The following is a 574,162-nucleotide window of genomic DNA, read 5'->3' as shown; positions in this document are numbered from 1 at the left end:
TCTCTGACCTGTGTTGTACAGAAAGTCAGACTATCAAATCATAATGATTCCTTCCAGTCTTAAAAATCTGTGCTTTCGATCACTGCTAATAAAGACTGGCATGTTTTCAATTCCTTTCTAAGTGGCTCTTGATCAATACAGCTGTGCCATTTACCTGCAGGGTTTCCCCCACAATTGTTTGCTGCTGCTGCTGTGTTGGTGTCAAAGGATGTAATGCTACAAACCAGCTGATGAATCTCAGGCATTCTGACGTTTTGCTATCAACACCAAGGGGCAGATTTAGCACTGGCTCAGAGAGTGGTAGACTTCCCCCTAAGCTCCCTGCTGTGCAGCCAGAAATGAGCTGCAGTGAACACAGCCTTGTCCAATATCGTGGCAACATCCAGTCCCATGTAGCCAAGTTTATTCTTGTATCATTTAGTATGCAGTGAAAATGGCTGAATTTAAAGCTGGCAGTTTAAGGAGGGTCTTTCTCTACTCAGTGTTTTGTGTCACTGACAGGTTTATCTGCAGTGCAGGATACCTTTATATCCATCAATGTCAGACAGAAGGAAAAGATAATGGTGTGAGCATGGCTATGGCATGAGTGTGTTCTATGCTGCCCTTGTTTTCATTAAGTAGGATGCCAAGCAAACACATTAATTAATCTTAGTCTTCACAAATACGGTTTTATTTCGTATTGCTGACATTTATGATGACTAACTAGGACTTGCTCACAGTAGCTGTGTTCTTGGGGTAGCTGGTGTGAAATCATGTTGTGAATCAATACGACATCAAAACCACTTTTGACTGATCTGAATACTTTACCAACTAAGAATTTCTCTGCTAATTTTGTAAAATCTATGACATGCATTATAGTTCCTCATACTGTCTCTTCATTATCATTGCTGTTATAAGAAATTCTGCATGTTTAATGTTTAATAACATGAGCATCATTAACATCAAGGATGGCATGGGGGAAGGAAATGTTGAAGAGTATTATGACACCAAAACAATCTGTTTTTCATGGACGGAACAGTGATCAGTATCACTAGGAATAATCACTGTTGTCTCATCTGATTTGTTTTCATCTCACAAATGAGCATAGCTGGAAAAGCTGTACCTGAAAAGCTTCAATTTGTGGTTCCTGAAACTGGATCTTCAGTTGCAGGTGCTCAGACATCTCTAAGGTACTATCAGCAAGCCCAGTCATAAATCACAGAGACTTGCTGTTTACCACTATGACTGATCTCCAAAACCAGGATCAATGCAGCTCATTCCTGGAACCTGAAAACAAGTGTATATATAAGAGAAAGTGTCGAGAAAGACAATTTTATAAAGAAGGTCAAACTTTAATTCACCTTGGTCCCCAGAAACATTCCTTTAAGCCTCCTGATGAGAATAACTTCACAGCCTGTGTGGATTGCATCACGCCTACTCTTAAACTGAGTCCTTTAAAGATAGTTACTGACTCATTTTTATTCTAAAAATCTTTACTGTGGTGACATCCCTTCTTATTCAATAAGGTAAATGCAGACGAATTAAATGTAGTTTTCAATGGTATTTCTGCTGCAGAGAGGCTCATGCCAGCTTTTGCCCCAATATGGGGCAATGGAGGAGAATTTTTTGCACTTTTCCAGGAGAGGCTTGGAGAAAAGGGAGGACTGGGAGGCAGTGATGCATGGAGCAGTTTATATCTGCTAGCACAGGGAGCTGCCTTGTTGTGGGAGAAGGCAAATCAAAGCTTCTGCCAATGAAATTCCTTTCTCCTTGCACAAAGTAAAATCATTACTCTGCAGAGAAAGATCGTTCTCCCTCTCACAATCTGGTCTTTAGCTCCAGCATCCAGTACTGAGGCACAGGAGGAGTTTTCACAGCCTTTGGCTTCTCTTTGCTGTGTGCCAGCTGAACCACAATTTTTTCCTTCCTGAATACATCCTGCAACTGAAGAAGCAGACTGTGCAATTATCTTACTCATATAAGGTGAGTTTAAAGACCCTTCTAGCCCACTGTCCTGTTTCTGAGAGTGGACAGCAGCAGATGTTCTGGGAGCAGGTAAGGTAAAGGCAAGCTACAGTGACACTTTCATGGTGACTTTGCCTTGATTCCAGGGTTTTGTTCTTCACACATTTTCTCACCTAGAGCCAAATTCTGCCCAACATTTTCTTCAGAAAACTTGCAGACAATACTGTTTTTCTCCCTGCAGTTGATCCTCAAGACAGTGATTCCACCATAAATCCAAACAAATTCATCTGTTGCATTACATTCTCCACCAGTTGCAACAGAATAAGGCTTGCTCCTGGCAGGTTGCCTCCTTTTTCCTGGCACAGCTTGAAGCAGGAATCTCAATAAATGGGTAGGCAAACCCTTTTCTCTGACAGAACTCACCAACAGCATATTTATATAACTCTGCTGACTTTCCTGGAGCTAGACTGCATTTTCAGTGGACTCTGTGTTATGTTTAAAAGCTGAGGTGGAACGAAACCTTTTGCACCCGTGATGGTTTCAGAGTAGAGCTGTGCAGGCGTGGCTGGGTAGATGGGCAAAGAAAACATTCACACCATATCCTGGTGCCAATTTGAGCATTCAGCAGTCTTCTGTAGCCAAGAGAAGGCATATACCTCAATTATACCAGAGAGATCAGCAGCCTTGTCTAGATGCTAAATTTGGAATGCATGAAGAACCTTCCCATTACTCCAACATTTTCCAGTTACAAATTTAGTCTTAAAAATAAGACTAAGTGACTAGATCTCTGACAATCTGTAGTGTCCCAGCATCTTGCCCTGTAGCAGTTTCAAGTCTGACAACAACAGAACTTTAGGAATGAAAGCCGTGACTGATTTTCTAGTTAACTTAATTTATTGTAATTAGCTTTATTTAATTATACATACAGCTGTTCTGCACCCTCAACATAGCCCAGGGGACTATTTAAACTGCTTAAGACTAAATGTCATGTTTTAGCACAGTATAGAGCACAGTATTGTTCTCCTCAGGATCTGCTGGGAAGGAAGGGCATCCAGCAGCCCATCTTTCTTTCCTTTCACTTTCTCCATACACTCTCAGCACATTTTCCTCCCTTGCTCCTTTTCTTTTCTTGCAAGGAAGAGATGTCTGCTCCTCTGCTGTACCTGACCTGCCCTCTGTGCACTGAAGGGTTGTGGATATCATCATTTTTGTCCCTGTGTAGGGCACACACTTGTTGTCCTCAGTAAGTCTCACCTGGTCTTGCCAGGGGAGGAATTTGTCTCAATTACAATCTTTACCTTGAATTTTCTGCTGCCATTGCACCACTGGGCTACAGAGGTGTTCTTTTTTCCTTATCACAGATAAACTGTGGAAATATTTATGATATTGAATCACATGCTAAAAGTCTTGTGAGAAGACCTTTAACATAAAGTCCTTCATAAGGACTTTTTTAACCCTATTCACAAAGCATTCCTGTGCCTCTAAAAGTGTTCAATAAATTCTTTTTAAAAATCACCTTAGCAAAAGAGGCAGCCCAATTTCAGCAAACCAAGCATTTACTCACATAAACAATCAGCTAGATTCTTCCATAGGTTTGTACTGTTTATAGAAAGTAGTAATGACAATAGTTGAGATAAATAGGAATTTTAATCTGCCTTTCTGTGAGATGTGACTGTGCAAGGTCACCTTCACTGTGATTCAGATACTTGCATGTGCACACTCACAACACAGATAACTAGAGCTGTCCAATTCTGTTTGTATTGTCATTCCACATAAAACAATTCATTTTCATTCTTTCCCCCTTATTAATCCAACAGGGTTTTATATCCTTATCTTTATCAACTCCTTCATGTTTTGTCAAACTTTTGAAAGCAAAATGTAGAAGGTGCTGGAGCATCTTGGGGATAATTACTCTTCAACTAATTTGAAGCAGTAATGATGATATTCTAGATTTTTATGGAGCAAATGTTTTATGTTTTATTAATTGCACTTGTTCTTTCCTTTGGCATTTTTCCTGATGTCTAATAGCCTTCCAGGTTTACTGTCTAAACCACTCCTGTGCTGTACATCTTGTACCCCAAAAGATAGGCTTTATGATGGCACTCTAAAGTCCAGATGCTGCCTTTTGGAGAAGGAAAGTATTTATGAAGAAAACTTCAGTCAGAAGCACATTCAGTTCTTGTGATGGGGAATTCTGGCAGATTGTGCCCTTTCACAGACTCAATGTATAGAATCTGTTTGTCTAACACAAACACAGCTTTCACAACAATTCTATCCAGGTACCTCAGAAAGTCTAACAGTAATAATCAACAAAAATCCCTGTACCTTTTCTCCACACCCATCTGCTTCTTGCTCCCCCGTCATTAATCTCCTCCTCACTACCAAGATCATGGGAGTTTTGACCAAACAGTTGGGTAATATTCTTTTGTGTTGGAAACATCACATCAAAGGTTTGAAGCAGAGAGGGTGAGCTGATGGTGAGCTGAGTGGTGTCCTGGCAGCTGTCTTGGGGTAGTGGAGGGTGGGACTGGGGCAGAGCTGGTATCTCCCTGGGAAGGAAGCTGTCCCAAAATTCTGCAAATCCTTACAGCATTTTGCAGATGAATACCTAAATTTGATTGTAAATTACTACAGACTTTCAATGACTAAAAGTTATTGAAAATCTGAACTTATTCTGAACATAAAAGCACTTGAATCTGCCTTTCCAAGCCTTCAAACCAGTATTCAAAGGGCAACTTGATGCTGTGTCCTAATTTTTATATAAATCATCCCTATTTTTCATACATTGCAAAACTTAGACTATGTCATCAGCTTTGGCTGTGACACCACTCCTATAGCTTAGGGAAACACCATGGAAGTGATGGGAATAAAACTCAGAGCCTGTAGGTTCCATGTGATCTTTAAGACATTTCTGGTGGTGCACAAACTAGGGAGGATTTTGTGACTATTTTGTTTTTCTTTTTCTGTTCTACTGGTTGGTTAGGTTGGGAACCTCAAGCTGTATCTTCTTAGGCAAACTAAGGCATATTTAAAGTGAAAATAAAATTGTGCTCTTCTAATGAAGTGTTGGTTATTTCTTGTATACCTTGCAGAAAAAACCCATAGCTGTGCACAACAGATGGAGGGCCAGTTGCCCTGCTGTGCCCTCGTGAGTCCTTGTTTTGCAAACAAACAAAACAGAGGCAGATACATTCCTGACCTCTAATCACAACTCTTTTCTACTATTTAGAGAGGTTGAGGATGCAGGTGATGCTATTCTCCATGAGTTTGGTTAGTGTTTTGTCAAAGACAAGAGTCCTGGAGTCAAACAGGACAACCCTTGACTTCCAGAGAGTTTCTGGCACAGAAATTTTTGGTGGGACTCTGTGACTGTTGTGATGATGTATGAATATTTATGGGCTTCTTACTTTAGGGATATCTTTGTGCAATTCTTTAAAAAGCTGTTGAAGACTGCTTTTATTTCTGACAATTAAATGTGGGTAATTTCTGTCTTTCTTTGCTACCCATAAAAAACCAGAGGTTTGTGAAACTTAAGGCATGGCATGTGTCTCACAAGGTGGTGTTAAACACTCTGCTCTCTTTGTGGCTCTCAAAGCTCCCACTAAATCTCTCAGTATTCTTGTCATCATTTTTGTATGTGAAACACAGGGGAGTCTTTAATTGCAGGTATTGCTGAGAGATTAACTGGCAATCTGAAGATGGCTCCCAGAAAGGCCTTGACCACCTCCTGTAAAAGGCAAAATGAAAAAATTGAAAGAAGAACAGTTAGCATTTCACAGAAGTTGGAATCCTCTTTCTCCAAGTAAAATAATTCAAACTCTGTGCAAAAAGTCCTGTCCCTGTTGCTTTAGCCAAAGTTGTTCTGGACCCTCACAAATATTGTTTCCTTGGTGTCTGCACCACTCTCAGGGGAGGATCTCCTCCTTTTCAATATTCTTAAATACTCAACTGTCCAGGACTGTGGCAAGAGAAGCCCAGAGTCACAAAAAAAAAAAAAAAAAAAACAACAACAACAACAAAATAAAAAAAAACAGAAGTAGGAGAGAATTTTTTCCCAAAAGTAAGAGCAGCTAGTTAGCAATGTATTAACTCACACTTGTAAATTTACAGGTGACATTTGACTGTCACCTCATTCTCCTGGACACCACTTTTGTATTTATTCACCATATGACATCTTCTTACTCTTACTTCAAGAGTAAGGCTCAAATTCACAGAGGGGCTGAGGTATGGGTGCTGATACAAGAGATGCCTGCTATTGCCCAAGATATCAGGATCCAACAGTGCAATTCCCAGAGCAAGCTGGAATTTAGGATTAAAGCCATGATGCCTCACATATCCAGCTGGTTGGTAGGGAGTTATGAAGAAATGCTGAGAGAACTGCTTTGGAATGTACAGCCCAGGAGCCCTCCCTGAAATAAGTTGCCCATTGGTCATATGCAGCTTTCTCAGTATTTTCTTGGGAAAGGTGATGGTGGGGTGTGAGAGATGGCCCAGACTTGTTACCCACAATGACCCCATGCACCTAAGCAGGTTGTGCAACGCCGGAGCTAATTTTGGCTTTTTAATTTAATTTTTGGAATTATGTGTTCCATGTATTTACTGAGGATTCCCGATGCTTCCAGAATTGGGGGGAAAACTGTAAACAACACAATCCTCAAGCCCCCATAACCTCAACCCAAACAGCAAGGTAACAGCAATGTTCCTTGGTATATTTTCAAATTGGCTGTTACTCCAGACAAAAATATGTTACCCTGAAGTTGGAAAAAAATTAGTCATATGATTTTGCTACATTCTTTCAAGTTTAAATGCCTAAATCTATGTTGGCTTCCTATAACACTAAAAAATGCAAATATGTTTTTAAATCACAAAATGGGTAGATACTGAAGGAAAACTCTAGATCCAATGCACAAGTATCTATCTACTGTTTTATTTTAGTGGACTTTACAAAACCTGTTGGGCAAACACAATCCTAACTAAATAATGCTGATTCTACTTCTTCCCAAGAAGAAATAATTGAAAAGAATCAAATGATAAATGAAATGAATGGTGCCCCATCAAAGCAAATGGTGATAAATAGAAACACCTTAGTGTTGCCAGCACTCACACTAATGTGAACTGGTCAGTAGAATTTATAATTATTTTTTTTACCTTTTGCAGGCTGGTTCTTTGTGCTGAATCTGATGTTAAAGTGATAAATTAAAGAGGGAGGTTGTCTAATGAGCAAGTAGGCAGCAATATATCAAAAAACCCCAAACAAATCTAAGCTTCTTCTGCCAATATCTGGGGGGTTTTGGTGTTCCTTTTAGGAGAGAAAAGCCTGCTCATTCTTAAGCTGCACCCAAAAACATATAAATATTTTATATTATTTTCCATATAAATGCATGGAAGGCTCACATTTATGCATGTCATTTTCCAATATGTGTAAAAGTCTGCAAGACTGGGAGAGGAAAATCTCTACTCATGGTCAGTGGAAGAGTTTGCAGTTACTTGCCTATGAGTGTTTAAACATGCAACAATACATCTGCATTTCTGAAAGTGAAGCACTTCATGCTGTAGAAATATAAGTCACTTAAATCAATGGGGAAATACTAATTTAATTCTGTGAATATTCAATCAAATGCATAATTATCTTACTTTTAAGGTTGGATGTAGTTCCACTAAGGAATATGTTTAATCACAGCAAAGCACCCATTTAAGTGTCTTCATTATTCCATTCAAAAAGAGTTAATGAATAAAGGGGATAAATTATATTTTTGTACTAAAAAGGTTCAGAAATATAAATCATAAAAATATAGGAAATCAAAATGTTGAGAACTTTCATGAAGCAATAACATGGGTGAAATTGTCATTTCTATAGTTTCAAATATTTAATTTTGCTTCCAACTTCTATGTTTTAAGTAACTTAAATGTCAGTATAGAAGAAATTTTGAACTAAAAATCCAATGTGTTCTTTTCCTAGAATAGTAACATTGGGAGTTTTGTGCTGTTATGAAAATATTCTTTTCTTTTAGTAGGTTAAAATACAGACCTTTTCCCATATTTTGCTTTAAATATTTTTCAGCAAGAAAGACTTGTATCAATAAATTAACTACTTATTCTGTAGCAAATTCCCCACAGCCAGGAAAAATAGCAGTATTTCCCCCTTTTTCTTCCTATTCACAGATGAATTTACTCAAAGTGTCCCTAATGTTGAATGATGCATCACATACAAGTTGGAGTGTAATTTATTCTGCTGTTTATCTGCTGAAAACAACCTTATGAAGATGATGGTTTACCTCTGTGCTTTCAGCTCAGCATTTTGCTCACTATCAGAAAGAGATAAACCAGAGATTTGATATCTAGGGAGGTTTTTCCGAGGTCTGTGAATACCTACATAAAAATCATTAACAGCAGAAAAAAAAATATATTTATTAAAATCTAACTCTCTGTGTTAGTAATTCTGTTCTTAGGTAAAGCCTGTCTTTTCTCTCTCAATTTTGCATTTGGTTTTGTTGCTTTTCTTGATGCTGTTTCCAATATTTTCCTGGTTTTTTGCTCTGTTTGACTATTGTGGTGAAACCCAGCTCTTTCTCCATTTTCACCCTCATCCTAGAGGACATGTATGCCAAACAACCTTCCTCAAGCTGACTGCAGGGTTTGTCTTTGCCATCCCCTCAGCCCTGTGCAAGGGCACCTGGTATCTGAGAGCATTTCTGGCAGAGAGTGTGCAGCAGGCAGCTGTGGAGAGAAACTTGTGATGAAAACTTCAGAGAAATGGAAGATAACCTCCTGTGGCTGCAATGTACTTTCTTCCCATATCTCAAAGACTAAAAATAGGCTTTTGTGTTTGTCTACAATTTGTATTTTTATTTTCTCTGGGTTTTCTATTAATAATGGACAATAAACTAATTAAAAAAAAACCCTCTCTGTGTGCTTTGGCTCCCTTATAGCTGAGTTAGCAACTCTGGCTACATGCTGAGATGACTGGTAGAGCTGCAGGCCCTTACTGCCAAGGTCTGCATTATATTTTTTCCATCTCTAGCAGTGAGCAGGCTTTTCCTTCTTCTTTTAAATCTTCTTGGTGATAGCCTTGTAATTCCAAACTCATGGAAAAGAAAGACATTCAAATAGACACCCGGTGATAGCCTCAGTAAATCCTGCATTTAAAGAAATCCTGTTTTTTCCCTTTTCAATTAAAAAAAAAAAAATTTAAGATTTTTTTAAACTTTTGTTACTGCATCCTAATTTCACTGCTACCTTCCTCCTCACATTTTATGCTTCTCTTCAGTTACCACAGGTTCTGAGAGCCTTGCAGGAACCCTGGGAGTTTGAGAAATACTGCCATTTTATCCACAAAAGTCTGAGTCTTATACATTAAAAGCTCCTCCCTTCAAAATTGCTTTACACTCCTCTGATTTATTCGTGGTCATACAGGGAATCTTTGGAGAAACAGAGACATAAACCTGGAGCATTTGGTGTAATATTGTGAATGGCTGAGTGCAGCTTATTGCCTGGCCAGTTGACTTTAGATCTTAAAGATCAGCAACTCTTGTAAGGCTTTTTCTGATTTTGGGAGAATAGGGACCAATAAGGTCTAGAAGGGGAATATTCGTGTCTGGAAGGGGAATATCCTACAGTTTGGATAGCATGAGGGAGCAGCCTACCCCAAAGCAAGGGCTGGGGAGCACCCATGGATTGCAATCAACAAGAAAGTAATGAGCACTTTGATTTCTTAGGTACCATAAATTTGTTGTTGCCACTTGGATGCTGCAGTGTTAGATACAGAGGGTCTGAAAATTAAATACTAAATGTTTTTCAGTTTCTGAGGCAAATAAAGCAACCTATAAGTGGTGCAGGATTGTATATTAATCACTATCCCCTATTTCAAATGTGTTCCTCATATTTGCAGTTTGCCCTATGTAAATCTAGTTATTCACATGGTTCTCATTAGCATTTCATGTCTTCAAGAATCCGCACATGAAATTTCCTTTTCTCCAGCTGTACCAGAGCAAAAGCTTGCATTCAATTAGTGCTGGTGTATTTGCCACTTAAAACTAAAGTGCTCTGTTTTGCTGAGTTGAGTCATCACTAAAGGGTATGCAACATCCATCTTGTAACCAACTGTAGTCAGACCCTTTAATTAATGACTTGGGATTCTGCTTTGTCTTTTAAAAGGATAAAATCTAATTGCAGTTCAGATTAGGCTGTCTAATGAACATGACCACAAAGCAATTGATCAAAACTAATAGGGGGAATAGTTATGCCATCGTTAAGTAAACCTCTTGTTTGTTTTGCATATGTAACCTAAGGAAGCATTGCAAACATTATCGATGCATTATTTGCTTCACTGGAATTTCAGCCAAATACTTTGCTGTGGTTCAAAGACATAAACTCTAAGCCCTACTTTTCTACTACTAGGAATATTGCTTTTTCATCTTCCATTTAGTAGAATATAACAAAGATGCTGTTGTGAGAGTCTTTTGACATAGCTAATATAATTTTAAATTACCACACAATAAGGCAGCCCAATCTGCTCCCTGTATAACAACCAGAGCAATGCAAAAGAGATGCAGAGTAGTAGGGTTGTGGAACACCTTATTTGCTCCAGAGAGGTGTGGTGCTTACCAGGTGTTTGTATCAGAGGTGCCATCAAGAGACTACCAAGGCTCTTCCAGTCCACTGACTGAATCTGCTGCTGTCACCTGTTGTTTCATGTGGGCACCAGGGATGCAGCCAGGAGCAGCCTGGAGTGCAGAGCATGGGAGGGGTGGTTAGGGACTCTGGAGTGCAGATAACTTTTCATCAATCCTCCTGTTTAAAGGGAAAGGGTCTGAAAGAGCCAGTTGAATGTGAGAAATCAACAAGTGGTTACAGGACTGGTGCCACAGCCAAGGGTTTGACTATATCAGACCATGGGACTGTCTCTGAGGAACCTGGTCAGCTGGGGGCTGGTGGGGTCTGTCTGTCAGAGAAGGAAAAGAGCATCTTCAGCCATGGGCTTTAAACTAGGGAACCTCAATCCATCCCACTGCCATGAGTGTGGTGCCAGTGCTCACAAGAGATGCCCAGAGCCTGCAGAGGGATCACACCTCTCATGAGAGCACCTGAAAAGCAGCACAAGGAATTCCAGCCACTTCAGCCTCATTGGGATGGAGGTGGGGGGCATGGGCAGGGACAAAAATGTCTCTATGCAAATGCAGACAGCATGGGGAATAGGCAAGAGGAGTTAGAGCCATGCACATGTCTGAAGGGCCATAGTCTTACTGGCATTGTGCAGATGTGGTGTGATGGCTCCTATGACCCATGCTGGAATAGATGGATGCAGGTTCTTCAGGAAGGACAGGGAGACAAAGAGGAGGTGTCACCCTCTGTGTCAGTGACCAGCTGGGCTGTGTGGAGCTCTGCCTGGGATGGGGGAAAGTGAGCCAGGATTAAGGGGAGGGCAGGCACTGGGGGCATGAAGAGCAAGCAGATGAGACTGAGCAGATGGGACAGATGGGAGCAGCCTTGCCTTCAGGAGTCTTGATCCTCATGGGGATCTTCAATCACCCCATTATTGGGAAGAAATTCTTTACTATGAAGGTGGTTAGACACTGGAACAGCTTGTCTAGAAGGTGGCTATCCCATCTCTGGAAGTGTTATAGGTCAGCTTGGATGGGGATTAGAGCAGTGTGGTCTAGTGAAAGTTGTCCCTGCCCATAACAGGATTCTGGAACTAGTTGGTCCCTCACAACCAAAATCATTCTATCCTTCTATGATTTTAACTTTTGTGCAGGAGGATTCTAGAGGTTTAATTTCGCAGATGAAAGTAAAACAAACCTCAATTTTCTCCTGTGGAATGTTTTGTTTTTATTATTGAAAACAAGTTTCTTGACCTAATTAGACAGAGTTGGAGATCAAAAGATTATCTTTACATTTTTTCAGTATTTTCATGGTATACTTATAAGCAAGAATTAGGCCACAAGATGAAATTCAATGCTCCAAATGCACAGTAAATTTTTCAAATTTACATAATGCAGCAATGTATTTTCAAAGTAGTTTCTTCTTGATCTTCAGTTAGAGATGACTTCTGGTACCTGAGCAAGGGTTTCAAAATAAAGCCCTGTACAAAGATAATAAAAGATTAACTTGTACATTTAGATATGAGACACTCAGATACATTCAGGTTTCCAAACAAAAGTCCAAGCTTTTTTTTTTGGGGGGGGGGGGGTGTTGGGTGTTGGGATTTTTTTTTTTATTATTATTTTTTGTGTGTGTGTGTGACACGAGGCAAATTTCTTAAATATTAGGAAATTTTCTCAGGTTCATTATTTATGAGTATTTTTATGGCAAGGTCAGTTTAAGAATATCACAAAATCTTTGAAATCAGAACATTTTAATGTAATGTTATGCTAGAGATGTGGCACATTTCTTAAGATTAAGGAAAAAAAGCTACAAAAAGAAGCAAAATATGATATAAGAAAGTTTATGAGACTAAACATAGAAAGGATGGATTGTAATAATTTCCACAGAATCACAGAATTATGGGAAGGCACTTCTGAAGATGGGATAGACCAACCTCCTGCTCAGAGTAGGGTCAATTACAGCAGGTGGCTCAGGGCCATGTTCAGGCAGATTTTGAGTATCTGTAATGATGAAGATCATATCAATCTGAGCAGCCTGTGCCAGCATTTGACCACCTGCAGAATTTAAAAAATAACTTTATCTGATGATTAAGCAGAATTTCTTGTATTTCTGTTTGTGCCTATTGCCTCGTCACTGAGGGCTGCTGGGAGGGCTGCAGATCAGTCTTAACTTCTTTACTCCTTCTCTTTAGCTTTTATACACTTGGATAATATCCCCCCATGTCACTGCAAAGCTAGAGAATGATGAAAAAATACAGCAACTTAGGCTTCATTCAGAAAGCAGAAGACACGATTTATTGCAGGAGTAGGTACATTTTTATAGACTGGTTTGTGGAACCAAGGATAAAATAAACTCATTGGTTCAAGGAAGGTGACACTTCTTGTAAACATGCTTTTATTGAAACATTATGTTCCCCACACGCTTTTCCTGTCTACAACACCAGATGTTAAACTTTGTTATTAATTTTTTTCTTTTTTGTTTTCTTTTGAGTAGCTTGGGAAAACTCAAACTGCTTTTTTCCCTTCCCTTCCCTTCCCTTCCCTTCCCTTTCCCTTCCCTTCCTTCCTTCCTTCCTTCCTTCCTTCACCTGTCCCTTCCCTTTCCTTCCCTTTCCCGTCCCTTCCTTCCTTCCCTTCCTTCCGGCCCTTCCCTTCCCTTCCCTTCTCCTTGGATCCCTTCCTGCCTTCCCTTCCCTTCCTTCCCTTCTTCCCTTGCCCTTATCCCTTCCCTTCCTCCTTCCCTTCCCTTCCCTTCCTTGCCCTTCCCTTCCTTCCCGTCCCTTCCCTTCCCTTCCCTTCCCTTCCTTCCCTTCCCGTCCCTTCCCTTCCTCCTTCCCTTCCTTCCTTCCTTCCTTTCCTGTTCCTTTCCATTGTCCTTTCCTTTTTCCTTGCCTTTCCTTTCCTTTCCTTTCCTTTCCTTTCCTTTTCCTGTCCTGCCTTTCCGTTTCCTTTGCCTTTCCTTTCCTTTTTCCACTTTCCTTTTCCTTTCCTTGCCTTGCCTTTCCTTTCCTTTCCTTTCCTTTCCTTTCCTTTCCTTTCCTTCCCTCTCTTGTCCTCTCCAGGCTGCACTGCCCCTGCTCTCTCAGACTCATCTTGTGTGTCAGATGCTTCAACTTCTCCAAAATCTCTGTGGCCCCTCTCTGGACCCTCGGTAGTGTGTCCATGTCTTTGCCCTGGGGAGCCAGGACTGGACACAGCCCTGCAGATCTCACCAGGGCTGAATAGAAAGGGAGTAGCATCTTCCTTCTCCTGCTTGCATTGCTTTACCTGAACCAGCCTTGGACCCTGTGAGAAAATCCTGCCTGACTTTCAACATCTGCAAAGCAAATACTAGCATACAACCTAGCTACCCAAAAATGTCTTTGTAATCAATGGAGAGAAATAGGATCACTTATTGGAAGTAATATCCTTGAATTGTGCTTTTTTATTTATAGTAAAAGGAATTTAAATTACTCAGATTAGAAGTATAACACCAAATAAAAGACATTCAACCAATAAATCACAACTTAGAATTTATGATGCTTAATCCAACGAGGTTTTGCTCTGGCTAAGCACTTGGCACCTATTTCCATCTAATCATATTTGGGAGTTAAAATTAATTTTCTGAGGTCACAACTTAAAAAGGATTACTTTTGCTTGGAAACATGATCAGAGAAAAAGAAAGTACTCAGCTTACAGAAGAACCTATCCACCAGAGCATTCACCCAGAGGGTGGAAGAAAGACATGTTCAAAGCTCTAGTCCCTGCTCACTATAAAAGTATTTTAATGACTACCATATAACCTAGTGGAGCAGAGTATTTTGCAGTGTGTTAAAGTCAAATGACAGAAAAGAAAAAAGAAGGAAAATTCACAAGGTCAGTTAGGGATCCTGACTTTCTAGCTTTTGCATAGGCATGAACAGGACATTTGTTGGAATGGTTACATAGGGAATCAGATCCCTCAAACATGACTGCCAGTGGCTGTCTGGTGGTGGCAGGAATCTCTGCTGGAGGAGCCTTTGCAGCAGGGTCTCTGGCTGGGTTGAGATTCCCAGAGCTGCTGCTCTGCTCAGTTCTAACCTGGTTGGCTCATGGTCCTACATAACCATCTCCAGCATGCAGTTAACAATATATAAAACAACTCTTAAATATCTTAACAACATAATAAAAATGGGTTATGTGAACATGTAGCTGCAGTAACAATTTCAACTATTAACAAACATCTTTTCTATGCACATATGAGTTCTACAGTAGAAACAGCCTAGGCATCTCTAGGACATTCCAATCAGGACACTAATCAACACATTTGAGCATACAAATCGTTGCCTGGGGAGAATCTCCATCACTGCCTGAAATTCCCATCTGGAGAGCTCCTGTCAGAATCAGCCAAACACTTTGCTGTGGAGGGATAATGTTGAACACCATTTCAAACCAGTCTCAGAACAGCCCATTGTCTCACTGAGAGGTCCAGAATTTCCAGGTTCCTGCCTGGAGCATGCATTTCTGGAGCACAGTGACTCACCCCAGCAGGAGCAACTGGGCAGTTCCCATTGTGCCTGATTCCAGCTTGCTTTCAGGGAAGTCTTCTGTCAAGCAGTGTGCCTAGATTTGTGCATCACTGGACATTACAGAATTCAAATGTAAATGCAAATGCAAATCCATGGGAAGCAGCCTTTATTAGTAATTTTCTTTTGGAGAATTGTCCTTTAATTCTACAGCATTTTACAACTGGCTTTCTATCTTAATATCTCCTCCACCCATATATGCAGAAATGTGTTTCTCTGAAATGCAGAAATTTCCACAGAAATGCCAGAAATAGATACACACCATGAAAAGGTCCACATAGCTTACATCTATAGTTCCAACAATGACAGAAATCAATGTATTTCTCAAAAATATTCCTATGGGAGAAAAAGGGAGGATTTCCTCTTATTTTGTGTATAAACCAATGTAGAAGTACTATTTTAAAGAATTATGTAAAAGCTGCAATGAAATTGAAACGAAGGTCAGCAAACAAAATGTAGAAATAAATGTTTTAGCAGGAATTTCAAGGGTATTTGCTTTCATAAATAACTATATCAAAATATGAAGCCAAACTGATTCATTGATGAGAGGCAAAAAATAATGTTAAAAACATAAGACTCTCTGCTGTATTGAGGAGGAGATGAGGGATGACGAGGTGTGATACAGGGTTTTTTTTTATACATATATATGAAATACATACTTCATTAAAATCACTGCAGAAAGCAAATCTATGCAAAGGGAGTCAAAAAATAACATATCTTCCTTTTATGCACAAAAATTCTAGTCTCCAAAATATAAGATCCCAAAATACAAGCAATGAATCAGCATAATAGGAATAGAATTATGGAATTATTTAGGTTGGAAGAGACCTTTAAAATCATTGACTCCACCTGCTAACCCAGCACTGCCAAGCCCCCCCATCAAACCTTGTCCCTCAGTGCCACATCTACATGTCTTTTAAATACCTCCAGGGATGGTAACTCAAATGCACCTCTGGGCAGCCTGTTCCAGTGCCTGACAACCCCTTCTGTGAAAACATTTCTCATAATATCTGATCTGAACCTCCCCTGGTACAACTCTAGGTCATTTCCTCTGGTCCTGTCACTTGTTACCTGTGAGAAGAGACCAACCCACACCTGGCTACAAGATCCTGTCAGGACTGTAGTGGTTGTAGTTGTAGAGAGCCATAAGATCCTCCTGAGGCTCATTTTTCCCAGACTAAGCACCCCCAACTCCCTCAGCTGCCCCTCACAAGACTTGTGCTCCAGACCCTTCCCCAGCTCCATCTCCTCCTTCTCTGGACTCTCTCCAGCCCCTCAGTGTCCTTCTTGCAGTGAGGGGCCAGAACTGGGCACAGAACTCGAGCTGTGGCCTCCCCAGTGCCCAGTACAGGGGGACAATCACTGATCCTGCTGGCCACAGTGTTTCCCATACAGGGCAGGATTGGCCTCTTGGCCATTGGGCAGAGCTGGCTCATGTTCAGCTGCTGTGGACCAGCAGCACCTCCAGGTCCTTTTCTGCTGGGCATCTCTCCAGACACTTATCCCAGCCTGTGGAGCTGCCTGGGTTGGTTGTGACACAAGGGCAGGACCCAACACTTGGTCTTGTTGAATTTCATACCACTAGCATTGGCCCATCCATCCAGCCTGTCCAGATGCCTCTGCAGAGCCTTCCTGATTTCCAGCACATCATCCCCCCTGCCCAGTCAATTAAATGCAGGGCTGATTAGGGTGTCTTTCCATCAGATACAATAATTTCACTCTTTTGTGAACACCTTCAAAAACATCAGCTGGATCCATTCTGGCACAAATATACTGTGCATTGAGTTTAAAACTTTTCCACTATAAAAACATGCCTTAGTGATTTCAGATGAAAATCAGGAGTATTACCTTTATTATTACCACATTTGAAAGTGAACTTGCTTTCAGACTCCTTTGAAAGAATGAGATCTTCTAGCATGCACAAATGACCCAAGAGACAGGTAACATATCAAATGAGTAATTTAGAACTCAGTAGGTGGTTTTATTTCTAATGTGTCATAAGCCTAAAATACTAAGGTTCCAACAATTTAAAAAATATTCTCATATTCCAATTAACATTCTAAACTTTACTTTCAGGAAATTCTAATTTTAAAGCACTATTATAAAGTAGTCTGTAAATACATACAAGGAATTTACAAGGAATTTCACTTTTCAGTAGAATGCATGGCATGATAGGGTTGCAGGAGTTTTAGGACTGGGGGACTGGGGAAGTTAAAGGAGAGGATGCATCATTTAGGGGCTAGAATTTCCCCAGTCAGAGGACTGTTCAAGCTGAGGTGGAGACTGTCAGATAATATATAGCTTTTCCTTCCCAGTCCTACCATCATAAGAGTCATAATAAAAGAACTTTTATAACTTGGTAACAGAGATGGGTCTGGCACTCTGCTAGCTAGTGAGATGTCCCCAGGACACTAGAAGAACATCAGTCTCTGACTAATAATTTTCTGCTGTGACTTCTGTGCATCTGGGAATGCTCTGCTAAGTTCCTGTAATTGTGAAATACCTTCTTGTTTTGTATATGGATCAGTGTGCTCAACACAGCAACAATTCAGACTTTCAATGCTCCGTGATTCACTATTCCTGCTATTTATTCCATCTCCATCTCATACTAATAATTGTTGTAGGTATTAAAAAATACATTGTTGTAACTTTCAGCAAATGATCAGAGTCAAACAAATCATTTTGCTGACAAAAAGTGATATTGCTTATATGAGGCTCTCAGATACTTGGAGGTGGAGTAAGAAGAATAAGATTAGGATCTAACAGAGATTTGATCGCTGTCATCTCAACAACAAGATGTTGACAGCTAGAATAAATAACTTCTCAGGAGCAACTTGTTAAACTGGGTTAAAAGAGGATCTGTAATGGTGTGGCCTGCTTTAATACCTCCTGCCAATCAGATTATATTTTATTACTCAGCTGAACTGCACAGTATGATTCAGTTTGTGGGAAACTGGAGGGTGTCACAAGGTACAGACACTCATATTTCCTGAAAGCAATTTGGCAGAAAATGTGGATAAAAACAACAGCATGCTGGTGTCAGAAGAAAAGACAAAAGGCTTCATGAGAGTTATTTAGGGCTAGCAGAGTGCTGGTCTAAGGCAAAGTGGCCACACTTTGGCATCTAAAAAATGTTCTCTGTACTTCTGTGGCACACATCAGGAAAACCTCTGAAAGCAGTACATATACATCAGCTCATATTACCATTAGATGTCCTTGGGAATGAGATATAGGGCACCATCAGCCCCTCCAAGCAAGTACAAGTCCTTCCTGAGTGGAAAAACCTCAACCACCAAATTCAAACCCACCCAAATGGTAAACAAGGAATTAATAGTGTTGCTCAGAAAAGGGCTGTAGAGCAGAACAGGTACGAAAATTTCACAGCAGTGCTGGTGCTGCTGGTGGTCCTCTGAAGCTGTGTGCCTGGCTTGCAAACACCAGAGACTGGAAGATGCAGAAGGATGCTTGGATGAGACAGCCTGGGCAGCACAAATTACAGCCTTACTGGGAAGTCTTGTGTTCCCATGTCTCCCTCAACAGCTGGCTTTGTTTCCACACAAGGCTCTGTATGTTTTTTTCCTTAATTAAAATATCTCTCTGTTCTGCTTCATTCTATTTTACCATTCCACAGGCATTTATGTCAATGCCAGTGTTTTTAGCAATGCTTTTGTGTGTAATCATGGATAAAATCATTAAGTAGTAACTAAGCAATGATCCATGAGGAAGTTCTTGTAAAAGTACAACCCAGTCACTATGACTAATAATTCATGCCCCAAAATTTTAGATCAATCCTAAAAACTATTTAAAATGTGTTCTTTTACTATTAGAGTGCTGTTTTAACCTTTTAAAAATGAATATTTTAGGGTTTTATTGCATTTTTGTCTTTGTGGGCCCATTTGAAATTGCCTCCTGAAACACCACAAGAAAACTTAAAACCTCAGAATGAGTCAGTACAGCTTGATAAGGACTGTATGGAGCTGATGGTGACTGAGATGCTGAGGCAGATTAAAGAACTTGACCTGATTTTTGTGACTCCTAGAAAGACAAATCTTTACCAAATCTGGTGGTTAACAAGTAACATGCCTTTGTCAGGTAGTTCCTCTCAGTTATACTTCATGTCTGTCTTTCCCTCATGCTAATTTCTTTCTTTCCCTCATCTTAACCCATTCATGTCAGAGATACCTTGTGATCTTGGGAAAGTGCATCATGTGTTTAAAGCAAAATTACAAAATGAATGAAAAATGCTATTTTGAACTATCCTTGTTGTTTTGCTATGGGTTGAAGAAAAGGGAGGTGAAATGAGAGATAAGGAAACAGCTGCTCTGATGCCTTTTGTTTCAGATAACGAAATAAGAAGATGGGTTAGGGAAGGGTTGAAGGATTTAAACACTGAGAGGCAGGTACAGAAAGAATTTTCTTCTATAAACCTGCGTGAAATGCCTTTGAAATATTTTGGTTTGTTTTAGCTTGGAGAAAACATTTGATGTGTAGTTGAGCTTATCCTATATTAACAGGCATGCTGATTAACTTGGGGAAGAAAGACTGAGAATCCTTCTCTGTCTCAGGCAAGTTATTAAGATTCACAGTAAACCTTTGCAGGAAAAGTAAACAACTGTGAGCAGCAGAGCTGAGTTTGCCAAAGGACTCTGGGCTGTGCCAGTGCCCTGGGGGCAGCACGTTCAGGGTGGACGTGCCTGTCTGTCACCAGTGAGCATCCTGAGGGACTCCTGGGGAGCAAATTTAGGACCAGGAGATGGAAAGAAAAAAATCTGCTTATTTAGAGAGGCTATGCCAGTAAAGCAATCAGCCCTCAGTCTCCAGCTCCAGGGTTCTCTACAGAGCTGCCTAAACCTATTTTCAGTGATGCCCTGCAGCTTTCCCATGCTCCCAGTCCACCAGGGCTCACACTGCAGCAGCTGCTCATAAACATGTGAAACCAACAGTAAAGGACAAGTCACTTCCAAGGACTTTCAACCAAATTTCTAAAGTTTTGGAACCTGCTTTGATTTTCTCCAAGAAGAGTTCAAGAGATACTCCTTTTCTGAGAAAATTTTGGTCGAATGTTCCTGGCAGAACTGAAGAACAACACAGAGTTGTGATCAGACTGGGCAGTCAGAGCAATTTAGAAATTAGTGGCCTTACATAGGTAATCTAGTCTTCATGACAGTGTGGGTTTTGTGAAAAGTTTTCTTTAAATTTAGAGTTAAATTCTTTATTAATTTTCCTGTAAATAGCCAATTTCCTTCTACCTTCTCTAGAGCTAAGATTTTATCCTTCACTGTATTCTCATTAAATTTCAATAGAGAATTAAATTAACAAACACTTTTTCACAAAGCAAACATTTCTGCCTACTACTGAGACATATATGTATGTGAAATTCAATAAGTCATACTTATCCTCTTGCTGTAAAAAAAAAATAAATATCCCTTCCTGTGATCACAGATGAGCACTTCTTTGAGCATTTATCCTGCAAGCTGGCACAATTTCCACACTCATTTTACAGAGATTCAGCTGAGGAAACTTGGTCAAAGAGAAGGTATGCCATGCAGGAGATGCATAAAACCTCTCCAGAGCCAGGTTGCCATTTAGATTGTCCTTTCTTTACATCATCATATAAATTTAAACTGGGACACAGCTACTGCTCAACCTGCTATCTGCATGCACCCTCTACCCATGCTTGGGTAGTAGGAAACACTGAGTAGGAAACTAATATGAACAGGAAGGGAGGGAGTCACATTGCACTCCACAAACCTCCCCATTCTAAATCCAGAGGGCTGGATATAACTTCTGTGGTCACCCAGTAGCCTAAAGGAGGGGAAGGGTGATCAGATTCATTATCTTCATAGTTTTATGTGGAAAAGCCTTGGACTATTTATAAAAACTCTCAAAATTATTTGGACATTATATTGCACTCATCTTGTTTGCAATTAGAAATTAGAATGTTTGATTAATACACAAAGTGAATGTTGATCCACATAGAAACAGCAGAAAAGGGATGGAAGTGTCCCCTTAATTGTAAAGTTCTTCTTGCTGATGTCTCAGTCAGTCATATAATGAAATTCTTTTCATGAAATTATCTAATTTCATCTTAGAATGACACAGAGGTTTTTTCCATTCCTAGTCTTTCTGCAGGAAGGCAATTCAAGAGCATAATTTTTCTTATGGCAGGAGAGCACACCAGTACCCAGTCTAAGTTAGTCCTGAGCTCAGCATTCTTCACAGACTGATAATACATTGTTGAATTAAGCTGCTCTCTTTCCTGAATCCTTCCCTCCACATTGCATCCATAGTGATTGTCCCAGTCTGCATGTTGAGAGATTTTTCAAACCACATGTTTCAAGCCTCAGGGTTTAACTCCCCAGCTGTCTCCCCAGTAGCCTTTCCATACCTGCCACAGAAATCACTGCCCCCTGCCACAGATTTCCAGATAATGTCTTGTCAGGGTCTATATGGACATTGATGACTCTCTGATTCTTCTGAATACATTTTAAGCCATTCACCCCCTTTTTCCACACAGCCCTCACCGAGACACTTCTGTGGAAGCTGTGATCATCTGCAATGCTCACATTTTCCCAAACAATCCCACAATTTTAAAAATTTAACTTTTAGAAAAAACTGTCTGCTTCTAAGTCCATGATTTTGCCTTTTCTATCATTAATTTTGTGACAGTTCTTGAGCTCTGCTGTTCATCATGACCCACCCTGCCCTGATAATTCTTTTAAATTCCACATAATTGGAAAATGTCATCAAAATACCCTTGTTTTTCATATCAGGGTCATTAAGAAAATATTAAGCAAGATCTGTGCTGCAGATGATCATTAAGATACCTCAAGTATAATACTTCTTTCTTCCAGATTAACTTCTGCAATTTGGTATCCCCTAAATACTGTGAAAAGCAACTGTTTCTGTGATGTTTTAGTGAATATTTGACTGTCTATGTTTCTTTGGTGTGGAAAAACAAACTGTCAGGGGAAGCCACAGTTATTCTGACAGTAACTCCTTCTAGGATATCAGAAAAAAAACATTGGAATCTTATGCTGAATTTTATCCTTTCTTCTTCCTATAGGACTGGAAACAGCAGTGCTCTGAATGGTTCCTTTGCACAGCTGGATGAGAGCCCTTCACCCCTGCTCACCACCCTTCCAGCAACTGCACCAGCTGTGTAACCACCCAGAGCTGCACGAAGGGAAGAAACAGAACCCCCAATTTCTCCTTCCTGGTCTGATGAATCCTCATCTGTTTACCTCTGAGTATTTAACACCACCATTCTCACACTTGTTCTCCAAATCCCCAGACATCACGCTCTAGGATGACCATGAACTGTTGAAGTTGCTGGGATTATGTTTCTTCTGTCCTCTTTTTAAAGATAGATACCATATTTGCTGGTCTGCAGTCCTCTAATATAACCCTTGATTTTATGAGTTTCCAAAAAACCTTTCTCTACAATTTTTTTTTTTTTTTTTTAATATTAGAAGTGTACCGTTATAGAAAATTGAGAACTTGTATTCATCAATCTTTAGGCCATACCCAGTCTGTCTTTAATAATTATATCCACCCTGAATGCATAGCGGCTAATTCTTTCTAACTTTTTGTTTATGAATCCTTATTTTTTCTGTTTTCCCCATATTTTCTCTGAGAGATGTGACTCAATGTGGGAGATGGATAGAACTGTACAGTGTTGTTTTGAGTAATTGAAGAATTGATGGTACTGGGATTCTGGGGAAAGAATGAGCTGTGCTCCTGACTCCCTTGCTTGAGCAAGACATAACAACAGAAGGATGGCTGGAGTGGGGTGGAGGTCTCACAGCTGAGAAGAGACACAGGAGAGCACCCACAGATCTGTACTCCCCCTTCACCCTGAAAAATGAGCCTTGATGTAAAATCTATCCATTAAGGAATAAGTCTCTGTGCAAAGACTCTCTGGCCAAGGTCAGCCAGCCTTCACTGCCTCCTATAGTATATCATTGTTCCCTCCCTTTATGAAGGGACAAAAATGTATTGTATAAAAGGGTGGCTTCAGAGCAGAAAGGGCCAGAGAGGAAAACATCTCTGCCTGTTCAGGATTAGTTGGTGGACTCTGTCTCTCCTCCTCCTCTTGTGCAAGGATGCCTTTAGGTGAGCTTTGCACCTCCAACTTTGTTGGACCAGACCTGGGAATATTAATTTTATACAAATGTGTGTGTGTTTATACACACCTATACAGCACTGATAGATGTCTATTGCCATAAATTCTATAGTGACATGTATTAACACTCTGTAACTGGTTTATTTATCACCAGCAGTCCTGAATCTTCTTTCCTGTTGCTTCAATGAACTGTACTATTCATGAACCCAGCTTGTTCAAGTCCTTATTGAACACAACCAGACCTGAACTGCATTTTTTGTGAACCTGTACCTGTGAAAGTTCTTATTGAACAGCTAGACATGCCATGCTGACTTACTATGATCAGAAGTTAAACCCAGTCACATCCATCTTTGAGGACCAGCTGCAACCAAAGGTGGTTTATTTTCTGCTAAATTTCTATACCTTTAATGCAACATTAATGTTTTTTGGAGAGACTTTTTCTATTTCCATACTTTGCAATACCTCAATTTTCTGTATTAATCACTTCTTTTTTCCTTTGCCTATAGCCTTATTTCCCTTCAGGTCTAAAGCTGATCTTTCCAAGGTTTTTATCTCCAGGCTGGTATATATGTTTTGAACATTTCTGCTATGAGATACAGAGAAATCTAAACCACATCTTACATGCCAGTTCTGATGCTTTCAGTTATTCTGCCATCTTTAGCTAGTTCCCTAAGTAAAATATTTTTTGAAATTGCAAATCTTTAACACAGAAGGGTTTTGTTATCCATACTTCTAAACTGGGGTGCTGAACTTGGGATATTGCACTGAATGATGTTGGTTTGGGATGTGATACCAATTAGCTGCAAACCCCATGGAAGAGAAGAAAAACAAGGCTAATGCAGTGCCCTGACTCAGGTCTGCCACTGTCCACAACTGAATTCCCCTTTTTCCTCACACAAGATGAAGCACAGAAGTAGTATAAAAAAAAAAAAAAAAAAAAAAAAAAAACCCAGACATTTTGTGTTTATTAATGGTTTTCCTCTTAGCTTACCATGTAGGAACAAAGGCAAATAATGTTCTGAATTTTTAAGGAAATTAGGCATTTAGAGGACAAACAATTTCCTTCAGGGAAGGGATTTGGTTTACCATGGTGTTAGACATACCTCAGATTTTCAGGGACAAATGCCCTGACTGAACCAGCCTCACCTCCATGCCTTGCACTTCAGATAAATGCATCCCTGAGAACAACAGGTTCAAGCTAATGTTAGACATGGATCACAAGCTGAGTGTCAAGCATGATCAAGATCCAGTAAAAGTGATGAGGCAAAACAAATGAATAAAGATTGTCTAAACCAGACAATGAGAGAATTAATTATAACATTCCTTAGCATGAACTGTAGTGAGGATGGGAGAAATCTATGCAGGAATAAACAGGAAAAGAAATAATGGACTTGAATTGCTCCAAGAAAGTTTTAAAACATGTTAAAAATATATATTTCATATGTGTATACTAAAAAATAGATAAGAATTGATTGGCAAGGAAATCTGCAACACCTCCACTATTGGAGTTCTCTAAAAACAGATTAAATAGATTAAAATAGCTTTTCTCAGGAGAGGTGTGGTTATCATTGATTTTGCCTTAAGAATGATAAACAGACTATATGAGCCCCAGGGAACCTTCCAGACCTATGACCCATGGCAAAACTGGGAAATCTAGGAAGGTCTGGTCTTTCTTGTATTTGCTCATTCATCCTTTCTCTGGATACAGACTCTTCATCATGGAAGTATATAAGTGAAATAAATTCAGCTTGAGCAAATGTGACAGTTGAGGTCTTGATATCTTCTGTTTTGATGAGGAAACACAGCTTAGTGAGGGCCAAAATAAAGTTCCAGGAGCAACTCCTTGTTATACATAGTGGCATAAATAGTTCTTTTTCACTGTGTGTCACACCAGCTGGAGATCATTTTGTTTCCTAAAAACTACAGGGCTTATTATCTTTATCTTGGCAGGTTACCATTTTGATATTACTCCTTGCTTCCCCTCCCTCAGTATTATTCAGACAAAAGACAAGACCTTTTTTTTCCAGATAAATTCCCCATCAATGCTTCTATTCTTCCTCTGTCAATTCATTTTCTCAGGAATTTTAGCTGCTCCTTCTAAAATGGCCTTCATTACTATTAATCTAAGTCTTCTGCAATATCTAATTACATATGGCTATCATACACAGGAGTTTGTATGAAAGCCTTTTATATTTAAACTCTATAACCCAGCTCTATAATTAGAGCCTTCAGATGGTTTTTAATCTCTGTCTGCCATTAATTTTACCATTACCAGTTCACCAACCTGCAGCAGCCACTGTGGCTCTTCCCTTTCTGGGCTGCAGCCTATGGTGGGAAGAGGCTGGAGAGGTCCTGCCTGTTCATCCTGCTCATTCCACCCAAAGGACAAGGACATTGCAACTTGGCCCCCCCATAGCAAAAGAAGTGGACCAGAACAGGTACATTTTCTTCACAGGTCTCCCCATGCTGAGGTGCATTTGTGCCCTGCTCCTATTCAGAGACTTCACACTTTAATATTTTACAAAAACATTGCCATTTCTGCATTTATGCTTAGGGAGTTGATGAGGTAGATAGTGGTTTTTGGAGAGTACAATGTCTTAATTTAAGGCCTTTCTACAGAAAAAAAGTGGAAAATTACTTTTTTTTCTTTGAAGACAAACATGTCAGTATACTTTAAATTAGTTTTGCTTTTCAGCTGGGAACAAGATGAAAAAATCAGTCATGGATACCTTGGTAATCTGGGGAGAGCATAAACCATCACTGAGGACAGACAGAGGAACAAGAATGGAACAAAACTTAGAAAATTGAAGCTTGGTATAAGACACCAATTTAATAAACAGAAAATGAGATTTAAGGTAGGGAAACATTAAAAATCTTACAGAATATGGATGGTAAAAGAGTAAGTAATCAATTGTTCAGCATGGGGAAGGATAAGATGACATTGGCTTAATTTGCAGCAAAGGACACTTAGGTTTGACTTTAGGAAAACCTTGCTAATTCTAACAATAGAAAAGTACTGTTAGAGGCTACTCAGAGAGATGGCAGAATTCCCAATGGAAAGTTTCAAGAACATATTTCCAGAATGGCTTCAGTATGTTTGGTTCTGCCTCATTATGGAAAGATAACCTGACCCAACCTTGTATTGCTCTGAGCTCCCTTCCCTGTATTGTTTCAAGGAGACAGAAGGGAACCTGAGAAAACTTTCTCAAACTTGAGTTTCGGGTCAAATTGGAATTTCTCTTGAATTTCTGATTAAAAGTAAAAGTCTTGGAGAGTTTTTATGAAAAACAGATTGGACTTTTTCCTCCAAAGTGTTAATGGTGAGTATCTTTCAAAATCTCTAATTCTTTAATATATTTTCAAGAGGAAAAAAAATAGCCACCTCTTTACAATTCAGCATGAGAGGCTTTTTACCTGGGCTGTAAGTGAGGGTGAACTTCTCCTTCTGGGTTTGGCTGCCGTGTGAGCCTGGGAATGCACCACACATCTTGGCTGATCAGTAAGACAAAGTGCTTTTCTCATAGTCCTAAGTCTTGTATGGCAGGAAGGAAGTCTTTAGCAAATTGGATGTAGATAGCAGCATCCCTTCCAACTTAGCATCACATCAGCCAGTTCAGAAGAGACCATAAAGCCCATCATCATAAGGAAAAAGGCAATTAGCTGCTACCTAAAATGAGCAGAGAGCTACCTCTCACAGCTGGAGGCACACTCCACCACTGTGCTGGAGATGGTGTTGAGTACCATAGAGGGAGAGGTGAGAAAAATAATACCAGATTAGATCAATTCATGGCTTCTTCTGCTCCCTGCAGAATAACCCCCAGGAACTGTGAGCAGCTGCCCCTGGGTGCAGGTTTCCAGATGCTGTGTGTGTTGCATCTTGCCACTCTGCAAGTGTACTCTTCCTCCCAGTGCCTGCTGACAGGTCTGGCCCTGCAACCATCTGGCTTGCAAAATAATGAGACCAAATGAAATGGAGCTTGAAGAATTAACACTCTTTCCTTAATCTATTAATAACTGAACAGTGTTGATTTTGGTGACAGCTAGATACTTTATTGTGAAGCAGACTGGTTAATTAGAAGCATAGCAGTGAAGGTTATATTGGATATGTGTATCCCTTCAGAAACACGCATTTTTAATAAGGAGAGGTTGGTTTTGCTGACAGTCTGAAACAGTCACAGAAAATTATATGTGTGAAAAAGACAATTTTTAAAAAAAGACCATTTTCTCCAGCTCTCTGTTACTGCATTTTTACTATTCAAAAGATCTCTCTATTTTTAATGTGCCTACCAGCTAAAAGCTATCAGTATAAAAAAGGAGGTATCAGACACATGCAGATCTCTGCACCAGTACCAAGCCACCTCATTTTCAGGGTCCAGAGGGCCATCTTTCTTCCCTGAATAAACACACAGACAGCATTTTTCTTAATAAGGAAAAGCATTCCCTTTTACCTAACTTAACTCTGGTCATGAGCATCTCACAGGTTCTTTTATGTGCTCCTGCCGCTGGCGGACACAAAACTGTGCCAACCTGCAGGCATTTCTTAATTGTATTTAAAGAAGGTTCATATGGTTTCAAAACAGTTCAGATTAAGTCTATGGGACCTCTAGATAAATTGGAAAAAATCGAGGTTTTGCTTGATTTAATTAAATTTATTTTTAGCTGATCTAAAGCCACAGTGGTACAATTTTGAATTTAGCCATCACCTTCTGGTAACTTGTTATTCTGGGAGTATCTTGTTCACATATCAAGGCTTTCCAATTGAAAAGCTGGCTGTTAAAAATACCTCTATTTTTCTAGTACAGTTATTAACTGGTGTAAGTCAATGCTTGTAGAATTGTTGGTTTTTATTTTAAATATCAGCCTTTAAGTAAGTGTCTTCTCATTAACAATTCCTGAGTGAATAAGGTACTGAGAGTGAGAGCTCAACTGAATATTTCCAGGATTCCCTGTAAACCCCTGTCACTGCCACATCTGATATTTTCATACCCTCTCCAGCCTTGAAGACTGCACAGCAATGTCAGCTGCCCAGGTTAACTCTCAGCTGCCAGTGTAAAATGACAGATTTTTTCTCTTGATCCTTACTCTTGAGCTACTGTGCTAACTAAAAGGCTTTGTTAATAATTGCTATTGCTCACCATAACAGACACAGGAACTCAGCCTTCTCCTTTCCTTTTCTCCTCCATCTCTCTTCTGTAACACTTCATCCCCTCCAGCTGTTCAGGCTTTGCTCTGATTTCTGCACCCATTGATGCTCCTCAACATCTGCAGAAATGGCTTTTTTTCCACCTCTTGCTCCTTCCCTCTTTTCACAGCAGCTATTCTTTCACCTTCCAGCTCTGGCACTGAATGGGCCCAGCAGTACTGATCAGAGGAATATATCTGCACAGTCCCCACTGCTCAGATCAGGTCCAAGCATCTCTGGTGGCTCTGCACCAGGTGGGACAGTGGATCCCAAGGGGCAGCTGGGGCCCAGCCTACCAAAGGCTGCTCCTTTCCTGGGGTCCCTTCACTCCTGTGCTGGCATGGGCTGCATCAGCCTGGGAGGGCTGGGCACTGCTGCTGGCCCTGCAGGCTGCAATAGTGTCCTCTTGCTCAGCAAGAGCTCAGCACTGGCCCTCTTAAATGGCAGCCTGCATTTAAGTAGGGGAAGTGTAGATTTTGATTACTTAACTCCATCAGAGAACAACTGTAGGATTTTTGTGGCATTTACCAAATGAGCATCTGTTCTTCTCTCAAATGGCTGTTTGCATTGGCAAACTCACGTTCAGTATTCCCAAATACGGCTTGGTCGAGGAAGGTACCAATGTGCTCTTCAGATTTGCAGCTGTAGATCTGCTGACTTAGACAAAAAGGCTGTAGATTTCCTCAGGCTTCTTCTGCTCCCACAGGGCCAGTGTCAGCTGAGTTTATGGCTTCGTGGCCCCAGGACTCCCTGCTGATATAAGTTCCTTTTGCTGGGGAGAAGAAAACAAAATCTATTTGTGATATAATCATGATATCAACAGGTAGGAAAGACAATGACAGCACCACCAGAATGACAGAAAAATGTGCATTTTTCTTTCCCATCCTCTGAGCATACCCATTTCATCCTCCACATCTCCTTAACTTCAGGAGAAAAATGTGGGGCCAGCACTACTAACTGGATGCATCTGAAGTTTTAAAAGTTTTTAGATATCTAAATAAAGTGCTGTCCTGGTATCCAGGAAGGATCAAAAATGCCTTATTTTACCTCTTCTGTTCTGGAAATTATATATCCAATATAGGTGTCCAAAAATGAGTTTAGTGGTTTAATTTGTGTTTAAATACATTGTCCCCAGAATATCTCACTTTAATTGAAAAAAAAAATTCAGTGTCTTAATAGCAGCAACAGAATGAAAACCCTGAGTATTTTATTCCAAGTGGAGGAGGTGTTTAAGAATGTACCAGGGGAGTACACTGGCTGGACAAGATAAGCAGATTTCAAGAGAGCACATGTGGATGTGGACATCAGAGTTGTTTGGCAGAACAAAACTGTAGAGAAAAGACTTGAAATTTTGCAAATATTTTATTAAAGTTCAGGAGACTTTATAGCTCCATCAGTGACCTCTGAAAAAGGATATTTCTTGTTCATGGGAATTTTATTTCTGAGTTTGAAGACCATACTTTCATTTTGAACCTGAGGAAATGGAACGTATCAAATTTTGGTGAAAAGTGTGGAAAAGCAACCAGTTGACAACTCTACCCAGGGTTTTTTGTGCACTATGGGTCTCCAGGAGACATGGAGTTGCCAGAAAAGGTCTGTGGGAGGAATCATCCACTTCCAACTTTTTTTTTTTTTAGAACTGTAATTAAAATGCTATAAAATTGTCATTTGTTTAGGAAGGTTTTGCCTGATCCTGTTTCTGGCTGTGATTTGCCACTGGTATCTTGGTAGATGATGCTCCTTGTGATGCAGAGTAGTGTTAAAACTAAGCAAAGCCAACCACAGGATCTCAGTGTAGCTCCAGTGTAGTTCTCACTCACTCACAGCTTTTCCACAGCTGCACCATTTGTGTAACTTTGTGCAAGAAATACCTAATCCTTGATAATCAAGGAAGTAATACCACTGACAGCAAGCATCTAAGTTTAGCACCAGATTTGCAGGCTGGCACACAGTCAATAATACAGTCCAAAACTGCTGCCCAGCACTTCTACAACAGCCACAGCTGAAGACTACTGCACACCCACCAGACATTCTACAATAACATGCCTGGGAGGTGTTTCCACAATAGTCTTGATAGTCAGTGAAAAAGCAGAGTGGAAAATAAAAAACCAGCATCCAGATACAAAATATTTTGGGGCTCTGTTCAAGCTATAATAACTGTGCTGGTTTTAGCAAAAATTTTTGAAAATTTTAGACATGCTTCTCATGGGCATGAGAAAACATTTTTGTCACCTACTAAATTGAGTGTTGCTGATGCATTCGCAAATGGCCATGCAAAATTTGATAATTTAATGACAAAAGGAAAAGAAATTTAGTGAACACTGCTGAAGAATTACATACAGTACCATCTGCTGGTTTTTTTCTTCTTCCCTTGAATCTTTGCACGTCCATTGAAGGTTACTGTTACCATCTGAGTTGCATAAACTCAGCATGAGTAAACAGAAGTGATTTATTTTGTGAATTTCCAAGTTCAGAACTTGTGAACTGCAGCATTTAGCCTTGTCAGGGATTAAACTGTTTCATAAAGAATTTCATTAATCTTGTTTCATTGTATAAGTTATTAATTTTAGAGGATTTTTGCTATGTGTTTTCATAGTTCAATAAAAAATGATCAAGTTAAAGTGGAGAAGGATATGGAGCAGAAGGTCTGGGCCTTTAGGGACTGACACCAGTTATTAGACACATATCTTAAAGAATCTGAAATTCCTCCTGGCAGGTGTATCATAAACAAGAAGCTGTAACTTATGGTCTGATGGTGCTGAGCTACTTGGCCATTATAATTAAACTTACATTAAAAGAACCCTCCTGCTGTTTCCCTCTCCTTCTGGAAAGGCTAGCAGTTTTCTTCAAACAATTATGACAGTATTTTTAACACCTCTGCATTAGTTTTCAGGATATAAAAAGCCACATGCTCCTTTACATGGCCAGACTGCAAATCTAGCAGAGGGGGAAGGAAGCACAGGAAGAGAGAGCAGCATCCCCCATCAGATATAGGGATTGCTGGGAAGAGCAAGGCAGCAGCAAGACTGATTTCTTCTTCCAGTTCTATTTTTAAGATAAAGTGAAACAGCTACACAGCTCTCTAGTTAAAAGAAAAAACAAAAACCAAACAAGAAAACTATGTCTGTAAGAAGCCTTTGCACTCCTGGGCTGGCCAAAGAGCCACATGCTGTGTATTTAACTCATGACATGGGTGATGGCAAAGACACAGGTAGTGTCACCACTTGGGTCTCTTCCTGCAGAAAATCCCAGTCTTCAGTTCTAGACTCTCTCCCAGGCTGGTTTCCACCCCTTGTTCAGTCTTCCTCACACCTGCTGACTCTGGATCTGTTTTGGATCTGGTTCATACCTCATCAGCTCCCTTTCCCATTCAGTTCCATTCTTGTTCCTTTACCTCTTCTCTTCATCTCAGTTTTCTGCTACCTGCAGGCTCCCAGTGTAGTCACACATGGCAGAGTTTGCATATTATGAAATTGTAAGGCCATTTAAAAACTAAATTTGAATCAACCTCAACTGATCCTTCGCCAAGTGAATTTTCAAATTTTAATTTGGGTAGAAGTTTGACACACTTGAACAGAGTTTTCTGGCTCCCTCATGCTCCTGCTTGGAGCACTAGAAGTTTTCATGCCCTCAAATGCATTTACTTGTGTGAGAGCACTGGCTTTTCCACCAACAGTGTTTGCCTGAGTTCTCCAAAAACAAATTTATTTTCCAAATAGAAATTCATAGACACAGCACTTGCAGCTTTGTTAAGTTATAAGCAAGCAAAAGACAAGTTAAAATGGGAATCAATACCAAATCTTATCTACAGGCAATGCTGGGATCTTGTTTGCAATATGAACACATGCCTGAATAGTATTTATATAGCATCCTGTCCACCTGCTGCTTCAAGAGGTATTCAGACTATGTCTGAATAAAATGCCAGCAACTCCAATTCTTCTCCAGCCAAGCCTTCCAACTGTAGATTTCCAAAGTGCACAGAAATATTTATAACTAGCATTCATATTGCTAATTGAAATATTAGTAGGAGATACCAGCTGCTTCATGTATCAAAATACTGACATTCATTATTATTGGTTGGCAAAGACTTCAGGGGCTTTTAAAATTTTTGTACAAATTTGAGTGTTAATGAAAGCATACTAGTGGAGTTGAGCGAGTTGAGCAAACATGAATTCTAACCTTTTGCTCCATCCCTGCCTTTGTAAGTGCTTTAACTGCAGAACCAAACCTGGGCTGGGTTCCCTGGAAAGCAAAGGACTAGCATCACAATTTGACTTTTTTCAATTCCTTTTTCTCAGCTCTGCAGGAAGAGTACATCAGATATTTGAAAAGGTTCGTGCTATCCGTATGGCCTGGTGTGCAGTTATATTAGCAAGAAGAGTGAGAAGTGGGAAAAGAAAGTCTTGGGCAGCCTTGAAAGATGTTGCTTTAAGGAAACTTAACTCAGTCCCTTCAGGGTGAAAACATGTTTTATCCCACGCATTGCCAGTTTGTAATTGCATGCCATTTTCTTAATTGCATATTCAAATGATTAAGAAGCACTGCTGCTAGCACTATGATCACAAGTGAATTTAATATAGTCTCTCACTGATTTTGAAATGATTTGGAAAATTATTACATGTGTAGCATTACATGTATATTGAATAAAGAAATAATGACCATTTAGACATTCTACACAATCTAGGAGCAGCAGGTGGAATTTCATTACTTTCTTCATGCGGCTTGTTAATTCTTATAAACCTCCTTCTTGGAGAGACTGACTACATAATTGTTATCAATCTTGTGGTAGCAATCTTGCCTATCTAGGAGGGCCCATTACAGTTTAGACATCCCTGTTCCAGGCATTGTACAAGCAGAAAGAAAAAGTGAATCCATGACAAACAGAAATTACAGTCTAAGACTAAAGTCCGTAGGTGACAAGGTAAAGAAAAAGTATTGGTTTTGTTATAGTGTATATTGGAAGCTGAATTGCCCATTGCCATGACTTACCATTCTATGATTTCAGGATTGATTTTTACCTGAGCAGTTTGTTAACTTTTCACTGTACCAATCCAGACATTTATGCTGTGCACTCATCATAGAGGTGCCCAAGAGAGTTGAAGGCTCATGACAGCTTTAGTAGCCAGCCTTTGGATAAGTACATGGAGTAGCACTACACAATGAAAAAGCAGAGATTTCATTCTCAACATCCTATTAGTGTAACTCTTAAATGGTGATAGACTCTCACTCAAGTGTGATATTAGAGGGACTATAAGAAACTCTTGGCTCAGAATCCCTTAGAAAGAGGTGGAGGATTACTGGCTAATCCTCCTTTACTGGTTACCTAACAAAAAGCCAGTAGATTATATAAAATAACCTAGTTATTTTGTGTCATTGACTGAACTGTCTATTTTGCTGTATTAGTACAAGGCACACACTAGACACTGGGTCTCTGATCCTGTCTTTCCTCCTGTTTTGCTGTGTTAGATCTTTGTGCTTTGTTTTTGGCATTATTCCATTAAAATAACACAAGTGGGAAAGCAGAGAGGTCCCAAAGCTCCAGAGGCACTGGAGTGGATTCTGCTTGTGGTGGGACTCCCCTCCTGGGCTCATTTCCAGCGATCCATGTAGGTGGGCTCTGTTGCACACCAACTGAGTATTAGAGCTGACCAGAATGTTTAGGCCACAAAATTTTGTCTGAAAACTTGCATTTGTCAAAAAAAGCACTCAGAGGGAAAGCATAGTTTCACTGAAAAAGATCTTCTTTTTAACAGGAAAGGAATATTTCCTCTCCAGAACTTGCCATCCAAGGCAGAGAAACCATGGTTCCCTTCCCTGCTCTACTCGAAGTACATGGAGTATTTCAGCCTTCATTTCCCACTGCCTTGTTTAGCACCCTCAATGCTAGTAACTGATTATTTCAGGCTGGGTCATTTTACTGTTCTTCAGTGTTTGGAGTGTTTCTTGTTTTGTCCTGCAATGGAAGGGTGTCTTTATTGCAGCCAGAATATCAATCTGCTGTCGAGCTTTACTGACAAAAACTGTACCATCAGATTTTATCTCCTTAGCATATAGGAACACCTTAGGAAAAAATACTGGGTTTCTAAGGTACAGAGGGCACAGAATCTTGCTAGTTATGTCTGTCCAAAGCCACTGAGGATGTCTAAAATTGAAGTAGTATTTCCTATTTTCTGTAGCTGTGAGGCCATTGCAAGCCACAAAATTTATACAGAGTTGTACAAAGGTCTGCAGCAACTCTAGATCCTTTTATTTCAAATGAACTTAAGAACTCAATAGCCCTGGCCCAAGCACTTGAGCTGGACAACCCATTGCTGAGTGTAAATGACTTGAAATCAAGAGCTATTTTCTCCACTTGCAGACTTCTGCAAGTAGTTTATAAAATCATAAAGGCAATATGATTGTTCTTTCTGAGAATACAGAAGTTTTGATTGTCTTTTTACTTTATTCCCTCATTTTTTCTAGATGCCCTTAAGTTAATTTATTAAATACCTGATTTGAAGATCAGAGGCGAAATTCTGTAATCTTTTAATTCCTGTTGAAACATCTACATAGGCATTTCCACTTTCACGTAAGTTGGTTTAATTTTTAATAAAATCATGTCTGGAGAGTGAGGTTAGACACTTTGTTAACAAAACAGCAGCTTAACAGCTGGGGAAGGTGGATCATCAGCTGCCTGTTGCTATAGAGTCTGTCTCTGGGTGTTTTGCTATTCAAGTATCATGCCTTCATACTATGCCTTTTAGGAATATTTCTAAGGCAAGTTTACATCATATTGGATTAAAGTCCTGACAGTTTTTTCTGACTGTATGTAACCCCATATTGTTAATTAACTAGAAGGTGTGAGAGTTCTGACAGTTTCAGAAATGGAAGACAGCAAGTTCCTTAAGGCCAAAGGCTAAGAATTTCAATCTGCAAATACATTCATGTCAGTGTAGTTCTGTGCTTTTGTACTTTTTGTTTCATTTTGCAAGATCAAATACTGCAGTCCTGTTGTATAATCCAATTCATGTTACTGGACCAAATAACTACATAGACATAGGGCACTGTTTAAATTTCAGTGCAGCATATAGATGAGATGAACATACAAAATGGCAATGAAACACAGAGCACAGATCAAGAAAATAACAGATATGGAAAAATAAGACCAGGAACAGTTTCAACTGTTATAATCTGCTTGCCTCCTCCATTAGTGCAGAATTGGCTGTGCCTTTGCTGTTTGCAGCAACTGGGCTCAGAGCTCTGCATCTCTGGCTGCATCCCCTGCATCCTGCTCTTATTGGGTCATTGCCATTATGGAATTTAACCTCCTGTCTCACCTGGGATTCTTTTGCCACGACTTAAACTCATTGCTCTTTTTTTCTTCAGACAATAGTTTACTACTGTGTGATACTTCACTTGCTACAGGAAGAAACTGTCAGACAGCAAAGATTTTAGGGTCATAATTTACCAGTCTAGACACACAGTGCCCTCCCTATAGCTCCAAAGTGAGATTATATATTCTGCCATGGGTTAGCCAAGGATGCTGCTTTTATTAGGCTTGCAGTGGCTCTTGTAGCAGCGTCACCATTGGTAGACAGTGCCAGTGCTGTGTTTTGCAGTCATGGGTAGCTATTTTCAAACACATCACTCCAACATTGATAATGCACCACCAATTAGTCTGAACAGAAGCTCACACTCCCAGCTGCACTGATTCAGTACTGTAACACTGTGCACTTCAGAGCAGTGGTTTTTGCTTTTGCTTTTGCTTTGCTGTGCTCTTTTTCATCCAGGCATTCTCCACAGACCATTGTTGCAGTTAAATTTTTGCTCAGATTGTGGGAATTCCAACAAAACAAAAAATCTTTTTTAAGAAATCCACAGGGCTTATATGTCTTGTGATAATATGTGGCTCTTGAAAGACCAAAGGAAATCTTTACCTTAGGAAAAGATAAGATTAATTTCAAGAGTATTAACATTACAATAAATTTTAAATGTTTTAAAATATTGCACTCGCTGAACTCTTAAGCATATTTGAACATAATGATGATGCCAATGTTTTGTAAGCTATTATAAAAATAAATTTCTTCAGAAATCTGGTTACAGAGTAACCATTGACAACCAAAGTTTCATCCTGTTGAGTTCATTGCATCAGTTTGGGAAGAAAATTTTTCCAGGCAATCATGTCTCAAATGCACTCGCTAATTAATCTATTAATATTAAAGGCAAACAGTTGCAAATCCTGCAGGATAATTTTACCCCTTGTGCATTCTCTCTAGAGTAGATCCATTATTCTGATGCAATTAAGATCTCTGAATTTTTGCAATGATTTATTAATAGTAATTTATAATGCAGCAATCAGTTGGTGCCCAGTGAAATGTACATATAGAAAATATATTGCTAGGTTTCACACATTTTATTCCAAGATTAATGGAAGAGAGAGGTTGTGGCTGACAGAACCAAGATATCTAATCATGTGTTATTAGTTGCATCTTTAAAAATACAGCATGTTTAAGGAACAAGTGGTTTGTGGGAAGAGCAGCATTGAAGCTGGTATGTGTGACACTTCATGTGCCACAATTTGGCCAGCAGTCTTTTAAACATGCTGCTGTCAAAGACAGGAACTCCCACATGTTCCTATTACAGCCCAGGTTTGAAAGTAATTTATAAATGTTTAGACAATGTAGAACAGGCAGGAAGTTCATTAAGTCATCCTTCAATAGATACACAGAGATAGGAGTTTCCATCTGGTACAGCCCAGTGGTTCTCACTGCAGTGAACTGAGAGTGCATATTGTTTCTTTTGGCAAACAGTTCACTTTTTAGAACTTTTCCTAAAAAAGGTAGGGGGTAATAAAAGGGACAAAAATAGGAAAATCTCCCTGGCTCACCTATGTATTTATTATACCATTGACTCCATGAGAGTCCTGTATATTGATTCCACATGAGAAGCTATTGTTAACCTATCTTTTCTGCTGGTCTTTACTAAGTTGAATGACTGATGCATCTGCATCAGGTACACTCTTCCTGTAACCACATATCACAGGCAGAATTAGAATTATGTGTTTGATGACTGAATTGGGAAGAAGTAAATTCCATGTAACTACTTGAGAATAGTGATAATTTCTCATTTCCATGCTGATGGTACATGAAACAGACAATATCTCTTTTATTGTTACAGTTCCCCTCTCAGAGTGTGATTTTACTTGTTTTTATCACTGGCCTTCTTTGCCATCCCAGTACTCTGCAGGATATATCAGTGCTTTATAAAGTACCAGGGCTTGAACACGATTTAAAAGAATGTTGAAAACTTACTTCATTTAAAACAAAGGTAAATAATATTATTTAAAATAACTTAAAAGCCTAGAAGCTGATTTACTTAGAGTTAAAATGACAGAATAAGGAGCCATACCCAGCTACATTACTCACAAAAATTTCATTAATCTTTACTTCTTTCTTATACACTTTGCTTCATTGACATTGGCTATGATTACCTATAAATACCATTTATTTTAACCCTGTATCAAAGTACACAAACCAAATGAACACCAACACACACCGAGCTTTCTAGATGTTTTAAATTTTGCTTGAAATCTACATTCCCCCCATAATTCCAAGCAGTTAAATGCAATAGAATGAAAGGTAAGATAGATTTTTCTTGTGATGATATTCTGAACCAGAGCTTTAGAGAGCACTATGTGTTACAGGAGATGAAAAAGATGTGATAGTTGGCAACACTGGTTTTGTTTCATCACCATCACATCCGAATGCAGGGAAGCTGCTCCCTGCACTCCTAACATTTACTGCTCTGGAAATCTCCCAGACCACCATCCTTCTCCAGGCTGCAAGGAAGGGAGAAGGTATCTGGAAGCAGTGTTGAAAGCTGGCTGTTAAAAAGCATGCTCTGAGCAGAGATTTGTTTTGAGTCAGGTGGCAAAATATCAGTCTGTGAGCGAGACGGGCGTGAGAGGCGCCCGTGGGCAGAGCTCACTCAGGTGCTGGCAGGTTGCAGATTCTCCACCAGCTGGTCTGAAGGCTCTCCCCAGCCCGTGGAGGAGAAAAGCTCCTCCTCTCCAACCAGCAGCTTTCAGTTTTACAGGAAAGGAGTAACAAGAGTGTACCTACTGCTTTCAGCACAGAGCTGCAGAAACCTCTTCTTCTCCTGGCTTAGGCAGAGCAAGTCTCTCAAGACTCTTGCACTTCTCCACGGCGTATGGCTCACATCTCCCTCCTAATCTGGTCTTACAACACTGTGCTGTAATGCCACTGCTGTCTGGCAGTTTGTCTGGCCCTCTAAGCCACTCAGGATGCTGCTGTACAAGACAACCATAACACATTTCCACTTCAGACCAGAGGTCTGGCTTGAAAATATGAACATCACATTTACCTCTCCCTTCAATGCACAGGAGAGATATTCCCTAGCAACAAAGTTCAAGGAAAAATCTTCTTATTTGGAGTTTAGAATAGGAAAACACAGAGAACAAAAAACCATCAACAGGCTGTGAAATAAGTGTTCATTACAAAATTAAATGTAATGGAACTTTTAAACTTCTCTATGTCTATAGCCATCTCACCAGAGGAAGGCAATTTTGGAGAGGCAGCTGGAGGCTGCACCACTGGGGATTTACTCCTGTAGTAGTGATGACTGGACCATGTATGGGTCTATTTCAGGGACTGCACACTGATTTAGCAGAGCTTTAGGTTCCCTAGGGAGTAATCAGTGGTCAGGGTGCATATGAATGTGATTATGGGGACCTCAACATACCATATGTTCTACAGGCTCAAAATACAGGAAAATTATTTCCTAATTGGTAACACATAACTGAAACAGCTGCTGTTTTAGAAGGAGCAAATCCATCACCTAGGATTCCCAAGAGGAGTTAAGTCATCACTTGATACATCAAAGTGTTGGATTAACTTTTCCCTGTGAGGCAGAGTTTAACTGCTGCTGTATTTGATCCAGATACTTGATGGTCTCTCTGTAAATTGAACAAAGTCCCTGCATGCCAAAATTAAATGGTGATTCAATCTAAAGAAAATAGGGACTTTCCAGCTATCTTGAAGGAGGCTTTGTTAAAGGTAAAAAAACTTCAAGAGGAAATGCATTTGAAATATCTTGAAAAACAATTGTTTGGATATGTGGGATATGCAAACTATTAGTCCAGGTTAAAAGAAAGCATTCTTGAAATAAGAGTACAAAACTACTGTCAACAGAGGAAACCACTACTATTTCTAAATTATCAAAATACCCATAGAAGATTGCCTCTGGCTTAGTTTTGCTTAAGGTATGCAAGACATGTTCTAGTCAAAACCTCAGCAATCTCTTCTAAGTATTCCTCAGATACTATTTCTTATTTCTGTCTTCTACAGCATTCAGCCTTCTGCACTGGTCAGTGAAAATCTTCAGACTATGGTCATACCCTGTGAAACCCAGACAAGCAAGGGACAGGGAACCAGTTCTCAGAACACCTTTTTTCCCATTCACTTTCTAGGAAACCTTGATCATTTTTCTAATTGAAGACCAGTCCAAAATAAACCATACGTATTTGTAAGAAATCTAAATAGCTAAAGCTGGAATTAAGAGCAGCTTGTAATGTATCTCAACAGCTTAATTGCTTAAGACAGCAATTAAGTCAAAATTTTTTTTGCACATTCAGTCAAGAGGACCTAATTTTGGAGCTCTGGATTCTTTAATATTCCTGAAAAAAATTCTTCTTTGCCAAAGAAGATTTCCATTCAAGTGACCTTTTCACTTCCAGGCCCCATTCCAAGAAAAAAAAAAAAAAGCAATCCACAAATTAACAAAACCTAGGCTAAATTCTGATTGAAGATGGAACTTCATTTCATTGGGAACTTTGCTATAGATTTATATGAAATCTCTCTCTATGATAGTGATTAAAAATTATTTAAAACCAACAGAATACAAGGTCAGTTGGTAACTTTCAGGAAGTTTAAGTTCTCTCTATGCCTCAAGAAATTAAAGATATTCTTCTCTTAGGACAATTATCTTGTTTTCCCAGTTTTGAATGGCTAGATGCCAAGCAAGCCTGCAACTGTTACATGAAGGAGAGAATTAGATGGTGATTAACAACTCTCTCAGCTGCCACCACTCTGGATTTAAGAGAGCTTTAGAGAATCTAGGGGGCATTAGACAGACCATAAAGGAGAGAAACTGGAAGAAGGCAAATCAGAGTTGAGAGATTCTGAGATTTACTGTAATAGACACAAATATGTATTATAAGATACCTATAGGTAACAAAAGCAAATTTCATGGCCCAGAATTGACGCACTGGAAGGAAAGGAAAAGGATTGGAGATTTTGTCTTACAGTGACTGAGAGGGGAACAGGGAACAGGGAGCCCATACAGTCCAGAGTATTGATTGATCAAGTGCTAGGAAGATTAATTGGAAGAACAGAAAGCCACAGAGGCAAAATCTTTCTGGAATTAAAGAAGAAAGCTAATTTTTGGTCCAGAAAAAAAGAAAGAGGTTCAAGGGGATGCAAATAGCAGTTCTGAGACTGGTTGAGACATAGGTTTCTGGAAGCAAGAGAGGAAAAACCTACGCATGAGAATGAAGAGAGCAAAACAGAGATGAAAAGAAGATCTCAGAGCAAATTAATTTTAAGGATTTCAAGAAGCTCAGAGACAAAGTGGAAAAGGGATATGAAATTATGATTGGAAAAAGCTTGCTTTGTATTTACTTGAAGCAGTGGTGCCAAAAGCTGAACTGACAGGCAGGGGATGAGGAACTGAACAGAAGGAAGTGGTTTTATGGCTTACAGGAGCAAGTAGCCAGAGGGGAAAATAAGTCTTAATTGATGCAAGGTCCTCTAGTTTATTCAGAAAAAAAATAAAATACAATATTTTTCCTGTTAATTACTAGGGACAATTCTTGAAATGCAACAGCTTGTTTTAAAGAGCATATGGTAGGGGGTGCTAGGCAAATGCAGCAGACAATGTGTTACCGAAAGAAGAAAATCTCTTTTACATAAGGAGACATATGTAATCCAAATTTATCCACACTGTACCATCAAAAAGGGTATTTTAAATCATGCTGTCTTTAACACTAATATTCAGACTGCAATTACTCACCAAGGTAAGTGCAGTCAGTAGTTTTAGACCTTACTCTAAGGGGCAGCTTGAATCTTAGATGTGTAGAAAAAAACATAATGGAATGTTAGCTAGGAGTTTGTATGATAAGTGATGGGCTAACCTGGCTGTGATAAGTGATGTGCTATCCCAGCCTGATCACATGCTGAGGCCAATAAATGGTCCTGTTGTTTGGAAGCTTCTTGAAACTCTGCAACCACAGGATTTGCCTCTTTTACATTAATATAATTTTTCTGCCTGCCTCAAGAGGTCTTTGAATATGTGCTCATAACTTCAAATTATTTTTCAGCAATGTTCTCTTTATAGCATTAGGTTTTTATACCTCTACAACAACATGGTTCTCTTACTGTCTCATTGCCACCTTTTGTCAGCTGCCTTTCCATTTTATACTCTCTGGCACAGTGTGAAGAAGTTTCTGATCTACCTTCTCTTATATCCACCCAGATACTTTTGTAGAAGAGCCACGGAGGAGAAAACTGGCAGTACTCTGCACTTCATCATAAAATTACCTCTGTTTAAAATAATTTTGTATTCCTGTGATAAAATCACAAACATACCATGTCACAGAATTGATCTTATTAAAAACAGAAACTAATTATGAAAGCTGATCTTTGCAGCATCAGTGTGCAGGATAGAGCCCTGAAGAATGAAATGAGGGACAGTGTCAGGCAGTAGGAATGATGTGGGAGGATGGAGTCCCACGGTGGGACTGCTCTGTGAGCAGAGATTTGAACTGCCAGTGTGTGTTGGGTAAGGTAGGGTGTCCATATAAGCCCTGGGTTAGCCAGGACAGTCGAAGGGTGCTGGGGATCTGGGGGAGAGGGTGAGTGGGCTGGCACAGCCTGCAGCTCAGGGGGCTCTGTGCTGGCAGCAGGGGTGGCTCGGCCACCTCTGGGGAAAAGGGGCTTCCATGGAATTCTCTGTGCCCAAGTGACCATCTGGATTCATGCTGTGTGCAACCTCCTCAACTCTGTGCAGGTTTCCAAGGTGCAGTTGGGATGAAGAGCCAGTCCCAACTTCATACTTTGGTTCTGCTGGGGAGCCAAAAGCCTATGAGCAGCACTCTGCAGCCAGCTGGAAAACCAGCCCACAGCCATTCACTTAAACTTGAAGTGGATTTTGATCAGCATTTTAGGTTTTGTAGAATGAGAATGGATGACTGGCATTTCCTTATTTAAGAAAAGATCAAAACAGAACCCAAAGTAACTTCAAAATTACAGTAAATCTTTTGTAGCCTAAAGAAAACATGCCCTTCCAGTTTTGAAAGTCTTCTCCTGTTGTAGCAGAAACTGAGAAGCCTCACCAAGTGAGTGAGCATTGATGTTGCCAATTTGACCATCATGTCTTCCTGATTGCACTGTTTCTGCCAAAGGAGCTAGAAATATGTACAGCTGCCTGTAAAGAAGAACAGCTTAAAAAAAATCAAAGCTTTAATGAAAGGGAAACACATGTACTAAGCTAGCAGTTCAATATCTATCCATTCTTCACTTAGTTGAGTGGTTCCAACAGCTCTTTATTTTTACAAAGGCTAATTTGTATAGCAATATGTACTGACAGAGTAAGACCAACTCTGGAGATGCCATAACCACAAGCAAAAAAATCATTCACTTCCTGGCACATCTTCTTCCTGCAGGATCTTGTGGTACAGAGTGCTTTTCCTCCATGAGTGGCAGTTTCCATACCAACCTTGCTCTCTTAAGCACACTTACAGAGAGCTGAGATGAAAAGACTGGAGTTGAACCTGACAGCTACTGCACCCTGTGCTCACTCTGATTGTAGGTTTGCAGCCTTGTGGAGGTGCTCACCAGAGAGCACTACATCAGGAGCATCCTGCCTCCACTAAACCCAGTGCCAGGTTAGATATCTGCATTAGTCACAGAGAGAGCTAGATATGGAGGAATGGAAATCACTGCTGAATGAGGGGACACCTTATAATAGTCAATAGGAAGTGCTAAAAAGGGAAGAGTGTTTCTTCCAGACTTAGACATCTGTTCATTCTCTGGCCCCAGACTCGAAAAACATATGTGAGATTCACAGACCAACACACTGTCACTTAAACCATTCCTTTGGGCACAGAGACCAGATCCCTTTGTTTCTTTAAAAAACACAGTCAGTGGCAACATAATTTTATCAGCTAGTCTGGTGTTCAGATCTGAGTCTCTTCCAGCATGAGGCGGATCAAGCTCATTTCCCAGCAGACAGATCTGTGTGGCACACTGGGATGAGCCTCCTGCCTGGCACACGTTCCCTACTGTGCAAAAACAGTGGGAACAGTTTTAGGGTCAGAAAGAGTGACAGTAGGAGAAAGCATGATGCTGTAAATCTGAAAAGACAGTATTCAGCTAAGACAGAGGACCCCAATTCATGCCTTCCCAAAACACAGGAGTAAAAACGAGCATTAAATAATATTAAACAGTTGCCATTCCATCACACAGAATAAAAGAAATTATATGGTGATCAAGAACTAAATCCCAGCTATCTTCATGAAAAGCAAATGCTGTAAGCACCTAGTACCTCTACATCATTTTCTGAGCAGAAGGCTTCTGACTGAGGCTTCTTTTATTTTGGTTGCTAATCCCTTTCTTATCATGCCTCACATCAAAGCCATCTTTGCAGTTTTCCCTTTGCAGACTGTTTCTAGCCCCTCTCCAGGTAGAGCTCTAGGCTTTCTCTGTCTTTCAACCTTGCCTTTTGTTCATTTGTGGGTGATTAAAATCTTTTCCATAGCTACACCTTGTTCTCGGTGATAGTTGCATCAAATTTTAGCTTTGGCGTCATGACTCTGGGAAGATGCTTTTTCACTGTCTTGCTGTTAATTAAAGCTAGCTTGCTGAAGGTTGTGATCCACAGTCCCAGGAGTTTCCTGACTCTTTCATTTGGTGCAGTTATTTTCCAGGTGATTAGTTTGAGTATTTTTAAGTGGTTTTCAAAAATGATGTTTGCCAGGTACAGTGCGTTAAATTTTCCCATCAAAGTCATTCTCTTCATATATTTAAGAGGAAGCAATTATTAATCATGCTAGTTAAAATATTCATTGTAATTTTGAATTAGTCTGCCACTTTGAAAATAAACAGCTTGTTTTGCTATTACATATGTTTTAGAACTGCATTACTTAACACCCAGCTGTAAGCCTGAGTAAAAATCACAGAAACAGAAATCTGTAGGCAGATGTTGCACTTCAACATCCATTCTCACATTCAGTATATCTTGTGTGCAGATTTCACTTTCCTCGAGGTGATCCAGCTCCTAACCATTGACTTGGCATCAGCAATCACATCAGGGCAGCAAAGGAGTGTACATGCATCCTTTGAACTGACTCCATGGATCATTGATCCCAAGTCACTGAAGGCAACAGGTGGTTAGACAGTATCACAGGAATAGGTTTATTGATTCAATTCCTTAAATAAAACATTATGAAGAAAAGACTATCACAAAAGATCTGCAGATTATTCAGCAGGTTTGTGGTGTGCATCTCTGTCCTGATATAAAATATGCATGGTACAAATGCCCTAGGAGTCTGCTGCTTGTCATCAGGATTGTGCCACAGGAGCACAGCCAAGCAAAAAGAAGGATGTGTGTGAATAGCATGTTTACACAGACAGGTGACTGACCATAAGTGCTGAGTTCATTCACTTTATGCCTGTTAAAAATCAAACCTTTCATTTATATTTGACATTTAGTACAAGCTAAATCTTTCCATATATTTTGTTTTTCTAGCCATTTTTGCTCTCGCTGGCTATCCAAGCTATCCCATGTTATTTCAGGGCAAAATTACACAGGTCAGTCATGATTTAAAGCTGTTTGTGCTTTGGAAAGAGAGCTCATACAGTTAGGGACAGCCACAAGATGACTTTAGAACTGTCATCTCCACACAGGGCTCTCAGGCTGTGTGATGCTGGAGCCCTGTTGATTGGATTGGGAGGGTCTGGAGGCACATGGATGATGTGCTTGCCTGTCCAGCTCTTTGGATGCAACACAGAGGGTCTGCAGAAATTGCTTCATGGATACAACACCTGGCCTGTTGTCTCTTTTAGCATTCCAAAGGCAGGGTAAGTGCTGAGGCTTAGTGCTGGTGTGCTTTTCACCACAGCCTGGCTACCCCAGCCAGGGAGCAATGCCTCTGTGGGGCTGCACTGCTCCCCAAGGCAGCCAGGAGCTCCCCAAGCCACCAGAGCAGCTCACAGCCCAGTTGTGTCAGGAATCACACATTGACACAGGTTGTGGAAATGATTCCCTCAGCTTGGTAGCCCCACTTGCAAAAATATTTTTGGGACTGGTACTGACTGATAAAAATATGCACTATAGTCTATGCCAAGGCAGTGGTAAATTTGCTATAGCAACATAGTATGTCTGATGGGAGTGTTATTCTGAAGCCTCAGCTGTGGGCCAGGACTCCTTCACACTAGATACTGTACAAGCCCAGACTGAAAACTGTCACTGTGAATTTGCTTTTTAAAGTAAGTGATTTGATGAATGATGATAGCCTCAGTTGTCAAAAGTACTGGTTTCAGAGTACAAATCCTGCTATTTTTATCTTCTGTTGTTTGCTAAACTTCCAAGTAAACTTTCAGGTTTCAGAGCAACATGCTTTCTTACAAAGTATTTTGAGTAATTTCTGACTTTCCCTTTAACTCTGCCCTAGAGGTACCCCAATGAAGTCCTGACAAAAAAGAACTTTGGGATGTTGTAGAAACCCTTAGTCAGTGCAGAGTATTGATATTTGCAAAGATGGAATAAAACACATTCACATTTACAAAATGGTTGCTATTTCCAGCCTATCCATGCATTGCACTATGCTTTCTCTCCTATAGTGGAGGAGCCAAAACATGACTTTATGTGAGATCATGTAGGGTAAGCATGACAGAAAAAGTGCAGTGAGAAACAAGGGGATGCAAGGCAACCCCATGGGGGCTGCAGCTGCCTCCTGCTGTGACAAAATATCTCCAGAGACACCAAAGGAAACTATTTCATAAATGGGCCCTCCTGGAGCACTGAAATCTTAAAGCATCACATTGGAACAAAAAGCAAGTCATTCTAAAGGAAAGGGAGGTTTTCATATGACATGGTTATCATATGAAATGGCTATATCATATGGTTATATCATGATGTGCACTCTGTTTGTTTATGCTCTAGTTTTCTTATTCAGGTTACTTGTTTCAGAATGAATCCTGTTTCCTGTTGGCAGTGTAAGTAAACAGCTGTAAACTGAGGTTTACTTCCTGATGCTGGGACACTCACAGTGTGTAGCTTCTAGCTATTGCAGAGTAGATGCAGTTCCATTTTGCATAATTTTATAATATTAAATTAATCCTGGTTATGTAACTTTAACTTTTATGCTTACCTCATGAACCTGAACATGATACATGCACCTTAGACACGTGGACTGAATTTAGTATTTAAAAGGGCTAGTAATGTGGAAAAGATTGGTACAACAAATTTTTATCCAATTTGAAAAATACACCTCTCGTGTCAATCCTATAATGATTTTAGATAGAACACAAATGGTTATATGAATAAATGTACCTGATTCCAATGGAATTTGTTTCATTAGATTCACATGTTTCATTTAGCTTTTTATGAAAACCTATGAAAAATGAATGAATGCTTAAACTAGTTTACATCACTCCTTTGTGATTAATTACAGCATAAACACCATGATTCTTCTATGCTGAAATAGAAAAAAAAATACCTCAGAGACATGTTTAATCATTTGGCTCTAATAGTGCTGTGTTTATTCGTTCCTTTTTGGTCCATTAGAGAGTAAATTAGATTTGATTCACTTACTTTGATTGGCTTAATTGTACCAGATACAGATGAAGTACAAATAAAACTGTAATAAATCCAGCAGATGTTTAACCTGCTCAACCAAGATCTTTAACAGTCAATTCCAATAGCAATTTACACTCAGCAGTTTAACCAGACCCTTAGGAAATTCATTTGATTTTTCTGAAAACCAGATACTTTATTTCTGTGTGCTGAAACAAGGCTGGTGTACCATATTTTCAAGTCTGGTTTATTTTACAAATATTTTTTGTGATCTTGTTCTCTGTGCTGGGCATTCCCCCCTGGCAAGAGGATTTTAGGAGCTGGTGTTAAAGTAAATCCTATGCTTCTGCTGAAGGTAAAAACACTAAAGGTCACTAGCAGAGAGGACAACAATTTCAGAATAAAATTATCAAAAATTGTTTTTTAATGTCTTTGATTTTAAAATTTGAAAATACTTACATCTAATGCATAATGCACTAAACTACAAGGTTAATCAGATCACAATTTAAATTACTATGACCTTTAAATATGCTATTTAATATGTGCATGAGAAATTCTAATACTAAATACCATATCTTAGTCAAACTGATCTTTCACGTGGCATTGCAAAACCATCTGTATCTATAGAACTGAAAAGGACAATATACATTAGCAAACCAGTCCATGATGGAGTTCGTTATGCCCCAACAAACCCCACCAAGAAATAAAGCAGCTTATTAACATAGAAAAATGTCAGTTGTTTTAATTGTAACAGGAGGTGAAAGGAATCGTCTCTGAGTGTGAAATTACTGTGAAGCCATCCATTGATCCCTCTGTTTAATCAGTCTCTTGAGAACTCCAGGAAGATGGAAGAGCAGCTGATTAGTGTGGAAGTGTCAGCCTGGGATTAGCTTCAGGCTTTCATATCGAGGGCTTTTCCCTCTCCATTCACAAACCTGGACCTGGCTGGATTTGCCCCGTTGAAAGTGGGTTCCCCTCTCCATACATTGCCAATGGAAAAAAAGCAGAGGGTGCCCAAACCTTTTGGTTAGGTTTCCTACTCAAAGACTCAGCAAATGACACCCCAGGTCACAGTGAAAAGAACAGAACCAAAGCACCCAAACCAGTTACTCCAAAGCCATCCAAGGATGCCAGGCAGACCCCTGTCCCTGGGATGAATCCACTGAGGTGGGTCAAGGAAACATCCTTCCCTCTCCAGCCAGCTGCAGCAAACCATGGGCTGACTGCATGCCCAGGGATGTGGGACTCATTCTGGGTTGTTCTTGGGGAAAGAACTGTACAAATCTTATGGGATATTTTAAAGAGATTTAGTGCGAAATGTCTTATGGGACATTTAGGGAAAGAACTAAAGTTGGGAAAGGTGTCCACGTGGCTCAAGCTGTGGGTGAAATAGGGATGAGGCCCACAGATAACCAGGTTGTTCCATCAATTCTCTGCAAGAAAATCACAGTTTTACCATTCAGGCAGAGCCTGCTGCTCATGCAGGTGCCTGTTAGACTGAAGAAGTTAAATTTCTCCTTCCTCTGTTGTAAAACCTTTTACTTCTCCAACCAGCAGCAAAGGATGATGCTCAGCAAACCACTGAATACACATCCAAACTGAAAACAAACCCATTTGCAAACAAGATATAACCTGGGACAGGTTCTGAGTACTTTGAATGTTGAGCGAATCTGTCAAAATCAAATTCTGTTCATAGATAATTTGTGAATAGCAGAAAAAGCTAAAACAGCAAAATAAATGTTTGATCTGCATAGTTTATGCTGTTCTGTCAACATCTGAATTATCAACCAGAACACCTACTCAGATTTTTCAATGTCAGATCCAAATTTGCTGTCCCCAAGAAAAGTCTGATCAGTTCAGAGGAGGCTGAGGTGAGCTGATCAGTGCTAGGCATGTGTATGCCTTCTATTACCACTGCACTAGGTATCTCTAGGAAAATCTCTTCCCTAAAATTTAGTTTTCTGTTTTAAACCAAACTATGTAATGTCAGATTTTTCTTCTTTGTGTGTGTGTGTGTGCATGTGTGCATTACATTACACTTGATTATTGTGAAGTGAGGATTTTCAAAGCATTTGAATTATTCACCACCCACATTATTTTGTATTTTATTCAGTTTACCATGAAAATTGCCTGTAAATTAAACTATAATCACTAATAATGTTTACTTTGTATTACTGATTTTTAAAAAGTGTTTGCAAATAAAATCTGTAGTTGGAACATAAAACTTCTCAATGGAGTCCTGAATCTGTTAATATTGAACTAGACATCTTACTCTAAGATTTCATCCTTGCTGCAAAACCTATCACTTTAAAAAGAAGGAGCCTTTTATTAAAATGGCTTTCCTGCACCAGCAGAGCAATACAGGAAGCTGTGATCAGATTTGACAGTTGGTTTACTCTTAACATTTGATCACAAAATTTCCGTGCCATCTGCGGGAAGCCACACAGGCAAATGTGTCATCACATCTAATAATGAAAAGAAAAAACAGACAGAACGTGCTGTAGAAACAGACTGCTTTAACAAACCCCCAAACAATGCTCTGCAGAATTGGCAGAGGAAAAGTCCTGTGTGGACAGGATGCAAAGGAGAATGTCACAACAGCAGCAGAAGAGGGTTTCACCTTGGATACACCATAGATTTATTAAGAAAACATTCTTAGTGAAGAATTAAGGGATTGCATGCCTTGCAGACCTCTGAATTTAGTGAGGGCATGCAATGCTGGTAGCAAGTGGCTGCTTTGCCCTGTGACAAGGTCAGTGCCAGTTGTGCTCACAGACTGTCTGCCCAGGGCCACTGGCTGCACTGACCACATGAGATGAGGGTGCAGGAGACTTGACAAGTTTAATAGTTATGCTTAGGAGATAAAAAAAGCTGTGTCTGATTTTTACTCTGAAAGGAGATCTCCAGACACAAAGAAATTAGTGGAAATAGGTGCACAACAGCATCCCCCAATTCCAGTCAGAGTCAGGTATGGTGTGGGGAAGGTACAGGGGGATGAAATCTCTGGGTGATTCAAGCAAGTGAAGCTTCCCTGCAGGACTGCCCTGTGCTGGTAGATAGAATATATGTGCACTCTAGAGAACAGGTTGCTCCTGCACACATCATGGCACTCTGATGTGGTTTATGTCTTAGCAAAAAATGGTGCTATGCTGCTTTATCCTGACTGCATGCCTTGCTTCCTGGCTATTCTGGGCTGAGGACCAAGGCCATGGCTTGCCAGGCTGCTTCAAAGAGATGTAAGTCTATCATTACTGAGGGCAGCCTGAGCACCAGGACATGGTTGCAGTGTGTGTTGTGCTAAATGCCACCCAACAACCAGGCAGGAGGGAAATCCCATAGTGGCAGGGTGGGAGCTCATGCAGGTACAGTGGGACTCAATTGAATGTGGATATCTGGAGAAAACAAGCCATACAGGATCTTTCTTATCTGCAAGCCAGCAGCCTATTCCAGTATGTACTTGAGGCCCCAGACTGTCCCTGAGCATCCCCAGGCCCCTCCTCATTCACATCTAGTCTCAGGTTCTGCAGCAGCCGAGCTTGGAGGAAAGTACCTTGTGATACTATTATTAATTTCTTTATAGTTTTGAAGCACTTTATTTTTTGTCAGGCTGGTCATCCTCCCCAGCTATGATCTAAAGAGGAGACACCCAGTGGTCCCTCACAGAGTCTCCAGGCAGTGGGTTCCAAAATTGTACCATACTCAGGACTGAGGATTTGATCTCTGACAGGAAATAAAGTTTGTTTGGGATTTTATTTGTAGTGTAATTCCATCTGCAGCAGCAGAGCCAGGGTTGGCTTTGGGCACTTCGTGGCAGCAGCCATGAGTTTTCTGCTCAATGCCAGCTCAGCACAACCCTGCCAGTGATATTCAGGCTTGGCAGCTGGAGCTCACAGTGTGCTGGGACCTTCCCCTACCAGCAGCAGGATGGACATGGCACAGGCTGCCCCTGGCCAGGAGCAGGCAGACTTGGCTGGAGCTCAGCTCATGCCACAGCCCATTGCTACCCAGCCCATTTAGCAATTCAGCACCTAAAGTAAAAGAGGAGGGTGTGTAGTGTGGCACAGAACTATGTGGAGAAAGCCAGCTGACTGCTCTCAGACCTGTGGCAGGGCAAGCACATTTCCCAGCCTGGACCACTGAGATTGACTTCAACACTCACAGCTTATGAAAAAATTACCACACTGTGTCCAAGTGTGGCAGCACTCTACCTGTGTGCAAAATTGGAATAATTTGCTATCCTTGAATGCCACCTATAGGTTAATGTCTTTTGAAATAATCCTGATAAAAACCATGGAAGACAGAGGTCAAGGTGTACTTTTGGATCAAAGTGCCAAATTTTTGTGTGCTTACTTTGATTTTTGTAAGGTCACTACTTGTCCTCAGGCCAGTTGCATCCATTGTCTGGTCACAGTTCCTCTCCATATGATTTTACAGATCTACTCACTCATGGTCTTAATGGCTCTTTCATGAAATTATCATTCAAAGGCTAGTATTTTGCAGGAGCACAACCCTATGGATTTATTCCTTACTGCACAAGACCCTTTAGTTACTGCACAATACTGACACACAGCATCCTATGGAAAGATGTCACAGGGTACAAGTGAGTTTCAGATCATTAACAGGGAAGTCAGGAATCTACAGCAGCTGGGAGTCTGGTCCTGCTTTTTGGAAAGAGATTTTTGAGCAGCATGCATGTGACCCCTCACCTTACAATGTGTCCTTTCTATTAATTTATAGTTTCCTCATTAGAGCAGAAACTTACCGTTTCTCAACTCTGTAAAAACAGGAGGTTCCTTTGGGAATCAGTTTATTTGGGAAGGTTTTGCTAACATAAATGAAATCATCTAGAGATGATCAATTCATTCCAAAGAGGATTTATCCTGCAAGCTGCTGGACATGGCCTGCCCTGTGCTCATGGCCTTCCTCTGTGCAGCACCTTTTGAGGAGGCACCCAGTGCACTGCAGGACCTCCTTGCCTTACCCCAGGCTTAGTAATTCAGCTACAACAACTTAAGAACCTATTTTATCCCACTCCTAATACATGCCAGCACATATTTGGCAGCATATTTGGACAATGTTGCTATTTTAGCATTATGAGGCAGCCTAAGGTAACTTCTATTACAATAACCTCTCTGAAATGCTTGGGAAAAGAGGAATACAGATATGGCTGGGTCTTTTACTTTTTTTAAGCTTCTAAAATATATTAATGGATAAGGTATTAATAGCAATATTTTCTTGCTCTTCATGCCTGTGTATATGGAACATATGGGAGAAAATTTAATAAATGATATTTATTTTATTCACCTATAATATCTTCAAGACACAGTGAGATCAGTGAAAAAAGTGTAAAGACACAATGAGATCAATGAGGAAGGTTTTTGACATGAGTCATTGCAACTTTAGCTTCATATCAACTTAAATCAGCAATAAATAATGAAGCATAATGCAGATTAAGAAATTCTGTTGATGAAGGAGGTCCTGGGATGTAAGATTACTTCCAAAACTGTTTCCAGAAGTACATGTTAATTCATTACAACACTAAAATTCACTGATATGTGTAACAGCTTCTGCATATAAATGTCAGTTTCTTATTTTCAAAAATTTAAAGTGCAGTGAATCACTTCAGCCCTTCCTCAAATCCTTAGATTATTTTTTAGAGATCACCTGGAAATTAAAATGCAAACAGCCTGAGATCTCTTTGTTGTGCAGTGTAATGACCTGTTAAATACATGAGCAAAGATGCATAATTCTGTCTCCTCAACCTTTGTTGCTAAAGCAAATACTCAATGGATCACTGTGAACACATCCTTACCACATAGGCTGATGGGTTCCTAAAGTTCTTGTTGTCTTCTAATTTTCCTCGAAACACTTTAAAAAGTCTTTAATATTTGCACTTCTTAGACATCAGTTATGTAATAAAGTAACAAAGGCAGATGTAATCAGCTGAAATTAGAAAAAGTTCTCTTTATACAGACTGACATTTCTTGTACTATTAACATTGAATAGAATAGACTTTTGGGCTATTAAACTGCTGCAGTATCTCGTTTTTTATCACATGCGCTAAAGGTACTGTACAAGCATCTGTCCACATTATCAGGCTCAGCTGCACATTTGCTCTCATGAAGTCAAGAGAAAGCAATATTTTCCTGATGACATTCTTAGAGCCATCTAATTGCTTTTCCTCTGTTAAGAGTTTCTCCCAGGAGGTGTAAACAACTTGCAGAAAGGAAAAAAAAAGCACTCAAGGCACCTTACAAGATGACAAAGCACAAAAAGTCAGGAGAGACATGACTTTTCCTTTTCTTACTTATTTCAGTATTTGCAGTGTTCCTTAGTAAGGCCTCAGAAGCAATGAGTCAGGAAGTAAAATTCTTAAAATAATCTAGGAATGTTCAGAAGAAATGTATGTTTTGCAAAATCCTAGGCTGTGCCATTTCCAGCAATTTCTCTAATGACTGTTCTACTGGAGAAGAGAGCAATACTTTCCATCAGCCTTCTCCCTGAAAGTATTGTTCCCCAAAATTTCCATCCTCAGCAAGTTTGGGCAGTCCTTACCTGTCCTGTGCATGATGGTGCATTTCTCACCTGATGGGCTTCTTGAGGTGGCAATCCATGTATTTAGGGATTACTTCACTGAGGGGAGCAGCACAAGGCTGGTGAGCAGTCACAGTATCAGTGGTGCCTGCTGTCTCCAGATGTGATCCCCTTCACATCAGAGCCTTCCCAGGAGGGGACAAAGAGGAGAACAAAGTGGTATCACAGAGGGGGTCCCTGCAAGGGCTGCCTGTTGCCTGGCCACACAACCCATTTTCAAGAACATACACATAGAGGAGCTCCTCCAGGGCCAGGAACAAGCTTGGCTTTGTCACCTCTGTGAGATCATGGGTGCAATTAGGACTCTGCCAGTGTGTGACCTGATAAACTGGATGTTGAGATAAAGTAATGCTCTCTCATCCATTTCTGTCAACGAAGGCAGGTTTTGGCATGGCTAATGACAAAATTCGTCTCTTTTAACAAAACAGTGAATTTTTATGATTCTGGTGCTGGCTGTGATTCAGCTTTTCTGTATGTCAGTTGCCAGCAGCTTCCTCAGATGAATCAGTTTCTGTTCCCTAAACTGAGGCAGACAGATGTTAGCAAAATATCTGTGCAGTACTTAATTCCAAATACTATAAAGAGAACTTTCTTGGATTTACGCTCTGTCTAGAGGACTGGTTGAGGCTGTGCAAAAAAAAATTGCCTTGGAAACAAAAGGATCAGAAGGCATCCCCTTGTTCCAGCTTGGACAGAAGTCTTTAGCACACTCGCATAAAATATATTTCACATGCTCTTCAGTGTCTGTGGGATTTCAATTTTTTTCCCTACATGATTCTGAAAATGTAAAGACTCCAAATGCTCTTTGCACAGAAAACCCCAGCATTGCCTTTTGGCCAGAAGGTGATCATAGAGTTTCTTGACTCACTTCTAGCACAAATAGTAAACAAAGCTTGTTCAGCATTGAGCATCCATCTATGTTGACCAATTTTGCAAAATCCCAGCATGAGTGGAATCCTACCAAAATAAGACTGTGCCAAGCTAACAGAGTATGTTGCAGAGGCCAGCACCTGCAAGTCCTCTTCCTATTGCTGTAGAATACAGAAAGCCTTGGTGCAAGGTATTATATTTGGAAAAGTATATTGGGTTATCCATATAAACATACAGCTCTAGAACCGATAGCTGGACCAAAGAAGGAAATTTGCAGTGATACTATTTTGATTAACCTTCCAGGGAATCATTCATGAGTAAGCATAAATAATTCTACAGGAGAAACCTGAAAAAACTGACAGTGGCATAACTTGCTCTCTATCTCAGGGGTTGTTCTTCACTAGCATTAGCTTGAAATGGAAATATTCTGGAAATGATTACCTGGTCTCCTAGATTTACTTTTAATGACAAACATAGCTTAAGCCAAGAAAAGCAATGGCTTTTTTAGGAAAAGGAAAAACTTTTTTTTTTTAGGAAAAGGAAAAAAAAAATGTTATAAATTAGCATGCATTTGATATACAGCAAATGTATACAGAAACATTTGCTGTATATCAAATGCATGCCCATTTATAACAATAAGCTAGAATACATGGGTTGCACTTTATCTGTCCTTAAAAAGAGTTCAGTGACTAATAGAGAAGCAATTATTCTTAAAATATCTTAAAGGACCAAAGGGCAAACAGATTCCAGGCAGAGTAGACAAGAAGCTCCTGTGGTACATCTGGTGTTTGCTGTGCAACCACCTCCAGCTGAACTGCTCACTCCAGCTCCCTGCAGGGTCAGTGGAGAGGAAGGCGTGATGCCCAAAACTCGCTTGTGGCATGACTCACCCAACCTCTTTCACAGTCCAAATTGGAACATCAACATTCAAGCATTGAAACAAATGCTGTGGGGAAGCAACTGAGACACCATCCCTGGAGGTATTTAAAGGACATGGCACTTAAGGACATGTTTTAGTGGTGAACTTGCTAGTGTTCTTCTCTGATTCTGATTTTCTCTTGCTGCAACAAGGTTTCCTTTCACTGCTCATCTCTATGAGGAGCCTAACTGCCCTCTCTCTAACCCCTGGCAGCAATCACATCCCACTTTCATGTCTCTCCTCCAGCTGATTCAGACCAGGTTCTAAACACCTATGGGAGGCTGGGGTGCAGCTCCCACCCCACTCCTCTGCCTGCATCTCCCTGGAGCAAGGTGAGCTCAGACTCTGGTAGTGATGGGTAGCAGGTTTAACAGCCTCACTTGTCAACTCTCCATCCATAACTAAAGTTAAGCACATGCCTTACCCTGTCTGATGAGCAGGGCAGTCTCTCCTTCCACACAGACTGCTCTGAGGACATGCCAGGGCAGTGAGCACTGTGCTTAGATACAGTCGACTTAGCATCAAACATTAGCCAGCTATCACTGATAGTCTCAAAATTACCTTCCCAATGAACTGATATTTTGAAAATATCCACAAGTTCATCTAGCAGGAGAAGTTTCAAAGAGAAAGAGGCAGATGAAGTGTAATGGGAAAACACTGTTTCTAGTGGGACTTGAGTCAAAGCTCAGCTATCATTGCCAGCAGTATGACTACGTGCACAAGGTAGGTAGTTTCAAAAATAAAATGATTTCACCAGAACAGATAAGTGTTGTTTTAAAAATGGCAGATACCATTTTAGCATTCATATGAGAAATGTTATAAATAGGTAGTTTTGAATATAAAACATCCAAGCTGTAAGAGAAGACAGACCCTGCTTTATGCCTCTGCTGCCGGGTTTATCAGTGCTGTGGCTTTGCCCAGGAGGAATCAGCCTTATCCAGGTTCTCTGACCTCAAAAAAGAGCAGGAATGATGTTGAAGATGATACAAGAATTGTGCATGGCACCTGCCTTCTCAGGGTCTATTTAAATCATGATGGATGATTCTCCTTTTTTTGTGTGTCTATTACAACTCGTTTTCCATGAAGAGCTGTAAGTGCTCTTTGGAAAAGAAGTGGAAGAGGAGAGACCCTCAAATAGGAACAGACTGGGACGTCGTTCTGCACCTGGGCTGATGGGACAGACAGATCCAGGCTTTTCTCAGCAGCTCAGAAGAGTATAGGTAGTGCTCTTTCTTTATCTTTGTGCTTTCACTCTGTCTAAAAAGTTTTCTATTTGATGTGTGCTGTTTTTAGCATTACAGATTCCTCCCTTCCCTGTAAGGAATTTTATCTCAAAGCTTTGGTCCATTTGGGGCATGTCACAGGAGTAGTCTCTGCTCGTTACCATGCTAAAGAATCCATTGATTGACCTGTATATGAAACTATCCTATATATTTAGCAAAAATATATGAAAATTTATACAGTATAAACACAATCACAGGAAACTTGGCATATGCTGGGCATTTCATGAGGGATTTCATTTTACCAAGCAGCTTCAATTTTTTTTCATTTGAGTACTGCAAGAAAGTTGAATGCTAGGGATAAAATTAAATTAAAGAAGGCAGTAGCTTAGCACCCTGGGACATGGAGGACAAAAGTGTTGCACATGGGAAAACACATGATGAGAGATTCATGGTGTGCTGGAGCTTTGCAAAGCTTACCTGGCACAGCCAAGAAAATTCAAATGAGAGGGAATGGGCAACAAGGAGTCAGTGGCACAAATCACAAGGGTGTAATGACTCAGGAGCCAAGTTCATATTAACCAACAAGAAAGACTGAATGGGAACAAAGCAAATCTCAGGGAGGCCAGATTCAATGACAGCACAATGTGAATTCATGATTTGTAATTTTAATAATGCAAAATTCAGTAAATAAAATGTTAAAATAAGCAACTTTAATAATTCATTGCAGCATCTACTATTTTAGGACTGTTATTTTATAGCATATTTGATTCAATTGTTCAGTGTCATTGTATGTCCTTTCCTTGTAACCATGTCACAACTTAGACATTACAGTGTTTCATAATGATCACCTAATTGTAAGATATTTCAGGGTTTTTCAATAGAGCAGAATCCCATCTGTCACACTAGAACATCAGCTTTGAGCTGCACTCTTGGTCACCGAGGTTTTTTTTTTCACCTCAGCTGGCATATATTTCTAATCCTTGTTCTAAAGCAGTAAGTTTATGTAGGTTTGAATGCCATTTAGGACTTCAATAGTTTGTGTCTTCAAAGCACTGTGTAAATATTAACCAATGTACACACATGGCAAATTCACCCAACAATACTTGTGTTAACTGCAGGGGTTAGAACCAGAGGCTGTATCAAAATTTAGAGGCTGTGCTGTGATTATCTTTGCTATATCTATAAAAGCACTGGTAGGTGCTTTTGGTAGACCTGACATTTTTTGCATACAGAATATATATAACCTACATCAAAAACTTTATTTGTAAAGATAGTTGTCTGTGTTTGATGCTGCACAATGGCTGATTCAGACAAAAGAACAGGTGAAGTGTTAATAGTGGGCAAACTGCAGGGCTGGCTGCAGGCTTGTTAGCTCAGCACTCATCACAAGCAAGATCATGGGAAAACCTGCACATGACATATATATTATTATTAAAGACTGGGTCAAGTACAGTGTAAGATGCAAATATAAGATACACTGACAACACACTTTAATGAAAACAATAGCATCCCATTTAAATGTAAATTTAAATGTTAGCATTTAAGACTGAAATATTGCTAGCATTTTTGACAAGTTTAGTTAATAAAAAGTGATAGCTGACATAACACACTTAGATTTGTGAAGGTTCTTTCCCTTGATACAGTATGACATCCTGATTAAAAACATTTAACTGCACCACTGAAGCACAAACTAAAAGCGATTTTAAACTGTCTGTTTGGTGGATATCAGAAAGAAATCATAGGTGGAGTCTCTTTTCAGGCTCAAATGGGCTCACTCTCTTTACTGAGAAGCAGAAGCCACCAGCTTACACCTACAAACCAGCAAGACCAAGGCTTAGGAGAGGACTAGATAACTCTCATTAGCACAGAATGCATCTCATGATGACCCCGTCATTTTTAGTAACATATTCACATCTGCTCTCTTGCTCTTCTTACTATGGCATTTTCCCATCTGACCTATTCTAGTTTCACAGTGTTTGGAGCAAAGTCTTCACTCCTGAGCTGGAACAAAATTTTCTAGTAGCCAGTACAAGGCTTTCTGTCAAGTTGATTGTGATTAGATTTTCAGTGAGATACTCAAACAAAGAAAATTCCACCAATTACTTCTACCTAAACAGCAGTGAATGCCAACCTCTCTGATGCCCCTGAGGACCTCTACAAAGGAAAACACTGGTCACAGAGATTTGGGTGAAAACAAACCTTCATGCCTTACTCCTGCCTGGGGTAGCTTCCAGCCATAAAAGACAACAGTAGAACAGCACATCTTGCACTGCACAGCAAAGCAGTCTGCAAACTCTGGGTGAAAACAGATTTTGATATTGCTGTCTGCATGAAATTGTACAACCAGGTCTTGTGCACATCTGAGTAAACTGACCTCCAGAGTCCTGACAATGGCTTAATAGCCTCACAGCAAGTGCACAGACTGAGGTGACAGATGCAATGGACGCAGAAAATTAAAATGCAATTAACATTACATCCATGATACATGTTTACATTAACTGCCAACCTGATTGCTCCACCATATAACCAGTGAAAAAAGTTGAGGGAGCCTGAGCATAAACAGAGACACTTTTATATGGACGCCAGTAGGCATGAAAAGTAAATCAGAAAAGCAATGGTGATCATGCAATGCTCTCTGAGCCCGTGGCACAGAAGCAAGAGGTTTGCAATTTATCATGCAGTTAAGAAGGCAGTAGGAACCCTGCAATTCCTATTGTGAAGCTGCAGAACTGTCCTGTAGTCAGCAATTTAGTCTGGACCATTTTATTAAAATATCTTTTAGTGCTTTGCAACATAACTTCTGTTTGAGACAATAAGCTTGAATTTAAAGTGAGAAGAGTCTCCAGGCTACCGTGGAGAGCTCTGCAAGCTCAAGAGGACAGATTGCTATTAGCACTCCAGCAGCTCCTCGCTGTGGGTAATCACATTATAATATGCTTTCTTCTCCTGTAGAGGCTGATGAATATATATATACATATATATAACAGGTCCAAGATGCTTGTTTCTACCATTTCTAAAGTCTGACTTCTTACTGTGGCAATAACTTGTTTTCTATTTAACACTGGCAAGTAAAAAAATTGCTAGAACATGGGCATCTTTCCCAGTCTCTTTAAACATACTGCCTTTATAGGAGGCATGAGGCTTTAGCTGCTCCCACTACAAACAGCATAAGGAGCTCACTCTGTCCTTTGTTGTATCAAGCTTGTTATGGCTTTCATTTGACAAAATAGCATATATGCAAACCTCAGAAAATGCAAATTGGTTTAGCTTGATCTGACATTTGCAACGTGCCTCTGTCTTGTTGGTTTGGGGTGTAGGAATGAAGAATCATACAAATGGGTACTCCAGTTCAAAATTCATGTAAATGTCCTGGGATATTTATTTGAAACAGTCCTAGGGAAACTACGAGGTCCCTAATCATCTATCAACTATTTGAAAATATCTCAGGGTGTCAATTAAGATAAACAGAATGAATACATTGTAGTCTAGATCTGTAACTTCTTATGGCATAAAATACCACTTCAGTGATATTTTTTACCAAATTAACATCAAGAGAAGGGTCTCAGCAAAGGTCCTCCAGGCCTTTTGTCACTCTTAGTTATAATGGGTCTTTACTATGAGTGCCATAACTTAGGAGTTTCTCTCCAAGCTATCTGCAATGCCTTCAACCACCAATCTCTGTTTCTTCCCAAACCACAGCAACATCAGAGTTGGATTTTCTGTTCAGCTCCCAATAGCCAGGAGATGGAGTCGTGAGGCTTCAGCATGGCCCAGCCTAGCTCACAGCCCACAGGCCTCTCCAGATGGTCAGTCTATTAGAGATCTCTCTTCTGAAAATAAAAAATGTAAAAACATAAAGATTTTAAGGGGTCATAGAGATGACAAAGCTCCTGAGCCATCACATGCTTCTGAATTTGCTGCACAGACGTATTTTGGCAGAAGCCAGTACTTCTTGGGGAAAACATTGTTGGGTAAATGGTTCAGAGAAAGGAAAACAATTTGAAATTGTCTGCAGCTAGCCTTGCTCAGACAATATGGATCTGAATTTCAATTCTCTGTAAACAAGCAGCTCATCTCCGAGTGTGTCAGCAGTTTTAATGTCATGTCATCCAATCAACACAGGTTGTGTTCTGGGAATCAGAAGAAAATACTTTTGCATTCATGTGAGGGAAGATATTTTGCCCCATTTTACTAATTCCTTTTACTATATTGTACCTCTTAGTGTCTTGCTGATGATGAAGACCAGCATTTACTTTCTGGCACTCTCAAATTCCTCTTTCAACAGCATAATGAGTTCACACGTGCTTCCAGACTGCTGTACAGAAAGAAGGAGCAAATCACTCCACAGAGAGTGACATTTCTTCTTCTGTGATGCTGTCTGAGTGTACCACTGCTGAACACACTTTTTAAGGTGAGCTGTCTATTGAAATCACAATTTGCATGAAAATACTGAGTTAGTTCTTTAGCTGCTCAAGTCTGTCAGAGACCCATTTAATTCAATGGAGACATGCTAATTTGAACTAAAGAGCTGACCCCCTGTGTCTACCCATATTAAATTATTATTCTGTTAGACAGATCACAGATAATTATAATCCTGCATGCTTCTGTTTATTGACACTGTCTCTGGGAACACTCTCTTAAAGGAATTTAGCTAGTCATCTGCCATTCATTTCAATTACAGAAACATAAACACAGACTACCAAACAAAAAACAAAAAAAAGCCAATCCAGAAATAAAAGACATAAAACCACAGCAACTTTCTGAGAAATTATAGGCTGTTCTAATGTCTGGTCTGTTTTCAACTCATTGCAAAAATGTTGCCTACCAAGCTGGAGAGATTTGAATGACCCCTTAACAGTCAATTCATGATCTTTTTGATGCATCATTGATATGCACACATGAGCCCCATTTCATTCAGTTCTGGACCAGGACTGATCCCAGCACTCTTCAGACCATAAAATTCACTCTTATTTTAATTTTTCAAGAACAGATGTCTCTTGCCTGACTGTATATTACTGCCTTGGAGCAGTGTCACCCACTGACCTTGGCACAGAGCCTTGCCAGTGTGGCACAGAGATGCTGCCCCACTGCTGTGATGGTGATGCTGCCTCACTGCTGCCTGGTGCCATATTCTGCTCTGTGATGCTGAATAACAGAGGTAAAGTTACCTTGTGTCTTCACGTTCTTGTGAAAAGCAGAGAGGAAACTCCATAGTCCATGTGATCCCTTCTTTCTGTTTGTCTTTCCCCCCGACATATGTTCATTTCACTGGTGAAAGACTGTGAAACTGGTTTAACAGATGAACCTAAACCCTCTCCAAGCTGTAGCTAATTATGGTCTGTGTTAGTAAAGCAGGCTTTCATTTCATCCTAAATCACTGAATAGAAAGTTTTTAAGTACACTGCACACCTCATCAGGTTTGGTGGGAGAAGTACTGCCAACACCTTGTATGCCATTTATGTAAACAAATTTAACCACACCAAATTTTACTCAAAAATCAGATTATTCCCTCTCTGATGCTTCAGCTAGTTCACAAATCACTGTATTGCCATACATCTGGGATGAAATAACCCTCTGCAACAGCACAGGCCAGGGCCAGATGTGAGTACTGGTGGAGGGGCAGCTGAGCTCAAGTCTGCAGTGGGCTCTTGGGGCTGGGAAGAGATTTTGCTGGGCTGCCTGTGAGCAGCACACCCAGTAGACTGAGGGATGTGTTTATTCCCCCCTTTCTGGAACTTGTGAGGCCAAATCTGGTGTGCTGTGTCTAGATTTGGGCTCCCCAGTACAGTAAAGCATTACAAAAAGGAGATTTCACAGGAGGGACATCAAGAAGATGACAGGGTGGGAGCACAAATCAGGGGTGTAAATATGTAAAGAGAATGAAGAATTGGATTTTTTCAGTTTGAAGTTTATCAGGCTGAGGGAAGATCTTACTGTCTTCTTCAACCAACTCATTGGAGAATATGGAGAACATGGAGAACATGGAGAACATGGAAAACATAGAGCCTGACTCTTTCCAGTGATGAGCTGTGAAATGGATACAACTTGCAGCATGAGAAATTTGACATGTGGAAAAGTATCTTAACAGAGAAACTAAACAAATTCTGGAAGAAGCAACCCAGCAAGCTTCTGGAACTTCTGTTCCTGAAGATGCTCAAAATGCAACTGGGCAGTGAAGCAACCTGGTTGAGATTTGAAGTTAATCTTGCTCTGAGCCAGGAACTGGAGCATGTGATCTCCAGGGTCCTCTCCAACCTAAACCATTCTGTGATGTAGTGGAAGAGACTGAGGTTTTGGGGGTATGTAAGGGGATGCAAGTTCTTTGGAGGCCAGTGGATTCATAAAGTCTAGATGCTACTTCTGAATCTGCCCCACACATCCTGTGTGACCAACCATCCTGGGGCACCACATCTCCTGGTGAACCTGGAGACAGCAGAACACCAATATTGTCTGAGCAGCTACCCACTGCCAACAGCAAGGCATTTAGCCTTGGGTAGGATCATCTTTCCCAGCTGAAATCCAGGCACACACAGAGTGAGACAGATTAACTGTACTAGAAGGCTGCAGGTTCCACAGCCATGGAGGCCACCAGACAACAAGGGAAAACATCTCCAAATAACACAAACTAACATCCAATACTGGGGAAACCCATCATTCTGTCTGCCAGCTTATCTGAGATGGAAATCAGCTGTCAGGGATTGCAGTTAAGTAGGGAATGTGAAAATAGGATTTTAAGTGTTTGGTAAGCCCTTTTCAAGGCAATATAACATTAATAATTCCTGCTGGTATTTGGGCCTCCGTTGTCACCCACTCACTTTGGCATCATATCATACATAAAAATTTTTGCCATTTGAGCTAGTTAGTAACACTCTCTGATATTGCCACTAGCACTTAACTTTCAATTTGTCATCATTTACCATTCCCAGGTCATTTGTTTGTACATTTTTAAAACTTTTTCTTCCACATATTCAGAATAATTTACAGGCTGTGAAGGCCCAAATTTTGATAGACAGCCCTCTGCATAAATCTGAGCTGTAGTCCCATCTCTGGTTACTGGGATCTGAGAGCTCTTGCTCATTTAAAAGTAGGAGCCACCCACCACCACCCTTTGGATGTGTGGAAACTGCTGCTGAAACCAGCAGGCCTGTGTGCATGGGAGGCATCATAAGTGTGGATTGTTACCCCAGATTGTACTCTTGGTACAAAATCATGGCTTAGTGGATGCATACAGGGCACCACAGTGCCACATAAAGATGTCCAGATGAGCTGGTCCTTTAGCTCAGTGATCCATCAGGGTAGTTCATCTTTTTCTCACCTTAACAATAGTCTATACAGCACCTTCTTGCAATCATGAGGGAGGTACCTCCAGATGCTGATTACCTAGATCTTGGCAAGAAAAACTGCTGGCAGGCAGTTCAACAAGGTCAGACTGACCTCAAATGCATTTGAGGTGCCTTGGCATGAGAGATGTCTTTAGGGGATCACTGGCCAATATAAGGAACATGATGAAGCAGCTATATGAAACCTAAAAGTAATAATATCCCAAATAAGCGCCTGGCTTTTTATTGCTATGAGATTTTGAGTTTATTTTCTTGTAAGAACTTCACTTTAAGTCAGGAGTGACTGTCTCCCTACATAACCAACATTAAGAATTAAAATTAACACCAGTCAATAGCCATAAGCTTTTAAAGATCACCAGATTTCATATTTTACTGATATTTTACCACTATCTTTATTACAAGAAAATTGCAGAAAATGACAAATATGACTGGTCTGTCCTTATCACATGTTTAATCTTGATACATAAATAAATGCATTTTCAAGTATATAGCAACCTTGAGGACAAGATACTTGACTGTGGTGCTTGTGTCTTTTTCAGCATCAGGAGACGCTGCCTTGCACAGAGACATGACCCCAGGCTTGTGTCTCCTTGTGGTGCTTTTCCCAAGGCTGGGATGTGCAAAGGAGCAGATGGTCACCAAGGCCACTTTGTGTCCTCCAGAGATGTCTCAGGGGCGGGGGCAGCAGCCTCAGGGCTCAGAGACCACCTGTCCTCCTGGACCCTGCCCTTTTAACCAGGAAGAGGGGACCTGAAGCAGAGGAAAGGAAGGGCAGAGAGCTGCAGTAGTCCAATCCTGGGCAGTTTATTTTCCAAATAGTTTTTTTTGCTGTCTGCATTTTTAATGTAGATATGGGAGGTTATTGGAAAGGGAATTCATGTGTCATAATAGATGCTCTACAAATTTATACTGGGTCTCTTACTTCCTTATGAATGGCTCAAAATTATATAAAATGTACAAGCTAAATGCTTTTTTTTTCTTAAGGGTATACATTCAGTGAGAAGCTACAATTTAAGGTCTATTATTGAGTGGCAACCAGCACAGTCTGTGAAAAATTGAAGGGCTTTATCATCTGAGTGATCCCATGGTCCAGTTTATAGCAAATATAGAAGGGCCAAGTCTGATTGATAGCAACAAGACAGCCATGGGCAGAAAACAGTCATAGAAAATGCCAGCCACTAGAACAAAAGAAAATTCTTTTTTGGTCTCACCCCCACAAACACTATATTCAATGCAAAGCAGGAAAAGATTAAAAAAATAAAATGTTATTATTTCAAACAAAAAAAAATCTCAGCTCTAGTCTAAAAAAAGACAGTACTGATGTGGGCACACAGAAGATGCTACTTTTCAGGGAAGCACTTGCCTTGCTAACACCCTGTCTATCTGTGAGACAAAAATGACACAAACATATGAAGATGATAAAATGGGGTTATCCACAGGGGTAAGCACATTCACGAGAGGGGGAGGCTGAAAGCCTGCATTTGCCAGTTACCCAGCACAGTACTGCTTGGTGTCTCCAAATGGACAGCCTCTGCTCCTCTTCTTGAGACTGTAGCTGCAGGGCTTGTTCCTCTCTGCTGAGACCCTGCCTGGCTGCACCCAGACCAGGCGTGCAGGGAACTGGGGTGCTGCTGCTGCTCACAGGACACCAGCTCCCCAGTTCCTAAGTGGTTTCCTGTGTGTGCAATGGAATAACACCTCCTTCAGGGGTGGCTTCTGTGAGAAGCTGCCAGAAGCTTTCCCCATGTCTGGCAGAGCCCACTCCAGCTGGCTCCAGGATGGACCTGTTGCTGGCCAGGGCTGAATCCACCAGTGATAGTGGTAGCACCTCTGGGCAAGAAAGGGGGGAAATATCCTGAATTGAATCTGCAGAGAGAGAAGAGAGAATATATGAGAAAAAACTCTAAAACCATAAGCATGCTGAAGGAGGGGAGGAAGTGCTGCAGGTACAGGGGCAGAGTTTCACCTGCAGCCTCTGGAGGTCCACATAGCAGCCCATGGACGACCCCACACCAGACAGAATATGTGGATGCCAAAAGGCAAAGGGATATGTGACCCCATGGAAAGCCAATGTTGGAGCAAACTCCTGCTCCTAGCAGGATCTGTGACCCCATGGACAGAGGACTCCACACTGAAGCAGGTTTGGTGGCAGGACTTGTGATTCCATGAGGGCCCCATGCTGGAATAGCCTGTTCCTGAAGGGCTGCACCCCATGGAAGAGCCCAAGGAGTCCCTCACTGGAACAGTTCTTGAAGATTGTGAGGAGGACTCATGCTGGAGATGCACATGGAGAGCTGTCTATGATGGAAGGGACCCCACGCTGGAAATATTCCAGGGAGCAGGAGGAGAGTGCGAGGAATCCAGCCACAGTCAACCCACCACTGCAGGAAAAGCACACCAAATCTTTCATCTAAATAAGGCAAAAAACACTAAAGAAAATCTCATAACAAAATCTTTAACAGGACACAAAGGAAAAGAAAAATTATATAAGTTTTTTTCATGAACAAAGAAGAAATCTACAGAAATATTCAAAAGCCATCCACTCATGAATCTTCACCACAGATCCCTCACCTAGTGCAACCTAAACCTGACTAGCCCTCCACCAAAGCTCAAAGTGTCTGCCTGGAAAATCCTTGTGGTCCATTATTTGTGGCAATGCCAGCAGTAGGACGGTAAGTACCATGCCATGGAAATAGTTGCAGTTTCAGCAGCACCAATGAGGAAAAGTGAAAAGGTTCTGCCAAACACTTCACAGTCTAGAAGAAAAATAAAACACTTCAGTCTATATGGAAATGAGTATCTTCCTCTTCTCAGGTATGAACTAGTTCTTTTACTGGTAATTCCAGATATGGAGGATTTTTCAGAAACAGACATCAAAAAGCTTACCTCCAGCTGGAGTAGGTCTCTCTGGTTGTTAACCACTTCTGTTCCTTAAATCTGCACATTGAATTGTTTGTCTCTTAACAGAACTCTGTTCAGAACTGTCAAAATTAATTCCTAGGATATATGCTTGGGAAATTTTGTAGCAGTAGACTCTGTTCTCATATAGCCTCTACTAGATTATTTCAGTCAACTGAACAAAGTTTTCCATCCCTTTCAATTATTCATTTTTTCCCCAGAGATGTTATTTATACAGCAGTGTACACAGTGCTTTGCAGTAAGTAGGTATGTCAGGCAAAGAACAATGTCCTCTTGACAGCCTTTGCAGTACAAAGAAATTAATAAGGTACAGACCAAAACAGTAAGAGAAAGGAGGCAAGGTGACTGCAGTTCAAATATTTCATGGAGGAAAAGCAATGGTATGAATGTTTGAAAAAGCAAAAATACTTGTCACATTGAGAAAGGTTTGTTCCCTTAACTTCACACATCAATAATGCAAGGATCCGTGTCTGAGCAAGTCACTGGAGGTTCCTTTCTGGTGAGAAACAAGTGTTTTAAGTGCGGAGATTCATCTAATTTGGACCCCTTTAGGAAGAAAGGAATCATGCTTTATGCTCTACTTATCATATCAAGCATTCCTCCATTGACTGTAACTTAGTCAAGCTGATCAACTCAGATGTGGATAGCTATATTTAGTTAGGTGATTCCAACCTACTATTCCAGCCACATGACAATATCTCTTTTAAGTCCTTTGTAAATGAAATTTCTGCTTGACAAAACTTCAGGCAGTGGCTCCCCATTCTTTTCCACCATGGGGATCTTTTTTAAAGTTCTGTGTGCACAAATTCTTTTTCCTGGAGGGAATTGCTAGATTAGCTCAATTAAATCAGCTGTCTCGTAGGCTGCACTCTAAATCAGATTTGGTTGTAGAAGCCTGTTTTTAAATGCTGTCTGCAGATATTTTTTTTCTTTTTGTTGTAAATAGATGCCATGTAAGTGTGGTTTAAAGCCCTGCCATGAAACAGGCTGAGTCAGAACAAACTGGAGTTGACCTGAGTTTGCCTTTTATATGACTGGGATGGAGTAACTAGGGGAGGCATAAACCTTTTAGTTCTGTCTGTAACCTACAGATTACTCCATGTCACCATGTCTTCAGCCTCCCTGCTCCCACTCCTCTACAACATGGTCACCCACTGGGCAGGGACAGAGCAGGCAGACTTCCAGGGGGGTTTTGCCTGACACTCTGTGACTGCTGGAACTCCAGCTGGAAACTCACACCTTTGAGGAAGGAAATGGAGTGCAGCACAGAGGGAACAAGTGCAGCCCACGCTGAGCACCTTCAGGTCCCTGCACCAGCAAGGGAAGCTGAGTTGCTCAGTGCTTGGTCTTACATTTGAGACTATAAACATTGTCACTGGAAAAAATACTGACAAAAAATTTTTTTTTGTTCTGCAGGTAGAAGTGTATTAAGCCACCTGTGCTGTGGCACTGAGGAGCAGTGAAATTGCAATGATTTAGTGGCAGCTGTTACTGAAGCCCATTGATTCGGAATGGAAAGTCCTGCTTCCCTTTAGCCCTGCTAAACCTCAATCAGTCTCCTCCATGAGACATCCTTTGTTTTCTTATTTAATAATTTCAGTAACTCTGCAATATGAAACTTTCTCAATCCAGTGCCTGTGTGTGGGAGGGTGTGAATATTTCCAGCTCACAGTAATGAAGGCTCTGGCACAGGCACTGCAGCAGGCAGAGCCCGGCGAGCTCCGCTTTCCAAGCCCAGCTCCAATATGCTTCTTGCTGCACCCCAGTGCTAATGCAATTAGCTTTGCTTTCCATGTGCACCATGGTGAGACAACACAGGCAGAGCAACAGAAGAGTTCTCAAAAGAGCCTGACATTTATCTGTGCTTTTTTACATTCTGAAAAGTAAATCACGTTTCTTACATTAGGCTCCTTAGTCTGGGAAATGTGTCTAAAAATCTGAGACACCCTTGAAAACAGAATGTCCCTCTGCAGTGGTTTGGTAGAACAGAAGAATGCACCCAGATCAACTCAAAACTGGTCCCACTCTGGCAGAACAGGGGACAGAAGGAGGCAGATATGGATGTTTCCTGTTGTCTTCCCCAGAAAACAAATTTTCTCTCAGCTGCATTCAGGGTGAGTTTGAATTTAATGTCTGTTTCCAACATGCACATTGCCTTCCTTGTCAGTCCTGAAGCCAGGCTCCAGTGAAGACCTAGAGCAGCACAGACAGTACAAAAACCTTCTAATTTGCCTTTTCTGTCACTATCCCATGAATGCATTAACATTTTAGCATTTCTGCTGCATTATGGCAACACAGAACTGTTGATGCCATTTAAAATTGGTCCCAAGTAACTAATGAAGTGATTAGATGCTGCCATGGTATTTTAATTAGATGTGTAGCACAAAACCTATCTACTTAGCCAATCATGCTATCTCTTCTGAAATGAAGCCATACATTTCAAACTTTAAATAAATAGAATGAAAATATAAATTAGAGGAGAAAAAAACAAAATATCAGCTAATAAAAGGAGTTGATAATAGATTGTTATGCATAGTTTAGTAATGAAAAACACATTGTTTTAAGCAACACAGTACATTCTAAAACTGAGTAGATGTAGATGCTAATTGTCTTCTCCATTACAGAGAGGGAGCTAGTGCCAGGAATTTGAGACAAATGGCACTTAACCTCCTGAACCTTAGATGAAGAGGGAGATAGATGTTTGCTTTTGATCATTCTGGTCTTTTCATGATCTGAATCAATAAGTACCCCTTATAGCTTTGAGTCATGTTTCTAATTAGTCAGCCTCTTGGGCCTGGTTTACAAAATAAAATATAAATCAACGCACATTTGTAAATTCCAACAAGCATGCTGGGCCAATGCCATCTCAATAAAATAATTAAAATGCCATCAGCCTGTTAACTTGCTCTCATCTCTGCCAAAATATATATACTGTCAAATGCCAACACATATTTGGAATGCTAAGGAAAAAGGTATTTTGCAGATACAATAAATACAATAAATATAAGAGATAAAATACTTATGTCTTAATATAACTAATAAAAGCTTTATTTTTCTTCTTTAGTACAGAGAATTGCAGAAAGCAAACTAGCAATTACTGTTCTTGACTATGAAGATCCCAGAACAATAGAATGGTTTGGGTTGGAAGGGACCTTTAAATGTTGTTGATCCAACAGTTCCTGCAATGAGCAGGGATATCTTCAACTAGATCAGGTTGCTCAGAACCCTGTTTAGTGTAATATTTGAATGATTGAATGTTTCTAGGGCTGGGGTATCCACCACCTCTCTGGGCAATCTGTTCCAGGATCCCTTCACCTTCATTGTAAAAATGTCTACCTTAGATCCAATTGAAATCTACCTTCTTTTACTTTAAAACCATTATACCTTGTCCTATCACGAGAGGATCTGCTAAAAAGTTGTCATCATCTGCCTTATAAGCTGTCTTTAGGTACATGGATGTAGCTGCAATGTTGGGGAGTAGTGAAAAAATACAGCAACACAGGCTTCATCCAGAAAGCAGAAGTAGTAATTAATTGCAGGAATAAACACACTTTCATAGACTGGTTCTCAGAACCAGTGGATAGAATCAGCTCATTGGTCCAAGGAAGGCAACACCTCTTGTAAATATGCTTTTACCTAAACATCAATTTCCTCACACACTCCTCCTGTCCACAACAGCAGGTGCTAAATTTTGTTATTAATTCTTTCCTTTCTGCTTTTCTTTGAGTAGCTTGGGAAAACTCAAGCTGCTTTTTTTCCTGTCTCTCACCAGCATCCACACATGGAGACAGTCAGAATGTCTTCTCAAAGTGTTCTCTTCCCCAGGCTAAACAGCCCAAATTCTCTGTCTTTCCTCATGAGTGATCTCTTCTATCTCTCTGAGAATTTTTGTGGCCTCATCTGAGCCTGCTCCAACCCATCCATGTCCTTCTGTGCTGGTAGCCCAGAGCTGGTGCTGTGTTCCAGGTGGGGTCTCTCTCAGCAGAGCAGAGCAGAGGGACAAACCCTCCCTGCCCTGCTGCCCACGCTGCTCTTGGTGCAGCCCAGGGCACGTTTGGCTCTCTGGGCTGGGAGTGCCCATGGCTGGGTCATGTCCAGCCTCCCATCCACCAGCACCCCCAGGCCCTTCTGGGCAGGGCTGCTCCACATCCATCCATCCCCCAGCCTGTGTTGATACCAGACAGCTGCCCTGACTCAGGTAGGTCAGATGTCTCTGATCCAGAAAATACTCAATGAAACTCACAGTTAGCTTCTCTAAAAGGAAATGCAGCAGGAAAATTCAGCATTTCAGACTGAAATACAAATGGTGACACATGGGACTTAGGTTCTACAAAGGCAACAGCCTGTAAGGGACCCCCCTCATTAGGGAGCACGCAGGAGACAAATTGTCCATTAGCAAGATGATTAATTTTCCCTTCTTTTGCTTACTGTTATGCCTCGTGTGTGCTAGGACAAATGTGTAAGGACAAATTATCAAAAACAGCCTCTGAAATCCCATCTGCCCCTCTCTGAATTCCCAGCTTTGTGTACACGCTGTCGCTTGCTGCTTCCAACAAAAGGCCAGATTCAATTCTCACTGGCACCAGTGAAGGAAGGGAGAAAGAAAATAGCACATTTAAAGTGGAAGCCAAATCCCTACAGCTCCAAATATGCAAAAGAAGGGACTGGAATTTCCCCATGAAGTGTCTCCAGTGAGCTAGTGAAGCAAGTGATGTGCCACACAACAAATATCAATTAATTGAATATCTGTAATTATGAGCCTCATCAACAGTATGCAAAACTTGAGAAAGAATTCTTAAGGAAAGAAAATGGAAGGTATGGAAACATATAGGAAATAATATAGAAATACTTATTTTTTTCCCAGAATAGATAAAGCCAAAATGTCTTGATATTTTGAGGGTTTGTATGGTAATTGCCTATGAAATGTCCTAAATTTAATTTTCCTAAATTTAAGATAATCCACATATGGTGCCATATGAGGAGCAGTTAAGCTGGAAGAGACGGTCCTAGTGTAAGGGTCATGGATTTGCTCAGAAACTGACTGTGATAGCAGTGAGAAAAGGAACAGGAAAGTTACTGGTGGAAATCCCAAAACACAAGTCTTAGGATGTAACTTAAATGTGCTTAAAATATTTGCTGATGCCACAGACTCAAACAAGGATGCACAAAATGATCTGGGTGCTTCTGACACCCAACTGGGAAGTACCAACATCATAATGAGGATTCAAAACAGCAGAGAGGAAAAAAAACAAATGACTTAGAGACCAGAGGAGAGGAAGAGAATAGTAACACAAATGGCACAAAAACTTTATCAGGATTTAGTACGAAGGGGCAAACAATTTTTTTTTTTGGCCTCTCCAAGATAGCAATCTAAATTCTATAGTAAATTTTTAGCAATCGTCACCCACAGCTTATCTAAGCATTATTAATTTTTGAATCAAAGTGATTGAAAATGTCCAGCAGAGATGTCTGTTGTTGTGTTCTGAGTGTCACCAGGACCAGGAGCTGGCAGCTGATCCCTTTCCTGGGCTGGGGCAGCTTCCCTTTTCTAAGGCCAGGCTGCAGGAGCTGCAGAAGCACCAGGAGGGGAGAAGGGGCTGGTGCTCCCTTGGCAAGCAGGAATCCACTTGGGCTACTGAGCTGCTTCCAGTGAGAACTAGAGGCTGATACTTCTTAAACACACCCTAAATGTTCAGTGAGCTTTCCTTTTGGCAGACTTTCCTTTCTTTTCTGGCAGACTGTTCAGCTCTCTGCTGTGGTGCTTCAGCTTTGATCTGGAAGCCCCAGGGCCTGAGAGCTGGGAGGAAGGATTTGGGCAGTGCTAACTTCAAAGGGCCCTTCCCTCTCTGAGCACTTTGAGCACCAGTCCCCAGTGGGATCTGCTGGGCCACCTCCCCAACATGCAATGGGGAATGAGGGGGATGAAGGGGAAGGGGTCCTGCTGGATGTCACGACAGTGCTCTGTAATTCTGAATGGGTGGTTCTGGGCACAGAGGCTCACAAAGGGTTTTAGCCAGGTGTTGGTTTTCAATCAACTTTAAAAAATAATTGAAGTAGGGCCTAACAATGAAATGATCAAGGAGTCAGTGATTGCATGGCTACATTTTGTCACCCCTGCATAATATAAAAATTGCTGTTTGGAAGACACATAGGTGAGGATGTGCTTGGAAAGTAACATCTGTTATTTGGATATCCCCAACCTGAGCAGCACCCCAACCTGGAAGTCCCTCTGTTAATATGTTATTTATATAAACTTAGTTTGCACACATCAATTCAAATGTGATTCCACTTTAAGAAGGTTAAAAGTTTCTAATGTTTTATTTCTTTGCAGAAAACATTGCTTTGTAAGCACACTAAGAGAAGAGTACAGTAATGGGTTTCTGAGCCCTTGGACTTTCACAGACTATAATGAACACCTCCATACTTCAGGAAGTGATGATACAATCATCGTCATAAATAATAGAAAGAACTCTGCTTTGCTTTGCTGTTCTGCTCTGAACTTAAGGTAAGATTCAGAGAAGCAGAGGAATGCAAATTACATCTGTTTCCAACTCTGTGGCCTTTTAACACGTCATGAACAAAGCAGGAAAGGGGAGGCAGTGTATTGCTTAATGCCTAATAGAGTGATCAGTGTGTTTCGTTGCCTTCAAAGACCATTCAGGAGAACTAGTGAAATTTAGAGCAAGAGGTAACTTTGAAGTCCCTGGAGCTTAAGGAAACTCAGCCTTCTGTAGGATTAGGCACAAGAAGGTAGAGGGCATAGAATGATTTTACCTCTCTTGTTTTTACCTATCTACCAGATTGCTGCTTTGATCTTGGTTTCTTTACTTTTAAAGTACTAGGATACTAGGATTTTAAAGGCTTGTGATTTACTCTGTTGGAATTTTCCACAAGTAAGAATGATTCCATTTATTTGCTAGTTGCCATTATTTACAACAATGATTTCAAAGACTTAATTGCTCACAGTATCACAGACTAAACTAGGCTGCAAAAGACCTTTGAGATTATCGAGTCCAGCCTATGACCCAACATCACCATGTGAACTAGACAATGGCTCTGAGTGCCACATCCAGTCTGTTCTCTTGTCCTGCCACTGATTTTCTGGAGAAGAGACTGACTCCATCTGGCCACAGCCTCCTTTCAGGGAGTGGAAGAGAGTGATAAGGTCTCCTCTGAACCTTCTCCTCTCCAGGCTACTCATAACAATTAAAATGATTTTCAGAAGCTGGATGCTGTTAACATTATAAAAGCAGACTAGAAACAAGAGAGCCTATTTTTTTTACTATTTTTTTCTGCTCCTGGGTAACATCATCCAGCACCAGTGAACACCCTGATGACCCTCAAGGCCAAGAAGAAGCCTAAAGTGTCATGTGAGCCATACCTTTCCTGTGTAAGATTGGTAGATTGTCTTTGATCATCTGTTGCAGGGCTGTGATGACTAGATTGAAAATAAACATGGGACAAGGTAAAACTGACATGAGAATGAACTCTTTACAGAAGAAAGATGGGTTACAAAATAGTCTATGTCAATGTGGAACTGAACATATTCAGCCAGAAGAAATTGAGAAATTAGGCAGTGAAGCTAAATTTATATTGATTTTTACACTGGTCATAAACACAGATTTAAATAGGCATCAAATACAAGCAACATACAAACAAATTTGGATTTCTTCTTAAGAAGAGGATCTGTTCTGGTCTTTACCTAATAGAAGATGCTGGGCAGAGACTGTAGGCCACTCCTGCTTGGAGGTATATCATGAAATGCCAAATTTTAAAATTCACAGGCCACCTGATGAGTACAAAATCCTTATCCCATGGCTGTAGCTACATATGCAGTTTTCTTTAACTGTAGGCACAATGTTAGCAGTGCTGTTGTGCAAGTCTTTTGTATTTTATTCCGAAAGATAGCTCAGTCTAGCCTGAAGCTAAGTTTTTTTTAAAATAGTAAAATCCATTTTCATTAAAGGACTCTATGTTTAAGTGTGATGAAACTTTATAGCAACAAGCACACAAGAATCTGACGTAAATACAAATATACTAAGTGTAAAATTGGAAAAAAAAAGAGCAGATTTATACATCTTAGGACCTTAAGAATTTATTTGGAGTTTGGTTTTGTTGTTGTTGTGTTGTTTTGGGTTTGGTTTTTTTGTTGTGTTTTGTTTGTTTATTTGGTCTGGGTTTGTGGTTTGTTTCTTAAGTACCTCAGGTGCTCAGGGCTCTGGGAAACTACCCTAGCTACTGAATTTTTTGTAATATTTGAAAGCAAAGCACAGAAAAGTGAGATGAAAGGAAGAAGTTCACGTAGGAAGGTGGTGAGAGCACTGTAAAAACTTGGAAAGATCTCTTACACATTAGTAAAACTTTTGTTACATGGCTCCCAAAGCTCTCCTGTCACACACCAGGGGGATCAGCAGCTCTGCAGGGCACAGGGAGCCCACAGGGATTGCACATTAAGAACATGCACCAGACAGGGCTGTAGCTGCTGGAGGGAACAGAGAGCTGCTGGCCAGGATATTCAAGCATAACAGCACATGTAGACCTTGAAGCTCAGCCTCTCCTCTGCTCCCCTCTGTCACAGATGCCAAAAGCCTGGAGCCCCTTCTGCTCATCACACAGGAAGACCCCAGGACATCAAGGCCAATGTCAGTTGTTACTACAGGGCCTGGTCCTAAAACACTTTCCCTTGAGAACAGCTTTGTATATTTTCTTGTAAATACTTTATTCCTAAAGGCTAAATTTCCACCATTTGTCTCCAACTCATAAGCAAACTCATAGCATATCATAAAATGCATGTTTCATTCCTCAGCAGATGCAGATAATGGCACAGATTTCTCAGATTAGGCTGGAGAAATTCTTTGATGCTTCAAAATAATTAAAATGGTCTGGCATGGAAATGTCAAAATGGAAGAAATTTAGCAGAAAATGGAGGAGAAATGGCCAGAACTTCCTATTATCACTTGCTGTACATCTCACAAGACAGCTGATTCCCAGCTCTGTATGGGTTCCAGCATTCAGTGATTTATTGGGTAATTCAGCATTTGCCAGTATGTCTTGTGCTAATTAAATGCATCGCACTCTATTCAGAAATGTCACAATTGATTTGTCTTTTGCAAGCACTGACTTTATTTCAATCTTCTAAAAAAGATTTTATGAGCCCTAGATAACTTATCCTGGCACATTCATCTCCCAGGGCAGCCTCTGCATCTGGGGGCAGTATGGGAAGAAACCAACAGTGAACATCCAATACAAATGTCTTCTTTGGACAGCTTATTTATCTCATATATGCTGTATATCCAGGAATGGGCAGCCTATATGGTGAAATTACAAGCGGGTCCATTAATGTATAAAAACACTTAAACATGACAGACGTTAAAATCCTGTATTGGCAGGTTTTATTGGCTGATAGACTGAGCCCAAGAGCCATGAGACTGAAAACACTGTAATCTGTAACAAGGTGTTTATTTACAAGTGGTTTTGTGACTGAATTTGGCCATCAACTAAATTGCGTCAAGAGGAAACGAGCATAAAATAACTCACTCTAAATATAAGATGCCAAGGCATGCTTAGTATAATATTCAGAACCTGAGGACAATCCTGTCATTTTAATGCAGTGCTTTTCCCCACATGCTCTGCATAACTGAGTGCTGAGGGTGAATTGCAGCTTTTGCGACTCAGCCATGGAGAACGCATTTACAGTACAGCAGAAAACTGCTTTGTTCTGAGAAAGCACAATTCCTCACACGAAATTGAGGTTGCAACTTAATAGGAATTGAAAATCTCTGATGCAAGACAAGAAAGGGCACTTTTCATGTGACACAGAAGAAAATGATAACCTGTTTTAAGGCAGGGAATGATTATTCAGATAGCCAGCAGCAGAATCAGTACAAATATTTTGAGTATTTTATTATAAACCAATAAATTTTTGTTACCCCTGTCCCAGACCCTCTTCTGGTTAGATCCTTCTGCTGTTTCTGACAGAAATTGTTGCAGGGAGGCAACCTGCTGCCTTGACAAGAAACTTTATGGAATAGGCTCGAATCAGTTAAACACAGTTTGAATTTGTCATTTGTCACATTAGTAACTGAGTGTTGCATTTGTAGCAGTTTGGTGTAAAGCAGAGGGAGGACGCTGTGTCTATTTTTTGCAGCACAGGCTTCTGCTGCTGGGCCCAAACCAAGGATGCCTCCTATAAGTGGCTGTCTGAGATATTGCAGCAGTGGTGACATTTAACTGGAAGACAGTGATTCACACAATTTACTCCCTGGTGACAGACAGTGACTCTTTACATGTTGTCTGAAGAAAAGCCATGGCCACGAGCATGGTTATTTGGCTATGGCCATTCATCTTGCCAGATCATGGATGGATGTGGAGAAGAACTGGACTGTTGGTTTGAGGTACCTGTTCACGTGTTTGCACAACTTTGTTATCTCCTCTTCACTGATTTATATGTGAAAGTGAGAAAACACAATATGTGAACTGGAATAAGAAGGTCTTGGGTCCTTTATTCTGCCACCTTGGCAGCCATGCTGCAAACTTCTTCTCATAAACTCACCATGTTCAGGCTGCTGAAATTTCCTCTTATGTGAGGCTGTTCCACAATCTCACCAACAATTAGAAACACTTTTCCTCTGATTTCCATCTTAAAATATGTATTTATTTGTTCTGGGCTTATATGATTCTTCTGCTTAAATAACTCTTCTCATTCTGACTACATATGTCCTTTATGCATTTATAGAGCACTATCATATGTTCTCCAAGTTTCCACCCAGCCAGTCTGCTCAGCTGTACCAACCAACTGTTTTAACATCTATTCCTCTGGTCATCCCCATTCCCTGCACGAATTCTAATTTTATTAAATTTTTCTAGCACACAGAGAGCCAGAACTATTTTAAATAATCTATATTATACAATGACTTTTATACTTTCCTCTTTTTGTTCTGATTATGCTTCATATGCCACATTAGTACCAAGGCTGAGTCTCACACAATTGCATGATAATTATTGCTTACAGAGACACTGCCACTGAGTAACAGACTTTGGTTTTCTTCTCCTTTTTTATTTCAAACCTATGAATTCTCAGTTTACACGAAAAGATCATATCACTCTTCCTTAAGAGCAATTACATTTTAACACAATTTTCTATTACCTAATCTATTTTAATCCTCTGGCTACCCAGTTCTTCATAATACTCTGATTTGTCGCTCTTTTCTGGTACAACAATTCCATTTCCTATATTAAGAATGTATTTCATATGAAAATCCATAAATACACTGTTTACATGACAGAGAGGAAGATTACACATCAGATATCTTTTCTGCAACCATATTTGAGTATTGCTTTATTTTTTCATGTGTTTGACAAAGAGGGTACCATGGAGTAGCTGTCCCTTCACTAGTAAAAGGAGCATCTGCTTCTGTAATAAAGGGCAGACATTTGTCTACAGAAGTATTTTAGGATATCATTACTGCAAAAGTCTGAGACAGCTCACAGAAAAGCAATATTTTCGAACCACAGTTTTTCATAACTGGCTATTGGAAAGTAAGAATTAGTAGTTCAGCAAAACTGGTATTTAAGAGAACTGAGATAAAGGAACAAATCTGGTTAATGAAGAGAATATCACATTTGGAAAATTAGCTGGCTAGTAGAGTCATGGAATATGCTTCTAATTCATCAGGAAAACTTCCTGGCAATCCAGAAAGCTCAAACCTAACACAGTATCTGGTATTTTGACAAGTTTTGTTTCCCCTGCAATTGCCAAGCCACTCTTTCAAATCACCATGTAGGTCATGAAGGGTAATCTCCACAGCACCCACTGCTCATTTGCCAACACAACAAGTCAGGGACCACTTACACTGTTGCATTTTCCAACACAGTTTTACCATCAGGAATCAGGTTTTCAAAGGGGCCTCCAATTTTGCAAATTGAATTTAACATCCTACCTGCTGTGTTTGGCAAACCTTTATAAAACTTTTCAAACTGAGTGGTGGCAAAGACATGGTTGAGAGAGATGGCTGAGGATTGACAGCCCTCTCCTGATGTATATGCAGCAGTGAGGGTCATGTTTAATTGGCATCTCTCTTCGTGTGTAGTGGAGACACTGACAGCAGCATCACTTCTTGGTCTGCCCATGGCACAGCCCAGCACTTGCAGGGGAGGGACTGCTGGGTCTTAGCCAGTCCCTGAAAAAAGAAAACCCTGCTGTGTGAAAGAATACACTCTGCTCTGTGAGACTTCTCTCTTTTCTTCTGAACTTAACTTCTATCTTGAGCTTATTGCATTGCATCGAGGGTGGGGAAGAAAGGGGCGTGGACCAATTAAATGTTCTAATTGGAAGTTAAGAGTAAAAATGTACAATTAATGCCTGGAAGATAGAAGCAATGAATCTTGCTTTCCTTGAGCACTTTCTAATGGGGCAGTTGCTAATGCAGCTGCTTTTTCTTCTATACATGCAAAGTTGATGCACTTCTTTGCAAATATTTCCCGTTCTCTTTCCTGCCAATTCACTTCCGTTTGTGTCATTGGCAAAACCCCCATTGATCATGCAGGCAGCATGATCAATGCCTTCTGTACCTGGATGTTTGTCTTCCTTTTTTAGGAGATATTTGACTGATTTTCTTCTTACTAGCTCACTTGTTCTGCCTATGTGGGCTTCCCTTCATGGCACTGTCAGAAATGAAGATGATGATTTAACAGAGGGAGCAAAATCTTGCCTAAGTCTTTCTAGGTGGCAAAACCAGAAAATGAGACAGGTCATAGTGGGCATTTCTACTGGTATTTAGATTAAAAACTATGTAGAAAGATCTTGGTAGGTAGGAAAGTCTGGTTGCTGATTTGCAGGGCCCATGAGTCTTAGACCCCTAAGATACAAATGCACCACAGACAATTTCTATGTTAGAGCTCTCCAGAGGTTCACAAATCCATCACTGCTAGCTCAAGTCCTGAGGGAAACGTGTCCTTCTCCCCTGGCAATGGCATTGCTCTCCTCTGCCTTGAAGAGCTCATAGTATGTATGCTATTGTGGGCAGTATGGGTGTGTCCTCTCCTCTCCTCTCCTCTCCTCTCCTCTCCTCTCCTCTCCTCTCCTCTCCTCTCCTCTCCTCTCCTCTCCTCTCCTCTCCTCTCCTCTCCTCTCCTCTCCTCTCCTCTCCTCTCCTCTCTCTCTCGCCTCTCCTCTCCTCTCCTCTCCTCTCCTCTCCTCTCCTCTCCTCTCCTCTCCTCTCCTCTCCTCTCCTCTCCTCTCCTCTCCTCTCCTCCACTCTCCTCTCCTCTCCTCTCCTCTCCTCTCCTCTCCTCTCCTCTCCTCTCCTCTCCTCTCCTCTCTCTCCTTCCTCTCCTCTCCTCTCCTCTCTCCTCTCCTCTCTCTCTCTCCTCCTCCTCTCCTCTCCTCTCCTCTCCTCTCCTCCCGTCTCCTCTCATCCTCATCCTCTCCTCTCCTCTCATCTCCTCTCTACTCTCCTCTCCTCTCCTCTCCTCTCCTCTCCTCTCCTCTCCTCTCCTCTCCTTCCTACACCATTTACTCTTCTCAGCCAGGAAATGAACTACATTTTCTCTGTTTCTGCATCTTCTTTTTGTATTCCCTCTCTCTGTGTCATGTCCCGAAATCTCCAGTCCCTCCAGTACAGTTCCCCAGGGTGGGTTACAGCGTGCGATCCTGGGAGTAAGGATGGAGTGCCATCCTGCAAGTACCAGTTTTCCCTGGATGAGATGCAAACACCGAAGACAGAGAATGATCCTCTCTATGATTATGCAGAACTGCTCTACCCTTAATTTTATTTAGACTTCCGTCAGACACAAGCAAGTCTGAGCTGTGTCCTCTCACTATGGCAACAAACACAGGTCTTAGAGAGGAGAAGAGGTAACAGGTTGTGGAGCAATCTGGTAGGGCAAGGTCCCTGAGCCTCTCCGGCCCCGTGAGCATCCCCATCTCCTCGGAGCTGCTGCGGGCTGGCGGCGGCGCGGCGCGCTCGGTCCCGCCCGCTGCGCTCCGGTGCCGGTGCCGGTGCCGGTGCCGGTGCTGGTGTTTGTATTGGTGTTGATGCCGGTGCCGGTGCCGGTGCCGGTGCCGGTGCCGGTGCCGGTGCCGGTGCTGGTGTTTGTATTGGTGTCGGTGCCGGTGCCGGTGCTGGTGTTTGTATTGGTGTTGATGCCGGTGCCGGTGCCGGTGCCGGTGCCGGTGCCGGTGCCGGTGCCGGTGCCGGAGCCTCCCGCGCCCGCTGAGTCACCCGCTCCGCACGCCCCGCCGAGCATCCCCCGCCTGCCCCGCACCACCGAGCCCCCGCGGAGAAAGCCAAAACAGCCTTCTCCTCCCAGTCATCCTTGGAAGACGGGCATTCGTCCCACGGAAGAAAGCAAACTATGTTTCTTTCATTTGCAATTAAAATACAGTTCTTAAGCACCACATTTTGACGCAGAAGCAAAATAAACAAGAAATCAACAAAAGCATAGTTTGTTAGTTGAGAGAAAACTGCTACATTCTGCCTTTGCTGCTCGCTTTCTGGAATATGAAAGACTCCAGTCAGTCCCTGTGTGCCAAGGATTCAAATAAAAAATACATACATAAAAACAGAGAGTTACTTCTAGCACAAAGCCAGGATTCGTGCATGATAGGCACTAGAATAGATATTACTCACTAGTTGCATCTGCTGAAAGTCTGGATCATTCTCTGGAATCTGTCATCTTAGCTTCAAGCACAAACTGAACCAAGGGGCTTCTCAGGGACTGTGAGCTCGTATCTGCTGTGAGGTGAAGATGGCCACAGGTGCTCAGCTGAGACAGCTGTGTGCAGCTAGAACACTGAAAAATATTAGTCCTACTGTCAGAAAAGTGCCAGCAATTGAATGACTTGTCCTTCTGGTGTACAGACAACCACCGGGTTTATTTAAATTAGCTGCACTTGGCCACATCTGACTTTCTGATCAGCTTGCAGCATAAGAAATTACATGCAGAAAACTGCAAGTGGGTGGCTTATCCTGGGCAAGGGCCAGAGTTGTTGGAAGTGGCCTCAAAAAGCGTTGAATAAACTTGCCATTTCCCTGAATCCTTCACATGTTTCCCCATTCAATTCTTCCTCTGTCTGTCATTCCTTTGATGGTAGAAGTGCACCTGTTAGTCTCCTAAAACACCAGAAATACCCTCCCTTGGTATGAGTGTGACTATTCACAGTGACAGGAGTCTGCAGAGTCTCAACCCTGGTTGAGAAGACACCCACTGTAATTGATAGATGAGGTGATTACAACCAGAAACACCACCCCAAGGAAGGGAAGAGAGCAGCTAAGTGCTGACGAAATCCTGCTGTCAAGTGGTAACCAAATTGCAGAATATGAGTCTCACCTCTTAATTGTTGTGATTTGCTTCAGAGGCAGCTGAAGGTTAACAAAAAGAAATTTGTTTTGTTCGGTGGAAAAATAAAAGCACTTCTGGAGTGTAACACAGTTTTTTGATTACTCACCTGGGTAAGGTCAGACTTACACCACATAATTTTATTTGGAAAGGAGTTCTAATGAAGGAAAGATGTTTAGGCAAGTGGAAAAAAAAAATTCCCTCCTTAGAATTCCTGTGATTTGAACTTGAGTGAGAATTAACCCTTGAAGTCTGGACAGCAGGAAGCAGAAAAGGCACTGACAAGCAAGACATTTGTTTCTCCCTGATTTATTGTGCTGATTCTGGCAGGGAACATGGTGACAAGCAGGAAGGATAGAAAAGGTGGTCAGTGTTGCTCTGGAATAAAAACAAAATGATTCTTTTGCAGAAAGCACAGAGAAATTAATCAAACAGGGAATTAAAAGGAAGGTTAAGAAAACAGATCGCAAACAAAAAGAAAAAAAAGAAGAACACCAAAACCACTAATTATTAGAAGGAAGAGGGGAAATACCAATAAAATGGGGAAAGGACATACCTACAAATTTACTGTGGTCCAAGAGAAGAAAACAACTGCACTTTTAATAGAAGCTGCTCATTCTAACCACCAGTAGGTAAAAGAAGTAACAAGACAGGTCTGTGTAACTTGCCACATCCTCAGCTGCCTTCAGGAAATCAGTACACATCAACTGAAATGATACTATGGAGTTCCTGGCCCAAAGATTTCAAATGTTTGTGATTAGCTGGCTGTCGATAGCCGACATGTCACTGAAGCAAAATCCATCCTTAAGTGAAGCTGCAAGTGCATCATCAAACCCAAATCACAATTAAGCCCTGAAAGTGGAGGCCTCCTCCACACCAATCAGTGATGTTTGATAGTTCCAACTTGGCGTGGAGTCCTGTTTTTCAAATTGGACAGAACAATATTTATGCTCTGAACTTGGGAAGCCTCCCAAGGTTTGGGTGTAAGCAATACTTACATGAATCTGGCCCAGCTGATCATCTCCACTTGAATGATGGGATTATGGTGACAAATAGTCACATCCACAGAGTTCCTGGTTTCTGTTATTGCTATTCATCCTCAAATGTCTCTCAGCAATTAAATTGCAGCTATACATTTGAAAAGACTTGTTAGAAGGAAATTAGGATGGCATGTGGGAGGTCAGCCAAGATAGCCAGCAAAGGAATCCTCCTGTTCTTATTGGAGGGCAAATGGTGAAATGTGACAGTAAGCAAGAAAGTTAAAGTGAGAAAAGTGAGGGCTGATTAAGCACACTGACTTTGGGGACCCTTAGAAACACATCTGGCCTGATGCAAAACTCCTGTAAAGATTCTACCAAAGAAGAGTCATCAAATGTGACTTCAGCACCAGTCAATGTTCCTGTTCAATATTCCTCACAGTGTTAACAATATTTACTTTTCCTCAATATAGAAAGTCAATAAAAGTCTGCTGATGACAATGAGGAGAGTGAAATAATTCCTTCTCTCACTGGTAGTCCACTCATGTTGCAGATGAAAGATATGTTGGTGAGAACATGGGTTGGCAGGCAGCCTGCAACACACAAAAACTCATGTAATCAGCTCTGCATGGAGGGCTGGTCTCTTACAGGACTCTGAAAAGTCTAACAAGAATTTCACTGAACCTCAGTGCCAAGCAAGTTTTAAAAATAATCTGGAAATAGTTCTTATTTTCTATTTTTCCATTCTTTTACATTCCATTTTATGAAGTCCTTCCTACTCTTAAACAATCTTTCTTTAGAGTATTTGCGATAGTTTCAGACCAGATGGAGTCACTCACCAATAGGCAATACTGTATAACAAGTGTCCAATAATTAATAATTACTTGGCATTTCAAAATTTGTTATAAAAATCATCATACACCAATTTACTGCAAGTATGAATCCAACAGGCAATTTCAGATGACTGCTATAGCTTGGCATCAGCTCATGTTCTTCATGTATGTATGGTACAGCGTTTTCATTTTAAAAAATAGCTCTAGCAAAACTTTACAACCAAAATACACTGGAATAAAAATCACCAGCTCTCTTCCCCACAGTGGGTTTTTCTGTGTCAGTAGAGAGTATAGATCTTCTGATAGAAACAGTGCACCTTTTGGGATGGAAACCTTTCCACCACATCCAGAGCAATGAACATTTTTCTACGCAATACTTTTATTTAGCAGTAGGCTAAAGTTTTACTGTATCTAAAGTAAATGAGGATTTCTGCCCCACAACCTTGTAAGAAAAACCTCCTAAGTAGGGACCATGATGACTTGGGTACAAATCTTTTCAGCTATATTGTGTGGAATGTACAAATGTGGGGGTTTTTTTCAACATATTGGTGAGACCTTGATAGTATAGGAGAAACTGTTTTGAAGTAGCAATAAGAAATCTGTTCATCAAACTATGATGTGGCTCTCATGATATTCATATGATACAATATTTTGTAATCAATACATGATATCTCAGGAGCCTAGAAGTAGGAGCAGAGCATAATTATAATGGTTGTCAGCATATTCATTTAAATAAAGTGGCCAAAACCTCCTTCCCTTAGTTCTAGTTTATCTCAGGAGCATAGCTAAAGGAGGCCCTTATACATGGGGGAGCTGCTGAGAAAATCCTGTGAACATAATCCAAGTGCTTCCAGAACTGAGAGGCTAAATGAGAGCTCAAGCTGCGTGAGTTTGTCTCCCAAAATCATCCCTTCCCCTACTGCTGGAGGAGCCCTCCCCATGACACTGGGGAGTGGGGCAAAGCTCCCTGGGCTGTGCAGCAAAGCTCCTGCTGCAGAGCAAATCCTTCATTTATCCTGTAACCCTGTCAGCAGGAGCACCCATTCCAGCAGCTCCCTGGCTGCTCCCACCTCAGCTCCCTGGGACATGAAGGTTTCAGATGTTTTTTCATGTCTTGTTTAAAGCCCTGAAAGGGCCTTTTTGAATAAGCCCAGTTTCAGTGTATTGTGCAAGCTCAGTCTGCTCTGCAGATTGCAGATTCCAACTTTCTCCTAGCCTACAGGCAAATTAGAAGTACATGCACATTTTAGGAGACTAGCAATCTCAGAGGGACATCTAAAGGGAACTGGAATGGTTTCACAGTTAAGTCACACCGAGGGATCTTACCTTTATTCAAATAACCTTTACATAAGTGATCATTTGTACTGCTTGTGAGATGTCAAAGCAGTCGAGACAATCAGCAAAATGTCATTTCTCCTGCTTTCAACAGACTTTGCTACAGAGCCCAGCAGAATCCTCTGGCCCTCTGGGAATAAAGTTGTCGTGCTGCAGGAGCCAGAAGTGAAGGTGGGGTAGTTAATATCCCCTGCAAGGCACCTCCATTGATCTCCAGTCTAGTGCTGTTCATATTTCTCTCGTTGGGATTAGATGCAGAGCAGGCTCCCCAAAGACCACTTAGCAAGCAGTCTGTGATTTGAACCACTTCAGGGCTCCTCAATCGGGTTGTTACCAAGCACTAACAGCCAACATTTCTCAAGCTGCTCTGCCCTTTTGCTTAAGGTTGCTTTGTGCCTGCTAACCAAACTGATATCTCAATCACAGCAGATTAATGCCATTCTGCTAGACCCTGAGAAAAAAAGGAGGAAAAAAAACCCATGTGTTTTTTTTTCATAAAGACTGCCATGCAAGGAGGGACCACGATGAAGTTGCACTATACACTTGCCCATCTGCTCTGCATCCTCCTCATCAGGTGCTGTGTTTAATTCCTCTTCAGCAAGAGGGAATATCCTGAGCAGTGAAAGACTCTGGATAATGCAGTTGTAAAAACCATCAAGCCTGTAAATGGAGAAGTAAGTGGTAAATAATCTACTTTTATCAGAATTACTGAATCTTTTTACAGGTTCAGCAATTGTATATCCTTCTAGTCCTCAATCATGCCAGAAAAGGAAAATAATTTCAGTAGTCTTGTGTTTAGGTATATTGAACTGCTGTACAGTAAGTATTGAACTTAGCATTGTTTTACCTTTTGCCCTTTGGAAGTTCCCAAGGCCACTATTATGGTAGAGCCTGCAAAATGCAAAGCAGTTCAATTTGATTTTTGGAGAAAATTTTGTCATAAATAAATGACAAACGTTCCCTGGGGGACTGGTATATCCTCATTTTTTTTTCAATCCCACTGTAAGACTTATTGTACTTTCTATGATCAGAGATATATGAAATTACTCTGATTGTCTCCTGTTTTCCTGCCCACTATTAGTGTCTGTGTATAGAAAAATATGTATGGTCACTAAAGAAATCAGGCAAGGGAAAGTAGGGGGGCCTTCACTAGTCCTGCAGTCTGGTTCAGAAGTGACAGCTGAAACACCCACTATGACATGCTAAACAGAACAAAATTATTTTGCCACCTCAGAACTGCCAAAAGATCAGGGAGTGATTGCACTCAAGCTCCCATTCTTGGTTTTCATAATCAAATGTGGCAACAGCAACAAAGAAACCTTTATCTCCTCTTCTTCAAAAAGCTGGAAAATAATTTTTTTACATATGTATTTTCATCTTGACTCCAGGAAAGAAACAGCTTGAGAAAGCACATGCCTGCTATGAAATAACCAAAATTCCAAACTGCTTCTCGCTGTCTGTTCTGTTTCTGGCCTTCTGAACTATGCTAATTGCTAAACTTTGAGTATGCACTTGAAATTTTCTGTGGGCAATGTGACTCTCTTCAAATAAAAATAGATGCCAGATTTTTTTTTTCTAGCTGAAATACATGTGAGAGAATGACATTTAATGTAAGTGTTTAATCATTATTAATTGCTTTGGTATTCATTGAAATCATGATGGGTTCATTCGAATGTATAGCACCATTTTAGAATAATCTGAACAAGTAAATATGCCAGACCAGTGTAAAAAAGCATAGTGAAGCCTTCTAGGAATGCTATTTAATCCACAGATGTGTATGTTGGAGATAGTCAGAAATTCTAATTAATTGCATGAGACACCTTTAAGAAATAACCCCACCTATTTTACCAAATAAACAATTTTGTTGAAAAACTGAAGTTGAAAACATTTTAAAGGCGAAATCATTAGAATAATTGTTTAAAGTTTGAAATAACTTTTTTTCCTGGCAAGTTTTGTTATAAAATTATGTTTTGTATTTTCTTTAAAATGTCAGCCAAAGAAAGAAAATGCCCAGCTCTAGCCCAGGTCGGCAGTGAAAAGTCATCAACCAAAGTATAGATGACCTGTCAGGGAATATGGCATCCCAAAGCCTTGCCAAAAAAGGCCTCTACAGAGCTGTTTCTTGTGAGTCCAGAGAAAACTGTTTGCAATCCTGCCACCTTAGGGACACAGAGACTCCAGACAACAATTTTCAGTTGATATCCTTTCTCCATTCAAATATCTCTTAATCTCTTAACACAGAGATATGGTGTAAATTTATCCACGTTTTTTCTCTTCAAAGAAACCCCAAACCCTGTTAAGACTTTCAGGTTCTTTACACCATCAGAAACATAGTCAAAATAGCTGGCAGGTGTAGCAAGCCAAGCAGTTATAGCCACACAGGGCAATATTCAGGCATCTATTAATGTGTGCATGCACACAGATGCCATACAATTGAGTTTCAGAAGAAAACAAGCTTAAAATTTTATTATTTCTTCCTTTTATCTAGTAATTACACTCTTTCTTGCAATTTCCTACTCATTGCACACACAGTTTCCCAAATCTCAGTCATGAATCCCTTAGCTGAACAGGGTCAAACTTTTCAACATTAGACAGCAACGTTTCTCATTGAGCCAGTTGATGGCATTGCAATTTTACTCACTTTTACTGCTAACAATGGGCACCAAAGAGAAAAGAGAAGCATAGCCTAGAAAAAGGGAAGGCAGACTGTTTTTCTACTGGAAAAGCCCTGATGATTGGGAAGAACGATTGCTTTTATTTTTAAAGTTATGTTTCTGATCAGAGTAGTGTTTTACAAACTGCATAACTGTATCTGTAGGAATTTAGTGCAATGGATGCTACAAAATCATGAGTTTAAAGTAAATTATTTTGAAAGACGATATATTTATTTACATGACAATTTCTATTCCCATTTCAGAAGGTGAGGGCACAGCTGAAAATACACAGTGGTGAACATTTTGTTATTTACCCTCACATTGTGCAAGTGCTGCCAGCCCTACTGCACTTCAAATGCAATAGCACAGTAATGCACTTCTCTCTTGTGTTAGTAATTTTATCTTAGTTCTCATGGTCTACAGTTACAGTTGGGAAATCTTAAATGGAAAGATTCATCTGACCTTTTACACATAGAAGATGTCATTTCATCTTAATGCAACAAAAGAATAGTTAAGGTACTTAATCATATATAAAGACTATTTTGAACCAGGCAGCAAGATTCAAATAACAAAGTTTACATATTCTTTTACAAAATATGGAGATGTTTCACTCTGCTGCCTTAGAGCAGCTGAAGGAAGAAAAATAATGACATTTCAAAGCAAGAAGAAGAAATCTGGCTTATTTGTAGAAGCAAGACTAAAGGCAATGGGCGATATGAATTATCTTTCTCAGATTAGAGAAAATATTTGAAAATACATGCTTTCAACTCTCTACTTTTATATTTGTTGGTGGAATTCCTGATAGAATTGGAGTCTGTTGCTACCCTCCAAAAGATCAACATGGGAGTTGGTGGGAATTTTTCTGCTAAAATGGCTTTCTGTTACAAATATACCAACTGCTCAAAGCCAAAAGTTTGTGCAAAATATAGATGTGCTTCCATAAGGATGAACTCCCCTCTGCTGGGGGGGAAGCTGGAAGGAAACAAAAAATATATATTCAGAGATAATATTTGCATCTCAACCTTTTTCTCTAGGTCACTAGCCAAAATACTTGGCTAGTATTTTTAGTCACTCTGAGATGAGCATGACCTGAAATAGAATAACAAGGGTAGGATAGGTTGGGCCCCCCCTTATTTTGTATGATGTGACTTTCATTTTTAAACCTGAGACAGAGAATAAGCTTCCCTGCTCATGACCCCATTCATATAATATTTATGTCTATCCTGAATGAGAATCAGTCTATCTGATTTTCTAATTTTTCCAGATTGAAAAGCAGATGAATATGCTCAGGTTAATCCCCATATAGAAAAGGCAATCAAGAAAAAATTTCCAAGGAGGTCAAGAACATTTCCTATTTAGACTTTATTAATATTACTAGTGGCTGAAGATCACTTTCAGAGTCTTAAAAACATGTTAAAAGATTATGTTCTTTCATGGCTAAGTGAAATAAAAAGCTTGACAGCAAGATAGCTCTCTTAGCAATTAAAAACATCAACAAAGCTGCAGCTAAATATATTTCAAATTCAGTTCTAACAAATGTTAATCTGCAAACTGTATGAAGCCACCTCTAACAGCCAATGGCTTGCTAGTGAGCTGCATACAAGTTCTGGCACATTGATGCACGCACATAATGAAAACAAGGCATTGGAAAGTTCTTCATGCAATGTTTTCAAATCACCACTAAAATTTAATTCTCTTTTACAACTGGAATTTTCCACTGTGGTAATGCCAGCAGTCATATGGTGCTCATAGACATTAACAATATGAACAATTATTACTGTGGGCACCATTAAAGTGCCATTGTAAACCAACAAACATATCTGAAGCCTTTTCGGGGAAGATGACTGAGGGCAAAAAGATAACAATATGAAAATTACAGGGGAAAATATGATTGCTGCTCCCTGGATGGCACATGGTCAGCATACCCAAATTCCCACACACAACACAACCTAAGAGGGACTAAACAGAGGGTGGAGAGGAGCAGAGACACTCAGAATGACCAGGCTCTGTCAAAACCTTGCAGAGGAGAGAACTCAGTGGTGTTTTCTAGCTGCACAGCAGCTGAAAACTAAGGGATATTAAGGAAGATGTTCTGCTGTTGGATCAGCAACCATGGCAAAACCACTCTCCTTGGACTGATCCATGCCCCATCCCAAGGTTATCTCAGGCACAGAAAGATGAAACAACTAGCTCACTGTCACCGTGGCCCCTGGATTCCCAGAATCCTGGTGTAGTATCTAGACACATTGCTGCCTTGTAGAGATATTAAGAGCTCTCAGTAGAGAGTACTAGAGAAGTGTAGAGCGCTGTCACTGAAGCAGAGCAACCAAAAACAATAAATGGACTCCAAGAGTGCGAGCTTTATAGAGCAGTGAATTTTGTCTCAACGTTGTAACATCACAATCAAAAGTTTGGAATGAATGACTATAGATCAAGTATAAATGCATCCTTTGATTTACAATCAAGATGTGGATATTTTGTCTTTCCCTTAGTAAAATATTTGAGGGATGAATTACTCTCATTTATTAAGCAACACAGTATTATTTTTATTCTGAGTCTGTCTAGTTCAAGTTCACTATTTTTACCTTTTCAGATGAAGAGCTATGTACAAGCAATTACCACAACTTAATTAAAGATTAAGGAAGAAAAAGATCGTATATTTTAATCTTATCCTTAATAAACAGTATTTGAAAAACTAATGGATTAAGCATGGCTCTGCTTCTATTTTCCTTCAATCTTCCTTGTAACTCTTCTTAAGCTGTTTTTTTACCTTTGTGAAGAGACAAGGTGGGAAGGAATGATCAAAAATACTTGAGCCAATGTCACTGTAGATTTGAGATAATTCCATCTGCCTACTTCTGTTTGATAATGGCAAATGTAAGCATGCAGGAGTTACATTACTGTATTGCATGCATCACATTGGGGTCTTGGCTTCTTTTGATTGTTTGCTGGGATTCCTATGTCATTTTCAGAATTACTGAATCACACCCTCACCTTATCACCTCAATATTCTTTCTGTGATGAGTCAAAAATAGTTAGCAAGACAATTGAATAGCACAGATATCTTCTTTCTCCCAGACAATTATTTTCACATTCTGTGAGACCAAGTGTTCAAGTTCTAGGTGATACAGGCAACATCAATCTTGCCTTCTCAGTTTCTTTTTCAAGTTTAAAATTAAGAAATCACTATGAATAGTGGCCAATCGTAAATGCTGGTATTTTTATTTGTGAAAAGTAAAGAATTTTTATCTTTAAAAAAATAAAAATTGTATTAAGAAAAGTATTCCTCTGGAAAACCCATGGATCTCTAAAACCCATGTTCTGTGATGAATCTATTAAAAGCAGGGCATTCTTTTTTTTTTTTTTTTTTTTTAATGTAACTATAGAACATTCATCTGTTTTTGGAAATGTTCATCCTATTCAGGGACTACTGCTATTGAACAATGTCTTAATATCAGCAAACAAGTATAATTCATAACTTTGACTATAACTTCATAAATACAGCAATTATAAAGTCTGTGTGTCTGGCCTAAAGAGATTGATGCTAATCATACATAGGACTATTTCAGCATGCATTTACTACTACTTATTTAATATGTTGTTATTAAAGGCTGCACTTAGAAGCATGATGAATAAGGCCTCAAAAAATATAAACTAATTTTGTATTATGCATATTGCAAGTAAGATTATTTTCTGAAGCTTTCTTGCTTTAAACAAGATTTTCCCCTTCCCTTCCCTTCCCTTCCCTTCCCTTCCCTTCCCTTCCCTTCCCTTCCCTTCCCTTCCCTTCCCTTCCCTTCCCTTCCCTTCCCTTCCCTTCCCTTCCCTTCCCTTCCCTTCCCTTCCCTTCCCTTCCCTTCCCTTCCCTTCCCTTCCCTTCCCTTCCCTTCCCTTCCCTTCCCTCCCTTCCCTTCCCTTCCCTTCCCTTCCCTTCCCTTCCCTTCCCTTCCCTTCCCTTCCCTTCCCTTCCCTTCCCTTCCCTTCCCTTCCCTTCCCTTCCCTTCCCTTCCCTTCCCTTCCCTTCCCTTCCCTTCCCTTCCCTTCCCTTCCCTTCCCTTCCCTTCCCTTCCCTTCCCTTCCCTTCCCTTTGTAAATTCATTTAAAAACAAAAGATTTAGAAAAGGTAAATATTGTAGTCAGTCTATATGGGGGCAAACCCTAAACTTTTGGTTTCAGATATCCAGGAAATCCTCTTTGTCGGCATCCACTGATTCTCAGACATCTGAAATGCAGACATTTTGTACAAAGAAATAGAAAATGAGAATACTCTGACAGGATGAAGAAACAGCCTTGTCTGGAAAATCCACATTAGAATGAGCTGGATTGCACCCAAAATGCCAATTTGTTTTCAGGGGAGGAAGTTTCTTGATATATTTAATATTTTAGCTACTATTAGTAAATTCTGTCTACATTTTTACATCACAAATGAGACCATTTGCTCTTATTTGCTTCCCCAGTCACACAAACCATCTCTGTTTCATTAGTCTGCCGTTAAAGGATGCTAGGGGCACAGGTTTAATTTAAATGAAGCACCTTTCTTACAGTGAGATGCCAGATTGATTTACACGCTCTTGCAACACATGCCTCATGGCAAAATACAGACAGCTCTCATCTGAAACCTGAGAGCTATTTAACTGTGCACACTGATGCTACACTACACTCCAAGTCTTGAAAATAAGAATGTTTTATCCAAATCCATTACCAGGGTTATGGACAGCATAACACATACCTGCCACATTTTCTAGCCCATGCCTACACACTCAGAGCTGTAGGACTACCAGCAGCTAGACCAAAGAACTCATCTTTCAGACAGCTTTGCTACACAAAAGCAAAGTCCCCTGAACATATTGAACAAATCACTTTTTGCTGCTTTAATGCAGATCTGGTATATTCTGTAGGTTTACACCATTCTGTTTTCCTAGCAAAGGAAGGCACATTCCTGGGTGCTTCAGTGCACCAAGATTCAATGCTAACATACTGATGGCCTGAGAAAAATGAATATTCTCCTGATCCTACAGCTTACAAACTGAAGGACTAAATAGCTGAGCTCTGATCTCTGCCTTGCCTTGCCCCCTACCCCTGGTCTTGACCCATGGTTTCCTTGGCTCACAAGCCAGCTGGTAGAGGAATTACTGCTGCTTTTACTAACACTTTTGTGACAAAAAAAAATGCACTGTAAACCTCATCTGGCTCTTACTGGATCAACTAAGTATAGGACCAAATTGTATCACTGGATTTGGAATCTAAATCTCAAGTCATAAGAAAAACCTATTGTGAATCTAATAAAAATGTTATGTCATAATTCCTGCCTGGATGTTTCACCAAAAGTGAAATTTTAAAAATCTTCTGTTCCCCTCATTCCAGTCCTATGAATATGTAAAAAAACACCCATAACTTGAAACAACAAAACCTCTGAAGTTTTAATTAAGGAACAAAATTTGGGTGCTTTCATCTGCAGTGAAAGCCAGCTTTTCTTCTGTATCTGCAAAATCAATTGCAGGTGCATTTGAAAGTATTTGTACTGCTGACTGTTTGACTGACATCTTCAAATAAATTGTTCATGGTCCAAGTACTCAGGTGTAAAGTTTACACAATTGAATTCTATGTGGAGGAGGGAAGCAAAGCTTGACACCTGCTATATCATGGTTGCAAAAATGAAGGAAGGAAAAATACAGCTCTTTGAACCTGAAGTCCTGCCTGCACTAGAACAACATGTTCCTGTCAGTTGAGATGCTACATCCTAAATCATTGAAACACAGATGGAAATACCCTCAGATATCTGCGTGTTTTGATACATAAAACAGAAGCCATGCCCAGGATTTACCTGGTTTTATAAAGTGTTACAGGAGGACTTGATCACCACCTAACTTTCAATACTAAGCAAAAGAGAATATTAGCAGAGAGTTTTTAGTAAAATAAATATAACCAACATTAAGAATGTGAGTTTTACAGACTGCTTAAGTAAACACTTAAATTAAGGCAGGTAGCCCATTGTCTTCTTCATGATCATGTTCAACTGCTTTTTTAAACTCACTCTGACATAGCTGTCAACAGCACTTTTAATCAAACTTTGCACACACTTTCCTGTAGCAAGTGACAGACCTGGCAAACTTGTGTGAGGAAAAGCCAAAGAGTTGTCATGAATGCCACAGAGCACTGCAGTGCTCCTCCTGAGGCAGTGTGAGCAGGACAGGCAAACCCCCAGCCTGCACCAGTATGAGCTACTTTCTCCTTCCATTGGCTGGTTGACTAAATGTCACATTACTGGAGCAGCAAACACTGAATTCTCATTGCTGCTGCTTGGAAAAAAAAAAAAAAAACCCAACATCCCCCCCCCCCAAAAAAAAAAAAACCCACAAAAAACCCAAACAAACCAAAAAACAACTATCCAGGGCTTTTAATTTAGTATCTTTCATGAGCATGAAATTCACACAAAAATAATTAAGAAAGGAAAGGTAACTGAGTCAGTTTCAGCAAAATGACTGAAAAGTTGTACTGAGTTGTAATAAACCACTAAAAGTGTGAAGAGATTATTTTCAAAGCAATTGAAAAGGTACTGTTCAAATGCAGCACTAAGCATCACTAATTTGTTCTGCTAGTGTCTTCAGGCTGCCAAATGCATTTTGAAAAGAACCCCATTAAAATGCATCCTTACAGTGAAATGTTCCAATGTTATCTAATTGGACAGTGAAAGGAAGGGCCAGCTGCCTTTCTTTCAAGCAAGAATGGTTCAAGAAAAGAACGTTTCTGTTGCACCACAACAACAAAGCTGTAGGTGACAACTACATTTTCCTATCAGTTTCAGCCTTAATGGGTCAGTACTATCACTATCACACTAAACTTCAACTTGCTGTATCAAAAAAATTAGAACAGACAGGCACCACTTTAAGGCAATTGGTGCAATTTACCTTGACTTAATAGAGTCTTTCTGTGGGAGGATGGGTAGGGGTATAACAGTCCTAAAGATATATTCATACCTTTCTTTGATGCTACATAAGATCAGCTCAGCTGCTTTCCAGATATCAGACATAGGGATATTTACCTGGCTCAGAACATTTGCTTAGTCCTTGTTTAAACATCTCAGTCTTCCTTCTAATAAATATTAGCAGATTTTAAAAATTTTTTCCATCAAGTTCAGATGCAAGCAATGATAGAGCTTTTTTTTAGGTTTTTTTAAATGGCTCTTTGCTCTCCACTCTATTTTCTGTGCAGACATATTTTGGAGCTGGCCTACCATGTACTGCTTTTGTTTCACACCCAACAGCAAGACTGATGGAGCAGCAGACAGCCCCTAAGTTCCTTTTTCTCTAGACAAAGCAACTATTTAAAGCATTTTAGACAAATGAGCAACAAGTACCCTGCTCTTTTACAGAACATCATATTTTTTAGCAATTAAAGGCATCCTTGTAAAAGGAGGCATTCACTTCTCCCAGTCCCTGGGGTAAGGGAAACGACTGAAAGGAAGCTATGACCAGGATCTGCATCATCTGGATCATGTTTTGAGGACTACTGGCTGGAAAATCACATTGAGTCTGGCTGAGTCAAAAACTCTGGCATGTAATTATTTCTGAGTTGCAAATATTCACCTAAATTTAATAGAGGGAGCCACAAATTGTTAGAACACAAATAGCTGGAACTGGGTCTGCATATTTCTAGCAAACTGGCACTCATGTTACAGAGGATTTTATTAAATATACGAAGCTAATATTTATTAATTGATAGATTTTTCAATCAGGAAACAAAAATGAACCCCAAATTTATAATATGTGTCTATTATCTCTTAGTTTGTCCCATCTGTTATCCCCAGAAAATTATCTCTCTATAAACATTGGCTTCCATGTATTATTGCTGTCACTGGTACAAATAAGAGGTGGGATTTCACTAAATAGAATTTTCACATTCCTTTGTACAGGTGATTATACAATCTGCATGAAAATGTAAGAACTTAGTCTTAAAGCTTGTGCAAGGCAATTAAATAGGCAGGTACAGTGTCTCAAGTGCATTGTCTGAGATAATTAATATAATATTCAGAAACTGTAACTTATCCTCTGAAAATGCAAGCTCTTGTGATTTATCTCTCACTGAGAGAGGAGAAAAAACCACTCCTGTTCATAATAGGCATATTGTGGCATGAGACTTGGTATCTTGTCCAACAAGGCAATAAATCAAAGAACACAGCAGCCAGATTTTAAAAGAAAGAATGCTTTCAACTGAAAGAGAACTGTCCTTGACTTTCTTCATGTGGATGTAAAACTGTGATTCATCAGTAAATATGAATAAAAAATTAAAATGTACATATAAAATGACTGTAGCTCTAACCTCAGAAATCAAAACATGGGAAAATGAAAAATCTCTCCCTGTGAGATGTTGCAATTGATAATGCTGTTTCAGGATAGAAGGGGATACTGTCAGCTCATAATTTAGAGAATACAAAAATTAACCAGAAAAGCTCCTTTTAATATCTGTTTTGTTTTTGTGCATGTGCATTTCCTCGTGCAGGTGGATGAGGATGCACGTGTGGCTTTTCTTTTTTTTTTTGCCTGCAAGAGCAACACAAACAAGGGAAGACTGACTAATGCACCTCAAGCTGGAAGTTTCTCTCCAGGGAGAACTGCCTTTGCCCACACAGCACACCATCAAAATGGTGAGACTCCACATGGGAGCACAGGTTTTCCTACATCCAGAAACCTGCAGGATCAGGGGAATTATTGATGCAAAGTGCTGTCTAAAGTGGGCACATGACTAAAGAGTAAAAAACTGTATAGATGTAAAAACTCAAGGAGCTCCTTGTAAATGCAAAATAAAAACAAGAAGGCTTGTTGTTTTGGTTTTTTGTCCTGTTCTCCTACAAACATTCAATAGGAGAAAATCCCTTTTACTTGTTTGTCTGATCTCCAGTTAGTTATTCTTGAAGAGCTGTCAGTTTTCCCCTTTTCCCATGGCTACATCAATTCCTGCAGGGTGTGCACAACACAGAAGAGAACCACTTTCAAGCCAGATTCTTGTCCCTGTTAGAAATTTTCAACTGAAGAATTATGTAAGAAAATGGTGAATCCGGGTCATCCTCACTCTGGCAATCCCCAGCAGCTGCTATAACCCCTGGAAGTGAAACAAGTCAGCCTTGAAATTTCTGCAGCTATGTAACGTGACTGGAAGCAATACCATTGAGTATACAGTTGGTATCATACAAATTAATACAGTGTAAATTCTGCCACTTTGCTGCTCATCCCACTGAGCTCTTTCTTTCCTTTTCAAGGAGTAGCTGTGCTGATCAATAACTAGAAAATCTGTTAGAACCAGAGAAAATTGTTTGCCTTGTGAAAACTGTTTCTCTCCTGTAAACATTTGCTTTTAAATAGCATGGACTGCAGCTGCATCCTAGATTGAGCAAGCCAGCAGAAATTGCTCACCCTAGTTTGACTTGAAAGGGGCAGTCATTTCTACTTCTATCACTTGGCCTCAAACTTGACCCCTCTCCCACCCAGCTTATGGTCAACACCAAGGGATTGCAGGACCAGGATCATTAAGTATTGCTGAATGGACAAGTCCTAAAGCAGAGCAGCGGGACAGTCAATTGTAGGCAGAATGCAGCAGATTTATATCCACTAGGTGAAAGAAAAATGACTCCTAAATGGGCTGGAGCAGCTGTGAAACTAGTCTGCCACAAGCAAGGATGAAACATGGGAGTCTCAGAGAAGAGCCTCTTTGCTATCCAGCTCTAAAAGCAATTACCATGGATAAAAGCAAGTTCTTGGCAGGGCAGGCAAACTGACAGGACTCAATTCTTAAACAGCAAACTGATCCCAGGGGACCTTCCAGATCACTTACAGACCCACCATCACAGCACCATTACTGACTGAAAATATGACAACATGGCAGGAGTGGGAGAGACTGTCCCTTCAAATAAACTGATGTCCAGAAAGGGAGGCAGTAAAGAGAGGATTCCAGTGTAAATTACTGTTCTCAATGCACATGTTAGGGAAGGCAATAGAAAGCAATACAATCAGTGTTGGTAAGAGTAAGCTTCAGTTCTGCAAATCAGAAAGTAAAACTCTCAGACATTTAAATTTTTTATTGAATTTCCTTTTAGTGTGTTAAATCTCATTGTGATTATTGTTCAGTAGTTAATTTCACGGATCAGAACAATTGTTCCATAATCTCCCAAACATGATTCTATAAGGCCTAAAGCTGTATTACATTTTTGCTGTAAGCACAAACTAATATAATTTTTTAATAAAATATGAAATAATAATATATTACATTGTATGGAGAGACAATTATTTGGTCTAGTGGTAGGCATTGATTTATTAAAAAAAAAATCAGAGAAAAGCTCAAGGTTAAAGTGAGGAGTTAGAGGAAGACTGAAGAAAATACAATATCTTTCATTCTCTAAAAGAAAGTTTGGGACTATATGTCTCATGAGCCATGACAGAGAGCAAAAACTGAGAAGATAGAGCAGAGCAAGAAGCTGGACACTGAAGCATGGAAAGATGTATGCTTATTATTACTTAGAGAGACAGGTGAAAACAACAAGTAAGTGAACAAGCAAGAATAAAAGATCAAGAAGATGCAGTTAAAGCTGAAGTGGTAGCAGGTGGCCATGCTGCAAAAAGGGAAAATAAAGAAACCCTACTTCTGAAAAAAAAATGGACGAATGACAAAAGTCTACAAGAAGAACTCCTTACAAATAGAACTTTCAGCTTGTGGATGACTGGAGTCAGAACTATATAAGTTTTACTCAACAGAGAAGTGGTTAAAGACATTGTGTGCCAACTCCTCTGCTGACAGTGCAGTCCCTTGGATCAGGCTACCTTAGCACAAAGTCCAGGCAAGCTAAGGCATGCATGGGTGCACCCTGATCACCAGGGGTAACCCAGATAGCATTAATAAGTACAAATACTTGAGCTTTCCTTGATCTAGCATTAACCAATTTCAGATCCATCTGTTCCACTTTGGATTGCAGCCTGAATGTCTCATGTTAACTTCATATGTTTCTAAATTGCCATCAGTTGTATCTTCTATTAAATAATGTTCATAATTCAAAAACCATCTGGACAGAGCAAGGACAGTGTTCTAGCTAATTTCAAAAGCCTACTTAGAGAGTGGGGCATAGAAGATCTGATCCCATGCCCCTAAATTCACTTCTAGGTTTAAAGAACACTACTTATAGCATCTCCCTGTGCCCAAATTAACAGTGAAACAACTTATTTTGTTTTATTTCAACAACATTAAAATGTGCTTTAAGCAAATAAACCAAAGGCTGGTAAAACAAATTTTATCTTTTGTTAAACACAAGCAGTCTCATGACCTTCAGAGCCCTTCTCCTAAGCAATGGAAATTTGAGCCGAATAAAGAACAAATTGTGTTTCCAACAAACAAATGGGAGGTGGGAACTGATTTAAGGAGATAGGATTTGATCCAGTGAGTTAGCAGGAAAACAAAACAGTCTAGCCTCCTTTTATGGTTTACTTTGAGCCTTTAGAGCCATCTCCATTTCAATTCCCCTCATTAAGGAATTTTCTCATTTTCAGTTTCTCTCATTAAAGACATAAAGTTTAAAAGGTGTCAAATAACTAGAAGAAATTGTGTTTGTACAGTGAATTGAAATCTAGCAGCCTCAAGTTTTGCCCTCAATTACAGCCACATGAACATATTTGTAACTTTGGTACTAATTGCAAGTACAGATGGTATCAAAGTCATTTATCTGCAGCTCTTGGGATTTATCAAAAAAATGAAGGTAAAGTGGCAGGCTGATGTGACAACTCTTGGTTTACTCATGTGTGTTATCACTGATCACCAGCAGAAACAAGCTTGAATTTTGTGATACTGAATGAAGTCATCCTAGCACTGCTGCAAACAAAGCAGCAGTTGTTTCAAAATTTCCTCCACATAGTACTATAAAATGATGTTCAAATTAATAACAGTTAGTGAAACAGTAAAATTTACTCTATTTTTCTGCTGCATTGTAAAAAATAAATGTTTATTGAGAAGAGCTGGAAATGTTTATTTGGGAATCTTTTGCTGTTGACCAGCAGCCCTTATAAATTAAGCAAATAGCCCCATCAGCCCATCTTCCATTCTGCCAATGAACCTTTCCACTCCTCGGTTCCTTTTCATTCTTCTCCTCCTTCTGTTCCTCTACTGTGTCATCATCAACACTAAGACACCTGCAGTTTAAGATTATATGTGAATCTAATCTGTCATTTTCTTTTAAAAGTCTGTGCAGTCACTTGTCATCTAGATCCAGCAAATTTATGTACATGTCTTTGAAAAGAATTTCTCTTAACATAGAAGGTGAACATGCACTTTCTGCTGAAAACACCTCAGAAGCTTACAGACACCCAGGAATACTTGTCTGCATACTCCTTTCTGGGGAAAAAAATGTTTTCGATTCAAACAAAAGCTTGAAAATGCATACCTCCTAAAATATTAATCAACAAGATAACAGGAGAGGTACCATCATACAAGCTGCTTAGAGTTTCTAGCCTAGTCAAAAGAAAAACAGATGAAGGTGCTGAGAGAATTGAATTCAGTGGTATTCTGAAATAACATTAGGCTGAACTCTACAAACTTTCCTAATGATTAGCCTAGCTTAGCTTTTTCTAAATACCCTCCACTAACTCAAGAATAACTAAGAATGTAGGATTAAGTAAGTCTTTAGTCAAAGTCAACACTGCTCTGCCTTTTGCCTCTAGAGACATATTTACTTTCGTTGTTAATGAATAGCTTTGTGTTATTTCTATTTAAACATTATGTATTGCCTACTTCTTCCAATTTTTATTTCCTCCTTGGAGCATCTGCAATTTAACACTCAGACTGGTACCTACATCTTCAGTACATCAGAATTAAAAAAAAAAAAAGTCACTGTCATCTTTGAATAACACTTAATCAATAAAACCCCATTTCCTAAACAAAAAAGTAATACCTGAAGCCCCTTCCAAACAGTCATGGTTTATTTAAAAACCCTAATTACCATACAACTCATGTCCTGCATGCACGGAAGGAGTCCTGTCTGTCATTCTGTCATTCAAGAGCATCAGGCATATGCCAGATTGACAAGCAAATTATTCTTTCCAACCCTCTAAGTTCATGGAATCCCTTTGGAAAGAGCATGATCAATAAAGGGTTTCCCTGGAGGATTAATTTTTTCTTCTTTTACCCTTTTTGAATTAATTATCTCTGCAGTGTTTTTCATGCTCTGGAGTTCCTATTTATTCATCCTACCAACTTGTGGGTTATATTGTGCACATGCACAAATGATACTCTCACTTCCCATTCCCCAACAGTATGTGCAAATGCTTCTTTTTGCAATGGCCCTTGTACAAATAGTGCCTAAATTACATCCTGCCTCTTTTTCCTTTCTGTGCATACTATCTTTCTGAAGAAAGAGCAAATGTAATCTGGGGCCTTCAGTCACTAAGTTTTATTGCAGTAAACTGGAATTTTCTGTCTTCAAGTCATACCAGAAGAAGAATGGTTATTGAAGACATGCTTGTTTGTACCTGAAATTTTGTCTGGTTTTTCAGTTGCATTAGAATCATAGAACCACAGAATTTTTGGATTGGAGAAGACCTCTAAGGTCACTGAGTTCTTAACCTTAACCTAACCTTAACCTCAACCTTAACATAACACTGCCCAGCCCATCACTAAATCATATCACTAAGCAGCACATCTACATGTCTTTTACATACCCACAGGGATGGTGACTGCACAACTTCCCTGGGCAGCCCAGGTGGCCTGATGAATGCTGTAGTGTTTTACATTTACCACAGGCCCCCCAAAAGGGGCTTTTTACAAAGAAGAAAAATATTGCATTTAAGCTAGTGTAAACCTAATCAATTGTTCTCTGAGTAAAACTAAAACATGGCATGGTTTTTCCATCTTTTATATCACCAGAGAAATTGAGCCCTGAGCTGAAGATTTCAGTCTGGAAGAGATTGCTCAGTCTCAGGGTCCCACTCCCTGGGGTCCCAGTGTAGTGGCTCAGCTGTTTCCACAGCTACCCAGGTGACAGTGGCTCTCACAGCCTCTCTGCTCTGGGAAAACCCACCTGCTTCTGGGACCTATGCACCCTCTGGGTATGGACCCTTTTGAGAGCATTTTCCCCTAGGTCACCCAGACTGCAGCTATTGGTCTGCTTTCTTCTTCATATACCTTTGGAAAGAGAAGAAAGGCTACTGAAGCTCAAGCACTGAAGTATTTGGTCCTTATTTTGTGTCTACTGTTATGCAGTAGAGAGAGTTTCCAACAGTGTCCCAAATGGAAAAGGAACATTGGCTTCAGTGCTCCTTCTGGTCATGCCATAATTGAGGTGGACAAAAGCACAGGTGTGGTTTAACCCAAACTGTGATTTCTACAAAACCTACTGACATCAAGCTTTGCTTTAGTGCAGACCTGGCAAAATAAAGAACACCTGGTTTTTTTAATAACAAACTACTTTTCACTGATTCTGAACATGCAATATGGGTATTTTAGCTTGTGATATTACTGACAGCTGCCACTGCTGTTTGTATAGCTGAGAGGTTTTGGAGGGCAAAGGTGGTGGGTTGATTCCCCAATTTCATGAAGTATTTAATCTGGCAACCATTAAATATTTCTAGAAAGACCAAAGTCTGGTTTTCAGATGTGGAAAAGTGGATACAAATGCCAAATACATTACACAAGGTTGTATGTCACCTAAATTGTGAACCAAGTGTCATATGTATAGACTCTGCCAGCTGCTGACTTGTTTTCATTGTTCACTGTGCATTTGGTCTGAACGAGGCAGTCCCATTACTTTATGTTTACAAGCCTCTGCTTTGTAGCAGGTTGAAGTCAAGGACGTAAGAATCAAAAATATAGTATCATGATTTGCTTTGGACATAGTGAAGATTGCTTTAAAGAGAAGCTCATTCTGCATGTGTAAAAATGCAGATTGAATATGATCTTACTTTGTACCTACCCGAGTTTTAATACTGCTTGTATATTTTAAAACACAAAGGATGTAGAAGTGTAGGCCTTATGTAAAATTCATCACAAATCTTCAAAACAGGTTGGATAAGGCCAGTGACAAATGATGTTCCATAAAGCATTGCATGACTATTTTTAACATAGCTCTCATACATAATTTCTCCTGCACTGACTTCCCAGCAATATGAACATGTTGAAATACAAGCCATTAGAAATGACAGGCCTTCATATCTCCACTTAATCTTTGCACGACCCCTACTCACTTGACTTCATATGAGAAGTAAATAAAAAACAAGCGATGTGGACAACTGGAACCATCCCAGCAGCCTAGCTCCAGCCATCTATTTGTATTAATCATTTCTTCATATTCCTGGTGAGTGGATGCTAATTCAAAAGATCCCAAGCATTTCACTTGCATCACTGTCTTTACTTTCCCTTATTGAGCAGTAATTTAGTTGTAATCCTAAAGGTTGTGTCCTCCTCATGCCAGTATCAGCAGTCATTATGGACTCTAACTCTCAGGTCTAGTATTCTCAAAATGCCTTTTTTTTTTTTTTTTTTTTTTAAGCAAAAACTTCATACCTCCATCACTTTTATAAAAGAACAACTTTCTTTTACCTCCTACCTCTCTAAAGCTGTTTACTTTGGCACCCTCCTCATTTTTCATCCACTACCTCCCCTTTTGTCCTTCACTGTAAGATAGATGATAAACGGCCCATGCATCAGTGTGCATTGGCTTTCATTCCCAGTCTTGCCCACTCACTTTCTGCATCACAGGAATATCTGAGATCTGAAAAAAAGCTAGGATCCATCTCCTCCAGGCCAAATTAAAGGCAGACACACAAGAATCCATTTGCAGGCATCACACTGCAGTGCTGGCCCCAGTCTGGTACAAATAGGAACAAGGAGGAGTCAAAGTAGAACAGATAGCAATGAAAAGACCAAGTCCTTCTCCCAGAAAAGCTTGAGGTCCTCCTCCTGACTTCAGGTTACATGTCTCCACAATTCACTGGGTGACAAAGCAGCAGCTTGGGCTGTATGTGAGGGCTAGAGGAGTTCTGTTCCATGTGCCTTTGCCAGTTATGTTGCCAGCACGTTTATCCTTCTATAAAATGGAATAGTTTTCCATCACTGGATGCTGTGAGCTTAGGTAAACAAGACACTTTTTAGATCCTCGGTGAAGGATTCTGAAGCTGAAGTCAGAAAAAAATCTTTACTGCAAGGGTTACAAAGCATTGGAACGAGTTGCTCAGAAATGTGGTATAGCACTTAGTGCCAAGATTTGCTTGACACGGTGGTGTTCAGTCAAAGGCTGGACTCGATGATCTTGGTAGTCTTTTGCAACCTTAATGATTCTGGGATTGTAACTTGGTTTTAGCTGTGTTTTCATTTCATACTCTGCACTTTCTTCCAGAACCAGTCATTGCCATCCTGTGTGTAGATACTTGGAAGTGCCTCTTCAAACCTCCCTATTTGCATTGAAGGGCAGATTAGAAATTATTGCCTCTTGCAAGCCCGAGCACTCAGTGTGAACTCCCACTCCCGTTCCCTGCGCCTCCCCAGAGTGACTCAGTGGCATCCAGCTCCTCCGTGTGTAAACAGGGGGTACGCGCAAGGACCGGCAGGATGCTCCAGCCACCGACTCTCATTCGGACTGGGAGCCCAGGATGGCACAAAGCACGGCTGCCCCTCGCTCCGCGGGGGCTCTCCTGGGCCGGGGAGCGCGGCGGATCCCGCAGGGAGGCACAGGGGCAGCGCTCCACTCCCCGGCCGCTCTCCCGTCCGGTTCCCCGGGCTCCGCCACCCCCAGCCTGCTCTGCCTCTCGCTCCCGTCCCCGGGAAGTCCCGCCCCGCTCGGGGCGGTCGCGGCCGTGTGCCAGCCGGGGCCCTGCGGGGTGCGGTGCTGCCGCCGGAGGGTCCGGCCCGCGGTGAGCGAGCGGGGTCTGGGCAGCGCCTGCGGAGCCGCTCCGCCGCCTCCCGCGGCCCGCAGCCGCGCCGGGCACGCCAGTGCTGCCCTCGGCCCCGCAGCGCGCCCGGGCCCAGAAACTTCCCCAGAGTTGTGGGCGAGAGCGGCTTTCGCTCGCTCCGCTGCTGGCCCGGGAAGGCCCGAGCGGGAGAGCGGGAGGCTGGCGGTGGGACGGGCGGGCTGTAGGGTCAGGGCTGTGCCAGCTCGGGCCGCGGGTCAGGACTGCGGCGTGCCAGGCTCGGCCCGTGCAGCCCCGGCTGCGGGGCGAGGGGCTGAGGTGCCGGGGGCTGAGGTGCCGGGGGCTGGGGTGGCGAGGGGCTGGGGTGGACGGGGCTGGGGTGGCCAGGATGGTGGCGCTGGCTCGGGCACGGCTCCTACCAGGAGCCCCCGACACGTCTGGATTGTGAGGGGACGAGCAGCTCCTTTTTGCAGAAGCGTTTTACAGCACCAGATGATAGTTACCCACAGAATAAGCCCCGAGCTCAGGCGGCTTCACTGTGTGAGTGCGGCTACGCTGCTATTATTAGTGCTGGTATTTAATATTTGTACAGCCGTAACAAGTTAAATATTGGAACTGCGTCCTCTCTAGTACTCCTCTCCCGACAGTTCCCGAGGGTGTCTCTGTGAAGGAACAAATGCCTCAATCCAAAACTGGGACCTTCAGAGCCTGCCTTCAGCTGCCTCTCCATCTGGAAGCATCAGCAGCCCTCTGCAAGATGCTTCCAGAGTTGCCTAAGCTTGTCATGGCGCAGCAGCTCCAGGCTTGCCTGTGTGCCCTGTTGGGATTCTGCACCGTGCAGGTTCTCGGTGGCCTGAACGAAATAAATTTTTTAGCTGGAGGTCACTTACTTTTGGGAAATTTTGTTTTACTTGTCAGGAATTCCCTTCTGCTTTACACTGGATACATTATTCAATGTCCTCTGTCATAATATGTTCTGTAGTGTTTAAAGGTTGTTGCCTTCTTTCTGCTGGGGGCTGTTTCAGTGATGGGTGAAGCAATGCTTCTAGTAAGTAGTTTTGTATCATTTTGTCAGGTACTTTGAGATTGTTTTATGAAAGACTACATAAGTGTCATTTATTATTACGAACGCCTCTCGTGTTTTGGAAGTTAACATACATAATATTTGCCATCCTGTCACCATCATCACATTCATTTTTGTAGTTATAATCAAAGGTGGCAACAATGGCATTCAGATGCTTAATTATATTTCATGTAGGTGACCAGTGCTAACTTATTAAATTAGTGCATGGTGCAGCAGGAACAAGTGTCACATCTTCCCTCTGCAGTTAGGGAGCCATCAGTTTGCTTCTCACACATAAAAATCAGTATATAGTGAAGCATATGGCACCAGTGAGTTCTGTGTTTATTAAAGGACTATGCCTCTGAACATTCTGTGAATTTTTTTCCTTATTTCACTTGATGTAGACCTAAAATGTTTTTCCTGTCTTTCAGGACTTGAAATACTGAACAAATTCATTTTTTTAGTCAGATGATACCATGACTTTTTAAGGTTCATGAAAACAGTGAGGCTTCTGCTTGTATCAGATTGGCCACCTCTCTGGTATTGGGAATTAGAGATCCATCTAACTGTGGAAAACTAAGGTTAAAATCTCTGGTTTGATTCAGAACAGTTTTGATTTCTTTTACATTTTCTACATTTGTGGAAAATTGGATTGCCAGCTATGTTGGAAGGGAAGGGGAGTATCCCATCCCTCTAGTTTTAAGAAGAAATTACATTTCAAAAATGGTAGGGTAGGTTTTCTTCTTCAGTGTCATTGTTCTGGTCACAAACTAAGATGCTTCCTCACAATTTTCTAAGCAGTGTCCATGTCTTTGGTCTGATAGTAACATGTCTGTTGGTAATAATCCAAGAAAAGCATTTTATCCTAACAATAGCTGGGATATGTTTCACAAGTACTTGACTACTCAGATAAAAAGGAAGTAAGAAGAAAGACCACCACCATCATCTCTTTGATGACAACTTTAAGTAAATCACAGTTTTTTACTTGGTTCTCAGAAGTATAGAATCACTCTTCTCAAAGATATTCTGAAACCCTATGTTTGTGTAGCCAAAGCCACAGGATTTTTCTTGAAGTAACTTCTGTAGAGGAGGTTACATCAAAGAATGGTATGTTACCTGCTGAACTACTCCCTTTTCCTGCTCTTTTGGTATCTCACATCTTTCCTCAAAATGTAAAAGGAGAATTGTTTTATCCCACAGTTGTCTTTGCCCTGTCCAGAGTCACTGCAGTGAGGATTAGTGATCAATGAAAGGAATGTACCTCTTTTTTTGCTGTGATTTGTGTACCTTTTGGCAGATGGGTAGTTTTCAGATAGGTCTGGAAATCGTCTACTGGTTTTTATGCTTGAATTCTGGTGTTCTATAAGCTTTATTGCAGGATTTTGTTATTCGCTTCAGACTGGGTAGCCAGGATTTTTTGAAAATCGGTAATAGTTTCCAGGACAAAAATACTGACTTTGTATCTTCTTTCAGAAATTTTGTGATACAAAGAGGCAAAAAAGATACAAAGAGTAGCAGGGTTCTGTGTTCAGGTCTGATTAAGACTGAAGATTCGGCAACACCTGGAAAATAAATAGGATATGAGGGAGACCTGACAATTATGTCAGCTTGTGTGTTGGTTGTTTCTAGCACTCCATTGTTATACCCAGGTAGGGGTAAGAGCTTAGAGACAGCAGGAGTTGTATAAGCAAGAGGTCGTTGATGCTGACCACTGACAAAGCATGAGACTGTAAAGGCAGTCTCTGAGGTAAAAGATACTCCTTGAGCCACACCCTGATATCAGCTTTGAGCTTTCCCTTGACTCCCATTAAGTTTTCTTGTGTAGGCTCCTTTCTTTAGAGCAGAAGTGAACCTTGAGAAGGACATACAGCTCCTGACACAGTCACAGAGACCAGTTACAGTCCAAAGGCTTTTCTCAAGGTCTTTTTTCCCATTAGGTCTTCAGATTGGTTGCAGATTTTGTGATACAGTTGTTTGTGGTAGTGGGACATTGAATTTAGTTCTGTGCATCTAAGCTCATCACTCCCTAGTAAAGAAGGTGGTTTTTTGGAAGTCCCTGTTTATTTCAGTTGCTGCAGTCTGTGATATTGAATGAGACACTGAACCAAGTCCCCATGCTCTTTTCCACCATGCATGGCTTTAGAGGTCTCAGTGGATCAGTGACTGGTATGTCCTGAGGCAAAGGCTGATGATGGGGTTCATCCATCTGAGTTTTTCTACATAATAATGTTCAGTCTTGATCAAGAGGTAATAACACATATCACTTATCCATTGCTTAGATCTGTGTGGTGCATTTCTGCATGTAAAGATTGCTGAGTGATTTGGTGTGGCTCTCTAGGACTGTACAAGTGAGTGATAATACTCCATCCACCATGCTTACTAAAATGTTTAAGCTCATGTGAAAATATGTGTATGTGCCCTTAAGTAGAGAGAAGACCAATGAAAGTCAATGAGAATAACAGCAAAGAATGGAGTTAGATGTATGCTTGTTTCAAATTTGAAATTTAGAGGCAATGAAGGCTGGATATGCATTCCTGAAAAGGAAACTTTTTTTTTTCTACATCTTGTTGTCCTAGCAAGAAAGAGAATATGTGGTTGTGCCCCAGAACCCTCAAGAAGCAAATGTGAGTCCATTAAGTCTTAAGAATATGAATGTATGTATCAACATGCAGGACTTAGTCTGTATTTGCATATAGCATAATGTGACTTCAGTTCTGATTTTTGGCCTAAAAACACTATGTGTGCATGTAAAATATAATTAATGTAATGTTTGACCCTGGAGGAGAATTTTTATCTGACCTTTTATCAGGAGTAATTTTGGAAGCTGCCCAAAATGTAAAATCCCCTGAAGTTCTTCTAAAGAGATGTTAATGAAAAAACACTTAAGGGTATGCTGGTCTCAGATCTCTCTGAGGAAGAGAAACTTCAATGTGACTTTGCTCAGAGAAGCCTAGATGTTGAGACTTATCTGCACAGAAATAAGGTAAAATAGAAGTCTGACTATTCTGGTCACAACAGCTAAACTTTAACCAAATTGGAAAAAAAATTGTGCAAAGTTCTGTATACGAAATCACTTGGACTCTGCTTCTTGGGGCAAATCACACGTGCTTACTTTGGTCCCCAAGGTTTGTCCACCCTGTGAGACTGGTATGAGACGCTGTGCTTGTCCTGGTGTGACAGTTCAACTGTAAGGAAGCAAGCTGATTTGGATATGCCTGGCTTAAAGCCTGGCTAGAGCCAGAACATGACCCTCAAACCATGCAAAGCTGGAAGGTCTGTCTGCCACGGGCTGAGCCACAGAGGGAAGATGCTGTAAGAATTTTCTCCATCCTTTCAGGTGAACATTTAAAAGCTTTTATTCTTGCTTACCCAGCTCCTTATCTGAGTGTGCTTTTTGGAGGTTCTGAGGGCAGGGGGTTAATATATTGGCCTTTCCCATATGTCTACTAGTGTTTATATTTCTCTTAAAATTTAAGTGACTTTGCTTTTAGATTGTAGAACATTGACAGTGCCACTCAGGCAATGTAGCTGCTGTGGAGTGTGTGTACCTGCATATTTTGGTGGGACTTCTCTTTGTCATAGTTGGATTATATAAGGCTTGGCTAAAGCTCTCCTAATTCTTTTTCATAGCACATACTGTAACCTTATATAAAGTCTTACTTTTAGTATTCCTTCTCACTTCTGTAGTGTAAAAGTTTTTTGTAGTGTAAAACCATTTCTAGAAATTTTAGTGAAAAGCAATATTTAGCATTCTCTTGAAGCATACTTCAAGAAAGTATATTTTTAAATTATTTGGAGACCAGAGGTAGGTTACTGAAGGCCACAACATTAACCCACTCTTCTGAGTATTTCCAGAACAGCATGTTTCATGAAAAAATGTGGCAAGGTAGAGTAGATGATGCTTTTTAAATAATTCCCCCAAGAGTTCTATAGGCTTTGAATCTGTTGGCCAATTTCTACTCAGTCAAGAGTTACACATCTGAAATGGTGAGGTTTGTATGCATGCTGCATGAAGATAGAGCCACCCAAAGGTGGGAAAGTGCAGGTGCCCCACAAAGGGGAGAGCTGCAGCATATGCTGTGGTGAGTTTAGGCAGGATTTTGTGTGGGAGAGGCACCATAAGTGTTCCTTCCTCTCTCATAAGAGCTTTATTCAATGTGACACTGTTCCTTAGGACACAAAGCCTTGGGTTAGCTTGAAGTTCAGCAAATCATGGTACTCTCATAGCTCCATTTTGGGAGAGGAAAAAGACCAATACTACTTCTGACCAGTGTCAATTCTGAAGACAGAGAAGAACATTTATGACTTTAAATGAAAATAATATGTCACTTTCAGAGCAACATACCTGCAATTTCTACAGAAAAGACAGGAGTTTGCCCAGAAATCTCAATTTTTGCAATACTTACACTCATTTTCAAATTCTGCTTCTTGGGCAGAATAACCCAAAGGCAGTATAAGATGTGCTGTTATCTCGTGTAACACAAACTAGTGATGGTGTGAGAGTGCTTGTGTATGACAAGCACTTGGACACCTTTGTAGTGACTGGTGCACAGGAATTGCTAAATATCAGGTGAGTCTGCATCTGTCCTGAAGCAAATGCAAGTTCTGTCCTCCTGCTGCATTCAGCCACCTGCTGGGGCAAGCTCAGCTCCACCACCCCTGTAGCTGTGCTTCCCTGACAACATGCATGAGCAAAAAGAGCCATGCTTACTGAAATCCATGTTCGAGGGAGTGCTGGGTTTCAGGCATGTTTGCACTGCAATTAGCTCTCGAGAATATATTTTTGAAGAAGTTAAAGTAGATCTGGCATCCATCCACTGGAAAGGTTAGAAAACTTGCTTGTCTGGTGGGAAACAGGAAGAACTGTGCAGGCAGTATTGAGTTCCTTCCTTTCTATCAACCTCTACAGGGTTGGCAGAAACATGAGGGAAGAGGAAAATAAATTAATTTTTAAAATTCTGCCTGACATAGACTACACATGTTCTCTTACCCTCAGCCTCTCCTCTTTCTTTGTCTTGCTAACTTTTTCCCTTGTCACAAAATGTTTACATGTGGGGAACGATGAGATAACACAGCATAGACTAACTCATAGTAATTTCCTACAGATGTGTCACATATTTCTAATTAGTGGCTTTTCCATGCTCTGTAGGGATTGCTCAAACTAGAGCTGAATACTCAAAACATTTCCTCCAGCTGTAAAGGTATAGTGAGCCTGTGCTACATCGTATTTTCCAGGGCTGTGTGGTTATAAAGGAAAGACACACTTAAAACGCTCTTCATGCAGCCAGGGTAACCCTTGTTTCTAAACAGCAGCTGTGTTTAACTTTTTCTGGATATAGTTAATACCCATTGAGCCATTCTTTTTGCCTTTTTTGTAAATTTTATGTCAGAGCTGTCTGGATTTAATGTTGCTCTAATCTCACATTGCAATGTAACCACAATGAAATGATTCTCACACTGGTCTACAGAGAATCTGTGCTAATGCCATTAAAATGTGCTTACCGAATCAAAACAAATGCAGAATTAGCATATGGAAACTGTGTTTATGTGATTATAATGTTTCAGCAATATGAGATTACTGTAGGAAACAACTAATCCAAACCTAGGGGGACTTCCCATTACAAGGCCATTAAAATGACACCATGACTGAAGTGCACATTTCAGATGGGAAAAGTGGAGAAACATAAATCTTGTCATCAGTATTCAGGCAAAACATCTATTGAACTCAGTGGAGTTTTTACCAGAGCCATGAATGCAGCACCATGACCTTCTTAGTAGCAAGTTTCTTTTCTTTTAATAATACCTCTAGGAAAAATGTTTGCTTCACCAGGAGTTGGCTAATGGTGAGAATTGTATTTTATGCACCATACAGTTGATGGTTATAAAGATTTGTCCAGACTTTATGACAAAAATAATAAGGTTTCATGGCTTTTGTGAAATAATACAAGTTTTGGTTATATCTTGAAGCAATTTTCTCTTTTTTTAGTCTAAATTTGTAATTTTGAGGAAATATAATTTATTTCTCTCTTTATACAGCACCCAGAGCTGAGAAGTCTTGGTCTGTGCGGGAGCTCCTTGGCAATATCATCACATAAATTAATGATTTTCAAAGCCAAAGTAGCTGTTATTTCCAGATATGAATCTACCTATTTATCTTCTGTTATAGGAATCAGCACATTTTCCCATCCCCTCAGATTGGGTTAAGATTAAGAAAATATAATTCACATAACCTATACAGGGCCATCTGAAATATATTTGTCTTGTCCTGGATTGTTTCTTAGCTTGCTCTTTACTCCATGGAAGGAGGATAACATTACAGGAAGTGACTGGTCCTGACCTATTACAGGCATTCAAAATAAGCTGAATTGCCTATAGATATGTCCTTCCATCTCCACTGTGAAAATGGTCTAGATGATTGTTCTGTAGTAGACATCCATCATTTAAATGGTTAAATGAGGTGATATAAATGCAGTCCTTGGTGTATGAAAGAATAAACTTTTTCAAAAGAAAGTTGTGTGTAAAACATGATGTGCAAATCATAAGTAAACCACACAAACTGTGATTCCTGTAGTAATGTATGTAATACATGCTTAAATTAAGTATAAATAAAATTAAGTATATACATGCTTAAATTAAGTAGGAATTCTTATTCCATTTGAAAGGTATTTCCACCTAAAATCTGTTTACGAAAAACACATAATTCTGGTTCCATCAAGTGAACCTTATTAGGAGTCATGTATCATAGCATAATCAGGGCAGCCTCTTTATGTGAATGACAGTAGGAAAGATATCAGGACACTGGTTTCAAAAATAATTCCAGTCATAAGTTGTTGACTGTCTTTATTTTTTATAGTTCTTTTATTAACAGTGGTGGGTTTCTAAAACTGTGTTTGTAAGCAAGAGCAGGCATTAATATTCAATATTTTTAATCAAGATAAAATTAGGCCTACTTTAAATGCTGTTTGTGTAGGTTTTGATTTTTGTGATGCTTCTTATATTTATAAAAATCCTTGGCCTCAGTCAAAAGGTTCTGTAAATTCTGTATATGAGCTGTAATCTGAAATCTAGAGTTTAAAAATCAACAAATTAGTGTCTGCCACAAGAGAAACCTGGCACAGGAATTGGTAATTGATTTGTGTTAAGCATTATCAAAAGAAATTAAATACTTGTATATTTAATTGTATATAGGTTCAGTTTGCTAACTAAATACATGGATTGGAGAATTATCAGTGAACATGAGGAAAGAGGAGTGTGAATGCAATGCAGTTATCACTCTGTGCCATCAGGGTTTTACCAAATGCCTGAGTGCAGATATTTAAGATAAAAAAATGGGGTGGGGAGGGGCAAAAAAGTAAAGTAAAGGTAATGGTTAGAATTATGTCAGTTGCTTTGCTGTGCATATTAGAATGGCTCAGATCATTGAACTTTCTCCAAAATAGTATGTTGTTCTAGATAGAGCACTAGCCTTCTTCAAGGATGGAATTAATGACTGCTTAATTGAATTGCAGCTAGGAGCCGTTTCTGACTAAGACAGGTATTTTGCTTTTAATTATTTGCTCAAGAATAATATTTTCTGAAATCATGCACTTGTTAATTTGTTTGGAAGAAAAATAAATCATCCTATTAATCAGCCAGCAGTCTGTTCTGTGAGAGTAATTATTCTTCTACCTTCTCAAACAAGTTAACATGCTAGTTCAAGAACAACATTCCTAAAAGAATAGTTCTTCCTAGGTCTGCTTTTACACGAGGCAAATAAACATAGTAAGTCAGTAATTTCTTTTTGTTTTACAGATTGCCAACTCTTCTTATTACAATGAGCACCAGCACAATAGACTTCACTGGGCAGGCAATAGCTGGCTTTTCCAGGGGTTGGGTCACTTGTGCATTGGTGCTCTGACAGTGACTGCTTCTCATGAGATCAAAGTATCCCCAAAGAGATCTTGATGTTCCTGTGCCCTTTGATATGCAGAGTTCAGTGCCCTTCAGATTTCAGTTTTTCTGTCATCCTGGTAGATTAACTTTAGCAGTTAAAAGGAAAATGTCCTCTGAGGGCTTCACCAGTTACAAACCCATGTTTATGACATTATTCACTAAAAGGGATGCAGAAATGGGAAAGACCTCTCTTTAATCAATAATGCATGCTCTAGTTAGTCCTTTCCTCTGGACATGATTAAACATGTATTTTGTTTCATAACTGATGATTTTGGTTGACTAGGGATTTTAACTATATATCCTCAAGCCTTTGTGACTAGCATCTGGAAGATCTAACGTGAACTGGTTAGTCAGGACTACCCCCACTCCCAAAAGGAAAAATCCCAAAATCCCAATGGGGAGAGCTGCAGTTAATTCTAACCTGCAGTGAGTTAGGCTGAACTGGCACAGCGGAGACCTTGGATATGAACCAACTGCAGACTGTAGCCTCAGTGTTTGTCTTTGTCATTGCTTATTTGAAGTTTTGAGAAGTAGCATTGTTTTGTTGATGTTAAAGATGAATTAAAAAGTGTCCAAGATACTGAGCCACATATAAATTGTTAGATTAAGATTAAGGTCTATTCTACTGTTTTTAACTGTTCTTAAATATTTTCCCACTGAAGCACTTTGGCTTCTACATCGCTGTTTGTGGGCCATGCTGTATTTTGGCAGCTGTTGTCAGCCTTAGAGGAGTGGTCCTGGGCTGTTCCAGACCTCCAGAATGCAGCTGGTAGGAGAATCTGATCCTGCTGAAGCCAGAGGTGCAGATTATCACCCCCACCCCTGCATTGCACATAGAGAGGGACAGACAAGGTGCCCAAACACAGCCAGCTTCCTCAGCTTGTGAGTGGGACATTGAGGCCACAGATACATACACTGAACATATCAGTAAGGAATATTCAGCCTTGGTGCCAAGTGTGTTCATCTGGTGGCTGAAGCTGACAAAATTTGACAGCTGCTGAAGAGCAAAGAATCCTAAATGAACATACAGTGGTTTTATTAAACAGGAAACATTTATCTTAATGTGATACTGACTGCAGCACAATAAATGATGACAATTTCCATGTACTGAAATGTGATGTATTTATAGTGCTGGAGTACTGATACAAGCACAGTTGAGTAAAACAAATGCCCTGTTTTTCATATTGGCCACCCTGCTTCAAGCTGCATTTGGAAACATCCCAGTGAGTACACACAGAGTGTAGGTACATGTGCAAGAGGGAGGAGGGATTTCAGAAATTGCCTGAGAAAAAACTGCTCTTTCTGAAATGTTTTTGTTTCCTTTCTTCTTCTTTCCCAGACTTCTTTAGGATCTAGGAGTTTTTTTTTCTCCTTTGTTAAAGAAAAATGCCTTCCTTGAGCGGAAAAGTGCAGACTGTCTTGGGCCCTGTGGAGCCAGACTGTCTTGGCTACACGTTGACTCATGAACACTTGACTATGAACTACAGCAGCTGCTTTTGTCCACCTTCTCCAGGCCAAGAGCCTTTGTCTAATGGGCCCATTGAGATGAAGAACTTGTTTTGGATTAAGCAAAATCCGTACAGCCATAAAGAAAACCTTCTTTTGTATCAGGAAACAGACGCTGTGAGGGAGGAGCTGCTGCATTTTAAAGCAGCGGGTGGTGGGACGATTGTGGAAAACACAACTACAGGAATTGCCCGGGATGTGAAAACTTTGAAGAAACTAGCTGAAGAAACTGGAGTTCATATTATTGCTGGTGCTGGGTTTTATGTGGATTCCACTCACTCTTCTCAAACTCAGGCCATGACAGTGGAGCAGGTAAGTCTTAACCATTGCTTCAGTGCCACTGTCCTGTGAATTATCCCTGGCTAAGCCAAAGTTGAAGAGAAGTTCCAGTGAAATAGATGAAATACAGAGGTGCTCAGCGTAGAAAATGGGAACAGCATTACTGCTTGTGTGTAATAGCTGGAGCAGCACTACTTTTGTGTGCTTGGGTTATCTGTCAGAATTTCAAGTTCTTAAACTCCATTTTCTCTGAGGGATTTGTTATAATGCAACAGTAAAAGGAAAATATTTCATGTGTGGACATCTGGTATACACCACCAACTATCTTGAGTTTTTTACTATATTTTAAGAAAGGAGTTTATCCTTGCTACCTCTTTTGTCACTTTTTCTGGCTAATTGCTTCCCAGTGAGTTTACCCAGCATTCTTGTAAAGGACATAAATAATTGCAATATTTATAGGACAGTTGTAAATCACTGCTCTGCTTAGGCTGTGTGTTATAGTCTCTTCTCTATCATTTGTCCAGGCTTTTCAGGGCATAGTCTACATCAGCCTCTTTTTACAGTGACTGAGACAATGTATTAATAATAACTGAGGTCCCCAGGTATTCCTGTAATAATAAATATTCATCTTTTATTAAGAAAATGTGGTGATGAGGAGAAGAGGGAATGGAACTCTCCAAGGTAGGAGGATGTGAATGTGTATGGAGCTGACAATTTTTTTTTAAATCTGTCACATTTTACAAATGAGTCAAATCAATTTTAAAAATCAAAGGCCAAACCTTGAGCAGTGCTGCCAACAAAACTGGACCCAAGCTGGTCCAAACTGTACACAAGAGTACTGCTTTTCCTAAATGTTCTTCCTGTGCTTGAAATAAAAATAGATACAAATAGCATAGAAACAAATAAAGTTCTCAAGGCAAAGATTTCTGTTCTGTGTTTGGTGGACTGATGGAGACCCACAGATTTTCTGTACTCAGCACTCAGAAGGCAGGCCATCATCAGTGCCATTTTGTGCTGTCAATTATGAATGTATGCTTAAGATACATGGCCTGTTCTGGGAAAGAAGAACTAAAGTTTTTATAACAAACTAGTTTTATTAAGCGATTCTGATGGGGTTTGTCTATGCATGCTCTAAAGCAGGCTAATTTTGATCCTGTAAATTTGTCAAATGATCTTTGTTTTTGTAGTTCTGAAGGCAACAGAGCTCCTGTTGTTTTACATTGGCATTCCCATAAGCAGGTTTTGCCTTAAACTTGTCTCTTCAGGATGCTTGCCAGACTTTCTCCCTTCCCTGTCTGAATGACAAGGTTTCCTTATTCTCTGATCTCTTGTTTTGCAAAAATTATATTGAATTGTGTCTGGAGCCAATTTAGAAGTGCAAGACAAAGGTTTTGGAATAAACTAATTTTTTTTTTTTTTTTTTAACCTAATGTCTGCCTGAATCAGAGTTCAAATTACATATAGACCAGCTTTCTTGGCAAACCTGGACAAGTGTGTGACTGGATACTATTAAATTGATTTGCTTCTGTGTTTATTTTGGTCTTACTGAATGGCTAGCATAACATTAGTTGACAGAAACCAGATTTTGACTACACTATTTTCACACCCAGCTGTTAATGAAATAAGTTCAGAAAGACCTTGGGAGTATAACTAGCCCAGCGTCCATAGGCCAAATTTGATGCTACTTAACACAAATAATAATAATAACCAAAAATCTAATTTTCCTGTTCTCTAGCTGACAGAGATTATTGTTGATGAGGTACTGAAAGGAGCAGATGGGACTAATATCAAGTGTGGTGTGGTGGGAGAAATAGGTTGCTCCTGGCCTTTGACTCCGAGCGAGCACAGAGTGCTTCGGGCAACAGCACAGGCGCAGGCACAGCTTGGGTGCCCTGTGATCATCCATCCTGGCAGGAACAGCGACTCCCCTTTCCAGATTCTGCGCATTCTGCAGGAAGCTGGGGCTGATGCTTCAAAGACAGTCATGTCTCACCTTGACAGGTAAGGACACTATTCTGCTGTGCCTTCTGCAGGGTTGCCACAACTCACTGGGATTTTGCAGAACTACCCTGGGAAAAATTGATGTAGAATGTTATCCTTAAGTTTACAGACTTAAAAGTAAGTGCTTTTATAAAGCTTGATCTGCCTCCAGCAATTCAGTCAGGATCAGCTTTTTTGTTTTTATCACATTGATAAGAGATTTTGGTATTTTAAATGCTGTTTTTGAAAGCCTGGCAGAGGGGTTAGGAATAACCGTAGCCACATTTAAAAAATGGGAATTCTATTAATTTGTATCCCTGCCCAAATCGCTGTATTTACAAAGCATTGGACACTGAGCAGTTCTCACTAAATCAGGTTAGAAGTTGCTGGGCTTCCAGTGTTTTTGAAAACTGGGTCCCTCTTTGGCCTTGCCAAAATCTCAGAGAAGCTAATGGAGATTTCCTTGATTTGGCTGGAGTTTGGATCAAAGCAAAAGACAGATTTTTAATGTTCTACTACCAGACAGAGGAAATACTGCTTAAAAAAAATAGTTGGGTTTTGGATAATTCATAGCATAGACCACATAGTTAACTTTTAATTTCCTCGAGAGAAAAAAAAAACAGAAGCTCCACATGAGGCACGGAGAAAAATTGGGATGCTTTTCTGTTTCCAGCTTAGAAATACAGCCTCTATTACCAAATCAGTTTTGTGTGACCTTGTGTTGCTCATGGTGAGCTGGAGTATGTCCAAGCATTGATTAGTTTGGCCAGTTGCTGAATAATGGAGACTATTTGTGGTCATATGATTCTCAGCAATTGGATTTTTTGCCCTCAGTGTTGATGTAATTCAGGCAACAGCACTGTGCTCCAAGTTTCTCATGGTTACAGGCTCTAAGAGCTTGTGCATCGGGCTACAGGTGTTTGTCACTCACAGAGCTCCTTGTTTTACTTGAGGATTTTAGGAGCATAAAATTCATGCCATTAAATTATATTTGAATATTTATAAATTACTTAATTTTTGTATTAACCTGCATTCCATTGTATCTATAGCTGTATTTTCCACTCCTTTTTGGGGAAAAACTGATTCCTTTAATCTTTTTATGAAAGAGAACTGAGCAAGCTGCAGGTATCAGTACTTACGTAGCCATTTTGATACAATATAATCATACAATTATGGCTTTTTGCCTCTTATACTTTTACACTGTTGTAAATTGTTGAATTAAATAATTAACTGATAGAAATTAAGCAATATAAGTAGGAAAACAGAGGTGCAGTTTCAGTAACATCCGCTGATGCACAATATGACATTTCCTTTTATCTCTTTCTATCATTACTTTCACACATTCAGGTTGGCACTTGCTGTAACATAAACTACTGTGAAGTTTGGCTTTGCAATGTGCATTTAACATTTTAAGTCTCCTCCAGTAAGAAAAATCCACGTGGGAGCATCCCAGTCCCTTAAATGTGAGATAAATTTGTACATAGCTCCATATTTCATGTCTGCATTTCACATAGACAGAATGGTAGTTTTCCAGTGGATTTACAATTAAATGATAAAACTAAAATGCTAGCTACCATGTCTTGCAATTTAGCACCTTAGATCAAATGGTAGCAGGTATCCAGAGTGGAACTACAGTGTACTGAAAGGCTGGAAGCAAAAGCTCTTGAGCTTTGTCTTTAGCCATTTGTTAGGGGTTAAGGTTATAAAGGAGATCAACATGTGGACTCAACTCATTTGAGTAGCATTTGTTAGAAGACACACAGCAATTGTTATGAATTTGGGGCATCATAATGGTGTGGTGTCTGTCCCTGTGGTATTTATGGCTGAGGTCAAATTACAGGGTGCTTTACCATGTCCCACCTCCTTTTCCAAGAGCTCCATGGGGGTTGCTCAGGGACAGTGTTGCCCAAACACCCAATTCCAGCTCCAAGATTAGCAATTTGACCTGGGAACTGCCGATGTTGTTACATCCTTGTGGCTCACAGTGGGACCCAGTGGCTGAGGAAACTAAGTTCTCTGGCTCTTTGTTGGAGTAGAACACCCAAAATCATGACACTAACAATAGAGACTATTCTGTCTGTGATTTTGAAAAAGATTGTTGGGTGTTTTTGCCACCTGCACTGGATTGGACACTCTTGGCGATTGTCTCCCTGTGAACCAAGCAGTATCTAAAATAATCTGTTCTTTTGCTCTGCACTTTGAAAACTCATTTGGTGATAAATGTTCAGTCTCTGGAAACTGTAACATTTATTTTAAAATACCATTTTTTATTAATTACACTTGGCAAGTCTTACACTCCTGCTGATGGCAGGCTTATTTGAACATGGATTTTCTCTCTCTCAACCCATCTGTTCCTCCTACTTGATCTGTTGTTAAGTCATAATATTGAAATTGTGACATCAGTCATTTCCATAGTAACAGACTGTGATGTAATTGTATAAGGTAAAACTGCTTTGTGACATCAATATCTGCAATAATAAAAAATTCCCCAACAAACTACTGCCCTTTTGGTTGACTGTGACGCTTTTGTGGAAATTCAGTTTCTTCTTAAAAAAAAACAAAAAGTGTGGCAGCTATAAAGATAAAATTGTATCATTTGTGTGTTTTTGTTTTTCTTTGGACAGCTTATACAGTTGGTAAAAATGGTTCAAAGAAAACCCAAAATATTCCAGAGAGCTCTTATTTCTGTTGCTGTTCTTTTCCAAATGAGTGAGTGGTGTTAGAAGCTTTGTTCCTTCACTTTTCAAATCTGCTGCAAAGCCCATGTCCCAGATACTCACAGTGCCATTATGTATTTTGGTGAGAGCATTTCCTTAAGGCGTTCTGGCCAGATCCCAGTGCAAACAATGATATATTGCTGTTTTAATGACAATCTAGAAACATCACTGTACAGAATAGAAACTAAAGACAAAGTTGTATATTACTGGTGTGTGATGGATGAAACAAGCTCCAGATGAAGCTGTCTCCTGTAACTCCTTTGGGAAAGTAAATCTATCTTGTATAAGTAATCCATTGTCTTATTTGTTTTTTTTCTTTTTGTTAGTATCACTATGAATTAACCTCCTCCTTAAATGTCCTTCCTTGTTAGGTTGTCAGTTGAGAGGGTTAATGATATCAAAAGTAAGTAACTTTCCTGTTTCTGTTTAAAGATTATAGTAGCGTTTTTCATTATTTCATGGGGAAAGAGTTGCTTTTGTTTTGGTTTTTTAATGCATGAAATCCCAAATGAGTGTAAGAAGGACAATGCTGTGTATCATCTTAAGTTGCATGTGTCAAACAGGAGTCCTGTTTTTCAGATGGGTGAATTAAATCTTAGATTATTTGGTTTTTTTCCTTGCAAGTAGGAGGTCACAAAATACCTGTCCTCATACCATAAGATGTTTTATTCCTGCTACAGTGCTGACTCTGTGTTATATATGTTCTACAGGACCATATTTGATAAAAAGAAACTCCTTGAATTTGCTAAACTTGGATGTTACTTAGAGTATGACCTATTTGGTACAGAATTCCTTCATTACCAGTTCCATCCAGATATTGATATGCCGAACGACAACGAAAGAATTGCAAGGTATCTGCTCCCATGCAGTTCTAGCTGTAGCATGGCCATTGATAAAGAAATATTATTGGTATTTGTTTTGTCACAGAATGATTCTGCTTGTTGTTCAAAATTGTCTTCTATCATACTGAAATAATGCCATTTTCCCCTGCTGCTGTCACAGCATTAGAGCAGCATGTATCGTTTCTTCTGTCTGAGAGGAGGATGCAGAATCATAGTGTTGTAGGAAGTTACTGGAGAAGAAGATCAAGAGCTTTTTTAGTTTCATTCTCTGTCCTAATTCCGTGCTGATCTGGTCAAATTTATGCAGTCTGTATAAAGGAGAAGGCTGGAAATACTGCATTTTTGTTAGGATTAAGTAATTCTGCTTGAAACATAGTACTGGAAACTTAGTGCTGCTACTAAACATCACCTGAGCCTGTTATATCTCCTCACTGGTTTGCTAACCCAGCAAAACTCACTAGTTGTTTTGGATGAATTTGTGCTTCCATCCTGAAAAACTGCCTTTTTTCTTCCAAGCACTTCATCACCTTTCCTGCCTGTGTCCTTTTGCCCTTTCTCTGTTTTGAAGAATGTGATTCCTGTCTCCTCAGAACTCCCATTTTCCTTGCACTCACTCACAATATGAAAATATTGGCCCCACTGGCAGGATACCTCTTCTCTGCTTCTCATCAGCACCTGCAGTCTCAGCTCAGCTGCGCAGCAAATCTGTTGTGCTGTGCTAACACAAAGTTTTGCCAAGGAGATACATTCTGTACAGAAACTGTCTGAGAGAAGGTAGGATCAGCTGGGAATGGACACCTCACTCTCCCACTCCATCTGGAGGTGTGATGCTGCCATGCTGTTTGTCCACAGTGTTTGTGAGCAGTGAAGTGGCAGGTGTCTGAGGGGTGGATTGCCATCCTGTGCCTTTTTACCTTCCAGAGTCACAGACAGTTCTTTCACTCTCCTTGATGAGAAAGATTTTATGATTGCTGATCATTAATGAAGTAAATTCTAGCTTTCCCTTACATCTCAGGCATAGCTTCCCTCCCCCTCATTGTCAGATTAATCTTGAAACTAATCTATTTTCAAACTGTTCTCTCCTAAGAAGGTGCTGTGGTTATTCTTCCACCCTCCCAAGCATTTGCTGCTGCTTTTCACACTAGAAATTGTTTTTCTCTTAAAAGTGCTCTCAGTCTTGCACTCAGTATTTTAAACTGTTGCAAGAAATCCACAGTTTTCACATTTAGAATGAGTAAAGTTGCTTTCTCTGCTGTGCCTCCTGCCCTCTCCTGGGCCATGGAAAGTCAGCATCTACAGAAGCACTGGGGAGGATATAGAGAGGCTATTGGACCAGGCCTTGGTTAACAAGTGCATGTTCAACCGTGGCAGAGTTTTCATTCCATCCATGATACTTGCTCAGCCACCCTTGTCTCTTCTGAAACTCTCTAGTGTCTGAGTATTTCTTGCAGCAGGCTGTTCATAGGAAGAAAAGATGAAAGGTTTGTCTTCTCATTGCATAGTGTGAGTATGTGTATTTGAGTTATATTGATGTACCCACTGTGGAACAAGGATGGCTAGGGCAATCTCCTCAGAGTTTGGTTTTGTCAAACAGCACCACAGAGGTAGAAACCAGATGGACCTCTAAATGAAAATACTGAATGGAAAATACTTGTTCACATCTTTTCTGTTCAAAACACAAATTTCTGTAGTCATAATGTACCTGCTTGACACAGTTTAACTGTCTGTGTACTTCAGCAGTTTGGCTGCAGTCTACTGCCAATGCAAGCAAAACACTGACTTTTGCTCTGGGGCAGTTTGGAGTCAGAAGCAGGTACTGGCTAAATACAGAATGAGCAGAAAGGATCAATGGTTACACAGTGGAAAGGATCATATGCCCCCCAACCCATGAAATCAGTCCCATATGAAAGGGGGTGATTCTAATAGTATTTTGGCCAGCAAAAACTTAGTCCCCTCAGAGCCATTACTCTTACTTTCTGGTTGGCTAGTGGTCTCTCTGTATTTCAGCCTGGAGGAGATTCTTCTGATGTCATAAGACTGTGGTTTATGTCGTGTTATGCACTGTATGGCACAATGTATGGTGGGTTTTTGAAAAACAGTAACATTTTATCAAATTCTATTCTCTTGCCTTCTTTCTACTGACCATGCTTCTTTGATCCTGCTACATGTATCTCCTTGTTACTACTTCTAATAAAAACTGTTAGTAAGGGCTTTCAAATATAGTGTGGGTATACTTGTAAGGCTAGTTTTTGTTTTCTTACTGATCAAAGCATTGTCAGGAAGGTAAGGATTTGAATTTCACAGTGCTGGCAAGTGATGGAATTGGAGGCCTTTATGAGGAATGGGCACTTTCCAGGGCTGGTCTGTGAGTCCCTGCCATTTCAGTGCTGCAATCTTCTGCCAAACTAAATGGAAGCTTACTGAGAAACTTAAGAATCATGCAATACAGGAGTGTAGACATCCACATAATATAAATGCTAAAGAATGAGCTGATCAAGGGACTAAGGCTACCTCAATGGAACAGAAGAACTTGTAGCAGTCCTGCTACAGGAGTGTGACTGGAAGGATTACTTCTTTTTCCAATCTGATTGTCATTTTGCCAAGGTTATTTAGCTGCACTGCCATATTAATTAATGCCTCATATTTCCTGGCATGTGCTAATGCTGTTCCATGCCAGTCTTATTTATCTTCTTTAATGAACATCTTTGAAATGTGTTTTGGTGATAGCTGTCTATATGGAGTATGATACTGGCAACTTCAAGTTTTTATTAACCTGCTTTGCTAAATGGGATTCAACCAAAGATATGAAAGTACTTATGTAATTGATCCAGACTCCTTTAAAGACCTGTCACACACAGTCTGATCATTAGCAAATGTAATGGGACCAACTTTGTCCCAGCACCAAGAAGTAACCTGCTGAGAAGGAATTTATGTAGGAAATTATTATTTACTCATTTGTATAAAATCCGTGTCCCATGCGTGGTGATGCCCAAGTTCTTGAATTCCTCTGTGGACTTAATGGGTCTGGAAAAGCAAAGTCATGTGCCAAAAGGAAAGAGTTTTACTTCTCCATTTTGATATGTGTGGTGTTTTCAGAGGTGGGATATTTTTCATGCAATAAAAAATGTGTCTTATTTTCAAGTAAATGTAAGGAGTATATCCTCTGAGCATCTAAGTATTTTCTGTTATAATAAAGTCCAGCAGTACAGTAATGTAAGAAATGTAAATTTTGGGGGGTTCTGTGCTGTTGCAGTGAGAACTTTCACTGACAGGGATGCTTCTAACTTTTGCAGGATTCGTATGCTGATTGATGAAGGCTATGAAGACAGAATTCTGATGGCTCATGATGTGCACACCAAGAACAGGTTGATGAAATATGGAGGTCATGGATATTCACATATCTTAAAAAATATAGTTCCTAAAATGCTAATTAGAGGCATATCCCAAGATAAAATTGATAAAATACTCCTAGCAAACCCAAAGCGGTGGTTGACTTTTAAATAGGAATAATGAATAAATATACTTGCAACCTAAGACAATGATTTATAAGGAAGCTTGATAAAATTCAGATTTTGATAGAGCAGTCATTAAAAAAAATTTCCGAAACACTGAAAATTAATAAGGAGATGCAAATAAACTGATTACTTAGAACATCAAAATTGTGTCCTATCTCTATATTTTCTCCCTTCTGAAAATTTGCTAATGATTTACTGAATATGAGCCTACCTACAGAATCTTTTCAACTGAAATTTTAATATAATTGTTTCAAAATCATAATCTAATACTGTTACTGAATGTTACCTCCAAACTACTTTTGAAGATGTGTCACCTGGACTTGGAAGGAAATTATGGTTTCCAGTTAAATTTCCTGTCTCCAGCAGCTGATTTTAATCCTTGTAATATGTACATCTTCTCATTATCCTCATATTCTTTAAGTAATACTTGATAAAAGGCCTGGAAGTTTTAATTAGCTTCCATAGACAAAAGAAGGCAAGAGGAATCTCAAATAAATCTAAAAAGATAATGTTTCTTTCTAGTTTAACAATTTACTTAATTGTAACTGAAAATGTAAAAAGTACATGGAAAAATATATTTTTGAATAAAGCATTTTGATCACCTCTTAAACTACGTGCAGTATTATTACAGATGTCTTTTTCTAATTGCATTAGTTTTTTATCATGAACTTGGAGTCTCACAGCAATCATGTAAAACTTGACACATACCAGCTTCTTTTTGTAAAGATGCAACACCGGCACTCAAAATATATTACATAATACAGTTTTAATGAGTTGTAATAGTTATAACAAAGGTTGTGATATAAGTCTTTACAAATCAGTATATCAAGATATGATGAAAAAGGAAGAAAATTTTGCCGTATACGTGGTTTTCACATAAAGTGTGTTCTTTGCTCTTGTCTAACTTTAACCAGGGCAGGTGATTTATCCAAAAAATGGTCTTATCCAATAGCAGTGATAGCCTGATTTCAGAAACGTCTTCAGATTTGGCCATGTATGTCTCGTAGTATTGAGCTTTACCAACAAACACCGTAGTAAATGCACACTGCTGGTTGTGGATGATCTCTAGCTCTAGGTGCAGGACTGTTGGACACTACACAGGGAATCTCTAGCTACACTGCCTGGGAGTGCACTGGCCAGCAACAGCAACAGTGGAGCAGACAGACAAGTCAGGTACACATCTGTTATTAAAATAATTGCCTCGGAGAAATTAAACAGGAGTAACCACTGCAATGTACAGATAGAGGCTGGCACTTTGTCATAAGGTAGAAGCATGAACCGTCTGGTGAGATAATACACAAGCAGCTGGCAGCACAATGTCCCCTTGTAAACCCTGGAGGAGTTTGCCTGACGATCCTCTCAGTCAGCCTGGGCTCACTCAGCATTTGTTTGGAAAAACAGAAGGAGTAGCATGTTCTGTTTAAGAAAAGGTTCATTCATTCAAACGAGATTTTTTAGGGAGATGTGAAAAATCTCCATCAGACTTTTGCTGAGTAGCCAGCACTGGAGAGCTTTTTTGTCAAAAAGGCAGACACTTGAGAAATTTTAGTGCAGATAAATCTTAAGTTTGTACCCTTATTACATTAGACAAGGTTACTTGTGATAGAGTATATTAAATAGCAATGCTAGGGATAGCCTCTGTTACTCTCTAATGATTTATAGAAATGTTACCTTGATTTTGCCGAAAGGTTAAAAATAAATAACGCAACAAACTGTGCTAAAGAAATATAATAATCTTGCTGAAATTTAGGTTTAGAATGAAATCTGGAAGTTTTATTCTGAGAGAAATAGCCTCCCAAAACTAAAACAAATAATTAATCCATTTCTGAATAAAATAAATCCATGGACATTACTTCTATGACCGACTTTAAAGAATTTTTATAACTATGTATCTGTGTTTATTTTTATTCTCCAAGCCATTAATCCTCTATATGGATTAAGCTTCTTTGAGACTTTATATATCTATATCTCTATCTATATGAATGAGAAAAATAGGTTTTAATACACACTCTTTTTTTGCATGTAAATATCTGCTTCTTTCTTTGCATATGTGTCATCATTTTTGGTAATATGCTTCTCTGTGTCCATCTCATAGGCACGCCTTACCACAAACTGGTACTAGCTTCCATGGAAAAGGTCTGTGTGACAGCATTTTCTCATGTGTCAGATCTCCCACTCTTCCTTTGTTGGAGAAGTCCCACAGACTTCAGTGAGACAAGACACCTAAAGACAATTAAGGTTTTGACCCATTATATTCCTATGAAATTCTAGTGGAACATCTGCAGTATATTAATCTGTAACTACTTTATTAAAAAATAGAACCCTGGTACAGACTAAGTGCTAAAAGACTAATGAAGACTAATTGCTGCAAAGAAAACACTCTGCCTTAGTATGATGGTCTGGATGCCAGGCTTTCTAAATATTTACACAAATAACCATCAAGAATGGGCCTGTAATTGTCTAAATATATATTTACAGTGATACAAATTAAAAGCCATATCCCTTTTCCACTAATAGCAATGAGAGTTTTGCCATTTGCTTTGGTGGAATCAGGGATATAGTCCAATAGAATAGTTTATAAACTATTTTATTTTTCAGGGGAAAATAGTGTTTCTTCTATATTTCTTTTTCTTTTAGAGGACAGCTAAGGGAAGGACAAAATTTAAATAACTCCCCTGGATCGATTTTATGTTAGAAGTCGAATGTAAACCTACAAAGCAGGAACATTGAGTTAAGGCTTGAAGCTGATTAGTTTCTAATTTTAAGTGGAAGGGTAAGAAAAGTACAAGGCAAACAATTTCTTTGCAGAGAGAAAGTATATTTTGATTACCTCTTCCTTTTATTGTAAAATCATTCCTCACCACACTATGAGTGGACTCCAAGCATCATTGTTAGCAGGTAAGTCACAAGAACCAAAGCTGAAGTATGGATAAAGCAGCAAGATCATAACACATCAAAGTATCATATACACTGAAGAAATAACTCAGCGTCCTTGGGTGGGCTTTTCTTCCCTATAAAAATTTGCTCTATGTAGAACTTCATTCACATGGACACTAACAATGAGGAAGTATTTGCTTTGGCGGAAGTGGATCGCACATCTGTTTGACTTGGTTTGTGGTTTTTAACATAAGGTTTCTCTGTGTTGTACAGATGTGAATCAGGTAGCATTCGACTTTCCCCCGCTGCTGAGGTGTGCGGTGTCACTCTCTCTGGGGTGCTTGTTTCATTGACTTTTGCCACGCAAATCCATCGCTTAGAAGAGCAGGCTTCATTTCTCGACTGGTTTGGTGGGTCTTTTTACTCATTATCAGTCAGCATAAATAATAAATCCAGAAAATGTGCTGTATTTGTTGTTGTTTCCTCCATGTGCTTTTCCTCCATCTAATTTAATGTAAACTTCATCTCCTGGCTCCAAGTGAAGAACCACACTGTTACTGGCATAGTCGTAGTTCTGATCTGCATCCTGGGCAATCGCACTAGCTCGAACCTACACAAAATACAGAATGACTGGTTAAGAAAACTCAGGCAATTTTTTTTCCTGCCTGGTGAAATTAAAGCACAACCTCAAAGTTTTATTCCACATGAATGAGTTACCACTTTAAACATCTGGCAAAGTATGTTGTAGTTTATTCCTATGGCTTTTGCTTATTTTCTCCAACTGTAGTTCTGAAGCAATAATATTCTCCTTTCTCAGTCATCTGCCTGATCTTCTGTAAATGTCTGGAGCCTTTTAAAAAATATATGTAAGAGTACTAGAGTTGAGAGAACTGGATCTGATCGTGTGCCAATTTTACATTGGTGTGACTTTTGTATCAGTGAGACAAGTGATTGGCAATGGTGAGGATCCACAGGATCCACAGGAAGCTCCCAAGATGGACTTTTTCCAGAAGCACTTTATTGTCATACTAAGTAATAGGATCTTTATTGTCATACTAAGTAATAGGATCATGCTGCAAAAAAGAATACAAGAAATACAACCCCCCACACACAAGCAGTCTGGGTTTGGAAAACCTGCTATTATCACATTTCAAGCAAACATTTAATTTCACTGTGTTTTAAGAGATGCACATCTGAAAAATCACTGGCAAGTCACTATTTGCTGTAAGAGTTTTTTGGAATTAACAAGTAATTGAGGGCTTTTCATTCGCAACTTTCCCTTAAATATACTTTTTTCCCATTTCTCCCTTGGTATTCCACTACTCATTAAATGTGACATTTCTTGCAAACTGTAAGTAATCTGTAATTTCAAGATATATGTTGGTTTCCAGCAATAAACAGCCTGTGCCATTGTAAGTCTCCAAATCATTTATATATAATTTGACTCTGTTTGGTAAAATATTTAAACATGGTTGCATGTGATTTATTTCAGTGTAACACGTCATCTGCTTGTTGCTTGTCTTTGTTCTAGCATAGTTACAGAGCAGTAAATGATTTAGTGGCATTGCAAATCTGAACTAAGTAATAATGCATGACTTGGCGTACTATATGTGGGATTTTTTCTGCTCTGAACTGAAAAAATAGGCTATAAGTCACAATTTTCCATGGATTCCTTTCAGAGTTTACATGATAAATTTCCAAATTAAATTTTCATGTGATATGATTTCACATTAATATTGAAATGTTAAAAAGGAGGGGGTTCTTTTACCATGCAGGATGTTATGGCATTATGCAGCTTAAAAATCACAGTAGGTGGAAATTCTTTATGCATCCTGTAAGAACAGTGAGAAAGGCTGCAAAGGCTTGCAGAGCTGTGACAGGCTGCAAATTTAAACTGATATACGTGGCATGATGATAAACCCCTGACTATTTCAGGACTTCTTGATCCTGACTTGCCTGGTATTGTTTGCAGAGGTGATCTATTTTGCTAGTATTTTAAGCAATAATTATTCTAAGTGTTGGAATAGTGACTGGCAGGGCAGAGTTGAAGGCTCTGGGCCATTAACCCTGGAAAGACCTTCCAGAGAAAATAAGGAACTGAGATGGTTGCTGGCAGTGGTAGTGGAAAGGGCAAATGGGCAGGAGTGGAAAGGATACAGACAAGGTAGAAGAACTTCCACAGAGAACTACTATCTTGCATAATGGCGAGAAAAATGGTTTAAAGGACTTTTCAAATTCCCATTTGCTTCCCAATGAAATGCTACTTTGTGGATTTTATACAAATCTCGTGAATGGCAGGGAAAATTCAAATTACATCAGTGACTATCCTAAGAGAGTCAGCATGTGGACACTGGCTACAACAGCAATGGATATTTCATTTTTAAGATTCTACATAATACATACTGGCTGGAAAAAAAGAGATTCTGGGTATTGAAAGTCTAGAAATCAAATTGCAGATCTTACTGCCCTGTGTGTAGCACCAAAGGTCCTGTATGCTATTCTTAGTGGGTTTACCTTCTTGCTTGGTTAGCCAGAAAAATTTCTTTTTAAAGCCTAGAACACTCTCAAATGAATTCTCAGTGACTGTACTGCTGCAAGAGGGCAAATGTATCTCAAAATTAAAGCATTGTCAGACAATACATTTCACAAGTTCCATGTAAGTTCTTTCATGAAGCTGTGCTCTCACCCTCACACACATACCTGAGCTATGTGTCCTCAGCACTTCCCTGTTCAAGCTTGTGGTAACACTGGGGACCTTGAGGTTCCACATATGTATTGCTCAGGATTCTTTTTTTCTGTGAGTCATACAGTTTTCAATGTTTGGGGGTTTTTCATTGTTAGAGAACACTGGATTTATTATGTTGTCTTTGTCGCTCTATTTAAGTGCTTCCAAAATTTTTGAGCTTCTTTACAAATATAAATAAAGCCTGTCACATCAGCATTTAGTGTTTCAAGTCTAAATAATAATCAATCATTGAGGCATTAAAACTGTGGGTCGATTTAAAACCATCTATATGCAGGTATTTACCTAAATATCTGGTTTAGTATATACAAATTGACACGTGGAACCCCTCTTTGGGTGGGTTTTTTTTTTTCCTTGAATAACTATGAGTTTAATTTGTCTCATGTCTGGCACTGGAAGTACCTATATTTGGAAATGGTTAAACAGGTTCAATTGGATATTTGTAATTGGATGCTTCTTTAAAACTACTGCTATGTATTTATTTTTCAGGGTTTGGGAAAATAAACCCTCGACAACATTATAAATAGGGATGAAAGTAGATCACTTCTTTAATTGTAAGAAAAATTGTTTTCCTGCAGCGAACAATATTGCTTTTGTAGAAGATATCAAAGTGAATATATAGGATATACTTTGTTTTGCTAGTCCTGGTTTATCTGCTGAGACAGTATTTATAGCAGACATTTTCTAATTTAATTAATTGCCGCTGATGTCCTCATTATTCTGTTTTCACAGTCCTTCTGAGGAGCCATAAACAAAAGGTTAAGTGGTATATCAGATTAATTTAGTGGCCGCCGCTGCTCCTGTGTGCACTGAGCACAAAGGGCCGCCAGCCGGGGGAGGAGACGCGCAAACGAAGGAGCTTTTCCACGGCGGGGACACGGGGGCCGGTGTGCAGTGCTGGGGACACGGCGGGGACACGGGGGCCGGTGTGCAGTGCTGGGGACACGGCGGGGAGCCGAGCCATCCCCAGCCCGCCCCGCCGGAGGGCGAACAGCCCAGGGAGAGCGGCAGCGGCGGCCCCGCGCCCCCCGGGCGGCCAGCCGGGACAGCTCGGGCTCTAAGGGACCTGTTGAGCCGCCGGTCCCGCCGCACGGGAGCACCGCGGAGCTCCGGGGACACGGAAACCGTTGGGCACATCGCACTGTCCTTGGGCGCCCCAAGCCCTGAGGGATGGCGGTGCCTCTAAGGAACCAGTGCCAGCCCAACCGTGTCTGTTAACTACGCACGGGAGGGGCGCAAAATCGCGAAGGACGGTTCCCCCGGGGCAATGTAACAGGCACAGCCCCTGCGAGCACAGTGGCTACGTTTATCCTAATTAAAAGGGATAATTCCTCTGTATTTCAGACGGCAGCATCGCAAGGCCTTTAATTATTTCCGAAGTCTTCACCCTGCCCAGGGGATGGCGACAGACGGGTCCTGCCCAGTCTCTGCGGACGCCCCGCTGCTTCCCGGCACGGTCCGTCAGCCGGCACCGGCCCGCCAAGGCTCAGGCGTTGATCTCGCTCTATTGCCAGCTCTCCTAACAGGGAGAAGGAGCCTCGCTCCCCTCCGGGGGCTGAGCCTGTCAAACCCGCGCTCCGCTGCGTGGGAACCGCGTCCCGTGCCGTGGCTGCGTTCCTCCCACGCACCTCACCCTTTCCCCACACAGCACCACCCTCTCCTGAGCTCACCCACCGCCCCTGGCTGCCCTTTCTCCGGGGGCTTTCCCGTCCCCGATGGAGAGCCGGGCTCTCCTTGTCCCTGCGGGCAGCGTCCCCCCGCCAGTCCCGGCAGAGCCGGGGCAGCGCTCCGCGGCGGCTCCGGGGCTGCGGCCAGGGCGGGCCGGGAGCTGCTGTGCTCGGACCGGGAGCTGGGAGCGGCACCTGCGGCGCGGCTCTCGGAGAGGAGAGCGCGTCGAGTCCGCACTCGCCCAGCAGCCCGGGCTCGGCTCGAAACTCCCGGCCCCTCGGGAGCCTTTGGGCCCCCGAGGCGGAGCCGAGCGGCGCTCCCCGCAGGTTCCCTTCGCCCGCTTCGGGCCGCCCGGGCTGGGGCTCCGCTCCCCTGGGACGCACCCGCGCCGCCTCCCGCCCGCTGCCCGCCCTCCCGCGCCGCTCCCACCGGGAATCCCGCCCGCCCGGGGCCTCGCTGCCCTCCTGTCCCCGGCCGCCCCGGCGCGGCGCCCACCTGGTTGTTCTTGCAGAGGTCGGCCCACATGCTGGTGCCGTCGCCGCCCCGCATGAGCACATGGTAGGTGAAGAAGTAGATGCCGGGGATGGAGCAGGTGAACTTGCCGGTGGTGGGGTCGTAGTGGTTGCCGAGGTTGGTGACCACGTCGTCGAACTTGAGCACCTCGTAGCCCTCGTGCTGCCGCTTGAGGCCGGCGTAGAAGGCGATTTTGGGGACGGTGCTGTAGGTGGCGGCGCTGATGGCCCCCGCGGCGTTCAGCCCCGGCGCCCCGGGGGGGCCGGGCAGGCCCTGCCGCCCCGGCTCGCCCTTCTCACCCGGCGGCCCCACCGGGCCGGGCGGCCCCGGCTCCCCCGGCGGGCCCCGCGGTCCCGCTTTGCCCGGCCGGCCGGCCTCCCCCTTGGGCCCCTGGATGAAGGTGGGCAGGGACTGCATGAGCCCGCGGTCGGGCGTGGCCGCCGTGCTGGGCGCCTTGGTGCCGCCGTAGGGGTCGCAGACCATGCGGCAGGTGCCCAGCATCTCGTAGTGCGCCGAGGTGCCGGCCGAGCTGACCAGCACCGGGATGAGGATGACCAGCAGCAGCACCATCACCACCCCCAGCGCGCCGGCCGCGATCAGCCGCCGCCTGCTGCCCACCAGCCGGCTCAGCGCAGGGCGATCCTCTTGTCTGCTTTTGGACAAAATCTTGATGGTTGGCGGGGTTCCTCCTCAGAGCCGAAAAAAAGCCGAGCCCTCGTGAGCTCGGCTCCCCTGGGGCTCGGCCGCCCTCCCGAGGGCCGCCGGTGTGGCGGGGGCTCCCGCGGGTCGCTGCGGCCGCTGCAGCGGCCGGGCGGGCGAGGGAGCGGAGCGGGAGAGGAGAGCGAGAGCTGCCGCCGCGCCCCGGCCGCCCGCACTTTTATGCTCCCGCTGGCGATCGACTTTTTTTTTTTTGCAGGCTGTGCCAGTCCGAGTCAACTTTCCCTGGAACTTGCCTTTCCTCTCGCGATCGCCCCGCTCGCCTCCTCGCGCTCTCTCTCTCTCTCCCTCCCTCTCTCTCTCTTCTCGCAGAGACGACAGTCCTCAGCGGGGACGCCCTCCCGGCCGCCCGGTGCTCGGTGCCCGGTGCCCGCGCCGGAGCCGCAGCCGCAGCCGGAGCCGAAGGGAGAGCGGGATCCTGCCCGGGTGCCACCTGCCAGGAGAGGAGGAGGCTGACGAGCGCGCTGGAGCAATTTATAGGCACCCAAAAGCGCAGGGGAAAGGGGAGCTGCTTTGGCATCTCATTCCAGCATCTGCTCTGCTCTTCCCACTCACAGAGAGTTTGGCATTACTCTGGCAATGTGGGAAATATATATATTTTTTTTTCATTTCTCCCTCCCCCACCCCTCCTGCAAACGGATGAACAGCGAAATCGTGAGCCTCACTCACTAGCTGCATCTTGCGATGACAGCTCTTTCTGAAGCAGACCGAATGGAAGAGATGCTCTTAGCAGCCTCTGGGTACCCTTCAGGTCACCGATCGAGAATTAAAAGGTCAATCCACCTCCTGCTTAACGCTTCCCTGAGGCCACTTTGCCATGTTAGCGCTTTCTGGGAAATACCGCTTTAAATGCGGGGATGTTTTACCCATTGTCCAAGTAAAAGTTATTTGAAAATATACCTCGCACAATAATAAAGAGTTTAACGTATCTGGCAATTTCGGATCTTCCTCTTCCTCCTCGTCCCATTTGCTGCCATAAAGGCAGAGAAGGAAATAGCTTTTCCTGTGAATTAAAATTGACATACTCATCACCGGCTACAGTGTTTCCCGGTGTTAAAGGCAGCCGCTGCTCTGCTTGCAAACTGACACCGAGGGAGTGTGTTCCCTTTTGTTTAGAAGCCAAAGAAAAGTCCCGGGTATATGCAAATCGACAAATGCCAAAGACCTGAGAAAACGATCTCTTTGGCTTCACTCAGGGGCAACAAAGCATTTTCCTAAATCTTGGAGGCTGCTTATTTCTTTTCTTTTTTTTTTTTTTTTTAATTTTTTTTTATTTGTTTGTTTTTGTTTTGGGTTGGTTTTTTTTTTTTTTTTTTTTTTTTTTTTTTTTTGTGAGGTTTTTTTTCCTGTTTGTTTTTTGTTTGTTTGTTTTGTTTTTGTTCATGAAAGGCTTCTCCTCCCCCAAGGTCTGGTGGGCACCTCTGTGACTGAGTGGGAAGGTGAATGTGCAATATCAGTGGCATTGTTGCAGAGAAAATATTAAAGAACTTGTCCTGCTTGCAGATATACAAGGTACACAAAGAGCTGTTTAAATAAACAAACAGAATTGATTCCTAAATCATACTTCTGTATTCAGAAGCAATGGACGTCAATCAAACCTGGGTGACATTTGCCTGTCAATACAGGGATGATGGCTGGAAAGAGTGTGACTTATTACAGCAAGGCAAGAATCAGAAATGAGCAACAGCAGCAAATAGGACAACAACCAAAGAATGGCATCTCCAGTGATGATCAGAGGGCTGTGATCTTGTCTTGGATTTTATTAGCACGAATCTGCTCTCCCCTCACCGTTCTCTTTTATTTTCTTTCTATTCCGCAACACAATAAGGTCAAACAAGCAGGCAGTGGGAAACAAAGATTCATTGATTCTTCCTTTTAAGCAGAAATGTCAGCAGCTCCTTTTGCTCTTTCCTGAGAGACTCAAAGGCATCGAGTGTGTCCATGCCGTGCAGGGATGGGCCAGTCCAGCTCCTTATCTCCCCAGAAAGCTGTCGACAAAGCTTCCATTCATGCACTTGTAAATATTCCTCCCACCCCTTTTTTAAAAAAGTTTTTTTCTTTTCTTTTCTCTAATGCTCTGTCTTAAAAAAATTCTTTATCTGGCACTGACACAAGCTAGCCAGTTCCCTTAGCTAAGGGCTTCCCCTAAAGACCGAGGAAGGCAGTCGAGCACACTTGGAGGATTATGTTCATATCTCATTGCTCTCTTCACCCCACGGGAAAGGGCTTTCTGCACTGCTTTTTCTTCTGGGCAAGAAAAACTGAAAAGATGTGCCAGAAGTGACTGCTCTGTGTCAGCCTGTAGCTGGGCCCTTGAGGTGTTGTATTTAGTCATCCCTAAGCCAGCTGTTTTTTGTGTCATCAAGGGTGTGCATAAACCTACACTGCAAAGGCCGTGCTACAGGTTAGGCAAAGAACTGCTCTCATCCTCAAATAAACACAAACCTGTCATGATCTGTGAAGCCATTTGTGATGCTGGGTGAGCTCTTGGCATCAAGCACACCCTCAGTCCCTTACTCCAGCTATGATAAGCCTGAGTCTTAAAGTGTGGTCCAACCATACCAACCACATTTTCCCTAATAACTGTATCTCACACATACTGCCTGGGATGCTCATTCACTCTGAATTGTTGCAGACCTTCTCCCAAAGAAGACAGCCACAAAAATCATAGCCAGAGTAACCAGAATAGAGAGATCAGGGCAAGTACTGGGTTGTCAGCAGAATGTTAGCTTGGAATACAGCCTGGGACCTTGGATTCAGTTACCAGCTAACCTTAGTTCCCAAGAAAAAATCATATTTTCTTGGGAAACTAAGTATGAGAAACCGAAGTGCTCAGAAGTTATGCACCAGAGATCTCAGCAAATTAAAAACAAGAGCAGAAAACTCTTTTTGCTATGGGACCTTTTTTGTTCTGAAAAGATGTGTCAAAACATTGATTTGCTGTAATTAAGGCTTGGGTAGCACTTAGGTTATAATCTCTCCATGCTAAAGGCTGACAGTCCAGATTGACAGTCCATTCTTAGTATAACCATTAAATTTACATGAGCTGCTGCCAGTCCTAATGTGCTAAATTTATTTGTATTTTTGAACCCTCTTGCTGGCTTGCTCCAGCCTTTCACTTCATTTGTTCCTTTCCCATTCTCTGGGCCCTTGTGCATTCAGACTCCCAGTTGTGTCCCCTGCAGCTTCTGCCATTTGAAACAACCTTGCCACAGCCCTAACTGACTAATTAGTTAATAATCATGCAGAGACTTAACGACATACAGCATAACATGCATGTCCATTTTACACGTGTGCTGCTGCCTCAGCACTAACCCAGGGGAAAACTGCAGAAAATAATTCAAAATTCATCCACTGGCACAAGGGCAATATGTTCTGCAGGCACTAAGCACAAAGTGACTCCTCACACCTGCTAAATTCAAAGTTAGCCCAGGAAAAACACTGTGAAAAAGGGCAACCCTTTATCAACTCCTGTAAGCAGGAGACACATGGAAAAAGGAATATGCCAGGTAAATGAGTGTGCCAATGCTGTGCCAAGCTCAACACTGCTTCTGCTCACTCCTATCTGCATCTGGTTTGCTCTGACTTATATTTTCAATCTCTTGTGTTGTTATTTTAGAGAAGTGTTTTGAATTTCACTCTGCTCAAAAATTAAGGCTTTGCTACACTGTACTGTAATAAACACTGATTTAATTACATACGTAAAGGTTAGCCTGGATCTCATTTATATGGTCAAGGGAAAAACATGCACTCATTCCAACACATAATGAGGTTCAATGCTGTAAAATATAAAGAGGGAAAAATATTTATATCAGTATAAGTTGCTCAAAGATGCCATGGTGACATTTTGCTATCCCAAACCATCCCTAGTATCCTATTCCATGTCTGTTTCCTTATTTTGGTAAAATCAGCCCTGGCATTCGTGCCAGGTCCTGGAGAGGACCATGTCCTGCACCAGTTTTGGTAGGAGCTTGTACAGGCAGCTTTAACTAAACTCTCCCAAAACCTGTTTTGGTTAGGATGACTGAACACCAAATATGTTTATAGAGCTGCAAGATGCCCATTGTATTCCTTAATGAAAATCAGGCTTTTCATGCCCATGGAAAAAAAAATCAGCTTTGGTATGTAAAAGAAAAAAAAATTATTTTGCTGATTTTTGGAAGCTTCTCTCTGTCCTTTGGAACATAGGAAGTCCTTTCCCAGGCAATCCTATGCTGCTAAGGGATTTAAACCATCTTTATGTTGATTTGAAATACTGTAGATTAAGTTTTATTTCAATTAATAAAGCCCTATGAAGATCAGTCTCTGAATGCAAAGGTAGAAAATGACCCAAAGAAAATGTGTCCAGTCTTGAAAGGGTTACATCCACTTTTCAAATCCAAATGAGGAGGGAATTTGAGGAGGGCTGTCACTAAAGTGACAAGGCTCAACAAGGAGAATTTGCAAATAAATTTGACATAGTTCTTCCTTTTTAGTTTTTAATCTGAAAAGATCAGTCAAATATGACTGGTTACTAGGGGGAGGGAAGGGGTGAGAGTAGAATTAAAGTGGAAAGATTGGAACCAAAATCATACATGTCATGTTTTGACTGGTGAATTACTGCAGGTATAAAAACATAACCGTGTATGTAAAAATAAATCTTAAACACGTAGGGAGCTAAAGATTGCACATTCAGCTGAAAAAGTTTAAGGATATAAAATAATCATATATGACACTTGATAATTGCCAGCAGAAATAGCAGTAATTAACCATGAAAGATGCTCATAATTGCCAGTGCCCCTCTTTATTCAAAATAAAACACTAGTTGCAAGGAAAAATAAAATTGTTCTTTCAGGTTTCTTCTTTCCCATTCACTTTCAAGCCTGCTGGTCTGTGTCTTCTCCCTATGTCACCCCTCTGGAGCCATGATCTAAGGTGGTGAATACAAGGCTGCTCAGGAAAGCATATGTACAGTCAGTGTTGGGACTGTTTTTGGTTGTGATGCAAAGTGTGGCCTGAGCAGTTCATTGCTCCTGCCCTGGTGATGGTGCAGAGCTGCCAGAGCTGTGCTACATTCATGGCCTCTGGGTAGAGCTGCACACACTGACCTTTCTCTTACCTGTCCCCCTTCCCAAGTGGCAGGTCCATGCTCTGCTTTGCACTGGAGCTGATTTGGAGTTTCTGGAGAGTGTCTGAGAGCTATGGTGCTGTGGAGGGGTAATTGAGCAGTGCTTGCACCAACCACTAAATGCATAAATAGACTCAGTTTGCCCATAAGTGCACTGTATTTCAGGATTTCCAACCATGAGGATTTTTGCACAGCACTTCCACCAGCTTTTCTCTCAGGAGCCAGGGCATCCAGTGACCCTACAGACCATGAAAGGATCTGCTTGCAGCAAGGTCCAGTTCACAGCCTGAGACAGCTGTACTTGCTGAAAACACCTTTTTTCTCTCCACACCCCACTTTTCCCTTCCTTTGGCATGGGCATTTTAACTCATCACCCTCTTTTAATGAAGAAGTGTTGTCTTCTGCCACAACAGTAACCACAACAGGGGTGGCAACATTTTCCATGTGGACTTTCAGCTTGATCCACTCTCCTCCTTTTAACTCCCTTCTGGTCAAAATCCATAGAAGATAACCTGTCACAAGGAGGCAGTCAGAAGAACTCACAGTGTTCATTAATAAAGCCCAAAATACAGAGATAGTCATGAATGCTATTAAATCAAGGAGTATTGCTAATAATGAAGGCTACAGTGTCAGCATTCTTATGAGGATGTAAATAGTAAATACAAAGGGGTGGAAGATAAATGTCTCTAACATGGGAGTAAGATTAAACAACCACTTTGTTCCTGCTTAAAACTACAGCAATAAGAAAAGGCATATATCATGTTGCACTTCTATTAAAAATTATGTCAGTAGTTAGAGTCAATCAGGAGGAGATTTCCAGATGATTTGCCCATGAGAACGATTTTGGTTACCTTTGAAATGGTTATTAGACTGCCAATGCTATTAGAGAGAGATGTTAGGGGAAAAAAGCAAGAGCAGAGACAAGCTTTTCTAAACTGTCATCTGTGATTTACCCTTCCTCCTCCAAACCTGAAAGACTCCCTTTCCATTGTTCTACCAACCCAGTAATCTTCTGGCATCTCATACTGGAGTCCTTTATATTCATCAAGAGGTTGATGGATGGGCAATAAGAATAGATAGATGGGAGTGGAAAACTCAAAATTAAAATCCCCAGAGTGGCAAGATGCCCAAGAGATTCATTTTTTCTTCTGTCATCCCCTCAACTAAATTTCTTTTTGTGCCTGATTATTGATTTCTGGAGCAGCTAATGATGTAATTTACTTTGCAAGTTGCAATTACTTGTGATCATTCATTTTTCTTCCTATCTGTTCATTAGCTAAAGCAGGAGACTATTGGATCCCAAACAATCTTCCCCACATCAAAATGGCATACAGTGGACTTTGGTGTGATCCTGCAGGACACTGAGCTTTTATTATGGTAGGCAACAGTGTTTGGACTTTTGTGAAAGCTGGCCTTGCATTGTTGAAAAAGGTATGTTGCAATATTATTCTGTTGGCCCAATCCATCATAAATCAGGAATAACTTCACTGATGTAAATTGTAAACTGAGATGTTAACCAACACATGTGAGATCAGAATTTGCTCTATTATTTGCATCACATTCCTGTAATCCTATTTCAATGCTGCTTGCCCAGTTTGCTAAAATCAGTTCTCTGCAAGAGAATTGCAAATCACAGGGAGATACAAGAAGTGCTCTCCTTCCCAAAAGGGACAGATTGTGCCTGCACAACAAGCAAGGGACCAGGACATTCCCTGTGGCATTGTGGAGATACAAGCCTTGCAGAGGAACCATTGAATATCTCTTCCAGCATAATTTATTGCCAATGCCATCATTAATAAGCTCCTCTGAATGTAACTTTGGGTTTGGTATTTGCTATTTTATTTTCTGTTATGTTATTTGGGCACTTAACTATAATAGCAAGGACAAGATGCAGATTGGAGACAAAAATAGAAATATTTACCCCCCCACCCCCAAGATCTGCATGTGTTCTTATGCAATTCATACATTTTCAGCTAAACTTTTTGTGTTCTATGTAGCATTAAAACTCTAGTGTGCACAATTGCTGCAAAAATCCAAAATGCCTCAAGTGAGAAATGGAACATGACTGGCTAGAGAGCATGTTTGCCATCTAGGACAGAGATTTTCTGATCTCCAAGAAGAAAAAATTTCAGCAAGAATGTTCCTTTCATGCACTGGGATATTACAAATAGGTTTTCAATATGCAGAGACACACCTATGCCCATGCACATTTATACATACAAATGCAAAATAGAAATGTTCATGTTTTTGTGAAATCAGAACAGCAAAACCTAAGACTATCACAATTCAGGAAGCTGCTATTTTGTGTTTTATTGTTTAAATTTAACCCAAAAGAGCAGAACACTATACACAATATTCCATGAAAATATTCCCAATCACTGGCATGCATCACTCTACTGAGCTAATTGATGGAGTGCCAAATGCTGTTTGCACTTAACTCATGAGTGACTCCATGGGCCTGGAGGGATCCCTCACTCCTGGGCTGCCACACAGTGAAGCTCACTGAACTCACACTGGAGTTTCACTATTTGTGAGAATGGGATTTACCCTGGAATCTCCTGTTTCACTAACTTTAAATCACTAATCTTAAAGAGGCAAGAATCCTTCATGGATTTTAATGTCTGGAAGAGAGAATGAGATGAAGAATTTTCACTGAGTGTCAGGGAAAAGTGCCACTTCTCCCTGCAGTGCTGGGAGGGATCAGAAAAGGGTATCTGGGCAGAGAGCAGTGCCTGTGAGCAGAGCAAGGCTGCTGTGAACCTGGCTTACAAAGGGAATGCCATTTCTGGAGAGCAGCACTTCCTGCCATGATGCTGCAGTGATAATACGTTAGAAAAAAATGTTTAGGTATTATTTTGAGGATTAATTTTGAACCAGGCTAACTGCAGCACAGGCAGTGTGTCTGCAGGAGGAATCTTTGCATTTCAGCACGGGAGCAATGCTGCAGCAAAGGTGAATGACAGCAGCTGCAAGGCAGCTTTGAGCAAATTCTTCAGACAACATGTCTGGTGAGTGCTGCTCCAACATTAGTCTCCCACCAGGCTGGGATATTAACAACTTTATGCACAAACCAGATTTGTGCTGCCAGCTTTGTGACTCGGGTTCCTTTTTTCAGAAGTATGGCAGGCAGAAAGCAATATGCTGCTGTGCTGCCAAGCATGGACACTGTGGGATTCAGCCACCAGAGACTGAGTCTAAAGACTTTGAGTCAGTTTCCTTTTTATCTGTTTAATCATCCCCCTGGGTTTTATATCCCAGATACTTTTTTTCTTCACACCGGGTAGGCATTTATTTGGCATTTAGCATATATATTTCATTAGGTTTCTATTCTTAATTATATCCCTATCACACCTCCCCACTCAATCTATTACAGCTTTTTCATCTTAAAGTGCTAATAAATAGCAAGTCTGGAGCCAGCAAGTGGGTATCTCAGTGACAGCATCACATCTGGGCTTCCCTTCCTCTTGGCGTATTCACTGGACAAGTGAAAATATGGTTTGGTTTTCTATTTTCCAGTCAAAATAAACAGCCTCACCTCTGTGATTTCAGCATGTCATGTTAGAATGATCTCCTTCATCTGTGCAACTTCAGATAAGTGGCACAAAGGATAAACTAGCTGCCCTTGCTGTTTCCTTTGCAGGGTTTTCTTTCACTTGTACAGAGTGAGATCTCAGTGCAGAGGATGCTGCTGCCAGAGGACTGTGAGGGGATGGCAAATGCAACCCCATCCCCAGAACTCAAATCTCTGGGAAGGTTCATGTGCCTCCACTCTGGACAGTCACACCTGCTGTGTTCCTGTTCACACAGGTGCTTGTGCCAGGTTTCCAGAGTGAGAACACTTTGAACATCAGTGGGCTCATGGAAACTATCCTGGAGTCAGGTCTTTATTCCCTACAAATGCATTCTCCTTGTGCTGTGTTGTCTTCTAAATGTAAATGAAATGATTTCTAATTGCTTCAAGGCAGGCTGTAGAACTGTGAAAAATACAGATAAAAGCTGTTTTTTGAAAACCTGCAGACAAATTTGTCACTTGGCCCTGCAGCCTTTCCCACTGGCCACCTGCTCAGGGCAGAGGGTGCAGCATTTCCTCACCAAGGGGCATCCACAATGCCAGCAGAGAGCAACAGAGGAAGAAGTATAAGTATTTGTCCTGATGAGGACACAGTTGCCAGGTGATGGCAACTCACAAGTAAACCAAATTCTGCAATGGAGGTGCTCCACTCTGCAAAAGGCTTGTGTTTGTCAAGCTCCACATGAGAACTCTGAGAAGTGGAACAGAGAGTAAAAGCCTGTGGCTGATCTTGCTGAATGGGACAGATGGAAACCCTTGCCAAAAATAGCTTTGCTAGAAGTAGAACACATGGTAAATTGCATTAATTTTAATAATTGCTTTTTTATGCTTTGATAAAAACTGGCAAAGACCTAAAGGATCCTCTACCCAAGATAATTAGCATAGTTCTCCTTGACTGCTCCCCTTTAAAAGGAATACTGTTTTGAGGCTCTCATGGCTCACAAAATTGAGAAGGATGAGGCTGCCCACTTGTGCCAGGAAAGCAGAGTGCTTAATAGTATATGGGACCCACCAAAAAACCTGTTTAGCTGCTGATACATCAAACAGCTTGAGGCCATTAAAGCAGCCTTGAGTCTGCAGCCTGGAAACATCCAACATCTCTCTGGCCACAGGGTCTTGTAGAACCACACTCTGAAGGTGAACAGATCCACAGTCTTAAAAATAAAAAAACAGCAACCACCTTTTTCCAAAAGGAAGGGCAAATTATAATTTCTTAATATTTTCTTCTTTTCAAGAGACACAAAATTTCCTAAGTGCTGTGGGAGAAAGGGAGCAACACCTCCTTTACCCTCTGCAAACAGGATTTTTGGCTACCATAGTGCCAGGTAGAACTGCCCATTTGTCACATGAAAAGGGAAAATGGGAAGAGCATGCCTGCACTACTGCTTCTTACCCCAATCACTGGTCAAGCAACAGTGCTGGATGCAGTGTCAGACAGCACCAGCACCCCATTTACTCCAGCCCAGATTTACAGTTACTCCAAAACACAGAGCTCCAGCTGCTGGCAGTGTCCAGGCCAGTGACACAGAATTGGCTTCTAATTGATGTTGTTAATACAGGGCATCTGCTGTTCAAACAGCTCTGAAATAACCTTTCATTGCCTGGGGGATTTTGGAGCCACTGATGTCTGCATTCCTGTCCAGCTCTCAGGAATATACAATATGTTTCTTACTCAGGTGCTATACATTTCTGTATGAACAAAATGTGTTCTTTTTTACAGCTGAAAAGCATGCTTGTCAGTCCAGATCAGAGTCAGTCCAAGATACAGGCACAAAGCTGTCAGAGTCAGGTAGGCAAGAGTACAATTTCAAGGTATTGTATTTATTTCTATTAAACTAAGGAAGCTCACTGGAACTGCAGTTTTGCCCCCAAAAGAGCAGCTGAATGGGGTTGATTTTCTTCTTCCTTCCAGAGCCAAGCTCAGGCAGAGACAGGATTTGTGCCACATGAGAGCAGCCTGGGCAGCTCTGAGTATGTGAGAGAAATGCATAAATACAGAAATCTAAACGTGTCTGCATGCAGCTGATGCCCCAACAGGACACTTGAGCTAAACATTGGTTGCTGGGGAGTGTGATTTGGACACACTAAGTACTGATTGTTAAAAGTACTTGGGCAGAAAAATCCTTTTAATTCAGGTCTTCTCCAGCCACAGGGATTATAGAAGTGAGCAAAGTCGTTCCTGTGCAAGGAGCTGCTCCTCACATGCTGCATGGTTTGGCTTTTCCTCCCCAGGCCAGAAGCAGAGCACACAGGCAGGAGCTCAGCAGGGCCAGGGGGATGCTGCTGCCCAGGTGGGAGGCAGCTTCTGGCTGGCAGGTTTGTGCTGCAGTGCTCAGAGCAGGGATGGCACCAGAAGCAGGAGCTTTCTGCATGCTGCTGCACCCCAAAATGCCCCCCTGCCTTCCCACGCCTGCCCTGCACCCCAAGGATATGGTCCTCCAGCATGCGTGTGCAGATGGTGCTACTGATGCTATTTGGATCCAGTAATTTTTTAAAGCTCAGTGATTTAGATTGACAAATGTATTCTGATTTCCTAATATGTTTTCTTCACATCTTTGCTGTGTTTTTCCATAAGAATTATTCTGTTCAGCAGCTTGGTAAAAAACAATCAACAGCTAGAAGGTATATTCAACTTCAGAATTTTGCAGAGAATTGTAATGTCTCTTTTTTTTTTTTTTCCCCTCTGAAAAATGTATTTGTCTCCATGTTTCCTCCACTGGCACCAACCTGTAGCTCTGTGCTTAACCTGATATTCTGTCACCACTCCTCTTTCTGCTGATGTGTTTTTGTGAGGTTGATCTGCTGTGCTGATATTTTGCTCCTGTTTTTTTTTTCCTGCACTGTTGTTCAGCAGCCTCTTCACAGAGCACCTCGAAGACTGATGCTTGTGATGCTGCAAGTGCTCAGTGAAGCCCTTCTCAAACACAGCCCTCAGCTGAGAAACATGAGAGGGGCACAGAACTGGGGAGAAGTGGGCATACCTGAGCAAGCTCTGCAAAGGGGATGAGATATTCTGGAGCTGCTGGGGTGAAACATTTGACTGTATCACAGGCAGCAGAAGAGGACAAATTTTTGACTTTTCTGCAAACCTGTGGGTTTTGACTGTAACTGAAGATGAATGTCTCAGTGTGTCAGGAGATGAGAAATCTTAGAAACACCAACAGAATACCAAAAGTGCTGCAAGGAAACAGAGCTGATTCAGTTTCTTGCCTTACTTAGTAATCAAAGAAGTTGCTTTTGATAGCTTGCTCATGAAAAAGGCTTTGCCATTTTACTTCCAGAAATTAGCAGCTTTATTTGAACAACTGTCAGGATGCCAAAACTATGCAGGGAGTGGGACAACTGTAAAAATTGTATTTTAGGACTGATTAGGGGAGACCAAGCCCCCAGCTTTGTCATGGTTTAATCAGAGCCACCTATCAGAGCCTGTGCTCATAGGTCCCAAAAATACAGAAATTTAGCTGGGAACTGGTGGGATTTTTGAAGACTGCCCAAAGTGTTACTACACCCATACTAGTTTTGTTGAACAGGTTTGAGTGATTGCAGACAAGTCAATCTGCAGGGGATAATTAAAAGGATTACATACTGGTATAGAAGGAGTTTGCATGACGAGCGAGCTTTGCTGTTTGGGAGTTATTTCCAGAATGATGGATACAAAGTTATCTTAGCATGCTAGACAGAAAATTCTCTTTTTTATCCATTATATGAATAGGCTAGATTGTTTTTAGAGATGGTGCCTAAATTTCTGCTTAGAGCCAAGTTTCTGTACTCTACAGAGCGGCAGATTTTACCTGTAAGATCAGGATGGATGTAGGAGGAAAGATCCAGAGCACTGCTTTGTGCTTCATCCCATTCAAAGATTCTTCACAGTCATCCAGGCCTTGTGGCTAATTCAAAAAAGGAAGAGAGGGAAGAAGAGAGACCAAGACCTGCCTGGTAGAAGGCTCTCTGCTGGTAGGGCTTGGCTGCAGAAGGAAAGCCTGTTTGTTACCAGTATAAAAAAGTTATTAGGAATTTCTTCTGGACCTGAGTGCTGACACTTCAGTGCCCAACAGCCATTAGAGAACAAAGATTCTCCATATGCTAAAAATCACAATACATAATGTCTTTATCCATTTTTCTCCCAAAATGTTTTAGAATGACCAAGCTGTAGGGAACTGAACAAATGCAGATCCAAACCTTCCTTGCCTCAGATGTTCTAATTGTGCTGCTCTGGCCTCTGCTCCCTGGTTACATGCTAACCCCTGCTCTGAAAAATGACTCACATTATTTCTGAACTGCATCCACCCACCACAGCCCAGCTTGTTTATCGTGTGCACCCCACTGGTAACCCCAGGAATGCAGTGCAGGTCACAGCTGAGCTTGCTTACAACTTGTTTACATCTCCTGTAGCCCATCTGCATGCACAGAAGGGGAAGTCACTTCCCAGGCTGCCTGAAAGGGGCATTGTGACTGATGGAAAGAAGAACACAAGACCCATACCAGAATACCAAATCTCAGATTAAAGCATTTTGTATTACAGAAGCAGTTTAACATATTTTACCCAGAAGGAAAGTTCAAAAGAAGTCTGCCAGGCTTTTGGAATCATGAGGGACATGCTCTGTGAAATAAGGGCAGAGGATTGCCACTGTCATGCTATTAGACCTTCCCAGACTCCCACACAAGAGCCCTGGCCTTCAGAAAGGTGGAAATTCTGCTTTTTGCCACAGACCTTGGGAACAGAGGAGTTCATTTCAGGGAGCCCCCAATGCCCAGCCCTTGCAGAGGCAGCAGCAGACAGGGGCAGGCTGTCCCTCTGCCCCTGCACAGGGCACCACACTCCCTGTCCTGCCCCTCAAAGTTTATTTCTCTTCATATGTTGCAAGTCCCATCAGATGCATCCACCTTCATCCACTCCCTTCAGAAGTCTGAGCCTTTGCTTTGGGTTTACTAGACCCTTTTTTGGGGGGGTGGTACTACCTGACACCTAAGCCAGGCTGAGGAGCAGCCACTTCTTAGGTCTCTCACAGCATGGTGAGTTCAGCCTTGAAGGCAGATGAGTCTTCTTGCTGGCTGAAACTCTGAAATGGAAAATATTGACTGAATGAGACTTACTCTGAACAGAACATGAGCATTTTCTATTCAACCACACTTGAATTTTTTGATCATTGGTGCTATGGGTTACAAACATATCTTCCATCCTGCTGGAACAACCACTAGACAACTTGTGAGGTGAGAAGGAGGAAGGTAGGAAGCCCTATCAGCTAAAAAAGTTAAGGTATGAGGCAGAGCAAATGTGCTTTAGTTTTCATCAGAGTTCTGCACCCAAATTAGGCCTGATGGCTGTTACCTGGCCAATGGTGTTACATGATGCCATCAGTTATTCTTCAACCCAAATTCTGGGTAACCCTTATCAGCAGACAGATCTCCTGCAGTGGCTGCTGACATCTGCTTCTGTCTCCTGTAGTGTCATGTTGTGTTCAGCAAACTGAGGCACTGCAAAGCCTTGAAGACTGCAGTTGTGATCTCTGTGAAAATGTTTACAATTTGGGCATAATTTTATTTTTCTTCCCAGTAGGAAATGCCTGCCATGGAACTTGTAACCAGGAGAGCAGGTCTGAGTGAAAAAGGACATGCCTTTTCCTCTTTTACAGGGTCAATAAAGAAAAACATTAAACAAAGAGAAGGTAGGAAAACAGCTGATTTGAAATGTGTAATAGATATGTGATCTTTCTAAAAATCCCACAGGAACTGATTATCTCAGTTTACAACTAGTTTAAGGCAAAATGCAAAAAAAATGATGGGACTGGTTCTAACCATCACTTTAGAGGGTGATTATTTGTATTGTTCCATAGGAAGTGGTGAATTACTAAAAAGCTGTCTCCATGTCAGTGTTGCTGCAATTACTCCCAATTACTGTCACTCACTCTTCTAAGGGATCTCTCATTGTTGTGTTTACAGGGGCAGTCTCCTCTTGCTGCTGTCTGGGAATGCTGGGTCTTGGAGCAGGACTGGGCCACTGGACAGGCTTGGGGATGTTTGAAGAGGGGTTGGCCCCATCTCCTCTCACTGCCATCACCCACAGCATCTAGCCCCTCCTTTGTTTGCCCTGAGCCCAATTACAGCTCATTCCCCACACCAGGGGCCAGCTGACTGTAGGGAAGGAGCCTCAGGAGAGTGGTGGGTGCTACTGAATCCTCCAATATGTGTGCTCACACTTAATCCTGGCCATGACTGAATTGTCCATTCCAGGAAAGTCTCTGCACTTGTGAGAGGGAGCAGGCTCTGTAACAGCTCTTCTGGCTTGGGCTGGGCTCCCCTGGTGCCATCTGCTAATCTCCTGTCACAGCTTTATCCTGCCTTCTCCTGTAGCTGGCTTGAGAAACTCCTGTTAACCTGGCTGATTTCTATACCATCAAAAAATTGGCTTGAGACTCATCTAATTATTCACCCTGTTACATTTTTTCCAGTGTCCAAACCCATGGGAAGAGGGAAAGAGAAGTTTAAGACTGAGACCAGCTTTCCTGTGTGATTGTTACCATGCACCACCCTGAAGAATTGTGCTCACAGGGGTGTGAAAACTTTTATGTCTTGTGATACACCACAAGTGGCTCCTTCCACCAATTCCTCTCTCCCTGTGAGCCAAGCCCAGGTGCCTGCACCCTGGGGATGGCAGCAGCCTCACTTGCTGGCTCTGAAGCTGACCTGCCAAGGCAGGGGCTTGCCTGCTTGCAGACACAGCCCTGTGCCTGGCTCAGGGCCCCTGCACTCCCTCCTTATCTGCTGGTGATGGGTGGCAGCCTCTCCTGTGTGCCAGGGACATCCCAGTGCTGGCAGTGCCTTGGCTAGGCAGGGCATCTCAGGAAGCAGGAGCACCATGGAACTGCAAATAACTGCTGAGGAAATGCTCCTTGATTTTCTGTTTTCATCTGCATCTAACTGCATTCTAACTGAAAATGAGAGTCATGCTTTGGAAAGGAAACAAAACTCAGTCTTCTCTTTACTTTCCATCTTTTTCTTCAAAAGCCCAGATTCTCATTCTCTGGATACTCTTCTTAGTTTTGGGAATATCTGGGCATTGATGGGACAGAAGAAGCAAATCCCAAGTGCTTGCTGTTATTGGGGGACTGTTTTGCACTTACCAATGTGGCTTCTCTGTTAAGGACTATTTCTACGAAAAGTGGCAGGGTCCTGAGGACCTTGGAGCAGCACCTCCCTGCACTGAGAAGAGTTGGGTTCACTGCTGCCCACTGCCTGGTGTGCATTTATTTTTGCAGTATTTCCCTCTTACCTTTAATTTTCCAGAGGGCACCCATTTCCACGAGCACCCAACAAATCCCAGGGTTCTTCTTGCTGCCCTTACAATCCCTACTCCAAAACAAACCTTTCTCCCTCTACTTCTCACCCTGAAAAGTCCTTACCAGCTGCTAAGCTTTCCCTTCCTCTAATGCCCTACATGTTAAATCAACCTGGACCTCCACTCTTGCTTTCCCCAGGGCTTCTGGTCCCACTTCTGCCTTGAAAGCTCCCAGACTGCTGTAAAAAAAGGTGACAGAGCCAGGCTGGGATGTCCAGCAGTGTTTGTTTGCAGTGACACCTCATAGGTATTCAGGCTGCTCTCTTCCTTGCTGATGAGCCTCATCTACAGAGTTTTCCTGCATAAAAAACTGCACATGTCAGAGGGGAAAGACAAATGACGATAGCAATAATGTAGAAGAACATCCTCTGAACATCTGAGAGGGCTGAATCATGAACCACTTTTATCAAGGCATACAAGAGGCACTTAAATATTAGCTGCTGCTTATAAATAATATTGGTATGTTAAATAAACAGATTTTTTCACAGTTTTATAAAGCGAGTGATCTCTTATTGCTTTCAATGGAAAACATAAAGTAAAAATCAATGAGCTTATATCAACCTTGTATTATGGTCCTTGAAGAGCCAACTGACTCTATAAAAATGACTGTTTTCTAACGAAGATATAATTAATTGGATTGAGTTGGCAAAGTTTAAGTGCCTTGTCATATTTTGACTGCTATGCAGAGCTTATTGATTTTATAGAACACCCTGTAGATAAATGTAATGATTAATTTCATTTGGTTTACAAGAACAAAAAACTTCTATGCAAAACTGGATGTGCTGTTCTGTTTTTTTATAACTGCCTGTGCCTGGTGGGAGCATGGATCTACCTGTGGAGCTACACCAGGTGGCTTGGCCTTCCCTGGTTTCTTATTTACTCCAAAGAAATTCCATTTTTCTCCCAAACCCATGGGGTTTGTAACGTCATGGACTTCAGAGGGAATATTTTTCAATATTTACTACTTGGGTGGCTCTGCTTTCTTCCTAAAATAAGGAATGGTAGATTTTAGTCCTTGTTTCCTGGTTTGCAAAGGCTTCAAGAACAGGTCCAAAACGCAGGTGCAGACGATGGACCCGCTTGTAAGTCCGTGCCTGGAGAAGGTGTCTGCGGGCTCCTGGTGCGGAGCTCTTGGGTCCCTCCCGCTGTGCCCCAGCAGTGCCAGCCCCACGGCGGCTGGGCAGAGCAGGGACAGGGGCAGGGGCAGAGCAGCACCACTGCCCTCAAACACAGCCAGGCCAGGCTGTCCCCAAACGGGGCACGGCAGGGCTTGATCCCTCCGCACACCGCAGCGGGGCTCGGCTTGGGGCGCAGCCTCGGAGCTGCTTTTCCCGAGGCTCTGGGGTTATTTTTAGCCGTAGCTGCAGCACTCGGTGCCACATGGCTGCCTCCGAATTATTTGGTTGTTTAATTGGCGGAGTTGATGTAAAAGCAAAGTGAGGGGAAAAGAAATACCAGCAGCCTCCCTGGGGACACCCTGCCAAGCCCGGGGTGACAGTCGAGCTCACTGCGAACCGTCTCGGCTTGTTTTTGTACCAGCAACACGGGGAATGAAAGCATTTCAGTCTGAGTTTCAGAGCCGCCCTGGGCTCCCTCCCTCGCCTCTCCGGCTGTGTTCTTGCCCCCGCTGCCGGCACAGGCGGAAAGTGCATCCCGAGCCAGCCGGGCATCCCCTGGCTGCGCACCCCGGGCGCACGGCGTCTGCCAGGTACCGCCACTGAAATCAAAGCTTTGATTTCTGTGTTTGCCCTCAGAGCGGATTAGTATTGAATATCTGATCCACAAGGTGTTTAATGAGTCTCTGGGTATAAACTGGCAGAGCAGAAATCTTTTGAGCAGCCTAAGCTGACCAGAAATGAAATAGGAAAGTACTGTTGAACAGTTTGGATGGAGACTGCTAAAATCACATCCCAGGAACTGCCCATGCACTGCATTCCTCCAAAGCAGTGCTCCCTTCCATTCCAAACACAGATCCTCATTTCTCTTTGATGCTGGGAAATCACGTGTGCCAGGCATGTTTGAGTAGCTCTCTAAGATAAAATACCTGGATCGATATGAGGCTGAGGATGCTCAAACCAGCCACCAACAATATGGTTTCTAAACCCCACTGCTGTGAGGGGACAGTCGACAAGATCACCAGTTCTCCATGACACTGCTCTTACATCCTGAACTTCACAGCTGGAGGACAAACAACACCCAGCATTAAGTTCAAATCCACTCTCCTACATAGAGTCTGAGCCACCCACACTGCAGCAGGACCCACAGCCTCTGCAGTGCTTCTCCTCTCTGGCTGCTCCTTGCCCAGCTCCTGACCACACAAGTGGTTCCTTCCTGGCCCCACCAGGACTTCTGCAGCACGTAGCTCCTGGAGAGGTGCTGACCGAGCTCAGTGTGACTCCCACAACAGTCCCCAGGGCAGGAGGTGTCCCAGTTCCTTGGGCTCTGCCTGGCAGTACCTTCCTGTCACTGGGAACCACAGTGCCAGCAGCCCACAATTCCCATGCTGGCAAAGCAAAGATTAGCAAAACCACGAGGAGCACAGCATTGCACACAGGCCAAGACTGCCTGGGGACCTGCAGGATGCTGCCCTGGGAGAGGGCATCAATCCCGTTTAGATGATGGCTGAAACAGTGGGGGTATTCAGTCTGATGCTTCCCAGGCACCATCTGCAGGCATGGATCACCCCAGCTGCAGGTGCTGCTTGTCCCCCTGCCAGCACCCAGCTGGGCACAGCCATGCTCCCCACTCCTGCTGGTGTTGGGGTTGCCCCAGCACCAGGCCACTTGAAACATTACCTTGAATAACTGGGGTATAAGGAAAATCATGAGTGTACATTCAGCCTGGGGCTCATCACTGCTCGGCTGAGCACTGTCTGTGTGTCCAGGGCTGCCAGAGGCACAGCAGCAGGGCAGAGCAGCAGAGAGGCTCTCACCAGCAGCAAGGGAGCCAAGGCAGGAATGAGTGCCCTGGAAAAACCACCTTCCCCAGTGCTCTGCCCCCAGGTGCCTCTCGCCACTAAAGCTGCCTCTGAACACGTCCATCAAGCTGCAGGGGTGACTCCTGTGACTGGGACTCGCGCAATTGCCGTGCTTCTTGATCTAAAAATACGGGAAAAATTTTGCTCTTGAGACACATTGTAAAAATGTCACTTTTCAGGGCTTTCTTACAGCAGGGATATGGCTCCTTGTGAGCTGTAACTCAGCTCCTGCTCCGGGGGGGAGCGCCTGCCTGAGGCACTCACAGGTGAGCTGGAAGGGGAAGCAGGAGCTCAGCTGTGCCAATGACAGCAGCTTTGGCAGCAGTGCTGGATGGAAACCAACCACAGAGATTTATAAAGCACTGCTTTCTACAGGCAAATTACTTTCCCTTAGGTAAGAGGAAACAAAGTACCCAGGAGGGGAAGAAAGCCCAACTTTTGTTAGGTTATCATGGTTTCATCGCAGAGCACATGCCAGCCCTGGTGTCACTGCAAGGTAAGCAACACATGGCATGAATCTGAGAGTATAAAAGATGTGTCATTACAAGAAGCAGTAGGAGGAAAATAAACCAAGTTGACAGCTCACATCCTGTGCCATAATCCTAGAAATTGTTAATATTTACAAAATTAACAACTAATATAACCGATGACAATCTCACTCCTCCTGGTTGTCATGAGGATATTAACAGTTACCACCCGCTACAAACTGGAAATATTCCCCGTCTCTGGAGCTCCTGCTGCTCAGCAAGCGTGGGGATGGCACAGACTTGGCCTCCCAGCTTTCCTACCAGCCCCAGGCCATGAGCCACTGTGGAACACCCAAGCACTGCTGGAGCTGGAAGTGCCCCTGACCTCACTCTACTCCCTGGGACCAGAAGGTTGGGCAGAACAGGAGGAAGATTTTTCTCTCCAGCTCCTCCAGAAGCCCAGGATCCAGCCCCATACAGTGATGGTGGGGAGAGCCCAAAGGAGGAGGATGGGGAGTGCAGACAGTGCTGGAGGGAAGAGAGGTGAGGCACACAGGCTGGGATCATACCTTAGAACAAGCTGCCAGCTCAGGAGAAACTCCCACACTGCTGCTGTGAATTGCCAGCTGTAAGGATGGAAGCTAATTGATAAGCAGATGCTACTGTCATTTCCTTAACAAGAAAGACCTGACTAAAACCAAAATAAAGGTGCTTAAACACCAGTGACTCCATAGGAAACTATTCCTAGACTAGCAATCTCAAAAAGGTGAAACTTGAAAATCACAGTTGCTGTTCCTCACATATTTTTAGGTAAGAAAGAGAGTAAGAGCAGTGCTCATTTTCTCAGAACTGATTTTTTTTATAACTGTTACCTGTCCATCAAAAGGACTGCAGGAGGCAATACAGGGTTGACACTGTTAAGTACAAGAAAATTGTGGATGGTGCCTGCACAAGCACGTTTTCTGGTTTCATTTTGCTCCACCCTTAGCAAGGAACATTAGTTCCCCAGGCCACTCTTTGAACAGGCACAGCATGTCAGGTTTATGGTAATTTTAAAAGGTTTCCTCTGTCAGGGTGTATAGTACACAAAAAATCTGCCATACTCTTTCCAGTACACCATATGCAAAATCAAAACAGATAATTACCAGCATAACTGATTTCAAAGAGCTCCAGGAAAGCTGTAAAAAAGCAAATTTTCTCTTCATAGGAATAATTTTGTCCTCTTGAAGGGGCATGCTGTTGGCTGTATGGGTGGCCCAAAGAGACAACCTGAACAAGAGACATGAATGGATGGATGGATGGATGGATGGATGGATGGATGGATGGATGGATGGATGGATGGATGGATGGATGGATGGATGGATGGATGGAGAAGGCACCTTCTTCAAGGCAACCTGAGATCAGAGATCTCATTTGCAATTAGGCCAGTGAAACAATACTGATCAGTGGAGCAAAGAGCAGCTTTTCCAGAGCTGGCACAGCACAAGTGCTCACCTAGGTGCAGCTGCCAAGGCCTCACTGGAAGGGGCCTCAGTCTGATGGATCCTCTGCAGAAGTGACCATGGGGACCATCATGAGCTGCACTGCTCCTTAAGTGGTTCACTACAATAAGATACAGCAACTCCTTTCCTTGAGTACAACAGAGAAATAAGTGTGACCCAGTAAAATACAACATTGTTTTTAAATATTAAAGAGGGAATGACCTTAGAGAACAGATACATAAAATCATCATACTCACATTGAAACTGTTATGTAGTTTGCTCTAAGAAGCTGGCACATTTTTAGAAACACTAAAGCCTTAGCACATTACATCCCAGATAGTTTGCTTTTCTTTCCCTTGTCTTTTATTCTGCCCTGCACCTCTGAAGAGCATTCCTTTACAACCCATTTTGTTTTCTGTTTGTAAAGCTTTATGCATTTCAGGTTTTCATCATCTTCTGAGATTATTATCTTTTTTTTCATCTTTTCAAGAAACTTCTTTTTCCCCCACATCTGCCACCATCTTCAGTATACTACTTCTCCCTTTAGGATTTCTTTTATCCTTCTCATCTTTATGCCTTTCACTTACTCTTCCCCAGGCCCTTCATTCCTGCTTTTGCTTGTCAAAACTGTATTTCTTCCTCCTTCATGAGGGAAGAAGTGGGAAGGTTGGGTGGATTTTTTTGCCATGAGCACACAAGAATGCTCCAATCAATACTTTGCAATCCTGCAGAGGAGAGCTTGTATGACTCTTTCAACACTTTCAAAATTTGCAACTGCAGTTAATGAAAGTCTGACTAATGCTTGAAAACCATAAGATTATTTTAAAGCAGTGCTGTAGCTTCCCACCAACAACATCACCAGGCCTTCCCCAACAAGCTTTGCATTTTACATTAGAGACACTACTCCATGCTTTGAAACTCTTGTAGCCCTGTAGCAACTTCTTTTTGCCTAAACCCCATGATACAGAGTGAGTGATGGACACAGACACCACCTGAACCTTCAGCTCTGGCTGGATTTCTGTTCAAACCAAAGGAAAGCTGTACTGCCACCCCACTCACAGAAAGCCATGTCTGTGTGTACCTAGGGTGATTTTGGAAGACTGGAGAATCCACTTCAGCTGGAAGTGAGTACAGGTAGAGTGTCTCTGAGTCTCAAAGCAGGTATCTGTCAGGAGAGCAGTGGTGCAGCCCTGAGGAAGTGCCCTCCTCTGGGGCTGGGGAAGCATTCAGTGCCTGGGAAGGATCCAGAGTCCCTTCACCCCTTCCTGATACATGTGCTCTTGATATTTATTTTTGTTCCAAACCCCATTTGCACTAGTAGTTTGGGGATCTTCTGACATTTCATTGACATTTCCTCAGGACTTTTTGCAGTATGATTATTATTGTCAGTTGGCCCTCTCACGTGTTATTACCTACACCACATTAAATTGAGTGCATTCCAGATGGGGCACAGTTTTTGTTGTGAATTCTTAACATGCATCCCACCTAGCACCTTCATGGGCCTGTTTCAGTTGGACCTGTTCCCTAGGCAGATCACTTAAGAGGTCTGGAAAATCCTCTGCAGAGCTTGCAACAGATAGCATTGACTGTTCCTGACAAGTCTACCATTTTTACTGTTCTCCATCTGCCTACCAAGACTGCCTCATTCTTCTGAAGTACTGAAGACCACTTAAAGTGTGTCTGAAGCTTGATGCCAACTTCCTAGCTTTGCTTGCCAATTCAAAAAAATCTGTTGTAAAATATATGTCAATACATTTATTCCCAGACTAAGGCAACCATGTTACCTGAAGGCTGGGGCAATCCTAAATGTGCTTGAGAGGCTGGTGCTGGTAACAGAAACTTCAGATTGCAGAAAGCATCATTCTAGCATGAGCCCCTTTCTTTTCCCACTGAACACAACAGGCCTGTGTCAGCAGTCCTGGGCATGCTTCCCAGCTTGCTGTCCGGACACTCGGCAAAGGGCTGCTCGGGTATGGAATTCATTAAATTGGAAATCAAGGGCAGGAAGGTCTTGACACAAGCAATCCAAGTATGAATGTCTCTTCTTGTTCCTTGAGTTCCCTTATTGGCTTTTGCTCTCCTAAGAATAAAATTGTTTGGGAAACACTGTCTGTAGATTTTAGGTTTTCCTTCTCCATTGGTAGAACCTGAAACTCTTTGAGCTATTAAACCATTTGCGACTTCTGAGCTTGGTTTTGGTGCCAGTTTTGTATAGATAAATATAGAACCTGTGGCATTTTCAAAAGCCATTTGGAACAGCTCTTCAATATAAGCACTTTAAACAGAGATTAAACACATTATTTGGGTTTTCTGCCTAAAGAAAAAAAATCACTTGAAAAATTGGCAGAAGTACCAGTTTCTTCAAATGACAAAGTTCTCTTCCCCAAACTGAGTCTGGCAATTGGCAGCTCTCTACAATTTTTTTCCTCTCTCCTCTTCCCTATTCCTTGATTTCAAAATAACCTTCAAGGCAAAAAGAGCAGTCCACAGCAACATAAAAAAAGAAAAAGAAACTGATTAAAATGTTTCACTCCTTGAACAGAATGCTTGCATTTTAAATAAGTTGGATTAGATAAAATGCTACCCCACTGCTACAGAAGAAATCACTACATTACAGGAAACTGGACACATACATTCCTCAAGTAATTTTCTATTCAGAAGTCCCACTGAAGAAACTAAACAACAATACAAATGAAGGGTTTTATTAAAATTACTTGGAATATCATATGAAATTTAGTATTGTATAATATAAGTGCAAACTCCCTTATTTTAACAGGATGTGACACATGTGAAGAGAGGACATTAATATACACATAAATAGAAAAGCTAAAATATGTTTGACAGTGATATATTAAATGGCTACATAAATGTGACCATTGTAAGGAGCATATGTAATTCTGTTTCCCTCTAGCAGTATCTTCTAAAGCATTACACATAGTGAATTGCATTTGATTCTAATCCCTGCTTTGTTATATGTAATAAGAGATGTGTAGAAATATTGTGGGCACAAGCAAAAGCAATGCAACAGATGTAAAACAGAGGCAGAAGCCAGGCACTTATTGTTCTTGGCTGCCAGGGGTTTACGGCTGATCTTCTTTGACTTGTCATTGTTCTTCTTTGGAGGTTCAGGGTTTGCCTGCATGTGTCCTGCCATAAAGACTGCAAGAAAAGGAGAAAAAAAAAATTGTGATACAACCATTAAAACACAGACTTTTACTCTGCAGCACATTAAACAATTCATCTAGTTACTAGAAATTAAAAAAAAGTCTTTATTTTGTCTCAACACCTGAATTTTCTATTAGCTCTCAAACTGCAGTCATTAACATTTGGTGTTTTGGTGACTTTTTCAGGGGAGTAACATCAGGAAAGAGCAGGTTTTGGAGAAGCGAAGGAGCAATCAGTTTTGCCTTCAGAAACCAGCAACCTTTATTCTGCAGTTATAGGATTAAGGCTCAGAAGGCTGCAAGGATGTGTATTCAAGTAGACAATGACAAAATTAGGTTGAACTGGAGAGATAGAGTGCCTGCTTAGAGCTAAGTGAGCATCATCCCTAACCAGAAAACCCAGGGGCTTGATAATGTGACAGAGAGCAATGGTGTCACAGCTGCCTTTGCTGCTCACACATGATTGATAGCACTGGGACAGATACCAACACATCAATGCCACATTAGTAAGTACCACTGATTAAATGTTGACAAAGTATCTTACAATTAAGGTGGCTAGCATTCACTGTGAAGTTAAATGGACTACATGCCTGAGAGGATCTTGCTAAATATCACACAGTAATTAATAGATAATTTATGAGTAATCCTGATTAGAATAAATTAAAAGCCTACCCAAAATAAACACAGCTCAAACTTAACTTCCCTTATTGATCTAAAGTGCTTTTTGAAGATGCACTTTGTGGGGTTTGGTTGGAGTAATTTTCTTCATAGTAGCTGGTATGGGGCTGTGGTTTGGATTTACACTGAAAGCAGTGTTGATAATGTAGGGATATTTTAGCTATTGCTGAGCAGGGCTTGCACAGAGCCTTTTCTGCTCCTCACCCTACCAGTGGGAGGGCTAGGAGTGCACAAGTTTTTGGGAAGAGATGCAGCCAGGACAGATGACCCCAAGTGATCCAAGGCCACACCACATCCTGCTCATTACAGAAAGCTGGGAGAAGAAGGAAGGGGGGGATCTTTGGAGTGATGATGTTTGTCTTCCCAAGTCATGGATACATACGATCTTGGAGGTCTTTTCCAACCTTTGTGATTCTGTGACTCTATTCTATTTACTGTTCTAATTCTATGCCAGAAGACTAAAGCTACCACCTGATCTGAGCTTTATGTTGCTGTATTGGAAGATACTTCAACCCAAGGCATTCCTGGACTGTGGAATGGGATTAGAGCTTCTTGTAGGGTGGGATGGAGAGGCAGTGCTTGCTTTCACCTTCTCAGCAGCTGAAGTTTTACATCATGCTGCTAAGCAGGCTGCTGTCAAGGTGTACTGTAGTCAAACAGCCTTGCTCAAGGAAAATACAACTGTAAACTATGACATTACTTCACCTTACTGAAATTTTATGTGTGCCATCACCTGGTGTCAACAAGGGATCAGGTGGCATTTCCTGATGAAAGCAGAGAGCCCTGACCCTCTGCAATAACTACATGCTTCATATTAGCTACAATACACATATTTTTCTTTTATTTCTTAAGAGATAGAGCTCCAGCAGCACAAGGCTGTATTTTATCCATGTACACAGTATGTGTATTAATCAAATACACATCCTAAATAACTCCTGTTTTGGAAGGTGTTAAGCGAGTTGAGTGAGGGAGTCTATGGAAGGAGATGGTTCAGTATTATGAAAGTCCATCACTGTAGAGAAACACAGAAGAGACATTCAAAGAGACTATCCCATCAGAAACTAACCCAGGATAGAAGAAGCCAGGGAACAAGCAGCACCTCGTTCTGAATGATATGCAGTGCAGCATTTGAACCACTGTCAGCAGTAATTTCATAACTCTTAGAAGATAGCACTAATTAGGCAAACACAAAATTAACCTTCAAGCTGGTTTTTGGCTTTTTAAAAGTCCCTAATTGGGACTTCAGGTACTGATTAACAGAGAATCCAGTGATCCACTGTATCTGAGCACAAAAATCATTTGTGGATAGGAACAGAAATTCCCTCTCACTGTCCCACGTTCCACATCCTGCTGCCCCACAGCTCCTTTGCCCTGTTAGTGCCAAACCAAAGAGGACTGAGACAGCTGGAGTGGTTGTCAAGTATTACATACACTCCTTTTGCTCAAGTTGGTTTAGGTGCCCCCCTTTTTGCTTTGGAAACTTAGTACCGAAGTTTCCCTCTCAGGTGATCCATTCATTCTGCCTCTCATTTCCTCCTTTCTCAGAGTAAATGTTCAAGCATGTGGACTGTCAGACCTCAGATTAGTGAACTTTCCTGAAGAAAAAGGATGTGGTGGGAATTCTACTGACTACCCAGGTGCTTTCAAAATGCAGAAAACCTAATACTGACAATTTTGAATGAACTTCAGAGTTCTGGTAAAGCCTACTTGGGCAATGCCTTTTGACTATGAAAAGAGGTTCAGAAGCAACTGCATGCATTAACCAGTAAAAATACCAACTGACCTGTAGATATTTTTGGTATTTTTCTGATATTTGCTCCTTACAATATTCGGTGCTATTGGTGCCCCAGCAACTCCCTTTGCCCCATGCAAATGCTACATTAGTAGTAATAGATGTACATGAGTTAAGGCATCTACAGCACTTACACATTCTTTTCACCTATTTTCATATCCAACCACTTCTATCATCATGAGCACCAAAGTTTCATCCAGCAAAGCAATTACTGAGTTTGAAATAAGAAAATCAAATATATCTACTTAGGTTTCCCTGGCAAAATGAGAGGTAGTTTCAATGCACATTGCTATCCCAATTGAAGATGAGTGCTTTACCATCTTTTATGCAGTCTGCTAGTCAAAGAGCAAGGATCAGACATATCTAGATTATACAAGCCTTCACACACAGGGACTCTCTCTTCTGTCTGCACACTTACGGTGTTACAACAATATTTAAATACAACAATGGCTATGACAATGCCTCTGGGACAGAATGTGCCTTCTGTTACACTAGCAAAAAGAGAATTCAAAATTCTCAACGAACTTCTGGTACTGCAGGGAAAAAACTAACCAGAATTAAAACACTAATGGTGTTTACCTGCACAGTGAGCAATTATCTAACTTCCATAAGAACCTATAACCCTTTCATTTTAATAGCTGTGAAGGTTGTGTGAAGTTTTTAGTAATTTCAGTTCTTACTGGAAAGACACAGAAACAGCTGTAGCTGTACAAACCAGGTACATGCTCTTGTTCTGCATGAACACAGAGTCAGATGTGTTAGGCAGAGACACTTGCACACCCTCCTCAGCAGCAGAGGTCAGCTGAAGACATGCACACAGACAGTTCTGCTGCTCAGCTGACAGATGTGATGTGCTAGAGGACAGCACCTTGACACAGCTGTTTGCACAACTAGACCCTCAGCCAAGGCACATTGTCTCCATAAACACACAAAAGAATTTTGATGCAGATTGTGGCTATGGTTTCAAGGCAGATTTGTGAGATAAGTGCTGATAACACATTCATGGCAGTGCCTTCCCAGTAGGTATTTTGAAATGTCACCTGTTCATAGCACTGGTACAGCCTTGAGCAGGAAACTACACATAGCTTGAAGGCTAAAACCTCTGCTGAAGGACACAATCTGGAGTGCAAACAAATATTTGAGATGTTTGCAAATTGCAGTAACAGTCAGAAGCTGGTTACTGTAAGCACAGCTCACAAACTGCAGAACCTCTGTAGACTTAGCAGCTACAGTACTGTAGACAGACTTCTCATTGCATTAAAATTAAAGGGGAGATGCAAGACTGAAAGAACAGAAAGCCCTCAGACAGACACTCTGAGAAGCCTTCTTTCCTTGCATATATTTTAAAAAGTATTTTTCATGAAAAAATTGTTTCTTTGTGTGCAGATGTAAACATAAACAAAATCTTCCTGCATTCTCCACCTGCCCCACTGGAAGTAACAAACGACAGCAGCATGGCTGCTGCAGCAGCAAAACTAACAACATCAAGTCAGAAAGATGCTCATTAAACTTCATCATTCTGTCTACTTTAATGATGCTTTTACTTAATAAAAATTCCCTAAGTACTTGCAAGGATATTAGGCAAGGTCTCTGGTTATGTATCAGGGGTCTAAGCTGTCACTAGCAAGCATGCAGTTCAGCAGAGGCATTCCCAAGAGGAGAGAGTGAATACAGCTTTCTTGTAATAAATTCAGAGAGAATCAATAACCACAGCTTGCCACATTACTTAAGCATTTAGGAAAGTAGGTGATCCTTCTAAATTAAACCACAAATTGCTAAATGTTGCAATTTACAGCATAAGATCAGGCATGGAACCTTGTAGCATGAAAACATAGTCTTGCTACCAAAATCTCTGAACTTATAAACAGAACCATAATTAAAATTCCTAAATTCATAAAGGTCAAAAGAGTCACTTTGAAAAACAAATTCAGCACATCTACCTCCAATTTTTCTCTCTTGTATAACAAAATGCTCACTAGCCAAGGGCTACATGCTCCCAGAGATAAGAGAGAACTCGTGTAAACCAGGAAACTAATGCAAAGTGTTTGATGGATACATTGATTTTTTGAGCTTAAGCATTTTGAAAGAGGATTTCAAGACTGAGCCATGAAAAACACACTGGTCTCACTTTATGTCTGTAACAGACCTACAGGGTGAGTATGCAGTACAAAAAGGACCACACAGTTAAATCTGGTCCTCTAGAGATGCTATCTCCAGCTATGTACTGCAATCAGGGAAACAAAGGTGAAACATTCCAGCTCTGCTTGATTTTTCAAAAGCTGAAGTTCAGGGTCAGGCAGATATTTAGTGCTCAGACAGTCTCAAAGTGGGTATTCACAGTGACCTCAACAGGACCATCCTAAGCCCCAGCTGATGAAGCAGGAGAAGGGAAAGACTTAATAATAATCACGGTGGTATCACTAGAAACCCAAAGCTGAAAGAAGTGCTTCCATTCTGATACATGCTGGCTATTAGTTACAGTTCACATGCACTTAGAGCAAGGTGCTTTTGCCACACCAGTTTTTGCATAGCTATTGTTGCTCTGGTGTCCCCTCTGAGTGACTGGGACTGACCCTTTCTATGTAGGAGCTGCTAACATGGCATCCCCTCAAACCACATATTCTCTCTCCCAGGAAAGGGACAGATACTGGGATTTAACTCGTCAGTAATGTACCAGTGAGAGAAAACAGGATGGGTTAAAATTACTATGCAAGTATCATATTATAATGGTAGCTCACCAATAATGTTTTTAGTCTTTGTGATGTAACTCATATGCAGGAACACTGCATGGGTAAGTGAAACCAGTATCTGTTTTCCTTACACCTGAATGGCAAACTGCAGCTTTAGGAGTCTTAATAAGGAAAACCAAACACGAGTGATTCCTTTTATTCAGCTCATTTTTTGCCCTTTTTTTTCCAGTGCTCTGAAAGCAGATGGCAGCAATGTCAGGGATGTTTATCATCTGAAGCTCCCTCAAGTTTCTCCAGAACTGCTCAGTTTTGGCCTGTCCCTGTCCTGCTCCACCACGGAGGCAGCACTGGCTGGATGAAGGGCCAGGTGCTGGCAGTGCCACGTGCTGCAAGGCTCTGGCCACTGAACCTGCAGCTCTCACTGTGCTAGGAAACTGCTCCACTATTTTTAGGTCTGTTAACAGTGTGCCTTCCTCTACAGACCACTGCCACTCTGGATGCTTAATGCTTCAGACTGCTCCAAATCTACACATGCCAGAGCCCAGCCCCAAGACACTCCCAAGTGTCACAACCTGTGTTATTTTTCTGTTCCTTCCACCTGCTTCAATTATGTTCATAACCCTGCAGACTTTGCCTGTCACTATTCTTCCTAATTCTCTCTAAATCCTGCATTTCACCTTTTAAAGGGACTTTCTGCATCACCAGAAATCTCTAATACCCTCAAATGCTTTTTTTGATCTTCACCCCACAGGCACTTATTAGGGAAACTGATTATCTCTTCCCATCTTGGATTAGCTTTTTTTTTTTTTTTTAATCTAGTTTAAATCTTTGGACCCCAAATTAGATAAGAAGAAAAGGATTCAGCACAGGTGAAGAGCTAAGTATTTAAGCTCATGTCTCCCAGTCAGTGGAGATCTGGCCAATGAAGCCAGTGGAGTAAAAAGCTTTTTGGGCAATCAAGTACAAGTGTCTGCTGTGATATGCTTAGCTGCACTGTTCTGTTAAAGATTTTCACCAGCTACGGAGGACAGTGGGTAGCTAGCTGACACACAGACACTCATGTTTAGCTATTTTAAAATGCTAGATGGAGTCCACCCAACCACTCCCTCTATGTTCCCACTCTGCACTCTCACAAGCTGTTAGCTATCTTACATCAGAGACTCTGCTGAGTCACGCAGTCCAAAGTTGACTTACTCAGAATTCCTGCCTAAAAACACTCCAAATCTCAACAAGCAAAAAAAAGTATTCTGCCAAAACTTTCTGCAGCACACTATTTCAGCATCTGTGTAGAATGTGCACCCTCCAAAATAAATCCCATGTATCTCCTAGTGGCTACTTCATGATCCAGTTTTCTATGGGGCTCCCCCCTGCAGGACCCCTCTACCCAGACTATTTGCTGCTCTGTATACCTGAAGAAAAGAAAGACTCAACCTCTACATGACACATTTCTCACCCTCTATCCCTAGAGGTTACTGTCAGAGACAGACCCTGACCAGAGGAACCTCCAGCCTCAGCTCAGAGGTCCCAGACCTGCTGTGTCAGTGAGGGGATATTTGAGCTGAGGTAACCATGATTTACAAACACTTGCTCCACTGTTGGGTAGGTAATAGATAATTTTAATTCTGCTAGACACATTTGCTCTTAAAATGGTTAATTTAGTCCTTGCTTCTTTGAACTCACCATCTTGCATGTTATTGGGAATTAATGATTTTTTTTCATAAAGGAATTCCAAATAGGTGTTAGGCATTTCTTTAATTAATACACAGTAATAAAAGAAAGCCTTCTCCTTATATTCTCTGAGGCTAGCAGCCTTTTGAAGCAAGTACTTGAAATGTGAGGCTTGTTAAGGAAGCACAGCTGGAAGCTCATAGAAGCCTAGCAAGAAAAAAAAAGATATTTTAAAAGGAAAATGTAGAGGCTGAGATTTGCAAAGCTGGCTAATGACTTTGCATACCCAACCTGAAAGACCTTATAAGAAGTATGGCTTTTGGCAGACACAATTTTGAAAGCACAAGGAACACTAACATCTAGTTTCTGAAAGACCTATCTTGATACCCAGGGACCCCAGCACTGAAAATCTTCAGCCATGCTATAAATCCAGAGAGACAGACAAGGGGAGCCTCCACAGAATTGTGACAAAGATGGAAAGGACAGAGCATGCTTATTCTTATTTCTTTCAAAACAGAGACGAACAGGAATTAAGATTTCATCTAGAGAATCTATTATGCTGATAAAACAACCCCCAGCTAGGCTAGTATAATGAAACAGCACCCTGAGAGGACGAGGGAGAGAACAGTTAAGTTTCTGCATGTGCATAGTCCTATCAGACTACTTCAATTATGAAGAATTTCTCACCTGGGACTCTGATCTTCAAGCACCTTCAGGAGGCCTGATCTCCTTTCCTATGTTCCATTTTGAATGGAGCAATGAGTTGTTCAGCTTACATGTGCAGACCAGTCCCTGAATCCACCCCAGGCAGGAAAAAACTGCACAGGCCAGAAACTGAAGTCCTTAAGGGTAAGAACTCCCACAGATTACAGTGGAATATTCTCCTACTTGTTTTCACAGATGAAATAGTGCTTTCCTACTGAGGACCAGAAAAAACAATTTAGTGCCAGATACAGGCATCAGTTTAAACTCTGAGGGCTGAGGTATCTACTAGAACAAATGATATCCTACATCTAATTCATCAAAAGCAATCAGGAGCCACAGAAATTGCATGGGCATGCTCAGCCTCTTTGGCAGATGGCAGCATAGGCAGCTGCAGATAAAAATGCACTGCTAAGAAAAAGACAACTCAAATGAGAAAGAAGTGTGTTCTGTTTACTGAAGTGATCTATATTATCACAACCTTTATCTTCATGTATTTGTAATTTGTGAGCATGAATCAACAGTTGTTCTATTTCTCCAAACCATGTTGTTGGGACAACATTCAAGGCCACCTGCCTGATCTCAAACTAACCCTGGACAGGCAGCAAACACAGCACAGAAAACACTGGCATGCAGCACAGACATCCTCCTGGAGACAGCTGAGCACAGTATTCTTCATACTTATGTTACTTTAATGTTGTTATCTGCATGGAGTCCTTTGGGCTTCAGTAAAACAATGCTCACTTTCTGAATGCTACATTGCTGCTCAGATAAATGCCCTTACATAATCTTTATTACTGATTTATTACATGCATTTTGCTGTGTACCTAATTAACATTTGAAAAAAGAAAAACAGGACAAAAAAAGCTAACTGCAAGCTCAGGAACTTTCTCCAAGTTATTATATGTCTGGCAGGTATGTATTTTTTTTCCAGTAACTAGACAAAGTGTACCAATAAAATGTATAAAAGGGACTCTGGGGAGATACTGATACAGAGAGTCTCTTTTTCTTTTTTTTTTATTTTTTAAGCAAAATTGAAGTGTCTGGATTACTTTGAGCCTGCTCTGCTGCACACTGAGGATGACCAGTTTCACTGGCAGCAGCATGGAGAACATTCAGGAGACTGCAATTCCCCACACACAGGGTTTAATCAGCTGCCCTGCTCTGCTGCTGGCTCACACCTCTCCCAGGGTGTCTGCCTCTGCCATCCCAACTGGCTGCAGGTCCAGCTCTCCAACAGCTCCTTAAAATAAACATAAGGACTGAACAGTGACAAGGGACACAGTGACAAAGGGGAGAACTCAACCAAACTAACCCCTCTGAATCACCACCTCTGAGACCCTCAAAGGGAAAAGAAGAAGTCCCAGTCCTGTCACACAATCCATCTGTGTGACCCAACACAAGAAGCTCTGGAAGGCTGTGTGAGCTCTGTGGACCACTGTGTAAAGAGGGCACAGGATTTACAGTGGGATGCTTAGACAGAATTTTGGTATTGAACAAGAGTATTTAAGGATTATACAGGACTTTCAAGTTCTTATGAGGACAGACCAAGGATGACAGCAGAGTGCAGAGAGAGCATGAGGCAGGGAATAAATGAGGTCAACAGTATGCAAGCAGGAGGAGGTTAGAACACTTGACTGGCAGAACTCTGTGCCAAATCACCTTGACTTTGTCCTGCCTGAACCCTGTTTCTAACTGTTTTCTGTGTGAATGTGCCCTCTGTTCTGGCAGCATGCATACAGGTCCCATCAGCAAAGTTCAAGACAGATCAGCTGGTCAACAACATGGACTGGACTCCCAGACAATGGAGTGACCAAGGGACTCTTGGATCAGCTCCCAGAAAGATGGAGGGGATGTAGGCTGGTGAGACTGGGTCTGGGGGCCTGATATTTGAAACATCAAGACTGAGAAGGCAGGTATCAGAGGGATCCCTGACACAGAGGTTTCCCTGAGCATTGCAAGGAAAGATACTGAGGAATACAGTCTGGCTGTTTGTCTTCTCGGTGTTTATGTGTCCATCTGTCCTCCCATCATGCTAATCTGCCCATGGCTGGCCATGTGTATATATGTGTTCTGAGACTGTGGTTAGCCTTGCTACTTGGCAGGACAAGAGAACAGGGATGTGGAGATATGATATGGGATATGATTCATTGCCATCAGTGAAGGAATTTACTTGGTCCCTCCGGGACACTGGATTTAGCTGCTCAAAAGGACTACCAGGAAGGTGAAGAATAGAGGAAAGTTGCCATTTTATGACAGCTCTGCAATGAAAATGTCACTACTTGACACCAAGGACCACATCCGAAGCGCTACACATCTCAGACATTCCAATTTCACTTGGCCATATGAGTTGGCTTTGTTTAACTCATGATGGGTACACTTTGCAGAAAAGCTGCTTTTGGACAGAGTTTTCAAACATGCTTTAATAGGTCAATGCAGGTCTTCCCAGCTCCCATAAGCAGCCCCTTCATCTACTCCCTGGCCAACATGGGCACAAACATGCCAATTATGTCACTCTTACAGACACCTGATAAGTTGTGCTCTGACAAATCAACGTACATGCAAAGGAAAAAGGTGATTCGAAGTCAATTTCAAAATAATTGCTATCATATATGTTAAAATGCTGAAATATTGAAAGGCAAAGACTGAACAATTCCATATGGAAACAAACATATGAATACAATGGTTTTCCAGTTGCATAACTTTAATCTGGAAGACCAAAGATGGTCACTCAGAAATCACGCAGTAAAATGATACAGAGTATTCACCATATTTTTCAACCAGTTTTGAACAAAGCATCACAACCTTAATAGTTGGCAAACAATCACCGAGTTTAAGCAAATCTTTGGTGATTTTCCATGGCTTTTACTGCGCTAACAAAGCTGTTCCAGAATCTTTTCAGGAGGGACCTATGCTATGTGGCAGCCTATAATCTTTATGGCAACACTGCAATGAAAATGTCGCTTACTGTAATGAGCAGAGATCATAAGTTAAGCCCCCAGCTACCTTTCCATTATTTTTCATTAGAGTTTTTCTGGCTTTGCTATGCTTCAAAGTACTCAGGGAATTACCCCAAATTAGGCTCACTAGTCAGCTCTTCATTACTCAGACCACACTGAAACTGAGCAATCAGCAAACTGAACCAGCTCCTGAGTAACACAAGACAGTAACATTTGCTTGAATGTTTACCATTTCTTTTTTAGTTTGTCCTCTTTCTTAAAGCTCTGTTCTGTAAAACAAACTTGCCCACAGTTGGAGGCGGTTCTAAAACAACAGGAAAATCACATAGTATTTTTTCATGCCATTAACACCTTGAGCAAAGGGTTGGGCTTCCCTTCATCTACCAGAAACAAACTGTGATATACTCATGTTTTCTTGACAGCAGCTCTTTTCCTAGATTTGTGTTCCCTAGTGCTAGATGAAGTGGGTGAGATAAGAAGTCTCACTTACCATGTGAATCCTCACCCTTTCAAGAATCCCTAAACTATGGCAGATTTTTACACTGGCTTCCTTCCCTCTTGCAAAGCAAGAAGCTGACCAACCTGCTGGAAAAGAGCAGTAACACTGACATCAGTTATGTTCTGATGTCATCCAATCTGCACGACTTCCCAAGTTACTTTCACTGTATTTCAGGGCCCACAGTGTGAAAAACATAAAGCCTTTTGAAAGGTTTTCTTCTCCCCCAGTGTCTGTCAAGATAAAATGGCAATACAGTGTCAGCCTGATTTTGATTTCAACAAAATCAATAAAAGTTTTGCTTCTGGTTTCATTGGGTTCAAGGTTTGGCCTTTTAGGTCAATTATCCATGCAAGCTAAAAGGCAAACTGCAGCTGCAGTGTGGCTCACAAACCCCAAACTATGTACAACAACCTATGGAAACATCTAGCCAGGCTATGAACAGTGGAGTGAAAATTATGCTTTCTCATCAAGTGCTTGTAATAGCTAAGGCCAGTGAGTCACTCCATGACTTCTTAATGCACACATTGACCAAAATAGTTTCTCTTGCAAGGAAGGTGGGATTATGCATACTGATCTGGTTTTGCTCAACATCCTTTTGATGTAGGTAGGCAGCACTCATCCTAAATTGTTGGTACTTGTGAATGCTCATGAGTTAAAGGAACATATATGGAACTTTACTGAACAGTAAAGGACAAGAACTGGTTTACTCATCAGATATTTGCAAAAGGCACCCACGGGAACTTTCAAGCGTGATGTAAAATAAACCAGTGATTCCACCTTCTTCTGGGCAAGTGGAAAAGGAACATGCAGTTGAAAACACTTGCACTGAATCAGTCTAAGTGCAACAGCAACAACAAAGGCAGAAAGAGTGCAACAACAGAGAGCCAAACACAATGCTGCAGTCTTGGTGGACAAATTGCAGATCACCTACTTTGCATCTTTTTTGAAACATGCTGGAGAACACATTGTAGGGAGGGCAAACACAGTCCTTGGTTCTTTCTGGTTTCTTAACCAACAAACCAGTATGTTTTCCAAAGCTCAGCCTATGCACACAAGGTAGCAAACAGGTACTCCCTTACTTGTTAAAGATATTGGATCGGATGTTAGGACAAATATTTCCACTAGAACGGTGGTCAAGCATTGGAACAGACTGGCCAGGGAAGTGGTGGAATCACCACCTCTGGAAGTATTCAAAATATGTGTAGATGTGGTGCTCAGAGGCATGGTTCAGTAGTAGACTAGAACTGCTGTGCTCATACTTGGCTCAGTTATCCCAAAGGTCTTTTCCAACCTTTGTGATTCTGTGATTCTAATCCCAGCATCCCCCAAGCTTGTGATATGGAGCAGATTTATGAGAAATGCAGGAGTGGGAAAAGCAAAGTGACAAAAGATTTGTCAACAGCTCTCTGTCACTGAGGATGCACTTCATTAACTTGTCAATTGCAGTGTCTAGGAGACACATTTATTGACAACTTACTGCCAATTGATCCAATGTCTATATAAAGTTCTTCTTATGCAACGAGTTAGCTGACTCAGAAGATGATGAGATCTATAGAGAATTATAGCTATACTAAGCCCCAAACTGCTCTAATTTCCAAACAAAATTCAACCAGCAGTGATAAAATCCCACCAACATCTCAGCAGCTAGACCATATTCACTGCTTACAGCACATCTTGGAATGAGATTCACTTTGACACACTTCATAGCTGAGGTAAAAGTATGGTATGGGTACGAAATAAAAGTCCTTATGCAAACACTGTTTTTTACTTCTATGGCCATATGCACTTGTGGGATTACTTTTTAAATACAGGGACTCTGCATTTTTCACTCTCTCAATTTAGCATGGAAGCTCCCAGAGATGTTCAGGGCTGTATGGCAACCAAGTGCTCTGTGCAGCTGCACGCCTCAGCCTCTCGCCAGGACGGGGTAATGCTGTGAATGGCTAATTGATCCTGCTGTGGCTTTAACAACTGGCAGTCACTTCACACCACTGGCAGCATTCCTGCAGGGCACACAATCCATCCTTTGCCTGCTTTGCTTTGTACTACCTGTTTTATCACTTCATGATAAGCAGAGTCAAAGACAGCAGGCATAACCTATTCTGGCATCTCCATCTGGCTTTATATATCAGACTTGTGCTCCTCTGGTGGATTAGTTTCAGATTCCTGTTGGCAGATCAAAGACAGCAATAATAACCACAAATCAATCCCTCTTTAAGGCCTAAAACATCTTCTCCTTCATAGCATGCCTCATTTATTCACCACTCCAGAGCTGTTATAAATACCAACTTTGCCTAGACACAACAGTTGTATGCAGATACTCAGGCTCTGATGAGCAGCATCAATAGAGAGGTGTCATGTAGATTAAACATTTGAGTCCCTAAAAGTCAGAAAGCTGCTTGGTGCTAAAGTGAGAGCATATGCAGAAGATAGCTTGCTTCCCTTAGTCTTATCAGATAATGTATTGTCCAGCACCCATCAGAGCTGTGCTTCCACTGAACACACAGCTACCTTCAGCTCACTGCTCAGTGATCTAAGGTGACCAACAGATGTTTTTGGATACAGAAAAGATGCAACCTCAGTTGAAAAACTGCACAGTGAACTGGTTGCTTTCTAATAGTGTTTCCAGACAGGTTCCCCCTTGATTGGCACATGCTCTAGAAAACAAGACTCAGAAAAGGGATTAATGAGGTTCAAGATCCACACTCTTACTCCCATAGAGAGGAAACATTTGGATCCTTTCACCAAGACTGTGTTTGCATTCTTGAGATTGCTCTTAATTTCCTGATGTTCAACTCCTAGGATTTATCTAAAGGCAGTGGAATTTTTGTTTGCTTCCTCTCTGTAACATTTTCACAGGGACAAAGCTGCACTTACCATGATGTAGCTAGGCAGCTCCCTGGATCTCAAATCACCCAGAGATGCTGTGCCCAAAAAAATAATAAATCTGTGCCTTGGATTTTACATGAAAACTGCACTTGTGCTGTAAAACATACACCTGCATAAGCAGTGAAGACACAAACTCTCCCCCTCTTCTTTAAATCTTTCCATATTGTAACTTATAGTTTGAACTACATCTCTGAAGAAACTCCAGCATCAGCTAGTTCAATATTCCTACATTCTACTTAAAATGAAACCTGGATATAAATAGCAAAAATGAGAGCTGCTTAAAGATCTCCTGAAATTCTTCAGAAAAAATTAATCAAAGATAAATATACACAAATCATCTAGTGCCAACACTGCATTTGTACAGCTTGCAATGGCCAGAAAGAACCAGTATTTCAGGATTACCACATAAGGGCTTGAAAAATATTTTCTCCTAAAATTCTTTTGAATACTAATGCAAGGTACTTTGATCCTGAATTTTTTTAGTATTTGATTAAATTCCACTCAATTGACTGTTTACTCCTTATAATTTTTTACTCTACCCATATAACTAGAACACTGTCTTGACATATGGAAAATGTGGATGGTACATATTGCTCATAGCTGCACATAATTTCAAGAACTGTAACTACTATTTCTAGATAATTTTTAAACTATGACAAAGATGCATGCTATTGAAGAAAAATGGTGAGCCTATAAAAAGCTGTACGTGTTTGAGTCAATCAAGTAAAGAGAATATAATTTTCTATGATTCTTCTATGTGTTAGTGGAAGCAGAAAGTCAGAAAGATTAACTGAAGACCAAGAAAAAGAGACCATCCTCTTCTTCTCTCTCCCATTATTGAGCTTAGAAAAATGTCTACAAAAGTAAAAAAATGACACTGGCAGCTTCTAGGACAGTTTAATAAACCTTGGGGAAGGCCTTAGTGTTGAATTTGCCTTCCCAGTAGAACCTAAAGCACTGCTACTAAAGCAATACAATAAAGTTTATGAACTTGTCTTTACTGCTGCATAATTTATCTTTGAGAAATGATACCATGGTGAACAACTGCTCTCTATGAATCTCTTTGGGCTTCAGTGAACCACAGGCTTTATCACAACAAGTAAACTGGATCAAGAGTGAACTCCAAACTGAAATATATAACATATTTTTGGATTAATGAAAAATGCTTAATTCAAAAGTTAAATACTAGTACACTCAGGTAGTTTATGTTTCACGTCAATTTCCGAACTAAAATAATTTTGACATATTTTACACTGAAACTTAAAAGAAACAAATTCCAGAACTATTCATATTTCTTTCTGTTGAAGAAAATTTCCATCTTCTGTTTTATTAGTTTTCTAACAAAAACCAAATATATCATTTCATAAAAAAAAAACCCCAAAAAAACAAACAAGAAACCCCAACCAAAGCAGAACAAAATCACCAATACAAAACCACACTGCAAATTCAAAATAAGCATAACTAAATCTCAGTAACCAAAGGTATACAACCTTCACTTCTTTTCCTAGTCTAATGCTCACAGCACAGTTTACTCAGACCACTTTCAGCACTGTAGTCACCCTGTTCCAGAAAATATTTCTGTTGTGGGGTATGTGCTTCCTGTCAGGTCAGCAAGCTAATGTATATGTAGCTCTTTTATTACCAGATTTAACATGATGAAGGCATGGGAAACCCTAGGCAGAGATAAAAATGAAAAGGCAAGAAAACAGATCAATCCATTTTTTAACTCAAAACTCCCCTCTCAAGTGAGATGGTGGGAATCAGAAGGTGCAACTGCACAGTGGGATGTGCACATATCCTGTAACATATGTATGCATATAGACTGTGGAGAAAACTTCACTGTCACTCAAAGCCCACAAGCCTGTGCAATGCTGACATAAAGACTGGTGAGGAATGAGAACAATGGGACAGAGACATACAGAATAATGGGCAGCCTGATTTCTTGCCAAAGACTTACAAGACAAGTCTGTAGAACAGCTTTTTAAGGAAACTGATTTAGCCCAGTAAAAAACCTGTGCTTAAGGACTGCTGGCCTATTTGTACAGTAGGGTGATTTTCATTCCTGAATATTATAATGATTGGACAAGTGGCATTTCTCCATACTTGTGTCTATTACGAGATAATTTCAGGATGCTAGGTTATTTGATAAATTCCAGCATTTCACTGAATGTTCTAAGCAATAGAAAATGTAATATTCATTTTATGAAAGCAAGACAATGAGAGGGAGAAGATATATTTACACATGGGATTTGTGACCTCTTGCAGTGGTTAGCATATGCAGCTGTTTCAACCATCCAGGTCTGTGGGTAATGGCCTGTAGACCAAAGAACCACAGAATGGCTGCCACCTTCTTTGCCAGAGTTAATGAGTCTGGCAAAGAAGAACCCCCATTTCCTTCTTTTCCTTAAAGGATTTGCAGTACAGTTTGGGAATGCTGACACCTAGAAAAAAATTGCCTCAGGGAGAGGAAGAAAGACCAAGCTAGGGGAAAGATGGAAGAGAGGAAGAAAGAGCTATGAGTTCAAAAGAGGGATAAGACACACAAAGCTTCATGTATGGAACAGCAACTGGCCCCAGCAAAAGAAGATAAAGTTGGTATATTGCAGGAAACACGCAGGCAACTCTCATTTCAGTGAAGAAAGGGAGCATGGAAGGAATGAAGGTATAGATGAGCAAGCAGACCATGTGTATTCATGAAGCCCTTATGGTACAGGGGGCTCTGGACTGATGGAAGTACCATACCTCCCAAATGCTGTTCTCCTTGTTCTATGATTTTCAGTACCATTACTTCAAGAACAAGCACAGTCAGCACAAGCACTGCAGCAGATCATTCCCTGTTTAAACATACATGGTGCTTGGCACTTCCTCACATCCATCTCTGAGTCACATTAGCTCCATTAATGAAAAAATAAATGTTGCAAAAGGGAAGTATTAACACAGCCAATGCCAAGGACATTAATTTTAAAAATGCTATTTACTTTGTATCAGAGCAGTCATATATCTTGATCTTGAGCAGTTCTTAGTCTTGTCCAGATTCTGATTCCATGCTGTAGAGACAAACTCAGTCCTGACTCTCCTTCCTGCACATGATTAATTTACTTGACACCTTTAGTACTGTATCTGCTTGATGGGCTTCATACATTTAGTACTTCATATTAAAGCAAGAATGAGATTTTTAGTGGAAATCCTGGATAGTGACTTACTGTAAAGTAGTATAGTCACAATACAGCTAAAATTATCTCCTTGAAGAGAGAAGACACTCGGCTCCATACACAACAGTTGGCCCAAACAGCTCTGGGAGAAATGTGCAGCTCTGTGAAGAGTGGGTGGGTTCCCAGTCTTGAGGGATAAGTGCTAGGTCCAGCCAGCTGCCTACGAGTACACTCAACATCTGTCTTTGAAGATCCAAGAGTTCAGATGCAGGACCCTAGTGAAGACAGCTGTGTAGGCAGCACACCTTCCTAAATCTGTTCCACTAACACAAACCAACCACAATCTACACATATTCTCCAAATCAACAGAGAAAACTACAGAGAGCACAAAACGACTGCCAAAGCACAAGGAAAAATCTATGTAGCCTCTGGGATGTGTGGGTGGTGATCTCAAGACACTAAGGACTTGGCAATTCTCTCCACAGCAGTCACTGTTAGAAGTAATCCAAATATCTTCAGGAATGAGAGAGGAACCAGAAGCAATTACCCTGTCAGGAAACGTGCCTTAGATAACCTGGAAATAACCTGGATATGTGAACACGAGTTGAGTTTATTTCCACCACGTCTTCACATGTCCAAGACGTGACTTCAGTCGCTCTGAGCAGACGCCAGGTGACCTCGATGCTCTCCTGCTCTGATACCACACTAGTGTCCATCTCCCCAGCAGGGTTCTTTGGCAGACATCACATGCTAAGTTAGCACTACTAAAGCCCCAGCTGATATTCTCTTCAAAACTCCTCTGTTCCCCCTCTCTTGGTCTCTATGGCAACGCCCAGCATCCTGCAAACAGCACCAGCCAGCTCGGGGCTCACTCTGCACTCATTCATCTCAGATGTTTGAAGAATCTCCTCTTTTCCTGTACAATGTTTCTAAAAACAGAGTTTTGCTCCCTGCTGATGCTCCCACATCTCTGACACAGTTCCAGTGCTCTGTGTTACAAACCATCACAGCTGCCCCGAATGAGGTCCCACTCCAGACTAGGTAAAAGAGCCAAAATCAAACCCAAACATGCTGTCTATCACTGGAGGCAGAGTGTGGACCTTCTCTTGAAAACCCTGGCTCTTGGGAGAGGTTTGCCTTTTAAAAGTTATCCCTGCTAAGTAAAGGCATTGAAGATCACCTGTAGATAGCCAAAATAAAAACAAGGATGCAAGGACAAAAGAGCATGACTTGACTTTGACCTACATTTTTTCAAGGTTACATTTTTCTTATCTGCTGTTTTGTTTAAATGGGCTGTGATTATATGTTGTTATTCCTCACTTTACACTCATTCTGCCCCTATGTTAATCCTGGCCTGGGAGAATCAAGATTTAATTTCACTTGATTCTGTTCTTATTCTTTTACTATACTCTTAAGACATTATTTCAGTACTGGCAATTTTCAATCTGATATTCTCAGAGGCTTTTTGAACATTTTTTTTTGCAATTTGGAAATTATTTTTAGGAAGAGGGGGATGTATCTGTGATGTACTTTTTATTCCTGCAAGAACAATGAAGAACAGGCCAGGAGTTCACAGTTTTAGACAGAATAATTGACACAGAAAATAAAAACATTTTGAAGAAAGAATGAATCAAAGAAATTTTCTTGAAGGAATTATATTATTTTTCCAAAAATTAATTTAATGGTACTTCTGTTTATGTGTATGGGGGAAAAAAACTACACATGCTACAATGGGAGAACTGTAACTTCTCCCAGTATATGGAAGAAAACATTTTCTTTCACAAAGAAAAAGTAATTTTTGTTGAGATAGTATATAATTTTCCACACACAAATATGTTCATCCAAATCCAGCCTACATGTCTCCGTACCTTATGCTCAAATTTTCCCTCACTGCATTCAATACATTAAGTGCTACCTAACTCCCACCTCCCAAATTCAGCAAAAAAACCTTTTTCTTTTTTTCTTTTTAAAAAAAGTTCCTTTGAAATAGAATGTGTTCTTGTTATGGCCTACAACTTAGAGGCTAAAAACAGCCATTAGTTAACAACCTACCTATTATCCTGCAAAGCGTTAACAAGTGTGCAACCCTGCTGTAAAGAAATTGCCCAAAGAAAAGGGCAGGGCACACTCCCTGGTCCACTCTGAACTGGAGAGAAAAAAACATACCAGGGTTTCATCACTCAAAAAGCTTTGCTCTTTTATCCTCCTGCTCTACCTAACCTTTGTTAGGCAGCACATAAAAGGGTGGGCCCCAGCATAGCCATGGGGTTCACATCCCTGTACGCAGGCATGAATCCTGGTCAGTGCCTAAATCCTGGGAGCTCTTCTGGAGCCACCTCACCACCCTAGGGACAGGGAGATGCTTGAGATTCTGCACCACCACTGTATTTACACTGAAGGCTGCACACTCTCATACACTTGAACTATCAAGTCAGAGTATTTGCTAGTCATTGGATTAAAACAGGGGAGGGGATGTACTGAAACCTACACTTTTCTAGATGCAAGAGGAAGAGATTATTTAAAATGGCTTGGAATAATTTTAAAGCCTCTTAGTCCAAGCTATGGTCCTAAAATCATATGATTTAAGTAATTCAAAGCAGTCATTGAGTTTAGCAATTTAGTGGTATTAAAGGAAATGCAGTTGACCCAAAGTAAACATGGTGAACCAAACGCACAAAAAGGAAAACAAGAATCCTAAGAAGCAGACAAGCAAGAAAATACAAGATGGCTGTGCTTTTGACATTTGTCCATCATACCTCTCACCCAACTGCTGACTAGTGATGGGAGGAGAAAGCAGAAAATATTGTCTTATCCTTTGTTTGCTTGTATTCTTGATTTCTGCTTTTACTGACTGCTCAATGTTTCTGCTATTTCACTTCCTCCTATCCCCTCTCTTTGCCTACTCAGCCAATCCTTCTCATACATTTTCCCAGTTCAGGATTTGGCTCTTCCCATTTCTTTTCTGTTTCCAGCTTATCAGCCTGCATCTTTTTACTGGTCTTCTTCTACCACTTTTATGCTTTCTTCTTTCCTTTCCTTGTTCCTCATCCTTTTATCACTTATTTTTTTATACAGGATACTCATCTTTCCATCTGTGCTCCCTTGTTGCCTCTCTGGTGGTTGGATCTGAAGAGGAGTAACTTTGTTTTGAGACACTTAAGTAGGAAATGGAGTTCCCTTCTTAATATTTTTCACAACAGTTGGGAACACACTGCACAGAGCTAAAATGTGTTTTAAGGTATTTTGCTGGATCCCATATAAACATTCAAAAAAATATTTTAAAAAGGATTTCCTATGAAACACTTCTTATAAATCTTTATGGCAATTGCAGTAAGTTCCATTTTTTCCCTTAAAATCAGGCATGAAATAAAAGTTATTACTGACATCTGTCATATTTTAAATTCCTTTATAAAATTTAGTAGTGGCAGCATAAAACAGATGTAGCATAAAACACCGTGAAGCAATCTCCCTAACAGAGCATGCTTTTAGGAAAGCAACTTCATCATTGACAGTCATTTAGTAACACAGAAGGCAGCTTCCCAGGAGATATTTGCTGCTGTTATATTAGAGGCAATTAAACTATAAGGTGATTTATTTCTTTGCAGCCACGTAATTGAACTTTCTAAAGCCATTAATGATACCTTATGAAAGTATCAGCAGATGTGGAACATGATTATCCCCAGTAAAACTGTGTTTACAACACACAGGGTCACAAAAATTCTACAAAATGCCATTTATTGTCAAAACATTAATATATTAACCCACAAAGGACAGTGCACTGAGGGTAGAAATGCTGTCAGTAAATGTACATCTCTTCACCCTTCCCCCAGCTCTCTCTTTCCTGTGATTGACAATGATTTTCAGAGAGTAGGCATTATCTCCAGGCAAGAAAATCTAGGTACATGAAAGATAGTTTTGTATTAGTTCTACTGCAGCACTACTGATTACTAAAGGAAGCTCCAGACAACAAAATATATATATTAAAAACAATGTGTATTTAAGAGTAAAAATATCCCATGTGTAAAAATAGGAATATCAATGCCTCACATACTTTCCCCACCATATTAACTAATCCAGCAAAAAAATCCTTGATATGTCATTTGCTGATTGATGAGCATAGAGAACTGAGACCTGAGCACAGAATTTTATTGCAGAAGACATTTTCATCTGCAGCCAAATCACCAGGGAAACACTTTGTCAAACAACTTCACTCTGCAGGGAGACTTTGTGACAATACTGGCAACTTTAGAATTTGTTCTGGTTTTTCCAAGAGCATCTACCTTTCCATGTTGAGAAATATTTACAGCAGCACTGCAATTCACACAGATGACCAGCTTAAAACTTGGGAAGAAGTGTTTCACATTTCATTGCAACAATATGTAAAAAATAGATGCTCACAAGCTCTAGTTTTAAAACAATATTTATCTCTTCATCTCTATATATAAATGACCCAATATATTTTTGGAAGACATTCATACCAAATCCATGTACTTTCATAATAACTGACATTATATCAAGCATATGCAGGACTACATATTGATACTTGTTTTGAAGTGCTCAAGTACCTCCTTTACCTCTCAAGTACCTCCTCCTCCCTTTTTAAAAAAAAAAAACTAACACAAGGCTGCTTTTCATCAGGTTAGGTAATATGCTAGGATTCCAGCTGAACACCATGGGTTAATATATTCACACTCCTGCTGCTCCTGAGAAAGGAATCTGAGTCCTGTTGATTGGCTTGAAGCTTCTAATTATTGTCTGTGTTGAACTAAATTCCCAGGTTTCACAATTTTTTACTGAGATGGAACAAAGGGTGACCTACAGTGAAATTTTCTCAGCTGAGAGCAGTCATACAGTGCTCTCAATGGCTCAGCTCTGCTGTCCACAGTGGGCTAAATTTGACAAATCCAAAAGTAGTCTCAGTCAGGACTTATGTACAAAATTGTATGCACAATTCCTTTGTTCGTAGATAAGCATAAAACCCCAAATAAGTGGCTAAGCAAGAGGGCTATAAGACTGCTTGGCATGTGATGGAGTAGGGAAAGTGAGGAGTGCCACTGCAGTCAAGGCATACTTTCATCCCAGCACATGGGCAGCAAGAACTTCCAGCTTCAATTCAACCTATTGGTAAAACTCCAGTCCCTTGCATTCAACAGGCTTCATTTCCCCTTTGGCTTCTATGCTTAAGCTCTCTAAATCTAACTGATAATTCTCTATCTAAAAATGAGGAGTTAAGCTGAATAATTAAAATTTTTATCAGAGAAGTTTCCTTAGGTACATCAATGCCATGTCACCCAAGCAATTTGCCAATAGTGTTGTTCCACCAACTAATTTAAAGTATGTGGGATCAAGTGTTTGGTTCTAGCTTCCAGTCAGCTGGAAAATAAAAAAAAAAAAATTATCCAGCACTGGTTTTTATGCATCACTGAGCTTCCATTTCCAGAACTCCTATTGCCACAGGATTCACCCAAACCTCTGCTGCTTCCCATGCTCCTTACACTGGCCTTTGGAAACATATGCTTTAAAAAAACACCATTCCACATGCAGAGTAAGAAAAACTAACAGGCTGCAATATGGTCTGAGCAGGTTACCACCAACTTCATTACCTTTTTTTAAACACACTTTAACAGTTACCTCTTATTAAACATTTCTCTATGTCATCCCCTCTTATCAAAAATCTCAGATCAAGTACCACCTCAGACAAATTATCCCCTTTATTTATAGATAAATTTTGGCAGGGATGATTTGAAGTGAGACTTTAAAATTGCAACTCTTCATACCTGCGGTTTTACTTGTTTCTTTTTTTTCATAAAAACCTCCTGAAACAAACAAACGAAATTTTAAAAAATCCCACCCCACCATATTCCTACACCATGAGCAGCTTAGCAAAAACAACTGTGTGTATCTCTTTGACAGGTTAAATTGCCACGAGAAGAGCAAGGCACCTAATACTCTCTGAGAGCATCTACACATCTGTCCCAGTGACAGATGTTCTGATATCACAAGGGAACAAGCCCCCAGCACAGAGCTGCTTCTGCAGTGACTGTAAGGGGGGTGCCCAGTTCCCTGTTCACTTATCCCTGGTGTGAGATGTAGAAAAGACTCCCTTGAGCTGGGCATCCTCAATCTGATGCTGCTAATCTTTTCCTGGCAGATCACTTTTATGAATTTTTTTCCCCGCTACTATACATTATTATCTTTGGCTCTCTTGACTATACAGACTGCATTTCAAATGGCACACAAATAAATATAAACCAGACAACAATGCCAAAGCTCTTATAATCCATAAAGCAGAGAGCACAAGGACAGGTTGACTGAACACCTCACATCTGGAAGAGGAAAGTGCTTTTCCCTTTCTACCAGAGCATATGAACACAGCTTGTTACAGGCACTGCTGCCTTAACGTGACAGGTTTACAAGGCCCTGGCTTGCTCAGCAGTAATGATCTTTCAACATGCCTGTCAGATCAATGCACAGCTTTCCTCTGGACCCACTTACTGGAACGCTGCTCAAGAGGAAATGTAACTTAGCAAAACCACGATCAAATCAGACGGCTCTAGCAGGAGCTGCTGCACTGAGAGCCATGGGGATGCCTGCAAAGTCCTTTGATTTGGGATGCTGGAATGACACATCCCTGATCCTTCATTGCACATAGCTTTACCTGTGCTACCTACTATTATTAAAGATTTTAACCTCATGATCTAGTTGTGTTTCAAGTCCTTTCCCACCACTGGGCTGCAATTTTTGGCAAATGTCTCACTCCATCTGGTCTTTGTCCCTGGCAAACAGCAGATAGTGTGAGGCAGTTAAGGTATTGTCCTGAACATAGTTAGACAAACTGCAAATGTAAAGAAAACATGGGACATCTCATTACCATAAAATTATGCTGGTTTTTACTCTCTCCTAAATGTAACTTTACATACACACAGCCTGATCAAGAAGACCTGTTAAAAAACAGACACAAAATGAAACACCTAAGAAACAACAGCTCAGCTATTATCATTGGGCAATGAACAATTTCTTACAGAGCCCCTACAGCAACTTCCTCTTAGAGATAGAAAGTGTTTGAATGGAGGGTGCAGCTGAGAAAGGTTTGATATTTATTTTTCAGATTTTTTAAAAAATGCTTCACTATTACAATCTAATCTGGTAAAACTAAATTTCAATCTTTTTTTCCAGTTAAGCCATTAGGTTCTAATCCTCTTGCTAGGAACAGCATTGCTATTAGTCCAAAGGGAGTTCAGACAGTAATTATTACTAGTGCCATAATAACAGACTCAGGATGTATAACTAACAAATAATTTCTCATTTTTAATTTAACTTAACTTTTGGACAGTAGAAAGTCTCCCCCACAATTTGGAAGCTGTTTCTCAAGGATCTTATTTTACCCTACTCAGAGTTACTAACATGAAAACACCTTCCAAAGTGTCAAATACCAGCTACTAACACTGCATGTCTGAGTTTTGAACATGACATCACTGAAATGACACTGCCTAAATCAAATCTGCCTTCTCTGAGAGGGAAGACATTAATACCTGACCAAACCATGCTAACATTTACTCCAGCTCAGCTCCAGCATCTCAAACTGATGTCAGAAGACTTTTACTAGGAACTTAATACCTAACAAGAAGCTTTAGGACACAAGTGCACCTAAAATGCAACTGTTGAGTTGTAAAACAGGGCAGCATTACAGTAACTCAACAGAAATGTATGTCACCATTCAGTGCACATAATCTCTAAGTAACAACTTATCCTACTGATCTGTTTTAGAAGAAAGTAAAAAACCAGAATGCTGGATGCAGAAGCAACCAACATCATGAAAAACTGAACAAAGTCAGCATGGTCTCCTTGCTGGGGTCCCATCTCTGGGGGCAGTTACACAGTTAATGGAGCAACTGCAGATGCTGCATTTTCAATCCTGCTTCAAAACTATTATTTAATTCCTAATATATTTCTGGCTCCACCAGAAGACCAGAAATAGTATGAAATTAGGCTTCAGTACTTATTCATGAGATTGAATTTTAGCAATTCTTCTTTTTGGGATTGAGGCTTGATTCTCCTCTCATTTGCTCTCACACAGAAAAGGAGTAACTGCCAAGGTCAATGTCAGTGCAAGAAAGGGATGAGTCATTCCTTAACTGCAGGTCTGTACCAAAAGGGAAGAAGTGATTTCCCATCCAAGGCAGCACAGACAACTGAAGCAGTGAAGAAGCAGAGCTAAGAGTTTCAGCTGCACAGGACTGTGAGCTGTATGTTGTTGTATCTCTACTGTTTTTTGTACTCTTTAAAGCCAACTCCAATGCTTTCTGGCACACTGGCTATCAGACTTTCCTCTCAGGAACACACAAAGGCAAGGCAGTAAGTGTGCTGTTTTACATGCCATGGGGCTTGCCAGGTGTAAGCTGGAACAGTATGATGGACCTCTTATGTCAGTGGACAATCTCTTTGTTTTACTTTTAGCAGTTAGGAGATTACAAGATACACCTTTTACCCTTTTCTAACATGCCAGTATAAAAGACCTAGCTTTTGACACCACTATCAATACTATGCTCAAAAATTCAGTGGGTGGACCAGCTAGTGAGGTAAGCAAACAAATGTTACCCCCTTGCAGTCACACTGGGAACACAAACAGTACACACAGACACCAGCAGAGTAGATTAAAACTCACTGAAATGACTGCAAGGAGGTTCACATTTAATTAACAGGCTACAAGATTCAGATGGACAGAGCAAAAATAGACAAATGAAACACAACCCTGAAGGTCCTTCCTTTATACAGCAGAAAAGAACTGAAGAAAGAAGTCATGGATATTTTACAGGTGTATGTACTAATAAGGACTTCTATATTCCTTTTACTTAGAGAACACTTCCTGCTCTATCATCACAATTTCTTTGACAGAAGAATACTCTAACTCCACAAGCTACCAACTTCAACTATCTCTCAGGAAGGCTCAAACACCAGTGAGTACCACATAGTTGGGGTACTCCAAACTATGAAAATCCCTTTTAAAATCTTGACAACAAGCACCACAGCCTCACACCTACTGGAAATCAACCAGACAGAGGAGAAGGAGCCACTACATGTGAACAAAATTTTATCCAGGAATACAAAGCCAGTACAAAGAAACCTGCCAAGCCAGCCAGTGTGTTTCAGAATTAGAAGAGTGACACAGACAAGTTTCACCAAGCAGCACAGCAAACAGCAGCAGCTGAATGGCCAGGACCACCACACGGATGTGCAAGTGAAATGGCACATAGGTAACAACTCTTCCCCACACCTGGACTCCCTCTTTCCTGGGAATGACTAATTTGTACCTTGATGGGACCTGAAGAAATCCCACCAGAATGGAAGAAGCTAGTTTTGTGAAGTTTAAAACCAATTCCAGCTTTAAGGAAAGGATAGTGGTGTTGGTGGCTTGGATAATACAACAAAAAATGGAGAATTCGGATTTACCAGTCTCTATTCAGGAAGAATCAACAACTTTGCAAGACACAGATCAAATGAACTCTGACCTCACTGGACATGTGTGATCTTGAGTATTAGATCCATAACTAACACACGGTGATGCCATTAGGCAACTTTTTAAAATTAGCCATACATGCTCACAATATAGGAACTCACAAACCATAAGTCAGAAAAAAGTGGGACAGAGAAGGCAACACTGGACCTGAGGATTTGGCACTGGAAAGATTCCTCTGAGACAGGATTTGCAAAGTAAACAAAAGTATGCTGGAGTGCAAATACATCTACCATTTAAGTGGCCTGTAAGTGCCTAAGAGTTTGGGAAGATGTTCTCTTCTGCATTGCATCTGCCTATGAACTGCTGAACTTTAAACCAACACCTCCCTCTGCCTGCTGAGCCAGCTCCCCCTGCAAAACACCCCAGTAACTTCACTAAGCATGCCCCTCTCCTCTGGGTGTCCGTAACATTCCTTTGGAATTGACTTGGGGAATTTCTGTGCAATGCTTTTCATCACTTAAGTTCTCACCCCCTTTAATTTGGCAAATCTAACACATTATGTGAAGGGACTCCAAAAAGTTGAAAAATAAATTAATAAATTATCTGGATCATGCCTCTGCTGCTTGAAAATAAGCATTTTTTCTTTCATGAGAATTATTTTACTTCTTTGCTTGGATGCTACCTGCATGCATGCAGTAACCACCAAGAAAATTTGTTGGGAAAACTATCAACTATGTGTCCAAAAATGCACTGAAATTACTGACTCCTGCAAAGAGGATTTTCTAAAAGCTGGTTATTTAGGCCATGTGCAGCCTGCATGAACAATCTTCTGTGGCAGGAAATGCATGAATTTTTCTATATCAGATTCTCATCTGTTTCTCAGAAATTCCCCAATCAGTACTTAAGAACAAGGTAATTTTTTAATCAAAAGCCTATTGGGTGAGCTGTCTGCCCCCAGGTCCATCTCATTCATCTCTCTGGACATGGGTTTCAGTTTTCTTCTCCAAGGAGGTTAACAGATTGCTGTAATTGGATGGCCCCAAGAAAAGTGCTTTAAGCACCAGAGCAGCTAGAAAGAGAACCCAGCCCATGCTCTGAGCAATGAAAGAATTCCCCTTTATTAAATACTGCTAGCAAGGTATTTTAAGTACTTCAGGAAAAAGCATGATCTAAGAGTTAATTTACTTGTATACTGTTATGAAAAGGTCTTCCTTGGCATGCAGTCAAACCTGTCCATATCCCACTAGTAGTAAGAAATAGAAAAATCTTACTCTGACTAGTGATTGCATCTTTTAAACACCTGTAAACGCTTAAAATTCTGTAATTAACTTCCTTCCCCCACTTCCTTACTACAGTTGGCCTACTGTGACAACTACTACTGCCACAGAAGCACAGTTCCTCGTCATCTGCTTTATTTGTAAACATATCAAATATTTTCTAAAATTATTTTCTGAAAATGCACAAATAAGAAAAGAAGTCTTGCCTGACCTCTAACCTTGTGAAATCTGTACTGTATTTGTCATAATTAAAAAAGCACACCTGGTTCTGCATTCTTCCTGTGTTTTCATTTGCAGTGTTTTTTCAGGATTTTAACAAGGTTAGAAGGTAATTTACCATAATTACAAAATGCAGAAAACCAAAACAATTTACAACCAATTACGCAGAGTTAAAACAGATGTCTGAACAACATACAAAGCTATGTGAAGCATTACCTAAAAAAAAAGGCCTAAAACTTATAGTCACAAAATCCACCACAATTAAGACTCCTTGAAGTTTCAATCTGAATATACCTCACGCCTTTTTAATTCTCAAGAGCTGATATATCCACATAAAATCAGTGAATATTTATTGAGAGTGAGCATAACACTGAATAACCAAACAACAATAAATATGTGCGCAGTCCTCTGTGAAAAAGAAACTCCCTGAAAACCCCTAACTACCAAATCAGATTAGACTTTTCAGCATGACAAGATAAGCAGAAGTTTTCCTTAACATTTCACTTTAACAAAACTGAATATATAAACTCTGCATCAACAAAAACTCAATTGTTATCTGTGGATACCACTCACAGATAAAAGCAGTCCCTGGGATGGCTCAGCACCATGTAACAGCAACCTCCAGTATGTGGTGTATGGGGAGCATGTCCCACAGTACCCAAAACACTGAATCAAAGATGATACATCTGGACAATACCAGTTAAATCCATAAATATGGTGACTCACTGGAAAGATAATAAGATATAATCTCTTATTGAATCAGAATGTGCAATGATGGATTCTCTGAAGAATGATGGATACACTTCAGTCAAAGGGAGAATTTCTGCTAGACACAGAGTTATCAGAAGCAGATCTGAAAAAAAATATTTACAGCCTTCAGATGAAACACAAATATCATATCAAAAGCATTTGCTGTTTCACTTAACCCAGGCAAAGATATAAAACCACTTTTAAAAGCAGGTCTTCCAGAAAAATTCAGTTATCGAAAATAAGTTTCTTCTATTTCCAGATGCCAGAATTTTGAAGTAATGCATTAGTCAAAATTGCTTCTAAGAAGAAGGTTGTTTCTTTCTCCTTTTTGTTTTTTAGGGCTGGGAGAAAGTAGTGAGGTGAAAAGGACAACAGACTCATTCATTAAATTACACACACATACATATTCTTTTGCACACAGACTGTCAAGAAAGTAGAAAAAAAAGACCACCATTGCCCAAGTGTGAATAATAAAATGCCGTTATATTGAGAGCTCCTGTTTCAAAGGCACTGGGATTACCTGTCACATCAGAGCACTGTTCTGCAGGTCTGAGGGACAACTTTGAAAGGCATTTGTCACTGAACCAATTCACCAAAGCTACTGAACCAATGAGCACAGGAAAACCATTTCAACTGGCAATGCCTAGAAAACAGCTGGACTGAAAGGAAGAAATAACTGCTCAAAATTTGAAGTGTGTAAAGATATGGGGACAGAAGACAGCAAGAAAAGCTTTTTTAAAAATCTGAGCAATCAGCTTGGACTGGTGTATGAAACACAAAGGGAGAGTTCTCTGGGAACAGAAGCACCAGAGAAGCATTTGTTCCACATTAGGCCTTGCTCCCAGGGACATTGCTGGTATTATTTACATGCCCAGGAGCTCTAGCAATGCTCCAAAGGAAGGGTGCTTACCTGTGAAGAATGACTTGATGACAAATGTTATTTCTGCAAAACACATTCTCCTTAAAAGTACTGTCCTTAAATCATACTACAGATCTAATATATTTACCAAGAACTTTGCTTCCTGTGATTTCCCAAAGCCTTGCTTTATGATTACTTCTCAGTGTTTTTCATCAGGTTCTAAAATAGCATGCTGGCTTCCAACATAAAAACTAAACAGATCTTCCAAAGCATCAAAAAATATAACCAACAGATGAGACCACTTTATCTGACTTTTAAAACTACTGCTGTTGGAGTTACAAATCTAGAAAACATAAATAAGAACTGGTACTACTAGATGTTACTAAAAGAAAACTATTTCATATCATTATATGGTTGCTTTGAAGCTTCTATAACTCTGTCAAAAGGCAGGTGACATATTTCATGGGTACAAGAAAAATATTTTTTAAGTTCTATGTATTTCAAAACTTGCCTAAACCATATGCATGCTGACCATATGTGAAAATGAGATGGACAAAGATCCCCTATGTTACCTAAGGTGTGGACAACAGTTTCCCAAATGGCACGACTTGACAAACATCATCCACATGCTGGGCTGCAGCGTTACAGCTGGGGAGCTGCTCCTGCAGCAGCTGTCTGCTCATGCCCTCCAGCCTCCAGTAAAAGGCATCTGACTCCACTGGAGGGGTGCAGCACCCCTGGCTCAGGACATGAAGGTGAGCTCTGGTAGGTCTCAGGGTCTCAGCTGCTCTGCTGGAAGGTGACGTGACCCTGTCACCGTGCATCTCACCCTTGCTCTGAGCCCCAGCACTGAAGAATGGGCAGGGAACCTTGTAGCAGCTGTCTTAAAACAGCTTCCAGCCCCAAAAGTGAATTGATCCTGAATTAATTCTCAGCCAGTGCAGCAGTGACTCTATGTAGACCATGGGTCAGCAACCTTGCCCAAATGGCATGTCAGACTGTGTGTATCCAAATCACAGAAACCCAACAGAAGATACTCCTTCTCAGAGGAAAACAGGGCTCCTTTTTACCTGTCCTCTGCAGAGGAAACTATTCCTCCAGCTCTTCCAAGATGGCAACTTGGTGGGGAGCAGGTGTCAGAGATGCTACTTTTCTGGGACACCTCTCAGCACAGTACAACACCTCAGCTGCTCTTCTGCTAAATGCACTTGAAGTACGTGACCCTCTGCAATTCACTGCTGCACTGCCCACACCAAACAAATGCTGACATAACAGGAGGTGCCCACCCAAGGCTCAATGCATCTCTCTTCAGTGCCACTCTGCTCTCCTCTCAAGCACAGGTGACTTCTGCATAACCTTCTCTTAACTCCCATGCCTGTGTCACTAAGCTTTTCTGCTCACAGAGCTTTAGGTGGATCTGCCTCCAATAACTTGACTATTATGCATTTACCCTGAATATGAGTACTCTGGCTGCATCCAAGGAATGTCCAGGAGATGGAAATACAGCTCCTTCCAAAGGCAAAAGTTGCCAGCTGGAGGGTAATGGTGTAGTGGCTGGGTAAGGTGACAGACCATCAGTGCTACCACAGAGGGGATTTCTGTCTGGTCCATGCAGCCCAATTTCCCTGCTGTGGGAACAGTGGTGAAGGGAATATGAAAAGGAGTGATCTTGCCTTCAGACAGCAGCAGAATGAGGCTGGAAATGAATGATGTGCTAAAACCCAAATCACCTCCCTTCTTTCTTCTGTCCCAGGTTATCTCTCTAAACTCCTGGATTATGAGGAACATTTAGTAAAGTTCCTTCTTCCACTGTATCACATCACCAACTGTTTAACAGCACTCACATCATGGTTGATCATTTTCTTCCCAAGATGGAGAGTTCAGGTCTATTTCTGCAGATTTGTGATTTCTATTGTATGAAGTTTACCAACAGTAATTATTTTAAGTAATGTAAGTGTCTTCCCTTCCGTGTCACCTTCCCTTCGGTGTCACTGAAAATCTCTAAACTCTGAATCTGCAACTCCTCAGCTATTTCTGCTGTACAGCTAATCTAAAATAAAAATTTTTGTTTTGTCACTGAATAGACAGATTTTTCACATTTTTTTCAATATGATTCCAGGCTGAAGAGATTTTGTTACAGTTTTTTAGATGTGGAGTACACAAGTTACTTTTAGATACTTTTACAGGTATACATAATCTTAAATTAAGAAATATTTTGAAAGTTACAGAATAAGAAAAACTGTTTTATAGGCTTCAATTGCACAATGAACTCCTAGACAAAACCATTATACTTATCATGATTGTGTACCTATTTACAATTTCTTGTCAACAAAATCGAAAAGAAAAAAGACAATTTAAAAATGTTTTGCCTTTATTTAAATTACTCAAGTCCTATGTATCACATTCTCCCTGCTGAGTCCATCTAGGTTGTGTTATCCTTTCATTTAAGAACAGACTCAATCTTTGCTGTGAAATAAACAAATAAAAAGTATTTCCCAGATGAATAATTTTATCCCTCTCTAGGTAAGTCTTTCCCCTCCATCTTTACATTCCTGTATTACTCTTGAAAGACACTGACAGCAGACTGAAGGCACTGTCAGACAAAAATTACTTCTGCAGCGGACAGGAATTCAATCTTGTAACACTTCTTTTTGATCAGATAAAATTTTTGTAGACCCTCTCCTAAAATGGGAAGTATTTTTTAAAAGACATTCATCTTCTGGCAAAACGAACCTCACAATTTCAAAGGAGGATTGCAAACAAGATGGTTTACTGGAGAGGAAAATAATAGCTACTGACTTTTGGACTGTCAGAAAAGAAGAACACAATTAAAACATTAGCCATCCACTATAGAACAGAAAGACTAGAGGAGACAGGTATTTGCCAGAATATTTCCTAAGACTAAAACCATAACTACTGGTTTGACATTTCACAAATAAAATGACAGAAAAGCGAATCCGAAGGAGAAATTGTTTTAGGTGGAAAACAGTGTTTCAGGCTAGATATAACACACCTATGAGTAGAACTGAACTAGTTCCATTGCAAGCAAAACACTTCAGTTAAGGACAAGTAAAAATCCAGCCAAGGCTGTGCCAAAATATTCCTGTTCTGCAACAAGTAATCCACCACAATACAATACATTTGAACCTCACAGTTATGTACTGTTGCTCTAAGCATTCATTATTCACTCATGAATAAAATCACTAAAGTTGATGTATTAGCTGAGTTTATTTTTTTTCTCTCAAGGAGAGAAAAATACTACTGAACTAGAAAGAAAACCTTAAATAAAAGAAAAACGCAGAAAAATTATCAAAAGCATTTTCCTTAGCAACACTGAAAAATATAAGCTGCAAAACATGATAGTGTATACAAACTTCTAATTTCATTTTTTATACATACCTGTTTTACCAAGCACACTTCCAGATTTATTAAAAAAATATTATTGGAAAAAGTTTACGTTTGAAATATCTTTTCACTTTAAAACACTCTGACATGACAGTCAAGTTTTACAAGCTGATAAAACACCTCTGTTACTGAGTAGAACTACTCTTCAGAGTATTTCTACAACTTCATCTTCGTGTCCAACAATGCACCCAGTGTGGAGTCTGACAAACAATATCTATTTGGCTCTTACTGTTTAAAGGGTTTAATAGTATTTTGTGTAGCTAAGTACACTGTATACAAATTCTTTGTCATTTATTTTGGTGGTGATGTATGCAGAGTTTAGTGTTAGCCAAAGCAAGTGCAAATTTTTTTTTAAGGAAAACTACAATTGCTTAATCTTGAAACCTGCATTTTACACCTTTTAGGCATAAGCAGATAAATTTTCAGTGTCACTACTGCTGAGATTTCCTGCTATTTTTATTTTCTACTGACAGAATACTCAAAGCTGACAAATGTTGTAGAACAGACATAGATATTAAAAGCTTCAATTTATAGCAAATAGTGACAGTTTGCTTTTGATGCTCATAAACCAAAAATCTAAGAGGTGTAAATAGAGAAAAAGTGGCAACAAAACAGATAGATTTTTAAATAATTGTACAAGCAATAATGATACAGAGTAACATATCTGCTTTCATTGTGCACATACAACATCATCAAGTTTATGGATCTTGAAATAGCCCTTTTAAATATGGCTTATATATAAAAAAATCAGGTACCATATGCGTAAGTGAACGAGAAGACCAAAAAGATAAAATGTAGAGCATATCTAAGCACATCTTTTTGAACTGCTGGGCTTTGCTGTGAATATTACTGCTCTTCTTTACTAAAGTTGTGTTTACATTTGATGAAGTGGTGTCTATCACCTCTCCAGCTTCAGTCCCTAAAATGGTTATTTTCTCACTCTCCTCTCTTCTGCCACCATAAAATGTGGGTTAACAATTACCACTGCAACTTTTCAACACCCAGAAAGTTTATATCTATCTCTCAATAACCATATCAAATACTTTATTTCAGCACACAGATCTCCCAGTTTGATTAGTTTTAAGACCTTTTGCACAGTGAGGTAATTGTCTAAGATGCTGAGGATCCATACATTCCTGGTATTAAACACTGAATTGCTGGCTGCATGTCCTGTATTAAATAATAATATTAAAAGGGAGAGTATGAAGGATAAGGAAAGAAATTATAGCTGCCACTTCATGATAAAGACTGTGTTGCAGACAGCTGAAATACTTGGTATTTATGGTATGTGGCATCACTGTACTTCCCAGTGGAATATGCCAGACCTCACCTCACAAAGGACCTAAACAAGCCTGTGGATGAGCAGCTTCCCCTGCCTGATGCAGCTTAAGGTGTTTGACCTTCTCTCACGAGCCAAGAATACTGGCACAAGAAAATGTGATTTACTGATTAATTAAATACAAAATCATCTTTCCCTGAGATTATAAATGAACATGTAGAGTAACTATTCTGTGACTGCAGTGTCCTATGCTCCTGACCTGGCTACTCTGCACAGTCAAACAAGTCTGACAGTACATTTAACTCCTTAAGAGATTTCTCCTTACTTTTTATTCCTGTTTCATTGAGCATTTTTCCCCCACATATTCTACTCTAACTAACAGAAGACCTGCCTATGCTTCAAAACCTGCATTAGTAAGTTTGCATTCTGCACAGTTGACATTGAGCATTTTTGCACATTTTTTCCTGTTATTGCACTGTGAAAACTTTCATCATCACCAAAGCACAGCACACACTGCTTTACTCTACAGTAACTTAAGAATTTCTAGTAAGACTAATTGTCTTTAATTGTCTGTAACTTATGTTATAATATGTACAGTATATATTATAACTTCTGTTATAATATACACAGTAAATGCCTCAACAAGAGCAACAATCATAAAATTAAATGCTTGATGCATCGATTTTGGTTTTTTTCCTTTCCTTCACTTAGTGATCATCTCAGGAAAAAGTAATGCTGAATAACAAAACACTGAAACTCTATTTATTTTGTCTTTTCACACTGAAACTTCCAAAGATGATTACAGAAGGAAAATTTTCAGGCTTCACTGCTGCTTCCAAAAAGTCTCCAAAGGAAAAATCATTTGAAAGCCAAAGTTCACAAGAATAGAAAGCAACCTCATAAGGTAGGCAAAGTATGCTGTGGCACATTTCTCTATTGCAAATTGCTATTTTTGCTTACTAAGAAAACTGGGAGTTTTATGCTCACATTCTTTCCTGACAAAGTTGTGCTTTCAGCTACATGAGGATATTTTAAAATCTCTTAACTTTATCATTTTTAACACTACTATTTTTAACTTAGCTATTAATTTACTTTTAAAGTGAAAAAACTTCTTTCTCTTCTCCACTCATCTGTGTTAAAGAGTCATCAGGGTTGGGACAGAAGATTACTAAAAAAATTAGAAAACCTACTTGTAGTGTCTTATGTGTAGTTCATACCTCCCACTAGCAGAACATATGCTATGAAGTGCCATGATGGGTGAAATAAAAGGACTACAAATCCATGGCAAAGGTTAAGACAGTGGAGGTTATTGCCTTCCAATGAACTCCGCTGAGAAAGCTGAAAGCAAACTGAACCTGCATTCCAGGTTTTATGTTTCCTATAGGAACAATTACTGTTAAAGGTCTCCAGTAATAAAATAAGTCAATTTGAGAATCTGAACATTTTTTGTATTATTCTCACTCAAGATCACTTTTCCCCCTTCTTCTTCAACAATTTGCTTAAAAATATTTCAACATACTTTTTCAGGGAAGACCCCTCAATTTCATCCATCTTTCCTTGTAAGTTAACTTTTTAAACCTTTGACTTTGCTTGATCCTCTGCTCTGGATTTTCTCATCTTTTTTGCAGGTGGATACATACCCTAAAATAGGGCTGACAAACCTGAGTACAGCAGGTACATTACTTCTTCCTTGTCACATAAGGCACCTCTGTAGCAGTGTGGTGACATATGCTGACCCTCTGTGATTCCAGAGCTTATTCTGCAGATCCAGTGCTTAGCAGTAATTCCCTACCATGTATTCCTTCAGTCAGTATTTTTCACTCAGCTCTGCTGAACTGCAGGCTATTCTTTTCAGGACACAGTACTATTTATATTTGAAACACTTGTTTATTTTCCAAAATCATAAAGGATGATTTTTTTTTTGCAACTCTGTCTTCTGTTCTGTTATCTTCTCTTAAACTAATCACTTTATCATGCTGTCATACCTACTGAAAAAATATTATCAAATATATAAGTTCCTAATTTTCCAGAGGAAAACTTTCTATAAAAATTAAATGTATAACTAAACAGTCATTAGGCAAGCAATAGAGCAAGTAGAAGAAAAACAATGTCTGATATAAATACTAGTACACTTTGTTATTCATGGTCTCACATACTTTTTTCCCCTTTATTCTTAGCTAGCAACTGCTTATATTGCATTGTCAGTTGAAGGGAATGTGCTTTAACCTTCTGTGCAGTAGAGCAGAAACTTCTCCCAAACAAGTGAGAGTGCAGAAAAGACAATCAGACCTGGACTATAAGATGGGGTTAAAAACAGCATCCAGGAAATTTCTGCTTCAGAGATCTACTGAAACATCTGATTCTTCCTACTGCACTACTGGCTATTCTAGGAAAACAGCCACTGCCTTTGGCTCAAGAAAAAGGCTGGAAACTTGAAGATGTCCTTAAACACTGACAGTCATCCTGAGGAGTTATTTTCCAATGAAGATACCTGAACTCTGATTCAGTAAAGTGTAAAAATTAACACCCAGCAGGAGTAGGTCTGGCAAGTGTAGGAATCTATAGCTATTAAATGAATTATACAACACCTCTATTCATGGACCCTGTACAACAGTACAGCAATAACAAAGAGAGAGTCAAAGAGGGGTTATAAAGTTGCAAATAGAGCATAGATTGGGTATTGTAAGGTCTTGGGTGAATTACATTTACTTGAAAAGTTTTGAAAATTCTTCCACCAGAAACTGAATAAATTATTGAGCAATCAGGATTTGAATCCTAATGCTGTTCCCTTCACAATACTCTGAAGATCTGGCCATCCTCCACTCTCCATATAGCAGAGCATGATTTCCCTCTGCCTATGTCACTCCTGTCCAGAAGTTACCAAAATAATTCACCCTTCCTCATTGCCTTGTCCTCAAATTCTAATTTTTGATTTCGCTTTAGTTGGTTCTGCCCAACTTCAACCTGATATGAAAGGATCATTTATTTCCCTTCCCCCCATCAATCTCATTTCCTCTGCCCTATCAAGGATGTTACCCCATCTACCTATTTCCCACTTTGTCCTGATTTCAGCTGGGACACAGCTTTCTTCTTAGTAGGTAGTACTGCATTTAACACAAGATTTATGTTGATAACACATTGATATTTTGGTTGTTATTCAGTAGTGCTTGCCCAAGTAAAGGACTTTGCAGTGTCTCATGCTCTGACAACGAGCAGCTGAACAAAAAGTAGGAAGACAGCACAGCTGGGACAGATGACCAAAGTGGCCAAAGGGATATTGCACAGCACACATCATCCCCTAGACTGGGGGAGTCATCTCTGAGAGACTGATGGCTGCTTAGAGATGGGCTGAGCACTGGTCAGTGAGTGGTGAGCAACTGTATTGTGCACCACTTGTTTCTCTTGGTGTTTTATTCCTCTTTCTCATTGTAGTTAATATTGCTATAATAATTACTATAACAATAATTTGCTTTGTTTCAATTATTAAACTCATCTCAACCCATGAGTGTTTATATTTCTCCTGATCCTCCCCACCTGGAAGTGGGGAATGAGTGAGTGGCTGCAAGGTTGCCAGCTGGAGATAAACCATGACACAAATAGAAAACTCCTGGTGTGTTTTCGTCTACCCATGTATGAATGAATCTCTTCTGACACACAATGGCAAGAATTACCTTGTTATAACTCAACATTTTCAATAAGGCCCCATTTGTATAGTGAAGCATCTAAACAATTATCAATAATAATAATAATGAAATTATAAAGCACTTTGGAAATGTTTATTTCCTTTGACATTTTGTCTTTCAGATTCCTCAGTTCTCAAGATCAAGAAGTGTCTTGAATTTTGAATACAGTCCAGGACATTTTGGTAGCATCCAAAATCTAATAATCATAACAGCAGTAAAAGCAGTAACACATTTCAGATGCTGTCCTTAGAGACTTCATGTTTCAGAGGGTTCAGCCAATTAATGGAAAAATCAATGTTGCCAGTAATTGCTTTTAGAGTCAGTTGGTTCAACTCGTTTGAATATGATGGTTATATTTCCACCCACTGGGTAAACAACCAGGATGGAAAGCTCATTTGCATGGTTTTTAGAACACACCAGCACAAACTGAAGTGATCTGCATGATTTGCAAGACCTACAACATGATGTTTCAGTCAGTGCATGTGCCAACAATAAAAAAAACCTTCTCAGTATGGGAGCAGAGTATTAGGAAAAACCTAATAGAACCATGTCTTTTTAGTTTTAACACATTTTGAGCTTCTTCCACCACTTAGTCAACAAAATTAGCAATCAGTAGAAATCCTAAAGTGAGACGGATGGTTTAGTTACTGTCAGTAACATCTTTCAGAGGTCTGTAACAAATAGCATCAAATGAATAAATAATGTTCAAAGCCTAACAGCCGGCTTCCGTAACAGTGTGAAAATATGTAAATGTTACATTGCTTTACTCTTCAAACTGGCTCTCTTTTCATTCCTCAGAGACTCTTCTGTCAGAATAACAAGCTAAAAACAAAATATGAATGACAAGTGCACATACTGAGCTGATTGAGAACACAGAGTTGAACAGTAACCATATTAATCTCGTCTCTCAAAGAGGCTATGTGAATTCCAGGCAGAAATATTGATTTTGATCTAGTCTATTGCAGTATAGATTGCTAATTGGCAAAATCTATGCAGAGTGCTCTCTTAAAAAAAGGCAACTTTCAGCACTTTTCTTAATTCAGTTAGGACACCTAGAATTTTATACTTAAAACCCTTTAACATTGTCAAAAGTCTCTGCTATCTCTACACATTCCTGACAAACACCTGATTTGTGACCTTCCAGTATATAAATAATCATAGCCTAAAGACACAAGAAAACTGTAAATTTATCAGTGACTTTACTCTTGATCTGGATTTTTCCAGTGAAGTGAGAATGTGTGGGCAGGTTGATGGGGGTGACTGGTGCTTCTGCTCCTCTGCTCTTGAGAGGCACCACCTGGAGCCTGCATCCAGCTCTGGGGTCCTCAGCACAGGGAAGGACATGGACCTGTTGGAGCAACTCCAAAGGAGGGCCAACAAAGTGATTAGCAGGCAGGAGCACCAATCCCAGGAGCTTTCAGCTCTTGAAGGTGGCCTATAAGAAAGATAAGGCCAGACCTTTCAGGAGGATCTCTAGCCATGGGACAAAGAGTAATGGTTTTAAAATAATAAAGGGTAGACTCAGACTAGATATGAGGAAGGAGGAATCTACAATTGGGATGAAGCACTGGAACAGGTTACCTTGAGAGGTGGTAGATGCCCCATGCCTGGAAACATTAAAGTCAGGTTGGGCAAGGCTCTCCCTGAACAGCATCTGCTACCACCTCCTGAAGGAGGCTCTGGGCTCAGTGAGTCAGAGGTTTACCACAGGCAGTCTTTTCCATGGTCTTAGGATGCCTACTCTTGAATGGGAGCTGAAGCAGCCAAACCACAGGTAAGATTAGCCACAAATGAATTATATTGTAAAGGGTTTATCAGAAAAAACCCTGAATATTATTTGTCCAAAAAGGTCAAGAATCATTATTTTATATCTAGCTATGAAAAACTCTCAAGCTACTAAATTAAACTGAAACATTTCATTTAGAAGTTTCACTGTGAAAGGTTAGGGGAACAGTTGCCTAAACTCCAATTAGTGCTGTATCCCGTGATTTTCACACACTAATTCACAAAGGCCCATTTTAATTAAAGGAAAAACACCAGGTCACTTTTGTTGGCATCATTAGGTGGAAAAAACCTCCATGACACCCAACAAAACAACAGAAAAAAAACCCCCAAAAAACTCCAAAAAAAGCAGCAGGCACAAGCAGCTGTTTACCACTCTCTAATGCTGTAAATAACAATTACATTAAATTGAAGTTCAGGAACAAGGTCCAAAGTTTGAGCCAATGTTACTCTTTACTGACTCTAAAAGTTTCTGAGATTGTAATAGCAAGAGCATTAAGCATTTTCCAATATATACTCAATAGAGCAGGTTCACAGGAAACCAAAGGATATAATAAAATTGATGACAGTATCTCCTTGGCTGCTATTACAGAAGGACTGACCAAGGGTAGTTATTGGTCCAAATTGTCCATTATGTTGGTTAAAAAGCAGGACTGAAAAACTTCCAGCCTTCCCTGGTAAAATTGATGTTGTGTTATTCTGAGAGGGAAAAGGGCTGTCTTCCCTCTGAAGGAGAAAGGAAAGGTTAAGCTTTCCAAGTGGTCCATCTTTCATCCCCAAAACAATTGTGCTGACAGTAAACCATGAGCCTGTCACCACCTGGAGACCCACAGGTAGCAAGAAGTGCTTGCAGAGACTTAACAAAGATATTAATACCACTGGCTTGCTATTAGCCTGTAAATGCAAACCCATCCTGGTCTCTCAGTAGCTTCCAGCCAATCTGCCTCTTTTTGTGCAGGATATCCATCGAGAGACACCTTCTAATTACAAAATTGCCAGAAAGTCCATCAAATATCTTTTATCTACACTGCTTGTGCTGGCAGAACAGATGGGAGAGGCTGTCTGGAGAACCATGTGCTTCTCTCAAACTGCCACCCAACTAATGGTGTAAATGTTGGGCTGCACACAGAGAAAAACCTTTTGCTAACCACAGACAAACACATACACAGATGGTTTGAGGCAGGTCAACCCTCTCAAATCAGTGCATGGTTCAACACTTGCTGCTACTGAGCTCTAAGGTTTCAGCATCCAGTCATTTCAGGTGTTTTTCTTGTTTACTTTTTGCTAAAGCAAAAACTTCCAGTAACCATCATCAGAACACTGATTTCTGTTATGACATCACTTCAGAGAAGCACACCAGGTATACAACCTGTTACAAGCTGGGAAGAGGCACAGGGTCAATTTATGAGAGGAGCTTTGGTTCTGCCCAAGAGAAAATGAAGTTGAACTATGAACTTTCACTATGATCCTACTGTTCTGAACCACTGTATCACATGTTGTGTAAAGGAAATAATATCCTGCTGAAAAGTTAAGAGAAGGCAGCCTCCACAATCTGGTACATCACTCCTAAACATTTGAGCACAGGATTTAAATGAATAAACATCAGTACAGAAAAATATTTTACTTAGTTCATGTAAGGAGGAGCTCATATAGGAGGTGGATTAATAGGCTGGCCAAAAAAGAAATTTTTTTTTACTTCTCTTTATGGATACTTACACTTGGCTAGCAAATCCAGCCAGAACCTCCCCAGAGAGATAAGGTAAACCAGATGTATTGCACCATCTTTCTTCTGGCTTTCCTTATTTCTCATTTTTCCCCATTTTATTTGCAGAATTACACCTATGTGGAAGACTTCACTCTTGCAACAGCACTTCCTGCATCACTTTGAGTCTAAACAATTTTGATGCATTGCAAAATCTTTTGATAAACACAAAGATGCTGCACTTCTTTGGGAACAGGGAGTGCACAGCCAGGACTGTGTCTTTTGTTTGAATGTAAAGCAATTGCTGTACCTCAGGCCTTCTATAGGCAAACCATGGTTATGGCAGCAGTGGTCACAAAGCTGTTTGTCATATAGATTTGTCATGGTTAATTTTTACACTGATCTATTTGTTTTTTTCTTAAATTGCCTTCTATTTAATTATGAACAGGAATCTTGAGTGTATTTCAGCAAGACATGAAACAATAACACCTAAAAAGGGACTGTTCATTTATTCAACATCAAGACATTTATCAAATGCAAAGTGTTCATCACATGGTTTGCACCCAATTTCATTAGATTCTAATTGCTTTTGACAACAAGCAAAAAAAAAAAAAAATCTGTATCACCAAGCAGCAGCACAGTAACCCATTTCTAAAGCATTTACAGCAAAGCAAAAGATTTCAGCTACAATATCACACTCCTCCAGCTTCATACAAGACCCAACCAACTAACAACTATTCTACACTGCTAATGTGGAAATTCTCCTTTCTGAAAGCCAAACTTTTTCTTCTTGCAAATTACATTAAAAGAAAGACTGAAAAAACAATGTGGTTGGCAAAGTAAGATACACAGTGTGTATCACCATAGGTTCCCTTTTGCATACTGCTACAGGCAGACTTCTTCATTTGAATTCTGTTGGAAATGAAGATGTCTGGCCTGTGTACACAAATTAGCCAATGTTTATAGACCAGCCACCAGATAAGGTAACTGTGATTATCTTACAGTCACTCTAACTGCACATCATGTTGGTAGGAAGCCTCCCCATCCTGCTTCTTTTATTTCAGCAAAAGTCTTGTTGCCCTGACAAGCTTGGGGGAGGTGTAAGGCATCACACACTCCATAGGTATATAATTAATTTTTGTAACTTTCCTAGAACATCTGTGGGTAAGCCATAAAAATGCATTATAAACATTTCACCATTTTTTAAAAGAACCAATTTATAGTTGTAAGCTGGAGAATGGATAAGCCCATAGAATTTAATTAAATGCATAGCCCTAATTTTTCAATGTATATATCCTTTTTTCATCTAAATAGAACTTTTTTTTTTTAAAAAAAAAAGAACAGCAAACAATTATATCTAGAAAATATGTACTGCTACTAAACCATCTGAAAGTATTCTTAAATGTATACTGCAAATGCATGTTTTTAAGAAATGCTGATAGTGGTTTTGGAAAATGCCCCATGGATCATTCTAAAATTTAGAAAAATTTCCAATATAATGTCATGATAAAATGGGCAACAAAATGTATTGAAGCAAGACATAAGAATACAGCAATTCATCTAGACTGCAACTCAGTTATGAATAATTTTAATACATATGCAAAGACTACATTCTGCCACATCAAACAGCTAGTCAGTTGTAAAACTACAATACATTTTTAGGCTATAATATGTGTGTATCTAGAATTACATAATTAATGATGATCCTCATGAATATAGTAATTTGGATTCTGCAATATCTACATTTTGCATCAGTTCATCCCATGATTCATTTTGATAATCTCAGTATTTCACCTATGAATATTATTTTTACAAATTTATTTTTAACACAATTTTAAAAAATTCATGTCAACAGACTTCTGCACTTCAATGCCCATTGTTTTCTAAATCTATCCTTCTCCTGGTAAAGAATGAATTGAAACTCAGTTAATGGATGCATTTACTGAACAATAAGTAATTTCAGCACTAAACCACATACATACAGGAAAGTATACAGGGAGAATATTTATGATCAGCTGAGTGTGTAGAGACACATATACCACAAACATATAAACCTTTCAGAAGTCCACCTCTATCCTCCTACAAGAAACACAGGAGGTGTTTCACCTCATCTCATTCCAGGCCCCTTACTTTTCCAATACATATATTCTTCACTGCTCATATATATATTCCCATGCTGAGGTAAAAATGCTTAAATGAAAGCTGCCTTTCTAATTCCCAGCTCCACTGTCTGTGAAACATATGGAGAAGAAGATTTGGTGTGAAAAACATCCTAGTGTTAGACAATATCACAAATCAATCCCTTGCAGGGAAATAGGAATTACTAACTTTCACCTTTGCTACAAGGGTCTCATTCTCTTACACATAAATGCTAATATCTTCTTCAGTGAGGAATTGACTCACATTACTTTGTGAACACAGGTAAACCTGATTCTAGCATACCAAGCTTCAGAGTATTAAAACTAAACATTAAACTTAATGAAGCAATGAAAGTAAGTTGATGAACAATGGTATAGATTAGTGGATACAAGAGCTGCCAAGCAAAGGGAATATGATGTTTCAATTACCATTCTTAACACCATAAACCACAGAATACCTGACATTTATATGCTGATAAGCAAATACTACTGAAAAAAATAACAATCAAGTAGTGCAATTCTTAAAAAGAAGCCACCATCAGAACAGTCATAACTCAATGGGAATTCCAACACAATATCAATGTGTAAAAGGCCATGGTTTATCTTTGTGAACTGAAGTGTCAAAATATTTGTGATTGCTCAAGTCACTGTCACTAGTGTAATAAGATGCATCTTTGGGTTTCAGGTTGGTTGAGAAGAAACTCTACCTGCAAACTCTCCTCCATAAAACAATGTAGGATGTACAGATTATTGCAATACTTAAACACATATTTGCCCCACCCAAAGCTATGAATCTACACAGTGAATCACTTGGAATTGATACACCATTAGCAGCCAGATTTTGACCACAGGCACATTTGAATCTCTAGAGAAATCTAGTTGGTAGTATCTCATCACGGGAACAGACTGTACTTAAGAGGAAAAGCAGAAAAATCAACTTATCTGGAAGAGATTAAAATCTCATTATAGCATGCATCTACAGAATAGTCTCAAAACTGAAGCAAAAAGTAAACAAATTAATCAAAACCTAAACTGTGAAATGCCAGACTGAATTTGCAAGAATTTCACCTGCAGAAAGAAACTATTTTGTTTCAATTCCCAGAGTGAAACTGCAAATTAAAGTCAACCAACAAACAATGAAAAGGGAGTCAATATTACTAATTAAAAAACAAAGAAAAAAAATGCAAAACAGCCCAGTGAGGAAACTTGTAGGTAATACAGTATAATTTGATGTACCAGTGTGTGAAACTGTTTCTGAACCACCTCTCTTAGTTATAGCAAATGCATCACACCAGAGGCCACCTCAGATGCATCAGGTCAGGTAGAGTAAGTATCCAAATACACCAAACAGAATTCACCTGTAATAGTTTTCAATAAAAATGTAAGGTACAAGAAACAACCTCATGAAAATGAAAACATCATCTGTCCCTCAAGTTCTCCATATTAGTGACTAGAGCAGCTCTTGACTCTTTCCATCAGTGCTAAGTCCCATGGAAGGGGCCGTGGGATCTTGGACCCAAATTCTGTTTGACCTCTGTGTGCTGAAGAATAAACCTTTATGCCTTTGTGGTGTCTATGGCACTCAAGAAAATCCTGGTGAAGTTATGGAAAACAAAGCCCTGGCTAGGTAGATTTGGCACTGGGAATGAAGTGCACTGAGCTCCCAGTGAAGGGAACAAACAGAACTGTGTATTACAACACTGGTGTGCCCTGATGGACTGATTTCTTACCAGCCATCTGTGCTGCCAGTTCTCCACTGCAAAATCTACATACACCTTTGTCTACTGGTATGGCTCTTGGGAGCTTATGGCCCTAAGAAGACAGCTTGTTCTGAAATCTTTGAAAAGTTACTAAAGCTACACATGAGATCTGTGACAGACATGGAACTGGGATTCTATCTTACACACTGTCACCTTCCAGATACCTCTCCAATTTATAGAAAGATGTGAAACTCAAGTGCCCACTTCACTAATCATCCAGTACTTTCAAATTTACTCTAGGAGCACTCTGAACTATGTACATATTTCAAGCAAGTCTCATTAGCCACTGTCCAAATCACACCCTTTAATCCACTGAATTTAACAGTTCTTTTAACTGTAGTTTTATATATTCTGCCAAAAAGCTGTCCACATCCCAGTCTGCCTGAAGACCAGAGAAGATTAGTCCTCTTTCTATTATGAATGCAAATACTACTGAGTAGCAGTCAAGTAAAAAGTACACAGAGATGTTTATTTATTTTGACATGTTATTGACAAATACAACAGCTTAGAAATTCTACGTCTCATAGATTTGTCCCAAGAATAAAAAAAAAGATAAAAATCTACTCTTCAAGAAATATTCACATAGATTAAACTGTAAGTAAGCAAAGAAAAGTAAAGAAAATGTGCAGCTGCAGTCAGATGTTAGCAGCGACTACTGGATGTTATCAGTATGCTTTAAAACCACACCTTTCAAGCTCTATTGAGAAGAGAAATAAGTTAACTGCATGTAGCTCCCTTACACCTTACATATACACCAAAGTGAATAACCCACAGCAACCATTTTCAGACATAACTCACTTAACTGGAGTATCAGGGAGGTAAACATTAAAGGCTACGAGACAGCAGCATTTCTGTAAGCTGCTCATCCCACAGGCAGCCTTATTTTCAGTCGCACTTAGGCCCACAAACACAGAAAAACAATGCTGAAGTTAAATATGTTTCTCCTGGAAAAGAATGCATTGAGTGGAATAGAGAACAGTAGGGTTTCTTTTGTATCGTTCACAGTTCTGCATCACTTGGTAGCCATCCAGAAACATCCTTTCTGGTTATTAACACAGAATAAATTCAATCTGTCTTCTGTTATTTTTTATTACACAAAACATATGAAAGCTACCTACAAGAATTCCATTAATGAGACCTGAGTATTTTCAGCATCACCAGATTCATGTGGGACACAGGCTGTCAGAACTTTCTCTGCCCTCTATCTTCTGAAAAGACAAATCCAGACTTCTGATTAGCTTACTGTTGCTGGGTGGGGTTAGCTTTTAGTTCTTAAAAGCGCTTGTGTTCTCTTCATAGGAGGTGTGTGAAGCAGAGTCAGGTTCTCCTCCTCCTGCCTTTGGACATGTGGCTGATGTAACCAGCCCCTGGAGCAGGGCCACCTCTGCTGTGGCTGCACACTGCTCTCTGGGCTAGTGCTGGTTGTCAGGCACCGAGTTCCAGGAGGTAATTCACACTACAACTGCCAAGACAAGTTTCCCATTGTATCAGTGGAACACCCTGATCACCTCTGCTTCATGTTCACCTAAGAGCCAGCACCAGCTGGGGCACACAGGAGCCTGGCATCAGCAACAGTGGTGCCCAAGGGTCCAGCCCTTCCCCTCTGGGCCTCAAGAGCATGGCTTAGTTATTTGGTGAATTGTCTTGGTCCCTCAAGTGCTCAGTTGACTATAGGGACAACCTTAAGTGACTCTTTGTTCTCGTGACTGCTTGACTCATACATATATACACAAACACATATATATACACACATGTATATGTATGCATGTACATGTGTATTTTAAAAGAAGAAGAAGAAGAAAAATCCTGCACTAAAGGTAGCAATTGTGTCATGGTCATGAGCATTCTAATGAAAATGGAAGCAGAACCTCTGACTCTAGCAGTAAATGCAATACACAAGTGTCAAAAGTATGTAGTCTTGAATGATCTTTTACATGCCACTTTGTTCACCCTATTAAGATGCTAGTTGTTTCTTTGATTTATCTGATAATAAATCTTTTATGACTAGTGAGTCTCATAAAAATTGCTCTGGTGCTGACTACTTTGATTAATAAGACCAAAGAATCGAAACTGTCAGAAATTCATGGGCAAGAGTAAATTACTGCCAAACATAGATTAGATATACCGTAAAATATAGACTAAAAAAGGTTGATTTGGTAATTTTATCTTGAATCAATTTGCTTGATATCATTTATATTCAGGATCATCACTGTCATTCCTTGCATACCTTTTCTTCTTTTAAAGTCAACAATAGTGTAAATCTCAATTTTGGAGAAATGAACAGGAGACAGAACATCTCAATACCCAAAACTCACATTTGGAATTTAGCTTGGAAATTTATATCCAGTTGAAAATTGACTAAAACCCATGTTCTAAGAGCTACAACTTTTTAAAGCAAAATCCCTTTTGCATCAAGAATCTAAACTGACACACATATATTTATGCCCAAATTCTATTCTTCTAAAACTGTGATCTTTCTTCATTGGACTCTTTGTAGGTAGCAGGTTCTTGCAACGCCTCTCTGATCCTGCTCTCTTACCTTGGATGGGTCCCAAAACACTTAATGTGCAGAAAGTACCACAAAATTAGGTGCTGGGTACACATGTGAATACAGATCAAGCACATCATCTTCCTACCAAGAGGAACCACACTTACTGGGTATTGGATTTGCTCCATTTACCTCTGCATGCATTTACCACCCTGTGACAGCAATTTGGTGCAAGATGTATCTTTCTAGGACTGTAAACCTAACTGACCAAAAATTTCTATAAATAATCAAAAGGATTAGAGAATTACTGTTCCACATTCAGTGAAGCAAATGCTACTGTTTACATTTAGCAGTGGAGACAGCTTCTTAAAACATGTGGCAAAACTGTGAAGAGTGTTAATATTCCTACATTTATTATTATTGCTTTCATGAAGCTGGAGCAAGTGAAATGCTTTAATTCTATTTACTGTTTATCTCCTGCACACTTCACTTTAGACTACAATTTCTTTTTCCAATCAAGTGTGATAAAGAAGAAAAATTATAGGGTATTTTTTTCCTGGCATATTTGATACTGATTTTCAGTGTATCAGACTTTTAGGATTCAATAATTAAAGCGGTTGGGTACAGAATAGAAACAAAAAAAGACATTGCAGAGCTGCAGTCAAAAGGAGCTGCCTACACAGGACCTAAATTCGACTATCCCCAGCTTTAACAGTAGGGCATTTCTTGTTTGGTCAGAGGAAAGTGTTGAAATGCAAGACTGAGAAATCCTGTGCCATATATAGCAGAAGTTCTTGCTTTTCAGCTTATCCTTTTCAAGAAAAAGTTAATTTTAATGACAAGAATTGAAAGTGAAATCGGATCATAACCATTTTCAACATTTTGTTTTGGGTGTAAGGGGCTGTAAAAATCCATATAAACAGGATGACAGTGATACCTGCTAAAATAAAATCATGGCTTTTAAGAAGTTTATCAGAGATTGTATTACAAGTGGCTACAGCAAACTCCACCAGAATAATTCCAACCTCAGCCTTCTACTGGTAAATGGTTGATAAAGGCAATCATAAAATTAGGGATGCCTCTTCACCTAGCTGACAGATCTCACCAGAAGGGCAAAAAATTGCTAAAAATCACACAAAAGCCTGAAGTAATGTGGAACTGAAGGAAAAAACTGGAGTTCAATAAAAATCAGCATGCAATAAAACAGATATGACTGCACAGAGAATAGAAATTGCAGACAGACCTGCTTGATTATAAAAGCGCCACTTTTTAATTTATTTCCCAAATAAAACCAGCAAATGTGTGCAGTAATTCTTCTTGTTTGGTTATAAAGAACCAATCTGAAGAAGAAAACAAGAAAGCAAATCAACTGAATTTTGAAGATGATAAAGGGTTAAGAGACCACTGTTTACTGTTAGCTGCACTTTACCAGAAACCCCTTATTATGTGGAAAACTGATGTTTTCCACATTAGTCCTCAACTAGTACTGTTCAGTCTGCCATTTCCAATCTATTCTTTGTCCTCTTGCCATCTCAAAGATTTTCTTTAAAATGCTCTATTCTTTTTTTACCTCCTGTGAAGTCCAAATTCTGTTTCCTGCAATATCCTTTCCAACGGACAAAAAAGCCCAACAAACCAAAACAAAACCCAAAACCCCAAAACAAAATAAAAAACAAAACCCACAAACAAAAACACTAAACAAACAAACAAACAAAAACACCAAACAAACAAAAACAAAACCCAGATAAGATTAGGTGAGTTACCCTCAGAAAACATCAGCTGAATTTCTAAATTGCATGAATTTTGAACACACTGCCTTTGGTTAGCAACACCCCCCAGAAATGTTGAGAAAACCCTTTGAATCCATTGGAGATGATGGACTCACCATGCCCACAGCAGACAGAGCAGCAGAACACACTACTGGATACAAGGCTGTAAAACTGTGGCAATTCTTGTGAAGTCTAAAGTCAGGCAACAGATACTACACACAGGGTCTTAAAATTCATCATGCAACAACCTTCACACGGAGATGCTGCTCTAAAACACATTTTCCCAGAAAGTATCTCAAGGCCACTGGAGGACAATAAAAGAAAAATGCATATGTTACTTTCCCTGGAATTTGCCCTACTACATTGTACCTCGCTTTCCTTTCCTTATCTGCTTGACTTGTGCTCTCAAATAATGAAGGTGTCTGTATTTAAACACATTTTTAACATCCCTTTAAAACACTGACACCAGAATAAAATTAGCATCTGACCCAGCTGATGAGTGTGGGAATAAGAACTTACTACTAACTTACCACATCAGCTGAGGCTGATGCTGAATTCAGTCAAACCTTTCAGATCTAACACTGAACTGCGAGCTGACAGTGCACTTTGGTTATATTATGTCTCTTGAAATGTTTTTCAGTGATGACTGCATTCTGGAAAGATGTATTCATCTGTTTTTATCTCCTCCTGTAATCCTAACCACACTGTATGGTATATCTTGCACATATTATTCACAGATATGGAATTCTTTGAGCTACTTTAAAATACACCTGTGTATAGGCACAGCTCATTAAGTGACCCAGGACAGTCCACACCTTCACTGTTATCTTTCACCAACTTCCAGGTCATCAAAAACAACTGTGTATTTGCTTCCAAATACCTGAGGACAACATTTAATGACTCCAGATCAGATCTCTGTGGAACTCCTCAGGAACATTCTCTTTGGTAATTGCCTCCCAAAACCTATCAGGGAGTTGATAATTCTTCCTAGTGTTTTACTGAAATTATGCAGTGCTCATTTTCTAATGACAATGTTGTGTAGCTGTACAAGCTAAATGCCTCACAAAATTCTATGGTTAGAGAATTGCCTTGACCAATCAAATTTATAATATTATACCATTTAGTATTTCTTTAGGAAAATGTTCTCAAAGTCATAGACATACTTTAAAGAGTATTAATGACATTCATATTACAGTCATTTTCTTTATATCATCACTAGTAGAATCCCATGTCTCTTTCTCACTATTTAACCCAAAATTAATTTCAAAGTAAACCAGTTCATCATAATCCAATTTAGTCTATTCATCTCCCTTGATGCTGGATAGATACTAATACTTCTGTCACTTTTTGGGTCTTTCACTGATACAGCAATTTGATTAACTTTGGTGATCCAGACTCTGTCAGTCAAGTCTGCTAAACCTTCTGAGTGCATGCCCAGAGCCATGGATGTTTAAAACTATTTCTCACAACAAAATGTTAGTCAGGCTTCTATTTGAGTGACTGAGAAATAACTCATCTTCCCCAAATGATCACCCAGCTTGCACTGAACAGAAGCACAACAGAACATGACTTTCCTTCCCTTGTCATTATTAATAATCTATCATAGCTCAGAAAAGGGCCCATTTAGTTTCCAAGATTTATCATAATCAGAGAGTTATGAGCAGTCTCTCCAATGGCTAAGAGCCTAACAAGATAGATCCCACTCTGGATTGGCTCTCTTTCCCACTCCAGAAACTTGTTTCAATCCCCTCTATCATTTTTCCTGTTCCCCAGCCCATGCCCTTTATCCTGTTGCTTACCAGTTTCTTTTGTACACCTCTACTTGTTACTTTTTTTGGATTTATCATAATTACCACTTATTTTAACTCAGCTATTGAGTTATAGGCACTATAGTGCCTTGCCTATAGTTTGATGCAACTTTGTATAGTTTCCCTACTTAAATCATGAACCCCAGCTTCGGTTCCATCAAGTCCTCAGCTTCTGCATTTACCTCACTTCATTCCAATTTCACTTCTTACATAGCTCCAGACATCTGCACCAGTGACATAAACCCTGGGTTGACATCCTTGGCATGGCAATTGGAACACTGCATAATATTCTAAACTTTATATAAAGTTCATATCAAAGGGAATGGCAGTATCAGTAGTTACACCAATATTTATATGTGCAGTATCTATATCTGTCAGATACATCAGTGATAGCTTTGGTTTTATTACATATCCATCTTAGCAATATATAAACAAAAATATATAGATATAGTGTTTTTATTGTTTATCTTTTGACATGGGTTCCAGTTAGCTCTTCTTTAGGGAAGAGTTACAGATTTGCATGTAAATGTTGTCTAAAGATGTCAGGACTCTGAGTCATCTATTTTCGCTGTTGGAAATAATGTACTAATATATTTATCAATTTTTAAAATACAGCCAATAAATACAACATGTGGTTGGAATACAAATCAGCATTTTCATATAAAATATACAGTACCATGTCTTCAATACAACAGAACCAAACGTAAATGACATTTTTATATTTCCCCACATGATGTTAGTAATAGATTTTATTGGAAAATTTAAATTTTTTTACTGGTACGTGATCAAAATGTGTGAATCAGGACTATTTACACTTGCTTACTTCTCAGCTTGCTTCTTGCCATCCTTTGAGAGAAGCTTAATTTGTCAGGAGTTCAACTTCACAGGAGATGTGGCATATCAGAGATTGCTACCTAAAGTAGATCACTGAGGTCATCTTTTTTCCACTACCTTTACCAAGTCTTTGAAACCATGCTAAAATAAATGAGGGCACAGCTACCACTGGCACAGATGTTACATCCATGTCAGAGGTCAAATGGCTAAGATGCTAGCCTAAAAAAATCACTGAAATATTTGAGTGAGCTCCAGCAACAGAATGTTGGGGACACACCACCACCTTATTTCTCCTTTTCTGATTCTCCTCCCCATCCCATGGGATGTAGGGGAAGGAGTGAACAGCTCTATGCTTCTAAACTGCTGTCTGGGATTAAACCACTACATCCACAAACCACCAGAGAGTACTAGAGACAAAAGCAAAGAAAAATAAAGAAGGTGAATGGCATTTATTATGACCTGTTTTTCTTAGCAAGGCAGGGTGGACTCACACTATCAAAGTTCCTTGGATCTTTACTGACTTCTATAAAGTTTGATCATACAAACACCTAAGGTGCCTGAGCTCTGCTGAATCAGATCTACAGATGTTTCAAGCAACTGGTCTGTGCTATTCTATAAGATCTTTATTCCCCCAAGAAGTACAGAATACCATCCATTTGAAACTGGATCTGAAATCAGCTGTGCCCAGTTCTTCTTGGTACCATCAATGACTGGATAATTTAATTTTACTTAGAGATAGCCAAAGAAAAGCATTCTCTCCAGATATCTCTACAGTCTAAGTGCAAAAAAAAAAAAAAAAAAAAAGAGAAAAAATTTTTTCATAACTCTAAATTATTTTTTCCTAATGAATACATAACTTAGATAATAAATATTCTTAGGTTATGAAAAATTTTCAGTAATTATAAACTACTGCACAAAACTATAATACTATTTAAATAAGTTATTAAATGGAGGAATATGCATAATTATTCTTTTTCACATTAACATGAAACCAAGCCTTGCCTGCTTTAGTTTAATGTCAGTGGCACTGTGCAGTTATCTAATGGGGGGTGTCATCTGAATTTTTCACTCAAATATCAGGATGGGAGTGCAAGGCCTGCCTACATCACAGACACACTGTCCTTTCCCACAAATAAACACATCATGTACTCCTGCCCAAGTGATTGATGCACACTGAAACAAGACTTTGGCCTTCATTTCTTCTGTTGGAGGACTATTTCTATCAGAAGGTTATTACGGTGCTCTCTTAATAATTAGAGACCTTCCTTCAAATACACACCTGAACAGTTTATTTATATTTGTTCCTCTGTCCACCATTCTTCTATGACTTAAATGAAGCTTCCTCCTCCCCCTCTCCCTTCCAATGACAGCCATGATCTCTGTTATCAGGCTTGATTTTGCTAAATAAATCAAATATCTTTTAAATTTCCTCTTTCTTCATTCATTTCACTATCCAATTATATTTCCACACTTTGCCTGTTACTGCCTCAATTCATCTTTCATGAACATAATGACCACAACTGTGACATACTTCTTTTTCTATGCTGGAAAATTTCTACTCTTTTAGCCAAGATCTGGGGATTATTCTTATCATTCTCTCCCCCTCACTGCAGAATATCACACTGGTAGCTCACCTGTAAGTAATACACCCAAAGGAGTAATACTCCTCTCTGTTTGCTAATTCTTACTGTGTGGTATGTGATTCTTTTCTACACTGCTAGCTTTGCACCATCAGCAAACATAATTTAAATAGTCTTGCCTTTTGTGCTAGCATAAAATAATTGGATTCTTGGAGGTTCTAGACCGTGCTGCACAAACAACACCATTTCAGGACTATCTCCCTTCATACCAGCTCAACCTGATGATGCCTCCATATAATTGCCTGCATAACTGCTGGCAATTCCCATTTTCCCAATGTGCTTTCCAAGAACCAACACATGGATTTTTCATTTGTTTGACCTCTTCTCCACTCCTTAATAGGTGGTTTTACTGATTATCATCTTTACATCATTGGACAGCACCAACCATGCAGCTGGCTTAACTTAAACAGGCCTAACAACTGTAGAATAAGATCACCAGTTATTTCAATATACTATTTGCATTCTAGTGCACTGAGTATCTTGCCAGTCTCCTTGAGTTGTTAAAACAATCCTGAAATACTCTTCATTAAGGTAACCCAGAAGAGGAATCTGTTCCTTCACAACCTGTGTCTGCTGTCCTAGAAGCAGCTACTGCATAATAGTGAGGTACAGCACAACATCTCATTCCCAGGAAGGTGAGGGGATTGTCTCTACACAAAGGGCTGAATCAAGAGTGGATTTTTCCATGCTGTCACTGCTGATGAAATGGGGATTTCAATTACAATGCTTAGCACAGATCAACCTGCCCAGGGAAACATATGTTCCAATGCTGCCAAGAGATAGATGCTTAGCACTGCATCTGTCAAACCATCTCCTCTGCTAAGAGTTTATGTGTCAGTCTTGAAAAAGGCTTGCTCTTCTACTACCTTTCCTAATGGAAAGGTGGAAAGTGCAACTTACTTCCTTTCACAAAACATCTTGTTGAACCTCTTGACTCCAAACTGACTGCCTGGTGGGGAAAATCTGCTTTCTAGAGACTTAAAACTGGTGTGACTGTTCTATTGTAATACTACTTCACTGGAATACTGAGGTTAAACAGGGAAACAACAATCATTAGACAAAGTGTTACAAGAGGATTGCTGGGTTTAACTTCTGGGTTTATGGGCAGTTTAAAAATGCACTCAAGACCCAGCAATTTCTTTTGTTTTAGCTGGGATTGCACTATCAGATGTTGATGTCTGCAATAGACTCTGCTGTGATAAAATCACTGTTCTTTCTGTCACAAACATACAAAGAACAAGTTCCACATGAAGATGGATCAAGAGCACATGAATAATTCCAGAAATGTACCCAAAGAGCAGCTTTTTGGACTAACTTTGCTGTAAATGCCAGCAATCAAACCCACCCACTGGTACCAATTGCACATCTCAGTTTTATCTCATCTTAATCAAACCACTAATTATTTTACATAAATCCTAAGGAACATCATAGAATTTTGTTCTTCATATCCCTTTTTTTCCCCAAACATTTAAGTCTGTCTGCACTTATCTAAGTACATTGTGACCACTAAATCACACAATACATCATCTCTTTGTCAGTATCCTAGACAGAGAAGATCCTCTGAGAATATGCTTACAACATAAAGGTCACTCGGAAAGTTGACTAAAGGCATGAATAAAAAATAAAACATTTAGTTAAGCCCTTTGAGGAGACAAGGTTGCCATTATCCTTCACTGTTTAAGCAAATTCTTCAACTGCTTTTCAACACTATTGTTACATCAAACAGTGAGTTTAATGGCAACTCTTGAGTATATATAAAATAAAAGCCAAAATTCAGCTTACTAAAGTTTTAGAAAGTTACACAGTAGTGAGAGACTAAGAATCATTATACACTTGGCAAACTGACCTATTTCCAAACGATGCTGTCACAAGATGATGTGTGCAGTGGGTGTATTTTAGCCAACAAAAGCTAGCAAAATACCAAGAGCTGCTGGATTTCCTGTTAAGAATTAAGAGCCCCTCCACACACATTTTCCAGCACAATATATGGCCCATCTCCTTGTCAGCACAAGTCTTCCTTGAAAAATTAGGGTTGAAAAAAATCACCGGGCACCATTTTTCATGAAAGGTAAGGAAATTAAAGGAAATGAAAGAAGCTACAAAGTAAGATGAGCTGATCTGAGGGTCTCACATGCTTCTGCAGCAAACTACAATTCCAGTTTTATACTTGGTGCATGAGTACCATGTAAAATAGGAGAGTAGAAATGTAAAAGTATGCAAGACAAATGACATTTTATCTTTAGACATAATCATCCCTCATGAGTGTCATCCCTACTTATCAATTAATCACTAGAACATGAATATCCCAAGACAAGGCTAAAAATGGGATGTAATTTTTCACTAAGTACGCTTGAAACAGCCAGTACATTTCACAAAGGAAGAAGTTTGTGATCCATTTGGTAGCTGCTTCCCAAGTGCAACCTCACTGAATGGAGAATGCAACTGAATGGAGATCCCTGACACTGACTGCAGTGATTGCTTGTGCCAGTCATCAGCAGAAACCTCAAGGTTTATTTCCATGACTGCAAGTGAGTGCATTGCCAGGACTTACTGAATTGCTGCTTTCTGGCTAAGTTAACAGCAACCAAGCAAAGAAAGTTCTAGCCATTGCCAACACAAAACGTATTACCATAACCCACTAGTGAAAATGTAGCTTGGTGAGCCTCTGAAACTTGGCACTTGTGACTGTATGAACCTACCCTCACTGTCCTAGCCAGTCTAGACAATGTCCAACTTTCAAAAAAGAAATATCAGTATTTCTAATCAGCTAGCAAAACAACAGGCATAGGGAAACAAATCAATCAATATCTCTGGAGTTCAAAATTCATCTGCCACACAGCTACATAGCTATGGTTTTTGAGAGTCTTCCCCTTCCAGGACCTGAAAGCAAACTTACTGGTCTGATGGTCAGCTGCTGATATATGTTCTATCTTCTCAGTGTTGTGAGATTAACTAAGCAGCATCCTATCCAACCATTCAACTGCACTGCTTTGGCTCATAGTAAAAGTTAAGCTGTCTTGATCTTCGCAGAAGATGTTTTTTTTTAATTTTGGCAGAATGAGTAATAAAATACCCAAATACTCAAAAAACCTGACTTTCCTTTTTTAGATACCCACAGGGAAAAACACTAAGTTCACACATCAACCTTATGTTTTGCTTAATAGGAAAAAGACACACTATCTATTCAAAGGCTCTGAAAGAAAAAGGCAGTTGAAGAAGCTGTATAGCCATTATCCAGAAAAGATAAAAATTCCACCATGAAAAATAAGTTTAATTTCTTCTGAGTGTACAGCTTATCTGCTTTTGTGTACAAGAATGCTACCAGACCTGTTACCTAGACCATGCCACTGCTTTTGAGTTTTAACTCCTAAAACCAAATGCAAGTAGAGGAATGTCTTTAGGACATGGCATCCCAGAAATTCTCAATCATATATTTAGAGGAAACTGGAAATAAAAAAGACAACCTTTTTCCATAGGAAAATCCATGAAGTCTCTTTTCAGCAGGGCAAAGAAAAATCAAGACTCAAAAAAAGATATTACTGGTTTTCTAACAAATTATACTGATACTTTAAATTTATTATTTAAATATAAAATGGTTATATGCTGAAAATCGAAAATTGACACCTAATTATTAACATCTCCATGCGTTTGGTTTTTGTTACTAAACTCTGAAAATTATGGCACATTAATGTAATAGCCCTCTAAGATCAAAGCAGAAACATGAATGAACCACAGAAAGATTACTTGGTTTTGCTTTTTCTGCCTATTAATTACCAGAGTCTGACTCAGGTTTCAATTATTTACTGAGGACAAAATCAAAACTGGCCCATTAGCCACAGCTACACCTAGCAAAGAGTAAGATGACAAATCAATTATGGCTAACTTAGAACAAAGAACAGCTGAGGCAATTGATGAATTACAGAACCTTCTCCTCAATTTTGATTACCCCAGGAAAGTTGCCAGAGCAATTTATCATACACAGAGTTACACATTTAATTTTTTTTAAATATTATAAGTACATAATAACAGCTTCCCCCCCGCCAACCACCTTCCCCAGAAACTGAATATGGGTCAAGCTCTCAAAACTGCACTTCAGTCCTTAAAATTCTGCTGTATCCATGATGCCCAGAGTGGTCCCTGAGAAAAGTGCATGAGGGTCCCTAACCTACACTGCTCAGCAAACAGGAATATAAAAATGACAATTTACAAATGTTACACAACATTATCAAGAAACAGAGATGTGGGCACCCAAAGAACAGTGGGTAGGGATGGTCCAAGGAGACAGGCAGCTGCTTCCCTACAGCATGTCTGTAGTACAGAGTACTACTGCAAGAAGGGTGTTGCAGCCTACTTAAATCTATGAATAAATCTGTCTTGAGAACACGAATTACAGCATAAATATCAGCACCCTTCTGAGACACGCAATTCTTGCAACCACTCTCCCATCTGTGATTCTTTTCACTTAACATTCTGTAAATGAAGAACAATAGCCTACAAAAGCCATTGCTGGGTCATTTAGTTTCATGTAAAAATTTGCATCTCAGTTGCTTAATTGGAATCCCACAACTGTCACTTGTGAATAACCTCCTCTGGTAATTTTATTCAGACAGCAACCATATAAAAGATTGTCAGAAATGCTTCTGAATTATTAAAATACAGTTTTAAAATAAAGGCAAAATGCAAAAACTAACTTTCCAATCCAGGTTGTACTGCTGTTGTGCTACCCACTGCTCTTGATGTGGAGACAGCATCAATATTGTTGCTAGACACTGAAAAATAACTTCCCATCTAAACAATAACACTGAGATCTTTACTTAAAACAAATATTACAATTTAATGGATGATTAAAGACATTATTTCCTAAACCAATGGTCAGCATTTGTACATGGCATCTTGCACTAAAATGGAGGAGCCCAGCACACACATTTACACTGCTGAAGAAAGCACTAGTACTTGTATTTGAATTACTAAGGTTGTAGACTTTAGCAAATTAGTCCAGATCAAACCAATTTTGAAGTCTGGATAGCTCTCAAAATATAACAACCTACATCCAAAAACATTAACAAATATCTACTTCAATCTGCAAAGCCATACTGAACATACTTTGGAAATGAGTACTTCTCAAAAGGCTTGTAATGCTTGTTCTTTCACATCTCTCATGTTACATAACAGCTCTTAGAAATAAACAAAAAATGCAGGACAGTATCAAACAGTCTTTGTGCTTTCCCAACTTGCCTACATGACAGTTACCTTCTTCTTGGCAAAATTCCTTAATATAAATATACAAGCTTGCATATTTGTCCTGAATACCAAGTTACTGCATGTATTATGAAAGATGTGTGCAGCTGGTAACACCCTGCCCAACACTACAGGGAAAAGAACCAAATAACACAGCTACAATATATAATGTAACACTTACTATTTATAGGTCTCTGAACGAATGTATTCAAAAACATGTGATACTCCCAATTGGAACTGATCAGCAATGGGGGTAACCCAGGGATTGTTCTCAGCTTTGAAGACTTGTTTTTGACCAGTGAGATCCAAATTACCTGAAAGAGATTAAACAAAACATCATATGAAAAATATCTGAAACATGAAAAATCTGAAAGCAATACCTTGCTGTGAATATAAAAACCTTTTAATTAATTTCAGAGAGTACAACCATAATAAAAGCAAATATTTCAGTCTTAGCAAAGAGGAATAGAAGGACATAGTTTCCACCATGATGGATGCAGTTCCACTCTGTTTCAGTGCTGTTACACACAGCAAAGCAGGGTGTAGTACTTATTAAATTCGTTTTAAGTGTGACTTGATAATGCACCTGTTCACTATCTCCACTATGATCTGCAGCAATGAAAGGAGAATGATTCTCTGGTAGAAGTCTGCTCTGCTGAAGCTTGGCATTGCAAAGTATTCCTCAATCCCTGCTCCAAGGGCTTTTTGTGTTCCCAGCTCCCAGAGCAGTTGTCTGCCCCAAGATCCCACTCTGATCTGTGGTTAGAGTGACACACACTCACAAAAGCAGACAGACAATGCCACTCTTGTAACGTGGCACTTTTACCTATTCTGTTGACAGAAGATGTGAGACATCTGTCATGGGCTTGGCTCAGGGGTTTTTTTTGTTCATTTTGTAAAAGTTTATCACCCAAGCCCAACAACAGCACATGCTTCACTGAAATTCCTCATGACTATGGATACAAATGGGTAAATTCTGAGAGTGTCTGGCCATTGAAATATTTTATTGTGTTCTTTAAATTAAGAAATCAGTGGCATATTTTCAATTTATTTCTGTGAATTTTACAAGGAAGAGAGGCATACTCTTCCTCCATAAATCAACAATGACTAAACCACAATAGGATAAAATAATCTTTATCTATGGGGAGCAAAACAAAAATATTTACAGGGTTTTGAAGATTGACTGAGCCACACTGCTGGTGAAATCTGAAATCAACCTGACACCACAGCTTTCCAAAATGAAAGGGGCTGTGCAAGTGCAGGCAAGGGGAGCTGATGCAAGCCCTATGCTCACTGCTCACATTGGCTACACATTGTGCATGACAGCTAATCCTTGGCGTATTCCTCTCTGGAAAAGGGGTTAACACAATTAAAGACAGGCCATTATATGGTGTGAAAAGATGCCAAGCATCTCATACCAGCCTATCAGGGAGTCCCCATTACCTTAACAAGCTCATCTGCCAGCTGTCTGGGCTGGTCTGAGCCCGCAGCAGCAGGAGCATCCCCCCAGCACCCGCCACACGCTTCAGCGCCTCGCCTGCTTTATTAAGGGACTCGGCAGCCCTGCTCTAACAAGAATCAGGAAAAGGGATTAAGTACTGTGACAAAGAGGACCTAATAAGCTAGAAAGCAGTGTGCCTAAATGTGTGCTGGCTGAAGGCGTGGGCTGGCGCTCTCTCCATCCAGATCCCAGGCGGAGGCTGCTGGGGAAGCCGGCCGGCGCGGCGATCAGCCGAACCCGCTGACCGGGGTGCTGGGTGCATCACTCAGGGGCTTGCTTTGCAATTGCAGACTGGATTTCCCACTTTATTACTTGCAAAAAATCCTGTGCACTGCTCTCCAAAACTACCAACACTGCAAGCACTCTGTAGGTGGGGCATCAAGCCAGTTAAACTTGGGGAGGCAAGCTTGGCCCCATCACAGGTCAAGTTCAATGCTCCTCATAGGAATAAGACACATGTGCCCAAAATCTCAATATTTGGAGTCTCGGCTGAATCCCCTTGTCCCAAGCTGTGTCAGAAATTTACCATCCAGGGAAGCCTGCTGCATGTTTCCATTCCCACAGTACAGTGTGCCCACTTTCATTACGAATACCACATGGCCCATTTAAATGTAATTAATTGTAATAATTACTACTCTACCAGAATCTTACAGCAAAACCAAGACCGCTCAAGCAGAATAACCCATAGGCCCCCATGAAAATATAATAGCTTTATTTTTTTCTGTCTTCTCTTCTTTCCTAAAACACACTGAAGGCAAGCATTTCTTTTCACCTTCAGAGGTAAGCAGAGACCCTAATTAATCTAATTACAGAGGAAACTGGGGCGCACAAAAATTCAGCATCCACACCACAGCCTACCCATCCCTGCCCAGGAACGTCCTTCTAGGAGCCTTGCCAGCAGCAGCTGGCCTGGCAGCCCATCCCACCGGCCACCTAGAGCTGCAGTGAGAGCCTAGGGATTAAAAGTGAAGAATTTAATCAAGTGTGGTAGTGAGAAAAGGAACAACTTGTATTTCCTTGTGGCAAGCACCAGGCTCTCTGCAAGCAAGTGAAGGAGGGCTGCCCTATAGAAGACAGGAAGGACAGGGCAACCAGTGCTTTAAAAACTTCCCTGTTGGATACCAAAATTTCCATCTGGAAATGAAGGACAGAAATGGGCAAAAAAATAAGAAGGATAAGAAATTACAGGGAGATTGTCCCACCTCATCAGAACTAAGTAAGAAATGAAGTCTAACCCTCCTGACATGAGGCAAGCCATTTGAGCACAAAGGAGCCATATAACTAAAAATGAGAAGTTTCTCCTGCATCACTGTACAGAGCTTAGAGCCATATCCTGGCATCCTTTACATGCTAACAGCTAAAAAATCCATGAATCCAAGGGTGTACATCCAGGAGTCCCAAGCAGCAGGCCAAAGTCTCAGTAACATCTCAGCAGTAGTATGTGCTGGGGCAGCCAAACACACAGGAGCACTGCATGGACCCTTCTGCTGCAGTGCACAGGACAAATCCAGCAGTGTGGAAGAGATGATCACACTTGCCTGAAGCAACGGCTCTGGCACCAGCTCAACCCAGGAGTGCTGAGCAACTGGACACTACACACACATGTCCCTATTCCCCAACCCCAAAAGCCTCCTTGCCCAGGTGATTTTTTTATGGCAGCACCATGTTAGAAAAGTCTGTTATTCCACACCTGCAGCACTAGAGCCAGGGAAAAAGCCACGGCAGATGCACCTAGATGCATCTAACAGCAGCATCAGCAGAACTCTGTCTCCAGGGCTTTCAGAAATTTATATATTGTTCTGCTACATAGATCACATCAAATCCCTCAGACACTTTTAGCAAGCAAAATACAGAATGACCTCTAGTAACACACCAGCACTGAAGATTCAATCACAAAATATATTAGGATAGGAGACTGCATTGGTCATTGATGTTTTGTTCTTTCCATGCACATCTATCTATCAAAAAATACTTGCAATTTCTGTAATTTGGCATAATCATTTCACTAAAATTTCACTAAAACTGTATTTCTTCATTATGGACTTAAAAGTTCTTGTTATTTTGTGATACTGAAAAAGATCAGCTCTACCAAAAGGCATCACAGCCATACACATCTGGTAAGCAAGGAGGAACACATCTTCAAGGGTAGTTAGCACAGTCCCTTTCCTAGGGCTCAGAAATGTTATTCCAATTATTTTTGAGTGCTTCTAAAATTATTCTAATAAATCATTGAAACTATACATCCCAGAACCCAGGTTTAACATGCTAAAAGAACCTTCTTTAATCCAACTGGTACTTTTTTCACTCTATCTTGAGTAAATACAGATTTCTAAGTAGGAAGACTGCAGAGCAGTCACTGCTGCTACTAGCAAGTGGACACTGAAAGGAGAACAGAATCTGGAAAAGGGAAGAGCAGAGATCTAACAGCTGACTGCTGTGGACAACCTGAACAGAATGATCAAATGCCTTCTAGGAGAAGCCATCTGTGTGGTCTTAGAAATGCCTGATCTTGGCATTTTTATTTCTGTCTCAGCACTCATTGTATCTAAAGATGATCTTGAACCCTTAAGTTTGATTGGATCCCTGTGATTTAACTTCTTTACCTCACCTCAAAAGCAAATTGCTCCTAATGCTCAACTACTAAGCTGTGCAGACCTGAAAACTGCCCAAACTTGTTAGCTTCAGTAAACAGATCTACACCAAAACCCTTGAAAATTCAAGTGCAAAATCAAAGTCTGCATATTTTTACTTGTAATGTGTTCTAACTTAGGTCATCCATTAAAAAAAATAGCACTTGCCACTTCCTAAACTCAGAGCAGAAGGGCCACCTCATGTGACAATGGACATAGCTCATCCTGAGAGAGATTTCAAGGATAAGAAGGCAGCTATGCTTTCCTGTCTCAATAGATCTATCTTGCACTTGAACTAAAATTTGATCATTAATGTTTCTTGTTATTTTCCTGCAGTGTTGTTGAAATAGAAGTGGTTTGTGTGAACATTTATGTTTTGCTCAAATGCCTCCAAAGGTCAGAAAAGAGCTCATAACAGAAAATCAAATGCTGCCTCCCACAGCTATGTTTGCAGAGAGTGTCAGAGGCAGTAATACTACAACCCAACACTTTGGCCAAGCTTGCCTTCAGACCTCCCAGGCTACTCCTGTCCATTAGACCTAGCCTGCAAGCACATATACAGCTACAAGCCCCTCATCCTCTTGTGGTGTATGATATACAAAGTGTGCAATATTTATCCAACAGATGTATATTGGAGGTACAATAAGGTATGACTAGTGTACATAGGAATTACTTCAATACATACAAAAAGAAACAGAATGAACACAAACCTGGCTTGTCCTTTTCACTTGCATGCCCCCTGGCAGCCCTTTAAGTACTTTCAAAAATTAAAAGGTGAAATTAAGTAATTAAATAACTCTGACATTTGAGAATTGAACATTGGCATTCAGCATAAGAAACATGATTCTAGCTGTAAAATGCCAGATCAACGCTCCGTTGTAATAGTTTAAATTCATCCCCAGTGCACCTTCATTAAAATCAATGGATATAATTTTTAGTCTGTACACTGTTGAGTACCACACCTGTGTCCCATTGATAGTCTGACTCACCTCCCAGCCTACAGTCTGCTTCCCTGACCTCAAGGACTGTCCTCAAGCTGCAACACATCCCTTTTAGTGATTCCTCTTAAGGCTGCAATTCAAACATTTTTTCCCTTTACAACACAAAGGTCTTACTCTCTGTCGTATATGTAACAGGAGGAACAAAATTAGTTTTAGTAATTTATTTAGATATAAATACCTTTGGATCCTGTTTTATTAAATGCTAAGTAAGGGATCAATCTCCTGCACTAAATTTAAACTTAGACTGTATGTAAAAATATGTCTGTTCTGGCCTGTTTTAGATTTGCTTTACACTACAGGGCTTATAATTTTTATTACTTTTGTGGCATTTGCTTTGTCTCAATAGAGAGAGAGATTGCCTTAAGTGTGGGGGTGGAAGAAATATAACGACTATTATGTCATAAAAAGGATATCAAAGCAATTAATTGTGAATGTCTTAATACCTGTGTAAAAAACTGAAAATATATACTCATTTCTATGCCACAAAGAATTATCAAAAGCCTATTATTTTTACCCTAATCTTAAGCACATGTAAGGCTGTACACCAGTAACTCATACCAATCTTATAAACAAGTAAGATCATCTCTGCTTTGAAGACACAGCATTTTTGAAGGATTAGTAACAGAAGACAGTAGATTTAAACAGTATTTATAAAGGAGCAGTAAGACAACCAAAAGCAAAGTCTTCCTGTATACCTAAGTGCAGTGTGACTCAATCTCTTTGGATCCAGCAGAAATAGTCACAGAAATATTCAGTTTGATAAACAAATCTACATCTCCATAACACGTCAAAAATACAAATTTGCTTACTGATGAGTTCATATGCACTAACAGAGAACAACTAAGTTCAGTAAATCTAAACCTAGACTGAAATTCTCCAAAAGATCAAACCCAGCAACACTTCTGCCCTCTCACCCCTGCATCCTTATACTGAAAAAGACCTAACAGTATCACTTCAAGTCACCAGCACCTCAGAAAACCCTGAAATAGCATTTGTGGGGGTTCTACATGATACAGGAAAAGGTTCAAGTCTCAGATAACAAGAAATTAGATTCAGCAAATAAACGAGGTAATCCAGAGCATCCATCACACAGAAGCAAGCTGCAATCTTTCCCTGGCCCCTTTCCTAACCACAGATGGGAAAGCCTGCAATCTCCCCTAGAGTGTTAGACAGGAAGCACCAGGGTAAGAGAAGGCTGAGGGAGCAATCTGAAAGTCAAACACTGAGGCCTAAGTCCATCCTCAGTTTTACAATTACTTTCAGGGAGTTAAAACACGTTTTGCAACATCACATTATTCTTATAACTTCTCAGATGTATGTGATGATTTCCAATAATGAGATGAGACCCCAACTCCAGCACTGACCTGAATACATACAACAGTAGATCTGTGTCAGTTCAATAAATGCAGAGCTTACAAACACATTTCAAACAGAAAAACATCTGGTTTGAAAAACACCAGTAGACAGAGACTCTGCCAGTTGGGTCTTGTCCTACTGGTTCATCACTGTCAAAATACATTCTTTACTTCCATGCTCTTATGGAGTGAGTGAGGATCAGCAGTCAAGTGTTCTCTCACTTTACTTTGATAGGTTCAATAGTCTGATGATGCTGTGATCCCATAGTAGCTACTCCATTTGCTTCAACTCTTAGCAAGAGCAACTTAGGTGAAATAAATCAAGTAAAAGCAGACCAACTAAATCTTGAATTCTTTACACTTGATGTAAATGTGAAGTGTTACAGGACAAAATGGTATTGCCTCAGCAACAGCTATTACAATTGTATGGAAGGAGAATTTTACCTTCCAGCACGTTTCATAACAGAGAGTTTAAAACAGAGTGAATGCAGCCCTGAGATGTTTATACAAAATTCCAGCATCAAAGCAAAGGTCAGCCAAAATCTTTATACCAAAGTATAATGAAAAGTCTGAGAGTTCAGAATGTGTCAGGACTGAAGATGAAGCCTGGGAAAGAGGAGAGGATGGATGAAATGCTGAACTACTACCTTAAACCACACTTCATGTATTAAATACAGACAGATTAACCTGCCTGGGCAAATCAACAGCCTGACCTTGCTGGGCAAACTCATATTTCCATATTTAGTGACAGGAGGAGAGGTTAGCTCTCCAGGAACAAAGGGGAGAGCCCTGGAAACTTCTACCATCACAATACACAACAAACCAGACCTTACTAGGACAACTAGTAGAAAGAGTAAATAATAACATTCACATATGAAAGCCATAAAACAGGAATTTATTTAATGCAGCACACCAGGTACTCCTCACCTAACAACACTCTGCTAATGGCTTGTACTACCCCATGACAAATCAGGCTGTTTCAACACCTGAAGTCCAGCACACACAGCTCTCAGATACCAGGGCAACCAGCCCAGCTGGTGCATGGTCCTGGAGCTAAGAGGAAAGGCAGAAGAAAGAACACTTGAATAAAAATCCAAGAAATTACTTCAAAATGTACTTTCAAAACGTATTTGCAAAAATAAATTCTAAAATTATTTATTTATTACTTAAAGCTTGATTAAATTAATTTCTCCCACATTCCTCATGAAAGAGCAAGACCATTTACTAGAAGACCTACAAGTACTGCTAAGTTTCACTGATTTCTTTTTCTTTGAAAGGTGACATGTTGTGCTGGAAATACCATTTCCTCAACTGCTCTGTGTAACAAATGTCCAGTGCTGACTGGGATCCCAAGGGGCAGACCAAGAATCACTGTGTTCCCAGTGAAGAAACCCAAGAAACACACTAGCAGCAGATGGCTTTTGGAACAAAGGAAATTAACGTGATGTCAAAGCAGTTTAACATCAAAGACACTTTAATGGCACAGGAAGTATTACAGGCTTAGAGGATCAGCATCCCAATTTATTTTGAAATATATTGCACATTTTTTCCAGCATCAGAAACTCCCCTGAGATTCTCAATTACATGGGAATTCAACAGAGCATTCACTCTTTGAAGGGTCCCTATCAGACCAAAATCTAGTTAATTTTTAAAAAATGACTTCAAAAAGCACTCACTGTATTGCTTTTGCCCTGCACCTTTGAAACTTCCATTCAAACACAGGTTGCCAAGTACTCAGAAGAGCGAAACCACTTTTAAGTACTATGAAATGCATAAAATGAATCAAATATAACAACAAATTTGATCATATTGGCTCTAATTACAGCACTCTTACCTACTACAGCTCTGACACAACAGATGAAGTATCAGCTAACGGAAACATCATTATTATGTTGATGGTACTTATAATCAGAGTACAGTCAACATGAGGAGAACCCCCCCACACAATGTAGTCATCTGAGAAGTGACTGGAAAACTTGCATATTTTAAAAACTAATGCAAGATCAAATCTGAATCTTGGAGAGCTTGGCAAGAATTACAGCAGTGTCCATCAAGTACTTTGAATTCAGACTGGTTTCTAACTATATAACATGTGGTGGGGTGTAGGGTAGATTGGTTTTGGCTCTTTTTTTCCTTTTTTTTTTTAGCTTAAACCTTAAATGAGAAACACAATTAGAATATGAACAGATTTTCAGAGAAGCTTTTTTTTATATAAATAATCTCTCCATAACTTATCTTGTTACATACATGTTTGTTATTGCTGTCCAAAGAGCCCCAGAGTTCAGCCTTCCAACAAGCACCAATGAATGACCTGTACTGCAGGTGTGAGCAGCACTGTGTTGTGACACAGGCAGGGTGCAGTGACAGTTTATATAAAAATAAAAAAAAGGTTTGGCATTTACATCAACTAGTGGAAAGTTTCCAACATTTGGAAAAGAAATATCTTTTGTAAAGTAAGTGATTCTTATGTTTGCCCATGCCTGTTATAATTACCTAAGTAAACGGCTATTGTTGATGAATATTTACTTGAACAAACAACTGCACCTACTACTTTGCATAATATAATATTAATTCACAAATTCTAGAGTCATTTCAAAAGCCAAAATTTTAAAAGGTCTTCCTGTGATGGAAATATTGAGGCTTTTGGCACAATTCCTTGAACTTTGTATTTAAAGCCAATCCTTTAGGACAGAAGGTAATTTAGCTGTTCAAAACTAAAAATTTATGAAATAATTACTTGGCTATTCTGCTACACAAATTAAAACTAGAAAATGCTTCATGCTCCTTAAAAAAGAACATGGCTACTTACCCCATCAAGATTTTTTTTTTCTTACAAGGCTTGAATTATCATCTTTTCCAGTATGGACTAACTTTATGTTTTTGATAATCTCTCTTTACCTGAGGAAATTATTTGATAAACCAGAACAGTATTGAACAGCAACTTACAAGCCATTGATGTCAAATTCAATTTTGAAAAAGAAGGATGATAATTTGGAACGTATTCTTAGAAATCACTGCTCTTCCACATGCATAAACATGACCAAACTACATGTGGGCACACATGTTAGCAGCAGGGTGCTGCACACAGGCAACATTAGAATCTGGGCTTTAAAAATCATACCGTTTGTTTTCAGACCAAAAATGCAAACACAGACATGCTAGTTACATTTGCTGGGTGGTTATTTGGCTACATCCTTGTGAGTACTCTGCACCATACTCTTAAATTCCTGATTCTCCTGAGAAAATCTTTCATGGGCCACATGGGTCCACCCAGATGAATAAACAATGAACTCAAAACACCATCACTGATGTGACTAATTGTGTCTTCCATTTTATACGGTTCTTGTTTCTAGTCTACTTTCTTTCCAAACCATTCTCATTGTTAAATGGTCAGAACACACAAAGTGACAGATTTAGTGCCTCCTTGGCAATTTATATAACTCACTGCAACTCTGTTGTTGCAGTGAATCATGATTTATTTGTCTCGCAATGCAGCACATAACCTTTTAAATGCTAGGGAAAAAAATGCCAGCACCTCTTTAAAGTTTATATATGACTGCCCACCACCATTTCTCATGAATGGGGTTTTGAGAGACAAATGATAAAAACAAGCTGCAAATTCCACCCACCTATTCCCAGCCATTTCCTCTGTTCATCACTCACATGTACTGTATTTACAGAAAAGCACCTCACCCAGGGATCACGCTTTCAGTCCTTTCACTTCCTTCTGGGCAGGAATATTTTTCTTAAACTAGCAGCAGGTATTCTGTGCTAAACACAACGGAGGATAACAGTGATCTCCTGCAGTCCAGTACTGGTGCCATGCTCAATCACAGCAGGTGACATTACAGGCTGACTGTTGGGGGTTTTTTATTGGTATCTCCATTCCAAAGCTGTGACCCTGAGGCCTGTCTGTGGCCTTTTTCATACCTTATTCTTCATTCCTGCTTCTGCACTTATTTACATTACCTTTAAAAAACAGTTTAATGTAACACATACATCCTTCTCATCACTCAATTGTGCCCATCTCCATGGTAAATGAACATCCAATGACTCACTGCTGTCCACCAGTGTCTGAACTAAGCCAGTCAAAAGCCTTCAGCACCTTTAATTATGAAAGTGATAATGAGAGAGAAAAGATTGTTTACTTTTAATGGAACAGCAGCAGCTCCAATTAATGCAAATAGGACCAGCTCACTGAAAAGCTATTTATCTGACACGTACACCAAAAAGTATTTGGATAGTTCTGAGTACATTATAATTCAATTTTAAAAATTTAGGAGGGAGAACTCGGACAGCAGACAAAGTTCATTCTCCCTCAGATGGTGACTATGGAATTAGCAGTCTATGCAGTAGGTTGTAACCCTCTCATGCCACCTTTCACTGCCAAGCTTTAAAATTGTCTGCAAAGGGGTGCTTCTCTAAAGTGCCCAGGTTAACAAAACAGGGCTGCAGAGATACATTCTTGCCTATGGCCTGCTCTTTGATCTCAAACAAACCTTCCAAACCCTGGCCTGGTGCTCCATTCCCTATGCATTCACCTAAATGCTTAATAAACAAGCACAACATTGTTTTTCACAATAAATATGCCTGAAAATTGCACAAATTACAAATCTAGACTTCAGTGTAATGTTCTCTGTAAATACATGCCAAAATCTGTTTTAAAAATTTGAGATGATTCTAGAATTATCCATAGCATAGATCACAACAGAAATTATGGCAACTGATCACAAATGAGGATCTTGAGTAACACCATAAAATGAAACATCAAGCAATTAATAGATGAAAAGAAGAGTAGAATTTACAAAACATCTTTTGAGTAATAAATAACAGAGGTAACAAGGACTTAGCTGTGTCAGTTGGACCTTACCTTTACCAACTGGGGCAAAATTACAAGTCCTTTTTTTACCAGATTATGATACTGTTCTAAAATGCAAGGAAATGCTTAAAGGAAAAAATTTCTCTTGGTCATTCTGAATTTTTCAGGTGAATACAAGACAACTATTGAGAGTTTTGTTTCAAACATCTCCATTTGGGATGGATTTTGATAGTAAAACCATTTAATGGGGATTTGTTGCTATGCTTGTAAAGCAGCAGCATGTTTAGAATATTTAATCAGCCAAAGAAGGTGGTTAGATTCAGTGCACCACTCATCTTCCACTTTCTGAAAAAACCACAAAAGCTATAATTTAGGAAGCTACAGAAAAGTACATTTGCAGACACTATATGCTTCTGAAATATTGTTGCCTGTGAGAGAACTGATAAATAAATATGACTTTGACCAAAACCTAAAGAAAGAATACCCATATCAAGACACAAACATCTGAAATTGAAGGAAACAGAGCAACTTTCGTTCGCTAATGGTGTGGGGAAAAGTCAAAAAACCCCGTAGTGGGCAAACAAACAGGAGTCAAAGCAAATACCTTCCCCAATTCACAGAAGAAAAGCATGTTACTCTATAAAACAAAAAGCATTCATTGCAGACTGCCACATTAAAGTACACAGGGTCAATGGGTCAAAGCGAGTTCTTATGGAAACAAGTAATTTTACTTTATCATGCTAATTTCTGTTCCTATCCTTCTGAGTTTTGGGAACTATTATGTGAAAGGTACCAATAGAAACAAAGGAGCTTCCCCATGTGAAAGACCACAATAACAAGAAGCAAGGAATAGACCATGTGTAATAGGTGTTTCAAAAACAGGTAATTGACACAACGACATTATTCTCAATGAAAATATTTTTAAAAATTTTAAGATCAGAAACCAGTTTCTGGCTTGGGGCAAACAGGAACCATGCCCCTCACATAAAATGGAGTACTGCAATGCAAATTCAGCAAAATCAATACTTAAGTTTCAAAGAAGAACTCTTACTTCATAGGTTAAAAGAAGTCACCTGCAACTGTATTCAAATGTACAGTATCACAAAGTCAAATTACACCACCCAGCTCCACTGCTTTAAGTTAAAGAGCTGTCAGCTCCCTAAGAAAGGTATGTTATCAAACTGAAAAACAAAAAAATCCTCTCATTTAGCTACATTTCACTCTAGTTGATCAAACTTCCACTTTGTACAGGCACATAAGAAGCCACTTATGCTATTGTAATTTTTGTTTAATATAATTCTGGCTAATCTAAATAGTGTTCTCAAAACTGAGTGAGAGATAAGAATGGGTTTTCTGACCCAGTATTTATGATACATTATATAAAGTAATGTATTTGCTTTGTATGCAAATGTATTGCAAAAAAATTGGCAATCTAGTATACTAATACACAAGAAAAATGCAACATGTAATAAAACAATAAAACAAAACACACATCATCTTCTGGCTTTTCCTGCTTATCAAAGAGGAGGGAAAAAGTGAGGTATTCTCAGGGAAAAGTAGCTATGAGCATATATAATGACTAAAGCATAATCATTTCAGAGAAAATACAGTTCATCATCATCATTATTAATCAAATAAATAAATGATCATCCATAATCTTACCTAGTTCTGGGGGCAGCACAGTAAGACGATTTCCCTGGATATGCAGTTCCTTAAGCTGGGTGAGCTCACCAATTTCTTTAGGCAGTGATATCAGGTCATTGTCTCTCAGACTCAGCTAAGAGCAAATATAAATTCAGTTAGAACGATTTTCAGTTACCATAAAGCAGCCCAAAAGAGAATGCTACTCCCTCTACCCCCAGCTTTCTCCTGAATGCTCAATTCTTCCAATTTATTTACAAGTGTCTTCTGGTAAACAAGAAACAGTTCCAGGTGTAGTGGTCTATTCCTGCAAACCTACCCTACTACTCCTCAAATTGACTGGATTCTATTCCTACAAGTGTTGCAAAAGTGAATTGATTTTCCAAGAATTTAGATAAATTACTTACTATCTGCAACTTTGTGAGCTTCCCAATATCTGGCGGCAGGATTTCAAAATCGTTGTCACTTAGATAGAGTGCACGAAGGGTGGCTGCAAATTAAATAGCAATATATAAACAGGGTGGCATATAACCCAACCATTTGAGGTCTAATCAATAAAAAGGAGTCAGGTTTGATTAATAACCCTGACTTGGTGAAAAGCCTTTGACATACCCAGGGCTCAGAATAATAACAAGCAGGTCAAACTTAGATTTACTGGCTTATTATATTGTTGGTGAGTTCAGGAAAATATCTATATTCAAAAGGACTAGCACAATTAACAATTTCTGCAACAGTAGACTCTGGCAGATTCTGGCAAATAGCCTGAATGCTCAGATATGAGAATGCAGTCATTATTCTTTATTACCCCCGATTCTTATTTATTACATCAATTTGCATCCTAAACAAACATTTTAAAACAGTTCTGAGTATTTCCGACAAATATACAACTATGTTAAACTCTATAGAAACCACACTGGGAAAGAGATCTGAAATGAAATACAGAAGATTCAAACACTCTAATTTGTAGTTTCCATGTGAAGTCTCAATGAAATTCAAGAAAAGATGACCCAGCACAACTCTGCAGCTTGCTGTTGTTGAACAAGCATACATGACAGTTGGGAAAAGGAATTAAAATGGAGACTCACAAAGAACTGTCAGGTGCAGCAGGAGAGAAGGTGGTCAGATCAGCAAAACCTCTCCTTCCCACTAGAGGAGATCCCATTTGTCTTACGTAGTTCACTCCTCCTCTTCTCATTTCACTAAACGTGACCATTTTTAATAATGCTGACTTAAAGATTTGCCTGTGTCAGGTTACAATCACAGCATCCCTCAGAGAGCAGCACTCCTCTCCCCTCACCTGTCACTTTGCTGAATGCACTGATCCTGAAGCCACTTCAACATAGTACACAGAAAAGCACTATCACTGAAATCCAGAAAGTACCAGAATTCAAGTTGCTTAGGCAACCATAATGCAGCCCTTTTGCACATATGCATTACAATACCTTTCTGTCAACTCTCTGGGTATATATTTTTAACATATGCAAAGGTCAGCTTAGCACTACCATTCCTCTGCCAAGCTTTGTAACCTTAGCATATGTTTTAACATACTGGACACCTCAACACCCACATGCTGTTAAAACTATTTTAGTAATGAACCATCAAGAATACATTTGTTTTCAGATTCAACACACAACAGTTGTGTTGCAGAACAGTTTATTTTCCCCTGAGACTTGCAACCCTCCATGACGTTTTAACTGAGTATGGGACTCAAGGAAGTATTACTCACAAGAAAACTAATATACCATTACAAAGCAAGTCTTCTGGTGTCCAAAGGTGTCAGGTGACAGTACATCAGTGATAAATATTGCTGTGCTATGTAGAAATATTCAAGACATGTTAAAAGAAAAACATAAATATTGGGAAAAAAATCTGTTGTATTTTGGTCTGCATTAAATACATTTCAACCACAGCAAGCAAAGCACCATATCCAGAAGAGTAGAGTTTTTAGGAAAGTGTCTTACTCAGATAGAAGAAGTTTCCTGGTAGGGAATTTTCATTTAAGTTGTTGTAAGTCAAGTCAAGAACTTCTAGGGCTGGTAAAGAGCCAAATCCCCTTGGCAAGGTGTTTAACCTGTTCATGCTGTAAATAAAGAGAAAAAAGAATATGGCATCAGTATTCACTCCACCTAACAGGAATAGTACAGGTCACAAGGGTTTTATTTGGTTTTTTCCTTTTTTTTCCATAAAAAAAATGTAATCTATGCCAAGATTTCCTCTTGTTTTGAAAAGGGTCTGATGCTCCAAGATAACTAAGCAAGTCTTTTTCAATGCAGACCCCTCATTCCAATAAATATACTCAAAACTTATGCACTATCAAGGAATTCTTTCTGTTATGTCAATCAGCAACCACAGCTGAAACATAAAGCACAAAGGAGAGAGGTGTCACGACACCACGCTCAGCTTTAACAGTATTTGTGCAGAAAGCTGGTCCTTGGAAGGTTACTTCCAGCTAAACTACAAATTACCCTTTTGCACATCATCTTGACCATTTTTCATTCTGCCATGTAGTTCTTCACCATGATACCAAATACAAAGGGGAATGCCTCAAGTGCACAATATTTATGTTCATTGATAACTGCTGCTCAAACCTCTTAAGTACAGCAAATCTGTATCACTACAGAACTATTGATGCACATGGAGCATGAAGTAAATACAATGACAGCCCTGAGACTGATAAAGCCTAATCTAAATATAGCTCAATCAGCCAGTCTTAAGAGGGGTTAGGACAGCAGTTCCCACTGGCAACAGCCAGAACAACATGAGGACATATAATGAAAGAAGGAGACTTCTCTGATAACCTGGAGCAGACAAGGTAGAGAAAATGGTAACTTCTCTCTGACCTCAGAGATTCAATGGGTGAATCCAGATAATCACTAGAGCTGCAGCAACAATGAAGGCAGGCACATGGCTGGAGAACCAGGCACAGAACCTTACTGTCTGTGCATGGCAGTTTATCATATGAATACCAGCTTCTTATTCATACAGTCCCTACTGCATGTACAGTAAATATATACCTGGTGTGTATGGATCTTGCTTCAGGTGTCAGCCAGGTTTGAAAGCAGAACAGAGAAGAGAGGCATCTTCACAAGAAGCCTGTACAGGTAGCTACTGTCAAGAATAGGATTTTATTCTTATAAGAAGACTGGAAACAAACGTGACCTTTCAGATGTTGTCTCTAAGCATACTCTGAATTTGATTCTGTTTTGATGCCAAAGTGATAAACAACAGTCACAACTGAAAAGAAGATGTTACGTGACTGTATGAATATTTGACACTTAAAACTATAAAAACTCTAGTCAAAGTACTGACAAATTATGCAACCAAAAATAAGAAAGACCGTATAACTGTGGGATACTGGTGAAAGCAGGAAAAAAGCAGCCTTGTATTTTCTCAGGCTGCTCAAGGAAAGCAGGAGAGAAAGAATTGTAACAATAGTTAAGCACCTGCTGGATGCGTGAGAGACGTGATGTTTTGGTGAAAGCATGTTTACCAGGAGTGACACCTTCCTTGCACCAATGAAATTACTTGTCCTTGCTACCATGATCTACTCTTTGAAAGTATAGTTTTTTTCTTTAATAAAGGACTTTTTGTTTCTCTTCTGCATGAAGGAAGTATTGTTGCTACATCCTTTGTGACGCTCTCCTATCCTGATAGCAACATATACCCAACCATGTGATTAAAGACAGGAGAAGCACATATACTATTCCTTTCACAAACTCAGAAAATAACCTCACCTTCCTTGCCTGTTTTGCATAAGCCAGCCCCAACAAAACAAGAACTTGTAGAGATCAGATCTCTGTAGCTAAATCTCCATGAAATCCTTCTTCCTCCTCATCCACAGCACGAACTCCCATCATGGGGACAGAACTCATATTGCTGCTGTAGTATCAGCAATTAAAACACAGAAAGGCATCCTCTGCTATTGCTACTGCAGAATTGTCACTGTTTTAAAAACTGGTCTTTATATAAAACAGGACTAAAGAAAGCAGCTCGTTTTCTGCTAGTGAAAAGGGTTTTTTACCAAGCTGCCCTAATGGCCTTCCCTTTTGCAAGCAAGGAAGAGGGAGAGAAAGAACGTTCTCCCTACTGACAAGAGGCAGAATGGTATCTATTCTTTGGCAGGGACAGAGAACCAGCTCAAAGTTGCTGCCCAGCACTATTCATCCCTGCAGAAGTTCAAACACTGAGCTTGTGCCTCATCTACTTTCCAAATGTTACATTTTAAGCTTTCTCTGCAGCAGTACACCTTCCATCTTTCCACACCACTTGACCCTTCCATGCCAAAACCCTCCCAAAAATAACCTCTGCTCTTATTCAAGGTTCCTCTCTCCCCTAGGGGGCTCTTCTGAAGCCCTGCAACACATGCTCTGAAGATGACGAGGGTTTCTGGGCTATCTCCTGAAAAACCTACTAGAGCAAAAAGTTTCCTCATCATTGACTCCAAGGGTGTCCAAAGCAGAATGCATTTTGCAAAGCTAACACTGGGTGGTAAATCCTGTGCCTAGAAGACCATGTGTATCAAGGGGATTAAGAAGGAAGAATATTTAATCTCTAAGATTTTAGGCCACTTGATACATGAGGGCAGCAAATGTGGTTCCAGACCTAAATGTCTGTTGTTCCAAATACCAAGTGGTCTTCTGTAGGACTTTTTTTTTCATTAATGCAGACTAGTATTTGAAATATATTAGCAACAGTCACTACTTTAATCCATGGGAAGTGCCCAACTTCTTCCTTCATATATTACAACACTTCAATATACAATTCCAACAATATGGCTCTAATTCCCAAAATATAAAGAATCCTGATCATTATTTTCTCTGAAAAATGATTCAGAGGTTGAAACAGATATTAAGGAAAGCTAGAGATCTACTGTGAACAAAAAAAACACCAGGGAAGACAGATCAGCATTACATTTATTGGAATTCCAACAGTTCAAGATGCAATTCAACTATCAGCACTTTACAGAAGTATCTAAAGCAGAATACACAGAGCCTAGCCAAAATCATCTGGTATTTTTAAGAGTAAAAAATGCTTAGTTTAAGGTGTTCACAAAGTTGGAATTCATAAAATACAAACATTCTATGAGCAGCCTATAATGCTACAGCTTACACCTACCAGTGCTTTCCTAAATAGTTACACTTTAACATGCCCATTTAATTTTAAGAAGGTCTTATGCTTCACATTTGTTCTCTTAATAATTCAAGAAAGCCCTCTGCAAGTGTAGTTATTATAAAGTATCACCAGCTCTATTGGAATATAGAATCTGAACACTTAACAGAAACACCCCTGGCACAAATTCAGTCAATACTAGCTCTTTGAACTAAATGCACACTATATCTAATACAAGTTGCTTCTTTGACAGGTTTAATATAACCTGAAATGTCTATAAACCTGAATTTGAAAATTTGGAATTAAAGTCTTAAATTATAACATGGATGTTTTTTAAATCAGAACAGGAAACAGGGCTTGATTCTTATGCAGTAACCACAGAATTAAGAGGCAGTTGCTAGGGAAGTAAAAGTCAGTAATTGTTCAGTTTGACTACAGTATTCAATGAATACGAGTTGCTGTTAGTCTTCAAATGGTTATCAGTACACCAGAGAAAGTGCTTGATCATATAAGTTTCTGTTTATCCAGCACATTAACTGAACACTCTGAAGCAGTAATTCCCAGGTTACCCTCAAAACCACTTTCAATAAAAAACTTTACTATCCAGAAATAAGAAGTTACAGTCCCAGTTGCAATGCCATTTGGGTAACACCCCTATTACAGCGAAGTTGTGACCAAGATACGCACCCAAGGTTCAGGTGTTTGAGCTTCTGAAGGCTGCTTATCTGTGTAGGCAGCTCCTCAATCTGGTTGTTGAAAAAGTTGAGCACTTCTATGTTTCTCAGGTCTGCGATGTTTGCTGGCACAGCTGTGGGAAAGTTTTCACAGTTGAGAGACTGCAAGTAGAGCAAGATATCCAGACTACAGATTCTTTACCAGCACCTGGTGTTTGCACTGTTTGTACAGTGGCTGCAGCACAGAAAGTATCTCATTATTCCAATTTTAAAAAAGTTCATATCCAGAAAGCAACCTATCTGGAACTTCTCATTGCTGAGAGCACTCCTTTTGTACTCTTCAAAAATTACTACCCAGAACTGTAAGATATTTTGACTAACAAAGACCACTGCAGAAAGAGAGAGACAAGGACAAGTGCTCTTACAGACCAAGAGAAGTAGGCTGTCCTCTCAATTCATGTAGCACACACAGGTCTCAAAAGAGTGGAGCCTGAGAGACTTGGATCATGTCATTATTTGAGTGGACAAAACAATGGTACAAGTAGTTACACCAAGACAACAGCTGTACTAAAGGTCTTCAACAACAAACATAAAATAATCCTTCATTTTTAGCAATGGCCCATTCCACTTACTGCTTAAACAATTTAGTATTCAAATTCTTGGTCATTTAAATTATGACAACATTTACAAAAAAATTAAATTCCGCCATAAAAGAACTGATTAGTCAAGCCCATTTTCAGATGCCTCCCATGAGTGAAAAATTAACTGATCAATACACATACATGGCTACAGTGGATTACCAACAGATCAATAGGTGGTTGTTACTATCTAGAAACATGAACTATAAGGCAGAAACACAACATGAACAACTGTGCTAATGAGGTTAAAAAGCTATTCAGATTTGCATCTCTTCCCCCCTTAAACTTAGTGAGATTTAAGCAGCCAGCTGAGGTGTAAAGGAGATTGGCAAGTCATCTGCACTGAAGCTTGCACCTGTGAACAATATTCACCTTGGTTCAGTCTCAACTTTGCATTAGGAACCCACAGAGTGCTCATCTAAATAATCAGAAGGTTTTATGAGCCCATGTTTTTTTTTTATTTGTTGGTATGAGGCAATCTCAGTCTTAAAATGGAGTCAATAATGTTTACAAAGCAGAACATTGCAGTATGTCACATTTAGTAGATTAGAAGTCTAATTACACTGAGAACAATAATGGGATCCCTAACAAAGACTCTAATTACACCACATAAACATTACTGTTGAGGGCCATATTCATTGCAGGAGGTTTCTAGCAGACTTTTATAGAAAAGTCATTAAGGCAAATCTGAACATTTAGAAGATCTCCTTTAGAGGTATTTTCCAACTGGTCCATACTTATCTGTCATTCAATGATAGCAAGAATTATGTGCATTCACAAACTAAAGGGTATTTCACTACTACTGTTGTCTTAAATTATTCCATATCAGAAGTTAACTGAGGATTTTAATTGGCATAATTCAGCTGTTTCCAGCCTCAGTATTTCACCAGAAAAGTAATTACCAGTATTAAAATATTTTCCTTTCAGAAATTAGACTTCATAATTTGACTTTCATGACATGCAGTGTAAGGTATATTTCTCATCAGATACTGCATTTATGAAATTAGGAATCAAAAATACTACAAAATACAGGCTTTAGTTTAGTCAAAGCTTTAACAATGGAAAGACCAATACAGATATATCACTGTCTCCTGATATATCTCTTCAATCCTCTCATACTGTGTTTCACGTTGTGAATGACACCTAGGACACTTTATATCATTATATTCTTCAAGATATACTAAAAGCTGCATTGGTAAGCAGGCTGAGATGAGGAAAAGGCTAAATATTTAGCCAAGTATTTAAATGAAGTGCTTTTGTGTCTTACCCTGTTAAATCAAAATGAAAAGTCTCAATCCACAACTGTACTCTTTGGTTTGGACTGAACACACAGAGGTATTTTGTGAGAAGGAAAAACAGAAGAATAAGTCAACACCAGGCTTGTGGTGGGGAAGAGAGGACTTTTTCCTGTAACAGTTTATTTTCTGGTTCAACAATTCAGATTGATTTGTAATATAAGTTAATGCTCTATTGTATTCAATGAAAATTGGAAGACTGAATTTAACTCCTGTACTCATCTTGTACTGCACAGGATCAGGGGCTTCAGGTCTAAAGATGTGTGGTGGTCAACCAGAGCTGGCTAGACATATCCTGCTCCCTGTTTCAAACTTCACATGACCCGACTACCATCACACCACTGTGTTAAAACTCTTCCCAGATACATAACAGACTGCCAGATCCCAAGACATTCATGTTCTGGCAACACTGAATTCCACTGGAGTCTCCTTCTCGTGATGAGCTGTGAGAGTGAACTGTCAGCATCCTGGTTCCATTCACCCACGTATTTACAGTACGATCCGCAGTGTCTTAACAACTCTTCTAAGACCATCTGCTGCCCAGTGTCATTAAGAACTCCCCCTCAGTAAATGCTAGTAAAATTTGGCAGCCCAGTGCCTTTGCATTCTCCTGTGCAGCTTCAGTCACATCATGAAGCCCCATTCATATTAAGTTTCACTTCACAACACCAGGAACAGCTTCCCCTTGTTCAATACTGGAAATTGCATACAGTGATTCACTATGACAGCTGTAGACTTCACCTCAATTTCAAAGGTTGGTTGACAGTGAAAGACAGGGTCTATAGTCTGCCCACAAGGAATAAGAGGACTTTGTTCATGTTTCTGGAAATAAGGATTGGCAACTGGTTATACTTCAAAGCATTTTTGCTCTTTTTGCCCTGAAATTAGTGGCAATTCTTTAGGCACTAAAAAAGTTCTCATCAAGTTCAAGAGGCAAGTTATTACATTTTATCCCTATACAAGCAGCAGCTGTTTAAAAATTTACAAAATTATTTCCAAAATACAGATAAGAAGGAATAAATGCTACTATTCAATGCCTATGTAATGCCACACAGAGTACCCTGGACCTGGGCCTCAGCTCTCTTTCAGCATTGAGAGCCAGAAGACAACACCAGACATGATCTTTACTAGAGGTCTGATGCTGCCCTCAGTTGGAGAACAGGCACTGGGTTAGGAGGACCTTTCATCCAGGACAGCTACTTACCCTGCAGAGTAACTCACTAAAAACATCCAGATCAGTGGCAGCAGCCTGGAATCACACGCCTGATGTAACCCTTTCCCATAAAGCAGGGAGTCAAAAAGTTCTCATACCCCTACCTAGAACTGACATGCAAATCCAGCTCCTTTTCTATATTTAACCTCTGACAAAGGACAAAGAGCACAGGAAATGGAAAGGAAGAAAAAGAAGTCCATTATTTTCCCTCTAGTTTCACTCAGTAACTCTTTTGCCATTCAGACAGGTCTCAATACAATTCCTCCTGTGCTGGCAGGGCCTTCACACTGCTGAAAATGCACAGGCTTCCAAAAGTCATTAATTCTGAAAATAGCCACCAAGATTATTTCTCTTAAACTTCTGTGAAGGCCTGGGAAACAACAGCAATCCTCACAATTTCAAAAGTAAACAAACTCAGGTGTTTGCAAAATGAAGTCTCCATTTTCTTTTGTCTAAAAGATGAAATCTAGTCTGCTTTTCTTTTGTTTGTTTAGTAAAGACACTAAATTAAATATTTCTGAAGACACTCTTGGTAAAAAAGACTGGTATCACAAATTTCCATTACAGCTCAAAACTAAAATAAAAAATGTTTTAGATAAGGAATTTCAAATGAAAAACTAGTTCAATGGATAAACTACCCAATTGAATAAGTGAAATTATTTAGCAAAAATAAAAATCTCCATGAGAAGAACACATGGTACATAAACTGCATGAAATATTTCAGTCTGTTTAAACCTTAACACTAAATATTCAAAGTAAACATTGTCCCACTGCTGCTTGGAAAATGCTGTCTGTAACACTGATATAGCATAATATGTAACTGATAACTGATTATGTATAAAATTGTGCATGAATAGGCTTGCAGTCTCCTCAACAGATATGACCCAAAGGCTACAGAAAACCTCCAACAGAACTCAATGTTTTTTGTATTAGACATCAAGAGAAATAAGAATTTTAATTTTTTAAAGTACGATTAATTCCTTTGGCAACCACATCCTTAGAAACTTTGAATAGCTGCAGAACCCTTTTTTTCAGAACGTTTCTTTACTTAATGAAGTAATTTTGCAGTACCCTAGGAACGTGATGTTCAGTAGTATTCCAAACCTTCACAGGTTCTAAGGGAACATTCAACCAAAAGAGCTATGAAAATAGAAGTACCTGACAGAGGTACTATGCCCATTTCTCATTAAACTGTGCCACTGGAAAGCTGGTCAAGAGTCATACAGAGTAAAGAGAACACAATACAGACCTTTCAGAGTCCAATCAGTCCACTGTGCATCCCAAGCAGAGATTTCTTGCAAGAGCAAGAACCTACTTTTTAAGGCTAAAATAAAACCTTAAGGCTATACATTAGAATAAACCCAGTTCTGCGGACTTGCTAATCCAGTTAGCGTCAACAGGAAGCTTTCATGAGTAAGGATCCCTTAGTGTAAAGGTCATAAAGACATGAAATGTTACTCACATTTCATGGGGGAGGAAGAATTTAGAATACTAAATATATAATGCATTCTGTGCATCCAATATAACTGCAGTCATAGAGCTAGAGTCATGTTTAGATTAATTTGACAAGGGTTCTGTTATACAGAATGAGAAGCAATCCGCTTCACCAAAATGAAAGAGGAATTAGCAGAGGGAGAACACAACGGGTTTCATTTTAAATATTCATAGGCATGCTGATATCATACTTGGCAGCTAACTGGAGAGAATCCTGATCCCAACTGAAGCATACAGCACTTAATTTACACACTGTGTAGTTCAAGTTTCCCCTTTTGCTCTCCCTTCACTCTTCCAAAGATGGATATTAATCTTCCCCACACTGAAAACATTAAAAACAAACTTGTCTCCTTAATCTTCAGCTCTTTCCAGAAACCAGCAGGGTTTTTTAATTTCAATTATCCACAGAAGCACCTCAAATATGAAACTGTTCTTATGAACATGTTTAAATTATACTATAGCTCATTGATGTGCCACTGTGCTAACAAAGCAATTTGTCAATAAATAGTTTTCATTTAGATGCCACAGTCTAAGAAGAAGAGCAGTGAGCACAAGAAAGACTGAGAAGACACTGGGAATCAAGTGACATCTAGTGAAGAGAAACTACAAATCTCTTCTTCTCTGAGAAGAGAGCTTAAGATGTCAGAGTTTGGAGAAAAACACTAGAATCCAGGGGCTGAGGTTAGGAAGGGATTACTAAGTTGAAAATACATCACCTAACTGCAAAGAACTAAAACCACATCAAAATAGCTCACAAAAATCTGATGCTTTTTAGCAGCATTAAGGAATGGTGTGAATAAAGATACATATATATATATATATATATATATATGTAAATGTATATATAAACACGGCCTTCACTTCTGCAAATATTTTTGAAGAGAACAAGTATTAGCTTTTTGAATTACTGTAGTCAACCACAGCATCTTCATGTTCAGTAACTGCTTTATGAGAAGTGCACAGCTCAGCCAAGACACTTGCTGTCTTATATTTAAGACAGGAGAAAAAAACAACCCAAAACCATGAGGTACACCTTGCAAGAAGTTGAAGAACACTGGCTGCATACCCTTGTTACAGATCAGATTATCTCTGTGTGTTTATACTTCAACAGCAGATGCTTAAAAGAAACAATAACTTCTGCAGGACAAAAGAACTTTAATTAATAGTATTTAGATTTAATATTAGGCTTCCACCAAATGCAAACAGTAACACCAAATGCCAGTGACTCTTTTTCAGATGTTTGACCTGTATCTTTTCACAGTTTCACACTACTGCACAGCTGCTGGCTTTAGATAAATTAACCCATCTGAAGTTCATTACATTCACCTTTCCCTTCCTTAATATTTTAGTTACTTCAGTCTATTTAACATGTTTTCTGCAGTTTACAAAAGGGACTAACCAAAGATGTCCTGCACAATAGCCCTTGAACAATTACTACAGATTACCCTCAAAGGGGAAGATCACTTCAGCCTCTTACTCAGAAGTGTCCTAGATCTACTGTGCGTCTAGCAGTGCTTTTTTACAAAATTCTGCTTTCAGTGTGTCTAAAAAATTTTTCATTATTTCAGTCTGCCTTATTAGCCAGTATTTGAAGTTTAAACTTTTTACATGACCAAAATGTTTTTAGAAATGCACCCAGGACTGTTTCCCACTGCAACTTAACTGAGTCTTTCCCCTATACAGCATTGCAGACTGCTGTGCTGACACTGCTTAGTGGGGACACCAGCCTGTCCTCCAAACACACTCTCAGAAAAGGCTGCTCTAAAAAAGCTCACTGTTCAAAAGCAAAGTCAGCACATGCTTTTCCTGTTCCAGTTCTCAGAACTGGGAATGAATTAAGCTGCCTCCTAGTTTAGACTCCCCATACCCAGTACTTAAAGCCACCTCCTTAAGTCTGTATGGTACAGATCCTCCCTGTGCTTCAACGTTAGCTTACCCCAGGCTTCAGCTGACTGTACATCTCATTTCCAGCTGCAGGAGATATTACTTTGAGATGAGCAACCAGTTACCACATTGCCCATCATCACATCAAGATCAGGGAATTATTTCCCCTCAAAGGTTATGCCATATGACATGAATGGAAGAAGTTAAGAGGCCAGACAGTGAGCGGACCGAGGGGAAATGGTGTGTCATTATCCACTTCAACACACCTGACTACTAAAGGAACAAAAAGAATTCATAGAAAATAGAGTACAAAACCAAGTACACGAAACTAAATCCAGTTTCCCCTCAATCTACACTGAATCTACCTTCTTTTCTCAGTCCTTCCATAAGGGAAGCCAAAAAAATCTACTTGTCTTGTTAGACAGTAAATTCTGTAATACAAAATCAATGTCTTTAATGAGGTGAGTTCATTTTTGCAATGTTCACTTCCTTTGAAAATGCCAACTGCAAAATAGTCGGTATGTGGCAAGAGGATTTGCAATAAGTTTCCATCGCAACCTGAATAAAAACATGGAAAATGATCATTTATATGGAGCTTCCATAAAAAAATGTAAGCCACTAGGAAATAAGTGAAGACACAAGAATTTTGTAGTAATATGTCAGAAAATATGGGGATTTTAAAAAAGGAGTTTATATGTTTTCAGGTGTCTTTTAGTAAAAGAACAAAAGTTTCTGAAGAATTACATTCAAGACAAGTGATTTGTGTCCAGTGTTGTTTGCAGTAAGGTGACTTTACTTATGGTGGAAAACTGACTTTGGTGCCACACAGCACAAACTCTAACAACTTTATTTATGCAAGTGGGTACTTTCTGCATATATCCTTATACCATTACAGCACAAAACTCTTTCACACATTATTCTGTTTCATTCCTCCAAAGCTTCTTAGAAGGAAAGTTGATATTATCTCTATTTAAAATTAAAATGCTCTACCATCTGTATTTTCTCAGAACCAAAGGTTTGGGGTTTTTTTCAGGAAGAAAAAGTTAGCAAGGTATTTAATCTAAACATTTGACTAAAATCCAGATGCCACAAATTTAGTAAGGCATATGTACAAGGATCTCCTTTTTCCTTCTTTTCATATCCTCCTGTGTACTGCATCCATAAAGGTATTTCCCATTAGAGTTCCTTGCATCACAAATAGGAAGTACAACCAAATCAAAACATACCAAAGAATGAAATCAAAACATATCAAAAAATCCAAACATACAAAAAAAAAAAAAAAAAAAAAAAAAAAAAAAAAAAAAAAAAAAAAAAGCAGGCTTACAGTTGGCTTAAAGCATCTCTCCCACACACAGCTGACAGACACTGCTGGGCACAAGTCCCATGCTTTGGACACAGCCCTAGTCTCACCTTGCAGACATTACCTGCCCCATTTTGGGGTACATCATGTCAGGACAACAGCATGGAATGACTTACCAGAAGGAAGTAGAGGCAGAAGCATAGTAGAGGAGAATACAAGAAGCAACAAAGAGTAAAGGGTACACGGTCATCTAGTTCCTTCAAGAAGTCAGCAAATTTGTTATATAAATAACCTGATACCAGGCAAGATGCAAAGTGTCAGACAATATCAGTGGGAGACACCATCACACATTTCAGCAGACTGGAGAAGACAAAGCAGCTAGACTGGGAAGGAAAATTCAGGACAGGCAGATGCAGTGTTGCTGTCCCTGGACTACCTCCAATACATCCAGGTATAGACTACAGCCAGAAAGGTGACCCAGAAAGGAGAGATCTTAATATAAAAAATTAAACCAAGAGATTTTAGTAGCATGCTAAAAAAGATCAAGGACACAGACAAGAGGGTTAACAGCAACAAAGGGACAAGCTTCTGTGTGGTCACACACAGAGAGAAAAACAATTTAGGAGATGGCAGAGCAAAGAAGCAGTAAGTCATAGGAGCAGGAAAAAAAAGTTTTGAACTGCTCTGCTGAAAGAAGGCAAAATGTACAGTGATGATAAAGGGTGACCACATGGCTGTCAAAAGAACAATGATCAATGAGACACAGCTATTCTAACACAAGCACAAAGTGAACTCAAACAAAATTCAGGTCTGGAAATGGGAACCAGCAGCAAAAAACTAATGGATCACCCCACAAAAACGAAGGGACCACAGATGAGTAAAGGATTACATGAGAATCAAGGGAGAAGCAGTGGAAAGATCACAGAACAGTACAGGACAGCAGATCAGAAGAATGATAGAGGAGGACAGAGAACACGACATCAGGTAACACAGAAGAGGTTTGAGGAAAAAATAGTTGTTCCTGATCTCTCATCATTTAATCATTTGATAGTACTGGATAAGGAATCAGAGCACGAGAACAAAAGGATACAAAAATCATCAGGAGTGAGCTAGGAATAGCAGGAGATTTCTGAGATCATTTACAGGCAGCACAAGAATACGTGAAACCAGTGAGCACAGGATCACCTGAGGTTAAGGAGACTGAGAACAGCAAAAACAAAGTTGCTGTCCACCATCACCTACCAGGCGGGATGAATAGCTACCAGGAACACAAGCGTCTTCCCAGGGGAAAATAAAAGCTAAATGTACTCGAACAGTGACCTCTACTGGACAAAGCACAGAGTACTGGTAATTCCACCAGCGTCAGGAGCACTCCCGGTACGAGCAGACACCGATACAAATTGATTTGAATTGATTTCTTCAAATGACCGCAACGTTCATTAACTACCACTGGCAGGTAACGCAAATAATTGTCATAGTAGTTACAAGTCAAAGGCTTACTGCACATCCCAAAATAAGGGAAAATAAAACAGGTTGGCTGCATAATAGTTCCACACATATTGATGACAACCAGCACTCACACCTGCTGTCAATGCTGAAGTAACCTTTAATATTCCAGCCTGCTTTCCAGTCACGTCTTCCCCTCTGTGCCCTTCTGGGAGGGATAACAGACAAACTGAGCAGCCGAAACCTCTTCAAACATACTTCCTGTTCACAATATAGTACATGGATTTTAATTGTCAAAACTTCATCAGCATACCAAGTAAGGATTTCTCATCCTATACCAGGATGTGAAATTCTGTGTATGTGTAAGTGGCTGGAGAATACCTTGAGTTAGCTGACCTATCTGAAGTCCAAAAGGTTCAGCAACCCTTCACAATTTATGGCAAAATAGTAGACAAAAGCTGCTCTGCCAGGAAAAAGCAGACAAGGCATAAGCCACATTTTTATGCCCTATCAGTATTCTTTATGAAAATGAGTTTTTACTGTTGCTAGTTCTACTCCAGTTCTTGCTCACTTACAAATCTAGAGGCACAAGGGGCACAAAAGGTGAAATCTAACCTACCTGCTGACTTCAGCCTGCAAAGGTACTTTTTTCCAGTCAAAGGTAGCCATTTGTTGGTCAATTTACAAATAAAGTAAATAAATAAATCCCCAAACTCCACGAGCCCTCAAGACGTGGTAGACAAACCCTACAATCAGCTCAGAAAAAATCCTCACCCTGACTCAGATGATCTATTTTACACTGTCTCCCAGAGCTCCACCTTGTTTTGCTTGAAATGATGGGGCAAGACCCAGATTAAAACCAGACAAGCCTGGTGATATTTCTTTCCTCCTCCTGACCCAGGCTCCCCAGAATCTCAGTATTCTGCAATTCCCTATTCCCCAGAACCATTACTGAAGCATGAACTCTAGCTAAAGGGCTCTGAACAAAGAAGCTCTAAGTTTGATTTCAAGAACTTTAATGACAAATTCCTTAACACATGACTGGCACTGCTACCCCAGCATGAACCACAGAGCAGCAATGTCAGAGGAATCATAGCAGCTGGCCCTGCAGAACAAAAGGATCTACAGCAGCACCTGAAGGTCACTTTCATCCTGCACAGAGGCACCAGATGAGCAAGTGGCCAAGACTGCTGCAGACTTTCAGTTAGGTTCACCCAAACTTGAGTGGAGCAGCCCTAAAAATACACAAAACTGAAGCACAAACACCCATAAAAATTACTACTGTTTCACAGATGATGCAGAAACAGTATTTCTGGCTGACCAAACTATCAAATGTGGTTTCTGCAATAGTATGTCCTGTGGCTCAAACTCCCTCTCTGTCCCCTAACACAGCTACCCTAATTCCCTACCACTATTCATCTCCCATAAATGATCCTATTGAGCAGGAGGTGAATGTTTTCTGTACGTCCCTCAGAGAGAATCAAGTGACATAGAAAAAAAACAACTTGGTCACATCTACCCAAATTAATCCACCACAGTGAAGGGCAGATATCTATGGTTCAGCCACTCATTTGCACCAATTCAAAAAACATTTTTTAGGACTTCTATTGCATTTATTTTGATGGTAGCCAATGGGTTCAAAAGACATCTGGGTCACGATCAGACAACCTATACAGGCTAAGACTGTCTTGAATTTTGCTTCTCAGCTGTATATTGGATAGAAGGCTTTAAAATCACTAAGTGATGGAGTAAAAAACTCCCAGTACAACATATAGACACACTGGCCCCTATGTCTACATTATGCTAAGAAAAAACACAAATATTCAGTTTCTCCTTCTGCTTTCTATTGGATTGTCAGAGACCCTACAAAGGAATTCTCCTAGCTTTGTCACTTATGCAGCACCTGCATCAACAAGACTGCAGAATCACAGCTATTTAGCTTTCCTGAGAGTTACAGTTTTGAAGCACAAGAAGCTCTCACCAAGCAGCAAAGAACAGACTCAACTGTTTCAGAAGTCACCTAGAGCAGAAAAAGCCAGCTGAAGCCTCCTCCATTAGTAAACCACCAAATAGCTGAAAAAAATTCAGCTTAATATCCTCCAAAAAATCAATGTGGACTTGAGTACTTCTGATAATGAATGATTTAGACACATAAATGAAGTGCAAATTGCACACTAGAAATACTAATAAAAAATCCATGATACAGAAGTATTCTGAGCAGTATGATGGATTTAATAGAGCAGTCCTTATAGCTGCTGCTGAAACTTTAGTCTCAGTAGTTTTCTGGCAAAAGTACAAAGTATGTCTACATAAAAATATGCATATCCACTTTTTACATTTATTTATTCTTTCAGATAGACATATTTACTCTAAACACCAAAAAAAAAGCTCGCAGAACACTCATTTAAATGGGCAGAAAACTAGTAGAAGATGCTAATATGACCTTAGTGCAGCATGTCAAGTGTCACTGCCATCAGCTTCCTAGTCATTTTAAGAACAATCTGCTAAGACAATTAATTACACAGCTTAAAAGATTAGGTCAACAGTGTCAAATATGAGAATATGAACTTGAAATTTAGCCTTTTAAAAATGTGTGCTGTCTATTTAAGTGTCCACATTCATTTGTGAAAGAAGAGTTAACAGCGCTCTTACCTTCCCATGAAAGAAACCCAAACAGAGCAATTAGAAAGGCTGACAGGATCCCTTGGCTGAGACAAGACATGTACTTGCAGCCTGCTGATCTGATGGCTACTTTATGAGAAAGCAGTTAACTGAAGGCTGAGATTTAATGTAAAGTAACACAAACTTGTAGTCACAGCAATCTTTAAACTGGTATTCTGTAAACTAAAACTGCTTTAAGCACTTTTAACAGTACACTCTGTATTTTTCCTGAATAGTTAAAATCAACCTGAACACATCCTTCTTGGACACTTGTGATTACTGTATCTTTCCTCCCCCAGTCAAATCTGCAGCTAAGACTCAGCTAGGACATAGGTTAGTTACTCAGCTCTTCAGTGTGGAGCTCACGCTGAAGCACATGCAGCCAAGTTTACCATGATTCAAGTGTCCATGCAGGAGCTCCAGCCTCTCTCTTCCTCAGAGCAAGGCAGATACCTGCTACCTGCCAGCCAGATGAGTGTTCAGCTGAGATCATCCTTTAGCTATGTTAACATTTGACCAGGTGGAAGAGCTGATTCAGTGGCAGTCTGAAAGTGTCAGATTTCAAAAATTTAGGAATTTTACAAATCTCAGACAAGGAACAGTGAAATTTTTAAAAAATAGCATTTCCAACACATTTCATCCTTGTGCCAGGTAAGCAGCCATTCAAACAGAGATACCAGAGTAAATAATCATCACCAGAGAGAAGCCTTGCTTAGTCAACACTAAGGTACCCAACCTTGGGTGAGGTGTCTGGTCACAAGAACTAGAGGTGTGCAGAATGAACTGCTATCTCAAGGTGCCTGCAGCCCTCCAAAGGCTGCAGAGAAAGCTGCAGTGGCTGAGTACAATTAACTGCCTAACTTTCAGGAGCTCAAGTTGAGACAGTACCTTGCAGTACCTGAGGAAACACACAAAAGTCACTAGCTGGGTGGCCCCACCAATGACTGATAACAGATGCTCAATGGCAATATGCCCAAAGATAATTTACCATAATCTTTCTCAAAACATTCTCTCAGCTTCAAGCTATTTGTAACTTCATGCCCTTCATGGATGGAGCTGCATGTTTAACAGTGATGTACTTTGGATTTTCCCTCCCTTAACTGGCCCATTACTTTATCCATTAGTCATCACTTACATGCCAGATGATGAAAACAGTTGGTCACATTTGCAATTAAATTGAGATTTCCTTGAAAAGTACAATGGAATAAAAGCAAATAGCAAGATGGCAGTCTAGAGGGCACTACACTATCAAAAGAGGGATCCTGAATAACTAATTCACAGTTCTCACAGCCAGTCACAAAGTGCCCATAATTGTATCTATCTACTACTAAAAACCTTTTAAGCTACACATTAGTACTGAATAAACTGCATTCAGAGAAGTGCTTATGCACTAAAATCTAGGGATATTTTTATTTTACTCATGCTTAATCCTCTGCAAATGCTCAGAGACTCTAGTAACACTTGTGCATGAATTCACATTTTAAATAACACATACTACCTTACAGCTCATTCAGCAAGTAGTATAGAGTTCAATAGGTTGAGTTTTATTCATTTGTGCTTCTTAAGGCCCATCTCAATTTGTAAAGATTTCCTTGGATACACCCTAAAGACCCTACATCCTAATACACCTCTTGTCAATACACACCACTTTATTGGTGCCATTCCCCTCCCCCTTTCATCTTGCCAAAAGAGGACTGGTTTAGAGAGAAATCCACTGCCACATGTGGCAAGCAGACAAAAAACAAGAACATCAACAAGACCAACACTTCTCTTCAGAAGATGCACAGAAACAGGTGAGACAAAATTCACTGCTTGAATTTCAACAACCAAGAAGCAGGAATGTTTCCACAAGACACTGTAGATAAAACACAAAAACAAACAAACTAACTAAAAACCCCAAACCCACAAAAACTTTTGCCTTGCAGAAGTCAATCTGATACCTCACTCCACCAAGTTAAGTCTCATATTTATGTTGTTCTTGACATGATATTTACCAGCACCTCACTTAGCAGCTACTTTACTGTGGAAAGCAGGATCCACAACCTGAAGGTGATGTATGACCAAGAGGCAACCTTTGGGCAGAAATAGGCTACTTGACTTCCATGCCTGATGCTTACATTCAGCTGGCCTTGCTCATATATGTTTGGTTATTGGTGTCATGCAGTGGAGTTGCAATTTGCTTTGCTTCAATCAAATTCATTAGCCACACACTAAAATGCAAACTGTGTTGTTTCTGATACAGTTCAAAAGTCTTCACCTTAACATAAGGACTTCAGAGCCATGGTAGGAAATGGATTTCTGGCTGAACTGGTCACAAGACTGAGAATTACAGATCTTCCAGTACATTGCAAGTCTGTATTGAAGCTGGAAAGGTGTGTTGAAAATGTGGTCATACCCTCAATCTCTTTACTTCTAGTGAAGCACTAACCAAGAAGCACTACTCTAATAGTGTCACTGCACTCTGTATCAAACTAGCAGTGCCAGCTTTTCAATCCAGGAACATACTTACTTGTAAGCTTGTTGTGACTCAGAACCAGCTGTGTGATGTGAGACAGCGTAACTGCAAATGAAGAGAGAAAGAAGTTAATGAACATGGCAACTGAGAGTTGTATCTATTTCAGCTGAAAAAAAACATAGGAAAGTTATTCTTTCCATTCCAGTAACTTGATTCATGTGTCCTGTCACAAATAAATGTGAGAAGCTCAAGACTAAAGGACACATCCACCTACTCCTCTGCCCTTTTACTTCACATTTCTGCTACTGCATCAAATACAACATGGAGAGTTTTACTCACTGATACAGCAACCTGCTTCTGCTAATCCTTGAAAAAGCTCACGACACAAGCAAATATAATCTGTTAGCAGAATGAAAGAAGTCACTCAAAGGCACCATCAGATCAGAAAGTTCAGTGTTAAAAAAAAAAACCAAAACATCACCACAGTTCCCTGTTCAATTGCAGGTTGTGAAGGAAGGAAAGGCAGGGAGGAGAAAAGAATCAGTGCATCCACCCTGAATTTCTGCCAAAATTTGAGCACTCAAAATACTGCCTGCACCCCCTCTCTATGCAGAACAAGAGGACAGGGAAAGAAGCCTATAGAAAGTCTGTAAGAGAACTGTAGGAAAATCATCTCTGAAGGGCAGACGAGAGCAGCAACCTCCACAAAGAGCTCAATCTTTGAAACACAAAAGGCACATTGGTATCCAAACCATAAACAACCATTTAACACGACTGAGTGCTTATCCATAAAGGTAAATACAGAATGCAGTTTACACAGCAAAATGAGAGAAGATTCTGCAGACAGTCACAAGCTTCTGAACAAATGCCTAAGTATGCTTTATACATTTGTTTCTCTTGGTTTAGCTATTTTAGTAACTGTGACAATCAGTAAAAGTCAACATTTCATGGGCTCTTGATATTCAAGCCTGACTAGTAAGAACACAAACCACCAAGAGGGCAGCCCTACCACTGAGATTAAAAGTCCTCTAGTCTGATGTCTTCAGGTCCAAGGCAACTGAACCTAGACCATAGCCAGATCAAACTTACATCATCAATCCCAAGTAAAAAACCTTTTTTCTCCCTGCATTTTACTCCAGAAACAAGTCATTCTGGAGATCTGAGGCTTTACCTAGAGTCAACAGCATCAACAAAAAATTTGGCTTTTTTCAAAAAAAGGAAAAAAAAATCATTATTGTTTTTGACATTGTAAAAAGTCATATAAAATGACTTTGCTTTTAAAGCAGAGAAGTTAAACAATGTCATTGCATCTATACAAAGGAAGCACAGATGCTTACTCAAAGGCAATGAAGCTTTGGGGCTGCTGACTTTGGTCTTCTGAACTCCTGATGAATTAAAATGCCCTAAGTTTTGTGCATATTTCAAGGTACACCTTTTGACTACAGCATCAAGTCATATGCACCACTGGCCTTTAGCAACACAAGGTTGGAAGCATTATTCTCACGACACCCTCTCCTTTTTTGTCATTTCAACTGAGACTATGTTCAGAAAGGCTTCTTCTCTTACATCTGTACAGAACAGAACAAAATCCAGGTTAAAAATTTCAAGGCCAAAATCCCTAGACCAAAGACATTTAAATCTGTATTTTACTGTCCAAATTTGACTGAAGCCTAGACACTTTGTCTGAAACTCCACTATCTCAGTCAATCCTGATGCATGACAAAAAGTCCCATGGCATCTTTGACCAGCAACAGCAGGCTGACATGCCCCAAAGGAACAAGAAAGGCTGCACTCAAATAGTGTTTTGAAAAGAGCAAAGGTTTAGGTGTCTGTGCTCTGGACTGCTTCCAGCAGCATTTTAGACATATCAAGAGGAAGAGATTTTTCAGTCTTGAAAGGTCCAAAGCTACTACCAGTTCAGAGGCAAGTTTAGAAGCATTTTAAGAAAGGGAGCCAAGATAAGAGAGTGGTACTTGCTCATTCCTTACACAGAGGGAAATTTGCTCACTTACACTAAACTGACCTGTGTCAAACAATCAGCCCCTGGGAATTACATGTTTTCCTTATGCTGCTACATGCCTGCTCCTGTGAAAAGGACTGTGTTGTGGGAACATCTGACTGAGATTTACCTCATCCTACACATAAAGCCATTCTGTAGGACAACTAAACTAAGAAGTCTGGCAAGGAAGACACCTGAAAGGCTAAAGGGGATCTGGTGGGGCAATTTTGATTAGGATGTACACAGTCCAGGTGAGCATAACATACAACAGATGAATCAGCCTGAGTACCATTCTCCTGAGAGTGGAAGGGCACTGAGATTCCCATGGGAAATTGCTGTAACCTCCCTGTGAAGCCATTGCAGGAGCTTCTGGACACTGCTTTGGTAACATTATAGTCATTAACACACAGGCAATAAGTTACTGTGATTTCATGAATGCACCAGATATTCACACAGAAGTCTGAGGTTCAGGGTAATACCTATTGCCAAAGCAATTTGCTTGCACAGTAATCACAAATTCTCATTATGGTCCCAGTCCCACTATCACTTCAAAAAAGAGTGAATCAAGGGAAGAACATTTAGGTTCTTCCATTCTGGCCCTACTGCCAAATCTCTTCATATACTGACACCATGACTGCAAGCCAGCTTTACATAAAATATCTGGATGACTATACTCAACCTAATTATTATGGAAAATATAAAACAAATAAAAGCCTTCCCCATCAAAAAACAAAACAAAACAAACCCAAAACAGCCAAACCCCAGACAACCAACGTGACAAAATAACCAAACCAAAGTAGAATAAATTAGCAACAAAACCCACACCCACAAAACAGGAAGGCCCCAGTGACTTTGCTGAGACAAGATAAGACACTGCCTGTCCCACTGGAGGAAGTTAATGCAGGATGAGCATTACAGTATTGTTATATGCAGCCTGCCTCTCCATCTTGTGTGCTTTTGTTATTTTAGGGATGAACTATTTTACCAACACTAACTTTCTGATAAATAATTCTAGTCATGTTAATTCTTACCACACAAGTATGTACTTTATGTAAAATACGAATAGCTTACAGATGGAATGATAATGAGAACAAATTAACACATAAATAGGACTGCATCCAATATTCCTTCCCTGACAGCAGAGCAGATGTCGCAAGTTATTTGGGCAAAATAATTCCTTTACTTGTAGCTTCTCCATATCAACAGCTTAAAAGACACATAAATGAGACTGGTCCATACTTTAAGAACAAACCCACAGTTGTTGATGGCTGTTCAAAGTCCTAACAGTAAATGCCCTATCCTTTGCTATGCTAGGGAAAGGGCACATCACTCCCTTCTTGCTGGACCTGCTTGTTCAGCCTACAGGATGTCTATGAATGATCTCTACCACTACCTGTCCATAGTGGGTGCTTTATAAACAAATATCATCTATTTACTTCACAATATGAAGGCAAAAACCTATACAATAGAACACTTCTATGGGACATTTTTTACACTATTTATGTATGGAGGATGCACAACTATAGTAGAGATGTGCACACAAATGGTGTAACTGTTGCTTTATCATATGCTGGAATAATAAAAAAAGTCTTTAACACTTAAAACTCTTTCATATGGTACTTGCATGACAAGCTAAAGCCCAGAACACTTACATCAAGGCATATTTTTTCTCTCAAATGAAATCTGTTTTCTACAGAACATGTCTGAAAAAGGGTTCTCATATGATAGTTCCAAAAGCATCAAAAATTCAGATGCTCTGAAGATCTGTAACACAATTCTAGTTTGTACTTGAAGTCATTAGGCAAAAAAATGGAAGTGTCTGGATTCAAGGACTATTCCAAAAATAGAACTCTATACTTCTAGTGACATTAATGAACTCCTGAGTTAGAAGTGCTTCATGGACTACTTAACCTTTTTTTGTGAATCTGAACACCATGTTATATATAAGCTGGTAACCATACTCTTTCTTAGCTAAACATGAAAGTGGGAAGAGATGCAAACGTTGCCAAGCTTACAGGTCTAAGATAGCTTGTCAATCTCCTTCCAGTCAAAGTTTTTCATCCTTAATTGGAAAGGGACACTGCTTTTTGACAGGCAAGTTTTGTCTGCTTTGTCTCTCCCACAGCTACTAAAGGGGATGGAAGACAATGCAAAAGAAAGTATGAGTGACTGCCCTGTACCACAGCAAGCCATTAACTTGACTGAAAAGAGAAGCCAGAAGAAAACTGAATCCAAGACAGGGCATATTCCCCTTTGCTCCTTTTTGCCTCCACATAACAGCAGTTTTCTCTATAACTTACTTTCTGTGTTTTGGTTTTTTTTTAACACTTGTGACAAGAACAGGGCAACACCTAAGGAAAAGGACTGGCACACTGAACTGATGTTACATGGTACACCTCTTCCAAATCCTTGTGCCTGTATTAACCCTCCATGAATTAAGTTAAGGAAGGTTAAACACGAGCTCATTAACCACTCCACAGCAAGTACTCAGCCATGCAGTGAGACAAGGCTTGGTCCTTTCCTTGAAGAGTAAGGACTACAGGGAGCAGTTTACCTCTAAGGGGTATTGGCACCTCAGGTAGGGGCTCTCACAATCACTAAATTACATGAGACAAAATTCTGATCGGGGTTACTGAACACAGTAACTCAGGCACACCTCCAACCTACAAAACTCAAAGATGGTCCTTCCAATCATTATCTAAACTTAGCTTAACTCTCAACATCTACTAGTGGCCCTCCCTAAAGATGAAACGCTGTGCAAGAAGGGTCACTGGGCATGAAAAGTGATAACTGCTTTTAACAGAGATCTTTACTTAATGGAAGGAAAAAATAAAAAATAGCTGAAACTGTAAGCTTTAACACCACTCTGGAAAGGTATGCAACACACAGAGGAGGAAAGGTACCAGGTCAGTTTCCTTTAGCTTGCATGCCAGTTCTGAGAGCCAGAGAAAACCGAAACATTCAATCTGCATTAGAAAATTTGGAGTCAGATGACAGGGGTTTGAAAACAATTTAATACTTCCACAAGCCACTACTAAAAATTCAGAAGTAATACCTATTCATTACTTTTTATTTGGTGAAAGATATTCCTTCTTCAGAAGGCAAATACCTCCATGGAAAAAAAACCAACCCAAACCCAAAACAATGCACGTGTTCTGTCAGTGAACATAATAACTGAAAAAGAAATTAATCTAACAGAAACCAGTCATTTCCCCCTTCCCCCAACTTTCACCTCAAATTGAAGGCCCCAAATCTCCATGCTAGATCAAGTCACACAATGTGCACCAAGAGCATCTGCACAGAGACTCCTCTGATGAAGTCTAACTAGGGTACCATCAGTCTACACTTCATGTAGTGAGCTCCCTGCCAAAGACATTTCAGATGCTTAATTAGCAACCTGGTATCAGGGAGCATCTGGGGATCACAGTGTCCCACTCTGGTTCCATGCCCTGCCTGAATACAAACCCCAAAGTCTTTGTGCAAGAAAAGCTTTTATTTTAGGATTATCAACGTGCTTCAAAATTATCCTTTTTCCATGCTTCAAAAATCAGAGGTGGTTAATTATGTGTCTAGTGTTGACAGCAAGGACCAAGTTTACTTAAAAAAAGCAATAGTACTCTGTTTCTGCCCTATATATCTGACAGATAAAAGTACAGTTCTCAAAATTGATCTGTAATTTGAGATACACACTACTTTGTCTCAAATAACTGCTCATCCTATAGAAATGCAGTGCAGCTTTCTATTTGATGTGAGTTCACACATATGGTCCATACAGCACCATCTTCCCAAAGCCCCATGCACCACCCAGAAGCAGGAAAAGAGTAAGTACAGAACTAAGACTTAAGTACAGAATCTAGTTCTGCAAAACTGTACTTAAGACTTCATCTTCTACTGATGTGATTGAAGACACCCTGATATGCTCCAAACTCTACAGATAATGGCAAGTTGGTAGTGAGCCATACCTTTCCCTGAACTCATATCTATCTTGTGAGAAGTTAGGTACATTTGCTCCTGTCTGCTCTCAAGTTTAACAAACATAGTAAACTATATAGTCAAGAGTTTTAAGCACATTGGTTGGTCAAGATTTTACTTTTTTTTCCGTCAATGCATTATGCATTTTAAAACTTTCTGCCTGTGGTACACTACAAACAGTCACAACTTTAACTCCCTCAGTACTGACTATGCCACAACATCATGTGCACTTTAACAAGGTGCAGGTTCCTAACTTGCTCTTCATTTATGTGTTCTCCAGAACTGTAACAGCAGGTTGTTATTGGTATGGGTATTTACTGTAAATTTAACTACAGCAAATGCACCATACCAACAGCAGCACCCTGTCATGGTTCAGGAAGCATGTGCACTCCTATAATATCCAAAGCATGATGCTGCTGTATGTGTGATGCAGTATTACTCCTCTCCTTTAGAGATGAGTCGAGTGTAGTTGCAAGCTGATGTCAACCCAACTCTTAAAAAAAACAGTGGAGATGCAACTTGGCTGGTGCTTTTGTTTCAGCACAGGACGGAGAAGAGGGAAAGTCTCCCCATCAGCCAAGTGCCGGAATGCCAGCAGCAGGGAAGGCTGAGCCCCGGTGCGGGCTCCCCTGGCCATACGCACGGCTCCTGGCGGTGCTGCCGGCAGCCTGGTGCCGGGCGCTTCGCTCAGCCCTCTCAGGGTCTCTCCCCAAGCCCCCATGCCCGAAGAGCCTCGGGCGGCCCCATCGCCGCAGCCGGAGCGGGTCGGGGCGGAACCCCGCGCCCAGGCCCGGCCCCCGCTCGCCCGGGACTAATAAGGAAGTTTCCGCGCCGTGCCCGCCCGCCGCCGCCGGTACCTACACAGGCCGGGCACGTCCAGCATGCTGGAGATGCCGCGGTCGCACATGTCCACCTCGGGCTGGTTCTTCTCCCTGCTCTCCTCCACGATCTTCTTCAGGGACTTGGACATGGTCTGGGCGGGGCAGAAATGGACACCGTGAACCGGGCGGCAGGGGAAACCTGCCGAGGGCTCCAGCCGGGACAGCGCCGGAACGGCCCCGGGACAGCCCCAGCCCCGTCCCCGCCGCGTCTGCGGGCAGAGAACCCCCGAGCCCGGCGCCGCTGGGGGACCCCATCCCGCCCCATCCCATCCCGTCCCGTCCCGTCCGCCGCGCCCGCCCACGCCGGCGGAGCACCGCCCGGGATGCCGGCCGCACTCCCGCCCCGGACGGACGGACGGGCCCGGCCCGAGGGCACTCACCGCGCGGGGACACGGCGGGACCCGGCGGGAAGCAGCGGGACACGGCGGGCGGATCCCACGGCGGGCGGATCCCACGGCGGGCGGACCCGGCGGATCCCGTCCCCCGCGCGCAGGCGCAGCCCCGCCCACACTGACCCCCTGAGGGGCCGGGCCGGGAGTGCCGGAGCGCTCCGGGCTTTGGAAAGGCGGCTGAGACAAAATACATAATTGCCAAGATAACCCACACCGAAAACCCCTGTGCGTTTAACCAGCGGTTTCCATTTCTTCGGATGCCTTCGTGGATTTTCCAGTCGGCTCTAGCAGCAGAACCAGTCACAAGGCTGGGTCCGTGTTCCGAGCACCTGTAACTGGTGTAACTGGAGTTACAGCCTTGCTGCCCACGGTGTAGTTATGGTAGCATGTAGCCTCTTTCATAGGAGTTAGTTGTCTGCTGTCACTCAACAGACATGGAAGTTCAGAGCAATTAATGACTAAATGTATAAGGCCAGGCTACCTATTGAGAACCGCAGCTTTGAATTTTGCATAGGTACTCCATGGTGTTACTTAGTAGCTGAAAAATGGTATCCACAGAAACCAATATGATGAACATTTGCCTAAGGCAGCAAATATAAAATTTCCTGGAGGCGCAACTTCAACTTTTCCTTTTTTAGGAATGTAAGGATTTAATAGTGGACTGCAGAACTGCAGCATGTTTATTCCTAATTGTAGTTTCCTACCTTGAGCATTTCCTGAAGTTACTGTCTGCTTTCAGGTCTTTCTTAGAAGATACTACTGGAAGGGTGTCTTCCTTTTAGCTGGATTTCTCAGCTGAACCCACTGTCACTCAGATGTAATTGACAATGATGTACAGGTTTTGTTTTGGCTGTAGAAACTGGATCCCTTTCCTGTCCAAGAAAATGCCATTACTGACACCAGTCAGTTGTCCCAAAGACCTAACTGCTAACACGTCTGTTCTTATTTCATGGGGAATTAAGTGTCATTTAGTAACAAAGGCTCAGGCAGATTAATTGTCTATAAGTATGGTCCTGCTTCCTTATTCCAGCTAGCTACACACATGACTCTGACAAGTCACTCACAAAACATTCTGCATGGCTGATGCAGAGCTCACTGGGCTTCTCTCTGCCCCATTTATGCAATGGTCAAAACATTGCATGTGACCTAGATATCCACATTCTACCCCTACTATAGAAGTATTTAATTACTCCCCACTTAATAAACATATTGTCATTACTCCCTTTCATCAGGATTATGGGGATTTTTTGCCATCTACCTAACTTCATTAACCTATTGTTGTGTAAAGAATTCATCTATCATTCCCACCTTTGTGTGACCTTCTTTGGGTTCTGCTTGAGCAAGCCTTTTGAGCACAAATCCATACCCCAGTCATGGTTATTGGCATTGGGTTTGGCACAGGGGAGTTGCTGTCAATCCTTCCTTTTAAAGTTTCTCAGTGCCTCATCAAGCACTGAGTACCAATTGTCTGAGAAGGAGTAGGAAGGAAGATACACAAGCTTTTCTATCCGAAGGTCCTTGATCATGAAAACTGAGTTTTCAGATTGTCCCTTCAGCAGTCAAGAAGAGCCATTTCCTGCAGAGGGTCTATGTCACTGCAGTCACCCAGTCTCCCCTCTCTTATCCCCCTCCTCTCCCCAGTACATGCAGTCATTCCAAAATCCTTTGGCCCCAGATACCCTTAGCTCCCTCTATACCCCAGCTAGAAGCTGGCCAGCCTGTTCCTAGGGACCAGCCAGTAGAGCCCTCCCCACAATTGCAGTGCTTGAGCTCACAGAAGAGGCCTTTCCAATTTAGGTCTTCTGTACCTTTCAGCTACTGATTTTTTGCTTATGAAACAACTATAAAATATCTCTGCTATCTGTCAGAATTTGTTCTAAATCCATCACTTCTCTTAAATGCAGAGAGCAGATGCCTGAATTTGTTGCAGAGGCTGGTGTACGCCTTCTGTCCTCAGGACTGCAGGCTAAAGCAGGTGACTGGGGTAAATGTATGGCCATGACTGTGTGGCAGAGCTGCAGTTTCCCCTGTGGAGGTCAGAGGAGGCAGAAGCTGCCCCTGCAGTGATGCTCCCAGCCTGCTCTGCCTGGGCACTCATGGCTGGACCTGCCTCCTGCTGGTTCCTCTCACTGTGCTGGGGATCAGCAAGGGAATGAGTAGTTCTGATGCCTTCCTTGCTTTTGCTGTTCTAGGTACTTCTACTAACCAAGGAAATGATGTTTTACATTATTATTCTATTTTTATCCCTGTTTTCCCTTTCCAAGAACAGCTATGATAATGAGCAGTATTAATGCAGGGATAGTGTGTCATCAAAATGATGCAACAGCAACATGCCCCAGCAAAAGCAGCTGTGTATTGCTGGGAACTGCTACTACAAATTCATCCATCAACATTACACTCACTAAGTGTGATAACTGGCATGCAATATTTATTTTTCCTATTGTTTGTTGCAAAAACAAACTCCTAGAATTTGGCCTCTATCTTTATTATCATTTAATAAATATTTAAACATTCATTTGTTAGTAATCCAGTTGTTTTGTACTGGGAACAATATAGTCAATCTCATGATTTTTTTATTGCATTTTGTTTTAATTAGGATTGCAGAATAATTCTGCAGTTTTAGTTCAGCAGTTGACAAAAATAATTACACCAAATACGTTAATTCTGGTGCCTAGGACACATACCCTGTGTTTTTATGGGAAATTGACACACCTCCTCCTTGGCTTAATGAACCAATTGAAAACTGTTTTTCAGTCAAAATTGCTTTGTAAATTTAACTAAAATTAGCTACTCTTTTAAATTAAGCAGCCCTATGATTTATAGCATTTTAGACCTGTGTCTTCTATCTCCTTTACTTCTAGTAACTATAATCATAAGAATAGCTTTTTGTGGTAATTATTTCTCATTTAAAAAGAACAGTCCTGCCACATGGAAAGGGCAATTAAAACCATTGTTACAAGCATTTTAGTGCTTATTCTTCAAATCCTAGTCTTCAGAGGGCTTACTGTTCATATATTACTGCCTCATAAAATTACTTTTGTATAAGAATGAACCTCTATAGTAACATACAGAAGAAGATTTTCATGTAAAATAAAAACATGCAGGCTCTAGAAATTGAAAACCTGCACATTCATTATCTGCTTTGTCATTGACAGAGGGAGGTTGTAGTCATGCAGTTATTACAATACAGACATGCAGCATTCACAACAATGACATTATAAAAATAGCAATCTGCACAGACATAAAAGCAGTATTGTGAGATGAAGCTATATTTCTTATTAAATACAGATTTTGTCTTTTGAATTGTACACTGCAAAAAGCACATAGAAGTTTCATGGAATAATTGTTTACAGATTATCTGATTGGTCCTGCTTGTTTGTGTTTGCTGTGTGTTCATTTTAAAGCAAGTGTTTAAAAATTGCTCCTTACCTTCCAAGACAGAAACATGGCTTAGCATCAGCTCTCTCCTCTAAGAACCTCCACTTTAATACTTCTGCAGTTGGTATTTTTGTTTTGGCTTCTCATATAAAATGTTAGAGGACAGCAGTGGGTTACTTTGTTCCTTCGTTTTTTTAAAGAATGGGTTTGATAATTTAATTTTAGACTTTGACTATTTTTGGCGAGAGTCAGTTGGGCTGGATCAATTCAACCTTGTACCAGCAGCTTCATTCAACAGTCTTCATGAGCACAGATTCTCAAAAAATTTCAGTGGTTTTATAAAATTTGATGATGTGACAGATCTGCCAACAGCAAGTATTTATTATATTAAAAAGTCCAAAAGCATTTAATTGCTCTACAGTGAAACATGCATTTTCTCTTTGTGAAAGCAGTCTTTCTGAAGTATAGATTTCAGCAAACTCACCAGTTCAGCTGGAGCTCCCCTCGAGATCTTAAGGGCAAAGGTTGTGTTACCAGAATGGCCTCAGGCCTGTGTCAGGTCACCAGAGCAGGTCTCTGTATCAATCCCTAGGTCAGCAGGAGAGCTCAGGGACTGCCATGTCCTTGTGCAACTTGGTGTCCTTAAACTGTGTGACCTGATGCTGACAGCCTTGAAAAGTGACCTTCATCCATTAAAGCCATCTAGAGGTTTCTGTTTGTCAGCTTATGCTCTGTCACACCTGCAAAAAGGCCAATGTTTAACCTGAGAACTCATCTCCTGATGATCCACTTTTAGCAGGAACATACCACAGAGCAATGGACATACACACAACGCTGCCTGCAGTGGCAAGGAGCTATCTGGAGGGACATAAACCTTCCCTTTCATGTGTGGCTTTCCAGCTGAGCAGTGCTCTGCGCTGGTGAAATGCAGAAAATGGCAACATTCTCGACAAGCTCATTCTTGTCTAAAACCATGTCCATGTCCAGCCACCTAGCAGCAAATGACAGCATCCAGATCTTGAGGAGATTCTCTGCCAACTGCAAATGTGGTGCACCAACTACACCAAATCCATGGTGATTCACAGGAAGGTCAGAGCCACAATGGACATTCATAAAGCCTGTGATGCAGCGTTCCACAGGCTCCTTATCTCTGCAGGCAAACCACTCCATCCATACCTGAATGTACTTGGAGCTTCTTACACATTGCTGTCTTTAGAATTTATTTTCTGGCTTTATCTTCAGACAGTTCAGGTGTTTCTTTACTGATTGCAGTAAACCCCTGCAGGGAGTTTTAATAAACAATATGGACAAAGAATGCATCATCCTTTGACTGCAAGTACAGCATCAGTTTGAGTGGACTCTCAGCAAAAGTTTTCTGGACTACTAATCTGAAAATATTTGATTATGTGGTCTTTTATGTCTTCCCTTATTAGAGAAACTTCCTGTTTTGCTAGCAGCTCAGTAGGACCGAGGTGCCTCCCAGTTTCATCCAAATACAGATATTTCTGATTTTTCCATGTTATACTTAGGCATGTTAGCAGGATACCTACACCTACATAGGCTGTTTTTCTTAGGCCTTGGACAGTTATAAAATGCTGGCTTACATCTCATTCTGTTGGCCAGTGGGACTTCATAGGTTTCCTTTTTTCTAACTTACCAGCAGAGGATTTTGGGTCATATTTTATAGTTTGCCCTTTTTGTCTGCTTTGCTTTTTCTACATTTTATCTTAATCAGAATATCTACTCAGCTGCTATAAAATTTTCTATGTTTGTGGAATGATGACTTTTTTGGCATTCACTGGGAAATCTTCAAAGACTTCCTAGATTTTGTTAAAACTGCCACCTATACTTTAATATCCTTTCATAATTAATTACTTCAATAATCACATTAAGGAATTGCTTTCACTGTGAGTGACTCATTGCAATAGTTGTGAGAGTTCTGATAAGGCCCCTGTTCTTTTTCTGCAGTGCAAATTTCTCTTGCCTGTCCATCACAGCTGATATTCAGGAAATGAATTGGTCATTTGTTCTGGATTGTGATAAAAAATGCTTCATGGTGGGAATCAGGGTCCTCTGTATACCCTGTCAACAACATTTTTTATGTATGATGTGTTAGCCTGGGGAAGGGATATTTTTTGTCTGCCCTATTCTGAAGTTATATCTGTTTCATAAATGTTTAGGAAACTGCCTACAAGTTGACTAGAAGAGTAACATAGTTACTGAAAGTCTCAGAAGTTTTTTATATTCAGTTGTAAAAGAGACTTTGAAGCTTGAAAATATAACTCAATAAGTATAACCACAGATAACTGTATATATTAAACATAGGGCTCTGATCCTGACATTTCTTCTTAATCTGGTTAAGATTTAGAACCAAATCATGTTCTTGCTGTGTTAAACAAAAAGTGAATTCTCCAGTAGTGATTCATTCTTATACCCAGTGCACACTACTACTGAGAGTTCTTCAGCACAGTTATATGTGTAAGCAGTAATAGAACAGAGAACATTTTTTAGCAATTCCTGATTTTAAGTAATTTGTATAAAACTTAAGCTGATGTTTTCAGAGATGCTTGGGGCAAAACCACATAACTCTAGGGAACAAATTAAAGATGGCTTCATGTCTTAGGTCCTTATGTAGAAGAATATAAAAAATATGTAGCAAAACCTCATTTTCCCAGTTGAGTAGGTAACAGTTTATTTTCAGCACAATGGGAGATCAATGGCTTTTTTGACACAATTCCAAATTCCTAACAGCTACATTTACAGTAACTTTTAAAAGGCCATACTTCAGTTGCAATTATCATCCCTTGACTTCAAACCTCCTTTATCATTTAAAGTCTTTTCAGTATAGCAAGGAATGGTAATATAAGCAGTGTTTTAGCTTGTCCAGCTTAAATGGAATCCTGATGGTAAAGTCACATATTCAGCATGAAATTTTATATAGACTTGATGAGACGTAGCAGTAAATGGAACGATGTTTGTGTCCTAAAATGAAAGACAAGAAAAACGAAAAGCTTTACAGAGCATCAAGAGAAGAGACAGTCAGAGAGTTAAAACTGAGGCACAAATTGGCTCATGGATTGATAGTGTTCTAGTTACTGTTGCTGCATTTCTCCCTCAGGATATTGCAAATATTTGAAATAGAACCAAGTATGCAGCAAACTTGTTTGATGCCTCCCACTAGATGTCACTGTATGATCTGAGCTGGAAGGCTTCTAAGGCACCACACACGCCTTATGCCTTCACTTCCACTCATCTGTGTGGAATTCATGCCAGAATTAGGGAAATGGACTTGTACATGAAACAGCAAAAACTCCTTTTCACCACTTGTGGGGTCACAGAGGAAGGCAGTACGTACCATTCCACAGTAGGGCCCCACAGGGGGATGGCTGGCATCTGGCCCATCGTAGAGGATCAGATAGTTGCTGCTGCAGTCCCCGGGGTCATCGATGCTGATGAAATCAAAGTTCAGTGTGACAATCCGCCCCTGGGGCGCGGTGATGGCCCACTGGCAGTGGGTGTTGTTGTGGTAGGTCGCTGGGTAGCTGGGACTGGCAAAGGAGCCACTGGTGCCGTACAACGTTCCGCCGCACCCTGGAAGCAGACACTGTTAATTGGCCTGGAAGGCTGTTTCACAAGATGAACTACATGATGTAGTACATTAGTACAGCATCAGTAATAGCACTGAAAACCAGAGAGACTGTGAGCTGGGACAGCTAACGTGGCTAAGAGCACTAATAAAAGATAAAACTGAGGCTCTGGCTTCAGCAGCCTACAAATATGCAACAGGCATTAGACCATCACTGAATATGAAAAGCTAACAACCCCCCCCAAAATTCTTTGAAAGAGGAACTGAAGTTTTAAGTCTGTGCCTTTGTTAGTTCAGTTCCCAGCAACTCAACTGGAGATGAATTGGCTGTGACTGTTCTTTGGCATGAAAAGTAGTGATTCGTCATGGGATAGAAAAATACAGAGAACAACTCAGAGAAATTAGGCAAATGGAGTAAATCAAAGTCCATTTATATAAAAATTTAATCTTCAGGGGGCAGGAGCAGATGACCTAGGACAAATTTGAGTTTATTGAGTAAGAATGTGCAGGTCATAACCCAGAGATGGCACTTTTTTATTTAATAATGTTTATCAGGTGAACTTGTGTGGGTAGCCCTTGAATCCATGTAAATTTGTAGCATGCTGTGGAAAGGAGCTCCAGAGTTTAACTGCATATTGTATCAAGAACTGGTTTGTCTAGTTTGTTATGAACTTATGAGCTTCTGGCTTTGTATGATAGGTGCTAGTTCTTCTATGGGAAAAGTAAAAGAAAGTTGATCACTATTTATCATTCAATATCACTCAATTTTATAGACTTTAGTAGTTTCTTAACCAGATTAAAAAGTCTCAGCATACCTCATACAGAAGTCACTTTTAATATTGAGCCTTTTGTTAATCCTGATTTTTTATATGAGGAAGAGACCAGAACTGTGCACATCATTCAATCTGTGTGTGAACTATGGATTTCTATTATTTTTTATTCTTTCCCAACAATTTCTATCATTATGCAAATCTATTTGGCTTAGTGAACTTTTGTTTTCATTAAACTATTTTGCCCCTGAGACCTTGTTGACAACTGAAAGTCAACTCAGTGCCCATAAGTAATGTTAGGATTGTCTTTTTTTTGATCATAGTCTTTATTTACACTTTCCTACACTGAGCTTTCTCTGCCTTTCCACCACAGGGTCACTCAGTCCTGTATGGTTATTCTGCAGTACTTCTCATCTGGCCATGAACTTTACTACCTCTAGTAACTCAGTGTCATGAAGAAACTGTTTCTCAGCTGTTCACTGCCATTTCATAAGCCATTCATGAATGTTTCCATGATATGGTCACTACACAGCATTACAGGTAGTTTATTTTCTTGGGGCAACTTCCTGTCCTCTTCAAGCTAAGCTATGCTTAGCTCCTTGGGCATATCACAACTGGACTACTGGAGCAAGATGAGTCACCACCACTCTGTGGATCCCAAAGTAGATGTCCCTGATATTTCACAGCCTCTCTCTGAATGAAGGAGATTTTCATCTTAAGTGGACTACACCATTTAAGGTTTCTACAGTCAGTATTAGGAGAGGGAATTGCTTCCATCATGTAAAATGAATCTTGCCCCAGTGGTTTTGAGGAACAACTGCCTCTCTCTGGTGACTGAATAGGGTGAACTGTGGATGCCAGAGAAGGTCTAAAGTGGTGATGAGGAAGGATCCAAAAAGAGCTGGATTCCACATTGCTGCATTTTCTTTCTATATAGCATTATTTTGTAGCTACAGCCTTACCAGTTGATGATGAAGTCCAAGTAATTTCATATCCATCATGAACCGCTGAAAAATCGCTCTTGAAACGAAGGTAGACAACGTGGTTTTGGGGGAAGATGGGACTGGGCACAGTGTTTCCACAGAACCTGCCAAGTAGTGGTGATTGTACATCACTCCCATTTCTGACCTTCAGGGAACACAAAAAATACTGTCAACATTAAATTTCTATGCAGTTATACACCAGTACACCTCTGCATGGATACAAACACAGCACAAATGTAATTTGCGTGCATACTATAACTTCTATTTTAATACTGCTATTTTTCTTACCACATATTCTTATGTAGAAGGAAAAAGAGATTGTTAACTGGGATGAGTTTTATAAGTAATTGCATAGTACAAGTATCATCAGAAACAGACAGCTAAATGTTATAATGTGTTTATCTCCTGACTGAAAAAAAATATTTGACTAGTAGCTAAGGTGTTCTTATGCAATTCAAGCCCATGTTTTGTTTTTTATAAGAAATGTTAATATTCCAGATGAAAAGATTAATTCTTTACCCTGCAGACTGCTCTTTTCCCCAGTCACATTAAGATACAGATCACATTACATAGCCCAGATTTAATCGGATTTTTTTTCTGCACTCCAATAATGCTGGTGCTTAGATCCATTTCTTGAGACAGTGAAGAGGATATGAAAATAGAGCTAAATAATGATTCTGCCACAGACATCTGATTTTTGTCATCTGACCAGTGATCAGGGAAACCTGCAAGAGTGTAGGAGCAAGAAGTGCTTTTCACTGACACAAAGTACTTTTGCAGATGTCTTACAGTGGTCACTAGAGTTTGTTGGTTTCTGTTTTGTTTTTTGTTTGGCTTGGGGTTTTTAAAATTACTTTTTTAGGAAAAAAAAAAAAATCTTTCTTGAGAAAAAATGCAAGCAGTGGAATCTACTGCTGTACCAAAATGGCTCCAATTTATGGCTTTCTGTTCATTCATGGATGTTATTATCAAACACAAACTATTCCAGATTACTCTGTTAGCTGGGTAACCTCAACATGAGCTAGGAAAGGGTAAGTTAGCTGATAATGAAACTATTTATTCACTTTGTTTGAACTTACTAGGGTATATTGTTTAACCTCTTACTATAATATCTAAGTATATTTCACTATAAAACTCTGGCAATAAATTAGTCCCTAATTCAGTCAGTTCAACTCAGATTTGATCCAAACTTAATCAAAACATACTAATATCATTTGATTTCAGCAGATTTTTACATAGGCTCACAAAATATGTATACTTGCATGATACCTCTAGGAAATCATGTGAACAGTGGATGCTGTCTTCCAAACTGAAAGTGTGGAAAAACAGAGATATTGTGTGATTTGGGGGAGCTCGAAGAATGATAGAACAATCCAGATTATTGGGGTGCTGACCAGGCCAGCCAGGGCTCTTCAAGTAACCAAAGGTCTGATTATACTCTCTGCTGCAACCTTGAGACAGAAAAACAGAAACATGTAAGGATTTCAGATCTCTGCATTGCATTTCAGGGTCTGAAATAAACAGAGAGAATAGTAGATAAGATATTTTGGGACATTTCTTCAAACTTACCTGCAGCTTGATAGGAAAATTTGACTCCATTGTTAATCATATATTCATCTGACTTGAAAGTCACAATGGCAGTGCGATCGTAAGAATAAAATTCAGGGACTGCAAAAGTTTCAGTGCCACAGAATCTGTGGATTGACCCTTGGCTCTGCTGGAATTTAATACATCACAAGTTACTTAATGATACAATTCAGTTTTGTATGTATTGAACTTAAGGTAAATAAATCAAACACTTTCTATACCAATTATGAAATTGCATTTTAAAGTTCTCCTAGAAATCACTTCATTATACCTCAACATTTCATGTTGAATCATTATTATAAACAAATAAAATATAAGAAGTATTCTCGTGCCAAAATTAGAAATTAGGAAAGAAAGTTTAAAATATGAGGGACATAAATATTGCAGTTTTTTCTGGTGTTTTTTCCCACATTTTCTGGCATGAATACTCTTTTTTATTATGGTTCTTGGATGGGAGGAAGCACAATGAAAACTTGCTGTGGGACAGTATTTTCTGTATGTTAAGTTTGGCAGCACTGATACTTGGTTCAACTGTGAAAAACTGTGTAACACCTGCCTAGGTCTAACTCCATGTGTGCATACAGTGCTTCTGTGAGGTCTGTGTACACTTATCACACAGTGAGTAATGCTTTGGATGTGCCCCTCACAGAGGATCAGCAATTAACATATTACCAAATAGTAGATTTCTTCTCTCTTTCCAAGGAGAGAAGGGAGCTGAATGGGAACGGGGAATGATATCCCCTGTAAATTTCTTACTGTTGGTGAATCCTGGAGCTCTAGGTAGTTCTGAGAGCAGTCCTGGCTGGAATGGAGGTGGAAGGTCTCTACCACCACCCTGACTTGCTGCTGTGGAGGGGCATCAATGACCCATGTGCAGACAGTAAATGGTGGATATTCATTTGGAAAATTAGGAGATGTTGCAGTCAGAGATGTAGGAGTTGCATTATAGATTCCTCCACACAGGCCTGTGTAAAACAGTAACAAATGCATCATAGAGTGAAAACTGGGTAAAACTAGTTTTTGAGCAAAACTCAAATGGAGTTGAGTTTTGGATGATATACTTTTGTATTTGCCTTTAAGTCTCTAGAGGGAAAACAAAAAGAAAAACACATGCTAGTGGAATCAATACATGTCATAAAACTCAAAGAAAGGTTTGTTCCCTCTTTGTTAACAATCTGTGAGCATTTCTGTTTTGTAGTCCCAGCCATCTAAAACCAAAGAGATTTGTACTGGGGTCAAGCTGCTTTTAGCTTCCCTAAAGATGCTGTACTACTGACTGTCTTTGCCCCTTCCTGAGGCTTATGCCTAGAACACATTTTGAGTTATTATTTAAATATTAATTTCCATGAAAGAGTTATAATATATATGCATACATAGTATGTATACTTACGATCTACAATGGTGTAAGTGGCATTGAAACCCCTTCTTTCCACAGAACTGTCTGTGACAAATTTCACTGTCAAGAAATTACGGGTAGAAAGGAAAGGAGCTGGCACTGCAGATCCACAGAAAGTGCCAACTAAACTGGCATTTTCATTATCTCCATCATAAAGCTGAAAGAAGCAAAATATATAAGCTACTGATAGTTTAGGCAACAAACAAACAAACAAACAAACAAACAATAATAAATAAAATTCTGTGACCCCTCCTTACATTTCAATTTCATTTACTTGAAAGTGCAGTGTGTTCTCTTGTGCTTTAACAGGATGTTCTTGATTACCATAATTATTCACTTCCATATTAACTAATTTTGTTGGACAGGGTAAATCTCATTATGGAACATTCTGGTCCTGTCTTAGCAAATCTATCAAAAAATTATTACATTTTAATTTGGCACTCTCATTTCTTTATTGTATGTAAACTCAAAGTACTTTTCAGTGAGAAGATAGATTTTATTCATCAAAATGTGAAATTAATTCCTTGTTTCATTGAGTATCTCAAATGTTCAGCAGGATAATATTCCTTGTTGGAGTTCATTTAGCAGAATTCTGCTCTCTGATGTTTTGCATGCTCATCTCCAAGAAAATAGCTTCTACAGGTGAGCACTGAGCACCAAGACTTTTGATGAAAAAAAAGAAAAAGATTTTATTAATTCTACCCCTTCAAGCAAGTTTACTCTGAAGTTTTACTTTGCATGTGTTTGAGTTTTGTTTTGTTTCTATTCTGTGAAATAAATATTCATTAAATGAGCAGTCTAAGACCAGAAGTGAGTGTAATATTAAAACTCTTACTGGTTTCCAGAAAGGCAGAATGGCATCTGGAGTAGTAATCTAACCCAATGAAAAAATTTAATTATATCAAGGAATTTAATTTCTTTGTAAGATCATTTTCTATTAATTAAGTTATCCTCGTGGAGAAGATAATGGATTGTATCTCACTGACATTTTCTTGTTAAAATACTCAGCTGTCTTACTTTGACATAATCATATCGGCACATCCCAACAGATTGTGCTTCAAGCTGAAATGAAGTGAAAGTGAGGTTGATCTGTTTGTTTGCAGGTGCAGCTATGATCCACACACAGTCCTGATTTTTCTCATATCTTCTGGTCACATTGGAGATTGGAGAGCCAAAGGTAGCAGCTGAAGCTGACAAGTAACCACCACAACCATTCTGAGGGCCTGTTGAAGGAGCAGAAGCTTTTTAACAGCAATTCCTGGCACTTATTTAATCTTCAACTCTTTAATGTTAAGCCAGGAGCTTTTTATCTGTACTACAGTATTTGACTGTCCTGTCTTGCAAGGACTGAGTGATTAAAAGACTATCAACACAAAGAGAGATATGAATCACAATTAGATTTCATAAAGTGAATTAAAAAACAGTATTTACTTTGAAAATGTATCAACAGAAGTTTTAAAAGAGACTGTAAGAAGCCAGAGGGCAGCAACGAAGCAGAAGAACATTGGTCTGAGGGCCTTTGAACAGGATCCTTGCTGGCAGCTGAGAATATTTTGTCAGTAGGGGGCACTGAGCTATTGGCTTTGCAAATGTGATATAAAATCAAGTTGCTTATTTTGGCAATACAGCTGCATCCTAGAGGGATTGAATTTGGCAGTGTGACACTGTATTCATGAATCTAGCTAAAAGGGACTTACTTCTGGAAGTGTTTTGCTTGGTGGGAACTTAGAACCCCTCTGAAATGCAGGCTGCTTGTTGTTTGATTCCCACAGATAGGGCTAAGTCCTTGACTTATTTACTGTGAAAATTTGAACCCTATAAGTCAGTCACATTGAAAGAAATTACCTTTGGGGAAAAGCAGTTATTTAGCACATTGAATTCCGAACAAGCAAGAAACCACAGATTATCTGACCGGCATTTTTTTTTTCTTTTTTTTTTTTTTTTTAATAGCTTGAATTCGAGAGGTTGAACTGGGCTAGTAAATGTGATCATCAATTTATTTATTTCCTGCCCCAGTCTCTATGAGGTTTCCTTGCCACTTATTTATCTGTGGAATTTAAATAAAATATTGTTTTACTCTTACTTTGAGTCTAAGGATATAGTTTTTGTAGAGTTTTGTAAACTGCACAGAGCAGAGGAGTAACTGCAAGCCCGTTGTCTCCTGCAGTCAATAACAAATAAAACTACAGTTGTGACTAAGTAACACAAGCAGAGTTTCAGAATTCCATCTGTGTGTGTAAAATACGCCTGTCTGGCACATTCAGTGACTTAACCTTGACACACTGATACGTTTCCAGACACATAAAACTGTGCCTTACTTGAGCTACAGTATTACAAAAGATCATGCTGGTGAGAAATCAGTATCCAAGCATCAGGATTGCATCAGTAACCAGGGCTTGCGAGACTCTAGTGGTTAAAGCAGAGTGACTAAGGCTGAAAGTCATCCTGCCCTACCAACCAAAGCCAGAAAAACCCCACCCTGTAAAGCAGCTTGCTTGTTTGCTAGTCCTAATAACACTAGATTTCAGATTTTTCTATAGTTAAAAATGAACAGGAGAAACTTATTATGAAGTGAAAAAGCCAGGATTTAATAGAGTATAGTCCAGTTTTGTGGGCATTTAATGAAGTCAGAAACTTGGAAAAGTGTTAGCATTCATTCCAGTGCCACTGCAGAAGGCGAGAACAACAGCAGGGGAAATGTGAGCAATAAATCACATTCTCACAAACAGTCTAGGAAGGAGGAAAATGTCAGACAGGAGGGTGCCTGGGCCCTAAGAGTGCAGTTTCCCTATATTTTTCTCTCTGTTCATCCTTCTGTGTGATTTATTCTGTTATCCTGAAACAATCTTATTTGGGCTGTCACCTGTATTTAAACATAATATTAAGCACATAAATGTCAGTCAAAGGTCATGGTCTGACCATGCAGCCCTGCAATACTGAGTCTGGACTGATATATGGGCCAGACACTAACAAAGCTCCCCTTCCCTTTTTCAAGGGTAAAATTGCAGAGATGTCAGTCAGGCCATGGCAACACGAGTCAGAGAATTGCCACAGACCCATGCAACAAGAAGGCTCTCAGTGCTGTCTTTTTTTGAATATGAAATGTCTGGACTTTTACAGTGGTAAAATTTACTGCTAACTCTGCAGCTATAGAGACAGCTCTAGTTACAAAAAATAGACATGGGCAAGCTCTATATGTACAGCATATGAAAAGGATCTGATAGAGAGAGAAGAAAGCCAAATTCTCCTTATCAGAAAATTAATTCCAGCTAGTATAGTATAGCCAGCAATATCATCTAAGCGGAGATACATAACTGAAAATGTGATTTATAGTTAATAAAGATGAGGTTTCACAATGCCTGGCCTGCTCAGCTGGGATAGTCAGATGCTTACAGGACAGTACATTATAAATAACAGCTAAACTGGAGGCTGACCAGATATCAAGTAGTCGTACATCAAGCCAAATGAAGAGCGGTCCTGTGGAAAAATCTGTCTATGGTGGTGCTTTTCAGTGCTGCTCAATGCTGCATCTGATTGCAGGCACTAGAGGTTACACAACAGTGAAACCATGTAAATGAAGAGTAAATGAAGAAACAACTGCTTAAAGGGAGGGAATTAAGAAAAACACTATCTCACTGCATTTTATCCAGGACACAACACATTGCTTTAAAAATCAGCACCACTTCTGAATAGAAGGCCAAAGAGCCATCCAGCCTGCAGGTGATTTTTAATGGAGAGATATTAATCACTGGCCAACACAGCCACAAACAAACGTAGCTCGAATCTAGACAAAATCTGAGACTGAGTAATCTGTTAATTTGTAGGATAGACATAGATATTAAAAGTTAAACTTGATTAAGACAATGAGAAATGTACCTTATACAGCAATTTGTATGTCAGCAGATTGACCAACTATATGGCTGACTGTCTTGTTTCAGTCTTTGCTTTCCTATTTGAAATAAAAATCATACAGCCATCATAAATCAGATGGCAATCTTGTTCTCATAAAAAGCTTGCCAGAGAACACAAATTATCAGAACTAGGGCACACACTGTCATCCCTAATTGCTTTTGGTGGGAAACATTAGTGAAACTAAAAGGCTCAAGGACCATTCAGAAAAGAAGGAATTGAAGGTTCCCTATGGCAAATAAAAATCATTACAGCAGAGACCAAGCACATATTTCTCTGTTAAGAGTTATATCCTCTAGATATGGAATAAAGATGAAGATAAATCTTTGAAGCTTCCTGCCTTTGAAGTACAGCCAGGGGTAAGGTTCATTTATACAGGTATGGGTGCAATGAAAGTGTAACCTACTGAATAGTTTGAAATCTATCAGAATCAACTACACCACTGATATTTCAAAAGACAACAAAGCAACTTTGCTGTCTTTCCCTTCTTTTACAAATGAACACCCTAAACAGCTAATAGAAGGCTGCAAAGGGAAAGAAATTGTCTAGGTCTGCTTGACAGTAATGAAAATTCCCTCCAAGACTTCTGACTCTTTTAGTTTCTCCTAGAAGTATCCCTGGGAATTCTAGACTCCTCTCTGATCTGAACTAAAAATGATTATAGGCAAAGATTAATTCAGTTAAGACTAATTCTTCTTTCTTGATGGGTCTTATTTCCAGTGCATGGGAGTGGCTGGATTTACCATGGCTGTAATAATTAGCTCATACCTTGTCTGGATTGTGCTTCAAACAGTAAGGCTCAGGACAAGGCTGGAGTGAGGAATTGTACTCCTCTGCTTTGTCTCATGGCTGATACTGAAGGTTGGTGAACCTTCTCAAGCCAGGCTGCTCCCATGTTTGGCAATCATTGCACCAACACTGTGATTTTGTGTCCAGAGCCTGCAGTGTTTCAGGAGAGCTCTGAAAGCACAGGGCCCTTTAGAGTCCTTATCTAACCTTTATGCAGAAAAGTTTCTTCACTTGTTTGATGGGCTGGCAATAGTACTAGCAGTGAATTTAGGACTGTATAGCCCCAGTATCCTGCTTTGGCTGGATTTCACAAATGCAGTCAGATGAAATTTGTATCCTTAAGGTTCTTTGGACTGATACCAAATATAACAGTTCAGACATGCTCTGTGCCAAGCCTGCAAAACTGTGATCTATGTACTGTCCTATCCATCTCCTTGATCCTTGTCTGGGAGACCAGAGGCTGACATGCAGTCTTGCCTAATTCCAGTACTTACTAATACTGAATTACTGTTCATATTTGGCACCACAGCTACTTAAGCCTTTGCAGATCTCTCTTGTGAATGAGAAATGTCTCCTCACCTCTTTTTTGTATGCACCATAGGACAGATTTTCAGCTGAAGAAGTCATTGACTTCAGAGAATTCATGCCAGCAGAGTTCACCCACAGTTTTGTGAAATGCCATTAATCTGAATATCCTGTCAGCTTTTAAGCATTTAGTCACTACAAAGATAAAAAATTACTGTGTCTGAAAATAAATTTTAATCTCAATTTTTCAGATCAGATCAGGCAGAAATTTCTTATTTTAATGTCTGCTTTTCTTCTTATCTGTCCAATTTGAGCATGCAAGCCCTTTCTATTTATTTTCCTTTGGAAGAAGAAAGCCTTCACTGAAGATATTCAAGCACTATTTGGATGCAATCCTATGCAATGTGCTCTAGGATGACCCTGCTTGAGCAGGGAGGTTGGAGTAGATGTTGTCCCTTCCAATCTCACCCATTCTGTGATCCTGTGATTAATTAACTCACATTTCTGAGAGGCATTTGCAGCCTTGGCTCAACAGTTGTATTATTTTCAAAGACACCAAAGAGATGTATTTCAACACCACAAATGCTTTCTAAATTTAGTGAGATTTCAAGCTGATGGATATTTTTATATTTGAGCCCCTGATGCATTTAGAAACAGTCTGGGAATTGTGACTTATGATCATATATTCTGATCTTGTCAAGGATGTTCTTATTTTGCTAGACTATAACAAGATCAGGAAAAGATATTATTAGCCACAATTTATTCACTTATTTTAATACATAAAACTAATCCTAAGTTATCCATGACAGTGTAATGAAATGAGTAATACTAATGGGTAATGCATTTGGCAAAAACTGTGTGAACTGAAAGCCCAAAGAAATTTCTGCCAGAAGATTTGTGACATTCAGACAATTTAGTTCTCAGCTAGACTCTCTGCAGCAGCAGGTTCCGAGTTCAGGTGAGATACCTTGAGATACACCCCTGGAAACCAGTCCTAATGGGATGTGAAATCTCTGCAAGTCACTGCTGCTTTTCCAGAGGCATGAGAAAATACAACAACATTCACATGCCACAGTCAAGGACACATTCTTCTAAGATTTTTTTTGGCGCAGGAAAAAAAATTTGCATGATTCAGCTGTGCTGAATGTTATGTGCTTTCCATATAACAGGCCAGTGCAGGTGTCTGGTGCCACCTGCAGCAGGTACCAACATTAATTACATAAATCAGTGCAATGAAATTTTCCTGGTGGTTTGAGAATTTGAATATGACTTACAAAAGGACACCTAGCCCTGGCCAATGCAACAGAATACCCAAACCAACGTTTTTACACCTTATATTGCTCATTCAGAATTGTGGGGCTTTTCAGCAATTCTAAACAACCCAAAGTGCCTCTGCAGCAGCTGTGCATGCTGAACAATGATGAAAAAGTGCACCTAGAAACGAAATATTTAGTAAGCCATAGTTTCAGTTTACAGGACAGAACATGAACTAGAACAAAATGAGGCAATTTTTTTGTTGACACAATAAAATAGCATTAAAATGCTGTGAAAATTCTACTGGATCAATTTTTTTAAAAGTAGACTGTAATTTCATTAGGGAAGAGCAGTGAACCTGTTAGTGACAGGCTTTTAGTGTATTCAATTCCACACAGGAAATAAGTAATTCAATACACAGTAAATAGAATAAGAGAAGGCAGATACGTCTGGGTGATTTATCAGGTAAGTTACAGATCATTTTATCAAGAAGAAAAGCATGTAGAATATAATATATTTCTATTATATGTAAACTAAATTATTTATGTAAATTACCTATTAATGCACTTTTCTGGTATATCAGGGAAGATTAATTTTTCCATCTATTTTTCTTCTAAACTCCACTTGTTTATGACCCTTTTTCTCATGTGAAATGATTAAAATTCACACAACAGAAAAGATGATTTGTACAAAAAGAATGGAGAGATCCTTGAGGGAAAAACTGAGCAAACTGAGGACAATGTAGAGGATGGGGTGTATCAGTAATTCACATTCCAGCAGCCTAATGGTTGCCAAACATTTATGAGACATTTCTCCTGCCCTAGAGCCAGCAACGCTAGTCTTCTCATTGTGGCTGCCCTATTCTTCTTGCCTGTCTATATCCATTGGGTTTTCTTCATCTTGTGTTTAAATCATAATCTTTTTGTGACCTTAGATTGTTGCTTTATTCTGCCTGTGCAGTGCCTTGTGCAGTGGAACTGTGGCCCATGAGCTCATAAGCTCCAAAATAATGCAAATAAGGGACCACAATGGTATTAATCCAGTACACTATGCTTGTCTTTCACAATGCATAATGGATTTCTTGGATTTCTCCTGCATGCTCACAAAAGATAGTATAAAAGATTGTGGGGGAAAAGCAGGTCACAGCTTGAAGTCAAGCAGAATTTAGGGCAGCAGAGAAAAGGCAGGCAATCTTCCTCCTCTCCTCCACCCCACCTTCTCCACTGTCCCAGCTGTTGCAGTTCTACCTGTATTGTGTGAATAAAGCTCACCAAGAGCCTCCTGACTCAACTCATTTACCTAACTATGTGCAACACTTTGCTTCTTGTACATTCATGTGAATTCCTTAGAAAGCCTCAGTAAGCAGACCTGCATTTCAGAAGACCCCTGGATCCTTCTCTGATGGTTTAGAACATGAGGCATTTTTCATTCCTGACACAATGGAGCTGTGTACATGAGCAGAGAGCTTTCATGGAGAAATTATTTCCTGTTAATAAGGTCACAGCTACATTTTCCAACAGGGATTTCTGACTCTTTAAAACAAGAAAACCCCAAATCTTTATGTCTTCTTAGCTTTGATATCATATGTCTCAGGGAATCACAAATTCAGGTGAGAGGGTCACCCCATTACTGAATGTGAATAGGCAAAAGCTCCATTTGTCACCAAAATGCTATTTGTGCCATTGCAGCAGAGGTGGCAGAGGTATGTGCAGGCTCTGTCCCTGCCAGCCAGGGTCAGCTAAAAACCTCAGATCTTCCCTTAAATCTTAAGAGATAATCAGGAGATCTTTACCCAAGTCACAAGCTCAGTACACGCAGATCTCATTCTTTGGGGAGAGATTTTAGCTTTCCTTCCTTTACAGAGACATCTCATGCAACCAAATGCCTTAAGCTGATATTGATTTCTATCTTCTCATCCTTTTATTGATTGTCTAGAGGAGCACATGCTCGCTGTGGAAAAGAGCTGTAATTCTCATCCAACACTTGGAGCAGGCTGGTACCCTCCAGTCAGCCCAGCTCTCCAGCTCTGCCTGAGAGTATGTTGAAGTGATTCCAAAAATGAGACTGATAAGTGCCCAAACTTAGCAGCAGAACCAGTGAAAAGATAAACCCTCTGAACCACATCACAAGGGCTGCATGTTCCCCTGCCTCAAACACACCATCTCACAGAGTGAGACAAAGAATGCTGCCTGAGAAATGTGCACTTGTTATTGCACAGTGCATGGAGCAGCACAGGGAAAGAAAGATATTTGACAAGAAAAATGACATGAGAAAATGATACTAAATGGACAAATTAACACTATTTCATACTTTCTTTTAGTATCCTTTTTCTGTCTTGTGGGGAGGACCTTGAATATTCTGTTGGGGGCAGGATCAGTGATGGAAATGAATTGTTTTAATAAAATCAGGGAAGGTTTTCTACAGAAATTACAGGGTTTAAGTCTTTGAGTGCCTCGATAATCCTAGATTTAGGCAGTATTCCTAAAAGAGCCCGATCAGGAAAGAAATTGGATGAGCTTGTGGAGAAAGGAAATAGTTTAGTTTACTACAAACAGAATTAACGTACTGTTTCTGTTTGTCTCTTTCCAATACATAATCAGGGTCACTCACAACACAAAACAGAGAGCAATAATTACGTTACCCAGTTGTGTTTCCCTGGGGCAACTAGAGAATAATGTGCTCATTGTCATCCAACAGAGAATGAGGCTTCTTGTTTCTCCACAGATACCATCTTCCTTATTCAAGAGATTTATCATTATGAATTGTCATCTGATTGCATTTGTACTCTTACAAAACCACATGGGTTTTATCTTTTAACAGAAAACCACCATGTAGAACAACAGCTTTTAGATCTTCGTGGTTTTATTCTCTTTTATTTGAAGCATATACTCTCAGACCTCATAGTACAAAGATGTGTCACAGATTTTCCTGGCTCTGTTTTCTAGGCAAGCCAAATTGGAAACATTTATAGGATGTGACTCATGTTTTCCTTTTATAATATGCTTTTCTACTTTTTAGCTATTCTGTACTATCATGGGACTGCCAAGATCCTTGCTAATGGCTATGTGGTTTAGTCCCTGTGGCTTGCTTTCCACAATGAAGAGAGAAGACCTACCATTAAGCATCTCCACCACAGGCTCTTTGTCACACAAGCCATACCTCTGCCTGAGCATCTTATATAACTTGCAACTCACAGCTCCTGAGTAACCCATGCAACATCTTAACCTCTTTTTCCTTGAGAGCCTCGGGGAATGTCCCTCCAAAACATCTAAGAGATGTCAAAGTTTATTCATAAAAGGCTTCTCCTCACTCTAGGAAATTATCAGGCATTATCAGGTACTGACTTGAAGAGCTTGGCTTGTGTTCTGCTGTGTGCTTAAGGAGAGTATCTGACAAGTTGCACAAATAAATCTAAAGTCAGTGGCTAAAAAATTGATTAAATGCCAACAGGAAGAGGAAGAGCTTGGGGAGTTCCTGATGATCTCACCCTGGAAATATGAACCCAGGCTTCAGGGAATCTGTAACAACTGATACCTCAGGGTTTAAAGACAGCAACATGTGAAGCAACATTAAGTTACCTCGAATACTACTGACAAGACTTAAAGACTATTCATAAGGTCTTATGCATTCTTGTAGCAATTACTTTGAGTGAAACAAATAAGTAGTTAATAATAGTAATAACTATGAGGTTCTGTGGGAATATTTTTCTTGGCAAAGCCTGTAGAACCAGTTATTTTCCCTATCTGTAGATACTTTCTCAGACTATCAAATCAGAAAGTCACTGGCTAGGGGTAGGGAGGGGATTCAGTGACTCAGCAGAAGACTATGTTTGTTCTGCCACAAAGGCCTTTCATTCTGATCTGTATGAGCACCAGCTTTGCAAACCAGACAATTACTTCTTTCTACACCACAAAAGACATGGAGTTAATTATACAGAAAACTAGTAGAGATGACATGAAATCAATTTGCATGTAATAATAATTTGTTGCTTGCCATCCCTAAACAATTCAGATAAGAAGATAAAAATCTAGTTTTACACCTTGATCTTAAAAGCAGAGTACTGAATTTAAACTGGTTTTTAAGGTAACAATCAAGCTCTGCCCCTTATTCTTGCATCCATGAAAACAAAAGGCATCCAGTGCCTTCTTACTATGATCCCATTTATGCTAGCTAATCAGAGTTATCCCACAAATCAGTAGAACTCAGCACGGTGTCTGGTGAGGAACCACAATCTTAACTGACCTCAACACTTTAGTTCTTTAGCAGGTGTGAGGGAAACTGAAAGGAAATGGAAATTGAGCATAGATTGAAAGGAGGCATCTTTAGCATATCACCAGCCTTTGACTACAGAAGAATAAGAATTCTCAGGTGTTGCTGTATTTCCTCCAAGAGAGGCCTCTGGGTGTGCTGAGCCTTCAGTCACCCAAGAAATACCTATACATTCAGAGAGGCAAGGAAAGGGTAGCAAAGAATGAAGGGATCAGTTCAGGAATGCAGGGATCCCATAAGCCTCATATTTAGCTTAGTTCACTCAATTTTCATAAAATCATAAACATTATCTCTTCATGTACCCCTGGAGAAGGAAGGTCACAATTGCTCCTCACCAAAAGAAATTACTTACCAGCAGACTAGGAGTCTGATAATACACCTACCTAAGGTCTCTGTGAAGGATGCTTTCCATCCCCTGTCTGCTCCATAGAAGTCAGTGCTAAACACCAGGAACAACTTATTACTGGAGCTCTTAATATTTGGAGGCAATTCTGAGCCACAGAATTTCCCAATGAGAGGAGCATGAGTATCTGAGCCATCATACACTGCCACATAATCTTTGTAGCAAGAGGGAGATACTTCAAGCTGGAAGCTGTTGAATCTGCAAAACAAAATTGGAGTCTTAGGGTATCACATTTTCAGTTCTTTTCCTGTGCTACATGTGTTTTAGTGCTTGAGGAAAGTCGAGGTACTAGCATTAGCCAAAGCCATATACAGGCAAAACATGTCTCTTGAGGAATAAACCAACAGGAATAAATGCATGGCAAAATTCTTCACCCAACAAGCCTCAAAGAAATTGGGACCCTCACCCACTGGGCCTCTTGCAAGGCAAGCTGTCAGCACACCTCAGCTTTCCATGAAGCAGTAGGTGTCTCCTGTGCAAACACTCAGGCTGCAATTTCTTTGGGCATGTGAGTGGCCTAGAAAGTGCAGGTGCAGAGTGCAGGCCAGTGAGTCTTCCTTTTAGCTTGGAAATGTTCTCCTAATTCACAATCATATGACTGAGGAACGGATCAGTTTTTAATTTCTCAGTGTCAAAATTTTGTGGCAATAATATCCCTCTCTTAGGTAAGACAGCATGCACTCAGAAATACACTGGTTTTGGGTGGGTATTATTACTTTGGCTGTAAAGTGACTACTGCCCTTCTAAAAGAATTATTATTTTTCTTGTGTAGACTTCTCAAAGGCTGACAGAATTTAACTAAAAGCATGGGCTGCATTTTTACAATTTCTCAGTCTTGTCAGTAACCAAAGTGAGAACTTAAAATTGTGATTTTTTTTTTACATAACAAGTTAATAAGAAAGACGGAAGTGACTTCAGTAACCATTTCATATTTTAGTTTAGCTTTGACTTTGAAAAAGAAGAGTCACAGAAAATACTGTCAATAATTGCTGCTTTAACTGGAATCAGAGACCTCCTTTTTCCCTTAATGACAAACTGAACTTGGATTACATACTTCAGGGCCACTACTTTGTCATTTCCAACTGTGATGTGGTATGAGCAGTTCATGTTGTTGTGATAATCAAGAACTGAATGGGCTGGACTGCTGATAACACCATTAGAGCCATTGAAAATGCCACCACAAGCTGTAGAGGAAACAGAAAGAAGAGTGGTTAATAATACTAGTTTGGTGCTAATTCTCATATTTCTTCCAGGACTTTACCAGCAAGGAAAGACAGACCCTTGATAAATTGGAAGCAATCGTCACTGTCATGCCCAGAACTGTTAAATGTGGGATGTCTGTCAGGCTGTGCTCTAGTAGAAGACTAATCATCCTTGCAGTTAAATATTGTCACTGATCCATACCAAGCGGCACTGGCACTGTGCAGGAAAGACTGAGACTGCTTTCAAGAGTCCTGCAGAAGGTCCAGGGAGCAGCAGGGTGGGTGCCTCATGCAGCAGCATGAGTGAGAATAGCTCTGCCCTCATTCTAGCTTGCCAAAAGAAACCTGGCTAATATGTGGGCAAAGACATTCTTCCATCCAGATCCTGGCCCCATGGAAGCCTCTAATTAGCCACAGCTGCACTCACAGCCCTATCTCTGACAGTTCTGGAATAAATGTATGCAGAACCTCATCATCTGTCAACACCCTGTCAGGGCAGGGGCATTGCTGTAGGGTTTGTTCTGCACAGAAATGCACAGAGGAGTCTCCAGGTATCACTAATCCTGTTCCTCACTTCACCCTGTGCTGGAACTCACCAGCACTGTGGGGTGGCTGAGCTGGAGGACTGAATATTTACTTTCTGGCTGAAAAGCAAGTTAAACTCTGCAGCTCTGAACTCAAGGCACTGCTTGACTTCTCAGGGTTTCTCCATGGATGCAAATGAGGCCAGGATGTGGCTAATGTTAGTTCCCAGCTTCAGTGCTTCAGGGAACAGAAACTCTAATCTCCATTGTTAGCTTCAGCCTTCATTTTATAATCTTAAACTTAGGGAAAAAAAAAAAAAAGTTTCCCCAAGTCTCCCTGCATCCTGTTGATAAGCTCAGAGCCACACACAGTTTTTCATGTTTTAAAGAAGATGCCATTGCCCAGGCCACTACCTTAACAAAGCCAGTCCCATACAGGGTGGTGCTGGATGCAGAGCCCCTGACAACTCAGGCTGGCAGCCTGGAGAACTGGCAGATAAAGGATAGGAGCTGGGAATATAAAGAATCAGCTTTATTCCACTGGAGGAGGGGGAGCCTTTCTCATTTTTTTGTAGCAAACAATGCAACTAGGGGGAAGAGGAATGTTAATTGGCAGAATCTGCTTTGTATACAACAACAAGCTAATAAAGCTCCAGTTATCCTTTTCAAATGTCAGAAGTCACAAGTCAGATAGCAGCAACTGACTCGAGTGAGTTATGAAGGTCTTTTCCATGAGTAACTGCACATTGTCATTTCTCAGTGCCAGTCCCTCTGCCTTAACTATATCAGATCATTCATTTCACATAAAGAATTTAACCTTATGCTTTTTTGCTGTGGCTTTGAACATGAGGAATGCATTAAGGGAAATACCAAAGTTAAACTCACGCTTTTTTTTTGCAGTTAGAAAGTTATGTTTTCAAACATAAAAGTGGTCTCTACCAGTTAAACCTGGAAAATATTATAATTGGTTTTGAAAATAAAATCAATCTTCTGGGATATTTATATTTGTGCAGATGTAAATTCTAAACTCAGTTGGAAATTTCTTTTTTGTATTCACATTTCCTCTTTAAAACATAAGAGATCTCTTGTGAATGGCAAATGAGCTTTGGTGAAAATAGTTATTAAAAAATAAAAATAAATCTATATTCCAAGTTTCATTTACATTAATTCCTGGCACTGCAAGAGGGTTATCAAATTGAGGCATTTAGCTGTGTCCATTTACCTGTTCTGTTTCCCATATTAGATAATGTAATTTTAGTATAACTGAGAATTAGACCATTCTCCTGTAAGTGATAAAATCTTTAACTCAATTAAATAAACTAGTGATGTTTCTCCTTTGACAATGCAAACACCAACCAACCAACCAACCAACCAACCAACCAACACCTGCCAAAAATAGTTGCATTTCTTTTCTACAGAAAAGGGAAAAAGTTTCAGTTGCTGACTTGGTCCCATGGAAAGGAAATGAGAATTGTGAGGTAAAACATCAAAAAGTGCCATGTCCTGATCCTAAGAACTGTTTTGAGCAAATGCAGTGGGAAAATGTACCATCAACATGCATCTAAGATATTACCCAAATGGGATACTGCTTTCCTACACAGAACCATTATCCAGAATATTTCTACCATCTAAAATACTCCAAAGGAGAGTGTATACTCACCAATTGCTCTGTATCTGGCCTGGAAGCCATAGCCTACAATGTGGGAGTCAGTGTAAAAGTTGAGCAGCATGGGTCCAAAGACAGTGACTGGGGCAGGGAGCTGATTGCCACAGAGGGTGATGACAGGGTGTGCAGCTGTGCTCTTCCCACTGTAGATGCTCACTCCATCATAAAGGCAAATTCTGCTCAGGAGTGCTGGGGCTGCATGGACATAGGGTGCAGAAGAGTTAGCAGTGTATTTTTTTGCATGGGATTTACTGAGCAACAACTATTAAGCAACAACCTAATCAAGGAGAAGAATTGAATTTTATATTGCTTTCCATTCCAGGGATCTCAGGATTTTGTTTGCTTGCTGAAGAAGCAAATGTCAATTTTTAATGTGCAGTAAAACAGAAAAAGGCAAAGAGTCCTTGTATGTAAGACATAAAATTTGTCTCATTCAACACATCCTATGATCTGGAAAAGGCTCCAGGCCCCTTGAATTTGTGGGAGTTCACAGCTGAGTGAACACCCTCCATGAAAAGATAGGAAGACCCAGCAAAAACACAGATGTCCTCTGCAGATAAAAACAATGCACTTTTTGTTACAGGCAGCTAGCTACCTGGAATTCTTTCTAATGCAGAATTCACCACTCAGTGCAGGGAATTTTGAACCATTGTGAGATTTTTGATTGCCCAGCCAAAACAAGCTGCTTCCAATTGTTGCAGGAAACAGGATAACTCATATTGAACAGGATGACAAGCAGGAGGGAACTGATAGTTCTGTTTCGTGGGACCAACAGAATTATTTCAGCAGTCTGATGTATTTTAGATCATCGACAGTGGTTTAATTTTAAAAATTCCTTTTGTCTCAATGAAGACAATGTATGTTAACATGCTTTGCAATTATGTCAATACAGAAATACGGCACGGTGCTTGTCTGACTCTAGCAAGAGTAAATAAGTAACAATCAGCCACATCAGATAGCTGATTACACTGTTAATAAAATAATTGATTAAAAATATTCCTCATGTCTATCCTGTTTTGGAATATTTAATAATGTGATTAATTTTTTAAAAAATAATAAATCTTAAAATTAAAATTTAAAAAAATAAATTGAGATTAACATTTTGAATATGGGAAAGATTTGAGAAAGTTATCTAGGTAATTTTCTGAAAAGACCAGAGAAAGGTATGAAGTTAAACCAATTTCTCAGCAAAGCCAAATTTCCTAATACTTATCACAAGTTGATTTGCAATGCTGCATGGAAAAAATAAAATGGTAGATGAAGGATTGTGAGCAAAAGTCTTAATTTCTAGTTTTGAATCCTCATTGCTTGGGCCAGTAGGATTTATGACTCATAAATCCTGGCAAGAGAAATCATTGTTTGATCTCTATCCTGTAACTTACTCTCTTGTTTACACTTTTGCTAATATCTCACCAATCTAAATGCATTATTCTGTAAATATTCCCCAGATTCAGATTCTGCTCATGTCATACTTTCAGCCTCTACACATACTCAGCACATCATCCTCAATTCTTCTTTGTGGTTTATTTCTTCTAATCACATAATCTTAGATCTTTTCTAGACCAATTTCTATCCCTTACACTACAATGAAATAGCTTTCATGAGTCTCCAGAGATCTGTTCTCAGCCAGATGTCAGACCAACATTCTCTTTGAGCTGCAGGCACTTTCCACATAGCCAGCACTGTTTTTCTTCATAAAACATTGTCTACTAAGAGCTTTTGCTCATCCTTCTGGTATTACTGTATCCTCTGTTCTGATTCATTCATGAGGATTCAGTGAGATATCTTCTGTCTTGCTCTCCTTATCTCCACATTAGCTCTGTATAATCTCATTTGCAAGGACAGATGCAACTGCTCTCTCTGTGTTGGTGACCCCATAAGTTTCCAGTTATCTTTAAGATAAACTATTTCCTATCCTTCCACTGTACCATTCATCCTTCTAGCCTTGACAATAATTTTTCCAAATACTTCTGGAGAGATCATTTATTTGCCCTGACATTATGATCACATCCCTGTTTCTTTGAATTGCTGCATGCATTTGCTTTCAAGGCCTTTTGTTATCTCCCTGCACTCTATTTATCATCTCTTGGCACCATTCAGCATTGATACATTGACCCTTGTCTCCAAAGTTCACATGATAAGAGCTTTAGTTGTCCTTACATTATATTTTGAAATATGCTTTTGGGTTGTCTCCTTTTCACTTTGCAGAAATTTCTGTCCAGTCTTATTATTGTCCATAAAACCATTTGTTTGATATGATGCAGGCACAAAAATCTTGATCAAATCTGGGCCCTTGACTATCTGATCACTAATATCAATGTCCTCTTTCTATCTCTCTGTCTTTAGCCATAGATTCTGTTTCATTTAGCATTGAGGCAGAACCTCAATTTTTGTTTAAGGGTTGTAAAACTTAAAATAATGAGGTTTTTTTTTTTTGTTTTCACAACAGCAGCTTCTGATATAAATGACAATACAATGAGGAATTACTAAAGTAGAAGTATTACCTAGAAACATATTACTGTGCAATATATCAACCAGTTCTGTAGCACAAGATAATGTTTTGAAAGCAAGGAATTAAAATTCTTTCTCATATACACTCTATTTCAAAATAATCTATTGCTAAACTTGTCTATTTTCTGAATTGCCTAGTAACAGTTGAGAAAGCAGATAGAGCAGACTCCAAAAAGCCATGACCCTACCCCAGATTGCAAAACTGCAGACGTGCTTTTTTAAAAAGGAGAAATAAACAAGTTATTAAAACATTTTTCAGATTAATGTGGTATAAACACAAAGCAGTTGCCTTGTATGCACAGAGTATAAATACTACAGCATTCTAAAAGCAGATACTGCAGGAAGCCTACATCCATTATCTCTATTTTACCCTTATTTGGGACTCTGACTTTATTGTGTGCTATACTCACACTTGAAGAGTATTACAGCCACTTAATAATATATTACTGTAGCTATCCTAGAGGAGAATTTGTCAGGATGTTCATCTGAATAAACCTAATGGACAAGAAATTGAATGTGAAGATCTAAGAAATTATTTCTTAGATAGTAAGTCCAACAAGAAAGAAAAATTAGGTGTTTTTACTAATTCTAATGTATGACTTTTGTAGACTTTTGATCCAAGGAGGGAAGACAAACGAAGAATCTCTGCAGAAGTTGGGCTGGGATAACAAACTCCCCCGTATTTGTCTGGTTCTTTATAAAATAACCAAGAACAATGCAAGTGGTAGTACAAGAATCAAGTGGCAGCTTATGCAACTTCCTGAAACTGGCAAATCAAAAGAGAGGTTCTATGACCATATTCAGCTTGGCACAGGAACAAACATCCTGAACACTGCAAGGAAATCACAGAAGCTAAGCCAAGGGGTTAATCTTGACTGTGTTATTCTGCCCAGATCTCAAATAATCTTGTGTGAGCTATTGTTTATGGCTTCCTGCAATAGTCAATAGGTAAAGAGAGTGAGAGAAGCTTCCAGAAAGTAATTCACTCCACCTGCACAACACATTTGGTTCTGAATTTAAAGCTCTCCTCCACCACTAGGAGATAAATCTAGGTAAATATCAAATTAGATGTATATTTTCAGGGGCTCAAAATGAGATGAAATTTGTTCTACATACCAAGAAGCAGACAGTTTACATTAAATTTTAATCACAAAATCAACAAATGCAGTTTCCCCGAGTTCTCTCTTGTTCTGTTTATTGCTATATTTAGTGCTTAATACATATTTAATATTTAGTACATGCCATGTTTCTTTGGTTCCAGATACTGACACCATATCACTGCTGTGGGTTACCAGCCTCAGTCATTCTTTACAATCAGAAGAGGCGTCCCATCATAACTGAAAACATAACTACTACAGCAGAAATCTGTGACTAACCCATTAAGTCATTTTGTTTTGTAGCAATGTGTCAGTGCACAATAGACTATTAACTTCTGCCTTCTAATTTTTTGGGGAAGATATCTCAACCTGTTCCAGTCAATGAGATGTGCATGCTTTACAGACATTATTTTAAATATTTAATTTCTTTACCTAACTACTATGAAAAAAAAAATCAGATTTCTTTTCAGAGATCAAATAGTTAATAAATGATGTTAATTAGACATGCAGCTGAACTTTAAAACTCAATCTAGACCATCTGTAATAGCATGATTAAAATTTTAAAGGCCACTCTCAGCAACAATCTAAGCAATGCTTCTTTGCATGTAGAATAGCTAGAAATGTTTTTACAGATGCTGCCAAACATTGTCCTGCTTTGCAAAAGAACTAATGGAGTTCACAATGGAACTCTTAGGCACATGTGTTAAATTCAGTGTGACTGCTGAGGAAGTTTTAATTTCTGCAATGACAGTTTTCAAGATGGTCGTTTCAATCCTTGCAATTTAAACCCAGGTGATTTTTCATTACTGCAGGGTTGTATTTTAAAATTTTGTGAAAAATATTAGTAACCAATTACTGGGGAGTGTCACACTTCCTCTTTGCTAACCAGATGTCCATTAGCTCATATCCACAGTTCTTTCATGTGACTAAGGACTTTTAGTTGGTACAGCCTAAGGAAGCCTATAAAAATAAAGGAACAAATTGTCCTCTAAGAAACAGAATATTTTTAGTGTTTATTTAGGTCTATGCTTATTATTATGTCTGTATCATTCACCTCTCTACTTTAACCCTCTTGATACTAAAAGTATCAACATACTAAAGTATCTTGATACTAAATTACCTGAATGCACAGATTAGTAAATGTACTCAAAGAATTGACAAAATTGGCACCATCTAATTTAGCCTAACTTTCAGTGTGTTTGATGAATAGCACTGTTTTCTATGTGAAGATATTACATAATTTCTGTAGTTTACATTTGAATTAAAAGATTCTTAAAGCATTGGTTTGTATTAGGGGATGAAAAAATATTTCCGATAAAATCATAGTAATAACAAATTTTTATCTCAGACCTAAATTAAGTCTGAACTAGAATACTTTTGAATTCAAAGAAGTCTGGAAACTTAACAAAAAAAAGAAAAAAATACTGATTTGTGCCTTTGTTGTTGGGTCTGAAGGAAAATTCAAATCACACAACCCAACTTAGCACCAAATTACTCAATATCTCTTTTTCTGGTGACTTCAAGGGAACCAGATTAAGATGGCCTCAAAATATGTGATGCCACTCAAGTAGTTTGGACATACTGATTCCTCTGTGTTATCATAGCATGTCCACACATAAAAATATGATCTTATCAAGATTGAGAAAGCTTTACCATTCACACCAATGTGATCAGGATACTATTCTTGTTATTTCTTGGCTAAATGCTGCCAAATTTGATAATCATAAGAGGGACATTTTTTACTGCTATATACAGGGTAGTCACTTTTATGCATTCCCCACTGCTGTAGTCTTTCACCTAATTTCATATTTCTGTGTTCTTACATCCTTGTAAAACAGAATATATTTATATCTATTTTATCAGTTAAGGAACAGATGCACTGAAAAGCAAAACAGCTGGCCTAAGATCAAAAAGGTTGTAAGACTCAGTGGCAAACAAACAAACAGGCAGGAACAAAGGCACAGATTAGCCACGGTTAATTTTGTGTTCTAAGAAACTGGTAAATTCCCAAAAACATTGCTGCAAGATATTCAACAAGTGAAATCTTTCTTCATTCTTCTGGAAGACTTCAGTGACTGAAAACATCACCCTGAAAACTATACATATTGGGCTGGAAAAGATTTTCAGAATGGGCCAGCAAATTACATCATCAGTGATTTTAAAAGACAGAAGACTTTTATGTTTTCAAGAAAGAAATTACACTTCATAATACATACTGAAATTATGAACCATTTACCTTCCAAGTGAAAATTCTCAAATTCTAGGATCACCAGTGACTCTGGTCCCTGATCTATAATATAATTGCAGTCCAGATTGTTATCATACTGATTAGGGTAGTTTGGAGAGACAATAAGACCTTCAGGGCTGGTGAAATTTACTCCACATCCTGCAAACAAATAAATAAAGCAGAGTTATAATCCAGGTGATAATACTATTCTGGGTTTATAATGAGAAACCCAATAATGTACACAAGGACCTCATCTCTCCTGGTGAAAAAATCAGGGAGAGTGTCATATACCATGATGGCAAAAGCAGGTCTTACACATACCTGGAGCAGCATTTTTGGGAAGTGTAGACCTTTCCCACCTAGAGTGTCACACTCCTGGATAAGATCAGGCCACAGCCCCACAGCCCCTGACCAGGAGGACACAGCACTGCTGTTCTTGTGGGTGTGGAGCCTGCACATTTCAAACTCCCTTAGGTCGTTCACACAGTGTGCCTGAATTGGAGGGGGGTTACTGGGGCACAGGAGCAGTTCAGCTTTATTTGAAAATGCCTATATTAGTGTAAGTGGTGCCATTCTTGTTTTGTGCCTGGCATCCAGGAGAATGCAGTCTGCCATAAGGCCACCTCCAAAATGTTTTGCTATGTGCAGAAGCAGGAAATGTTTATCACCCAGAAGTTTTCAGGCACACAGAACAGTTCATTTTCATGAAGTTCCTCTGGATCCTAATGACTTGCATGACCTTTGTTTCTCTTTTTTAAGACAAAAGCTTAAAAGAATGCAGTCCACAGTGAAAAGTTGGCAGAAGATAAGGAACAGGCATATGAAGCCTGTGACTGTCTCCACTAAGACATTGTTGGGTGTTACTGACAACATTAGTGCAAACATTATAAAAACAAAAGTGGTTTCAGTTCAGAATTCTGTATGTTTTAATGGTGTTTCCCTTAAAGCACTTGGTTTCTTGCTACTTTAATCTGAATTCCATGAAGGGCAAGTGGTTTCCTTTGGCAGCATCCTACAAAAAAACCCAAGCAACCAACAGCAGCTGATCAGTACCTTTTCTACTTCTGGTGGGTTTGACCCTTACAAAGCCCATGCCTTGGTTAAAGAAATGTCTTCTTAGGAAAATAAAACTTAACTTCTGTGCAGTTTAACTATGAAATTTTAAAAATTAAAGCCTAATAATTATTTTCAGCACTGAAAAAGCAAAGGTGGCTGAGAATAACTACAAAATTAAAGTTGCATCTTGGGAAAGTCCAACACTAGAGTTCATTGCATTCAGTATGGAAACTCCTGGTTTACATAGCTGGGCAGAGGCTTCAATGCCTTGTTGGACTGGGGTCTGAATTGCTACACACAGGTCAAACTCATCTCAAGTGGACCAATTAAGCAGCCATCTGGCTTTAATATTACTTACTGCTTGTGAAAGATGCCGAGAAACCTGGTGCAGGAGCATCCTGAGACTGAAATACTGCAGTTATCACATTGTCTGGAGCAACAACAGGATCAGGAGCTGAACTTCCACATCCTGTGGCTAACAAAGCTTCATCTTCTTCATTATTTCCACTCCACACCTGGCAAGGCCAGATTGGAAATGGTTTAGTGCTTTCAAAATCAAAGTAGTTTGTGGGAAGCCAACAGGAATTACATAAGCAATTTTTCTTTCCATAGACTTAGGGTAGGATTCATCTCACAGTGAATCAAAGAGTTCAAACTGGAGATAATTACTACAGTGAGTGGAGACAAAAATGTTCCTCCAAGGAGTGAGTCACAGTGAATAATTTAGGTCATTTGCTTGAACCCTTACTGGTAACAGCAAACATAGATCAGGTCCAGGGGAACAAGAGAAAAACATTGTATGCATATCATTACCTACTTCCATTTTGTCTCTGCTTACTTAACTCCATACAACCTATGAATATGCATACCTGTTTATACAAGGAATTATTACATGCAATCCTTATTCAGTAAATAAAAATCAAAGCTGCCATGCTAGGGTAACATATAGGCATCAGATAATACTTAGACTTCCTAATAATTCTATTTTTAAGTTTTGCACTCACTTTTTCAATGACAAGTATTGAATCAAGTACTAAAATAATAAAAGTATATATCTAGATAATAAAGAAAAAAAACCATGATATTTTAAAGTATCACTTCAACTGCACCAATAGCCAGTTGAAGCTCAAACCATGCATCCTAAAAAGCATCCTAAAATGCAGGTTTAGGTAGGTATTTAAGTGATATCCTTTTCAGGTAATTACTTAAGTATGTGCTTGAAGCTCACAGTTTAAGTGCTGAATTTCAAGGCACATGTAAAATGAAACACAGGTATAAATGTTTGATGTTTCTAAACATTTAAATATTTTCCTGAATCAGGATGTTTATTGACAGGATTTAAAATGGCTGTTTAAGTAATGAATTATTTAGTCTAATAAAAAAAATATTTTTGTTGATATGCTTGAACAGTTTTTTACTGTAGGTTATACCAAAATATATCATATCTGATTTCTAAAATAATGTTTGAAGGAAATTGAGTGGTACTAGTACAACCACATGGAGCTGTGATTTCTCCAAGCAAACATCCTAGAAAGGAAAGGGTTAGCCAAGGGTTAGTCTGTAAGTGTAAGCATATGAATCACCTCATTCATGTGACCAGGTGTTTGAGGCAATGGATGCTCAAAATATTAATTTATACAGTCCATAGCCTGGCCAAGGTTTTGCAAAGTCACTATTGATTTTGGCTGCTCAGTTTGGAATAAATGGAAGAAACTTACATCATTCTACAGCTTTTCAGACACTTTTGTGCATTTCAAATTAGACATTTGGAAAAGGAAGTGGACATGAAAAATTTCAGATCTTTCTCTATGGAGAAAATATCCAATTGACATAGTTTTGCATATGTCATTCAGGGCAGTTTAGGAGTTTAAAATTCAACATTTTTACTGAGTGGCATTAAGACTTTTAAATTAGTGAAATGGATTGTAACATTCCATCAATTAATGCTGGAGCAGGTTGTGAAAAGAGAAATCTAATAGTTGTGGGGTTTTTTTCACAGCCTTAAAAAAATCCGTGCAACCATAAGTTGGTTGGTATAGATCAGATGTACAGCTGCTCAAGTCTTCCTACATGTAAAATTATGTTTGCCCTTTATTTCAAGTGGGAGTTGTATTGTTGTGGAGAAAATGAGCACAAAACCATTGAATATATGCCAAATGCCTGAGAGAAAAATGACACTGAAAAATTCAAGACATGTCCACTCTATTCTATTGCTTTGAAAACAATGGCTCTTGACAATAGATGAAAGATCAGATTGGTATCTTTGTTTCTGAAAATTAAAAAAAGCAATGCAACCTGGACAGTCTAAATACTTATAAAGAAGTTTGGTAGAATTATAGTGTAAAATTCATGGTTTTTTCTTCACTGGAGTAATCTAAAATAATTTTTCTTTATGCTTTATTTTCTCATTATTTTCTGGTTCTGAAATAATATATGCCTTTTTCATATTTTTCATTTTTGGGAATGCACATAGGCTGATGGGACCCTGCTGGAGGTGAAATCTCAAGAACCGATGAAAATTAAAATTTTATACAAGCCAATTCACAAAGCATGCAGAAAATGGACTGTATGATACAAGGACTTTATGGATACAAGGATAAATCTTGTGCCTTCACAGTCCAAACCATAACAAATGCAAACCAGGGTTCTGAAATCATGATTTCTTAAAGCACTGCTCTGCTGATCTAACCTCAACAATTATTTTACCTTCACATAACTGGTCTGGCAGCTTCCATTGCTATCTGGAATCTGGAAGTTGCTGTGGAAGTTCATCTCCAGGTGTTTGCTCTCATGAGTAATGATGGTCCATGTGCATCTGCTGTTCACGGGAAAGTTTTGAGGCCAATGAGGAGACTTGATTGTACCATTATCTGAATGAATGATTCCACCACAGCCTGGAAAAAATAGCAGCAGATGGGAGAAAAGTTCAAACTTTTTTGAGTGGTGTTCAGCTTTGCATGGTTATTTGCTTCTGTGGCTGCAAAGGTGAGAGAGGAAAGCCCTGATAGTCATTGAAACTTCATGAACCCCTCTTGATTTTCTTCCTCCCACCCCTGCAGCAGGCAGGTAGTTACACTCTAGAGGTGTCTCTTTGTACTTCATTTTCTTCACAAGCTCCTTCTTGCAACTTCATAGCCTTCTGCAAGGTCCATCTATGTACTCCTGGCAATGTGAAGAGAATTCAGCTTTGAAAGAGTGCAGGGGTCAGGAATACATCTGAGACTGTGCAGGTTCCTCCCCACAGCCCACAGCATGCTCATTGTGGCAGACGGGAGGGACAAACAGTCTACTGATGCATCCTTTTTTCTTCTCACTCTGCAACATGCACATATTGCAGCTCCACATGTGAATCTATTCAAGCTACATCCGTTCACCCAGGGCAAAATGGTGACTTCCCCAGCCTAGGCAGCCCTGTGGAGTTCAGTGGAATTATGGGATGGGCTGAAAAACATGCCTTTAAAATTGCTAACAGATTCGTTTATGAAAGGGAATAGCTGGTCACGGCTCTGTGGCAGCTCATGATTTTACACAGAATAAGTTTAGTTAATTTGAAACATATTTGCAAATACCTTGCCAAGAATAATTTATTAGGGCTATGCATACAGTACTAGCAACCCCTTCTTATTTCAGATACAGTGTAGTAGAATGATGAATAAAGAGAAAAAAAAAAGGTTTGTAACATCCAACTTTTTTCTTCTTAATTTAAAAAAATATATAATAGCTTTAAAAGAAAGGTTTTATTTTTCATTCTTCTCTGTTGGAAATGCAATTGTGTTTAGAAGGATGTGAAGCCAAGTTTTGGTCACACATACAGAATGCAGACCTGGAGATTCTCAGTGAACAAATGAGAAGAAAGCTGAAGAAAATAAACTGGGTATATAGAAATGAAAACTTTCAGGAGAACACTGCCTATGCACATGGCACATGTAGGCTAATGTCTGCTACACCACTGAAGAGTGGCCTTCATTGCACTTGAAATCTCAGGGACAATGGGGAACAGTGTCAAAAACTTGCTAAAATGACAGTGTATATTCATGCAAGCACAGACTATTGATATATTTAAGAAGACAGTCCTTTACCTAACTGTGTGAATACAGCTACATCATTAGTGGACAGAAAGATGGTCAGGATCAGCCAGAAGGTTTGCAGCTGGAGGTGACACTAGGAGCACATGCCAGCTCTGTACCGAGGCAGGAAGGCACAGTAATTTCTGCCCTGCCACCATCTGCCACATCTACACTCCCCTTTAGTCCTTCAATGACTTCCTGAAGTTCACTGCACAAATGGTGAGCTACAGAGTGATGATAATTTCAAGTGAAGGAAGGTAGCTGTATTGTATGTAATGTACCATTCAATCCTGCATGAATGCCACCTTCAAAAGTGTACCAGCAACTCCATCACAGTGCAGGAGTTACAGGCTGCTGTCACATGTGCTCTTTGAGATGTTCTGCCTGCCTCTCTGTTTTGGAACACACTTCTTCCTAGTTTGAAATGTTTAAACTAAATCAAACTGTGGAACAATTGTTATTCATGAAGTGAAATGTCTCATAGTCTTTGACAATAGATGCCACTGCCGGGAGGGTAATGGTGATGGTATCAATTTACAGCCATCAAGAAACTGCCAGTAGGAGGTTTAAAAAGTACAAAATTGATCCAAATTTGAATACATTGTGTAAGATCAGAAAGCACTGGATTAATACTTGATTTTTTTAGTACTGGCTTCTTTTAAAGATCCTGAAAATGAGGGTCTGCCTTTCTTTTGTTCTTTAAAGCAAACTTACCTAAAGATTCTGCTGTCCATGTTGCATAAAAGCCACCTCCTTGAATTGAGTGATCAGAATTAAAGATGATGACCAGCTTGTTGGAACCAGACCGAATAGTCCCAGGTGAGGTGTTTCCACAATATTTTCCTATGACAGGGGAGCCTGGAGAGCCACCATTCAGGATAGTAACAGAATCCCACTTACAAATGGAATGGTTTTCAACGTGGAAGGCTGTAAAAGTAAGCTGCAACACACAAAGGTGACATTCAGGTGCTAGAACCATTCTAGGGAAGGGTTTAGAGCAATTCCAGTCAGATCCTGTAGCCAGTCTGGCACGATGATTTCTGGGTGCACTCAGAAATCTGACCCTCACTTCATGATGCTTTCCTGCAAGTATTGATTGGAATCTTGCCACTGTAATTAACAGCAGCTTGAAGACAGAAGTGGAAGAGGAATTCATTGTTCAAAACTGGATTTATTGTGTCTTAACCATATTTTGAAACTCAGTATGTGCTTCAAAACAGTGCTGAATATGTACAGGTGTTGAACCACCTTCCTGCACTCAAAATTTCTGTTCATAAAATATAACTAGCTATGCAAGCAGAAAGTCTTGGATTTTTTTTTTTTCCTTCCTATTATTTTGAATCAATATACTAACAGTTGCTAAAAATAATGTTTGTTTCCACCAAAACAGAAACAGTTCTGTGGTTTGTTCCCATGGGCCTGGATGCATCACATGAACAGAGCAGGCTGGACAGGCAGCTCCTGATCCTGCCTGCCTCCCACACCAGTGCCACTTGTCCTTGGAGAGATATGCTCACACATGGGATTTCCAGCTCAAACATTCAAATTGCTGATCCTCTAGACTCCTGGACTTGTTGATTCTGACATATTGATGTAATATTTCTATTAAAATTAATAGAAATTGTACTAATTACTGCCTAGCCCTCTTTCCACACTTTTGGGATTTTTAAACTAGTTTCAGGAGCAGGAATTTGTAGACAAGTTTAGCAAACACAAAGGATTTTTTCCTGTACCTTTTGTGTATCTTCATTTCCAACAGAACCTTTCTAAGACTAAATACAAATTTATCTGTAATAGTTTAAATTCAGAACTTTTCTAGCAACTGAAACTGGCAGCTTATATTGGAAAAAATTAGTCTGCCTTCACTGAGCATGCTGCTACTCAGTCCTTTCAAAATAGAAATCTGCTTTCACCTGATTAAAATTAGTTCTGCTTTAAACTACTTTGTGGGTTAAATAGAAATCTTGTGTTCTACTAAAATAATCCTGTATTCCCTGAAATAAGTACACAGACAGTGGTAAGAATATCATGTAGCAGAAGAATTAGGATTATGGGTTTGCATTTCTAACCTTTGTGGTTGTAAGCATGGAAAACATGATAGCAAAATTAATGAAAGACATTACATATTAAAATCTGCAATGTGTTCCCACAAAACTGCTTTTCAGATATTTTTCTGACCTAAACCATAAATGTCACTGATTGTATCTGTGCTTGAAAGAATCAGTCAAATAATTAATTGAATTAAGTTTTTTACTGCTTGGTCATAAAAGTGCTTAAATTGGTCTGGCAGGAGACTGACTCAAGCAAGTAGCACCTCAGGCAGATTTTAATACTTATTGGGAAATTGGAGCAACGTTTCAGTGGTATAATTTGTACCAGAAATCATATTATGTTCCAGACTAATCAGTAAGACACAAAAGTAACTTTTTAGTGCCTTGAAACTTTCCTGCAAGGAAGAAAAACCTTCAGCCTCATGTTTATTCTCATTATAGTGAGAATATCCATGAACATCTAAAAAAATGAGTTATTTCAGTTTTGTAAACATTGAAAGTAATTGTTTAAAGGAAAGTCAGTGCTATGTTTTGAGGCCAAGTTATACTAGGATCCTTCTGTTTTTCAGAAAGGACAATCTTCAAACAGTTTAGTTGTGTTATTTTCATTCCCTCTTTTAGGTGCAATCAATGGGAAGATATTTCATTATTCCACATTTCTGATTTTCCAAATTGTCTCAAATCTGTTCCTCAAAACTCAGAAGGTACTTCTCACACTGTCTGGTGTGCACACAATTTTGTGACGTTACTCACAGTGATGGTTTCACCTTCAGGGGCTTCCAACACCCAGGAGCAGTGATTCAGGTTGCTGTAAGGCTCTGGGTAGTTGGGGCTTGAGATAACTCCACCTCTACCTGACTGTACACCACCACAGGCTGCAGAAAAAAACCCCAAACATTTCAATACATTTTCAGAACAGAACACTATAATCAAATGAATGGAAGATTATTCAGCTTGTAATGGTAATAAAATGTATTTAAGATGCACTGACAGAGTTAAAGATGAACAATTTATCTGGGAAATTCCAAGTTTTAAAATTTTTGTCATTGAATACTGAGTGAAAGGATGGAATGACCTTGAAACTTTGCATTTATTCTGATCCTTAATATAACTCTGCAGAACCTTTGCCAGCTGACACATCTGCCTCTTCCACCTTATCATCCATTTGTTTATCTCACTCTTAAGCTAACCAGTGCCTTGGACCAACACAATGAAGTAAAAAAGTTTCTGATGTGTCTAGATAAGCCCCAAGGCTAAATTCAGCTGTGACAGGAAGAGTAGTTGCTCTGGCACATAACTGGCAAAGTGGTGCAATTTGCACTGATACAGCTTCAAGTGGATTTCAAAATGAGTGCTAAGGTTCAAGCAGCAGAATGCATTTCAGCTCTGCCAGCACTCCAGAGACCTGTCTGAAGCAAGTCAAACTTGGCTGGTATTACCTGTTATGTCCCTATTCCCAAGAGCAACCAGCTGCTCTCAGCATTGCAAAATCTCAAATGTGGTTTGGGGAATGCCAATAGTGAGGCAGAAAATAAATCTAAGAGTTCAACTGCTAGCACATGCTTGCTTTAGAAGTTATAAATAGTGGCTAGCACTGTCTAACTTTTGAGCACCTCTGAGAGCTGATCCCATCATGACTACTCTCTGTGTCACCAAATAACTGGCAACATTCCCCAGAAGTGCCTCAGTTAGCCAAGGCAGCAGTCTGTGGAGCCATTTACCTTCAAATGTGTAATGGGCCAAGAATCCTTTGTCTCCTGTGTTTCCATCACTGACAAAGTGCACCCAGACCTGAGGGGCAGCTATAACCAGTGGCACAGATGGTGCAGCCTGACCACAGAGCCTGGCTATTAGCTCTCCATCAGCATCCCCTAGGAAAAGAAAATAAAAAAAAAACAAACAAAAACAGAGCACTTTTGAGTCCTGAAAGAACTACAATAACATAAAGGAATAGTGCAAACATGCAATTCATTGTGTTTTGACAAGAAAATGGAGAAGAGTACACCTCACACTTAGTAACTATTTATTTCTTATGGATATAAGCAGAGTGTTGCTGGTCACTGTTGGGATCTAAATCTTGGCAACAAGGAAGTTCTCTCCAAAGCTATATCAATGATCCTTTTAATACCCTGGGCTCCTTTTCTCTCCTTCCTGCCATCTTGCACACTTTCATGTGTCATATCAGACACACAAAATTCTCACAGTTCTGCCCAGAAACTACAGATCTTTTGGGTCAGAACAGTGGAAAGAGATGGCTTAAGGACCATATCACCTATTGAACATTTGTTTTTGTGACATCCTCATAAAAGTCAGCAAGGATTTTGAGTTTTCTACTTTATAAGGATATGCACTATCCACTGAACTTTTGGTCCTATCCATCACATTGCTAAAAGCACTAAAGTTTCTGTTTATTACTGATAAATTCTCAGGAGAAAGAAAGTAAGCAAGCATAATTGCATTCCTAAAGATATCCAGGCAATGCCACTCCTAAGTTCACTTTTCTAATAATAGCAGGTTTCTGGTCTTAAAATTCTCCATTCCAAAGCAACTCCTAGCTCTGCCCAAATTAGCAGACCATTATTGTGAAGAAGGGAGTAGAGCAAGAGAGGGAAATACTGGGTGCTCTTCAAAGCCTTTTCAGCATTATTCCAAGTCACAGGTTGGTTGGTTAACTTCATGTTTCTGTTATATGCAAGTGACACAGCAACCATTTGAAATTCCTTGAAGGACAAGGATGAAAGGGAACATATAATAAAATTCTATAATGCAAATTACACAGAGAAATGCTACAAACTGTCATGATAACATGCACTAAAAGTTATATTGAGCTGTGCAAGCAGAAGATATTAATGATAAATTGTGTTCCATGAAGAAGCAGAATAACTACTTTTAGCATTAGTATGTGAAACACGTTTTCTTTTAATACATTTTATGAGGTGATTGACTATGTGACAGATGTCACCTGGGTTACTCAGTCTCTACAATGTGAAAAGTGACACCAGTCATTGCTTTCATGAATGGCCAGCTGGACAGAGATCTAGACTGTTTATAAACAGAAGAAGAAAAGAGAAATATCATGCTGTAACATTTCATTCAAACTGAAGAGAATAGTCTGAAATACAAAATGAAGAGTCTTCCACAAAAGCCAAAAGTTAGGAGTATATCTCATTGGAGCAATATGCTCATCTGTATTGGCATGTATAACGTGCATGAAAGTGCATGATAAATTAATAACTGATTAACTTTCTCCAAAAACTTTGAAATGTTGATTTTATCTATTTAGCTTAAATATTATTCAGTGTGTTACAGTCAATTCTGCTTTTAAATTTTTTTATTTGGGTACCATGAAATTTGTTGTATGGGTATCACAAAAGAATTTTGCAAATCTCAGCTCCATTTTGGGTCTCTCAGGTAACTTAATGTAGAATTGGACCTTTCCCTAACTACACATCTGCTGTGTCAAGAGTTAAACAGCACCTTCCTGAGTTTAGTGGTATTCTGCACTACTGCATCTCAGTGCTCATTAAATGTTATTTGTCAGCATACACAGATGAATGACATTCTGCTTTTGACACCAGGCTAGTTGTGAAATTGGAGGTGCATAATAGTGAAATGGACACTGCTATTTAGATGACAAAACTGCATAGAACAAAGCAAGACTACCCTTTCTTCCCTTTTCTTTGATTGTATTGCCTCGAGGCCTGAGATTTATGATAAAGTGAGAGTGGCAGGAACAGAAGAGTAACACAGCAAATATACTTTACTGTTTCTTTCTTTGAGTTTTTTCCTATTATTTCCCAGCTCCAGTGCATACATGGGAGAGAACTGCTGGGCTACAGACCCATGTAGGGTCTGGCTTTACACAGGACAAACCAATGCTACACAACCAAAAGCTCTTGCTCAAATGAGTGCAAATAAGGATGTGACAGATTCCTGCTCTCAACATTTTCACATGTTTCAGAAAGCATTTCCTGGTAAATTAAAACCTGCTCTGTCTGAGACTCACAGGTACAGCCTCACTGTGAAGAAAACAGCTGCAGCTTTCATACTACACTTGGCATTAGCTGAGTGACTTTCATGTGACATTTCCTGTTGCTTGCTCTTGTGGACAGATAAAGATGTTCAAATATGCAGGGATATCACTGGTACACTAATCGAAGGATTTTTTTTTTCTTTAAAATGCTTTAGTCTGTGTTTTGCAATGTATTCTCACTGGAAATATGGATTTCTTTTAGGAGAGTCATCTTATAGAACACAAAAATGGATCTGAAGTGAGTGTACAGTCCAGAGACTATGAATAATTAAAACATTCTTTACTCCATTCTGCTGTCCCTGGAGATACTTCAGGACCAGGGAGAGAATGGGGAGTGGACCAAATAAATTGTTTTCATGACTGCAAATGCCATTTCTCAAGGCAGATGAAGTGAAATTCATAAAGGGAGAGTCAGGTGAGTATTGCAAAAAGCAAAACTATTTATTCCCCCCACCCCCCACCAAGATGTTTTTCCAGTTTTCCATTTTCTCCCTTGAAAGAACAGGTGACCAAATCCATGCATCCATTTCTGTGGTAGTGAAAACCTACTTCTGATCATGGATGCAACATGGAAGGAATGATGTCAACACTCTCAAATGTACAAATTCTACCACAGCCACTTCCTGCAAGTATATATGAATGAGACTTGGCACAAACACAACTGTACAACCAGAACTTTGACAGGCTTTATCCATTCTCCTGCTGAACATACAAACCTATTCGTAGCTCTAGATAGTCATACTGGCAGATATGGTGATGTTCCAAGTGGAAATCCTCGAAAGATATATAAACGGATGAGTTATAGTGAGAGGGATTTTCAATGATCCATTCACAGTTCAGGTTACTTGTGTAGTTTGTGACACCGTCATAACCAGGAGAAGAGAAATTCCCACCTGTGTATGCCATCAGGGTTCCACCACAAACTGCAGAAACAAAATATGTTTTATTTAAAAGTGGTAATAATTCTTGTATGAGGAGAAATCTTTCCCCTCTTCATTTAGGTATGTTCACATCAGAAAGCACATGTGCTGATTAGATCAAAACCTTTTCCATCTTCTTACTTTTTTATAATTTACTTCTGTGGACAAGAGAATTATTGGTAGTGCCCTGGAATTTATTAGCAATTCTTTAAAAACACACATGTAAAGCAAAAAACAATTATTTACAGTATCAAATAAATATTTCAGCAGCACTATCAGCAAAACAAGCATTATTTAATATTTTGATAAAATCTCCCTACAGTTCAGTATTGCTCAGCCCTATTCATTACCTAATTCTAGGCTCAAGAGAAAATTTTTCATGGAAGATATCTTCATGCCACAGTAGGGTGTTTGGGGTGGCAGTTGGAAAATAAATTCTAAAGACTCAAAGCTGTAGTAGTAAGGCTCTGCCAGCTGCCTCTTCTCTGGATGCTGAGCTTGCAGAAGGTAGGTTAGCTGCACTCTTTCACCAGCTACAATAAATTAATTAACCCCTGAGGAACAAGGGAGCACTTGAATGATTCAGTTTGTCTATAGCACTATGCTTTTTAAAACTTTTCATGGAATAAGGCCACTTCATCTCCCACTCAAGACTAAGTACAAAAAATCAATCAGTAGGGACAGCAGGGACTGTGATCCATACAGAGGCATGAGAAGTCCATTGCTCACAGAGATTCTCCATTTTTTAAAATTCTTTCAGCTAATTAAAGATAAATATCCATTTCCATCCAGAGATGAAAGTGAAAAAAGGAATCAGAGATTTTATGAGCCAGTACTCTAGCTATGAAATGACTCACCAGAGACCACTCACTTGAGTAAAAAACATACATTACCTGCATCTTCACTAGAGGTGTATGAGACACTGAAGCCTCTGAATGCACGGGATATATCTGTCACCAAAATGACTTTCATTTTGTTTCCAGTGGATTTCACCTCTGTGCCTGGATTTACCTCCCCACACAGCTTGGCCAGCTGAGGAGAGTTTTGCCCAAAGCCATTATAAACCTGTGGGATTAAAATAAACTCTTTTGACACCAACATACAGTCTTATGAACATCTCCTGTATCATTTAAGAGTGTTTACCATCTTTAATGCAAAATTCACTGATGTTCCTCACAAGGGGTTATTTCTCAAACCTTTCCAAACCTTGGAACAAACTTTCATTGCCTTGAATGGATGAGGCCCTGAAGCAATCATAAAAAAAACCTTTCTTTTATTCTCTCCCTCTCTCCTTTTTCAAACAGAAATTGAATATTTTTTAATTGATAAGAATACTGTATTTTAGCTCAATATTTATATATTCAATCACTTAATAATGCCAGCTACTGATCATATTAATTTCATTTCAAATCACCATCTTTTTTTCCTTGTTAAAGCAAACATCAGCTTTATCAAAAACTTCTCCAACATACTGAGTGCTGGTGGGCATTTCTGATTATTTCAAACATTTCACTTTTTGATGATCCAGAGATATTTTGCTCCTTTTCCTTCATACAACCTTTAGCCTAGGAATTAATTTCCTTCTTTCTACTCTGCAATGCAAGCAAGGCAGAAATGTTTCCCACTGAGACTTGGAATATATTAGAGTACTGAAGGCATAAAAGCTGACAGGAAAAAATTTCCTTTAAGAGATCATTAACTCATAAAAAGCCAGCTCCCAAAGGTTTGTCTAAAGCATCTGTGAAGAAAAACAAGGGAAACATCATCTATAAACCTCAAGGGATGAATAGCTACTCCAGCCCCCCATGCTTGTGCACAGATTGGCTTCTGATCTTCCACAGGTAATTCCTGTGTTTGCACTGCTTATCTGAACAAGTGGGAAGCTAAACTCTAACTCATATTCCTGCAATTTCCTAGAGGAATCATATTTTTGAGGCATTCGTACATCTGACCAGGTCCAGGACTATGTGCCAGGCTTGAATTTTTTGTCACTAATCAGAAATCAAAAATAAACATGATAAAATAATCAGTATCTACCTTTTTTTTTGAGATAGAGAGTGATATACAAGTGAAGTCTCCTGTGGTTTCCCTATCTTTAGTTCAGAGTAGCCATTTGCTACAATCTCTTTTTCTTCTTTTTTAAAATTTGTTTAATTACAGAAGCAGATACTTCCAAAGTCAATAAAACCTGGAACTGACTGATGGATTATTTTTGCACAGAAAAGAGACATTGAAAACTTTCAAAACCCCAAGAATTCTTTTTCCATAATTGATAAAAAAACAACGTCAGTGATTCCTTTAAGTCTTCTTCTCTGCCTGGGCCACAATTTCAAAATGTCCATGCTCCAAAACAAGCAGATGAGTTTAGATGCTCTACAGAGATAACTTTCTCTCATTTATCTGCTTTTCCCAGATTAAATTATGATTTGTCTTAAAACCATATATAGACCTCTAAGTGACTTTTCAGCTTTATTACATCCATTAATTCTCCTTAAAGGGATTAGGAAGAGCAGTTTCTGACTCTGCACCCAATACTCACAGCCACATAATCTGATGAGCAGGTCCAGTGCTCCTCAGTTTTCATGTCATTGAAGGTCAGGGTCACACGTCTGCCTTCTGCCACTGTGATCCTCCATTCACACACTCGGTTATGTGGGTATGGGTTGGGATAGTTGGGTGAGGTAAATGTTCCAACAGGTGCAGTAAGATCCCCACCACATTCTGAAATATCCAAACATGGTACAGTTCTCAGAGTAAAGCATTGCTTATAGAATTATAGCAAAAAAAAAATCAATGTTGTGAGAAAAAGAGATCCTGAGAGGTTGATTTATTGGCCTACCCTGTCCATAGGTTTGTCTAAAGAGCCAAGTTCCTGTCAGTCTTTATCACTCAGTCATAAAAGCAGATGAGCATTAGCTGACCATAGAACTCCTTTTGGTCTAATTGTCAAAATTTCCTTCTCTGAAGAGTTTCAGAAGCCTGGGTGACCCACAAGCTTTGATGCCATATGATACAAGCCTCTCACTGTGACAAGACTGAGACATTTGTGATTTTCAGAGGACTGAGCAGAGCTACACAGAACAAGCAGGGGCTTAAAATGGCTAATGATGAAGGATGCATTTTTCCTATTCTGATTAACAGAGGTAGAGAATAAGCTTTTAGGTATTTTAAGCAACACTTTTCAGTACAGTTCTTTTTGCTTTTTTATCTTTGTTATAAAATGAAACTGTGCTCTGACGGAAGAAACACTGAAGGTCTTGTATACAGAATGCATTTTTTTAAAACTTAAGATAGAATTTTACCAGCTTACCTATTTCCTTTTAAAATAGAGTGATATTGTTTAATGGTGTGTAGTGGAAGTCCCTTTCCTCACACTCAGAGATTCTGCAGAATAGTCAGATCTCTGTATCCACCTGCATTATAGTTTTTTGGTAATAGAGTTTCTCTTCTAAGTTTGCATAATAGAATCCTAGGAGTGGAATAACATTCTTTTGGAGTTTGTTTCCTCCTCTCTTGTTTTATTGCAGAATCAAACATGAAGAAAGCTTTCAGCTGAACTTTTAAATGAGCTGGAAGGAGTCAAGAAGGGTTGGGAGGAGATTTTTCAACATGACTGTTGTAAAGAATTTCTAAAAAAGTAGCCATGTTTTGGTGGGACAAGCATTGCATGGACATTGAAGACTGTGACAGAAGTGTGAAGCAGGAGTAGGTCTGTGTCCTCAATCCTGATTAGAGCAGATCTTTGAAGTCACTGTGCTCAGGAAAAGGAGCAATGGGCATTAATTGAAATATGAAATTTTACCTGAACATATGAAAACACTTTTCCCTGTGAGGGTCACTGAATACCAGAATAAGTTGATCTTGCTCATCAAGAGGGATATGGGAAGGGTATCCCTTGACTGATTGTTGAAGAATAAAGGTGTGAAAGAATGTGCTTCCTTGTGCCACTGATGGCAACATCCAATATAGCAGATTGCTTGCTTCACCGTTTCAGCTCAGCTAAGTTGTTGCCAAGAGCTCTATTCAGACTTCTCCCAAGCTTAAATTTAAAAGCAAATCCACACCACTCCAAGAGCAAAAAGAACAAGTGATCTACAATACATGCTATTTAGTGCAATTATGGTCTGTGGTATTAGGTGCTTCCTGAGAGTGTATTTCAACCTTACAAATCCAACCTTCAGTACTGGAATCAAAGCGCAGTCTGAATCCCCGGGCGTTGACTGATCCATCAGTGACAAACTTGACATAAGCAAAACTGTCAGAGGTGTCCACAGCATTTGGGAGAGTATTACCACAGTACCTGCCCAGCAAATTTCCTGCAAAAATCACACAGAAAAAGAGAAATTAATATCAATATATTATTTATATTAATATTTATATTGAAGGGTCGCTTTCCAATTTAACTGGATGGGCAGGAGAAAACTAGTGGAATCAAGTTATTGCTGGCAAATTGGTTTTTTTGCCTACTTTGCATCAGCAAGCAAGGCAGACATAAGCAAATACTGTATATTGAAAAGGCTCACTTTGTACTCAAAGGAAAATGCTTTCAGGAACCTCAGGTGAGGTTCCATTGTAGCACTAGGGAGGGGAAGGCAAACACTGAAACAGTTCTCAGACCAGAAGCGTTGAACTCTCGGATCTCCACGAAGTCATTTGTGCACTCGGAAGAGTTTTGGATATCTAGGCCTTCTAGTCTGATGGTAAGGTAGTGGCCCCTGGGACCCTGCAGAAACCATTCACACAGCAGGTTGTCTTGATAATGAAGGTCAGGATACCCTTTGCTTTCGATGATACCAGCTTGTCCTATCACTGTCCCACCACAGGGAGCTGCAAAAGGAAGAATTTTATTTGGTTGACTAAAGAACCTCTGAAAGATGATCTTTGTCCTAAGCAAGACTTAAAAGTAAGGTACAATTGACTTGTTCTCTAGCTGTGGTAATAAGACAGGAATTGCCTTCCAATTAAAAATCTTCCATGGTTTTAATCTAACTCAATCAGTCCTGATTGCTGTTTTGCTTTGTTTTGTTTTTTTCATATCCCCCACCACACCCTGCCACGGCAAACATGCCTTCCTCTCTTTCATATCTCTCATAATTTGAATAAACTCACAGTTTTCAATCTAATCTCTATCTATGTCCACATTTACCAGAAAACCTTGCAAAGATGTAACAGGTAAATTAAAAAGATACGAAACTTGCTAAGTGGATCTCAATTTTTTTGGGAGACAAATGCTGACATCTGGTTTGGGTCAACAGTTATAGTTCAGAGTCCTTTTTCTTTTCACTCCTTGTGATGCCTTAGTAACTAATACCTGCACAGTGTGTAAAACAGCTATTATTTTTTAATTCTCTCTCTCTCTCTCTCTCTGAACACTCATTTGTCTGCAGTATCTGCAAACATAAATTTTTAGTAGTAAGGCACAGAGTAACATGGTACATGGTGTGATTCTTGGGGTGGTCATGTGTAGGTCCAAGAGTTGTTAGTGTTTTGCTTCAGGATGACTGGCATTCAGCTAAGACACTGTAGATCTGTTATGGTTAAATGTACATTATGGCTTCATATACTACAAATATATGTATACATGCAAGTTTCTTCAGTTTTCACATTCAGAAATATGACAGCACTCTATTTTGGCTTTAGTGTTTCAGATCTAATGCAATGAGCAAAACTCTGTATAAAACAATATAGTTCACTACTTTGCCTTTGAGAAATTAACAGTCCTAGATTTCCTGTATAAGTGATACTACCATAATGGCTGTTATTCTTTGAAGATTATTAACATTATCAAACCTAAAAAAGTAGTATAGTTCTGAATTTGATCAAGGACTAAATTTTCTTGAATTTAAATTTTTTCTAGGGCTTTCTAACTCTGTTTTTGCAGCTTGAGAACAGGTAACTAAAGTATTTCTTTCCCAGATGACTAATAATGGTTCCCACAGCTCATTCCTTTCCCAGTCCATTATTATGCTGCTCCTGTTTGTCTAGTATCTTTATTATTGATTGATTTTCATTTCATTTACATAGAAATGCTCCTAATTTGTTGTACTGCCAGTTCTCAGCTGATCTTCACATTCCCCTTCAGAACCCTGCTCATGAAAGTGACACTAAGTTTGCAATTCTGAAAATCAAACCATGTTACATTACTTTATCCACACTGACCTTTTTTCTACTGCTCCTTTGACAACTGGTTTTGACAAGTAGTAGTTGTTTCTTCTGCTGCTGGCCTATGAGCTCTTTCCTGTTAATATTTCCCTAATTTTCAGCTCTTCCTAGGTGCAGAACATGCTGATATTCTGATGCCTTAGCTCTAACACTAACTGAAAGAGGCATGCTCCTGTCAGCCCACCCCACAGCTCTGATTTAAGCCCTATTACAAAAGTCTAACACTTGAGACCAAAATCATCTTTAAAATCATAGAAACAGACAAATGAAAGCATTACCAATGGAGTATTTAGCATTGAATCCCACGTGTGTGGAGCTGCTGTCAGACCTGAACCTGAGGTACATGACAGCTCCTGAGGATCTCTGTGAGCCTGGCATCAAAGCCCCACAGAGCCTGGCAATGAGGGGGGCACTGGAGTCAGCCCCGCTGCGCAGCTCCAGGAAACTGGAAGTGCAGCTGGAAGAGAGACAAGTTTTGTTTTCAGTGTATGGCAGTAGTGGTTCAAAATCATTCCAGCATGTGCATAAAGTCATGAAGCTGTAGTGAATTAGATTGGTTTCCATGCAGTGTGATGAGGATAGAATCAACAAGATCATAATCCATTTCAGTTATTTAATAATTGAATCAAAAGAAGTGCGAGAAATGTTGAGAAAGACTCATCTAAAACTCAGTCTATGATCAGATCAGATCTGAGAGGAGCACATTCTGGTAGGGATATGAACAGCACTGGCAAAGTAGTTGTGGTTATCTTAAATACATTTTTGGCAGGATTCAGATTCAGCAGATATTCCCTATTAAGTCTCACTGAGAAGTGTTGAATTAAGGGACAAAAAGAAGATAGATTATGAGAAGAAAAAATTCACTTCTGGGGTCTAAATAGGTGGGCATACAAAGATCCAAAATATCGCAACTATAAGTTTTGCCTTCAGAATTATGCATTGTCCTGGAAGTCAGAAAGGACACCTTTGGGATTCTCCATCCTTCATTATTTTTCCTGGACATGGTTTCACAGGCTCACCTTTGCCTTACAGTGGCCCAGCCCCTATCAATGAAGCTACATCAGCTGGAAAATAGCTAGCCTTGTTTTATGCTTCAGGCAGGGAGAGCAAAATGTGCAGACCCATTGCAAACTAGCCACCAGGCAATGGAGGAGGAAGGCAAAGTGTCATGGTGGCAAACCCTTGGCTGTAAAAGCACCCAAGAGTCCAAATTACTGAAAACCTGAATGTGAAAGCACTACTGGCACAGATTTTACAGAAAGCACCTTTCCATCCTGGATGTTTCCACTTTTTCTCTCATACTAATTTCTGTTATGCATTGCAACATCCTAGGAATGTAAACCAGTGACCTGATAGCTCCAGTGATCTCTCCAAAATTTCTGATCCCCATTTGATTTTAAGTATAGAAGTGTTTGTTCTCTGGGAGGAACTAGAGAAAGTAACAGAGAAAGAAAAATCAGAATGGAGTCTCTGAAGAAAAATAGGCAAAATAATGTGGATGGATACTTTGGTGAAGGTTCAATGTAGAACTGATCTTCAAATTGCAGCTCTACTGCATGTCCATTGGGAGCAGTTATGGTCCAGACACAGTCAGCATGTGGAGGGTAATTGCTTGGATAGTTGGGGGAAGATGTGTATCCACTGGGGTTGAAATCATTGATATAAATGTTCCCTCCGCAGGCTGGGAAGAAAAGATTGTTAATAAAAAACAGCATGAAAAGGAAATGGGTGAGGCATAAAAAATATTACTTTTCACTATATTCCAACACAGTTTCCTTTTGTTGTCATACAGTCACATCAAAAAACAAATGCATTTTATTGTTCACTATGGGAAAACATTTTAATGGAGTAGAATCTTATATCCCTGTGCTCCTGCTTACCTAGTCCTCATTTCCAAATGTTCAGAGTCCTGGATTAAACTGCAATTACTTCTTGCTTTGATTGCTTATAAAACAAGCAGAAAACGTATTTCTTGCCTTGTTCCTATGCCAATTCCCAAGAGCTAGGAAGTCCACAATATTTCCAGACCCATCAATATTTCTATGAATCATTCCCAACTTCTACTTACCAAGAACTGTCTGTTTGAGATAATAATGAATGTGTGAGGAATGCCAGTCAGAGCAAACATGAAGGTTTGTTGAGGTCCTTTACCTGACAAAAATACCTTTATTTTGACCAGAGCCTTTCTGTCCCCAGTCCCCTCTATATTCTGCAATTCTGGCAATACTGGTTTAACCTGGGGCTTTGCTCAAGTCCATAAACTGAAGTGGTAGAAATGCTGTTGTACAGCTTCACCTATTCCCCTCATGAATTCTGTGAAGTAATGCTAATTCTTTGGGGCAGCAGGGAAAACAGGCAGAAATCTAGCACTTAAAGATTAGAACTGATTGACAGGTTGCCTTAGTTGTTTAGATATACTGTTTAACAGGTCTCCAAGTGTGCCAAGTGGTGTCTGCTATGAACACAGTGGGATAACTGCAAATGCCAAGTTTGTGTTTTCCTCCTGGGACCTGAATCTCCATTCTGTTCATTCTTTCAAAGAAGTTGGCTTTGGCAATTAATGTTATTTTTTCAGCTGGGAGTAAAACATGTGAGAAATGTTGCCACCTTTTTAGACACACTACCCTGAAAAGTTCCTAACTTCATTTAGCTCTTGCACTGGGTACTAAATGTTCAAAATAAAATTCTTGTTTCCAGAAGATTTTTCCCTTTCCTGTATGAATTTTTAAAATCTCTTCCTAATGGTAGATGCCAATTCTCTACTAAATAACCTTTTTTTTCTTTTTTTTTTTTTTTTTTTTTTTTTTTTTTAAATCTTTATTTTAATATCTTCAGGTTCTGTGACCTAAGCCTGACACGCTTTAAAAAGGAGAAATCTGAGTGTCAGATTAGAAGTTATACATTACAGGACATTTTTGCAGACATCTGATTTTACCAAGGTTGGGACTTAGAACAAAAACATCCTTTAAGAGGACAAACTCCAAGTTACATATGTATAAGTTGCAGAATTTAAGTGTGTTAGCTAGACTTACCTAGACTCTTAGCCTCATATCTCAGTTTGAACCCTTGGCCCTCATTGCTGCTGTCAGAAGTGAAGTGGACAAAGAGCTGGTTGTCTGTGGTGTACATGGTAGGGATGGGGCTGCTCCCACAAAACCGTCCATGCCCTCTTGCAGACACCAAAGGTGGGGCAGCATTATCTAACCCATTCTTCAGCTAAAACAGAAATTGATAATGTTACTCCAGCAAACAGCCCTGGAATGTAAACTCTGTGCACACACCATCTTATTGCTTCCAGCAACAGGGGAAATTAATATACTAGTGATTAATTAATGTACATTAATAAAAAGAGATAGAGAGAACTGTCATCTTTGGTATTTCCCTTTGGTGTTTGCACACCATTACATCTTGAGCTGCTTTACTGACACTTAAATCTGTAAGATTTAGTAGCTTTAATAGCTTTGAGGATTTGGTGACTCAGCCAATAACCTCACCTCTACATAATCTCCAAGGATGCAGGAAGTATCCTCACTCCTAATCTGGAAAGGCTGCTCAAAATGAACAGCAATGATAAATCCAGTGGTTACCACTACATGCCAGGAACAATTTAGATTAGGAGAATAGTTTTGAGGGTAGTTGGGGGATGTTATCACACCAGTGCTTGTGTGCAAATAACCTCCACAACCTGAAAAAAAAAAAAAAAAAGATAAAAGTTGAAGCAAAGAGAAAAACTCGAAAGCATCAGATATCCAGCTATTCCTTTTGAGAAAAACTCTCTCCTAGAAGATGTGATGGGTTAAAATAAAAAAAAGAAAGGAGTTGAAAGGAGTGTATGAAGAACTGGTGGGCACATAGCAATGCACATGATGAATGATCTCCAAAAATGGAAGCTTATAGATTTCAAGATGACACACACCAAAATTCCTGACCATGAGACTGTTCCCAGCCTTAGCAGATGAATGAGCAGGCAGCAATGTCAAGGATCTCCATGGCATGAGCTTATCATTACCCTGTCTGAGGTCATTGCTTCTAGCCTTAACCAAAACACTGCCTCCTACTCCAGCTGCCAGTCACAAAAACTCCCCTGATTGTCACTGTTGCCCTAACACTTTCTTGGTGCCTCAGCCCATTCAGGAATCTGTCATCATTCCTAAATTCATGTGGGAGGACTGTTGCTAGAAATTGCTGGCATTCCTGCTAGAATTTATACAGCTTTCTGCATTTTTCTTTTTCTGCTTTGAGTCATTTATTTCCTTCTCTTAGCTGAGCATTTTTTCACCCTTCAGCTGAGCTGTTATAAACTTAGGCATACACTTTTCTTCCTTCTGAGAAGTGACTGGTCAGGCTGAATCATGCTTTGCTGCATTATATTGCTAGGCAGATAGCAAATTTTACCTTTGCAGAGTCAGATATTTATTAACACATATTCATGAGAGGTGTATGTGATTAATTAAATTATAGACAGCTCTTAACAATGCCTGAGTTTCTTAGCCCATTGTTAGCAGCAAGGCAGACATTTATCTGGAAGAGAAGAGAAACAAGTCTTACTTTTGTGATAAGAGGCATTAAACCCAGCTCCAGTGACACTTGCATCTGATGTGAAGTGGATGAACATTGCATCTCCAGTTGATCTTATTGGCCCAGGAGGTTCTCGTCCACACACAGTAGCCAGTACTGGGGAAAGACTATTGTCTCCTGAGATGAAAAGAACACATTAGTTTAACACTGAATCAGTGCACATCTGCCTGTTTGTTGCTGTGACTCACACTTTCAGGAAGGTGCTTACAAGACCTTTAACCCCTTACAGGTTTAGAAATATTTTTATAGACACCAAATATTTTGCTATAATTTGCTAATTTTATTTTAAGTAGCAGAATGTCTCAGATTAGAGGAAGAGTGCTGTTCCCATTGCTATCTACATTCCTTAAGCTCAGTGGAGATAAGAATTTGGGGCATTTGGACCTTGGGTCTCTACTGCATCCTGTCAGGGTAGGGCAAGATTGGCTTCTCACCATCTTTGATAATAAGTTTGTCATAGTTGCATGAGCTGTGAGATTCTATGTCTAGTGTCAGGATATTGAATTCCACAGTGGATCCAGGAGCTCTGATTAGCCACATACACTCCTCAAGGTTTCTGTAATTCATTGGCCAGTTTGGTGAGAAGAGGAATGAAGGTGTTTCTTCAGCTGTTACAGCCCCTCCACATGCACCTGTCATGGACAAGAAGACAAAAAATAAAGCATTCTCTTTTTAAACCCTCATGTAACATAAGATGACAGTCCTATAATAAAGCTCAACAAGGGCACAGTGATGATGTGTGTAGTTACAGTAATGCAGGAATTCTTCAACTTCTGTTTGGATTGGAAGTATAAAACTTGAAAATCCTCATCCACAAGGATGTTCATGTGCCACCTGCTGCAGCAATGATGTGACATATTTTACCTTGAGGAATATCTAACAAAATATCTAAGAGCATTTACCACAGTTTAACATAAGTTATTGTGAATGTTTCATATCACAATGGCCAATGATTTAGAATAGTTTTTCAAGAGGGATAATTTTTCATGAAAGCATAACAAATGTTTAGATTTAGTTAAATATCTTTGTAAAGAAAAATGGTCCTCTAGCAACATGCTTATTTTTAGAACACTGTAAATTACTATATCTAAGGGTCTCTTGAAATTGTTTTTAAAAGATAGTAAAATGCTTCATTAAAATGTCACTGAAAGCTTTCCCTCATTAATAACTCATGCTCTCCCTAGTGGGGAAGCTGGTTTGGAATTCTTTAAGTAAAGTTGAGTGTATCACTGGCTGTATCACTTGTAACTGTGCAACTTACTGAAAACCCACCTCTAGCAATGGTCTGTGAAACAGCAGAAGCATCCACTGCATACCACTCCAAAAGAAAGCCTTTTCCAGCCACAGATGAGTCTGACTGGAACTGGATTGTCATTGAACTGCCAGAGGATTCAAAAGAAGCAGGGGCTGCACCACAGTAGGTTGCAATAAGACGAGAATGAACTGTGGGCCCATCATACACCTGCAGAGAGAAGAACAGTGCTGATCCACACAGAGCCAGGTTTTCATCTGCCCCATACTTGGACAATTTCCAAGGAGAAAATTACACTCTTTAAATAAGGGATCATTCAACAAAACCAAGTTAGAAAGAAACCTCTCATAAAAAGGGAACAAAATCTCCCTTTCCTTTATATGCTGTTAAAAGTGAAGCTTTCACAGAAAAAGGATCTGAATGGAAGTCATCAAATTCACCTCATTCCCTATCACAAAGCTGTTCTTTGGGGACATAGAATGACATCCCATTTTACAAAAAGTCCACAGGTACAATTTTTTCCTTGATGGGAAAAAAAACTCAACCATGATATGCAGGGACAAGAAAAGTAATTACTTTTCTTTTTTCCTTTATCTTTTCCCCCCACTGAGGAGCACATGTATTTTGAGTTCTATCAGATAAATATGCAGAAATTTTTTTTTCATGGTATGTATTTATAACCCAAAATCTTGTCTGGTTACAAGATGTGTCTCCTTTGTCACCTTTCAAGCTTATCCTGTTCTTCTCAACTGCCACCCAGTAAAAAGGTACAGTAGAGAAAGCTTGGAATTATTACATTAACATGACATTAGTGATTTGATCCTTGAGTCAGGTTAAAGGTCAGGCTGATTTACACTCAATAAATGTCTAGCTGGTTTAAGAAATTAATTTTGCTTTTAGAGGGACAAAGAAAGGCAAGTTGAGTTAGGAGAAAAAATACTTTCTATATATGACATGAGATGAAATAAAAAGTTTTATTTCCTTTTTGAACTAATATTACATTTGATTATCAGTAAATTAATAATTTAAATTAATAATGAACCAAAAATACTGAACTAGTATTAATTTTCTCAAATATAAAAAGGAAAGATAATTGATTAAATTTTACTGCTAATTAAAAAAAGAAACCAAGAAGATATTTACCTTATTTAAGTGGTTATGTTAGTTAAACTCAGAAAGAAGTTCTGTTCTCTATTGTTTATTTTGCTTAGCACCATGAGTACTGTATTGAAGAAGCCCCTCATTATTGCTGGGGGGGTTGGACTACATGACCTGTAAAAGGCCCCTTCCAACTCCAAACTATTCCACTATTCTGTATTTTAACCTGGCTAGACTGTATTACAGGGGGGTATAGAAAACCAATCAAACTGGAAGAAAGAGGCACCTTTCTACTGCCAGCAGCCAAGAGAGCAAAGAAGGAGCAAGTAAACAATCGTTCCTTGTAGGATTTTAAAGTAACTTTATTTTTAGAAGCATCAAGATGTTACTATCACTGTTGTCCTTAACTGAACCAGCAGGAAGCAAATTTCAGTCTGGTATCTGACCTGAAATTCTTGAACAGTAATATTCAGGATTGTACCATTGCAGATGTATTTTTAGTAAATCTCAAACTTACAGATTGGAAATATCTGTTAGGGAGCCAAAGAGTATGTAACTCTTCCTATAAATAGGAAATTTAATTACTGAATTTCTGAAAGGACAACACAGCAAAACCAATAATTCACACCAGATCCCCAGAAATGCTCCCCATTAATCTTGCAGGTTTCTCTATTGATCCATTTTCCTAAAGCTGACTGAAATAAAATAACTTCTGAGAATGAAGTCACCTTTAGGCTGTCGTAGGGGCAGTTGGGATGGTTCTCAATGTCCATCTGCAGGATCCGGCTGTGGATAACCTGGGAAGCATTGACACTGATCCTCCACTGGTAATTGGAGTTGGGAGGATAACTTCTGGGCCACTGTGGTGAAGCTATTTGTCCTCTGTCTCCCACAATGTCATTTCCATACACTGAAAAAAGAGAAAGAGACAACTAATGCCTCTAATTCACCTAAAGCAAAATAATCACTGGAGTGCCTATCTGGCTTAATTTACTTAGGCCTAGACAGTGCTCTAAGGTTGTAAGACATGTCCCAGACAGTTCTAAGATGCACATCTAATTATTTTCTTGTTTTGAGAGATGCAGTGTTCCCTTTTCTGATGGAAATTACCCATTTGAGGCATGTGTGTCTACGTGTAGGAGAAACAGGAAGACAGCCCATCAAAACTCTGCCCTGACTCTGACTACTTTGTGTCCATTTCTACCCAAAAGCATTGAAGATTTTTTTTTTTTAAATATATGTGTGTGTTCTGGTGAGAAATGGTTCTGACTTCATTGAGGTCTGAACTATCGATAATTCATTTTGAAAAGGAGTAAATCCCAAAAGAAGGAAAATTATTAGAAGTTTAGCTTGCATAATCAAAATGGCTGTGGATGTTTGGCTTCAGCAGTCTGTTCATGCAGCAAGTCAGACTGATTCTGGCAGTGGTCCCTTGAAATTTTGGATCTATAAATTGGCATAATTTCCTTTTTTCTAATTTCGCTCCCTGGTTGATAGAATCTAGATCCAAACCAGAAGATTGACACTGTCACACTCAAAAAGCAAAATGGAAAGCTGGGAAAGAAATACTTTTTTCTTGATTTGCCAACTGCCTAATAAATATGTTATACTTACATGCAAACGAATTCTCTTCTGGCATGTTTAACAGCATCTCTTTACATTCAGCAGATATTTTACAAAATACTTTTAAAGTGAATTAATAGACCTTTTAATATCAGCAAATATTTTCTAATAGACTTTAGAGGGCAAAACAATCACTTCTTAGAATAATTTCAGAAGTACTATGAAAGAACAATAGTTTTTAAACAAATTACATCTACTTACAGTGAGAGAAGGTGGCCCTGAAGCCAACATTTGTGCCTGAGCTGTCTGAGACAAATCTGACCCACAGGATATGTCCCACAGTGGATGTGTAATTGGAAGGCAAGGAGCTCCCACAGAATCGTCCTGCCAGCCTGCCTGTGTTGTTCCCTTCACGAATCTCCAGGTAATCCTTGGTGCAGCTCCTGCTCTCCTCCATCTGAAATGCTCTGTTTCAATAGCAGTAGAAGAGCATTAGCATGCATATGACTGAGTGTCAGAGTGTGGCCTGCCAGGCCATTCATCCCACTGTAGATGATATCCTACTGCAAGAGTTAAGAAAAGGGCAGAAACAAAACCCTCAGCACCAGTCAAAGCCATCAATACAGGGCACTCACTTTCCAGACCCTTATTTAGAGTTACACATCTTAAAGAGTTCTCAAATCCTTTTAAAATTTCTTGGTTCTCCAAGAACAACATGAAACTCACAAAATCCTGAGATATAATCCAGATTTTTAATGTAAATCCAGTGCTGGGTGCAGAGAATATTTTAGCCCCTTCATATGTGTATTATTTCAGCACACTATGTGGTGAGAAAATAATTGCTAACTTAGTTGTAGTTAACATCTCAGAGGTCAGAAATCTCATAGCAGTTTCTCTAGAATTATAAAACATTACTGTTTCTCTGACCTCTGACTTTTGCATATCTGGGTATGCAAAATTGTAACAAGGATTGTTATCACCTCCTCTTAACTACTTTTTACCATAGAAAAGAAATGAGATAAAGTAATCAAATTATAAATTCTTAATTATTGCACCAAGTTGAATGCTAAATATATTCTAAGAATCATCTGTTATTCTAAGTGAATTGCTTTCATACAGACCAACATGGCTTTCAGAAGCAGGCTATGAATGTAGAGCAAAGATTCCAGAGTGCCTCCAATAACCAATGCCTTAAATGCTCATACTTTCTGATACTCTGGTAACAACTTCTTCCTTCCAGACTTGAATATAGCCATATGTGTTCAGCATACCATGCTGTGAAATGGTTCCAACCACTCATATGGATATACTTCAGAACAATTTAAAGCTAACCCTCACATTGCAAGATAGGCATTTCAGTTCAGACTGAGCTGAAGAAAATTAATGCCTCATGCCAACAAAACTTCATAACCCCCTAACATTACAGGAAATAAAACAAACAGTGCTTTCTAACACAATTACTCCATGTTTTCCAGTATTTTCAGCCTGCTTTTCAGCTAAGTGTAACTGAAAAGAAAAGAATTAACATCTACTCAGTGTCACTTTATATAAGTGAATGTTCCACTGAAAGTTTCTGCTTCACACTAGAATTTTGGGTTGTTTCTGAAAAGGTAGTGCTTATTTTGTAGCATTTTGAAAAATGTTTTCAAGCTTTTGGAAAAGATATTGGAAAGCGTTTCCAGGCTGTAGTGCTTTTTCTCTGCTCCAGTGAGTAGTGGAGGAATAGAATGTCCTTTTCATTGCATTAGTGAATCAGCACATGCCTAACAAGTTGTGCCTTATGCAGTCAATGTGTTACCAGAAAAATTTTCCTTTTGTTCTGATTAACTGCAAATGCAGCCTTCCGAATTAGTTTTCTTTTCCTGCTCATTCTTGGCAAGCTTTGCTAAAGGTCAGTGCTCTCTTTCTTGGCAGCAGCCACTGTTTGGTGCCCGGAAAGAGGGAGGCTCAGAAATCTACTTCATGGGTAAAGAACGACCTAACAGCTCTGGTAAAGGACTCCACATTATTCTCCACATGACTTCTCTGTCAGAAGTGTTCAAATAAAGGTAGTTTACTGAAGGGAAAACAAAATTCTATCACGTATTCTTCTGATTCCTGTTGTAGTAGCTTCTCTGCTTTAACTGCTGGATAAATTTTGAAGAGTTTATCATCAATTTTAGAATCTCAGAATAGAATCATAGAATGTTTTGAGTTGGAAGGGACCATAAAAATCAAGTAGTTCCAAACCCCCTATCATGGACAGGGGTACCTTCTACAAGACCATATTGCCCAAATCCCCATCTAGTCTGGCCTTGAACACTGTCAGGTTTGGGGCATCCACAACTTCTCTAGGCAACCTGTTCCAGACCCTCATCACTCCCACAGTAAAGAATTTCTTTCTAATGTCTAATCCAAACCTGTATATTTTTGGATTGAACCTATTGCCCCTTGCCCTGAAGAGTCTCTCTCCACCTTCCCTGTATGCCCCCTTCAGGTACTGGAAGGTTGCTAAGAGGTCTCCACACAGTCTTCTCTTCTCTAGCCTGAAGAGCCCAAACTTTCTCAGCCCTTTCTCAGCCTGTGTTCACAAGGGAGGTGCTCCTGTCCCCTTTACACCTGCATGGCTTCCATATCTTTCTTACACTGGGGACAACACAACAATATGCATTGTTCCAGGTGGGATCTCACAAGAGCAGAAGAGAGGGGCAGAATCCTCCCTAGACCTGCTAGGCACACTCCTTTGGGTGTAGCCCAGGACTCCTTTGGCTTTCTGGGCTGTGAGTGCACACTGCTGCCTCATGTTGAGTTTTTCATCAACCATCACCCCCAAGTCCTTCTTTATGGGGCTTTTCTCAATCACTTCTCTGCCCAACCTGTGGGCATATCTGGGATTGCCCTGACCCAGATGAAGGACCTGGCACTTGACTTTGCTGAATTTCATGAGGTTTGCCTCAGCCCACCTCACAAATGCATCAAGATCCCTCCAGAGGCATAACCCTACAATGTGTGGAATATCTGGTCCCTTTATATTACTCAGCTATATAATAAACACTAAAATAAATCTTTATATTGTAGGAATTTCCTTTGTAAAGAAAAGGCAGAGTGATGCTAAATTTCCTCTTCTTGTTTATGAGTAAGAACTGGCTTCTTCAGCATCCCATGCTGTTCAAATAATAAACCACCTATTTATATAATGCTGTATATGCCTTAATATCAGCAAAGACTAATACAGGGAAACACTGATTGCAAGCTGCCACTACCCCCTGCTGTGTTCTCTTTCCAAGTCACTCTAAAAATACGTTTCAGCGTTATCATTCGGTAATTACATTTCCTAATAAACACAGAGCATCCTTCCCTCAGGTCTGCTAAGGGCTGAGTAATAACCCCATTTACATGAAGGAGAGCTGGAGGCGGTTGCCAGGGGAGCTGAGGATTGTCCAGACACACTCGCTGCTGGGCGGATACGGCTCGGGATAGCCAGGGCTGCTGAAAGCTCCTCTGTCCGTGTGGAAAGTGCCCCCGCAGGCTGCAACGAGAGAGAGACAACAGGGCTTGGAGAGGATGGCATTAAAAAAAACACAAAACAAAAAAGCTAGGCAGAGACAGAGCACTTGCTAATCAAGAAAGCATTTCTCCTTGTCTCTTTGCTCTTTAGCTTGTTGATGTACTTGCTGAGACCTTGGCCAAAAAGAGGAAGGGCAACAGGGGAGGTTCAAAAATTGAATGGCAGAGAGAAAAAGAGGTAAAGGATCTGTTCTTTTTATTAAAAGACAGAGGCATAAGGAAGTGGCACCTGTTGTATGGACTTACATGATGATGATGCAGCATAGGTGGCATGGAAGCCCCTGGCAGCAATGTTGGTGTTGGAGATGAAATTCACCACCAAGGCATTACCAAAAGAAGTGATAGGGTGTGGCATAGTAGTGCCACAGTAACGGCCTGAAAGAGAGCAGACCAGAGAGGGAAAAAAAACCAGTATTTTACATGCAATTATTACTGGTAATTTTACATTTGAAACTAATGCCTGACAACAAGCAGGAGTAATGTTTGTTGCTTACAATTGTAGTTGTCAATTCAATCTACAAAAAAAGAAACACTTCATTACATTTGCACAAAACTCAACTCTTGTGGCAATTTTTTTTAACATTTTGGTAAAGGACCTACCCCACTTCAGATACCCTTGTCCTGGCTGTCATTGAGTGCCCTCAATGAAAATGAAAAAAATGAGGAATTACTGCCTAATTGGAAATAAGCCCCAACAAAACCTATCAAATATATCTGACAGCAGTGTCCATTTTGCTCAATTGGGATGGGGAAAAAAACCCAACTGAAAAATAACAGACCATTACTCCTGTAATGGACTGTAACAAGGGGATTAGGAATATGAGTCAAGGTCTGTCAAAAAGGCATCAGACAGTAAAAAGAAAGATAGCAGCTAGAATCATAGAATACTTTGGGTTGGAAAGAGCCTTTAAAGATCATCTAGTCCAACCACCCTGCAATGAGCAGGGACATCTTCAACTAGATCTGGCTGCTCAGAACATCATCCAGCCTGACCTTGAATGTTTCCAGGGCATCTACCAGTCCTCTGGACAGCTTGCTGCAGTATTTCACCATCCTCATTGTAAAAAAATTTTTCTTTATATCTAGTTGAAATTTAACTTCTTTTAAAACCATGACAATTTCAATATGACTTTCTAAAATGTTTTTTTCCCATTTTTCTTACATGTCCCCTTTAAGTACTTAAAAGTCATTTTGGCAAGTGAAAGCCAAAGACAGGAGACAAAAAATGAATTCTGCTACTAGTTACAAACCATTTCAATTGACTGCAGCCCCACTCCCATCAAAAGAGCATGTACATAAACAGAGTAGGGGAGAACATAATAAGACAGAGATATTCTCGATTTTCCAGAAAGGAATTAGAGGCAGCCCAAGGGATATGAGGAGAGCTGGGACCACCCTGTGGCCAGGGCTCTGAATTTTGCTGCTTCAGGCTGCTCCTGGCACTTGAAGGTGATGGTACTGTCCAGAAGAAAGCTATAGAAAAGTCAGGAAGGACAGAAAAATTAGGCTTTCCACAGCTTGATGAAAAACCATTTTCTGCTCCCAGAAGTCTGCAGCTTGCTTACTTGTGTTTAGCATGGACTGTAGTTATTTGCTGTGCTTGTGAGTTATGTTATGTTTTTGTAAAATTAACTGGAAATTCTGTTTAAACTGAATTGCTTGGTTCCCAATATTGTTCAGCTGAGGAGGAAGAAAAAGGCAGCTGGAGTAAACACCAAACTGCAGGTTAGTAGGGCATAGTCAGAGCCTGGGAGGACTCTGCCATTCACACTGAAGGCTTAGTCTCCATTCTCAATTCCCTCTGGCCAGAGAGGCCAAGGAGATTCTGTTATCAAAGAAAATCCATGAAGCAAGAGATCATGAGAAGAAAACCTTCTCCTGCTTACCTTGGGTGCTATTCTATATAGATATACAGAAGGGAAAGTTACAATACCTTGAAGAGGAGCCTCATAGTTATTCCCATCCAAAATCTCCACAAAATTTGTTGTACAGTTTTGTCCATCATTTTCAATATCAAAGTCAGTGAACGAAAGTGTGATGTGGTTGACTGGCAACAGCAAAGAGTAAAAGTTAGGAAGAAGTTTGTAATTTCACAAAGAAAAAATTATATGCAAACCAATGTTCTTTTTTTCCCCTGAAGTCAACGAATCGCCATAAAGCATATCATCTGAAGTAGTTTTCTCATTATATATTGAATTAATCTGACGTAAGTGCATTAACCTTTAGTGCAAAAGTCCTGGTAAATCTCTTCAGCTCCCTTCAGTCCTTTCTAGTTCAACTGACATTAGAAGGACAGGATTTAGCATATACACACGGATTTAAACTTCCTTGTTTCTGGACAACTTCATTATATACTGAAAACATTAGCAAATAAAACATGGAAAATCTACAGACATGCAGAAACAAAAGCTACACACCCATGACCTGCTGTCCCTTTGTGATCTATACCATAGATCTGGACAAATGTGCCCTGCTCCAGGCTTAGAGAGATCCGCTTCTTTCATCATATTGCAACATTCCATGTTCATCAATTGGACTGGTCAAAGGATCATTAACTACCCTCAGCTATACTTGTACAGAATTGGATTTTCCACACTCTTGGACTGCAGGCTATATCATGAAAAAAGAGGATTTCTGAGTCAAGGTATTTTGACCCTCCTACTGCTCTTGCTTGTCTGATACAAACAAAGGTGAAGTCACAGCAGGCAGAAGAGAAGCTGTCCTTCTAGGACTTCTGTCTGGGACAGAAGTTACTACTGCCCTTAGGGTTCCATGCAGTTTGAGTGGGTCAGAAAGTGTCTCATGATTTTGATAATAACTAAGCTTTCTCCCACACTGACCAAGCTGAATTTGACACAAATATTTTACTTCTCATTGGGCCCCACTTAATTGGCTTGAATAAGCAGAAGTGACAGCCATGGAGCCCAGGCTGCCTCCAGCAGGGTGCCAGGCTGAAGTGACAGCCATGGAGCCCAGGCTGCAGCCAGCAGGGTGCCAGGCTGAAGTGACAGCCATGGAGCCCAGGCTGCAGCCAGCAGGGTGCCCTGCCTGGCACTCAGCTGCATACACGTGTGTCACACTCCTTTGTGTCCCGCCCGGTCAATCAATTACCGCTATCAATGCTGGTCCTCAGGATACACAGCAAAAAGGAAAAACACAGTGGGTGGCCAGGGCAGGAGACTTGTTGGCTTTCCCAGTAAAAGCAGAGCAGGAACTCTGCTGTGGCCTGCCATTGGCTAAATCTATTGGACATGGGCATGCAATGCAATGTATGTGCAGTATTTATTGATGTAGTGCCATGCGACGGCTGAGAGTGTATCTGTGCACTTAACAACAGTTTATATTTTTTTGTTTGCATTTGAAATTGAATTTTCTGTGTACCTTTTCTCATTATTAAATCTAATTTTTTTTAATGTTAACAGCATAGATTTCATGTAACACAACTCCAACTTGAAAACTCCAGACCAAAAAAAGGTCCGCTAAATACAAGTGCTTTAATTATATCTAAACCCTTAGATTTTATCACAAATTAATCCAACTTCACATAGTATTCAACAACTCATTTATAATTATAACACTTGGGTTGCAGTAAATTAGCTAAGATGACAAAGTTGTAAATTGTTTTCCTCGCTATGCACTAAATCTTTTCAGTGAAATCTGACTCATGACAGATTGGGAGAGCCACACTCACCAACTACCAGGATGCAGAACTTCCTAAAGAAATAAAGGAGGAATTTTACATTGTTATTACAGAAAAAAAGATGAGGATGTTAGTCATCCCAACTAACTATAAAAGATGTTGTTACTTACATGGTTCCTGAGCCTGAATAATCCAGCTGCAGTTCTGATTGTTTGGGTATTTGGCAGGATACAGAGGAGAGGAAATTGCTGCCCCAACTGAATCTGACTCTATGAAACTTCCACATGCTTTAGAATGAAACACAAAGATACAGGTACATATATAAATATTTATATATACAAATCACCCTGCTTAGATTCAGTAGTGAAAATGAATGTACAAAGTGTAACATGGTACATCAGCATGAAATGAGGATAAAATTTGCAATAGTAGTTAATCAGAAGACACTTAAGGATTAGCTCCCAGCACTGGCTGCACTTTCTTGACATGGAACCACATGCCATGCTGCACCTGGCTGACCATCTGCAAGAAGCCAGAATGACTTTAGACCAGATAATTTTCATCTCTTCATGAAGAGATATCTTGGGGCCAAAATAACTTGGATTCAGGGTAGTGCAATACACCTATTTCTCTGGTCATTTGTCTATGTCGGCAACTAGGAAGAATAAAATCCTAAGCAACTGCCCACAACCTTCCACCACCCAAGGGTGGCCCCACATTGCACTGGCAGGATCCTCTTGTGAGCTGCCAGCAAAACTGCAGTTGTGTGAGGTGTTGCACATGTGCTAGAGCTTGACTGAGTGCAGAACTCTGGCTGACAGTGCCTCATCTCTAAGCTCACTGGCTGCTCATAAACTGCCCAGGACAGAGTTTAACACACACCTGCTTTAAACTGCAGGGGGAGGAGATGAGTCCCAAGCAGTGAGGCTTATTTATTGTGCTTATTTATTGTAAAATACCAAAGAAAAGAAGGGATTTAGTTAACTGAGTTCTCTCAGGAAGAGGGAAACTGGGTTGCTAACATCCTAGGCAGAGAGCCCTCACTCACCAGACATGGTTTGTGCAGTACTGAATCCAGTAAATGTGTTCTGAGAAAGCTGAACAGTTTAGGCTCTCACAGCTGTTAGCAAGAAATGCCTAATTAGGTATCTAACTAGTACCTCAGTAACTGGGGTTTCTGAGATTTTTGTTGATACAAAATCCTCCTTTTCCTCATAATTTTTTCACAATATTTTCAACAAAAGAAACGTTTCTGGGAAAAGCAATAATTTTAGTGAAAAGAATCCTGAGAGGAAAATGAGAGAAACTGGTTTTCTCTGCAAAAATTAAATGTCTGTATCTCAGGGAAAAACTGTTTCTCAAATTACTGAGAAAAAGTAAAAGCAAATCACCAGGTATCAAATAATATGTAACTTCAGGAAAAATTCTGCCCAGTTGGTGTCATTTTTCATTAAAAAAGAATCCATGTAAAATACCAATTAGTCCACCACAAATTGGATAGTTGATGTTTGGCAGGGTGTGCAGCCTGAATCCATGGACTTCATCAACAGCACCACACAGAATTCTTTTATAGCTTTTCGGATTCATGCGCATGGATGGACATATAAAATGTTATTTTGTCACTAGGTCTGTGGAAAATGCCAGTTGCACATTTTTCTCAGGACAGTTATGGACAGCTAACTCTAGGAAGGAAGAATAAGAGGTAGCTGATGTGTGCTAGATGCCTTGCTATGAAAATTATGATTTCTTCTTTTCCCAGTTAAAGAATCTAAGTTGATCCTTAAAGACTTTAAAATCTTTCATCTATAATTTGGAAAAATTTGTTCCTGGTAAAGATACACAGCAGTGTGCAGCATGGGTAGAAATGACACTTCCCATTATCAGCTGTGCTAAAAGACTGTGCCAGCTACAAAGTGGTGATCAGATAAAAATGCCTTAATGTGAATGATGAAATTACCCTGGGTGAAGCGAGCACTGAAGCCCCTGTGCTGGATGGTGGTGTCGGAGTGCAGTCGGATGTACATCAGGTTCTGGGAGGATGTGATAGGAGCAGGGTGCTGTGCTCCACAGAGCCTTCCAAGAAGGGGTGCTTCATTGCTAGGACCATCAAATACCTGTTAGGAAAAGATAAAATGAAATATTTGGTTTTAAAGGGAGTATTGAGAAGACTTTTATTCCATTCCTTCTCTTATGTTTCATATATGTTGATCATGATGTAGTCCTGCTGTGGGCAGTGCAAACAAACTGTACATTGCCTATCTTACAAGGCAATTTCCAAAAAATGCACATATTTCAGGTTGAAACTATTGTGACCCTTGTAACAGAAATGCCCCCAGTAAACATCTTCTTTCAAGTATAGTGGGTATTGAAGCAAGTCTCCTTTAACAATCCAGATGTCCCCATATATTTGATTTTTTCTGTCAATGGCTAACATAGCTCCTGTATAACTTTCATTCAGTTAAACCCTACATCTTGTCTCAGTAAAGATTTCCAAACTGGCCCAAACATGCAACTGGTGCATCCATGAGAGAGCTGTGACTTGGGATAAAATTCACTAGGATTATGGTTTTTAGTTCCAGAATCAAGGATTAGAGTCCTATATCTGTTTTATAACAGCTTTAGAGTGCTGAATTACACACATATAAATGAAGTGCTATTTAAGCAGAAGGTAAAAAAAAAAAAAAAAAAAAAAAAAAAAAAAAAGAGGAAGAAAATAGACAGGTTTGCAAAACTTCACATTTAATTTTACCACTAATGTCTTCCTTCTCTTTTCTTCCCCTACAGCTGATAATTTTGTTTCCTTCCTGTTTCACAATCAGGAAGAGAAGTACAGAGTACTTAGAAACAATGAATTTGTAACTGAAGCAACATCAACATTTTGACAAAAGAAAGTACAGAGAGAGAAAAATGGCCACAGCCTCAGTCTCCCATTAATCCTTCCTAGCACTCCAGCAGAATTTGATTGATGATTTGTTGTTGCTGTGTTTGCCATGGGACAGTCTCAGAAGTGCCTGCCTTCAGCAGGAGGAGTGCTGGAGCCCCCAGCACATTTACAGGACCCACAGAGGAAGAACCTTTGGGCTGCAACTGCAGCTGAATTCAGTCCCTGTTTCAGCATTAATGTCCTGCTCTGCCATAGGCACATCATTTCATACAATGGAGAAAAATATGGATTAAAATGTGTATGGGAGCACCCAAAAATGGAGCCAGGGTGCTAAATGCTCTATAAAAGACGTACAAATGCCATCAGATTAGAAGACATGTACTTTTTATTGAAAATGTCTTTCTCTACTTCAAAATGCCTCATATTCTAGCTAGTCTGTGCAAGGCAGCACCAATGAATTACAATTTTTTAACTAGACTATGTAACACAATGCAATGTTTCTGCCTCCAGTATTCAAAAGCTTTTGAACACACTTGTGAAAAAAAAAAAAACAAAAACAAAAACCAAACCAGCAGCTGAAAGATGACCTGTCTCAAATAAACCTCAGAGCTAAGAAACAAGGGACAAAACTCCTGTTTAATCCCCTGACATACCCTACACAGTCAATGCTGTACTCATGAATTAAACATTTGCCTGTGATTCTGTGAACACTAGCTAGCTGTGTGGGATCTTGGGATGGAGTATTAAGTCTGCAACGCCTGTTAAAATGAGTACCTGGTAAAGACACCCAAAAACATCCATCCATTCAACCTTTTCTTCTCTCTTGGCAGCCTGCCACAATCAGCCCTCTAATACACAGTGTGCAGTGTTTATTCTTCTTCTGCACACATATTCTGTATATAAATCAGATTGCCTGTAGTTAAAAACCACAAACCCTGGAATGTGGGGGGAAAAAATAACCCTTAGGAATTAAAGCAGTGTCTTTCCCTAGACAGCAGTGAGAGGATTTTATCTGAATGCTAGACCTGAGAAGCATTGCATTGACAGGGCATAAAGGGAGGGCCTGACTACTCCTGGCAAAATGCTGGCTTTGATCTGTGTGCCTCTGCCCAGCTGAGGATAGACCAGGAGAATTTCAGGCTTGCAGTTAGATCAGAAGCCACAATATTCACACACTATTTCAGAAAAGAGTTGAGTCTCTGTAGTTTCTTAAAGTTATTTTAAAAACATCTGAGAAATGCATTTTTGTGGCTTCATGACTAAGGAAACCTAAGGACTAAGCATCTGCTTACTTAAAAGCCAAGTTTACAGTTGCATTGTGCATAGCAGCAACTCCCTTTCCACAGTGAACATAACTGAGTGACTCATTGCCTTCTGCAAACGTGTCCTGAATTTTGCACAAACACACGATAAAAAGATGTCAGTTTTTGCCTTCCGAGCCAAAAGAACTCCACATATTTCTAACTGCTCTCTCTTGAAAGATCCTATTTGCCAACACCTGGAATAAATTAAGTCCTACCTTCTCTCCATCTCCCAGAGGCTTACATCTTTACATTCCTGTGTTTTACTTGTTATACTGCAACAGGAAAGAAAAATAATGTTTACTTATTCAAACTCACTGGACAGAATAAGCTATTTCTCACTCCCCTTTTCAGGACCTTTGCTACAAGCACTCCTTTCTGAGCCTTGTCCTCCTCCAGTCTCCAAATACTTCAAACTCTTGCTAACCTGAGCTCCTGGCATAGCATCAAATATATTATTGGTTAAACACAGTCCAAAAATATAGCAACTGGTGCATTCACAATTTCTTTCCCTCTACTTTCCTTCAAATAAACAATATTTTTGCGAGTCACACTCTCCTGACAGTAGTACACACGGATTGATACACAGAGAGGAATTAAAAATTTACTCAAGTATGGTGGCTTGCAATGACATAAAAAAAACTCTTCTCAAAAACCTTATGCTTTCTACATAATATAACTGAGTTAGACTTGAGATTAGAGAAAGGCTATACACCCTCATTCAAGAGATGAAGAGATGGTCATCTGTTCTGTGAACAAATGAAAAAGAAAACTGAGGTGCAGAAACAGAGGACTCAACTAAATTTAGAAAGCTAAAGGAATGAAAAATGTGCTCACTGCACTCCCTCCATTGGCTGTAGAGGGAGCTCAGGGCAATTATCCCAGGATTTACCATCACAGGCTCAGAATATATTTGGCTGAACCTAGATCTGTGCTCAGATTCACATCTGAAATCACTGAGCAGGACTGAAAAATGCACCAGGCTTTATGGAGTTGAGGCATAGCCAAGAAGCAGCAGACACAAGTATTTTCCCTCCTCCCACTCTGCTCACATAACACACATGCAATGGAAAACCTTAGAGGAAAAAAATACATTTTCATGCATTCCCCACAGAAAGGAATTTATGGTAGAAATATTAAAAAAAAAAATCTTGAGTCATTCTGCAGGGGAAAATGAGTGGATCTAGAAGGGGGGGAATGAAGAAAAAGACCATTGGTACACTCAAGGGTGGAGGGAAGCCCCAAGAGAACTCACAGAGCAAATAAAATCCAAACAGATAAGTAAAAGATTCAAGAAACAGAAAAGGGAGGAACCTCTGTGCTCCATATACATGATAGTTGTTCTGTTATTAGGGAGAGACAAACAGTCCACCTGCTTCCTTAGCTGCCTGTATTTTCCATTCACACAGCTTTTGGAATGCAATTCCTAAACCATTCAGTCAGACATCTACTTACATTTTCCACATATTTTCTCTCTGTCCCCTCACTCTGTTCTCCTACGTGTGAGGCATACAGCAAATCTTGAAATGAGATAAACACAAACCCCATCTATGTGTTGGTAACAAGTGATTCCCCTATTATTGGCACACCAGGAGTAAAACAATCTTCATTTACTCCTTTCCTGTCCTGCTGGTTCCTCTGCTGAAAAACTCTACCTCATACACCAAGGCCTGAGACCCTTTTGTTATCTCTTGGCTTCAAACCAGCATTCCTCCTTATCAATTTTCAAACCACACTCTATATGGTGGGCAGTGATTGATGTCTGCATTAAATTTGAATCTCCAGATGTGTTTGCACAGCTGGGCCTAATGGGCAACTTTCTCCTTCAGCACCCCCAAAAAAACAAAAAGCAGAAGCAAACAACTAATCCTCCTATAGCTCTGGAGGACAAGGGGTGTCACTGCACAGGGTCTTCAGACTCTGTTCACACAAAGAGCTCTGGCACATCTCTGGCCATCTCCTCTGCCCACTGAGGGAATTATTCTTTCCAATAATTCAAAACTCAGTGTCCTATCCAGTCTGTAAAGGTAATAGGGAACTTGTGTTTGTAGCTGCAAGGAGCTCATGGAACTAAGTACTCCACAAAATTAATATATGTGTTAATATCCCTTAGCATCAGGTCTAGAAGAGAAACTGGTATATTAGGCCTTTTCAGAATTTAGCCCTTAATTTGTGAATGGTTTGTTTGCATTAATACAAATACTGCCATCTCAGCCTGTGTTGCTGTCAGGCATTTTGACTTTCTACTCCTGTGTCATAGCACAGAAGATCTAAAAGTTCCTTTTCAAAGGTTCCCTGATGTACTTATTAATTTAAATAACAAACATAACCATATTTCCTTATGCTTTATAACCAGAAAAAAAAAAAAAAAAAACCCAAACCAAAAAACAGAACAGTCATTGTACAAAGACGCTTTGTGGGCAAATGAAATTTTCAGTTCTGCTCAGCAAAATGGGGACACATTTCCTTTTTTTCTAGTTCAGTACAAAAAAGCTTTACAAGGCAATGTTGTTAAAACTGATGCTGTTTTCAAAAGAGTCACAGCTCCTGCCAAATTGAGTTCTTTGTGAATGACAGTTTATCAAGGAGTAGAAAACTGGATTTTGGGCTGCAGCCACCGTGCTTTATCTGACTAGTACTGATCACACATGCCTTTGTACTGAGTGAAGTGCAATCTGACATTGAGGGTCAGGATTTCATGTCCCTGCTCCCACTAGGCCAAGAGGAGACCTGGAGAGTTTTCACTGTTGAGCAGCAATCTGAGTTTCTGTGCCACCAACAAAAGTTCACAAGTCAGCAGCAATGTAAAGCTTTAAAGAGAGCAGTGGGTCTAATGAAGCAATTAAACAGACAGCTGCAGAGCACCTGAATAAACAGTGCATACATAAAAAAAATCAGCCAGCAACAATTAATTCCCTCTGGATGGAGACTCCCTGTCTCCTGAGTTTGTAGCAGAGTGTGGGCAATCTGCTCTATAGTCAGCAGTTCATCCTATGGCTTGGAGCAAGCTGTGGTAAACTGCACTGTAAAAGGGAAAGGGTGTCATCATAACAGTCATCTATGCATGAGGTTATTTTGCAAGCATTTCACCAGACTAATTATGGAAACTTGTGAAATTTCTTTTGTTACTTACTTCAACATTGTCATAGTTACATGAATGGTGATTTTCAATGTCAAAATCCGTGAAATTCAATAGGACTCTGTGGCTGTGGTCAACTTGGATAACCCAGGAACAATCTGTGTTGTTGTTGTAAGGTTGAGGATAGTTTGGAGAATGGATTTCCCCGCTGGTAGCTTGGAAAATACCACCACAGCCTGAAAAAGACACAATCAGTTTTAATCACAAGCTATTTTCTTTTATGCTTAGTGAGAATCCCCCTCTACTTTTAAACTAAGAACACCTCCTTCTTTATATTTCCTACATTAAGCTTTTGTAAGATGCTACAAGTGTTGAAGTGTGCAGCAAAAATCAAGGGAAATTCCTTTAGGGAAAGTATAATATTGAATATAATAATTGAATATGCAAAAACACTGCTCTGAGTAACATAGCCCCAGGCTGGTAGTAGATACTGCAAAGGCTGAAGCACTAGTGCTGGTATTCTTCTATCCTAGATACTGCAAAAGCAATCCAAAATACTGTTCATAGGAATGCCAGAGACCTGGCATTCTGAGAAAGCAATAACTAGGCTTAGCTGAGCATGGGGGGAGAAAATTACTTTTTTTTTACTGACAGAGCTGGGAGTTCCTCATGGCTCATGAACTGTGCAGCAATTGCAAACCTCAAATTTTTACTTCTCTACTCATGAGGTTGAGGGCTTCCTGAGGACTCCACCCTCAGATAATTCTGGTTAGAGCAGATCTGGTGCTCATGAATATCTTAATAGCCTGGAATGATGGATTCTGTGTGGGAAGTACCAGAGATTTCAACAGGACTTACACAAATGGACTTTTTTATCCTAAAAAGAGATGGAGGAGGGAGAAAGAAAGACATTGGGATTGCTGTAGGTGGAGGCAGCCTGCTGGAAGGATAAAAAAACTATACTGTTACTGTACTGTTATTGCATTCTGGTGAGTGGTATTTTAGAGGCTAGAGGGGGTTGGAGTACAGCAGGCAGGACTTTGTTAAGGGATAAGAAAACTTCAGGGGGTCTAAGTAGAAAAAAAAAGCCGCCAGACCTCAGAAGAGGATTAATTCAAAGGACTATTGTAGACTTCTTTTATTAAGAAAAAAATCTCGTGCCTTTCCCATAAAACTACTGAGAGAGGAGAAGTATAAACCTTGACAAATTAATGAGTCAGTGTGCTTAATCAAGCAAAACTGCAAGAATTAAAATTTTCCTCTCATCACTTTTCTTTGCAATTATTTTCTGATAATTGGCTTTTTTGTAAGAACTCCCATGTAGAGGTGGGAGTCTTTTAAGCATATTTCTTCTTTTACTGATAACTAGTAAGGCTATGAACAAACAATCACATTGGGAAATGGATGAACCTCATAGAGATCAAGTATTTACTAATCACTCCAAATATTTTTGGGGTCCAGTCCACTGTTTTTCAAGTTAAGCCATGTTCTCAAATATTTTTCACTTTACCATTTAAACCAAAAGCATCATTCAGTGAATAAAGTGGGTGGGGAGGAGTGGTAGCATGCAAAATCCTTTGCTGATTGCAGGAACATCTTCATTAATTATGTAGAGAAGAAACATAAACAAAATACATACATAGACCTAGATTTAATAGAGTTAATAATTAGAGTTAAAAAATAGAGTTAATAATTCGACAATTTTTAACTCTGTGTGTTTTTCAGCGTACCATAGTGTTACCAAATTCAGTATCACCAAAATTCTCTTTCAGCTTTCACTCCTGTGCTGTTTGACTGCTTTGAATGCTTGCATGGCAGATCCTCAATTCTCAAGATTTCCTAAATTTCTCATGATATTAATCAGTGTACTCACCACCTGGATTTTCTTGCCAGGAGGCATTGAAACCTCTCCCTGTCACTGCTGCATCTGTCTCAAAACGCACAACAGCTGAATTGCCAGTGGTGGAGACTCGCAGGGGGTTCTGTGCTGGTCTTGAAACACACAGCTGGGCCAGCCTAGGAGAGAGGAAATCTGGGCCACCAAAGACCTAGAAGTGGAAGAAATATTGTCAAAGTTTTCCAAAGAGACTATCTGTCAAACATTGTACATGAGAACTGCTTAGTTTTTAGGAGAAAAAAACCCAAAACATCTCTAAGTGCTGAAAACTATTCAACATTTTAAAATGTAAAGCAGCTAATAGAGTCATTTTCTTTGCAGACTTACTTGGTATCTGCACCACCTGTACAAACCAAATTTTAAATTCTAGATGATTGGACAACAGCCTTGCATTAAATAGAATTTTCTGTTTGGGGACTTGGCCAGATTCTTCCCTTTCCCTCCAGAATTAGTTCTCCAGGCACATAAACCCAGATGTTTTGGTTTTTTTCATGCTTGTGCAAGAAAACTGCTTCTTTTTGCAGGAACCTGTGCTGATGATTTGCACCATTGATACTTAGAGGCATAGTTAAGGATGATTTTTAAATTGGGGGCAGATTTCAAAATTACTTCTGATTGAAAAAAAAAAAGCATTGCAAATTTATTTACTTCAAGGGCAGCATAAATATCAAAAATACCGGATTTGGGCTCAAGTAAACCACATTTTAATAATGTTCTTTGGAAGCAAGGATATATAGCATGCATATTTGCCACAAAAGATGGGTTTTGGCTTTTAAGAGTAATTACTTCCTTCTCAGAAGAGACTGCCTCAGGCAGTCATAAACCAGAGAACCACCACTCCCTTAAGCATCACAGCAGTATTATGTACTAAAAATGCATTTTTAAACCAAGTTAAGTGAATTAGATGGCAGTGCTGAGCCTTGTTAACCCTGTTTCTCATTTTCCAGAAGGGATGTAGGATTTTAGTTTGAACCCATTTGTAACTGGTGGAACTGGCTCACCTTCCCTAGTCTTCCCTCTCAAAGCTGAAGGAAACACACATGCTCAGTGCAATTACAAATTGACATGTGATTTTGGTGCCTAGAGCCCTCAATGATTGGATTTTCTTGGCTTCCTGCATGCTAATGAAATGTCACCCAATACTAACAGTCTACGACCTTGCAGCTGCAAAAGTCAGCTTGGCAGTAACCTTGGATGTGAAAACTATAAAAGAGATACACCAAATAAAGAATGTGCTGCTGTCTTTCAGCAACAGAATAAGTAATAGAAAGATTCTAATTCTATAAGCATATATGATTTATAAATCCCAAAACTATATTAGATGACAACAAGTTCTAACAACAAAAATCTCCAACCACCAAAAGAAACCAACAAAACAAACAAACAAACAGAAAACCCCCAAAAGCAGAGAATATGAATATCCCATTAGAATTTTTCAAAAGTAACGCCTCAAGTCCACTCCAAAAATTAATAGTTTGGTAAATATCAAAAAAGTTAAAAGAAGCAGTCTATGCATCTTTCTCAGAAACTGACATTACTCTTAGAAACAGCTTTATATATGTCCTTTTTCCCTATGATCACTTCAAGATGAGGGGAAACTCAATATTTTAGTAAGCTCTGTCAGACATTTTTAAACCCCAGAAGCAGTTTGAGTTCTTTCCAAGCTAAACATCCAAGCAAGTCTAAGAAAGAGCTGAGCTAGTCCCCCCCACATTCAGGGCTAAGTGCGCTGCATTGTTACATAATTTGATTAATTGTGTGCTTGCTAACTGCTCAGAGGGTCTTACACTGCTCTGATGTTAGAGATATAAGAAAAATGATTTGGTTTTAACTGGAAAAAAAATTCAGTGACTCCAGGTTAATGTGAGATTTCAGGAAATGAGGCTTGAATCCTCAAAGATATAAGGATTTAATTTTTCTATAAACATCATAGTCTGTCAGATGTTCAAAAAACAGTATTTTGCTTTGGTGGCTGATAACACAGGCTTAATAGCTTAAACATTTTTATTCTGACAGAGACAGCACTTTTTTCATTCTGCAGGGAGGCTACATGACTTGAATGGATAATGGTTCCTCTGTCCAATCGATCATCTCAAGGCACTCAAAAGAAGTCAGTATGGATGAAATCACAGCTCAGATTCAGAATCGGTAATGAAGCTGTCATGCTCTGGGAAGCAGCCTGTTTGTCCCCTGGAAGCTCAGTGTCTTCAGAAAAATCTTCCTCCCTGGCTGCTTGTGAGGCCCAGTGACTGCTGCTTTTGTCAGAAGTCTGTTCAAATGTGAATTTTAAGATGTGTTTGTGGTACATTCTCTGAGTCAGAGCCACAGCATGAGATGTAGCAGGAACACATGCTCTTAATCATCTAAACCAGCCTAGGGAAGCTATGTGGCAGAGGAAACAGCAGGAGTTTCTAATATGCATCTAGTAAGTCTCCTGGAACAGCCTCTGATATCATCCCTGGTGCTCCCTGGGGCTGTCTGCACACCATGGGCAAGGGAACCAAACCCAGCTCTGACACAAACCCTGCTGGTTTCTGCAGCATTACCTCAGAAATCAACTTGGCCCAAGCTGAACACTTTGAATTGACCTGTTAGGAAAGAATTAAGGAGGGGGAAGAAATACTGATGGAAATCTGAAGTTTGTGGGTCTCCTTTACATTGTTAACTGTTCAGTAACAGCTTCTGTACAGTTTCAAAATAAAAAGCAGTCAGAGGCATGCTCCTTATAGTTATGAGAGTATTTTGTTTTCTCCTTTAGGCCAGTTCAATTAATCAGATGCTTTCATAAGGGCTGGAACAAAAATAAATTTGAGTGTTTCCATGACAAAAAACAATAAAATATTATATTTGGCTGCAAAGAGAAAAACCAATAGTTACCACATGAAAAAAGAAGAGGGAAAAGAGAATGGATGGAAAGAATTAATTCAAGGGTGTGGTTCATAAAGAGTGATAGGATATCTGAGCTGAAAAAAATATACATATAAACATCTAGTCTGACCAGAGTACCTGACCCCAAGATAAAGTGGTATTGGGTGGCATAGCAGGGCTTCAGGCACTGCCATAAAGCCTGTGGTTTTAATCTGTTCTTGTCATTTGCTTCTGCCCTGTTAGCTCCATTTAATGTTAACAGTCAGCATTCCAGAGTTATGAGCAACAGAAAGCTGTTTTTATGCAGTTGGTCACCCTCATGACACAGATTTTCTGGGAATAACACTGATCCCTCCTCAGATATAAAGAGAGAGCCTGGTTTTGACAGAGAATTAAGAACAGTGGCAATATACGATTTTTCTGTATATTTAAATGGACTTGGAAGTGCAATAGATTGACAGTCTTTCTTTTCAGCTCAGGCTACATCTTGCTGAGGAAGAATATATTTATAGTTTGTGAAAATCTGGTCCATGCTAAAGGAGAAGATGTCATAATTTATGTGTCATAATTTATTCAAAGCAAACATGATAATTTTCCTCCATGAATGTATTTTCAATAGAAGCGATTTAAAAATTATTTCAATTCTTTCACTGTGTCCAAAAATAATGTCTTCTATTTCCATGAAAAATTTGTAGAAGACATCTGTAAGAACAATTTAAATTTACTTCTGGATATTTATAAAACAAATGAAATTGGATGGGAAAGAAAAATGGATACTGCAACAGTGTCATAAAAGAAAAGGGGAGAAAGATTAAAGAAGAATGCATCAAACACTTGAGCAAGGGGGATAACCTGAGGATTTCACATTAAAAAAAATAATGTAGCTATTATTGCACAGTTTTGGTGAGGAATATGGCAGTCCTGGGATACTGACATGGAAATGACAGCTTGTTTAAGAGGCATTGTCAAAGGAGAAGGAAGGGAGATGTTGCCTTTTATAAGAACAAGGGTGCTTCAGACAAATGTGCAAGTCTGAAATACTCAGGGAACTATGGTATAAAAATGAGGTTAGCAACAAAGATATTACAATGGGAAATATCTCTTAGAATTTTCCTAAATTCACTGTCAAGTCAACGGCATGAGGGTGTTTCTAAACGAAAACTCAATGCATCCAGGAGTGCAAGTTTTGTGATTGCTGAGAAATATTTATTACAGGACATATTATTTCAGGTAGCAGACTGAATGGGACATGGAGGGAGAGCAGAGTGCAGAGCTACTTTAGTACTGATTTTGACATCCTATTAAAACTGGAAAATTGTTTGATGTGAAAGGAAGCAGGAAGCAGTAAATTTAATACTCAGAGATAAGGCAAATGGGAAACCAGGAGAATAACCATGAAAAAAAAGAGTCTTCAAACCCCAGAGGTACTTAGACAGGATACTTTTGGGATGATAAGGTGAAAGACCTTTGGAACCTTAGTGATCACTGAAAAACATGGTGTCAAAAGCACACTAGTAACCTTTTTATTAACACTGCAACTTAAACGTGTTTGTGGTTTTCAGCTTGGAAATACATGGATAGCTACAGGAAAGAAGGTGACAAGATGACATGAAAAAGCAGCTTCTGAAAATGGCTAGCCATGTTCTTTTTTTTTTTTTTTCCTCAACTAAATCTGAGTCATCACTTCTCATACTATGTTCTGCTCAGACTATGTCAATCATGGTATGAATAAATATTTTAACAAAAGCAAGAAAATACATATGTGGCAAAGCTCCACTGTGTCTGCAGTTTGGCAGGGGAAGCTCTGCTGCCAGGCAGGACCTTTGATCATGCACTAAGACATGAATCAATTTTTCCCTGTAAGTTGATTTATGTTAGGTTATCTGCCAGCAGATCAGAGGCAGGTGCTGGGAACTGGATGAGCCAAGGTCAGGAGACAAGTGACTTGAAGCATGCCAGCACTGAGGGCAGGAAGGCAGGGAGCTCAAGCAGCAAGGCAAGCATCTGTGCAGATGAATCAGGATGGTTGGAAAGAAGCAAAACACAGCAACTAAGCTGTAAATGGCAAAGAAAGGAAACCCAAACCCTAAGGTGAATAGGAACACAGAGCAGCAAACTGTAGGGTCCTGTTAAACAGTGTCTTTAAGCAGTTGTGTCTGGCAACCCACTCACCTGGTTTTAGGCCAGCTACCTTCCCAGTCAAAAATTTCTCAAACAAATGGTTTTCAGCCATCTACACTTGCTGGATCATGATTGCTTCAGAGCAACCATCTGCAGATGCAGATATTGTCCTTGGATTAATCAAAAAATTATCATCCACAGCAAATTTAGATTTGGAGGCTGCTTAATGGATTCCTCTGGGCAACAGAGGCATAATAGAAGTTTATAGGCAGGCTACCTTCAATCTAGTAATTCTGGGCACAAAGAACAATGAAGATGCAGTACAACAGACTTCATCAATACCCAAAGCAACCAGTACAGGTCACCTACTCACAGTCTCTGGTGTCAGCAATGTGACATACAGGTATATTTGCCAATGCTGCTGATGGAGAATTCATGGAACAACCTCCTTACACCCAGATCCTACAGAAGCCAGAATGTGGGAATGGGCAGCAGAGCATAGGTGTGGGTGCTGAACAGAAAGTTGTCTAACTGTATGCTGTATCACATCACCCACCCAGGAGAAAAGGAGAAGAAAGCAGAGTGGTACAAGTTCTCTTAATCAATCTTTTGCATTCATTACAAAAAACATTAAAAAGTCACTCAAGTATTAACATTGACAAAAAGTCAAAACAAGTGTACTTCCATTAATGATCTCAAATGTCTCTAGTGAGAACAGTTGAGAAAGTCTATAATTCTAAACAATTTCTTCCTGAAATTATTTTCTATCCCTTCTCCTGTATTGGAAGTCAATTCAACTCTTTTAGTTGAGATTGGTCACCTGGTTGCTCACCAACATGAGTGAAAAGATGTCATATATAACAGGGTCATCCAATCTTATGGGTCTCATAAAGGTCAGAACATAGAAAGGCCCCTTTTCTCCTTTTTCCACCACCCTAAGGTGACAGGGTATTGCCTCTTCTTTTATTTTTTTTTTCCTAAGTGCAAAGATTCTTCATAATTTTCATACTCAGGGTTATAAATCTCCCGACATCCTTGGAAGGTCCTACACAAGGTTTCACCTGAGCTATCTCCCACAGTGATCCATCATCTCTCTTTACATCAGGAAATTATTTTCATGGGACAGCACCCTACACTTAGTTCTTTGTAAAAGGTGGGGGTTTTAAGTCTGTTTCAAGGAAGTTTTGTCTCTTTTTAGGAAGCATACAGTGTGTAACATTATATTTGATTAAGGTATACAGTCACTAAAGACATGAAAGCATAAAATAATAAGAACATTGTGGTTTCTGTGACAATACCAGTTGAACATAACTGTAGCCACTGCAGAAATGGGATATTGTGGTAGAATTGTTTATTATGCATCTGCAATTGAATATAATTTGAGTGTTTTAGAGGAGTAAAACTAATGCACTTACCTCTAGAACATCATAGCTGCAGTTTGGATGATACTCAATGTCGAATTCCTGAATGGTGAGTTGAATGCTGCTACCAGGTGCTGTGTGGATGTACCAGATGCATTCCCTATTGCTTGGGTACCTGCTGGGGTAGCCAGGGCTGTGAAATGAACCAGAAGGGCCAGAGAGTTCTTCTCCACAACCTGACAACAAAGCAAAGCAGCTCTGATAAGGACAGGCAGTAGCACCCATTTCATACACAAATCTGTGTAGTGTCCTGTCACAAGGAACCTGGGAAGAGAATGGCAGGCAGGAATGTTTGCACTGCCTGTGCAGGAAGTACTCCTGTTTTGGGATGTTTCATACCAAACCTCAGCATCTGCTCTCACTGCTGAGACACAGGGAAAAAAGTGATCTTTTTTTTTATTAGCTTCTAACTTCATCAGTTCAAGAAAGCTAAATCAGATCCATTCTCAGCTCTAACTGATTTCAAATAATGCACAAGATAAGGTATCATAGGGAGGTCTTTCTATTGTTGTAAAAATGCCATTTCCCACTGCCTTAGAAATCCTAAAATTAAAGACAATGCAATTTGCCTCAGCCTACTAAGCATGATTACAAACTGCCAGATTACAGTGGATAAACCAGCTTTCTGACACTTGGTGGATTTAATGTTCTTTTTTTTATTCAGTTGTAACAGTGCAATTGTTAAACAAGCCATGTTTGAAAAGTTATGTATTTTCTTTTCAGATAAGAATGTATTGTCCTAACACCACTCCCCAGACCCTGGGGTGACTAAGTTCTTACATACTATGAGCTACAAAAACAGTAGCAAAACAATGGATGAAATGCAGGCCCTACTTTAACAGGACAAAGCAGCTGAACATCTGAGACTAGTTTTATCATTGCTTTATGGAGACGTGCTAAGTGTAGCACTAGCCTCTCTTTAATGAATTCCTGGGAAGATGCTATTCCTGACTCAGTGCCCAAGTTCAGGCATAAACACGGTAGGAAGGCACAGCAGCCCTCCCAGTACCAGGGCAGATTTGGATCAGCTATATTAATAGTGAAACCTTACCTTTAGAAAAGCCAGTAGGGTGGCTATTTACCTGTCACGTGTAGAAAGAAAAAGGATTCTGTGTTTGATCTGATTTTGTGTGTGCCACTCTGCCTTCCAACAGCATTTTTTTTTTTTTTTTTTGTTTTTGTGTTGTTCTTTACATTACAAGCCCTCCAAGCATTTCATTTAGGCACTAATCTTTTGCTTACACAGAATTTATAGGGTCACTTAAGCTTTGTAATGCCCTCACTCCATCAATCTTTGCGGTTTCATCTCCAGAGGAAAGTCACATTGAAAAGCCCAAAAACACTTAATAAAACCATCTAACAAGCCATGAGCTCTATATTCCTGGAGGCAAATACTATGGTATGTCAGAAGTGATAAATAACGTCTGTATCAGAGCCTTTATTTATAGGAGATATTTTATAAGATAAACCAAATAAACTACTCCTTTGATCTGCTCAACATATATACACAGATATGTAAAACTCATCTAATCTCTATTAAATCTAAGAATTTGCAATTTGAACAAGGTGTCTTTGACCATTTATCTGCTTTACACCATATTTTCATGAAGTTGGAGATCAAGATCTTCAGTTAAGTGTAAATATTTTCCTTAGTGTCTTTCAAGCCAAACTTGTGGCTGCTATGTCCCAGAAGCATTTACCATCATCTCTACCATGGAGTCTTTCAGCTTCACACAGAAAACCTGACTTTGACTTCCTTATAGTTGGCTACAGGACTTCTAGGACTGCAAAACACAAATCTATGAGGGGAAAGAGCAGCAGGTCTGAAAGGGAGCAAAGCTGTAAGAATCTTTTTTAAGCTAAAAAAGGTGACATCTAAATACACGTGAGGCCATGCCAGCTATGTAACATTGATCTCTCTCACTACATCACACAGTATCCACCAGAAAAGCACCTTGTAAACAAAAGAATTCCCATTAATCCAGGAAAATCTTTACACAGCTGGAGTTGACTCACAGGTGAATTGGCACAAGCTTAGCTCTTGTCCCTTGTCCCCACCTTGCTGCACATGAAGCAGCTGCAGGTGGCTCACCCTGCAGTCACAAAGCTACCTTGTCAAGCTACTGGGCATCTCAATTTAGGAGCTAAAGAAGTTTTTCAGTGTGTTTTAAACTAATCTTGTCTTTGATCCCTGTGGAGGAAAAGGCAGTTCACTTCCTTTCCTGAGGCTGTCAGCACAGGTAAATGTTAAGCCCCCTGAAACTTTGATATCCATGAGCATTTCATCAGTGAGATGGAGAGGAAGAAAGCTTCAGTGTAAACCACCATCCCTTTTTTTCTTCCAGTGTCATTGGAAGACAGCCTGGTTTCCTCTAAAGAAACCAGGTTGTTGAGGTTTTACAACTGGAGAAAAAAAAGGTGTTGTTGTCAGGGAAGCCTTTCAGTGTCATTTTCAGACTTTCTTTCCCCTCAGCAGCCGGAATTACACAGCCACTAAGGACAGACCTCGGGAGGAAAAAGTTGCTTCGCCAGCTTGGGAAACAGAAAGATTTCTCAACAAACAGACTTAATGTCTCTGCTCCTGAGGGGTGGGAACAAGGATCAGGGGAGTTTCAGCAGGCAAAACAAAGCCAAATGCTATTTATCTCAGCCTGAAGAAAGCTGGGAACATTTTCAAACTCAACAGGCAGTTATGACTCAGCTTCTCCTACTAAGAGTTTCCTGATAGTCACAAAGGATGGTTTTTTATTTAAACCTGAAATGGCTCAGAAGGGTGGAATCCTGTGTGCCCCTCTTTGAGGCACAGACCTGACTTCCATGCAACCCTTGCAGGTAGCATTCAGATTACTCACACTCCTTCTCCAGAGAGGTTTGTATTTCCTCTGAGCTCAATCAACATTCTCTGGAAGCACATGAGGAGTAAGAAGGTCAAACTGTTTCTAATGTCCCGTTTGTTTTCTTCCAAATAAATAAGTTCTCAGAAAAGGGTTTTATTCTTTTTTATTTCTTTTTTCTTTTTTTTTTTTTTTTTATGGCATGATTCTTTTAAAGTTTATGCCTAAGCATTCAGTGACTAATAGCTGAAAGAACTCCTTGATCTTTGCAAATATATGAACTTTACACCTGAATTTTTTTGATTGGCCAGCATATACCACAAGAAAACTCCACATCAGAGCAGAAGCACTATCTCTGAACTCTCTGGCCAACTCCCAGAAAGTCTGTACATGGTGTTTCTGTTTTTTATAAGGATAAGGTAAAAGTCAGTTCTATTATGCTTGGCTGAAAATACAGATGCTAGTTGATTTATAAAAAATATTTGCATAAATACTTAAGATATTAAAACACATGTTCCAAATTTAAATTCACTTGCTGCACTACAACACCAAAATGAGAAAACTCAAATAATGAACTTTTTGAAATGCTCACGAAACTTTGATTACAAGGTTACATGAATAATTAATTACACAAATGCAAACCTTCTCCCAATGTTTGTATTTGACTGCAAACATCAAATAAAATTTTGATTCTATTCAAATAAATGGAATTTGTGCTGTTTATAGGAACAAAGTAAAAAAAATTTGGTCTTTAGGGGTAAATAGAAATGCAGAAGCAGAACCTAAAAATAGCTGCATTACTTCAGCTCTCATTGAAATAATAGAGAATAATACCAAGCCATTCTGCTTTTAGTGAAACATCTTTAAAAGTTTTTCTCAGCACAGAAATACACAGTCTTGCTGTGTGCTTTGAAATGCAGACAGCTGCACTGTGGAAAAGTAACTTGCAGCTGAGCTGCATACAGCATGTGACCAGTTTGAGCCAACCTTCTTGCAGTAATTTTGGACATTTCAGCCGTGCACTTAAACAGAGAAAAGAAAAAAAAAAAAAAAAAAAAAGAGAGGGAATATAGTCTCTTAGTAGTGTAAAGGTCCTGGAATTCCCTGGAAAATGCTGAAAACTACTACCTAGTCTGGTGTTAGTTGCTAGGAAACCAGACAACAAACAGAAAATTTAGGAAACACATATTTGGTAGTTTTGCTTTCTTCTGACTAAAATCTACGCACTCACTGAAGGTTGTGCAAGGGATTATTTACAGATCTTTCCATATTACTGCCTGCCTGGTTAGCAGATGGTGTTCATCACCCAAAGAGGAATCCCTATTCTCATCAATAATTATAGCTGAACAGAAATGCTGTAATCTGTGGAGAACTCTCTTATTTGCTAGGTGTTCAGATGTATTCATAGGTATGTTTTAGTCACATGCTAGAAAAAACCCATCCATAAAGGTTAAAGAGAACTGGCACCATTCCTGCAAAATCAAAGTTAGGGAAATTAGAGTTTTCCAGTTGTGGTACTCATGGTAAAACATTTTAGTAAATGTAAGCTGACTCTAGCTGCAAGGAGCATGTACTATAAACATTTGCCAGTACTACAATAATACTTGAGAGAAATATAATTTGGATTTGATTCTGAAAACTTTTGCTGTCTTGGGTAGGTTTGGTTATAGAATATTGTCCAATAGATGAAGCAGAATAATTTATGTGATAAGGGTTTATGCAAGAGAGTAAAAATTCAAGTGAGATACTGTTTTGGGTTTTTTCTGCTTTCTGATTTGTTAATCTCAGACCTTGTTCTTCCTTAATGTGACAGAAAGACACTGAAAAGGAATAGTCATTTCTGGAAACTGAAAAAAAAATGGCAATTTGTGAAAGGTTACCTAAGAAATAAACAACAGAGCTATGACTCAAGCTTAGAAAATCTGGACCTCAGCTCCCTGCTGACATGCAGGATGATACTGTGTTCAGCAATCCTAATGGATGCCTGACAAATGTTTCCAGTGAATGGCTTCTGCACCTTCACCTAACCTCTGTTTCTGTAGTGCTTCCCTGAAGAACTCACAAACTGTTTAACATTGGACCTGACACATACACTGACAACGTGAAACAGAAAGCAGAATAGTTGGTGCAAATTTGGACCATACTGAGAAGAGACAATTAAATTTAAAAGGTCTATTGACAATCAAGTAGCCAAATGAGTGAGCTTCCAATGAAAAGCAGATGCATATATAAAGCAGGGAGGCCCTACATGCATGTTGCTTAATAAGGCAAGTGACAGTTCTAGGAAATATGTATATTCTCAGATATGACAGTTGTCACTGGTATAAGCTTGCACTGAGAGACCTTTGCCCTCTTGGCCTCCTGAATTTTTTTTTTAGGCAAAGCAATTTGATGGGAAATTCATCTTTGCAATATCCAGTAGAATAAGCACCTTGAAGACTAAAGCTTTCTACTGGTAAATAATCATTTTGAGGCCTGGACTGCAGAAGGAAACATTAGTGATTTAGCTAAATCAATTCTAAGTCCATCCTCATCAGTGAAACCTTCTTAGAAAAATAGCATTATTTCACAATAATTTTTAAATTGACTTCTCTGCACTAGAGCTTTCTATCCAAGTTAAAGTTACATAGGATGCTTTTAGGCATAAATAGCAGCATTCTCCTAAGATCAGTTACTAATTCTGTCTTTGTGCAAGCCTTTAGGTTTTCAAAGAAACTACTTGTGGGTTTCCTCAGCAGCTGAAAAGATCAGATGCAAATGTTTTAAACCAAAACAGTTTTATTTCATCTGTGGCAGGAGGGGCTATTCAAATCAGCTATCAATGAGGTAAGCTTTTGTCTTTTTTTTTTTTTTTTTTACTGCCTCACAACTGTGAAAAAGCTGCTGGGAAGAGTGTCTGAAGCAAACTGTATTAGGCACATGGCAAATATAAGTGCTGCTCTCTTTACCATCAAAATGTGAATATCCTTGATACATATCTCATAGAGGCTTCACAACTGCCAGTTAAGGAGCACATGGGCAGCCTGAGAAATAGTTCACAGCAGCTTGAACTCTAGAGCACACATTTGTCACTTGAGCAGAAATAAAAGCTCTTCCCTCAGCAATATATGTAGCTCTGTTATTTTCTTGTCAGGTGAGATGTTACCAGATCTGGATGTAGATGCCCCTAGGAATTTGTCCTCAGGGAAGAAGAGTCCCAAATGCTTCACTGTGAAATATCCAACTCAAAGGCTGCATCTCCTGATCAGTTCCCCAATACACAGAGACTTTTTCCAGTGATTTTTTTAATGAGCTTGAAAGATTTTCAGAAGGGAGAGGTAAATATAGTACTCCAAACACAGGGACATATCTAATTTATCCACTCTATGGCAGCCAGGCAATGGAGCCACCAAGAGTAAGAGGAATAGCTGTATTTGTGCATGACACCAATGCAGAAAAGGAAATTTTTGGAATGAACAAAAAGATGACAGCTGTGCTCAGCTCTGGAGGAACTTGCACTCACATTGCAAGCTGTCAGAAGTCACAGCTGTGACGTTCTGAGCCAGCAATGACATTCCCTAAGAGCCAGGCCTATCTGACCCCACAGATCCTGGTCTGCTGTTTAGACACAGCCCCACATTAGCAGTCTGGGCCCTGTGCAGCATTAGGGTGGAGCTTAGTGTCCAGGAATTAACAGAAGGGCAGTGCTGTCTGACAGAGAAATGAGTGTCAGTGCAGCAAAGGACTGCAGAGGGGTGGGAAAGGAGGGAAAGAACAAGAGTGTTTACCATGCAGGCAGATTTGGAAAGCTTTGAGAGCTTTAGAAAAGCAAGTTAACCCAGCACCATGGCTACTGTATGGAACTGATGTCATCTGGCTGTGCATAAAAGCCTCTGCTTTTTCTTCTTTTGTGCAGCTCCAGGATGACGTCAGCCCACAGCACAAGAAGGTACCTTTGTGCTGGGGCCCTTCCCCTGCTGGCTCCTGCCACACATCCCACTCCCCAGCAATCCCTCCCTCACCCAGAAACGCCCCTCCATTCACCACTGAATGCAAGGCAGCTCAGGGGAGCCAGCAGAGCCCTTTGGGAGCCTGCAAGCTCCAGCAGGCTGTGGCAGGAGCAAGGAGCTTCCATTCAATCCGTGCTCAGCTCGCCTGAACCCCAGCAACCCACAGTGGGGGCTCTGCAGCCCTCTCCAGCTGCCCCACCACACTGCCAGACCTGAAGGATGAGCACTGGTGAGACACACAGGGAAGCTGGGGCCATTTCATTATTTTCAGGGTTGGAGCCCCTTTGGTGGGATGCACAATGGCACACGATTTAACCTTGTTAGAGTCCACAGTTGCTGCTAAATAAGCAGAGGGGAAAATACTACATTTGTAGCCTCATTTATGAAGAAACTACAAATACAGTTTGCCATTGAACAATCATTAACAGATTTGTTTATAGCTGGTGTATGTGCTTGCCCATTTAATAAGGCCTGTGACAGTTTTCATGCCATGCAAGAACAAGAGAACAAACACCCAAAGCATATCCTGGATAATGTCATTTCATGCAGAGAAATGGGGCGGGGGCAGCTGGAAGTGGAAACAAATACCAGTAAATTAAACTATAGAGAAGCCTGCACAGAAAACAGATTTGTATAAAAAATGGGAAAACTGAGGGCTGAATGTTCCAATTTAAAAGCCCAAGTCACTCACAGTTACCCATTACAGCATCTATCTCCTGTTCAGTACAGAAATTCTGGACACACCCCTCATCCCTGTGGGTACTCCTGGAAATGAAAGCATATTTCACTAATTGCTCTCAATCTCCAATCAGCTGATCTTTGACTCTGTACATCTGCAGAAACATCCACTGGGAAAGCATGTGAAGAACTCTGAGGAAATGCAATGGATTTAGAGCTGTAATGGACTATTTCCATTTAGATGGCATAGAGTGGCATAAACTGGAACTCTATTACACATAGGAGGAAGGAAACCCACCTTCCCAGAGGAAACCTGGCTAACTTACCATCAACATGCCATAGCATCTGGAACCCACTTCTGGCATTCAGTCCATCAGAGTAAAACTCCACATGAAGGCTGGTCCCTGTAGTGCTCCCTGCCAGTGGAAGGGATTGTCCACAGAAAGTTCCTATCAGGTTGGCTTGTGCATCAGGCCCATCATAGAGCTAAAAAGAAATGAAAAAAATAACCCAGTGAATAAAAAGCTCCCCATTTAAGCAGCTACCCAATGCTTTGTACAGGGTTAATAAAAATTAAAAAAAAAAACAAATTTAAGAGAGCAATATGAGTCTGGGGAGCGTGGAAAGATTTGGGTAAAATGATGAGTAAATACAGTGCCAGTATGTCTTTAAATCTGGCTTCACACTCTGTGCAGCAGGAAGGGTTTGCTGTTTCTGTTTTGGTGTGTATTGGGGGTTGCTGTGGAAGAAGATAAAGGGCAAGTGGCAATGAACTGAAATAGAAAGAAAAAGAGGACGTAATGGGTCTGATATGCCCATGCACCTAACATGCTGACTGCCTCCAAACCCCTTGGTGACAACTCTGTTTAGAGTTGTGTCTGTTTAAGACTGCACTCAGGTGATACAAGAAGTGCCTGGGCTTCTGATGGAGAAAAACAAGCAGTCAGCATCACAACAGCTTCCCAGAGCAGTGAGGACAAAACTGGAAACAAGAAGTAAAGTAAATCATCAAAAACCCAAGGAGATTTCATATGTGCTTATTTATGGTTTTATAATCTCATGCTAACTCTTGCTTTGGAGGAAAACTGCCATGCTTCTGAAATTTGATTTCCTTGTCATACTCTATATTGACAATCAGTGTGTTGTCAGATGTAGCCTGAAAATATTTCTGTTCTCCAAATACAGATGAAGAGTTCTACATCCCACTCTTAAAACATTGCCACTCTTAAAAAAAATCCCAAATTAACCAAACAATCAAAACAACAAAATGCTAGGGAAATATTCCTGTATTTAAATATTTAAATTATGTCTGAAGGCAATCATATACTCACAATTAAATGAAAACACTTAATGCATATTTTGATGGGGTGATAATAGATGTTTAGAGCTTTTTCACTTCTTTAATTTGTTGTCTCCAGACAGATTAAAATGGTCTTTCAAACTCTAGTTTTGCAAGTTTTTTTTAAATCCAGCAAATCTCACTGAACATAACTCTATGTTCTCACCAAATACCCTATAACCCAGTGTAATTTTCAGGCATGAGGAATGTAATTTTTGCAAAATGAAATGTTTTAACTAGATTGCCTTTGATTTACAATATCAGATTTCTGGTTATTATCAAGTTAGGACTTGATTTCTACCTAGGTTACCATGATTCTTAAAGTTTAGGAAAACAGCAACCATTGTCCTTTATCATCACGTTGTGACAGTTCACCTGATCTTCTGTCTCACAAAGCACATCTTCCTAACACAACCCAGCAAATTACTGCCACACAAACCATGTCTGAACAGTCTCATTGTGCATCTTTGGCATGCTTCCTTTCAGAATTTCAACAAAAACTTTTCTCTCTTCTGAAGCCATTACTGTAAAGTTGTCTCCATGCAAAGAATAAAATCAAAGATGTCAAGAAAAACAGCAAAGATTTATTTATCTTTGCTCTCCATTCAAATCTCTTTCCAAATATTTTTGATTCCACTAAGAATTCTGCTACATTGAATGCTCTATAACTCATATTATGGAAATAGGACATTTCAGCAAATATTGATTGACCACGCTAGCTACTAATTTTTGTACCTATTTCCTGGCAGACTCACATATGAGAATAAATAATTTTTTAAATAAAAACAAAAATTGAGCTAGTTCTGCCAGAAGGAAGGGACAATTGCAGGACTAATTCTATAGTAACATTCCATTGCCTATTTCATGACTGGTGACCATCAGTCTAAAGCAATGAAAAGCTCAGAGCAACATAAGTATATTGCAAATTGAGAACTATCACTGTATTTGGTATGGTTTCTCTTGGTGAAATCAGAAAAGATTGGAAGTTTCTAATTGCAGACACATTGCTGGTACTGAGCAGATGTGTTTGAAAATAAGTATAAAATTGTCCTAAGGGTTAGAAGGCAGTATGTTGAATATCAATCTGTATTCTTTTGACATGTAAAATTTGAAAGACCACCTGATTGACAGATGAGCTGTCCCATGCCCAGCATTACAGTTATGATGTTCTTCCAAGCCAGGGTGAGAGCTTTATGCATTCTTTCAAGGCATAAATTCATCAACATGAAATCAAATCAGATCGAATTAAATTTTTTAATAGTACTTTCTTTGACAAATTCGTGGTGTATAGTACTCATATTTCTGTGGCTTCAAGCCATGAAATCTTACACCAGAAAAATATGAATGGTAAGGAATGAATCAATTTGGAGATGACTCTGAATAGCAGCTAAAACTATGTCAAGATACATATTCAGAATGTACCGTTAGCTCTAGTGCTTACAAATGAAAACCCATTCTTACAGAGCTACAGACTAAATCATACCCAGAAACTTCCAAATCAAAACAAAAGCTTCATGCGTCTCCGGCAATGTGATTCATCAAGGGAGCATTACTTTTATCTGAGACAGAGATTGCCACTTGTATGTCATTTCCTCTGGAAGCAGTCCATCAGTTTTTGCAGACACAAAGCCGGGATACTGTGGCAGTCAGTCCCTCCGTGCCGTGCTGCCCGTGGCTCTGAGCGCGGAGCAGCGCTCAGGGAGTTTGAGTGCCTGGCCAGCTGGAACTCATTGAGAGAGGCACAACCACCACTGCTAGAATTACAGCTGGGCTTTTGAGCTGTCTTTCATTTCTAAATGAAGGGAACAGCTGTGTGTATTCACAGGGCTTTTTGAACTTCTCAAACCACCTTTTGCTCTCACACAAACGCAGGCAAGTGAAACTGAAGCTGAACACAGCTCTCATGAGCCATAATTTCTCTCCTGATCTCTGAGATAATGTTTCTTGTGTTAGGTCCTGCTTTGTCAGCTGTGTCATCTTAAACTGCAGCAAATCGAGGGAAGGTTCTTCTGCAGTCTATATGAGGCAAGATACTCCTTATGATTGTGCAAGACAATGGGATTTTGGGGTGGTGTATTAGTCACTCCTGCACCATACTGACTCCAGGAACTGGTGATTTGACTCCCTTCCAGCTCCCCATTGGGAAGAAAGTTCTTGTTCCCCTTCTGTGTATATATTAGTTTTGTAATATATTTACTTGTTCAGACCTTTTAGCCTCCACCAGAAAATCCAAGTGCTTCATAATGACTTTGGCAGACAATTCAACCAGCAAAACACACAAACACCTGCAGCACACGTTCAGATCCTTAGCCTCTCCTTTTCAGCCCGAGCAATTGCCCAGGAGCAAGCAGGATGCTCCATTTCATCAGCCTGCACTATGGCACTGGCTCCAGCTGGGGATGTGCTGTGTTACACTGAATTATTAGGCACAGCTCAATAACTGTTAGAAAAAACTCCTTACCAGGTTCCCTAGGAGCAAGTGTATAGGTTGACATGAAGGTAAAAAGAGAAGGTACCAGCTCTCTAAGGCATGAATCCAGCTGTGTACTGCCCCACAGCAAAGTGGCAGCTAAAAACCATCTGCTGTACATCAGAATGGGATTGGGAAAGCAGGACTAGCAGAAGCAACATGAAGGGTTTGGCTTGGGTAGCTCTCCTGAGGGGACATCATGGTCACCAGTATTGCATTTTGGCTTTTCTGACTCTCCAGCCTGGAAATATGTCACTAGCACCAATAATGATGCCCTGGAGGCCACAGCTGTTCACTTCTCTTTGGAGGAGCAAAGCAAAAGGGCATGACCTGTGTCACAGAAAAGCTCATTACCAGAACTGGAGCAGGGGTTCAAGGACTGAGCTGACTAGAAAATGAGGTTTCCTCTACTTGGAAGAAATAAAGATCTATAAAAAATGGGGAAAATAAACTTGGAATGTGTTCCATTTGGACATACTTGAGGTAGGGACAATTTTCTAGCCGAGTGCCTTGTCAAGCTTATTCTGTCTTGCAAAAGTGAGCCTTTCAGACTGGTAGTGACTCCATCTGTTCAGTTTTCCTGGCAGAAAACTAGGGGGTGGGGAGATGGGGGGTGGGGGAATGGGATGAATTGTTAGGGCAAAATATCAGTTTTCTCCTGGAGAATGTTATTTCTATGAAAAGGCATTGGGTTTTTTTTATATCAGGAAAATCATTGCAGAAGAAAAGCCCATGCCTAATCAGATCTGAAAAAAAGCTCCCTATATACACTAGTTAGTCATAACACATAGTCTTGACCAAGAGGTGATAGTCTTCAAAAACATACTTTCAGTTTTATGAGTGGAAAATCTATCCTATGAATACTGACAGTTCTCTTTTATTGTACTGTAAATAATACTGTCATCAGATGTAATGAATCCATCATAATAATGAGCAATTATATTAATAATTGTCTCCAACTGAGCCTTGAAACAAACTATGTGCTGTCAGAAAACCTTTCTACAGGGACCAGCAGCAACAGTGCTGGGCTGTATTTGCAGAAATAGGAAAGGAGGCGTTCCCTTGGATCAGACCAAGAGCCAGGAGTGTCCCACCCATGGTCAGAGCCTCTAGGACAGTCTGACACATGCAAGTGTCCCTTTCCACTTAGAAGTGGGAAAGCTGATATGGGATTGTTTGAATCTAAACACCAGAGGCGGTGATTGCAGGTTTCTGAATAGCTCTTCCTGAAAGGAAATGAAAGGAAAATAAATTTTGGAAAGGAACTTTTGATGGCATTGCCACAAATATACTACTAGAAAATAAAATGAAGCAAAAAACAGATTCTATAATATATATCTCTATATCTCTATAATCTTTATCCAAGTAACAGAATGTGCTCTAAAGAGAGATCACCATTAATTGTTAAAACACGAATTAAGACAAACAAAAGTAATTAATTTCCAAGCAACACATTTCCTTCTAGAAAGAATAGAGTACAAACTTAAGAATCTGCAGGTCTGTCAGCCAGAGGAAAACCCAAGCAAATTAAATCTGCAGGATGTGGCCCAATGTGCCAGCTGAGCACTGCAATGTCATTGTTTCACAGAAACAAAGGCAGCTTCAGACTTTGAGTGACTGACTGCATGGAGCCTTGACACTTCTGTACAAACAGAGAACAAAATAAGGTTATGCTTGTGCTTGGATGATGAGAAGAGTTTGCAATTGCCACTAGAAAAAGGCTCTCCTTAAGAACTCATTCTAATTAATATTTTAATATGATTATTTAAAAATGATTATACGATAGCTGACTATAATAAAAGCCCTTGCTCTGAGCACCATGGGCACCTTTCTTGTCTCCACACAATGAACACATTTTCACTAATGAACCATTTTATTCCATAGTACAATGGAATTTGACATCAGGCATCACTTAGACATGTAGGCATACTAGATAATCTTGCTGGGATTTATCTAAGATATGGAAATAAATAAATATCTAGACTTTTAATAGTAAGACTTATCTGAGTCCATGTTATGTCCTGTAACCTGAGTCTGAAATTCTTGGAGCACTTTGAAAATTTTGAGCGATGTTGAAGTCTACATTACACTGGAGTGATTTTTTTACAAATAATTTAGTGCATTAGCACTTCCTTCTAAAAGAAAACAAAGATTTTTAAACTACAGTCAAATCTGCTCATTCCCGCCTTTCTAGAGAAGGTTTATTTATTCAAATTATATGAAACCAACATTTTTTGTTAGTGATGAATGGATTATAAGAATGTAAGAAATACAGGGTGTATCTTTGGATTAAATTTTGAAACTGTTTTAGATACAGGAGTAAAAATTAGCTGCTGCTGAAGAAAGGAGTGCCTAGGAGACATCCACCTAGTTTGTACATCCCACTATTGCACTCAAAACCTTATTTGTTCAGCATGCCATTCTAAATCTTCAAAGCTCTATGGGGAAGGCACCTCCTCCCAATCTGCATCCTGTGCTGGACAGAATCCAGATGGGTCCCTAAAGTGTCTCTGCAGCTTCTGCTGACCAAGGCACTGCCTGGGGATCCACGCCTTTGTGGCAGTGGGATCACATTCCTCGTGATGAGGCTGATGCTATTTTGGTAGAGTGACTGCTGCCCTCAAAGCAGAAATTGAGATGTTCCTCTGCAGCGAGAATTCACTCATGGTGGAGGGAACAGCACTGCTTTTGAGCTTGGGACAATAATATTTCCAAAGTTGTTCTTCAGCAGAAATCTGTGAAAAGCTCCTTACAAAGGGAGGGGCTGTGTCTAATGGGATGGAGAAATGTCCTGCTCTGAAAAGCCCAGGATGGTCTGAGCAGTTTGCAGCACTGCTGACTTGTGCCCAGGGCTGTGCTTCTCCTCCAGTGCTTTGCCAGCCCAGATGAACACAAGTGGAAGGAGCATCACACTGACACCATAAAGGGACAGAGAGGGCAGAAAGGGCTCTGGGAATTCCCCCTTATCTGAGAAAAATTGCATCATGTATAGTTATGGACACTGTGAAGAGTTGAAGTTTGGTCTCAGCAAATGGAGACAGAAGAAAAGGGAAATATTCCTGCCTCTTAAACTTTCAGGCTTGCTTATTGGAACAATGCAGGGGGTCCACATGACCTTCCTCAAAGTCCAGAGTGGTTCTTTCTGAGCTGTCTGGGGTCTTCCCTTTGATCAGGACAAGCTTTGATTGATTTAAATGCAGCTTCTCCAGCCCCAATGTAACTTTTATATTGTGAGGCCTGTGCTGAGTGTGATAAGCAGTCTCACAGACTTTCCAGCAAAATCTAGAATACAGAAGAAGAACAGAGGAAACAAGAATCCAGCTGCAGATGAGTCCAAAATATTCTTTCTCCAAGAAGGGGCATGCACACTACCATCATGTGGTGGTATTTCACAGTCATTTCTTTGTACTATGTTTTTTTTTCTGAAGGAACAGGCTAAGTCACATTGCTATGAGCTGGCAGGGTGTGGAAAACACCAAATCCATGAAGGTCTGACTCATTCTGTGAGTCCAAAAGAAGAGTCTGTGCTGGCTTCACTTGTGCTTCTTGTCATCTGAGGTTTCTGTAGGCACCAGGCAACCCTGCCATCACTACAAATTTAGCTGTTGTGAGAGCTCAGGGATTTTGCATGTGTTTGTAATTTTGCTTCTACATAACCTTTCAAACAGCAAAACCAAAGTGTACTTTGATTCTGGCAATGTAGGCAATTAGAAAAACAAAAAATTGGAGCCCTCAGCTGGTCTTGTTTAGGGTAAACAGCTTTTTGGCCTGACACTCTCCTTTCAAATACCCAGATCTCTCATTGAAAATCAGTGCATGGGCTAAGATTTCATTGTATACCAATGGTGAAGCCTGGCACACAAACCTGAGGAGAATTGTAACTTTCATCCTTACAGTCTTACACTGAAGGATTTCTTGTGGAGGCCCATAACTGCCTGAAGGAATTCAGGGATGTGCTGTTGTGCTGCCAGCTTGCATGATAATATGTTAATGGATAGCACTGCAGCCTGGCCAGAAGGCTGGGATTTGATGTCTGGGTGCAGGACCTGGGTGGGTATATTTCATACATCATCTGCTTCTCCAGGGAGATGTACTACCAGGAACATTCTGTAAATCAATGCATGGCCATAAGAAAAGACATTCCCTGTGCTAGAAGAATTTCTGCAGCACTTTAGAAAGACACACTCATAAATAAAATGTAATAACGGTAATCTCCTAATACAGTTTAAGCATATTTGCTAATCACAAGAGGGAGCAAAACTAGAAATAAGATAAGATATTTTTATGTTAAGCTAATAAAAAAAAGAGGATGACCAGATGAGTGTGAGCGACAATTATCTAATGCAGTATTCCCAGATGGAGAAAAAGGATATTATGGCACATCCCTGGAATGCTACTGTGGTTTAAAAAAGGGGGAGGGAAAGACATATCCTGCTACCAACAGAAGGAAATGAAACAGTTCTCAGGAGCAGATGCCATATTAATTACTGTATTCATTTAATAATATTCCTCATAAAATCGTGCAATGATATTTTAACCACTTTGAGCCTAGCTGCAGAAAGAGTCTGGGCTCTTAAGCACACTGACTGGAAGCAAGCAAGGCAGTGCTCTAGTCCAAAGTGGAACTCTGTCCTGGTCTGCAGCAGAAGAAAGGCATTTGTTCTTATCAGGCAGATGCTTGCCCTCATAAGATGTTCTTTTGCATTAACCCAATGATAATTCCAACATTGACAGTAGATACACAGACCAAAGGAGTGAAACTTGCACAGAGAGCTCTGAATCTTGTCTTGCTGCCTCAGTTTTGCTATCTGCTCATTAGGCTGCTGGCATCTTGCAAAAGGCTGGGCAAAGTCTGCCCTTGTCCTGGTTCTGTCCAGGACAGGGTTAACTTTTTGCAGTAGGTGGGAGGGGGCACGGCCAGGACAAAGGGGTTGTTCTGTACCACATCACTTCATTGCCAGGGGACAGGCCAGGAAGAAAGGCCTCCTCCTGGCCCAGAAAACCTGGCAGAGGGAGCTGTCAGGTATTGCCTGTTACAGTTTGGGGTCTTTTTTGCCTGTGTGAATAATTTCTTTTCTTATACCTCTGGCATTAGTATTGTTGCTGTATTGATACTGTTAATTTTCTTATCTCAACCCTTGATCTTTGCCTTTTGTGCCTCCAGTTGGAGGGGGAAAGGGGAGCAGTACATGGCTTTAGTGGGAGCACTAAACTGGAGAATATTCCTAAGCCATGACATCCTTACAATTAATAAAAGCAGATGCTAAACAGACTGGACATCAAGGGACAGTAGCACTTTGTGAGCAGAAGAACAGAGAGGAACATTGTCACTGAAAGACAGAATGATCAGTGATTTTCAAATAATATTTTTCTTTTATAAGGAAGGAGTCTTATATAAGGAGGGAGTCCTGAAGGCAGGACTGATCTTCAGGGCAAAAAAAACCATGACATTCTTCCTACTTTGCCTCCCCAGAGATTACGTTCTGCCATACCAGATAAGAAGGTAACTAATCACCTTAAGGGGGGAGTTAAATATATGCTTGTTCAGCTAATAATCTGATGAATATAGATGAAAGAATGACATTTCTATGTCATTGCCTGTAATATCTTACTAGTTACAGCCCCATGACTCCTCTAAGAAAGACTGATGTCAGGGTATTTAGCCAAGGCACAGCAAGCAATATAAGTTAAAGACCATCCAATCTAATTTCAGTTAGTGTAGCATCACCAGTAAAGTCTGCTGTTTGATATGCTTTGTATCTTATCATTGTCACTTCTGTGCATGTCATTATAAGAAGCAATTCATCTCATATTCTTGCAACTTCATTGCAAAACTCCTTCCAAAATGTCACACATCCTATAAGCATTACTAGCAATGAGCCAACATCCTCTGACAGGACATGAAACACTGCACAGTGCTCCTTTGCTGGGAAAGTGCTCATATGAGATTCATACTAGAGACTGGCATAATAAAAAACTGCAGTTTTGCTTCTCTCCCACATTGCCCCTTCTCAGTTTCTAGCACCTACACACAGAGGCAGAGAATTGCCACAAAATCAGAAGAGCAGAGTTTTTTCCTTCTTACTTGACACAGGTACAAATAGTTGTGTGTGCTGAAGTGGTGGAGATGCAGGTCCTGCCCAGACCAGACCAAGCTGGAGTCACCCACAGAGAGAGAATGCAGCTCACCATGAGTAACAGCTGCCAGCTGGTGGAATGGTGGCCCAGGTGACAAGAAATATCCCATGATCAAAGGAGAAAAGGAAATAGGTAACACAACACACAGCTGACTTCTCCTTGTACAGATGTGACTGAATTTCAGTCTGAAAGAACTGCACTGTACTTACTTGTACATCTGATTATATTTTTCCTGCCCTTAATGTGAAACAGTCATTTGCTCTATGGCATGATAATATCTTTGGGAACTGAAAATCACTAGGAATACCCGTGTATAGAAATTTTTGGTTTTGACATTACACATATAACTTCTGACTCATATGTGGACCAAGCCAGGGAGCAAGTAGCTAATTAACTGTGTACATCTGACTGAATTAGTCATGAAGCAAAATGCTCTTTTTATGTGGGTTTGGGTCAGGGTGGAAGAACAGGCCCTTTTCCAGTATGGAGACTGGGACCAAAACCGTTGTGTGCAGCAGACAAGGTCCAGCAGTACTCAGGAAAACAGCTTGCTCAGTCTAGCTGTTCACACCCCACCAAGCATGATGATTTTCCCCTTCAGAATTCAGGAAGATTTAAAAAATATTATAACTTTAGTTTGATACTATAAAAATATGTCTACATCTCCGTAAATCTGTTTCTCATAGTAACTTCTAAACATGGCTTTATTTCTTTTGGGGTTTTTTTTGCAACTGCCATTTAATAACTGTAGTTTGCTAAGACAGGTCATGTCTGTGCCATAACACCTCTGCAACATTTAGTCTTGTCTTTTTGCATCATATACCACTTTTCCTTACTCCTTCTGCCACTTCAACTGTGATCATCACCTAATCCAACCTAACAGCTAATTCCTGTCCTTCCTGTCCCCAGCCTCCCAGCAGGCAGGAGGAAATATTGTCACCAAGCCTGCCATCTGCTAGCTGCCACGGAGCAGCATGATGGAGCTGTCAGAGCTGCCACAGAGCTAAGAAGACAAAGAGAGTGCTGCTGTCTGCTGCAAGAGCCTGGGGTGGGAGAGCTGCTGCCACAAACAAAACCAAGATGGGGGAAGGGGCACTTAAAAGCTCCAGGGAAAAGAGCACTTGACCAGCACCAGTGGCCACTCTGGTTCATGAGTGTAGCTACATGGAAAGTGTCTGAGCAGCAGCTTCCCATTTCCTTCCAGACAATGGTGAGGGACTTTGGCATATGGTCCCTGCATCACCTACTCAGACCACAGTGAACAGGTTTATGTTTCTATTATACACATTGAGAGCATCAGATCTTTCCCCTCTTACACTTCTCTGCAATACAGGAATCCCAAAACTGACATGCAGCAGAAAATGTAGTTTATTTTAGCTGAATGGATATGAGGTTTCTTTTAATTATCCTTTTTTCCTGTTTGCAAGTGTCAGACTGCACATGGATTTTAAGCAGAAAAGTCCCAAATATCTACAGTCTGCTTAGAAAGTGAACTGTACACTTGTTCCAGATGATTCCCCCTTTCCCCTACACCACAGCACATTCCCAGCCTTGCCAATACATTCCCCTTTCGCAAGATGCAGGGTGGGAGCAAACACTGTTCAATTCCCTAGCTGGTTCAACCTTGCTCTCTTTTTACACTATGGCACATATTTGTGCAGCATGCAACAACCAAATGAGAACATCTTTTCCAAGTGGTATTTCTTAATGGCATTGGAGGGAGATTTGTAAGTTATGTTACATGAATTGCAAATAAAAGCCTCCTTAGCACACTTCCATGACTTTATTTGCCCTGTTTTATTCTTTTTTATACCTCTTTCAGTCTCTATTTTCTTTGATTGAAAGCACTGAAAATTGTTAAGCAAAGAGTGCTCCTGTCTCTTCACTCTCTCTAGTATGTTTTATTTCTGTTCTTTTAAGTGCCTTGGATTAGTTCCTTGCCCCTGGCACTATTCCTGCACCCTTGACTTATGTCTAGAATAGTGTCTTCTGGCAAGTTCCTTGCTCCTCACAGGCTTGCTACTGTGTGCAGGGCTCCTGCTTTCCATGGGTCAAGGCCTTAGGCATCTTGAGACTAGCACTGGCCTCTCCACTTGGCTCCAATGTTTCTTTTTCAGCCTCCTCACAAAAACAAACCAGGGCTTTAGTTAGCTCTCAATACAGTGCTCCCTTGTTTGTTTTCTTCATGTCTATTCTTTCTTTCCATTCCTGGCCACAGAGAGAAGAAAGCTGGAAGAAAACCACTTTTGCCAATTTACTACCAATGCAGAGCTGTGAAAGCTGCCATAGTAACAGGGTAGAGGGAGTGAGGGAGGACATCCTGAAGAAACAGATTAGGCCATCAACCAGTCTGCTGCTAAACCTTCTGCAATATCCAGGTGTAAATATCCCCAGAAGTACAGGTACTATTCCATAGTCCTCTCCCTGGCTGTAAGTAGACTTCTCCATGGTTTCACTACATGTCTGTTCCTCTTGTGCAAAAACCTAAGTAGAGCACAGGGACTACGTGCTGGCATCCTGTACAAGGGTGAGATCTGAAGGAAGAATCAGTCCAGCAGAACAGCAAAATTGTAGGCAGGAGATTATAATCCACATGATTACCCTCTACATGCTATAGTACTAAGTACAAAATTGAGAAAAAATAACTTTTCCGTTTTCTTAGAAAATTTTGAGAAAACATTTTTTTGTCATTGAAATATTTCTTTTGAGGAAATGAAAATCTAGAGTACTTGGCTTTAGATTGACTCTCTGGTTTTATTTGCCTAGAAATGTCACATTTTGTTTGTGGGCGCATTCATTTTCTTTTAGTCATTAGATGAATTATGAAAAGTATAAACAGGAGACACAGCAACCCTCCCTTTAAAAAAATGTAGATATTTATCAAAGTTTTTGAACATTCCTTACCCATTCTCAGATAAAAACAAGAGGAAAATAATTGGGCTCACTGCCTTTTTGCAATCCTAATGTCAGGATTTCCCCTTCCTTGCATCAACCTGGAATCACAACATCTCTCTTGCCCAAAAAAGCCAGGGAATCTAATCAAAGGTGGACATTAGACTGTACCAAACCCAAGCACCTGAGAGTGATTCACCCTCTCAGAGGCACACACCTGCCTTAAGGTAGCAATGCTTCACTCCCTACTGATCACTGAGGAAACAGGGCTAAATAGTTTGGATTTCACACTTGAGCTTTAATGGTAACATTTAGATAAGATAAATTTCCCCTTGTTCTTTTGCAATCTTATTATTTTTCTTTATTGTTAAAGACTTGATTTTTCTTGTTTCTAGAATGTGGGCACATACCTTCAAGAAGTCACGATCACAGTCAGATCCACCTTCTAAATCAAAGGCTGTGAAGCTATAGTTGAGAGTGTTCCCCTTGGTAGTTTGGATAGTCCACTTGCAGTGCTCATTTAATGGGTAATTATTTGGATAATTTAAACTTTCCAATATGCCATGGCTACGATTAGCAGTCAGCACATCATGGCAAACTGAAAAAAAAAAAAAAGTGGCAATAGATTATTTTTGTACAGTGTTATTAATCCAGAATCTCAAAAATTACTAATTGAAGTTACTGATAGCATTACAAGGTGAGAAATATTTTTTTTCAGATTAGAGGAGCCATACAGAAAGAGAATGGTCATATGTTGAAGAACATATTTGATATGTTTCAACCAAAATTCTGACTGTTCAAACTTGAATCTTTCAGAATTATTATGGCCTCCTTTAGAAATGTACCCTGTCATTTGAAACAATCTGGGGAGGTGCTCAACAAATATTAACTAATAGATAAAAGTTGGGTTTTTTGGCTAACTAGGAAAAAATTATGATCCCTGGCTAAAACAATCAATGGAAAGCACACTGCTAGTATTGGGCTATGTAGCCCCAGGAAGAGAATGTGATAATGAAATTTCTTAAAAAGGAGCCATGATTTTCCTTGTGAGACATGCATCCTATCATAAGAACTGGACCCTCACCGGGAGTAATAAGAGCTTTCCTTGAAGTGCAAAGAAAATGAAAAAAAAACTAAACTAGATAAAGAACAAAATTACAGTTATGGCATTAGGTCTGTGAGTCTCTTTTCCTGTATCCACCTTTCCCAAAAGACTAAAAATATCACTGTGGGCAATCCCTTGTCTGGAGGGAGCACACAATGTGTATTGGGAGCAGAGCAGTGTAATTAATGCACAGGGAAGTGGGCAGGAGGTAGGGACCAGTGCAAGCTGTTTGGTTTGTGCAGAAAATCTGCAGCCTTTGAACAGCAGAATATAGCTGAGATTCACTTGCATAACCATTCTATTGTCTGTCACCATGGATAGAACACCTACCTCCTGCACTTTTTTTTTTTATTTTATCCCAACAATCTAAAGGTCTGTGTTTTCAGTATTTCAAAATGCTTGGGATACAGCTGCAGGTCAGGGCCAGGTGGAGTGGAGCTTGCCTGCTAAGCTACACTGAAGCATATGACTTTTTGAAAGGGCAGGATGAAGAGCACAAAATGGGTTTTGCTACCCCCTGCCATCAGAACTTTATTAGAAACATATCAGGCACAAAGGTGCCTTTGAATGGTAACCTGATATCATGTTTTCCTTTGCAACATCTTCCAACTAATCATTAAATTTCTTTCACGTACATGTAAATGTATCTGGTATCTAAGAATCTTTATTTTACAACATACTGCCTACATAATTTTAGCTTTTGGGCAAGTCATTAAAAGCTTTCTCTGATGCATCTTCAAGAATTAAATATGAATGTAAATCACATTATCTGATAGCTCAGGTTCTACGTCTGAGTGCTTTGAAAGTGCTCTCTCTGTTTAATTAATGAAAGGCAGGGGAAACCTTTTCAAATATATCCTCTTGACATTGCAGCCTGAAAAGTACATGGTAGATGAATGTGTAATGATATCTGTAAGGAATGAGGGAGCCAAGGCTCCCTCCCTCCCTAATTACTGTATGTGTTACACATGGATGAATAGCTCTGTCTTTTCATAATCCATTTACTATTGTCCAAACCTAGGACAACTTCATGTCTATAAACCTACAACAATCCTTGTCACTTGGGCATGTCATATTTAGAGGACACAAAGATGCTTGCAAATCACTTTGTATGTGATGAAATTACATATATTCCAATGTGCATTTAACTGTAAAAAAAAAGTAAAAAGTGTATAAAGAGAAAAGTAAACACCCAGCGTATATTCAGATTATGACTGGGAATAAAATAACTTTGTCATATGTCTTCTTGGATTTTTCTCCAAATGCTATTATTCTGATATTTCTGGGGTAGTACTATTTTACAAAAAAAAAAAAAAAAAATGTTTGCAAGAAAGTATTACCCTTGCCATAAGATATATTTAAAAAATGAAACTTTAAAACCTAAATTATCCCAAGCACCCACAATGATGCAGTCTGGCTGACAGAAACTCAATTATCCTTTGTCATCCTGCCTCAAAAGCAGCTCTAAGATCAGAGAATTTTGCTGTATCTGCCTTCTCTTTTAAAAATTTAGGAGCCTAAAGGAGCAGAAGAGCAAGAACAACCAAATCCACCTGTTATGGACTTTCAGTACTTGTTTTTCTGGGGGGGAGAGTGCCACTTGTGCAGATATTAGAAATAGAACCACCTTACTAGCTTTCTCCTAAGGAGGAGATCATCTCCATCACAGGTAGATGGACAGATAAGTTTTAGCTCTCTGTGTTCTGTAACAGTACCAGAATAGAAAATCTGGGTTGTTGCTGTGCTCTATACATTTTATTGTGCTGATAAATATGTAATATCATGGGCTGCAAACAGTTTCACAGACAACATGACCTTAGAAACATCTCATCTTCCTTTACTTACCCTGTTTGTATTTGGCTAAGAAACCTCCACCTTGCAGACTATTGTCTGTCCTTAGTTTTACGTATGCTCTGTCTCCACTGGAATGGATTGTTTGTGGTATCTGATCCCCACAAAATTTACCTAGCTCTCTAGCATTGCTGCTGTTGCCATCATATATCTAAAAAAAACAAACAAACCAACAACAACAAAAAAACAAAAACAAAAACAAAGAAAATGAAGATATAATAAAGCTGATGACATTACAAATCTGATTAATTTCCCCCTGACAAATGTCTGCTTAGGGAAATGTTACTGGGGATACAAGAGGTTAAATTCCATTTCTGCTCAGAGGAAGCCTGGCAGGCATTTCAAAAACAAGCAAAAACAGGAAGCCAGTAACTGAATACTAGTGAGTTTTTAGGGGCTTAATCATCAAGAGGAGAACACGGCACTCCATCTCAATTTTATTAGAAATATTCAAATAATTTATGCAACAATTCAAATATGAGATTTGGGGTTAACAATATGGTTATTAACACCATTGTGCTTTGTTCCATGTAATTTACTAAGAAAGCATACTGTTCAAAACATAGAAAATTTAAGATACATAGATGTTTCTATCTATCAGATTCTTTCTATCTGGATATAAATGCTGCTCTTACCAGCAGCTATGGCTCCATGAGATTAAGGTAGCAAATCAACATGGAGCTTTTCTATTCTGAGTCTGTTCACTTAGGAATATTTAAAAACCAAGGCCCTGTGTTTTCTCCTGGCCCTTGAACTCAGCACACTCATCTGCCTCCTGTGGAGCAAAGTGTCACCCACCGCAAGGTAATCAAATCTGCACTTCGGGTGATTTTCCAGATGGAACTGCTCAAACTGGATTTCAAATGGACTTCCTCTGCTTCCTTTGAGCAGCCAGTAGCACTCTGAATTGTGGTAATATGGCATAGGGTAGTTGGGAGACATGAAGATGCCAGAAGCTGTTACCAAAGTCCCACCACAACCTGAAAATAGCAGAGAAAGCAAACCAACATTTAACAATGAGGAGAGAAGCAAACCTGGTGTGTGTGATTCTCACTACTGACCTCCTTCACATGCCCTAAACATCTTCAATAATTCCCCAAAAATGTGCATCCAGCCATAAATGTTGTAGGCAGGAGAGAGCCCATAGCAAATAAAAGTCTTAACTACCGAATTTGAAGGGTGCTTCTGATAGAGAAGAATTAGAAATTAGAACCCTCTTCATTAAATTCTTAATTACTGCTTTCCTAAACATAAGAGAAAATTTAAGCTACTGTATATCTAGGGAATAGTATGCTCTTCTCTGTGATGAAAAAAGAAAGCCCAAGGAACAAGAAATATCCTTGATCTTAACAGCATGCATACATGTCATGATATAATTAGCAGACAGACTTAAGAAGATTGGAAGCAGAAAAATTGTGGAGAAAAAGGTGAGAAAATAAATACAAACAAAATATCAAAAATAAGATGCGTAAAATATTTTCATACTTGATGCAGTCATTTTACCTGCTGTGGTACCATCCCACTCTGCTGAAAATCCCTGTCTTGTGCCAAATATGTCACTTACAAACTTTATCCACAGCTTGTTACCATGAGAGATTATAACAGGAGGCAGGTCTGTACCACAGTACTTTCCAAGAGAAGGAGAAGTTTCATAGCCTCCATCTCTAGAATGGTAAAGAAGAAAAACCTTTGGTCAAAGACAGATACCATGAGAAATGCTAGCAAATCAAAAATATTGTGATTCTTTCAGGCCTGAGAAGGACTAGTCCTGGCTCTTCATCTTCAACAGAAATGCTGCTACCAAATATTGAGTCTTGCTACTTGCAGTAATAAGCCCTACCACAACTCCTGCTTGCTGGGCATTTAGTCTCTTGTCTCAGCAGCCTGAGAGTGTGTCAACACAATGACAAGTGTCTCAGGTAGGCTATATTCTCTATATTCTAAAAGGTGACAATCACTGGGGCAGCCAAAGGTAATCCTCTCATTTGAAGTAGTGATTTTCTCTCTCCTCACTGTTTAGCCTGGAGCAAACCTAGATAAGCTGAGTTATTTAAAAAACATGTTTAGTTGCTGCCTCACAAATGGGAATTAATTTCTGGAATAATTTCATGATTTTATGATGTGATGCATGTATTGAAATATTTTCTTAGTCTTCAGAATTGGTTCTACAACTGCTTATTTTCCCATTTTTAAATTAAGTAATATTTCCAGTAACATTTTTTTAATACTGTAGTCAGGGTTCACAGCTAATGTTCTGTTTTGCCTCCTGCACATGCCCTATGGGAATAAAAAAGAAGGTGGCAACCTGCTCATCAATTGCTTCCTGACCTTGTCTTTAAGCACTTTCATGCTACTAACAACCTACAGGTCAGTAGGACAATAACAGATAATTTATATCTATATATGGTTGTGAACTTCCTATGATACTTTTTAAGTGGACAGTAGTACTTTCAATTGCATATTCACAGGTTTCGAGCTGCTTTCGGGAAAAAATTCTACTTAGCCTTTGCCACTCTCTTTTCTTGTCACCCTCCCAGCTAAACTCCTTGCTGCTGTCTCATGTTACTGGCAGTTGAAGAAATGTGCCAGAACCTCCCCTCTCTTGCATCTTGGCCTCTGCAGCTGTGGTCAGATGCCATTTTCTTAGTTGACTGAATGCAGTTTATCAGAGGACATCTCAGGACAAGAAATGAGAGTGGCACTTCACCTAAGACTTGTGTAGCTACCCCATTTAAAACAGACATTCTAAAAATCCAGTTAGGGCAGTAGAGTGTGCTGAGTTGCACTTAGAATGTTCTGTCCATATCTTAAAACCTGTTTAATGCTGCTGAACTCTTAACAGTGAAAACAGATCTATAAATAAATGTTTTCAGTTCCTAAGGTGAAAAGGTGAAAAAGATCACCCTGTTGACAATTTGGACAACTCCAAATTAAAGTGTTAATTGTTAAAATAAAGTTTGATTAAATATAATCTCAGATTGTTGTTTTAAAAAGAAAAAGAAATTAAATACTTTACTTAGAAAATATTGAAAAAGCTTTTTAGGTTTTCATAACATTTTCCAGTTTGTATGTACAGCTAAAAAATCCAGATAATTCAGTTGGAATTCAGAATCTTAATACTGCAACTTCAGCAAGCAGATTTTTGTTTGGTTTTAAAAAGAAGATACTACTTACCAAGGAATAACCCATACTGAATATGTGGTATAACATCCAGGATGAGCTTTATCATGGTGCTCAGTGAGGTAATGGAAACTCTTAGCATGCTCAGACTGAAAAAACACACTGCAGTCTGCAGATATGGCTCACCCAGAGGACAGGAATGGGTGCACCAACACTGCAAATTGCAAATCCATCTGCAGCCATGCAGCAGAAAGGATATGCACTTGGTGCTGCTGTAATGTAAGCAGGTAACCTTTCTGCAAATATTCCTTTCTTCTATTTGTCTCTGTCCTGTAAAATTCCCTAGGTTAGTATCCTAAGTTTAATGGTCATGCCAGTTAGAAAAATATAGTAGGTTATTTACATGCTGCTCTCATTACCTCCTAGAGTAGCTTCTGTCTGAAGACTATAAACAAAAAACAGCATATAGAATAGTTTGGGCTGGAAGGGACATTTAAGGGTCATTTATGGCACCCAATTCTGCAACAAACAGGGACATCTTCAACTAGATCAGGTTGCTCAGAGCCTCATCCAGCCTGGCCTTGACCATTTCCAAGGATGGGGCATCAGCTACCTCTGTGGGCAGCCTGTTCCAGTGCCTCACTACCCTCATTGATAAAATTTCTCCTGAACAGTCCAAACTCCCTCAGCCTGTCTTCATTTGAGAGTGCTCCAGTCCTCCAATTGTCTTCATGGTTCTCCTCTGAACTTGCTCCAAGAGGTCTGTGTCCTTATGCTGGGGGCCCCAGAGCTGGATGCAGCATTCCAGGTGGGGTTTCTCTGTCCAGGGCAGAGCAGAGAGCCAGAATCACCTCCCCTGGGCTGCAGTCCACACTGCTTTTGATGCAGCCCAGAATATGGTTGGCCTTCTGGGCTGCAAGGTTACATTGCCAGAGCCTCTCTAATTTTTCATCCACCAGCACCCTCAAGTCCTTCTCCACTGGGCTGCTCTTGATCTGTTCACTCCCCAGCCTGTACTGATATTGAGAGTTGCTCCAAACCAGAGCAAGACCTTGTACTTGGTTTTGCTGAACCTCATGAGGTTCACATGGGCCAATTTGGTCGAGCTTGTCCAGGTCCCTCTGGATGGAATCCTGTCCTTCAGGAGTGTCAGCTGCACCACTCAGCTTGATGTCAGCTGCAAACTTGCTGAGGGTGCACTCAATCCCACTGTCTATGTCATTAATGAAGATATTAAATAGCACTGATCCTAGTACAGACTCCTGAGGGATCCCTTGTCAGAGATATCCATCTGCACATCAAGCATTGACCACTACCCTCTGGATGTGACAATCCAGTCGATTCCTCATCTTCCAAACCACCCATCCAATCTATCTCTCTCCAATTTTGTGAGAAGAATGTTGTGGAGGACTGTGTCAAAAACTTTACAGAAGTCACACAGAGATGACATCTGTAGCTGTTCGCTGATGTAGTTAGTCCATCACAGAAGGCTACTAGGTTGGACAAGAATGTCCTTGGGAAGTCATCTTGGCTATCTCCAGCCACCTCCCTGTCTTCCCTCTGCCTTAGCAGAGCTTCTAGGAGGATCTGTTCCATTATATTTCCAGGCACAGATGGAGGCAGACAGGTCAATAGCTCCCAGGGTCCTCCTTTCTATCCTTTTTAAGAATGGGTACGTTTCCCCTTTTCCAGTCACCTGGAACTTCACCTTACTGCCACGAGTTTTCAATATGAATATGTCACAAAACAGACAATAAAACTCTTTGTTTCTGCACTAAGGAAAACAGCCCAAATGCAGTGCATGGGAACACAGTCTACACTCCCCATGTGCTCTCAGAACTGGAATGTATCAAGTGGGAAAGCTGACAATAGAGGATGAGAGGTAAAGGTAGCCTTTAAAGCTCTCTGATAAGTCCCTTTCCCACACTGACATCAAGGTGTATAGTTAAAGCTAAAGATTCTGAACATGATTAAGTGGGTTTGGACAACATCCATGGTAATCAGTACTAAAGACAAGAGAAAGAATTAGCCTTGCCTGATTTCCACATAATCCTCTGTGCAGCGTTTGTTGCCTTCCAAGGTGAAGTTGGTGAAGCTCAGCACAATCTGCCTGTTTGCTCCCACAGTGATGGTGTAGGTGCACTCAGTCCACAGAGGGTAGTCACTGGGGTAGTTTGGAGATGTCAGCACACCGGTTTCAGAAGTGTAGTTGTGAGAGCAAACTTTAAAAAGAAAAGAGACAAAGATGAATTAATGTCATATGTCTGCTAAATTAACAGGAAATTTCTATTTTCAACATGCAGAGGAGCAAACATCCTGTGCTCCTGTGCATTATAACTCTTCCTGGACACTTCTTACTGCTGAATGTCAACAGTATAAACTAAAAGCAGAGTCCAGCTGTTTCATGGCACTTCTTACATTTGAGTTGATTTGTTCAACTTTTACCATTACTGTGTCTGTAATAAATAGGTAACATAAAAGCAGTTTCAGCTGCCTAGATGGTTTTGTCCTAAAGCCCAAGTAAGCAGAGAAAGGAAACTGAAAGGGATGTATTGCTGAAGATGAAAGGTAGGATTCCTGAATTACTGAAAAGCAGTGGTGATGGAAATTAAATATAGCTTCTAGGTATGAGGAGAAGCTACATTGTTTTCAAGCATTCCCCATGGTCAAACCCGTTAGAGGGGAGTTTATATCTAAATTTATTTTCCCATTTTCAGGGCCATAAGTGACAATTAGTTGAAAAGTGGTATAATCCTTAGAATTTGAGGACACAAGAGTTTTACTTAAGTCTTATATTTAAATGAACTACTTTATTTTTATTTATTTATTTATTTATTTTGTAAGCAAGCTATGAGCTGGGAAGAAGAAAGTAGTGTGGACTAATACTGAGGACAAACCTAAGCAATAATTAAAAATATTTTTCATTTCAAAACACAGACATAAAGACTAGGAATAAAAATATTTGCTATAAAATAGTATGAAACTTTGTTTGGAAAGAAGAATTGTTGTCTATTAGTTGATCACAGTCAATGAGTAAAGTTTGTGATATGGCTGCAAAAAGGGCAAGAAGAAATATGAGCTTTGCCAGGTGTTTTCAGGCAAAACAGGAAATTCTGATGCCACTGAACAAGGCAATGGTGATGTGTCACCTGGAAAAATGGGGATAACTATGATGTTCTGAAAAATCAAATGAGAACAAGTAAGACAGAGGTTGTGGAGATAGCAGGAAATTAGTAGATTGGTAGGTAAGAGACACTAGAAGAGCTTAACTTGTTTGGCTGAGCAAGTGCAGATAAACATCAAGAAGCATGAAGAAAGGAAAAATAGAACACATTCTCAATGACAGGACAAGTTCAGAAGTTAAAAAGTGTCCATGAGTACAGAGACATAGAAACTAGGAGAACATTTCTATTAGGAAGTGAGTTTCTAGAGCAATGATCCAATCAGCATTACAGATGCAGAAAGGAGAAAACAGTCCACTGGTTCTTAAGGTAAAGTTTGATTAATTGAAGGAGGGGTCCACATTATGTAGTTTTTAGCAAAAAAAAAAAAAAAAAAAAGGACAGGGGGAGTGATGAACCCTGGGACTCATCCTGGTCCTCCATTTTCCCATTTCACATCCTACAGGCTGCAAATACAAGAAATTAAAGAGTTCCTACAAAATAGGCAGATTTAGACTAATTATAAATAGAACTGAGAGAGCAAGCAAAATATTATGTTCAACTACACTCATTTAAGCTGGTTGCCACAGATCTCTGCTTTCTAACACAGCACAGCTGCAGTGTAGCAATGTTTATGCTTAACTCTTTAATTGCATAACAGTTTAGGGGGAGGGATGGAGCTACACTTCAGGCCCTTCATGTCTAAGGATGGTCATTTCCATGTCTGCTCTCTAGCCGTTCTAACTACTAAAACATTTTTGCTTTCAATGGTGTATTTTTATATAATGGTGTTTTTTGCATTCTGGGTCATGTGGAAGGCCTGTGTTGCAAATTTTTTCTGTGGGATAAATACTCCCAAAGCTAGCTCCCAGACTCATGTTCTTAATTCATCACAGGGGAACAGAGAAACAGGACACAGAAAAGGTCAATAATTTTCTGCCATTTGCTTGTGCTTTGGTATTGACAAATCAAAAAGGTTCATGCACTAGTTTACCTAAAATCATTATCTATGAAAGTCTTTATTTAGAATTTGAATAATTTATGTATTCCATAACTGATATGCTTTAATGTATGCATATAACAAACAGGTTAGTCCTGGTCACCATAAGAGTCCTGTGCTTTGTAAATCTTTATAATGCCCTGGCTGTGCTGCCAGCTCCCATGGTGTTTGTGATATGCAGGGCTTATCACCAAACCCCAGATCCTCAAGTCATATGCTTTCTTGAGAATGCTGACTGAAGGGTTAGAAATCTGACTTAAAAATGTAACCCAAGTTTTCCTAACAGATCACAACAGAAAAAGCAGTAAAAAAAATGAAATGCGTGTATATTTATTAGGTTACTTATTTTTAACTAATTATTTCCTCCTGCTTTTGGAGGAATAGGTGTCTGACTTGTGCATACTTAATGATTAGAGCTCTTATAATACTGCCATTACTTACTGTCTCAGAGGCTGAGACCAAGAATACCAGATTTCAACCTGTAGAATATGAAAACTGGTGTACTAGATAAGAACCCTTGCAGTAAAATTAGCACTACAGAAGCCAATTTTTTTTTTATCAGCCCTTTTAATAACAATTTCCACTGAATTGTTCAGGTTCCCTCCCTCACCAAAGTTTTCCTTCCTGGGAGGAGCACAGACAGAAACTTATATCCCAAGTGTGCTGTTTTAAACTGGATGCTCTGTACTGCTTTATATTTCACTTAACAACCTTCTTTATGAGCTAAGGGATAATAAATACAGAAGATGGAACAGTGACTGCCCTATCAATGTTAGACTTCAGGCTACAGTGAAATAAATCCAAGTATAGATAGAGCATGCTGGCTGTATGAGGATTTGGAAAAGCATAGATGAACCTATTTTTTTGACAGCCAGCTCTTTTCTGGATTAATTCATGGTGTTCTACTTCCAGCAGGAGAGCTGGCATTCCCCCTTTGGCATTCACCTCACTTACATTTGAGGGGTATTCTTGGCAATAACAGACCCTTCAGTGAACACTTAGCAAAGTTAGCAGGAAAAAAAGTACTTTGACTCCTTTGCCAAAGTTCAGAATGCAGTCTAATAGTATATGTGATTATTATAAGTCTTGAAAAAACATGAATTCAGTTTAGTTGGAAGACACTTTTTACAGCTCATGAAAAACAGAAGGAGGCAATTGTTGAGGACAATCACACATCTTGCTTTGCCCAGTGTCTGAGGTTTTGAAAGCCATTCAATCTGCCTTCTGATTTTAGTAGTGTTAGCTTTTCTGAAAAAAATGCCATAAATGGCAGTAACCCACTGTAATAGCCAATAGCAGAGAAAAATGCCAGCTTTTGTACTACTCACTCATGCAATCATGCACAATGTAGAAAATTATATCCATGTTTTTCCCCCTAAAGAGATACCAATCAGTTGCCACAATCCTAGTTAATCAAAAATCAAGTAATAGTGCAGTATGTAACATGGGATTTTTCTTTCAATCTCACTGTACCAAAGCAAAACTGGGATCCCTTACTATTCACTCTTTATGTAGTACCATGCATGTTCAGAAAAATGCTCAGAAGAAAAAAGAAGGAACTATCACATGAAGCACATATGCTTCTCCAAAGGCATATATGTTTTTCTCTTTCCTCATCCTTCTCAAACTCTGGCTTCTCCAAATAGTCATTGTAACTAACATACAATCCACAATGAAGCTATTTAAAACCAGATTACTCATTCTGAAAAATAATATTCACAATTCAGGATGATAATGAGGAAAATTCTCTTTAGCCAAAGCCAGAGAAAGACCAGGAATAAAAAGTCTATCAGGAAGGCAATCTGCTAAAAATCTTGTTATGGTTAACTTTTCCCACCAGAAAGACTGAAATGAAGCATCTCTAAAGAAATAAATGAATGATAAAAACCCCAAACAAACAGAAGACCTAACAACAAACCAACCAAAACCCCAATTAAAAGTAAAACAGATGAATTCCCACTTATCTGTGAAAAAGTTGAGGGGAAAAAAAGGAGCACTGACTCCAGTACTATTCATATGGGAAAATTGTGGCCTATGTCTATCAAGACCCTGCACAAAAGTTCCAGGAAAGACTAAACTATTTCAAAGATTTTTTATATTTTTACATCTGTTATTTGTGATGTGGTCAGCTAAAACTGGCAGAAGACAACCCCAAAATCTACCACTCAAGTGGTTTTTGTGACATTCATCTAGATGGTAGTTGAGACCTGGACTCTTTAAAACAAATCAAAATATTACCTTGTATTCCATGTGATTTTCTCTTTTGAATGACAGAAGGATTGCAAAGAACTAAGAATCCAAGGGTACTTATAGTTGAAGTGGGCGATACATATTTTTAAATTAGTGTCATGTGGGCATGTCTGACTAAAGGATTTCCATCTGTATTGCTGCTACATGAGCTATTCACAGCTACTAGCTGGCAGACTGCTAAAACAATTGTTTTCACTTCATGGGCCATGGCCATGGCTGCATCTTCTGGCATTCAATTTATTTTTTTTTTAATTTTTTCAGGAAATATAGCTTTGTCTTTTATTCATTTCGGGCTACTTTTCAAGTATTTAATATGTCATAGATAAGCCTTGTTAACAAAAACATTGTTTAGCAAGACGTATGGAGAAGAAAACTAGTTTCATTTTGCATTAGAAAAAGTTCACTCCAACATATCCTTCTTTTTTTAACTCCAATTTATTTGGCTGGGGGAGGAGGGACAGTCTTGTCCATGTTTTCAATAGCTCATTGTCTCTGAAATAACTCCAGGCAAAAGACTATTGAAATGAGTAATATGAAGCAGAACATCTTTGACAAGTTCTGATACTGGCTATGCTCTAGCTGGCTAAGAAAACACAACTGAAAAATATGAACAATTCTTATTGCACAAGAAACATTATTAGAACCATATTTTCTTTAGCAGAAAAAATCTAAATTAGCAGCAGATGTAAAGAAAAAAAATCATAGTTTTAGTATATCTCTCAGACATTATTATATTTAGCAATTTGCTACCTTAGTGTAACTGGATATACGTGAGCTGAAGATCAGACCTAAACATCTCACAGTGGGAAAACTAAACTTATATGACTTCAGGGAAGTGAGGAGCTCCTTCTCAGAGCAAAATCCCAATACACACAAGTGTTTGTCTTTTCTCAGGCCACAGAAATATCAAAATACTTTATTCTTAATAAAAATGAATTTTAGCTCTCAGGTATTTATGAAAACGTTATGGTACTATGCTTGTACTGACCAAAAGAAACAAATTTTTTAAAAGAAAAGCCCAAAACAGTTTTAGCCTCTCTGTAAGTTTATTACTCTTAGTTTCAGTAGCTATCTCCCACTTTGCCATATTGATACAAGCTGTAGTGGTTGAAATTAAAAAGCATTTATTCTAGAGATCATTCAAAGAGTGAGAATAAATGGAGAGTTAGTGTGGATTGGCTGAAGAGTAGCAAAGATATTAATGTTCATTTTGGGAAAAGAAAATTCTAGGTGTTACACAGAGTTTGCATTAAGATACTACATAGCACTCATTTCATGTAAACATATCATATATTTGTTAAAAGCACTGAAGAGACAGCAGATGTGTATTTTTAAGGCATTGTTTGAAAACATGCCAGGGACAGCACTGATGTAGTTGGAACTCCACAGGACACATATTGCAATGCCTTGGATGAAAGATGAGAAAAGCCAATCACCATGGTGGTGGTAAGGGGGGGATAGAGAAGAGAGGAGGCAGAACTGTGAAACTGGACAGCATTGAAATTACTTACAGACCCACAGAAACAGATATGGTTACAACAGAGACAGAAATACAGATTAAAGTTGAGTAAAGAATACTTTGATCTTGATGGATTTTGAGAAAAAGTTGCTCTAAGAATATTTAGGAACAAATCAATCCACCCATGAAATAGTAATCTGAGGTGAGTTTAAAGGAAAAAATATTACATTAAAAAAGCAACAATGATATTTACAGAAGGTTTAGTTTGCAGTTGCAAACAAAGGCTAAAGAAAGACTTTATAAGGATGATAATTTCACAATTTCTCACTAGTAAGAATTCAGATTTCAAACTACAGAATTTTCCTGGAAAGATTTTTAAAAGTAGAACTTGGGGGTTTTTTGCTAATTACTTTCTAAGAAAAAGAAATTTCCTCCTTGAAATAGTTCTCATAAAATTTTTTATTGTTTCTATTGGCTTTTTGGTTTCAATGCAAGATAACTCAAATATAAATGAAGACAGCTGAGGAAAAGCTTTCCTTGAATTTGTAAGTTATCTGGTAGTGAAAAAAACCACAGTAGCAAAATCTGTCCCACCTACACACATGCTTGAGAGATAAAATAATAGCCAATTTTCCAAATAGCCAAAATGTGACCAAGAACGTAGTTAGGAATTGGAAAATTTGCTGCTTTTAAACAGGTTGAATAAATTCAAGAATTAGGAAAATTAAATATACCAAGAGCACACAATGAACAGCTGTTGGTAGTTTATGGCTGCATAGATGAATACTATGAATTTCTGGTATTCATCTAACAAATCCCTTTTAGTCTGCACTCACACACAGAAACCACATAGGAACTGCTCAGTGATGGATAACAAACATGCCAGCTACAAACACATTCTAATTTTTACTTTTTTTTTTTTCCTTTAAGCCACTCTGCCTCTTCTGTGGTTTAGTTCTTCTAGGCAGACCCTGTCCCTCTAACCAAGTGCCATGTCCAGTTGTTTCTTGAACACATCCAGGGATGGTGACTCCACCACATCCATGGGCAGTCCATTCCAATGTTTAACCACCCATTCTGCTAAAAAAAATTATCCTAATGTGCAAAAGAGAGAGAATGAGCAGTCATTCTTCCTTTATCTCACTGATGTAAGTCTTGGCCATTTAGAAAATACTTAAAGAAGGGATTTAAAGCATAACAGGAGCCTTGAACTCTGGTGGAGACAGAAATGTTGCACTCCGTTGTGATGAAAAAATTGCTTGTGCTTTCAGGTTATTTTGCTGCTTCACTGAATTTCATCCTAATTGACCTTTCTCTACCCACCAACAATATTGAACCTCACAGAGACTGAATTAATTTTTTATAGCACCCAAGAGTCTTCCATTCAAGTGAGTTGTCCATGAACACTAAGTTTCCTTGATCACACATACTCAGCTCAGAATGGACAAAGAAAATTCAGAAAATACTTTTCCTAAATAACTCATGCAGTTCTGCCATGTCAGCTCTTACTGACTTCTTAAAGAAAGCAACAGTGCTGCTTACAGAAATTGCTTTCCGCTTTCCTAGGGAGTAAAAAGCTTTTGAATAAAGCAGAATGAATAAGAAGGAGTAGAAGAGGCACCAGGAAGTCTTTTGGCAACACAGAAAATAATGTTTCTGTTTCTTGCAGTGGTTATTTACAGTGACAGCTGAAAACATTTAATTTGCATAATGAACAGGCTGACACATTACCTTTGGATGCATCCAGGGAGATATAATTAGCTGAGAAGCCCTCAGTTGCAATGCTGTGATCTGTCATGAAGGACAATGTCATCATGTTGCCACCACTAGTGAGAGATGGTGGAATTGATCTTCCACAGTACCTGCAGCAAAAAGATACCCCAAACTGAATGGCTGTACTTTATAAAGCACCTATATCACTGGAAGAGAATTCAGCTTTCCTGTGAAGTTTGAATAGCTACACAATTCTTTTCCTTTAGATGATACAGATCCCATGTATCATGGGACAAAATAGCACACTACATGTACAAGGGTACAAATCTAAAGTGTGGCAAAATCAGAGAAGAAACTCTGACTTACATAAAGTGGTCAAATTCTTATTAAATTTATACTGTCCTGTACCTACAACATACTCTGTTCTTTTGTAGGAGTCAGAGTGGCTGGCCAAACCCTAAGATTGCAAAATGCTCTTCATTATGGGAGTAATTTGCTCCTTACTTTCCAAAATACTGCCATGTCAGCCAACTATTTTACAGTCTATAGCTGCAGCTGGATACTGTTCCCAAGTAATTCAAATGTTATTGAATTCTAGGGCAGCAAGAAAACATTGTGTATACACCAACTGGAGAAGGAGAATGAAAGTAAATATCCTTCCCTAAGATAAAATAATGTATCAGAAGGGAATGAAAACTAAATCCCATAAAATGCAGGTTGTGGTCATGTTTTTGCAGATATAAAAATGTACAGCCTTTTATGTAATCTTTCTTTCATTTCTTCAAGTCTTTAAAATCCTGTCTTTTCTGGGTAGAGATACATTAATACTTTTCAATTTATTTTCCATAAATCAAAATGTTCATGGAGTGGGACAAAGCAAGCTATTGAAACCTGTCCTTAAAAGAGCTATCCTCTTGACACAACTTAGTTTCTCCCAATATATTATTTATTAAATGTGGTTCCCATTCCATGGTCAAGCAACAAGCTGCCTTTGCTATCCTGGCAGAGAAATTGCTGCTATTGTTGCTATGATGAAGAGAAAATAATGTATACACAAAACTTAAAGAAGCAAATGGAATGTCAAGACCTACAGAACAGTGCCCACTTCACAGTAGGACAGGTCTGCAGGCTAATGGACATATTTACCTTCCCAATTTTTGCATAGTGCTGTTGTCATATATTTCAAGATAATCCTCTCTGCAACTATAATCAAATGCCAAGTTAAATGAAGTGAATGTCAGGCGGATAAAGTAGCCAGGTTGAACGTTGATAATCCAGGTACAGTTAATCCCATGTGGGTACACATCTGGATAACCAGGACTTGTGATTGTTCCTGATGGTCCAGTGAGAGTCTCTCCACATACTGCAGAGATTCAAAACATCAGGTTAATGGATATATTTACAAAAGAAACAGTTAGACACTTATAAAATTGGCTATTTGTTTTTTCTGAAATTTAACAGTCTTTCTTCCCTGATGCAAACTACATGGTAACTGATTAAAAATTTATCTCCCATCACACCATTCTAAAAGTTGATTGCCAGTTGTTTTCAGTTAGTGGGAAAGTTTAAAAGTTCCAACATTCTACAGAGAAAACAGCAAAACAGTGTTTACCTGTATCTAATGGCCAGTACTGAGCTCTGAAGCCGAGGTTGGTAAGTGAGGAAGCTCTGAACTTGATATAGAGATTGTTCTGGCTGGACTGCACTCTAGAGGGTACAGCTGTACCACAGTATTTCTCCAAAATGGGAGAGTCTCCATTGTTGCCATCTCTGACCTGAAGAAAAGTGTATTCAAAATATTCTCTAGAAATTTTTATTATTAAGCATAAAGTAATTAATAAGAACTGTATAAAAGAGTATTTTAGGAAGTCAACCCTACTCTTTCTTCAGTGTGTTTTCTACTCCAGGCACATGTAATACAATCTTATGCCTATCAGAGAAGCACAATCCCACACAAAGTATGTCAGATGGAGAAAAGATGTCATCTTACATCCTCAGCAGTAAATGGCACATAAACCTCCTAAACCAGGCCTATCTGTTTAAAGAAACCTGATACCTTTCTCTGATTACCAAAACAGTCATAACATCTTTGGAGAACCAAGAAAAGCTTTGGGATTCCATTATGAACCTGTAAAAGCTTTTGTGACTGCTGGACGGAGTGTTTGCCTGTCAAGAACTTCTGCTTTGGTGGAGCTGAGTATTAGAAGGAACTTGCAGATACAAATCTACTATTTACAGGACATGTGTGTTGTCCTTTACCTCGATGTAGTCCGAATCACAAGTGGTTGTATTTCGAATGTCAAAGTCAGTGAAGTTAAGAACCACCACTTTGGTAGCAGGCTGGGAGATGATCCACTCACAGGTCTTTGGGTGAGGGGACATCCTGGGGTAATAAGGTGAATGGATTGTGCCTGCTCCAGACAAGAAACCTCCACAGGCTGCCAAGAGACACAAGAATCAGTACTTGTCATGAATGAGTTCAAGGAATGTATCATAATGATGTATGATATGTGTCAAGTAACACTACAAAATTAGAGTAAAACCAACCCTAAACCCTAAACTATCATATTACAGCAGCTACTACACATCACTCAAGTGAACACATTTAATAGAAAAAATTACTGTATGTATAGCATAAGCATGCTTATACAGAAGACCAAACTGTGCCTTGAAAACTAATGGATTTGACTCATTTGTTTCACAGACACAGACAGGCTTGTTGGTGATTAAGAACGTAAAGACAAGTAAAATGAAAGTAAAAAGATTTAGGTAGAATTGATGCTATAGAATCTTTGGTATGCAAGTGATACATAACTAGTATCATATCACAGAATATCATTAGTATCATATCACAGAATATTCTGAGTTGGAAGGAACCTACAAGGATCATCGAGTCCAACTCTTAAATGACTGGCCCATATGAGGATCAAACCCACAACCCTGCTGTTATTAGCACCATGCTGTTACCATCTCAGATAATCTCAAGGCCAGAAACAACAAGAAGCATGCTAGGAGTGCCTACAGCAAACCTATTGCACACATCTTTTAAAATAAATAAATTGTTCTGTTCTTTCCTTTCTTTTGAAGTTTGTGTTTAACTTATTATATGAATAATATATCATGGAAATGACTGAAAGTGTCCGAATTACCGGTAAGTTCACTGTGCAAATGACCAGTTTCTCTTACCAACTTGATAAATAGCCCTGAAGCTAGTTCTTCGCACAGAAGCATCAGACTTGAATTTGATCCAGAGACCATTGCTGGTAGAAGTGATTGCAGACATGAGTGTATTATTACAGATTTTTCTAATAAGACGAGACGTCTCACTGTCACCATCTCGAACCTAGTCATTAAAAAGAGGAAAGAAAATGTTAGATCATAAAAATATTGGGATCTGATATCCAGATAAAACTATAATCTCCCAAGAGCTGCTACATAACAAAAGGAGCAACTGTTTTATGTACTTATGAGCAGGGCAAGGAGCCATCACAGTAACTGCACAAGCACAGGATTAATGAGAGCTAAAAGGAACAATCAGATGATCAGCAGAGAAGACACAAACACATGCTGCTGTCACAGGACATGAGGATGAAATTATCTTCTCTATGAACCACAGTTTCAGCATTATTTAGCACAGTATTTAGCACAAACACATTTGGCCTATGTTTCCAAAAATGACACCTTTAGGATGAAAGAGACAGGTATGGGTGCTCACCAATGACAGCTGTAAAATTTTTGCCAGCTCTAAAAAAAATCTGCTGGGAGTAAAAAGGGTATTTTTTTATTTTCTTGCTCTGACCATGAAGTCTCCAGTGATTTTTCAATGGCATTTCTCCAGAACAAGTATCTGTCCCATCACACCCATACATCAATGCAGGCAGACAGCTCACTAACAGGAGATACAAGTCCAAGTCCCCTAAAGCAGTAAAGAAGCATGCAGACATCTTTTCACTCCTTTGTCTGAAGGGTTCAGTGCATGATAATGGCAATGAGGCTATATCAGGGAATCCAGCTTCCACCTTCTGCACTGCCTTTCTACTGACCTCAATCAATTTGCTAATCAAAGGACAAATGTATCTTTTACATTTCCCCTGAAGTTGATTATAAATGTGGATTATCAAGGGGAGTAGGTGGGAAAGAGGTATTTGTACATCAAAACTTTAAACCCTGAATCCATATTCCATGAGTAAGAAAGAATAGCTACATCCAGCTCATCACCAATTATTTCTTCCTCAACTGTATTCATCCATGAGCTGGGAGAGAAGGTAAGGAACCCTCATGACTGCCCTGGTGAACAGGCAGTGCCTGGCCTGCTTGCCCAGCTATGCAGCCTCAAGGTGGTGAGATGGATTTCTGACTAACAGATATTTCAAATTTCCTTGGAATTTGAGTTCAAGGTAACAGAATTATTCTGGATTTACAGCAGATCAGCTGACATCGGAATTTGTGCCAAAATATTTAGTAAATCTTTGGAAAGCAGTGAAAACTTCCAGAACAGTAATTCACGGGAATTTATATGTTTTTCTTGAGCTGATTCTCTTTAGATTTTTTGTTTATATAGTTCAGTGAGTAGTGATAAAAAAAAAAACAACTTCTCTAAACCACATTTGTGAGTAATGTCTCCTATTGCCAGTTAGAAGGATGGCATGGAAAAGGGCTGCCTTGGCTAGCATCATGATGTCACAGCCTTTCTCAAATAAGTTTTATTGTCTCTATTTTCTTATTGCAGGTGCCTTCCTTAGTAAGAAATTAAACATCCCTCCCTGAGCAAGTGCTGTGAGCTGAGTCTGGTCCCTGTGAAAAGTGGATACAGATTTCCAGGTATAGACAGGGAACGGAATGATCTGCACCTTTCCAAAGTGACAAAAGAGTTGCTGGAGAGTAACTTTCAAAGTAACTTAAACACCCAAAAGTTATCTCCCTAGATGAACCAGTGGGACAGTATTTTACAAAAGTGAAAAAATCAGGCCTTAATAACAGAGCACAGTACTTTGGTTTTATTGACTGTCCCAGCCAGAAAATGTCAGTCTGATTTCTCTGGGCTGAGCCACAGAGTAAGAGGGCAGGAAGAAGAGGAGGGCAGAAGCACATGGAAACTGAAGGGCTTGTGACTGATCAGCAGTGAGGTAAATGCCTTGCTGAACTAAAACAAACCGATGGTGTTCAACAGAAATGGTTTTGTCTCTCTGGCTGCTGTGAATTTAGCTGCTGTTTTGCCAGCAATTAGGCAAGAGGAGTAGCAGGCCAAACAAACAAAAGCTGTCTGTTTTCATTAAACACACTTCCCCTCTCACTTCAGAAACTAATTACAACTTCATTCCAACCTAGATCTCTGAATTACAAGAGGAGAAAAGGGAAAGACATCAACACAATAACATCTTTTAAAAACAGACCAACAACATAGAGCTCACAGGTGCCTGTTCCTCACTGGTCAAGGAGAGATTAAATACAAAACCAAACCTGTGCTGCCACTGAGCTGCATGGCTGGCAGTGCTGGACCCTGCCCTGGGGCTACAGGGATGGCTCCCGCCTGCTTCACTGCAGTGGCACCTTCACAAAGCAGCCACTGACTGTGCCCAGTTTGTTCTCCTGCTGTTTAGCTCTCACAGCACAGGCACAGCTTTATACAGGCAGCCAACCCTTGTGGGATGAGGTGTTTATAAATGTACAGAGAAATACAGGCTGGGTACAAACAAAAGCCTTGAGACACGGCAGGTCAGGGCACAAGGCAGAGAACAGGGATGCTGTGGTAGGAGAAGGGACATGAGCCATTAACACAGCCTTGTCAGGCTCTGAGGGCACCACCAGTGCTCACTGGGGCAGCCTTGCCTCCAGCAGGGCCCCACACCCTGCCACTGCCCAGGACCCGTGTCAGCCCCAGCAAACCTGCAGCCTCTGTCTCCCCACAGTCCTGCCCTGCCTGGCCATGGGCTCTGCTGAGGCAGTTCCCCCTCTGCCCCACATCCTGCCTGCCTCAGCCCATGGCCAGCCCAGCAGTGCCCATGGCCCAGGGCTGCCCTGCTCCCTGGCCAGGGCAGTGGCACAGGCACAGCCCTGCCCCGCAGCACTGCACCGGACCCACCACGGCCAGCTCAAGGGGCAGCTGGACAAAACTGGGCTTAGGACAACAAAAAAATGAAAACATGGTGTCTCATGTACTTAAAAGGCACCCTACAGCTGTAATTTGCATGTAACACAACACTGCAAACCAGTGAAGAGAGAGCTAAAAGTCATCTCAAGTAGATCACACTAAGCTCTGATATTAGTACTGCATTATTATTACACTCTCCAAATAGAAACATTCTAATGGTACCATTTTGTTTTCTTTGACAATTAGATTTAGACTAGTAACAATTCTTGAACTAGACTTGGAAGATTTCAGTTATGGCAACAATAAACTCCCAGCTTGACATATGTATACAGAATCATTAAGGTTGGAAAGGACCTCTAAATCTTAGAGTCCAACTGTGAACAGAGCTTGGCCAAGCCCACCACTAAATCACATCCCTAAGTGCCACTTCTACACATCTTGTAAATGCCTCCACAAATGGTAGTTCAACCACTTCCCTGGGAATGGGTGTACAAATATTTATATGATGTGTTTCCTTTTAGTGTCAGCACAAGATCTTCCATATAACACTTTGACTATAGAAAATACTGCATAGTGGCTATGGCATTAATTTTATTTTTCTTGCAGTTGACATGCATTTACCAAATGTCACAACTCCCTCTTAATCATCTACAGACTATTAAGAATCAGTGTTAAGCTAGACCAATTTTCTCATTCTCTTCTCTTTGCCCCACTCCAAAGGCACCATCCAGCTCTTTCAGACACTGTGACTTTTGGACCCTAATAAATTTGTATACTTAAGTGTTTGATTAACACCTATTTCTGCAGTGGTCCTTGGGACAGAGGTTATACATGCCCTTGTACACACATGCAATCAAACTTTCATATCAATTGAGTAAGAGAATCACCTCTATATAATTTGCTGAACAACCACTATGACTCTCCAGCTCCATATGGGTGAAGTTGAGGAATATTTTTTCATCCTCTGGCTGTCGGATAATGTAGACACATTGTCGGCTGTTGATATAAGGGTTAGGCCAGAAAGGAGATGTGATAACCCCTTCACTCCCTGTGAAATTTCCTCCACAACTTGGATCTGCTATATTAAGAAAAAAAAAAAAAGAAAGATATATTCATATGTACAGGAACTCCTTTTGAGGCTGCCTCTGTACAATGTCTGCAAATCAAAAAATAATTACTACATTATTAAGGAGCAAGTGTTAATTACACCTATTCATGTGCTGTTGGATCTGTCTTGAGAATGTCACAGACCAACCTTTAATCCTGAGTATTTTACTTACCTGGAGATGTTGTATAGACAATATGGAAGCCTTTATCAGTAACTGAGTCATCAGAGTGAAAGTGAATAAATGCATATGGACCAGTGGTTTTGAGTGGGGGTGGAGATCCAGTGCTACAGTATTTACCAAGGACAGGGTCTTGTGGAAGAAGACCATCTCGAATCTAGACAGAATAACAGATCAACATTTAGGATTATCATATATGTGCCAGTTGTGAACACTACCAACACTCCTTAAGTTATCTCAGAGGCCCCAGAGGTATTGTGGATGGTGGGTGGAAGGAAAGCTCAGAGGAAGTTCCCTCCAAACAGAGAAACCAAGAAAAAGATCCACCAGCATAGCTGTGATGCTGCTGCCAGGAATCATCAAGGGTTTTGTGAAAGGGAAAGAAAGTATCAGGAGATCTACTGCTGAACTGTTTTCTTGAAATCATGCTCTGCATTGCACACACCATGCTATTCCAAACTGGCTTCTTATTGCCATGGAAAGGTAGTGGTGAATTCTGTAAACATTAGGTCACACATGACAAAAAGCCCTAACTCATACATCAAGTTGTGGATGGCTGTGTGGGCTACAATATCATTCTATGAGCCTTGTATCCCTTCCCTGAATAGCTTCCCATAGGCTCATGGATTCTCTGTGGGCTGACATTTGACAAGGAGTTTGGAGACTGAGCTTTGTAAGAAAGTGAAAGTTTCCCATCAAGTATTTGGCCTGAATCCCATTCTTTTTGTCACAGGACTTCCACCAACTTCAGTGAAGCAGGTTCTCATCCCTTTTCTGTCTTACTGTCTGATTGTGCATGGATGGCTGGAATATGTAAATAAAAAGGAGCATTTCAACCCAGGATTAAATTTTCAAACAGTCCCCTTCTGTACATAAAAACGTTTTGAAATATCTTGTTTTGCAATAACATACCCACAAAATGTTGTCATAATTCACAATTACACTTTACCTCTAAATAGTCATAATTGCAGTTTTCATGGTGTTCCAGGCTCAGTGTGCCAAAAGCAAATGTGATGAGGAGGCCAGGACTGGTTGAGACGGTCCAGACACAATTTCTGTCTACAGGATAGTTACCAGGATATCCTGGAGAGCTTATGGAGCCATAAGTACCTGTCAGCTCACCTCCACATTCTAACAGAAAGAGACATGGAACAACAGGGTCATGGGTGAGAAGATGAATTCTCCTGTAGTGTCAAAACCAGCTGCCACTTTGGGGTCAGAATAAATTAAAAAACAAAGACCAAGCCAAACAAACCAGTGAGTTTCTTCTTTTTTTAAATTTTGCAGTTAATACTGTAACTCAAGTTTAAAAGGAAAAGTCCAAATATTTCCTGATTTGCACAGTAAAAGATTCTTACCCAGTTAGGATGAATATGCCTTAAGAAGAATAATCAGAAGTACTGTGTTTGGGCTGGATTTACACAATTTGAATTTCTGTACTTTGCAAATAGTCTCCATTTTTTATTCTATCACAAGATTATTTCCATTAAAAAAAAAAAAAGAAAGAAAATTTAATTACAGGTTTTATATACCTGTAATAAAATAACACCACTGCAACAGTTGGGAATGGGAGGGGTACATCATGTGTTATACCTCAGGAATAGCTGGTTTAATTTAATCCATACTGCTTTCTTTGCTTTTTTTTCTTTTTTTTTTTTTTTTTCGTTAGTGCTATTTTTTCCTCCAAAATATCTGCTTTCACTTTTCAGTACTCATAATTGTCAATTAGTAATTATCAATCTAATAATGACAATTGAAAGGAAAAAAAAAAGCACCAAAAATCATAATAAAAGCATTTCAAGAAATATTTCTAGAAACAGGAAATGGCATTTTTTTACTCTATGGCTCATTCAAGACACATCCCAAGGCACTATTTTGTTTCTAGATAACACACAGAACACTGAAGTGACCCTAATGTTATGTGAGATGATTTGAAGTTTCTCTGCAAATGCATTGCCAATTATCATTACCAGGAATTCAGGCAGAAATGTACAACAAATCATATCAAAAAGCTCACATATTCTTTAAAATCCAATTTCCTATAACCTATCATGTTTGTAAGGCTGTTGTAAGCTGTCAGTAGCAAAACCATTAATTTATTTGCTTGAAGTACTAGATAGTTCTGTGAGAAAAGAGAGCTGACTAAATGAATGGTATCCCCAGAAACACAGACTCTTTGGGGGATTCCTCACTGGAAGTATAAAGCAGTTTTAAAATCAGCAGGAAGCTATTCATGCAGAGGCCTAGAGCTAGAGTTTGAAAACATCTTCAAGAGATATATACATCTACATTTCAGACTCACTCCCCTGAAAAATACTGTCCTGCTGTTCCTAATGTTTCCTAACCAAAGGAAACAAGTAATTGATTTTACTCCAAAGCCATGAAGATGCTTGGCATTTCATCAACTTACCAGGATCCAGGGATTCCCAACGAACAGTAAACCCTCCAGTAATGGTGTGGTTTGAGTATAACCAAAAATACAGAGAGTTGTGGGAACTGGAAAGCTCTGCAGGACCTGGGAAGCCACAGTATTTTCCTAGGATGTGCATTGATGCTGAAGGCCCATCATGGATTTGAAGGAATTGAGAGTTACATTCATTACTTGTCTCCAGCTGGAAGGATGGGAAAGTAACACGCAGAATCTAATAGAAGTGAGAAAACAAGAAATCTCTTTTTTCCATCTGCTGAGACACCATCTATGCAGAAACTTTATAGAGAAGATACATGTATTCATGTATTTGTGAGAATCTATGAGCTTTAGAGACATTATGTCATCTCCTGAAATGTTCCAGGACAGAAAAAAACATTAAAGAATCTTAAGGGTCAAAAGGAACGAGAGAAGACAGATTAAAAATTAGTCAGTGAAGTTTTCTGGAAAGAGCATTATTTCTATAAACTGATAATTGACACTGTTTGCCTGTGTGTGTGTGTTATATATGCAAAAAATATATATGTATAAATTTCAAGCCACATGAAAAGCTGGAAACACAGCATAAGGTGCCTTATTCCAGGTTTCCCTGGGCAGTTTTTTCATCAGATAATTAGCATTTTTCACCCTTGCTATGGTTGAAAGTGTTGTAATTGGACTTAAAACATTCAATGATCTTGTTCCACAAAACAAGATCATATAATATCATATAAAGATTATATAAGACCATATAAAATCAGTGTCTCTAAAGCCCATTCTGGATACTTAGTGACATGGAGAGCTTTGAGGTTGTTCAGATTCTTCACTGATGTGCTGTAATATGCTCTGCTGAAGACAGTAGTAGCTCCCAGGTTTAAGGCTGAGAATATGTCATATATATATATATATATGTAATGCTGTATAAACCACTGTTAAACTCTGGTTTATAAAACTACTTAATTCATTCCACAAAATGTCAAAAATACATCAAATATTAAGATCCAAAGTAAGAAACCTCATGCTAAATTATGGAGTAGCATATGTTGTAGTTGTTATTTATAACATAAGTGGAATTCTTAGCTGCAGATCAGAACCAGAATATACATTTGTGTGCAACATTTAAAAATTAATCCTTAAAAAAATCTAGTGCTATTATCACACAAAGCCATTGACAATATGAATTAAGCACTCTGCACTCAGAGATCAGAAATATGAAAGTTTTTTGAGTCACAGAATCACAGAACAGTCTGAGCTGGAAGAGACCCAAAAGGATCACTGAGTCAAACCCTTAAGTGAAGAGTTGGCCCATGTGGGGGTCAAACACACAGACTTGGTGCTGTTAGCACCAGGCTCTGACCAACTCTCTTAGCTCAGGAACCACCTGTGGAGCCCATCAGAGCAGAGCTTTCCTCATGCAGCTACTCACAGATCAGATGCTAAAGCAATGCAGAACAGCTCCCTTCTGTAGCTGGAGGCAGGTTAATAAACTCTAACCCTCAGCTGCTTAGGAAAAGCTTGGGAAAAGAAACCCAAGCAAATCTTTAGGCTAAGGCTTGCTAGGATCTAAAATTTATTCTTGTGAAAAACTATTTACTCTTAGAGGATTGGATCACAACATAGGAGCACATGTAGCATCATGTTTGCTCTGATAAGCTGAGGGATCCTACAGCCTGAGGGTCTCTTTAACCTGAACTCTATTTTACCTTGTTGGCATCAGTTTCAATAATCCAAGCACAGCTGACCCCACTGCTGTACCACTGGCTGTTTGGGCTGTTAGGGTAACTGAAAGTCCCCCTCAAGCCTGAGAGGTATCCTCCACAAGCTGCAAAAAGAGAGAGAAAATTAAACAGATTTTGTGCTATTACTGTACAGACTAAAACAAAACATAAGTTTTTCTTTTTGCATAACTTTTTATTTTTAGACATTTAAAACAATATTTAAAAATACTTCTATAAAAGGATCTTTAAGACTTCCTCTCAAGTGGAATAACATCTCAAAAAACCACAAATTCCCTGAAAGAAAAATAGTTCTTGGAAAAAGAACAAAGAATATCAGTTGGAACATGTGGATACTGTCAAAAGATATTGGTTCTGTCTCATGACAGTGTCCATAAACTGCTTTGCTTCCAGAAGGATACCTCCAGATTGAATCTGTAAATTTTCCCCTTCAATGAAATAACATGTTGCATTTTGAAGTTAACATGATGTAAAATTGTATTTTTCAGTAGTCATACATCATAGAAGTTTTTCTCAAGAGGTTTTATTGTTCTGTGTCTTTTTTTGGTCAGATTTCTAGGCCTGATAATCCCTGTTATTATATACCAAGGTTTCTTCTCTCACTGAACCATTCAGTGCATGGGAAATGAGAACTGAGAACCCCAAACAGCTACAGAAAAATAAATCTGTAAAGCAGCCAAAATGCAATAAACATATAGCTACACCATGCACCAAGAACCTGTAGTTTAACATTGAACTGATTCTAAAGAAATAGCTAATTCTCACCAAACTGGGTTTTTTTCAAGAAGTGGTAAAAGGAATATCATTTTATTTGAAATGTCTGTCCAAAACACCTCACTTTTTTTCAACCAGTTTTAGAATGATCATGTAAGAAAATACATTATTTTTTCATTGATTAGAAACTAAAAGAACAGGTGGTACAGTAGGATTCCTTACTGCATAAAAACTGGTTTTATAGCCCTTCATTATGAGTGGCTAAAAATAATTTTTCCCCCTGTGGACTTAATAATAAAACATTACTAGTTAGATACTTCAGGAAAATAGAAAAAAAAAGCCTAAAATAGGTCTAAAATAGAGCAGATTTCACAGGGAATCAGTGGAAGTTTTGCATTCTATATTACATTAAAATGTAATTTGCTTTCTTCTTAGCAATCTACAACAAAAATAAGCCACTTCTGTTTTTGCAGGGACACTGGACTCACTGGAATGCTATCCTGACTTTGTTTAATTAAATCTAATGGCAAAAAAAGTTCTCAGACAAACAGAAGAAATTATATTAGGAGGAAAAGGGAGAACCTTGCAGTCTCAGTATAAAACTGAGAGTCCCCCATTTGAAGCACAAATGCTTCACATTTCTTTCATTAAATTTCTGTTTGAAAACCTTTTTTGGCTTTTCCTTTTGCCTCAGAACATCAGGATGTTTTGGCTTCATAACAGATGAAATAATATGCACAAAAGAGAAACATCAATATGTTCTCTTGTTCTCCTTATACTGGATCCTCTTTCCCAACCAGCTTTCCAGACCACTTTCTTGGAACAGAGATCTGATTTTAGGATGTCTGGCATCTAGCCAAGGCCTGCAGATCAACCTCATTGCTGTGCTGCTCCTCCTAAACTAAACAGCTATAAACAAAGCTCATGGAAAACTCTGACTTGGGGGGAATTTGGGTGGGGACCTCTACCCCACCAAACACAGGGCTGTTTTTGACATCCTAACTCAGTTCTTACTGCCACCAAGCAGCCCATTTCCAGAGGAGGGGGTGGCAGTACCTTGCTGGGCAGTCTGGCACTGCGCTCCGCTCCAGGCGCTGGTGCACTCGCAGGAGAAGCCATTGACCCCGTCCGTGCACGTTCCCCCATTCTGGCACGGGTTGCTGACACACTCATCAATGTTCTCTGTGCAGTTAGGGCCTGTCCAGCCTGCATTGCACAGGCAGAAATAGCCAGAGATCATTGCCTGCAGACACAAACAAATCATATCAACTGTGAGCATGAATCACGTAAAGAAATCAATGGAGTCGGCACTTTTTTTTTATGAGGAGATACTGGAGTAAAGAAATCAAACCTTTGAAATTTTTTGGCCTTGATGGTCAGTGGTAAATACCAAAATAAACATAAATCTTAATTAGATTGTTTATCTCTTTGGGTTTTTTCTATTAAGTTATTTATTAGCGGGGCTTTTAAAATTACTTTCTTAAAAATCAAAATCCTCTTAGCCATTCAGAAAACTGTTTGCATGGTTTTGGAATGATCATGTAAAACTCAAGTCAATCATATTAGCTAAACCTTATAAATAGCAAGGCAAGATATCTGGTTTATAAGTAATTTCTCTCAAGGCCTTTCTCCAGGAAGTCTGCACTGCAGTTATGTGGGCTGTTAACTTTCATTTTCATCCTGAGGAATGTTAAAGGGGAACAATTTCATCATCTCTTCATCTTTATTCCTTGTTCTGTATGTCTCTTTTCCATTTCTGTTGTCACAACCTGTACTACTTCTCCATACAATTAAGTCTTTCAATATCTGTAACTGTTTTAATTTCCTATGTTCTCTTGCCTTATATCTCTAGTTTTATAGACACAATTTTTAAAGGTAAAGCAGAACTTGGTCCCAGGTACATAATACAATCCCACATTTGATGACATACATTCAGTGTATTGCACTCTATTTGCTTTTCCATTATCTGTTCACATCCTCTATGTCCCAAAGAGATTTTCAGTATGATGGAAAATGGTTTTGATGTGTATTTAGGGCTCTCTGAATGTTGTTTTAAAAGGTCTTTGTTTTGATCTGCATTGCCTGATACTTAATTGACATTATATTCCCTCTGTCATTATGCTGGCCAAATATAGCTCTGCTGTTTCTCTATTTTATTAGATGCTTCTGTAGTCCCATTACATAAATATCTGTGTTATTATCTTCAGGTACTAGTTTCTAACCATGATTGCCTACTGTTGTATGTTAGGATATATTTAGGGGAAGATGTCATACCATTTAATGGATTGACTAAAATGAACTAAATAGTCAGAAAAAGTAAATAAGATCTGGGCACAAAAGGTCCTATAAATATCTTTAAATATGAGTGAAGACACAGTAAATACCTACAGAACAGAGAGCAAGAAATGCTGGTAAGGAGTAGAGTGTAAGTGAGAGGACTGTCACATTTGACAGAGAAAATGGAAAAAGCAAGAGGCACTACACCACAGAATCATAGAAATATTTAGCTTGGAAAAGACCTTTACAATCATCAAATCCAGCTGTTAACCTTACACTGCTAAATCCATATTTTATGTCTCATTTTCCCTGTGTCTCCAGGGACAACCAAAAGGAGGGCATCTGCAGCCTAATGGGGATAAATGGGAAAAGACTCACTGGAACAAAAAAAAATTAGCATTTGTGAATATTACAGCAAAATTACCATTGTAGATATCCTCCACAACAAAATCCCAAGGTCTGCAGAATGGACTTTCCAGGGCACAGCACACCTCACTAAGGAAGCCAAAAAAGCCTTCACAGGGTCCATGAGGACAAACTAAATGTTCACTGTGCATGAGAATGAATTCCTACCACCAATCAGTTGAGGTCCAAAAGATTTGGTTACCATCAGTGCAACCAATTCCCTTGAAACACCCTTTCCATGTTCATATAAACAGCCAGAGACTCCAGGAGTGCTCTTACAAGATCAGACTAGGAACTCATAACTAACTCTGCTGAATATTAACATTCTAAAGGTCAGCAGAGGTACTGGTTCTGTTATCATGGGTAATTCCTCCATGATCCAGGGTGGTAAATTACTTTCCTATGCCACCAAGAACATTTCTTTCCCATCAGCATGAGCATTCCATTGACTGATGTGGGCTACCAAACATAATATCTCAGGCCATTAGTGCCAAGATTGCTGCTTCTAATTCACACACAAAGAAATGGTTTGTGTGGCCTGAAACTCACTTTGCTTTCTTCAGGTGTATCCTTTAATTTTGCAATGCCCACTGACTTTGTCTCATTCCCAGTAGTATGTCTGCACTCAGCCTTCAGCCTCAGCAGGTCTCCCTGACTGGTTATAACTACACAGTGTTGTCACTATGTGTGAGGAGCCCAGCACTTACCAGGCACTGCCCATTTGCACAAGGGTTTTGCAGCTGACAGATATCACTGAGAGGAGAGCATCCATTTGGCCCATATCCACTTCCAGTGTACCCAGATGAGCAGGAACAAAATGCCATGGGCCCTTGGGAGACAGGACAAGATATAGAATGCAATTGTGTTACAATGACAATAACAATGTCTGTAAATGTCCTTGGCATTTTGAAGCAGAGTCTTAATATAATTCTAACTTCCTTGATTTTTTTTTAACACCTTCCCTGGTTCCCTGGTCACACCAGTGCCCAGTTTGACCATGGAAAGAGCCCTGTGTGGTTCTGCTATGGACACCTGAGAGTCCAAGGTCACCTTCCTGGGAAATGGTGTGGTAGCCAAAGGGTATTTATGGGTAGATTAGCAAAAGCAGCTGCATAATTGGAAAATGCATCAAAGAGAAATGGTGAATGTCTCCACAGTTTTAGGATAGTCTTTTTTTTGGTGAAGCCTAAATCTACTCCTGGTACTGTTTGTGAAAAAGTCTACTGGCTTTAGCTAACCTGCCTGTAAAAACCTTTGTGTGAGGCAAAACTGACTGCAATCTAGATATATGCTGCGATAAAGTAGATTTGTCCTAACCAGGTCCTCCTTGAGATTCACACTGATATTACCTTACAGTTTTAAAAAAGCATCATACCTGGAGCTGAGGTACAAGTAGCCAAAGGATGGCACCCTCCATTATTTATTGAGCAGATATCAACCTGGGTACATGTTTGTCCATCTCCCTCATAACCTGTTCAGAGGTAAATCTCAGTTAGTCTGTAACGAACTATTTTGTTTTTGTAATACAAAAATCATCTGGTGAGCAAAACACTAATTCTTTGTGTAAAATCATAGTCCTCTGCAGTTAAAAGAATTGAGAAAGCTGCTGAAGTAAAACCTGGCATGTTTATCGTGGCTCCTTCATTGCAAGGATGGATTCTGATTGCAAATAAATCCTTTCATAGTTGCAGAAAAAAAGATATATTTGTGTATGCCAAATACAGGTAAAGTCAGTGAGGCCACAGAAGCCCATGCCTCTCAGCCACAATGTGTTGCCATCCCTACACATCTGCACCCAGCCAGCCCTAATCACATTCAGACTTCTTCCTCCTGCACACCAGAGCAGCCATTGGATCTCAAACACAACACCCAGATCCTCTGGTTCAGGAGGACCAAAGCCCTGCAGCACAACTCCTCATGGCCAGAGCTGACATCATCAAAACTTGCCTGAGGCCACATTTCCAGCATGGTGCTATCCCTTCAGCACTCAGTAACTGGGAGTCTTCACTACCTGCAGCCTATTGCCACTCAAATTGCAATCAAAAAGTCAATTAGAAAGACTTTTTCCTGTTGTATTTCTAGTATTGATACCATACATTCCAGAAAGCAATTTAAATCATAAACCATAAATAATAAAGATCTAAGTTGCAACTTCCAGTGTTTGAGCTGTACTGTGGTAGAAACACTGCCTCAGACAGCATTCAGAGCGTGACAATTATCACGGATTTTTTTTACTGCAAACAATACAGCCTGTGATTTATGACACACAGGATACTCTTTCAGTTAATACAGACAATGAAATTACTACCATAATTATGCAATCCTTGTTTCCCATTAATGATCTTGTAAAGGAAGTACTTCACCAAATCAAGGCTGTAACACTGAAACAGCTACCTAGTACAAGAGAAACACATTGAGAGGATCACCTTTAGAGGCACACCCTATACAATGTTCATTAATAGCTGAATGAGTTCGAATACACTTGGATTCTGCAGTCTGTATTACAGTATTGTGTGTGTGATATTTATTTCCCTAAAAACAACTTTCAGCTTCTTAAATCTAGCCCAAACCAGGCTCAAATGTGTTGAATCTTCATCTTTTAAGCCCTTCCTTCCATAGTATTATCAACAGGAAATGCATTTTACCTGGTGGACAGAGCCCACAGCGGAATGATCCAGCTGTGTTGATACATTGGACCATTGGTACTGTTGAGCAGCCTCCATTATCACTTGCACATTCATCAATGTCTTGGCAAGTGTGGCCATTTCCTTGCCAGCCTAAAAAGAAGCACAGAAAAGACATCAGAAAGAAAATGCCTTTTTGGCTTCTTCTTTGACCAACTCCTTTCATAGAGTACAAATGAATTGCACTTCATTAGCACAAGAGTAGACCTGTGTCTCTCATAACTTATTAAAATTAATACTGGTCTGAAAATTAGGTTTCACACACAACAGAGTGGAGATGTGTGAATAAGAATGTTTAATTTTAACTCTATTCTGGATTTTTTTAGATTTTTACCTAAAGGGGATGCAATTCTGGTCCAGTGCATGTATCCACATTTTGCAGCAAAGATTTATTGCAACTTCAGTTAAACACTTTAAAAACTTCTTCCATACACGCCACCTGCCCAACTCAGGAAGAGTAATCATAGCTTATAAGGTCTGAGGGAATAATCAGGGTTTTATATTGCCTTAGGGCAAGAAACACACAGATGTGGAAGTGCTGCAGACCTCTTATGTGAAGGTGATAGGATGTGATAGACATGAAAGTACCTGTGAAGGACATGAGACCTGTTTAGGTGCTCAGTTTAGGCTGAGATAAATCATGCACTCGACTCCACTGCCTGTGTTTCCTAGATAAGACATAACCTACATTTATTCCCTAGACACAGGCCAAAGCATTTCATGGAGTGACTCCCATCTGCATCCTGTGTCTGTGCTTATGGTACACAGGCAGTAGCACTCTTGCCACCCCATCCAACCTGAGAGCATGGAAGAACAAGATACCTGTGGGACAGGGACCACACGTGTAGGAGCCTGGAGTGTTGTGGCACTCCACGAGTGGATGCTGTGAACAGGGAGGATTTGGGAGGCTGCACTCATTTATATCAGCACTGCAGGCAGGGCTGCCAGGAGGGGACATCCAGCCAGTCTCACACACACAGTGGTACTTGGGCTGCCACAGAAAACATCACATTGCACATTTAAGACATTTACAATAGTCAAGAAAAAGACAGAAGGAGTTAATTTCATGAAATGACTTTCAAACTACAGCAAAAAATATTTCAGACCATTACATGGCTTGCATGTTTTGTTTTGTAAGATGCTTCAGTCCTTTTCTCAGTCTATTTCTTCCTCTGAATTTACTTATTCAAATTATGGAAGCAACTCAGGCTCATTCATTATGTTCATAAAAGAAATCTGTAATTTTCCCAAAGCTCCCAGAGAAAATAAGATCAATTATGAGCTGTATATAAACATAATTAAGAGTCATTAACTTGCTTTTTAACCAGGGCAAAGAGATCAGTGTAAGCAACCTGAAATAATCTTGGCTGTTTTCTTTTAATCAAATTATTTAGTAGTCTATGCAATGTGCAGCACTGACATTAAATTGCAAATACATGTTTTCTTTTAGGAAAACAGTTTCCTCTCTAGTAAACTTTACTAATAGTCAGATTTCAGCATTTATCTAGCTTTGGTCCAATTAAAGCTAATGGGAGCTTTATTGTTGATTGTCACAGGAGCAGACACAGTTAAGCCAACACTGAACTCTTTTGAAAAGATTTCTCAACAAAAAAGTGGGCAGAAAATAAGTGATGAGTTGTGAAACTTCTAAAAATTAAGCAAAGCAATTATTTTATAGCAAAACACAAAAAATATGTGCTGTGACTGGAATGAGCATATAGGAGTATTAAATATAGGAGTATTAAGGAGCACAAGCTTGGCTGGCTGGTTTTGGAGGGCTGCTCTGAGTGGAAAGAGCCAAAGCTGGCATGTTCCATCTGTCCCTTTGGAGAGAACACTCTGTACCCAGATTCTTGCCCAAATGGAATGAGCTGGCTTGCTCCAGAAGAGCACTCAAGTGTGTGCTAGCATCCACCCAGTGCAGATGCTTGGAAAGACTGGGCCTGGAATCAGACACCACATCCAGCTGACACTGAGGAGCACCAAAGATGAGCAGCAGCCCCCCAGTCACTCTGCAGCCCTGGCAGCTTCAAGGCCTCTAGCATCTAATGTTTCACTGGATGCCTTTTCCCAGGAAAAATAAGATTCATGATGTTTGTCATTCTTAAGCATTTAAGCAGTAAAATCTTCTAGCAAATTAATTCTCCCAAAATAATGAACAGTAAGTTTAAAATAAGATTTTAACTTATTAAAAAAAAATTCTAAGCTCCTATGGATGATTTAATACTGTGACAAGTACCTCTAACAAGACATAAGACATTGTTGATTCTTTCTGCCGCCCTTGATACAACAGAGAGGCTGCTATGTTGCATTAGTGGCCTTTCTTGTTGTTTTTCAGCAGCAGCTCGTGCTACACAGTTTTGTCATGCTCAGCAGCATTTGTTGCTTATTCATGCTGTGTTGTATGATGTTTACACACTGTTCCTTACCCTGTTGGGCTGATCCCTTTCTCCATCTACGCAGAGGCCATGCCCACAGAGTGTCTCAGATCCTTGCTGGCAGTCATCAAACTTCAAGGCACAGTGAGGCCCATAGGTTTCTGGAGTACAGGAGCAGCTAATAGTGAAAGTGGAAAGAAAAATCAAAATTTTGTCTTCCTACCACTGTTATAGATTGTTTATTGCCATTCTCCACTTTATGGGGTGTTCCTTACAAAATACATCTATTGTCCTACGACGACAATCTTGCTAATAATCATGTAGAGAGGCAGATCTGCTCAGCAGAGACCCAAGAATAATTTAAGACCTGTGTATATTCATGACTGTCTGGCCCTATGGAAAAATCTACAGCCTTTTGTTACATTCATAAGCACAAATTCAGAAAAAAAAAGAAAAGTCTAACATAAGACTTAAAAGAGAACAAGCGTGGAAACTCCCACTTCAATCAAAGAGCACCTAAACTTCCTTTTTCAGTTAAGACTATCATATGATGCCAGGTGCCTAAAACCCTACCTCCAGCAATATGCAGAAATGCCATGTCTGGCCTGTCCTAGAGAGGGGTGCTTTCACCCCCCACCACAACAATGGGCAGCTGCTGTCCCAGCAGCACCTCACCTTTCAGGGACATGTGTTGGGCAAGAGGTGGCATTTGGGGCTGGTGGGGTGGGCAGAACAAAGTAGTGGATTGAAAAAAGGCATCCTACTGAGAGGATCTGTTTTGAAAGCTGCCACATGCATCACATTGTTATTTATAGGGCAGAGCTTGGGTACAGCATTATACATTTGTGGTGGAACTGAAATTGGGAACTTCTAAGCCATCGGATAATGTTTCCCTTTTCTCTGGCTCTTTATTTCCACATAGAAAAAATGTGAGGTTCTGAAATACAATTGAAAGAGATATAAATGTACAGAAAACCTCCTATCAGAACACTAGCTTCTTAATAAAATGACAGTGAGACTCATTTGTATTCAAGTTATATGCTGCAGCTTGCAAAGACATATGACAGGTACACACCCTTCTTGGATTGCTTTTAAGCTACCTAATGAAAAATGCTCTGTAAAAGCATTTCTCTGCAGAATTAAGGTATTCCAGTGTAGCTGACCTGGACCTTGGAGCAATTTATATAAAATAAGCTGCTGCTGTCCCTTCCACTGTGTCACATGCTCAGCTGAAATAGCAGTTTGATAAGCCAATTGCAGGTAACTAAACAGTGCACCCAGGACAGGCAACCCACATGAACTTAGGCTTCAAAAACCCACAACAGCTTAATGCTTAACTGCAGTCTGCAGTGCAAGACAGCATGCTCATTACTGTAAGAGACAGCAAGCAGAACAACCCTTCCCATCAGTGCAGCAGCTCAGCCTGGCCAAGCACAGAGGCAACAGGTCAGGGAACCAGATGACTTTTGTATGACTAAAGTACATTCAGAGCCTCTTGTTTAGCTTCAAAGGATACAACGAGGCAATTTGATCATCTCCAAAGGAGGAGAACAATGGCACTGTCTCCTGTCTACTCTGGCAAAGATTAACCTGCTACCCATCTGAAGTTTCTCAGAGAAGAGCTTCAAGAAGTAGGTCACACACAAGGCACTTCAGCCAAATCGTGATGCACTGCTGCTTGGCACTGTCGTGGTTCTCTCACATGACTCATGGCACATTGTGATGAGGCCCCTGTTACTTCAGTTGTGACACAGAAGTCTGATAGGGGACTTTCAGAGCCTTTCATCCAATTGATACAATGTCCCCTTAAGATTCTGACTGAGGAAGGTGTTTCTGGATACCTGCTCTTTTTCCTCATATTTCAGCTTTCCTGAATTATAGAAAAAGCATGCAGATAGAGTATGAAAAAGGGGTGAAGACTGCATTATGTTCCATTTCATGATACCTAATCCAGTACTTCCCATCATCTGGTATTTTCTCTGCAGGCTATGGAAAGTCAGATATGACTCTTTTCTTTCCCTGCAGTCCACAATGGTATATATAACTATGCCAGAGCATAGTTATTAATAGTAATTAATGGGGTGACCTGGGTTGTTTAGCCCCAGAAAGCTTAGCAGTAATATCTTCATAGTTGCTGAAAAGAGATGTCATGCTCTGCCTGGGAATGGATTTAGAATTTGGGGAGCACTCAGAAACAAGGGAGACTAAAGATAGTACAATGGACTTGGGGAAGGGACTATGTAATAATCCTGAGTGTGTGATGCAAAAGCAATAATATTAAGGTTTCAATGACTTATGAAGAGGTCTTAGTTCATTTCATGAAGCACTGATTCAGCAAGTGCTGGAGGGCAGAAACTGGGGAATCGTGACTGTACTGACACAATGACACCACTTGTGAGAACAGCAGAACTTAAACCTTAATGTAGTCACACACCTGTACCTCTCTGAGCACAATAAGAAACAAATAAAAGCAGATTACTTTGTGTGTGGTTTCCTTGACAAATATCTGTAACAGACAAGCTAGAAACATCCTTTAAAATCAATGTAAAGCTTACAGGAAGCATCACACACTAGTGACACCTCAACAGACTCTCTTAATGCTGAAGCATGAGGAGCACCATAGGAGAACTTCCTCTTTTTGAGGTTCTTCCAAGAACTGACAAAGCACTACAAGCCAGTGTTACATCAAGCAAATATTTGTGGGGGCTAAGATTTCCATACTGAAGCAGGAGACAAAATGCTTTGCAGAAAGCTGTGGCATGCCCTCCAGCATGCTTGCTCCCATTGCACAGGGATAGCTTTGTATTATATCTGAAAGTTATTTATTTACCAGATCATTTGACATTTTGGAGAATGAGACACAAAATGCTCAGGCTGGCATGCCTTGTAAGTATGTTATGTTTCCTAAAGAGCAGGGCACAGCCAGAGAAGAATATGCTGCAGAGACCTCATGTGTGGGGCCCAGCACACAGGCAGCCCAGGCACCCCCTTGGCGAGATGGCTGCAGACAGCACCTCTCTCTATCTGCCTGGCACCACTGTGCATTCCTTGCTCTGCTGCTGTGCTGTCTCAGCAGTGCCTGTGTTTTTGAAGGGGATGAAGGCATTTCACAGAACTGTTTCTGATTTCACAGAATATTCTGAGTGGGAAGGGACCCACAAGGATCATCAAGTTCAAGCCTTAGTGAATGGCCTGCATGGGGATTGAACCCTTGATCTTGGTGTTATTAGCACCCTGCTCTGACCAAATGAGTGTGCTGGGAATGCCAGGGATCAAGGGTGATCACCTCCTTCATCTCACTGCCTTTGATCTCAAGGGGTAGGTGATAGCAGGGATGGTAACGTGGCTGTGCTCTGTGGGCAAGGTGCTGAGTGCTGATTACAGACCAGCATGAGCTTCCCACTGCCCCAGCTACATCCCAGGGTGCAGGAAATTTCCATTAAAGCAGCTGCACCTACAACAGGGGCTGGGTCACTGGAGCCAGTCTTCAGTTTGCAGCCTTCTCCCCTGGCATGGCTGTGTGATGGATCTGGCTCCTGCTATTCTTGTGTGAAAGCAGAAAATGGCTTTGGAGGCCTTTCTGTGTCTGCAGTGGGCTCAGGGCACAGTGCAGGAAGGATTTTATGTTCCCAGACTGCAAGGGGTTACAGTGCACAGATATTAAACAAACTTATTTATAGAACTTGTGCTGCAGGGATGATATGGGGTACAAAAACAGTAAAGTATTCTACATGGGATATTTGTGTCTAGTTTTGAGAAGTTACCTGTAGCTGCCTGGTGTGTTCACACAAGTGGCTCCATTCTGGCAGCCGAACGCTGTTCCAGCAAAAATCTGGCATTCATTAACATCCACTGAGCACAGGGGGCCCTAAGATGAAATGGAAAACCAGTTTATTTTCCAAATAACTGAGAAATGAAGCAAACCATGGACCCAATGTTTAACACAGTTTTCAAAGATATACAAACCATGGGCTGTTATCAACACAGCTTCCCTTATGAAACACAATAACAAAACTTTATTTTTCAGCTGTGTTTCTGTGACCCTGCTATCAGTCAGATGGGGATAAAATATCTCACATGTAAAAAGCACATGAACAGCACATTTTTGTAATCCCCCCACTTTCCAACTAGACAAAGACTCAGAAAATTTTCTTATAGACTGTTTCTATCAGGAAAGCACATCCATTTTGAAACAAATCATGCTGGGATAACTTTTAAGTTGAAATCCTTTGAGAAGAAGATACAACATTTTTATCTCTGGTGCGTGTAATAGCACTATTAAAGCCTTTGCCAGTAAAATCTCAGTATTTAAAAAATTCAGAATGGCACTGATTATTTACAGCTTGTTTTTCTTATTTGTTTAAGACTGAATAAATATCCATACCTTCCCCCAGTCTCTCTCTATCCTTGTGTAAGGTCAACAGCAAGGCACACAGTTCAGTTCAGTGCTCAGCAAACACCAGACTAATTCTCAGCTGTGGGAACTGCCAAGAATCACTGACTTCACAGGCCAGTGCCTGTGTGTAACAGCACAGGGTTTGGTCCAATGCTCTGGGCTTCTGGTTGTTTTTACACATATATATTCATTTTGTTGACAAGCAAACATGTAGCTCTCCAACCAATGAGTGATACTGCTGCTGTGCTGTTCAGTGTACCTCACTCTGTCCTGAGCAGCCCTAAATGCTGCATGGCAATCACACTAACCTAGCTGGAGTATTACAGTTGAAATACTCACTCTGTAGTCTAAAGGAAGCTAAAGGCTCACCTGCCAGCTGCTGGGACAGAGACAAAAGAATCCATCCAGTGAGTTCACACAGGTCCCTGAGTTCTGACAGGGGTTGCTACTGCAGGCTCTCCTCTGGACGTCCTGAAATGACAGAAAAGAGTAGAAAATGAGGTTTCTGCTTAGCTAGTGTTGCACTAGCATTTATTTTCAAGACAAACTTTTTTTTTGGTTTGGTTTGGGTTTTTTTTTTTTTTTTTTTTTTTTTTTGTTTCCCCACAAATTCTTTCTTGAATTCCCCATGCATTTTTTTCAGCAAGGTTGGTTTGTAAAAGTTTTAAGCTATTTCACTTATCCCTGTGATTGCTCATATAGAGAATGCCCAAGCACTAGGATGAGAAAAGCCCTGTAAAAAGTAAATATTAATAGAAACTGTTCTTCAGCAGCAGACTGGGAGTCTGGATAGAGGGTTATCTTGTCTTTTTGATTCCATGGTATTTCATCTGACAATTGTTTTTACTGGCACCTGTAGGTGTGGCTTGTCACAAGCTCACTGGAGAAGCAATCAACAGCTGAAACTTACTTAGTTCCAGTTTGAGTTTCTGGTCTTTATCTTGACAGGCCAGTGAAGGAAAAGTTTACTTCTTGTTATCTACTTGTTGTTCTTGAATGTACAACTGTTTTTCCATTAAGAAATGCAGGCTTCTACAGAGTTTATATTTTGTAAGAAGGCATATCACCTCCTCCACAAATCTTGGAGGTTTTTTTTAGCTTCTGTTACCAATAAAGGTTTTCCTGAGGAATGCATGAGAGGAAAGAAATAATCTAGCTGTTTAATCATTGAAACCTCATTTTGTTTGCTTGGGGCTGAGATTTTCTCTTCTAATCTCTAGTTTGCTTCCTATTTACTTACCTGCTGTAAGCTTTGAAGTTTGTTATCAAGACTCAGGATCTGCAAAAGAAATGTAAATTACATTGTGCTTAGTATGTGGGTGACCACAGAGGTACTTGCTGGATACTGGTAAACTCACAAAATATTTTCCTCTGAGAAAAGAGAGTAGCTCCTATGTGAAACCAGGTGACAGTCAGATCCAAAGGAGGCCCATTCACTGAGATTTTGGTGGGTTTGGCTGTTCAGAAAATGACAGCTTTAATATGTCCCAGCATGGATCCACAAGGCAAGACTCAGTCTTGCAAAGATATATTCAGTGCTGAAAACTGAGACTGTGAATATTCCTGTGGGACTGTACAGGTCTTCACATGCATCACAAGGACTGAGGTCTGGGACAGACCACCCAAAGCCAAGAAAAGGTTCTCCACATCTCAGTGGGCTGTAAACACGAACAGCAAGCTGACACTGAATCAGAGAATGTGATGGATACATATTAGCAGAATTTCCCCAAAGGAAGGTCTTTTACACTATAAAATATTTTCCTATCAGGAGCTTATGGAAACACTGTAACAAAAGACACTTAAATCAGGCAATAGTTTAAAAATTTTCTCATGGAAAAAAATTTTCAAGAGCAGGGAAGTGACAAAACTACTGCACCAGTCTTTTCATTCCACTGCAAACCCCTACAGCCCATTTCATCTATGGAATGGGATTCCTTGTAACAACTATGAAAACATATATGGTCAATTTCCAGAATTAATCCATAAGTATTAGAGGACATAGCCAATACAGATGCTGGCAATGAACAAAGAAGAGTCACAGTAACTGGAAATTTTGGGGGGATTTACAGAAATATTTCCATTGTCTACAGAGTTACTGAATAAGTACCTCCAAATTAAACACAGACTTCAAGCTGATATTAAATAGGGACTCTGCTCCAGTTCCCTAAATGGGGTCCAGAAATAGTAAAATGAAATGGGTTGTTTAATATTATTGTGAGGAATGGAAACCTGGGACTGCTGGAGGAGGACAACATGAAGATATGGCTCACCTTGGAGGTCAGCAGAGTAATCTGCTGGGATACATTCTGCGAGGCACCACTGGCTTTTTTAAGTTCTTGAATCTCTGTGCTACTCTCTCTAACCTAAACAACAGAGATAATGTGAAACAAACTTTGACTTTTTGAAAGCTTAGGAAAGTTTAGTCCTTGCATAACTTTATTATTATAAAGTCCTCTTAAATACAGAGAGCTCTACCACATACACAATTTAATCTTTTCATTATCTTTTGTGATGACATGATTACTTTACAAGTCTGCAATAGCTTACTTTCATATTAAACTGCTGATAAAAATAATATAAAATTAAATACAAAACACATCAAACACTTGTGAAAACATTTTAAATATTAATATGTAGAACTGATAATGAAAATATAGTAAAGTAAAATAACTATATCACCTGATTAAAAAGTTCTTCAAGGTCTTTCTCATTAAATTTTACTTTCCCTAGTGGTCCGGTTCTAAATTCAATATTTTTGTTGGAGCCAGCATGGAACACTAAATTACCCTGCTCGGAGGATAAACGAGGCCTGTTGTGTATTGGGAAAAAAAAAAAAAAAAAGAAAAAAGAGAGAGATCATTTAGCTACAAATACCTGCAGGAGAGTATGTAAAATAGAGCTGTAGTAAAGACATTCTGCTCCCATTACCAGCACTTACAGACCATCATATCAACAAATGCATTTGCAAGCAATTGTACTTACTGCTCATCATAAGTGGCTCTTTTCTGCCTCTTTTTTTCATGTTGGTTCGGGTCACAGCTCAATCCAGTAAGTAACAATAACACAACTACGAGCCCAGGAGCAGGAGGAGCCCAAAGCATTGCTTTCCTCCAGCCGTCCTGTGCTTGAAGTGAAACCTCCAGTGCTGGACTGGGCTGTTGTGAGCCCAGATGCCCTTTGCTCTCACACAGCTCCTTGTTCACAAGGTGCCCATTCTGCTGTCTTGTCTTGCAACAGTGAACTTTATCTCAGATACCTTAATTAAAGATTGACAGCATGCAAATCCCCTAGATATTAAATGCATTTTTCTCCTTTTGTCTTTTGGGTTCAGGAGCTTTGAGAGATCATTAAATGGAATCTGCCTGTATTTTATCACTATGTTTTTGCCCTTTGTACAGCTGAGCACCCCTGTGTCCCTGAGCACCCTGTTATCTGCAGAAAGTGCTCTCCCACATGCTGCACCACAGGGGTGAAGGAAAGATTATTTGGCAGCACTAAAGGACCTAAATTGTTACCAAAAAGTCCCCAACCCCAAATGTAAAACCCACAGTGGCTGGCAAGGAACATTTGTATTGAAAGAGAAGTTTCCAGTCAGTAATTTACTGTTCAGATGACACAAAAAAGTCAGCAGTACTGAACAGCATCCCATGGATTACAACAGCAAAGTACAGTTTTAACTCAATATGGTTGCTCTGACTCAAGGGTGACTCAGTCCCCAGGTGCTGAGGCTCAGGCTGTTGCTGCTGAAAGCCATGAGAGATTCAGTGTCCCACCTCCCCTTTGCTTTTGCCACAGTCTCCATATTCCCCTTGCACAAGACTGCTATGCTTTGTTCTTCCTGCTCAGAGGAGATCTGTGTGTTTTCTTTCCTCATGCTAGAAACTTCCTGATGTCCAGGTCCACCACCATTCTTTTTGATTTTCCTTTTTGCTTAGGAGATATTTTATTCAGGCTGTGCACATTTCAAAACTCTACTGAGGAGAGTAGCAACACTTGCAGCTGTAACACTAGCATCCTTTAAGCCCCAGGCCTTCCTGGAAGCCATGGATCTCCTGCACTTCCTAACCCTGCCCAGTCTTTTATTTTGTTCCACTTTGTGCTGATCACCTGCAGATGTCCCACAGATACATGGAACCTGCCCTGGAGCTGGGGGATTGAATGAACTCTACAGCTTTCACAGATGGAAGCATTATGAGCTCAAAACAACCTGGGAAGAAATTGTATGTGGTGACAAAAAATGATGTCATCACAAAAAAGAGACAGATGCACACTGAGAACATGAATGTGAAGTCAGGATGGCTAATGTTTGTGGTGCTGCCACAGAAAACGTGATCTTCATTGTGAACACCACAGTCTTAGGCTGTATCAGCTGTATCCCACCACTTTCCCAAAAACTAGATTTGCATTATATTTTATTATCTTTATTATACTTTACTTATGTTTTCATAAACTTACCTTGGAATTCAGAACAGCAGCAGCCTGCTGACCATGTCCCATGTCCCTGGCTGTGATGCAGGTAACCCAGCTGTCACTGCTGCTGCCAAGGGATCTGGAAAGGCAGTGGGGAAGCTCCTGCTGAGCCCATGGGAGACCCATCCCATGTACCTACTGGTGAAGTAGAACAGCTTTCTGGATGTTCATTTGCTCTGCAGCAGGGAGTCTATCAGCTGTTCCTGCCAGAACAGAGAAACATAAGGAGAATTTTCCATGTGTTGTCCTTTACCAACATGAGGGACAATATTTTCATTAAAATATAGAATTGTATCCTTAGTTGTTGGAAATATGACTGCTCCATTCAATCCACATAAGCTGTGTTTTTTATATTAACTGAGAAATCTGTTCCTCTACCTTTTTTTGTATTTACTATTAGGCTTTTTAATCTGAAACCTCTGTTCAGGAATAGGACAGCATAGACAAATTATCAATGTTTCTGTCTGGTCAACCAGACACCTTCTGCCTCTGGGTATCCTGGTACTGTCCATTAAACTGGTGCTCACTAACATTCTTCCTGTCGATTTTGAAGCCTGTCTGGTAGCAAATTTTTTCTCTTTTTGCTTTGATTTTATTTTTGTTTTAACAGTTTACTGAGTTTGTGTAACTGTCAGCTGGATGTCAACTTGAATAAACTCTGGGCCAACTACACCTGCACTCCATAGCAGGCTGGCTGAATGTCTGTGTACTCCAGGAACTTAGTTTCACAAAGTCCATTGTATGTTGACAGTTTCCATCCTGGCCTTTGGCTGTGGCCCACAAAATCCTTCCTCTCCTCTATTAATTTCTTTTGCATGCTGAGTATGTTCTGCCCCTCTCTGCCACCTGTCAGCCTTCAATTCAGGCTTCCCTTTCCAACTAATTAACTCAATAAACCAATAACAAGTGAGCAATAAACCATAAAGGATGAAGACAAGGCTGATAATGCAAGACACAAGAAAAAATTCACCTTCTCTTCTTGCAAGCTTTATAACTTAGAAAAGGTTGGCCTGAGGACCAGTGGATTTTGACTATGCACTCATTATAGGATGGAAAGAGAGGGTTGGACACCCACCTATTTGCATGACACACTATTTTCCATTTCATTAGACCTTCCAGATTTTAGTTAATTTAGTCTTTATTCTTAGTGAATGCACCTTAGGCTGGCAAAATTGAGAAATTTATAAACCTTCTCAAGGAGAGAAATAGGTCCACACCTTCTAATTTTACTGTAATATATTGGACTAAGACATCATTTTTGGAGGAACATAATGGAAAACATACAAATGCCTGGCTCAAGAACAGGGGCTGTTCTTTCTAACAAGAAGAGTTGGCATGAACCTCTCCTCCTGGGACAGGTCATTTATTACCTTCCTAAGATGAAGACTCAGAAAACAGCTCTAAAGAGCATAGGTTGTGTGCAGATTTGGCAAGACTAATGGAGTGTTTGTCACTAATTCTGGTTGAAGTTCATCCTGTACTAGCAGGGACTACAACTTACCACGATCTTGTGTAGCTGAGTGAAATTAAATGGTAGTATTCCTCTATTTCTCCAGCAGTATGTGCCTGCAACAAAAAGATGCTGGTGTAGAAGGTACACATTAATTAATTACTCCTAGGACTAATTAATGAATGCATGAAATTAATTACTCCTAGGAGCTTCAAACACATGGACATGACATGAGTTTTTGACAATGTTGCCTGTTTAAATGGAGGAAGAGCAGTAATTGGAATCCAAACCTGGCTAACTTTTTAATGGAAAAATAAAAAAACTTTTTTTTTCTCTATAGATGCAAAAAAAAAAAAAAAGAAAAAGCAAACCCTGCTATTCAATGTTATCACTTTAAATATTTGCAAATAATTCTAAATCCAGTCCATTACTGGTTAAATACCAAGTAGAGAACATTTACACAAGTCTTCCCTCAGCTGAGCTCATACCTCTCAGTACTTCTATGTTCACTTTGCTGGATCCTCTTTACCTTTCCTCTTTCTAATAATACTCTAGTGTTCAAAAGTGACACAAAACATATGAAGTGATACTGTTACCTCCCTATAACTGTGCAAACTCTTGGTGTAAACCTTATGAACTCAACATCTCCCATATGTCCCTACAGCTCTGAGACAACCAAGCACAAGATTGGTAGCAGGCTCTGTGCAAGGGATCAGCAACCATGGGCTTTACATGAAACATGGGTGACTCTGAAAAATAATATTCCCCTTGCTGTTCCCCACCAGTAAGCACCTATCATCAGTTCCTTCTCTCCCTCCATGAGTGTCTGGAGAGTTTTACAGCCACAGCACCTTCCCCAGAGGCTGTAGCTGCTGCAAACCTCCATTTCCCACACCCCTTCCTAAGGATTTATTCTTATTTTCAGTATTATGCCCTCTGACACCTGTTTAAGATTCTTCTTCCTCAAGACCATTGATGAAGTTCATAAGTTAGCTGCTAATGAAGTCAAACTACCTGGCCAGGAAATTGAGTTTTTCCGTTTTTAATAGCAAATGCCAAACTTAAGAGTCTTGATTTAGTTAACTACTGAAGCTGAAATTGATCTACTGTCCAAATTCTCCTCTTATGGATTCCTTTATCACAAGTAAGATTTAACACATTAGTTTTTACTTTCCTTATGAGACTTTTATTTTAGTTCTTCTTTCTATCTGGTTTTTCTTCCTACATTTTATTGTTTCTATAAACCACTAACCACTTTGATGCTTCCTGTTCTCAATTTCATTCATTTTTTGCAATTAGGTTAATGAAAAGCTTCCAGTCAGTTGTTTCGGCTTTGTTCTTTTCTATTGATTATTCCAGTCCTTTTAACACATTCCAATTGCTTTAACATACACTGGAGTTATTTTTAGGGACTTCCATTTGCATAGCCACCCTTCTTCACTAATGACCCTAAAGCCATGAATGGACCTGGCTGCAGAACCTCTCAGTTTCATTCCATTCTGTACTGCTGGCTTTTACCAAGAAGCTCAGCCCAAGGCTGTCTGTAAAGCACTGATGATGTGGTTACAAGTACTGACATTCTGTCACCATACCAAATAAGTATAAGTGTTCTCATCCTGGGCTAGAAAAGATCTATGCAGGTCAGTGGATGATCCAAGTCACTCTCCAACAGTGGCCAAAAGCAGATAGGACATGAAGGGTACATGAAGGGGTGAGCACAGTACCTCCCCTAGGTACTCCTGGCCTCCAGTTATTTGCAGCTTGGGAACTTCTTCAATCTTAAATCTACTCACTCAGTACTCTCAAGGATTTTTCTTACATGAGCTTGTCCAGTCTTCTCCACAAGCTTCACTTTATAATATACGTGAAAAGAAATTCTGAGAAGAATACCATTTTAAGTGTATTATTTATAAGCAGAATGAGATTAGTTTATTTTTAAAAATATATATGGGAAAAGATTTGAACTAATCAAAAACTATTTATTGTTATCTACATATAATAAAATAAATCAGTACCATCAACATGCTTTGCTTCCAAGTGCCGGGTGGAAATTTAAAAATATTTTAATTAAAGCAGCCCAGTGCATGGGCAAAAGTACAAGACAAACATGCTCTCACTGAGGCTAGGATTTCAGGATGTATTCCTGCATCTAAAATCAGAGGCATTTCTCCCTGGAGGAGATTTTAGGACCTTTTTTGCTGCAGTTTCCCAAGTCCTAGTGAAGGGCATCCAACCAGAGTGGCCTGGTTGGATCTCACATTTGATCCATCAACTCTCTCACTAAAAGTGTTGTGTTCCAGTTGATTTAAACCCTTCCAACTCTGCTTCTTGTTTCACCAGAGCTCTTACCCACCATCAACAGAACAGAACAAAGTCAGAGAGAACAATCCAATTGTTTTGCCTTCACAGACTGCCTGGCCCTCTTGGGCCACTATTTCTTTTTTTTAATGGCTATATAAATTCCATACAATTTAAAATCAACTAAAGACAAAAATAATACAAATCTTATCCTGCTCTTCACAATAACATTCAAATTGACATACTATCACTACTCAGTATTTCATAAGCTTCCCCTCATAAGGTTTTAACACTACTATAAACATATTTGCACAGGCAAAGGGAAAATGACTACTGGAATTAATTTTGGGGTCTATGTCTACTTTTTTATGGTTTCACGTTATTTTTCCTTGGATATTTTTTGAACAGTTCAATTTTATACAAGATTTACATAAGACTGCTCAGAAATGCCTAGTGCTCATAACCAATTATTACTTAATCTCCTCCTAATCCTTACTTTATCATATTCTTTAAACATCATGCCGAAAAAAATACAATACTTAAGTAGTTGTAAACACATAGGAGACAAAATATATTAAACTGCAAAGGAAAATAAATATAATTGAGTATTTATATAAGAATTAAAGTGTTAAACTTGAGTATTAACATAAAGCAAATAGAGGAGCCAAAGGAGGAGCTGAGAAATGAATAGTTCATCCTTGAGATGTAACAAATATTTTCTAAATTTTTCATTTATTTTAGAAATGCAAGACAACTGTTAAAACAGAATTGTCGTCATTGAAGCACTGGGCCTGTTCAGAGCTCTACTGAAATGTCTCTGTCAAAATCAAAATGGGCTTTCCCATCTAAATTTAAGAATTAGTTATCAACAATCAGTGTGCTCCCAGACTATAATACAGAGATTCCTGAAAATCCTCATAATTCTTCTAGAAGGGATCAGTCAAAAGTGAAAAAAAAAAAAAAAAAGCCTCCATGCAGGAGCCTTACATTCACTGAATGTGCATTGTAGGATGCACCTCCACTTCAAACATCAAAAAATACTAATATTGTGTTAAAAAAATTGTACTTTAGTAATTTTGCTGCTAGATAGGTTTCATCATGAGTATAGGGAAACCCCAGATACAAACTAGCTGGTATAGGGAAGATTTTTGTAAGTCAATCTGCATGCTTCAAAAACACCTACATAAACATCACCAAATATGACACACCCCTTTTCTCAGTGGAAATGCTCAAGTTTGAGGGAACACAACCACATCACCTCACTCAGTAATTAAGATGTGCAAATGAATGAGGCACAATATCAAAAATCAGATTCTGGGAATCTCCCTCCCTTTTCAAAGTTGTTTTCCAGATTTTACTTCTTCACCTTTCAGCTGCTTTAGTAATCACATTTCATTGCTGTGAAAATGCTTAAGCTGAAGTTGCAAAGTACAGCAATTGATGTAGGCTGCAAAGCACTTAGGATTAGGAGACAGCTTGGAAAAGGAAGCAACATGATCATCAAGTGAGGTCAAGCAGGTACAACCCAACAGAAGTCAGTAAATCAGTCTATTAATGACAAACCAAGGGGATAAGCAGTAGTCACTCAATTTAGCTGTACCAGTATTACAGGGTTAGCAGGGGTAAAATACACAAATATGTATTTACAACTTGGAATTCTTTAAATTTTTTTCCTTCAAAAACATCTCAAATTAGCAAACAGATTCAGTCTTCACAATCTCATTGAATTAAAGTTCACTGTCAATATGTAACAGGCTCTGTATTACTGCATCAGTTTCAGGTGCAGCTAGCTGGATTCCAATTTACACTTCAACACTGCTAACTTACAAGTGGCATACAAAGCATTAAGATATGTTCTACACATAAAGGAATTGAAAATTAATTGTTAAGAGTGATATTTTTCCAAATATTACTACAGTGAAGCAGAATGAATAGACTATTTACATGGTTTAGCAGAAGCAAACTCCAATTTATACATCAAATTTATATCCTTTGTTTTCATACCAATGTTTGGAACACATTAGATAGCAATACATCTTCATACACCCCATTTCTCCCAAGAACAAGAGCATGCAGCTACCAGTTATTGATCTGGCTGATGAATCTACACAAAAACCATTGTGTGTATAGGTAACCATGGTTCACTGTCAAAACCACACCTGCTCTTTGCAGATTAGTAGCCAGCACAGCAATACTTTTTTGCCATTTCAGTACTACAAGTGACCAGGGGAGAACAGAGGCCAACCTCATCCTTCTTTCAGGAGAAAACATTTCCATTTCTCTTTTACAGCTGGAACAGCCCAGGTGGTCAAGACATCCTGGAGAATCAGACAGCCTGAAGTAGGTCAACCCAAGCTCTTCCTGATTTAACAGCCTACAAGCAACAAGCAAATCAAGACTGAATGAAGAAGAAATATGCAGGAGCCAGCATAAGATAAAGTGGTGTGAATTTATCTACATAAATTTATTTTGAAATTGTTTTCAGGACTACAGAGGATGAAAGTACCTGCAGTATCTCTACAGCAGCTCTGCTCTCTATGGTCTTCACTGTCTCCAGTACTACCAAGCCATGACTGTTCCTGTCATCCCATGGGTGGAGGGCAGAGGGGGAAGAAAACTCATTTTCAGGATTGGCAACTTTAACTTACTGCTTAGGTGCACAGGGACTATGATCAACTACAAAATCCTTCTGTTTTCTGAAACATAATCTCCCTAAGGATCTCACTAAGCATCACCTCACCTATTCCTCACTAAAACTGTTTTTAATCTAGATACCAATGGGAAAATCTCAAGGAAAGATAACAACTAGAACACATGCTTCTTTAGAGGGCTTTCAGTTTTCCCATCATTTTTTTCTATTATTTCAGAGGTACTGAGCTCACAGGACTTGATTACAAACCCACTGAGTCCAGCTGTATGAGGCATTGTGCAAGGGTGGCCCTTGGGATGGCCACATGCAGTGGTTTCCCCTCAACATACACTCTCAACCCCAGTATTACCACCAAGATTTGTGAAGAAATTTTCAGAAGCTCATATAGTTTTTCTCCAGCTCTTATGTCACAGGAACCTAAACATTGAGCTTTATTTTTAAATATTTTTAATGTCCTTTACACAGAGGTCTTTGGTAAGGAGCAATGATCTTATCCTGAATAATATGAGAAGAGAAAAAGGGAAGTTATTGTCAGACCTGTGATATTCTTGAAATATTTTCATTCAGTTGCACCTAAACAAATAATTCCAGACAAATATAGTTGGGTTCCAGAATCCTACAAGTATTTAAAGAAGATGAGAGAACATAAAGGACAACACTACATCTTAAAAATTGTATATAAAATACCAAATTTAATAATTTAATGGGGTACAAAAATCACATCAAAATTTCAGGTCATATATACAGTAAATCTTTTCAGAATGGATCACTTACATTTAAAGATGAAGACATTTTACATGTAGAACTTGGTCTCTATACCTAATTAAAACAGCTTCACACAGCCCTTAGAAAATGGTTTTAAGGCAAAAAAATAAAATAAAATGGTATTATCCTTTCTCATTGAAGTATTTGCATATGCTGCTGTTTTTAATTCTGTAAACTAATAGGAACATTTAAATAAAGCAAATAAGTCCTGTAAACTGCCATTTAAATAAAACACCTGTACAGTTCAAACCCATTATGAATGCAAGTTATTAAAAACATATCAAAACTGTTCAGCAAAATGTCTGGATAAATATCTTGGTAAGCTCTGGTTTTTGTCCAGGTTCCAACAGCTTTCTCCTAAAAGATGGAAGCATTTTCTGTCACCAGTCCATATGCATCAGTTTCAGGTTCTAAATTATTCAAGTAGAATGGAGATCAATTTTGCCACCACGTGTACATTGAGGCTGTTTCCCAGAAGACGATAGCATTGCTTTACTGTTACCTTTTCAGGAAAACCTAAAACAAAAACATATGGTGCAACATCACTACTCTGGGTTTGTTTCTAGTTTTTAGTCTAATTTTTTTTTTTCAGTGAACATTTCTTAGTGCAGTTATCACAGATTGCAGAAGGATTCACCCTCCCTCCAGCCCCCCCAAGAAATTCACAAGGTTAAAAAATCAATTCACAACCAATTCATTGGATTTGCATCAGTTCTTCTATTACCAATACTGCCATCTCTAAGGTTTCACAAGAAGCTTCAAAACATTCCTCTATTGTGTAACTACTGCTGATCTACCTTCCCTTCAGAGAGGTCAAAACATCCAGCAGTGTCAGGGAGGGGCAGCAGCACTAAATCCCTGCACAACTGCTACCCTAGATAACGTCCACAGAAGAACACGGCCACAGCAGAAAGAAAACGTGACAATTTTGCAGATGGACTAAAGTGCACTTCTCAATAAGCTTTATATTGTACTTCCCACATCATCCCCTCAACAGTTCAGGCAAATCACAAGTGTCTCAGGGCAATAGAACCCATACAGATTAAACCATGAGCAAGGTTTATGCAGTGAGTGATCAAGCAGATGAACTATTTTCCACGTAATTCAATGCTGACCCCATTAAACACACTCAGAAATACAGACAGGATCAGAAATGTCCTTCCCATAGTGAGTGCATGGCCTGGCAGAAAGGAGTGCCAATAAAAATGACACCAGAACAGGTATTGTGAAAGGGCTGTGCTGTGTACTGACTGCCAAGCTCCTGAGAGTGAAGCAGTTTTGAGCAGCCAGCTGGTCTGCCCTGTCCTTGCTTGCACTCTTACCTTACTCCAACTGTGAGGTAAAGTACATTTGCTTCAACCTGACTGAAAGATGAAGAGCAGTGGTGACTTAACTGTTAGGGTCAGTAAACTGCTGAAACTTGGCCACATTCCATTATTTCATCATTCCCTAAGAAGAAACACCCAACTTTGACTCAAAGGTCATCGCCACCCCAGCTGGCTCAGATGCACAAGAACACTGTGAGTGCAAGTAGTGATATGTATGCTCAGAGATTTTCACAGCTCTTCAGAAATTCTCTTCCAGAGAGAGCTCAGGAGATAATCACGGTTATTGAGCCAAAGAGGCTCAAGGAGGAGGTGGTGTCTGGGAGGAGTTGTTCCATCCTTCTCTGCCAGTTATTAATGCCTCAAATGTGGACTACTTTGGTAAACACATCTTCTGCCAACTCCATCCACTCTGCCCAGCTTCCTGGCACTCACATTTGGGCAACCATTCTTCTGTCTTTGGAACAATCACTTGCACTCCCACACACACTTCCTTAGATGGAGTTTTCACATTCCATCGAAGAATAAGGTACAGAAAAAAGACATTTTAAAAGTGTACATGAAAATAAATATGTATTTATGTATAGTAAATGTATTACACACACACACACATGCACTTACAGCCCCAAAAGCCTATCTGAATCTTGAAAATATGGGCATTTCTCCTTCTACCTTTTGGCAACTGAAAGCCAAGAATTAATTTTCAGAACTCATGGTTTCCTTTATCCCAAGTCTCCTCCCTCTGACTGTTAATATTGTCTTGTATTTTCTATCTTCTTAGCTCCAGAGTGGCCTACATCAGAAGGTCAGATTCAATAACTCCCTGTATTGGAGGCTCTTGCTGCACAGCTCTCACTGTATCATTTATGTCACACAGTACCTGAGGACACTGAGTTCTTAACAGCATGTATCTCCCCACCATGCTGGCTTTTATTTCCTAAAAGCTTGCATACATTTCTAATAAGAAAAATGGAAAACACATCCTGACATTACTCTCATGAAAGCAGGTCACAGGTGCAAGAATGCACTGTTCACTTTTAATGATATTGCTGTGGGACCCACCAGAGTGACTAAGACAAATGACTGCAGTATTTCATTGAACTATGGTGCAATTGCCATTTATACATTCAGATGTTAAAAGCACAAATAAATCTGGTCATGTTAAGAATGAACAATGACTAACTGGACCTTGCATATTAGAAAAGGCCATCAACTTCTTAAAATGCAGAACCATTTAGACAACCACATTTCTTCTGATGATACTGTAACTGCACTAGTAACAGCATCTGTTACAAAGCTCCTGACAGTCTGTTCACATAGTTTTCAGCTTATAGTTTCCTCATTCTTCAGTTTCTTGAAACCAGTAACATATTTTCAGTGGGTACAATTCCAAGATTCCCGGTTTTGAAAATTTCAGCCTAAATGTTGCTGTCACTACAGAACACAGTAGCAGAGAACTTATAACATATTTTGCTCTGAAAATACAATATTTCACAATAATTACTTGAATTTTAGCATAGGAGAAATGCAGTCAGGGAAACACCCTTTGCTGCAGCCATAAATATATCCACTTTCAAAAAAGCATTCAAATTCTCAAAAGAAACTGAGATTACAGTACCGAAATTCACTAAAGATTTCCATCACCCTAGAGTCGAGTAACACTTTTTTAAGCAGTAATTAGGAGAAGTTTCAAACACAGGGAAATGTCAGACTTGTGACTCAGTGCAGGGGGAAATGCATGTTCTAACTATGACTATGGAGTGTATTTGAGAGGAAACCACTGAATGAAAGAGGCTTGCTTTATGTATCAGCAAGGTCAAGGGAAGAGAGGGGAAGAGAAAGGAAGAGCAAGAACTGTAAAACAGGTATAATACTAACTGCTGTAATTATGGCAAAAGGGTACTCTCCTCTTAGAGCTAGACTCCCAACCAACAAAAGACAGATCTACTAAATGAACATATTGTACACGGTGATGATCTGGATGATCCTCAAATTCAGAATCCTGACTTGTCTTCAGAGTTCAGCTCTGGTTTGCAAAAATATTGAACCTCACAGGTGTCTCTGCAGATGAATGCTGAACAGAAAGCACTATGAAATTATGAAAGTCAGGTTTCGCTAACTGTTCACCCCAAAGTAATGGAGTCTTCCAAACATAAATTTCTCCACTGTCTCAGCTATCCCTTTGTAAAGTAGAAGCAACATTAACTCTATTGCAGCTCAGTAATGTTTGCAGAGATTGATTTAATAGTGGAAAAACTCTAGCTGTATTTAAAAAAACGGGAAAACGGGCAATTTTGTACTCAAAAGAGACCTTGAGCAGCATGATAAGCCTATACAAGCCAAATCCAGCTCTGTTAAGTTAAAGGATCTTGACATCAGCCTACATGAATATGGAAAAGTGCTAGAAGGCTGTCTACAAATAGAAAAAAACATTAAAAAAGAGAGGCTATGAAAACACATTGCATGTTGGTATGTAACAAAACAGCACACACTTGCAAATACTCATGAACATGTAACTTAATGCAGCTAACTCTAGTTTCAATGTGCAACCCTGATAATGTTCTCCAAATGTAGCAATTTTGAATATGACAAGAAATAAATTAAAAAACCAAACTAAAACTGTGAAAGAAAGAAATACATAGAAACAATTACATTCCTAAGTCACGGAGGAAGTCAAAGCAAAATACAACAGATTTCTCAAGGTCAATGCTGTCTTATTCTTTGAGCAATCCGGTTTGGTGGAAAGGGGCTGAAAATAGATGATCTTTAAGGTCTCTTCAAATACAAACCCTGCCATCATTCCATGGATGGTGTTGTTGCTGAGTGACAATAAATTGATCTGATGTGATGCCAGCAGATCAGTTTCTTAGCAGATAGTAACAGCTACACTTCTCTGCTTGCCCTTTTTTACAAAGAGAATTCTGATGAATTTACTTCAGGTTTAATTCTTGTTGATGTGTATGCAGTGTACTGATAGTGTTCAGTCTTGTTCCTTGACTCCTTCTTCCAAAACAAAAAAACCACTTAAAAAATGAAGTTACTGACCAAGAGCTGCCTTTCCCAGAAAATAGAGATGGCTTAATAGATTGGTTACTCCTTAACAAAGAACTATTTGTCTCATCTGAAATTCCCTGTCAGCAGCTGTAAATGTGTGGAAGGGAAAAATCAAGCAGCTCAAACACTGAGAACCACAAACAGACTTCCTAAGCTGGCAGGATATGTTGATTTACCACAGTTGTAAGTAACACTGGCTGCTGAGTAAATAGTTCCAACTCTAAACAAAGGTATTCCTTCATTGCACTTCACTAACAGAGCATTTTGTATGCCAAAATCTTCTTCTTAGCTTATGGAGATAAACCTCACCACAGAAGCTGGCTCTTACAAAACATGAAACAAACTAGTGGAAATATAGAGAAAGTCAAAGTTAGCCAAACAACAAGAATCAAACAACCATAAGAACTGTGTGGTCTGAAAAAAATGCAAAATAGAAAGATTCAATTAGTCCCAGTAAAAAAAAAAAAAACACACTGGCATTTCTGAAGAATAATGCAGAAGTGAGGATTTTGCAGCACATACCAAATTCTGAAGGGAATCCATGAAGATTTGCTATTTCTCTTGGAGTAAAGTACCTCAGTTTTAGTGTTGACAATTTCATAAGCTTCTCTTCTTCTGGTAACTCATCAATGTGTTTAAACACTGATTCAAGCTACGAAGAATATCAAAACCAAGAAATATGACTGATGCAGGCCAAGTATGTAAAATTACAGTCACATCTTAATAGAATATTTCTTTAATTATCAAAGTGACCAAGACAATTGCATGCTTTGCTGAAAGTGTCATTTGCATTCTGTTTTTGCAGCCAAGACCTAAGACATGGACTTGCAAGAAAGAAATCAATGTTGCCATGAGGACATTCCAAATTTCTTCCTCCAGTTCCAAGCTATACCAATACTTAGTGGGGCAGTCCAAGAATAAACATTTGTTAATGACAAAGGACAGTGATTCAATAGAACTCAATAACAGACCATTCATGCAAATTAAGCTGTGTGGATGCAGCTGTTTTAATACACTCGCTTTGAGATTATCCGGAATTCCAGAGCTGCATTCTTCTTATGCTTAGAAATGCCCTATAATATTAGTGAACAGCACAGAAATGAAGGAGGAAGGGCTTGTGTACAACACAGGCTTTGTGAAAAGTATCTTTGATTACTGATTAACCAGTACTTTTATTACCTTCCCCAATGCCTAAATACTTGGTCATGAACTTAGTATCAACAGTAGAAGTTTTCAAAATACTCTTCGCAGATTAATAACTTTTAAATTTAAACATGATAAGCATCTGACAGTATTTACTGAATTACATGTGCACAAAAAACAGCCCTTTGACTCATGACACTGTATTGTAGGTTCTCCATATAAGGTTTTCACATACCCCTGTGAAACCTCTGTACAACATGACAGATAAGAAAATAATAGCACCTCATATTCTCCTCCCAGAGAGACACCGATATAATTTTAGTCTAAACAAACTGCTGTCTAGGAACACACAGTAAAACAATTGGAAACTCAGTTGTCATTAAAAGCATATTTAAAAGATTTTTTCATTATAATATTAAGATAACAAAGGAGAAGACAGAAAAAAACTCAAGCTTTGAAACAAGTCTCAAGTTTTAAAACAAGTCATTCTAATATGTTTTGCTACACACTTACCTGTACATCTACTGCTGTCTGCAGAACTGAGCCAGTCCCTTCCACATAGTGTCCATACCTTAACAACAATAATAACAATTTTAAATTAATATTTTACTGCATTTCATAGCATTGACAACTGCAAAGGTGCAGGGAGGTTACTTAGGTTCCTTTGATGAACAAGCAGCCTCCAGGATAGATAAAGCAGAAGGCCTTGTTACAAACTCTGCTAACCCCTGGAGCACCCTCTGAATGTGCTCTCTGGGGATGAGTCTGCCGTCAGTGCCCAAGAGTTTATTCACACTAGTGTCTTATACATGGCAACTACACAAAGCCAAGGAATTCAAGCACAAGATCACAAAAAACCCCCAAACATCTACATTGCCTAAAACAATTTTATATCATGGCAAAATGTGTTAAAGGTCAAATGGTCCAGGGGTTTAAATTAGCTCCCCTTATTAAAAGGAGGACCACTGGCGTGAGCCTTTAGCTTTCATGTCAAAGCAATTGGAACAAAGTGGTTCAGTCAAGTTCAACTTCTGGTTGCTTGTGGATTTTCCACTGAAGTAAGGGCAATGGCCAGGCATCTATGCAGATCAGTAGAAGAAATAAGAAGAAAAAAATTAAATCCAAGTAAGCAGTAAGTAAACTTCCATTCTGAAACGTATGATAGCTGTTCTGCATGCTTTGTGGTTGATTGCCTAACAACATGTTTACTCTGTAGTCTCATCAAGGCTATCATTTAAATATAATTATGGACATACAGAAATATGCTCTGTTGGTCTAACTATGGTTTGAATATTCTGAACAGAAAGAGAGTGAGTCAAGACAACATATGGCTTTGCCCTGTGGAAGAACTTCAGAAGATCCTCTGTGATGGAGGGATGTGGTCTGCAACAATTGTTAACAGACACCCTTCAATAGTTTTATCTGTACAACTGTAAAGACAATTATAAAGGTCTTTTGTTCCACTTGAGACCCATTCCTACAACATGGCACAAGTTACATTTCAAGTCTCTCTAATTCCATAGTGAATAAAAGAATACTCTCCCTTCAGCACAGACACAATGACCCAGCATGGCTCAATCTTGAGTATTTCATCCTCAGCTGAAAAAGCTACAATTCGTTCTGCCAATAACAGCCAGAGCTCATTTTAAAACTCATTTTAAAACAAAATCTTCCTCAGGATCAGACGACCTAAACACTATTACAGATTAAATACACATGGAATCTAACTGTTTTGCAAATACATCATCTTTAATTGGTTAGTTGCATTCTGCAAATTCCCTAACACAAAGTTCAATGAAGTAACACATAACAGCACTGAGGAATCCTCATCCTCTTCCCCTTATAGCATCTGGTAATATTTCAGTTTAATGTAACTGAGCCAAAATAAATAAATAAATGGGGTAAAATTCAAAGTGATACTGAAGAGTTTTATTGGGAGAAATAAATACTCCTGTCTAAATAACTGGCACTAGAGTACAGAACTCCTCCTCCCCCACAAAAAAAATCCTGTTGGCATCTACGTGCTTTGATGGCTGTGTGTGTGTGTGTGTGTGTGTGTGTGTTGCTTTTTTAATACAAATGTGGGCATATGGCTAATGTCATGTTAGCTGGATTGTTATTAATTATTATTGAAGCTGCTGACTACAGAAAAGTTAACATTCCTACTCTAGAACATAATTAAATTTTGTCACAGTAAAAAAATGATGTATTGATTTTCTGACATTTCATTACAAGTTATAATGAAAGAAGCTGGCTTAAGAAATTACAGTCTTCAATTTTCATCTGATTCAAGATTCCCTCCCTCTTTTATTTCTATAAGCTTTAAAAAAGTCTTTTCATTTCATACATTTTTTCTGGTATTTTGTATCAATTTCCCCAAAGCGAGAAAGCTTTTCCGTAATTGATATTTGCACTATTTTGAAAAGTATCGCTTCTCTTGTCAATAGCACATCAAAAATTTAAAGTATGTCCAGATGGACTATATCTAGAGAAGTTAGATCTAATTTTCATTTCCTCTGTCCTTTAAAATAGTTGATTTCCTCTCAAAACTTCAGTCACTACACTTCTCTTTCTCCAAAGAGAAACCATGGTGTTGGTAGTCTCATGGAACTCAGCAATCATTCACTAAGTGCCCAGGAATTCACTGTCAGAAGGGCACACAGAATTACCTGCTTGGTCTCTCACGCATTACAGGCCATTACATTTTGCTGTATACTACATCAAAGCCTTTCAAAAGACATACTGATATAGCAAAAATCACTGATGAACTAACAGTTTTTGAGGTCCCTGAATCAGCAAGGACTAGAGAAGGCACACCCAGATTATTTCCATCACATGAACCTTGTTAGAAATACCTGAAAACCAAAGAGAAGAGAGGGAGATTTTTCTCCGACTCTCAAAGCGGATGGCAACTACAAGACAGACACCAGACAGGCACAGCAGCAGAGGGATTCTCTGCACTACTTGGAGTGCTGTTCCACCCCATTCAGGGGTCTTCTTCCTAGATCTCATGCTTCAGAGAAAAATAAAAACTGAACTTCTGGAACAGACACAGCAGGGACTTATTCTTGGCCTCAGAAAGAGACTTTAATGAGATGTAATTATAAACCTTCTCTTAATGCAGAGCTGTAAATGAGATGATTGCATCGAGAACCATGTTGGCAACCTTCCTCCCCAAAGGCTCTTGAAAAACAGAACACAGATGGTAAATCAGACAGAACTACCACCAACAACTACCCCCATATCAGCAGAGGGATAAGAGTCACATTCCCCTGGGGTCAGATTTCCCACCACTTATACAGAGACTTGATACTAATTACTCAGGAGCCTCCTTCAGAGTGATTTTGATAAACATGATCACAAACTACCATGATGTATCCTAGTGAAACCACAAGTGGCCAATTACTTTTGATGACACCTAAGGCATACATAAGGCACATCAGACACCATTTTGGCTGAGGTTTTTTTTTTTACTATTCTGGTTAAGAATGAGATTCCACAAGATGCTGACTCCCCCTCAGCACAAAAGAGTGAGGGCAGAAAAGGCACATACGTATATATCAATGAGACCTGAGGGAAGGCCTTTCCCATTGCACAAATTTCAAACTTTTGAAATTGTTTTTCTTCTTACTTATTGTCTAAAAGTTAAAAAAAAAACATCTACAGGAATTCTGTCAGAATGGTGGCATAATATCTACTAATTAAAAAACAGTTACAATTAGCTTTAATTCATAATCCAAACCATTTTGTTAAAGCACTCAACAAATTAAAAAAAAAAAAAAAATCCAATTCGAAAAATATACCAGTATTAAAAATCCCCACAAATTTGCAGGCTCCAACTGGAAGGCTTTATTACAAATGGCATTTAGTAGAAAAGCTCCTCACCAGTTGTCCACAGAGTTTCAGAACACTCACCAACTTCTAGAAGTTGAACTTAAAATTGCAAGGTACAAATCAGAAAACTACTAGACAGAAAAGCACTGATGTTCTGCTCCACCAAATATGATTTGTAACGCAGCAGCGAAACTGGTTTCATGAAGCTGTTCCGATCTACATACTGAAAAATCCAAGAAATCAATAAAATGTACAGTGGAGACAGATTTAATGAGGAATGGATCTGTCATGCATGACACTTTGTAACTTCATTGAGCAATATAAAGAAATTCATTAACGAATCAGCACTATAGCAATCTACTGGAACCATATTTCCTCAGGGGTAATTAAGCTTCTGTGAAGGTCAACAACAAATGGCAACTGTCTTTTGTGAATGCCTTTTTGGAGTGGGCACATGATGTTCTGCCAGACAGATTCCCATGCAGGCATTCCACTGGACCAGCAAGCACACTATATAAGGAGATTTCTTTCAAAGGCCTAGAATTTTTTGATGAAATATCTCTCTACAATTTTACAAGACACAAGCAAGAAAATACACTTAAAATTTCAGGACATGATTTAGCAAGACATTTTCTTGCCAACTTACCCTTTTGTAAAGCATGTGGATCTTCGGCAGGTGGGTTTAACGATGTCTAACAAGAAAGCATAACGCAGTAAGGATTTTGGTGGTAAGAAATACTGACTCATTTCTTTGTTGTTCTCTTCCAAGAAGTCTTTTAGCATTTGAATAGAGGAATCATTATCCTGATTATGTTTCCTTTCCAGTTCTTCTACTGTTTCAAGCTTAAACAGAAAGGCCCCTTTTGGTAAATTCTTCTTGCTGCTGCAATCTGGACCAGTATTTGGATCCAGATTCTTCTCCTCAGAGGACAAAGAAGAACTGGCTTCACCCACTTTGCCAGGGACTTTTTCCTTGAGTAAACCTTCTATATCCTGATCTGGGAATCTTGTCAATATCTAAGAGGAAATTGTGACAAAAATAAAATTAAATAACTGTATTTAAAAACAACTTGGCAGCCAACCTTACAGTGAATAACAAATCCTTCAGAGATGCTCAGAATAAAGCAAGTAACTTTTGGATGTTATTTCCTCAAAAGCAATAGCATCGAGATGAGTTGACCTATTGGCAATGATGTCAGAACAGCCTCAAATAATTGCCTTTGCAAAAAGACCTTTCCAAGTGTGTAAAAAATGCAGCAGTAAGACCTGTTTTCTAACCCACTATCAGGCTAGAAAGTACATCTCCCAACTGTTTAAAGCCATCTAAGCCACAGACATGCACATCAGTCCTTACAAACCTCAATATCCAGGCTGAAAAAAGGAGATAGAATTTAACTTTTCTGTTGGAATACCTCATTCTTTTCTCCATTCATCAACATGCATCACTAAACTGAAAATTTAACCCTCAATCTTCATGAAATGAAGGAAATTCAAGTAACACAGATGGACTCACTTGGCCAGGAGCTTGAAAGGAAAATGGTTCTTGGTGAAGCTTTGCAATTAGAAAATACCGCAGCCTGGAATTGGGAATGCCAAGCTGTAATCAAAATTCAGAAGCCTTTAGTCCATGTTATAGTAGAGAAAAAGTGGTCTATAGAATCATACAAGTTATCTACCATTACATGCAGTAACAAAACTATGACATATTAATATATTTTGTGACTTCAGAGATACCAGTATTCACAGAATCAAAGATTCATAAAAATGGTTTGTGTTGGAAGGGACCTTGAAAGTCATTTAGTTCTAAGGAGCCTGCTGTGGGCAGGGATACCTTCCACCAGACCAAGTTGCTCAGAGTCCCATCCAACCTGCCCTTGAACATTTCCAGGAATGAGGCATCCACAATTTCTCTGAGCAACCTATTCCAGTGCCTCACCATCCTCATCACAAAGAACTTCCTCCTTACTCTAAACTAAAACTACTCTAAGTTTGAATCCATTCCCCCTTGTCCTGTCACTGTAGACTCTTGTAAAAAGTCCCTCTATGTCTTGTAGTCTCAGGTACTGGAAGGCTGCAATTAGGTCACCCTGAAGCCTCCTTTTTTCCAGGGTATTCTCTAGGTATTAGTTGATAATATCTACACACTTGTAACTTCCATACCTAGATACTTCCAAAGAACTAAGTGAGCAATTATTCTTTGTATCTCATAGTTTTGACTTTCTCTGTAAATAAATATGAATGTAGACAAAATTTTATGTGATGCAAGAAGAAAAATTTACATGCACCACGATTCCTTGGAACAGGTACCATTTGTTTTCTGTTAAAAGCAAAAAAGTCTCTTTGCCTTTTTAAACAAGGAATTATAAGACACCTAACAATTAAATAAATCTACCACAATTGGTTTTCAAGCTAGACTCTATTAGCTCCTCTCAAATATTTATGGTACTTCACTGATTCCAGTTAGTCTTGCACAATCTGAAATCCCTCTCAAACTTTTTCCGTTGCCAGGGTAACATGGAAACAAAGCTCCTCCTCCCACAAGAAACAGTCATATTTTCTGTGCTGGGAAATCCAGAGGCACAGCACTTCTGAAGCAATGAGGCTCCTGCAGGGAAAACCACCTTCCTGGCTCCAGTGCAAATTCATGCCTTCTTAAAAATACCAAAAGACAGCAAAGCAATATGGGACTAGGATCTGAACACAAACAGCAATACAATTATGCCAGGATGAGAAATCAGAAACCGTGTCAGTTGATTTTCTCTTTCAGGTGAATCTTCAGATTTGGGCACGACTCTCTTTTCTAAAACACAAGAGAATTTTCAAATGTTCTTGGACTCAGTGCACATCTAACAATTAAATAATATTAGAGCAATTTTAGTACTCACACAGGTTGGAGACAAGAGAAATTCCTGATATTTAAATCCACATGTTGCTAGTGTTTGCAAAAGTTCATTCCTGAAAGGAATCCAAAAACCAATTACTCCCTTCACATAGTCTTTAGCCCCTTTTCTAATCCTAAATAAAAACAGATTAAATTCAACATCATATTTACCAAAGCATTCATTGAATTGGACAGGAAATTATTGCTATGTCATCCATTACTGAATTTGAGAGACAACATATGAAGTTCAACGTTAGAGACTATTATACATTCAGAAAGTCATCTCACTCTTACTAAAATGCAAATGCCTTTTCAAAAAATATCCCATCTCTAGGAGAGTAATTGTAGTGTGTCAACAGGGAAAGTAATCAGAGGGCAAGATACTCTCTTTATCTGGAATCATAAAACAGGAGATTAAAACTACTACAAATAGCTCACTACTTCCTTTTGCTCACATACACAGCACCAACTAAGCCTAACAAAAAGGCTAAATCAAGGGATGAAAAAAATCAGTGGTTTTGATTCTAAAAGTGAAGTGGGACTGTGCTTTATAAACAATGAAAAAAGACTTTAAGGGAAATAATCTTCAAAATACTTTTCTTCTGTATTTCACTGCACTAGGCTGGAAGTGTAGAAAAGGCAGGAGCTGTGACCTGTACCTGGCATTTATGTGAGACTGCACCACAGGTGTCATAAGAGAAAACAAGTGTCCTAACTGGGGTGTTTTCTGTACAACTTGTCCCAAGCACTGGCCAGCAAGGCACAGGGAATCCCAGGATCTACAAGAGAGGACCATGCACATTGAACCAGTGAGATAGCTCAGCATGTCTCCCAGCTGCCTGCCACATTCATTAAGAGCATGATATGCAAGGGTGGCTGTTGGTGCTTTAAGAAGTGCACAGAAAGTTCTCACTCTATTCCAGCAAGAACTGAGAAGGAAGATTGCAACTCACTGTCTCCTGCTTTGATCATAAGAGAGGAGAGTGTCCCTGCTGTCATTAGGTAACTGAAGTGACACCTTTCCTCTTCCACATTTCAGACCTATCTACTATCAACAAAGGTACTTGAGAAAGCCCCTAGACTGTTCTGCAACCATGACACAAGAAACCATGGGATTCTGTCCTCAATAAGCCCCTGAAAACTCTAAGTGCTACACCTATTGTTACTTTTCTTTGAAAACTAATTCTGACCTTTTCTAAAGAAAACATGATCATCAAACCAAATCAAATATTCATAAAATAATATTAAAAAAAAATACTGTTGCATTTTATATGCTTAGAGACATAACAAGTTATCCAGCAAATTCTTTTCACAACTGAAGATTTTCATTCCTGTCCCATTTGTTAATTCCAATTCCAGGAAATAAAAATCCCTTTTAAAGAAGAAATCCCTTCTCCTTCTAAAGAATATATCCTTTTTGCAAAGTAAATCCTGCATGTATTAATTAGAGTTTACCTTGCAGAAGAGGATTCAAATCCTTTAACATTTTCTAAAAGTAGGTATTTTGGAAGCTTCTGAAGCCTACAGGGAAAAAAAGGCAAATCAGAGTAACAAGGTGTAAAGTACATTATATTCATCCACAGATCTGTTTAGCTAGCAGAAAGATCAAAGTATTTCCACATTGTGCTAGCTGTTAAAATTTAGCACCCTTAAAAAACCAACTGAATTGAAAATGTGGACTGCTACTGAAAACCAAAAACCCCATCATCCAAACCCCATGTCTGGATGAACAGCTGTACTCTCTTGTATTCCATGCACGTGCTTTTGAAAATGTTTATCACTGTTCATTTCCTAAAGCACAATAATATTATTCAACAGATTCAGTGTGTAATAGGAAATATAATTATTGGGGGAACACCAATTGCTACTTAGCTATAAAACTGTTGTTTTCAAGTGCTTGTATCTGAAATCAATGTCAAAATGTCACATAAACTGTTCAGATAACACATCAGAACATTTATTTAACTGATTTAAGAAACACAACATATCTAGAGTTCCAACTGCAGATATTCTCAATTTTCTAAACTTGATTTTTTTATTTTGATGGTGGAAGGGAAGGAGGTGTCTCAGCTTTAGCAAGATCAGTGAAAATGAAATAGTCACATTCGAAAAACAGCATATTAAATCTCGGAGAAATTAAAATGCCCAAACTGTGCCAGGACCTGTTCCAACTATTTAGAAGCATAGATGATTCAGATTCAAGTCTCTGAGAACATTCTGTAGCACTGTAATAAGGCCAATGCAGACACAGAATGTCTGTCACACACTGAGATCTCAGAACAACATACAGAAGTAGGATATTAATGCCCCCAGACAGCAGCTTCATGCTTATTGAAGTTAGCAACTTTCAGATTTCTACTGGAACAAATCACAGCAGAATTAGTTTCAGCACATTTTTAATTACCACCAATTAAAGACATCCCATGAATTAAAAAATAATTAAAAGAATCAATGCATCTCACAAGAAACTAGAAAATGTGTAATAAAACTATGCCAAATTTAAAAATACTAAAAAATAATAGTGAAAAAAAATTACTAAGCTGAAAAAAGCAGCAGCAGCAGCCAAATTCCTTGCAGAGAAATGGAGAATATATGTGCTGTTATGTCTACCCACACTCATCATCACTGACTACTGTGAAACTTATTTTTCAGAAAAGAACCCACAGCACAGCCTGAAATGCAAGCACTCATAGGGGTTCAACAGATCACAATGCAATTAATCTCTGTAAAAAGAGGAAGTGTTAAGGACTTGGCAGGTATCAACATAAAAAACCTTTCTCTAAAAGCAGCACTTTGATATTTTAGTATTGGATTTCACCAGGCTATGGCTTGGACATGATAAACAGATGATATCTGGACCATCTGAGTTGAACTTTGTTTACTGGCTGAGTGCTCCAAGGATTTCCTGGGTCTTTCCAGATCTGTCCTTTCCATTATCTCTAATATTTGTCATCCCTGGCTACTTCTGAGCCTCATTTCAGCAATATTTCATTATAAAAGGCTGAGGAAAAGGTAAGTATATCCAAGGGATGAGAAACACATACACTTTCCATAAACTGCATGCATGCCACAGCAATATAAAATGTAAAGGGATAATTCCTATATTAAGAATTGCCTTTTTTGGAGCTGAAGTACTCCATACTCACTGTCTCACAAATGTATCGTATTCAAAAAAACACATTAGTGCTATCTTAGTAAAACACAAATCCACTGGAATTGAGAAACTCTACAGAAGCCATCATGTTGAACCTTCTAGTGACTACTTAGAGTTGGTGCTGCTTCAAGAACCCTCCCCAAGGAGATAAGGGACATTAGCAGTGTCTCCTGGGGTGTTGAGATAAAAGTGAGACAGCCAAGCCCAGGTCCTTTGCATCGTCATGATAAAAATATAGGTCCTGGTCCTATAAAGCTTTGGTTTTGGGAAGGAAAAGCTCCTGTCATTTATCCAACTATGCCCACAGAAACTGGGAAGCAGTATTTCCATATTAATGCACTATAATATCCAAAAGCAGACAGCCTCTTAACAATGTCTCAGTTTAATGGAAAGGAATCCCCAGGTAAGGATGGGGATATCTTCATGTTCTCTCCCTAATTTTGTGTCTGCCATTAAGACAAATAATTACAGCTGTTTTATTGGGAACTGGGATTCAACCAGGCAAAAAGTGACAGATTAATACAAAGACAATGACACTGCTCAGACAAAGCTGTGCTATCTGTATTCTACAGTGTTACTACTCCAAACAAGAGATAGAACTACAAACCAAAAATACATAATCTGGCCCAAGATATCTAGAAGCAGCACCAAAAAGAACAGAGACTTTAAGAAAGAATGGAAGGGATTACAAGACACACTGCCTTGTAGAGTCAATAACTTATTTAAACCAACTTTCAAATGGTACCTCTTTGAAAGACAACTATATGTCAAATCTAAGCTTTTTTAATTCAGTATTTTAAAAACTTTTCATGCTTCCATGAAAATACACAAACCATTATCTACTCCTGCTTCTACATAAAATCAATGCAAATTTGATGTTGATAAGAACTCTTTCTTTTCATTTATTATCTAAGCACAATTTAAACAGACATGCAATGAAAAGGAAAGCAGACAATGAAAGCATATACAGCAAAACCGAGGTGATTACAGCAGTAGTAAAATGCAAGTATTTGTAATTTACATATGATCATGTGAAAACAAACATGGAATATAATATAACACTACTAGTATTCCTCTAAAACATTAGAGATGCCTTGTCTCACTGAAATATAGAAGACCTAGTTACAATGAAGCCTCGTTACAAAAGGGGCTTTACAATGGAGGTAGAAGTTCATTTATACCTTGGGAGAATATCAAGGATATAGAGAAAGCTCTTTGTCCGTGGATCAGACACATCACCTTGCAGGCCAATTCTGAGAAAGAACAAAGAAACACTGGTGTATTACTCAGAGCAGACTGGCATTTTAGTTACATTTTTCTACAGAACGCTGACATCTTGCTTTGAGTTTCAAAAGGGGATTCTGCAAAAGCATCACGTACAGACAGCAGGACCTGCTCACTGAGGCAGTGCTCTGAGAGATGCTCTAAGGAATGAAAGTCTGCCCCTGGAATCCATCAGCTCACAGCAAGGTTAAAATTGAAGCATTCAGTAATGAAATCCACTCCCCGGTCTGCAAAACCCTTAACATTCTGGTCTTGTCCAGCAAAGCCTTTGAACATACTTGGCTCTGAATGAACAAAAAACCCCCACTGGGTTTCTGGGAATACCCTGCTATTTTGCACTGAATATATTAAATTATTTCTATGAATTAAAGCCTCATTGTTCACCATTTAGCAGGATTGAGCCCCACATGAATAACTTTGGAGCCAATTTTGTAACACTAAACTGGACAGATTATGTAGGTTACAAAAATTATAATGATTCCAGGCCTGTGTTTCCCTAGTTTATACTTCTATTAGCTCATAAAAAAAAAAGAATAAAAGCTTTGTAGAACAGCTTTAGCATATATCTATATTAATCAGTCATACACAGATTTTTCTTTTCATCATATTATAAAGAAAAAAATCTGAAATGCTTTCTGTATATATCATAGGTTTGCACTAACTCATTTTTATTAATCAGCACCACTTCATTGGGATTTCTTTTCAGTCTTAGAATTCAATGAGATATACTTTCTTACACAATCAATATTATCACAATCAACAGACTTTTTTCATGAAGCTACTGTTTTGCATGAGTGCAGTTACTAGAATCTTACCCCACTGGTCACTGCTGTCAAATGATATGAATTACAAATTAATCTGACAAAAGCATCTCACTAAACTCAGTCCTTAATCAGCAAGATATTTCTCTTTATCATCCACAAAATCATTCCAAAGTCGTTATCCTTCCAGTCTTGGCTAAAATAGAAAGATCCTTCAGAATAAACTATCTGTGTGCATGAGTAACTTTAAAGTACAAATAAAACCAGATTATACTCTTAGGTCTCAGGCAGAACTGAGAAATTCCAATCCTCCTGCTGGAGTTGCCCCAGGAAAATATTAGATTGAGATCTAAAAGGAGAGGTAGCACTTCTAAACACTAAATTTCAATATTAGAGGAATGACACCATTCACAAAATTGTTCTGTAAGAAGCTTACTTAACCTGAATTAATTTATACATATGCAAGAAATGTGATCAACAATTAAGTTGCAAATTGCTGCATTTCTTTTGCTTCAATAAACATCATGGTGAACAGAGCTACAACACATTTGTTTAGGAAGAGAAAGATACACAGGTCACCCACACATAGTGCCACTCTTGATAACATTTCTCCTTTGACTGTACACAGTGCAATAACTGCACTTTTTTCCCAAATGTGCTGTGCCTACCTTGTAAATGGCTGACAGGGAGGACTCATCAAAATCATATCAAAAGATAATCTGTCAAATTCTTTCAGTGTTATGCCCTGAAAACAGAAGAAAATAGAAGAATGTTGTGTTGTGAACTGTTTGAAATTCTCAAGTCATCCTTCAGATGAAGCTACCCCTCTTACTTCCACTGTATGCTTCATTTAGCAAAACACTATCTAATCTCTCATTTGACCTAGTAATTTCAAAATCTCTTCTACCTTGGCAAATCATAAGATGTAATTATGCATTCACTGCTCTGAACATAACAATATAAGGTTAGTATTTTTACATAATCTTGAGGTTTGTATCTGCTCATTCTTTGAGGTGTGTAAGTGGTTCTTTCAGTAGATAGTGCTATTTCTCCCAAAAATAAAGTATCATTAGTATCATAAGGTCCTTGTATAGCAAAACCAGTGTTCACAGACTAAATTTTGTGTAAAAACATCTGAAAAGTAGCTCAAGTGTAAATATGATAATCTTTAATTATACAGATAGAAATTCCTCTAAACTAAGTTTTCATCAACACCAGAGGTCAACACATTAAGTGGCCAGGAGGGAAGAAGGACAATGAGCAAGTAAATATAAACTGGACAAGGAAATCACTCCTTACATATACTGAGGGATATTTTTACAGCAAATTTAACATAATTACCCTCAGAAAACTAGACAAAAGCTGCTATTTTTCCACTATATTTAAACAAGGTGTTACCAACTCTATTAATCTGCTCTTGTCTACCATGAAATGACACGGGCAAGGATTCTTCTTCTATTTCCATTATTAAACTATAAACAATCATTTAGCCAGTTATTATTGAGTGCTGAGTAAGCATTTAACCTTTAGCCACCTATTTAATTCTTACTTAAGCTGGTGTCTTAAAACAGACACAGTATCTTTTGCTGTCATGTTGTAAAACCGTAAAAGAAGATTAAGAAGTATACAGTAATTTCTAACTCAATCCAAGCAAAACTCCATGCCCAGCTTGCCTCTCACTTATTAAAACAGAACTCAATTTTACTTAGTTATTTTTCAAATAATTTTGCAAGTGACAGAATTCCTAAAACATTTTATCTATTGAGCCTGTTAAAAAAGATTCAATAGTGTTCAATCCAATATTTTGTTGTGTTTCTCTGAGCCAAACTATAACTACAAAACAAAGGCATGCCCCAAGTAATTAAACTACATTTTTTCAAAGTACATGAAAATATTTTTTTAATCTAAAAATATGATTTTTGACATTCCTTTACTGGTGGTAAGCATTCCTCTTGACATTTATATAACCTTTCTTGATGCTGCAGGCAAGACTTTAAGGAAAAGCCTGCAGTATGAATATCCCTCTTGAACAAGCAACTACAGCACAACCAATCAAAGTTATTGTAAAACCCCTTTATTCATAGTAACATAAATCATTCCTCTTGCTACTAATAAAGACAGTGAAAACAGCTTACATCTTACAAATGCCAGACTACAATAAAAGCACATTAATTACTCACCTCAATAGTCTTTGCCCATAGCGGTGTGTTGGGAAAGTTGTACTTATAAACATCATTGGCAAGAGTGTTCACATCAACAGCAGCTACAACTTCTGCATATGTGCAGCTTTCTGAAATTAAAAAAAAAAAAATTTGAAAACTCTAATTTCTCTTTACTACTCTTAGGAAAAATGTATTTACTCAGTTGTGTTACAGCATCGCTCAAAAACAAAAGGCAAATTGCACAATCAAATTCTGTTGTGTTGTCTTTGAAACTCTGTATAAAAAACATTCCGTTTTTCTAATCATATTTGCAAAATTTCCCTTCCTTATATATCTGAAAATGGAAGCTCACTGTGCACCTAATTAGTAGATAAAAAAAATTCCAAACAGGGTGCACCTCTACATTTCCACCTCTGTGCAGGTCTCTGTGGCCAGCAAGTTCCCTGGCTACAGGAATCCCAAGTCAATCTGCCAAGCCCTACTGCCACTGCCTTATCTGCTGACAACTCAAAGAAATAAATGTGTTATTTCAGAGGTGTACTACTTTTCATTATGAAAAAAATAGCATGTTTGACACATGTCTACTCTTCCAATAAAACTTTTAAGTTGCCTGAGAAACATTTGTGCTTACATTTCAGTAAAGCCTTAGGCCTCAAACTCACTGCCGTCTCCTTTGAGCTAAAGGTCCCAAAATATGAAACTTGGGAGTTCTCCTCTCTTAGAGAGAAGTGTTACTGAAGAGAGGATAGTGTAACAAATAAACTCACAGCTAAAACCCTGAAATAGAAATACACTAAAAACAATGTAAATAAACAACTGTTAATTTATAAAGTAAGAGAGTAATAGAAGCTTCTACAGAAACTACAGAGATAATAAGAGCAGTGTTTACTCCATTGCTCATCATGTCATGCTATTTGTTATTATTAAACACAATACCTTCACTGAGGCTTTTTATCCAAGAAGATAGGCTATGGTTACTGCCACAGCTGCAGGCAGAGAAATGACCCTACCTCCTGATACCAGAGATCAGTATCAACCACCAGGTTATCTACATTATGGCCAGCAAATTTTGCATATTGCAAAGCCTCAAATGAAACACAGGCAACTTTAAAAAACATTTGTAAACCAAAAGAAACAAGGCAAATAACCACATGCCTTTGAATAATCTCAGAATATGCCCAAGTAACACATTAACAAATGACCTTAGGAGATACCATATAAATTACTGCTAGTCAGCTAATTATTTACAGTTTGAGAGGATGAAAGCCCAACTGGGATGATCCCAGTGGATTTCATTTTGAATAATGCAATTACCATTCATTTACTATCTTTCAGGTTTTCAAGGCTACTTAGTCAAAACTAAGATAAAAGAGAAATCTGGGTATTGAAAACATTGTAGCAGACATTTTAAAAAGGATCAAGCTTGTTCTTCCAGGTTTACTTGGTGCAATCAAGAGCAAAAGGATAAGGATTTTCACAAGATAAATACTCACAGACCATTAAGGGTCAACATATAAACCATTGTTTGCCATTACTGTCTTGACCTTTTGACCACAAGTTGTAACTGGGAACTAAATACAGGTGTATCCACAAGGACAACAGAATGACTACACCTGAGATTACAGAACAGGTATGTTAACACTGACACCTAGCGTGAAAAGAAGCTGGATGAATGTCTCAATTTACAAACGTATTCAAGAACCATCGTCTTCTTTCATCTTCCTAAAACAAAGCTGCAGCACCTAAGTAACAGGAACAAACTTCCAATACTGTTAAAGAGACCACTTTTCTCATTTGCTCCTTCAGTTCCTAAAACACATTATCCTAACAAGCTAACCCTTACTGTGTTTATTTTGCAGGTACTCCAGAAGAAAAACAACATTTTAAAAATCAAGAGCCTTAAATTATTATCAAAATTAACACAGTTTAAAAAGGGCAATTGGGAAGGCAAGCTGTGTGCTTTCTCTCACAACTCATGATTCAGATACTTTTTTTTCTGCCATCTATCCAATATCTCCCTGTGTACATACAAGAAAAAAGAGCTACTAAGGACTTCACAAGCCCAAAAGCCTGGAGATATTTGAAGAGAGCACAGAGCTAATAGCAACCTACTGAATCCCCTTGCTGTACAATGTTCAGTCTAAACCAGAGATGTAAACCAGCATGGAAAAAAGACAGGAACCTTTCCTGAAGTATTCCACCTGGGATCCTCTCTTCCTAATTCAAAGATCTGATAACTTTTTCAAAGCTTCTTCTCCTTTTCATTTAGAAGTTGCAGCTCACTTGGGAATTCCTGTTACAGAACAGGCTCCCTCTAAAAGCTGATTAAGCGTATTTGTGTGGAAATGCCCTGGAAACGCATGAAGGAGCTCGAGCAGACAAGCAGCTCTCACACATCCAATCTAACAAAGAAAAGCTTGTGTAAATTTCAAACAATGTGAAAATGCAACATTTTTAACAAACTTCTCCTGAAAGTTAAATAACTTCATGTCAAAATGTGATATTCTGCTTTTCTATAGCAATTACATTTACTACTTGAAAATTACTATAAGAAATGCATCATTAAAAAAAGCCTGAAAGCAGAATCTAAGAAAAACAGAATCAAGACTCTGTTTAACTATCCCCAGTGACAAAAGGCACAAAAGCAACTCAGGAATCGCTGACTTGGTGGGATGTTAAATCAACTCCCCAAAATACATGGCAGAACTTCAATACAGAAACAGACAGCTCTGGAGACTATTTTATCTCCCTCAAACAAGTACATCCCATTTTCAAAACACAGATATTTAAGAGAATTATAACAACGCAGCAAACAGTATCATCTAATTCAGACTAAAGAAAAAATGATACACATTTCCTAAGTGAAACTAAGAGGATGCTGGCATACATGATTTGCAAGATTCCTCAACACTCAACAGTTTTCATATCTGAGCAAAATGACATAATTCAAATGGAAGCCACAGACATAGTGGGGAAGTTACTGAGGGAGATGTTTTATGACTTATTTTTAAGCAGACTAGATTGTAACATTCTCTCTTGGTGAAATCAAATTTGTATCATCCTATTAGTGCTGTACAGATTTCACACTAACAGCTTAGAACCTCTTGGACCCAGACAGCAAAAATTCTTTGACTGTCACTTAAACTACCTAGAGGTAGCAACCACACTTTGGTCCCAGTTCTCTACTTTATTAAATACACAATGCTTACAAGCCTTTTCAGCTATGGAGTTGTCATTCTTGAGGGAAAGGGACACTGCTGTAAGGATCAGAAGGTGATGCATTTGAAAAAAATGAAAGACAGCATGGGTGCATTAGCTTCTGACGTGAAAAAGCAAACCCAAAGAATGTCACCTTCAAATGCCAGAAATAAAACTTCTGACCTTACAATATCTGTCATTTTCTTCTTCAGAATTGATTCCTTTGTCATGTGTTTCTGCAGACCTTAAAATTAACATAGATCTGTTTATATTCACTGCTGTACTTTTGCAATAGAGTCATCAATGTCAACAGAACACATTAAACACGCTGTGTTATAGCAAGGGCAGTTTGGTGGATTTCAGCATACTGGAAAATAGGAGCCAGAACAATTATCTATTCTAACAGGTATATGGAAACAGATGGAAAGGAGAAGATTAGTCACAAGTTTTGTCAGTCCTGTTTCCTTTCTAAACAGAGAGCAAAGATTTAATTTCTGAGTTGTCAGCTCTTGGGTGAAATGATTAGGCTAAACTGTCCATGGCTACAGTCAACACAACTATCAGTAAACTTGATACTTGCCTCCTGCAGGATACTTAGCAACTTCTTTCACTGCTCTATTTGTACAGGATTCGCTCGTGTAAACTTTATAAACTTACATTATAGTACAACTGGTACCATCCCATGCTACAAAGAGCTCTATTTTGGAGAAGTATTAAATTGAGTTTACGTGCAAAAAATTGCTCAAACCAGCAATGTTTTTGTTTTGCATTGTGCTGAATCTTAAAGCTCCTTGTCAGTTTTGCCTCCTTTGCTTCTTCTGGTGGGATAGCTGAGCTGTAAATACACAGTGTAAATACACAGACCAGTTTATTATGCTGTGCAATTCAGAGACAATCAAGTAAAATGAACAAACATGCATAACAGAGCACAGAAGCTGTTACTCTGTAAAACTGAAATGCAACAATTGCAGAGGAAAAATATCACCAGCTTCATCGCTGCAAAATTATGGCATTTTTAAAAATATGTCCATCAGTGCTTCATGCAAGAAGACTTTTTTTCAGGGACCTGGCAGATTACAAATGCTTGTGGCAGAGACATGGAATCCATTTTTCATGGGAAAACTGCCTAAATTAATAAGCTGGTTTAGGTTTGTTTTGGTTGGGAAGGAGGAAGAGCGGGCTGTTTGTTTAATGGAAAGTTGCTAAGGAAATGAATTTGTAGCCATAGATTTTCCAAAAATAAAACACTATTTTTCACTGCAGAAACTTTTTATAAAGAACAAATTCATTCTCACACACACATAAAAATTATCATAGATTTAGACATATATGACTTAAACATCAATCTTTATAAATCCCAAAAAGGCCTGAGGTACAGAGTGGGAAGAAGAAAGAAATGCACTTTCATCCCTTAGCTGCATCAGTCTTTCAGGAGTGTGAATATGAACAGACTCACTGATTTCTGACCTTAACTAAGCTCAACTTTTTTAATTGTATCTTTTTGCAGGTCTTCAGTGTTAAAATATTATTATAAAGCATTTAAAATCTAAAACCAGAAATTCTGCGTGTGCTGAATTATCTATAGCTAAAGTACCAAAACAGACCTAGACAATCCCCAAGATTTTTCTTTTTCTGCTTTAGACTGAAACCTAAATTCAGAAACAACCCTCTCTTCACTGTCAAAGAATGTGATTCAACTATAAAATTATGTATTCACAACTTCCATGTACTCTTTACAGAGAGACACAAGACTATAAACTTCCATCAGTATGTAAAAATTCAATTATTTTTACTGTAAGCAAGGACAGTCTCAAAACCAATTGCATACTGCTTAGTGCCAAAAGCATTCTACACTAATGACAGCTGCCAAAACATCTTATAATTAAATTTTTGAAAGATCACAGCCAAGAAAGGCATCAAGGTAGAAAAGTAGATTCTCAGATTTCCTGAGAAATTCCTATTTGCCAAATGAAACACTGGCAATTTCACAGGAAAGTAGAAAGTTGGACCAGCTGACCTAACCATAACCAACCCCATTACATGGCCAGGAACCAGCCTGCCAGAACTGCAGAATCCCTTCTGAAGAAAAAGGCCTTCCTGGGATGCTGCCACTGAAATGCTACATGCTCCCTCTGTTCTCTACATTTTTATTTATTCACTAGAAACCATACCAAGATAATATATCATTACACATAATCTTCATCTATTGTGTATCTGGCTTATGGAAGCACTGGCATAATGGAGGCCTCTCTTTCAAACTTTGTATTTATATGGAATAAAACTCACATCCCTTCCAATATTTCCATACATGATTTAAAAGGAAGAGGCTGAACAATCTGCCACTTGCTAAATGGAGGATAAGATCAGAGACCTTTTCAAACAGCATGGTTTCATGCATACATACAGGCCAAAAACATGCAAGAAACACATTATTAAAGTACTTTCAGAGGAACATTCACTTCTTTTCTGTTTTATTTGCATGTAAAAGCAAACACTTCAATGCCCCTTGACTTTACTTTGTTCCTTCATAAACTGTGTAAGAAAACTGAATCCAGATGTCTAAACAACTTTAAAAACCAGTAGAAATTATCAATTGTCCAAGTATATTTCTGCTTCCAAATGAAATCAGATTCATCAAAAACGGTTTTATATAATAATCCGCTATTAAATACTTAATTTAGTGCAAATTTCGTAGGACACCTTTTAATCAAATTGCTTAATACTTTTAACAAGACTCTAAATAAGATTTTCATCTAGAAATGTATGGTTTGGAGAGACAACACAATGTTTATGGGCTGACCTCTCATATGCTTCCCAGAAACACAAGCACCTAGATTGCAAAATGTTATACCAGTTGTAATGCAAATAGCTTTGTGTCTATTCACTTTGCAAATTTAAATTGGTACTTGACCATTTTGAACTAGTTAGGGTCATTTACACAAATAATAAATTAAACAATAAATAATTAATAATGAATTAAAGTCCTGACTTCCAGTCCTTTTATCTGCTTTGGCTAGTACCACTACAGAAAAATCTCAGTCTCACTGTTCATACCTATTGCAATTTCTTCAGTCAAATGTAAACCCATAAGAACAGAAATTCCACCAAAGACTGACACTGAATCAGTTTTGTTCAGCAAGTTCAGAAACAGTAAACATGGAAATAAATTTATCTTTTCAGGAAATAATACAAGGGGTTTAATTAAATCCTTCAATCTCCAAACTACACCATTATGTGATATGATTTCAAGACTGAATATGTGTAGTAACTCTCCACTGGAGCATCATTAATTCTGTGTATCTTTTGGATAAATTTTATAGTATTCTGATAATCTAACGAGGCATTCCCAACATTCCCACCCTTTTAAGTATTTACTGAGTTACAAGTGATGTTGTTGCAGGTGGAAATTCACAGGACATCACATCTAGCATTGTAATTTATTAAAAATTGCAGCACAGTACTGAACTGCCCCAAGACATCTATTATCATGGCAAGAACACAGCTAGAAAATTCAGTGGTGTAGGCTAACTTTCAGGAACCAGTCCATTTTCCATGGAAATATGGACATAGGCTTCAATACAACAAATATGGATAGTTTGCTATCACTTCAAAAGTCTGGTTGCTAGAAAAGCTGCATGTTACCATTAGTATGTACACCATATACAAGGCATAACACACTCTTCTCATTCTACAAAACCTCCAAACTCTGCAGTTCCAGACAAGGCTCTACTTTCCTCTTAACATCCTAAGAATGTCTCTGGAAATAAGGAAAATACATCCTCAAAACAGATGGTTAGGAACGATGCAGGAACTTATTTTGTTGTGTATTTTTATATATAATAAATCTAATAAAATGTATTTTATATATTCATATTTATAATTAAAGCACATATACATATTCAGCGAAAATAGGATAGTAGGGAAAAAGCCATTGTGACAATTGTGTGCCTTAAGTAAATAAACAATGCTGAATAGATTTCATTATGTAAGCATACTCTTAATATTCCATAGCTGCCTGGAAAAATAGCAGGATAATTCAAGCTTCTACCTAATGTTTTTATGACAATGCTCTCTGCTGATGCTCCTGAAGACTGAAGCATTTGAATGCTTGCAATTGCAGTTAAAATTATTACAGTGATTCTCATAAATTATACTAATGTGTGCTGAAACCTGGATTTCAAAGTCATAAGGCCTAGGGTACTTTACAAAGGAAATCAATAGCCCTAACTCAAATTTTGATTTGGGGAAGCCAATTCACAGGGAGTCTACAGGACCTGCTGAAGGTCACCCAGGCCGTGCTTCAACAATTCAGCAAACTGAGCTCCAGGGCTCCTTGTATCAGATCAAAAACTCACCTGGGAACATGGGCTGGTGTGAACTCTCTATGCCAGCTCAAATTCCACGTTCTATTTTCATGTATTTATAAAAAGTTACACTCAGATGGTCAGGCTCGCTACCCACGGCCTCCTAAACCCAAGTGCATGTGCATGCCAGGGAAACCCGGCTCGTGTGGCTCATCCCGGGCATCTCAGTGACCCCCATCCCATCTCCAGCCTGTCTGTGTTACACAGAGCACATAATAACACACACAGCATCACGGCCCTTTCCAGAAGCAGCGTCCGGGGCCAAACAGGGAGCAGGGATCCCTGATTCCCGTCCCCAGGTGCTCCTGGGTACGCGGTGCCACACGCCGGCCCGGGGAAGGGGCTATGGAGAAGGGAGGTCAGCTTGGCCCGCCCCACGACAGCCGGGGCAGCCTGCACTGCCCCGCTCCCTCACGGGCGGCGGTGCCCCCGAGCAGCCGGACACCCGAGGGCGAGGTGTGCCGGGCGGGGCGGGCAGCGCGGAGCCCCGGGACGCGCCGGTACCTCTGAGGGCCTGGTGCATGCCGCCGATGCCGCTGTACAGCTCCAGCACCCGCAGCGCCGCCATGCTCGGCCCGCCGCGCCCGCCCGCCGCCTCCCCGAGCGCCGCCCGCCCGTTCCGCCGCTCTTTGGTTCCCCCGCCCGCCCCGCGGCCCGGCCTTGGCGGGCGCTGCGGGAACCACGGGCGGGATCGGCCCCGCAGGACGAGGCCACCCCCGACCCTGATCCCCTTGAGGTGTCCGCGGGGCTGCTGCTGCCTCCGGGCTCTGAGGGGGCAGAGGGACCCGCTGCCCGCCGAGACTCCCCCAGGGGCAGCGGAGACAACGCGGGCGGGGTGGATGCGGGGCCAGAGGGGCTTCCCCTCATGAGGGGCTGTGCGGGCCCGCCCGGGGCGCAGCCGGTGCCGGGGCCTCGGCGGTGCCGTGACTTCGGCTGCGCTGATGTTTTCGAGAAGTGCTCTCAAAGCCCGCACAGGAAAGAAGGAAATAACTGATGAAACTGCTCTAATTCCCCCAACGCTTCTTGCTAAATTGAGAAGGAAGAGACTGCTCAATGACACTGTTGCCCCTGTAAAGTGTCAGTTTTTTAAGCATTATATATATATGTGTGTGTGTGTATATGTATATATATCAACCAGAGTAAATACGTTGCAGACTATTACATGGGTTACCCACCGCAGTCAAGCAGACACTCACCTAAGCCTCAGTTTGCAGAAGTGAAGATGAAACATTAAAAAAAAAAAAAATCAGCCAAACTAAAGCTGAACATATTTCTCCACTAGTTTTTTGATTCAATTACATTGTTGTGGAGCCTTTAAGAAAGCTGTCAAAAACAAGGTGGGTTTAAGGAATGGTTATTTTTTCTTTAGAATCTGCCTCATACAACACGTCATAGTAGCTCCCACCTCTTGACTTGCAGTGGGGGGGAAGAATTTTTAGCTGAAACCGAAGGGCAAAAAAGAAATCTGCTGCCTTTGAATGTTCTCCTCCAAAAGACAGGATGCATCACCTGTGGAAAACAGTGCAATTAGAAACAGAATTTCAAAGTATAAGTACCAGTCCTTGCCAGTTTTTTCAAAACAGTGCTGTCATTCACCTGTGGATCTTCATTATCAGAGTCTGGGGCTGCTGCTTTATTTGTCAGCCATGGAACAAACAGGACATTAAACAAGAAGTCCAAGTCTTCTTCTAGGGTTTGTGCAAGGAAGTGCAGCAGCTGAGATACCAGAGGAGAGCAGCAGGCATTGCAATATCCACGTGCAGGTTTCCTGCATTGGTGGTGATGGAGAAACAAGAAAAGGATGCAACAAAACTGAAAATGTGCTTGCTGGAGAAGAGTCATGGGACAAAGATGCTGAAGGCTCTGAAGAAAATCGGTCAAGATGATGAAGATGGGTTACAAAGAGCAAGGTTGTTATCACCTAAGAAGATACACTTTAGTAGAACCCCTTCAAAATATAGATGCAAGGTGAAAATAAAGAAAAAAAACAACTTTACTGAAATCAGTAAAGCTGATGAATGAGTTTGAGTTTCTTGTCTTGCTATCCTTGTAACCTACAGATCACAGCAATGCTGGATGCTGTGATGAGTGAGAGCTGTAGTCAGCCAGAAACAATTCATTTATTTGGAGCTTTATTTTCACCTGGAGTAATTAATGTCAGACAGACAGGGCTGAGACCTGTTTTTCCTTGACTACAAGGTGATTTTCCCATTTATACATAGGAAAAGTGGAGTCTGATGGAAAAAGCAGCAGAGATGTCTCTGCTGTGCTGGTGCATATGCAGTAGAACATTCCCTGCTCAGGGGAAATCCTCCACCTACTTCCTCTTCCAGTGTAGTAAAGTGGAGAATATGATCAACATGCCTCCCCTCTGGCAACAAAGAAATTCATAAACTAGATTGGGATTTTATTGGCTTCCTCTTGCAAAGAATGGGAAGCACCAAAATTTCCCAAGTGCTCATTTTTGAACAACTGGCAACAGTCACTTTTATAATTCTGTATAACTGTGTCTGTCCTAATATGGTTCTCTTTATTGTGAAATGTGAAAAGAGCCAAAATGAAAACAGGGAATCTGGAAGCAGTTACTTGTAGCGTTCACTTTAAAAATGTAAAGTCAACATAATAATAATCATACTTTTTAAATCCAAACTTACATAATAATATTTAAGGCATGCTGCTTATCTCAGATGGGGCAATGGCTGAGAAGTGGTGAGATCCTGGAATGATGGCAGAGAGAGGGTGAGCCCTGTGAAAGCAATTGTTCATACTTCACTCAGAAAATCTTGCTGTCACTGCCATGGGACAGGCTAAACGTTGCTCACACTTTGTCTTGTGACCCCAAAGCAGCCACGTCTGCACAATTTCCCAACTGGATCTCTCTGACTTACTGAAATTTGGGTATTGTGACAGCTCCTTTTTACCCTTCACCATGCATACAGGATGGATAGGATTCCTGAAGCATGAACATTTAATTTTATTAACAGAGGAGATTAATAACAGAGTTAAAGTCCAAAGTCCAACTCTGGACTCTGCATCTTTTAGGACACAAGTATGGGCTGTTTCATGTATGAATTACAGCTCCACAATGTACTTGGCTTTAAATAACAAATGAAAGGCTTTTCTAAAATGACTCAAATTTATTCTAAATGGGCACATCTACAGAACTATGGTAATGCATTGATGAAGCAGCTATTTGCTTGGCTCTAATATATTTATAGTAAAACATATTTTAAGCAAGCTGATCTTTTAATGATATTTTTAAAGTTGTTGACATGTGATATCAGCATTTTCACTGAGACTGCTTTGAAAACTCCAGCCTCCTACCAACTAGCAGCATTTCCTGAATGCAGAAGTTTCTGGAGTTTGCCCACATCTCTGATGAGTGGTACGATATAGGTAATCATGCTAGGTCTGAAATTGTTGCCTTGGTAATCAACAAACACATCCAGTGAAACAGCTACATGTGGTAAGAGGAACACGAAACCACTGCAATATTTTCACTTCTTAAAATGCCTTAGAATTGTTAAAAATGTTACAATTAGCAATGCTGCACAAGAACGTCACAGAAACATTCAAAAAGCCCCTTCCTAAGATTCTGCATTGTACTTGGCAACTGAAAAGCAAAATTATAAAATATGACTGGACCATGTAATCTCGTCCTCAAAGTGAGAAGAAAAGATTTTCACTGCTTTGTTTCTATAATTCAACAGATGCACACAAAAATACGTAAGTTAGATGTAAGTGTCCTCCCTGCCCTCCCCCAGCTGTGACAGGAGCTGCCAGTCTGCAGTCCCTGTCACTGGGCTTCGTTGAGGCCATGAATGGAGACCCTCAGTGTAAGGCTGGGTGATGAAAGATAGCAGACCTGAAGCTGGGAAGTGTTCGTGAGCATTTCCTCTATATTCAAAAAGTGGAGAGACAGCAGGGAAAATCTCCCTCTGCTCATACACCTGCTGTCTAAAAGTGCCTTCACAGTGATCATCCAAAACTTCAGTACAAGCAAATAGTAATGTTGACGGCTGAAAACCAAAAAAAATGCTTCTGTCCAAAGGTCCAATACAACCTACTAAATACCCGAATGAGGATCAAAAGGAGTGTACAAACATCTCAGCTGTCTGGAAGGGAAGCTCGTGTTCTGGGTCAGAAATCATTTGGGCCAGGAAAGAATGTGAGGCAAGTCATACCCTTGCAATGCAACCAGTGAATTAAAAAAAAAAAATCACTGAGAGCATATGGCATCAATTATTGTTTCCATAACCATTGGCCCAGTAGGTTACTAATAAAACTGAAAACCCTTTGCAGTTTATCAAAGTCTATCTTTATCGGATGTTATGTTTAGGAGGGTATTTATCAGAGCTGGTTTCTGCTGAAATGGTGCTCAGTAAAAGTAGCTGGCAACCACAGAGGCAGTGCTTCCAGGAAGCCTGCTGAGCTCTGAGTAAGGAAGCCTATGATTTTCATTTATAATGCCACACATCTGCAAGATTAGAAATAAAAACCACATCAAACCAGATTTGTCAGTCTCAGTGCATTTTCTAAGAACTCTATACCAGGGAAATGTATGTAGTTGAAATTACTTGGAAGAGTGGTCATACAAAAATATTTTTAACCTTTTGGTTTTCAAATATATTAATAGCTCCATTTCAGGATTTTATTTTCAGGTTTTGGTGCTAGGTATATGCTCTGTAGGGAATAAGGAATAAAAAGACATTGCTTCTCTAATTAAATCTTTACTTTTCTGGTTTAACTACACTCAAATCTAAATAAATCTGGCTTGTTTGTTACTTTTGGCCTGCAGTGGTTACCTGGGCTGGATGAGAGGCATATGTTTACATTATGTTGTTGACTTTCTTGAACTTACACATTCCAGTGCTTGACAAAACAAATTCTGTAAAAATTACACATTCACTGGACTGAACAAAACAGACTCAGAGCTCTCTAAGCCCCTGCAGTCCGTCCGAAGATTGCTTTGAATGTGCTTTGACTCAGACCTCCGAAGGGTCACAGCAGGCACGGAGCCAGGCAGTTGTTAAGGGGGATCAGCTCAGGATGAGGTAATGGCGTGGGAGATCCCTGCTCCCTTGCAAGGGCAGCAGGAAATGATGTGATGCCTGCTGCTCTCTCAAAGGGAGGGGAGGGGAGATGAGGGAAAGAAGGGAAGTGCAGACGGTGAGCCTGGATATGCCTCTTAACTTCTTGCTTAAGGCAGGAATTCTCACCTCTGGTATCCCCGTATACTGTGCAAATTGAAAAAGACTTGTAGCTGTTTGTCACTGTTGGTCACACCTTCTGATCACAGGGCCATCCAGTATCACCTACAGCTTTTGTACACTGCAGTTTTGTCTTTTAAGGAGTTCAGCCCCTGTCCAAACCGATGTTTTTTTATTCAGTCCATGCGGTGAGTTTAATCTCTGACTATGACTAGTGCTAGTTAGCACAGGAAATGAGATCTGCCATGACGGTAAGATTTCAGCAGAAGGGTATTTTCTCCAGAAAGAAAGAAAACCTTCCATGCAGCCATAGCAGAGCTGTAGCTGTGGGTCTGCTGAGCAACCTTCAGATTAGATAAAACAAAATTGTACACAGTGGGTACTGTAAAATCTGCCCAGGTGCTTAGGCAGCAGAGATGTCTTCCACCATGGTTCTATTGCTAACATTTGCAAATGAGTTACTTTAAAGCTAATACAAAACTATTTGATATCAGTTATAGACTGCAATTACAAAAGTTACTTAAAATACTCTCTTTCTAGCTTGGACATGTCTACAGATATCTGTCAAACACACCAATAAAATATATACACAAAAATCTCTTGGAAAATAGTCTATAATAAAACACAGATTTGAAGAAGTTGTGAAATTTTGTAAGGATAAACTGATATAAAGGAAAAATTGAAAAGTTATTGTGAAAAAAATTTAGGAAGAATATAACAGTGTCATTTTTGGCTGCTTTGGGTCCTTTCCCCTTTCCCCTTTATCTCAACTAAGAACAAAAGCTTTAGGTTTTTCCAAAGTTGAAACAAACTTATTTTAGAAAAAGGACTGTGAAATTTAAATGTTATTTTTGCCAAGACAGCTTTGAGAGAGAAGTCCCAAAAAGCCTAGCCTAAAGGGGCCAAGAAAGCCTAAAATAGTTTTTTCTGAAGAAGAGAAATCTTCTTTCACAAGACATATGTCAGTATGGACTGTCAGTGTCAAAATTCAGTGGTAGGGAGTTGGGCTTACTTGAAACTCCAGCAAATATGTTTCACATAATTCACCATAAAAATACAATGGGAGATTGTTGGAATTGTCCATTGGGAACCCTACATGTCAGATGAAGTCCCTGAGGATAATTTTATCACAGTTTTGGTGCCAAGTCAGATGTAGCACTCATCTCCATCAGTATAGAATGCCGTTGTTCAAATTAGTCTAAACTGTGAATAATTCTCATTGTCTTTGTCACCCTGCATATTGTACAATCATATCGTGTCCCTCAAGATATGACAGAAGTTGATTATTTATGGAGTACAACTGCAGGACAGTGGCATTGCCATATTCAGGGAAAACCATGCTTCTCCCTTTGAAATATCCTGACATCTGACCCGTATGTTGTTTCATCCTCATGTGCTGGACTTACTTGGTAGGCTTGGTAAATTCTGTCATGGAGTTTATAAAATGACTGATACATGGCAAAGAAACAACTACAAACAATGGGAAAAGGCTGAGTTAGCAAAACTGAAACATCTGCAAAGCTCCTGAATAGTTCTTAGGTCCTTCTTCCTGTCATCCTACACAAGCTCTGTTCCTCCCAGTATACATGTTGGATTATACACAAAACCAAATTCTTAAGGAAAATTTCAGGTAGACATTGAATTGTCTTTGTATTGAGAAACAGGACACTGTTCCACCTGAAAAAGTATAGACACCTCTACTCTTCCAGACATTTGCTGTCTTCCTTCTGCAGCAATGTGCATCATCTCTTCTGTATTTAACTGATTTTCCACTCAATTCCTTGTGGCCCACAGTATATTATTCATCTGAAATCTGGACCATCTTCCCTCCTTAATCCCAACTGGACAGAGTATATTTATGCTTGAAAATTAGGCATAGAGCTGGCATGTAAAAACAGAATGCCTTTTTAGAAACTCAGTCTCCTCAGCTTTGGGGTGTGTGCAGCACTGCCTCTTCCCTTTGAAAGGAGCCAATTAATCCCAGAATGGCTAACACAATGTACGCTCAGTTTATGAGTCTCATTGGAACCAAGGATTTGGCACAAGAACTTGGACTGAGGAATCCACTAAAAACTTGGCCTTCAAGGAGCTAGCTGTGTTCTGCTTGTCCTGGGCATCTCAAAGGAAGAATGGAACAATTGCTGCACGCAATTAATGATTCCATTGCTGTGTCCTGCCTCTTCCTCAAAAGATCATCATTTCCTGGTATATCATGGCAAGAAAACATTATGCTATTTATGCTTTGTGTAAGTGATGGAACTGAGGGAGAGACAAGAATGAAATCACTTCTCAGATTTAATTGTATTTTGGCTAGAGGAGCTCTTTAAGCAGCTTGATTTGAAAATCTTGGCCAAAAAGAAGTAGTAAGTGATTAACTGACAGGGTTCATTAATGGCATACAGGAATCACTTCTTTTAGATTTTCCCAAAGAGAGGATGGATGGATGGATGGATGGATGGATGGATGGATGGATGGATGGATGGATGGATGGATGGATGGATGGATGGATGGATGGATGGACGGACTTGTCCTTGAAAAAGTCTGCAACCTCAAAATGTAAACCAGCTAATCAAGACAGGGCTTCCCATTGTAATGTGACAAGTGACTGTTCATCCACGCTGTTACTTCCACCTGGACCAACAGTCTTCTTGCAGGAATTGCAACCTAGTGCTGAGCAAGGTCAAGATGGACAGATTAGCAATGTGGCAAAGGACAGCAAGAAGCTACACATACTACTCATTTTGCATAGATTCTCCCAAAAACTTGATCTGCTTAATATTTGAATTATCTGATATATAAGTTAAATAGTCCTTATAAAGGGTGTGACATGATCTTTGAACAATTTCTTGGTCTTTGACAATATACAAATTTCATGAAACCAAGATGTGGAGAGATGAAATTTCAAATTATCTGATTTTGGGCACCCAAAATCAAGACTGAGAGTCTTTTGTGTATTCTGAAAATTAGTTCTGCTTAAAGAATTTTAGGTTGAGCATTGAGCCTCAAACCATGCCAAACCTCTTCTCAGTTTGGAAAACCTTATTCTTCATGTCCCAGTCATTGCTAACTGTATTGCTGCCATTCAGTAGTCAGTGCTATTGCTGTTAAATGAAGTGAGACATGGTGTCATTCTTGATTTTTTTTTTGTTGTTTTTTTAATGGATGGATTATATAAATTGCTATACTTGTGATAGAGTTTAAAAGCTCTTCCCTCTCCTCTCCTCTCCTCTCCTCTCCTCTCCTCTCCTCTCCTCTCCTCTCCTCTCCTCTCCTCTCCTCTCCTCTCCTCTCCTCTCCTCTCCTCTCCTCTCCTCTCCTCTCCTCTCCTCTCCTCTCCTCTCCTCTCCTCTCCTCTCCTCTCCTCTCCTCTCCTCTCCTCTCCTCTCCTCTCCTCTCCTCTCCTCTCCTCTCCTCTCCTCTCCTCTCCTCTCCTCTCCCTAGAGGTGTGCATGGTGTTTGAGACAACCTCAGGGCACAGGGCTGTAGTGGCTTTGAAAATGAGCACCTGATTTGGTACAGAAATGTCCTATTTTGATACAGAAACTTCCTGTTCTGGCAATTATAAACCATAGTAGAGAGGAACATAATGAATGACAATAATAATTCTTTGGAAATGTAAATCCATTTACATTTACCCCGTGGGATGGGGTGGCTTGACTCATGTTCAAATCACTTCCTTAATGATGAAACTCCTGCCAGTATAATATAGTTCATTATACATTAAAATAGAATATTTTAGACACACTTAGTTAGTCTTGAGTATATAGCCTAGTCATTTACTTTAAAAATCAGCAGCTAGTCATACCAATTTGATATGCTTTACAACGTTGGCAATGACAATAGGCAACATAATTTTAAAAATAAATTTTAAAGAAGAATTTGCCAGTTCCTTTCTCAAGACAAAAATTAGTCAAGTAAATTACTCACAAGGGGATATTTCAACGCTGGAACATCAAGATGTTCTGCAACCTGGTGATATTCAGAAATTCAAATCTTCTAGTCAGAATGTAGGGAGATGGATTATCAGGGTTATGAAAAACCATCACTTCCCTGGATGCACTGGCCTTTCTTGATGGCTCCTCCTTACACTTGGCTCTCAGCTAAAGGCAAAGACTTATCCCAGATAAAGATTAGAGCCAGAATCCCTTTTTTTTTTTTTTTTTTTTTTTTTTTTTTTTTTAATAACAGAGACCTTTCTGTTTTCAAAATTATAGCAGTCTTCATGATTTTAGGTCATGGCTGGAGGTGTTCTTGGACAGTGAAAGTCACAGCAGTCACTCAAGTGATAGACCACAGCACTTGCACTGCAGAGTGTTCCTCCTGTTCAGTTGTCTGTAGGGTGTTAAGGGTCTTTTATTTCCTCATGTTAAAGTGTGTCTCTGTTGCCCAGAGTTTGTTTAATATTCATGGTGCAGGGGAGATGTGAAGGAACACCTCTACAGCCCCATACATGCCAGGGCTTATGGTTGTTGTATGCTATTGACAACAAAATTCATTATATTTGCATAGCAGGATGTTTTTTCATGGGTATTTAATCTTTATGTCTTCCTACCTCTCCTGGAAGATGAAACTTTAAAAGGACAAATATGATTAACAAAAGCATTCACATCTGTTTAGTCAAGGTTTATATAAGTGGAAAGCACATTCAATATTTGGACTCTCATTTCTTACTGCTTAAATTAAATGGTAAATTTAAAAAATAGAAGTGAATGCCAGTTTTTCAATTATGTTTTCAGACCAACAGGTATTTTTGCAAGAAAGTAACAGAAATTCTGTTATATAGACATTTTAATTTTTAGTACAACAGATATGCAGTATAAAGCCATTCAGGCACCTGTACCTTCTCTCTCTGCATACCTATTTTCCCCATTAATGAAAGTTACACACAATAGAGGTGTCTTTTTGCTAAATTTCTAGGACTTGATTCCGTATTTCATTCTGGTAGTAAACCAATACATAATTATATGGAAAAAAAAAGAAAATTTCAGTGTGAACTGAATTTGTTTTTATTGGCACTCTGATCTACTTCTGTAGAGGTGATGTTGCAGGTTGACCAGGCAGCTGCATGACTGCACACTGGAATTGCAATGGAAGGCACTGCAGTAAACAGCACAGATGACAACCAGTAGTTTATGAATAATCCCCAACGTGGTGCTGAGTGATGCTCTTAGCTGTCTGTTCTTCATGTCAGAAGTGGTCAAGATCTCCATCAGCCACTGCCTCTGAGAGTCCCATGGCATTTTCCATGAAACTACAGATTACTGTGGTTTCATTTCCATTCAAAGTAAATTCTCTGTGACATTTATGGCTACACTGAGACAGAGTGTCTTCTGAAATGGACGGTAGAGATAATTTTGTATTTCAAGGGGACATGTCTTAACCCCCTTTGGGGTCTGCAAAGCAAATGTGTGTTGAATTTATTACAGTTTACAAGAAAATTACAGTTTCTTCCATTTGTGCATCTGTGTGCCAAGTAGCAAAAGACACTTTAAGGTTTGCTGTAGTCCCAACAGCCAACAGTATCTGAATATTTCATAGTGAGACACAGAAATCAGGAAGGTGGCCAACAGCACATATGGCAGCAGTGACATAAACATAAGGAAATTACACTTGAAACATGAAGTGGGTGGGTCATATTTACTAAAACAAATACCTTGGATTTTAGGGGCAAAGCATTTTCTGAATGAGGATGATTCTTCCATATGTGTGCCATTGAAGGTTTTGTGAAGTGTAAGTTGTGCTGTGTTAGGAAAAACAGATGGGGCACCAGCACATCTTTAAAAAAAACAACAGTCTACTAAAGCTATCAGTATTTCTCAGTACAGCATCTTTAATCCATGAGACTGTTGGTTATGTGCTGTTTTGCTTTTTGCCCACTCATAGAACAAGTATGTACTTCTGTGCCAGGGCTCACAAAGGCTTACAGCTCAAACTTGATGGCTTAAATAGAGCTCTGAGAGGGCTGGGCAGCACAACAGTGTCCAGGCTGGGCTTCGGGAACCCTTAGCCTCAGGAATGCTGTGTGACCTCTGCCTCTTATTCAGTGGGTGAATGGAATGAGCTGTAGCCCAGGACTTATGCTGCAAGCACTTCAGTAGCTCAACCTTGTCAGCTTCCTTTGCTTGACTAGGCTCCAGTGAACAATAGAAATAAAAACCTCAAGGACCTACATTTAGATACAAACTGCATTCCTGCACTTCTCATTGCCAACAGAATGAAAGCAAAGCAGAATTTCCTTCAAAAAAAACAAGATCTTTAATAAAATATATAGATTCACATTCTTCCTTGTGAAGTACATTACCTGAAGTACAATAGTTGGCTATCTCTGAATTGGGGTGTGAAGATTACCTTTTTCTCTACCCACTCTTCATGTTCAGGTTAATCAGAATTTCCAGTGAAGATATTTCTTCCTGCAGGATTGCAAGCTAAAAAGAATCAAAAATGAATGGGTTTGCATCCCCTAAGTGCTGAAGTTAATGCATTACAGATAATACCTCTACAATATATCACTCACTTCCTATACTGAAGAGGAAAAAGATGTCCCTTACCTGATGCATTGGTGCAGAATTTCAGGATGTGAGTAGTGCTTTGGCCACTCAAGTTGTAAGTTATCTAAATGGCAGAGATTCTGTCATCTTCAATAAGCAACAGTGGAGAAATAAACTTCTGTTAAAATCAAGCCTGCTACTGTCCTAGGAGCAAGATCCTGGATGCAGCAAATTCAATAATGTACTGCCCACACAAGAAAATCTTAAGTTAGTCCTGGGATCACTGTTATAATAATGGCAGAATTAAGCCTTGCTTACCCAGCTACAAGGAAAACACATTTAACCTGTAAAGTTTGTGTCTTAAGCTTAGGAACTGAGATTTCTATCATGGGAAGCAGCTAAAGAAAACACATATATTATTTTCCTGGCTGTTCATTTTGAACACTTGGCAGCCCTTTGTGAATAGTTAGCATAATTTCTCCCTGACCCTACTCTTTCAGAGAGCTCAAAAGGAAATGAAAAGTTCTTAGAAAGATATATATACATCATACCGAAGAGGGGTTTTAATAGGTTATTCGGAGTATTTTGCCAGGCTTGTGGCATAACGTTAAACTCGCCAAGCGCTTCTCGCAGCCACCGCGCTCACTCTGGAGGGACAAGGAGGTGCGAGGGGCAGCCCGGCGCCCGCTCCCGCTGAAGATGCCGCTGCTGTGGCTGTCAGCCCGCGCTCCCCGCGCCCCTCTGCGGGGTGCGGCACCGCCCTGCCACGTCCCGCAGCCCCGGCGGAAACCTGCCAGCCCCCGGGGACCCAGCCCAGGCTGCCGCCCCCTCGCTCCAGCCGCCCGCTCGCCTCCTTTGTGCGGCGGCGGCCACCGCCCCTTCCCCGGGCGGGGCGGAGCGGGGCGGGCCGGCGGGGCGGGTTCGCGGCGCCCATAAGAAGGGGCCAGCCCGCGGCCACCGCCCTTCTCAGCCGCGCACCCTGCTCGCCCCGCTCCGTTCCCGGATTACAAAGCCCGCGCCGCCGCCGCGATGAGCATCAGCACGAAAAACTCCTCGTACCGCCGCATGTTCGGCGGGGGCAGCCGCCCCAGCACCGGCACCAGGTACATCACGTCCAGCAGCCGCTACTCGCTGGGCAGCGCGCTGCGGCCCAGCAGCGCCCGGTTCGTGTCCGCCTCGCCCGGCGGCATGTACGCCACCAAGACGACGTCGGTGCGGCTGCGGAGCAGCATGCCGCCCATGCGGCTCCACGACTCCGTGGACTTCACCCTGGCCGACGCCATCAACACGGAGTTCAAGGCGAACCGCACCAACGAGAAGGTTGAGCTGCAGGAGCTTAATGACCGCTTCGCCAACTACATCGACAAGGTGCGCTTCCTAGAGCAGCAGAACAAGATCCTGCTGGCCGAGCTGGAGCAGCTCAAGGGCAAGGGCACGTCCCGCCTGGGCGACCTGTACGAGGAGGAGATGCGGGAGCTGCGGCGACAGGTGGACCAGCTCACCAACGACAAGGCACGCGTGGAAGTGGAGCGGGACAACCTCGCCGACGATATCATGCGGCTGCGGGAGAAGTGAGTGTGCCTGGGGACGCGGGTTCGGGCTGCCGGGCTCCCGCTGCCTCCCCCGCCCTGTCCCCCGAGCATCCCGAGCCGCACCGGGAGGCGGCAGGATCTGGGTGACCCCCGCTCCCTCCTCACCGCTGTCTTGCCCTTTCCAGGTTGCAAGAGGAGATGCTTCAGAGGGAGGAGGCCGAGAGCACCCTGCAGTCCTTCAGACAGGTTAGCGGTGCTGGAGAGGGAGGGGCCGAGGCGGCGGCGCCTGTGCCTGGCCGGAGGGTGGGAGTGCGCGGGTTTGCTTTCCTTGCACAAAGGGATCCGTCAGTTCTCACGCGGGCCCTCCGTGTTTTCTTTAGGGGGATGCTGCTGTCGGAGGGGAGGGGAGGGAAACTATTGTCCTGCTTTATCCAAGTCTAGCCCGTTTTAGAAAAAACGCCCCAACGTGGAATCACTTTCCGATCCAATAAAAGTGAAAGGGGGCCATCTGCTCGCTTGGCTGAAGGGTATTAATGGTTTCTATGGGATTCACCGTGGAATGCAGATACAGGCATTATGGCAAGTGTGGTGGCAGCAGATTGAAATAATAGATCCCTTTGTGTCGGAGGGGGGGCGCAGTGGGCTGCATTCTTACTAAATGTGTAATGGTGCGGGAACATTTCTAGCGAAATGTGTCTGTTATGGGCCAGTTTTTGTGCAAAACAGAACTGCTTTTTGATGAATCACTGGTCACTGCATTACTGAGCAACAGTTTCAAGTTTAAGGTTTTTTCATGTGGGTGTTGTCTCATGACAGAAAGTAGACAATATGTTTCTTGGGGCGAGGTCACAGGATCGAGTTTGTCTCCTCTGGGTGTCCATTAAGAACGTGGAATCTAATCCTCTGTAAAACGAAGATGCTAACCTAGGAAAGAAGTTATGTTAGAGTTTAGACTTTGTAGGATGCTGTGATGTTATCTCGATAAAGTAAATCTACATGACAACCAGAAACAACTGTGCAAACAGCATTCAAAAATTCTTAAGCTCAAGTTTTCACTTGTGCAAAAGCAGCTTTCAACTTAGATTAAGCCTTGTTTGGACTAAGAGATATTTTGGAATGTGCCTTCTCAAAACAAGGTCTCTTCCCTAAAACTCCTGGTGTAAAACAGCATTGTTAGCATTCTTCCAGACTGGAAGTGACTGCCTTTATCACCAGGCAGCTGGCTACAGGCTGACTTTGTCTCAGAGCTCTTCGTGGGCATTAACAGAAGTCACTATTCAGGAAATCAGCACTTGATTGTCAGCATTTCCCTGGGAAAGGCTTTTGACTGCAGTATGTTTACAGTCCTTGAAGGAGAGCAGGTGTGTTCAAGAGATAGTGTGGGGAAACTGAAACACTGACTCCCATTCAGAGCCTGGGAATTCAGTCTCCACGGACCTTCTGGGGACAGAAGTTTTAAACAATATTTTGGGATACTGCCTTAGTTTAAGCTTCGTTTTGTTTTTTTTCCCCGAGTGCTAAGACAATTTAAAGTAGTGTGAAGTTCTATGAAGGAGCATTTAACTTGAGTTTTAGGGAACCTCATCTACTCTGATTCATTGTTGAATTCAGCTGAAGAAGGTTGGCTTTTACATGAACTTTCATATTTAATTGGTGCATTTTAGGCATGTCTGTACTCCAGGTGAATCTTAGGAGGGCTCTAGGCTTTAAAGTGAGCTTGGCTTGGTGTGCATACCCCACACTCATTATCCAGCTCTTCCCTGTACTTTTGAAAGGGGTCACTCAGGAGCTCAGTCTCTAGCAGATGTGTGCATGCAGGACAGTCAGAATTGGATCAATTTAACCTCCTGAACTGTAGCTTGTGCATAAGAAATGCAGATTGTCTGTGGAAACTCTACAGTAAATCCACTCAAGACATAACTGCTGTGCTTGATTTGAACATCACTCATACCTCATTTTTCCTTACTGACAAGGGTGGAGTTAACATGAAGGTTTTGAAACCTAAATCTGTTTCAATGCAAATTTTGTTCTTCTGAAAGTGAAATTAAATTCACAGAAAAACGAAGCTGAAGTATCCTGTTGTGCTTTCCAATTTAAAACAATACACTATTTTCTATTAAATCATATTTTTCCACTGGAAAGTTGTATAGTTTTGGAGTACTTCAGCAGATGGTTTGCTGTTCTCATGTATCATCAAAGTACTTTTTACTTGATGGAGCAGTAGCATACTTCAGTATTTTAAAATAAAGAATGAATATTTAAACTTGAGCTTTTATTTCCAAAAGTTGCCTGTTTCAGAGACTGTTGAGCTCATATGTACTGAATTTCAGTTTATTTCTTCTGGGCAAAGATGTGATTTTACTCATGTGCTGGGGGGTGCACTGCATGAAGTATATGTGAAAGTTCAGTGAGAACTTTCCTTTGGAGCAGGACAAGTATCACAGTTAGTGAGAAAGTTACTGCAGCTTTGCCAGCTGGTTTAAGTAAGGAATAGGTCCTGGACCTGTGACAAGCCTAACAGGTCAGGTCCTGGCTCACATGAGGTTTGTCTGGAGTAAACATGGATACTCAACTCTGCAGAGTATGTGCATTGAAGAATCTACTAGGATAAAATCAGTGCCTACTCCAACTGCAAGTAGCTATGACTTGTACTTGTTTATTCAGGCTACAAGTAGTCTGTTCATTTATGTGGTTCTTCACACATCTGGGAACTACTGAAATACTGAGTCTTAGTGATAGGGAATACAAAAATGATAGCATATTGCAAGTGTCTTCAGTTTAAATTGCTTTCAATTTACTATAAGGTCCTAAAGTCCTGTAGCCATTCAGTTGTTATAAAAAAAATTAATGGCTTTCAGGATGAAGATTTTGGTAAAATCCTGTGGAAAATCTTTGGATGTCTGGCCAATTATGTAAACTTGTTGGGTCATAGCCATGCAATTTTCTGCCAGAATGATCTTGAGGGGTTTTGGGGGGAGGAGAACAAATTAATTAGGAAATTCTTTCCCTGAACTGGAAAACAGAGCTGATATGAACTGTGGGTGTAAAACTGGAATTGATAGAAAAGTTATGGATGACTCACAAAAGGGGTTTTTTGCTGGATAAAGTAAACAGAATAATTCTTCTGGAGCAAGGAACTTACCCCAAAGTAGGAATGATCCAAGGAAAGGTTTTCTAGGAGTCTAAAGAAAACACTCCCTTTTTCAAAGGTGCCATAATAAAGAGAGCTGCTGATTAGGAGTGCTTATTCTTTGGGCAATCCAAAATAGCTTTAGAGTAAGCTGTGAGAACCTGATGTGTTAATACCCTGTGAGCACAAGCATGTGGCTGTGTATGTAACTAATGTGAAAGGAACAATCTTCTCCTTTGCAAACTAAATGCCCTACACATTCAAAATGTAGGAAGCTGCCAATCAATGTTTAGTCTTATGTTTTTGAACTAATTCAGGTTGCTCCCTTGTAACATTCATGACGTGTCTTCTGTTATGCTCTAAATGAATTTTTGCTGTTGATTAAGACTATCTCTGTCCAGCAAAAGGTAGAGTCTTTGCCAGCAGCTGAGGGTGTAGGCAATGATGAGTTGCTCAGTTTCTGTTTATGCTCATACCTTCTTTTTCTCAAGGGAGGTCTTTTGACTTGCATTAAGTGAATGCTGCAGTTCTTATACATGCTTTACAAGTATGCTTTTAAAGTGTGGGTTGTGGGCCTAAGGGGCTCTGTGCTTATTCACCACTGACAGGCATGAAGGCACATGTGTTGCACTTTTCAGCCCCACTGAAAAGAGTGGAAGTTTACAAATTGCAACTCTGTCAGCGTAGTCAAGCTAGAAGCTGACTTCTGACTCAAGTGCCTGAAGGATTTACATCCACTGTGATCTGTGTGCTCTTGATCATGCTTAGCAGCATGTTAGCAATGATGATATAATCAACATAAGTGGTATAGTTATCAAATTCACAATAAAAGTGCATATAATTGTTTAAGGCTAAGGCAAGAGGTGACCAAAAGGTTTTTTCAGCTTTTGATTTCCTATTGTCATGTCAAAAACCTCAGATGTAGCATCAGTTTGTATGCTGCTGAGCTTGCTGTAACACTTCTCTCCATCAGTTTAAGATTATGAATCATTCTTCTTTCTGGTCAGGATGTTGACAATGCCTCTCTGGCACGTCTTGATCTTGAGCGCAAAGTTGAGTCTCTGCAAGAGGAGATTGTCTTCTTGAAGAAGCTTCATGATGAGGTAAGCTGAGAAATGAGGTCTGTTTGGATGCAGACTGTCTGGCCCAGAAGCTCTTTGCTGGTTCTGTCCCAGAGTCCCCACCTGTGTATGATCTGTGTGCTTTTGTGCAATAACGTTGAGTGTCTGCTTCTCTCTAAGGAAATCCGAGAATTGCAGGCCCAGCTGCAGGAACAGCACATCCAAATTGATATGGATGTTTCTAAGCCTGATCTCACTGCTGCCCTGCGTGATGTTCGCCAGCAGTATGAAAGTGTTGCTGCTAAGAATCTTCAGGAAGCTGAAGAGTGGTACAAGTCCAAAGTAAGTAAAATGCATCAGGCACTGGAACTAATTCTGTTTAACAGCTTTGCTTTAGCACTTGCTGTTCCCTCTCTCTCTAATGGACATGAACATAACCATGACACAAAGTTTTTTAAATCCTAGTCGGGGAAGGGTACAACTGAAAGCATTTTGTGCCATAACTGCAGTAACAAAGTAAGGGGTGCAGTCTGTGAGTCTTTCCTATGCTTGTATCTGAAAGCAGATGTTGGATGAAGTACTGGAGGAACGAGTGAAAAAAGTGGTGAAAAGGTGGGAAATATACAGGGTAGGGAAACCAGTATGAAAGTTTGCTATGAAATCTAATATAACATTCAGAAATGGAGAGGCACTTGAAGAGTAATATTAATATTCAAGCATTTCAGGTGCTAACCCTTGTAATCCCTTCAGCTGCCCTCAACTGCTGTGTCCACAGAAGGCTATTTCACCACTTGTGTTGAAGTGCTGTGCTGACCAGAGTGGGTTTTCCAGTTTGCAGATCTCTCTGAAGCTGCTAACAGGAACAACGACGCCCTGCGCCAAGCCAAGCAGGAGGCCAACGAGTACCGCAGGCAGATCCAGTCCCTCACCTGCGAAGTCGATGCTCTCAAGGGAAGCGTAAGTACAAGGCAGCAGCTGCTCTTCATTGCAGTTTAATTGTTCATTTGGATGTGAGTGCAGGTGATCTGCCATGCATTCAGCAGAATATTAGTACTTTTTGAAAAGGATGCTGTGGGCTCAGTTTGTGTGTATGCACAACAGTGTACTGGATAAACTGATACACTGAATTAGTCTTACTTAAGCTGTTAACAATAAGTTCACTCTCTTGCTATAATATTCGCTGTTTATTTAGCTCTTTCTGGAAGTGTTTATGCCTTGTCTGTCAGGTACAGCTAAAGCTGTAAAAAAAACCTGGAGGAGCAGTGAAAGGTGCAAATTTTGCAGTTGCTAGAACATGACTGCCTTACAGACAGGCTTGAAGTGGATGTAACAGTATTTAGCACACCTGTAAATCTCTACTAAGGACTGCCTGAATGCTGAGTTGAACTGCATGAGTTGGGTTGGCTTTGCCACCTGGTAGAGCACATATGTGGCACACCTCAGATCATCCATCAGAATAACCCTTCTTGACTTTGCAAAGGGAAGATAAGGAGATGACAAATTTGGGACACATCCGGGCATTTTCCGAAGGGATGCAAATGTAGCACAACTTTCCTTCTTGAAAATATTAAGGGTCTTGAGGGTGGGGAGGAGTGACTGAGCTGCAGCAATGCTTGATTTCACTGTTCTCTCCCAGAATGAGTCCCTGGAGCGCCAGATGCGTGAGATGGAGGAGAACTTTGCTGTTGAAGCTGCTAACTACCAAGACACTATTGGCCGTCTGCAGGATGAGATTCAGAACATGAAGGAAGAAATGGCTCGCCATCTCCGCGAGTACCAGGACCTGCTGAATGTAAAGATGGCTCTTGATATTGAGATTGCCACCTACAGAAAACTGCTGGAGGGTGAAGAGAGCAGGTAATCACATGCAGACATTTTTCTAAAACCAGGAATTACTCGTAGATACTTTATACCCATGTCTGATTTTATCCATTTCTGTTTTCCCCTTCAGGATTAACATGCCTATTCCAACTTTTGCTGCTTTGAACCTGAGAGGTAAGCTGTTCCTGCTATTTCACTTTAAGCACTTGCTATATCATTACCATGAGGGTTCTGGTTAGTTCCTTTTATGCTGGTTTTTGAACTTGTGTAAGTGCAGTTGGTTGTGAGCACTCTTATTGGATCTAACTGCAGTATTTGCAATTATTTAATCTTGGATGGTAGCAACTCTTTTGTTCCTGGACACATTTTTCAATATTGTTACATAGAAAGTAATTAGTTTGGATAACTGCTTTAAGGGGCACAGAAAAAGGGTAGAAGACCTGGCTTATTCAGAGCAGGAGACTTCTTTGTATACTAAATTGGGATTCTGAAAGTAGACTCTAAAATCTGTTACACCTCATTTCTTGGAGGAGGCAATTCATCTAGACTATTGGTAATAATAAATCTTCTTCTGCAGAAACCAACATTGAGTCTCAGCCAATGGTTGACACTCACTCAAAGAGAACACTTCTAATTAAGACCGTGGAAACTAGAGATGGACAGGTTGGTGTAACTTTAATTTTATTTCTATCACAGCTGGCTACCTTAAATTCTTAAATTTGCCTACTGCTTACTGCAACTTGTATGTAGTAGTAAGTATTGAGTAGAACAGCAATTGGCACTCCAAGCTGTGTGAACATACAGGTATACCAAACAGGTTTCTCTGGGAAAAAAAAAAAATCGAAATTCATCTGATAGTAAAAGTTTGTGACTGTTACCTGCATCTTGAGTGTTTAAGTTCAAAAGATTCAAAGATTCCATAGGAAAACATGTGGCAGTAAACAGAGATTCTTTGCTTGCTTTGGATAAGATGCTGTTGCTGGTGTAAGTAAATAAAACTTGAATGGTTTCTGTATGCTATTTTCAAACTAGAATTTCTCATGAGTGAGACCTGATACCCACTTACTCACATTTTGGAAGTCGATGTTCCACTTCTTAAAAACATTAAAACTTAATGCAAGTGTTTCTGTTTTTCATTAGGTTATTAATGAAACTTCCCAGCATCACGATGACTTGGAGTAAAGCTGAAGTGAAGATGCATAAAAAGGAGAAATTCTTACCAGCAAGATTGAAAAAGTCCATGTCTTAAAGGAAGAAACAGCTTTCAAGTGCCTTTCTGCAGTTTTTCCATGAGCGCAAGATGATTATGCTAGGAAATAGGTCTTAGATCTTGCAAACTGACTCTCCCTGAAGGATTAGAGTTTACAATGGAGTCTAGTTTACAAATAGCAATATCTTGTGCTGCAATACTGTTTTTAAGTATCTGAATTCAATAAAACTGCTTTTTCCAGCACAGTATGAGCAACCTGTCGCTACTTCAATAAATCTTTGGAAAATGGCTCTTGATGTGTTCTAATTTGTTAATTTCATGACTTTCTGGAAAGCCATAACAACATAATGCTGGAATTATTATACGGTTGACATCTCTAGTACTGGCTGTGTGGAATGCTGTTTTTTCAGTTTAACTAGATAAACTGTCTTACTCATTTACTGCTTAGGTTTTGGAACCAATTAAAATGGATTATAACTGGCAGATGCATAATGTATTATGATATTTCTTATCACTTGAATAAAATATGATACTTCAAGCTAATAAAAATTAATCTTGCTTCCATATACTAGTTAATGCAGTTACTAAATGTCAGAATGCCTGAAGTACCTTAAAACTTGGCTTTATAGAACATAGTAGCTATGCAGCAGAGAAATAGTTCATGTGAGCTCTTATCTCAGACAGCACCTTGCAAAGTTAACAGCTGACTTGGTGCATTAACTTATTTTTCTAAGAAAAGCTAGTTCCCAAAGGCTTGTTGGTATTGCAGAAGCTACATGAAGGCTTTGGCTGGAGCGGGGCTTAGGAGAGACTAACTTGCCTTTTTGCTGACAATTCCAGTATTCAAAAACCCCTTTTAAAAAAGGAGAGCCACCATGCTTGGTGTTCTCTACTGAACATAAATGTAAATGCAGCAGAATGGGAACAAGGCAGTTCCACTCTGCCTTGCCATAGTCTTCCAGGAGGCAGTAGAGGAAGTTGATGTTCTCCCTGAACACTTATTTTCTTCTGCAGAACAACATATTTCTCAAACACAATACAGACCCACAGCAGAGCCCCATGAAAGTAGCTACTGTGTTCTGCATTTCTTCTGTAAAGTCTGCTTCTTGTAAACTTCCACTGAGGTACAAATTTTCTGAAGTAACTGCAAACTGAAATTTTTCTGTTCGTGTGGATATCATTCAGGGTAAGGGTAGTACTTTCAGGTTGTACAGAAATTCTTGCTAGCATTTAGGAATTGAGCTGTAAGAAATCTCCATCTGCTAGGGATGAAATCAATTCACTCCTTTTCCATCCTGTTCTTAGCTTTGCTCAGGCATGTGACTAACTGGATGCAGTGCAGGCTCTAGAGGGGGTGTGGGGGCAGTAGGAGGCTGCTTTTCTCATCCCAGTTGCTGGCAGCACCAGATTAGGAGTCCTGCAGCCAGGATACTGAAGGGGGAGGTGGGCAGTGCTTGGGGTGTGCTGAAACCCTCTGCAACTCCAGCACACAGGCAGGCATCCTGTAACCTGAAGGTAGGGCCTGGGCAGGAGGGCAGTTTGCATCTTTGAGCCACCCAGGGAGAATTGCTGCAGCTGTTCCTCTCAGCAGAAAGCACCTACATTTTCAAACAAGGCATGGTGCTGTTCTTAACCCACTTTCCTCTCCAATTCCAGCCTCCCACTTCCCATCAGGGCAGAGGGAGCTTTCGTTTTTGCTGTTACACCAAACATGGGCTGATGATACAAGTATATCCATAGGCTGGGACATATTCCTGTCCAGCTTGGTGCTTTATGTGCTTCCCAGTCCTGCAGCTGGTCAGGCATTTGCCTGGACTCAAGAATCAGCCACAGCTTTGGCCTCAGCTGCAGAGCAGCTTCAACCTGGCTGACCATGTGATGGATAGGATAGTCTCACTAGAAACAGAGTGAGCACAGCCTTCTTCACATTGCAGAAATTACAGACACCATCTGGACTGATTTAAAAAAGCACAAATGAGCTTTCATGGGAAGCATTTCCTGTGATAATAACAGCTCTGGGCATGTGTAATATCTCATTTTGAGCACTTTATGGGCATGAGTGTCAACAGCCTTTCAGGACAAGTGGAATAAGGGCTGATGTCCTGCCTGTTGCAGACTACTTAAATCTTTCGCTGGTTCTAGTTACTGACAAAGTTGAGCCAATTCTAAGTGTAATTTCTTGCCCCTAAAGCAATGTGAGACCTGTGTTTGATGACATCTGGCAGTGTATGGGCAGGGAGAGCCAGCTCCACTAGGGGATGGTGGGCACCTTTTGTGGCTCTAGGCAGAGACCCACAGCACAGTGTGCTTTTTGAAATGCACATTGACCTCTGGAGGTTGTGATAGTCTTTCAGGCTCCCACTCTGCCACCAGCTACCTGGCTCAGTGCTTTCTGTTGTCTTTGCTTCACTCAGTAGATAAAAGAAGTGCCTATATCAAGCACTGACTGCAGCAAAGGAGTTATTCTTGGCTCTTCAGTGTTTGGGTTTACTCAGAATACAGAGAAGCATGTGGCAGAGATCACAGTGCTGGGAATAAATAGAAAAATAAATAAAAATAAATAAACCAAGTTGCCAAGGGGATAAGAAGATTGCAAGAAACCTCAAAAACTTGCACCCCTGTGAATGCAAGAGCACCCTCATGGTTTACAGGAGAGTGGACAGTGGCTGTGTAAACTTCTCAGTGTTTGATCCAGGGGCACCAGCCTTATGTTGGTATTTAGTTACTGGAAGCTGCTTAGTGCTGAGCCAGCAGCTGAGCTCAGAGCTGTATTTCACATCCTAATAACTGCAGGCAGCAGCTGCACCAAGTGGGGCAGCCCCAGTGGTGGCCAAGCACTTGCCCTGCCCTCCAATGAGCCTCAAGCTGCTCCTGTGAGCTTACATATGAGTGCCTCCAAATATGTGAGCTGTTCCCACAGTCAGCAATAACAATCCTCCAGATCACTCATATTTTGTTTGTTTTGCCTCATATAGCCAGAACCTTGTTTTCCTTTTTTTTTTTTTTTTTTTTTTTTAATTTTATTTTAATAATATTGCAAAACACAGAAACTGTTAGCAGAAACTCCATATTCCAAACCCCTGGGAACATGTAGCTAACACAGTTCTTCTGTGTTCTGTTCAGTTGGTCTGCTTTAGTATACAGCAAATGTCCCTTCCCTTCCCTTCCCTTCCCTTCCCTTCCCTTCCCTTCCCTTCCCTTCCCTTCCCTTCCCTTCCCTTCCTTCCCTTCCCTTCCCTTCCCTTCCCTTCCTTCCCTTCCCTTCCCTTCCCTTCCCTTCCCTTCCCTTCCTTCCCTTCCCTTCCCTTCCCTTCCCTTCCCTTCCCTTCCCTTCCCTTCCCTTCCCTTCCCTTCCCTTCCCTTCCCTTCCCTTCCTTTCTCTTTTCTTTTCTTTTTCTTTTCCTTTTTCTTTTCTTTTTCTTTTCTTTTTCTTTTTTCTTTTTCTTTTTCTTTTTCTTTTCTTTTTCTTTTTCTTTTTCTTTTTCTTTTTCTTTTCTTTTTCTTTTTCTTTTTTTCTTTCTCTCTTTTATCTCCTCTCCTCTCCTCTCCTCTCCTCTCCTCTCCTCTCCTCTCCTCTCCTCTCCTCTCCTCTCCTCTCCTCTCCTCTCCATCTCCTCTCCTCTCCTCTCCTCTCCTCTCCTCTCCTCTCCTCTCCTCTCCAATATTTCATTGTTGAACCACCTACCTGGCTCAGAGTTCTCCACTTTTTCCCAGAAGAAGGCTCTGGCCTTCTCCCTTCCCCTCCCTTCTTTGGCTCTTCTCTGCTGTTACATCTGTAAATGAATCTGGTGCTTTCACTGGTGCCACACTGTTCTGGGTGGGAACATCTGTATTTTTTCAAGTGTGTGGAGGAAACACCCATGAGACTGCTCTGGGGTTCAGAATGTTCAGCTGTGAGGTTAAATGGCTCAGGACACTTTGGTGGAAAGCCATCCTTCATGGTGGGGGCTGGCTTTGCCAGCTGGCCAGACTGACAGGGGTCTGGGCACAGCCACAGGAGCATCCATTCCAAAGGAACCTTCAGAAAACTGCTGGTAGGAAACCACTCATCCCAGCCCATTGGGAAACTTCCCAGCTGGGGTCTGCACCAAATCCCATCAGTTTAGGCCAGCACCTGGGATCAGGGCACTAACATGGCTCACATTCACCATCCTATTTGCAGGTGCAAGGTCCCACATGTAAATGGGTTACTGGGCACTTTGAGACTGGTCTGTTTTCCCATTAGTCAGTCATTTAAACGTTGCCTGTAAATTCTCAATGACCTTTAGGCATCCATGGAGCATGGAGACCCTTGTGGCTGACATCCCCACCTTGAAGGCAGTCCCCAAGGATCCAATGCTGCTGGAGATTTTGTCCTGCTGGAGCACACCTGGTATTAGGAGGGACCTGCTCCTGGTCAGGGCTTGCTTATGCCAACCACTGGAAGGAAAGGCATCCAGAGGATATAAATTCCCTTTGGAGAGGATGAACAGTTGAGAGGCTGGATAGAGAATTTTGCTGGTGCCCTAAGAAGTATTAGAGATTTTCATTATAAAATCCTTCCACAGGGGAAGCCTGGATATTGCCAAAACTTTTAAAGTAATTTACATAGAATAGACTACTCTGAGACACTTACTTGAGTGCAGTCACACATGCAGAACTATGAAGTGCCAAAAATAAAATTTTATATTCAGTCTTCATTTGGTCTCTTCATGCTCATGCATAATCCTGTGGATTTGAGCTGCAGGTTCATGGACCTTGTCTTACTGAGTGCACACTCTCAACAGCACTTCAGGAATCACTATTGCTCACTGCTAGAGCATTTCAGATCTCCCGCATTTGTGTTTCCCAAGTTTATCTGCTTTCAAGACTCTGAATTTTTAATTTATTCTAGAGTACCACGCTCTGCTCTTCTTCATGGTCGTTTGCAACACTCCTGCAGGAGGTGAGGCATTGTCAGCCCTGTTTGAGACAAGGGCCATGGAGCACAGCAGTCAAGATCAGAAGTGGAAGCCAGTCTCCAGGGTCCACTAGGAAGGGGTTTAGCACTGTGTACTTTTAAGGCAATTACTGATTTCAGGTCTAGGTATTTCCCAGTCTAGATTTCAGATTAGGTCCCCACAAAATGAAGCTCACAAATTATGGACTACCAATATAAAGCACAACTCAAGTGAAATTCTCAGCCAGGAAAGCTATAGCACAAAGATGGAAAAATCAGTCTCCAACACTGTAGAGTTAGTTACCTTAGCCACAAGAATTTTTTCCTGTCCCCAGCATATTGCATCCTTCACTCCACATTCCCTCTTTCTGCACTAAGGGCAGCAGTGCTCTGGCTAACAGACCAAGGCCACTGCCCAAGCCCACGAGCTGGCCACAGGGAAAAGTTGCTTGTGGGTTTCTGTCCATAGCAACCAAACTCATTGCTTCTGGAAAGGGCAAATCCACAGCAGCCACATCTCTGCACAGAGGTGTGTCATAGTTTCCCTACACACGCCTCAGCCTGACATTTTGGGCTGGTTCCTTCCCAGAGATGTATTGCAGCTGTCTCCCTGTGGTGGGTGATGTGAACTGCAAGGCACAGACAGCCTGCAAGGAGCGTTTCTGCAGGGAATGGCACGGGGTGGATGGTCGGGCTGCAAAGGGAGAGATGCTGCTTTCTCCAGGAGCTGCCCTGCAGTTGTTCTCTGCTGCTGTCAGCGAGACAGGGACATGCCCCAGACTTGACAGACAGAATGTATAAATGCATTTTCAGGATGGAGAAGCGTGGTGGGTTGAACTCGGCCAGCAGCCAAGCACCTCCAGAAATGCTTGCTTGTCCTTACCACTGCCAGTGAGATGGGGGCAAAAAAGGAAAAAAACAAGTAAGAAAATTGGTGGGTGGAGATAAAGGCAGTACAATAGGTGAAGAAAAAATTGGAGGAAAACTCCAGGAAAAATAAAGGCAATGTCACACTATGCCCCACAGCCAGATGGGGGCCCACCTGGTCTCTGAACAATGACCACCTTGGATGCCTTCTTTGTCCTTTACCTCAGTCTTTATTCATCCTTTAGCTCAGTCTGGTGATTGAGCTGATTGCACAGGGTGTTGTATGGTGTGGAATATACTGTTGGCCAATCCAGGCAATTTGTCCTGATTGTGTTCCTTCCCAGTGTCTTTCCTACCCTCAGACAGACTTGCTGATGGGTCAGAAAAGAGAAAGCCTTGCAGGCATGTTTAGTCAAAATACCAGTGCACCATCAACTCTGTTTTAGTCACACATCCTAAGCACAGGACCCCAGGGCTGCTGTGAAGATAGTGAGCTCCATCTGGGCCAGACTCAGTCAAAGAATCTTGCAGAAATTCAGATGGAGGGTGTGTCTCTCTACCTGGCAGTGGGGTAGAGGCCATATACAAGATCTGAGAAGGACCCAGATTCAAAGTCCATATTTTCCAAATGAAGGGGAGGGTTTGAAGCCCAGATCTCCCAAGTTAAGACACCTTATAGACTTCATGGGTGTTCAAGAAATGTATGAGCCAGAAGATCTCTGCCCTTTTGTACAATCAGTTTTATAATACAAGGAAAACTGAGTAATGTGGGGAGCTTTTGCTGTCTGAAGCATTCTGTGTGGAGACCAGGTTTCCATTATCATCTCTAGTTATTGTTTAAATACTGCAAACATAACTTGGCTCCCAGCTACTGTAAACCATTACAATCACATTTTAAAAGTTTATTTTGCAAATTTCAGATAGTAGTTGCAAACATACTTTTTGCTCCATCAGTCCTTCTTTGATGATGCTTGCTGGAGTGCATGACAGGTTTGCCCCTTGACTTTTCCTCTCAGCTCTCACTGCCCTACAGCTGGGTGGCTGTGAAGTGTTTCTGTACCACACAAAGTACTTTCTGTGATCTTTTAGGCTAAAAGTGATCTAGTAGGGGCCTGGAGTGTGAAATTCTCGCACTGGTATGTTTTTATCATGGCTAAATCCTGTTCAGTATTCAGTTACTCTCAAAATGAAAAAGTTTTTTCTTATATTCTAACAGAATTTCTTAGTTTTCATTTCATGCCCTTTGCATCAAGCCCTTCTCCTGGATACCACTGAGGAGAGCCTGGCTTTGTCTTTGGTATTCCTGACCAGGTATTTATGTGATGTAAATTTATGTGATTCCCCCTGAGCCTTCTGTTCTCCAGGCCCAAGAGTCCCAGCTCTCTCAGCCTGCTCCACTTGTGTTTCAGGTACCCCAAGCTCTTCACTGTCCTCAAAGCCCTTGGCTTGACCTGTTCCTGTCCATCCATCTCTCTCCACTAGGAGCCCAGAACTGGACATGGCACTGCAGAGGGGTCTCACCAGGGCAGTGCAGAAGGGAAGGATCACCTCTTACAGAAAACTTAGCTTCACAGTATCAAATTATACTGACTAGTCATAAAAAGGATCCATAGAAAGTGGTGGCCTGGCAGATGGGGAGGGGAAGTAAAGCCCTACAACAACCTGAGCTCTTCAAGTAGAGCTCTACAACAACGTAAGAAAAGCCATTTTGGGTCAGGCCACTGATCTGCCTGCCTCCTACAGGGTTTGCTGGATAAAAGGGCATAAGAAACAGGGCTCCAATTCCTGGAACAGCGTTTACTTTAAGGCAAAGAGAAATTCAGGAGCTTTTTGAGCCAGTGGCTTTATCCAGACCATTGATGAAGTTGTCTGATGTGATTTGAGTAGTTTTTTTATTTTAGTTTCTAACAGAGTGTATTTCTTATATGACAGTACACCAGGGAAGAACATTGACTTTTGACTATTTTATCCTTTTTATCTGGTCATTTTGTTGACTTTCCAAGTGTTATTGTATTGTGAAACCTGGTAAATAATCACCCTGTGCTCAATTCTCTCCATGTTATCCCTCATTCGACAGATTTCCCTTCTCTGGAAGTGTTCAAAGAGAGGTTGGATAGGGCTTTGAGCACCTGGTCTAGTGAAAGGTATCCCTACAAACAGCAGGGAGGTTGGAACTAGATGATCTTTAAGGTCCTTTCCAACCCAAAATATTGTCTATGATTCTCTATTAGGTCTCTTCCAGCGTATTTGCATATTTCAACATTTATAATGCCTTCTCATTATCCTGTAACCCTAATAATCCTCATCAGTCTCCTCCTCATTCTAGTCCTGCTATGATCTATTTAAGAACATGTGATCTTCAAAACGTGCACTGAAACAATACAGTGACATAATGAGAACTCCTGTTTTGTGCTCAGTCAGTAAAAACATCCTATCTACTTTTTTGATCACTGCTCAGTACTGGGCTGATGTTTTCAGAAAGTTATCCAAAGTGACTCAAAGATCTGTTTCCTAAGGACAAACAGCTATGAGTTATTTTTTCCCCCTACTTTGCCGTCACTGACATTAAATTTTCATTCCCTGTTTGATCACCCAGTTATCTAGGAACACAATACCTGCATCTTTGAGCTCAGCATTAATATTGATTGCCCTTTTTTCTTTTGTCAACCTGCTGGACAGCCTTGGCTATGTCCCTGGGGAATGTACTGAATGGTAAAGTCCAATGTATACTTGTGGCAGCCCACTGAGAGCTTCCTTCCACAGTGAAGACTCTGCATTATTTCTGTCATTTCCCACCTTCTAGCTTAAAACTGGTAGAACATGACCTTTGTATCTCTTAGAAATCTGAAGTTATTGTTACTCAAAATTTTTTGACAAAACCTTCCACATGCACCACCCCTATGAACAAAGCTTGTGTAATCCTATAGAGGTTTCCACCACATCTGTGATATGTGACTTCCCTGGGAAAAAAATGCATGTGGAATCCTACCCAGCACAGCTGCTCTCACAGTTCCTCCTGATCTTGCCAGGTAAAAACATTAGTGTTATTCTCTCTAGATTTCAGGATCATGCTGGAGTATCTTTTGAGGGTCTGAAGTTCCCCTGCCATTGTCTGCTTCTCTGACACTAGATGCATTGCAGGTCACAAATTAGCAGTTTCATGCTGAGTTGCTGCAGAGCTGCTTGATGGTTGCTGTTCTGCCTTCTTCTTACCTGTCAATGTATTGATTTGTTTCAAAACCTTTTCAGTTTGAGATTGTTCTTCATCTGTCTCAAGGGGCTCCTTCACCTTTTCCTTAATGAGCTGAACTCATCTAAGTTTTTCTTATTTTTGCTTCTTGACTATCTCACTTGAAGCTGCACTGAATTTCTGGCAGACGACATGGTTTGGATGTGCCTGAAAGTGTTTTTTATTAGCAACTTGTCACTTAAATAGGTATTTAATGCATATCATTAGAGATCTACTTTTCAACTTCCAGATTTTTCTGTGTTTCCCCTTTGGACATGACTTATGTCAAGCTCTAGCAGTTCTTTCATTGTCCTTTTAAACTTGGTTGGTGCTTTTCTGAGTTTTTTTCCTTTCCCTTTCCTTTTCTTTTCCTCTTTCTTGAAGGCTTTTCAGCATGATAGTGGGCAGTTCTCAGTTAATATGGTATCATGGTTTAACCTCAGATGGTAGCTAAGTAAAACCACTTGCTTGTTCCCTGCCCTCTCATCCCTGATGGGATGAGGAGAAGAATCAGATAAAGTAAAAGCCAGGGACTGAGATAAGAGGAGTTTAATAATTTAGATAATGTATAAAATATTACTAGTACTACTAATAATAATTACAATGAAAAAATGAAGATTACAAAATGAAAAGAGAGAGGAATAAAACCCAGGAGAAAAAACGTAATGTGCAATACAATTTCTCACCAGCTGATTGATGCCCAGCCCATCCCTGAGCTGAGCTCTGCCCCTGTAGGTCAACTCTCCCCAGTTTTATCCTGAGCATGAGGTTCTGTTGTGTGGAATATCCATTTGGCCAGTTTCCTCAACTGTCCTGGCTCTTCTCTGTCCCAGATATCTCCTAACTTTCAGAGCATGAAACACTGAAAATCCTTGGCCCAGTGCAAGCACTACCCAGCAACAACCAAAACATCAGTGTGTTATCAACATTATTTTCATCCTGAGTCCAAAACACTGCACTGTACCAGGTACTAGGGAGAAAATGAACTCCATTCCCCCATAAAACCAGGACATAAAGTGTCTCAAAAAAGTACCTTTGTGTCTAATCAGCATTTCATTTTTCTGGCTAGTAGGATTTGTTTGGGGCTTTTTGATTTATTTTGGTGTTATTTTTGTGTATATATCATGCAGCTGCTTTACCCTTTCAACACTAACCTCTCCACTCTCCTCACAGGCTGTAAATTACTTGTCTCTCTTGTCCTTTTTTTCACTTTTCTCTTATTTATCCCATAATTCTCTAGCTGCCTTTTCCTCTGTAGGTAGTAGAGCTCCTGTGTACCTAACTGAATTTGGAGCAATGGGTTTTGAACTTCACAGCATCTCTTTCAGACATGAAGAAAAGCTTTCAGATGAAAGTTTGTCATTCCCCCCAGCATTATTGGATGGACTAATAAAACATAGGACTTCTATCCACAGGACCTTGACTTACTGTCATCAGATGAACAAAGCAGTGTAGGTGCTCCCCACATGGGATGACAGGGAATGACTTAACCACCATGGCCTGTCCCACCTCCCCCAGCCAGGAGCAGGACAGGCTGCTGTGGAATGACAGATGGAGCAGCCCCAGCCCAAGGTACCAGGCACACCCATGGGGAAGGAGGTGCCTGATGTAGAGGGTGTCTACTCTATCAGGAAGAACAAGTAGATAAGGCCCTCACAGCCTCCCATGCTCTGTCTCTGGTCCTCACAGCAGACTGTAAACCATACCATCATCTGCTGGAGGGAGAGCACGGACATGCAGTGACCCAAGAGCTGGAGAAGCTGAGTGTCCTGAGAGGAGACAGCAGGGCAAACACCAAGACCCCAGCCTGGCCTTTAGGAGAGTAGACTTTGGTCTCTTCTGGGATCCACTTGAAAGAGTCCCATGGGGTAGAAGCCTAAAGAGAAGAGAGGTCCAGAAAGCTGGTTGATACTCAACAATCACCTTCTTTTGTGCTTAAGAACAATCCCCCCTAAGAATAGGAAGTCAAGCAAAATGTCAGGGGACCTGTGTGTATTGTTAAGGAGTTCCTGGAAAAACTCAGGCCTCAAATGAAGCATGCAGAAAGTAGAATAGGGTCAAGTAACCTGTGACAAAGGTAGAGACACCTTTTGAGGAAACAGATATGGTTAGGAAAGAGTCAAAGCTATCCAGAATTGACTCTGGCAAGGAATGTCAAGAGCAACAAGAAAAGCTTCCATAAATACTTTAGGGGCAAAAAGAAGACTATTGAAAATGTGGACCTGCTGCTGAAAAGGGCAGGTGTTCTGGTGACACAAGACAAGGCTGAGGTACTTAATGTCTTCTTCACCTCAGCCTTTGCTAAAAAGACACAATTCAGGAATCCCCAGAGACCAGCATGAAAGATTGGACCAAGTTGTACCTTGGTGGAAGAGAATCAGGTCAGAGAACACTTAGACAAACTGGACATACATAAACCCCTGAGTCTCAAGAGGATGTACCACTGAGTACTGAGGGAGCTGGCTGATGTCATTGTAAGACCACCTTCAATTTTTCCTTCCCTTGCTTCTGATGCTTCTCACCTTTCCATGCAAAACAGCCATCACAGGCTTCTGACAATAGATCAGTGTCCCTTATATTCCATATCATTAGGCTCCAGTTGGAGAGTTGCACTTCACTGCTTCACACTTTAAAGATATGTGGACATTTATGGTAAGGCATTATGTGGGTAAAATCCTACAAGAATAAATTCTGCATTCTGTGGTCAGAATGGAGCCTGCTGGATCTGATATGAGGGTAAGAAGGGGAAGCAGACATGGTAGAAGTGCTGCAGCATGAGAAAAGACAGATTGGTATAAAGGTTATAAAGGTTTGGAAAACCACTATTTTATGCATGAGACAAAACAAAGTACTGAACTGGTCTTCTACCTTTTTTCAAGCTCCTTTCCATGTACACAAAGCAATTTCAAATAGACAATTTGCTTTTCATCTCTCAAATGTTATTTCTGTTCATCCAAGAAGTCATTCCCCAAATGCAGTGTATTTCACTGGGGACCTGCTCTACACTCCAAATGTTTTTTTCATGTAATAAATACTTGACATTTAGAAAAATTGCTTCTAAATTTACACAGGGCAGAGCTCACAGTTTGAGATTACCCTCTAAGCCCCCTGAAGTGCCAGGCGCATAAATAAATATCTTTGCAAATAGATTCTCATTTATTAGTTTTGCAAGAGTATTTTCACTTCTTGGAGATGGGTGATTACTACAGAACGAAAGAAACACTTCTGGTTTAAAATTAATAGTGAGAAAATGCAGGAAAAAAGCTGATCAAAAAGGGTAAATTCTTTCCTTGATGTTTTGATGTTTTTTATCTTTGTAATTTAAATTTATAATAATAGTACTATATATCTAAACTGTCCAGTTGTGCTTTATGTCATAGCCAGCCAAGCACAGATTAAGCTGTGTGAGAAACAGAAGCAAGAGATAAACTGCCATTTTCAGGGACAGTAAATACTGCCTATTTGCAGGTCATGCATGGTCTCCATCACACAGGACATAAATAGACTTCAAGATGTACTATCTACTCCCATAACTCTGCTGGGAGACAACCAAGCATTACTGCCCCCATTTCAGAGAGGGAATAATATAGGACTAGATGCTTTGCCATACAGAAAGCCAGTGATTCATGTCTACTCCTACTACATAAACATTGAAAAGTTCCCTGCAAAGGCATCCTTCCATCTAAACTCCAATGATCCACTTCATTTCCAGGCATGTGGAAAGTGAGAAAAGATTCCTGATGGCTATGAATCACTTGGCACTCCTTCTCACTATCACCTGTGGATAGTGCCTGTGCTGCACAGGCCAGAGTACTGATGCAATTAATAATGCCATGCAAGGACACCTTAACTAATAAGCAAAGTGGTCTGTTCACTCACTTTTGCTGCCAAATCCCTAAACCTCTTGTTCAAACTGTCTCTCTACTGTTGGAGGGGGGCATAACAACACAGTGATAGAGGGGATAGAGGGCCTGTTTCTGACTACTGAAGGCAGCCCAGATGGTTACCCTGGAACAGGCTGGATAGGTCAGGCTTTTCTTCAGTACAGACTGAGCCATAGCAGCCAAAACCAGGGCCAGGGATCCTTGGACATGTGTTCAAGATCCTTGAGCCCAGGGCCTTCAGCTCAAGGAGTGCCTGTGTTTTTTGCATGAAGTTTGTGAGTCTGTAGCAGTGATAACACTGACAATTGCAGACATTTGCTTTGGTCTAGGTGTGCCAGAACATTGGTTTTTGGCCAAATTCAACAATTTAGTGAAGTTAAGTAGTTTGACACCTTTTCTGACAAATGACAGCTGAAGCCAAGTGGAACACATTGAGGAAGGGGGTGTGGGGGGATGTCCTTGTTGGCACAAAATCATGCTTTTGGTACTGCTTACCTCTTCTCTGAGTGCCAGTATCCAAATTCAATGAATATGCTGCCCAGTCAAACTTCATGACATTCTCTTTGTATTGTGTTACATTGAGAGCTGGCCTCCAGGTTGATGCTGCTTATCTCCAGGTTCTGGTACCTTCAGGAAGAACTCCATGGCTCCCAAAGTCCCTCAGACTCACAGTTACTTTATACCTTGCAAACAAATTCATCCAAGCAAAACAGTGAAAATCCTAAAGGGAAAGCCGTTGGACTTGCACTGCTAGATTGACAAACTAAGCCAAAGCCTAAGTATAATTGGATTAACCACTTCTAATGTGTCTATTCAGGGCTGCACAGCAGTTCAAGTACACAAATGTAATACTGATTTCAATAGTGAACATTTGATAAAGAGCTTTTACATTCTGAATAACTTTTTGTGACTGTGAAAATTGTTTTAGAGATCAAAGAAATTAAGTTCACTAGGTTTGTTATTCACAAAAGTTAATCTGTACCTATTCTCTCTCAGAGAATCTTTATCAACCTGATCTCATTATATGCTGTCTCTAAGGGATGTTATAAAGTCTGCTTCTTAGCTACTATTTCCCTGCTCACAAGGTGTAATGCCACAGGGTAATGATCAGGCCTCATACATACATCAGGCCTCATTCCTTATGAATAAGGAAGGTGGTAGCTCAGTCTGGGGCTGCACCTGCATTTCACCCAGTCCCTCAGGGGCCAGCACACTGAATGTGGTGGCCCAGCTAGTGACTCTACAGCCCCTCTGTAAACCAGGGAATCTAGGATTTATCACAGGCCACTTTAGACACCTAAAACAAGCCAGTTGTATTATACTCCATTTCTCTCCATGACCATAGAGGGAATCCACAGTGGTGGCACTGAACTGTAGTGATGACACCTGCAGTCAGTTCCATGGAAACCCCCTTTGGTGTTAAAATGCATCTGCTTCAGGTCACTGCTACACCGTACAGCATGGAACTCTTCATCTGGGCCACATTCCCCCTCCCTTCTTTTTCTTTTCCCCTGATCTGAGGTCACTTTGCAGTGATCTTTCATCTCAGCTGATCTCTTGCTGTCTGACTTTTGAAATTAATATCCTCAGCAAATCATTCGACTCCTGCAGAGCACATACAACACAATCAGTATAATTACTTCATGTCATACCTCAGTTGTCACTTCACTTTAATGGACTGCAAGTAGGATGAACTTGAAAAATGCTCTTAGTTAATGTTCTTAGAGTTTCTTTTTTAGACTCTTCTGGAAGGTGTTAAATGTATTCAGGAAAAGAGATTTAATCCTAGAAATTGCTATCTGCATTACAGCAAAGCTAATAGGGCCAAGAGAGTTCAGTACTATGATTCAGACACTGTTGAAAAACATTCAATGTAGATAGGGAAAGTACAGGACATGGTGGGACTTATCTAGTAAGTGTAGGTGTTTATGATGAATTTATATATAGTCACTTTGAATATGAAGGAGCCTCCTGTACTTAAGGACCATGGAGCTTGGCATAGTGTCTCCCTACCTTGAACTCGAGGACCTATGGGTTGTGAGATGAGTCTCAAGCTATTTCCTCCTGTCACCTCACTCTGCTTACAGCAAGGTGAGGTGTCCCCTCTGCCCTCTCACTCTCAACCCATTCAGTGCTGCAACATGTTCGGGCTTTTTAAAACACAGTTATTTTACAACCAGCCTTTAATAGGGAACTGTGAATTCAAGGCAGACTACTGCAATCTTCCATTTTTAGGTCACTCCCTCTGCCACTTAATAATCAACCACCCCTTCATCCTTCCTCATAACCTTTCTCCAGGACGTATCACACACAAGCATATCCAGAGTATCTTAAACCTTGCCTATTATCTTCTACTCCAATGCCTTAGAGAACATAATCATCTATTTTTTTTTGATCCAGCCTTGAAACCTTTCCTGAAAGTGTAAAACCTTTTTTTTTTTTTTTTTTTTTAAGAGAACCAACTAATTTAAAATCCGCTAGAGAACAGTCCTTTTGATTCTCTTTGTCTCTTTTATGTCATAATCCAACTTCCAACTTCAGGACATTTACTAGGGCAGCCTGCCACCATCAGCCTCCACTCCCTCCTCTCCCACAGGTGACTCAGGCCCATCACTTCCACCTTCCAGGCAGGACTCAGGGATGGGGGGTGGTAGCAGCCCAGAGGCAGGAGCTGTGGCTGTGCTCTGTAAGAGGGCACTCACTGGGAGTCCCCACTCTTGGGGTCATGCTTGGGCTCACAGAAGTTTTTGTACAATGCATATTGTTCAAAAGAAACTATCAGTATTAAAAGGGCAGTTCACACTGAGGGACCTTTAATGAGTGATTTTACTTTATTAAAACTCTACACATAATAAAAGAACAATTTTTGTCCTTACAAGATTAAAAGCTAAACAAAAAGCACCAATATCCCTGCAGGGTTGGATTTACACAAGAAGAACTGTGCTTAAAATTCAGTCAGAATATTTTTGCCTTAACAGTCTCTCAAATTACCTAATAAAAGTAATTTCAAATATGAAAGTTATTCCATTTCTAATGCTTATGTAATTTTCCCAGCACATCCAGCATTTTTACTCTGATGACAGCAGCAGACCTAGACTAATTCAGCTTTGCTTCCCTGTGCTGTAGAAAACAGAGAGCAGCTTAAATTCAGTCCTCACTGGGGTCTCGTTTCTTTTTTTTCACTACATGTAAAGTATCTGCCATGCTACTACTTAAGAACTAATGCTTTCCATTATGGTATCTCCATTAACCAGATGGTTCCATCTATCAGTCTGCAGTGACACAAGACCTTAACATTCCTATTTAGTATTAATTTGCTCTGCATGCCAGATGTGTAGGATGACATAGATACTTGATACAGGATGGAAGAGGCAAGCTTAAACTTAGCCATGTATTTCAAAACTCAGGCACATTTGGTTACCAGAACATGGGCATACTGGGACCTTTGAGAAGGAGGCAATCTCTCCCCATCTTTTAAAATACTACTCACTTCCTCAGCCCATTTGTGTATTTTTCCAGCTGCAGGCTGGGCTGTGACTGAGATTCCAGATTCCCTAGCCCACTGCCATGGCTTTTAGCTTGTGGACTTTGGCCATTCTCTTCTGGACTAAGCCAGTGCCCTCATGTTGTAAAATCTTCATGTGACACTTTTTGCCTAACAGAGGCAAGAGGAAAATGTAGCCTGGTCCTGGACAGGGAAACATTCCTTCTGAAGCTCTTCCAACACCAGTGACCAAGTGTTTCCCACAGCAGGAGTGCCATCCTGGTGCTGGGTGCTCTGACCCTGGGAGCATGGTTTGCACTTGGTGTGATCAGAGGTACAGCTGCTGTGGGAACAGGGACTCACTGCACAGCCACTTCCTGCCATTCTCCTCTTGTCCAGCTGACTTTTCCCAGACTGCTGCCCTTCTAAACAGAGGATAGCAAGGCAATGCTTTGTCTAGGGCTCCACTCAGTTATTCTGGACTTGCACCAAGCAGTCTGAATCACCTGGCAGTGCTGCTCCTTCAACATTGGGCTGTTCATTAAATATTTGAGATGGCTAAGCTCATCTAAGACACTTTCTCAGCAGAAATCACACTTCTGATTTACACCTGCTCTGCGTATGGAAAACACATTTCATCTACATCACTCATCTATGCCATTCCAGCTTGCCAGCACTGCAAACAAAAAAACCCTTTGGTTCTGATCATCACTGAAAGGCTCATGCCACTATGAGATGGAGCGAAGGACACAAAGATCCAGATCGTTATCTTCAGGCAGAAGCCATTGAGGTCCATGAGGCAAATAAAAGCTTCTGTTCTAAACCTCAGTTCTGTCTGCAATAAAATTTGGCAATTGCAGTTCAGTCCTAGAGGGCCCTAAAGGATAATAGTCCTCCTCACAAAACAGCTGCATGTACATATATGACCTGATTTAGGAGGCAGTCAGCTTCTATTGGAGAAGTCCACAGTAAGTGGCACAGAAGTTCTATGACTGCCTTCTGCCCAAGAGTAAAAAGTAAAGCTGGAAGGGAAAATTCTTTCACTGACTTATCTGTTGAATTCATTCACTACAAACATCTTGTATGTGATCAAAACCATATTAAGAAAAAATCACAACATAAGTGACTAAAACATGCATAGTAACCTACTAGATACACATCTATCAGACATGTACTCCTGGTCAGTGTTTTGTATAAAGAAACTTTTGCACCTGTTGTTTAAACACTTTCCATTAATCATTTCTTTTTGAAATGTTTAGCTATTTTTTAGAGATAGTTTCAAATTTAAGAGCTATAATCAGAGGAAGATGGTAACAATCATGTCCCTTTCCTTTCCTTTCCTTTCCTTTCCTTTCCTTTCCTTTCCTTTCCTTTCCTTTCCTTTCCTTTCCTTTCCTTTCCTTTCCTTTTCCTTTCCTTTCTTTTCCATGTTTCTTCAATAAATAATTTTGCAAGTATTTCAAGAAATGGACTTGAAGTAATAAAAGAAGATGGTTGTGTTGCCATTCAAGAACAGAAAATACTGAAATTATTGAAGGTGCCCATTTAAGCAACAGATATTTACCACATGCACCAGTGCCCCAACTCCTATAGTTGCTTTAAGCCGTTGCTTTTTTCACTTGCACAGCTTTAGGGAGCTGTCTACATTTCTACTCTCAGTTGCTACACTGTTCCAGAGGATTTCAGACTAATGCATGGAGACTATTTTTGGTGTTTAGTCTCAGGAATTCACCAAAGGAAAACCCACCACAATTATGCTAATAAGTCTTAATTTCCAAACATAAATGCAAAATATTCTTTACAGAACAGGTAACAAGTACAGAATTCTAAGTATGCTTATAACAGTGAAACCATTGCCTTCCTTGAAAAAAAATCATCAGGCACTTAAAACATGAAAAAAAGTACAAATTAAACCAGCTGTAACAGATGACTCAACAATACAACTTCATCTTGGTTTTCTGTAATAAAAGCACACACACAGCTGAGGGGCTCCTGCCTCCTCCTAAACCCTGCACAGAGAGATTTCTATATTACGCTGCACACATTCTACTCAGACAATATCAAGTTCACATCTGAAAACATAAATAAGTTCAGCACTGAGATAATTTGAGGAACCTTTTTGGAACAGCAGTAGCAGAGCCTTCACTAGCAGCTTTAGAGAGCTTGGTGCATGTGGAGAAGCACAATTATACCAGCTCCATGGGGGAATAAGCTCTGCTTTGACAATTGCATTGGAAAGAATGGAGCTGAAATGAATGCAAACAGTACACATTTTAAGAGACAATGAAACCTCTGGGCAAAAGCTATTACATTTTGACACATGGACCAGTCTCTGAAAAGCCACACATTTGCCATCCCTGAGGAGCAGCCCTGTATAGGACCTCTCCATTCACCTGTTTTGTCCCTTGTAGATCTTGAACTAAATCAGAAGCAGAGTTGCCTCTCAGGTCTGTCTTAAAAAGGTAAATCTAAGATGCAAGTGTCCAAAAGACTAATGAAAATACTCCTCCAGAAATCAGTCAAATACCCTTAAAATTATTTTGGCTTGTATGACTGTTTCTTTAGGTGACATTATGTAACTTCCCACACACTTTACACTGGTGGCAGTAAAAAAGAAGAATATTTAAAATAATTTTAATTAGGTACTCAAAAGAATATCAAGAATATTAACATAAAGAATACCTATGAAGCCACTATATAAATAGTACATATAAAAAATGCATAAATGTCAGCTGTTATACTGCAATGTCACAGGAATTCAAGAATGGGTTTGTATTGTAAACACTGACAATAAATACACCAAGGAGAAAGTGTTTTTGGGAAAACATCTCACAGCCAATTAACAGCTGAGAAGCCTAGCATGTTGTTGGCCTACAGACTTGCTGTGATGAATCTCTTCTTGCTGGGGACTAAAGTGAATAGTGAGGAATTTAAACCCAGCAATATTGACAATAGGCTATCCTGTCACAATCATTTGCATGATTCATTCTGATGGCTCTTGCCCTGAAAGCATGATGGGATCATTAAATACTTCCATTATGCATTGTGAGTTTTCTCCCTCATTGAAGAGGAAAGGGATGAAACAAAGACAAGAAACAGAAGTACCAGGTGCAGCAACAAACACTGATGTATTGCTGAAGGTACATCAGGATTTAGCAAAAGACAGATTTAAATGTTCTTTCAATGTCAACGTGAGGATGTCACTCCTTGTATTTCACAGGCTGTTTTCATCCTTAAACCAGTATCTGCCAACATCTGCCACCCAAGGGCAGTTATTGCTGGTGCCCAGAGTGATGTGAGCTCAATCATTACACATCACAACACTACACTGACTCCTTGGTCAATGGCAAACTCAAGCTGATGTACTCCCACCGTGTTAAGCTCTTGCTGCCCTGCTGCAATCTCGACACTGACAGGCTGCTACCCCTGTAGCTGTAACCCAGTAACCCCAGGTCACTCCCCTGGTGAGCTGCATTCCCAGAATAGGAAGGTATTCTGAAATGTGCCCTATGAAAGGAGACCACAAAGTAACAGCAATAGTCCCTTTGTTTAGTGGCATGCTGCAGAGCTTTTCTGCTCTATTTGATCATAATGATAATTTCGAGCCAATTAAATACTTTATGAAAATCTGGAACAAAGGTTAATAAAGAGAAATCTGCCCACTTGTTGTATGTGTGGTGAAAAGCCTTAAGGATTTCCCCAAAGCACCCTGAGAGATTAGCAGCACTCGAAATTTTCCTGTCCAGAAATTCAGAGAAGGATGATACTGCCTAGAATGACAGAATTCAAAATAAAGAGCTGGGCTTTCTAAAGTAACTACATGCTCCCTTGTCACTGTTGTTGACTAGCAGACCTAGAGATTAAAGAGATCTGCTGCTGAAGTACCACAAGTACCTGGCTTTGAATATTTTACATTAAGTATGTTTAACTAAAAGGCTCACGGGTAAGTTTACTGTTTTAAAGCATGCAGCAAGTGGCTATCAGCTGTTTGAGATAGGGCTCTTTCAGAATAAACACTCCACAGAATATTCCTTTTGTTTGATCTCACAGATTCCTGTACACAGGTGGATGTGTGCTTTGTGGATCTCAGTGTCACTGGAGGAGCTACTGTGTGGATATTCAGGACCTCCCTCCACAAATTCGTCACAGGAGAGCAAGTGACAGGGCAAAAAAAGATCTCTAGGTCAAATGGATCTAAACCTAGATTGCTGTGTTAGGCTGCAGCTCCACCATGGATTCTGTACAGGCTCAAGGTGTATATGCTCAAATAACCCAGATGAAATAGCTTGCAGGTATTTGCACTGAATAAAATCAACTAATATCTAAAAACAGGTATATTTTACTAGTAATTTAAAGAGTCACAGAAGGTAAGAAGTCACCTAGATAATTTAGTTTCTTTTCCTGCATCACTCAAGACAGAGAATTTCATCTTTTGTCAAGAATGGTGGTTTGTCAGTCATCTCATTACTGTACAAAAGAACGAGAATCGATGTGAGAGTAACTGGTCACAATCCCCTCAGGTCTCATTTACCTCTGTTCTCTGCAGATGCTGTTTTAGATGCTGGGATTAGAAGAGGCTGAAAGCAAAGGAATGCCGAATAACAAGCAAGTTTATGCAAGTTTACAATCAGTGAACTGAGAATTTTTTCTACTTCTCATTTCTGAATCTGCTGGTGTCATCAGCTTGTTAAAATTTCTGTAATAGGAAAGAGAGAAGGTGAGCAATAACAAACCCTGTGTAGGTACCAGAGTCCTTAGTGTAGATGCCTTAAACACCTTCTGGCACCACAGGGAGAGATGGGCTCTGGCCCACTGGAACAGCTGCTGTGCTGCCAATCCCCCTTGCAGGGGCCCATCTCTCCCTTCTGACCAGGCAGACTCTCGGAGATGCTACTTCTGAACCTGGTCAAGCTTTCAGGGGACCACTGGATCTGTCCAACAGCTGTTGGGCAACAAAAGACACCTGTTATGTCCCTACAATCCCACCTGCATGGTCTTACCCCGTACTTTGCTTTGAATGTGAAATTCCCCTGTCTCTTGGCATGAACCAATTTTCTCATTCGGTTGTCATGGCAGGGTTTTGCCATCTCAGTGTGCCAAAACAGCTTGGTGTGGGACAGGCTGAGGTCAGACACAGCATGAAGGGAGGGATGCAGCACAAAAACTGGGACTGGACCTTGCAGCTGTTCCAGTTTAAGTCACCATGGAGCTACAAAACAACTTTAGCACCTCCAGTTAGGCAACGTGAATATCACACCAACTGCCCTCCTTGAGGTTTAAACCCAGCCATTTACAGCATGTTTTACAGCATAGAAATGTTTGATTCACAGTCACACAGACTCCCAAACAGACACTAAACAGGGCTGCATAGCACTCCACAGAGTGAAAAGAAATAACCAACTCAAGGCAGCACTGGATCCTGAAGGAGGATGAAACATTAGAGATTCAGAGGAGAAAAAGGAATAAAAGCAGCCAGGCAGGCTTTAATCTAATGGTGCTGTGATGCAGTCGTGCAAGGACACTGTCAGCTTCTGCAAAGGTACAGTGGAAATATTAGCACACTGTCAGTGTTTCTATCTTTAGAAAACTATTTAATATCAATATTCATTCCACAGCATGTGACAGCATCGGAGGCCCACAAATCCTAAAAATGAATATTCCTGATGTGAAACAGAGGGATTTGAAAGATCCTTACCAACCTTTGGTCAAGAATTCTTAATTCCAACTGATGTTTGCTCAGTCTTGCAAAAGAGCCAGCCATCTACAAAATCCATTTATTGTTACTAACCTGGCACAGGTGTAAAATGAATGAGGAATAATGTTTTCAGCTACCCAAGAAAACGTCATTTTCCACAGTGAGTATTTCAGCAAGTCTTGATCAATCTGGTGGTACCCTGTGATGCAGAAATGCCACTATTAACTTGCCCAACCTGTGCCCAAATTAACACTACCCAGCCACCCAGGACACAGCAGCAGTAGCTATAATAAAGCTGAGTACAATGTCTGCCCTCCTGTAGAGTGAAGTCAATGCAACTAACATCTCATACTAACTTCATGTCTGGAGCAAGGCCTGAGGATCTTAATCTAAAGTCTAATAGAGTATATATTTATTCTGTGAAGAGTTAAGAGCAAAAGTAGGAAAGGATAGAAAGGTCAACAATTCCTTCAAGCATTTCTTATCAGCCCTTTGTTCCACATAAATCACTGAGAGCCATGAAAGTGTGGAAGATCAGGCCTTGAAGTCACTGGCAAGTTTAAACTTAATGGAAACAGTGCTAAAAAGTCAGTGGCTTTCCATACTACAGAATTTTCCATTTGCTCTCAGCTGTGAGTACTACATCACATTCCTTCAGATAAGACCTTTGTTTGTCAAGGAAGCCAGAATAGATTTCTTCTTTTTGGCTAAACTTCACTTACAATGTATTCTGATGATCTTTCCCATTTCTAATACATGTGTGTTTCAAATAATGTAGCTGCACAGAAATAGTTCTGACACACGCCAACTTCAGCTCTTTGTGGTGTGTCACTGTACACTGTTTACATTTATTCACTGAGACAGTGCAACATGGTACTAACAATTGCTTTTGAAAAAAGTTGCCTCTTCACTGCAAATAAATTTTATTTCCTCCTCTCCCCGTCTTTTTCCTAATACAACCTGGTTTTGGCTCTTTATTCAGGCTGAGTAGTTCACTGAATTTAATCTGAGCAATGAATGATCTTGCATTATGTCTATGTGCACATAGAGCATTTGCAATTGTTCTGGATACAATGTAAGAACCTGTAAAAGATGTATAAATTTTCCCCAAGACAAACCATTGTTGCTTCTACACAGCCAAGATCACCTCACTGTTCTACATCAGACTGGAATAAGTTATAGTCCTTACATGAAGACAGGTGTGCCTTTGGATGAAATGCAGCAAAGTTCTTCTCAACCTCAGCTGTTTTTGCATTACCCAAAGGACAAGAACATCACTTTGCACAGCTTCTATTAAAAGCACTCCATGTGAGTGAGCTATAGCAGAGGAGATACTCTTGGGGAGTAAATTTGTCTTTGATCTATAACTAGGATGTTGCAGTAGGCAATCATCTATAACTCTGGTAACATGGGTGGAGGCTCTTGCAGCAGGCAGTTCTCTGTCATGAGCAGCAGCTTCCTGTGGTCAGAAAATGGCAAAAATCTTACTGCTGGGGAAGGAAAAATGTGGACTGTGGTGCTGGAATTGGAACAAACCTGAGTAAATCAAAACTCTGTGCTCTCCTCTTCTAGTTACCAGTTGGTAAATGCAGATGGACTCATCAGCTTAATTCTGCTGTCTTTGTTTCTGTTAAAGGCTCTACTGGCACTCAGAGGTCCACATGTATATTAGTGGCATCAGTTATTGTCCCAAAGCACTATGTATTTTTTAAAACCCCTTATTTTCAAAAATGGACTTTATTGCTGATATTTGCAGCCAGAATTTATGGACACTTCTGCTTGGATAGGAGTAATATTGGATTCTGATATCATTACCCTGGAAATAGATTCAGATGCTGAATGTGTCTCAATCAAAAGACCTGTAACCATAATGATTGATTCTTATACTTCCAGGAGTGTTTATGTGATTGTAAAAATGCTGCAAGGTAAGCTTTCAAATATTACATACAGTAATGCTCTTATGAAGTATACATTTATAAGGCTTTTCTGAACTTAATTTCATAAGGTCCAATTCAATTAAGCAGGAAACTTTTTTGCAGATATAATCCTTGAAGAGTGGAGTACTGAATGCTCTTTAAATCAGTTGACTTGGGATTTAATGCTGCAGTAAAAAAAGGAATTTTAATAAACAAATTCCTTATAGTATCTGACTGTAAAAGAAGGACATTCTATCTTTGAGCTGACCATTCAAAGGACTCTCAAAAGAGTCAGTGAAATTCTTAACAGAATCTGGTTATTACAATTTTTAAATTTTGTTTGCATGCTTGGTTGGGGTTTTTTTCTGCAATAGAACATATAAGCCACAAGCACTAAAAGCTAGGGTACAACTGCTTTTCAAAGCTCCTGTAAATGTTAAAGTGATTCTTTCCACTGGGCTGATATTTCACCTTCTCTTGCTGCAGGATGTTGCTCCACATATATTCTTGGATCATATGGAAAACTTAAAGAAGTACACAGGTTATAAATTAGGGAAATGTAGTCAGTTTTCTTATACATCCTGGTGTAGAAGAGCTTGGGGTTGATGGTAAGAGGAACATTCTTCTAATAATGCTTAGTGCAGTTTCATTACCTGCAATCACATTTGAATACAAGCTATACTACATGAAAAGAAATTGAATTATAGGCTTGGTACTCATCATCTTTCTAATGGAAATTCCATCTCATGTATCAGCCAAGACACAGAGCTAGAAAAGAAAGAATGTGTGCAGTCATGCCCTACCAGGACTCTGGGGATTGTAGAGTGGAACCAGGTTCCATGGTCCTCATTTAGAGCTGAACTGGACCTTAGACAGGAGCACAAGCAAGTAGAGTGGTTTATAAATAATTATAAAGCTCTGGTCCTTCATACACTTGTTCTCAGAATTAACATCACTCATATGAGTGATCCCATTAAATCCACAGCATCATCTACTGCTCACAAAATGAAAGCCCATTAAATCCACAGCATTACTTACTGCCCACAAAATGAAAGCCCATAAACCACTTAACTACCTCTGACCTGAGGGATCTTCTCATCTGTGCACTCTGGGACAAACTAAGACTGACATGGCTCTGAATTAATTAGTCCTCTGCAGCTCTTCTCATCACTTCTCTCATGTAGACAAATGCCAGTATTTACAGGATGAAGTTCATAATTGAAAACGTTCACTGCCAATTCATGCAGAGACTATTGTCTATAATATACGATATCAACAAAACCAGAGATCTTATGTCAAAATACTTTAATGATCATCTAAGAAACAAAACATGATGAATGTCACATATTGCCACCATCCTGAGATTGTGCTTAGCTACCATTAAACCAGCAGAAAGGAGTTTCAGAATTTTCCAAATAATTTTTACTTTGTATTTTAAAAAATCACTCAAAATTTGCAAATGTAACAGTCACTGTGTGAAAAAATCACTCCCTTTTCTCCCCAAGTGTAAAATATTTCTCTAAGTAATAATGCAGTTTAATGCTCACAAAATCACATCAGATCAAATCCAACACTGAACTGCTGAGATACACACAAATTGTCTCCTTAGGATCATCACCCTGAAATTAAAATAATAAAATATGTTATTGATATATCTTGCAGAGAAGAGAAACTGCTTGTTATTCTTGAAGTAAGACAATAGTTCAGTCTTCTGCGTATGCATTGCACCTTCTGCATCATCTTTTCATCTACTTTCCAGGTTGTGAGTCTGTGAGATCTATTATACAGAATCACAGGCTCTCAGAATTCTCTTGGCTAAGCTGGAATGCTCATGCCTGGTCCAACTCGAGTATCTTCTCTTTCAAAAGGAGGACTCCTTCATTCAAACATTCATTCATTCATTTAAACACCCCCAGAATCACTCATGCTTACCCCACCTGCTCCACACTCTCTGGGCTGCCTAAGCTAACCAAGGCTAGGTCTAGCCAGTGTCTTCATGGGGACACATCCATTGCTAATTTGAATATGGATATGTTTTAAATTATATTATCTTACTTATATTTTGAAATCGCCAGAGATTGCAATTATTCTGTTTCTTCAACAGGATAGTTGTGCTGTGGTAAACAAAATGCTTCTAGGTATGTAAATACTTCTTCATTTGAACTGAAATCTAACATAAATTCTGATTTGATTTAACCTGTACTTTTCTATTCTGGTAGGTTTTAACTAAACCAGAAACAATTTATCTCCCCTTGTTTCATTACTGACATTATTCTTAACATGTAAATTTAATTCACTGAATGCATGAGCAAAGTGTGCACTTAAAAGCTGTACTGCAGGGGTTCTAGGGCAGAAAACCTTTCTTTCAATATCTAATAATTTCACATCAGATAATATTTGCCCAAGTCAAGAATAGTCTGCAATTTGGCTACCTGACAGGAATCCAGAGGTGTCCTTTTTAAAAAATGTGGTATCATTTTGCTCAAGGTAATTAAAAGTGAACTCTGGGTTAGTTCTTATTTCTCTAGCTACATTGGAGCACCACAGGCATAAAGGAATTGCAACAGAATTTAAGCTCATGTTGGCATTCTACAGTTAAAAATAGGTTATGTGCAACAGTATTTATCACTTACTTGGATTGCAGCAAATTTCAAGATTAAAAAAAAATCACATACTGACAGAGCTTGGAAAAAAATGATTATTTTTGATGCTAGTCCCTGAGAAAGTAAGCAGGTATCCCCCCTGCTTCCCAGGATTCTGCTCCACCTTGAGTGGAGGGAGTCACTGCTGCTCTCTGTCAGAAACAGATCACATTTACTCGTTTGGCTGGAGTTTAAAATCTCATACCTACTTTTTACTTTTCAGGTGAGATACACAGTGGAGAATTCAGCAGTTCTGACTTCCTAACCACCAGCACACCTCTCCTCCCTCAGTCCTTCTGCTCAGACAATTGAGCACTATTTTTTTCCCCAGGCTCTGTGTTTTCTCATGTTAACTGACTCCTCTGAGCAGATGCTTAATGTTACTGTTTTGTATGTCAGAGCAACACATACTCATCTGCCCTATTGTGTTTTCCTAGCAAACAGAAAACCTGATGGATTCTCGGACAGACAAAATTTGCATTTTAACCAGACTTCTGGGCAGTCAAATTTATGCCAGTCTGATTAATTTATCATCTGACAATTTTTCTAATCAGATTTTTCCCCCCCTATTTTTGAATATGAATTAGGACATTTCCCCTCCTTGAACCTACATTTACTTGAAGCTAATGACATGCCCTTCAGGCTTACCAGGTTAAATCAATGAACAAATAAGACTTCCTTCAGCTGCAAGGTCATTGCAAAAATGATTTGGTAATCTAATACAAAATAATAATTACTTATATTTCAAGATTTTGCTGTTGCTGCATTTTCTGTTTGACCCTCTGTGACAAGTGGGTACCAACTTTAGCAACAACCTGTATATGTCTGCTGTACATAATTGTTAGGGTACAGGAGAGGATATTAAGGCAGAATTTCCCATATTGTGGGACTCTAGAGGGTTCTCACATCTGACAATTCTCTCTATCCAATAAGAAAAATTCACCTTTCCAATGGCAAGGATGGTGTTTAGAAGCAATGTTGCCAAAAATGATTCATTGGGATGCAGTTATGCTCTCCTTATAAGTACTCCCAGCAGAGAAGCTTCCTTCACTTCTCATTTACAGCAGCAAACTTTTGTGTCTGGTAATGTGTGTGGGAGGTTCTGCCTGAGCCTTCTGTGGGCACCCATAGGTGTAAGGAACCTCCAGTTAACCACTAAGAGGGTTAGAGCATGGAGAAGAACATAAAACGGAAACTGAAAAGAGAAAGGAGATTGTTCAATTTTTAGAAAAGGTCATCTCCAGTAAAATATTCTCAGTATAGAATTTCAATTATCTCTAATAGTTGATAATACTAGCAGAATGGTAGCTCATACCAAAAGCATTTTTTCATTTTTTTCTTTGTAAATGTAGGTGTAAATTAGAGAAGCATAACTTACTCTTCTGGTGTTTGTTTTTTTTTTTTTTTTTCCTTTACAGCTTATTTGGCAAATTTGGCCACAAGTGACTTTCACTCTGTCAAGCATGGACAGCATTTAATTAACACATAAAGATACTTAAATATTTTTGTGGTTTCTATCTGCTTCTCTCTAGAGTAAATATTTCTAAGGAGTTGGCTTTCATTTTCTTAGCTCATGTAGTTACTACAATTAGAATTACACAGTATGTCTCCAAAGATTTATATTATAGGAATAATAAATACAATGGAAACTGTTGGATATAAACAGCCACTAAGAAAAAATACATTATGTATTTCTTAACCTTTTCAATAAGCTGCAACCTTTTATAAGCAAAAAAAAAGCATACCTTAGTCACATGAAACTGCATATACATACAATTCAACTCCTCTTAGGTAATCTCCTGCCATGAACTAGGACAATGGATTCACTATATGGATTCTAGTCCCTTCTCACAGGTTTTATATTATTCTAATAGTCTGAAAGCCATTTATTTTTCTGTTTCTTAAAAAAACCCTTGAAACTGAATAAAATTGTTCCTTCCTGGTACTAACAATCTGCTATTTTAAAACTTAGCATTCTCTGATGATATGCTAAGTGTGAATGTATCTTTGACAACATGTTTTCTAAATATCAACAAAGGATATTTTCAAATATATTTCAGAACTTAGCCAGAAGAAAAGTGCCCTTAGTTTTTAAGCTTGAAATTTCTGGCTTGAACAAGATGATGCTATTTATTTAACTTGAGTAATACAGTCATGAGATTACATCAGTCCAATTAAAGTATATAGTATACAATGGCAGTTCTACTGTACACTTCACTTACTATTATATTAACTTGAACCCCCTGGAAAAATAGAGTTCTATGAAAGGAGACTGGCAACAGTATTATGAGCTCAGGAATTTTGGAGTTAGCTTAAAAGATGAAGAAGTATTTCTACAAATTTGTCTTATTTTGTCAACAGGGCAAATCAAGATTGAAAACATGCAGACAAATCTTTTCAGAGTCATCTCTAGTGTGTATACTGCAAATTGGCTCAGGGTCAGAGGCCAGACTGTGCTGCATTTCTCTGAGGCAATACACAGAAGGCAGAAGTCCAAGGGGTTGGGATAAAAAGAACAGAGGAAAAGGAATGACACTTCATCCTGCATTTATAACTCCCAGATTCTGAGCTGCCTTAAGGTAAAATGCTCAGCAGGATCTGCTGTAGTGTATGGCAGCTCCCTCACTGCTTGAATCTTTACATAACAAGAGGCAATGAGGCCATAGATGCATGCTTCCCCTTCATGGAACAATCCTCATCCTTACTCTGCTTTCTGCACACACCTGGAAAGGCTGTGCCAGGATTAGGTGTCTCCTCCTGGAGATCACAATGTGTCAATGCCTTTAATAAAGCAACTTTTAAAGGAGGCTGGCACTTGGGAACTGATACCAAACCAGACATAAGTTGACACAGACATGTATCTGAGATAAGGAGATACTTCTGGTTGACTATGGTTTATGGGGATAATTTTTACTTAGCTATGCTCCCCATCTAATATTCACAATTAGAAAGCATTTCTCAACTCTGTGATACATATTTAGTCAGAAAGATCCAGTCTTCCACTTATTTAAGAATACAACTTTCATTGAGTGTAAGGTAGAAATGTCTCTCAAGAACAGACACACACTTTGTAAAACAAGTTTTCTCTTGGCACATTAGTGAAATAAAGACATTTCATGTGGCAAGAACGGGACCTACCTTTTTAGCCTGATTCACATTTACCAAACTGCACCTTCAAAATGCCTTTGCCATGAAGCTCAAGGATCTGGTTGTATTCTTTGGGCATTGCATGGAAACCCGGTTTAGGCAGCTGGTTGTCGTAGTAGTGGTGGCTGATTGGCATCTTGTCTATGGATTTTGAGAAAGGCCAGAAGCCATAGAGCTTCACATTCTCACACAGCTCAAGAGCAGCACTAGTGATCATAAAACCAGATGACAACCGGTAGGCTTTCACACCCTTAGTTCTCCAGAACTGGGCAAGACTTTTCAGATAAGTGGGGTGAAAAAATATTGCCCTTTGGGGAGCTTTGAACTCTTTCAGAGTGTGATATACTTTAAAAGAAGTGGCTGTGTTGCTTCTGAAGGAAAATGCCGGCAGTAAAAGAAAAGTATCTCCATAGACTGCAATGTTTTCCAGAAATTCTGTCTTCTTTTCATTTAGCTTTTTGTATCTGCAAAGTACAAAATTTTAGGAATGGAATGTAGTATTGACACAAACATTACAGACTGGAACAGCACAACTCTACTTGCAAAGATGCATTATGAGCTCTGCTGCACCAGTTCAGCCTGTGTACACTGCAAGTTTACATCACTCTATTATGAGTTGTCATATGTGCAGCTATGGAAATCTGACTGTTGTATAGTAAGAAAACACTACATAGGATTGAACTGGCAAAACAGGAGATATGGAAGCAGATCAAATCCACTGCTAATGAGACTAGGACATGTTTACAAAATTGATCAATCCAAGAAATTAAGAAGAATGCAAAAAAAAAAAATTGTGTTCATTCTTTCGCTCTCTAAAAATGCAGACACTACAATATATATTGTATGTGTTTGTGAAATCTGTTTCTTACAACAACAGGTATACAAAAATCTCTCTTCAAAATCTCTGTGTCTGCCCTGTGTGGATATCCAAGGATGTATGCGAGCAGTCTTGGAGTTTTACTGTGTGCTCAATACAGGATATACTTTTAAAACAGCTAAAAATATAGGCATCCCTGTTTATGACCTTCAGCTACAAAGAGAATACATGGATATCTATCAAGACTTAGAGCTCTAACTTCATAAATGGTGAGGATTTATTCTTGGATGCTTTCAGTCCCCAACAAAGAACAGAGATTTAACTCTCACCACTGCATTATTTTGTGCTCCCAAATACTGACTACTGAAATTTCCAAGTTATCTGAGAAGTGAGGCAAGCAAGGGGTCACTCAATTCATGGCTTCTATAGATCTGACTTTTCTGAATGACCTAAACATATAGAGCTTCCACCCTCTTTGGGACTCAAAGCACTGAGTCTTCCTTTGTAGGTAGTTGTTCATTTAAGCAGTGTATTTTCATGTTTTAAAGACTATCAGAGTGCACTCTTTACAAATGGTTCCAGCAGAAGCTGGAAAAATTGGTTTAATTTCTCTTCACAACTTGAGTAGGTTCAAAGACTCTTCATGCAGCACTTCAAGACAGAGGTCAGCAGCCACTGCCATTTCCATTCAAAACATTCATGGAAGAGTTACCTCTTGCACAATTAAATTAGTGTAAGAAGTGATATGTCCCTTTTCAGCCTGAAGGGGTTTAAACTTACAGCTTCTGCTTGCCAGAAAACAGCCATTACTATCAGACTCTGAAATAAAATGAATGAGAGAGACTCAGGCCCTGCTACTGACCCTGAATCTCTGTGCATGCAAGAGTCACACAGCCAAAACAAGCAACAAACGCCTGAGCCTATGTCTAGGAAAAGTGGCTGAAGGGTGTATTTCTGCATTCCACTACAAGAATTTTCTCTGGTTTTACTCTGTGTAAAGTACTGAGCCTACAGGATAGAATTCAAATCAGTATTCTTCCTTAGCTAGAAACCTGGGCACCTCAACAGTGTCTCAATCTCTGTTGCAGTTCTGCCACTGTAACTAGTGTAGCCATTAGGACATGTAAGAAATGTGCTTTTCTCCAAGAGAGTTCACCTGACAAGAGAGTTTACACTCTGACACACACAGTTCAAAAGCTGATTAACCTTAACATTAAAAACATCAGACTATGCCAGTATGCAAATAAAGAAAATTACAGAGAATAATATCACAATAGGTGTTCTGAGAGAAGAAACAAACTTGGTTCTGCTGAACGTTTCCCGCTTCTTCTTCAAAAGCATTTACAGTTTTTTCTGAATATTTAAATAAATGCTTTTTTAAAATCATAAAGTCCTCTTATACTCTCAGTTAATCTTCCTACAAGTTTATCTCCCATTTACTTCAGTGTAACTCCTATTAACCCTAGTGTGACTTGATTTCACTAAAAAATGACTGCAGCTGTGGCAGAACACTTTGATTAAGCCCAGAAAAATTGTGGATCAGGTCAGACATCACCAAGGATGCTGAGTCATTGGATAATTTCCCTTCTTCATATCCTTGTGCAGGCCCACTAACATCAAAGAGATAAATCCAATTTTGGAGAAGAATAATTCATTTTCATTAAAGTCAAAAAAGGGTTGGGTAAGCATTAACACAGTAAGTACTCATTGCAAAAAATGAAATTCTATCCCTAAATCAATGCAAAAATGTCTGTTAGTTATTTCTATGTACTCATTGTCGTCTTTCCTTTCAAGGAGAAAAAAAAAAAGCTTTGCCTTATGTTGTTTTTTTGACAATACAGTTATGACAGAAAATAAGATACAGTAAGATTAGCTAGCAGTAAATAACATAGCACAGCAGTCCTTTTCATAGATAAGCCTCAGTTCCAGCCTGCTGAAGATGTCAGATTAGTCAGACTGGCCTTATTAGATTTTCTTTTCATCAAGAAGGAAAAAAACCCCACACTTCTGCTGAGAAAAAAGTGTGTGAGCAAGCAGCTTTCATATGGGTTGAAAAAATGGATGACAGAAGCTGGGCCTCCATTCAGGAAACAGCCTTCATCAGAAGAGCCTCTAAGCACATTACCTGAGAACATGTGCTTACAGTACTGCTGATAGAGTCAGACACACATTTCCAGGCTTTTCTGATTTATGATTACAATTATTTTCTAAATGCTTGGGGTCATAAGGGTCAAGGTGGGAAAAGAAGAGGCTTGGACTTACAATCACTGATTTTACTCTGCCATAAATTGTTGACCAGTATCAGCCAAGGCTCTTGCTAATCTGGGTGTTGCTGACTCCTTTATGGTATAAAAAAGGCCAGGTTAGAAGATTTCCATTTAGACTAGTACATCTTTTACATGGAAACTGAGGCTTAATGAGGTAATCTACATGCACTGCTCTCTATGCATGAATTTCCATGAAAATCTAAATCATGACAAACAATTATACACCATTGCACAGAAACAGATTTGTAGGAATACTCACTTCTGAGCTATGATACTCGGATTAACAGTCACAAGGTTTGTTTTAATGCCAACATCTTTGCTAAGGTTTCCTGTGGTTGGAGGGAGGTTACACCTGAAATTGAGAAACATTTGCTTAAACAGATGTGTGCCAGAAATGCTTTACAGTTATTATTTGCAAATTCCTCTCCTGTGCAATGACACTTTCACGCCAGCTCCCAGGGATGTCTAAGCACTTTACAAATATTAAATAAGGCTTACAGCACTTGTAGTAAAGATATTTAATCTACTGTACAGATGGCTAAAATAGGGCACAGAAAGCTCATTTTCATAAATTCCATCACAAACCAGGAGCACAGTCAAAATCCCAGGAGGAGCCAGTCTATGAATGCCCTAGGCTGGTTGCTAGGAAATATTGCCCCTCTTGCCTAAACAGTGCATTTCTTTTACTAAGTCTTCTAACAACAGCATAACTTGCCCTATTGCAGAAAGAGTGATTTCTGTAAAATGTAAAGAGCGAATTTTTAAAAATTCAGTCAGTTAGTAAGTTTAGCATCTTAGTACAGAGACTTCTCATTTTTATTAAAACAGTTATCTAATTGGAAAGTTTTTTGGGTTTTTTTTTTTCTTAGATTTTCAAAAGCCTAAATATTAGGAAAAAGTAAGAAAAGGAAACAAAATCCAGCATGCTGTGTGATTGGACATCACTGAGAAAGGAAACTTCCCTCTGTTGCACTGTTTCTTTGCATGAACTACAAACTGTGATTCACATACTGAGAGTGGGCAAAATTACACAGAGTGCATCTGGTTTTCTCCCAGTCTACCCAGGGAGATACTACTTAAATAGATGCTTAATTTTTAAATTGAGTAACAGATGAAACAAATATCAGGACAATTAAGTAGCTACATGGGTGAGAAAAACTATGGCTAAGAAAACGCTTTGTTAAACCAGAGATACACATGTGACATTTAATACCAGTCTCCTAAAGGATCTTAAATTATCAGAAATGTCAGTTTCCCAGATAATCATATTTCACATCACTGCAAGGTGACTTAGCAATCACAGATCATACTTGCATCATCCAGCCCACTCTTTAATTAGCAGCATTCTGAAAACTAAAAAGGAGAAGTATCCTTAAAGAGGCAGAAATAAAGAATTGTCAAGATCCTTCCTCATTGCTACAAATGGGCATTGGCAGACTTCCAATCCTGCCAAGTTTTCAGAATGTTGGACACACTTCAGGAAGATGAAGCAGCTCTTACCTGAACACAAAGTCAGAACTATCGATCTCATCTCCACAGCTGGAATTTTTCAGAATGCCTCCATTTCCAACTACAGCACAGTTCTTGAAGCGATAGACTGAAAGAGGAGAGGACTGCAAACAAATAAAAAGATGCAGCCAATTCTTTGTAAGTGTTTTGATTGTTTCTTTGTGTCTATTTGATCTAGCAGGTTTAATCTGGTAAATCCCCAGTAAAAGCATTCATCATTCAGCAGACAGGATTGCTAGCCTGGACAGCCAAGAGCCAAAAATAGGCACTGACAGAGAACTGTTACCCCTGCTATTAGAACTTTGAGAGAATGATACTAGATTGTTAAAACTTAGTAACTTTTAAACACACTTAACACTGAAACTATCTAAGAGTGGAATTGACACTTTCACAAGCCAAAGAACTAATTTATACTGAAGATAGTTTAAATTTACCCATTTTCCTTTGCACTGTAACAGCCTGGGATTTGTCATATAGTGTTTACTTTCTGGATTGATAGAAGGTAACTTGGTAAATTCTCCTCACTGTCTCATCATACAATTACATTTGAAGAAGAATAACAAATTTAGAGGAACCTGAAGATGCTGTAAAGGATAATGATGTGCCCTGGCTTAACTCTTCATGTATGTGGGGCTCACTGAAGAGGTTACTGTTTCTGGCTGTTCACAGTCTCTGCTCCTCTTCTTTTTACAGCTTGCTGTCTTGCAGTGGGGAAGCTGAGTGGGAGCTAAGTGCATCCACTTGAGAACCAGTACAGTTTACAACCTAGAAAGTTAATGTAAATTGTTGGCTGTTGGACATTAATGTAGCTGGCTATTATCCCAGTCTCAGAAACTTTTCATACATCTTGCTTAACTTCTTCTGCTGTGGGAACACTGACATTCACCAGAGGCCAGCAGCTGGGATACTTTAACTGCAGAAATTAAACCCAGCTGTAAAAGTGACTCAAAACTTGCTTATGGAAAGCATTATCCTTCTTTCTTCTCTCATCAGCTTGCCCAAAGAAAAGCAAGAAGAGACACTGTTATGAACAAGGCAAAAAGTGTGAGGAAAGGGGCAAATGCCATATTGTCTGGCAATATATTACAAAACAACATGTTCAAATATTTTGTTCAATTCTGAAAGGATGGTAGGAGAACACAAAGGCCAGGCAATTCCAGGTAATTTAGCATGTATATGTGCACATAAAACATACTACCTTTTTCACTTCTCCAGCTTAAATTTGGAATCACTGTATCCTCTATTGCAATGAAGCCAATAAAGACTGATTCACAGGAGTATTAGGAAGAACTAGACTCACAATAGATAAAGAATGCCAGAGGTGGGTAAGAGGGTTCCCATGTACTCTTAGCTTCAAGAAACCAAATACAAATTCGTTGTCTAGTCTCAAGGTCTTGTATGTGTACTGTAATCCTGAGGTACAAAGCCTGACTCCTTTTCTCAATCTGTGTTTCTGGCTGCAAACACCCAGTGGGTAACAAAGCTAGTGAAAGGGCTGGAAGAAACGTCCTATGAAGAATGGGTGATGTGTATAGTTTGGAGAAAAAGCCAGGTAATCTCATTGATCTCTGAGGAAGGCAAGGGGAGAGGAAGGTGCTGATCTTTTCTCCATTGTATCCAGTGATAGGACCTATCAGTATGGTTCTAAGCTGCACCAGGGAAGGTTTAGACTGGAGATTAATAAGCATCTCTTTACCAAGACGATGGTCAATTGCTGAAACAGGCTTCCTAGAGAGGTGGTTGCTGTCCCCAGCTGTCAGTGTTTAAGAGGCATGTAGACTATGTCCTTAATAACTTGCTTTGACTTGATCAGCCCAGATCAGGCAGTTGGACTATGTGACCATCATGTGTCCCTCTCCCTCTCAACTGAAATGTCTCTGTTCTACTCTATTATATTCTATGCTATTCTGTATCAGGTTTACCACCAAAATATCTTTCATAACTTACATGCCCAAGCCTGCACTGGAAATGGCATGGGCATATGAGGAATATGAAATGTTTTTTTCCAGATTCAAATGCCTTTTAAAACAGGAATGACAAAAGCAAGGCAAGCATTCTCAGAGTATTTGCTCCTGAATTCAACTGGCTGCCAAGCCAGGCACCACTTGTGCTCTCTAGCAACTAGACCTCCAATCTATTATCTATGATATCTGTAAATGCCTCTAACACTGCAGAGTAAGTCTTAAAAATACAAACAAACAAACAAAAAAAAAACCAAAAACCCACCAAAAAACAAAAAACAAACACCCAATCAAACAAAAACAACACCTTGCAAGGTGAATAAAGAAGTGTATAAATTGCATACAGGGGCTGATGGGTCTCTTCCAGAGGATCATGGCACCTCAATGACTAACCCAAAATATACATACTGTGATTATAATAACAAGTAAAAGATACAGTTCTTACCACAGGCAGCATCTTAAAAATATCTTCTGTAATGCGGATAGTCTTTCTACTGTCCACTTCATAACTCATGTTACTTCCCAGTGGGCTATTGCTTTGAGAAGCAATAAAATTGTGGACTGCATCACAGCATGAAGCTAATTCTGACCTGCAAAAAACACAAACAAACAAAATCTGCTCAAAGACAGGCAAATAAGTGGAAAAGCAGTGCTAGAGAACCACATCAATGAACATCAGTTTACATTAACTAGCAGCAAAAGGCTATATTAACCTTCTATGATATCATTTCCTTTGACTTGCTTTGCTGAGCAAGTCCATTTTTACAGCAAAAGTTCAGAAACTAATCAGACCAAGAACTGATAACTGGTTTTATCTCTTGGTCTCCTTTCCCCACTAAGAAAAAGTTAAAATCAATCTCCTCAATATTATCAAATGCTAAGATTAATATAGAAACACTGAGAGATTTCAGTCCCGAAAGAATTAAAAATGTGATTTTCATCAATACAGAACAAGTGATTGTAAGAAGCTAGAAGGCTGAAGAATGAGGAAAAAAAAGGAAATAAAAGAGATTGAGAAGGAAGGCACTGACAGTGGTACTTACTGAACATCTAGATGGTTGCAAGCCAATTAATTAATAATAATTTCTGCAACTGTTCATCACAATTCTCCTGTGCACAGTACCACAGATGTTAAATAAATTACATAACAACTTGTACATAAAGAAGACACATAGCCTAGCTGCTCCTCAAAACACCTAGCAGAAGACCTTAAATAAATAAACATGCAAGGGATTCACTACTCAAATATTTTGTGGGAGTGAAGACTATCACTCATCTTACAATTCCTGTTACCTCCAAACTTATAAAAATATTACGTGTGAACATTCTATATTATTAACAGTGAAATGAAATGAAACAAAATGAAATTAAAATCCCCATCAGACCTTTGAAATCAGACCCAAAATACTATAATTCATTTTGCTTTAGGCAACAACGTCTTCTCTGCTGCCATGGGATCTGATTTTCAGGCTGTAAGGCTGAAATATTAATGGGCAGACATTATGTATCAATTGCTAGGAAACAGATTTCTCATTAGGTGAGATACTAAGAGAACTACTAACAGTTTAGAGAAGAAAATACATTTATAACAGAATTGCCCAGAATTTTGAAAATACCACAATGAAGGTTAATTGAGAAGAAAAAAAAATTACCATTAGAGCCAAAGGAATAGAAAAGCTTTATTTCATACTGTTTCAATGTCGAAAGTAAAACAAATTGTTGAAACTAGTTATTTATTAGAAACCAAATTCTGCTTGAAAGTGGGCTGACTTTAATGCGGTAAGACACAGCTAAGAAAAGCTGCTTCATTTCACTTTATCAAAAATGTAGATAGAGAAAATACTTGAATAACAATAATAAACATTTAAAAATAATTATTGTAAATATTATTGTAAATATTATAAAATATTACAAAAATAATAACTTAATGTTTCTGATTGAACTGAAGCATAGTCACAGAAGAACCTAAACACTGTTTCTCAGAAGACAGAGAAGAGAATGAACATGTCTGGGATAACTCTTAATCTCACTTCTCTTGAGAAAATGGTCAAAACGAGGGGGAAAAAAAACTTGGGAAGGTTGGTTTGAATTATACATAAAATGCAAAAGGAGACAAAGAAAGAAAAGAGCATCATTTCAGTTGCTAGATGACTTACTGGTATATATTAACCCTTTTTGAAAACTGAGCTCTAAAACTCCTCCAAGGCAAAGTTTCCAGATGTATGAGGAACACTGGGAAAGCCTGGGTACTGGGATGGCACAGATCTGAAATAACCACACTAGGAGAGTAACCAGAAAATGTCATTCCTGAGAGAGGAAGCAGATTTCCATAAGCTGTATTCTATTTCACTCCCTAAATATGGTGATTCCCACTGGCCTGCTCAAAACCTGAAGGGGCAGGGAAGATCTGTGGCCAATGAAAACCACCAGGTCCAAGGCTGTGGGTGGAACTGCAGGTATGGTCTGGGGTCAGGAGATACCCACATGGTGAAAACAACTGCTCTGTGCACATAGAGTATCCTATTCTAAATACATGGCAAAGTAAAAATGATGCAGTAAGGCAGTAGAGTGAAATTACGATGCTTGGGAACACTGGATATTATGGAACCAGTGTTATTGTTTTTGACTGGAGCATGCTTGCTTTTCTTTCTTGTCACTTTTTGCTATAACCAGCTCTTTCTAGTCTTAAAAAATACTGTAGCAATAAGAGGATTCAGATCTCACTGCCAGGTCCTAAGGGCTCCAGCAAGCCTCACTACTATCCAGCATCCTGGGGCTGTCCCTATCCTGTCTGGGGCCCAAGACTCTATTTCAATCTTCCAGTTGCTGCTTCAGAAACAGCACAGCAGGGCCAGTCTCCAGTTGTGTCTATCCTGTTCCCAGGGAGGTGCTCATGCCTGGGCTAGGGCTGCCCCATTCCTGCTAGGGGTGGGATGAGCCCAGCTACCAGTTTCTGCTCTGCTGGCCAGGTTACAGTGCTGGAATCCCACACTCTGTCCCTCAGGAAGCAGCTGCCCTTCACTGCTCTCTGGCACTCACATGGAAATGAGGAATCATATAACCCTTTATGCTGATTTCCTTGCTCATTTTCTTGAAGCTAAATGAACCAGGCCTAAACATTACCTGTGTCAACCACTGGGCATTCAGCAGAGAAGGAATAATGCCAGAATATTCCTGCCAACTTTAGTGAAACAGCTCTTTTGTGTGTGATGGCTACCAGACCCTGAAAAGGCAAACTGATAACAGATCCCATTCATTAATAGAGATGACATGCTTTTGCTTTTTATTACTCATTCCACAAGAACAAGTGCTTCAATAAAAGCAGAAACAGTCCAGAAGAAAAACAGATATCAGAATTAATAAGAAAATAATAGTTTAAATTAATAGTGCGGATTCAGTGAGGAAGTAAAACAGAGACAAGCTAGTCCAGAAACACAGTAAGAACAAGAGAATACATAGTGAGTAATGACAAATGTTCTTAGAGCATCCATGCTAAAAATTTGGTGGTAACAATAGAAACATTTTACTTAGATCAAATCATGACACAGAATCCCACTGTGCTCAAGCATCCCTGTACAAAGCTCCAGTGGGAATGCATGCAACCTGCAGACAGCATTATCCACGTCAGTGTATTCAGCAATCTGTTCACACAGGGTTTTGTACAAGCTGTGAAACACAGTCATCTACAACTAAGAGCAAGTGATGAGGAAGGAGTAGAGACTGGGCAGTTTAAGCAATATATTACTGCAATTTCATCAGAGTATTAATGTCATTCATATGGTCTGTCAGGAGGTGACAACTCACTGAGGAGCATTTACTTCATAAGATTAACACATGTATCCCACAAGGGCTCTAGGTGAGCAGCTGCAAAGCCAAGACATTTTAACTTGTGTCATGCCACCTGGGGAGAAGGAAATAGGATGGTGGGATAAGAAGCAAGGGTCAAAATTGTAACAGCACCAAACAGTAGTAACCTTTTTTTATTTACTTTTGGGTTTTTTTTGTTTTTTTGGTTTTTTTTTTTTGTTAGTTTGTTTTGGTTTTTTGGTTGTTGTTTGTTTGGGGTTTTTTGTTTGTTTGTTTTTACTAGAGAGTGATTCACATTGTTCTGACTGGGAGAAAACCCTGATATATGGAAGCAGCTCTTGGAAGATAGGATGCTGCTATACAGGCTGAGTATCCATCACATACCATTCAGAGCATGAATGTAGCTTACAGTAAGAAGGTTTAAGCTTCAGCTTTTATCAGAGACTAGCAGGGTTGCCCTAGAACAAAGTGTGTTTATGATCCAGTCACAGCATAACAAGACCAGACTGAAGGTGATGCTTGAGTCAAAGTACCCAAGTTTTGGAAAATACCTCCTGTGTAGCAGAGGTTATTACTGAAAGTTTCTTATTTGGAAGAGCCTTTTCCTCCAACATTTCTCCTGCAGGGATTTGGAAGCTGAGTGATATCTAGGAGTTATTTTTTAATCCTGAGGCATAATTCCAAACACAGATATTTCTTATGCCAAGATAAGCAGAAAGGGAGTTGACTGCATTATCTAGAACAGACATTTGTAATAGGTGAGGAAGAAAGTCAGAAACTGGAAAAAGACTATGCCATATTGACTGGTAATATATATCTCATATGACTGAGTAAGTACAGTCATGATAACCTAAGTGGAGGGCTGTGCTGCATTTGTCTGGGAAGTTTTGATCACATTAGACAACTCAGAATCATACATAGTTGCACTAAAGAATGATTTTGGTTGCTCAGCATACACTTTCACTGAATTTTTTCCTTTGTGGCTGAAGGGTGCAGGACCCAAGTCTGTATTGCTGTTCAGCTGATACAGAATTTTGAGCCTATGGCATCCAAATAATTTCTTCAGGTTAATGGCCACTGAGACCTTACCAAAAAATCCTTTCTTGAAGGTTTCTTGAGCAAGTTGCCAAAATTATTTTGTCTTGTGAGACAAGCTAAATAATGTTATTTTCCAACTGCTATTCAGATTTTCCATGCTGAACGGCTGGCAGTAACAGAGGGCTGTTGCTTTGATTACACGTTTCCAAACTTTTCTGCATAACAAACACTCCATATGGATAGTCCACTGTGTTTAGTGGAATACACATGCTCTAAATATGCTGATATAGTACCTTTGCAGCTCCTGCAGTTGCCCTGTAGCCACAATAGCAGCACAATTAGCTATCTTGGTTCTGTGTTAGTATGAATATGTGCATTTTAGCTGATTTGAGCCTTCTACACAGGCTGCATGTGCCTGCTGACAAGTCACAGTGTGCAGATATCCTGAAGATACAGCAAGCATCCCAAAATCTTCAACAACTCAGTGTGGACCAACCACAAGGGCTAAAACAATCAATGGCCAGCCAAGGGTTAGCAGACTATCACAGCTGGTTCAAAAGCGAGCACGGGGTGATATGGGAAGAATCTATAATGAGCACGAATTTGTCTTTATGTAAAAAACTTCTTCAGAGTTCAAAAATTTCCCATTCCACCAAACTTTTTCCATTGAAAATGCTTCAGTATGACAACATTGCCTGTGGATCTGTGGCCTGAAGGCATTTGTCATTGCTGAGAAGTGTGAAGTATTTCACACTGTTGCTATGCATTGGACTAAACTGGGGTAGGAGGAGGAGAAAAATGGATGGAGATAGACACTGCAGAAGTATCAAAATATTCAAAATATTGTTAGAAATAGTAGATGCTGAATTGTCCTTTAAGGTCATTGTGGGAAGGGTGAAGAAAATAATTTTAATTTGCTCTAAAGAGAGCTTAAATTCAGTACTAGGAAACACACTGAAAGAGCTTGTCTAGACAAGGTGCAAAATTTCAACAACTGGAGCATTTTAACAGTGATCAGGACAAACTTTTTTCAATAATGGTGTAAAGCTATTTGGTTTTAAGTCACCATTTACAAACATCTATGAAGTGAATGTTTGCAGAAACAGTATCATAACAGTCCTGTTATAAAGTACCTGCATATTATTAACACCAGCAATGCTTAAGTAGGTGTATCTCCTTGCAGATTTTCAGTTACCCTAGACACTAAAACATCACTTACAAGAGACCTAAACACAAATTATAACTAGCAAATATTTAAAGCTGTAAGTCCTGTGAGCTAAGTGGACTTCACAGCACAGCTTGCAAGTTCAAAATATTCAAGTGAAAAAAGTCTGTGTATTACTACAAACCAGAAAAAGTTTTGTGCTTGCTTTAATACACAAGCACACAAGTTTGTTAAGTTGGTTTTAATAGTTTACCTAGCTTGGATATTTATAATCATTAGTTCACATGAGTTATTGTGCTGTACATCTGAAGACATCAAAGAATTTGATGTTTCACACTGCAGAGTGTTGCGACAGTAGAAGAACAAAACATTCTACTACATAACAGCAAAATTTCAAGGGCACAACTACAAACAGAAAGACTATTTTATCTATGTCCATTTCTGTGATATTTTATAATGAGCAAGAAATTGTCTTATTGTACTGCACTGGGGGCTCTAGACAATGATACGGGCTTCTCCAGGCTCTTGTCAATCCAAGTCAATGTGTCAATCAAAGTGCAATGAGGCATATTATGAAATATTCCAAACTTTAAGAAAAGAGTCGTCAGATCTGATATCTGAAAGAGAACATGTTGAAGGGGAATGATATATTGATAGCCCTTGAATTGCCTATAAATTAAGTAACATCATAAATATCTAAGACAAATAAAGCCAAAAGGGTTGAATCTGAAATCAAGGCTGAATATGTAAAAAGTATAATAAAATTTTCAAACCAAAGACTATTTAGAGAGTCTGTCATGAAGACATAATTAGCTCAGACTGATCCAAAATTAGATTCTCCTTATAGGAATCCTCCATCCTTTAAAAAAGTACATAATAGTCTGTAGGCCAATTAAATAATTCAAGCATTTCTTCAAATTGTCACTAATTATTATCTCTCCACCCTTTTCATTCCTGAAATAAAATGTCTTTGAATATATACTCATTATTTTACATATCATCTATTAAATCTGTGCAGCAAATGGACCCTTAATTGCTCTGCAGTCTGAGCTCTGTGCACTTTCTTGTAAACTGAAAGATTTTAGAGATTACAACAGAAGTATTGATCTGTTTGGTGTTAGAAAAGCTATTGATTATGTGGTGGTATGAGCTTATATAAGGATAAATTGACCTTGCAGTGTGTTTTATTTGTGTTTCAGCTGGGGTTCATTGCAGTACACAGATGTGATAAGCAATACTGTTATATGGGTTAGAGAGTAGCTTACAACAAAACTAATCTCTTCAAGAAATGGTATTCTATAATCTGCATTTTGAGGCCTGTGTTAAGTATTTTGTAGCTTCCTGCAAAAACTGGAGTCGCAACTATTTTGAAAACCTGCAAATTGATACCATTCATGTATAGTACAAATGAGAGTAAATCAAGCTTAAAAGTCTGCAAAGCAGAGATGTGGAGGTGTTGAAAAACAATTACAGCTTGCACGTAATTGGGCTCTGTAATTTGTTGCACTAATGAAATACTTCTTTAAAGGGGAAAACCTTTGAAGAATACTAATATAATAATTAATATTCAGGTTACCTAAGGAACTTGAGACTCTGCTGACTGTAGCTAGAAGATCCTTTGCAGAGGCTACCCAGCACAGCTTTTTCTCCCTAGAAAAAGGATCATCATCATTAAGGATGACCCTTCTAGGCAGCTGTGAGATTATTTTCCCCACTTTTCCAAGTTTCTCTCTTACAAAGAAGAAATCCAAGGACTTGTTCTGTCTAGAACAAGATAGAGCTGATGTAATCCTGGGAAGGGAGGATGAACTCAGCAGGGCTTAGAAACAAAGACAATGTGGAGATACTAGATGATTGAAGAGCCATAAAGAACAAAATACATTTTTAAAATGTCAAGAGAAGACAAATTTTATAAAGGAAAATTCTGAATAAAAATATAGTTTTCTACATGTCCCTGAGAGTAAATTTTGGAGAAGACTCCCAAAATCACTGTTAGCAGGATACTACTTACACCACTCTTTTAACAATGACTGACAAATACTGTGTGTGGCACAATAAATCTTCACTAGATTCTAGGAGTAATGAACCAAGTGCTGGCACTTGCTCCTCTGAGGGCAGCGTATATCTGGCAATGCTGATGTCACCATTATAGACACAAAAATAAGTGAAATGCCAGGAGATTGGTTCCCTGACAAAATCTGGACAAAAGTCAACCACAGAAGAGTGGCTGTGGATATAGAAAGTATTAAAGAGATCATGGATTGTTTTTCCTGATTTGGAGAAATGCATGTGTAAACATCACGTAGCCATCAAGAACCAGTGAACACTGCCAGATAGCAACCTAGCTGAGAACATGTGGGCCTGCACAGCAGAGCAGCTTTAGAGGGGCCATCTGGGAAAGGGCAGCCCTCTGACAACAAATGGTCACATTTTGCACAGCTGCAGGATAAAGCTGAGCCAGATAATAGAGGGTCAGCCTGGAGTCCTGTACTCTGCTCTCCAACAGTGAGTTGGCAAAAACACTGCATTTTGTGCCAGACATAGCTGTCAGCTGTAGCCCTTTTGCCAAATAAAAAGATAAATATTTCTTTTCTGAACTGCACTTCTAATTCATATCCTTTTATTTGGCCTGGATCTGCTGGGAGAACAGCTTGCAATGAGAATGGATGTTCTCCCTGGCACACAGTGCTGTCTTCTAGGAACATAGGAGTTACTAGCTTAAATCACATATTCCTTCACTCCATTAGTAGCATGACAGAAGCCAACAGCAAAAGCTGCAAAGGAAAACACAGGAAAGCTTCTGTGAAAAATTAACTACCCAGGAGAAGCTGCTCTTGAACCTCATTAATTAGAAGTTAGTTTATGCCCTGAAGTAAAAGGCATTAAATCCCTTATAAATATGCATGCCTGTTCTTTGGAACTTCAGGATAATGGAGAGATGCCATAAAATTGACACCGTGCCTGGGAAGCATCTAAGTGTTCACTCCATTTAACAGATGGACAAACAGGAAAAGAAGTCAAGCAGCTTCTCTGCAGTCTTGTCAGCAGGCAGAGTTCTGGTGGCACTGGCAGGTGAATAATGTGACACAGGGTGCTTCAACCTTCTCCTGCTGAAGGTGGCTGGTTGTAGTATCCAATTTCTGCTGCACAACTGAGAGATTAATTTCCTCTTCTTGAAATGGGTGTGTTTATCTACCTACTTAATGAGATTTTCAGACTGTATAATATTTGTATTACACAGCTATTACTGATACTAGGCTAAGTCAGAAAAAAGAAGAGATCTACCGACCACAGATTATTAATTAATTTCACTACAATTCTAGAAACTTTTTCACCCCCACAGCTCTGTTAATGCATAATTTCTCAGCTAAAGTGCCCTTCCAAAGCTAGTTGCTGGCTTAAGTCTGATAAATCTGGGAGTGCTGTAAGCATGGAGATTTATCCAGAAAATTTTATTTTAAAAATTGTTTTCTTTTTTAAATCTTTTTTTTTAAAGACTCTATTGATGGGAGCCTTGAAAATCTCCAGTATGGTCATGGGTTAAGAACAACTGTAAAATTTTAATATCCTATTTCCAAAAAACAATAGAGGAGATTGAGAATGAAAAAGACAAGACATATAAAAACACCCAATTTTTTGTAAAATAATAATTCTCAATGCCCTACGCCAAAGCACCAGTCCTTAGTCACATAAATGGAAATCTTTGATTACACTAAATCAGATCAAATTTCAGGAATAGAATACATAGTACTGTCATCAGAATTACAGCATGGGTTACATACATATGAACTAGCTAATACTCCAGCTAGTTTGGATGTTAAAAACAAAGGAAACTATAAGAGTATAGCCCTTGAATGTTGATTCAGTAACGAGTTTGTCCAACCTGTAATGAACCATAGTTTTTACAAAATGGTTTTCTGCTTGATATTTGAGCTAAACTAAAGCTAGTAAGATCACCTCAATGTCCACAGAGTCCACACTTTTTTGGTGGCTTAGTGCATCCCACAGTTTTCTCTTTTGAATTTCTCCAGTTTGATCATTGGTTGCATAACCCACTTATGACCCATACTCCTTGCTAGAAGCCAAAGAGAGCATGAGGAACAGTAAGCATCCTGTACATAAAGTCCAGTTATATGATGTTTTGGATGTTGCCCATAGGCCTAGAAGATGTAGAACTGGCTGGTGGAGGTGAGATGGTATAAGCAATAAATGAAGAAGTCAGGCTGAACCAAGAAGTGACTACTGTGCCACTGATTCAAACACCCAGTACAGTAGAAACAGCAGCAAATAGCTGGTAGGTGGTGGCTGGTCCATTTGGTAGGAAGAGAAGTTTAAAACAAAAGCTAGATTGGAAAACAAAAAGCTCAAATGTAGCAGGGTGAGGAGCAGGTGAGAGCAGCTTCATCTCCTGTCAACTCTGTGCCAAGCACTTGCCTGTTCTGAAATGGGATGGGCTGCTTTACAGCTCCTTATCATGCTTGATAGCTTTGTGCAAGCTAAGGACTGCCTGAGTCAATGCAGAGTTTCTGTAACTCTCTGTATAATCCTTCCTCAACTTTGGAAAATACCATCAGTCAGCTGTGATACACAGCAAACACAGCAATTTAGATTGCACAAAACCTTTTACCTTGTCTTCCCTCACCCTAAAACTACTTCTTCCAAAGGGATGATGCTGAACATGTAGATGTTAAGCTCTCAATGCTATTTAACTCCAAAGAGTTGGAAGACAGGTCAGTTTATTACTTTTTAACAATCAAGACAGAATCTTTAATTCTGATCCATGTAAAAATGCAATTTAAGAGAACTTTTTTCCCTGGAGACAACAGGGATGGCACAGTGAAGCTGCTCTTTAAAACCATGATTTCCAAATGAGAGTTTTTTAGGCTTTTTTTTAGACTTTCCAGAGCTCACCATCCCTACTGAGCATAACCTTCTGTGCCATCCTGAACAAGGCCAGAAGGAATCATGTGCTGCCATGCTCAGGGGCCATGACATACAGTGACAAACATAATGAGTGCCTTGGGCACTTCTGCAATACAGGCAATTGTCCTGGGGTGAGGAACACACTGCTTCATTACAGCCTTTTATCAGTGTCAGTTCAGACCGACAAAATAATACTACTAGTACTTCTTAAACACTGTAGGATTTATGCCAGGAATATTTTAATTAATTCTACTTAAATTAGTTTACTACTCATTATAGTGAAGACAGATTAAATTACATTTGTAGTTCTTTTATTCTACTTAGTTTACACAGTTAAATTCCAACAAACAAGAGCCCCAGCACACAAAAATTCATTGAAATAGCTACAAGCAATATAAAATTATCTGTTTAAAAGGGAATATTTAAATCTATGGTTTGTTAGAAAAATATAGGGTAAAAGAGTTTTTCTAAATGAGACAATGAACATTACCTGAATTTTGTAGATTCTTCTGGTTTCTTTACCCAGGTGCAGTTCTGCAGTTTTGTGGCTATGTGAAGATAATAATCTTCTGAATATCTAAAAAAGGAAATAACATCAAACACTAGAATATATATGTATGTATATTTAGAAACACTCTCTAAAAACATTCAAATGATGCATTTATTAATAATAATGTGCATGGTGCATATATAATAGATTGCTTTTAGAACTCCATGACCTATTTTATTTTTGTAATTTATAACAGCACCATCCTCATCTAATTATCGTGACCTATTAAACATCTCTTCTTAGTACTGGTGTCCTAATGAACTTCAGAAACTTTCAAAAGTACACTTGCTTCAAACTTACATAACTGCCCATAAATATTTTGAAATTATTAGAAATCATCTCAAGTGCAAAATTCCAAAATAATATAAATAATTCTCTTGTACTTGGTGGTTTAAACCTTAAAAGGTCTTTCAGGCCAAGATGAAACATAACACTTTTTATACCTTTTCTTTCATTCACTTTATAGAGTTCCCCAAAGCTCAATCATCTAAAGACAACAGACCAATATTTACAGATTTAAGTTTTGCTTTAAACTGTCTCTAAAAATAAAACAATCTCCTATTTTAAGTGATCTGTAACTTCAGTTACATTGCTACACATAACCAAAGAGCTCTCTGCTTTTGAAAGTCCAGTCAAGAGATTTAAATTTGTTCATAAGTAAAATACTTTGTAACATGCAAGTCAAAAGAATTAAGACATTTTTGCTTTCATGTTCAATGTTACTACTTTTCATATTTGTGCCAGGATCTTAATACAGGATTTTTAAAAACAGTAAGTGATTTATCATGGGGGAATAGGAAGAAAAGATGGAATAGATGTTATGAATAAAATTCTATGGGACTCAAATCTCCACACAAGATCTAACTTGTATTATTTTAACAAAAAAGCTTAGTGTTGACCCAAACAATCATGAGTTTATTCAGGCTGCCACTTAGAAGTGTCTATTTTGAATAGTTTTACAAGAGTTGGGATGGCAAGAAACATTACTTGTTTTTAATTAGAGTATGAGAATTGATACAAAGCAATATATAAAAAAACTCTGGTGGTTGTACCAGTAGAGGTCAATTAGGTAATTGAAAACTTCCTTCCCTCTGCTCTACATTCAAAATAGATTGTTTGCTTCATAAACATACTGCAATTGCTAAAGGTAACTCATTTATCCTACCCTGAGTAAAATCATGTCATTTCCACATGGAAAAATAAATTATAATTTTAAGAGGAATGCTGCATTAAAACTGGTCTCTGGCTCCAGTTTGCACCTGTGACAATGTACAATTTTCATCCTCCACACTTAGCAAACTCTCAGTGGAACTAGAGGATTAGGACTAAACTGATTCTATTGAGCCCTTCACAACTCAAGAGAACTCAATTGTTAGAAGCAGGAAAAGAAAACATCTAGGTTTATTGCATTGTAGCTGATCCCACTCAGTGCAGTACATTCTTCCTCCTTCCAGTCCAACTCCCTTGTGTCACTATGGGTGCCTACCTGACTCCTCTATTTTTCTTTTGCCAGGTTTTGCACTTGTCACATGCCTTCATTTTTACTACCAGAGCCAAAGGTAATTCATAAGAAACAGGATATGCGTGTACCTTTTCTTCTTCCTTATTGTGCTAAGCCAGTTAAGAAAGATTCTATCTAACACGACAGCCAGTATAAACAAGTAATGATGGAAATGGACAAACAGGGATCAAGGCCCTCTTATTTTGGCAGCTGCCTGCTGGTATGTTATCAACCTTGGAACTGCAGGCAGAGAAAATGGAACTACCTTCCTGCTGATGCTGATACCTAAATTGAGTCACCATGGCGTCAGATATTTGTCAGTAGAAGGAAAGGGCAGGGAGTGTTCATATTCTGATGTTGAATAACTTATCTGGTTTCATTTCTCAATCTAAACAAGAAATCACTCTTAGATGCTTGGATTCACAAAAAAACCCCCAGAAATTAATAGGATAATATACCATGAAGAGTTACTCAGACTGTTGTTATCCAAGAGAAAAAAATGCAGAGAAACAAATTCTAACCTAAAAACATTGATAAGATGAAGATCAGAGTCAGATATGAAATGAAAAATTACCATGCATTCAGAAAGAAATTGCATGTACTGAAAAGTTATTAGCAAGTTACAGGGAAACATTTGGTAGGGAGAAGAATGAAAGCATCATCCATAATGCTAATTCTGAGACCTCATAGGAGACACAGGCACTCACAGCCAAAAACTGTAAGGACCTTCTCATACTTGTAACAGAAAATTCACTTGGGGTAAAAACACCAATTACAAAGCAAAAACACTGCAGCCTTTCCACAACTGTCTCTCCAGGATAGAATTGCTCTTGCTTGGAGGTATCCAAGCTCACCAGCTCATACAGAAAAATCACCATTTCCCAGTCCTTACAAGTCAGAACATCACCTCTGCTCACCCTATGCATCCAGTTTAACCCCTCTTGTGATTTACAGAGACACTCTGGACTGTCAGAACTTGTCTTTACCAGCTGGCACAGTGCCACAGGTAGCACAGACATCCCAGCACGCTGTCCTGGGGGACAGGAGCTCTCAGCTGTGGCAGCTCTGCAAGGCATCTGCTCATACCAATAAAAGGTTTATATGAAATGGACTCCAAGACAGACAGTATTCTTAGAAATAATTTTTTAAAGACTCAATATGAAGCTCTGGGATTTGCTGCAGCTGAGTTCACAGCCCAGAAAACTTTGTTTTGTTCTCAGAAAGCAAATGTTAGCATTTTCTGCTTTGCAGGAGGCTTGGGGACTCACTTCTCCAAAGGAATCAATCCAGGTTATCAGGTAATCATTTCATGACTCTGCTGTAACCCAGTCATCTTCTCCACTGTTGCATTTTAAAAAGCTGGCACATTACATATATTTCCACTGGCACGCAGAAGCCTACAGCAAATATTCACTGATGCTAAAAGGCTTTTATTATTAAGATAAAAAAAGCTCAGGTAAATTGAACTATAAAAATATTTGGACAACATAATAATTACAGTGCTGAGAAAAGTGAATGAATGAAACGTTTTGTTTTGTCCTGTTTTGATCTGCCACCTGCACCACAACCATTATAATAATTTTCTGTCCTAGGAAACTCACTTATACTTTGAGCCTGACTGACAAATAACACCTGGAAGGTTTTGTTTTTTTTTTTTGTCCAGAATATTTGTCAGATAAGCAGTGACCTTCTGTTAACTGCAGTGGCTAAGGTAGAATTCCTATGCACATTCAAAGCACTGGAAAAGTATTAATATCTTCTAATTTTTGGCAGATATCTAAAGGATAACAGCAATGACAAAAGTGTTGAGACAGTTTAGAGGCAACAGGTAAAATGACAGAACACATTTTGTAGCTCACCTTTTTGTTTCTCATTCCATTTCTCTTCCCAAATGAAGGAAAGTGGGGAGGAAAGCTCCCAGTTTTAAAGAAATCATGGCACCAACCATTTTAAGCTGCAACTCAGTCCTAATGGGAAACCTTTCTTACAATGTTTTATTTATTGGTGCATCCTTTTATTTACTGGTGCATCCACATAGGAAAAGATGCTACATGTCAAAAACAATGGCTGCTTCTCCCCTTTTCACTTTGGAAAGTGACAAGGAATTTAAGCACAACTGGTATCAAACTTGGATTTTTCTCCATGTCAGAAAAATGCATAACAGTAATCTGAAACCCAGAATTAATCTGGGGTGTTTTTTTATAACATGTCTGAAATTGGACTGTTAGTTTCCTATGGATTCATTATCATATTGCAATCATGTGACTAACCAGCAAATCTTTACACTAGCACATTTCCAAACTTACTCTGGTCAACAATGCTCAAGTTGCTCACAACAAGGAGTCAGGGAAAAGACACTCAAAAATGAAATTATATCCCACACTTCTACTCAATATTTTTGTGAATAACTTGGAATGTAATGTTGCTAACCGACAAGAAGAAATCTGGTATTGTGAAAATACAAAAGCTACAATCCCACCTTGAATAAATCTTATAAAGGAAAAATGCAGCAAAGGTTGGTTGAACAAATTCAGTTTTCTGTTGCATAGCTCCACATTAATAAACCAAGAATTATGTAAAACAGGACAATATTTTACCCTTCTATTTAAAACAAACAAAGCAGAAAGGACAGCAAACACCTACCTTTTTGTCTTGAGAGATGATGACAAAATGTTGTCCTGAATTGCCTTACATTTTGAAGCATGTTCAAATTGGTAAATTCCATTTTTATTAAGAGTTGTTCTGTTAAAAAGAAGCAGGAGGAGAAAAAGCAATGAATTTTTAAAGAGAGAATATATTCTACCAATGTTGTCACATTTGCTTTACTATGACAATAAGATTAATAACTGTTGATTTAGCTGAACACATTGCCAAACAAATCTTATGGACTTCTATTGTGAAGCTCCTATTACTAAAAGAGAGTTTCCTGCTAGAGACTATAAAATATTTGAATCTTTATAATAACCCTATTTCACAGTCTGAATTACATTTTCCACTTTACACTGCAATTGGCAAATGTAATTTAAAAAAAAAAAAAATACATGGAAAACCTCCTGAACATTAAGCTTTGAAGATACTAAAAATATTCACTAGTAAAATATCTAACTGATGTGACTTCCTAGAATTGTTGATGAAATGCAATATTTGGAGTGAATATAATATATACAAGAAACACCACAGATGAAATGGATCTTTGTACTTTGACCTTAACTAACTGACTCAAGCATAACACTTCCTGCCTTGTTTATTTTTATTTTTACACAGAAAAGACAAATATTTGCAAAAGGAACCAAGTCAAGTGCCAGACAGTGATCTTTAATTCCTGTCTTATTTCACCAAAGTCCTGTGTGGTCCTCTTGCTTTGGGCAAGATGTAGAAGATTGAGATGTAAAATTAGTAAATGACTGAGATACCAAGGTCTTATTCCATCCACCTCAGCTCATCCTGTATCTAGGTCCAATCTCATACAATCACTCTCTTCTAACATCAGACTTCCACTCTGTGTATTGCATTTATCATAAAGATTTTTCCTCTGGCATTATTTTCCTTGCCCCTCACCATGTTCCTCCCTGCCACCTTCCCCTCCGTTTTGCTCCTTTCCACTGATCCACTGCCTCCAGAGCCCTTGCACATTGTAGCCTATTTGTCCAAACCAGAAGTAGAAACACAGAAGACAGACACTGTGTACTGTTCTCAGAGAACAACTGTAACATCTCTGTACAGAGGCACTCACACACAAAGGGCCTTCCTGCTTTGCACACAATGCATTGTGCTTCTGAACCATCACTGCTTTCACTGACAAGGACCCAACTCCACTGCCTTCACCTGCTACAACATGGAGACCTCTTGGCAACAAGACTTATGACCAGGTGAGTTGGAAGACTTGTTTGGGAATGATGTAATTTCAAGCCACAGAACCACAGAGTGGCTGAGGTTGGAAGGCATCTCTAGAGGCCATCTAGTCCAAACTCCCTACTCAGGCAGGAAGAGGGTGAACAACCACTGTGTCCAGAAGCTTTTGAGTATCTCCAGGCATAGAGACTTCACAACCTACCTGAGCAGCCTGTGCCAGTGAAGAGGTGATGCCTGATGGCCAGAGAGAACCTCCTGTGTTTCAGTTAGTGCCCACTGCCTCTGTTTTATTACTGAGCACCACTAAGAAGAACTTGGCTCCATCCTCTTTGCAGCCTTCCTTCAGGTATCAATAAGGTCCCTCCTGAGCCTCCTCTATTTAAACACTTCAAATGAGAAGACTGACTGAAGAAGAAAGAGAAGAATAAATGCTTGTTTATTGTGCTGCTGAACTGACTTTCATGGACATAGCTGACAAGGAAGGAAAGAACTGCTTTTCTTTCTCTTTCCATTGCCCACAAATTTTCTAGAGACTCAGTCACACCTAGTAGCAATTCCCACAGGATGTAGTCTGCAGAGGGGAGAGAACAGCCCTCTTCCTTTCCTCCCACCACAAAGAAATTCTTGCAGTATACACACAGTGCCCCTAAGGAAGTACCCAGTCTGTATGCCTCCTGTTGAGGACAACAGTAAGACAACACAACATCAACCTCTATCCCTTCAGTTCTGCAGTGATATCAATATACTGCAACAGTTGGCACTGCCTACTGAGAGCTCCTTGGCTGCCTTTGCATGCAGCTCTTTATCTCATTTTTTCCTCAAGGAACGAAATACAAATAGCACAAGACTCTCAGAGCACAGTTCAGAGCAAAGAACACTGCAGATTTCATATAGCAAGTGCTAGCAAATATTCTGCCTACAAAATTTATGCACACAGGCTTATTGCAGCTTGGTCTGAATGGTTCTGTCTATGCAGAACAACCAGGTAGGCTCTTTCCAGTTCTCAAGCAAATTTAGTTAGCACTACATCATGCTGCTTCTCTCTTGCTTCTTTAACTGTAACCTCAAGTGATTATTTTGCAGCTGCAGCTTGAAATAAGAGAAATGGCTACAGGCAAAAGTTTAGCTGCCTAAGCAGCATCTTAAAGAAAGTAAGACAAAAACAAAAACAAACCTATTGATATAAGCCAAGTGCTGCATATAAGCCTTACATTATAACTAAAACCTAAGATGTTGAATGTTGATTTGAGAAGTGGCCCCAGCCCTTCTGAGCCACAGCTGGCCAGAAGTGGCCCTGTCTAACATGAAGGCTGCCAGGATAACCAGGTCAGAGAAGGCAATGAGGTTTGATCAGCTCCCTGCAAGGTACATTAGCGGGCAGCAGCAGAGCACCAACATTCTGTCACAACTCTGTGCAGACAACCATTACAAGTCCTTACAGCTTCCTATTATGTCCTGAGATCTGTGGGGCAATGAATAAATATTCTTTCAAATACCAGCTTTACTCCACGGACTTCTAGTCCTTTTAAATTCCTAAGATCAATGCAAGCAAGTTGACTCATTTTTTTAATACCTAATTGGTTTTTATGCACTCATTTTCAAGACTTGAAAAATTCAAAAAAGAGGAAGTCAGAGAAAAAAGATAGAACAAAATAAATCCCTGTTCCATTTTGTCATTAAAGTCTCACAACCACTTTTACAGCCACATGATAGATCACCAAAATGCTTCTTTAATGGCTTTTTACACATAAAATTTACTCAGTGCTCTTTATGTGATGCAAAAGGTACAAAATTAAAACAATTTATTTGCAAGAGATGCAAAACAATGACTCATTCCATTAAAAGTTAAATTTCTGAATTTCTGTTTCACTGTCAGAGTGGCCTTGGCTTCACATGAGTGAAATCTTTTTGCATTTAGATAAAAATGGGTGTGCAAGAGGCAGTCCAGACTTCTACTGTATTATTTGTGGCAAAGTTGTGCAGACACAAGACTCAGATTAAATTTCTGATCATTTCAGAAAATTGTGCAAGGCAATATGTACCACTAAATAAATTTACCTGACCTAGTAGATGACACTTTGTTCACTACTTAGAGTAGCACTGCATTGAAATGTGCCTAACAATGCAGATATCAGGCTACATTCAACTAATTTCATTAACTACTGAGCTAAATGAGAACTTGAAGTAGAAACATGCTGTTGTCTTGAACTCATAAAACTGATGATGCAGGGAAATTTCAGCTGGATTTTACTTAGGGCTTACATGTTCTCAAAGCCAATCTCATTGGACCAAATCTGAAAAACTGGGGGTTTTTTAATCATATATGAACAGCTTGTTGACCACATACTTCCTATGGTAATTCTAGGAACTTGGGAAGTACACCATCTGTACTTTAATAAATCCACAGTAGATTAAGACCATGTGCCATACTTATCAGCACGTTTTTATTCTAGATCTTCCTCTCAGAAAGACAGCAGATCTTCAAACTGCCAAATTGTTGAAAACAAGGACTGAATCTGCCTTTAGAATAAGAAATACAGACACTATATGGAAAGTCCTTTTGCTGCTCCTGTAGTATTCCGTCCTGAGACAATAAGGAACCTTAGTGCAGGGAATTGCCAGACAGAGAGGTGTGTCAAGTAACACAGCATTCTAGGGCACCAGAAAGGTATAAGGTACAGGCAGGGAAAGCAAAGAGACACCCTTTAAAAACAAAACACCAGTTATCAGAGTAGGAAAATGGGACGGGCATAAGATGGAGGAATGGCAGGAAGGAAGGAAAAAAAAAAAGGCAGAGAGAAAAAGGAAAACTGATGCTGTGAGTTGGGATGTAATGTGAAGATTCAAAGTCCACTCCTCTAGAAATCCCTCAAAATCAGGTGGAAACAAAAAATGTGGAATGAGAGATTCAAAATTTCTCAGAATTGAACTGATAGCAGTGAAAGCAACAAAAATTTCAATCACTCCACACCCAGTAGACCCAGCTGTTGCTCTTTTCCATAGCTTTATGCCCTTGTTTGTCTGAAGGAGCACAGTGTTCTAAAAGTGTTCCAGCTGAGCATCTCCAGCTAAAAAGGATAACTTCAGTATGCAAAATTGCACATTTTTATCATTCTACCAAAATGGCACTGAATAGCATTATACAGATTGTGAATGTCTTCTGTCTTAATCTCTCCCTTGAAGGGACTAATTTATATTTGAATCTCATCATCTGTTAGTTGAATACTATTAAAAAGCCCACAATCCATACTTCCCTAGGAAGGTTGCTCTTAAGTGCTGTCTTTGACAGATGATAAGAATACAGTGATGTTTTAAAAGTTCACAACACTTTGATTAATAAGCCAATACACAATTTAAGTTCTTGGTGAAATTGACTATACAAACGGCTTCATCAAACCACAGGAGTAAGAATTTGTCTTGAAACATTAATCACAGTAACTGTTAAAGAGACTGATCTTTGTTCAAGTTCCCATAGAGGTATTGCTTTTCTAATGAATGCTAAATCCAGTCTTTAACACAAACTGCATCTTTAAATTATTTGAAAGGCCCTCCAGTGCATTCACCAGGGTCATCAGATACTTTTTATTTATAAAATCCATAAACTGCGACAGGTAACATGACAAGCAACATTCAGAGTCTCATGGTAGGTGATGTGAAAAGAATAAGGTACTTACATTAAAATGATGTTGCAAGGGCACATGATAGAATGACAGAGTAGTTTCACTTGGACCAAGTGTACAGAGTCTGGGAAGCCTATCACCACTGTCAGATCATAAATGTATCCTGGCAGCAGCTTTCAACTGAACACCTATTCATTTAGACAGAACTAATACATGAGGCATGTGATCAAAATGTACTCCTAAAATATGGCTGCACACATCACTTGGGAATGAAGGGGCAAAATATTAAGAGATGATAATTTTAGTGAAGTGGACCCCCACTGCTGACTAATCTAAACCACAGCAAACTATTTGTGTAACATACGAGGCTACTTCATAATTGTGCTATTAGCCTGTCTCCTCTTCCCCTCCTGGCTGCCTGAATGCAATATTTTGACAGGAGACAGAATGTACAGGTCTCTGTAGCATTGTTAATTAAGTGTAGCAGTTTATTTCCTGGGCCTGCATACAAATCTGCTGCTGAGAGAGGAATTGGAGAAATTAACACTATAGAACACTGTATTAATACTAACTTGTTTACTCATAGCTCCTCAGTCACCTCCTCCCACTGTTCAATTACCCCAGTGGTCTTTACACTGTGCCTACCTTGGACCTGCAAAGACAGAAAACAAGCTAGGGAAATAGTAAGTGAATGCCTTAAAACCGGCAACACAGAGTAACAGAGGTCAGTTCTTCAGGGTGCTGCTGCCTTGTTACTTTTACATAAAGTATACATAAGTAGTGCTATTTTCACTTCCCTTGCAGGAGCTGGCATTATTTATCTGCTACATATTCCAGAAGTGTAACAGGAGATAGAATTTCTGCCTAAATTTATCCAGCACACCCTGGGCCTCATAAAAAAGAAAATACTACCTACCTTCTCTTATTGTTTTCATTTTCTCTTGATAAGCACTAGCAGTACTGAGCCTTCTGTTGTACTATTAATGCAACCACAAACAAACATGTCTGCACAAACACAGCTAGGAAGAAAGGAAAGGAGAAAGGGAAGACCAAGGGTCTAAAGGTGGGAAAAGTGCAAGATTTCTTTTTAAGGTTGTTTTGGTGGTGTAAGAAAATATAAATTGTACTTGCAGTTACAGCTTAAAAATTAAGAGGACAGTATGAGCCATAGATAGGATAATTTACCAGAGACCATAGTATTGCAGTATAAATGATACTGGTTCATTAATAAATCTGTGGACTGCTAGACATATCTTACTAACATGGCCTAAGTGGCCATATCTTACTTACAAAGTGGCCTTTCTTTCAGTAAGAAACCCTACTAAGAAGCACAGTAGGCTGTGAAATAAGCCCAAGACTAAACGTGCAAGTTCCACTGTAGAGACAGTGAAATTGCTCCAATTAGCTAACACTTAACAAGAAAAAGGGATAAGCAATGTCCTGTAAGAGACAAACCACATCAAGGTTATTTACTACAACATGGATCTCCAGAGAACTTTAGGTGTCTGGTCACCATGTATTTAAACATTGCTGCACATAATAGCTGCCTAAATATCTAAGAGAGTCTGATCCAATCCCCTGCTTTTCATCCTTTCATCCTTCAGTTTTATCCTTTTAAAAGAATTACTCAAAGTAAAAGAACAGATTAGTGCTCAATACTGCAAGGCAACAGAATAATAGGGCCTTAGAGATTATTTGGGAGATGTCTGGTTACAAATATGCCTCCAACAGCAAAGGAAATAATGATAAGAAAAAAGATTAGCTTGTGACTGTGAAGATTGTTTAGATTACTTATACTTAGAGGTCAAGGATACTGCCTTTGTTTTTTTTTTTCTTTTTCCTTTCCTCTAAACACCCATGTACATCTTCTTATTCTTATGCAGGGAAGGACATTGCTGCCAATAACATAGCAACACCATTCAAATGATCAGGATTGTTCAGGAGAACCACACTTCCCCACTGCACATTGCAATCTAATTCCTATTGACTAGACCATCCATCTCCATCACTGAGGGACTGCTCTGAACCTCCTGAATAAGGCCAGATGCTCTCTGGATCAAACCTCTCCAGCATGGCCCTCAGCCAGGCCCAGTCCAGCTGCTGCCTGGATCAAACCCCTCCAGCATGGCTCCCTGCCCTCTCTTGCTGCTCTCTGGATGAAATAACAGATCCTGGTCTCTCCTTTCTTATAAGCCAAACATGTATCACAAACTCCTGTCAGGCCAGCTTACTGAGCATAGTCACTCAGGTGAGAAAGCACATTCACTCTTGGATTCATCTGGCAAGACATCTCTCCAAAGACACTATGGTGACAGGAGCTCAAGTAAATTGAAACTTTCTTTGATGAATTATTTACTTGACACTCTTTGCAGTCAGTCATGAAGAAATACAATTTCAGGCTGACCAAAACAAGCTTCAAATTCATGCCAAAATCCTCCAAGTAGAATAAGGAAAAAATATATACTTAAAATCTCAATCTCACTTTCCTTATTACAAACATTAAAAACATGACATGGACTTTCAGATTTCTTTGGTATGTGTTGTTTCTACTTTCTTTACTCCAGTTGTGAGTGTACTAACAGCAGATGGGAAATAGCTAGACTGTTCTCTGAAGTGCTCTCTGCCAGCATTTCTAGTCAATTCAGCTCCATAGTATAGCACACAGAGATGAGTGAAAGGAGATGCAGCTCAGAAACTAGCAGGGAAGAGCATGAGGAGACAGGCCAGGGGGAAAGCACAGACATAACCCAAAACTGAGTGATGAGAGGGATGGAGTAATGGCCACAAAAAAAGGAAAGCAGAACAGTTCATACTGCAAAACCAACACTAAGATGGGGTAGAAGGGAAAAAACGCAGAGAGGGAAAAATGAGAATAGGAAAGAGAAGCAGGCTAAAAGCTCATAACACCAGGTAGGAACATTTGCAGAAATCTGTTCCAATTCTTTCACTCTAATTTTAAAAGATGCTATAAACTTACAGCTTGTGAAAGTTTTAAATTTCGAGGGAGGGAGTACAAGGGTCTCTCATCAGAAACACGTAAGAAATGCACTGTTAGGGCACACTGTAATTGTTACTACAACATCACTTGCATTCACTAAGTGAAAGCATAGGCTGTCAAGTTCAACCAGATTGGGTGAGATGGTGGCCTCAGTAAGGTTAACTGCACTGTCACCATTGTCTTCACCACAACCAGGACATCACAGTTTCTGTGAAAGACCCAGTTCTTAAGTTCTTCCTAATTTTTATTATGTGTTTTTGACCATAATATATGTTAACATATAATAGTCATGGTAACTGCAAAGTTAATAAGGCCATATAAAAAGAGGAAAGCAAAAATATTTCAATAGTACTTCTTACAGAGTATTTATCTCATGTATGGATTACACCATCATCTTCTGCACTCTTAGTTTTCCTACAGTGTGTGGGGACTCAATAGCATGAAAACAATAATCATTAATATTGAAGTCTGCCTATAAGGTACAACGTGATTCACAGCTGATTTCTATGAAGTACCTTCATATTAAACTTCACAGTGTAAAATAACAGGCTGTAAAGCAAAGATCTACACTGATCTAAAAGGTCAGCACACAGGATCAAGTGAGTGGGCTCCCACAAAACACGATGCCAACCCAAAACAAAACAAGCTTCATGTGTCTTGCCTTCATCCTATGGACGGTAAATGATAAATCTGTATTTGTAACTAAATACAAATTACAAAAACAGTAACAGAAATTACCCAGCTCCAGCTCCACCTTCCTGGAAAGAATAAAAGATACCTGGAACACGCCATTCAGCAGGCACCTTTACATCGTACGCTAATGAAATTGCTCTACGCAATGTTTTACTGGGCTCAAAACCAACGGCAGAGTGACAGCCGTCAATAAGAGGACCCATGAGCAAATAATTAATTATAGTTAAAGCAAAGTGACATTTGCTAAAATAATCTCTCCCGCTCTCTCTGATCGAGCTGCCGAAACAAAAAGAAGAATGAACCGGAGCGAAAGCGAATTTCTGCTTTTGTAGCCCGGACCTCACGGACGGGCAGCTCGTACCTGTTCTCGGTCTGAGGAAAGGGCGTCAGGGGAGACCTGAGGGCTCGCACCACTTTCGGCGTGACAGCCGCTACTCCTGCCTCCTCCTCCCAGCCCCTGGCAAGCGAGACGGGGAAACAAAAGTTGTCAGGACCAGTGATTGAACATCACCCGGAGCGAGCGGCGCCGCTCTCCCGCCCGCGACCCGCTCGGAGCCGCCAGCGCCCGCGCCGAGCCCAGACCGAGCCGGGGGCACCGCGCCAGGCTCCGCGCTGCCCGCGGGGCTCGTCCCGCTCCTCCCGCCCTCCCCAGCCGGCTCCGGACCGCGGGCGAGGCCGCCCGGCCGCCCTACCTGGCGCGGAGGGGCTGCTGGCCGCCCAGGCGCATGAGGCAGCCCCCCAGCAGCCCGCTGCCCAGCGCCGCGGCCAAGGCGATGACAGCCCGCATGGTGCGTTCGGCAGCGGAACCCGCTCAGCTACGGCCGCCCCATAGTATTTAAGGGAGGCTGCGGGGAGGGGGAGGCGGCCATGGCAGCCACAGGGTTTCTGCGCTCCGCCCCTCGCCCGCAGCCCTGCGCCGCCGCCATCAGCCCCCCCCTCCTCCCGCCGCGGCCGCCGCGCGGGCCCGGCCCGCCGGAGCTGTGAGGGGCAGCCGGGCTCAGCCGGCGTGAGGGCGGCTCCCGCACGGCCCTCGCTGGAGGCCTGTGCCCGCGGCCGCTCGGGGCTTCCCGCTGGGCAGCGAGTGGAAACTGCCGAAACTTTAATGGGGGAGAAGGGCGCCGTGCGGGACGGCGGCGGGAGCGGGCTGCGGGGCTGGCCCGGCAGCCGCGCCCCGTGACGGGTGTAGCGAAGCAGCCGCTACTTCAATCGCTCTTTATCTGAATTAAAAAATAATAGTCAACGTGTATTTTGTTTTATAAAGGGTATGTTATAAAAATACGCATATTATAGATAAATATGGCCCCACGTGGAATACTGGGTGCAGCTCTGGGGCCCCCCAACATAAGAAGGATGCGAACCTGTTCAGAGAAGCGCCACGAACATGATCTGAGGGATGGCGCAGCTCTGCTGTGGAGACAGGCTGAGAGCTGGGGCGGCTCAGCCTGGAGAGCCTCCTTACAGCCCTCTGGTCTCTGAAGGAGACCTGCAAGGAAGCTGGAGAGAGACTTTTAACAAAGGCATGTAGTGATAGAACAAGCAGGATGGCTTTTAACTGGAAGAAGGCAGGTTTAGATGGAATATTAGGAAGACATTCTTTACTGTGAATGTGGTGAGGCATTGGAACAGATTGGAACAGAAGCTGTGAATGCTGCATCCTTGGAAGTACTCAAGGCCAACTTGGATCAGTCTGACCTAGGGTAAGGTGTCCCTCCTTATGGCAAAGGGTGGATGGAACTAGATGATCTATAAAGTCACTTCCACCCTGAAACATTCTATGAGTCTATGATTTGCAGTTGTTTTGGTAACTAAATGTTTCTGTAGTAACTTTGTATCTTTCTACCTGATGGTGTATTCAGTGTCGCTTTCACAGGCCACCCATTGTATGTCATCTAGGAAGGTGCCAAGGTGCAATGACTAGGTCTCCTTTATTAAAAGTGGGTATAACAGATGCTGTGACTCAGAGCAGCCTTTCAATCATGAATGTCTGACACTGTTTTTGCAGATCCTTCCCTATACTTCATGTTTTCTGTGTCTGTGAGCATTTCCTTATGCCTTGGTGCTGCTGCTCCTCAAACAAAGGCTAGCAAGTCTCAAAGAGCTCTGCTGCAACTATAGTAATGAAGTAACACGAACTTGATATTGTGGGTGGTTAGATATGACAATAACAAGCAGCATACCTATAGCACACCAGAGGAACAGCACAGCACCATTTGGGATTGTGATGGGGTATGCAGGGAAACATCTAAAGATGTTTTTTAGGGCATTTGTTAGCTTGCTGGCGAGCAGGGCTGTGCGTGCTGGTGGGAAGGAGCTAGAAGCAGTTTGCTGCTGTCCCAAGGGGTTGCAGGTATCTGACTGGTTCATTGCACAGTCCCCCTGAGAGCACAGCTCAGTTGTATTCTTGGCTTTGAGGTACTTGGTATTAATAGCGAAACAAAGCCAGTGTGAAGACATCAGTTGAAGAATTTTGCTGGTTTGAGGTTGTTGTGAATCGTAAGTGTCTGGAACGTGAAGGTGTTTGTAAGAGTCAGTCCGAAGTTTCTCTGATCTGCCTCACGACCATCATCAGAGACTGAGACCCCAGGACCCCACCCCTCACTCTTGGACCCGAGTTCTGGCCTGGCCGAGGTGGATGCTTGCCAAGGACTGTTTGTAGGTGTGTTTGGTGCTTGCCATAGTACACTGCACTCGAGCAGGGTACTGGCTGTAACATCCTGTTCTACCTGTTTCTTGGAGCAATGATCTACTCATGCAATCGTCCATAAGTCTTCCCACCTTTTGGCCAGAGGCCACTCAATTTGGAAAAAGACTATAAAAAGTGACTTTCCTAAAGAGACTTTGAGATCTGTTTCTCCCCAATGGATTGAAGAGGCATCTCGTCAGACAACCATGAGGATGTGTCCCGTCTGTTGGTAGCTATATCCCATCCTTTCTCTCTCTCTCTCTCTCAAAAACTGAATTGTTACACCAATAAACTCTATTACTGCTTTCTGCTGAACAAACCTGACTCTCTTGCCTTTTGTCTTTTGCAGCCTGGGGTCAAATGAACCATCACGACTACTGCTGGGGTTGAGCAGATCGTGACAGTGTTTCATCACCATTTCCCAAAATGGTGCTTTGGGCCTATCCTATAAAACCAGTTGGCACTGTATTCAAACAAGCCAACAGTCAAGCTTTTCAAGCACATGTGTATTTATTGATCAGCAGACACTAGAACTATCAATCCCCCATCACCTCTGTAAAACATGAAGGCTTCTGCTTAGTGGATACCATTAGCTATTTCATAATACCCATTAAATACCTTATGTAAAACAGTACATCTTTCATCTTAAAAGCCTAGAGGTATTCAATTCCAGCTCTGAATAAAAGAAGCCTAAGAATTACAGTCCAAGAAAAAACTAGAGTTTTGCCCTCATTGTTATTTCCCTCTGCAATACAGTATCCCCATGAGTCCTGAGATATCACTGTCAGCTAATCCATGGGAAATTTAGTGATGCCAGGGAGGACATCATATTTCAAGTTAGAGGTCTGCTGCCAACACTAGTCTGTAATATCCGTAAAGATTTTTTCACCCCTGAGATCAGAAGGTTAATCTTTGTGTCATACAAAAGTTCTTGCAAAGAAAATGGGAATATTATGAACTATATGTGTTTAAATTAGACTTGGCACTTGGTGCTTGTTGTTTACTAACAAGTTTACAAACATGTATTGATTGATTGTCACAGTATCGTTAAATGCTACCAGCCTTAATTTCCTGGCATGGCAGCTTAGTAGAAAGGTTAAGTGACCCTACTAAAGGGTGAGATGAGAATCAATGGTGACTCAAATTTTGGAATGCTGGATTCAAAAGACCAAATTTCTCTTACGTGGTGTTGCCATGTCAGAAGTGATGGTGTCAGATAATGTAATGTAGAGGGTCAAAATGATAAAGACACGAGTGCCAAAGATGCTACACAGGAAAAGACAGAGACTTAACAGTGTACACAGAGTCTGTGTCCCATCTTGTCATCCTCCTCACAGCTGGAAGCTGCTGCATCTTGGCAGCATCCCCCATCCTCTGATTCCCATTAGCTTCTGAAGTCAGCAGGAATTGATAATTGCTGGCTAGCACAGAAGGAAGAGATCACTAATCAGCCAGGTGGTATCATCATGACTTTGTTACTGAGCTCCTACAGCTCTACTTAGCTGCTAATTTGGAAAAGCAAAATGCAGCCTTGGTTATCATCCATGAAAGGCTGCTGTCCCCCAGGTCAGCAGGATTTCATCTCGGATGGAGTCTGGTGGAGGTGCCTGTAGGGCTGCTGGTCACATGGAGCCAGCTTAGCCTTCTTATTTCCAGCAGCTAAATCATATTAAGAAGCAATTAATGTTCATTAAATGCTTTCCTAGTGCTGCCTTCTCATCTATGCAATGGCTGTCATAGGGATATTAGTTATTGCAAATAGGAGGAGAAATGACTGTTACAATTAAGAAGAGAAAGGTACTGAAGATGTTCAGTGAAACAGGAGTCTCACATTCTGAGGATGTATGAGAGGCCCCAGAGTGAGATGTTGGTGTGAGACAACTATTTTGGTATTTTTAGTGCACTCACTATGTGAGTGTTTTTAGCAAAAAAACTTCTAGCAAATTCACAAAACTGAAACATATGTGTTTCAAACTGGGAAAAAGTAATTGGTTCATTGCATTTCACAACTTCATTTATTTCCACCCACGGATTTGGGCAACATGGTTTTACATAATGATAAAACTGCAAGAACTAAGGTGTCATCTGCTGGACTCCAGGACATCAAATGGCCCCAATCATTCCACTAAAGAAAAATCACAAAAAGCAATGCATTCCTGTACCCCATTAAAATTAAAAAAAGTCTAAACCAAATTATCACCTTATATGGCTGCTGCTGCTGTGCTTTTTATCTCGCCTTAATGTTTTTTCTCTATTTTTTTCAGGATAGAATTTTGTGTCCTGTAATTTAAAAATTAGGCTTTATTAAAATAATAATTTAATAATTCAGCCAGCAAACAGTCTGCTGAGAACTACATAAACCTAGCTAAATCATTAGGTGTTTAAAAGCAGTTAAATGTACCATCACTTGGAGATATTAATCAAATGTGCCAGTGATGACTCATCCTGTCAAGCACCAATCACTTTTTGGAGAAGGTCAAGGTGAAAAAAATCAGGACACACAGAGAAGTTTTGAGGACTCTGAGTGTCTCATAAGATGTCATATTACAGAATCACAGAATATTCTGAGTTGGAAGGGACAGACAAGGATCATCAAGTCTAACTTTTAAGTGAATTACGTGTATGGGGATTGAACCCATGACCTGGTGCTATTAGCTCCCTGTTCTAACCAACAGCAGGACTTGCTTCTTGCACACAAAATTAATGATTTTTCACTGTTGTAAGCTATGTTTTTATATCCATCAGAGTAAGATATTGTGTGTGCTTCACCAGATTCCTTTATTTAGTTTAACTGAGAAACCAGTTTCTGCTCCTTAGCAATGATGATCCAGCCCAATGGCAGATAAATAGTCATTTCCAAACTTGAGGCCAGTAACTACTGAAAATGAGTGGTGTACTGCCAGCCACTGTGTGAGCCTTCATCCAATTAAGGACACTGCAGGCATGAGCCCATGACTGTAGTTCAGTCTGGTGTGTATGCTTTTCCAAAGGAAGCTGATGGGCTGAGAGGATCTGAATTAGGTACAAAGGAGGATTTTAATTCACAAACAAAAAAAGCCTTGCAGGTTGTTAACCTGAAGGGAAATAATGTTTTTCCCCCATTCTCTTTTCTTCCTAAAGGCTCTCAGCACGACATCTTAACATGACACTATGCAAAAGGCCATATTGGGTCAGACCAGAACAGTGTGTTCTTCAGGCAGTGCCCAGCAGCACAGTCCCAGGGAAGAGCTGTGCAGTGATCCATCCCTAGGACCCTTTCTTAGCTTCCAGCAATCAATGGCTCAGGGAATTTCTGAACTAGAGCTAGCTGTGTGTTTAGTTGCCTTTCATGGATTTTCCTTCCATAATTGTGTCTAATTGCTTTTTGAAACCATGCAAACTTCTGGCATCAACAGCAGCTTGTGCCGATTCCCATCCAAGATGAATCCTTCCATTAGCCCAGGAACAATTTGCAAGTCTCTGTTGTTATTTGGAACTCTGATCTCCTTCGCTAAAGGAGATGATGCCTAAGTATTCTTTTGCAAAGAATTTTACTACAATTGCATAAAACAGTGCTGCTGTTAATACAAATTCACAGCATCCATTGCTAGAATTCAGTGGGAGTTATTACAGAGCATACTGTGAATGCAAATTAAAAATAATGCACAACACTCAACCAAATCCTAATGGACCAATGGCACAATGTCAAATACAACAGGAGCAAAGACTTTTAATACAGTTATTAAAACCCTAAGCAAACAAACAAAGCAAGTAAATTAGCACTGACAAAAACTGTTGGAGCAACATTTACTCATCATAGTTCAGCATGCAGACTGACAATACAACTCCCAGAGGTTTTTTAAATGCCTGCATGGTTGAAGAGGGAATATGCCCCCAGGGATGTCACATAATGGAAGGGTTCTTATTGGGCACTGTGGTCAATGGTTGAGGTAATTAAGTCCAACTAAACATTTCTTTCCATCACTGAGTGTGACACAGTGTGTCCAGCCCATCTGTAGAAAAATCCTGCTTGGGATCACACATTTGTTGAAGCTTGCATATAAAATACACAGTGATAGAAATGAGAAGCCATAGTGGAGTTCTATGGAATCATCTTTTATGATACAAATGATGGGATGTGATGGTCAGTCAGCATCATTTATGAAAAATCAGAGCAATAATTCAGGAAAATAAATGCATGATATGGGCAAATAGCAGGGATCACTTGGAAGTAGAAAAAAGAGGGACAGATGTATAAAGGCCTAATCTTGAGTTGGGAATATTATCCACTGAGTTTCACCAGGAGAGTAGCCTGACTGATCAACTGGCTTTTTGGGATCACAGTGCACTGAAAAAACTCGAGCCTTTTTTTTTTTTTTGGCATTCCTTTATTTTTTTTGTTGAAATTTATGGATCACAGTAAATGGAAAAATAAGGAAGAAGCCTATTCCAAAGTTTGGGAATAGACTACTTCTATGGAAGAACACCACAGAAAGAGAGCAGCATGAACTCATAGAATTGAAGCTTTTGGAGGAAGAAAGACAGGACCTCTGTCTTTAAACTGGGAAAAAGCCATTAACCTCATTAAATAGAGTTAAAAATAAAACTGCCCAGATTGCAGCCTAAGCATATTCTTACATAATAGTGATTCTTACAGTCTCTTCTGCAGTAAAAATTGTTGAATGCTTCATAGAAACCTAGCAGCTGCAAATCCTAGATTTTCCTTCTATCATCAGGTACTTCCTAGATTATTTGCTGCACTGAAGCTAATGCTGATAAGGCTATGATACAAGGGAGATGCTGAAGGGGAGCAGGTGAGGCATGTAGGTGTCAACAGTGGGATCAGCCAGATGGAGTTTGTACCTGGGATACCTTGATGTGAAGCAGAGATCACGTGGAGGAGAAACCATGTCCCATAAATTATGGAACTGTGTAGGAAAGTGATTGTGAGGGTGCTCAAGAGTCAGGATTCAACAAGGTCCCTTAGCTCAGGTGCAGCTTTAAGCACGTGTTAACCTGGGGCCAGTCTTGAGCTTCTGGTGAGGCACCTGCCAGAGTCCTCTAAAAGTGTTTACACAGGCCAGGGGGCATATTCATGCAGTGATAAGGAAAAGCAAGACAGTCACTGAACCTTCAGTACATCCTGGAAGAGAAATAGTGTAGGAAAATAACCCGTTCAAAAAATAAATCTACCTCTTAGCATTAGTGTGGCTTCCTGTTCCAGAATCATCAGTGAAAGCAAAGTTCTTTATTTCTGTTTGTCTAGTAACATCTTGAGCCATTTATAAAGTGGAACTGAAAGCCTTTGCCTCCCAACAGAAATAAATCCAGGGTACTTTAAAAGCTAGCAAGATATACAGATATTTGGGAATGCTTGCTGTAAACTGGAGTTGTCTCAGATGTCTATTTTTCTCCATTCTGCAGTAATTTTCTGTCTCAATGATGTTGACTGTAGACCAGAGTCCAAAATGGTCCAAAACATGATGGGATTCATGCCAACATATGAGAGAGCCACCTCACCCAGTGCATGACAATTGCTGCCCTGCTGGGGAAAGAACTGGGAGTGGAGCAGCTGGACTGGGGCTGTTCCTGGCAGCTGCAAAGCAGCACAGCCCCTCTCTGGCATAGGGAGAAAGTGAGAAACCTTGGAGGCCTGTGCTCTGGCTGGGGGCATGGAAGGCAGCAGGCAGAGGCCAAGGGAGGGAGTTAGGACATTTTCCTTCTTGTGGCTGTTCATCATCAATTGGTCTCAGCTCTCTCCTTCTCTGTCTCTCTCCTTTAAACATGTAGTGCTACGTATAGGATTTCAGTAAATATGCTGATATCCCATACCTCAGTGACAGGCCTTGCTGATTCTATTGCAGCCCTGGCTCACTTTCATTAGGCTCTGCAAATATACTGCCATTCCTGCAAAATCTGTGTGCTAGGTAAGCCAGAACCTCTCCTATGGTCCTTAGATAGTCACTTATCTATTTGTCTCCCTCTCAATTACTGTACATCCAGAGAAAGCACATTTTAGTTTATTATTTCTGGTGCCTTTGATGGCCTGACAGAAAAGAATTAAGGTCTAGCAGAGGGGAAAACCAAATGTAGCTTAGGAAGAGTGAGTGTCATCAGAACAGAAGGGATCAATAAAAACTCTTATTTTTAGCATTATTTTTAAAACAGGCATTCAGTACCTAGCTCCCAGGTGAGACTCTGCAGCACATGGTCATTTTCTTCTTAAAGACTGACAACCTCTTTTTTAACCTTGAGAGCTTTAACACCCATACTATTTATTTGGACATCCCTTACAGTTAGCAAGTCCATCTAAATAGACCAAGTTTATAAATATAGGGTTTGCATACACCATTTCTGAATCTTCTATATTGAACAATTGAACAGCCTTGGCAGCACCAATAGATCTGAAGATCAGTAGATCTGATTTCAGAAAAAATCTAAAAATATATCAGTGTTTGGGAGGAGAACCCAAAAGGGAGAGCAGGAGCAAGGAGAGGAGGATGGAGGCTGCAGGACAGTGAAGATGTGCATGGGGAGCATAGGGGCTCAGTGTGGGGGACAGGATGGTGAGTCAAGTGTGTGGAGCCTGAGCACTAAGGGCAGAGGGGAGGAGGATGCTGGCATTTTCAGCTGAGAGGAATGCTGATGCTTAAAGTACCATTATCATGTGCTGGGGAGATGTGCATTTTAAACACCAGTATTTAAAATCCTTTGCCTTTAATGTCGTGTTTGCATATTGCATGAGTATGCATTTGACCGAATAGCTGAGTGTGTGCAAAAGTCAATTCTAAAGCAAGGCATCATCACTTGGAACCTGCAGCTGGAGAAAATTTATTCAAGCTCCCCAGATGTGCTCAGGCTCAGCTTGGCTGTCCTTAAGAGCAAACTGAGGATTTAACAAGTAAGCAATATGTGAAATTTTTTTGATAACTATTGGGTATGGTCATGAAAAACTGAACATGCCCCCTGCTGACAGCTGGCCAGTGAGTACCACAGAAAGCAGCAAGCTCAGCACTGCCCTGAACTGCCCCAAACCACATTACTTGTATCTTCTTCGAGGAGAGACAGTGCTTCAGCCTTTGCACCACCTTTTCCTGTCTTGTGTGACTCACTCTTCAGTAATGTGTATGGTGGAATAATTTCCCTTTCAGGGAAAAAAACCCTAACAACCAACAGTCTTTTGTACAGGGATGAGACTGAGACCACAAATTCAGTCCACATTGGAGGAGTTGGAACTAGCTGCCTTTCTCAACCACAGTGAACCAAATTTTCAGCACTGAATTGCATGCTTACATTTCAGAGGCACATTAGCATCCAACTGAGGATGATGTGTAGTGGCAGGTATCAGAAAGATCTGCTGCACAGGATATTTGCTTGTACCCTACTGAGCCCTGTAAAACAGGAACAAGTGCCCGTTTGAACATGGGGCCCGTTTCCTGTCTGGCCCAGTGATGCATGTCAAGATCTGAAGCAAGATGATCTCTGAAAATTAAAAGGTGCCAAGTAATTCAAAATTGTGACATATTGATTTCTCTGCTCCAACACTGTATAATTCGTAAAGCTGCAACACAGCACTATAACTCAATGCTTGGACTTTTAATGACTGGCCCAGTTATAAATACTGTTTTACCATTTACTGACATTTTACATTTATTGAGCTTGTATTTTATCTAGACTTATAAACAGAGTGGAGGCCATTTTTAACAAACACAAAAATATTTCAGGCTAAACAAAAGCAAGAACACATTACTACGTGAGTGCACTTCCAATGCACCATGAGAATGTGTTGCCAGATGTTCTGGAGGAAACTAGGGAAAGAGGTGTGGGCCAGGGAGATGTGAGCAGAGCATGGAGAACACACTGGTAGAGCTCCAGTAGGAACCCATGCCCTGGGCACAGTTTGGCTGAGGTCCCAAGCTGGATGTGACATGAGTGGCAGTGCTTTGGGCTGCACATTCATTTACCCCATGCCAAGCATCATCCTAATCTCAAACTGCAGCAGCTGTTGGAGGGGACAGCAGGGAAGGGAGTTGTGTTTCCCCCAGGCTCTGGGTGAAGAAACACTGAAGGAGTTCTGTGGTGGGCACATGAAGATCAGATGTCTCTTGGATTTTTTCCAGGTTATAGCAAGCAGGCATTATTTTCTGTTGACTACAGCATGTGTACTCCCATGTTCAGGTAACATAACAGAAGAAGTGACAGAGATCCCCTCTTACCTTTGACTGTACTGGTCTATTCTGCAATCACAAGGGTAAATAGAATAGAATTTAAAAGTTTGGGTTAAATTCCTGAGTCTGTAGGTAGTTAATTTTCTTTTTTTTCAGTAAAGAGAACATTTTTATGAAATTAAGTAAGTTATGAAGTATAAACTTACCTCTCCATTTACAATTTGTTTTTAAATAGCCTACAGATACTGTGTTTACCTAGACAGGATGCAAAATGAGTAATTATGTACAAACAAGCTGGTTTTGCCAGTTATAGATACAAAACCTTTTAAGGGCTTCTGGTTTTAAAAGTAAGCTGAAATTGTGCCTTTTTCATTGAAAGTATGAACCTCATTAGATCTCTTTGTGTAGAAGATCTTTAAAAAACCAAGCCACAAAAGTTTACTTTTATAGGACACAGATGGCACATCACGGCTGGATTTCATATTATCAGATACAGTCATATGAAATATATACATCCACATTTGAACCATTCACCCTGGTTCCATTATACTTAAATGAAAGATATTCACTTCTGGAGAGAAATTTATCTCATCCAAAAGTGAACATATTTAAGCCAGTATTTACTATCATGTGCATAAAACCCCCAGGGAACTGTTTCAGCTATAGATGAAGTAAAGCCCTCTTCTCCTGAGAAATATTTAGGGGAATTAAAAGCATTCCTGTCCTCATCTGAAAACATTGATTTTTTTCATGCACTCAGACATACTATTTTATGAGTAATGGCAAGGTTTTAAATAAGTATCACTTACTAAGCCTTACTAACTTCTACTAGAGACACAAGGGTGAATCAAGTCACATTTTGACATAGACTAAGCTTGATAGATACAGAGTTTAATTACACTTGCATGTTTAATTATATGGGAAAAATAATTTAGAGGCTTGGTACAGTGCATGTTCTCATGACCTTATTGACATTAATTATCCTGTCCATAATTATCCTCTGCTACATTCATGCTATCTATTTCAATTTCTCCTGAATTTAGAGCCCAAATTAGCTCTTATCATTCTCATGTAGAAGATGTCTGCCACACTCACCTTATAGCAGGTGGAATTTTTCAAGCACTTACCAGAGAAATCAAAGGCAGTTTTGCTGTTACATTCCCCAGAGAGCAGTATCAGTTGGTAAGAACCACGCAGACAAATCCTACATCCCCAAAATAACTCATCCATCATCTGTGAAGGGGCCTGGTACCCTGAATGGATGGCACTGGTGTGCAGGGCACTGCCAGAGTTGCAGGTCACGCTGTTAATATTAAGAAAGTCACAAAATGTGTGCTTGCTTTGGGAATTCAACCATCAAAAGTCCATTTTTCTCAAAGTTGTAAGAGACTTAGAAAGAATATTTGGTTGATTTTTTTTATTTTCATCCATGAGAAAAACAATAATTAACAAAAGTCTAGGTTCAAATTAGTGAACCATAGGATCATTTAAGCTGGAAGACCTCTAAGACCACAGAGTCCAAATCTTAGCCCAGCACTGAAAAGTCCATTACTCATCCAGGTCCCTCAGTGGCACATGTACATATCTCTACAACTAATATTCTGTCAGGCTCCTTCTAGAAAAGGAGCTGCCACAGTTTTTGATGTACTGAGCCATAAATGTGCTGGGTGAATGGGCCTGGGCACAAAGAGCCTTGAGAGCCACAAAACATGGTGAGCACAGGCACAGCCCAGCCATGCAGGAGATCTTGATGGGTGACAGTACAGCTGGAACATCTTAGGGAACAAAGAGGAGCTAAACTCCTTAAAAAAAGAAATGGTTGGCAAAAGTATTTAATATGTTAAAAAAAAAAAAAAAAAAAAAAAAAAAAAAAAAAAGGAGGAAGAAAAGAAGAAAAGACTCCCTCAGCAGTTCCTGGAAAATGACAGTCAAATTAAAAACAGGCCAGGAAATCTGCTCCTAAACATCTCCTGTGAACATGTTATAAGAAATTTTATCTTTGCTTTTGAGTCATTGTATTGAGTTACAAAAGCAGAAGTGTTAAAGGAATTTCCATCATGCAAAACATCAAGCTATTTGACAAAAAGCTATTTTAATTTTGCAAATTCCTCCTGAAAAGGTGATTGTTATGGGGAAGGGGAAGTAGTAATTAATGTAGATGGTGCTGCCTCAGAAGCTTGGGTTTGGCTGCACAAAGAGCTTATTTTATGATTATTCAGCTGTTGCCTTTTCTCAAAATATATTTACTGAAGAGCCCTGTTAGCTTGAAATAATAGCTTCATAGGATTTCTTCAATGTACCTGCTATTCTTAATTTGAACAAAATTCTTTGTGTAGCTGTTTGATACTATAGTCTAAGTTTTATGTAAATAACCTTTATATTTATACAGCAGCTGGGATCAGTAGTTTGTCCAGGATATAGCAATGTATTATACAGCCATGGAATTCAAAGCAGAAGTTTGGTCATGAGTTAGCTTCATTGTAAACCCTAAATTAGATTAGATTAGATAACATTAGATTAGAGATGGTTGCCTTTCCCTGGCCAGGATTAAAATGTTAGCTACTTTGAAGATCAGGAAAATATTCTCAGGACAAAATCTCAAGAAACTGAAGTATTCCTGTGATTTAATGAGGCATCTTGTGTCATTCAGTGTTTCCCTCACTGCATAGTCATTGAATATGTGCACACCCATCCTGACAGGTATCAGCTGGCACTGGGTCTGCCTCCAGAGCCTGGGCATCACCTGAGACATTCCAGATCATAATTCAAGGTCCCTGTGTGTGCTTAGGGCAGCCTCAATGCCTCTCTCCAACCATGTCTGAGAGGAAAAAATCAAAAGGAGAAGGATGCAACCAGTAAGTTTTCCCTTAGTGTAAACCCTCAGCTCTGTGAAATCTCCAAGTTACTGGTTATCTCTGGACTGTCCTATTTAAAAAACCTAAGGATTTTTTCTTCCAGGAATTTGTTTAAATTCATCTTGAACTTCCTTGTTACGTGGAATTGAATTTCGCACTTTGGTTGGGAGTTATGTGAAAAAAAGAAGAAGTAACTCTGTTATTTCATTTACATTGGATACCTGATAATTTCACAACTTGATCATTGTGATGTACAAGTAGTGCTTAAGATTTTCTCGTGATCCTTGTGCCGGACATTGACTTGTCTTAATCCTTCTCAGCTTATGAGTTCTTTCCAATTTTTTTACATCTGGAAGCAATTCTCAAAGGGTTTGAAAAAATTTAGGAGCAGAGCCTACAAAAAATCCATGTTTTTCAGGATCAGGATTTAAGACAGGTAATTTAGCATTGTCCTTGGTAATTAATTTGCCAGTACCACATGCAATATTTCTACAAGACCTTTTTTGCACAAATTCAACATACAGGAACAATGAACTGGTCATCTTTTACCTGTGGTGGGATCAAAGCATTGAAAAGTACACAAAATAAGAGCAACAACATTAATGTTTCATAAAGGAAAAAATGTGATATGAGATTTTATCTTTTACCAGCAGTAGGAAAAAAATATGAAGAAATATTGCTTCAAGGTTTTATAGAAGCCTAATTTGAAGCAACTATTTATAGATGCTGCTTATTATGTTAATTTGGGTTCTCCTGCCACACAAAGGCTTCCTTTGAGAGTTTTTGTAGCAAAAGAAGAAAGAAAGTGAGGGGCCATCACAAATAGAGATATGATAAAAGCTGCTGTCATTATAACAGATAATCAGAAAGAGAGAATTAAATGCTGAGACACCATTCATCACTTTGAGAAATGCTCACAGATAGATCCTGGTTAGGTAGGACTAGCAGCAATTTCTATGAAGAGAAATATGTTATCAGAAAAGAGCTATTTTTTCTTTTTTTATGGGCTGTTTGCAAGCTCATCTCAATTTCTGCCAGTGTTATTTGCAATAATTCATTCAAATACCTCACTCAAAACAGTAAGAAAGAATTAATTTCTATTTGAAAATAAATTTCATTTCCCTGTGATATTGTTGGGTTGGGTGTTGTTCAGAAATGGGATGTGAAGTTTTCAGCTTCTAGACTATATGCAAACAGATCATTTTAAATGGGTTATTTTCATTGTATTGAGGTCATTGATCATGCTATTTTTTCTACTGCATGACTGTAGGCATGAAAAACAACATTTTTGACATGGGAAAACAGACCAGAACTAATGAACTATTGACAAGGCATATGAATAATAGATAACAATCAGAAATGAGCTGTGCTTTGTATTATTCCAGCTTATTTTTTATTTTTGATAATTTAAAGGGGATAGTGGCACCCTAGGCACCTTTGCTGATTGTTTTACCCATAAAAATGCAATTTTTTCAGGAAGAGAAAAAAAAATCTTTACAAATGAATGTCTACAAACACAATATGGTTAGGGTATAAATGTCATGTTGGAAATTATGTGTCCATGGATGCTGCTTTGTGGCCAAGTTCCTTCCACTCTCATGCAGACAGACATCAGCAGAGTGAAACTCTTTGTATGGTGAAAAAAATCCACTCACAATGTACCCATCTTCTAGAAATGTGGTGTTGGATTTATGTAAAAATACTAACAAAACACTAGAAATTATTCACATGGAGATTATTACAACTCATTTCTATCGAGCTGGTTTTCCATTAGTCTATACTAGTGCCATTAACCAGACACTCAAAATCCCAGTCACTTGGGCAGTGCTCAAAGAGAAGCTTCTGTCCTGTCGATGGCACAGCAGCATCAGCCCCACACAGCTGCTCTGGGGATGAGGCAGGAGGTGGTAAACCAGCTGATGCTCACACCAAGTCCATCCAGCAGCTGCTGGGGGTGGCCTGGGAGCACCCTGGAGGATTTGTGTGGTGTGAGCAGGCATGCAGCACTGCCCCAGGGAGGGCACAAACCACAGAGGGGCTGACGAGGTTTTAAAAATTGCTTGTCTGCACTCCAAAATCATCAAGCAAATCACATTTTGTATATTGCCCACATAACATGGTCACATAAGTTAAGCACTGAGGCTCAGAAGGTCTGATGCCTGTGCAGGTACTGTTGGCCACAGGGGCTCTGCTTGCTTGCACAGGGATTTTGCTGTGGTATGCACTATGTGGTGCTGATTTAACCTCAGCCCAGATATTATTTGAATGAACCCACACCATGAAATAACATCTTGGACCAAGAAATCTGTGTCTTGATGAGAGGTAAAGGTGCATTTAAAACAGTCTCACCATTTCTTATTAATCTTTCTCCTAGCAGTAGCCTGTAGGCAGGCTGGAAACATGCAAAACCTGAGGTCTTGTCATTTTTCAGGTCAGGGATAGCAAGTATCCAGTAGCCTGGAAACATCACCATCACACTCATCTCCTTTGAGGTAGCAGCTGATACCAAGACTACAGAATCAAAATTAATCCTTCTGGACATATGGTTAAGTCAACATAATTTTTCATCACCCCATTCCTTGGGGATAGAGGCAGGGAGCATCCAGACCTCCTGCATCTTATTATTATGGATGTGATTTTCATTACTTGCTGAGACCAAAAAAGGAACAGTTTCTTCCTGCTAAAGGACCTACCTTTTAATTTTCATTCTAGCATCATTCTAGTGCTATTAAAACGAAATTAATTCTGCTGGGATAATGAATGCATTTATATTCTTCTATGCAACTGTCTTTCCCACACTTGGTCACTGAGCCACTCTGAATTTTCAGTTGATGCAACCAGATAGAACTGAATTGGAAAAAGCTGACATTTCCAAACGTGCCCAAGTAGGAAATGATTCAGAGATTCCAAGGAGTAGAGCCAACTGTAAAAGACCATTTGTAACATGACACATCTGGAACCCTAAGCCACCCTTTTGTTTTACGAGCTTCTAATCCCACTATTTTAATGTGTGGTGCTTTCCTTTTCCATTGAAGGATTTTGATCCCATGCTGCTTTCTTTTGCATTGGCTGCAAAGAATTTACATTGCAGATGTCTAGGGAACTCATCACAGGGACAACCAGTGGTCCTCACTCTCTGCAAACCACACTGGGTCCCAGTCAGCCCAGGAAAGGCTGTGTATGTAGGGTGAAGAGTACACCTAAAGAAGTTAGTGACCGAGCCTTTGCCATTTTGATGATTAGACTTTGACCTTGGATTTAAAATATTCATCTGTCATTTGTCACAGAAGTGGTCACTGAGGTATGCAAGTCATGCTGGCTCATTTTTTGACAGCCTATTTTGCAGCATATTGAGGTATTGTATGCCCTGGGAGAACAATCAAAAGCTTGTTTTACCTAATAAGGAAACTGCTGAGGCATATGAATAACCATTCTGCTTTCCAATACATTTCACACCGATTAATTTTCCAGTTTTATGAAACAAGCTGCAGTTATCTTTGAGTCAGGTTCAGCAAACCAGTGCTTGACTTTAAAAAGAAAACTACTGATGTTGCTGGGCAGATGTGTACAAGCTTTCAAAAGACCAAGGCTCCCATCAACACCAAATGACACCATCCTCTTCAATCTCCCACTTGCTTGCTTCTGGCTGCAGCAACACTGACTTACCTCGTAACTGAAGTATATTTTTATTTGATACTTGCAATATTATCTTGTAAGAGCTTGTGAATCAGCCCTGCAGAAGTTCAAGTTTCATAAAAGAAAAATGAAGTTCAATTTTGCTTTTCTAATTCTGTTTTTAGAGTTTACAGGTTTCTCTGAGTCAGGTACTTTGTGGTAGAGAACCTGAAGATGTATTTGGCTGGCTGGCTGAAGGAACAGCTGAGCTGTTTGCTCCTCAGATGCTTTTGTGTTACAATTCTGTGCATGAACAGTGTTCCACAAGCAATCAATATTAGATACTTAGTTTTCTTTCTAACATTAGTGCTGCTAGGCACTACCTTCCTGAGACATTAATTCATGCTTCTAAGACACACAGTCAAGTCTTGCTTATGTTAAGTCAGTAGGAACAGAATGAACATAAAAGCTCATGTCACTTACCTTTTCATGCTCAACTGCCTGGATCTCTGCAGCACTCAGGAGACCACTGGTGTGCTACAGGACCAAGCTGTTGGCACATGAGGAGGGATGAGAAGAGTGACATGGCTGCAGGAAACTCACTAGAGGACTTGCACAGTTCCCTTCCATTGCTGTTCCCTGCAACGTGTCATAGGAGCACCATAACTCCCTGTGTGATACTTATGCCTGCCAGCCACGTCAGAGCCTCACACACAGATCCTTTCCAAGGCAGTAACCAAGGGTGCTGAATCCTCACACTGAGACCTCCTGCTCTGTGTGTGTAGAGAGGCTCTGGCATCGTATTGACAGCACAGCCAGCAGCCAGGAAAGGATTCCACACATAGGTTTAAACATTCCTAGCATGAGAGGTGCCATTTAAGCGTCAGTCATCATGTTCACTGTTGGCAGAGGGTTATGTGACTCATTTTATCACCAGGGCTATTCCTAGAAAAAGAAAATGTAAGTGCCTTAGAAAGGCAGAAGGGCTCCAAGTACACGAAATCTTATAGTCTTTGTAGGAGAGCCCAAAGTATCAGCATTAAGCACCAATGAAATCCTGAGTGATTAATGATCAGAGGAAATAGAAACAGGTTTGTGTTACTGGCTGTGCAGCATCACCCCAAAGTGGGATCAGAGGTCTGTGGTGCCAGAGACCCAGGCACAAGTGATCAGCATTTTCTGGAGTTGTGGGTCTATGGTATTTTACAAACTGTTAATATCTGTGTGAGAAATACTTCAACATCCTAAACAGAGAACTCTGGAAAATGCACTGCTTTTTTTCCCATGAGTATTCGTTCACCTCTTAGTCAAACTTTTTCCTGCCCATGGGAATGATTTCCACTTAGGTTATTATTATATATTGTCAGGGAAATAGAGAGGGTATTACACTCAGGGAAGGTTTTTAAAGTCAGTCACCCTATCAATCCTCTTTTTGTTTGCTTTGTGGAGTTGTCTCAGGGTACACAAAATGGTTTGCTTTCAGATTAAATTAAACCAAAAGACAAGCTGCTGGTTTGTATCTAGTGGGCTCCAACCACTAATGGCTTTACTAGCCTCCTCCACCCCTCTCCATGCCACACCCTGGACAGTGTGGACTTTGGATCCCCAGGACCAACAGTTTCACCCCACAGACCTGCTCCTATTACAAGGCACTACTCAGCAGTATGGGCACCCACTCAAATGCCAGATTCCTGATTTATGCCTTTGCTGGTCTGGACAGCAGTATGGGGTCTCTGATGCTTCCAGTTCAATTGGAGCGTGTCAACTGCCACATCTTCAGCCTTGCAGGCTGTAAACTTCAAAATCTGTAGACTAAATTCACTGATTGTATCTCAGGGTGTCCATGCTCTGTCCATGTCCTTCTCACAGAGCTCCCTAGCTTCCAGCTCCTTGCTTCATGAATCCTCATAACCTTTCCTTATCATTTCTTTACGCAGGTGGATGCACCAGCTCTGTTCCTTCCCTGAAATATAATCTGAAGTCATGCAATGTAGCAAAGCACAGAGGAGTTAAAATCCATTGAGTAAGCAGTAATCTCCCATAAGGCAGAAAGAATTCTGGATATTGCTTAACAACTCTGTCACCTATCTCTGTTTTCAGCTAGAATAATTTCTTCTCGGTAGCTGTTACAGTTTTGTGCTTTGGACTCAGAATGAGACACATTGATGACACACTGATGTATTTTTTTGCTAAGTCATTTTATTATAAGTCAAAGACTTTGGTTTTTCCTTATTTTGTGCTCTGCCAGTGAAGAGATGCACTAAAAAAACCTGCTGGGAGGGAGCATGGATGGGACAGGTGACCCAAGCTGACCAAAAAGATATCCCACACCACAGAACATCATTCCCAGTATATAAACTGGGGGGAGTTACCTGGAAGCATGGCTGATCTGGATTTGGGGAGGGAGGTCTGACATCAGTCAGCACATGATGAGCAATTGTATGTGCATCAGTGCTTTGTGTCCTTTTTATTTGTCATTATTTACCATTATTATTTTATTCTAGTTTGTTTTCAATTATTAAACTGTTCTGGTGTCAACATACAAGTTTTACTTCAATTCTCCTCCCCATTGCATCACGGATAGGGGGATTGAGGGAGGAGCTGGAGTGGTGTTTTGTCTCCAGCTGGGTTTTAAACCATGACAGTCCTTTTTTGTCACCTGAACAGGGGAACTGAAGGTTGAGATAAGAACCAGAACGTGTTAAAAGAAAATTGTTATAAACATTCATTGTACTGGTTGAACAATAGTTGCTAGTTAAAATGTGCACTTATTTGCTCTCATATTTGTGGTGTCGTGTCTGTAGTACATGTTCTTGCAGTACATGTTCTTTATGGTGTGTTCCATGGGCTGGGTTTATGCTATGGCAGTGCTGCTGGTCGGGACACCAACCTAGTGGATGTATTCAGTATTGCAGGCACCTTTGAGAGTCATCTACTGGAACTATTGAAAACCACACCTTTGGCTTTTCCTTCTTTTTCTCAGAGGAACAACATATGGGGGAAACAACTTCCTATTTTTTTCCTCCCTTCCTTTATTACTTCCTTGTCCTTCAGGCTGATTACAGTAGTCAAGAATTTTGAAGATTTTGAATATCCTGTGACTACCCTTTAAACCAAACTGATCTTTTTGCTAGGAGCCAGCATGTTGTTGCAAAAGGTTCAGGCCTTCTTTAAGGCCAGACAAATAATAAAGAATATTACCCAGAGATATGCCCAAAAGCTGGGTAGTTCAGAGGGGTGGGGTGGGTGGGACTGTATGAGCAAGTCTCTAGGGCAGGGGGCACCTCCAGTGTGTTTGTACCTTACCCCTCAATACATGCAGAAACCAGGAAAGAAGCACAATATTCTTGAAAGGTGTCTTATAACCCTGGCACCCCACAGAAGACCCAAATCACTGCAACGTATTTGGGCCTGGCCCAGGCATATCAAACCATGTTTAACAGTGCTCAGTGTCCTCAGGAGGAAAAGGACTTTAAATCTGACAATGTGACAACAGACCCTGCAGTTGCTCCAACCCCAGCAGCAGCACCACCACTACTCCACCCCTGAATATTGCTCTGCATGCTGCAGATCTTGTTCCTATCTTCTCTGCATTCTTGTTTTCCCCAGAATGAATCAGTTCAGGAATAGATTCCTTCCTGAAATCTGAGGACTGGCCAAAAGTCCGTACTCAAAAATGACTCTACTTCAGACAGAAAAACCCATCAAGGTAATATATGGACTTGACAGCTCAGCTATAAGCACCTGTTCATCTCTTCATAGATTAAGTTCAGTTGAGTGTATCTTGCTTCTAAAATTGTCCTGACGCTACTGGGAATCTTGGCTCAGAGTAAAGGAAATGAGCAAACCCAGCAGCTCTGCCAAACTCAGTGCTATGAACACTGAATGTACTGGGGAGCAGAGAGCAGACCTATCATTCACCTCACAGTCACTGGCAAGCTCTACTCTCATATTTAATTTTCCATGAAATTTTATTCAGACATAGGAGGGAAGTATCAGAAAGACTGTTCATGTCTTGGCCAGTGTCTGCACTGAGAGGGGCTCTCAGTGACAGCAGGTATTATTAAATGGGGTTTTTTTCATGAATGAAGACAGGGTTTTCAGATGTGAGCAAGCTGGGGTTACTACAATGAGAAGGGAGTTCTGCTGTCAGGTGAGATATGCTCCTGCCAGATTCTTTGCAGCTGCTGCCCCTCAAAATAGTCTCCAGTTAGGGAGGTGCTAAAACAACATAATGATATGAAGACAATAATAAGTAATTCACTAAACAGGAAACATTGTAAAAGTACATAAATTGAGTCAGAACAAAATTCCCTGACCTTCAGTTCTTTGACCCAAGCTGCTTCTGAGAATCCCAGTGGCAGAAAAAAAGTGAAGAATCCGTCCTTGACTAAGAAAGTTGTTTGTAGGTACTTTACAAGGCACCTAGCATATTATCTGCCTTGACAAAAACCAGTTTTAAAAGTGAAGCATCTAAACAAGCAGGACAATACAGATGTGAAGTTGTTTTATCCAAGAGGAAAAAGCTTATGACTCAAATCCAGGTCTATTTGCAGTGTCTTCATACTCAGACACTATCAAAAGCTGTTGTCAACTTCACAGAATTGTGGCACCTGTTTTTCACTGAACTCTTGGGTTGATGGGAAAAAATTTTATTTCTCATACTCAAAAAATAAACATTGTTTTCATTACAAAGTTCACTTTTGAAGTGAGCTGCTAGAGACTCTCCAATGGAAATTAGTGCTGCTTTGTCCATGTCAAGGGAAGACCTAACCTCCTGCTTCAGCAGACTGGAGAATGGTACATGAGAAGATTTCCTGATTGAAAAATGTGGCTTCACAGAAGGCTGGTAAACAAGACTTGTTTGTTCAGGTTTTATTACAGAAAAGCACAGCCAGTTGAAAGATTCAGCACATCTTTTCTTCTGCATTGATCTCTAAGTTGAGAAAGGGTTCAGATGCGGCCAGGAGGAAGAGCACATTCGTGTTTTCTTTCAAAGTGCACTCTTGCTTTTGTTGTCCAAATTCACTATTCTTAGAGCCCCTAGGGGCCTAGAGCCTTTTCAAGTCACTTTTCTTATTTACTGTCATTTGTGGTTCTTCATGGCTCCTTCACTGTCACTCACTCTCAGGTACTTCCAGCTGCTGTTGCTATTGTTTTCAGCTATTGAAAAAAATAAATAATTTTTTAAAAAGTGAAGAATCCCTTCTCCCAGACCTGTTATTCTCCATATTTCACCTGTAGAAGCTGCCTTTCACATCATTAAATTGCTTCACCTCCTGCTGTTAGTTATGCCTGCAGAGCTTTTGGTAAGTCCTTGTCTCTGTTGCTGAATGAGGTTCATCTTTCAAAATAGCTGTGACTCTTACCTGGGACCATAAACCTTTGTCTCTTTCATCTCTGCTGTCTCAAGGTTGTCAATAACAACCATCCCAAGAGATATTTATTGCTGCTAACAACACACTAGTCATGATTATGGCTCATACTGCAAATGCAGAACAGTGCTTTTTGGGATCAGCTTTTAAGGTAGTTCTTTAATTAATGTGATTCGTGGGGTTTAACTGTGTCTTTCAGACATATCAATCCTCCATAATTTAGGAAGCACCAGTCTCCAGAAGCACAGATCCTCTTCACAGTCACAGCTTGATGTTAGCCTTTTATCTTTTTTTCCATCCAGCTAGTATTTTTACAAACAGATGAGAGATGTTTCGTATTTTAAAACTGTCTGTAACTCTGCCAATAGCTGAAATAATTATCTATACCTTCCCTTCCTCAGAGGACGAAGTTTTTCTTCAGTGTCCAGAATATTTCTTTAACATGTTTCTGACTTTCTGACCAAGTGAGTATTTTTTCTCAAGGGCAGGTAATCACAGACTGCATGTGGGGACAGGAGGTCATAACAGAGACTGAAATGTGCTGGTTTGGAGCAATCCTGTCAGAGTTAGCTGTCAGCAGGCAAGCTTAGAGTGGGCTACATACATTTGTCTGCTTCCCTAATGTACTATTTATTCACATTGTGTTTCTCTTTACCTTTTGTTGTAGTAATGACTCACTGTGCTTAAAAGCTGTAATTCTGAATTCTGAAAAAACTCCCAAGCCAAAGAATACTCCTTGATGCAAGGAGCAAGAGAATAAGAAAAAGTAGATTCAAAGACAGAGAGAAGGTTTTAGAAGCAGAAAGAGTAGTGAATATAGTGTTTCATGGAGAGGCATGAGGTTAAAACTGCAAGAAATGTGACATTTTCCAGAAATGTATCAGGCAAGGGGAAAAAGTTCAAGTGACCATTATGTTTTCTGGGAAGACAGCATGAAAGAAAGATGGACCTCAAGTGGGTATTTTTAAAATTATTGCTAGGAGACACTCATTAGATTTTCATGTAATCAAGGTTTGCATAGGGAAATGCTGAAGTTTGAGCCAGTGATGAGGCAGCACAAAAGATACTGAAGGGGCATATCACCTCTAGGAGAAAGAAAGCAGCTTTATGAGAGAAACTGATCAGAGGGGAAGAAATTCTGAGCCATGTATAGCAGATCTTGTCTTAACTCAAAATACATAAAATACTGGTATTATAATCACTGTCAGAACAAATTGCAGTGGGAATCAGATGTCAAAATCAAGGAGAAAAATCCAATCAACAGTCTGGATTTAAACCTGTGAGAAGACAGATTATTTAGTACCAGCAAAAGAGAACCAGATATGATTTTAAGAGTTAGAAGGAGCAGAAAACAGTTTAACAGAATAGAGAGTAACTAAACCCTTAGCCAATGAAGGACAGAGAAAAATTAGGGAGTTTCTGGATTTCTACTGGCCAAAGACTGAAAATTGTGGTTGGAATTGATGTACACCTGCAGCCCTCTGAAACACCATGTGTATTTTCAGCAGTCAGACTTTGGCCAGAACTTTTTCCAGGGGAAAACATTTGGTAAGAGCATTCAGAGTGGGATTTAATGTGCCTGTTAAAAAACAACGACTCATTCACAGTCTACACAGTGAAAAAGAATTTCTCAAAAGAGAATGATGTGAGCAGAACATCACCCTATTAAAGTTTGTGTCAGCTCAATATTGGCTTTTGAACTAATCTGCGATCTCAAAGACAAAACCTCATTCTGTTGAGCACAGACACACAGAATGGCTGCCATGGTGGGTGTTCTACAGCTCCAAAGAAAAGGGAAATAACATCTTGAACATTCACTTTTAGGGAATAGACTACTGCGTCTGTTCTAAGGTGGAAAACAGATCAAACATCCAGGCTTGTTAAAAAGTAAGAGTCCATAAAGACAGAAAGAAAATGCACAAATAAAAAGAATTATGGACACAATAAAGGTCTAGAAGGGGCACACAAAAAGTTTAATTCCAAGGAAGCAAACAAAGGATAAAAACAAAATAAAAAAACATACCATTACCATTAAAAGTGTAGTAAAAGTCTTGTGTTTTATGCACAGTGTTCAATATGGCATGAAATTAACTTATTTATGCTAACTCCTGGGTCATGGAGTCTCCAGCTGAAGGGCCAAGAAGTTGCTCAATAAGACAGGTCAGAGATTCAGGACTGAGCAGAGCAGAGCAGTGCAGGGAAAACAGGCAGAACATCACAAGGCCCAGGAGATGCTCTGAATACCCAAGACAAGCTCAAAGGATGAGAAGGTCTAAGTCATAAGACACAAAAGTGACAGGCACATGCCAGTTTTAAGCAGTTGTTTAGCTTGGTTGTAACCAGACAAGTGAGGAAACACAGTTTTTCTTCCTTTCTTATGGATGTTTCAGCCTGGATTCCACACTGAATTTGTGTTTTGTGGCTTGCAGAATTTCCACTGTCGAGCTTTCCCTTATTCTGTAATAAATTGCTCAAAGGAACTGCCTTTCTATACCTTTTTCTCTCATTAAGATGTTGAAGTAGACTCATTAATTATAACATTTGGACAATACCCAGGCAGCAGAGATTACCTCTTTTCTGTTAGCTAAATAGAAGTGCAGACAGAGTGTACTTTTCTTTCCACTTGTGTTTCAGAGGGATCCTAAGAGGATTTCATAGCAGGACACTGGGGATTGCAAGAAGTGATGCTCAGGTGAAGGCAAGTCAGCTGTTTGCTCCAGTTTCTGAGGAGTATGTACATTTTATTCCCTCAAATTCTCCTGATCCTTCTTTGACCTCTAGAAGCGAACAGTATTTACAATGTTACAAGTGATTAGAAATGACATGTGCAGAACAATCAGTTTAAGCCTGGATTCCTATGGATCTTTATCTACTCAGCATTTCATCACAGACCCAGCAGCTTCCTAATGCCTTTCTCTCTCAGCAACCCGGGATTCTGCTCTTGCATTTCTGAAATCCTTGCTTCCTATTGCATGCCCTAAGTAGCAGCTAGAGAAAGGGCAGAGTGCAGAGGTTTGTCCAGAGCTTGTTGGGGTGGGAGGGCAGACAGTGTGTGTGTACCCCAGTTTAGCCAGGGGCAAGTCCACGAACAGCTGATGGTGCTGCCTTTCTTTAATGGGAACATTCACTTGGCTTTTTCCTCTGTATTAAAGCACCCATTTAAAAAATAATTTAGGAATACAGTGTCTTTGGATCATTATTTTCTCTTTTTCATGTGGCTGAAATTCACAGCTGGATTGAAAAGCCATTGGAGAGAGGACATAAGCAAGCATGAACTGAAAGTACAGTCACATACATGTGACTCCTTAGGAAGCCTCTTAGAGGTGCAGAGTTTCTCATAGACAAGATCCTGAAAAATACAGGATTGAGTTTTTCCTTTCAAGATAGTCAGCAATGTTTTCCATTTGCTCCAAGTGGGACTTACAAGCCCTGGAAAATCATCAGTTTTGGAGAGCTTCTCAGATGAAAGCTGAAGGATACAAGCAGCAGGGATACAAGCAGTGTTCTCCTGATGGGGCAGCCTATGACAGTGTGGGGTCCTTTATCAGTGCCTCTAGGAATACTGGAGCCAGGTACAGTATGGTATTCATAGCCAAACAGGCTGGAGTGGGGTTAATCTCAATTAAAATTTGATGTCTACAAAAGGTTAAATGAACCACCCATTTCTCTCCCCTGATTCTAAAGGGAAGGTTGTGTACCTGCCCTGGCTGCAAACATAAAAGTCTAAAGATACTTGAAGGGAATCTCACCTTAATGTCCAGCCAATACCCTCTCCTTTATTTTACTTCCATGTAGCAATATTCTCAAACAGAAAAATACATGTAGTCATAAAGCAACATGACAAAACATTTTTAAAGCCCAATCTTGCTATAAAATGCATGGGTGCAAATAAATCTGTCCCCTTGGTGACAAAGTCATCAACATCAACTTGACAGGATGCTATCATTCAGCTTGCAGGTGCCAAAGTTCCAGTGCAGTAAGTGGACTGCACTTCATTAAAACCCATCTCTCAGTGCAACCACTGCCAACACCAAGACCTCTCTCTGCAATTAAGAAAATGTAAAAGATCCCCTGCAGAGAAGAGTACAGTAGCAATGAAAGGAACAGAGTTAAGTCCAAACCTGAGCCAGCAAATAATTTTCTTTTTACAGTTTCCCAGAAAGGATTTGGCAAGGGACATGAATGAACAATGGAGCACAGTAAATTGAAGACTTTTTCATGATCCCACTTCTCTGTCATGCTGAAATGCATTTCACTAAACTGCATTTTAAAAAAAGGTTTTATATATGCATGTATGTAATTATATATGTGAATATGACTATGAAGGAATGCACATATTTACTTCAAAAATTAGTACTTTGTGCCTAACTCCAAGGTTGCAGCAGTCACTGCTGTCAAGACTGAGCACTTCTGCTTTTCTGCCTCGTAGAAGGAGCAAGACCAGCTAGTCACTGACACCATTTACCCAGGGAAATTCTGAAGTTCACTTCCATGATGTGTTTTTCTGTTAGATTCTCATTATCACACATTCTGATCTGCCTCAGGCAGCTATTAAGCCCCTTGTCAAGTCACAGTTACATATTGACTGTGAATCATATCTTCTTTTAGCCCAAATTACCTCTGCATTTCAAGAGTCTGAAATAGATACCATGCAATTAAAGCATTTTAAAAGCATTAATTGACACTTACAGCAATAACTCTTTTTGGGTTTTTTGTGTCAGAAAAACCATTTGTCTGCAGATACTGTATTACTATAATTGTTTTCAGAATCCCCTTTAGTTTTATGTCCAATAAGCAGCATCAATCCTTTTTGAAGACAATATAATGTTTTCTGTTTCAGAAGGGACTCACATATAACAGAGAGGAAAAATTGTATTTGCTATAGCCTTAAACCAAGTAAGACAAAGTACAATGAAATGAGAGGCACTGATTTCTTTCAGATTTCCAAAGAATGATCTAGAGAGAAGCAGTTTAGAAAACTTAAAGCAATACAGAAAAGAGAAATACACATGATGTGGGCCACATATCATTTGCTGTAAACCAGAAACTTCACTTTCTTGCACTATGTGAAGTCCCACCAAATGACCATCTGGTCCACTTTAGGTGTCAGAAAAAAAAATCTGGGAAACATGGAAACCTTCTTTGTTTACCTCAGACATGCAAGAGCAGCATTTATACTTTGGAACTAGCTTGTTTTTACTGTGCACTTTTGTTAAATCCCATGTTCCTACTTTCTAAACCATTCTCATAATCACTTCATCCTTTGTCTTCTCAGCCAGTTTCTTGTCTGTCACAACATTAACCCTCTTTCTAAGCTTCTGAGAACAAAATATGTTTATTTTAGTCAGTCATCCTTACCAGAGGGCATAGTGGTAAAAATGAGATGGGTGAACTGTTAGAAGAGGGATTATTTTAACTCTACACTCCAGACTGAAAGCGTGAACCACTGCAGGAGTCCAAACTGATGGCAGTGGTTGGTTCCTTTCAAAGTTCTCCCCTGCATCAGAAGGTGTTGGAAGCTACCAGAGTCTGAAGCCAAATCCTTGGCAGAGGTGAAACTCAAATAGCAGGATTCTAATGAAACTCCAGGGTTACTGAAAGGCTTCAGGGGAGTGGCTGTGCAGGTATTTCAGATGGACCCTAGAGAATTTTATCAGTACAGGTGGATCAGGGTTAATTTCCTGATGCACAGAACAAGCCAAACACTCCTTTGCAGTAAAAATTCAGGAAGAAGTTAGTTGGTTCCCCATTCCCCAGTTCCTGCCACTGTTCTCCAAATTCCAAGTCAAATGCACCAGGAAAGAAAATAGATGCATGACAAGATAGAAGTTTCCATCACATTGCTTTTTATTGGAAGGAAACAGATTAATTCAGAACAAAAGATTACTCTGTCAGTGACAGAGTGAAGTAAAATTAATACAATGAAATCTCATTGAATTAGACTGTACTCTTCCCAAACTGGGGATTAATTCATCCTTCACCCCCTTGTCCTCCAGCAGCATGACTTCATTTTGTTTGCCAGGCAGAAGACTCAGGAAATCTTTTCTCTAGATTTTATGACCATCATTACAAGTGTCCCTGTCTCCCTGTGGCCACTCTGCTTCCTTGGCTGTCCTGGTGTGGGAGTCTCCACTGGCGGCTCCCAGCAGGGGAGGCAATGTGGCTTTTCATTCACCTCTTTCACCCTTCTCCTTATATCCCTACCCCCAGTCTCAGGAGGTTGTGCTAGCCAAGAACTTTCTAGGAAAATAATACAATTTTCTGTCCAAAATGAATTTTCACATTATTAGAATATTCAGAGAATTGTTTATTTTAAAACTAGTTCAGAAGAAAATCCTTCACTCTTTCCAGCTTTGTTAAAGAAATTTGTTAAATAAATTAAAATTATTTTAAATTAGAAAAAGAAAAATATCACCATTTACACACGTACTACCTATTCAAATTTTGAACTACTCTTAGAAAAGCTCTTTTAAAAGTCAAGTCTTTAAAATTGGGTAAGTCAGCACGATTCCACTGAGGCATGGCAGCAAAGGATCTGGCCCCAGGATCTGTATCTCCAAACCTACTGTGAACTGCAAGCCTACCCAGCTGTGACATTTCAAAATGCAATCTCTTAAGGGCTTTTGTAAATTATCACATCCTGCCTGCACACAGTCTCAAGAGGTATTATTTGCAGATGAAACCTCTCTGTAAGTAGTGTACCTAAAGAATAGCAGCTCTTTAGAGCTCAGGGTAGTTGCATGGTAATTATTTCTCAGTTTCTCACTGGAGAGGAGCTGTACAGGATGACACTGGTTAGAGCTCGGGGCAGCAGCCATCATCATGAGATGAGTAATTCTCTACCTGTGGTTTCTCAGAGAGATGTACTGAAAAACAGCTTGTCTGTGGCTGACTTTAAACACATCTCATTATCTCATTCAATATGCACCTGTTTCAGTCTCAGAGGTTCTAGTAAATAATGAAGTAATTCAATCCCTTCCTCCAACTTAAGGTTTGTTGTATATCTCACAGCTTTGAAACAAAGCATGCCTTGATCAAAAAACCTCCATACTTACAATCCAGAAATACAGGGTAATAATCAGAAGAAATACTAGGTAATTCTTCTTGGGCTGTGAATAATTTTAGATACATCAGTCTCACGGAAATAAGAAATACACAATGAAGAAAGATCATCACTGGAGTGACACTACGGGCCCATAATGTGAGTATAACTGAATCACAGAAAGGTTAAAGCCTTTAAAAGGTAGAAATCTTGGCACTAGCACAAGATACATTGAAGGTTTAAGCATCACCTTTGAAGTGAAGTACACACAATCATCTTAAAGTAAAAAGATTGCCTTGGGAAAAAGGGCTTGTGACTGAAATTCTCAGCAAGCACTTACAAGAAATACATCCCTGAGCAAACTCCTCTCAAACAGTTTCAGTCAGGAAACTTTTAGACACTATTGGTGACCAGCAGTTTTGTAATTCCTCAGAATCATTGGTCTGATATTCCTTCCACAGCTGTCACAAAAGACTGCAGTAAGGAAGGAGAGGTCTCAGATTTTCAGTATGCTGCCTCAGCTACATACCTCCTATTTCTCTTTCATACATATTTTATTTTGTGTAATGAGATTCCATAGTGCAGAATAAATTAGAAGATACAGGCTATGCTGGAGAAGATGACATCAGAAAGATGGGAGACTGGACTGAATGAACTGCCAGAACTATTTATGAAGGACACCCAAAACCCTTAATAGATTTACTTCTGCTCCTTGAAACATTTGTGCTCTCAAGATGGAATCAGATCAGTCCAAGGTGTTATTTCTTCCAAGAAGCTCTTGACATCTCAGAATTAAACTCCATTAAAACACTGGTGGAAGGTGTTAATTCTTTTAACATGTAGAACCATGCAAATGGCAGGCACAGAGTGTGCCCAGAACTGAAAACCAAGAGCAGATATATAAATGGTACCTCTCATCAGTGAAGCATGTCTCATGTGTCTCCTCAATACCAAAGGCTAAAGAGTGAGTTTGTTCCAGTCACAAGCACAGCAGCCATCCAGGAGTTAGTGACTCAGAGCCACAGTCTCCTTTTCAGTTCCCCAAACATTCATCCTACATACTACACATGGCATGTGGCCAAAGCCTCTCACTCTTCACCTAGCACACAGTGTTAGTTCCATTGTTCTCTGCTCACTTTCTGTCCTCTGCATAGCCTAACCCTGAATGCTTTACAGACCACAGGAAGGTGATGGAGTTACCTCCAATTTATTGCTGTCTAACAGCTCAAGGATTGTAGCAAGTGTTCAAATGAGCCAGGGGAGTGCAAAGAGAACAATAACCTGACATTATTTACAGAAGATATCATGATTGTTCCCTCTCTGTCAGCATCCTGCACAGATCAGAAAGAAGCAGAACTAAAAGAGAAGCAAGTTTAAATATTAAATGCCTTCAGAATGATATTCTGAAATATAATACTTCAGACAGAAGGTGATGTCACTGTGTATTTCCCACAAATATTTGCAGTTTAGAGTTGAAGATAATGATCAAGGAAGTTGACTACAGATTTGCCACAAACTCAAGTATCTGAAACCACAAAAGTCCATTGACTTCATATTCAGAAGGCAAGAGTGTAATTAGTTTTTAAGTAACTATACAGGTGGAAACAAACAAACAACTAAACAAACAAACATAGGGCACAGACCCATTCACACATAATAGATATTTTTAGGAGGCAAAAGCATTCCTAAAAGATATTAGTATAGAATATTTAATCTTCATCCTGCAATTTTTGGGAGGATAAAGTTATTCCTAAAGACTGCAGCCATTGCACCAATTCAGAAATACCACAATGAAGTCTTTTTCCAGTTGCAGACTACTGCTGACTTGTAAAATAGCAGAGCCCTGAGACAACTGAGAAAATCATCAAGACCATACACTTATTTTTACACAGCAAAGGAATTGTGAGAAAATAGGCATCTAAAAAGTAGCTTATATTTGGTTTTATGGCAAAATAAAAACATGATGGCAACACTGCCTAACATGGCTCTTAGGACAGTCTTTCAATTTAAAAACATTGATAAACAGAAATACCATGCCCTCTTTCTTCTTTTTTCCTACTCAAGTTGCACATAACATCAACACATTTCTACCACCAGTAACTACTTACATCTATTGATTTAAAGAAATCCAAAAACTCCTGTAGCAAGTATGAACAACAGCAATATTTATAATAGACAGCAGTGCACACTGCCAATGGATCAAATGGAGCTGAACATGCAGCTGTGTGATATCTCAGCTACTCTTTCCTTTAAGCAGTTATTTTGTGCCTCTGCTTTCTTCCTGGTAAACCTGAGACATGATTATCTTTTTAAAGATCCAATACCAGCATATTTAGTATGTGGACATTGTTCTCTACATTTCTAACACCTTTTCAAGCATTTTATTATTGTAGTAAGAACAAAGAACTAACTAACTAACTAACTAACTAACTAACTAACTACATCTTAAAATTATTTTAAAAAATATTTCTCAAGGTATGAAAATGTTCAAAGGTGTTTATATCTCATGAAGTCTAAAATATATTTTCTATTTAACAATCACTGGAGGAATTGTTTCCAGGTTTGCTTTTTCCCTAGAGACAGAACTCTTTTGTTAAGAGTTGGCTGGATATAATGTAGAGATTGGAAGGTTAAATAATTAAGCCCCAGTTAGGGATGATCACTGTAAAAGACTTCTTCTGTAAAGAATTCAATTCTTTTACTCTCAGTATTATCACTTCACTTTGAATTAAAACAGAAGTAACGTTAAATACTTTCTTTCAGTTAGCAGCAAGTGTCGGCTGCAAGATCCACAATACTGTTTCTGTTTTGTCACTGAATGAGTCTCAATTGTCTCCCCAGGCTTAATTAACAGAATAAAATATAATTTGCTGTCTTTGGTAACAAAATTTGTCTCTTTTTTTTAATGAATTGAAGGTCTATATTGTACTATTCAGCTTCATACATGATAAATTAAAAGGCATGCAAATGTTATTACACACCCAGGATTTGGGATTCTCCAAGATCCTGGAGGGTGTTTGGTGTGTGGAGAAGGACACCACTCTTGCTTGTCATTTGCAGTTTGTTCTACCAAATCTGGAACAGCCACTTAAGGGCAGGCAAAGTGCCATTTTATGAATGTGTTATGAGAACAAACCACCAAGAGATAATACATGAAAATCAAAGTTGTTCAGTGACAGCAGCACTTCAAGCTAGGAATGTCTAAGGGATGATATATCCCGCCTATTTTTAATGGGATGTCTCATTGGGCTAGATTAATGCCAGAAATTAAGGATACTTATATAGATGTGTGAAGGGAGTTGCCACAACTCTGCTGAATTCAAATCAGTATAATGTAATAGTGGTGTGCTACTGGAGTTTTCCAGGTGCTCTGGAGCATTCTGCAGGGAGCAGTGCTGGGCACCCTGCAAAGCTGGAGGAAGTGTGCCACCTGCAACAGCTCATGCACAACAAGCACAGCCTCTCTCCCAGACTAACAGGAAGGCTACAGCTCACTCTTTCCCTGGTAAATCCAGAATTACACAGAACAGAATACATTAATATCTATGTCCCATCACACTCCTGTTGAGATCAGAGATATTCTTCCACTAGGTTCTACAGAAATCTGAAAGGCTTAACCTTGGTAGTGGGCCAGGACACATTAATCCTGTCCTGCAAATTTAGATCAGACCATTTCTGTGACTTTCAGATTAGGAGATCTGCATCTCCATTATAATATATCTGACTAACAGGATTTAAGCTTTATATGCAGTTAAGCCCTTAGGGTTACAACCACTTGATTCCTAATTCAAAAGAAGTAGGTGTGAATGCTCACAGACTGCTTCCTCATACTGTCATGGCAACAAAACCCTCACAGCTGCAGTGTCATTGTTAGTCACATAGCAAAGGACAGCCAGAGGATGTGCTCTGCCTCCACCCCTCTCAAAGGTTAATACCACAAAAAAGTCCTGTTCCAAAACACTGAAACATCTATTATGGAACATCTATTTCAGGATCACTGTAATGCAATTTTTTTTCCACACATGCTGACATTCTCCATAATGCCTGGTGTTTTCTGCTCTTTTTTGATAAACCAGTATTATTGCTACTCAAACCTACTTGTTTTTTACGGAATATATTTTAATGAATATGAAAAGGCTGTCTGGGTAAGAATAAGTATGTTACAGGGGACCTCAAGAATAATTTGTGAAATATTTCTAAATAAAAAAGTATAGCATTTGTAAACAGATACCAATCTGGTGTAATATGCTGAATGCTTATATGAACTGACTTCTACATACTAAAAAAAAAAAATATATATACATCAACTAGAGCAAAGTTTAAAATAGGTCTTTTAATAGATGAATTTTTTTTACAATACTACAGTATTAACAATCTCTAAAACAAATAACTGAATCTATATCTCAAAAATATTATAATTTTTGCAAATAAATAAGTTATTAGAAGTATCATATTGTGTTGCTTTCTTGTCCATGTGATAACAAGTTTCAGAAGAAGTAACAATAATAAGTAGTTGAAATGCATTTACATTATTAAGAAACTTTAAGTACAATTCTATACATATACATTCTATACACTTGGACACATTCTTCTGCACTTACACTTTTACAAAGCTGTAAACTGAAAGGACATTCAAATACATTCAAGACCAAACAGAGAGAGAGGCAGGAGCAGTATGAATGAAAAGACAACATGTTTCAGGTGTTTTCTGACACAGAAAGTTCTGTACATCACCAGCCACCACCAGCTGCAGGGATGAAGCTGACAGCAACTTTCTAGAGAGGGATGGAGTCACCCAGCACTCAGCTCTCTCAGGACAGCTCCCAGCTCACTTGTCAGATTTCTTTTGTGACCTAGGAGCTCACCAGACAGCTCTCCTCCATCTGGGAAGTCACAGGGACGAGCAGCTGGGCACATCTGCAGAGCTGTCAGTCCTTCTGCAGGTGCTCCAGAGCCCAGGGTGGCACCGGTGGCACCGACAGGACCCGCTGAGGAGCTGTGCCCTCCTGGGAGCCACCCCTGGAAAATGAAACCTGCCACCTTAGCAGCCTGGCACAGCACCACAGGCAGAAACAATACTGCCACTCACTTGAGCAGGAGAACACAGGGCTCTGCAGAAAAGCAGGAGTTTGTTTTTCAAACACAGAACAAACGCAGAATGAAACATTTTAATGGGCAACAGTTAATCATCTATAAAAACTGTAGGTTCAGCATGAATTTCAATTGTAAACTGACAGTAAATAATACAGTAAGCCTCAGCACATTTTAAAATATACATTATTAAATAAACTTTGGTTTTCAGCTTTCACCTTTTTTGTTCAAAAAATCAGATTTAAAAATCCTTTATGAACTGCAGCCAGTTTGCCTGCCTGAAAATTTTGATTTATGAAGCCCTACTGCCTAATGCACATCATTTATTTGTATTAACCTTCCTTTCTTTTTTTCTTTCTAGGGCAGATTAAGCAAGAGCTCAATGCAAAAACTGTTAATGTGATTTAAACTAATTTAAAATCATAAATTGGTTTCATTCTGGTTTATTTAGTAATCATACACATATACAAATATCCACTGAAGTAAGCTACTGTGAAGACTTAGAGTACCACAGTCAGAGCAGTAGCTAGACTTAGATTTTAAATGTACATATTTCCATCTGGTCACAGAAAAGGTCTCTATGCATCTCCCTATTAACTAGCCTTGCAATCTATCCATGATCATAAGTCTGGCTAAATGCTGTGTTCAATGGGAATTAGAAACTGCACCCTGCAGCATTTCTCCAAGGCAGTTTATGTTGAACTGTGCTGTTGAGACTGGTGTGCCATGCCCATCCTGGCAGACCTGTGTATCTCAAGGCTAAGAGATGGCAAAGCACAGCTGAGTGGAGTGGGAAAGCCCTTCCTGCAACACACCCTTTGTGCACAGAGATCCTCCCAGCTGCTCTCCTGACCTCCCTCAGCAGATGGTACATGAGAGCACACTGACCTTCCCCTCTCCTCACACCCTGTGGGCTGGGAGAAATGACATCTATCAATTGCTGCTCACCAGTGACCCTTGGCAGATAATGTAGAAGATGCAGTATCTCAGCACTGTATTCCCTTCTGCTGCCCACGCCCTGAAGGCAGGATCTGACCTCCAAGCATTCTGGGCTGAGCTGTGAAACAACTCAAACAGCCCCAAAACAGCTTTTCACAGTATGTGAGTGCTGGGGAGAACCTCAAGAAATCCAGCTGCTTTCAGGTGGAATTTATACAAAAGATGGTTTCTGTTTCTACCAATAGTAGGAAATGCCACCTGATTAAAATGACTGTCCCTGTTTCTATGTACAAAAAGTTTCATAAAGCCATACTCTATATGAATTAATTTCAGAAGGCCTATACAGAACAAGTAAGAAAATAAGAAAGGACAATTTGTTAAAGATTACATGAAAACACTAGAGATGCTGATGTTTGAATACATTCCTAATCTTACGTAAGCAGGAGGATTTAAATGGTTTAGAAAATTAGGAATATTGCAGAGAGGAAGACAAAAAAAGACAGATGTAAAAAAGAAGTTGGAAAGAGAGCACCATATGAAAATCATACTTAAGTTTCAATGTCCATTTAACAGGTTAATTAAATGTTTCAAGATGGTTTATTGAAATTTAAATAAGCTACCTAGGATAAAATCCTAGCTCATCTGAAGTCAATAGCAAGAAGATTTAACCTGCAATTCTCATTATGTTTCAGAAGATATGTTAATAGAACAACCAGCAACCAGACAAGAAGAAAAGGCCTCAAACTGTGCTAGGGGGGGTTCAGGCTGGACATCAGGAAGAATTTCTCCATGGAAAGGCTGGTCAGGCATGGGAACTGGCTCCCCATGGAGGTGGTGGAGTCACCATCCCTGGCAGCATCCCAGAAGCAGCAGGACATTGCACTTAGTGCTATAGTCTAGTTGTGGTGGTGTGCAGTCAAAGGTTGGACTTGGAGACCTTGGAGGTCTTTTCCAACCTTACTGATCCTGTGAAAAGGAGTCTTCAATGAAAGGTTTCAGTCAAAAAGCAGGAGGAAGAAAAGAACAGGTTGCTTACTTTTTTTAGGTAAATGCCATGCAAACTAATCTACATGGCAATCTCTCTGGTCAATGAAACACTGAATGTGAAGTAATTTTTAGCTTGACTTTTATTAATTTATTACTTAGCAAGGTTGTTTAGTAGCTGTAAATCCATTTTTAAATTGTGTCATTACCTTGTACATTGTTGCTCTATGGAAGTGCAACCCAAGATTGTAGCCAACAGTGTTGTATTTTTTTCATTTCACATGAATATGTGAAATAAACAATATATGTGATAAGAATATGTGATATAAAAATAGGTGATTGATTAGCATATGATAATATCCTTAGGCTCCAATGAAAACAAATATAATGCATTTCTATAGTGCAAGTATTCATTTTAGAAGGAATACTATCTAGGGGATACACTCATCTGATCAAAGATTTCAAAATCACACCCTTAAGTATCCAATGCATTTTCAATTAATTGATAGCTACGGTCTTTAGTGAGCTGCCCTGACAGTAAAAAGAGATACAGAACTTAATCTAATCTTATTTTCTCATATTTCATCACAATACTCTGTTTGCTAATGGAGATATAATTCCCAAAACTGCCAATATGTTCCTCAGAGTTTGTAAAACAGTACTGAAAGAATGTTGAACACATACAACTGCTAGTCTGAACATATGTAACACAAATATTCTGTGACTCAGTGAGTTAAATGTAGTTTATATTTTAAACTTTTAATAACTGTAGCTGCATATAAAACAGAAGTAGTAAGTTAAATTAGAGCACCTTGTGTGAAATTTATGGAATACAAAGATTACACCTTTTAAAATGTAAAGAAATACAACTGTTCTGTCTCAAATCCACTATGCACCTGTCATATAAAAGGAAACTCAATAACATCTAATGAAGGCATGCATAAATATCACAAATTCAAGGCACAACATGGAATTTGAAAGTTAGGGACATAGCAAGAACTTGCTTTTTTATCAAATTACCTTATACACCTTATTCTGGCATATCTACAAATTTCAAAAAAGCTGTATTATCATAGAATCATTGAAGCTAAAAATGGAAACTGCCTATTCAAACATGTAGTTCAATCTCTTGCCAACTCCACCTGAAAACCTTCCAAGACACTGCATGCATTGACAAGCACTACTAGGTCATTCCATAACCTAATTGATCTTATTGGTAGGACCTTTATTCTGATATTCATTGGCTATTTACTTTGTTTCAAATTCATCACAGCTATACCTCCATACTTAGAAAAGCCCTTTCATGTATTTATCAGACAACAAAGAATTACACATATTAACAACTCATTCTGTTCGACTTCTTTCTTACTTCAACTAGTTTTGTTATCGTTCTCTGAGCTTTCAGAAGGCTATCCAATTCTTCATCCCTGAGGTAGTGAAAATATAAGACTGTACTCCAGAAATTACCTCAGCAATCACAATTATTCTGATTTACAGCTGCCTGATGCAGCTCTTCCACACACATTTACAGTTCTTTTGACATCAGTGAAGCCAGAAGCAGGACAGGCTTGTTGCCTGCATTTTCAAGGCTCTGTACCACATCACTACATTTCCATCTCCTCTCTCTCACTAAGTATCCATGTTTCCTCAAATGCATCACCTTTTCTCTGAATCTGCTAGGCTGTTAGACCAAAATCTTTGAATTTGTTGGATCTCTCCCACTCAGGCATCATACAGTGCAATATCATCTGTAACTTCAATCAACATGCTGTAGATCCTTCTTGCAGATTATTGAATACATAAAATAGAATTAGGTCAACACAGTATAAACAATTAATGGGGAGGGAGTAATTAAAATTGCCCAGTGGGATGAATCAAAGCAAAATTTATATTTTAAGACACTATTTTAAATATATTTTGGCTATTTAAAAGAAGTCAAATATCTCACCATAGCTGCAGTTTTTCAATGCAATACTGATTTTTCTGCATACATAATTTAAAATTAGAATAGAAAACACGCTGACAATCAGCTTTGCTCTGCAAAGGAATCTCATTCCAGCCACTGATTAGAGAAAGGTAGGCACATCCTGTCTACTCCTCAGCACAAACTTCCAATCATTTAGTATTATATGTATTATTCTAAGTACCTTTAAAATTACAAATGAAAATACAGGGAGGTCTAAATTTGCAGTGACAAGCAAGAATTCAACTCCTTTCAAAAGTCCTTCTGGAATTCTGCAGTGTGATACTGTAATTCACAAACTGTTGAACAACGTGCTACAGTACTTATAATTGGAAAGGTATTACTTAATATAAAGCTTAAATACCATTCAGTTCACCCAGTGAAAAACATCATTACCTAATTTACACTCTGATTTCCAGAAGACTCACTTTCAGTACAGCTTATCAACTCTCCTTCTGTTCTTGATAATGACTAGAGGTCATAACAGAATTTTCAGAACATAAAGCACAGTGGCCAACTATTCTAATTCTTAAAGCTAATTGTCAACCTATTGAAAATAAGAAAATATTTCTTTGAAGAAATTAACAATTAAAAACCAAAGTGAATCTGAGAATGAAAAGGTAGGTCTGAAAATATATTAATTGCAAAAATAATACAGTCCATGATATTTTAGGCACAGTTGTTTATTCTTGTTCCATGTTTTAAAACTTGGACTCAGAAAAATCAGAGGAAGTTTTGGGTTTTTACCCTCTCTTCTTTTCCTTTCCACTAGAAGCACCATGGTTACACAGCTTGATTCAATCGTCCTTTTCCACAATCACTTCTCCATGGAGCACCCTTCTTCTCTGCCGCAGCATGTGGAAATATAGTTGTGGAAACACTTGATCAAAGCATAAAAGAAAGCAAATTAGATGGAAAAATTCAACAGACCACATAATGGAAAACCATAATTTTACAGAGTGATGAACTGAGTAAAAATTACAGCACACAGTGGTTGGGTTGATTGAGGCGAATAATAACAAGTCACGAACATTGCAGTGATTTTAAAAAACAATAATTACTCAAAGGTCAGACAAGGCCTCCTGAATAAATACCCTGTATTCAAGGAACTTCACTCCAACAGTTTCCTTGTAGAAACAGGATTTAACCACATTCTGGTAGTGCAGACTTCAAATCTGACCTAGGCATTTTTGATTTAAAACTTGGAGGAGGATACAAATTTACCCTATTTGCTCAAGTCTGAAGGAGATCCCTCTTCCTTGTTCCTATGTCATCTATTATATTACTGTCCTGCTGACAGAGTTGATCCTTATATTTAATGGCTAGAAAACTGGATTTATTCCTGAAGTGTTGTTACATAAAGAGATGCAAAACTTTTAGTTAGTTACCACACCTTAGAATATTTTTTGTTGACATAAATATTTCTTGTTGGCCTTCATGATTTCTTGGGGCAAAAAATTTCAGTGTGTATGCATATTGTAAAAGTCTATATTGAAGGCAGCCTTCTCAAATGAACACCTTTCATTAATGCAGATCACAGACTTTTTAACTTCAGTTTTCCTGCTTTCCATTTCTCTCACTAATCTGCTGCCTCAATATACAGATTATTTTAAAAAATGATATATTCTATTATTAATATTATCTAAAATATTACATTTGCCTAGTTTGGTCCAGTCCTATTAATAGTGGAATATCTGGCATGTCAGGTTGCTTTCTCCTTGTCTTCACTGCTTAAATAGCAGTGGAAATAACACTTGAAGTGAAAGACAGATACTCTCTCTACTGTTACCTCCATGGCTTTTGGTATGCTTAAGTACAAGGACAGACTGATGAAATCAGGGACTGCAGATGTTCAGAGAGGTTTGGGGAGGTTGATTTCTGTGAAAATGAAATCTTAGAGTATACTGATTCAAGTTTTTCCTGAGCATGCCTGAATGGTGATTTTTCCAAGGTAAATGGTTATTAGTAGCAAAAAGCCACAGCAAACCTCTGCACAATCTGCAGGACCATTTTTAAGTCATTACTTCAAAGTGGGAGAGGCATGAGAAAAACTCAGTGACAAAGTTACAGACATTTCTGTGTGTAAGCAAAAAGTTTTCTTACTTCGTCAGGGTCTGAGAAATAATTTCAGCATTTTAATTGAATTTTTTAAGACAGATTATGTTCCTAAGGTCACAGGACAGAAAATTTCAGCCTAACCAATTAAAGCACAATAAAGCCTGGAACAACAAACAGCAGGTTTTACAGTTCTACAAATTTTAATACAGGGAGTGTTTATAGCATCACGGAAGATTGATCATGTTGTTAAAATGTTTCTACAGTTAAACAGTACTTACATGGCACATAGGAGAACATGACAATAATAAGGAAGTAATAGTAGTCAAAAGAGACATTGTACTTGTTGGGAAGTCTCAGTGAAAACATTCCTGTTTTCTTCACATAGGGTAAAGCAGCATATATGGTTAGCAGTTCACCTGCAACTCCAGCAGGATATAAAATGATAAAAAAGTTGTATCTGCATTGAAAAAAACAAAAACACAACAAAAACAACTTTGTGAGAAACAACCCATAAACTTAAATTTTTCTCTTTTTAGTATTATTTAGTATTTAGCACAGCAATGTATTAAAGTAGTTCCTGTACCAGAATCAAGGATCTGACTAGAGAATGCATTCCTCAATGCTTTCTTTAAAAAGCAGTGAAGTATAAAAATGTTCCTATGTCTTTCTAATAAAACAATCCTAAAATTATTAGTCTCCAATGATGATTTTTTAAAAATGTACATTCTTACTCCTGTTGTCACTGACAGGATTCAGACCAGGACTGAATCTCAAATTCAAATGACACTACGTATTTTCATCCCATTGCACACACAGGGTCATCTGCATGTACTATAATTTGTTTGAAGATAATGAAAATGTTGAAAAACATCAGAAGCCTGTTTTACTCACTACAACATGGGAATACTGCATTTACCACTAATGGAAATTGGAATAAAAAGAGAAAAGAAAATGACAGTGTCAGAAACTTATCAGATCCATTTTAAATTGACATGATGTTAAAAATAAAAGGCAAAGTATCCAGTTGAAAGAAAATATGGTTTGAATGCCAAAGGCCACACAGGCAGTGACAAAATGAAATTTATAATCAATAGGCTTTGTGCTATCCTCTCACACAGTGCACCATGGATAGGCAGGTTCTCCTAAGGAATTCTCCAGCTCATACAGGGAACAGCGAAGAGAGCTGTCACACAGAGAGAAAGGTACAGTGTGCACTCCCTGGCCAAAAGAAGTAAGATCCTAAACACCAGCAACTAAGCATGAAACCCTCCTAGAAGCAGAAGGGCTTAGAAGGCTCACAGAGGAGGGGAATCACAGAATAGTTCAGGCTGGAAGGGGCCACAATGACACATCTGGTCCAACCTGCCTGCTCGAGCAGGCTTTATCCTAAAGCACAGGGCACAGGATTGTGTCCAGATGGCTTCTGAACACCTCCAGTGAGGAAAACACTGGATTGTCTCTCTGGACAATCTGTTCTGGTGCTTGGTCAGCTGCACAGTAAAGAAGTTCTCCTTCATATTCAGGTGCAATTTCGTGTGCATCACCTGCCCTTTGCCTCTTGTCCTACTTCTTGGCAGCACCAGGAAGAACACAGATTAGATAAGAAGGAGCTGACACCTTATATATAGTTTGTCTCTATGCACTTATAAGGTAAAGATCAGAAATTCATCAGAAATTCAATCTCTCCTAGTACTGAATTCATGCCCAGCTGTACTGTTTGCTTATCCTTAAATCTTGATGGTGTATTTTAGACTCTATGAAAATATATTTTCAAATGTTTTTTACATTAATGTTTCAACATATGTCTCTTCAGTGAGAATGTCAGCTTTCCCTATTGTCTATACTAAGGAAACAAATTTCGGTTATTCAAGGCACACTGACCTGATGGCAAAATTATTACCTGTCAATGTAATATGCTCTGTTTTTTATGCATACTTCTTTCTGCAGTCTGTATAAAAAACTACTGAGGATAGCCAGTTTAAAATTTAAAGATAGTTTAAAATTAAAGATATTTTGTAGCTTAGTGCTTAAACAAGTCTCTCACTTAGGCACTAGCAAAAAGGTAACATTTTATAAGAATGGACATAAATATCAGACATATCAAAGAAGTGTGTTAGAACCAAATCTGCATTACCTATAAAACAAAAATAAAGGAAAATAACAAACAAACTCTTTAAAATAAGAGCTGCCTGTACTGAATGTAGGTTAGATATTTTTCTTTTAAGATAGTAAGTCTGCTTTACATGTATTTTTCAAATAATGACTACATAGAGTACTATTCCAATTAAGTCTCCTGATAAACACACATAGTGTGTGTGATCTAGTTGCCAGCTTTAAGTATGCTTGAAAATCAGAAGAGTTTTGATACGGAACACAATTTTGGGTGGGCTCAACTAAGTCAGTATTTAACTTTACTACATACTACATATACTACATATACATACTACATACTTTACTACACAATACAGTCTTTAAAAAGCTTTGATAAAGCAGAACTTCTTATAAAGTAATAATAACACAGACTGAGTGACAACAACTCCCATATTTTCAAAGAACTAACATCCACAAAACTAGCACAGGTGCTTAATTTTGAGCACTATTCAAGAGCATTGTAAAGAGTCGCACTGCAAATTAAAAGATCACTCCAAAGACAGAGAAAAATAGAGTAAGTGAAAGCAGAGTTCAAACTGTGAGACACAGAAAGCAAAGAAAAACCATACCACAAAAACCTCAGCTAAAATATTTTTAACATTTTAAACCAAGCAACAGTGATACCAAGTACAGAAAGGAACTGACTTGCACTTTGCTGACACAGAACCAAAGCTCAAACATCTGCTCTCCTGTGTGTTAGCTCAGCATGCATGAAACCAACATGCACAGAACCATGAGAAACTCAGTGCAAGACATCTCCACCTGGCCCATTTAATGAAGTATGGCAAATGGTTGAGCAGGTTGAATGTGTAGAAGGAATATCGAGTGATCTCTGTCACAGTCCATACCACCAGAAAAAGAATAACGCTCTCCTCATTCTGGATCTGCAGAAGTATAAAGAACCAACATTTTCTTCATCCTTAGGTTTTTTTTTCTGTGCAAACTGCAACAGACTTCTCTTTAAGACACACAGAGGAGAACTAATATCTCATAAAGAAAGAAAATTTTGGCACAAAAGTGATATGCTGAAACCATTACCATGCACAGTTCATTATCATTATCATAGGTTTACTAACACACAGTCATTTGTCAACTGGGCAATCTTCCTCCATTATGCAAATATCAAAATATAAAACCCCCTAATCATGCTTATTCCCCCTCTTTATTCTTTACTTGCATTCCACTAGACTATCTAACTACCCCTTTTTCATTTGTGGTTGACCTACTGGTTTACATTCTTACTCCTCAAAACAGCAAGAACAACAAATTGCTACAGAAGGTATGTTCTTCTCATAATCACTTTTTAATCATTCTGCATTTCACTACTCCATTTCCTAGACTTTATCGTTTTTAAATCTTGTTTCTTCTTCAACATATAATGCACATTTCCATGAAACTTTAGACAAAAGTAATTGCTTTATATAACCTACTAACTGGAACTTGGTCACAGAAGATTAAGTTTGGCAGACTTCAGGGAGCTCCAAGATAGTTAAGCAAGGTGCTGGAGCACAGACAGCTGACTGAATGAAGAGTAGTTGGTAGATCAGGAGGTTTGGGTAAACTCACTCAACAATCCTATGTAAGGTTTAAGTTCTGAGTCATTAAACTGCCTCATTGGTAGGTAGCACATCTCTGCTGTTTCAAAACACTGCTTCTTTTTCACTCTGAGTGAACAAAAAAAACAAAAGGCCCAAATACAAAGAAGGCACCTGGGGATCTATTACAAACACTACCTTCTGTGAGGAAGAATTACACACAAGTAATTTCCTTTAAGAGGGGAGGAATTTTGTAATACACTATGCCTAAAGGCTGAAAAGCTCCAGGGATGTCTGTGAAATAGAATAAAGCAACACAAGTTTTGTTAAAATTATGAAAAAAGGAAATGGTTTTTCAAAATAAAATGCAACAGGGTGACAAAGCTTAATATATCTCCAATATGCTGAAAATCCACAACTCTGTCAAAAATCAAGAATTGTACGTGCTCATAAAATCGCACCCTCAATGTGTCAATCAAAGAAGGTGCACTTTTAGCAGAGGGATCTCACCAACACCATAGAGAAAATGGAGACATAAAAATAGCACCAAAATCACAAACAAATAGCAGCAGCTGAAGTGCAAAGACACCCAAAGAAATAAGCAAAGGTAAAGACAGAATTAGGCTGTTCTTTGCCTCATGCACTTAGAAACAAACATTGATAAATCAAACTTGGATTGATGTCACAGTGCCAAATCCAAGCAGAGAGCTTTAAATAAGTATGCAGAGAATTCCTATCTGCTGCCCTGCAAATCTGCAGTCAAGTGGGGAGGTCTGGCTCTGGCTATTATCACTGATGTGCCTCTCACCACCTAAAGTGACCCTGAACATTCATGCCTGCTAAGCAATAACATGCATGAAATACAATCAGACACACATTCAAAAGTATTTCTTTTTGGACACAGCTACAGTAGTGTAGATAGAGGAAATAAAAGAAATTGCTGGATATTCTAAAGATTTAGTCCACTGCAGATAATAAAAAATGTCAAAATGCAGTGCTATAGTCCAGCTCATGTGCAGACATTTAATATAAAAATCTTATTAATCTTTGAGACACTTTGCCTTACAGAAAAATATAAAAAGTTAAAAAAAAAAAAAGAAAAAAAAATAAACAAAAAAACCAAAACAACAAGAAAAAATAAAAACAAACAAACAAACAAATCCTTATGAAAAGCTTATTTAATTTATTCCATGTTAAGAAAATTGACAGTAAAGGAAAAGATGCAGTGTAGAAAACAAATCTTCCTGTGAAATGAAATGAAGATTTGATAACTGAGGCAGGTGCTAGGATAATTCATTTGCAGAAAGGCCTATGCCATCTGCTGGTGAGACAGTTTAATGGCTCAGTTTTTCAAGTTCTGAAGAAATTCAGGAGCACGAAATCTGTCACTTAATTTTTTTACATGCCTTTCGTAGAAAGCACACCTCACAAACTGATCCTAATGTCCCACCTACCAGCTTCATTCTGCTAATGGATCACTAGCCTTCCAACAGCCACCTCCAGCCAGGCAAATAAACTATTGCCATTTACACAAGTCCTTAAGTGCCAGTGTGACATACCGGATGTTACTGAATGCTAATACTACCATAACATTAAAATTTTGAGAAGGTTTCTAAAAAAACTGCAAAATCACAACTCTGTTTATTCATGTGAATTCGATTTAGGACATAAATTTAAAGACAGAAATTTACATTTTGCTTAGATTAATTCAGCACGGGCTTATTAAAATTTTTGAAAGGGAACTAGAGTAGTTTTGCTTGTAAATAATAGGATTAGTCATTGATTTCATTTAGGCAGACCACAGAGGGCACAATGCTGAAGACACTGCTGATTCACAGCTAAGACCCAGATTCAGCCTCCTGGCAAGAATCACACAAATTCTATTCTGCAACCTCAACTTCCAAAATTTCACTCAAATATATAAGCATTCTCTACAGGAGTATCCTTAATTTTTAGGTTGGTCTTCCTTGTGAAACTAAAACTGTAGTAATAGTTTCTTCTTAAAAGCAATCAAAACATAATTTGCTCACACTCATACCTGTTTAATACTATGTGCAATGAACCAGACCATGAAGATTCTTGAACTCACTTGGACCCCAGTCACAAGCACAGATGTGCGAACTATTCCTTAAAAAGAGAAACATGTTATCTCTGTTCCACAATTCATGTTTTAACTAGTTACAGGAGAAACTAAAACAAAGAACTCACCAATGGCACAGTGGATTACCTGTGAATAAAAATAAGCCAGAGGTTACTTATGTGCAGCATGTTACTAGCTATCCTATAAACATGGCCTTTTCATATTAATATAAAACTAGACTCAATTCTGGGTTTTTGTCTCCCGCTAACAGTGTTAAAAAGAAATACATGGCAGAGCCCTGGCAATCAGTGTTGGGATGGTTGAAATATCTGAGCCGTGCAAATACATTTGCAAATACATTAAAGACATTTGTTTTCCTAATTGATTGCAAATATTAGATTTAGGTACTTACAAAGCATTTTATTCAACTAGTAAGCTTCTCTTCCTTTACCTTATTCTAAGAAGAATTTTACAGGACAGCGTAGAGGAACACTAAACACACAGTGATTTAGAAGTGTTCTGCATTCATTACAGATTAATAACATTATTACACTTTTGCCAATGACAGCTATGAAGCTTTATATACAGTGCATTTTCTGGTCAGTAATGTTTAGCAAATAAAGTGCTTTTCATTATTTTGGCAGGGATGAATAGAATTACTTAATGTGAAAGTTTAACAGCACAAAAGCCTATATACAGCTGGTGACATGATTTTAACAGTTTGAACTAGGGATGTTGTAGGCAGATTGAGAAAAAAAAGTTAAAATACAGATAGATATTCTTTGTTGTGCCTGGGAAAGAACTGCAAGTGCTCCATAAACACAGCTTCATTCCACAAATGTACCAGAACTGAGACCACTAGTGCATAGTTTGCAGAAGTATTATTTAAAGAATACTTTGCACATCTTGCACAGACCCCTTGCAAAGGATTATGGTGTTTGTGAATCCTGTCTCGAAATAAGCAGAAGCAGGAAAGGCACAGAAGGATCTTAAATCCAGTATAAATTATATAAGGTAAGCTATGATCTCTGAGATGATGATACCTACTACACTAGAGGGCTGATCTGCTGGCTCTAAAGCCTTTGAGATTTTGCCTTTTGCATTAAAGACTCACATCAAAGCAGCTCCCAGGCACTGATTTAAAGAAATTAGAATTAAGCTTGAAAAACACGTGCCCATTTGTTTCAAGTACTCACCTTGCCCCACCCCCAGAACTTCATTAAATAATAAAGTAAAAAGGACTTTTAGTACTAATATAATATTTTTATTTTAAATTCAGGAAAATAATGTGTTTTACCTATGATATGCAGCATCCAGTAAAGCAAACTAATGTTTAAAATTTACCTCAAGCAAAGCAAATGTCTGGAAAAATTTAAGCGTCTTTTGAACGCTTCTGAATAAGCCTCTATGTGTTCCTTTCTGTATATAAAACCGCACCATGGCAATACCTAATACCAGCCACCTATAAAAGAAAGAGAATGGATACATTTCAAATTAGAATTCTAAAAATATCCATCCAGTGTAAATAATTTAGTAGAGTATTTTTCTTCACAGATTAACTTGGATTCTTCACTTGTCGGTGTTCTTAGATCATAAAAAGTATCTTTAGACATAAATAGTATATAATATTATGTACACATTACACTCATCTCTTTAACTTGAAAAATAATAAAGAATAACTTGCTGTCTTCTGAGGACTGATGTAATTGAGGGAGCTCCCCAAAACCACCCATTCATCAGACTTTTCTCTAGAAGGGACTACATATTTTTACTATTAAATCCTTGACTATTAAATACTGTTATTTGAAACCACAGAGCTTGTCACTGAAGTCACTGTTTGGGTTGTAAGCTTGTAAAAGTAAAGGACTAAAATTCATGCACATCAGTTTTACATTTTTCATGGCCCCTCAACTCACCAATTTCTGGACTGACTAGTGATCTTAATACTCCTATTTGTGATTGTCCACATGAAGTTACCACTACAATTACATTTTTCAAAGTGTTGAGAAGTGTTTTAAAAGTTGACTTAAAAATCAGACTCCAGAGTGCTGAAACATGGGTGTTCTGTGCTTCTGACTTCTAGAAGCAGATATATTTAACCAGCACATTTGAGGGGGTTGGATAAAACTTTTTTTTTTAGGAAACTGAATAATGATGCTAACTAATAACCCTTCCAATGTAAAAAAAAAGAAAAAGGAACAGCATATTTTATTCGTAGTAGAAATGGACATAAAACTTAGATTGAGACTTAGAATGGAAATTGAAATAAAAAAAAATAAACGTCCAAACTGTGGGTTGATGCCACCACCAGCCCAGACTCTGTAAAATAATCCAAGGCACAAGGAATTTCTTCCACGTAATAAACCTATTTTTATATAATAAGGATTTTCAAAACAGTGTACTATATCTTCCTTAATCATGGGATTGATTGGGTAGGAATGGACCTTAGAGATCATCTAGTTCCCTCTGCCATAAGCAGGGACACCTTCCACTAGAGAAGGTCACTCAGGGTCCCATCCAACTTGGCTTTGAACACTTCCAGGAATGGGGCAGCCACGGGTTCTTTGGGCAACCTCTGCAAGTGCCTCACCACACTCTGAGTAAAGAATTTCTTCCCAGTATATAATCTAAACCTGCTCTCTTCCAGTTTAAAGCCATTATACCTTTTTCTATCACTATAGGCCCTTGAGAAAAGTCCCTCTCCAGCTCTCTTGTGGGCTCCCTTCAGGAACTGAAAGGTCACAACTATGTCACCCTGGAGCCTTCCATTCTCCAGACTGAAAAAACCCAACTCCCTCAGCCTTTCAGACCTATATCTAATTTTTAAAACATCACATTAGCAAGAAGACTGAAAATTTCAGGTTTCAATCCAAAAAGACTAAGAAGGTATAAAAATTCTTTAACATAGACATAGACAAAACAAGAGCTATGGATGGCTATTTTGAGAGGTAAAAATAAAAATCAAAAATGTCAAAAATTTTAGTTTAATGTCTTCTCTGATGTTGCTGGGAACAATCACTCAGTCTTTTAATTCTCTATAAAGCCATAGCAAGTGTATTCTACAGCAACATGTGCTCTGGCTAAGGAAGGGCCCAAGTGACAGAGCAGAAAGGTCTCAGAAATACTCAGAGTCAGATTCAGAAAGATGATAAACATCCAGAGAAATATTTACATAAACATTTGGATAAATATTTAACTCATCATCCTCCCTGGGCATAAGATCCATTCTGCTGTAACAGTGTGAGAGCTGCCTGGACCCTGACAGCTCCCTGCTCACCTCGGATGGCTCATATCACCCCTCAACAACTCCTACGCACGGCGGCCACTGCTATGCAGCCCTCGGCGTGCCCCATTCCAGCACTCCATGACAGCATTTCAAACTCACATAGAGTTAGTCAGGCTTCCCCACACTGCAGGATTGATTCCCCTCTTTGATCCCTTCTAACTTAAGCCCATGAATCCGATCTGTCAGCGCTCCAAAATTTTCCCCTGCAAGTGTTACTTAGAGTTTATAATGCATTTTAAATATGAGCGCATTTAATTCAGGTTGTCTGCCACCACTGTGGAAATGAGGAATAACTGGAATATCACTGTAGTCTTCCACAGTGGAGCTGCCCTGTTTTATAGTGAAGTGCTTGACAAGAGGAAGGTGACAGTGAGTTTACATAGCTGGCAGCAGAAATATGGCAGCAAGAGCTCTGTGCGAGACTTAGACTGAGAAGTCATAATACATTTACCCTAACAAGGCATTTTCTGCAGGTCATTCCACAACCAAAGCATTGCGGAGAGAAGTAATCTTGGACTACGCTCAAAGACAGCAAATGTATTTTTCTTAAATTATTTTTTATGTGGACATAAATTTCTGTAGATAGATTTATTTGGCTGTCAGTGGCTTTGACTCTGGATCTCAGGAAAGTCCTTGTACTGATTATTACAAATTACCAGCAAATGGAAAACCCTTTCTGTAATAAAGGCAGCATTTCCAGTTGGGACTTTCAGCAACATTAAGTATTGATCTGTCATTTCAGTCCCTTAAATATGTTTAGAAATAAAGATAAGCTGCAGGGTTTTTTATTAGAATAGTTGTTAACATGTAGTTATGTATTTGTCTGTTAAAACTCCAGAAACATTTTGCTATATTGCACTGCCTGGACAACTGGACAAATATACTGCTCCAGTTAAATATTTATCCTGTGTAGTGTCTCTGTTAAGTATAGCTGTATTTCAAATATGTGTTTTTCTCTTAAATTGTACCCATAAATGATTATAAGAATTTATTCCTATCTCTTTTTTTTTTTTTCCTGTTTCCACACAAAAAGTGCAATTTTGCATGTCTTGATTTCTTCTGATATTAATGGAAAATGGGAGAGAAGGAAGTGGGAGATACTGAAGCAGAACCTAAGGCCAAAACGAAGATGGTTCGATAATCTTTTAGAGACATATAAAAGTCAGTGGCAAGAGTCAGTGTTCATTAGCAAATTCACACATGGAGCACAAGACTGGTAATTCAATGAGGTAACATTAACCTCACGTAAAAACACTTTTCAAAAAGTGCTGCAGTAATATATGAACAAACTTGAATACCTATTCAAGATTCAGAGCTGCTAGTCAGTAAAAAACCATTACGGTGACATTCCTGGCTTTTTCCATCAGTGCTTGAGCTCCTGCCTCAACTGCGCCGTGTTAGTTTTAGTCTACGGGATCAAAGGGCAGTGAGATCACCCATCAGTAACCAAAGTAAAACTGTTCTCATGATGAATGTCATACTAGAAGTTACACATTTTTTAATTCTTAGCTTTCTTTTAAGCATGTGGAAATGAATAGATTGGGTTTTTTTCCCCCGAGGGTTAGTGAAGAGGGGAAATTTTCAAGAATATGTGCTTTGAGCGCTAACAACGGCTCATACGACCCGTTATTCCAAAAAAAATCCTCCTTCCTCAGAGCAAAGCCTCGCGGCACGGAGCAGGAGCTCCAATGAACCCCTGGGCTCCTGCAGCTCTTGCGGTGCCGGTGCCGGTGCCGGCTCGCAGGGGTGCCCGCGGCCGCGCCGGCTTTGGACAGCTCAGCGTGCCGGAGCCGGGGCGGGCTCTGCTGCTCGGACCCGGCTCTGCCGCCCCACGCGGCACCGGCCCCGGAGCCCCGGAGCCCCGGAGCCCCGAGCAGCGCTCTCGGCTCCCCGCGGGCGGCCGCAGCCCCCTCCGCATCCGGCGGGGCCGAGCCCAGGGACGCGGCTCCCCCGCCCGGCATTCCGGTCCCGGCTATACTTAACCTCGGCGGCGGGCAGGGGTGACGGGCCGGCGGCTGGCAGCGCTGCACCGTATTAGGCAATGCCCGGCGGGCGAGGAGAGCCCCGCTGCCGGCGGCTCCCCGCGTCCCGGCTCTCCCGCCGGCCCCCGCCGCTCCCCGGCCCCCGCTCCGCTCCGCGCCGCCGCTCACCCCGCGGTCATGGCCACGTTGTAGAAGATGAGCCAGGTCGTGGCCAGGGCGCCCAGCTTCTTCTTCTTGCCATTCTCCTTCTCTTCCACCGCGCCGTTGCCGCCCCCGTCCTCCTCGCTGGACGCCATGGTTCCCGGCCGGGAGCGCGGCGCACGGCGGGGAGGAGGGGCTCGCTCCGCGGCGGGGCTGGGGCCGCGCTGACAGCCGGACCAGCGCTGTCCCTCACCCCATCTGTCTTCCCGCGGCCGCTGCCGCCGCCAGCGGCTCACATGGCCCTGCGCGCTCCTCCCTCCGCGCCGCGGGTCTCCCCGGGTCAGCCGGAGCCCGGCGGGGACATCCTGCGGGATGGTACCTGGCCTCGCTGCTGACCGTCAGGCACAGCCCAGCTCAGAAGAAGCGACAGGAAATAGCGCGGTTCTTGGAAACACAGAAATACGTGTCTGAGATTGAACAGCTGGGAGTCTGGCTAGAGACCGACTGGTGGGAATATGCCCAGGCCCCCACCTCAGAGGCCAAACAGCCACCTGCCAGCGTGACCTCGAGACCCCTCCACAAATACCACTCTCAATACATGAGGAAGACTGAGGCTCACACCTGAGAAGGGGAAATTTCTTCCAAGGGTCCGAAGAGCAGCCAGGTGGCAGACAGAAGGATGAGATTTGAAGGTGCATGTTACCCTGCATGTGCACCTTTCCTGTGTACAGGTGCGCAGGAGAGTTAAGCCAGCCCAGGTAGCATTGCTGGGACTGGCTCTGGAAGGGGGACAGCCTTAGCCTGAGCTAATGTGACCTGATGCTCTAAAAGTGTGGGCTGCACCCACTATCCTGACACCTGGCAGCCTCTGCTAGCCTGGGGATGCAGGCTCCTCATTTCCACAGCTAAGCATGGCCTCTCAGCTCAAATACCTCGGACACAGGCATACACAGAGAGAAGAATTCCAAAACTGGGTCAGGATGTCTTTGAAATACTGCTTGTTCAGCAGAATTTAAAGAGTCCAAGTCTATCTACTTTAGAATGGTATAAGTATCCCAATGTTGAAGACACCTGGATATCTCAGGTCGAGGGCCTTCATGTAAAGATAAGCAGATGTGCCAAACAAAACCTAAATCTCTCCCTCCTCCTCACCAAAGCACACAAGCAGAGGTTCATCTTTCTGCCTCAAAACACACACCCACTGGCAACAGCAAAAGTATAATGTGCAAAATGAGTAGTTGGCAAAAGAGAACATTATATATGCTAGTAAGATTACAGTAAATACCAATAGTATACATGCACAGATGTTTTTTGTGCTCAAGTCATAAATATAATCCATTTTGAGAATACTGTAGTTAAAAAATCAAGACAGAATTTCCACACAGGATTGAATGATCCAACTCAAAAGTTTTTGCCAATAGAGGTTACTCTGAGCCTACATGACATCTCAATGCGAAAGCTATAAACTGGTTTAAACTGCAGTTTTCCAAAATATTTTCAATATTTATTATTTTACTTCTGGATATTCCTGCTATCTTACTTACACCTTTTCTCCACTTGAATTCCTTTTCTCTCTCCAAACCATTCTAACTTTGGCTTTGACAACGTAGTGTGGAAAGAGGCACCACAAATTAACCGCATATTATGAGTAAAGTGGATTTTTTTCTCATTTGATTTTGTCAATTTATGAATTCATTAACTGATGAAGACTTTCTTAAAATATGATACAGAGAGAAAAGTATGACTCAAACCCAATTTTTAATACCAGGTTTGAATTTTTACTTCCTTTAGCTGTCCTTTGCCAGTTTTCTTTTGAGATTTTTCCACAGTAGATTTGAGGCAACAAATCCAATTTTCCTTTTGAAGTAAACATTTTCCATTTTTAAATCCCTTCCTGGATGTTTTCCACGCTTTTGCTCAGAATCTTTTGAAATTTGCTAAGCAATGTTTGTTTATTTCTCATTAGAATTCTGCATTACTTTCCTTCCCCTATTTATTTGCTCAAATGTATTGATTTTGGATGCACACATTATCTGCAATGATGACGGTTTGTCTTCAGTTAATTTAGTCAATTCACAACTTAATGGTGAGGATAAGCATCTCAATGTGTTTGCTCTAATACTGTGGTTACTATTTATTAAGCTTACAGTTTCTCTTGCTATCACACTGCTCATTCACCCAATTGATGAAAACTTTCTGAATATCCCCATAATCTTTTCTTGGATTTAAACATATAAAACATTTTATTCCATTTGCTAGTTTTGTCATCCCCATTTGGCTATGTTTCCCAACCACTTATTAAAGTATTAAGCACAAAACATATTTCAGAACTTTCATAAACACCCCGCTGCTCTAATTTTGCTATAAAAAACTTGCTCCTTGTTTAATTTCCCATGTTTTAATCCATGTAGATATTTTATTCCTTAGTCTGTAGCTACTTCGTATCCTGGGTAACTCCTGTGTCACATTTTTTCAGCAGCACTTTCAAACATATTTGTTGTGTTAATGATTTTTTTTTACAAATCTGATTTAATAATTATATCTGTACTATCTGTACTTAATTAGAAATAACATTCTTTCATAGTAGCAAAATTATTTCATCTAATATTTCAACTTTGGCTAACGCCTTTTGACCCCCAAAAAATCTTAAAATGACTCATGAGACAGATTTTCTTTACATACAGAAATTTAATCAATAGTAGTGAATAGGTTTATATATTAATTGCATTATCTAAATCAGCTTTTAAAATCAGTTATGACTGGCTTATCAATTGAATTTGCTGTTATTCAAACACAAATCAACCTTTCCAATAAATTTCAAGACAGTCAGATCAATGTCTTTTATGTTGTAGGTGAGAACAGAATTTTGTTTCATATTCATTCTCAGCCTTCCCTGGCAATTTATTTTTATTTACTCTAGTTCCAAATTATCAACATTGCTATACTGTTACTACAAAAATGAGTGGTTTTCTTAGTCTTTTTCATGATTGATAGTATCAATACATATTTTACTTCATTTAATTTAATTCCTATTGCACACTCAAAACCTTATAAAGCTGAATGGTTTTTATTTCCAATCTATTTCCAGAAATACAAAGTGAAGCTTATATGAGATTATTTTCTGATGGAATGTTCTATGATGTTTTTGGTTTTTTGTTACAAAATTTATCTATTCAATATGGAAGCACTTTTATGGAATGAAAAATTGTAGTGCTCTGAAAATAATATAATGACTTATCAGCTCCACTAAGACACGGGAAGGTCATCTACTATTGAACACTTAAAGAGCTATTTGATATGAACTCTGCAGAATTACCTTTATACCTCAGACTAGTTAAATGCTAGACAGTAACTTAAAATCCTGGAAAGAGGAATTTGTTAAAAAATTTAACTGCTTTGATTCTGCTTGTCCTTCTGCCTCCTCTTCAGTGAATGTTTCCAACACACTGCAAGAACAATGC

The 574,162-nt window shown here is 39.8% G+C and overlaps 8 protein-coding genes across 25 annotated transcripts; 2 read left to right on the top strand and 6 right to left on the bottom strand.

Moving 5' to 3' along the window:
• Positions 1 to 105,010: 105,010 nt before the first annotated feature.
• On the top strand, positions 105,011 to 128,244 carry PTER (phosphotriesterase related). Of its 5 annotated transcripts, XM_079302897.1 has the most exons (7): positions 105,011 to 105,130; positions 115,462 to 115,940; positions 117,643 to 117,908; positions 121,315 to 121,455; positions 124,740 to 124,811; positions 127,057 to 127,199; positions 128,112 to 128,244. In XM_079302897.1, the coding sequence occupies exons 2-6, from the start codon at positions 115,509 to 115,511 to the stop codon at positions 127,172 to 127,174; spliced, it is 1,029 nt and encodes a 342-aa protein (XP_079159023.1). In that variant the 5' UTR covers positions 105,011 to 105,130; positions 115,462 to 115,508; the 3' UTR covers positions 127,175 to 127,199; positions 128,112 to 128,244. The 5 variants fall into 5 exon arrangements, with proteins under 5 accessions (XP_079159023.1, XP_079159024.1, XP_079159020.1 ...); XM_079302898.1 differs by lacking the exons at positions 127,057 to 127,199; positions 128,112 to 128,244 and adding an exon at positions 126,031 to 127,034 and having other exon boundaries at positions 105,012 to 105,130; XM_079302894.1 differs by lacking the exons at positions 127,057 to 127,199; positions 128,112 to 128,244 and having other exon boundaries at positions 105,012 to 105,130; positions 124,740 to 125,572.
• A 24-nt stretch (positions 128,245 to 128,268) lies between these two features.
• On the bottom strand, positions 128,269 to 133,574 carry C1QL3 (complement C1q like 3; the record flags this gene model as incomplete). Its single annotated transcript, XM_079302899.1, has 2 exons — positions 132,745 to 133,574; positions 128,269 to 128,448 (listed from the first exon to the last, which is right to left on the bottom strand). Exons 1-2 carry the CDS (start codon positions 133,330 to 133,332, stop codon positions 128,269 to 128,271), a joined length of 768 nt encoding a protein of 255 aa, XP_079159025.1. The 5' UTR covers positions 133,333 to 133,574.
• Positions 133,575 to 165,289: 31,715 nt separating this feature from the next.
• On the bottom strand, positions 165,290 to 257,149 carry RSU1 (Ras suppressor protein 1). 9 transcript variants are annotated; one of them, XM_079302432.1, is made up of 9 exons: positions 257,049 to 257,149; positions 256,649 to 256,760; positions 249,871 to 249,921; positions 235,444 to 235,564; positions 231,609 to 231,727; positions 230,055 to 230,137; positions 229,669 to 229,783; positions 216,882 to 217,014; positions 165,290 to 165,329 (listed from the first exon to the last, which is right to left on the bottom strand). In XM_079302432.1, the coding sequence occupies exons 2-9, from the start codon at positions 256,755 to 256,757 to the stop codon at positions 165,305 to 165,307; spliced, it is 756 nt and encodes a 251-aa protein (XP_079158558.1). In that variant the 5' UTR covers positions 256,758 to 256,760; positions 257,049 to 257,149; the 3' UTR covers positions 165,290 to 165,304. The 9 variants fall into 9 exon arrangements, with proteins under 9 accessions (XP_079158558.1, XP_079158557.1, XP_079158556.1 ...); XM_079302431.1 differs by lacking the exon at positions 165,290 to 165,329 and adding an exon at positions 165,457 to 165,523; XM_079302430.1 differs by lacking the exon at positions 165,290 to 165,329 and adding an exon at positions 168,582 to 168,657.
• Positions 257,150 to 263,113: 5,964 nt separating this feature from the next.
• Positions 263,114 to 402,147, bottom strand: CUBN (cubilin; the record flags this gene model as incomplete). Its single annotated transcript, XM_079301094.1, has 67 exons — positions 263,114 to 263,420; positions 263,794 to 264,029; positions 265,757 to 265,922; positions 267,047 to 267,228; positions 267,347 to 267,494; positions 268,121 to 268,329; positions 268,755 to 268,917; positions 269,778 to 269,983; positions 279,890 to 280,107; positions 280,964 to 281,093; positions 283,296 to 283,496; positions 289,146 to 289,295; positions 290,551 to 290,707; positions 292,899 to 293,086; positions 294,974 to 295,199; positions 297,064 to 297,185; positions 298,032 to 298,181; positions 301,060 to 301,266; positions 302,157 to 302,328; positions 303,803 to 303,984; positions 305,439 to 305,579; positions 305,881 to 306,090; positions 307,704 to 307,882; positions 308,932 to 309,106; positions 310,458 to 310,641; positions 310,920 to 311,110; positions 311,974 to 312,120; positions 312,438 to 312,635; positions 313,276 to 313,465; positions 315,082 to 315,263; positions 316,178 to 316,383; positions 319,292 to 319,424; positions 319,709 to 319,837; positions 321,396 to 321,509; positions 323,273 to 323,389; positions 325,060 to 325,216; positions 330,421 to 330,602; positions 332,240 to 332,414; positions 338,668 to 338,849; positions 346,501 to 346,660; positions 359,424 to 359,611; positions 361,964 to 362,120; positions 362,768 to 362,949; positions 363,473 to 363,633; positions 367,125 to 367,311; positions 374,691 to 374,821; positions 375,819 to 376,035; positions 376,285 to 376,447; positions 376,932 to 377,110; positions 377,859 to 378,015; positions 381,651 to 381,841; positions 382,044 to 382,206; positions 382,999 to 383,180; positions 384,460 to 384,691; positions 386,160 to 386,278; positions 387,963 to 388,149; positions 390,296 to 390,417; positions 390,964 to 391,059; positions 392,234 to 392,365; positions 393,095 to 393,263; positions 394,702 to 394,828; positions 398,415 to 398,518; positions 399,416 to 399,517; positions 400,287 to 400,325; positions 401,317 to 401,409; positions 401,726 to 401,855; positions 402,029 to 402,147. The coding sequence occupies 67 exons, from the start codon at positions 402,145 to 402,147 to the stop codon at positions 263,313 to 263,315; spliced, it is 10,902 nt and encodes a 3,633-aa protein (XP_079157220.1). The 3' UTR covers positions 263,114 to 263,312.
• An 8,439-nt stretch (positions 402,148 to 410,586) lies between these two features.
• On the bottom strand, positions 410,587 to 440,536 carry TRDMT1 (tRNA aspartic acid methyltransferase 1). Of its 4 annotated transcripts, none has more exons than XM_079302891.1 (11): positions 440,494 to 440,536; positions 430,296 to 430,405; positions 428,784 to 428,860; positions 427,252 to 427,323; positions 424,372 to 424,437; positions 422,921 to 422,990; positions 421,549 to 421,632; positions 420,682 to 421,052; positions 416,715 to 416,772; positions 415,581 to 415,710; positions 410,587 to 411,195 (listed from the first exon to the last, which is right to left on the bottom strand). In XM_079302891.1, the coding sequence occupies exons 3-11, from the start codon at positions 428,819 to 428,821 to the stop codon at positions 411,095 to 411,097; spliced, it is 990 nt and encodes a 329-aa protein (XP_079159017.1). In that variant the 5' UTR covers positions 428,822 to 428,860; positions 430,296 to 430,405; positions 440,494 to 440,536; the 3' UTR covers positions 410,587 to 411,094. The 4 variants fall into 4 exon arrangements, with proteins under 4 accessions (XP_079159017.1, XP_079159018.1, XP_079159016.1 ...); XM_079302892.1 differs by lacking the exon at positions 440,494 to 440,536 and adding an exon at positions 439,036 to 439,577; XM_079302890.1 differs by lacking the exon at positions 440,494 to 440,536 and adding an exon at positions 438,344 to 438,482.
• Positions 440,537 to 450,454: 9,918 nt separating this feature from the next.
• Positions 450,455 to 458,581, top strand: VIM (vimentin). The gene is made up of 9 exons (XM_079302889.1): positions 450,455 to 451,108; positions 451,255 to 451,315; positions 455,207 to 455,302; positions 455,441 to 455,602; positions 456,092 to 456,217; positions 456,897 to 457,117; positions 457,212 to 457,255; positions 457,659 to 457,744; positions 458,222 to 458,581. Exons 1-9 carry the CDS (start codon positions 450,567 to 450,569, stop codon positions 458,261 to 458,263), a joined length of 1,380 nt encoding a protein of 459 aa, XP_079159015.1. The 5' UTR covers positions 450,455 to 450,566; the 3' UTR covers positions 458,264 to 458,581.
• A 24,993-nt stretch (positions 458,582 to 483,574) lies between these two features.
• Positions 483,575 to 536,707, bottom strand: ST8SIA6 (ST8 alpha-N-acetyl-neuraminide alpha-2,8-sialyltransferase 6). 3 transcript variants are annotated; one of them, XM_079299839.1, is made up of 9 exons: positions 519,467 to 519,769; positions 519,136 to 519,231; positions 510,255 to 510,353; positions 506,051 to 506,137; positions 495,073 to 495,217; positions 492,658 to 492,770; positions 491,417 to 491,509; positions 488,065 to 488,537; positions 483,575 to 483,903 (listed from the first exon to the last, which is right to left on the bottom strand). In XM_079299839.1, exons 1-8 carry the CDS (start codon positions 519,559 to 519,561, stop codon positions 488,069 to 488,071), a joined length of 1,197 nt encoding a protein of 398 aa, XP_079155965.1. In that variant the 5' UTR covers positions 519,562 to 519,769; the 3' UTR covers positions 483,575 to 483,903; positions 488,065 to 488,068. The 3 variants fall into 3 exon arrangements, with proteins under 3 accessions (XP_079155965.1, XP_079155967.1, XP_079155966.1); XM_079299841.1 differs by lacking the exons at positions 519,136 to 519,231; positions 519,467 to 519,769 and adding an exon at positions 536,558 to 536,707; XM_079299840.1 differs by lacking the exon at positions 519,136 to 519,231 and having other exon boundaries at positions 519,467 to 519,771.
• A 19,523-nt stretch (positions 536,708 to 556,230) lies between these two features.
• Positions 556,231 to 571,079, bottom strand: HACD1 (3-hydroxyacyl-CoA dehydratase 1). Its single transcript, XM_079299842.1, has 7 exons — positions 570,729 to 571,079; positions 566,637 to 566,754; positions 565,421 to 565,439; positions 565,251 to 565,339; positions 562,440 to 562,561; positions 559,805 to 559,983; positions 556,231 to 558,348 (listed from the first exon to the last, which is right to left on the bottom strand). Exons 1-7 carry the CDS (start codon positions 570,854 to 570,856, stop codon positions 558,266 to 558,268), a joined length of 738 nt encoding a protein of 245 aa, XP_079155968.1. The 5' UTR covers positions 570,857 to 571,079; the 3' UTR covers positions 556,231 to 558,265.
• Positions 571,080 to 574,162: the final 3,083 nt, after the last annotated feature.

Source organism: Erithacus rubecula (genome assembly GCF_903797595.1).
Source record: "Erithacus rubecula genome assembly, chromosome: 3".
Lineage (NCBI taxonomy): Eukaryota > Metazoa > Chordata > Aves > Passeriformes > Muscicapidae > Erithacus > Erithacus rubecula.
The sequence above is the reverse complement of the archived record's forward strand: the minus strand, read 5'-3'. Positions and strand labels throughout refer to the sequence as shown.

Coding starts and splice junctions, on each gene's coding strand:
- PTER (XM_079302894.1), top strand. CDS start 115,509: ATGCCTTCCTTGAGCGGAAAAGTGCAGACTGTCTTGGGCCCTGTGGAG. Junction 115,941..117,642: donor AGGCCATGACAGTGGAGCAG/GTAAGTCTTAAC, acceptor CCTGTTCTCTAG/CTGACAGAGATTATTGTTGA. Junction 117,909..121,314: donor GTCATGTCTCACCTTGACAG/GTAAGGACACTA, acceptor TATGTTCTACAG/GACCATATTTGATAAAAAGA.
- RSU1 (XM_079302429.1), bottom strand. CDS start 256,757: ATGTCCAAGTCCCTGAAGAAGATCGTGGAGGAGAGCAGGGAGAAGAAC. Junction 249,922..256,648: donor GCTGGACGTGCCCGGCCTGT/GTAGGTACCGGC, acceptor CTTCATTTGCAG/TTACGCTGTCTCACATCACA. Junction 229,784..230,054: donor AGCTCACAAAGTTGCAGATA/GTAAGTAATTTA, acceptor ATTTGCTCTTAG/CTGAGTCTGAGAGACAATGA.
- TRDMT1 (XM_079302890.1), bottom strand. CDS start 438,407: ATGGCGGCGCTGCGGGTGCTGGAGCTGTACAGCGGCATCGGCGGCATG. Junction 415,711..416,714: donor AGACAGCAGTAGATGTACAG/GTAAGTGTGTAG, acceptor TATTCTTCGTAG/CTTGAATCAGTGTTTAAACA. Junction 411,196..415,580: donor TGGATTCCCTTCAGAATTTG/GTATGTGCTGCA, acceptor TTTTTGTTTTAG/GTTTTCCTGAAAAGGTAACA.
- VIM (XM_079302889.1), top strand. CDS start 450,567: ATGAGCATCAGCACGAAAAACTCCTCGTACCGCCGCATGTTCGGCGGG. Junction 455,303..455,440: donor TGAAGAAGCTTCATGATGAG/GTAAGCTGAGAA, acceptor CTTCTCTCTAAG/GAAATCCGAGAATTGCAGGC. Junction 455,603..456,091: donor AAGAGTGGTACAAGTCCAAA/GTAAGTAAAATG, acceptor TGGGTTTTCCAG/TTTGCAGATCTCTCTGAAGC.
- ST8SIA6 (XM_079299839.1), bottom strand. CDS start 519,561: ATGCGGGCTGTCATCGCCTTGGCCGCGGCGCTGGGCAGCGGGCTGCTG. Junction 519,232..519,466: donor CAGCAGCCCCTCCGCGCCAG/GTAGGGCGGCCG, acceptor CTCGCTTGCCAG/GGGCTGGGAGGAGGAGGCAG. Junction 510,354..519,135: donor TTTCCTCAGACCGAGAACAG/GTACGAGCTGCC, acceptor TCTTTTTAACAG/AACAACTCTTAATAAAAATG.
- HACD1 (XM_079299842.1), bottom strand. CDS start 570,856: ATGGCGTCCAGCGAGGAGGACGGGGGCGGCAACGGCGCGGTGGAAGAG. Junction 566,755..570,728: donor AACGTGGCCATGACCGCGGG/GTGAGCGGCGGC, acceptor TTTCTTTTATAG/GTGGCTGGTATTAGGTATTG. Junction 558,349..559,804: donor CATGTTCTCCTATGTGCCAT/GTAAGTACTGTT, acceptor GCTTTGATCAAG/TGTTTCCACAACTATATTTC.